A 576716-nucleotide genomic window follows, 5' to 3' on the forward strand; every position below is an offset into this window, starting at 1 on the left:
GGGATATGAGGTTAAGAGGGGACTGCTGTAGGAAAAGAAGCCTTCGGGAACTTTGAAATCTGTTTTCAGTAATATCCCAAATCCGCTGCAGGCCCCGGCCTCCGACTTGAGCTGGGTCCGAACAGTCAGGTAGGCCTGTCAGACACAGAGCTTGTCCCAAGGAGGGGGCTTGGCGTTTGCATTTTTTTTTTTTTTTTTTTGAGAAGGAGTTTCGCTCTTGTTACCCAGGCTGGAGTGCAATGGTGCGATCTCGGCTCACCGCAACCTCCGCCTCCTGGGTTCAGGCAATTCTCCTGCCTCAGCCTCCTGAGTAGCTGGGATTACAGGCACACGCCACCATGCCCAGCTAATTTTTTGTATTTTTAGTAGAGATGGGGTTTCACCATGTTGACCAGGATGGTCTCGATCTCTTGACCTCGTGATCCACCCGCCTCGGCCTCCCAAAGTGCTGGGATTACAGGCTTGAGCCACCGTGCCCGGCCCGGCGTTTGCATTTTTAACAAGTGCCGGGGTGTTGATGGGGCTGGTCTGAAACCCACACCTTGAGAACCGCTTTGTAAAGACTCCGCCCTGATGCCCGTCTGGAGAGCACCGGTGCGACAGGCACCCAGCGCGCCCTGGCCAGCCCAGCAGCCACGGGGGCCGGAGTGGTGGCTGGAGAGGAAGTCCCCCCACGTCTCCGCACCAGGGGGAGACCCTGGACAGGGCTTGGGGTCAGGGCCGACGTCGGGTTCCCGGCGGTGCAGACTGTGCGGTGCCTGCTGTGTACAGACAGACAACACAACAGGACATGCCCGCACACAGCCAGGCCCGAGGGACCCACCCGTCCTCAACCCCTGGGCCTCCCTCTTTCGCTGCTCAGCAAGCTCCTGCAAGCCCAGCGCAAAGACAAAATAAAAATCGGGCCTGAGAAAGGGCGTTAGTGGGCCGTTCACCCTGAGAGGGTAAGTGGGGAAAAGCCGGCAGCACAGCTGTAGGAACAGCAGAGTTCTTTGCCACTTACTCAATGCAGTACACAAGGAACGTGGCCCTTTGCTGCAAAGAAGTCAAGGAAAATGGAAATAGTGCTGGGGCCCTGTGTTCCTGTTTCTGCAGAGCACAGGGAAGGAAGAGGATCGGGGATCTGCAACCCTGGATGAAACTGATGGAGAGCTGGGGGTTGGGGGCTGAATGGGGCTGTGGGGGGTGAATGGAGCTGTGGGGGAGAGAATGGGGCTTTGCGGGAGGGTGAATGGGGCTGTGGGGGGTGAATGGAGCTGTGGGGGGGTGAATGGGGCTGTGGGGGGTCAAATGGGGCTGTGGGGGGTGAATGGGGCTGTGGGGGGTGAATGGGGCTGTGGGGGGCGAATGGGGCTGTGGGGGGTCAAATGGGGCTTTGCGGGGGGACAGTGAATGGGGCTGCGGGGGGGGTGAATGGTGCTTCGGGGGGGGTGAATGGGGCTGCAGAAGGGTGAATGGGGCTGCGGGGGGTGAATGGGGCTGTGGGGGGTGAATGGGGCTGCAGGGGGAGGTGAATGCGGCTGTGGGGAGGTGAATGGAGCCATGGGGGGTGAATGGGGCTATGGGGGGTGAATGGGGCTACCGGGGGGTGAATGGGGCTGGGGGGGTGGATGGGGCTGCACAGGGTGGGGGTGAATGGGGCTGCATGGGGGGGTGAATGGGGCTGCAGGGGGGTGAATGGGGCTGCTGGCGGGTGAATGGGGCTGCGGGGGGTGAATGGGGCTGGGGGGGTGAATGGGGCTGTGGGGGGGTTGAATGGGGCTGGGGGTGAATGGGGTTGTGAGGGGGTGAATGGGGCTGTTGGGGGGTGAATGGGGCTGCGGGGGCTCTCCAGCACTGAGGCCTTGAGGTGGTGCTGACTGACCTTTATTGGAAGCTGTTAATCACTGGGATGCTCAAAGAAATGTATAGGAGATCAGATTTCAATCCACTTAACAGCTGCATGCTCTTGGGAAAATGTAACCCCTCTAAACATTTCTTTCTCCCTAAAATGGCAGGAATGGGGAGCGGTAAAACAGTGCTTAGCCCACAGAATTGTCATGAGGTGAGATGATGGGTTCAGTGCAGCGCTGGACATAGAAGGAGAAGTTTTTTTTACTGTAAATATTAGCAGGTGCTAACAGAGATCTCTATTTTCCCATTGGGGCTTTAGGTGAAAAGAGTCTTCAGGTAGTAAAATCAAGAACCTCCCCACTCTCCCAGGATCCAGTGTAAAAATCATCTGTCACAAGTTTTTATCTTAGAAGAAATCCAGCAGCCATAAAAAAATATGAGTTCAGCCAGGCGCAGTGGCTCACACCTGTAATCCCAGCACTTTGGGAGGCTGAGGTGGGTGGATCATCAGGTCAGAAGTTCAAGACCAGCCTGGCCAAGACGGTGAAACCCCGTCTCTACTAAAAATACAAAAATGAGCCAGGCATGGTGGCAGGTGCCTGTAATCCCAGCTACTCGGGAGGCTGAGACGAGAATTGCTTGAACCCGGGTGGCAGAGGTTGCAGTGAGCTGAGATTGCACCACTACACTCCAGCCTAGGTGATAGAATGAGACTCCATCTCAAAACAAACAAAAAAAAGGATTAGTTCTGTCCTTTGCAGGGACATGGATGAAGCTAGACACCATCATTCTCAGCAAACTAACACAGGAACAGAAAACCAAACACCACATGTTCTCATCATAAGTGGGAGTTGAACAATGAGAACACATGGACACAGGGAGGGGAACATCACACACCGGGACCTGTTGGGGGGTGAGGGACTAGGGGAGGAATAGCATTAGGAGAAATACCTAATGTAGATGACGGGGTGATGGATGCAGCAAACCACCATGGCACGTGTATCCGGATGTAACAGACCTGCACGTTCTGCACGTGTATCCCAGAGCTTAAAGTATAATAATAAAAAAAAGAAACCCTGGAGGGTGCCCGGTAGTGTCTGTGTTAGATACAGTTGCAGGAATGCCAGATGCATGATGAAGTTTTATAAAGTTCAAAACGTATCGTTTTGGAAGGTTTCTTGCATAGTCGTTTCAGTCTGATGATTGGAGCTGCTGAAGCAGCTAAGAAGCAGACATCGGAAGCAATAGAGCAGCTGTGTTCCAATAAACAGCTATTGACCAAGGATTAGACGGGGATTATTTGTAGCTAAAACAATACACTTGTTTTCTTATGCTTCTAAAAGTATGTAACAGCTGGAGTCAGACCCCCATTCAAAACAGAAATAGAAAAGTACAAGCACCTTCGCCAGCACAAAAGAGGAGCCGTCATGCAAATGTAGGTCATGAAACTTTTTTTTTTTTTTTGAGACGGAGTTTCGTTCTTGTTACCCAGGCTGGAGTGCAATGGCGCGACCTCGGCTCACCACAACCTCGGCCTCCTGGGTTCAGGCGATTCTCCTGCGTTCAGGCGATTCTCCTGCCTCAGCCTCCTGAGTAGCTGGGATGGTCATGAAACTTTTTAGCTTTGTCCATTGTCTGGGTCCTTCTTATTCTCATCTTCAAAGCAGTGGTCCCCAACCTTTGTGACACCAAGGACTGATTTTGTGGAAGACAACTTTTCCACGGATGGTGGCAGGGTGGTGTCAGGATGATTCCAGCACATTACATTTATTGTGTGCTTTCTTTCTATTATGATTACATTGTCATATATAATGAAATACTGACTCGCCATAATGTAGAATCAGTGGGAGCCCTGAGCTTGTTTTCCTGCAACTAGAGGGTCCCATCTGGGAGTGATGGGAGACAGTGACAGGTCATCAGGCATTAGATTCTCAAAAGGAGCATGCAACCTAGATCCCTCACATGTGCAGTTCACGACAGGGTTCAGGCTCCTGGGATAATCTAAGGCTGCCGCTGATCAGACAGGAGGTGGAGCTTAGTAGTAATGGGAGCAATGGGAGCAGCTGAAAATACACATGAACCTTCCCTTACCCACCTGCTGCTCACCTCCTGCTATGCAGTCCAGCTCCTAATAGGCCACAGACCAGGACTGTCCACAGCCTAGGGGTCAGGGACCGGCTCTAAGGCACAGGAAGAGGTAGTAAAACAATGTAACAGTTCTGCATGGCTGGTGAATATAAATTAACAGGGTATGTTAGAGTAATATATGTGCAAATGCCTTTAAGATCCCGGCCTGGCCAAGCACAGTGCTACACTCCCAGCACTTTGGGAGGCTGAGGTGAGAGGGTCACTTAGCCCAGGAGTTTGAGACCAGCCTAGGCAGCAAAGTGAGACCCCATTCCTACAAAAACTAAAAAAAAAAAAAAAAAAAAAAAAAAAGCCAGGTGGCCGGGTGTGGTGGCTCATGCCTGTAATCCCAGCACTTTGGGAGGCCAAGGGAAGGGTGGGTGGATTGTCTGAGGTCAGGAGTTTAAGACCAGCCTGGCCAACATAGAGATTCCATCTCTAGTAAAAATGCAAAAAATTAGCTGTTGTGGTCATGTGTGGGTGTAAGCCCAGCTACTCAGGAGGCTGAGGCAGGAGAATCACTTGAACCCAGGAGGCAGAGGTTGCAGTGAGCCAAGACTGTGCCACTCCACTCCAGCCTGGGTGACAGAGCAAAACTCCATCTCAAAAAAAAAAAAAAAATTAGCCAGGCATGGTGGTGTACACCTATAGTCCTAGCTATTTGGGAGGCTGAGGCAGGAGGATCACTTGGGCCCAGGATGCCGAGACTGCAGTGAGCCATGTTCACGACACTGCACTCCAGCCTGGGTGACAGCGAGACCCTGTCTTTAAAAAACAAGTGCCTAAGAATTAGGCTGAATCCATGTTTTCAACTATAACACACTACATCTTTGTTAATCACATAATCTGAAAAAGAACTGTTTGTGTCACAAAGAATAAAAAATTACTTTTGATGGAAAATCTGAAATTTCATATTCTCCAGGAAGAGTATCCTGTAATGCTTTTCCCTGTATGAAACAAACCTGATTGAAATCTTTTTTGACCCTATGGAGTTGTAATCTACTGGGTAAAGTTGACCTACTTTTTATCTAATTCTGTTCCACCATTTTTTTTAGCAAATGATCTGTACCAGACAAGAAATGTGTTTCCGTACTAGTCTTGTTGTGCTCCAAGACACGCTTCAAAATAAGGACAACTGCTTGGTTTACAAAGAGGAGACAAAAATAGTTCACTAAAATAGAACAGAAACATCTTCTGGCTTCACTGCCTACTAATAACTCACATTTTCTTGCCAGGTCATCATTTTATAAACCAGAGAAGAAAATAGTTTCCATTAATGCTGAATAACGATGTCATAGAAGTTATAATACCCTGTGGCTGATACCACTTAACTTTTTTAAAAAGTGCATGTACTGCTTGTATTTTGTTCTATCTAAATAAAATTGTGTGTGTGAGCTCACACCACATATAAAATTCTGTCCTGTGTTTTAAACTATTTATTTTGAAATAATATTGGATTCATAGGAAGTTGTAAAGACAGCTTAGAGAGACATATACCCTTCACCTGGTTTTCTCCAATGGTTACAGTGTATGTAAATATAGTACAATATCAAACCCAGGAAACTGATATTGGTACAGTGTGTGTGTATTCTAACCCATTTTAACACAAATATTTTCGTGTAATCACTGCAGTCAATATACACAACTGTTCGTCTCCACAGAGACCTCTCCTTGCTACCTCTCTCGAGCCACACCTGCTTGTCTGCCCCCACCATTCTTAAACTCTGGAAACTAGTCATCTCTTCTCCATCTGCACTGCTGTCATTTCAAGAACGTTAAGTAAATGGAATCATACACTGTGTGAATTTTCAAGATTACTTTTTGTCAGTAGCACAATACTCTTGCATATAGTTGGATTATTTTTTTAATCCACTCTGTCAGTCTCTGTCTTTTAATTGGTGTGTTTAGACCATTTACATTTAAAGTAATTACAGATATGTTAGGGCTTGGGGCTGCCATTTTGTCTTTTAGTTTTGTGTTTGTTCTATTTCCGTTTCTTTCTCCTGTTTTCCTGAACTCTTTCTAGAATCCATTGTTTGCCTATAATGTTTTGAGTGTATCTTGTTATATAGGTTTTTAAAGAGTTGCTGTAGGTATTATATCATATAAACAAATAAGTATATATATTTATATGATGTATCAGTCTACTGCTGTTGACATTTCACCAGTTTGAGTGGGGTGTAGAGATTTTAACTCTCATTAAGTCTCTCGACTCCCTTTTTGACAATTATTTTAGCATTCCTTTTACATACATTTAGAACCACATCAGAATGCGTTGTAATTTTTGCTTTCTTTGTCAAAGCTAATTTGGAAGACTCAGGGAGAAGGAAAGCCTGTTGTATTTGTCCATCTTTTTGCTCTTCCTGTTCTTTCTTCCTTCCTGGTCTTCCAAGATCCCTTCTTTTATAATTTCCTTTCTGTTTTGAAATTTTCCTTAGCTGTTCTGTAGAGCAGGTCTGCTAACAATAAATTCTCTCAATTTTCCTTCTTCTGAAAATATCTTGGTTTCTCCTTCATCCTGAGGACAATTTCCTAGATATAAAATTTCAGATTTACAGCTCTTTGCTTTCAGAACTTGCAAAATGTAATCCCACTTCATTTTGGCTCTCATGGTTCTCACAAGAAATCTACTGTCATTCAACCTATTCCTCTGTAGGTAAGGTGTTAACTTTTTATCTCTGCATTCAAGGATTTTTTTAAGTTCTTAGTTTTCTAAAGTTTGATTATGATGAGTCTTGTGTAGTTCAGGGGTTTATACTGTTCAGGACTTACTCAGCTTCTTGGATCTGTAGGTTTAAATCTTGTTAAATTTTGGAACTTTTCCTCAATTATTTTTTGAATACTTTTTAGCCCCACCTTCTCCCTCCTCTCCCCTGAGACCCTGACATGAACATTAGGTCTTTTACTACAGTCCTATGTGTCCCTGAAGCTCTGTTCATTTTTTTTTTTTTTGTAGCTTATTTTTTTCTATTGTTCAGATTGGTGATTTCTAATGTTATATTTTCAACATCATTAGTTTCTTTCCTCTGTCATTCTGCTGCTGAGCTGATCATGGAGTAGATGGAATTATTGTAATCTTAATTTCTAAAATGCCCATCTGTTTCTTCTTTAGATTTACTATTTCTTTGCTAAGCCTTCTTATTTTTTATTTGTTTCAAGTTTGTTATTGTTTTTTGAGACATTTTTATGATGACTGTCTTAAAACCCTTGTCAAATAATCCCAATATTTCTGTCATCTTGCTGTTAGTGTCTCAAGTGTAGGTTTTCTCAAGTGTAGGTTTTCTTAGCCTCCAATGACACTGTCAAGGGAGCCTCGTTAACGCCAAGTGAGGAGGAAAGTCCAGCTCCCCACTCAGTCTTCTCTGGTACCATCCCAGGAGGAGGACTTTGGGTGAAAGTCAGATCATTACATCAGGGTAAAAGGGGAAACACAGGCTCGTCAGTCAGCCTTTGCTAATGGGAGTTGAGATGGGCTAGGGCAGGTATTGTCTAAAAGCGTTCTGTCTTGATAGGCAAAGTCGTTCCTGATTCTTTGGGTATAGAGAGTGGGCTTTTTCTGGGACTTTTTTTTCTGTACCTATTGGCATTTCCAGGCTGCTACTGTCTCTGGTATTTGGTCTGGTATATAGGGGCAAAAAGAAAACCCAGGGCACCATGTTATTATTTGGGTCCTAAGGTCCCTGGCCAGTCTGTGTTCTTCTCTCCACATGAGAGTCTTTGTGTGCCTGTTTTACATATAATGTCTGAGATTTTTTGCTGTACTTAGAGGAATAGGATGAACTGCCCTCTGTTGCATTTTGGTCTAAAACTACAATCCATTAGATTATTGTATTCAAATGTTTTAACCTCAGAATATTAGGCCACTTACAAAATAAAATAATTGAATTTTTTAATGAATGTCTACATTGCTGACAAAAATTTACTGCTTTTCCATCACACACTGATAATCAGGTTAGAATAAAATCCATTGCCTTAAAACTAACAAATTTTGAATGTCCCAACTGAAATGCAGTGTGACCATGAGGTAGGTGTTGTCTCCCACACTGGGAATGTCAGGCTGGGGCTTTGTCTCCATCCCACTTCCTGCCTCCATTTGTGCGCCTTCACTGTAATGACAGTTGTAAGTGCTGACTCTGTGCAGGTGCTGATGATGCAGAGCGGGAGGGTGCCAGCCCTTGGATGCTGGTGGTTGCCTAACCATCTCTACAACAGGCAGGGAAGACTGCATTGGAAGACTTAAAGGCTTTTCATTTCTAAGGTCTCTGAATCCAAGATTCTGAAACTCCTCACTTCACCCAGTCCTAGCTTAGGCACAGCCTCTCTGGCACCTTGACTAATTGTTCTTTGGGGTCCTAGGTAGCTGCAGATTCGGATAGTCCAGTAAGGAACTGGCCTGAGAGAAAAGAGCACCCATGTGTGTGTGTGGATGTGTGTGGTGTGGATGTGTGTGTGAGTGCATGGATGTGTGTGTGAGTGCATGGACGTGTATGGGAGTGCATGGGTGTGTGTGCGAGTGCCTGGGTGTGTGTGCGCAAGTGCATGGGTGTGTGTGTGAGTGCCTGGATGTGTGTGTGAGTGCCTGGGTGTGTGTGTGAGTGCATGGGTGTGTGTGTGAGTGCCTGGATGTGTATGGGAGTGCATGGGTGTGTGTGTGAGTGCATGGGTGTGTGTGTGAGTGCCTGGATGTGTGTGTGAGTGCCTGGGTGTGTGTGTGAGTGCCTGGGTGTGTGAGTGCATGGGTGTGTGTGTGTGTGAGTGCATGGATGTGTGTGTGAGTGCATGGGTGTGTGTGTGAGTGCATGGTGGATGTGTGTGTGAGTGCATGGATGTGTGTGTGAGTGCCTGGATGTGTGTGCGAGTGCCTGGATGTGTGTGTGAGTGCATGGATGTGTGTGCGAGTGCCTGGATGTGTGTGTGAGTGCATGGGTGTGTGTGAGTGCATGGATGTGTATGCGTGCACATGTGCACACATGTGGTCTTCTAATGCAGGGATGACCAAGAAACGGAGTTTGGGTGCATATAATAGTCTGTACTCACATGGAAGCAGAGCCGACACCTTGCCCAGCTTCCTCAGGGAGTCGGCAGGCATATTACACACCACGGATAGAAAACTATGCTTTGCACCTTGAGATAAACACAGTTTCACCCTAATATTCATCCCCCCAAAAAGAGAACTTGAGTCATTTCATGTATTAAATATGTTACTGACCCCCTAATAAAAAGTGTATTCTGACATTCACAGTGCTGATGTGTGATAGCCCTATGTACTGTGCATCTCAAATTCAAGTACTGCCTTGACTTCTCAGAGCTGGACAGGCCTGGAGAGCTTCCCTGCTTTTGCTGGATATGCCCCCAGCCAGGAAGAAAGGTTCCTCACCTGGCTGGTTCCCCTATTAGCCAGACCAGCTGCACCCCACCTGGGTCCCAAATCCGACGGATGCGATTGGATTGTTTGAATATTTCCACAGGCTGCCACCTTCTGCCACCTTCTGCAGCCCGTGGAATTGTTCAAACAATCCAATCGCATCCGTCCATGGAAACCAGGGTCACCGCCCTTCTTGTTACGAAGCCTGGCCACAGCGGCCCCTGCTTGTTCACCCTGTCCCTGAGCACAGCCCCTGCTGGCCCCGTGTTGACCCCTCTTCCAGGCTGCAAATGTGCTCTGTTGACAAGCGTCTGTTTGCTCTTCTCTGACTGACGCTGGTTGGGCGTTCAGCTCTCTCGTACTGTTTAGCGTATGGGAATCCCTCCTTCACGAATGAGGTGACCAGAAGACCCTCAAGCTATCATGAAACAGATCTCTTCCCACCATGAGCAGAGTGACTTTAACGTTGTAAATGTGGTGCCCTTCCGGGATGTTTCTGCCCATTAGCTACTTGCTGTATTTTTGAGTTGGTGAGCCACATAGTCTAAAGCCTAGAATTCCTTGGGTTCCTTTGTTTTCTTTATTTTTTTAAATTTATCTGTTTTATTTATATTTTATTTGTTGCTTTTGAATCTGAGTCTTCCTTTCAAAATGTGAAAGACCCATAAAGAGAAAACCAGAAAATGTTGTCAAAATACATCAAAGGCACTGGAATCAATGGATTGACATGCCACGTTGTTTTATCGGAAGACTCAATGCTATGAATATGCTAATTGTATCCAAATTAAGCTACACATTTTTTCCTCAAAAAAGTTTAAAAAATAAAATAATCAATATCAAACTCTGAAAATATCCATTACGAAGGGTGGATCTTCCCCGCACCCACGGCCGCCTTTCTCCCAGTGGGCGCAGCCCTGGTGGACACAGTGGGCTCCCTGCTTGAACACTGCTGATTACTCCAAAGCAGGTACTCAAAGAAAGCTGTGCCAGCCACAGCTCAGCCGTGTGTCTAGCTTGAAAGACAGGCTGAACCAATCCCATCCGATTTCCCTACTGCTTAAAAGACCCAGAGTGAAGCTGCCTGTTGGACGTGGTAACTAGAAAGTCCCGTAGAGGCTGTGTGAGAACCACCGAGGAAGCCAGGTGGCAGAAGAGGGAACTTCCTGGCCACGTCCCAGCTGCGCTTTCCAAGCAGCCCACAGTATTGCACTTCCTGCCCTTGGATCTCTGCCGTGCTCCAGAGATTCCACATCATTGTGATCAACGCTTTTATTTGAACTGGAACATCTATTTCAAGCAAAAGAGCTCTGCCTGCCTCAAAGTAAGCCTTTCACCACCCACGGCAGCCTGTGCAGAGAAAGCACCACTTACAGTGATCAGGTTTTAAAATAATACTCAGTTGTCTCACGTAATAAAATTTTTAATTAGTTTTCATTATTTTTATTTATTTGCTATTTTTTCTGCAGAGAGTGAAGTTTTATTATTACTCAAATCAGTCTCCCTGAGCATTTGGGGAGTATGGCTTTTAAGAATAACTTGGTGGCAGGGAGAAGCCAGTGAGCCGGGAGTGCTGATTGGTCAGAGATGAAATCATAGGGAGTCGAAGCTGTCTTCTCTCGCTGAGTCAGTTCCTGGGTGGGGCCACAAGATCAGATGAGCCAGCTTATTGATCTGGGTGGTGACAGCTAATCCATCAGGTTCAGGGCCTGCAAACTTTCTCACACACTGATATTGGGAGCAGCTTAGTGGGGGTCAGAAGCCCCCAGCTGCGTGACTCCTAAAGCATCATTTCTCATCTTGTGGCTACTGTTAGTCCTACAAAGGCAATCTAGTCCCCAGGCAAAAAGGAGGTCTGCTTTGGGAAAGGACTGTTACCATCTTTGTTTAAACCGTAAACTGTAAACAAGTTTCTCTCCAAGTTAGTTCAGCCTAAGTCCAGGAATGAACAAGCACAGCTTGGAGGTCAGAAGCAAGATGGAGTCAGTTAAGTTACATCTCTTTCACTGTCTCATAATGTTGCACAGGTGGTTTCAGTCCGTCCCTTTGGGTTTTATAACACGTTAATCTTAAGGTGTAGTCGATGAAGATGGGAAAAGGCTGTCGATCGCTCTGGCTTCCTCCTGCTGGCAGGCGTCACAGTGGGAATGGGAGTGAACCCCAAGGTGAGAAGAGCGGAATCCCTTTGCCACAGTCTGAGTGGACTCACGCAGGCCTGACTGGGCTTCCAGGGTTTGCGTGGTAAACACATCATTACTTTCTTCTAGAGTTTTAGTACAGTATTTAAGTGAGCAGCGTACTGTAAGGTAAATAACGAGTCCTAGGATGAGGAGTGCAATTTCCAGGTTTAAAAGAAAAGATTTTAAAGCATTAGTTTGGGGACTTCTAACCCACAAATAATTTAGAACTTAAACTGCAGAAAAAAAACCTCAAGAACAACTAACAACAGTGTACTTTAGTCTTCCATTTGAAGCATAATTTTTCTCTCTCCAGTCCCCATTTTAAAAAACAAATGATAGAACTGATTTACAGTTTACAAAATAAACTTTAGTCTTACTGTACTTGGCCTGATTATTTGCATAAAGTGCAGCAAGAATAATATTATTTTTCACATAGGCTTTAATTGGCTTTGATGGAACTCTACCATGAAACACCCCAGATAAGACTTTTTAAAAGCTGAGCCCAACCATGGGTTTGTACCCTCAAATACCTATGAGCTGAGCAAATTCCTCTCCACTTGAGGTCCTAAGATAACTTGGGATTTCTGGGCCTATTAGAAAGTGACATTCTTTACTTACCACAGGTCAGGAACCTTGTGCAGGGACTCTGTGTGGACAAGGTATGAGGCCAGGTTTCCCAACGGGTTTTAACTGGCTCTAAGTCGACTCTGATTCTTTAAAGGAAGCATGCTGCTCCAGACAAAGCCTTGGTAAAATGACCAATTTCTCCAATTGTGTCTTGTTACAAAAGAAAAGAGATTCTAATTGCACTTATAGAATTAACTATACTACCATAAACTGGGAATACCCAGAAAGAGTTTCCAAATTGTGGAGAAATCAGGTAGAGAGAAACAAATATGCTGCAACTTTTGTTCACAGGAGTATATTTTACCCACTTGTTAAAAGTTGCAAATAACTCTAAAGAAATAATTTCTCTTGACTCTGAAAACAAAAGGTTTAGCAATATTTAACACATTTGTTCTCCATGAGAGTCCTACAAATGTGGTTTTTTTTTTTGTCTATTTAAATAGCACAATTTTTAAAGTTACCTGAGACCTGCGCTCAGAGTCCTATATCTGATGATTAACTGACTTTTGTAAAGGACCAAGAAAGACAAAATGTTTGTGGATGACAAAAGAAGTAGGATAGCCACGATTAAAGCTACGATTAACTAGGAATTCTGGCTACTCTGTGGCATACAACAATTTTACATAACAATTATAATTATTAATAATGCACACTAATAGTCTCAGAATTATAGAAGTTTCCCATAATTTTTGGAACATACACTAATCACATATTTGTACAAATACAGTCCAGATAAAACCAAACACCATTCTCTCTTCTGTTTGAAAGTTTTTCCTCTATTCTAATGTCACAATCTCCAGAGTTATTAATGAGAATCCTTAATTTAAGAGCACCTGTTATATTTTATAGCTGATTATAAAACCATCTTTTAAAGAGAGACAAAAATTGCCCGTGGATGACAAAAACATTTTAGGATAGCCACAGTTAAAGACACAATTGACAAAGACATTTGTTACCTCTGTAGCACACAGTCATTTAACATAATAGTTATAATTATTACTGATAACACATGGTACATCATATTAGAATTATAGGAGTTTTACATAATTTTGGAACACATACAAATAACACATTTACACAAATATAGCCCAAAGAAAGCCAAACACTATTTCATATTTGACAATGCTTCCTGTATGATTTCTATACCAAATAATCCAAATGTCATTTTTTGGACTTTAGAGGACTTAATATCTAAAATTTTAGGTTAGAAAGAGATATAATTTATAATTTGATTTTGGAAAGTTTGTTAAATATCCAAGGTTTAAAACATTGGATATCACAACATAGAATCCCAGGTCATTATGAGTCATTCATTCAGCCAAATCATTATACAAGAAAATATAATAAATTAAATGTAAATATAGTTCAAAATGCTTTATATAAAGTAAAATCTGAATGTCCTGCTGCTCATTTTTCTCAGGTTTGAAATCTTGAAGTTCAAAGCTGAGGCTGCCCCATAGCCAATGCATTTGTCCAGAAGTTCATGGAGCCAGAAGCTCTTAAGTCCTTCAGTAGTTTTCAGGGTTTTCTTGGGAGAAAGTCTAAGAAGTCCTTCCAAAAATAAAAAAAAAAAACAGGCCAGGCAATTTCTTTTTTTCCTTTGAGATGGAGTCTCACTCTGTTGTCCCAGCTGGAGTGCAATGACGCAATCTTGGCTCGCTGCAACCCCTGCCTCCCAGGTTCAAGCGATTCTCCTGCCTCAGCCCCCCAAGTAGCTGGGACTACAGGCACATGCCACCAGGCCTAGCTAATTTTTATATTTTTAGTAGACATGGGGTTTCACCAGGTTGGCCAGGCTGGTCTCGCACTTCTGCCCTCAAACGATGCACCGCCTTGGCCTCCCAAAGTGCTGAGATACAGGTGTGAGCCACCATACCTGGCTGGGTCAGGCACTTTTTAAAAGGAGGAAAAGGGCCAGGCACGGTGGCTCAAGCCTGTAATCCCAGCACTTTGGGAGGCCGAGGCGGGTGGATCACAAGGTCAAGATATCGAGACCATCCCGGTCAACATGGTGAAACCCCGTCTCTACTAAAGATACAAAAAACTAGCTGGGCATGGTGGTGCGTGCCTGTAATCCCAGCTACTCAGGAGGCTGAGGCAGGAGAATTGCCCGAACCCAGGAGGCGGAGGTTGCGGTGAGCCGAGATTGCACCATTGCACTCCAGCCTGGTAACAAGAGCGAAACTCCATCTCAAAAAAAAAAAAAAAAAAAAAGGAGGAAAAGGCTGGGCATGGTGGCTCACACCTGTTATCCCAGCACTTTGGGAGGCCGAGGTGGGCAGATTACAATGTCGGGAGAGCGAGACCATCCTAGTTAACACAGTGAAACCTCATATCTACTAAAAATACAAAAATTAGCCGGGCATGGTGGCACACACCTGTAGTCCCAGTTAATTGGGAGGCTGAGGCAAAAGGATCGCTTGAACCCGGGAGGCAGAGGTTGCAGTGAGCCAAGATCGTGCCACTGTACTCCAGCCTGAACAACAGAGTAAGACTCTGTCTCAAGGAAAAAGAATGCAAGTGCTGAAAATAAAAGCCAAAGATGCCACAGTGAGGATGGGCGAGAAAGAACCACCTGGGATTCTTTTAAAGGAAAGGAAAACGCAACTGGCATTTGAGAAAGAAAGTCAAAGGCAGACATGCAAGCAGCAGATATCAGAAACAAATGAACAGGGTGACTTCAAGGGTGACAACTTTACAACTTTTAGGTAGTTCTATTTTGAGAGGCAGCAAGAACATGGCACAGGAATCCAGTCTGCTTTGCAGCTCGCCCTGCAAGGGTGACAAGCTGCACCCAGGACGGGATGTGCCACAGCTGACAGGCGACGCTCTCCTTCCCATATGCAGCAACAGAAGCTTCCCTGCTCATCAGTTAGTTTTCTAGAACTGTTTTGAGGCAGCAGCAAACAGCAGCACCAGACAGAAAAGCCTTTTATCTGCCTTCATCTTGGAGATGAAATGAAACGTAGTCTGTGGAGGAATACGTGGCATGGCCCCATGGACCAAAAGCACAGTTAACACCGAGACCTTGCAGGCATGTATCTGGGGCACACCACGGAGGGTATGTGGGGTTGTCGGCCAGGACTGACAGTGGCGTCCTCTGTGCGTGGGGTGCAGCCCACCCTCTATGAGGAAGAGGCCACCTCTCGGTGTGGTGGCGGGGAGTCGGCAGAAAGGCAGTGCAGAAGCACTGGGAGTCCTCTGTCCCCTCAACCTCTTGAGGCTCAATTTCCTCACTGCTGATGGGAACCATATTACCTCTCACAGGCCATTGGGAGGATCCAAGAAAAATGTCTTCGTGATTCATGACCTAAGAAAGACCCGAGCTCGGGGCACCGCTGTAGCTAAAGCTGTGCCAAATATGAATTTACTTGCGGAAACCCCAGTACCTGTGAGACTGGGGCTTTGTTAGCATCTTCACTCATTCCGGGGCACCTGGCCCCATTTCATGGCAGGCCTTGCTGAAAACTTCCAGGAGGCAAATGCAGTTCTGGGGGCGATCTGGCAGGTGCGTTCCGAAAGACAGCATTTATTTACACCCAGACCTGAAAACCACCTTTGTGGGATCACCACCTGCTCTCCATGAGAGCTGACTTTTCACTGAGGCCTCCAGGGTGCAATCCACCTTTCAGGTTTCTCATTCCATGGTGAATTTGTGAGTTCCTGCACACAGATGCGAAAAAAAAATACTTCTAAAATGTTAAGATAACAGCTGGAATAAGTTGATCACTCCCCACGAAGTGGAGGATGGGTTTCATTGACTTGTTGATAGAATTAATCACTGCATTTCCCCTGGGAGCCGGACACTTTCTCCCCCAGGGTGCCGGACCTGGGCCTTCGACTAACTTGCTTGTGTCCTTGCCTTACCCGAGCCTCCCTGACTGACACGTCTGCACCCCTGGGTGCCTGGCCTCATTTGGGGTGGATGCTGCCAGTAAGGACTTCAACACTTTTAAGTTTATAGAGTCCATTTACCCTGCAGCTGATGGTAGCATCTGACCAGTTTTCTTTCCACCCCCTAAAATTCTCAGAAAAAAAGAAAAGACAGTGGACCGGGCGTGGTGGCTCATGCCGGTAATCCCAGCATTTAGGGAGGCTGAGGCAAGCGGATCACCTGAGGTCAGAAGTTTGAGACCAGCCTGGCCAACATGGTGAAACCCCATCTCTACTAAAAATACAACAATGAGTCAGGCGTTGAGGCAAACACCTGTAATCCCAGCTACTCAGGAGGCTGGGAATGAGAATCACTTGAACCTGGGAGGCAGAGGCTGCAGTGAGCCGAGATGATGCCATTGCACTCCAGCCTGGGCGACAGAGTGAGACTCCATCTCAAAAAAAAAAAAAAAAAAAAAGGGAAGAAACAAGAAGAAAAGGCCGTGACAAGTCATGCCAAATGTTTATCAAGAAAGCAAGCGCGCTTTTGCGATGTCCCTGAACTCCTGCTGAATGAGCGACCTGCTGGCCGGGTCCGGCCGGGTTCTGAGCGCATCTCTTGTGAGCCTGCGTGTGCGCGGCCACCGTGCGCAGCGAGGTGTGGGCCTGCCCCGGCCAGCCCCGGCCCCCACCACCGCGGACGATGCAGCCGACCTGGGCTGCAGCCCGGGGCCTCCGGGACGAGGGCTGCGAAGGAAGAACCTAGGGCCGCTGGAACCCACGATGCAAACAGGGCGGCTGAAAACCACCGAAACGCGTCTCCCCACATTCCGGAAGCCGGAAATCCCAATCAGGGCGGTACCGCGGCTCTGGGGAAGACCTTCCTGCTCTCGGGACCTGCAGGCTCTGGGCACCTCTCGACACCCCTTGGCTTCTCGCTGCACCCTTCTGCTCTCTGCCTCCGTGTTTGCATGTGAGGGTCCTCTCTGCGTCTGTGTTCCAATGTCCCCCTTCTTTAAGGAAACTGGCCCGTGGATTTAGGGCCCACACCCTAATGTACTAGGACCTCCTCTTAACTGGATCATATCTAAAGAGACTGTGTTTCCAAATAAGGTCACAAAAAAGGTTCCAGGTGGTGTGAATTTGGGGGGACAACATTCAACCCTGGGCACATCACAAGAAGAAAAACAAGGCGAGCCCCAGGCCCTGGGGGGGCCTCCCAGGAGAGCCCCTGCTCAGGCTTCCTCCCCTTGACTGAGGCACAGCACAACTTTGGGGCTCAATATCCTGCGGATTCATTAAGTAAACTTTTTTTTGAGTCAGAGTCTCGCTCTGTCGCCTGGCTGGAGTGCAGTGTCCTGATCTCAGCTCACTCTGCAACCTCTGCCTCCTGGGTTGAAGCGATTCTCCTGCCTCAGCCTCCCCAGTAGCTGGAACTATAGGCGTGTGCCACCATGCCCGGCTATTTTCTGCATTTTTAGTAGAGACGGTTTCACCATGTTGGCCAGGATGGTCTAGAACTCTTGACCTCATGATCCGCTCGCCTAGGGCTCCCAAAGTGCTGGGATTACAGGTGTGAACCACCGCGCCTGGCCCAAGTCAACATTTATCAGGTGCTTACTGTGTGCCTGTCCTCGGCTCCATGATGCTGTCTGGGAGGTGCAGGTTCAGCATTGCAGGAAACACGTGGCCTAGGTGGGCTTTCAACAGTTCCCTAAGTAAGCTGCATTCGACTGTTAGTACCCAAAACAGCCACAGTGAGAAGCGCCCTCTGACCGCTCTTGCAATTACTAACTTTTGTTACTTGGTGACGTGTAGCCACAGAAAAATGCCCTAAATTCATAATTTTTAAAATTTATATCATTGAAAAAATAGAATGTATTCTTTGGAAATACTAGGCCTGTTGACTAGCAGTTCAGTGAATGGGGGGCTGACGCCCGGTGGATGTCTAACTGCTCCTTTCGTCTCTAAATATTTGAAGTGAGGGAGTGCGGGAAGCAATATTCCTATTGCAATATTCCTTAAAATACAATGCAAGGTTTTAAGGTATTGTAACCCCTTCTTTCATTCAAAGAAAGAGGATAGACAGGGTTACAAACCCGGAGTTATATTAGGAAAAAAATAGCTTCTGTAAATCACAATTAGAATCCCAAAGTCATGGCCTATTATTTCCATAAGGTCCCAAATTCTTACAAAGAGGCACTAAGTACGCACCTGTCAAGAGAAACTGTCATCGAGCCCTTGAGCTCCAGGTTAGACTGAATAGCCTGAAGACAGGCTGGGGCTATTGTGTCTTTTGTCTGTACCTAAAGTCTTAAGCCTTTTTCATAGCCTTTGGTGTTCAGTCACATTTATCTACAAGTTTGTCTTCACCTCTCTCCTTCCTTCCTTCCTTCCTTCCTTCCTTCCTTCCTTCCTTCTTTCCTTCCTTCCTTCCTTCCTTCCTTCCTCCTCCCTCCCTCCCTCCCTGCCTTTCTTTCTTACTTCATCCCTCCCTCCCTTCCTTCTTTTCTTCCTCCCGTCCTCTCTTCTTCTCCAATCACGCTTTTCCTCAATCTGCCTTTTTTTCACAGTCACACTGAGGCCTGCTGCAGTCTCCTGCACCCTTAATGCTGCTTTTCACCCCAGACAACTTAAGGCTAGAGAGTGTGGCCAAGCCCAGTGCTTCCCACTTCCACCTGCCCACAAATGACCTGCACAACTTGTGGAAATGAGATCTCATCTCAGCACATCTGGGGCAGCCCAAGAATCTGCATTTTTAACAAGCTCCTGCTGTGTGTTCCACGGGGCGCAAAGAGGGAGGTTGCTTGGGCAGAGCCTGGCACCCCGTGATGCTCAGGCTCCTTTCATTTCCCACCATCGTAGAGCAGGCACAGATGAGGCTGGCGGGTGGAGTCCCAGCATGCGAGAAGGTGTGAACAGGGAGGCACAGCATCATGAGGGTGAGGCTCCAACAGCGCGGTCCTGAGCAGGCTGAGGCGGGAGCTGGCTGACCCGTTTGCTTCTCTCCAGGTGGAGAATCCTCCAGAGACTGACGAGGAGATGAGGCCTTCAGGTCTCCTGACAGGACCCTAGAGGTGTTCTCTGGACACTCACACGCGCGCCAGGGAACGGGGCTCCACGTGCACACTTTTGCTGGCTGGGTGTTTTTTTTTTTCCATTCCCCGAACCCATCTGGACTGAGAACATCTCTCAGAGCAGAGTGGCACAGCCAGCAACTGATAAACATCCTAATTAACCTCATCTTACCTATTTGAAAGGGTCATTTGAGACATTAGACATTTTGTTCATTATAAGCAAAGGCTTCTCTATTCGAAGGCAGACCACCAGCCGTGATTTGTGCTAAGATCACTTAGAAAATAAAGAAGTGGGAGACTGAGGCAGGCAAATCACTTGAGGGAGATCAGGAGTTTGAGACCAGCCTGGCCAACACAGTGAAACCGCATTTTTACTAAAAATACAAAAATTAGCTGGGCGTAGTATCCAGTACCTGTAACCCCAGCTACTCAGGAGGCTGAGGCAGGAGAATCGCTTGAACCCAGATTCAGAGGTTGCAGTGAGCCAAGATTTCACCATTGTACTCCAGCCTGGGCAACAGAGTGAGACTCCGCCTCAAAAAAAAAAAAAAAAAAAAGGCCAGGCATGGTGGCCCACACCTGTAATCCCAGCACTTTGGGAGGCCGAGGCAGGTGGATTACAAGGTCAGGAGTTCAAGACCAGCCTGGCCAAGATGGTGAAACCCCATCTCTATTAAAAATACAAAAATTAACTGGGCCTGGCAGTGTGCACCTGTAATCCCAGCTACTTGGGAGGCTGAGGCAGGAGATCGCTTGAATCCGGGAGGTGGAGATTGCAGTGAGCTGAGATTGCGCCACTGCACTCCAGCCTGGGGGACAGAGTGAGGCTCCATCTCAGAAAAAAAACAAAAAACAAAAAAAGAAAAGAAAGAAGAAAGACTGAAAAAGCTAAGTGACCGTTCCCGAAGCAGGTAGAGGACAGCAGGACTAGAGCGCCTCCTTGCCTCAGTCATCCCTGGCTCACCGCCCACAGCTGCTTCCTGACGCTTCAGTTATGTTCTCAAAAGGCCAGCTCCTCGGAGGCGTCGGATCCAAACTGCTGGCAGCGTTTACAGCCTGTGACGTTTCAGGTTGAAATGATAGAGCAATCCTTAAACATTGCAAATTCAGAATGATCTGTTTGGATGACAGATCCCTTTCCTTCCAATCCAATGGCAGTGTCTTTTATATTTCTTTAATCAGAATATCTTCTTAAAATTAGTATTATAGTTAATACTATTTGCAAATGGTTATAAAATAAATGCAAATAGTTTCTGTTATCATTGCTCTTCTTTCTCTTCCGATAGTGATAAATCTGGGCCATTCTTTTTTTTTTTTTTTTTTTTTTTTGAGACAGAGTCTTGCTCTGTCACCCAGGTTGGAGTGCAGTGGCACAATCTGAGTTCACTGCAACCTCTGCTTCCTGGGTTCATGTGGTTCTCCCACCTCAGCCTTCCTAGTAGCTGGGACTATAGGCACATGCCGCCATGGTTGGCTAATTTTTGTATTTTTTGTAGAGACAGGACTTCACCATATTGGCCGGGCTGGTCTCAAACTCCTGACCTCAAGCCATCCACTCACCTCAGTTACCAAAGTGCTGGGATTACACGTGTGAACCACTGTGCCCAGCCAATCTGGGCCATTTTTGACTGTTACAGAAGAAAAAGGGCAGATGAAAAGGAAGATGTCGCTGAATTGCTGCATTTTGGCTGCTTAGAATGAGAAATTTACAGGGCAGAGAAATTCACAAGGCTAGGACTCCAGGCAGCATTTTCTTATGCTGTGACCATATGTCCCATAATTTTTTAGGCAGTCATTATTTCACATATTCTGTGTTGTTATTTTCATAAATACATTATTATAGTGTGTCAGACTGTGAGTCTCCATTTTTCTTGGACACCTTATCTAAGGATATGTGCAAAGAGATGTGTCAAGTCTGTCATCAAGAAGCCTGGGGAGCAAGTGTGCACAGATGAAAGCAAGTAGATCCTCACCGCCCCCAGGCACACACCTGGGCAGTGCAGCTGCGGCGCTATCTTCCTACGGGAAGAAGTTTGCAAAAACAAGTCTGGCAAATGGGATATTAAAGTCGTTGAGCCTGACCAACTTGGGGAAATCCTGTCTCTACTAGAAATACACAAATTAGCTGTACGTGGTGCTGTGCACCTGTAATCCCAGGCACTTGAGAGGCTGAGACATGAGAATCGCTTGAACCTCGGAGCTGAAGTTTGTGGTGAGCTGAAATCACATGACCGCACTCCAGCCTGGGTGAGGGAGCGAGAACCTGTGTTTAAGAAAAAAAAGGAAAAGTGAAATTTAAAAAGTTACTTTAATTGGGCTGGTAAAACTTGATGTGGAAGAGAAAGTTGTCAATTTCCAACTAATTGGTGGAGTGTTTAATAGGAACTGCTGAAATGTTAATGACAGACTCCCAGCTCTACCAGTAATTCCCATGGATCATAAGGAACTTTAAAGAAGCAGGTGAGTGTCACAAAACTGTGTGGCGTATGCAGATGTCATTGCATGGACACCCTTCACCATGGATCTCCAATCAAGAAACTCTCAAAATGGAAAGTACGCGTTATTTTACAGACACACCAGAAGCTGCATATTTCAGCTCACATTCTTGTTGAAGACATGTTGCATGTAACAAATTACTTTTTGAAGAGACTGTTACATCACAGCTGGGTATAATACTCACAGGGGAATGGGGGCAGTTGAACAGTCTTGCTTTCGGTGGTGGTGGACTTCACTCTGAGGCTGGAGGATGAGGAACAGCCGGCTTTGCCTCTTGCTCCCCAGATGCACTCTGTGCACACATCACATAACACTAAGTCTGTTAACCAGCCTGCACTTTAGCCTCTCAACCAGCGAAGAGAGACAGGCTCTCTAAAAGAAAAGACACGTATTTGGGAGTAAAACATTACAATAGGACCATGCATGCCATAGTACACTGTAAGTGTATTCAGGGAGGTAAAGGAAGACAATGCTTTTTTTGAGTCAGAGTCTCACTCTGTTGCCCAGGCCGGAGTGCAATGGTGCTATCTTGGCTCGTTACAACCTCCTCCTCCTGAGTTCAAGCAATTCACCTGCTTCAGCCTCCCGAGTAGCTGTAGGCACCTGCCAGCATGCCTGGCTAATTTTTGTATTTTTAGTAGAGACGGAGTTTCATCATATTGGCCAGGATGGTCACTTGGCCAGGCTCGAACTCCTGACCTCATGATCTACCCACCTTGGCCCCCAAAAGGGCTGAGATTACAGGCGTGAGCCACTGAGCTCAGCCCAAGAAGAAAAAGCTTTTTAAGGGGAAAAAACGGGGAGGATTATATAATTGTTTTGAAATACTTATATTTGACTGTAAAGATAAAAAATGAGTGACACCAGTCTGAGGTAGAGAGGCAGTTGCTGAGCAGATGCCCTTGCAGCAGTATTTTTTTTGTGTAAGACTGTGTCGGTCTTTGTGCAAGATTGTGGGTTTTGCGGTGTTTTGCGATAGTTTTGTTATCAGGAATACAAGCATGAGAATCCTCTTTTCATGACCTTCCTTGGCTCTATTTGTAAGAGGTGTTTTTTTTTTTTTTTTTTTGGTTGTCATTTTGTTTGGAGACAGAATCTTACTCTGTCACCTAGGCTGGAGTGGAGTGGCATAATCTCAGCTCACTGGGGCTTCCACCTCCTGAGTTCAAGTGAATCTCCTGCCTCAGCCTCCCAAGTATTTGGAAGTATAGGCATCAAATTTCACACCGACCTATTAGCACTGCAATAGCACAAGCATTTTCTTATTTAACCAATGAGTATTAAAGGGTATTTTTAGGTTAGCTTCTGTTAAGTTACCAGCAGAAGTTATTAATTGTGAATATATAATTACATTATGATTCTGCCAAGTGACAAAGGTCACATTAATGGGAGTAAAAGTCTCATTATGATATGGAGTCTGGTTCTGATGTCTTGGAAAAAACTGTCTACAGTGTAAAAACATCAACTGCTCTTTCTGATTTGTAGCTTAAATGGCTCTGGTAACGACATTGGGCAGCTTGGTAAACTTTTTGTGTGGGCCACAAAATTTCAGATAAAAGTTATCTAAAACTAAATAAGTTTTATAATTTCTAGATTATAAAACTTATCTAGTTTCAGTTTATAGGGCTTTAGATATAGAGAGGTTTTTGTTTTCAGTTCAAGAATTACAGGCAAATGCTGGAGGAAATCAGAAGAATTCAGTATCTAGTTCAGTCTGTAAATAAATAACAAGAATTTGAAAACAATGCAAAGGGCTAATAAAAAGTATATTATAATTTTTCTCAGGAAACGAAACTTTTTCTCTCTGCATTGATTACATGGGAGTGTCTGATTTAAATGCCCCTTGAAGCTAGAAAGCCAAACAAAGGCAGATTTTAGATTTTACTTATAGTCTTAAGGTTCTTGAGCTTGCCAGAAAATGACAGTTTTTACTCACTCACTGTAAGTCTGGGAATTCTTGAAGCCAGGCATTTTATGCACATTCTTAAATGTGAGGTTTCAGTCGAAGCCTTGTTAATATAAACAATGGTCCCAGTTGTATCCTTCTTATAAAGAGAAAGCAGATTCGTATTGAACATATGTAAACAAAAATAGGAATACTCACAAATAGTTTTTGAATTTTGGAGGAATCAAGTAGGGAGAAAAAGAAAATGCTTTTACTATTTGTTCACCAAAGTATACTTTACCATACCAAATTGTTATAAACTGTAGATAGCTTATGAGAAAAGTTTCTTTAAATCTGGAAAACAAAATCTTTTAAAAATTTTTAAATATCTCTATTGAGGTATAATTGAAATACAATAAACTGTACATATTTAAAGTACCCAATCTGATAAGTGTGGTCATATGTATACAGCCATGAAACTGTCTCCATAATCAAGGTGATCAACATATCTATCACCCACAAAAGTTCATAGTACCCAGGCCAGGCGCGGTGTCTCAAGCCTGTAATCCCAGCACTTTGGGAGGCAAAGGCGGGTGGATCACAAGGTCAGGAGATCGAGACCATCCTGGTCAACATGGTGAAACCCTGTCTCTACTAAAAAATATACAAAAAATTAGCTGGGCATGGTGGCACATGCCTGTAATCCCAGCTACTCAGGAGGCTGAGGCAGGAGAATTGCCTGAACCCAGGAGGTGGAGGTTGCCATGAGCCAAGATCACGCCATTGCACTCCAGCCTGGGTAACAAGCACGAAACTCTGTCTCAAAAAATAAAAAGTTCATAGTACCTCTTTGTGATCCATGCTTACTCAGTCCTCCTTGCCTCCCAGCCCCACCCCACCATCACCTGACCACTGATCTGCTTTCTTTAAGATCAATTTGCTACAAATTAACTCGTAGAGTATGAGCCTTTTTTGGTCTGGCTTTTGTCACTCAGCATAGTAATTTTGTGATTTGTCTACCTTGCAGCATTTAAAAATAAATCATTCATTTGCTGCTGAGTAATATTGTATTTTATGAATATATCATAATTTGTTTATTCTTTTGATGATGGACATTAAATAAAGAATAAAAAATATTTCAAATAAAAGACATCTTGTTACAAAGACATTATCTTGGTCAATTATTTAATTTCACATAATTAATTTTTTTGTTTGGATTGATCTTGATTAGCAGTTTTATGAATGGTGCTGGCCTCCAAGCTGGCTGAGACCATACCCATGACCATCAAATAACCATGCACCTGCACCAGCCATGCTGTCTCTCCTCTCCAGCTGTGGCTGCGATGGCTCTGATTTCCTGGCCCTGATTCTGCACCAGCTCTCTCCACCCTGTGACCAACAGACCTTGGTCAAAAAGCACTCCCAGACCGTTTTGACCCTCTGTGCTAGAGATTACACTTTTGCTATGTATCTATCATGCATGATTGCAATGGGCACCATTAAGGCCACTGTGCAAAACCTGGGTGACTGCTCCACAACCAGGACGAGCTCACAGAGCTGCTGGCAGGGGTCACAGGCACTGAAGTGGGCTGCCTGCAGGCCTGTCATGAGTAGATCAAGGCTGCACTCAGGGAAGCCACCCAGACCAGTCCCAGCCCAGTCCCAGCCCAGTACCCAAAGCCCAGCTGGGCTCTGGCAGCCAGGGACCCAGCCAGACCAGCACTGCCATAAATGCTGTGGTCTTCCACCTGTAGCCCTGGAGAGGCCCCCTCGAATGGCCATGAAACAGAGGAGAGGCCGCTGGCACCTTTCTCCAGAAACAAACCACACCATACCAGGTTTGTTTGGAAGCCTGGTCAAGTCCCTACTTTCTGCTGTGGGCATCTCAGCTCCTTCCCTGACTCTAGCTGGGGGTGAGCCAGGCTGGTCAGACAACACTGGAATAGGTGAAGCACCCGCACCGGTGTTCTTCACCGGAGGCCACCCCATCCCCCAGGGCTCTCATGCTCTCAACTGCCAAAATGCCTCCTGTGCCTTCTGAAAATGTTGCCTTTCTAGGGTTATCACATTTGAATAGGGGTCCTTTCAAAGATGAAATTTCAAGCACGGTTGATTGATAGATGTGAGTGAGGGGACATAGTCATCCCCTTATTAAAAAGCAAAACACCGACCAGGCAAGGTGGCTCATACTTGTAATCCCAGCACTTTGGGAGGCTGAGGTGGGCAGATCACCTGAGGTCAGGAATTTGAGACCAGCCTGGCCAACATGGTGAAACCCCATCTCTACTAAAAATACAAAAATTAGCCAGGCATGGTGACAGGCACCTGTAATCCCAGCTACTTGGGAGGCTAAGGCAGGAGAATCACTTGTACCCAGGAGGTGGAGGTTGTGGTGAGCCAAGATTGCACCATTGCACTCCAGCCTGGGCAATAAGAGTGAAATTCTATCTCAAAAAATAAAAATAAAAATGCAAAACACATAAGGATTTCTGCACTACCTCCTCACATACCAGTGAGTTTGAGAGAGCATCCTTTTTATTTTTCTTCCAGACTAATCTTTGTGTTAATTTTAACTTGATTCTCTACATAGACAAATGATAATGATTAACGTTTACAGTGTCTATGTACACAAAGATTGTTTTTGTTGACCCTCACCATGATAGATCAAATTGATGTTATTATTTCTACTTTCCAGGTGATGAAACCTGGAGGTTAATTGGCTTTTTGATGAAGTAGAAAAAAGGCGTGAAAAGACCTAGGCCAGCTCTTCTGACCATGTGGTTACCATCCCAGCAGACTATCATTGTAGTCCTGGGGGAGCACAACTGAAGAAGGACTCTGTCATCATCCCCTTCCCATGAAAGGCCTTCAACTCATAACAACCAGCTTTGGAAGCTTCAAAATCGGTAATCGGTCATGTTCAGAGCCAGACCTATGACAATTCTTATAGGAATCCAATTCTTAAAACCATTCTCCTTGCCTCTGTACTTGTTTATTTACTTTAGAGACAGGGTCTTGCTCTGTTGCCCAGGCTGGAGTGCAGTGGCACCATCATAGCTCACTGCAGCCTCAACCTCCTGGGCTCAACTGATCCACTTGCCTCAGCCCCCTGAGTAGCTGGGACTACAAGTGCCCCACCAGTCCTGGCTAATTTTTAAAAATTTTTATTGTAGAGGTGGGGTCTCACTATGTTGCCCAGGCCGATCTTGAGCTCTTGGTCTCAAGTGATCCTACTGCCTTGACCTCCCAAACAGGTAGGATTACAGGCAGCAGCCACCATGCCAGCCCTCCTTGCCAATAAAGAAAGTTTTAAAATAAGAAAAAAAGGCCTTTTATATATGTCACACATTTACATTTCCGATGCCCTTGGGGTACCCTCCGCAGGCACCATGGCCAAGGGCTTGCACCTGGCAGTAGGTTCTGTCACCCTCTGCAGGACCACATCTGTAGGGCTGTGCTCCATGAGCAGTTATTCACAATTTAGATTGTACACATATTACTTCTTCATTTGAGAATATTATGGGCCTAAAAACACTAGAAATGTTTGCCAACCTGGTTGAATTCAAGATAGCCTGTATTTTGTTGTGAATGTCAGATATTCTTTGAAAGGACATGCATCTTTTTATTTGGAGAAAGGTTTTGTGTGAAACTTAAGAAAACGAATCAGTCAGAATACTGATTACTATACAGAATACTAGGGTGTGTAGCCGAATCAGCTCAAGCTCAGAATGGAGCCCAACATTGGCCTCAGCATCACTCCGAAGAACCTGTCTGAAAACTTCTTTTGCAGTCAATTAGTGATTACACACACAATAGCCTTCAGGAACCAGATCTGTTCTCTTCAGGAGGTCTAAAGTTCTGCTTCCCAGGTCAGATCTGCGTGCTTTGCTTCCAGCTCTGTCTAGTCACCTGCTTCCTGTCTGGCGCACACAATTGTCCCTTCATCTTGACTGATAATATCACCATGTTGCAGTATCAAGGACCACGGTAACTTCAAAGAGCTGAACCTCATTTATTAACTTCTCATGAGGAGCCTGTGATGTAACAGACAGGAGGGCTTGGACCAAAATTAAACTTTAGACAGGAGAGGATGTTCCAATAAAATCATTAGCACTTGTGCAATCTTTTGAATAAATAGGTATTTTTCTCCCGGTTGGTCGTCGCATGACCATAAAGGACAGAGTCAGAAATAATAAAATAATTCATTTTCCTTTTCTAATTAAAATGAGGATGGAAAAAAGTTTAGAAGGTAAGATTTGCTTAGCAGCTGATCTACCTCCAAGGGGCCATGTGGTGACATTTGGGTGACCCAAGAGAAGCTAATCACATTGACAGAAAGGTCTCCTCATGAGCCTCAGATCTCGGCCTCCCAAAGTGCTAGGATTACAGGCGTGAGCCACCTTGCCCAGCTGACATCTTTTTAAAAATGCAGTTGTGGCCAGGAGCGGTGGCTCACGCCTGTAATCCCAGCACTTTGGGAGGCCGAGGCAGGTGGATCACAAGGTCAAGAGATCGAGACCATCCTGGTCAACATGGTGAAACCCCGTCTCTACTAAAAATACAAAAATTAGCTGGGCATGGTGGCGCATGCCTGTAGTCCCAGCTACTCGGGAGGCTGAGGCAGGAGAATTGCTTGAACCCAGGAGGTGGAGGTTGCCGTGAGCTGAGATTGCGCCATTGCACTCCAGCCTGGGTAACAAGAGAGAGACTCCGTCTCAAAAAAAAAAATGCAGTTGTGCTCGGAAGGGCAAACGGAAGTAAAATCACCATCAACATGACTGATACTTTGGCATGACTTCGTTAACAAATAGATTTCCAGTCTGTCAGTTTCCTCGGAACGGGGCTGGGAGGTTGGACTCCTGAGTTTGTTGGGTATCAAACACCTGGGATCAATACTAAAAAGAAATAAGCTGTGGAGTCACGAAAAGACAGGGAGGAAGCTTACACATATATTCCGAGTGAAAGAAGTCAGAAAAGGCTGCGTCCTGCGGGTTCCAGCTGCAGGACATTCTGGAAAAGTTGATGCCTTGGGGGCAGCAAGCTCGGTGGCTGCCAGGGCTCAGAGAGAGGGAGGAACAAATAGGAGAAAGACTGAAGATGTTTAGGGCAGAGAAGATCCTCCGTGTGTTACTGCAGCGGTGGGTATCTTTCATTATAAATTTGTCCACGCTTACACCTGTACAACTTACGTCGCACCGCGGGTAGGTCCTTATGTGCACTATGGGCTTTGGGTGACAGTGGTGCGTTAATGTAGGTTCATTAACTGTAACAAATGCACCCTCTGGTGGGGTGGGGGACGCTGACCATGGGGGAGACCTTTGCATGTGTGGGGACGGGTTAAAGGGGAACTCTGTATTTTCTGCTCAATTTTGCTGTGAACCTAAAACTGCTCCTGAAAACATTTATTTAAAAATTGCACTATGTGGTAGCCTCTTATATTAGGAAATTAAAACATCTTATCATCCTTCTGCAGCAAAGTAAATTGATCATATGCTATTCCAGTGCAGGGCTTAAACATGATTTGTTAAATTTATGGTTTATTTCTGCATCTAAGAAATGTATTGAAAAATCCGGTTGCTGCTGCCTCAGCAGAATGAAGCATTTCAAAATTGAAATTAATAATAAAAGCCACCTAAGGGCTATAACGACTCAAAACAGATTATCTAATTTGGCATTTCTGGCAATAGAACATGAATCATGCTATTATAATCCAAACAGCATAATTAGCAATTTCACTGAAATGAAGACCAGAAAAAGTAAATCTACTATAACTTATTTAAATGAATTTTGTAAAATTCCAGGAACTCCAATCCCAAGGGAAGAGGAGATGGATCTGGAGCCCTCTGGGAGCCAGGGAGGACTCTTGAGGGGCCGGAGGCGGGAAGGACCTTTGCTCCTTCAGCAGGGGCAGGTGCCACCTCAGACCCCTGCAGTCGCACCAGTCTGGACCCAGGGACCCAGCTGTTGTCCAGCTCTCCTCCTTGCGTCGCAGGTGAGGAAGGGGCACGAGGGAAGCAGGGTGGTGATGCCGCTGCACACAGCTCACTCGCTGCCTCTGCGACTTGCTCACACGCTTGCTTGCAGTATTGATTTTTTTTCTGATTTAAATTAGATGAGTCTCATTTCAGAACTCTAGGAACTATAGAAAAGCCTAAAGGGTAAGTAAAAACGGCAAGAAAGATGGTTACAGAGATGACAACAGGAAAGTGATATTTTTATTTATTTATTTAACACGGAGTATCACTCTGTCGCCAGGCTGGAGTGCAGTGGTGAACTCTTGGCTCACTGCAACCTCTGCCTCCCAGGATCAAGAGATTCTCCAGCTGTGAGTAGCCTGGACTTAGCCTTCTGAGTAGCTGGGACTACAGGCGCATGCCACCACGCCCAGATAATTTTTATATTTTCAGTAGAGATGGGGTTTCACCACGTTGGCCAGGATGGTCTCGATGTCTTGACCTCTTGATCCACCCACCTCGGCCTCCCAAAGTGTTGGGAATACAGGCATGAGCCACCATGCCCGGCTAAAAGTGACATTTTCAGGGCTGCGAGATGGGGCCTGGAGGGTCCAGCTCCTGTTCTGTCTCCAGGTGACCCTTGTGTCCTCAGAGATGCTGGCTGACCTTGTCTCTGACTGCCTTCCTCCCATCCCCACACTCTTCGACTGGCTGGGCAGGGAACCTCCTTCTGTCGTTTGTACATGTTCCTGGGCTTCTGTCCTGTCCTCCTTCCCGCAAGTGCTATGCAGCGTGTCTCTGTCCTGGGCAGGAGAATACCGCCTACCTGCCTGGGAGGCCTCGGTGCACCGCCGTCATCCGGGCGGCCACTCAGTCGCCCTGGCAAAAGCTTCCTGCATTTCCAAAGGCAACCCGTCCCTTTTCCATTTTAGGATAGATACTTGTGGAAGAGGACAGACACAACAAAAATGGCAACATTATTCTAAATGTTTGCAGGCTATGTAATAAAAACGACTACAGTTCAAGACAGTGCTATAGGATAACGTGCTCCAAATGTCATAACGTTCCGTTTTCACGCGGGCTGGCCGAGACTTTTAGAAAGAGTTTGTCGGGAAAACGCCAAGCCCCTTATAAGTATTTTCCAGCAGCGCCGCCGCCAAGAGCGTGAGGTTTGCATTGCACTATGGCGCGCTCTGGGCCGTTTCCCAGGCTGGGCGACTGCAGCTGGGCCTCTCGCTGCGTTTTCCTGCCTGCTTTCTGACTCCGTATTTCTCTAAACGAAGCTGTGGCTCTCGTAAGATGCCAGTTCCTCGTTGACTCTGAGAAGCTCGTGCTGATGCGGTGTTGCTTTTTCTTCCTTACTGCACTTGAAACTGACTGTAGGTGTCCTATCAAAAGGAATTCTTTCACTCTCCCTGCATCGTACGTAGTAATAAATGTTGCACTCACTTCAGAGAGGGCCTTACTGCCCGAGACCTGTGTCACCCTCACTAAACGACAGGTAACGCAAACCCTCCAGACGCCGCCGGGGGCTCCCGACGGGCTGGCTGACGGGGCACGAGGGCCTTCAGTGTCTTCATGGACGTCCTGGCTTCCCGGCGGCCCTGTCTTCACCTTTTCCTCTCTGAGGCTGTGGCTGCCTGGGCGCTGTCCCTGCTGGACGTCTCCCGTGGAGCGGGGAGGCCTGGGGGTGCCGTGTGGCCTCTGCGTGAGCAGGGTGGGGGTACCACGCCGCGCAGCACTGTCTTCCCAGGTCCTCTTTGGATGTGACTATCAGCATCTTGAGGAGACCAGCCAGGCCCCACTGCTCCTCTGGGTCAGGGAGCCAGATGCCCACCCTGTCCCACCCCTAGGGTCACACTGTCCTCTGAGGCCAGCAGTACCGCCGGTCGCGGCTCTGGCCCACCGTGTCCCTGGCCACTGTGTTTGTCGGGTCTTTTAATGACTGTGGTGGAACATAAAGAACTGGCCACGTTAACCGTGGCTGGGTGCACGGGTCGGGCGCTGAGCGCGTGTGCGCTGTCGAGCAGCCCAGGCCACCCTCCACCTCCAGAACCTTCTCCTCCCCGGCAGGAGCTCTGGGCCAGCTCGGTCTGTGAATTGCCTCTTTGGTGCCACGTTGTCTCCCTAAGCAGGCTGTACGTCTCTTGAGGACAGGACTAAGCGTTTGCAGGTAGGATCACACCGCCGGGACAGGCAGAGCAGGCGGCAGGGGACCCTCCATGCCTGTGGCTCCGGACCCTCCATGCCTGGGGCTCGGGCCTCCGCCCGGCTCCTGCTCAGAAAACTAAGCCCCGTTTAGACAATGAGCCGGGACACGCTGTGAGTCGCTAAGTGGACCATTGCTGAGCCTGGACCCCAGAAGGGCCAGCTGAAGTCACTCTTCAAGACCCTGGACTTGGGACACAAGAAGTCAAGGCAGTCCAGGAAGTGACTGGAAATGTAGCGTCTGAACGGAAAAGCCACGGAGTCCCCAGAAAGCTGAATGGGAGCAGGAATGAGAGCGAGGGCCGGGGTGGGAGAGGGCGCACAGCTCTTCTTCTTCCGGCCCCAAGCCTGACTCGGGTTTTCTCAGCCCATGGGGTACCCCGGTGCCTCATAGTAAATGCCCCTTTTAACTAGTGCCGTTTTATTAAGGCCGACCTGCGGGGGTGGGCCTGGCCCAGCGGGGGCATGCGTGGCAAAATCCACGGCTCCAGCTTCCCCCACAGGAATGAAGCGCAGGAAACCGGCCGGGCTGAAGCTCCCAAGCGCTGCTCCTGCCGAGGAGGAGGCCTGCGGTCGCGCTCTGCTCCCACCGGGCTCCGTGGCCACCATCCTCTCCCCGTCACGGGTAAGGGCGGCCTGCAGAAACGCCCGGGCAGCACAGAGGCCACACCACCCCCGGACCCCACACCACCCCAGGGCCCCACAGCACCCCAGGACCCCAACACCACCCCAGGACCCCACAGCACCCCAGGGCCCCACACCACCCCAGGACCCCACACCACCCCAGGACCCCAACACCACCCCAGGGCCCCACACCACCCCAGGGCCCCACACCACCCCCGGACCCCACACCACCCCAGGACCCCAACACCACCCCAGGACCCCACAGCACCCCAGGGCCCCACACCACCCCAGGACCCCACACCACCCCAGGACCCCAACACCACCCCAGGGCCCCACACCACCCCCGGACCCCACACCACCCCAGGACCCCAACACCACCCCAGGACCCCACAGCACCCCAGGGCCCCACACCACCCCAGGACCCCACACCACCCCAGGACCCCAACACCACCCCAGGGCCCCACACCACCCCCGGACCCCACACCACCCCAGGGCCCCACACCACCCCAGGGCCCCACAGCACCCAGGGCCCCAACACCATCCCAGGGCCCCACACCACCTCAGGGCCCCACAGCACCCCAGGACCCCAACACCACCCCAGGGCCCCACACCACCCCAGGACCCCAATACCACCCCAGGACCCCAACACCACCCCAGGGCCCCACACCACCCCAGGGCCCCAATACCACCCCAGGACCCCAACACCACCCCAGGGCCCCACACCACCCCAGGGCCCCACAGCACCCAGGGCCCCAACACCATCCCAGGGCCCCACACCACCTCAGGGCCCCACAGCACCCCAGGACCCCAACACCACCCCAGGGCCCCACACCACCCCAAGGCCCCACACCACCCCAGGACCCCAATACCACCCCAGGACCCCAACACCACCCCAGGGCCCCACACCACCCCAGGGCCCCAATACCACCCCAGGACCCCAACACCACCCCAGGGCCCCACACCACCCCAAGACCCCACAACACCCCAGGACCCCAACACCACCCCAGGACCCCAACACCACCCCAGGGCCCCACACCACCCCAGGGCCCCACACCACCTCAGGGCCCCACGCCACCCCAGGGCCCCACACCACCTCAGGACCCCACACCACCCCAGGGCCCCACACCACCCCAGGACCCCAACACCACCCCAGGACCCCAACACCACCCCAGGACCCCACACCACCTCAGGGCCCCACACCACCCCAGGGCCCCACACCACCCCAAGGCCCCACACCACGCCGGGGCCCCACACCACCCCAGGGTGCGCAGATGGAGGCCACGTGGCCTGCGGAGAAGCCCCTCCGGCTCGGGTTGACTGAACCAGAACTTCTGCTTCCATCTCCTGCAGGATGCTGGGGGTCTGCTTGCAGCACACATGTCCAAATCTCAGGTTTCTCTCCCCTACGCCACCGTCCAGTGTGTGTCTGCAGCTGCTGCCCAAGCAGGGACTCAGGGCCCCAGGCTCAGTTCTCCACATGTGGCCCTCAGGGTGGCAGAGAAGGAGAGGAGACAAGGGTGGGTGCGTGGGACAGAGTATTTTTTTTTTTTTGTCTTTGTACAAGATTTTGCTAAAGGTCTTTACAGAGCAACATCCAGACTCCAGAACACAGCTGCCAAGAGACTCTGTGGGCCGCGGGGGCTGGCTGGGCCGTGGCAGGCGGCTGTGGCTTCCCTCCCTTCTGTTCTGAGATGGGGGTGGTGGGCAGTATCCCATCTTCGGGCTCCACAATGCTCATGTGGTCAGGCAGGGGCTTCTTTTTTTTTTTTTTTTTTGAGACGGAGTTTCGCTCTTGTTACCCAGGCTGGAGTGCAATGGCGCAATCTCGGCTCACTGCAACCTCCGCCTCCTGGGTTCAGGCAATTCTCTTGCCTCAGCCTCCCGAGTAGCTGGGATTACAGGCACGCGCCACCACGCCCAGCTAATTTTTTGTATTATTGGTAGAGACAGGGTTTCACCATGTTGACCAGGATGGTCTCGATCTCTTGACCCCGTGATCCACCCGCCTCGGCCTCCCAAAGTGCTGGGATTACAGGCTTGAGCCACCGCGCCCGGCGCAGCAGGAGCTTCTTAAGACCAGTCTTCCCAGTTGGATCCCAGGGCAGCATGCTCTTCACCTTGATGGCACCGCCAGACTTTGATGTGCAGAGCTGGGGATGGCAAACGTGGCTCCCCTCACACACATACGGCCGCAGCCTACCTGCCAGGGGTCAGTTAGGCTGTTTACCCAGGAGGAAAACAGATAGCTTGGAGAGCACGTATCTCGGCCCGCCACGCGCGCCGGGGAGGTCCTTCTTAGCATTTTACTCCGTAGAAGTAATAGATAGACGTATGTTTAAATGCTCTTGTTACTTTAGGGTTACACAGAAAAACCGCTGTTTCCATCCTAAGTCCCACTTTCCAGGGGGCAATGAGCCATTTCTTCTGGTATTTATCCCGCGATTTCTAAACACAGGACAGAGATGTAGCTCTCAACCAGCCTCCCTTTCCTCTCCTTTCCCCACAACTTTGAGGGTGTTTATTCCTATGGTCTGAGGGTCTTTATTATGCCTTGAGTGTATGTATTCCTGTAGTTTGAGGGTGTGTATTCCTGCACTTTGAAGGTGTGTGTTCCTGTGCTTTGAGGGTGTTTATTCCTATACTTTGAGGGTGTTTATTCCTATGGTTTGAGGGTTTTATTTCTACATTTGGAGGGTCTTTATTCTGCTTTGAGTGTATGTATTCCTGTAGTTTGAGGGTGTGTATTCCTGTAGTTTGAGGGTGTGTGTTCCTGTGCTTTGAGGGTATTTATTCCTATGGTTTGAGGGTGTTTATTCCTACATTTTGAGGGTCTTTATTATACTTTGAGTGTATGTATTCCTGTAGTTTGAGGGTGTTTATTCCCACACTTTGAAGGTGTGTGTTCCTTTGCTTTGAGGGTGTGTGTTCCCATGCTTTGCCAGAGGGCTTTTCCAGGAGGCTGGCGAGCTTGAATAGAGCCTGAGCCCCTTTCTACTCTTGGATTCAATCAATCCTTCACTTGAAAATAAAGTTCCAGGTTGAAATCATGTCTCTTCAGAATTTCAAAGACCTTGTTTCGTGGTTCTCTAGCATCTGATTTGTTTTGGAAAGGCCAACATCATTCTGACTGCTGGACTTGACAACGTAGCCTGTGTTTTTCCTTTCTCTTTCTGGGAGATCCTAGGACCCGACATTTACTATCACCACTCTTCAGTGACACAGCAGTGTACCCTCTGTGTGCCTATTCACGAGGCAGAAACACTGGGTTCTGGTTTTTGTTGTTGAGACAGGGTCTCGCTCTGTTGCTCAGGCTGGAGTGCAGTGGCGTGATCATGGCTTACTGCAGCCTCGAAATTCCAGACTCAAGGGACCCCCCTGCCTCAGCCTCCCTAGCAGCTGGGGATGTGTGCTACCACACCCAGCTGATTTCTTTTCTATTTTCAGTAAAGGTGGAGTCTCACTATGTTCCCCAGACTGTTCTCAAAATCCTCCCACCTTGACCTCCCAAAATGCTGGGATTACAGCATCAGCCACCATGCTCAGCCCTTGGCAGGTTCTTTTAATGTAGAACTTTGCTTTTCTAGAATTATTTCTTTGATGATTTTTTTCCTCTATGTTTCCTTTTTCTTTCTAGAAATTTTATTTATCATCAGTTGGACACACTGAATTGATCCTCAGATTTTTTTTGAGATGGGGTCTCACTCTGTCCTTTTATTTGGGAGGGCTTTTCTAGAATCATTTCCTGATGATTTTTTTCTTTCTGGAAATTTTATTTATCAACAGTTGGACACTCTGAATTGATCCGCTATTTTGTTGTTTTTTTGAGACAGGGTCTCGCTCTGTCACCCAGGCTGAAGTGCAGTCACACGGTCCTCACAGCAGCACCCTGCTCCAGCTTCCCGAGGAGCTGGGATTACGGGCGCATGCCACTATACCCAGCTAGATTTTGTATTTTTACTAGAGACGAAATTTCACCATGTTGGCCAGGCTGTTCTCGAACTCCTGACCTCCAGTGATCCTCCTGCCTCCACCTTCCAAAGTGCTGGGATGCCAGGCATGAGCCACCGGGCCCATCCTGGTCCTTTAATTTGGTCTTTTACCTTTATATTTGTTTCCATGTTTTGCTTTTTGAGAGATTTCTTCAACCTCCCATTATTTCTATTGAATTATTTTGTTTCTGTTTTCATATTTTAAAGAACTCTTTTTTGTTCTTTACTATTCCTTTTACACAGTGTCTTGTTCATGTTTCATGGATAAAATAGATTCTCCTATCTCTACCAGGACATACACTGTGAAGTTTTTTTTAAGTTTTCTTCTTCACTCTATGCTTTTTCTTCCCAAGAGTTCCTCATCTCTGTCTTGCTGAAATGTTTTCTCAGATATCCAGTAATATTTAATTGTCCGTGTTTACTAAGATTAAGTTGTGACTGGAAGAGGGAGACTTAAAGCCGATGGAGGTTCTGCGGCGGACCAGTGGCTCGGGCTCCAGAGCAGGAGTCAGAAAATGGTTTCTGTAAAGAACCAGTAGTAAATATTTCAAGCTCTGTGGGCCCTCTGGTCCCTGCTGCAACCACTCCACCTCCACCCAGCCCTGTAGTGTGTAATAATGTGAAAGACGCTATAGACAATACAAAGGGGAGAGTGTGGCCGTGTTCCAGCAGAACCTCGCAGAGACGGGCGGCGGGCCTGGCGGAGCCTGTCAGCTGGACTCACCAGCCCCTGGCATCGTGCCCAGCCCCTGCCCTCAGCTGTGCCTAGAGACGTCGAGGCCAGAGCCTCCCACGGGCAGGTCCCCAGAGAATACCTCCCCTTCCGCTCCTGTTTGGGTCCGTTGCTGCCAGTACACACAAACCGTGGGAGGGGAACTGGGAGTTCTGACAACCACGCTGGTTTCCAGGTATCCTTTAACTGACTCCGAGGCTGTGCTGCCTCCAGTCCTGAGGCTCTCACACCTCAGCCACCTCTTGTTGACTTCTCATTAAGCAGTGAGAAGAAAGCTTCAGATCTCTCCAACTACAGAGCCAAGTACTCCTCAGCCACTTCCTCCCTATTTCCCAAAATTGCAGATATTGTGTCGCTCCTCATTTTGTTGTTGTTGCTGTTTGAGATGCAGTCTCGCTCTGTCATCAGGCTGGAGTGCAGTGGCATGATCTCAGCTCACTGTCAATTCTGCCTGCCGGGTTCAAGCGATTCTCCTGACCCAGCCTCACGAGAAGCTGGAACTGCAGGCGTGTGCCACCATGCCCAGCTAATGTTTGTATTTTTAGCAGAGATGGGGTTTCACCATGTTGGCCCTGATGGGCTCCATCTCTTGACCTCATGATCCACCCGCCTCGGCCTCCCAAAGTGCTGGGATTACAGGCGTGATCCACCCGCCTCGGCCTCCCAAACTGCTGGGATTACAGGCATGATCCACCTGCCTTGGCTTCCCAAAGTGCTGGGATTACAGGCGTGAGCCACCCGCCTCGGCCTCCCAAACTGCTGGGATTACAGGCCTGATCCACCCGCCTCGGCCTCCCAAAGTGCTGGGATTACAGGCATGAGCCACCCGCCTCGGCCTCCCAAAGTGCTGGGATTACAGGCATGAGCCACCCGCCTCGGCCTCCCAAAGTGCTGGGATTACAGGCATGAGCCACCCGCCTCGGCCTCCCAAAGTGCTGGGATTACAGGTGTGAGCCACCCGCCTCGGCCTCCCAAAGTGCTGGGATTACAGGCGTGAGCCACCCGCCTCGGCCTCCCAAAGTGCTGGGATTACAGGTGTGAGCCACCCGCCTCGGCCTCCCAAACTGCTGGGATTACAGGCATGAGCCACCGCGCCCGGGCCTCCCAAAGTGCTGGGATTACAGGCCTGATCCACCCGCCTCGGCCTCCCAAAGTGCTGGGATTACAGGCATGAGCCACCCGCCTCGGCCTCCCAAAGTGCTGGGATTACAGGCCTGATCCACCCGCCTCGGCCTCCCAAAGTGCTGGGATTACAGGCCTGATCCACCCGCCTCGGCCTCCCAAAGTGCTGGGATTACAGGCATGAGCCACCGCGCTCCGCCCTTCTTTTTTGAGACAGGGTCTTGCTGTGTTGCCAAGGTTGGAGTGCAGTGGCGCGATCTCCTCCTCCTCCTCCCGGGTTCAGGAAACTATCTTGCCCCAGCCTCTCAGGTAGCTGGGATTTGAGGTGCCTGCCACCACACCTGGCTAATTTGTGTATTTTTAGTAGAGACAGGGTTGTGACATGTTAGCCAGGCTGGTCTTGAACTCCTGACCTCAAGTAATCTGCCCACTTCAGCCTCCCAAAGTGCTGAGATTACAGGCATGAGCCACCATGCCAGGCCTCATTTTCTTTGTTCTTGTAGGCTTATGACATTTTTTCCCCTTGTGATCATTTTGGTAAGGTTTCAGGAGGACACTGAAGTAGCATGTGTGTGCAGTCTCCTGTGTTTAACCAAAACTGTGATTCAGGAACCTGTAATGTTTTAATAAACAGACAAAGGTCACACGGAATGAGATGAGAAGGAAAATTTTTAAGAGAAAAGAAAATGGGAAGGAAAGACAGAATGGAAGCAGGCAGTAAAATATTGTTTAGAGTTTAAGTTTTTCCCCTAAACACGGTGCCATGAAATGTTAAAATCTCTTTTACTTTACCCTTCACTCTTTCAACATTAAAAAAAAAAACAGTAAGAAAGAAAATAATAAATTGCATTGAGAGGAACATTTTGCCTTAGAGACTGGAGCTGAAATATAGAGAAGTTACTCGAATTCACTTCCTCTGTGTTTACCCTAAAAAAAAAAAAACAACAACAAACAAAAAACCTAAATATGAAAGATGACTTTCAGAGGCCATTACTCCCGACAACAGCATTAGTTCTGACAATATTGCAGAATCTTTTTTTCCTTCCCTGGGAGATCTTCAGGCAGGAGCACACTGAGACCAGATGTAGAATGACATAAGTGTGAATCACTGCAGCGCCGTCTGCCAAGGTGCTGCTCTTATTCCAGCCATTCTGGAGGGCACAACGCTTTCATCGGGAAGGTTCCCAGATCAGGATTTAATGTTATCGTGACTAATTTTATACAGTTAAAATGCCACGGGGCTCTTTCAGAATTAAATAATTAATTTTTAAATTGCTGCTTTTTAGGGAAAGAAGAGAAAATAATAATGTTCCAAAAACAAAGCATGGCATCACCCTGGCTGCCTCCTCTTCCACATCACGCTCTCTCTGTCACTCTCTCTCTCTCTCTCTCTCTCTCTCTCTGTCTCTGTCACACACACACACACACACACACACACACACACACACACAAACTTGCTGTCTTTCCATTGCACAGAGTTGTCTTGTTCGATTTACAGTTGAGCTGACCTCAAATGTCTATTCGGAACCTGAGTGTATGGAGGCCTGTTGAAGCCAGAAGGTCAGACGTGACTCCGCAGCGCCCACGGTGGCCTGAGCTACCCTGGAAATACCTCACAGGGGCAGGGGCTGAAGGAGAGAAGGGAGAGCTGCGTGAAGCTGGGGTAAACCTGCCCGCTGTGCAGCAGGTGCATGGCGCCGTCATGGCCTTCAGAGTCCTTGGATGTGGGTGAAGGAGTGAAGAGCTTCAGCTTGACCTTGGGGTTGGCCAGCTGTGGTCACACAGACAAGGAGAGCTGGAGCCTACTCTAAATTCTTGGCCCCACTCCATGGCACAAGCAGTTCCCAGTCCCTGCTGATTGGGTGAGACTCTGAGAAGCAGAGAGGCTATGTGACTTCTTTCAGTCACCCCACATGGTGAGAGAGCGAGAACTTGTGCCCAGATGGTGCGGCTCTAGAGTCCAGAGTCATCTCAACAGGATGAGAATCACAGGGTCTTCTCGAACGGCATGAGAATCACAGGGTCTTCTCGAATGGCATGAGAATCACAGGGTCTTCTCGAACGGGATGAGAATCACAGGGTCTTCTCAACAGGATGAGAATCACAGGGTCTTCTCAAACGGGATGAGAATCACAGGGTCTTCTCGAACGGGATGAGAATCACAGGGTCTTCTCGAACGGGATGAGAATCACAGGGCGTGTACAGTTAGAGGAAGTGAAACCCCAAATCCTTGAAGCTGAAAAGGTAGGAGGCAGGTGGAGACAGGATCTGGAACGGGGTGCTGCTGCTGCCTCTGAAGACTCGGGGAACTAACTACGGAGGATGCAGCCTGGTCCTGGGTTCGGGGTCTGAGCCCCTCAGCAGCCACGTGTCTTTGGGAAGTCACACGGTGTTCTGGATCTGCCACCTCATCCACAGCATGAAGAGGTTGAACCCCCCCCATCTTCACGGTCTGAGAAAACCCTAGAATTCTAGTATCTTATGCTCACCATCTTTGGAATTTGCTGCAAGCTGTTGTTCTTTTAAAATGATTTTCTCTCAAAGAGAACACAAACGTTTTTCAAGAGCGAAAGCACTGTCCGAGGCCAGATTATACCAGTTATGGGCCGCTCACACTTTGGTTTCTCCCATACGCTTAATGGGAAGTGTGCACATTTTAAAGTGTCCTTCAAACTGCTGGCCTCCTTCCTTCGCCCCTATGTTCAACCCATCACCAAGCCCTGTAAACTGTACTGCCCTCAGCCCCTAAATATCTAAATCTGCCTTCATCTACACATTCTCAGCCACCACCCTTGTCTCAGCACCTGCAGGTTTGGGAGCTGCGCTGGCAGCCAGCTGGTCTCCACGTTCATGCCTGACCCCTCAAACCACAGGACCAGAACAGCCAGAGTGGGTGCTTCATGAGCAGCCACGAAGCCACGTGCTTCCCTGGCCCACACAGCCACTCCACAGTGCCTGGCTGTACCACCAATCCCTAACGTGGAAGGCTCTCTAGGAACCCCTCTCTCCTTTCCTTGTTTGGTGCAATATATTCCTGCCCCATGGAGAGTTCTGATTCTCAAACATTCCATCTTCTCCTACTCTTTGAGCTCCCCCAATTTTGTTTTTATTGAAGTAAAATTCGCATAACATAAAATTAACCATCTTAAACCGTGCAATTCAGTGGCATTAAGGAGATATACAATACTGTACGAACTTCACCCCTATCTAGTTTGAGAACCTTTTCATCACTGCAAATAGAAACTCCGTACCCATGAAGCAGTTGGGCCCCCTTCTCCCCTCCTACCAGCCTCTGGTAACCACAAATCTGCCTTCTGTCCCTATGGATTAACCTCTCCTGGATATTCCATATGAATGAAGTCACAGTATGTGACCTTTTGAGTCTGGCTTCTTTCAGTTAACATACTGTTTTCAGGCTTCATCTGCAATATCACAACTTTATTCCTTTTTAGGGGTGAATAATATTCCATGAGAGAGATTTCACATTCTGTTTATTTATTCATCAGTCAGTGACATGTGGCCAGTTTCTACCTTTCAGCTACTGTGAATGGTGCTGCGGTGAGCCTTTGTGTGTAAGTTTCTGCTTAAGTACTTGTTTTCAGTTTATTTAGATATATACCTAGGAGTTCACTTGCTGAGTCATATGGTCATTCTGTGCTTACATTGTGAGGAAACCCCAAACTGTATTAGATGGTAGCTGCGGCATTTTGGGCTTCTGCCAGAATCGTGTGAGGCTGCCAACGTCTGCACAGCCTATGTTCTGTTTCTTACTACCCATCTGAGTATGAAGTGGTACCTCACTGCAGTTTTGATTTACATTTCCTTAGTGAGTAAGACAATATTTGACATCTTTTCATATGCTTATTGGCCATCCTCTGTCTTCTTTGGAGAACTGTCTATTCAAGTCTTTTACCCATTTTTTAGTTGAGTTTTTTGTCTTGTTAAGCTGAAAGTGCTCTTTACATATTCTAGCCATTAGATCCTTATCAGATATATGATCTGCATATATTTCTCCCATTTTATATGTTGTCTTTATTTTCTTAATAATGTCATTTGATGTACACAAATTTTACATTTTGATCAAACCTAGTTTTTCTATTTTTCTTCTGTTGTTCCTGCTTTTGGTGTCATATCTAAGAATCCATGCCAAATCCAAGATCATGAAGATTTACCCCTATATTTTCCTCTGAGTTTTGTACACTCATGGTTAGGCCACTGACCCATTCTGAGTGAATTGTTGTCTATGGTGTGAGGTAGGGTTCCAAGTTCATTAATTTGCATGTGGGTGTCTAATCGTCCCAGCACCGTTTGTTGAAGATACTATTCTTTCTCTATGGAAAGGTCTTGGCACCCTTGTGAAAAGTCAGTTGACCATACAGATGACGGGTTCACAGTTGAATAACATTGATCTACATCTATCCTTATGCCAGTGGCACACTCTTTTGATTCCTCTAGCTTTAGAGCATGTTTTTTTTTTTTTTTTTTTTTTTTTTTGAGACGGAGTTTTGCTCTTGTTACCCAGGCTGGAGTGCAATGGCGAAATCTCGGTTCACCACAACCTCCGCCCCTGGGTTCAGGCAATTCTCCTGCCTCAGCCTGCAGAGTAGCTGGGATTACAGGCACACACCACCGTGCCCAGCTAATTTTTTGTAATTTTTAGTAGAGACAGGGTTTCACCATGTTGACCAGGATGGTCTCGATCTGTTGACCTCGTGATCCACCCACCTCAGCCTCCCAAAGTGCTGGGATTACAGGCTTGAGCCACCGCGCCCGGCCTAGAGCATGTTTTGACATCAAGAAGTATGAGGCTCCAGAGGTTTTTTTTTTTTTTTGGTTGCCTGGGATTTCTTGTAATTGCATATGAATTTTAGGATCAGCTTTTCCATTTCTTCAGAAAAGCCTGCAGAGATATTCATAGGGATTTCATTGAACGTGCATATTACTCTGGTGATCTTAGTATGGTAACGATATTAAGTCTTCCAATTCCCCCCGATTTGTGCAATAGTTGCCTCCTTTTTGCTTTAATCTTAGCTCCACTGTCTCCTGCTCAGAGATCTTCCCTGAACAATCACCTGCCATCATAACTGCATTTTCATACTTTGTGTGGTGCTTCCCTCTGACCTTTTGCGCGTGTTGTCTAGTTGCTTTGCTCTGTCTCCCTGTCCTGGAATAGAAGCTCCTCGATGGCTGGGGCATGTCAGTTCATTCACTACTTTATCCCTGGCATATGGAACCAGGCTGGCACCTAGTAGACAATTGACAATTTGTGTTAATGAAGAAATGAGCCAATGAAAGCTAGCTAGGGGCACGGGGAAGTGAGCCAAGGAGCAGAGCTGGAGCGGTCCACTCTCCTCACCACGGAATGAGAAGCATGCGATGCACGCTACGGACATGCAACTCTGCAGAAAAGCCTTTTTCTCTCCTCCAACTCTGATCTGCACGTCTAAGCATTAGCTATAAGAAAGGTAGACAGAATGGATATTCATAGTTGTTAACAAGTCACCAAAGGCACCAAATTGTTATTATATGTTTGCATTCCTTTCTATTTTGTTCTAACAGTGTCATCTCCACTTACCTTCTGATGCTACTACCGTCTCCATCTGTGAGTGCTGCTGTACCAAGACACCCGAGACAAGGCAATTTCTAAAAAGCAGAGTTTTTACTATTATGCCTTTTCTAGAGACAGAGTCTCACTGTCATCCAAGCTGTAGTGTAGGCGTGCATTCGTAGCTCACTGCAACCCCAATTCCTGGGCTCAAGGGACCTGGCTGAGCCTTCCCAGTACAGGTGAGTGCCAGCCACCACAGCTGACTGATTTATTATTTTATTTTATGTAAAAATGAAGTCTCACTATGTTGCACAGGCTGGCCTTGAACTCTTGGCCTCAAGCAATCCTCCCATCTCAGCCTCCCAATATGTTGGGCTTATCAGCATGAGCCACTATGCCTGGCCCCAAATTTGTTTCTGGGATCTGAAGGTCCAAGAGGAACGTGCCCACAGGATCAGTGTCTCATGAGGGCTTTGTCTCCATTGCCAAGTGCTCTGTGTGCAGTTTCCATAATCTGCCAGATGTGACTCATCTGGAGCTGGGAAGATGCTGGAGCACCCAGGTACTGGCCACATCTGACATTGGTGATGGTTGGAGAGAGCCCAGCACCCCTAACGGTGCTTGTCGTAAATCTGAAAGATCAGCAAAGGCAATTGATCTATGAACGGAGGTTGATGCAGTTTTGAATCTGGGGCCACATTCTTGGCCTGATTCTTTCAGTTGTGTGTCCAGGAGAACAGACACCATCAATGGCCCCCAGCCTGACTGTGACTCTGTGTGCTAAATTTGGGGACGGAGGAGACTTGGCTGGCTGCGGGGAGCTGCTCCCCTCGCTGCCGGCTGCGGCCGCCCTTTGACGCTCAGCACTACAGTTGTGCAGCACAGCGAGCCCAGTCCCGTGTCTCCAGTCACCTTTCCGCACCTCAGTGGTCCCGCCCGCTCCACAGGTGTTTTCTCAAGAAAAATCACTGCCCTCAGGGCTAGATCAGCATGATTGGAGAAGAGTTCTTCTTTTGCCCTGTGCCAAAATACTCTCTCCCCTTTTCTTTATTCTGTTGCCCAGTGAGCTGGTCAATACAGGACAAGAGGGAAAAGGGGAGAGAGTATTTTGGCACAGGGCAGTAGAAGAGCCACCCCCAGTGGCCTAGTCCCTTCACTTGCCGCCTGGCCATGAGTGTTGATGGAGAGCACGCTTGAAGAACGAGGTCCACTTCTTCCTTCCATCCGTCACTTAAATTTCTTCTCTATTAGTAAGCACTAGTCTTACTTGAAAAATAACAAACATTTTAAATACATATCCTTTTTGTAGATGTTATGAAATAATTTGAGTGGGAATGAAAATTATGGCTTTCTCTTTTAAAAGGGGTCATACTGTTGACCTCCACGGAGGGTAGGACACTTTCCCTCCTGCTTGTAAATTTCCCTTTTCTTCCTGTTCTCTGCAGCACTCAATCGCCCATCCATTCTCTCCGCATTCAGCCTCCTCTTAATTATTAACCAGTGGAGACCCTTGTTAAATAATGTGCGGGGAAAGGGACCTTTGAAGGCTCTTTTTGAGGCCCGAAGTCTGGTTTAAGGAGGATTAGTGATTCACTGATTTGATTACCATGCACAAATTGTTCTTTTCTGGATGCATAACTGAAACATTGTCTTCGCACTCCAAGAGGAAATTGCCTGTGATATGAGATGAAAATGAAAAGCAGGCCTCTACCCAGGACGTTATGAGAGCTCATGATGAATTCGAATCTGTGCACAATAGAACCCTTTCACACTGCAGGGCGATTGAAATGTCAAATAATTCTTAAAGTATAATGTGTGGCTTGTTAATCCCTGCAAACGGCTTAGTGCTCTTTGTGCTGGAGGAAGACGGAATCGGAGCAGAGTGATAGTGAGAGGGGACGTTTGTTCAGGAGAGTCCTTTGCTGACGGCTCCTCCTACTTCTACTTCCGCCCTTAGGCCCCCAAGCGTATTTCAGGGGCAGTGGTGAATAGAGGAACAGCGAGTTCAGGGTCTATCAAGTTTATCATCTTGAAAGAGTTAAAGATTCATGGCTTTAGCCATGCTCCTAATGATGACGTGTAAAATGCTGTCACAGATCCATAAGGAAATCCCCTCCACCCCACCTCCAAAGAGAAGTGTAAAGGGTCTGAGCAGGTGTTCACAAATGAGAAAACTCAAAAGACACGTCCAACTGAAAAGGTGCTAAGGAAGCGCAAAGGAAAAAGATGGTTAAAATATGCCTTGTTCGCTGCACAAGATGGCAAGGATTTTTTTCCTCCCAAATGGTAATGCTTAGTGTGAGCAAAAATCTGGGAAACTGACAACCTTCTGTGCTGTTGGTGGGATACAAGCGAGAGGTGTCCCTTTCTGGAGTGTGAGTCCCGCTCATCTTTGTAGACAAAGCCTTAGCCGGAGGGATCTCACATCAAGACGTCTACTCTTTTCCCTCAGGAAAAGTTGTGGATCTGTGTAAATCCATGTGTGTGACATCGTCACCTCACTTTCCATAGCAGAGGACGTAGAAGTCACGAAATGCTAGATGAAAGGGATGTGGCAGGAAGTGCTGGCTGTGCCCTGCTTCTGTTCCCTCTTCCTCTACAGTACGAGAACTAAGTTATGTTCCACTGTGTTTCTCTTACTGGAATCGTCTGCACCAACGTGAGCTCATTGGTACCCTTGTTTCACAATAAATCATCATGCGTAGCCCATGCTCAGCCCTTTTTACAGATATGTTCCTTTGTACAAATGTAAGGATCAGTATGAAGCAAGCACAGCACCTGAAAACCAGAACTTGGGAATAACTGTGCCTAATGACCTCTCTTCCTTTGTATTGTGCTGCCTCTGTGCAACCTCCTGACTGCCCAGACCCTGGATGATGGTTTCCCTTGTGTGTCTTGTGACAGTACTGTTGTGTAGTGTGGTGTAGAGTAGTGTAGTGTAGCATAGTGTAGTGTATGTAGTGTAGTGTAGGGTAGGGTAGTGTAGTGTAGGGTAGTGTAGTGTAGGGTAGTGTAGGGTAGTGTAGTGTAGTGTAGTGTAGGATAGTGTACTGTAGTGTAGGGTAGTGTAGTGTAGTGTAGTGTAGGGTAGTGTAGGGTAGTGTAGTATAGGGTAGTGTAGTGTAGTGTAGTGTAGTGGAGGGTAGTGTAGTGTAGGATAGTGTAGGGTAGTGTAGGGTAGTGTAGGGTAGTGTAGTGTAGTGTAGTGTAGGGTAGTGTAGGGTAGTGTAGTGTAGGGTAGTGTAGTGTAGGGTAGTGTAGTGTAGTGTAGTGTAGGGTAGTGTAGTGTAGTGTAGGGTAGTGTAGGGTACTGTAGTGTAGTGTAGGGTAGTGTAGGGTAGTGTAGTTTAGGGTAGTGTAGGGTAGTGTAGTGTAGTGTAGTGTAGGGTAGTGTAGGGTAGTGTATGTAGTGTAGTGTAGTGTAGTGTAGGGTAGTGTAGGGTAGTGTAGTGTAGTGTAGGGTAGTGTAGGGTACTGTAGTGTAGTGTAGGGTAGTGTAGGGTAGTGTAGTTTAGGGTAGTGTAGGGTAGTGTAGTGTAGTGTAGTGTAGGGTAGTGTAGTGTAGGGTAGTGTAGTGTAGTGTAGGGTAGTGTAGTGTAGGGTAGGGTAGTGTAGTGTAGTGTAGTGTAGGGTAGTGTAGTGTAGGGTAGTGTAGTGTAGGGTAGTGTAGTGTAGTGTAGGGTAGTGTAGTGTAGTGTAGGGTAGTGTAGTGTAGGGTAGTGTAGTGTAGGGTAGGGTAGGGTAGTGTAGTGTAGTGTAGTGTAGGGTAGTGTAGGGTAGTGTGTAGGGTAGTGTAGTGTAGTGTAGTGTAGGGTAGTGTAGGGTAGTGTGTAGGGTAGTGTAGTGTAGTGTAGTGTAGGGTAGGGTAGTGTAGGGTAGTGTAGGGTAGTGTAGTGTAGGGTAGTGTAGGGTAGTGTAGTGTAGTGTAGGGTAGTGTAGTGTAGTGTAGGGTAGTGTAGTGTAGTGTAGTGTAGGGTAGTGTAGGGTAGTGTAGTGTAGTGTAGTGTAGGGTAGTGTAGTGTAGTGTAGTGTAGGGTAGTGTAGTGTAGGGTAGTGTAGTGTAGGGTAGGGTAGGGTAGTGTAGTGTAGTGTAGTGTAGGGTAGTGTAGTGTAGTGTAGTGTAGTGTAGTGTAGGGTAGTGTAGTGTAGGGTAGTGTAGGGTAGTGTAGTGTAGTGTAGTGTAGTGGAGGGTAGTGGAGGGTAGTGGAGGGTAGTGTAGGGTAGTGTAGTGTAGTGTAGTGTAGGGTAGTGTAGTGTAGGGTAGTGTAGTGTAGGGTAGGGTAGGGTAGTGTAGTGTAGTGTAGTGTAGGGTAGGGTAGTGTAGGGTAGTGTAGGGTAGTGTAGTGTAGGGTAGTGTAGGGTAGTGTAGTGTAGTGTAGGGTAGTGTAGGGTAGTGTAGGGTAGTGTAGTGTAGTGTAGTGTAGGGTAGTGTAGGGTAGTGTAGTGTAGTGTAGTGTAGGGTAGTGTAGTGTAGTGTAGTGTAGGGTAGTGTAGTGTAGGGTAGTGTAGTGTAGGGTAGGGTAGGGTAGTGTAGTGTAGTGTAGTGTAGGGTAGTGTAGTGTAGGGTAGTGTAGGGTAGTGTAGGGTAGTGTAGTGTAGTGTAGTGTAGGGTAGTGTAGTGTAGTGTAGTGTAGTGTAGGGTAGTGTAGTGTAGGGTAGTGTAGGGTAGTGTAGTGTAGTGTAGTGTAGTGGAGGGTAGTGGAGGGTAGTGTAGGGTAGTGTAGTGTAGTGTAGTGTAGGGTAGTGTAGTGTAGGGTAGTGTAGTGTAGGGTAGGGTAGGGTAGTGTAGTGTAGTGTAGTGTAGGGTAGTGTAGTGTAGTGTAGTGTAGGGTAGTGTAGGGTAGTGTAGTGTAGTGTAGGGTAGGGTAGGGTAGTGTAGTGTAGTGTAGGGTAGTGTAGTGTAGTGTAGTGTAGTGTAGGGTAGTGTAGTGTAGTGTAGGGTAGTGTAGTGTAGGGTAGTGTAGTGTAGTGTAGTGTAGGGTAGTGTAGGGTAGTGTAGGGTAGTGTAGTGTAGTATAGTGTAGTGTAGTGTAGGGTAGTGTAGTGTAGTGTAGGGTAGGGTAGTGTAGTGTAGGGTACTGTAGTGTAGTGTAGTGTAGGGTACTGTAGTGTAGTGTAGTGTAGTGTAGGGTAGTGTAGTGTAGGTTAGTGTAGGGTAGTGTAGTGTAGTGTAGTGTAGGGTAGGGTAGTGTAGTGTAGTGTAGTGTAGGGTAGTGTAGTGTAGTGTAGGGTAGGGTAGTGTAGTGTAGGGTACTGTAGTGTAGTGTAGTGTAGGGTAGTGTAGTGTAGGTTAGTGTAGGGTAGTGTAGTGTAGGTTAGTGTAGGGTAGTGTAGTGTAGTGTAGGGTAGTGTAGTGTAATGTAGTGTTTACGTAAGCTATGAGGACTTCATTCTTTTCCGCTTGCTTTCCATGTGCTGTGCCAGCTACAGCAAGGCGGAAGTGCCAGGTAGCAACAGATGCCGGGTGAGGCAGGTTTGGTCATGTGGCTGCGTTGGCTTCAGAAGTTCAGGTACAGATGCTCCCAGGGGCTTCCCTGCTTGGCCAGCTCCTGGCATGCAACCCAAATCATCCCTGCCTCTGTAGAGGTCCAATGCAGAAACCTGCACTCTCTCTCCCAGTGTCCAGGAACCCCTGGCTGGGTACTAAGTGCCCATCCAGGAGGAAGCCTAGCCTAGCCAGGGCGTTTGCGATGCGACCAAGGGGGGGTCGAGGACACGTGGGTTCCCAGGGTGGCCCAAGGGACAGGAGGTATGCTGGAAGGATGGCGGCCTGGTCACACAGCGTGAAAACATCCCCATCTGCCTTCCACATTCCAGGCGGTGCCCAGCGCCTCCCACAGCATCACATTATCCTACCGGGAGCCCTGATCCTAAGCAGTCCCTCCAGTGGAAGAAGGTCTGGGAGCGGCCAAGCACCTTGTCTCAGATCACACAGGGCTGCTAAGCGGCCGGGCCCTCAGAGAGTGCCCATGAGGCCTTTCCTGCGGGTTGAGTCTGTGCCTCCTCCTGCAGCGGCATCTGAAGCGTGGCTCTCCCCTGATCCTTCCGGGGACCCAATCCCAAGCCCTCTACCTCAGGGGCAGCATCCTGGCTGCTGTGTCCGCTCTCTGCAGTCAATGCTGCCACCCATTCTGTCTGCCCTCTGTGTCTTCTGTGCTCTTGATAGAACCAAGCTGACACCTCCTCTCACAAACATCACCGCCCAGAAAGCAAGGATGGGAGGAAGCGCCTTGTGCTGCATTGATTGAGGAAAACACTGTCTCCTTATCCTTTCCAGGTGTTATTTGGAATTACGAAGGCTACAATGTATTTTGTGTTTCATCTAATTTTTTGACATTCTCTTTTTGCCTTCAGGGAGGCTTCTCAGTCCCAAAATGCGGCAGGTCCTTGGGAGGGGTGAAGGCGGAGGCTCTGAGGAAGGATGGAGGGACCAGGGAAGGGAGGCTCAAAGGCAGAGCAGCTGCACTCAGAGGCTGAGGGTGAGCAGGTGGCTCTGCAGCTCCGCACAGCTGCCGCGTGGTACCACACAGTTCCCTCGTGGCACCACACAGCTCCCACATGGCTCTGACAGCTCCTGCGTGGCTCCGCACAGCTGCCGCGTGGCACCACACAGTTCCCTCGTGGCACCACACAGCTCCCACATGGCTCTGACAGCTCCTGCGTGGCTCCACACAGCTGCCACGTGGCACCACACAGCTCCCTCATGGCACCACACAGCTCCCATGTGGCTCCGACAGCTGCCGCGTGGCTCTGCACAGCTGCCGCGTGGCACCACACAGCTCCAGGGCTTGGCAGTCATACCCACTGGATGTAACAGCTGCCGACTTGCACTGAAGGTGCCTTGTGCTCAGTGCTTCTGTGAGGATCTCACTCACCACTCACAATCCACAGCAACCTTCTGTTGGCGGGGCTGGGGGCTCCTCCATGCGGTCAGGACACCAGGCCAGGGGGACGGAAGCGCCAGAACTGGCCAGGCGCCTCCTGGGGCAGGGCTCTCGTTCACCGAGGCCCAGGCTCTCAGGTGAACCTAGGACTGTTGATGGTAACTAACGGTCCTAAGATGGTGGCATTGGTCTTGTTTTAGACCTTGAGGCTGTCATTGAAGATTTCTCATTTTGTCCTATTCCTACTCACTCCGTTGCTGAATGCGCTCAGCCCGACCTACCAACACACGGGTGTGAGCGCTCCTCAAACGGGAGGCAATGTCGCCGTCCTTGGAGGTGCACTTCTGCTTTTCTGTCCACAACTTCGCTGTCTGTCCAGCACATCGGTTGAGACCCGGTGGAAGCTTTGGAAGCTTTCATTTCCTTCCCCTCATGGCGAAATGTCAGACATATCCTGTGACTTTGCCGAGGTTTCTATGCAGCAGCTTCCTGTGAAGCCACACAAAGACACAGAGGACACTTCAATTGCAGTGCAAAGTGGAAGAAGCCAACGTGAAAAGGCTGCATGCTGCGTGATTCCAACGAGGTGCCATTTGGGGAAAGGTGCAGAGAAAGAGCAGGTGAGCAGGCAGGGCACAGGGAAGTGAGAGCAGTGAGGTCAGGAGTTCAAGGCCAGCCTGGCCAACGTGGTGAAACTCGGTCTCTACTAAAAATATAAAAATTAGCCGGGCATGGTGGCAGACACCTGTAGGCCCAGCTACTTGGGAGGATGAGGCAGCAGAATTGCTTGAACCCAGGAGGCAGAAGTTGCAGTGACCCGAGATGGCACCACTGCACTCCTGCCTGTGCAGTAGGGCCAGACTCCGTCTTAAAAAAAAAATACGTTATACTCAAAACTTGAATTTATCAAGTGACAAAATAAACTAAGTTAGGCCACAGAATGGAGAAGATATGTATAACACATTTATCCGGTAGGATACTAGTATCTAGAATATGTAATTAAATAGCTGGATTAAAATATATATACTTGATTTTTAAAATAGAGAAAAACAAGAAGATAGATCAGTGAGGAGGAAAGAATCTCTAGAAAGTCCCCAAACTGGCCGGGCGCAGTGGCTCACGCCTGTAATCCCAGCACTTTGGGAGGCCGAGGCAGACAGATCACAAGGTCAAGAGATGGAAACCATCCTGGCCAACATGGTGAAACCCTGTCTCTACTAAAATACAAAAATTAGCTGGGCATGGTGGCATGCACTTATAGTCACAGCTGCTTGGGAGGCTGAGGCAGAAGAATTGCTTGAACCCAGAAGGTGGAGGTTGCAGTGAGCCAAGATTGTACCACTGCACTCTAGCCTGGTGCCTGGTGACAGAGCAAGACTCTGCCTCTGAAAAAGAAGAAATTCCCCAAACTGAAAACCTGAGAGCTTTGTAACTATTCAGAGTTTAATCGCACCCAATAAAGACAAAGGTGTGCAGGAGTGTTCAGGCTCTGCTGGTGGGAAAGTAAATTATTTCAATCATGTCGAAAATTATTTAAAAGCTGAGAAAGTCCACTCTTAACATTTCAGGACATTTATATACACAGATACATGCACAAGAATGTTTAAAGTGATTTTTTTTTGAGACAGGGTCTTGCTCTGTTGTCCAGGCCAAAGTGCGGTGGCACAAACTAAAGTAAAACTGTTTAATTTTTTTAAATTAGAAATTGCCTAAATTTCATTCACCGGAGAATGGATAAGGTAATTATTGTATAGTATACAATGAAATTCTACAAAGCAGTGAAAATGAACAAAATTGAAAGTGAATTAGCCAGCCATGGCGGGGTACGCTTGTGGTCCTAGCTACCCAGAGCACTGATGGGGAGGATGCCTTTAGCCCAGGAGATGGAGGCTGCAGTAAGTGGTGATTGCACTGCTGCACTCCAGCCTGGGCAACACAGTAAGACCCTGTGTCTATTCAAATGAAATTGAGGCTGGGTGTGATGGCTCACGCTGGTAATCCAAACACTTTGGGAGGTCGAGGTAGGTCGATCACCTGAGTTAAGCAGTTCAAGACCAGCCTGGCCAACATGGTGAAACTCAATACAAAAATTAGCCAGGCATGGTGGTTCGTGCCTGTAATCCCAGCTACTCGGGAGGCTGAGGCAGGAGAATCGCTTGAATCCAGGAGGCAAAGGTTGCAGTGAGCCGAGATGGTGCCACTGCACTCTAGCCTGAGTAACAGAGTGAGACTCTGTCTCAAAAACAAAAAAGGAAGAAAAAGAAATTGACAGTGAAAAATTAGGCATACAAATATGCACAACATGACATCTCTTATATAAAGCGCGAGAAACAGAGCTATACGTAGCTTAGAGATAAGAGGCAGCAAAGGCTAAAGAAATGCCTGTTCGTGATAAACTCTCAGCTCTCTCTGTGGGTCACGCCCCGAGGGAGGAAGAAAACAGGGGCGAGTGACAGGCAGGCCTCCTCTCACAGCGCAACTCTTGGGCGCAGCAACCAGGACTGGGCGCCCCCAACCCCTGCGCAGTTAGGCACCCAGCGCAGCAGCTGTGAGGACACAGGGCTCCCGCCTTCTGTCGTGGCTGTGCCGATGGGTATGCAGGTCTTCCTAGCGAGATTTCTACCGGTTCGTACATCTTAAGCAACGCATGTTCTGTGTTTAAATTAAAAACGTTCTGTGTTTAAGTCTTTAGCGTACGGATTGGCAAGCCGTCCGAATTTTTTAGGTTAGGAGAGAAAAGGTCAGGCCTAAATTTGGGAGGCAGAACTCGGATGGCAGGAGAGAAGACGAACGTGAGAGGAGAGCTTGGAAGCAGAGGTTCCGAGGCGACAAGAGCAGGCAGGTGTCACGCCAGGCTGTGGCAGCAGGACGGGACAGGAAGCGGTGTCCCCAGAGCCTGGCGACCGCCGAGAGGTCCTGGTCCTGCCGGCTGACTGATCAGACAGATTCCCAGGGAATCCGGGAGGGAGAGAGGCGGGTTGGATGGAGGGGGAGTTCAGGTGTGACACGCTGACTCTGGTGCGGTGACAGGACGCGGCTGCGCGGACCCCCAGGTATTTGGAAACGTAGGTCCGGGGCGCCCGGGAGAGCTCAGGGCTGGAGGCGCACTTGGGGAGCCACGGATGCGCTCCCAGAGCGCGCCTAAGAGGGGCAGGTGTGTGTTTGCGGGGGGTGCTGGGCAAGCAGGAGGCTCGAGGGGCGCCCACCGCAGGGAAGGGGAAGTCAGCGCAGGAGCCTGAGGAGGAGAAGCTGCGAGAGTGCGTTTCTGAGGAACTCCGAGGGTGCGAGGGCGGAACCCAGGCGTGGCACAGCCGCGCGGAAACGAGGAGCGCGCCCTGGGCGGTCGCCAGGGAGTCCTGAGGGCCCCGCGGTGGGCAGGTGCCTCTGTGCCGGAACCCACGGCAGGCGGAGGCGCGAGCTGAGTCCTGGGTGTGCCAGGGAGAACTGAGGACGCCCCTGAGAAGGCGAAGCTAAAAGTGCCGCGGGAGTCTTGATGGGGCGAGCACTCGTGGGGGTGGGCGAGGAGAGCACACTCAGCCTGCGTGCTGGCCAGTGGGGCTGAGGTCAGGGGCCACGGGAGGAGAAGGCTGGGATGGTGGGGGGAGAAAAACACTCAGCATGAGTGCTGGTAGGAGGGGCTGAGGTGTGGGAGGGAACAGGAGGAGAAGGCTGGGATGGTGGGGGGAGAAAAACACTCAGCATGAATGCTGGTATGAGTGCAGGTTGGGGGACAGGAGGAGAAGGCTGAGATGGGGGAGGAGAGCACACTCAGCCTGCGTGCTGGCAGGTGGGGGGCTGAGGTCAGGGGCCACGGGAGGAGAAGGCTGGGATTGGGGGGAGAACAGCACTCAGCATGCGTGCGGGTAGGAGGGGCTGAGGTGGGGGGAGGACTGGGGGAGAAGGCTGGGATGGTGGGGGGAGAGAAACTCAGCATGCGTGCGGGTAGGAGGGGCTGAGGTGGGGGGAGGACTGGGGGAGAAGGCTGGGATGGGGAGGAGAGCACACTCAGCCTGCGTGCTGGCAGGTGGGGGGCTGAGGTCAGGGGGCACAGGGGGAGAAGGTGGGGGAGGAACAGCGCCTTCTTTCCTGTGCACCTTGGACTCCAGATGAAGACTGGCCGGCAATGGGCTGCCTGTGTCGAGGACAGAAGAGGCTTGGAGAGGGCTGCCTTTTCTCTAGAGGTGGCTGCCCTGTGCACCTACCTCCCTGGGGAAGGGCAGCTCTGTGGCGTCAGTGATCTGCATAAAGAAAGCTGGGTGTAAGTTTACTCATGAATCATGAGTACATTTCTATTTTTATTATAGCCAAGTGAGTTCTCACGAGCAGACAGGAACACTCTGAACCCTAGAGATGGGTGGCTCCAGAGCCATTGGCTTTAACGGTCATCCAACAGATTTTCTGAAAAAACAAACAAATGGCAGGGCGTGGAGGCTGATGCCTGGCGGGCAGATCACGAGGTCAGGAGTTCCAGACCAGCCTGACCAACACGGTGAAACCCCGTCCTTAACAAAAATAAAAAATTAGCTGGGCCTGGTAGCGTGGGCTTGCAATCCCAGCTACTCGAGAGGCTGAGGCAGGAGAATGGCTTGAATCCCGGAGGTGGAGGTTGCGGTGAGCTGAGATCGCCCCATTGCACTCCAGCTTGGGTGACAGAGTCAGACTCTGTCTCAAAACAAACAAAACATGCTTGATGTTGAATCCTGGAAAAGTCATAGAATATCACATTTGTGACGACCCCAGAGAGCAGCTAATTCCACTTCTCATTTTACAGTTTGAGACCTTCAAAGACCGGGCGATTTTTCCTGGGGTCACACGGCTTGACGCCCGTACTTTTCTGTGAAGTGAAAGGCTCGCAGCATCTTTCAGGAATCTCTAGAAGAAAATATGTTGGAATTTCTAAGCTTTACAGAGAAACCGTCACTCCCTAAAACATTGAGTATAGAACGTTCTTGCTTCCTGCAACCTTAAAGTGAGCCTGGGGCTGGTAAGGTGGCTTCTGCAGGTAATCCCAGCGTGTGGGAGGCTCAGGTCGGAGGATCGTCCGAATCCTGAAGTCCAGGGATTTCAGGATCACATCACTGCACTGGGGCAGCCTGGGCAGCACAGCGTCCAAAGAAATTTATGAAAGTGAAGTCAGCGTGAGGAGGAGGCGTGTGGAAGGGAAGGAGTCCGTGCTGCTCCTGCCTGTGCCCCTGGGCAGGTGGAGTTAATCGTCTGGTAGGAAGGCTCAGCTTGCATGAAACGTCTCATTTTCTGGGAGGAATTGAACAGATGAGGTTTTCCTGCCTCCAAATATAGGAATATTCCTGTGTTTTATCTTTTCAGGAGAAAAATTCTCTAACTTTGTATCCACCACAGAATGACAACTTCTTTACTTTTCTGGAAGAATGAACTGAAGCTATTAGTCAAGGCTGAAGGCTAGGAGACGTGGAAAACTGCTACAGGGTAACATTTCCGTGGAATGATAAACACATGATGTGTTCCTATTTAAGCGGAAATACACACATAGATCATACTTCCCAGGGGCAGCTGATGTCACTGAACTTTGTGTTGTGCGCTGCCCCAGAATGTTTTACAGAAATGGAACCTCAACAGGTTTACCGACAACGTGTAAGTTTATTCAAAGCGGCTGAAAGAAAAGAAGATTAAGTGCAATTAAACAACAGAAACGCACGGAGGACGGCTGCAGAATTTGGGGTGGGGTCTGTGTGGCTGTGTCAGAGGGGACATATTTAACTGTCCTCTCCAGAGAAGACGAGTTGCCTCTCCCCAGGAACCTGCAGGGTCACAGCATACCCGTGCTCAGTAGTTCTTTTTATGACCTAACAACCTTCCCACCAGCATGAAGCTCTGAGCAATGAAATAGAGAGAACATTGCAGAATCGCTGATTCCTGTGAGAAGTAACTGTGCTGTATCTTCCAGTATGCCCTGAATATAGATGCTGTGGAAGCAAATTGTTACTTCTCCCTCAGTCCTTGGTGCAGGCGAATAAAAATGCAATGTCAAGGACCAGAGGCTGGAGGAGGGCAGTGGAGGGTCCGGGTGTAAACTCAAAACATTGGAGGTGGAGCTGCTGTGGGTAAAGAGTGTAGGGAAGAAGCCCGGGGCTGCGCATCGGAGCGTCTCTGGAGAACAGCTTTGCTGTTCGCTTTCCACAAATTGAGCGAGTGTGTTAAACTGGATTAACACCCCTCGTCTACCTCAAATGGTGCTGTGAGAATCCAATGATAACACAATGAAATATTTTATTAAAAAGAGATAAACAGCCAGGTGCGGTGGCTCATGCCTGTAATCCCAGCACTTTGGGAGGTTGAGGCGGGTAGATCACCTGAGGTCAGGCGTTTTAAGACCAGCATGGCCAACATGGTGAAACCCCGTCTCTACGAAAAATCCAAAAATTAGCCAGGCTTGGTGGTGGCCACCTGTAATCCCAGCTACTCGGGAGGCTGAGGCAGGAGAATTCCTTGAACTCGGGAGGCGGAGGTTGCAGTGAGCCAAGATCACGCCATTCCAATGAAATGAAATTATAGTTTAGGAGTCATGCAGCTCGAGGCTACACGATTCTGACACCCCCTAAGCTGCTCTTAAGATCAGTGCTTGAGCTATTTTGCAGATGCTGCACTGGGTGGATCAGCTGGCAGCCCCCAGATTGATAAACTGGCTCATCTGATCTTGTGGTCCCTACCCAGGAACTGACTTTGCACCAGAAGACAGCTTCACCTCCCTATGATTTACTCCCAGCTCACTGGCTTCCCACACCCACCAAGTTGTTCTTAAAAATTCTGCTCCCCGAATGTGCAGGGAGACTGATTTGCATAATAGTGGAACTTCCGTCTCCTGCACGGCCAGCTCTATGTGAATTACTCTTCCTCTATTACAGTCTCCCTGTCTGGATAAATCGACTGTCTAGGCAGCGGGCAAGGTGAACCCATTGGGAGGTTACATTTGAATAACACTCTTCCTTATTTCAGAGAAGCTGACTGTGCCTTTTGAAATCACGCTCTTGTTAGCAACCTGACTTTCCCCCAGCCCCTTCCCCCAGCCCCCATCAGCTCCTTGCTGGTCCTCACACAGCCCCTTCAATGATCCCTGTCATGTGGAACTGTGTCCATTTTCTTGGGCTGCCAAGTGCTTCTTGAGAAAGTCATGAGATGAGGTTGCCTGGTATCACTACAAATTTCAGATTGGATTTAGCAGCCATTTTATCTATCTACTTGTTATAAGTCCTTATGAATACTATCTTCACTATCATATTATTTCTGTTTTCTCAGGTGCCAAACTAAGTTTATCCCTGGAACTGCTCCAGACAGTTTCAACTTGATATAAGAAATACTTCAGGCCGGGCGCGGTGGCTCACGCCTGTGATCCCACCCAGCACTTTGGGAGGCCGAGGCGGGTGGATCACAAGGTTTCACCTGGTCAACAGGTGAAACTCTGTCTCTACTAAAAATACAAAAATTATCTGGGCATGGTGGTGCGTGCCTGTAGTCCCAGCTACTCAGGAGGCTGAGGCAGGAGAATTGCTTGAACCCAGAAGGCAGAGGTTGTGGTGAGCCGAGATCGTGCCATTGCACTCCAGCCTGGGTAACAAGAGCGAAACTCCATCTCAAAAAAAAAAAACCTTCAGCCAAAGTACATTTAAAGGAGTTTAATTAAGCAACGAACGATTTGCGAATCGGGCAACCCACAGAATCACGGTAGGTTCACAGAGACTCCAGCGCGGCCGCGCGGTGGAAGATTTATGGGCAGAAAGAGAAAGAGATGTACAGAAAAGGAAGTGAGGTACAGAAACAGCCGGGTTGGTTACCCCTCAGCGTTTGCCTTACTTAAACACAGTTCACACAGTCGGCTACATTTGATTGGCCAGAACAGGTGTCGGCTATGGTCTCTTCACACCTCCACTTCCTATACAGTTCACAAGACCTACAGAGAAGCCCGAACTTCAAATGGGTTAGGAGGCAGCTTTAGGCTAAACTTCATTCAACAAACTTTAGACCAATGTCAGGATTTAGTTCAATTTGGAATCTGTGAAACTGAAGACCTCTGGAGTGAACTCAAATTCAGATTCCCAGATCATAGTTTCTTGAACTATTAGGTATATTCTCCAATCTGCTCACCTCGTGTAAGAAAGTGCAAGGCCTTGGCTGGGCAGGGTGGCTCATGCCTGTAATCCCAGCACTTTGGGAGGCCGAGGCAGGTGGATTGCTTGAGGTCAGGAGTTCAAGAGCAGCCTAGCCAACATAGCAAAACCCCATCTCTAAAAAAATTAGCCAGGCGTGGTGGCAGGTGCCTGTAGGCCCAGCTACTCTGGAGGCTGAGGCAAGAAATAGCTTGAACCTGGGAGGTGGAGGTTGCAGTGAGCTGAGATGGTGCCACTGCACTCCAGCCTGGGCGACAGAGCAGGACTGTCTCCCCAAACAAAAAAAAAAAAGAGAAAAAAAGTACATCCTGGCCTAGCGCGGTGGCTCACGCCTGTAATCCCAGCCCTTTGGGAGGCTGAGGTGGGCGGATCATGGGGTCAGGAGTTGGAGACGAGTCTGGCCAACATAGTGAAACCCTGTCTCTACTAAAAATACAAAAAATTAGCCAGGTATGGTGGCGTGGGCCTGTACTCTCAGCTACTCGGGAGGCTGAGGCAGGGGAATCGCTTGAACCCAGGCAGTGGAGGCTGCAGTGAGCCGAGATGGCGCCACTGCACTCCACCTTGGCGACAGAGCAAGATTCGGTCTAAAAAAAAAAGAAAGGAAAAAAAGGAAAAAGCACAGCCCTCCACTGAGGCCTCTGGGCGATCCAATAGAATGGGGGCGTGGACTGCGTGGGGACCACGCATGACCGTGACAGGCGCAGTGTGAATACTGGCGTTGAAAGCAGCTGAGGGGCTGGGGAAAGGGGCTGCAGGTGTGGGAGTCAGGCCAGCCACGGGAAAGTGCCCACGGTGTGCGGGGGTCATTCAGGGCTACGGGGAAAATTAGCCCCGGGTCTGCTCTGGGGTGCGGGGTGGCGGGTTGGGGTACCCTCCCCAGGGCCAGGGCGAGCAGGGTTCAGGGCTCCTGAACCAGGGCTCCAGCAGGATTAGGGTGGTTTTTAGGATGAGTAAGCCCTGCAGGGTCCCTGCTTTTAACCCAGAGGGAACCCGGGCCCACGTGGGAGTGGGGGTGAGACCGGCAGCCCACAGAAGGGGCGCTGAGACGCGCGGCCACGACGAGCAGGGGCGCTCCAAGAAGCCCGCGGCTCCTGTTGTTAGGAGGCGGTCCAGGGTGTCGTGCCGCGGCCGGTCGCCAGGTGGCGGCAGTGGCCCGTGCGAGGCAGCTTCCTCCCGCGCGGCACTTGGCCAGGTGCACTGGCTCACACGTGTTATCCCAGCACTTTGGGAGGCTGAGGTGGGCGTATCACCTGAGGTCGGGAGTTCGAGACCAGCCTGACCAACATGACGAAACCCCATCTCTACTAGAATTACAAAATTAACCGGGTGTGGTGGCGCGCGCCTATAATCCCAGATACTCCGGAGGCTGAAGCAGGAGAATCGCTTGAACCCGGAAGGCAGAGGTTGCAGTGAGCCGAGATCCACTGCACTCCAGCCTGGGGGACAGAGCGAGACTCCGTCTCAAAAATAAATAAATAAATAGGCACTTAATCCCAGACTGAAACCCTCTTTTCAGACTCTATATTAAGAAATCGAAGAACAGACTGGTGGATCACTTGAGGTCAGGAGTTTGAGACTAGCCCAGGCAACATGGCGAAACCCTGGCTCTACTAAAAATACCAAAATTAGCCTGTCGAGGTGTTTCGAGCCTGTAATCCTTGCTACTCAGGAAGGTGGGGCAAGAGAATCGCTTGAACCTGGGAGGCAGAGGTTGCAGTGAGCCGAGATCACGCCACTGCACTCTAGCCTGAGCCACACAGTGAGACTCCATGTCAACAACAAAAAAAAAGAGCTTAAAGAACTTAAGAAAACATCAAACACTTCTGAGGTCCCAATGCCCATGTGGTAATTAATGAGGGTACTCAAGGAAGGTGACATAATTGGCAATGTAAAATAATTAAACAGTTTCCGAAAGTCTTATTTCAGTGAAGGAAACATTTGTCTTCAAGGGAAACAGCAATGAAAATTATGTTTATGTCAAAAATGAGCCCTTTCTGCAAACTCCATTTAGAAAATTATGGGCATTATTACCATTTTATACAGAATAACTCTCTAGAAAGCGTTTTGTTTCTATTGAAATACAATGCCAATTAATTACCCATTTAACTTATTGAATGAGAACTATACTGTGCTAATTTTTAAATATTTTAAAAATTTTCTTTGAAATTATACCTTGTCTTTGAGACTTGAGAACATATACAGCTAATATGAATTGATGGAACAAAGATTTTAATGACTTCTTTTATTATTTACCTGCTTAAATTATTAATGTCTAATATGCCACTTGAAGCATTCACGTTCTGAAAATGATGTAAGTTACACATGTAAAGTGTTACATACTTGGATATAATGCGGCTTGCGACTGTCTGTTGCCTGTCCAGGAAGCTGCAAGTTATATGAGTTGTAAATGTAGGAGAATTCGGTTCAGTGCAAATAGTTCAGTTTCCTGTTATATTAGTACAGGCAGTTAAGCCAATGTTGGTGCCATAGACAAGTTATCAGTATCCATCAGTCCTACAGCTGAGGTTTCGACATAACTCTAAGTAAACAGGGAGATGACATCCCTAACAGCACTGCAGTCCTCATTCACACGACTGAGTTCAGGTGCAGTAAGGGGCTTTGATGTCGATGCCGTGGGAAATGCATGAACGAAAGGGGATGAATGAACGACACAGGAGAGTCCTAATGTGGAAATGGGGGGAACAGAAAAGCAGACAGACACCAGAGGATGGAGGAGGAAAGTGGCATCGGAGTCCTGGGAGAAGGAAGACAGTGACCAGGGCACTCTGAAAACCCCACTGGAATTTCTGAGCGCAAACAGGCACCACCCACATTACGTTGTCATTGCAAACAGGTTCCTTCCAGGCGTCCCAAAGGGCTTTTCATGCTAGCTTCATCTCTCTGACAGTTTCTTAAGGTATTTAGGTCCATTTACTAAAAATGACTCACCACTTGTTAATTAAATAAGAATGTTTACACATTTTTACATTTTAATTTCAAACATAGGAGATAAAGAAAAAAGGTGCTTTGGCCAGGCGCAGTGCTTCACACCTGTAATCCCAGCACTTTGGGAGGCCGAGGAAGGCGGATCACCTGAGGTCAGGAGTTCGAGACCAGCCTGGCCAACATGGAGAAACCCCGTCTCTACTAAAAATATAAAAATTAGCTGTGTGTGGTGGCATACACCTGTAATCCCAGCTACTCAGGGGGCTGAGGTGGGAGAATGGCTTGAACTCTGGAGGCAGAGGTTGCAGTGAGCTGAGATCGTGCCACTGCACTCCAGCCTGAAACAGCAAGACTCCGTCTCAAAAAAAAAAAAAAAAAAGAATCAAGGTGCTTGCTCACCTGCACTTTGTGCCTGTGTAACAGGTCATGTCGTCTGTTGTCAACTGTGCTGTGGACTTGTGCTGTCCATACGCCCTTTATGCAAATCATCTACCAAAATAGAGCTTTTCGAAGAGTATTTTCCATTTTCTATATCATAAGACTGTGTATCTATATTAAAAAGTTAAGAACAGCTGAAATATCTATTTTAATTTTACATGAATTACTTCAGTTTGTTAGTTTTTATTCACCAAAACCTAGAATGTGCCATGCGTCACAATAAAACAAAGCAGACTGTGCCAGCGTGAGTCCACTTCTGCTGAGGATTAGGGTCATTCATGGACCCAGAGGTTACCACGTCAATGCGATCTCCATGAGGACAAACGGATGTCTTCGAAATGTAATGCAGTCGTGCAGGCTGCTGCCTCTGGAACGTATGTCCCCTGCTGAGGAAGAGGAAATGAGCGAAGATGCTTTGTGACTTCAGAACAGAAAAGTGCTTAGTCACTCAGAGTGAACTTAGTCGGCTGACAACTTAAGGGCCCACTTCATGCTGGGGACGGCATCCCTCCCCAGCCTGGGGCCTTAGTTGAATGAGAGGAGAGGCCAATCAGAGACAGTGGAGGGGCAGGCAGTTCCTGAGTGCTGCAAAGGGGTCATCCGGCCAGGAGAACGTCTATCAGGGAATTCAGACCAAGTCCTGGGAAAGAATCCACAAAGAAGTCTCCGGGAGCAGGGAGAAAGGGGAAGGGAGAGGCAGCCAGGAAAATGCGGGGCACATCCATCTACCCTCCTCAAAACCCTGGCCTACACACTCGGAGAGCGTCCTATGACTCAGGGAACTCAGTGTTCTCTAGGAAACATCACACACTGTGCTTTCATCTATGCACCAATTAGCTACACTCACAGCTCACTGCAAACCTCCACCTCCCAGGTTCAAGTGATTCTCCCACCTCATCCTCCCGAGTAGCTGGGACTACAGATGTGTGCCACCACGCCTGGCTAATTTTTGTATTTTTACTAGAGATGGGGTTTCCCCATGTTGGCCAGGCTGGTCTCCAACTCCTGACCTCAGGTGATCCGCCTGTTTCAGTCTCCCAAAGTGCTGGGGTTATAGGCGTGAGCCACTGTGCCTGGCCTCAGATAATCAATTAAATTTTAAGGTTTGGAATATTCACTGTGCCCGGCCTCAGATAATCAATTAAATTTTAAGGTTTGGAATATTCACTGTGCCCGGCCTCAGATAATCAATTAAATTTTAAGGTTTGGAATATTCACTGTGCCCGGCCTCAGATAATCAATTAAATTTTAAGGTTTGGAATATTCTTAAAAGCCACCTAGAAGAATCCTTCACCAGAACCCTCAAGACTAGCTATTCTCAAATGTGGGGGCCTAGGAGAATCTGATCAGAAGCTCTGTGCACGCTCAGGACAGAGGCAGACATGAGTGCTCACACTTCCTGATGGCTCTGTAGGCTGCGTGTGCTCTGTGCACACTCAGGACAGAGGCAGACATGAGTGCTCACGCTACCTGATGGCTCCGTAGGCTGCGTGTGCTCTGTGTAGGCTCAGGACAGAGGCAGACATGAGTGCTCACGCTTCCTGATGGCTCCATAGGCTGCGTGTGCTCTGTGCACACTCAGGACAGAGGCAGACATGAGTGCTCACGCTTCCTGATGGCTCCGTAGGCTGCGTGTGCTCTGTGCACACTCAGGACAGAGGCAGACATGAGTGCTCACGCTTCCTGATGGCTCCGTAGGCTTAACGTGATACTTAACCCACAGTGCCTGGCATGCAGGAGTGTAACAGGTGTTTCTTAAAAGCAGAGGCTTGCTTGTTTTGAGCTCCGCAAGAAAAAAAAAAAACAACAAAAGAAAATTTTAAAAAAGCAGAGGCAGAGAGAGGGCAGGAGAGAATGCAAACAGGAGGGAGGGACGTCTTCCACTCCCTGGGCTCTCGTCTGAGGAGAGCATGAGGCCCAAGGTGGGCACAGGGCCCCTCTGGGTGAGTAGCAGGCCTGGGACTACCTAGCCAGCCTCCACTGCTTGTTCATGAAAACCACAACATTATGTATAAAAACACACACAATCACAAGTAGGCCAGGCACCGTGTTGCAACAGCTGCCTTGTGACTCCTGGACATGCGTGGGTCCACCTGAGTAAGGCAGGCCTTGTGACTCCTAAGTAAGGTCGGCGCCCTGTTCTGTAGGCCTGCCCAGACCGCCCTGCCATGCTCAGGGCCAGGCTTGCAGCTCCATGAAGCTGCCCCTTGTTGGTTGTGTTCAGGAGCACACCTCTGACTCCGCACCCCTACCTCCTCTGCCCCGCCCGGGGCCCTCATGGGTACACACCGAGGATCTGCCCTGGACCCTCTCTGCTCAGTCCACAAATACTGCTTTGTCCTCCTGGCTGACTGGCTGCACCTCCAGGTACAGCAACCATCTCCGGCCCCAGCCAGGTCACTCTTCATGGGAGGGGTTGTTCTGTGACTGCGGGGAGGTTTTGTGGCACTGCTGGTCCCTACTGACGGCGTGTCCTCCCAGTAGCGCCTCCTCCCAGGTGTGACAACCAAAAATGCCTCCCGACATCGCCAAATGTCCCGAGAGGCAAAGTCGCTCTGAGTTAAGAGCCGCTGAATACAGTCTGAGAAAAGCTGAGGGTGCTGAGGAACACTGGAAAATCGCTGGGCGACCTCGGACCTTGTCACTCCATTGCTCGAGACGTTCATGGTCCCCAAATTTGATGTCTCCTTTGCACAGAAGTTTCATCCTGACTTCTCTTTGTTCAGGCTCCAAGCTGAGTAGCCCCTTAGGTTAACCCTAAAAATATGACCAAGAGTGTCATAGTATATTAAAATTCAGTTTAACTTTCAGACAGATGATGATCTTGTTGAATAGGTTTTGGTGATTTTACAATGACAGACTGTGACATGGGAGCCTGGGTCCTTGGCTACATCAGGGAGCAGCTTCCCTAGACTGCTGGAATCACCTGTGCTGGTCGTCTTCTCAGCCCCATGCTTACTAAGTCCCCACATTCCTTTTACGGCCTTCATTTAATTCCCTTTGGGTTGATTCTCAGTAGTTTCCTTCTCAAAGGGTAACCTGATTTCTGACTATACAACATTCTGTGGTCTGGTGGACCATGTGCCTTTCCCACTCCTCCATCCACAACACACACACACACTCTACCCACATGCATAAAATAATAGGAAGAGGCTGAATTTAATTCCATCCCTGCTTCAACTATTGGAGTTGAGGCTGAGTCTTACCTGATTAAGAATTACAGGAGCAGTGGCTCACACCTGTAATCCTAGCACTTTGGGAGGTCGAAGTGGGCAGATCACCTGAGGTCAAGAGCTCGAGACCAGCCTGTCCAACATGGCAAAATCCTGTCTCTATTAAAAATACAAAAGTCTGCTGGGCGTGGTGGGGGGCACCTGTAATCCTAGCTACTTGGGAGGCTGAGGCAGGAGAATCACTTGAACCTGGGAGGCGGAGGTTGCAGTCAGCTGTGATCATGCCACTGCAGTTCAGCCCGGGCGACAGAGTGAGACTCCGTCTCAAAAAAAAAAAAAAAAATCACCAGGTAAATCCCATGGGGGTGCACTGCAGAGGAGCCTGGGCGTCCGAGTGGCCCCGAAGAAGACCGAGGGAGGTGCCCTGGGAAGGGGCCGCAAGAGGAAGGTGTGAAGGGTCAATGCCAGCAGAGATACAACTTGGACAACCACCTGTGGCTGTGCTGTGGGTTCTGTGTTTTCCTTCCTTCCTTCCTTCCCTCCCTCCCTCCTTCCTTTCCTCTTTCCCTCCCTCCCTCCCTCCTTCCCTCCTTCTCTCCTTCCTTCCTTCCTTCCTTCCCTCTTTCCTTCCGTCACCCAGGCTGAACTGCAGTGGCACGATCTCGGCTCACTGCAACCTCCACCTTCCAGGTTCAAGTGATTCTCTTGCCTCAGCATCTTAAGTAGCTGGGATTACAAGCCCACGCCATGGCCGGCTAATTTTCGTATTTTTAAAGTAATTGTTTGTATTTTTAGTAGAGACCAACATAGTTTCACTGTGTTGGCCAGGCTGGTCTTGAACTCCTGACCTCAGGTGATCCACCTGCCTCAGCCTCCCAAAGTGCTAGGATTACAGGCGAGAGCCATCGCGCCTGTCCAGGTTGTGTTTTCTCTGTTATAGGCCCACTGGCGTGTACAGGACCCTCTTCAGGGCCGTCCACGTCTGCTCCTAAACCCTACGCCGGGTGCATGTTACAAAGAGTCCCATATCTGTTGTACATCTTCTCATTTTTTGCTATTGGAAGTTCTTATGACGTGACCTCACCTGCCAGCAGGCAGAGAAGCAAGTTGATGGGAATGTTCCAGGACCTAGCGCAGAGCTTGAGGCAGGGGAAGCATTTAGTGTTGTTGGCTGCAGTCAGGAATAACAAATCAATATTGAGTGGACAAATTAACTCATAGTTTTGGATGGATTTATGGCAAGAAATAGTGATCTCCTGGGTAGCTGGGCATGGCAGCTGACACCTGGAATCCCAATGCTTTGGGAGGCTGAGGCGGGAGGATCCCTTGAGCTTGGGAGTTCAAGACCAGACTGGACAACATGGTGAAACCACATTGCTACAGAAAGTACACAAAATAACCGGGTGTGGAGGTGAGCATCTGTTCTCAGCTAATCAGGCTACTTGGGAGGATGAAGTGGAAGGATCACTTGAACCTGCATTCTAGCCTGGTTGACAAAACAAGACCTGTCTCAAAAAAAAAAAAAAAAAAAAGACAGAAAGAAAAGAAGTGATCTCCTATCAGCCTAAAAGAATTCCAGATAAGAGCAATGTCAGCCCGATCACACTCATCCAGGCATCTCGGAGTCCGAGGACCGAGGTCACCATGCTTGAAGTAGGGATGAGGAAGCCGGCTGTTTGCACCACCCTGGGAGGCCTGCCGTGGCTTTGATGGCAGTTCTGACAGATCCTTCCTTCCCAGCAGGTGCACATGCAATGCACCCCCGCAGAGAGAGCCAAGGATCCCCCACGGGCATGTTTGCAGAGGAGCGTACACATTTCTAATAGGTGGCCTGCGGACTCCTGCAGCTCAGCTCCCAGAAACTCTTTGAAATCCCAGTCCTTACAACCATGAAAAGGAAGTAGGAGTCACATCCTCTAAACAGTAAGCAGGCCCTTGGTAACCCTGGAGTTGCTAAGTTTTGAAAACCTAAGAACGCATTCCATTAACTTGACATCCTTTTAAAATAAGTTATTAGAGTAAAATTTCATGGAGGTATTTTAATTATGCAGAATAAAAAGCAGAAGCCACTTGACTGCTAATGCTCCCAGAGCAACTGCGTGCATGTAGGTTTTTCCCAGTGTCCAAGGGGTCTTGATTTTCGAAGCCACAATTATGATCCCAGCAAACATCTCTGAAGCTGAAGGCATCTCCTTCCATTCTCGCCTATGCACTGCACTTTACCAGACTTCAAAACCCGGCCTGGTTCCTTGGGGTCCTGGGGCTCTGGGAGGGAGCCCACAGGCTGACTTCTCCAGTTCCACTTTCCTTTCCCCTTGTATCGTTGTATTTGCTGCCACTCCCTTTCCCACAAAACCTGCAAGTTTCTTAAGACTAGGGGTGGTTTTTTTTTTTTGAGACAGAGTCTCACTGTCACCAGGCTGAAGTGCAGTGGCACAATCTCGGCTCACTACAACCTCCGCCTCCCGGGTTCAAGCAATTCTCCTGCCTCAGCCTCCCGAGTAGCTGAGACTACAGGCGCGTGCCACCATCCCCAGCTAATTTTTGTATTATTATTATTAATATTTTTTTGAGACGGAGTTTCGCTCTTGTTACCCAGGCTGGAGTGCAATGGCGGGATCTAGGCTCACCGCAACCTCCGCCTCCTGGGTTCAGGCAATTCTCTTGCCTCAGCCTCCTGAGTAGCTGGGATTACAGGCACGCGCCACCATGCCCAGCTAATTTTTTTGTATTTTTAGTAGAGACGGGGTTTCATCTTGTTGACCAGGATCTCTTGACCTCGTGATCCACCTGCCTCGGCCTCCCAAAGTGCTGGGATTACAGGCTTGAGCCACCGCACCCAGCCGGGGTGGTTTCTTTTTCATCGCTGTATCCCATTCACACTGCTTGACGCTCCATGGTAGGAGTCCCATTAACCTCAAGTGAAAAGCATTCGTGTTCCTTCCCCACGGAGGCCAGCTGAAGGAAGAGGAGCACAGGTACTGCCATGCCCCTGGGGGCTTGTGGGTAAGGGGTGGGTTAAGGAAGAAGGCACTTTTTCCACCTTATCTTTATAGGCTTCCCAGGAGCGCTGAGCACCAACGCCCAGGGCGTTACCTCCTCCTCCTAGTGCCGGAGATTGCCTCCCCCACAAATTCCAGGCAGGCTCCTCGGGTGCTTCTTCCTTTTGCTCTCTTCTTCTCTTCTCTCCATTCTAGCATCCGGGTGCTTTTCCAACTAGGTCCCGACTTCCTGGACTTCTGTGCTGTCTCTGCATCGTCCAGTTTTAGCAAGAGTCCTGATCAGCCAGTTTAGCTACACCCCCCGCCCTGGATGTCCGATCAGGCTCCTTATCCTCCACCCTCCCCCAGATGTCTCATGTCTCTGGCCTGCCCTCTGCGGGTCCTGAGAGGTTGGTTTAGTCAGTCCCCCTCACCTTTCCTGTCTCAGTAAGTTTCCATCCAGTGACTTTTCACCTTCTCCTTAGCTATAAATTCCCACTTTTTCTTGTTGTATTTGGAGTTGAGCCCAATCTCTGTGCCCCATTGCAAAGTGGTCTCTACTTTTTTCCCTAGAAAGTGATCCCTTGAGTAAAGGTCATGTCCCAGCTTGCTTCAATAAAGCCTTCCTTTATTAACAAGCATCATGAATATATATATATATATATATAGTTTTTTTTTTCTTGAGACAAGGTTTCACTCTGTTGCCCAGGCTGGAGTACAGTGGTATGATCACAGCTCAGCACAGCCTCGACCTCCTGGGCTCAAGCGATCCTCCCGTCTCAGTCTCTCACATAGCTGGGACCGCAAGCACTTGTGACCATGTCTGACTTTTTTTTTTTTAAAGATAGGGTTTCACCATGATGGCCAGGCTGGTCTTGAACTCCTGACCTCAGGTGATCCACCCACCTCGGCCTCCCAAAGTGCTAGGATTACAGGCATAAGCCACCACGCCGGCCAATTTTTTTTTTTTTTTTTTAAAGTAGACAAGTTCTCGTTATGTTGTTGAGGCTGGTGTCCAACTCCGGGGCTCAAGAGAGCCTCCTACTTTGGCCACCCAAAGTGCTGGGATTACAGGCATGGGCCACTGCACTGGGTCTTAATTTTTCTTTTGAGACAGTCTTGCTCTGTTGCCCAGGCTGGAGTGCAGTGGCGTGATCTTGATTCCCTGCAACCTCCACCTCCCAGGTTCAAGTGATTCTCATGCCTCAGCCTCTCACATAGCTGGAATTACAGGCACATGCCACCATGCCTGGCTAATTTTTGTATTTTTAGTAAAGACGGGGTTTCACCATGTTGCTCAGGCTGGTCTTGAACCCCTAAACTGGAGCCATCCTGCGGCCTTGGCCTCCCAAAGTGCTGGGATTACAGGCCTGAGCCACCACGCTGGCCTGTATCTATTTTCAAAGAAGCTTTGATGAGTACTGACAACAGACTAGAAATCTGGTATGTGGAAATTTCTTATTATTCTTTGGAGATTTATGATTTTTAACTTCATAGCTTTTTTTTTTTTGGCACCGAAAATAAAAGCCAAAAAGAAGCCATCATTACCTACAAAGTAAGAGAAATACGGAGACCACCACCGGAGTTAACTACGTCCCCCAAAGTTTAAGGGCTGAGGCAGGCTCCTGACTCCCTCCCCGGAAGTGATGCAGCAGTCCTTACGAAGCTCAGCTGGAGGTTATTCAGGCCGTTTCCACGTGTTCTCACCTTGATCTGGCCTCGTCAGTCTTATTGCCCAAGGCCCTGCTTCTGATTCTACACCACCTACCAGGGCCAGGTAAAGGACCGTTGTGAAGATGACAATTCCGCACGCAGTACTATGTGGAAATAAAGACCAACCACATGAGAAAATCAAGGACGATTTGTTTATTTTTGAGATAGAGTTTCACTGGATGCCCAGGGTGGAGTGCACAACCTGGGCTCACTGCAACCTCCACTTCCCAGGTTCAAGCACTTCTCCTGCCTCAGCCTCCCTAGTAGCTGGGAATACAGGCATGTACCACCACACCCAGCTGACTTGTGCATTTTTAGTAGAGACAGGGTTTCCCCAATGTTGGTCAGCTGGTCTTGAACTCCTGACTTCAGGTAATCCACTCACCTCGGCCTCCCAAAGTGCTCGGATTATAGGCGTGAGCCACCACGCCCGGCCAATTTATTCTTTACTTGCTGTAGCAAGGGAATCGGCCAACGTCACTTGGATTCTGGCAGGATTCAAAAGCACGCAGAGGAGGGGAAAGCTCTGTGGTGGAAAACAGTGAAGGCCCCAGGCATGCCCTAATTGGAGGCTGTCAGCCTGGGAAAGCTGAAGGCGGCTCCCTGGAACAGGAGCCTCCCATGTGACTGGTTAGTGGGGCATATTTGGTCCTGAGTTGGAAGCGGGGACAAAAATGAGGAAAACTGTCAATTAACAATCAAGTCCTGGTGGATCGTTACAGAATTTGTTGCTGAGCTTCCCCGATGGTCCCTGGAGCTAGCAACCTGGCTTCCTGGGTTGATTATTGTAGACAAGGGCTTGCTGTCCTGGGCAGGCTGCTAGAAGTTGTGAGTCCCAGTTCTGTTTTTAGATATGGTCGGGCCATGCTCTGATCAATGCCGAAAAGATCTCCTGAGTGACAGTGAGAGTAAATGCAAACTACCATGTCTGCTGTTCAAATCGCTGCACATCTTACTCTCTCATTTAATGAGCCAGTTTCACATTCACTCTATAACGAATCATCTTATTTAGTGAGATTCTTCTCTAGAACTTCTGTACTACTTGCTTCTCTGCCTGAGAAAATTCGTGTTTTTTTTTGAGACACAGTCTTTCTCTGTTGCCCAGGCTGGAGTGCAGTGGTGCGATCTCGGCCCACTACAATATCCACTTCCCCGGTTCAAGCGATTCTTCTGCCTCAGCCTCCCGAGTAGCTGGGACTACAGGCGTGTGCCACCATGCCTGGCTAATTTTTGTATTTTTTCAGTAGAGACAGGGTTTCATCATATTGGCCAGGCTGGTCTCGAACTCCTGACCTTGTAATCCGCCCACCTCGGCCTCCCAAAGTGCTGGGATTACAGGCCTGAGCCACCACGCCCGGCCATCCTACTCTTCGAGATCACATTTAGACTACAGCTACTCCATGCAATCTTCATCATCTCCCAACCATGTTCATTCCTTCATTCAGCTTCTAATATGCACTGGGTCCAGTATTTGGTCTGCATTTCCAGGAAACACAAACATGAACCCTGTCCTCCAAAATCATTCTGTCTGAAGGACAAGGAAGTAAGAGATTTTAGCAGCACCAACAGGCAGAAATATATTTAATAGCTACAAGTGGTCCTAACTGGGAGGAAGGGAAGTTCCTTTGTATCCTTTACCACATATCTTTTTATCAGTAAGAGGAAAATTGATTAATATATTGGATTGAATCAAGACTTTATTTTTTTGAGACACAGTCTTGCTCTGTTGCCCAAGCTGGATGGGGTACAGTGGCAGGACCTCAGCTCACTGCAGCCTTCATCTCTGGTCTCAGGTGATTGATTCTCCTACCTCAGCCTCCCTAGTAGTTGAGATTACCGGTGTGCACCACTATGCCTGCCTAATTTTTGTATTTTTAGTAGAGACGGGGTTTTGTCATGTTGCCCAGGCTGGTCTCGATCTCCTGGACTCAAGTGATCTACCTGCCTCAGCCTCCCAATTACAGGTGTGAGCCACCAGGCTCGGCCAGCTTAGCTGAAAGTGACTTTAGGACATTCATATCTAAAAGTGATCAGTAAAATCATGATTTTTGTGAGTTTTCATACTGGAAAGGAAGGACCACCCACTGACGAGGCTGAGGCAGTGGAAGTTGCTGTGATGTTGTACCATCACCAGCAACACTCATGTACGTCACCAGCAATTCTCATCAGTGAGCAATGTGCTATCTGCCACTCAGTAAATGCTTTACATGTTTTATCTCGTAAAATCCTCAAAAATGCTGATATGTTCCATCTTCTCTTACTGGAGAAAGGGGTCAAGAGGGAAGAAGCAGGGAGACTGGTAGGAGACTAGTGAAAGGAAGCAGGGATGTGGCACCCCAAAATATGCCATGTTGGCATATTATTTCAAGCTGAAGACAGTTAACGTAGCTATAAAAAAGAACTAAGTCATGTCCTTCGCAGCAACATGGATACAGCTGGAGGCCATTACCCTAAGCAAATTTAGAAAACCAAATACCAGCCCAGCGTGGCGGCTCACGCCTGTAATCCCAGCACTCTGAGAGGCTGAGGTGGGTCACCTGAGGTCAGGAGTTTGAGACCAGGCAGGCCAACATGGTGAAACCCTGTCTGTACTAAACAGGAAAAAAAATTAGCTGGGTGTGGTGGCACACACCTGTGATCCCAGCACTCTGAGAGGCCGAGGTGGGTCACCTGAGGTCAGGAGTTTGAGACCAGGCAGGCCAACATGGTGAAACCCTGTCTGTACTAAACAGGAAAAAAAATTAGCTGGGTGTGGTGGCACACACCTGTGATCCCAGCACTCTGAGAGGCCGAGGTGGGTCACCTGAGGTCAGGAGTTTGAGACCAGGCAGGCCAACATGGTGAAACCCTGTCTGTACTAAACAGGAAAAAAAATTAGCTGGGTGTGGTGGCACACACCTGTGATCCCAGCACTCTGAGAGGCCGAGGTGGGTCACCTGAGGTCAGGAGTTTGAGACCAGGCAAGCCAACATGGTGAAACCCTGTCTGTACTAAACAAGAAAAAAAAATTAGCTGGGTGTGGTGGCACACGCCTGTGATCCCAGCTACTTGGGAGGCTGAGGCAGAACTGCTTGAACCCACGAGGTGGAGGTTGCAGTGAGACAAGCTCATCGAACCACTGCACTCCAGCCTGGGCAACAGGACAAGACTCCGTCTCAAAAAAAAACCAAAAAAATTAAAAAACCCAAATACCACATTCTCACTTATAAGACGGAGCTAACATTGGGTATAATGGACATAAAAATGGCGACGAGAGACACTGGGACTACTGGGGGGAGAGAAGAAGGGGGCGAGTGTTGAAAACCACCTATCGGGTACCATGCTTACTAGAACACCTGCCTGATACCTCAGCACCACACAATACACCCATGGAAGGAACTTGCAGCTGTGCCTCCTAGATCTAAAATAGTTGATTTTGTTTTTTAAAGGCACTAAAATATGTGAAATCCCTTATCTAACTAAAAGCAGAGCCTGAACTTAATTGTCATAGATCCATCCCAAAGCAACTCTAATCTCAGTGATAAAGATCCAGTGCCACACCCAGATATTGACACAAGACTGTCAGATTTCCTATCTTTTCTTTTTTTAAGGAGTTTCACTGTCGCCCAGGCTGGAGTGCAGTGGTGCGATACTGGCTCACTGCAACCTCTGCAGTGAGCCCGGCCATCCTGTTTTTCTAAAGGGTCCCTAATCTTTCCAAAAAGTCATTTTATTTTCTACAAGTGTCCTTTCTCCCCACTCCTCTTCCCTACTAAGTTAGGTATCTAGACCTTAAGGCCAGGCGCGGTGGCTCCCACCTGTAATCCCAGCACTTTGAGAGGCTGAGGCAGGTGAATCACTCGAGGCAAGAAGTTCAGGACCCGCCTGGCCAACATGGTGAAACTCCATCTCTACTAAAAATGCAAAATTAGCTGGCATGGTGGCACATGCCTGTAATCCTAGTTACTCAGGAGGCTGAGGTATAAGAATCGCTTGAACCCAGGGGTAGAGGTTTCAGTGAATGGAGATTGCGCCACTGCACTCCAGCCTGGGTGACAGAGACTCCGTCTTAAAAATAAATAGACCTCAAGTTCGAACTGTCCCTCTGAGTATTCCCATGTACATGCCTGAGGCACGTGTGACTAACTTTTGTTTGTTTTGCTCTTTCCTTGCTTCTACGGGCTGCAGCCTGGAGTTCAGCTAGATGGAGCTGCAGGTAGACAGCCATCAGCACAGGGCCTTTACATGAAGGCAGGTAACTGAGATTATCAAAGAGTGGGTACAGAAGCCCAGGAATGATCCCTACAGTGTTAAGGGGCTGGGAAGACCTGGGGACCACCCTAGAAGGTGGAGAAGGACAGCAGTGAAGTCAGAGCCAACATGGCGAGCTACCAGATGCACCTGGCAGGTCGGAGGACGAGCAAGCACCACTGCGTTTGGCAGCATGGAGATCACTGTGACCCTGAAGTCATGTTGGTGAAGGTGGGTGGGAGCCTGACAGACACAAATTAGAGAATGGATATAAGGACATTTCTCTCCTGGTTGTGGCCAACTACCTAGGTGAATCTGACTAAGGTTCCTACTGAGGGCAACGGTGCTCACAAGATAGTTAGAAACTGTCAGCCCAGAATCCGAGAGAAGACAGCTAAATCACAATTTCTAAGCTGTTTTTGCCTAGGTGGTTTTTTTAAATCCAGAATGCCAAGGCTGGGGGCCCTCTGAAACTGCTAACAACTGAGAGCTGAAAACCCCATGGGCTGCACCTAGGAGGAAGGGCAAACTGGAAGCAAATCTGCTCCTGCACTGGGCTACGGCCATCCATGAGTCACTGGGTGGTGCAGGCTGTCCAGCCTGAAATGACACAAAAGGCAGGCACAGAATGCCAGTGCCTCCAGGAGGCTGGCAGAAGCAGACGGAAGTCTTTTATTGAAGAATGTCATCTTATACCTTCAATTATTTTTGTAAGTAATTTTCGAAGTCATTCTTGCAAATATCTAGACAAACTAGTACAAATCAGAGACCAAAAATGAAAGAAAGATGCACGGTCACTCCATACAGAATTATTAGGAATAATAATTAGGCTCATGAGGCTAAAACATTTAATTGATACCGAGTTTCCCTTTGTCACTCAGGCTGGAGTGCAGTGATGTGATCTCAGCTCACTGCAACCTCCACCTCCCAGGTTCAAGTGATTCTTCTGCCTCAGCCTCCCAAGTGGCTGGGATTATAGACATGCGCCACCAAGCCTGGCTAATTTTTGTATTTTTAGTAGAGACAGGGTTTCACCATCCTGGCCAGGCTGGTTTTGAATTCCTGACCTCGTGATCCACCTGCCCAGCCTCCTAAAGTGCTGGGATTACAGGTGTGAGCCACCACGCCTGGCCTCAGACATGATTGATTAGAGCTCTGGTAGGTTAGAAGAGAGATATTTGGGCAGAAGCATTATTTGAATATATAATAGCCAAGAGTTTTCCAAAATTGAAGACATCCAACAATCCAGAGATTCATTAAGTCCAATCAATTCCCCCAAAAAAGAATAAAAATATATATACATCCAGAGAAGCTACAGTAAAACTGCAGAAAATTGAAGACAGAGAAACATTTAAAAGCAGTCAGGAAAATAAAGATTTATTTCAAAAAACAGCAGTAAACATGGATACATACGACAGTGAACTTACACCATTATTGTGCTGAAAGGAACTAGCTGACAATCTAGAATATTTTTTAAGAATAATTAATACAGACGTTCAGACAAACACAGCTGAGATGATCAGCAGACCTCCTCTAAAGGATTAATAGTGGGGGCACTGCAGGTGGAGGGGAAATGATCCTAGAAAGTCACAGAAGGATAAAACGCAATAGTGGCATGTATGTGGGCCATTGAAATGAACATCAACAGTAATGTGCCTTGTGGAGTTTTAAATACAGAAATAACTAAAATACCTAATAATCTGTTCGCATTGTCTGGGAAGAGGAAAAATACTAATTTACATTAGACATCTGTAAGACGCATGCTATCATCTCAAGTGTACCACTGAAGGCTATTTATAGATGTTAGCTACATATAATATATGTAGCTTTATATACGTACATATACATGTAATACAGTATATACATAAACATAATACTTAAAGCATTTATATATATAAATAAAATCCAGGCTGGAGTTCAGTGATGCAATCTCAGCTCACTGTCTCCTCCCAGACTCAAGGGATCCTCCCACCTCAGCCTACTGAGTAGCTGGGACCACAGACACACGTCACCATGCCTGGCTAATGTTTTGTATTTTTGGTAGAGATGGAGTTTTACCATATTGCCCAGGCTGGTCTAGAACTCCTAAGCTCAAGTGACCCTCACACCTCGGCCTCCCAAAGTGCTGTGATTACAGGTGTCAGCCACCTCGCCCAGCCTCAAATTATCAGTAATTTAAAAATTACTAATTTTTAAACATCAGTAATTCAAAAGCAAGAAAAGCATACAAAAGAACATGAAACAGATGGAAAGTATAAAAAGACATCTTTAAATGTAAATATCAGTAATTACTTTGTATAAATGTACTAAATGATCTAGCGCTTAAATTTTGCTGTACACTGGGAAATTACCTGCGGACCTTAAAAACAGTAATAAAACACCAGTGCATGGTTCCCATTCCTGTCAGATTTATTGATGTGAGGTACGAACAGGGCACCGGGATTTTTAAGAGCTTTCCAGATTATTCTAAAGTGCAGGAAATTTGGGAGCCACTGCTCTCATTCAAGACAAAGATTATCAAATTGGATTAAAAAAATACTTGGCCGAGTATGGTGGCTCATGCCTATAATCTCAGCATTTTGGGAAGCCAGGTGGGTGGAATGCTTGAGCACAGGAGATTGAAAACAGCCTGGGCAAAGCGGCGAAACCCCATATCTAAAAAAAAAATTAGCTGGGCCTAGTGGTGAGCCCCTATAGACCTAGCTACTAGGGGTACTGAGGTGGGAGGATCACTTGAGCCCGGGAGGCAGAGAGTGCAGTGAGCAGAGACAGTGTCATGCGTTGCCAAGACACTCCAGCCTGGGCAACAGAGCCCGACCCTGCCTCAAACAAACAAACCAATATTATCCACACGTACTTCTTAAACTCAACTTAAAGGTACACACAGGAAAGCTGGCGGTGTTATTCACGAGGCAAAGCTGACAATATCAAGCATTATGAGAAATAAAAAGGAACATTTCATAATTGGAAATATTCAAAAGAGCTGGGATGCATTTGTCTCATTTAAGGCAGAGAGAGAAGACTCGCATAGCTATACACAAAACTGATGCGAGGATGAGCAGGCACTAGCTGTACCTGTCATCCAGGTGAAAGAGCATGGCTCAGGGGGAAATACATGTGGGAGTGGCTTGGATTTGGTTTCTGTATTGGAGACAGATCTTTGATGAGATTGAGGGCTGGGGGGCGGGGGAAAGCGTAAGCAACAGTGACTCCTAGACACCGCGCAAGAAAAAGGACTGAAGTATTTAAAAACATACGAATTCCAACAGAATCATGCTCAATGAACAGCCTCCACTTCCCCAAAGACTACATGCTTCATGATTCCATTTATATAAAACACCAAGTAAAAGGCTGGGCACTGTGGCTCACACATGTAACCCCAACACTTTGGGAAGCTGAGGCAGAGGATCACTTGAAGCCAGGAGCCCCAGAGCAGCCTGAGCAACACAGAGAGACCTCATCTGTAAAAAAAAAAAATAAAAAATAAATAAGCTAGGCATGGCAGTGCTCATGTAGTCCCAGGTACTCAGGAGGCTGAGGCAGGAGGATTGCTTAAGCCCAGGAGTTTGAGGCTACAGTGAACCCTGATCGTGTCACTGCACTCCAACCTGGATGATGAGAAAGCGCGACCCACTTCGTGTAAAAAGAGAAATATTTAAAACCTCTAGTAAATTCAAACTACAGTGACCGAAGGCAGACGGGTGGGAGGGGAGGGGAGGGGGGAAGGAGGGAATGGGTCACAGAGCGATGGAGGAACATATTCACTGTTGACTGCGGCGATGGTGTCACAGCGGAGACATCTATCAAGATGCATCAAACTGCACACTTTAATGTGTGACACTGCGCTGCAGCTCGGGTGACAGTAAGGTCGCTTTCCCGGGCGCGGCCGGCCTCTCCACCCGGCGCTCCGCCGCTGCGCTGTTACTGTTACCGCTTGGTGCAAGTTAGCGCAGGAAACCACACACAAGCGCGACACACGTGAAACGGTCCGTTTCAACGCGCTGCCCCGGGAAAGGAACATTACCGACTTCTAGCCAGGTCGTCCTCCCAGTCCCAGGTGGCGGTTCCGGGTTTGGGCTCCCAGGCCTCCGCAGCACTAGGGCAGGGCCGCCCTCCCGGCCCTGCTGGGGCCCGAGGTGAGGCGCGCACGCGAGCTCGCGAACACGCACGAGGCACCTAGGCCACGGCGGCGCCCGGCCGAGCTCCGGGGCCCGCGGCCCGGCCCGGTGACCCCCGCGCTCTCCTCCGTCCGTGAAGGCCCCGCGGCGTCGCGCATGCGCCCCGCGCCGCCCCCGCCCCCACCGCGCCCGCGCCTAACGCCCCCACCGCGGCCCGCGGGCCATGGAACCCGCCGAGGCCGGCGCGGTTCGAGCGCTCCGGTGCGCGCGTTCGGGCGCCTTACCCCCGTGAGCCCAGCGGCGCTCGGACCGGGCCGCTCGCCGACGGGCCGCTCCGCCCGCCTCCGCCGCCGGCCGGGCGCGCTCCCGCCTCAGTGCCCGCGCGTGCGCGCCCCCGCCGCCGCGTGTGAGTGTGAGTGTGAGTGTGAGTGGGTGTGGGTGCGAGCCGGGCCGCCGACGATGCCGCGGGGCCGCCCCCCGAAGCCCAGGGAGAGCAAGGCGCGCGGCGACTCCGGTAAGGCCCGCGGCCGCGCCCTCGCGCCCCGCCGGCGGCCGGTGCGGGGCCCGCGCCCTGCCAGTCCCCGGATGCGGCGCGGGGGGCGCCGGGAGCGGCGGGGCGGGGGCGGGGGCCGCGCAGACCCGGGCCGCCGCCGCCGCCGACTGGCCGGGCGGGCCGCAGCGCGGGCGGAATGATACGGGCGAGTCGCCGCCCGGCCCCTCCGCGCGCTGGGCCTACTTTCCTGGGCCGGGCGGCGGCTGAGGCGGGAGGCGGGAGGCGGGAGGCGGGAGAAGGGAGGCGGGCGAGGGCGCGGGCGGCCGCCTCCTCCGCGCGCCCTGCCCCCGCCGGCCCGCCCGCGGTAAACTTGAGGGAAAGTGGCCGCCCCGTGTCCCATCTAGGGGCGGGAGGGCCGCGGGGTCGGCGCTGGGGAAGCGGCCTGGCCGGAGCCCGGGCCCGCGGACGCCGCGCCCTCCGCGCCCCGCGCTCCTCCCGGACGGCGCCCCCGCCCGGCCTCCGCTGATCCGGGGACGTGGGGCTTGGCCCACAGGGAGGCCGTGGAGCGCGGGGTCGTGCACACAGTAGGCGCCATTGTTGTCAGGGAAGCGCAGGGTCATTCACACAGTAGGCTCCAGTGTTATCTGGGGAGCGCTGTAGGTCGTGCACATAGTAGGCGCTATTGTGATCCGGGAACTTGAACCCTGAGCCTCTGCAGAGCGCTGTGGGTAGTGCACACAGTAGGCGCCATTGTGATCCTACGAGCTTGAACCCTGAGCCTCTGCAGAGCGCCGTGGGTCGTGCACACAGTAGGCGCCATTGTGATCCTGCGAGCTTGAACCCTGAGCCTCTGCAGAGCGCCGTGGGTCGTGCACACAGTAGGCGCCATTGTGATCCTGCGAGCTTGAACCCCGAGCCTCTGCAGAGCGCCGTGGGTCGTGCACACAGTAGGCATCAGTGTTAGGTGGGGAGCGCTAGATCGGGTACACAGTAGGCGACAGGAAGTGTTTTCCGCACTAATTTGTGCTCCGTGGTACCTTGCTAAACTCATGAAATAACTCGGATTTTGTTTCCCCGAATTTAAAAGCGGGCAAACTGACACCAGCGGGCACCCCCCGACCGTGGCCGTCCCGCAGTCACAGGGATTGACCTGCTTTCCGCCCCAGCCCGGAGCCTGAGGAGTGGACTCTCCCGCGCGGGGGAATGGGGCGTCCTCGCCGCTGCTGCGGGTCCCAGGTCCAGGGCAGTGCAGTCGGGGGGCGCTGCACCTTTTCCCGTGGGCGCTGTGGTTCCCCCGCAGGCCTGGTCCCTGATCCCGGTCACCCGTGGAGCAGCGCTCAGCGTTTGGAAAGGGTTCCGAAGGGGCTCTAAGTGGGAGTAGCCGCCTCGGACTCTGGGAGTCGGTGGATTACGCCTTGACTTCCACTGATTTTTATTTAACTGCTTAGCTTGGTGACTCAGGTGATCCCCTTTTCATGGGATCAGTAAACTGAGGCACCAAAGAACACAGGTGCCCTGGCAAAAGGTTGGGCCTGGAAACGACAAAGGATTATGTGAATTTTGCGTTTAGGCAGAAAGAGGTAATGGGTAGGAATGGACGTCAGCGCACTCATAGGCCGCACCAAAGCAGGCATTCTTGTTGTGATTGCACTCGGTAGAGTTCACTCCCACGCACGAGAGGGAAGGGTGGACGTGGCCGACAGGTGTTCCAATGAGCGCTCGCACACCTCACGGGCCGCTGTGGCTGCTGGAGAGATGTTGGCTGCACCGTGACCCAGGTGTGCAGATTTCTAGGTGGATGACAGCGGTGCTCAGAATTTTGGTGAATGGTTGAAAAGCTCTGGTAGGAAGCCTTGTTGCCTCTCCCACTGTTTTGGCCTTGATCTTAATTTGTTAGATGTTTAATATTTTTGTTTTGTTTTATTAATACGCCTTCTGCCAAAAATAAGGTGCAGTGTCTCAGTTACTTGTAAGAAGGCTTAGCATACAGAAAGCATGTAAAATTTCCGCTGGCACAGGCGGGGCACCTATTCCCCCAGTATCCCCGTCTCACCCATGGTCTCCGTGTCCACCTGGTATTTCCCCTCAAGCCTCGGGAATTATTACTCCATTTCTCTTATCTCCCGGCACACTTCCTCATTTAGTCTTGCGGCTTCTACCTCGGGAAGGTATTAACTGTGGGCCCCCACCTCTTTCCATCTGCAGCGGTAGCCCCTGGCCCCGTCGTCCTCTCTTGCTGGAGGCTGCAGGAGCCTCTCCCTGCCCTGCTGTCAGCGTGGATGATCTCCTTAAATGTAAAGCAGATGGCCACACCCACACCCTGATTAAAACTCTGCAGTGGCTTCCTGGTCCCTGGAACAGAAGCCCACATCCCACAGGATCCTCTGGCTCAGGCCTTGCCTGGCTCTCATTTCTCTTTCCTTGCACTGGCATGCAGTCTTTTGAGTTCCTTCACGCCACGTTAGTTTTTGTCTGGGGGCACTTGCCATTTCCTAGACTGAGAAACACCTTTTACTAGTCTGTGGCTCCAGGCGCTTCAGTGTCTTCAGAGAGGCCTTCCTCAGACCTGCTTAAAAGCAACCTTTCCCTTCTTAACAGCAGTCCTCTAGCAAAGTGGTTCTCAAGCTGTAGTTCCTGGACCTCTCGGGGTTCCCTGAGGTTTCAGATTCTGTAAGGTAAATACCATAATGAGACTAAGACTATTAGGCTTTTTCACTTGGTTAACTTTTGCACTAATTGTACGAAATCAATTGTGGGCACAACTGCTGACACCTTAGCATGAATCTGGGTGGTGGTGGCAATACCAAGAGTCATGCTGCGTTATCTTCATGGATCACAGTCAAAAAGAACAGGTTGCACCGGAGAGAATGCAGAGTAGATAGGACAATCCAACTGTCTATTTACTGAGACATTAAAAAGATTCATAGGCCGGGCACGGTGGCTCATGCCTGTAATCCTAGCACTTTGGGAGCCTGAGGTTGGTGGATCACAAGGTCCAGCATTTGAGACCAGCCTGGCCAACATAGTGAAACTTCCTGTCTACTAAAAATGCAAAAAATGAGCTTGGCGTGCTGGCAGGTACCTGTAATCCCTGCTACTTGGGAGGCTGAGGCAGGAGAATCTCTTGAACCTGGGAGGTGGAGATTGCAGTGAGCCAAGATCACACCACTGCACTCCAGTCTGGGCAACAGTGCTAGACTCCATCTCAAAAAAAGAAAAAAGATTTGTAAAAATGAGAACCATTCTTACTATTTTGGGGGAAGATATATTTTTTCATAAAACAATGTTAAGATGTAATAGATACTTTACATGAATAAATGTTTTAAAAATTGCTTAGTTTTAATTTCTAATATGATAAACATCAATAGATATAACTTACATAAGCTAAAAAGTCTTTGAGGGCCTCTTTATATATATATTTAGTATATATATATACTGGGGGGAGAGGGAGAGACAGACACACAGGGCCTCACAGTGTTGCCCAGGCTGGTCTTGAAATCCTGGGCTCAAGTGATCCTCCCAACTCAGCCTCCCAAAGTTTTGGGATTACGGGCATGAGCGACTGCTTCCAGCCAAGGACTGCATTTAAGAACGTCTAAAAGGGCTGGGCACGGTGTCTCATGCCTGTAATCCCAGCACTTTGGGAGGCCTAGGCAGGTGGATCACCAAGTCAGGAGATTGAGACCAACCTGGCTCACATGGTGAAACTCCGTCTCTACTAAAAATGCAAAAACAATTAGCTAGGCGTGGTGGTGCACACCTGTAGTCCCAGCTGCTTGGGAGGCTGAGGCAGGAGAATTGCTTGAACCCGAGAGGTGGGGGTTGCAGTGAGCCGAGATTGCGCCATTGCACTCTAGCCTGGGTGATAGAGCAAGACTCCATCTCAAAAAAAAAAAAAAATAATCATAATGTATAAAAGGGTCCTCAAACCAAAATATTTGAGGAACATTGCTGTATCCGTTACTGTGCTAATCATGATTCTCATAATTTAAATGGTTTTCTCTGTTGCCCCGTTATGAATTTTATTCCTGAGAAAATTGCAAGGGATGTAGGAATTGCTTTTTTTTTTCTTTTGAGATAGAGTCTCTCTCTGACACCCAGGCTGGAGTGCAGGGGAACTGTATTGGCTCACTGCAACCTCCATCTCTTGGGTTCAAGCAATTCTCCTGCCTCAGCCTCCCAAGTAGCTGGGATTACAGGCAACCACCACCATGCCCGGCAATTTTTTTTATTTTTAGTAGAGATGGGGTTTCACCATGTTGGCCAGGCTGATCTCGAACTCCTGACATCAGGCGATCCACCCTCCTAAGCTTCCCAAAGTGCTGGGGTTACAGGTGTGAGCCACCACACCCAGCCGGGATGTAGGGATTTTTACAAATAAGGGAATCAAGCTCAGCGCTGATACCTGAATTTTTTTTTTCTTTTTTGAGTTGGAGTCTCACTCTGTTGCTGAGGCTGGAGTGCAGTGGTGCAATCTCAGCTTACTGCAGCCTCCACCTTCCCGGTTCGAGCGAGTCTCCTGCCTCAGCCTCCTGAGTAGCTGGGATTACAGGTGTGAGCTTTTTAGTAGAGATGGGGTTTTACCAATGTTGATCAGGCTGGTCTCCAACTCCTGACCTCAAATGATCTGCCTACCTTCGCCTCCCAAAGTGCTGGGATTACAGGTGAGAGCCACGGCTGTGCCCAGCCTGGATACCTGATCTGGAAGGTCCACCGGTGAGTGCCAGAGTTGGGAACTGATCTCCTTTTTAGTCCAAAGCATGCATTTTAGACCTGTCATGGTGGTTCACGCCCGTAATCCCAGCACTTTGGGAGGCTGAGGCTGGCAGATCACTTGAGGCCATGAGTTCGATACCAGCCTGGCCCACATGGTGAAACCCTATCTCTATTTAAAAAAAAAAAAAAAAAAAACAAAATTAGCCAGGCATGGTGGTGGGCGCCTGTAGTCCCAGTTACTTGGGAGTGCTGAGGCATGAGAATTGCTTGAGCCCAGCAATTCTGGGTTGCAGTGAGCCAAGTGCACTCCAGCCTGGGTGCCAGAGGGAGACTCAGCCTCAAAAACCAAGAAAAATGGTGTGCATTTTAGTGCTCTGCCTTGATAGATATAAAGCCCTTCATGTGGATTAATCATGTATTCAACAACCATTTTTAAAGCACTTCTGTGAAAGGTGAGCCCTGTGCTGGGGTCTGGGAATACAAAGCTGAACAAGAGACATGATCTCTAGTTACCCTTATAATGGTAGAAACAATGTTCATGGTGACAGATCGGGCACTTGTCTAGGCTTCCTGGAGAAAATGATGTTAAAATTGAAACCTAAAGAAATGAATAAGAAGAGACCCAAAGAATATTAGTTGAAGTAGTTACCCGGTAAGGATGTGAGAAGTGAGCCTCATGGGTATGGAGGCGGGCAGCATTCATTCAGCACTTGGTGTGTCCCTTGCGCTCTCCTGGAGATAGGATGAGTGAGATATGCTTTTCTTCTGTATCGTAATTATTTTACCAGTAATGTGATCTTAATAAGGAATAATGTGACCTTGAAGTAAACCACATTTTGGAATCTTGTCTGACTTCCATCTGTTTTTTCCAATGGAATGGTACAAAATTTTTCTTTTTTCTTTTTTGAGGCCGAGTTTCGCTCTTGTCACCCAGGCTGGAGTGCAATGGCACAATCTCGGCTCACCGCAACCTCCGCCTCCTGGGTTCAAGCAATTCTCCTACCTCAGCCTCCCGAGTAGCTGGGACTACAGGCTGCGCCACCATGCCCAGCTAAGTTTTGTATTTTTAGTACAGACAGGGTTTCACCATGTTGACCAGGATGGTCTCCATCTCTTGACCTCGTGATCCACCCGCCTCGGCCTCCCAAAGTGCTGGGATTATAGGCGTGAACCACGGCGCCCGGCCAAAATAGTAACTTTCTAACAATATCAGGTATCTACCCAAGGATGAAACCCTCCACTCTCCATCGTTGAACTTTTTAGGTAGGCAGAAATTTAGAGTATTTATTTATTTATTTTGGAGATGGAGTCTTGCTCTGTTGCCCAGTCTGAAGTGCAGTGGCACAATTGCAACTCACTGCAACCTTCGCCTCTCAGGTTCAGGTGATTCTCCCACCTCAGCCTCTGGAGTAGCTAGGATTATAGGCACATGCCACCATGCCCAGCTAATTTTTTGTATTTTTAGTAGCAATGGAGTTTCGCCATGTTGGCCAGGCTTGTCTTAAACTCTTGACCTCAGGTGATCTACCTCCTTGGGCCCCTCAACGTGCTGGGATTACTTCACGTTTTTGAGAGGCAGGAGGCAGCTGGAACTGTAAGACCGTCAGGCTTCACTTGCTTCGTGGAGACAGCTTCTACTTAAAATAGTAACTTTCTAACAATGTCAGGTATCTACCCAAGGATGAAACCCTCCACTCTCCATAGTTGAACTTTTTAGGTAGGCAGAAATTTGGAGTATGTATTTATTTTGGATTCGGAGTCTCGCTCTGTTGCCCAGGCTAGTGTGCAGCGGCATGATCTTGGCTCACTGCAACCTCCGCCTCCTGGGTTCAAACAAGTCTCCCAAGTAGCTGAGACCACAGGTGCATGCCGCCATGCCACCACACCTGGCTAATTTTTTGTATTTTAGTAGAGATGGGGTTTCACCGTGTTACCCAGGCTGGTCTCAAACTCCTGAGCTCAGGCAATCTGCCCACCTCGGCCTCCCGAAGTGCTAAGATTACAGGCATGAGCCACTGTGCCCAGCCTAGAAGTATAGAGTATTTAGTATTTTGAAGGAAGTATGATCAGATAACCTCTTAAGATTTTATAATCCTGGTGTTAAGTAGTGACATCACATGGGTTCAAAGTCTTGATTTTTCACGAAAAACAAGCTTGGGAGAAGCCATAGTAAACCGTAATTCCTTATTAGATAAAGTCAATTCCACACTTTTGGAATGCTTATTATATTTCATGGCCTTTATGTTGTTTGTATATACAGAGATAGTACGTCTTTATTTTTCAAGCTATTTTTTGTCATAGAACTTTTCTTCACATGAAGTATCATGGCAAGGCCTGGAACAGGGCTCTCACCTTTGGCAGCTCATGCATTATGGAATCTCCTGGGGGAGCTTTTTAAAGATCCCAGTGACCAGGCCTCACCCCAGTCCCGTTCCATCAAGCCTGTGGGGTGTGTGTGTGTCGGAGGGGATCGCCAGTGCTTTTCAGGCCCCCCAGCTGACTCCACTGTTGGGTCAAGGCTGAGAAGCAAGGCCTGCGGCAGAGCTGTCCGGTTGAAGAGGTCAGGGAGTTAGAGAGAGCCTTCCCCTAAAATTTCTGTCAGCAAAGTTGGAAACCATTGCTTTAGTGGACTACAATTAAGAATTTATATGATCTAATAAACTGCCATGAACAAAGACTCTGTGCTCTTAATTCAGAAGTCCAAACCTCACGTCTGTGGGTGAGACAATCATGCAAACTAGTGAAGCCCTTAAAGGTAGCAAGTAGTGGCAATGACTCGTCAGCTCTAGGGACTGAGCGAATGGCAGAGCTCTTACTTTGTTCAAAGGGGCTGGCTCCTACTCCAGTCCATTTGGTTATTGCCGTAGCTTATGATTTCTTCTTTTTAGGTTTTTTTTTTTTGAGATGGAGTCTTGCTGTTTTGCCTAGGCTGGAGTGCAGTGGTGTGATCTTGGCTCACTGCAACCTCCACCTCCCGGGTTCAAGTGATTCTCCTGCCTCAGCCTCCTGAGTAGCTGGGACTACAGGCACGTGACACCATGCCTGGCTAATTTTTTGTATTTTTAGTAGAGACAGGGTTTCACCGTGTTAGCCAGGATGGTCTCGATCTCATAATGTTGTGATTTGCCTGCCTCGGTATGGGTGTGAGCCACCACGCCTAACCCTTTTTCATTTTTAATTGAGACAGGGTCTTGCTCTGTCACTCAGGCTGGAGTGCAGTGGCGTGATCTCAGCTCACTGTACTCTCCTCCTCCCTGGCTCAAACCATTCTCCCACCTCAGTCTCCCGAGTGGCTGGGACTACAGCCTCATGCCACCATGCCTGGCTAAGTTTTGTGTTTTCTGTAGAGATGGGGTTTCGCCATGTTGCTTAAGCTGGTCTCAAACTCCTGGACTCAAGTGATCCCCTGCCTCAGCCTCTGGAAATACTGGGATTCCGGGTATGAGCCACTGGGCCCAGCCAGCTTATGGTTTCTAAGAGAAGCCAGAAATGTGTCCATTTATTTGAAGCCTCTTCGTTGGTACATTTAAGTGACTATTTTAGTGGGTAAAAAACATCTGCCTAGGAAAGTGCACATGTTTTAGGTGAGGAGCTTCATGAGATTTTCTGTGAGCCAGCACCCCGAGCATGTTTGTGCCCATTCCAGTCACTGGCCCTCCTCCTACTGTTCTGGCTGGCTTCTGATACCATGTTAGCTTTACCTGTTTTTGAACTAAATTGAATTTATAGTATGAAACCATCTTTTTTCTGGCTTGATTCATTCAATATTTTTATGAGATCATTCCTGTTGCTATACAGCAGAACTGTGTTTATTTTGAAAGGGATGTAGTATTCCGTTATATGAGCCACCGGAATTACTCACTCTTCTACTCTTGATATTTGGGTTATTTCCAGTTTTTTGGCTATTTTGAATAAGTGTAGCTACAAACTTTTCTGTATTTCTGGGCCACAGTGGGTACAGCCAGCCAGTGACAGTCCTGGCTTCCTCTCCTACCAGGGGGGGATAAGAGTGCTTTTGTTCCCAGCTCAGCAACACTTAGCATCACCTCTCCCAGGGGATCCAATCTTTTGGCTTCCCTGGGCCATATTGGAAGAAGAATTGTCTTGGGCCACACATAAAATACACTAACACTAATGATAGCTGGTGAGCAAAAAAAAAAAAAAAAAAAGTGCTTTTATTGTTTAGCTGTTTTGGTATGTCTACACATACCAAATCTCATTTGATTTTGATTTTGAGTTTTATGCTAATGTCGTTTTTGTGTTTGTCAGCCATTTGTTCTTTTTTGCTAAGCTCCTGTTTAAGACCTTGGCCTGTTTTTCTACTGGGCATATATATTTTAAAATTGATACTTTCTTCCCCCCTTCTCACTACTGCACTTGACTGGTCTAAAAAAACAAAGTCTAAAAAAAAAATTAATACTTTCTTTTCTAGAACAGTGTCAGGCTTACCCAAAATTGAGCAGATAATATGGAGTGATACTATAGAGATACCTTGTCTCTCCTCACAGTTTCTCATATTACTAACATATTGCATTAATGTAGTCAGTTTAGCCAGTGTTGATACATTTTTATTAACTAAAGCCGATAGTTTGCATGAGGATATATTCTCTGTTTTGGGCATTCCATGGGTTGGACAAATGCACAGTGTCCCATATCTACCTTACAGTGTCATACAGAATAGTTTCACTGCCCTTCGTTCCCTCTATTCAGCCTTCCCTTCCCTGACCAAGGGCAACCACTGATATTTTTACTGTCCGTATCGTTTTGCCTGCCCCAGAATGTCACATAGTTGGAAGCATTCGGTATGCAACCTTTTCAGGTTGGCTTTGAGTAAGCAACATTCATTTTTATTCCTCCATGTCTTTTCAAGGCTGAATAGGTGTTTGATTTTGTTGCTGAATAATATTCCACTGTATGGATGTGTCACATTTATCCTTTTACATTTTGAAGGACATATTGGTTGCTTCCAGTTTTTAGCAATATGAGTAAAGTTGCTTTAAATATTTGTGTGCAGGTTTGTGTTGGACGTAAGTTCTCAAGTCATCGGGGTAAATCCCATGGACTATGACTGTTGGATTCTAAGGTAAAACTATGTTTAGTTTTTTCTAACAGGCTGCCAAACTGTTTTCCAAAGTGGTTGTACCATTTTGTATTTTCACCAGCAATGTTTCTATTGTACATCCTAACCAGCATTTGGGATTAATTAGCTTTTTGAATTTTAGCCATTCTTTTAGGAGTGTACTGGATATCTCATTTTAATTTGCAATTTTCTTTTTTTTTTGAGACGGAGTTTTACTCTTGTTACCCAGGCTGGAGTGCAATGGCGCGATCTTGGCTCACCGCAACCTCTGTCTCCTGGGTTCACGCAATTCTCCTGCCTCAGCCTCCTGAGTAGCTGGGATTACAGACATGCCCCATCGTGCCCAGCTAATTTTTTGTATTTTTAGTAGAGACGGGGTTTCACCATGTTGACCAGGATGGTCTCGATCTCTTGACCTCGTGATCCACCCGCCTCGGCGTCCCAAAGTGCTGGGGTTACAGGCGTGAGCCACTGCACCCGGCACTGCAATTTTCATTATATGTTTACTTTTCAACATACGACGTTGAGCATCTTTTCATAGGCTTAATTGCCATCTGTGTATCTTCTTTGGTGAAGAGTTGTATGCTGTTTTATTATGATTTATAGGAGTTCTTTATATACTCTGGATGCGTTTTTTATAGTCTCCTATTCATTCTTTTAAAAATACCTTCTGATTAAACAAGTTCTTAATACTGATTTGTCACTCCTTTCCTTTAATACTTTTGGGATCTATATATTATCTAAATAATATTTGACAACTGTAATATTTTCCTATGTTTTCATCTAGAGGCTTTATTGTTTTACTTCTCACCTTTATTTTATTTATTTGAGGCAGGGTCTTGCTCTGTCACCCAGGCTCTAGTGCAGTTGTGTGATTTTGGCTCACTGCAAAACCTCTGCTTTCTGGGTTAAAGTGATTCTTGTGCCTCAGCCTCCCGAGTAGCTCAGATTACAGGTGTGCACCAGCACACATGGCTAATTTTTTGTATTTTCAGTAGAGATGGGGTTTCACCATGTTGGCAAGGCTGGCTTCCAACTCCTGGCTTCAAGTGGCCCACCAGCCTTGGCCTCCCAAAGAGCTGGAATTACAGGCGTGAGCTGCTGCACCCAGCCGTATGTCTCACCTTTATTTTAACACTTCCATCTGAAAGGGATTTGAAAAGAAAGGTCAGGATTTCTCCTGACCAATGAATATCTGCACTATTTGTTGGGATTCCCATATGTGTCTATTTTTGTATACAGTTGCAAATCAGGTGAAGAATTGTTCTGTACCTGCTTCTTTTCCATTTTTTGTTGTTGTTGTGTTTCCTGGCTAGTCCATTTCATGCTGTCTTAATTAGCTATTCTGAGTCTTGGTATCTGGTATAGGAAATGTAAGTCGTGTACTTAGTTTTTAATTTTTGTGATCATCTTGACAATTGTTGGTATTTTTCAATTTCATGTAGATTTTTGAATCAACATATATGTTTTCATAAAAAAACTTGCTGGAATCTTGATCAAATTACATTGACTATCGATAATATGGGTGGAACTAATCTTTGCAACCTTGAGTCTTTGAATCTGAATATGATCTCTCCTGTCATTTCTTTCTCATTATCACCTCTCAGTAATGTTTTGGGACTTCAAGTTAGAGGACTTATACAAATATTGTTAAATTTACTCCTAGATATTTGATGTTTCCTGAAACTATTGTTGATAGTGTTTTTAAAATTTTATTCTCTATATGTTGTTTGTTTATAGAAATAAAATTGGTGTTTAAAAATTGATATTCTAGCCAAAGTCTTTTACATATTTATTATTTGTGATAGTTTGTCTGTAGATTCTTTTGGAATTTTCTCTATAATCATATTTGTAAATATCAACAGGTTTATTTCTTCATTTCTAATCTTGATCGTTTCTGTTACTTTTTTTTCTGGCTCATTGTACTGGCTAGGATCTCTTCTATAATCGTGAATAAATGTAGTGAATGATGGACATTCTTGACTTGTTCCTAACTGCAGGAGGAAAATTATATTATCAACTAGGGGTTTATTGTTGTTTTTTTGGGGGCGGGGGTGCAGGTAGATATTATTTATCAGATCATATAAGTTTTGTTTCTGTTTTGCTAAGTGTTTTTATCATGAATGGGTCTTGAATTTTATCATGTTTATTTTGTATGTATTGTGGTGATCATGTGATTTTTCATTTATATTTTGTCGATGGGGTGAAACACATTGATTTTTCTAATGGTAAGCCAAACTTACACTCCTGGGATACAAGCAAAGTTGCTGTGCTGTTACCCTTGTCTGTATATGTGGATTTGATCTGCACATACTTGGGGTTTCAGACCCATGTTTATGAGCCACACTGGACTGCGCTTTTATGTGTTTAGACTCCATTCTCAAGCTTTGATATCAGTATCTTGCTAGCCTCATAAGATAGCTTGGGAAGCCTTCCTTTATTTTCTTTTCTCGGTAACAGTTTATAGCAAGGTTGCCATTATGCTGTTTTAAAATCTTTGGTAGAATTTCCTGTTAGAGTCATTTGGGCTTTGAGATTTCTTTGGGGAAATTTTATTTTATGTTATTTTTAATTTTTAAAATAATTTTAAAAATAGACACGAGGTCTCGCCATGTTGCCCAAGCTTGTCTTGAACTCCTAGGCTCAGGCAATCCTCTCACCTAGGCCTCCCAAAGTACTGGAATTACAGGCAGGAGCCACCATGCCTGGGCCTTTTGGGGAAAATTTTAAATTGCAGAATCAATTTCCTTAATATATAAGACAACTCAAGTTTAAAATTTGTGTCACTTTTGGTAAGTTTTGTTTGTAAGAATCATCTAATATTTTAAGATTTATTAACATAACATTATTCATAAGTATCTCTTATTATCTTTTTATGACTATAGGCTTTGTAGTGATGGCTGTCTTCTTTTCTCTGATGGTGGAGATTGAGCTTTTTCCTAGTTTTTTCTTAGTCATGACAGGGTTTATCAATTATAATAATCTCAAAGAGCCAAGTTTAGACTTTCAATTCAATTAATAGATGTTTGTTTTGTATTTCATTAGTCTCTTCTCTTTATCGTTTTCCTCTTCCTACTTTCCTTAGGTTTTTTTTTTCATTTCAAGTTTTAATGAAAGCTTGTATGTAAGATCACTTTATTCGTAAACCTTCTCAATTGTTTCTTCCTTGTATTTGCCCTTTTACTTTTCTACTTGGCGAGATTTGGCTTTCCGTTCAAAGATCTTTTTGTGGTCTTCGTCCAGTTTTGGCCTAGTGATACCCACCTTGCAGGGGTGAATGCCTACACGGACAGTTGTGCCATTTGCCTTCTCCTGCTGCACCTACCAGTGTAGAGGACATATTTCTTCCTGTAAACCTGGACTACTTCGCCAGTTTGCTGACCTTTATAATGTCCTCATACAGCCTGAATTTCATCATCCTTTTGGATGGGCATGGATCAAACATTGTACTTCTCAGCTCTTTGGAAAGAGGGAAAGACATAAGGTGCATTGAAATACCTTTTGTGGTTTTGCTTTGGTTGGAAGTCAAAAAGGGATTGGACTTCATTTTGGTTGCACTCACTTCAGTGATGGCCACCAAAGGGAAGGGAACTACATGCTGCTTCTGGTTCTGTACCTATATTTTATTGTCTATTTTTTTTTCCCCCAGCTTCTTGATGTGGATACTTAACTAATTTTCAGCCTTTCTTATTTTCTGATATACACATTTACAGTTGTAGGTATTAAAGCTGTTGGCATTTCTGTAGTTTTAACTGTGTCCGCCAAATTTTGATATGGTTTATTCTTATCTTCATTAAGTTCAAGATTATTTTCTAATTTCTACTGTGATTTCTCATAAGTTATTGAAAAAGATGTGGCCTAATTTTAAAACTACCTTCATTGTCATTGATTTCTAGTTTACTTGGGTTGTTGTCAGAGAACTTACCCTGAATTATTTCATCATTTGAAACCTTCTTGAGTCTTTTCATGTTCTCTGGTTATATTTGGTAAATGTTCGGCGTGCACTTGAAAATAACATATATCAATTTTTTTCTGTCACTTAGAAAAGTGTATTAAATATTAAATTCTCCTATGAGTGTGAATTTCTCTATTCTTATATTCTGTCAATCTTTTTATTTTGAAGCTACATTTTTAACCATACAGATTTAAAGATCTTATACTTTCCTGGTATATTAACCGTTTTTATCTTTATGAAATAAATCATGCTTTGTATCTAGTATGATGTTTGCTGTGAAGCCTCGTTTGTTTAATATTGGTACACCTGCACCACGACTACTTTTGTTGGTGTTCTAATAGAATTTCTTTCTGCATTCTTTTACAAATGTACCCCTCTGTCCTTATACGTAAGTTGTATCTCTTGTAAGCAGCCTATAGGTATCTTTTCTAAGTATGGCCTGATAATCTTTGTCTTTAATTGATATGCTGATTTTAAGTACATTTAAGCCTGTTTTGAGACATAGTTTTCTGCCTGATTCATCATTTTATGTTCCCTTTTCTTTTTTGCATTCTTTTGGCTCAATAAGTATTTTTAAATGCCTTTATACCTCACCATCCATTAGCCTGCTATTTATACATTCTTTATACTTTTTTTCTTTGAGACATGGTCTCACTCTTTGAGTTGCCCAGGCTGGAGTGCAGTGGTGCGAGCATAGTTCCCTGCAGCCCCAAACCCCTGGGTGCAAATGATTCTCCTGCTTCACTCTCCCAAGTAGCTGGGACTACAGGTGCCCACCACCATGCCTGGCTACATTTTTATCTTTTATTTTTTAAAGACAGGATCTTGCTATATTGCCCTTAAACTCTTGGCCTCAAATTATCCTCCTGCCTTAGTCTCCCAAGTAGCTGGGACTGCAGGTGTAAACCACTATTCCTGGCCCTTTTCACCTCTTGATAGTACCCTTTGATGCACAAAAGTTTTTTATTTGTGTGTTTATTTATTTATTTTGAGACACGGTCTCGCTCTGACGCCCAGGCTAGAGTGGTGCCATCTTGGCTCACTGCAACCTCTGTCTCCTAGGTTCAAGTGATTCTCGTGCCTCAGCCTCTGGAGTAACTGGGATTACAAGCAAATTCTACCACCTCTGGCTAATTTTTTTTTTTTTTTGAGACAGAGTTTTACTCTTGTTGCCCAGGCTGGAGTGCAATGGGGCGATCTCGGTTCACTGCAATCTTTGCCTCCCGGGTTCAAGCGATTCTCCTGCCTCAGCCTCTTAAGTAGCTGATTACAGGCATGCACCACCATGCCCGGCTAGTTTTGTGTTTTTAGTAGAGTTGAGGTTTCTCCATGTTGGTTAGGCTGGTCTCAAACTCCTGACCTCAGGTGATCTGCCCTCTTCGACCTCACAAAGTATTGGGATTACAGGCGTGAGCCACCACGCCCAGCCTTATTAATTTTTGTATTTTTAGTAGAGATCGGTTTTTGCTATGTTGGTCAGGCTGGTCTTGAACTCCTGGCCTCAAGTGATACACCTGCCTCAACCTCCCAAAGTGCTGGGATTATAGGCATGAGCCACAGCGCCCATCCTTCACAAAAGTTTTAAATTTTAACGAAGTGTAATTTAGGTTTTTTCCCTTTGGTTATTTGTAGCTTTTGGTGTCAGATTTAAGATACTGTTGCCAGATTCATAGTTATGAAGCTTATGTTTTTCTTCTAAGAGTTTTATAATTTTAGTCCTTAAATTGAAGTCTTTGATCTGATTTAATTTTTGTAATGGTGTGAGGTGAAGGTCTGAATTCTTTTTTTTTTTTTGAGACAGAGTTTTGCTCTTGTTGCCCAGACTGGAGTGCAATGGTGGGATCTCGGCTCACTGCAACCTCTGCCTCCCAGGTTGAAGCAATTCTCTTGCTTCAGCCTCCCGAGTAGCTGGGATTACAGGCACCTGCCACCATGCCTGGCTAATTTTTTTATTTTAGTAGAGATGGGGTTTCACCATGTTAGCCAGGCTGGTCTCGAATTCCTGATGTCAGGTGATCCATCTGCCTTGGCCTCCCAAAATGCTGGGATTATAGGCCACTATGCCCAGCCTTTATTTTTTGCCTGTGTATATCCGCTTCTGCTAGAACTATTTATTGAAGAGACTATTTGCCTCATTGAATGATACTGCCATTCTTGTCAGAAATCAGTGGATACTATATATATGTGTGTTTACTTCTGGACTCACTAGTGTCTCCGTCCTTTCGCAAATTTCACACGGTTCTTATGTGGCAACGATACTTTATGTCAAGACACATTAAAATAAGTACGTAGCCATTAGAATTAGTTATTTATGTATCACTTAAAGTCACCTTGAAAATTGCCGGTGGTACCTGTCAGAAGAGACTGCATATTTTTAGGAAATACATACTTTTGCATCACTGGACAGCAAACTAGGCTCAAATACTCAACGTCACATTTATCAGCTTAAAAGTGCTTGGCAGAGAATATTCAACGGATGGGTTAAAAATATGTGGAGTGAAGTACATTGATCTTGGGCACAGTAGTGAGAAAGAGACAACTGTCTTTATTGTGTTAATTTTCATAAAATGATTATTTAGGAGAGCAACCAGTCTTTCCATCCCATGACTAAGACAGGGCCTTACCAGCTCTAGGAGATTATGGTTAAGTAAACAGTAGAGATTTTTACTGTAGAAAATAATGTATAGCGATCTAACCCTTTAATGCCTTTATCACTCAGGGACTTCACTGTGGTAGGAGGAGTGCGGTGAGGTGTGGAAAGCCGTGGAAATTTCAGGGATTGCCGTTGTGATGGCTGTGATTCCAGATGGAGTCACAGTTTACGGTTTAGTGCAGGAGTCGGCAAGCGTTCTTTCTGTCAAGGGTCATATGGTAAATGTTTTTGACTTCTTAGGTTGTATGACCTCTGCTGTACATCTAGCAGATCTGAGTAGTTTCAGTGAACCTTCATGTACCAAAAAGGCTAGACCATAGTTACTTGACCCCCAATCTAGAGGAAAAGACGGGAAGAGAAAACAAGTTACGTATTATAGCACTTGACTTTTGAGTAAACTATATGGATATATAATATACAGAGAAGAATAGAAATTGTGGTTGGCTCAATGAAATTTTCACAAAGAGAACTCACTTATGTAGGCAGCGCGCAGATGAAGAAAGAAGACATTGGTGGCACCCTAAGAAATCTTCATTAAGCTCCATCCCAGTAAGGACCCTCCTCTTTGCTACCAGCCACTTTCCTGATTTCTAACGACAAAGGTTAGTTTTGCCTATTTGTTGACCTTTTTAACTAAAACGAAACCGTACAGATTGTTTTCTTACATCTGGCTTCTTTTGGTAAAAATGTGAGATGCGTCCTGTTTTTGTGCAGAGCAGAAGTTTTCTCATTTCCACTGTTTGATAGTATTCCATCATAAAAACTGCTCTAACGTACTTGCGCATTCTGTTGTCGGAGGGCATTTGTGTTTTTCGTTGCTGCCCGTTGTAAATTGTGCTACTATGAATGTTTTAAACGTGGCTTTTCGGTGCACATACATACACGTTTCTGTTGGGTTTGCATTACCCAGTGCAACTGCTGGATTATAAGTGTGCACGTATTTAGCTTTATTTGGTGCTGCAAAATAGTTCTCAAGAGTTGCCATAGCAATTTTCATGCCCCCTGGCAGTATATGAGGTTTCCAGTGACTTTATTTCCTCATCAATCCATGGTGTTGTCTATCTTTTTCATTGTAGCCATCTGATTTTAAAAGTTATTTCACATTTATCATCTAACTGGAATCTTAGCAACCCTGTGAGTCAGTAGGACAGAAATCATTATCCTTCTCTTCGGTACAGACTCAGGCTGAGGGAGTTTATTTATTTGGCTTGCTGGAGACTCCCAACTCATAACTTGGCAGGAAGGAGACTCACCCTCAAGTCGTCTGACTCCAGGTGCTTATTTGTCAGTGTCTTCCCAGTCTCCGCCGTGTATTCATATTTTGATGTACAGATACCCACCTTAGAAGATGCATGTTTTATTGAAAATGGGGACAGAATCTCAGAGTGGGCTCTTCACAGTTCTCTGTGGCGCTCATTGGCTCTACTTGGTCTAAAAGTAAATAAGTGTGTTGTTTTGATGTCCACACAAATTGTATGTTTGTAGACGTGAAAATAGAATAATGGCAGTGAACAGAACAAGAAATTATGCTACATATAGAAAATCAGTTTTTTGGCATTGTCAAGGGAAGCACTCTGCTTTGCAGCATGCTGCTGGATCATTTTCAGAAAGACCCTGTTGCTTTCAGATCCCGAGCCTAGAATTCTTAGAGTTCTGGTTACAGGGGAGGCTATAGACACTTGAGGTGTTATTTTATTATAATTTATTATGCTGTGGTTTTGTTTAATTTGGATAATGTGCATGTAGTGCCTGATCACACATCTTTCCAAGTTTACAGTCTTTCTTTTTTTTTTAATATATATATTTTTTATCGCATTTTAGGTTTTGGGGTACAGGTGAAGGACATGCAAGATTTTTGCATAGGTACACACATGGCAGTGTGATTTGCTGCCTTCCTCCCCATGCTATCTCTCCCCAACTCCCCACCCCGATGTCCCTCCCCTGTTTCCCCCCAACAGACCCCAGTGTGTGATGCTCCCCTCCCTGTGTCCAGGTGTTCTCATTGTTCAACACCCACCTATGAGTGAGAACATGCGGTGTTTGATTTTCTGTTCTTGTGTCAGTTTGCTGAGAATGATGGTTTCCAGGTTTATCCCTGTCCCTACAAGGGACACAAACTCATTGTTTTTCATGGCTGCATAATATTCCATGTGTATACGTGCCACATCTTCCCTGTTCAGTCTATCATCGATGGGCATTTGGGTTGGTTCCAGGTCTTTGCTATTGCAAACAGTGCTGCAATGAACATTCGTGTGCATGTGTCCTTATAGTAGAATGATTTATAGTCCTTTGGATATATACCCAGTAATGGGATTGCTGGGTCAAATGGAATTTCTATTTCTAGGTCCTTAGGAATCGCCACACTGTCTTCCACAATGGTTGAACTAATTTATACTCCTACCAACAGTGTAAAAGTGTGGCTATTTCTCCACATCCTCTCCAGCATCTGTTGTCTCCAGATTTTTTAGTGATCGCCATTCTAACTGGCGTGAGGTGGTATCTCAATGTGGTTTTGATTTGCATTTCTCTAATGACCAGTGATGATGAGCATTTTTTCATATGTTTGTTGGCCTCATGTATGTCTTGTTTTGTAAAGTGTCTGTTCATATCCTTTGCCCACTTTTGAATGGGCTTGTTTGTTTTTTTCTTGTAAATCTGTTTTAGTTCTTTGTAGATTCTGGATATCAGCCCTTTGTCAGATGGGTAGACTGCAAAAATTTTTTCCCATTCTGTTGGTTGCTGATTCACTCTAATGCCTGTTTATTTTGCCGTGCAGAAGCTGTGGAGGCTGATTAGGTCCCATTTGTCTATTTTGGCTTTTGTTGCCAATGCTTTTGGTGTTTTGGTCATGAAGTCCTTGCCTACTCCTATGTCCTGAATGGTTTTGCCTAGATTTCCTTCTAGGGGTTTTATGGTGTTAGGTCTTATGTTTAAGTCTTGAATCCATCTAGCGTTACTTTTAGTGTAAGGTGTCAGCAAGGGGTCCAGTTTCTGCTTTCTGCACAGTGCTAGCCAGTTTTCCCAACACCATTTATTAAATAGGGAATCCTTTCCCCATTGCTTGTTTTTGTCAGGTTTGTCAAAGATCAGATGGTTGTAGATGTGTTATGTTGCCTCTGAGGCCTCTGTTCTGTTCCATTGGTCTATATCTCTGTTTTGGTACCAGTACCATGCTGTTTTGATTACTGTAGCCTTGTAGTATAGTTTGAAGTTCGGTAGTGTGTTGCCTCCCACTTTGTTCTTTTTGCTTAGAATTGACTTGGCTATGCAGGCTCTATTTTGGTTCCATTTGAAGTTTAAGGTGATTTCTTCCAGTTCTGTGAAGAAGGTCATTGGTAGCTTGATGGGGATAGTTGTTGAATCTGTAAATTACTTTGGGCAGTATGGTCATTTTCACAATATTGATTCTTCCTAACCATGAATGTTGAATGTTTCTCCATCTGTTTGTGTCCCCTCTTATTTCCCTGAGCAGTGGTTTGTAGTTCTCCTTGAAGAGGTCCTTTATGTTCCTTGTTAGTTGTATTCCTAGGTATTTTATTCTCTTTGTAGCAATTGTGAATGGCAGTTTGTTCTTGATTTGGCTCTCTTTAACTTTGTTATTGGTGTAGAGGAATGCTTGTGATTTTTGCACATCGATTTTGTATCCTGAGACTTTGCAGAAGTTGCTTATCAGTTTCAGGAGATTTTGGGCTGAGACAATGGGGTCTTCTAAATATACTATCATGTCATCTGCAAATAGAGACAATTGGACTTCCTCCTTTCCTATTTGAATACGCTTTATTTTTTTTCTTGCCTGATTGCTCTGGCTAGAACTTCCAGTACTATATTGAATAGGAGTGGTGAGAGAGGGCATCCTTGTCTAGTGCCGGATTTCAAACGGAATGCTTCCAGTTTTTGCCCATTCAGTATGATATTGGCTGTTGGTTTGTCATAAATAGCTTTTATTATTTTGAGATACGTTCTATCAATACCGAGTTTATTGAGGATTTTTAGCATAAAGGGCTGTTGAATTTTGTCAAAGGCCTTCTCTGCATCAACTGAGATAATCACGTGGTTTTTGTCTTTGGTTCTGTTTATGTGGTGAACTATGTTCATAGACTTGCATATGTTGAACCAGCCTTGCATCTCCTCCCCGGGATGAAACCTACTTTATCATGGTGGATAAGCTTTCCGATGTGCTGTTGCAACCAGTTTGCCAGTATTTTATTGAAGATTTTTGCATCTATGTTCATCACGGATATTGGCCTGAAGTTTTCTCTTCTCGTTGAGTCTCTGCCGGGTTTTGGTATCAGGATGATGTTGGTCTCATAAAATGATTTGGGAAGGATTTCCCCTTTTTGTATTGTTTGGAATAGTTTCAGAAGGAATGGTACCAGCTCCTCTTTGTATGTCTGGTAGAATTTGACTGTGAACCCATCTGGACCTGGGCTTTTTTTGTGTGGTAGGCTCTTAATTGCTGCCTCAACTTCAGACCTTGTTATTGATCTATTCAGGGTTTCGACTTCTTCCTGGTTTAGGCTTGGGAGGATGCAAGTGTCCAGGAATTTATCCATTTCTTCCAGGTTTACTAGTTTATGTGCATAGAGTTGTTTGTAATAATCTCTGATGATGGTTTGTATTTCTGTGGAATCTCTGGTGATATCCCCTATATCGTTTTTTATTCCATCTATTTGATTATTCTTTCTTTTCTTTTTTATTAATCTAGCTAGTGGTCTATCTATTTTGTTGATCTTTTTGAAAAACCAGCAGCTCCTGGACTTACTGATTTTTTTGAAGGGATTTTTGTGTTTCTATCTCCTTCAGTTCTGCTCTGATCTTAGTTATTTCTTGTCTTCTGCTAGGTTTTGAGTTTTTTTGATCTTGCTCCTCCAGCTCTTTCAATTTTGACGATACGGTGTTGATTTTAGATCTCTCCTTCTCATGTGGGCAAATATATATTGCTATATATTTTCCCCTAGAGACTGCTTTAAATGTGTCCTAGAGACTGCTTTAAATGTATAGCAAATATATATTGCTATATATTTTCCCCTAGAGACTGCTTTAAATGTGTCCCAGAGATTCTGGTATATTGTGTCTTTGTTCTTATTAGTTTTGAACAACATCTTTACTTCTGCCTTCATTTCATTGTTTTTCCAGTCAACATTCAAGAGCCAGTTGTTTAGTTTCCATGAAGCTGTGCGGTTCTGAGTTAGTTTCTGAACTCTGAGTTCTAACTTGATTGCACTGTGGTCTGAGAGACTGTTTGTTATGTTTTCGGTTCTTTTGCATTTGCTGATGAGTGATTTACTTCATTCATTTAATTATGTGGTCAATTTTAGAGTCAGTGTAATGTGATGCTGAGAAGAATGTATATTTTGTGGATTTGGGGTGGAGAGTTCTGTAAATGTCTATTAGGTTTACTTGGTCCAGGTCTGAGTTCAAGTCCTGGATATCCTTGTTAATTTTCCATCTCATTGATCTGTCTAATATTGACAATGGGGTGTTAAAGTCTCTCACTGTCATTGTGTGGGAGTCTCAGTCTCTTTGTAAGTCATTAAGAACTTGCCTTATGTATCTGGGTGCTCCTGTATTGAATATGTATATATTTAGGATCGTTAGCTCTTCTTGTATTAATCTTTTTACCATTATGTAATATCCTTCTTTGTCTCTTTTGATCTTTGTTAGTTTAAAGTCCTATTTTATCAGAGATGAGAATTGCAACTCCTACTTTTTTGTGCTCTCCATTTGCTTGGTAAATCTTCCTCCAGCCCTTTATTTTGAGCCTTTGTGTATCCTTGCATATGAGATGGGGTTCCTGGATATAGCACACTGATGGGTTTTGGCTTTTTATCCAATTTGCCGGTCTGTGTCTTTTGATTGGGGCATCTAGCCCATTTACATTTAGGGTTAATATTGTTATGTGTGAATTCGATCCTGCCATTTTGATGCTAGCTGGTTGTTTTACCTGTTAGTTGATGCAGTTTTTTCATTGTGTTGATGCTCTTAACCATTTGGTATGTTTTTGGAGTGGCTGGTATTGGTTGTTCCTTTCTATGTTTAGTGCCTCTTTCCGGATCTCTTGTAAAGCAGACCTGGTGGTGATGAAATCTCTGAGTACTTGCTTGTTCACAAAGGATTTTATTTTTCCTTCACTTATGAAACTTAGTTTGGCTGGATATGAAATTCTGGGTTGAAAGTTCTTTTCTTTAAGGATGTTGAATATTGGCCCCCACTCTCTTCTGGCTTGTAGGGTTTTTGCTGAGAGATCTGCTGTGAGTCTGATGGGCTTCCCTTTGTGGGTAACCCAGCCTTTCTTTCTGGCTGCCCTTAGCATTTTCTCCTTCATTTCAACCCTGGTGAATCTGATGATTGTGTGCCTTCAGGTTGCTCTTCTTGCAGAATATCTTTGTGGTGTTCTCTGTATTTCCTGGACTTGAATATTGGCCTGCCTTGCTAGTTTGGGGAAATTTTCCTGGATAATATCCTGAGGAATATTTTCCAGCTTGGATTCATTCACTCTGTCCTGGTCAGGTACACCTATCAAACGTAGATTAGGTCTTTTCACATAATCCCATATTTCTTGGAGACTTTGTTCATTCTTTTTTACCCTTTTTTTCTCTAATCTTGCCTTCTCATTCTATTTCACTGAGTTGATCTTCAACTTCTGATATCCTTTCTTCTGCTTGGTCAATTCGGCTGTTGAAACTTGTGTATGCTTCGCGAAGTTCTCGTGCTGTGTTTTTCAGTTCCATCAATTCACTTATATTCCTCTCTAAGTTGTTTATTCTCGTTAGCATTTTATCAAATCTTTTTTCAAGGTTCTTAGTTTCTTTGCATTGGGTTAGAACATGTGCTTTTAGCTCACAAAGTTTCTTATTACCCACCTTCTGAAGCCTGATTCTGTCAATTCATCACACTCATTCTCCATCTAGCCTTGTTCCCTTGCTGGTGAGGAGTTGTGATCCCTTGGAGGAGAGGCATTCTGGTTTCACATATTTTCATCCTTTTTGTGCTGGTTTCTTCCCATCTTTGTGGATTTATCCACCTGTCGTCTTTGTAGTTGCTGACTTTCAGATTGGGTCTCTGAGTGGACGTCCAGTTTGTTGATGATTAAGTTATTTCTTTCTATTTTTTATTTTTCCTCTAACAGTCTGGCCCCTCTGCTGTAGGACTGCTGAGGTCCACTCCAGGCCCTGCTTGCCTGGGGATCACCTGCAGCGGCTGCAGAAGAGTAAGGGTTGCTTCCAGTTTCTTCTGCTGCTCTCTTTGTCCCAGAAGGATACCCGCCAGAGGTCAGTCTGAGCTCTCCTTTATGAGGTGACTCTTTGTATATACAGGGGTCAGGGGGCTGCTTGAGGAGACAGTCTGCCTTTTATAGGAGCTCAAGTGCTGAGCTGTGAGCTCAGTTGTTCTTTCAGAGCTGCTGGGCAGGTATGTTTAAATCTGCTGCAGCAGAACTCATAAACCCCTTTTTAAATTTTTTTTCCCCAGGTGCTCTGTCCCGGGGAGTTAGGGCTTTATTTATGAGTTTCTGTTGTGCTGCTGCCTTTTTTCAGGGCTGCCCTGCCCAGCAAAGAGGCAGCCTAGTCACTGTCTGCCTGCAGAGGCTTTGCTGAGCTGCTGTGGGCTCCTCCCAGCTGCCGTGTGAATTTCCCTGCAGTCCTGTTTATACGGGTGTAGTTAGAACTGCCTCGGCAATGGCGGCCCACCTCTATAATGGTGGACTCTCTCTGTAATGACGGGCTGCCTCGGCAATGGCGGGCTGCCTCAGCAATGGCAAACTACCTCTGTCGTGGCGGACTGCCTCGGTATTGGCAGACACCCCTCCCCCACAGAGCTGGACCATCCTGGGTTCAGCTGTGCTTGCTGTGAAACTCTCAATCCAGAGCGTTCCCGATTGCTGTTTTTTTTTGGGGGGTGGGACCAGCTGAGCCTGATCACCTGGCTCCCTGCCTCAGAGCCTTTTTTTTTTTTTCAGTTGCATGGTTGACTCTGTCTACCAGGTGTTCCAGTCATCTGTTGAAAAGGCACCGGAATCTGTGTCATTTCCCATGTGGCAACCCACTGTGCCAGATGAAATAGCCATGCTGAGATTCATGATGCTTTTTTGCCCAGGAATCTCCTGGCCTGGCTCCATTTCAGTTCCCTTTTTAATCAGTTGAATGGGTGACTCTGTCTGCCAGGAGCTCCAATCGCCAGGTAAAATGGCACCCGGACCTGGGTGTTTTGTATGGAGAACTGCTTTGCAGGGGCGCCAGCAAATCAGCCGCATGGGTGAAAACAGCCTTGCCAGCTAAATCAGCTGGGCTGGCCAAACCAACGGTGCTGGTGACCCTTGGGGCTCCTCTGCCTGGGAATCTCCTGGTCTGTGGGCAATAAAAATCCATCTGGAAATGCGGCGTCCACTCACCCTCTGTGCTTTTGCTGGGAGCTGCAATCCTGAGGTGCTCCTAATCAGCCTTCTTGGATCCCTCCCCTACAGTCTTTCTTTAGAAAGAAAAATTTACAGATAGAATTTCAAAGGGAGTTGATGTTCCTTTAAAAAATGAGGGAGACTTAATAACATTAAGCATGAAAAGAAAGAGTTTACATGAATACATACAGATGCTGACAAAATGAGCATTGAAATGCCTGGGTAAAGGTGAACTTTTGTTTTTTTGAGAGAGAGAGTCTCACTCTGTCACTGAGGCTGGAGTGCAGTGCTTAGATCTCAGCTCACTGCAACTTCTGCCTCCAGGGTTCAAGTGATTCTTTTTACTGCATCCTGTTTTATCAGCATGGTCTTTATAACCTGTTTTGTTTTTTTTTTGAGATGGAGTCTTGCTCTGTCGCACAGGCTGGAGTGCAGTAGCGCATCTCAGCTCACTGCAACCTCCATCTCCCAGGTTTAAGCAGTTCTACTGCCTAAGCCTCCTGAGTAGCTGGGATTATAGATTCGCACCACCACGCCCAGCTAATTTTAGTATTTTTAATGGAGTCAGAGTTTTACCATGTTGGTCAGACTGGTCTTGAACTGCTGACCTCAGGTGATCCACCTGTCTTGGCCTCCCAAAGTGCTGGGATTACAGGCATGAGTCACTGCCCCTGGCCAGGTGAACCTGTCTTGGAAAACAGTTTGCTGTAAGAATATGAGCAAACTGACACTATTAGGGACCATTTACTGAGTTTCATAACAGATATTTATCATGTCACACTTGTACTTTATATCATTTTTATGGCAAATACCAAAGTTTTGGAATTTAATTGTTTCACTGAAACAACTCATGCCTTTGATAACTAGGGTCCTGCTTTGGCTTGGCTCTTAATTGAATAAACAGTCTTAGGCTTACATATTAATTTATGTTATTGCTGACAAAATCCAAGTTTGTCTGTTGTTTTTACACTAGGCTTAAAGTAGCAACTGAGGTCCTTGTATTTTGTTTGTTTGTTTGTTTGTTTGAGATGGAGTTTTCCTCTTGTCTCCCAGGCTGGAGTGCAATGGTGCGAATCTCAGCTTACTGCAACCCCTGCCTCCCAGGTTCAAGCAATTCTCCTGCCTCAGCTTCCAGAGTACCTAGGATTACAGGCTTGGGCCACCATGCCTGGCTAATTTTTGTATTTTTAGTAGAGACGGGGTTTTGGTATGTTGGCCAAGATGGTCTTGAACCCCTGACCTCAGGTGATCTGCCCCCCCCTTGGCCTCCCAAAGTGTTGGGATTACAGACATGAGCCACTGCGCATGGCCCAGCAACTGGGGTCTTATCTCAGAAGCCATTATCTTAAGCATAAGTAATTAGGAGAGTGTCCTGGATTATTAATTGAAAATTAGTACTAGTTATGCCACTGGTTAATTATGTAAATTTGACTAAGTGGCTTCATTTCTCTGGGTGTGAGTTTTCTTAGCTGTACAACAAGGGCGTGGACAATATGACTCACCTCCCCCCCACCTCCCATAAAGTTATTTTATTTATGTTTAATTATTTTTGGTAATACATTATCAGGATTCAGCATTCACCTGTGATAATTATGTATGTCTCCCTCACCAGCCCCCATTTCCAGTCAGATAGTTGCCTTTTTCACAGGCAACCAATGCTACTTTTTTCCTGTGGTTTTACAGGTATTTTTTTTGAATATATAAGTAAATGCATGGTATATCTCTGCTCCCTGAGACTTTTTTTTTTTTTTTTAGAAGTGATACCATTCAGAACATACTCCTTTTCCTGTTGAATACAGGTTAGGGATGAATTTTCCATATGAGTTACATTTCATTTCCATTTGAGTACCCCCTTATGAGTAAATCCATTTGAACAGATAATCAGTAAGATTCAGAAAGGACTGGCGTCTTCTCTGGTTCACTGTACGATTCAGAAAGGGCAGGAGTCTTCTCCGGTTCTCTCTACTTCCCAGTGCAGGTGCTTTTGAGTAACAGGCGAGTGCTCCTTTCTGGAAGAAAGCAGGTGCCCGTGGCTGGTGGTGGTAGCCAGTCTGAGCATTTGGCTTTCTGAGAGACTCTACAAAGAAAATTATGCAGACTTATTTCAGCCAGCTCTTGGGAACAACCACGTGGGCCAGGTATGTGTGTATAAAATAAGAATAGTTAAAGGGTACTTAAGCTGGGAAAAGACTGAATCTAGTATAGGCAGTTTTGAGGGGGAGGACATGAGCCAGTGAGGCTGAAGGTGGGAATTAGATAAATTGGTTTTGGGAGCTTCAGACAATGGGGAAGAAGGTTAAAAAAAAAAAAAAAAGCCACTAGCGCCTGTCTATCTCCAAATATTTAACATGTGTTTGTTAGGTACACATTATGTGCCAGGTTTTGAAGCAGAAAGTGTTCCAGGATCCAAACACTTCAGAGTTTTACCTGATAAAGACCAGCTGTGTTAAAACCTGAATGCTGACAAATGTGGGAGGAGCGGTGGAAAACAGGGAAGAAGGTAGAAGGGAGTTTTAAATACAAGAAGAGGCTGGGCACAGTGGCTGAAGCCTGTAATCCCAGCATTTTGGGAGGCTGAGGCAGCATCAGGAGTTCCAGACCAGCCTAACCAATGTGGTGAAACCCGGTCTCTACTAAAAATGCAAAAATTAGCCAGGCCTGGTGGCGCATGCCTGTAATTCCAGCTACTCCAGAGGCTGAGGCAGGAGAATTACCTGAACCTGGGAGGCGGAGGTTGCAGTGAGTGGAGATGGCACACTGACCTCCAGCCTGGGCGACAGAGTAAGACTCCGTCTCAAAAAGAACAAAAAGAAAGGATAGTAAAGATGACCTAAAGTGGTAGCAGTTTGGAGTGGCATGATGCCTGTCAGGCATCCCAAGTGTACTTGTGATGACACAGCGTGTGGTGTCAGGATGAGAGGGTGGGAGCAGCGCAGGTGCCTGGCCAGAGGGCTGTCGTCTTGGAGGAATAGCGGGTGAGGAAGTAGGGACCTGAGGGTGGTGTACACTGAGAGCAGAGTGAGGAAGATCAACCGTATTTTAGAAAGACTTTTATTCAAAATGTAAAAACAAAAACATAAAAAGCTCAAGGGCTAGCTCAGTTATTTTAGAAAGCACGCAGAAACTGAAACTGTTTTATCTCTCATTTTAATATGAAATACATCAAGACTTATGGATAACTGAGATTTTAAATGCACACTGCTTAAGAGTTTTTCATAAGAGGCCAATTTGAATGAAATCCATGGAATGCTGTGAATGCAGTAAGTTTTGTTGGAATTTGGCCTCAAATAGACATTTTGTATAAATCAATGTAGGGTCTCTAGGCGGGGAATAAAAGACCTTTGCTATTAAGATTTAGCTGATTAGCCTGATTGGTGGGCCTGATGGGGGTAGAAGATCCAATTTTTAAGATAGCTTATCTAGTCCCAAGTCGTGACAAACCAGTCCTGAATATAGTCATGTAGTAGTGGGATTGTGGAGTGATGAGTCGGGCATTGAGTAAAGAGATGGCCATAGCCCTAAGTTATTGGCAGTTCCTTGTCCCAGTAGCTGCAGGAAGCATTGTCTCATTTATTCCACGCAACTCTGAGATAAGCTTTATTATTTTGGGGGTGGTAGACAACTATTATGTTCTATTTAGAATCGTTATGTAAAGACTTAAACTGATTTTGAAACTAGTCTCTATGTAAGGCAAACAGAGCTGCTCATTTTCTTATCATTGTCCAATCGGTTTTTGTTTAATTTTCATAGTTTAGAGTTCTTGGTAGCAGAAAGGGTGAATAATTAAAGCAAACAGTGGTCATATTTTTATGTGAGGTGGCTGTCTGGGTAAACTGCCTTGGAATTCTACATATGCATCCCCTGTATACAGTGAACTCTTACAGTGACCTACACTCTGTTTTCTTAAGGGGAAGAAATACATAGCTGAAAAGTACTGTTGTAGGTGAATTGTTAGATTTGGTAACAGTTAAACGCAGGCAGCTTTGTGTGCATTTTGGTGTGTGTGTTTGTGTAGGAATGCAGAGAATACCTATTCTGACTTGGGAGGCATTAGGAATATCTGCTGCTAAAAACCTCAAGTCCTTTTAGCTGCCTTTAACAAAATGCAGCTGTCCCCCAGAAGGCCATTCTATGAAGAGGGTCATTGATTTGATCGCATCTTTCTTTGCTCACTGGTCCCCTAATGGATTTGATGGTCCCTGGGGCTGCGGAGACCCCTGAACAATGGAGGTGTGCGGAGAGGTGTGCATACATACATGTGTGAGTGTGCAGTTCAGGGCCCCTCTCAGTCAACAGCCCTTATCTAAGGATGCGTGGATTAGAGATTCTGTCTCTTTTTAAAAACAGGGACAGCGTCTGGCTATGTTGTCCAGACGGGTCTCAAACTCCTGGCCTCAAGCAGTTATCCTGGCTTCACCTTCCAAAGTGCAGGCATTACAGGCATGAGCCACCATGCCCAGCCAGGTTGCATTAATTTAATAGACCTCTTTCTGAACAACAGATACTCTGGGGACCAGAAATTTGAATAAACTTGAAGGCATGATGGACCAAAGGTGTTATTTGAGGCCTGGGACACTGCCCAGAAAGAGCTGACTCTGAGCAGAAGGAAAGGAAGTGGAGGCAGAATGGGGGCGGTGGAGGCCACCTTGTCCTGGCAGGAAGGCATCAGGGTGGAAGGTGTTTCCACAGAGCGAAGGGAACCACAGGGGACCTGTGCAAAGGTGTGCCCCCAGGCAGAGTGAGAGCCTAGACCGTCTTTGGGTTTCAAAATTATGCCCACTGTGGAAACTAAACCGTTTTGTTGCTTTAAAAAACTTTTCCAGTCACTTTAATTTGAATTATTGTTTTAAGTTTGTGTCTGAACCAAATTAATATTTATTATATCACTGTTTGGAAGAAAAGACTTACTGAAAAAATTATTATTTTTTGAGTTCGTTAAGGAGGAAAGTCTTACTTCTTAAGATAACTGTTTTTCTGGAAAAGTCTTAATTCATAAGTAAATCTACATTTTTTCTTCTTTTTTTCTTTTGAGACACAGTCTCCCAATGTTGCCCAGGCTGAAGTACAGTCATGCGATCTCAGCTCACCGCAACTTCTGCCTTCTGGGTTCAAGTAATTCTCCTGTCTCAGCCTCCCTAGTAACTGGGATTACAGGCACACTCTGTCAAGCCCAGCTAATTTTTGTATTTGTAGTGGAGAGGAGAGGGTATCACCATGTTGGCCAGGCTGGTCTTAAACTCCTGACCTCTGGTGATCCACCTATTTTGGCCTCCCATAGTGTTGGGATTACAGGCATTAGTCACTGTCCCTGGCCTTAACATCATTTTCCAATTTTTTTTTTTTTGAGATGGAATTTCGCTCTTGTTACCCAGGCTGGAGTACAATGGCGTGATCTCGGCTCACCGCAACCTCCGCCTCCTGGGTTCAGGCAATTCTCCTGCCTCAGCTTCCTGAGTAGCTGGGATTACAGGCACGCGCCACCATGCCCAGCTAATTTTTTTTGTATTTTTTTTTTTTAGTAGAGATGGGGTTTCACCATGTTGACCAGGATGGTCTCGATCTCTTCACCTTGTGATCCACTCGCCTCGGCCTCCCAACATTTTTCAATTTTAAATGTATACTTCATGCCTCCTAGGGTTTTATCTATCAATTTCAGTGAATTTCTTCTCATTTTGGGACAACATATTAAGTGGTTTCAACATAGAGACTGTGAAAATGATTTTATCATCCTCAGATAGCTTTTCAATTTTGCATTTCAGAAATTAAGTTGAGGAGCTCTTTTGTTAATGTATTCAGCCTTTAGGTTAAAACACTTATAACTGTGTTTTTAAAACCCAATTTTCAACAGATATTTTATTTGTTCCTTCCTAACTTCGAAACTGTTTCTTACACTACAGTTTCCCAAGGGAACTGTGTATCAATTGCTGTGGTCCCAACAATCATACTCTTTTCTTTGGGCCTGGGAAGTCATAAGACATTTGCTGTTAGTTTGAGTGCAGAAAATTTGAAAGTATGGTCTTTGAACAGAATGTGAATATAGTTAAGAATAAATAGAATAAAAATCATGCAGGCTGGGCGGGGTGGCTCATACCTGTCATCCCAGCATTTTAGGAGGCCAAGATGGGCAGATTATCTGAGGTTGGGAGTTTGAGACCAGCCTGACCAACATGGAGAAACCTCATCTCTACTAAAAATACAAAAAATTAGCAGGGTGTGGTGGCGCATGCCTATAATTCCAGCTACTTGGGAGGTTGAGGCAGGAGAATCGCTTTAACCTGGGAGGTGGAGATTGCAGTGAGCTGAGATCATGTCACTGCATTCCAGCCTGGGCAACAAGAGACTCCGTTTCCAAAAAAAAAAAAAAAAAAAAAGATGCGTATATTTTACTTAGTAGACTCACTTTTTATGTATGAAGTTGCATTCTTTTCAATTACCTTACATTTCTTGAAGCTGGAATTCACCTTTTCTCAAGGTTCTGCTAGAAAAATGTTTGCAGTTGTTGCTGACTTCTTCCACCCTGTCTCTGCCCCCTCCCACGTGGGCTTCACCTGCCTCCTGTCTTTTGGAATCTCCTGGTCCTTGCTAAGGGGCAGATTCAATCTTGGGCCAGGAGACTCTTAGAAATGGAAACTGCAGGGCCGGGCGCGGTGGCTCAAGCCTGTAATCCCAGCACTTTGGGAGGCCGAGGCGGGTGGATCACGAGATCAAGAGATCGAGACCATCCTGGTCAACATGGTGAAACCCCGTCTCTACTAAAGATACAAAAAATTAGCTGGGCATGGTGGAGCGTGCCTGTAGTCCCAGCTACTCGGGAGGCTGAGGCAGGAGAATTGCCTGAACCCAGGAGGCGGAGATTGCGGTGAGCCGAGATCGCGCCATTGCACTCCAGCCTGGGTGACAAGAGCGAAACTCCGTCTCAAAAAAAAAAAAGAAATGGAAACTGCAGACTGTCTTCTCAAAACAAAGATGTCAGGGTCTATAGAACATTTCAGTTGCTGGTGTTTACCACACAGACTCTTGAGACCGAGGGGCTTTCTTGAGTGACTTGGGTCTTCAGCTTATCCTTTACTCCCAAATTTCTGAAGTCTAATATTTTTGGATCAAATTTGATATAAATAGCTGTTTGCTACATATTTCTAGCCTTCACATAGCAAGGTATATTATGTATTTATGTACAAATTATAACACTTGAAGTATATTTACTTTAAAAAATTATAGAGATTTAGGACATCTTTATGGTATTTTTGACAAGTTTTGTGATTATTCCGTGATATATTATTTGTCATTTATAGTCTTATTTGAAGACACTTTTAAGTTAAAAGCACTTTACCTGGGTCAGTTTATGGAAACTCTTTGTGAAAATTGAGGATTGTCTGAGGCATTGCAATCCCTTGTCTTCCTGAACCTCATAAGCCATGTCTATATGAGAGAGCAAAGTTTTTTATTTTTAAGAGATAGGGTCTTGCTCTGTGGTCCAGGTGGGGGTGCAGTGGTATGATCAGAGGTCACTAGAACCTGAAACTCTTGGGTCCAAGAGATCCTTCCACCTCAGCCTCCCCAGTAGCTAGGACTACAGGTACGTGCTGCCATGCCTGGCTAATTTTTTAGTAGAGACGGGTTCTCACTGTGTTGCTCAGGCTGGTCTTGAACTCCACACCTCAAGCAATTCTCCTGCTTTCGCTTCCTAGAGTGCTGGGATAAAAGGCATGAGCCACTGCACCTGGCAGTTTTTCTTTTTGACTTATTCTTGCTTTGCAGCAGTTTTGAGAGACCTTGAGTCTGTGAATTAGCATTTAACGGCTTTAATATTTCTACCTGAGTTGTTTACTGAGTGATTTAAGAAACAATGTGGATTATTGATGAACTCTTAAAGTGATTTGGAGGTGAAATGCATCTGTGGTTTGTAGTGATTTGAAACACTATGAAGTAGGTTCACCTGGTTTAAGAAGCATCATTACGGCTTTTGCGTGTTTTGGTGTGTGTGGCTGTGAAGCCTCAGGAGTTTAAGATTCTGAAAAGCCCATCGATAAGTATTTAAAATTCTATTGTCCCGTATCTTAGTCATGCCGACGTTTCTCATTTCTAACTTTAAAACATGTCAGCTAAAAAAATCAGTATATCTTTAATTTCATCTAGAATCTCTCATAAATCTCTGACATAATTTGATTTTTAAACAGTAGCCAATAATTTGGTTTTATTTATGTAATGAGAATAACAATTGGTATTTATTGTCTATACTTATGCAATTTTATAGATGGAGTTTTAACATTGAATGCGGAGAACACTAATTATGCCTATCAAGTTCCAAACTTCCATAAATGTGAAATCTGTCTGCTATCTTTTCCAAAAGAATCCCAGTTTCAACGCCACATGAAGGATCACGAGCGAAATGACAAGGTATGTATTCTCAAAGGTGATGTCAGGAGTGTGAGCGTTGAAACTGGAGGTATTGTAAAAATCAACATGTATAATCAAAACTTTCTTATAGTTTGGGTTCCTAAGTAGGAGAACATTTTATATTATACAAATAAGTATTTTGGCCTTTTTAAAAGTTGTAGTTGTATTCCTAGCTATCATTTGATAAGGAGAGAGAGTGAGAGCTTGTCCTGGTGAATCTATATATTAAAGTTATTTATTAGTGGACAAATAATTATTTTAAAAATATTACTTTTTAAACGTAGTTTCAATTTCCTTTATGACTGAACACAGAAGTGGTGTGTTTTGAAGTATTTTTCTCCTGCGGAGCTTTTAAGTGATCTTGCATTTAAAAATGGTATTCTAGATGTTTTAGGTTGTATTTCAGGAGAGAGCAAATATTAAATACAATCTTAAATAGAAATTGGAACTCTTTCGTGTGACCTCTTGTGGGATATGTCAAGAAATTTAGCGTCTTAATGGAAAAACTTGCCTGATAGATGGAAAGTGGCAGTTAAAACTATAATTAAAAAAGTGATTGTTGACTTTTGTCTCGGTAGGAGCATGTAAGCTAGTGAGCCATTTGAGACCAGAAAAATATCAGGGACTTCCTTTAGAGAACAGAATGTGACCATCTTAGGCCTGATTTTCAGCACAAAATGCTGTTGTAGCTGCAATAATATAATATAAATGTAATATACTAGTATATACCAGTATTATTGTCTCAGGTTTGACAATCTGAAGATACTGAATTATTCCTCATTAGGGTTCAGTTATTTCAGAGAGAGATATCAGTGATTATCTTTTTGCAAGTGAATAGCAGAATACATTTTGAGAAAAATCTTAGACCTAGATAAGCAACTTTATTAAAATCTAGTGAAATTTTGTATGATTATTTTACTTGAAGTGGTTTTTTTTTTTTGAGTTGGAGTTTTGCTTTGTTGCCCCAGGCTGGAGTACAGTGGCGAGATCTCAGCTCACTGCAACTTCCTCCTCTTGGGTTCAAGCGATTCTCCTGCCTCATCCTCCTGAGTAGCTGGGATTACAGGTGTGTGCCACCACGTCCAGCTCATTTTTGTATTTTTAGTAGAGACGGGGTTTCGCCATGTTGGCCAAGCTGGCCTCAAACTCTTGAGCTTAGGGTGATCCGCCTGCCTTGGCCTCCCAAAACTGCTGAAATTACAGGTGTGAGCCATTGTTCCCAGTCTACTTGAAGTGATTTTGCTTATAATAGTGGAGTTGGCCAAAAATAGAAGGGAAAAATCCAACTTAAGGAGTTGAAGTTTTTCACAGAGACTACAATCCAATAAATTTATATGTAGCCTTTTTTTTTTTTTTTTTTTAAGATTCATCATAAACTGTATTATTTCAGTGAATAGAGGAGTTTGACAGGAAAATGTTTGGAAGCAAATATTGAGAATATATGATTCTTTCTCTGTGTGTTCATTTTATACCAGTATCCATACACATTTACAAACAGCAAATGTAGGCACGTGTACTGAAACATTCAGCACAAACCCATGTAATGCAAACACATGGAGAAAGAAACTTTTTTTTTTTTTTTTTTTGAGACAAAGTCTTGCTCTTTTGCCCAGGCTGGAGTGCAGTGGTGCGATCTCAGCTCATTGCAACCTTGGCCCCCCGAGTTCAAGCAATTCTCTTGCCTCAGCCTCCCAAGTAGCTGGGACTATTGGCACCTGCCACCAACCTGGCTAATTTTTGTATTTTTAGTAGAGATGGGGTTTTACCAGATTGGCCAGGCTGGTCTCAAACTCTTGAGCTCAAGTGATCTGCCCACCTCGGCCTCCCAGAGTGCTGGGATCACACACGTAAGTCATGGTGCCCGGGCACAAAAACATGTTTTTTTGTTTTGTTTTTTAATTTTTTGTTGCACAAGCCCAGAAAAAATGTTTTAATACCATGTTTTAAAGGTTAGCTTTGAAAGGTGTTTCACTGTCAAACACTTACACTCCCTGAAAGAAAACAGCTTATCTTCAGCATTTCTTATTGGACATATTTCCTATGTGTATGTATGTGTTTTCATCTGTCTAATCCTTTGAGCAATTCTATCAGGTGCTTTACTGTGTCTACTTGGGATTCATTGACTTAAGGGCCAGAGGAGACTTCAGAAGTTTCTGTAGATTGTCTGTACATTTGGGTAGTGGTTAATATTTTCATAACATTTATTGATCAAGCATCTGTGAAAAGACTGTGTTTCAGTGGCTTCTTCACTTTTCTCTCCAAATAGCCACATCGATGTGACCAGTGCCCCCAAACATTTAATGTTGAATTCAACCTGACACTTCATAAATGCACTCACAGCGGGGAAGATCCCACCTGCCCTGTGTGTAACAAGAAATTCTCCAGAGTGGCTAGTCTCAAAGCGCATATTATGCTACATGAAAAGGAAGAGGTAATCATCATCATTTTGCATATACTTTGTTAAGTGATTGTTAAAATACATCTGATCATGAGTCAGGAGGATTTTAGCTATAAACTAGTTTTAAAAGCCTTTCGTGTAGATTTCAAGGAGTGAATTGTCATTGGATTTGCCTTGACTCCAGTTGACTGATAAAACATTTTATTTTCTGGCCCTGTCAATGCCTCGGGGTAGAGACATTTTAGTGTGTAGTATATGTGAAGAATCAAAATATATCCACATTGGCTGGCAGAGGCTCCTCCTGTCCCCTTACCCCCTCTCTTAAACAAAAACTAACTTTTATAGGATTCTGCTGTGGCCAAAGGTAACTTTTCTTCTTCTGTGCATGGTAGAATCTCCTTGCTTGCTCCTGGGTTCTCTGACCTGTGAGAATCTGAGGGAAGAGAATAATTTCTTGATGGCCCAAAGCAGCTTACACACCAAAGTGACCACTTCTGGGAGGTCCACAGGTGCAATGTCTAGGGCATCTTTAAGGATGACAGGCCCCAGTGCTGGGGCGGGGGCTCAATCTAAAGCCAATGGCTGTTACTTCAAAAATATGCTCCTCCTAGGCTGAGCATGGAGGCTCATGCCTGTTATCCCAGCATTTTGGAAGCTGAGATAGGAAACTTGCTTGAGGCCAGGAATTTGAAACCAACCTGGGCAACATGGTGAGACTCTATCTCTACCAAAAAAAAAAAAAAAAACCTTTTCCAAACTCCCCCTTCCCATTATTACTGTAGAAAATTAGGAATATACAAAGAGTTAAAGGAGAAAGTCACTTCTAATTCTGACATAATTACTGATAACTATTTGGCATATTTTCTTCCTGGGACAGAAAAACAAACACAGTATTTAAATTACATATGCAAGGCAGTGGCTCAAGCCTGTAATCCCAGCACTTTGGGAGGCCGAGGCGGGTGGATCACGAGGTCAAGAGATCGAGACCATCCTGGTCAACATGGTGAAACCCCGTCTCTACTCAAAATACAAAAAATTAGCTGGGCATGGTGGCGCGTGCCTGTAATCCCAGCTACTCGGGAGGCTGAGGCAGGAGAATTGCCTGAACCCAGGAGGCGGAGGTTGCGGTGAGCCGAGATCGTGTCATTACACTCCAGCCTGGGTAACAAGAGTGAAACTCCATCTCAAAAAAAAAAAAAAATAAATAAATAAAATAAATTACATATGCAGATGATCCCTGATTTAGAGATGGTTTAGACTTTGGTTTTTGACTTTATGGTGGTGTGAAAGCAAGCAAATTTCTCAAAAACCTTACATCTCTTGTCATGCTAGGCAGAGGCAGCGAGCCACAGCTCCCTGTCAGCCACACCCTTTTGGCTTGTGATATTTTCAGTTCACCATGGGTTTATCAGGACATAATCCCATTGTTAAGTCAGGGTGTACCTGTATAAAATTTACATTCTGAAAGCTGACTTCACATTTTCTGTTTTTTTTTTTTGAGATGGAGTTTTGCTTTTGTTGCCCAGGCTAGAGTGCAGTGGCTTGAATCTCAGCTCAATGTAATCTCTGCTTCCTGGGTTCAAGTGATTCTCCTGCCTCAGCCTTCTGAGTAGCTGGAATTACAGGTGCCTGCCACCATGCCTGGCTAATTTTTGTATTTTTAGTAGAGATGGAGTTTTGCCATGTTAGCCAGGCTGGTCTTGAGCTCCTCACCTCAGGTGATCTACCTGCGGTGGCCTCCCAAAGTGCTGGGATCGCAGGCGTGAGCCACCACGCCTGGCCTGGCTTCACACTTTCTACATGAGTTTGGAACCTCTTTGTATCAGTGTCTTTAATTTTTATTTTAAAGTCATTTATTTTTATCTCTGAAAATCTTACAATGCAAGTAATGCATATTTATTTTGGAAAAAATTAGAAAACATTAAAAGCACCCATAGTGGAGTTTAATGAAGTTGAATACATAGAAACAGCAAAGTGGTGATTACCAGAGGCTGGGAGATTGGGGTATTGGGGAGATGTTGGCCAAAGGCCACAATATTTCAGTTAGGTGGGAGGGGAAAATTCAAGAGAGCTGTTGTACATCATGGGGACTGTGTTAATAAGAATATGTTGTATGTTTGAAAATTGCTGGCAGGGCATGGTGGCTCACATCTGTAATCCCAGCACTTTCGGAAGTTGAGGCGGGTGGATCACTTGAGGTTAGGAGTTCAAGACCAGCCTGCCCTACATGGCAAAACCCTATCTCTACTAAAAATATAAAAATTATCTGGGTGTGGTGGCATGCACATATAATCCCAGCTACTCAGGAGGCTGAGGCGGAAGTATCACTTGAACCCAGGAGGTGGAGGTTGCAGTGAGCTGAGATCATACTACTGCACTCCAGCCTGGGCAACACAGGAAGACTCTCTCTTAAAAAAAAAAAAAGAGAATTTCGGTGAGAGTAAATTGTAAATGTTCTCTCCATCAGAAACACATATATGAGATAATGCATGTAACATAGGTTGACTCAGCCATCCCTCAGTGTATCCTTGTAGCAGAACACCATGTTGTGCACCATACATATGTACAGTCTTACTCATCAATTCAAAACCAACTAGTTGAATTATAAGAAAGAAAACATACTATGTGGAGAGAATGCACTGGTGGTATTTCCACCTTTTTTTCTCTACATGCTTTTCTTAATAGTTTATGTTTAAAATAGTTTTTAAAATAGAAAAACAGAATTATGCCACTGTACAGACTACTTTTGTAACCTGCCTTCTTCCATAACATATTGTAAGTAAATCCTCCCTCTTTTCACTCACTGTCAAAGTTATCACTCATTGTCAACTATTACTATTTTAAGCTATTAAAATCTGCAGTATCTTGGGCAGGTGTGGTGGCTCGTGCTCGTAATCCCAGCACTTGGGGAGGCCGCGGTGCTTGAGCCCAGTAGTTTGAGACTAGCCTGGACAACAGGGACTGTCACTACAAAATAAAAGTCCTCAGCATCTGGATTTAGCATAATAAAATTTAATAATTTTCATCATCGCTTAACATATTGTTTATATTTTTAATATTATAAGTACTATATCTTTGTATATGAATATTTTTATGCATCCTTAATTATTTTCTTAGGATAGATTCCTACAGGTAGATTAGTTAAATTAATAAATAAGACTTTTTTTCACCCCAGTTCTTTATAGAATGCCATATGACAGTCTAGAAAGTCCATGCTAATTTAATAGCTTCTTTTGCAGAGTTCTGCAAAGTTCAAGAATGCCTGTCTCACTTATCGATAGGGCTATTAAAAAATGGCTGTAGTCATATTTTTATTTATTTTTCGGGGGAGAGGACTCATGCTCTGTCCCCCAGGTTGTAGTATAATGGCATGATCTCACCTCACTGCAGCCTCCACCTCCCAGGTTCAAGCGATTCTCCTACCGCAGCCTCCCAAGTACCTGGGATTACAGGTGCGTGCCACCATGTCCAGCTAATTTTTGTAGTTTTAGTAGAGATGGGGTTTCACCATGTTGGCTCAGGCCGGTCTTGGACTCCTGACCTCAAGTGATCCTCCCACGCAAGGCCCCCAGAATGCTGGGATTACAGGTGTGAGCCACTGTGCTTGGCCAGTTTTATTTCTTAAAAGCAAAAAAATGTATTAAATAATGGTATATTAATATATTTTGGAATAAGTCCTATGTGCACATCATAAGAAATAAAACAGTAGAGAAGGGTACAGAAGCCCACGTGTCGTTTGGGTTCCTACGTTCCAGTTTTGCTTCCCATAAACAACTTTCATTAGCAGTTTCTTCTGTAACCTTTGAGGGACATTTTGTGCCTGCACAAGTCTCCTCCATACCCCTATCAGTCAATCCACAGTATTCTGTGCCTTTTTATCAGTTAACTGTGTATCTTAACTGTAGTTCCTCATCTGTTCATCAGAGAGCTGTCTCTTTCTTTTTAACAGATGTATATGGTATTACATTGTACATCGTAATTAGCAAGTCACTGTTGTTAGGCATATAGGTTGTTTTGCAGGCTTTTTCAGACAAAGCTACGGTGATCAAATATTTTTGTCCAGGCTTGAGTTCTCAAGATGGGCAGTGTGGTATCCCAGAGGACACTGTGGTTGTCACTCTTGTGGGGCTGGGTGTGGGGTGCCTCCGTTATCTCGTGAGTAGAGGATTCTGCCAAACGCCCTGCAGTGCCCAGCACAGCCTCCACCGCTGTGAGGGACCTGGCCCAGAACATCAGGAGTGTGAGGTTGAGGAAACCCTAGGTTAATAGGAATGTGAGCTATATTCATGGAAATGGAGCAGTTAGGTCAAGGGATATGTGAATTCAAAATTTTGATATTGTCAAAGTATTTTCCAAAGAGATTTTATCAGTTTATCCTCCAGCCAATAAATGGTGTGTAAAAATGCCCATTTCTTCATACCATTTTCTTCCTCTTTTAAACAATTATTACTTAAAAAAAAAAAAAATAGAAATCAGGTCTTACCACGTTGCCCAGGCTGCTCCTGGTCTCAAGTAATAGTTGGATTACATACATGAGCCACTGGGCCCAACCCATACCATTTTCTTTCTTTTCTTTATTGTTTTGGGACAGAGTTTTGCTCTGTTGCCCAAGCTGGAGTGCAGTGGCACGATCTCGGCTCACTGCAACCTCCTCCTCACGGGTTCAAGTGATTGTCCTGCCTCAGCCTCCTGAGTAGCTGGGATGGCAGGTGCGTGCCACCATGCCTGGCTAATTTTTGTATTTTTAGTAGAGACAGGCTTTCGCCATGTTGACCAGGCAGGTGATCCATCTGCCTCAGCCTCCCAAAGTACTGGGATTACAGATGTGAGCCACCATGCCTGGCTGGCCATACCATTTTCAATACTCTGTGTTGTAAAAGTTGTCTCCTCCAATTTGGTAATTTTAAGATGGTATGTCTTTGTTTTAATTGATATTTCTTTAATTATGAGTGAAGTTTAGCATCTTTCCATGTTCATTTGCCATGAATAATATTTTTATTTCAATTAAACAGTTGTTTTTGGAAGGTAGATATGTGAGTATTATTGGTCTTACTCTTGCAGACTTGTGTAAAGTATTTACATTCCTGGAAAGAGGTTTTTTCTACCTTGTGTGACAGAATTCTTTCTTGGTTTCTGGTTTCATTATTTTCTCTTCCTGGCAGGAATTTTTAAATTGTCATGGACTCAGACTTTCAATCTGTTCGTTTATGGATTCTGGTTCTTGTGGCTTGATTAGAAATGCTTCCCAATTCTAAAATTATTTTCTAAAATATCCCACATGTCTGGAACATTCCACACAGATTTTCCTGGTACAGATTTACATGCATGTGGAGCAGAATGCGCATGGAGGAGAGGCATCCACACTGATGCTACAGTATAACCCATTCTCGCAGGACCTCCCTGCCTCCCTCTAGTTCCTATGTGGTCTCCTCTTGCAGGACCTCCCGGCCTCCCCCTAATTCCTATGTGGTCTATTCCTTTCGAAGGGCCTCCCTGCCTCCCTAGTTCCTATGTGGGCTCCTTCTCTGGTAGGGCCTGATGCCTGGGAGCACCAGCATCGTCACTCACTCGCTTACCCTGGATGCGTCTGAAGGAGCACCACCTGCTCAGCCGGGATGCTAATGGTCTTCCCATCCAACAGCCCTCAGGATGTCCACATTTCTTATCCCAGCTCCTCCACCGTGCTTCAGAAGGCAGGCATAAGTGAATGTGGTCTTCCTCCTCTGCTATGGTTTTGTGGGAGTCCTTTGAAGTAAGCAGGGGTACCTACTTCAGTTTGCTGCCACATAGGACCTCTCCCTTCCCATGCTTATGACTCCAGGCCCTCAGTTAACCACCCTCCATCAGGTTCCATTATCTGACCAAAAGATGTAGTCCAAAGCAGAGCAAGGTGGAGGCTCAGGGATTAGGTTTTGAATATTTGGATATTAACCAGCTGTCAAAAGTCAAAGTGACACAGGCAGGTACACTTGGAGGAGAGCCGTCTCCTGCACCCTCACTGCCCGCTCGCCTCGGCCTTTCCCGGCTGCCTTCCTGCTTTTCTAGTGTATCTCTTCTGTGTCTCTCTGTGTAACGAGAAGCAAATGTTTGTATGTTCTTATCTTTTCCTGGCTTGTTACATATGAAATTTAGAATTTTATATAGTTAAATATAGGCTAGTATTTCTATTTTTATTGTACTAAATATTTAAATTCAGGGGAGAACTGAATGTGTTTATAATGTAGAATCTTTATGAACTTGGAATGTCAACACATCAGTGATGCTTGGTTAATATGGATTCAGTACACTTCTTAAATTGATTCTGAAGTATTTGAAGATTTTAATGATACTGTGTAGGGAGGTTTTTTGGCATGTGTGGTGTGTTACTTGTCTGTAGGAAAGCCATACATTTTTTTTTTTTGCAGCCAACCAATATTTCATTTAAACCTGTGAAATGCTATGCAATTACTGAGGAGTGATTTACTTCCAATTATGTAGTCACTTTTAGAGTAGGTGTGATGTGGTACTGATAAGAATGTGTGTTTTGTGTATTTGGGGTGGAGAGTTCTATAAATGTTTATTAAGTTTACTTGTTCTGGATCTGAGTTCAAGTCCTGGATATCCTTGTTAATTTTCTGTCTCGTTGATCTGTCTAATATTGACAATGTGATGTTAAAGTCTCTTTATAAGTCATTAAGAACTTGTCTTATGTATCTGGGTGTTCCTGTATTGGGTGCGTGTATATTTAAGATCATTAGCTCTTGTTGCATTGATCCTTTTACCATTATGTAATGTCCTTTTTTGCCTCTTTTGATCTTTGTTGCTTTAAAGTCTGTTTTATCAGAGGTGAGAATTGCAACTCCTGCTTTTTATTTATTTATTTATTTTTGCTCTCCATTTGGTTGGCGAATCTCCCTCCATCCCTTTGTTTTGAGTCTGTGTGTATCTTTGCATGCGAGATGGGTCTGGATGCAGCTTACTGATGGGTTTTGACTTTTTATCCAATTTGCCTGTCTGTGTCTTTTGATTGGGGGATTTAGTCGATTTAAATTTAGGATTAATAATAATATATGTGAGTTTAATACTGCCATTTGATGCTAGCTGGCTGTTTTGCCCATTAGTTGATGTAAATTCTTCATTATGTTGTTGCTGTTTACCTTTTGGTATATTTTTGGAAAGGCTGATACTGGTTGTTCCTTTCTATGTGTAGTGCTTCTTTCAGAAGCTCTTATAAAGCAGGCCTGGTGGTGATGAAATCTCTGAGTACTTGCTTGTTCACAAAAGATTTTCTTTTTCCTTCGCTTATGAAGCTTAGTTTGGCTGGATATGAAATTCTGGGTTGAAAGTTCTTTTCTTTTTGAGATGAGTTTTGCTCTTGTTACCCAAGCTGGAGTGCAATAGCATGATCTCGGCTCACTGCAACCTCCGCCTCCTGGGTTCAGGCAATTCTACTGCCTCAGCCTCCTGAGTACCTGGGATTACAGGGACGTACCACCATGCCCAGCTAATTTTTTGCATTTTTAGTAGAGATGGGGTTTCACCATGTTGACCAGGATGGTCTCGATGAAAGTTCTTTTCTTTAAGGATGTTGAATATTGGCCCCCACTCTCTTCTGGCTTGTAGGGTTTCTGCTGAGAGATCTGCTGTGAGTCTGATAGGCTTCCCTTTGTAGGTAACCTGACCCTTCTCTCTGGCTGCCCTTAGCATTTTCTCCTTCATTTCAACCCTGGCAAATCTGATGATTATGCACCTTGGGGTTGCTCTTCTTGAGGAATATCTTTGTGGTGTTCTCTGTATTGCCTGGGGTTGAGTATTGTCCTGCCTTGCTAGGTTGGGAAAGTTTTCCTGAATAATATCCTGAAGAATATTTTCCAGCTTGGATTCATTCTCTCTGTCACGTTCAGGTACACCTATCAAACGTAGATGAGGTCTTTTCACATAGTCCCATATTTCTTAGAGACTTTGCTCATTCCTTTTTATCCTTTTTTCTCTAATCTTGTCTTCTCGTTTTATTTCATTGAGTTGGTCTTCGACCTCTGATATCCTTTCTTCTGCTTGATCAATTTGACTGTTAAAACTTGTGTATACTTTGCAAAGTTCTTGTGTTGTGTTTTTCAGCTTCATCAATTCATTTATATTCCTCTCTAAATTGTCTATTCTCATTAGCATTTAGTCAAACCTTTTTTCAAGGTTCTTAGTTTCTTTGCATTGGGTTAGAACATGTTCTTTTAGCTCACAGAAGTTTCTTATTACCCACCTTCTGAAGCCTGATTCTGACAATTCATCACACTCATTCTCCATGAGGCCTTGTTCCCTTGCTGATGAGGAACTGCGATCCCCTAAAGGAGGAGAGGCATTCTGATTTCGGATGTTCTCAGCCTGTTTGCGTTGGTTTCTTCCCATCTTTGTGGATTTATCTATCTGTCGTCTTTGTAATTGCTGACTTTCATATTGCATCTCTGAGTGGACGTCCAGCTTGTTGGTGGTGATGTTATTTGTTTCTGTTTTCCTTCGGCGGACGCCCCTCCCCCACAGAGCTGGACCTTCCCGCGTTCAGCTGTGCTTGCTGTGAAACTCTCAACCATCAGCATTTCCAATTGCTGTTTTTTTGTGGGGTAAGGGACCAGCTGAGCCCGATCACCTGGCTCCCCGCCTCGGAACCCCCTTTTTTTCTTTTCCTAATTGAACGGTCGATTCTCTCCCAGGTGCCCCAATTGCCCACCAAAAAGGCGCCGGGATCTGTGCAATTTCCCGTGTAGCGACTGTGCCAGCTGAAACAGCGGCGCTGAGATTTGTGGTGCTTTTCTGCCCGGGAGTCTCCCGGTCTGGCTCCTGGCTTCAATCCCCCTCTCAATTAGCTGAATGGGTGACTCTGCCTTCTCGGAGCTCCAAATGCCAACTAAAAGGGCACCCAGTCCCGCATACTCTGCACTGAGAACTGCCGCGCCGGGACGCCAGCCAAACAGCTACGCCGGCCAAGAGAGTCGCGCTGGCGACCGTGGGGCTCCTCCGCTGGGAATCTCCTGGTCCATAGGCAGCAAAAATTGGTCTGGAAGTCTGGCATCCACTCGCTCACTGTGCCTTCACTGGGAGCTGCAACCCTGAGCTGCTGCTAGGTGGCCATCTTGGACCTCTCTCTGGGAGGTCTCGGAAAGCCGTGCAATTTTGTGTGTTCGTTTTGCCTGCCATATTCCCTGATTCTCTGTGCAGCCTCATCTGCACATGATCATTGGGTAGTAAGTTTTTGGTTCTGTGTTGTTTTCAACTAGCATATGCACAGTTTGTAAAAGAATCACCCTTAGAATCATTTATTTGTTTTCATAGTATGTAGTGATGTCATATTATCACCTAACTTTTTATTTTGAAAAATTCCAATCCTAAGTGAAGGGTTGAAATAGTAATACAATAGATATTTGTATAACCCTTTCCTGGACCCACCAATTGATAAATTTGCCAGATCTCACCTCCCCACTTCTCCCTTTTTTGAACAGTTTTCAAAGCCACAGATTTCATGTTATTTTACCACTAAATACTTCAGGATGTAGCCCCTAAAAACAAAGATGCTTTTCTTCATTTCACCAAATAGTGATCACACTGAAACAATTTAACATTGCTGTAATACTTCATTTTCAGAGGTCCCTGTTTAGAGGGGAAAAGAGTGACATTTTACAAGAGCGTAGGGGAGAAGTTAGTTTTGAACAGTAGAGATACTTCTCTTTTGACCCTAGAAGAAGAAGGAGAGGGCTCAGGTGGAGGAAGGGGGAGAGATTGCAGGTGGAGGCAGGTTAGGTGGAGGAGAAAGCAGGGAAGGGCTCAGGTGGAGGCGGGTGGAGGAAGGGGGAAGAATTGAGAGGCGTGCAGGTGCAGGTGGAGGAGGAAGGGGGCGAGGGCTCAGGTGGAGGTAGAAGTGGAGCAGCGCCTGGCATGCCTCACAGGTGTTCCCAGACTTCCTCAGGCTGTGCTTTCTTAGTGTCTCATGAAGTTTTTTTATAGACCTTCAGGCAAACCCAAGGGTTCTGTATATTGACCAGTTAGATCTGTATGATCTAGGAATTCTTTCTGTCTTAATAAGCGAATAGCCAGCTGAAAGACCTACCCAGGTGTGCTGGGTACTGCACACCCTCTATATCCTTGCGTTTCCCATTCAAAGTCATTTGCACATTGATTGTTGGGTTTTCTGTTCCACATGATTCTTCTTTGATTTTTAACCACAGCAACCGTGGAAACTTCAAAGACATGATGTTACTGACAATGCAGTACCTCCATCTAGTTTTTGGGCTTTATGGAACAAGCGTGGAGCACCGCCGTGTCCCTTGAATATGTGACCTATTCCTGGGCATCCTCATCAACTTGTCATGGTGCACTGCGGTGCCTCAGTTCATGGGCTGGGCTGAGGCCTTAGAGCCCAGCTTCTGTGGGAAATGAAAACAATACTCTGTCTTCACCAAAAACGTGGAGTGTCCTGAGGCAGAAAACATGGGGTGTCCTTAGGCAACTGAAGATGGGCATGGGAAACCTATTTTGAGAAATGGGAGCAGAGCCTGAGTGGGTGGGGCACATCTGTGGGCGGCCCTGGAGCCCAGAGGGCATCTGGGTGTGGACTCTGGCTGGGCGGGTGTGTGGTCTCCTTTCCTCCACTCAGAAGCTCTGAGGAGTGGAGATGGTTTGCCTGGAGGTGGGGCCTTCTGAAGCGTGTGCTGTGGAATAACAAAGGCGTCAGGGCCACAGGAATGTTGGCAGAAGAGCTGCAATGATAAGCTGTGGGGTCTGGGCAGGGAGGTGAAACTTGGGGGCTATGTGAATCCTCTGTTAGGATGGCACAGGTGGGTGAAGGTGGTTGAAGATGTCTGCACATGCCACATGCTCTGGGTGGTTCAACCCCAGGACAACACGAAGGGTGAAGATGACCTGTAAGGCCACACCCATCTACGGGTGTCGCCAGAGCAGTGAGCTTTACCGTTTTCCATTCCGAAGTTCCTTCAGATGTGCCTTTTAATAATTCACTGTGATTTCTCCATAACTGGAAAGAGAAACAACTGTTTTTTGTCATTTGCACATGCTCTTAAGTATTTATACCTTATTTTGAAAACCTTCCCTTCGTCCTATTTTCTCTTACGCAGACGGGCCAGCTGCTTCTCCAGATCGCTCCCTACAGTGGAGCTCACACTCTTGGCTGTTTGCCTGGGTCCCTGCCTCTGCTGTTGTGTGTTGGTGTTGCCGTGGCCTCGTAAGCAGCAGCACATCATCTGACCATTGTGCGGCCTGCTTCCATCTGAGCCCTGCATTCTGTTTGTAAAACTCCAGCTCCCTTCATCTCTCGCTCTTTTGGTTGTAAGAACTTACACATTCCTGCCGGGCATGGTGGCTCACGCCTGTAACCTCAGCACTTCGGAGGCCGAGGCGGGTGGATCACCTGAGGTCAGGAGTTCACGACCCAGCCAACATGGTGAAACCCTGTCTTTTAAAAAAAAAAGAACTTACATGTTCCTTAGTTTCAGACTCCTTTTTAAATTTTTTTGAGAAGTGCTTTGAGAAATACGTGTTTTCTGAAATTGCTCGACTTTACGTTTCTGATCCTACTAACCCCTGCTTCTGGTTCCCCCTTCAGCATACAGCAGGCTGTCTTTAATCAGTAAGTGATAACAGGAGAAAAAAGTGGGGAAGAGTCATGGAAGAGGCTTTGCTGAACTCTGGTGAGGGAGCTGGGAGGACACTTGACTTCTTCCTTGGCACTGTGTGTGCTGCCAGAGGCAGGGTCCTGGAAGCTGGGATGTCATATTCAGCAACCTCATGCCAAGCTCCAGATTGATATCGGCAGAGGGGAAAAGGGCCTCACTGGCTTGTTCCCTCATACCATGTTGGCAATATGTTGGCTCTCTTTTTTCCAGTGGTTGTGTTAGTGCTTAGGTTGGAGTTTGTGACTGTGCCCCACCTGGCAGCCTGGCATATGTGGAGCAGAGCTGGTAGGGCAGCCCTGCCCTCAGGCTTGTCCAGCATCTTCCTTTGCTGTCTCTGTGAGTTCTTTGCTTCTGTTGCATGGCTTACGGTGAGAACGGGAGGAGGAAGGTGCACTGCCTCTCTTGAGAGGCGTGATCTGGAAGATGCATTTTGGTCCTGCTCACATCCAGTTGTATAGAACGTAGTCATCACACCAGTGATCTAGTGGTTGGGGTAGCTTGGAAATAGTGTTTAGCTGCTGAGCTGTAAGCTCAGCCAAGAAGCCTATTATGTGTAACAAAGGAAGACTCAATATTGGCACACAGTTCTAAATCCTTTCCCTGTATGTCGCAATCATACATTCTTGGCTGCTAGGCATTTTATGTTTTATTTCTCAGTTAATTGATTTAATATGGCATATTAATAGTCACTGGAAGGATAATGTCTGACCTTCAGTTGCACTTAAAAGTAATCTCTAAGGTTCCAGCCATAATGGGAGCACCTTCCTTCTCCTGGGGTCCCCCATATCACTAATTGTCACTGAAGATAACCAATCAACAGGTACAGAAGGACTCTGAAAGGCATCAGAGGGTGGCGGACAGCTGGAGGGACTTGAGGAATAATGTGTCCGTCAGCTCCCTGGGTTTCTTTTTTTTATCTCAGACCTGGTCAGGGTGTTGAAGAAGCCTGCATCCTTCTGCCAACAAGTGTAGAGGAAAAACACTCCAAGAAAAGCTGGTTTCCCTTCGCCAGTACTGGGAAAAGTTTGGTCCAACAGAACAGAACACATTTTTATGATATTTACTGAATTCCAGTGAAATACCAACTGAAAAACTGCTCAGCAGAGCTGAGTGTAGCATTGAACTTCCCTCATTCTGTCTCCATCCCTTGGGAGCTGGCAGCACTTCAATTCCCTGAGTGCTTGGGGCCAAGCAGGGGGCAAACCTTGCATCCAGGAGGGGCATTCTCCCAGCAGCGGGAGGAAATGCCCAGAATTCCCCTCCCAGTGTGTTGGCAGAACCTGTCTGGAAGCCCATCTTTCATCTTCCCTTAGCAGAAGCCAGTAGTGCTCTGATTCTCCTGCCAGAGTGTGTCAGTGGCTCCAACAGGGAGCTGGGCCTCCCTCCCCATCAGTTATGAGCCGGGACCGTGCAAGACGGACAGGTCTGCGCTGTGCTTTCCGCCCCCTGAGGTCAGTGGGGCTCTGCAAAGTGGTCTCCACTGCCTCTGGTCATTACACTACATCTGAACATGGCGACTGCTGGCTAAAGGAGAGCCCAGGAACTGGTCCCACAGCTTAACACCCACCGTGTCCAGGACACACACACAAGCCAGCAGAGGCCCTGCTGGAGGAAGGAAAGAGCAATACCACCATGCAGAGGCCCGGACATTGGAATTAGCTGATGAGTACTTCAAAACAGCTGTCAAGAAAATGCTGTGTGAGTTTTGAAACAAACGAAAAAATAGAAGAAAGAAATAGAAGATAGAAGAAAGAACCAAAGGGAAATTACCGAACTGAAAAATCCAGTGATTGAACTCAAGAACTCAGTGGAAGGGCTCAGTGACGGACCAGAGAGGACAGAGGAGAACCTGAAGACAGATCAGCAGGAGTGACTTAGGCTGAGCAACAGAGAAAAAGTAGACAAAAAAAATTAGTAATGCCTCAAGGAACTTTGGGACAATAACAGAAAATTCTACATTTGCATCCTGTTCATCACAGAAGGATAGGAGAAAGAGTGTGGGGCTGGAAATATATTTGAAGAAATAATGGATGAAAATGACCCAGACTTGGTAAAAGCCATAACTTACAGATTTCAGAATTCCAAAAGAAATACGCACTAAGACATATCATAATCAAACATTTGAAAACTAAACCTGAGCTCAAGCGATCCTCCCACCTCTGCCTCCACAGTCCTGGGATTACATATGTGAGCCACTGTGCCTGGCTACAAAACAAAGCAATGTACTCAAAAATACTACTAATAAAATGAATTCTAAGAAATTTCAAAAAGTAATAAAGGAAGGCAAGAAGAGAAGCAGAGGAAAGGAGGCTGGGTGCTGTGGCTCATGCCTGCAATCCCAGCACTTTGGGAGGCCAAGGTGGGCGGATCACCTCGGGTCGGGGGTTTGAGACCAGCCTGGCCAACATGGTGAAACCCTGTATCTACTAAAAATACAAAAATTAGCCAGGTGTACTGGCAGAGGCTGTCCAGAGGCTGAGGCAGGAGAATTGCTTGCACCTGCAAGGCGGAGGGTGCAGCAAGCTGAGACCACACCATTGTACTTTAGCGTGGGCAACAAGAGTGAAACTCCATCTCAAGAAAAAAAATTCCTCATATGATTTAACAATACATTGTCTCCAAAAAACTTACTGCAAACATAAAATGGCCCTGCATGGTTCCTGGCAGATAGAGAATTCAACTAGTGACAGCTGTTGATCATTGCTTTTTAAACTCTTCACCACTTAGAGGACATTAGAGAGCCTTCTGAGAAATCCAAGATTTTGAGATTCTTAGAAAGATAGCCTTTCTTCTGAGAAAGGCTAATACAACCAGTGTTAGCCTTTCTAAAAATATACCAAAAAGTAAAGAGCATCAACATAAAGAAGAATTTACATCAACGAATGGATAAAATAGCCAGTTAACATCAAATGGCAGTAAGCCTAAATTTAAGTTGACTAAATCCCCCAATCAAAAGATACAGCCAAAACCTAACAGTATGCTACATCCAGACCCATTTCACACCCAAAGATACACAAAGACTTAAAACAAAGGGTTGGAGAAAGATCTACCAACCAAATGGAGAGCAAAAATAAATAAATAAATAAAAAGCAGGAGTTGCGATTCTTGCATCTGATAAAATAGATTTCAAAGCAACAAAGATATAGTGGTAAAAGGATCAATGCAACAATAAGAGCTAACGATCCTGACACCCAGATACATAAGACTCATAAAGAGATTTAGACTCAACGAGACAGAAAATTAATAAGGATATCCAGGACTTGAACTCAGATCCGGAACAAGTAAACTCAATAAATATTTATAGAGCTCTCCATTTTAAATACACAAAATATATATTTTCCACCTTAAATACACAAAATATTGATCGGCCATTATTAATACCCATTTTTAGAATAAACCTACATTCCCGTTCTCTCTCCCTCTTTTTCTTCCTCTCCTTCACTCCTTTTTTTTTCTTTCTTTCAAAAAAAAAAAAAGAAAAAAGAAATCCAGGAGTTCAAGACCAGCCTGAGGAAAAAAAAAAAAAAAAAAGCCTTCTGAAGCAAGCTGCTTAGTTTGGTAGAAAGTGCAAGTACATTGAGGTCTCGGGAGCGGCTGTGGCTCCTTCAGTGAGGCTGAAGACGAGGTGAAATGAACGTCAGTGAAGCACCCAGCAATTTGTTGGATGTAGACAGTATTGGGGGCACCAGTGCAGGGTCCTCTGAAACCTCGGAAATAGGACTAAAATTGCTTTCAAAGGGTTAAACTCTGAAATCATCAACACTGGATTGGAGTGGTAAAAAGTTACGCTTAAAATGGGTGGATTTTTTATATGTAAAGTATGCCTCGGGAAAATTGGTTTAAGACATAGCCTGTAAACATGTCTTCTTACATGTGCTTAGAAACTATAATGAACTTTCTAGTTTAAGGTGTTCCGTTTTTAAGTTTTTACTTTCAGAAAACTGAAATCTAATTTTTAGTTATTGCTCTATTGAGACTGATAGTCTGAAATTCATACTGGTCACTGCTCTGTCCAAATAAATCTCAAACCCAGAAGAGTAAACCAGAAAAACTGTAGTTTTTAAATCACTTAGGAATTTTTCTTCACAGTCACCTAATTATTGAGGTTCACATTAGTTCTTGAGTAAATCACTTCCATTGAAGGGTGTTACAGAATGTTTGGAGAAACAATATGTGCACACCCACAAACAAGCTCACGGAAGACATTGTTCACATTTACTGATCATCTCAGCAGCATGTGCAAATGAGTAGTGATGGACCAGGTTCCATAAGTGTTGAGAGAAGAGCAGCATTTTGTGTGTGGGGTGGGTGCTAGGTTTATTGTGTGTGTCCAGCAGTGCCTGAGGTCAGCCGAGGCACCTGGCATTAGGAAAAGAAGCATGGCTCCTGAGGTCAGACTGGAGAGAGGATGATGATGTGGTGGGGATTATGGAGGGATTCTGAGAAAGGGAAAATTCCAACACATGGAGTCCTGGTGAACACATGCTGCCATCCTAAGGTGGGGAGTGGATAGGAGAGCAGCCTGAAGGCAGTCAGTACCTAAAGCTGGCCTCCTAGAGATGATCATATCTTCAGCAAGGTGGAGACAGGTTAAAGTGCCATGCATTTTTCTTGCTTCTCTCCCACCCTGGCAGCCTCTGCTTCTAGGTGAGAGACGTAAGTGGAAGGTCTGTTGTCCTAGTGCCTGTGACTATGCATGAGATGCTGTTTTCCTTGTGGAAGGTTTCCACAAGTATTAGGGCAGGCAAGGCCAGGGAGGAGCGTCTGGGCTCTTTATGGCTTGCAGGAGAGAAAGCAGAGAGATAGCGATGGAGCCTTCTGTAAGGAGGCAGGTCTTGGCTGTGGCCTGGGAGGTGCTGGGTCCTGCTCGCACCATCTGAGCATGTTGTGCATAAACTGGGTTGTCACTCAGACAGATCCAACAGATGCCTGAGCAATATCCATGTAGATATCCCTGAAATACATGAATCAAATCATTTGGTAAAAGAGTAAGTGAAAAAAGATTAGGTGTGAGCCAGGGCAGAAACAGTATGGAGAGGAGTGGGGGTTTTGCGAGGGGTTTCGTGATGTAATTTTGAGACAGGAGGGTAGTGGGGAATCAGTGTTGGTGAAAGCAGCGCACTTTCTTTTGCTATACGCATTCAGGACTGCAGAGGTTTTTTTTTAAGAGATGCGTCAAATTATGATTTTTTTTGTGGGGGCGGGGGGAGTTTCCGAGAACAAATTTTTTCAGCAAGTCACTAAAATCTAGTAGTATGTTATTTCCTTAAATTATTACACAGTGATACTAGTTTAAAGTTATTTAAATGATTTTTGGATTTCTCAAAATATTTCACTTTTCCTTGTCTTTTTCTGCAGTGTAGCTAGAGGTAGTTTCAATAAACAACCTGATTTAATGAGGTTTACGTACATTTATTTACAAACTAGTATGTGCAGATTAGAAGACAGTCTGATAGAAAAAAGTCAGTGTATCTCATTATTTGGAAATAGTTTATGCTCATTGGCAGGTTATACGTTTTTTCATGTTTGGGCAGTTCATTTAAGTAAATACTGTGATTGTGTTATGGGACTCCAAGGGAGTGAATTAACTGAAGTTTGTGCTAAGTCAGCCATGGCTACCAATGAAGTAATTACTGAGGACTCACTCTAGGCCACACACAGTCAGCGTCTCACACTTGTCATTTTATCTAACCTTCTAACAGCTCTGGGAGGGCAGGTGTTGCTGTTATTCGTGTTTCATAGGCTTAGGGTGGGCAGCACACCCAAACTGGCAGGTTAGCTAGTGAATGGCAGCCTTAAGGTGAACCTAGACCCAGCTGTAGAACATGTAGACCAGAATCGTCTAAGTGAAACATGAGTACTTTTAAATTTTCTAGAAGCCACATTTTTGAAAGAAAACCCCAAACAGGTGAAATAATTTTTAATGTATTTATTAAAATATGTCCAAGATATTATGAACTCAGATATGAAAGAGTACTGAGCTATTTTACATTCCTGTGTTTTGCTCTGAGTCTTTGGACTCCTGTGTGTGTGTGTGTTCTGCAGTGACCCCGTGCCTCGGCTCAGAGAGTCGCTGGTTCATGAGGGCAGTAGGCCAGGCCACAGCCTGCGCTCTGCTCTGCTTGTAAAGCAGATGAGAGAATGATGCCATGTAGCTGTTAAAAACTTAAATCCATCATTTTGTTTCAAGGTTGCCTCTTAAACCATAACCGTACTTTAAATTCTTTCCTGACTCTCTGTAGTGTTGCGGTCATTCTGCTTCTCTAAAGTGCTCACAGCACAGGCGGACCCAGTGCCAGTTACCCAACACCAGTTCCAACAGAACTCACTTTGCTCCAAAATGGTGTTGATCTCTGACCCTTTTCCCAGCATTTCCATCTTTTTCTTCTAATAAAGAAATGGTTTTTGTATATTCAAATATATTTTTGAGAGGTAAAAGCGATGCTTGTTTTAGAGGAGAGTATTAATTAGATCAAAACCAAGATTGGAGAGAACAAGTAGTTCTCACGTAATTTGTGCATTACCAGTTCTTTGAAGAAGGCGTGGTTTTGAAAGGTTTGCTCTGCTCACTGGTGGGTTTTCTGTTCCAGAATCTTATCTGTTCTGAGTGCGGGGATGAGTTCACTCTGCAGAGTCAGCTGGCCGTGCACATGGAGGAGCACCGCCAGGAGCTGGCTGGAACCCGGCAGCATGCCTGCAAGGCCTGCAAGAAAGAGTTTGAGACTTCCTCGGAGCTGAAGGAACACATGAAGACGCATTACAAAATTAGGTATGAGTCATTACTTGGGCTTGGTAAAAAATCCGTCTCATATGTTAGAAGTCGGCTCACTTTGCTATGACCCATTAGAAATTTGTGCTGCAAGAACACAGCAAAGTGGAGCCACACAGATAATGTGGTGTCAGAATGTCTTTCAGAGCATGCACAGTTCATCCCTACACATTAATGACTCGTGTCAGGCTATGTGGGTACAAGGGTTACCTGGTATTATAACGTTAAAAGCTGTAGAACAGGGTCCTGGCAGTACATTTTTATGGGTAGGTAACAAAATACGTAAACTAGGCTCACAAGGGTTTAATTAGTACCCCTTTTAACGTGTTAGTTTGTAGTACCCAACTGTTTATGCGCCTGACACTGCTCTTAGCGTGTCTATCAACAGAGCCTCATTTCATCACGACAGACAACGCTGCTAGACCAGGGTACTTTTATGTTCCCATTTTACAGACGAGAAAAACCAAGATTAGAGGGACCACGTAGTTTCATGAGATTTTGTAGCTTGTAAGTCAAGAGTTTGAAATTTAAACCCTAATAGTTTGATTTTAGAGCTCATACTCTTAACATCTGACTGTATTTGAATACATTTATTCCTAGTCAAACTTAACATGTTTAAAAATTTTTATATTTTACCTAATTCTTGATAATATATTTTTACTGATTTTTTTTTTCTTAATAAAGCAAAATTAAATATTCTTCCTGGCCCTTGTGCTCAAGTTGGCTAATGGTGATAATCACTTTTCACACTAATTTAGAAAATTTCTTTAACAAACTCTAAAAGACAGTATCAGGCTGGGCGCAGTGGCTCACACCTGTAATCCCAGCACCTTGGGCGGCTGAGGCAGGCAGATCACCTGAGGTCAGGAGTTCAGGACCAGCCTAGCAAACATGGTAAAACCCTGCCCCTATTAAAAATGCAAAAATTAGCTGGGTAGGGTGGCTAGGTTTTAGCTGGGTATGGTGGGTAATACACGCCTGTATTAATAATTAGCCCGGTGGGGTGGCTCATACATGCCTATAGCCCCAGCTACTCTGGAGCTTAGGCAGGAGAATTGCTTGAACTCAGGAGGTGGAGGTTGCAGTGAGTTGAGATTCAACCACTGTGCTCCAGCCTGGGCGACAGAGTGAAACTCCGTCTCCAAAAAAAAATAAATAAATAAAAATAAAAGGCAGTACCGATTACCATTTTAGCTACTATATTATTAGTTGAGCTTGCCAGCCTTCTAAGCTGCAATGTTTAGGAAATATCTGTACTTCTTAACAAGAAGAAGTCCCACACCAGTTGATCAATCTGGTTTATAAAATGCCTGAAGACTCTAATGTATGTTTGTCCTCTTAGACATTGCATTTGAGAAATGTGGCTTGGACATCTCTGTATGATCAGCCGCCTCCTGTCTTTTCCTTTCATTTTGCCTCTTGTTCACTAATGTGGTATGCACCTAATGCTTTATGATTTAAATTATTTTTTTTTCTTTTTTCCCCAGCGAATTGGATGTTAATTTCAGTGATTTTTAACCCCCGCAATGTAATGCATGGTCTCTAGACACTCCAGATTTTTATTCTGATGAGACTTTTGCACAGGCATTTCTGATGTTTCCTTGAAGCTTTGAGAGAGATGATTGAAGATGTTTTGGTGCTTACGGCACTCAGACAGTCTTGGTTTCTAGGTCTTTCCAGACTGAGGGGCAAACCAGACAGACAAAGCCTCGCCTTCACGGAACTGCCCTTTAGTGGGGAAGATAGGCAGTGAGTAAGTGAGTGAGTTGGTCAGTACCACAGTTTCAGGTAGTGGCAAGTGCTGAGAAAGAACGCCACTTGGATGGAATTGTGCAATGTGAGGCTGAGGGAGGCTGGGGAGGGGCTGTTCTGTGTGGGCCTTTCTGAGTGGGGCTTTTGGAAGGAGACTTGGGTGAGGAGCAGGGAGCTCTGCAGCCTTAGGTGACGTGCCTTTCAGGCTGAGGAGTGTGTTGGTGGAAGCAGTGAGCCTCCGGGGTTGGAAAAGCAGGAAGGTGGTGGGGTGAGGAGCCCCTACCCCAGTGGGACTGGGGTTGTGCATTTCCCACCAGTGGGATGGGAGCCCTTCGAGGGTTTTTCGCAAGAGAAGAGCATGACCAGACGGGTGGCACTGGGCTGGGTGTGTGAGCAGGAGTGGAAAGCAGGGAGACCTTTTGGAGGCTATGGAAGCAGTGCACTGGAGGCCAGTCCTGTTTGGAGGCCATGATGGCGGCTGGAGGGTGGAGTCCTGACCACATTTGGAGGTGTTTCAGAGTAAGAGCAGCAGCTTTTGGAGATGGACTGGAAAAATCCAGCGGGCCTCCTGAGACTTAAACTTGTGCAACTGGGAGCTTTCATGTCTTGACATGGAAAGGGGCGGGTTGGGAATCAGTGAAGAGTTCTGTTTGGGACGCCACCCATGAGGCAATGCCAAGTGAGCTGGCGGTCCAGGCAGAGTTGCTGGAGGTAGGAGTTTGGCCATCACTGGTGTGTGGATGGTACTAAAGCAGGAGCCTGAGGAGATGGCGTGAGTCAGGTGGCAGTGTGGAAATGATACCCGTAGCATCTTGGTGTCTGACCATCCAGGTAAAGCTTTGTCTAGAAGAGACGTTTTGCTCCCCCACCCCAATTTCACTTTTTGACCTGGAAAAAAACCAAGTATTTTTTTAATCAAAAATAGAGAAAAAGGAAGTTTGTGATTTTTAAAACTAACACATATACACACAGACACACACATGCATATATATGATCGATTTATCATTAAAACAGGTTCTGATGACTAGTCAGCCAAATTTTATGGTAGGATTTTCATTTTGCAATTATGGTACAGGTACAAGAGAGACAACTTGACTGTATTTTGCCCCCCTTTTTGCACTAGGGTATCAAGTACAAGGTCTTATAACCGGAACATCGACAGAAGTGGGTTCACGTATTCATGTCCGCACTGTGGGAAGACATTTCAAAAGCCAAGCCAGTTAACGCGACACATTAGGATACACACAGGTATGGAAACACTGACTTCTGGTGACTGGCTGTGCCGCTTGAAGGGAACAACAGGTGCCTTAGTGCTAGCTCCACTTGGAATCTGATCCTGGCTCTCCCATAATTTGCGGGGTAATCTTGCTGAAGTTATTTACTTTTTGTGTGATTTTATTTCCTCACTTGAAAAATGTGGCTCTTTTATCTGTATATAGTTATCCTAAATTATAAATTTAAAAATATATGTAGTGCTCATTGAAAAGTGATTGATTGATACGTGGTAGGCTGGTAATAATTGGGAGTCGATATGTTACTGCTATTGTTATTGGTATGGTATTGATTCCCTCATTTACTGTTGCTTTGTGTCAGATACTACACTGTGCTGGTTAGATCTAAATTAACAAAGCAAGACTGGATGTGGTGGCTCAGGTCCATAATCCCAGCACTTTTGGAAGCTGAGGTGAGGGGATCTCTTCAGGCCAGGAGTTCAAGACTAACATGGGCAACATAGCAAGATCCTGTCTTTACAAAAAGTAAAAAACATAGCCAGGCATGGTAGCGCCCACCTGTAGCCCTGAGGTGGGAGCGTTGCTGGCACCTGGGAGTTTGAGGCTGCAGTGAGCTATGATTTTGCCCCTGCACTCCAGCCTGGGCAACAGAGCAAGAAGACCCTGTCTCTGAAAAATAATAAAAATAAAAACAAGCAAAAGAAAATCAAGAAAGCACCGAATTTTCATATTCTTTTATGATTTTTCTTTACTAAGCTGTGAAACATTGAAATAATAAAACTTTATTTCTCCGTGCCTTATCTTGTTCATTTGTTAGTTTCGCTTGAATATTTGAAAGTGAGAACAGCATTCATAGCTGAATACGCTTTGTCGTCTTATAAAAAGCAGCCTGCTAATAATATTATATTAGTAACACACATCTCTAGGGAAGGAAAAATGAAAACTGTACAAATATTTTTAGTTTTTGGGATTTGCAATTAAAATGATCCATGTTTTGTCATCTTGTTTTTTTCTGTATTTCTGATTTGGTTTTCTTTTCTGGTGACAAAGTAAGAAATCTCACAGCTATTTGCTTGGCTGCTCTTGTCAGCCAGTTCTATTTTGTTACACTGCTTTTTTTTCTTCAGAGTTTTAGTGAGTATTTCTGTGTAGAGCATTGTAGAGTCATTCAGATGATTTCAATGTTTGTTTATATGTCAGCATAAACTGGGTATTTTTAGAGCATCAGCTTTTATTTTCTAGAGTAAGAGAAAACCAAAACAGTGCTTTTGTAAATATGCTAATACATGATGCTGTATTCAGCTTTAATTTATAGTCTTTGAAGTTTTAATCAATGAAAATATAGTTTAAAAATGTTATAAACTTTACCCAAAGTAGAGAGAAAGTAAAAAGTAAAGCAAATCCTTCGTGTCCATTTCTCAGATGTCATTTGCCTTTAACAGTTTGATATCTACCCCTATTAGATTTTTTCTATGCGTATCTAAATATACATACATCAGAAGCACACTCACTCCTAGAGAGACACATGCGTATAGTATCATATACTTAGGTGTGATTTTGTGATTCTGTGATGCATACTCTTCCCCCATCGATCTTGAAGCATGTGTCACTCTTGCTCCAACTGGCCTGTGAGCTGCCTGGAGAGAGCAGCAGGTCTCATCCCCAGGAGTCACACAGGCCAGTGTGGTTTAAGCAGGAGGCCGGTGGGCCCGCGTGGAGGTGGCAGGGAGTACCTGTGTGCCGTTCAGGCAGTTCTGTGTTCTGGGCTTGGTCTTTGTATGGCTGTGCCTCACAGTGTGTGTGGTGATGTGAGAAGGGTGACCAGAATCCTGCTGGCCCACACCTGGACTCTGTGTGACCCAGCAGGGCTCCTGTCCAAAGGAGGCTGTGTACATTGCAGCATCGTCACCTAGAACAGGAAGGGTGTCTCCAGGTGGGCAGTGCTGTGACCGGGCCACACTCTCGCAGTGCCTCCCATGCTCCTGCCCTCCTTTCCTGTCCCCAAGCAGGCAGTGCCATGACCGGGCCACACTGTCGCCATGACTGCTGCCTGCCTGTCCTCCTCTCCTGTCCCCACGCAGGCAGTGCCGTGACCAGGCCACACTCTCGCCGTGCCTCCTGCCTGCCTGTCCTCCTCTTTCACACCCAGGCTTTTAAAGCAGGGATGTTTCCCATTTGTATACCGTCCCCAAGCTTGTTATATTTCATTCACTTATTTAACCCTAAACTGTTTAGAGAAGCAGGGATCTGATGTTATTGTGAACTCAGCAGCTTTCAATTTCTTAAGGGGTGAAAATTTAGTAAGACTAGAAATATAAGTAGCCTTGCAGTTAGGCTCTAACCTAACCCAGTTTTGTCTGTTTGCTCATTCCTTCATTCATCAGATGGGGACTGCGTGCTAGTGTGTGAGGCCCTGTTCTAGATGCTGAAGAGCCACAGTGTACAAGCGTGCGTTCTAGGGAGAGGAGATGGACAATGAGTAAAATGTAAAGGGTCAGATGCTGAGAAGTCTGCAGAAAAATCAAGCAGAGAAGGGGGCCAGGGCTTCCCAGGGAGGATGCGGGAGATTTCAATGTTAAATAGAATGGACTGGAAAGTCCTCAGTGCAAAGGGGATTTTGAGCAAAGGCCTGAAGAATCTGAGGAGAGCAAGTCTTGGGGATACTCGGGGAAGAACCGCCCAGAGGCCCAGAAGTGGAAGCCTGCCTGGAGTGTCCGAGGGTGGTGGCAGGAGTGGGTAGAGGCGGTGAGAGAGTAGGGGAGCGGAAGACAGAGAGGAGTGTGGGAACCACAGCACCAGCACCCCCTCTACCGGGTATTAGAAGAACTTCGATTTTACCCAGTGGGGGACTGAAAGCCATTGAGGGTTTTCAGCAGACGAGTGACTTGCTCGGACTTAGAGGGTCATTGTGTCTGTTGTCTTTAGAGCAGCCTGGGAAGGGGCCAAGGTGGAAGCCGTGAGTCAAGCTGGGGGCGGTTTCAGGAGCTCTGAGTGATGGGGGAGTGCCTTTACCTGAGGTGGTGGTTGTGGATGAGAAGCTGGGCTGCTCTGGGTCTCTTGCGAAGTTTTTATTGAGTGTGAGATGGGAGAGAAACTAAAGATAAGGATGACTCCAGGGTTTTTGGTCTGACCCCCTGGAAGGATGGCATTGCCTGGGGAAGCCTGCTGGTGGAGCAGTTTGGGAGATGCCCAAGTGCAGTTTAATTTTGAGATTTAAAGTAGACACTTGTGTATATGTGTCTAGAGTTCCAGGGAGACATTTTGGCTGGAGGGATAGGTTTGGGGAATTTCAATATTGTTCTTTTTAATCCATAAGATGTTCATACAATATGGAATTATATTTTGATCGTGTTTCTCCCTCTAGGTGAAAGGCCGTTTAAATGTAGTGAATGTGGAAAAGCTTTTAACCAGAAGGGGGCGCTGCAGACACACATGATCAAGCACACAGGTGAAAAACCCCACGCCTGTGCCTTCTGTCCTGCCGCCTTCTCTCAGAAAGGGAATCTTCAGTCGCACGTGCAGCGAGTCCACTCAGAGGTAAACACGGGCTGGGGCTTAAGCAGTACTTCACAGGGGACAGTAGGTAGCTTTTGGGTTAATAAATGGACCCGAGAAATTCTTTTCCATTTAAAAAAATGCAGATGAATGTTGTGCTGAGCAGGCCCTGTTTTAGAAAATACATACATGGAAATTTTTCTGGTTTATTACCTGTGGAAGAAATATAAACTACTATGTTTTTGTCTTGCTGACAGCATGGCTTTGGTGAAGAAATATTTGAAAATAATTCTAATACCTTCGTTAGTTATAGTCCATCATTCTAAATAGTGTATTCATCCCTTTAGCAAACTTGAAACACAGGCAAGTATCAGGAAATAAAATTGGGAAAAAGGTGTTTTTCTTCCTGCTGATACTCAGAGCTCATGTGGGACATGTCCATTCCCTCTTGGACAGAGACCTGGTCTGTTCATTTCCTTCCATGCTGCTTGTCAACTCTCGGCTAACGTGATGATTTCCCACGGTAATTTTCTGTTGTCTACAGAGTGTGCTGATGTGTAGAGCCTCTGCAAGTAAACCTCTGCTTTAACTAACTGTCATGATTTATTGATTTATATTTTAATCGTAGAATACCAAGAAGTATTTAAACAACACAAATACTTTTATCACGAATCAATATATCCTGTGAAACAGTTTTGCAGAATGAAAGCCATCATATTCTTAAGAGTAAATGTGTATCCCTTAATTTTTTCCTTAGAGTAATACCTTAACTAACACTGAAGTGAACTGAGAGTTAACACCCACTATCCAAGTTTAAGAAAAACTAGTAGAAGCTGTGTTTGATCTTAGATGAGCAGAAGAATGTCTAAAATGAAAAAGAGAGAATCTAAAATGCGGAAAAAACCCTGCACACTTCACGTAGTTTCATGAACAGATTGAGTTCCCTATTCAATGAGTTAATCTTTTTATTATCTAAGACCCGGAGACATTAGGAAGGCATGCCGAAATTAGTGAGGTACTGAGGTTACCTTTAGATTTCAGAAGAGTCAGTTTGGGCTGTTGTAACTCAGCCGTATGGAGTTGCCCCTGGGTGAAGATGATCGCGTAGGAAGGATCGTGTATTTATGTAGCGCCCGGAAGTACATCACTGCAACCTAGAGCAGCCTCGCAAGTTCAGAAAACTCCTCCTCTACTAAGGGGCCCAGAGACTTGCCTGTTGCCACTAAGAGGTACTCTGGGAGATGTACTGGGGTGGGTTGTTCCAAAAAGAGCCTCTAAAGATTGGTTTGTAAATGTTATACAATCCTGTGAGGAATCTAAATTTGGTTCTTAACAAGGCACCAGAAACAGAATGGAAGTCTTACTTAAGTTCAGAGGGGCCAATGAGTTTTCAAGCTAGCCTTCATAGTTCTACAGTAACAAACACTGGCTTTTAGTCATAGAGAAAGAATATTTTATTTTCTCTTTTCATAGCTGTTCTTACTAATTTTACTGGTTTCTATAGTTTCTGGAATTATAATAGTTGTAAAAATTAGTTATTAGGTTGGGTGCGGTGGCTCACGCCTGTAATCCCAGCACTTTGGGAGGCCAACGCAGGTGGATCGCCTGAGGTCAGGAGTTCGAGACCAGCCTGGCGAAACCCCATCTCTACTAAAATACAAAAAGTAGCTGGGCGCAGTGGTGGGTGCCTGTAATCCTAGCTACTAGGGAGGCTGAGGCGGGAGAATTGCTTGAACCTGGGAGGCGGAGGTTGCAGTGAGCTGAGATCGTGCCACTGCGCTCCAGCCTGGGCGACCAAAAAAAAAAAGAAAAAAGGAAATTAGCTGTTGATGTGGAATATGAAAAGTGATGAGAGATTCGTGTATCGTTATGACCGTTTTTCCTAACCTCTGTGGTTTTGGCCATCTGAAAGCATATTTGGTGTAATGTGTTTTATATATAACCGGCATTCGCTATTGAACATCATATTCAACTGTTTAAAAAACTGAGAACATCTTATGCCCGATAGTTTGTTTTTATTAAATTACAATAATTGAAAAATGTGTTTTCTCGCTCTTGAATAATTTCTATTTTATAGAAAAGACTGAAATTTCAGTTCGTCTTATACTGGCAATATTGTTTACAGAGTGGGGTCATTGATTCTAGAACTATCGAATTTAAAAGAAAAAAGGTAATCTCGAAGGGTTAGATTATTTCTGTCGTTTTGAATGGAATGGTCAATTATAATTTGCTATAATTTAAATGTTTTAATTTAACAATTAATTGTGAAACATCATTTTTTCTGTTTTATTCTTTAAGGTTAAGAATGGTCCTACCTACAACTGTACGGAATGTAGCTGTGTATTTAAAAGTCTAGGCAGCTTAAACACGCACATCAGCAAGATGCATATGGGTGGGCCACAGAACTCAGCAAGTTCTACAGAGACTGCTCATGTGTTAACAGTAAGTCTAGTACTTTGGAAGAGCTTCTTTTTAAACTAAAATCTATCATTTAAAATATGACCTTTACAATTGAATATGTAGTACTAAAAAGGGGCTACGAAAGTTTTTTACATGGAGATAAGGTGCGACTTTTTAAAGAATGAAAATTGGTCTTTTGAAATTTGAGAATAATAATTAGATGACTTTATGGACTGTCATCTGAACCTGTAAAAATAAGACAAAATGTAATCGTTAATTTGTGAAAGATCATTTCTGCAGTGTTATTGATGATTATTGAATAGTCTTTATAATTTAGGAATTATCCTTTGTAGATAATGTTTGTCTTTTCTCATGTGACAGTGATAATTTTTCCCAAGTCTTTGGACTTTTGAAACTAAGTTATATTTTCCAGTACACATAGTTAAAAATTGTATGACACTAAATACATATGCCTACACACAGAGAGACAGAGGTGCACACACACACAGACATACACACTCTTATTTTCTCAGTCAGGGTCTTTAGCTCAGCCTCAGTTAGTTACTTGTACTGCACCATTCTCCCAACAGATTAATAAACGGTCAAATCTAAGCATCAACTATGGCATCTTCATAGTAGTAGACATTCAACAGAAAAGTGTGAGCAGTTTAATGTGTGCTTATGAATGCGGTTACTTGGGTGGGTTACGTCAGCAGCTGCCTCTTACCAATATGGAAGAGAAGTCTAATTAATTCCTAGTTTATAAACATTAGGTTTACCTTCAGTGTTTGTTTTTTCTTTTCTTTTTTCCTAACATTTGCGGTATAGGATGGTTCCTCAGTTTATTCTTGACCAGGTAGATTGTTGTAAAATGAATTATCAAGCTGGCGAATAATTAGAGTCCAATAATTATGTCTTCAAAATTCTATTCTGGTCTGAATTTTCCTAAGTAAAATTTTTAATGTGTAACTCCACCAAATATTAGTTTTTATCATTTCCTCCGGCAGGACGCACATCAAAATGTAGATGCAGTGCGCGATCTGGAGTAATAGTCCAGATCGTTGTGAGCGCTTACATTCTCAACAAAACGAAATGCAGTAGAGGGATTTAGAAACCCGGAATCTCTCTTACCTTACACCCTTACTTGGGCAGGGAAGAGCATTACAAGTTAAAGTGTATCTATTCTTTTTCAGGACTGCCTAGAATCCGTGTTCAACTGCCTGAATTGACTCTACATGTCTTTTATTTTACCTTTCATGTTTTCTAACTCTTGGCCTTTTTCAGTCCTAAGGTTTTTTTCTCTGTCACCCAGGTTGGAGTACAGTGGCATAATCATAGCTTACTGTAACCTTCAACTCCTGGGCTCAAGCAGTCCTCCTGTCTCAGCCTCCTGAGTACCTGGCATTATAGGTGCATGCTACCATGCTCGACTCATTTTTAAATTTTTTTGTAAGACAAGGTCTCACTGTGTTGCCCAAGGTGGTCTCGAACTCCTGGCCTCAAGAGATCCTCCCACCTTAAACTCCCAAAGCCCTGGGATTACAGGCATGAGCCACCGAGGGTGGCCTGAAGAAGTCTCCTTAGCTTTATCTTATGACTCTTTTGATTTTTTTTTTTACAGTAAGATTTTTAATTTCTGAGAGCTCTACCTTGTAAAGATATGATTGTTTCTTTTTCATGACTTTTTTTTCTGGTTTGATACACTCTCTCTGAAATCCAGTAAGCATATTGTTTTAAAAAGTTTTTTGTGCTCATTGAGTTATTTCCCTGGGGTCATCTCCCCTTCTCTCTCCTGTGCCTATGTCATCATCTTTCGTTGCCTGCTTGTGTTTCAGGAAGGGGCAGCAGAAGCCTGTGTGTCAACTGTTAACATGTGGACGGTGCTTGCTGATCCAGGGTCACCTTGAGTGTGAGTGGCCAGGCAACCAGCCCTTCAGGGGACCCTGGTGGCAACACAAAAAACTTACATTTAGTCTGGGGAATTCAGTGCCACAAAAGGCGCCCTAGTTCTTCCCAGGTCATTTATTATTTTTTATCTTTTTTAGAGATAAATGATATTTAGAGAGTCCTTTTTTTTTTTTTTGCCTCAGAGTAAGTACCTGTCTGCCACTGAGTGACAAGGGCATTCATTTTCAGTCCTAATATTTTCTGTTCTGTTTTTGTTCTTATTTTCTAAATCAATAGACTTGAATTTTAGAGCAGTTTTGGGTTTACAGACAATTTGGCAGAAAGTACAGAGACTGCCATACACTCTCCTTCTCCCATGCTCAGTTTCCCTATTTCAGACATGGTGCATTGGCCGGGTACATTTGTTACAACTGGTGAACGAATGTGGATATATTACTATTATGAACCAAAGTCCATAGTTTCCATCAGGGTTCACTCTCTGAGTTGTCCATTCTACGGGTTTCGACAGAATGTGGAGTGTCCTGTCCCACCCTCACAGTGTCATGCAGGGTAGGTTCCCTGCCATCCACTGTCTTCTGGATCCATCGCTTCAGATTCCTGAGCCCTGCAGGAATGGGACTGGCTCCGTCTCCCATCACAGCCCTGTCCTCTGACTTAGGTTTTCTTGGCTAGAGCATTACAGCATTTTCCCTCCGATCTCCCTGCAGGAAAAATTTTTCAGAAATGTGTTGAATTATTTTGACTGGAGTGGTTTCTTTCTTACTTTTAAAAATTGTATAACTTAGTATTTTTAAATTCCTCACTTCATTTTATTGGGCCAACAGGAAGGTGAGCGTTTGTGTGCTCAATCTGCCGTCTTGAGTCTCTACTGCCCGCTTGGAAAAACTTTTAAAAATTGCATTACAACAATTTATCATGTGCTTTAAAGAGCCAATATCATGCCAGGGACAAAAATCAGTGAGGCATTTAAAATTTATGTTTAGGATACTGTTAGATTTTAACACCCTTAAAGAGGGTATTGCCTGTTTTTTCTTTTTCTTTTTAAATTGAAGAACAAGATTGCATTTTTAATGAAAACGTCTCTGTGTTTCAGGCCACACTCTTTCAGACGTTACCTCTTCAACAGACGGAAGCCCAAGCCACGTCAGCCTCCGGCCAGCCGAGCTCCCAGGCGGTGAGCGACGTCATCCAGCAGCTCCTGGAGCTCTCGGAGCCGGGGCCGGTGGAGTCGGGTCAGTCCCCGCAGCCCGGGCAGCAGCTGAGCATCACAGTGGGCATCAACCAGGACATTTTACAGGTGAAGCACGCTTACCTGCGGCGTGAGGCTTACGCGCTCATGCTGGGTCAGAAACCAGGAACGATGATTGAGAAATAAATATGCAGGGCTGGTCAGAGTCAAGGTATCCTCATGAAAAATGTGTCTGAACCGCAAAAACCTAATGTGCCTACTTAATTGCTTATGGATGCTGCAGCACTCAAATGACTTATTAATCTGTACATTTTTTTAAAAATCACAAACTTTTTTTTTTGAAAGTGAATTTACTTGAAAAGAACAACACTTTTCCGAAGTTGTATCTATTCGTGTTGACAGAGGTGGAAAAAGTATTCTATTCCTTCTTGAGTTCTGGTGTATGATTTGGAGGCAGTCATGGGTATTGACGGTTCTGAAGCCTTCACACTGCCTGGCTTTCTCTTGTGGGTATGTGGGCAGTGCCTGCATATGCAGGACAGGAGCAGGGGCAGGAGCGCAGGACTCCCAGCCTTCCAGTCCAGCGCCACTTCACACATGCTTCACTTCTAAAGAGAGGGGTCTTCCTTCTCCTCCCCTCTCTGTTACTTGGCTACAGTAACCTTTCTCCTATACTTTCATGGGGAAGGGCTAGCCAGGGCTGTGGGGAGTCTCAAGGTGTCATTCCACAGCCCATACCTTAAAGGTAAACCCAGTGTAACTCAAGAGTCTTAAAATAGGGATTCCCAAATCTATTTAGAGGTAACTAAAGTGGTGTGAGGTAAGATTTCTAAAAGTCAAATAGGTTTTAATTCCCTTCAATTTAGAAATGTAAATGCTTATCATTTTTTGGGCGGGGCAAGTTGTCAGACATCAGATGGGATATTATGGCCTCCAAGGGTTGGAAGCCTCACTTATAAGCGATGACTTGGAATTGTAGATTCTTATTTCTTGGAGTGGAATTAGAATTCTATCGGTAAAGCTTTATGACATCTTTGTGATTGATTTTGGTAGGCAGATTTGGGCCATCGTACCTTCTAACCTTTTAGTTTTGTTCTGTCTTAGCAAGCCTTAGAAAACAGTGGGCTGTCTTCAATTCCAGCTGCAGCACACCCAAATGACTCCAGCCACGCCAAGCCTTCTGCAGCACAGGTTCAAAACCCAGATGTTTCCAGTGTTTCAAATGAGCAGACGGACCCTACGGACGCAGAGCCAGAAAAAGAACAGGAAAGCCCAGAGAAACTAGATAAAAAAGAAAAAAAAATGATAAAGAAGAAATCACCATTTCTACCCGGTAATTGTGCTAGACTTTAAAGTTTAGACACTTGGGACAGCATACTGTTGGTTTTTAAGAAATATGCCCTTCTTTTTTCTTCTGAAGGTGATAGGATGTGTTTGGTAAATGTTTTGTAGCCAGCTGTAGTTGGTTGGTATTTAAAATTAAAAAGAATGACAGCCATAAAATGTCTTAAACTGATCCCTTTCCCTTAACCTGCCTTCTTTTCTGTATTCAGTTTCTCCTGAGTCCTCGCCGGGGCTTGAAAGCCTGTCTGACTGTTCTCTCCCTGCTCTGCTTAGGCTCCTCCTCCCCACTCAGATCCAGCACCTTGCTTCAGTTCTTCTCAGCCTTGGTGCTTCTGGCATCCAGCCATGTGATTCTAGTAACGTCTGACTAGTCCTTTCCTCTTCATCATCAAAGGGCCCCACGGCACAGCTCCCTCCTCCACGCCTCACCCTTTCCTGTTACATGCCCAGATCCATTTCTCGCCTCCTGAGTATCCTGTCACCTGTCCAGCCAGCATTTCCAGTCCTCCCTCCCTCTGTGCTTCTGGGCACAAACTTGGTATACATCGTACTGAAGCTGGATTCCTACTGTTTCTAGATGTCCCTGCATTTCTGCAGCAAGGATGCTTTCCTTCTCCCTCTGCCTCTGTTAGTTTGTCAAATCTTGGCCATCACTGAAGTATAGTCATTGCTCCATCATCAGGCATCTTCAGTGCTCCTCTTTGTGGGCACACTCTGAGCGATGCTTTTCCTTGTCCCGCCTCGCACAGCACTTAGAGTGTTTAGGATTCCTGCGTTCTCTCATGTGAATTGTGCACAGATGCAGTCAGATGTCTCTTCTAGGTAATAAGCTCTTTCTGGCTGGGAATACAGCCTTTTCATTTCTCAGCATCCCACAGTGCTCAAGTTGGCTCTTTGTATAGGAGCAGGAATTTACTACATCTTTCTTGAAAAAGATAGATTCCCGTCTTTTTGGCAAAACTGTTCCTGTAAAAACCTTTTCCAGGTGTCTTGGGAAGCAAGTGCATTCTTGCTACGAAGCATGGAATAACATTGCCATTTCTATGAACACATCTTTCCTAGAATACACTTCTCATTTGTAACATGATTGTCAAGTTCTTCTTTCTCAAACCACACAACACTAGTCCTGCTCTTCTCCTTGATCTGTCTGGCCTTCTTTTCCTTAAGTGAAAGCCTGGTTGCTGGAATCTAAGCAGTTTCTCCCGCAGTTTCCTGGTATTGAGCAGGACAAGAAAGGAGAAACAGGAGCCATTTCCACGTGTTTTGATTAGCTGTGTGGTGGCCTTCCAGGCTACAGGTGTTATGTGTTCCTGATAACCTGATGCAGATTTACCGCCTGTGTGTGAGTGCCCACCTGAGCTTTGTAGGCCACTGTCTCTAGTTACTGTGCTAAATCAGAGATGCTTTCACACGGCAGCCAGCCGCTGTGTGAGGAGCCATGTCAGACCTTCTCCTTCCTGAAAGCACCACATAGTCATGGCCCTTAAACCGGGCAGTTGAGCGTCGCCCTGTGATGCTCCTTCCAGATCTTCGCCTGCATGTGCCGGAAGCAGCGTTCTCCCTTTGCCGAGTGCTAGCCAGGGAATTCCAAGTGGAACTGCTAGAAACCTCTTGTACGGTGTTCTTGTTTGGTGTGCTGTGTCTAGAGTTGGTAACTAACAATGGTGTAATTTCTGGGCTACTTGCATATATTCAATACACGTGTAGACTACTGAGCAAGTGCATGCAGCTCTAATAATTTCCCATTACATTTATGGTGATGAGAAAACCACTGGGGACTTTTGTGTTCTTTTTTGAGACTGGGTCGTGCTCTGCCCAGGCTGGAGTACGGTGGTGGGATCATAGCTCACTGTAGCTTTGAACTCCTGCCCTCAAGCAATCCTCCTGCCTCAACCTCCCAAGTAGCTGGGACTGCAGGCCTGTGCCACCACACATGGCTAGTGAAAAACTTTTTTTTTTTTTTTTGTAAAGCTGAGATCTTGTACTCTTGCCCAGGCTGGTCTTGAACTCCTGGCCTCAGGTGATCCTCTTGCCCCAGCCTTCCAAAATGCTGGGATTATAGGCATGAGTTACCACACTTAGCCTGGGGACATGTTTGTATATAAAGATACTCCTTTTAATTAAAACTTTTCAATGACCAGTGCTGTTTTAACATAGTGATTGTGTCTGAAAATATCTCTCCAAGGACAGAATATCATTTGATATCTTAGAAAGACCATGAGGAAAACTATTCTTATCTCATAAGTCATAATGTTAATTACTTATAACTAACCTTGATGCTGGACTCGGTGGCTAACCCCTGTAATCCCAGCACTTTGGGAGGCTGAGGTGGGTGGATCACGAGGTCAGGAGTTCGAGACCAGCCTGATTAACATGATGAAAGCCCGTCTCTACTAAAAATACAAAAATTAGCTGGGTGTGGTGGTGCGGGCCTGTAATCCCAGCTATTCAGGAGGCTAAGGCAGGAGAACTACTTGAACTCAGGATGCAGAGGTTGTGGTGAGCCAAGATTGTGCCACTGCACTCCAGACTGAGCAACAGGACGAGACTTCATCTCCAAAACAAACCAACACCCAAAACTAACCTTCGTTATGTTCCTAAGTTAAGCATATTCTGCCATGTTAAATTGTTGCTTTTGATTTCTTCACTTTTATCAGAGTGTATGTTTTCGGTGGGATTTGCTTTATTTTAAGACGTTACATTAAAAATTTAACAAATGTTTTTATAGTTATTGACATATGAATCATTGTGAATTTTTAGTAAAGTTTGAAATTTATTGTGGGGAAGTAGGAAGTATTGGCTATGTAGAAATCACAGGGAAAGGTGTTTTGGAAAGCTGATGATTTATTCTTTTAAGCATGAAAATGGTATGGTGTAGTGAAACTGTTGTGTGTGGAGACTTGTAAAAGTTGCAGACGTGACCGTCTTAGATCAGAGTATGGTCTTGTGAACTTAGCCACTGCTTGGTGGCCTGGGGTCATCACTGTGAGCTTCAGTTTACTCTGTACCCAGCTGTAATCGGCTGGCATCCTGCTGGCCTGTTTCAGTCCACTGGCTCCAGGACGGTGTGGCTATTAGACTCTGCATGTGTGCTTTTTAAAATGCCCTGTAACAAACCTTCTCCCGTGTTCTTCTTTTGTTGTTTGTGGCCCACCAAGCGCTTACAGGCTGGAATAAATTTGATTTTTATAATTCCGTAAAAGCTAAGTGCAAGTAGCCCTTCTCCTTCTCCGTGGGATCTGCGTCCATGGGTGCAACTGACCTCATATCAGAAAATCCCCAGTATGTGTACTGCAGTAAGCCCAAAGCAGTGTTAAAAATACTAGTGTGAATGGCACACAAAAATTGCTTTTTCCCCCCATAAATTATTAACTGGTATTCTCATTGTGAAGTAGACCCAAGGAGATGCAGCCCTTAGGGTTTCCCCCTGGAAGAGTACCTTTACATAACTCTTGTAAAGCTTTAGCCTCAGGCTGCTGGAGCACTTGACAGAAGTCCTAAATCATTTCTGGGCAGCCTGCGAGGAGGGCAGGCTTCCTTGCTGAAGATGCTGAGTGCATCGTGGGCTGCATCTGAGATGCACTGTCCTCACTGTGTGCCCACATAAGCCAGTACTGTTTGTGCATCTGCCAGGACTGAGATGTGTTTCAAAGGTTCTGGGAACCACATGGGGGCAATGCTGTTATAAACGGGAGCAAGAAATCCCATGTTCCCTCCCAACCTCCCTGAGGTTCTCAACTTTGGAGGACAAAACCCATTTTGTGCACTTGGATCTGGCTATTCAGCTGCTCCTGTGAGACAGTAACCAGCACTCACTGTTCTCTGTACTTTTTTGTGGCATCACTCATTCCACTGCCTGTGACTGACTGAAGGGAAGGAAAGTAACTCCTCCACAGCATCTGCCTTTCTCAACAGCAGACTGGTTGTTTTCTTCTGCTGCTCAGAGCAGTTCTTCAACAACTGCATGAGCAGAGGCATGAGCATCTGTCATACAATGGGGCTGCTGATGTCTTAGACTTGGCTGTAAGAGTTGCTTGATAAAAAGAATGAGTTCCTGGGGTCTCTTCCTTCATAGTCTTTGAGCCTGTCTGAGCAGATGGGGAACAGAAGAACTTCTTCCTCCAGGCAAGTAATCATGAGATGAAAGACTGTGGGAACGCGCTCCTGAGCACATCCTCTAGAAGGCATGTCTGAGGGCTGATGAGAACATCTGTGAACAATGCAGAGCCTCGGAACAACCACGCTGTGCCCAGGTTGCTTGCTGCTCTGGCAAGTCCAGCAGCGTGGTTGAGGCAGTCTGTTATGGATGTCTGCCTTTCTCCATCTGCTGTCAGCATTGGTATTCCTAACAGAAATGTAAACTTTCCATCAGTGGAGTCCACAGATTCCTCAATTAATGCTTGTGACCTTTTTGATGGGTGTTTGCTATCAATAATCAGTACTCCAGCTGTCTCCTAAACAGTTGGTTATTGTTCTTTGATAAGGACTGCTAACCATTCTCTGGAGAATGCCCCGATAAGTCTTATAATCTATGGAGAATATCCTCAATGAAAGGATTCATTGTTTCTTGAGAGACCTGACAGATCTAAAGAACTGGTAAGCAGCACTGCGCACTTTTGTACGACAGTGTTACAGACCCCTGTGATCTAAGAAAGCCATTAATACCCATGGAATATGCTGAGGTTCAGCTGTGAAGAACTTTCCTATCTGACAAGTTTCAAAGAACTCATGCCACAGATATGTACTGATAGGAGCTAACTCCTGGCATTACCAATGGCTGCACCATATTTGCAAAGCACTAGCCATCAAACCAGCACCTGAGAAGGGGGCACCATGAGATCCTGGAAGAGCTTCTGCCAACTGCTATAGCAAGCTTGCTGCTTCTGCAGCTTCTATAAACTGTGTAGCCTGCCAGTGCTACAGTGTCAAAACAAAAACTGCACAGAAGCCAGCAGTAACTGGTAAAGCTCGAGCTAGCCGGTCCACAGAGGTTGCAATAAGCTGAGATCATGCCACTGAACTCCAGCCTGGGTGACAGAGAGAGACTCCATGTCAAAAAATAAAATAAAAAGATTTTACTAGCTCCATTTCATCAGCAGGGTCCATTCCTCGATTTACAGTTTCAGTCAGATGCTTCAGTTGGCCCAGTGTTAGCAGCATATCTCTAAACCTATCATTGGTATGAGCGCCAGGTTTATGTCGAGGTTGTGTTAGTCTGCTCTCATGCTGGTAATAAAGACATACCTGAGACTGGGTAATTTATAAAGGAAAAGGTTTAATTGACTCATAGTTCCACATGGCTGAGGAGGCCTCACAGTCATGGCAGAAGGTGAATGAGGAGCAAAATCACATCTTACACAGCTGCCGGCAAGAGAGGCATGTGCTGGGGACCTGGCCTTTATGAAACCATCAGATCTTGTGAGACTTACCGTCACTAGAACAGCACGGGAAAAACGCACCCCCATGATTCAGTTACTTCCCTCCGGGTCCCTCCCACGACATGTGGGAATTATTAACATTCAAGGTGAGATTTGGGTGGGGACACAGAGCCAAACCATTATAAGAGGCTTTTGTGTGAAGCCCCAAGACTTCCCAGCATTGACCTGTTACTTTTGATTTGTATAATGATTATTTGGTAAGATTTGCTGCTGTGGTTCCACCAGGTTTGAATGCACTATTCCCACTGTTCTAGTAGGTCTGCTACTGAGAGAATGTTTAAAAAAAGAAAAAAGAAACAAAAAGCAAACAAACGCTTAGGCCATGCAGTGAGATATTCTGTAACAAAAGGCAAGAAGGTGACTTGGGCTTTCATGTTTCACGTAAAGGTCTTCTCTGGCTGAGGGGCCGCATTTGTGCATGACAGCTTTCACCGTTTACCTATTTTTTTCCTGAATTTTCTGACAGAGACTTGTAGATTTCATGCTCTTTTAACTGTAAATACTTTAGTTTGTATTTCCTAAAATCAAGGACATCCTTATATATAATCATAGTAAAATCATCAATATCAGGAAATTAAAATTGACCCAATACTTGTCCAATGTACCGGCCTTATTGAAATTTTGTCATGGTGTCAGTAATGTACTTGATAACAAGTGATAAACATTTTGTGAACAGTTACACTTGCCTTCTGATGAACAGTTACACTTTCATGGAGTTATGTAGATTGACCTTTCAGCAGTAATTATTGGAGCGCCTGTTTCCTCACAGCCTTTTTGAGAAACTGTATTCAAAATTTGGGGATCTTGTCTACTCATCTGATAGGTTAGAGAATAATGTCTTATTGTACATTTAATTTGCGTTTTTCTGTTAAAGAATGCCTGTATCTTCCCATAAGACTAATTCTTAAATTCTTTTGTCCGTAATGTATTAAAGATGATAGTATTTTGTGAACTCTATTTTTTCATACAGTTTATTCCTAGACAACACACAGTTGAACTGCACAGGTCCACTTATATGCAAGTTTTCTTCCACCTCTGCCACCCCGAGAGAGCAAGACCCCCTACTTCCTCAACATGTAGATGGAGATGAAAATCATTTCCACTTAATGAATAGGAGATATATTTTCTCCTTGTGCTTTTCTTAATAATGTTTTTTTCCTCTATAATGTAAGATTACAGTAATATAATACACATAACATATAAAATATGTGTTAACTGTTGATGTTACTGGTAAGTCTTCTGGTCAACAGGATGCTATTGGTAGTTAAGTTTTTTGGGTATCTTATGAGCAGAATTTTACCTGCATCGGGGGTCAGGGTCCCTAACCTCTGAGTTGTTCAAGGATCAGCTGTACATTTTTTTCTAATTTGTTTGCCTTTTTGAGTTAAAAAAACTTTTTTAACTGGGGATAAATTTATATATATGTATAGCTAAGTTTGTCAATGTTTAATGACTTTGGGCTTCAGTGATATTTAGACTTCATCACTGACATTATGGAAAAATAATCCCTTCTCTTATATCTGACTTTTATAATTTAAGAGTTTTTCTTTTTGAAATAGGGCCTCATTCTGTTGCCCAGGCTTCAGTGCAGTGTCATGATCATGGCTCACTGCAGCCTTGACCTCCCAGGCTCAAGTGATCCTCCTGCCTCAGCCTCCTAAGTAGTTAGGACTATAGGTGTGCACCACCACACCTGGCTAATTTTGTTAATTTTTTTTTGTAGAGACAGAGTCTTGCTGTGTTGCCCAGGCTGGCCTTGAACTCCTGGCCTAGAGCAGTCCTCCTGCCTTGGCCTCCCAAAGTGCTGGTATTACACTCATCAGCCGCTGTGCTTGGCCATAATTTAATGTTTTAAACTAAATCTTTGATTCAATTTTTTTTTTTTTCAGGTGGCCACCCAGATGTGCAAACATCATTTGTTAAATAAATTGTATTTTCCCCATTGAAATGGGATGCCACCTTTATCACACTCCCACATCTGTATATGTCTTTCCTGGACTCTCTTCTACTCCACTAATCTGTCTTTTTATTCAAGTGTTCTGGTACCAAGTGGTTTTAACTTTTTAGTGTACTTTGATAACTAGAAAGCCAGTCTTCTCTTGATACTCCTTTTTAAAAGTGTAATTTTAACTTTTTTCACATATTTATTTTTCAGATGCATTTAGAATCTTCTGCTAAAGTTCCAAAAACTTTAGTTCCAAAAACAGTCTTGTTGGTATTTGTATACAGATGATAAATTATACCAGTGAGAATTGATGTATTTGTAACTTTTAGTCTTTGTCCCAAAGAATAGAGTATGCATTTCCATTAATTCATCTTTTCTTTTTGAAAAGTATAACAGTAATGTTTTGAATTTTTCTTCGGGGTTTTTCTTTTTTTTTATAAATAGGAAAGTATTCAGTTTCTTGTATTAAAACTTGGGTATCTTTCTGAGTGTCTAGGTTTTTTATATTATGTGGAAAAATTATTTGAAAATAATGCCTGACATTTCTAGTTTATAGTGTATATTGCTTTATCTTGTCTAATGTCATTGACTAGTATCTCTAGGTCACTATAAATTAATGGCAGTCATAGTGGACTTTTTCCCTGACTTTAATATATTTTTCTGTTGTTGATTGTTATATTGAGATATGTTTTATTCACCTTTTTCTTTTTTAGACCTTTTTTAAGACTACACGTTGGGTTGCAGCAAATACCTTTTCATGTTGAAGATGTGTATATATCCTTTTTCCCTACATTTGTTAATATATTTGAAGAGAAAAGCTATTGGCCAACTCCAGGGAAGCTTGCCATGTGGGATTGCAGATCTAGCTTTCCAGATCTTTCCATTTGTCAGAGTTGGAAATCTGGATTCCACTTCCTTTTTTAACATTGTGTGGGTGAAACAAAACATATGGAGGCCGGATTTGGAGACAGCTTCAGGACTTCCAGTTCGTAGTCTCTGTTCTAGTCTATTCCCAGATATTAGAACCTGGTGGCAGATTTAGATTATGTCACCCTGCATAAGTAGAGATGTAGTTTTATTTTGGTTTGGAAAAAATCGGACTGCTTGGGAATGGTGTCCTAATTTTCACTGCTAGATACTATAGTCTCTTATACCCTTTTATACCTTGCATTTTTTATTTGTCATGATAAGGCCTGTAGGTAACTATGCATATTTCTGAATTAATTTTTACGTATTAGTTTTAAGCAGTCTTAAATTTTAGATGTCTTTAAAATATGCACTGTCACCACAAAATAAATGTCTCTCATTTTAAAACCAGTTCCCTTATTTCCTTCTCCATTTTTACCCCTGTGATTTGTGTCTGTGCCTTTCTTTGTTTTTATTTCTATTCTGTCACTGTTTAAATTATTTTTCATTCTTTTTTGTTTTGTTTTGTTTTGTTTTGAGATAGGGTCTGGCCCTGTTGCCAAGGCCAGAGTGCAGTGGTACAATCATAGCCCACCACAACTCCTGCATCCTGGGCTGAAGCCATCCTTCCACCTCAGCCTCCCAAGTAGCTGGAACCACAGGCATGCATCACCACACCTGGCTCATTGTTTTAAAACTTTTTCTGTAGAGACGGAGTTTTGCCATGTTGCCCAGGCTGGTCTCAAACTCCTGAGCTCAAGTGATCTGTCCGCCTTGGCCTCCCAGAGTGCTGGGATTACAGGCATGAGCCACTGCGCCCTGACCACTTTTCTTTTTTTCTTTTTCTTTTCCTTTCTTTTTTTTGAGATGGAGTTTTGCTCTTGTTGCCTAGGCTGCAGTGGAGTAATCTTGGATCGCCACAACCTCCGCCTCTCCAGTTCATGCAACACTTTTGCCTCGGCCTCCTGAGTAGCTGTGTTATCAGGCATGTGACACCACGGCCCGACTAATTTTGTATTTTTAGTAGAGACGGGGTTTCTCCATGTTGGCCAGGCTGGTCTCGATCTCCCAACCTCAGGTGATCCACTCACCTCAGCCTCCAAAAGTGCTGGGATTACAGGGGTGAGCCACCACACCTGGCCCCTTTGCACCCGGCCCCTTTCTTTTTTACATGAATTACTCTTGTGAAGAATATTGTATTTGAGGAAATACATTTTCTACCTTTATAGATTTACTTGCATATGTGGAGAATTTCTTATATTTAGTGATAACAAAGAAGGAAACAGAGGTTTTCTTTTTCTTTAAAAAGAAAAAAACTTTTTCTGACACAGTTAAGTAAATTTTAGTTAAAATGTTCTGGTGAATTTTGTTAACATGACCAAAATCTTTCTGATTTCATGTGGATTCTTTATCTGAGTTATCTGTATAGTTACTTTACATGTCACCTTAATTTCAAATGAATAAATCAAATCAAAAATTTATTTATTTATCTTTTAAAGAAAGGAAAAAAGGAGTGAAGGTGAGGAAGAAAGAGGAAGAAAGAGAGAGAGAGAACGGGAATGTTGTTTTAGTCTAAAAATGGGTATTGAAAACCTCTTTTATGCCAATAATTGTGCTTAATAATGGCCGATCAGTATTTCATTTAAACCTATGAGTAGGTGTTATGTGGTACTGACAAGAATGTACAATTTGTGTATTTAAAGTGGAGAGCTCTATAAATGTTTATTAAGTTTCTTGTTCCAGATCTGAGTTCAAGTCCTGGATGTCCTTATTAATTTTCTGTCTCGTTGATCTATCTAATATTGATGTTGAAGTCTCCCACAATTATTGTGTAGGAGTCTAGGGAGTCTAAGCCTCTTTATAGGTTTTATGTATCTGGGTGTTAGGATCGTTAGCTCTATTGTTGCATTGATCCTTTTACCACTGTATCTTTGTTGCTTTAAAATCTATTTTATCAGATGCGAGAATTGCAACTCCTGCTTTTTATTTATTTATTTATTTTTGCTCTCCATTTGGTTGGTAAATCTTTCTCCATCTCTTTGTTTTGAGTCTTTGTGTATCCTTGCATGTGAAATGGGTCTGGAAGCATACCGTTGGATTTTGGCTGTATCTTTTGATTGGGGGATTTAGTTGATTTAAATTTAGGATTATAGCCGTTTGATGTTAACTTGCTGTTTTTGTCCATTCGTTGATGTAAATTCTTCTTTATGTTGATGCTCTTTACTTTTTGGTATATTTTTAGAAAGGCTAATACTGGTTGTTCCTTTCTATGTAATGCTTCTTTCAGAAGCTCTTTTAAAGCAGGCCTGGTGGTAATAAAATCTCTGAGTACTTGCTTGTTCATAAAAGATTTTATTTTTCCTTCAGTTGTGAAGCTTAGTTTGGCAGGATATGAAATTCTGGGCTGAAAGTTCTGTTCTTTAAGGATGTTGAATATTGGCCCCCACTCTCTTCTGGCTTGTAGGGTTTCTGCTGAGAGATCTGCTGTAAGTCTAATAGGCTTCCCTTTGTGGGTAACCTGACCTTTCTCTCTGGCTGCCCTTAGTATTTTCTCCTTCGTTTCAACCCTGGTGAATCTAATGACTATGTGCCTTGGGGTTGCTCTTCTTGAGGAATATCTTTGTGGTGTTCTCTATATTACCTGGGGTTGAATATTGTCCTGCTTTGCTAGATTGGGAAAGTTTTCCTGAATAATATCCTGAAAAGGATTTTCCAGGTTGAATTAATTCTCTTCATCGTATTCAGGTACACCTATCAGACGTAAATTAGTTCTTTTCACATAGTCCCGTATTTCCTGAAGATTTTGCTCATTCCTTTTATCCTTTTTTCTCTAATCTTCTCGTTTTATTTCATTGAGTTGGTCTTCGACCTCTGATATCCTTTCTTCTGTTTGATCAATTTGGCTGTTAAAACTTGTGCATATTTCGCGAAGTTCTCGTGTTGTGTTTTTCAACTCCATTAGTTCATTTATATTCCTCTCTATATTGTCTATTCTTGTTAGCATTTCATCAAACCTTTTTTCAAAGTTCTTAGTTTCTTTACATTGGGTTAGAACAAGTTCCTTTAACTCCCAGAAGTTTCTTATCATCCACCTTCTGAAGCCTACTTCTGTTAATGGCACACAGTCCTTTTCCATCAGGACTTGTTCTGTTGCTGATGAGGAACTGTAATCCCCTGTAGAGGGAGAGGTGTTCTGATTTTGGGTATTCTCAGCCTTTTTAGGCTGGTTTCTTCCCTTCGTTATAAATTTATCCATCTGTCATCTTTACAATTACCACCTTTCTAATTAGGTTTCTGAGTGGATGTCCAATTTATTGATTCCCAGTGCCAGAATCTGAGCAACCACTGCGCCGGCCAAAACAGTGGCATTAAGACTGATGGTGCTCTTCTGCCCCGGAATCTCCGGTCTGGCTTCCTTCTTGAGTCCGTAATAGGTGACTCTGCCTTCCTGGAGCTCCAAACATTGGTCAGAAGGGGAACCAGTCCCCGTTTACTCTGCACCAAGAGCTGCCACGCTGAGGTGCCGGCAAAACCGCCGCGCCGGCCACAGGAGTCGTGCTGGTGACCTGTGGGGCTTCTCAACTGGGAATCTTCTGGTCCGTGAGCGACAAAAATTCATCGGAAAGTGTGGCGTCCTCTCGTTCTCTGCGCTTTCACTGGGAGCTACAATCCTGAACTGTTAGCAATCAGCCGTCTTGGATCTGTCTCCCCTAATCAAAAATTTAAAAAATAAAGTGATTCTAAGTTTTAGTTACCTGCAGTCAACCAAATTCTCAAAAATATTAAATGGAAAATTTTAGAAATAAACAATTCTTAAGTTGTAAATTGCTTACCATTTCACCTTGTGCCATCCTGCTCCATACCAAGAGGGATGAGAGGGACACAGGTCATCCCTTTGTGTCCCATGCACTCACACTGCTGCATTAGCCACTCAGTAGCTGGCTTGGTTATTGGTAGAAAAACGTAGTATACGTAGGTTTCCCTACTGTCTGGGGTTTCAGGCATCCACTTGGGTCTTGGCACTGTTTTCTACTGAAAACGGACGGACAGGTATACTTACTGCATTTCCATCAATTTGTGATTTTTCTTCTATTAGAAATAGTTTTAAACGATTCAAAATTGAATAATAATACAGGAGACAGATCCATTTATATTTTATCACGAATTGATATATGCTATTTGTCTTAACTATTTACAAATTGCCTTTTATTGCATATGAATTTACCATTTTTTAATTATTTGCATTTATTTTTTTAATTGGCGATATCCAGTAGGCTCAATACTTATTCCAGCGTCACTCCTTTTCTTCCCGTCCCTTGCATTAAGCATGGGGTTATTTAATCCCATCTGCTTTCCTTCTCATTGAGAGGGAGCCGAGGTGCCGCTGGACCTACAGGATCAATCACTTTTTCAGTGGGTGTACTTTCTCAGAGACTGAATTATGTTTTCCCCAACTGTTAGGGGTTTCAGCAAGATTAACTCATAGTCCTTGATAATGTCAGCCATCCTGAGAACTGCAAGCTTTCGCATAACTGATCATACTCACAGCTTTCTATAGGGACCGCAGGGGGCCCTGGCCAGGACACTGGGTGTGGCGTCAAGGCCGAGTGGTACGTGTCCTCTCCCTCCACAGGCTCAATCCGTGAGGAGAACGGTGTGCGATGGCACGTGTGTCCCTACTGCGCCAAGGAGTTCCGCAAGCCCAGCGACCTGGTGCGCCACATCCGCATCCACACCCACGAGAAGCCCTTCAAGTGCCCGCAGTGCTTCCGTGCCTTCGCCGTGAAAAGCACACTGACGGCCCACATCAAGACGCACACTGGCATCAAGGCATTCAAGTGCCAGTACTGCATGAAGAGCTTCTCCACCTCGGGCAGCCTCAAGGTGCACATCCGCCTGCACACAGGTACGACCTCAGGGCTGCGCCCATACAGCTATTGGCCACGGGGGTGCACACAGTACAGCGCACAGGTACCAAACACAGGTGTGGCACACAATACGGGCGCAGGTACTGCACACAAGTACTGCCTACACCATAGGTGTGGCTTGCAGTGCTGCACCCACACAGCCACTGCCCACAGGGACTGCACAGCGTACTGCACAAAGGTACTCAACACTGATACTGCACACAGTACCCAGCACAGCACTGTGCACAGGTACTGCACACAAGCCTACACAAGTATTGCCACAGTGACTGCATAAAGTACCGCCCACTGCACAAAATACCACCCACACCATAGGTGTGGCCTGCAGAGCTGCACCCACACAGGCACTGCCCATAGGGACTGCACACAGTTACCAAACACAGAAATCACACACAGTACCCAACACAGCACTATACGCAGGTACTGCACAAGTACTGCCTACAGGTGCTGCACACAGTACCCAACACAGCATCATGCATAAGTACTGTGCGCAAGTACTGCCCACAGGGGCGGCACACAGCACCATACATAGTACTAAACACAGTATTGCACACAGGTGTGGCCTGCAGTCCTGTACCCACCCTGGCACTGCCCACAGAGACTACACACAGGTACCACACACAAGTATGGTCTGCAGTGCTGCAACCACATGGGCACTGGTCACAGGAACTGCACAGGGTACCAAACACAGGTACTGCACACAGGTACCAAACTCAGTACCAAGCACAGTACTAAATTCAGGTACCACACACAGGTACCAAACACAGTACCACGTACAAGTACAGCCTGCAGTGCTGCACCCACACAGGTACTGCCCACAGGGACCACACAAGGTACCAAACACAGGTACTGTGCACAGGCACCAAGCACAGTACCAAATGCAGTACTGAACACAAGTACTGCACACAGTATAGTACCAAACACAGTACTGTACACAGTACCAAACACATTACTCCACACAGGTATAGCTTGTAGAGCTGCACTCAGGCACTGCCCACAGGGACCACACACAGTACCAAACATAGTATGGTATACAGGTACTGCACACAAGTATGGCCTGCAGTGCTGCACCCACACAGGTACTGACCACCAGGACTGTACACGGTACCATGCACAGGTACTGCACACAGGTACTGCACATAGTACCAAATACATATGGTATTCAACACAGTACTAAACATAATACCACACACCCAGTACCCTATGAGTACTGCCCACAGGGACTGTATACAGTACCACACACAGTACTGCACACAGTACCCCACAGAGTACTACACTTAGGTACCAAGCACAGTACTGCACACAGGTACCAAACAGTACTGCCCGCAGGTACTGTGCACAATCCCCAACATGGTACTGCATGCATGTACTGTCCACAGGGACTGCACACTGTACCACACAGTGTTGCACAGGGACTGCACACTGTACCACACAGTGTTGCACTTAGGTACCAAACACAGGTACCACATGCAGTGCTGAACAGTACTGCACACAGGCATTATGCACCGTACCAAACAGTACTGCATACAGGCATCTCACACAGTACTGCACACAAGTAGTGCATAGAAGACAAAACATAGTACAGCATACAGTACTAAACACAGTACTACACACAACTGCCCACAGGGGCTGCATACAGTACCACATACAGTACTGGACATAGTACCACATACCCAGTACTGCACTTAGGTGCTAAACACAGTATTGCACACAGGTACTGTACACAGGTACTACACACATTATTAAACAGTACTGGACACAGGCATCACCCACAGTATCAAAGACAGTACTACATACAGGCACTGTACAGAGTACCAGAGTGCTGCACATAAGTAGTGCATACAGTACCAAACACAGTACTACACACAGTACTAAACACAGTACCACACACAGGTACCACACATGGTACCAAACACAGTGGCACACGCAGCCACTGCCAGTAGGTACTGCATACAGTACTGCACACAGGTGCTGAGAAGGGATTGGGTCATGGCACCTGGGAGAGCAGTAATTAAATACTTGGAGGATGGTTTCCGTCTTTTCATCAGTACTTGTTGAGACTTTTCTGTAGGGTGGGCACGAGGCATCTACAGGTAAAGAAAACAGGTGCAACCTGATCTCCACGGAGCTAAGGATATGCTGGGGGAGGCATTAAAAACAAGCAACACTTAAAAATGAACACAGAATTGCAGAGGGTGAAAAGAGACTTCTGTTCGGATCAGATTTAGATTTAGGCTGAGTGAGCCTTTCTGAGGACACAACGCTTAGTCTCCATATGATCTGGGAAGCTCTGAAGGCTTTAGCTGGGCCAGGGGGAGGATCAGGGGCCTGTTTGTACTGAGGCTTTCTAATCAGTATTAAGGCATGAAATCTTTCATTATGGAGCTCCAAATTTTTTTAAATGATATATTTATTGAGATGTAGTTTACATATTCTAATATTTACCCTTTTAATGTATACAATTTGGAATTGTGAAGCCCACACCACTGTCTGATTTGGGAATATTTTTATAACCGCTCCCTCCTCAAAGAAACCCTGCACTCACTGGCAGTATCTCCCAAATTCCTTCAGGGATCCTCTGCTGGGCTGACCCTGTGGATGTGTTTGACAAAGCTGAAATTACTCAATTTTGTTGTATGTCTTTCTTTGAAATTTACATTTTCATTTGCTAATGAAATTATGAAACAAGGAATTATCTTCAGAAGTGGGGCACAGTAGTAAGAGGATCATTACAGGATGCTAGTACTGTTATTATCATAGTTCACAATCAGTAGCAACTACTATTTATTGTTTGTTTGCAAAATGTGAGACATTACTAAGTGCTGTTTAAACATTAGCTTACATAATCCCAGCAGCAGCCCTGGAGGCCGGTGTCCTTAAGCCACTTTCCAGATGGGGACTTGAGAGAGAGTATCCTTACATACTGTAGAATTTTTAAGAAGTACTAGTTGTTTGAATATCCATATTTTACAATTTAAGACCTTGTCCTAAAAATACTAAATGTTCTTTTTTTTATATACTTAAAATGCTCCTTTTACATGCCTTCATATCTATAATATGCACTCTATGCAAATAAGGGAAAATAATTTACCGTATCCATGAAATTATAAGCATGGCCTAATCAATTGAAGGTTCAAATCAGTATTGGAAATACTAACATTTTATGTTGGCATTTGCTGTTGAGATGTAATTTCTTGAAGTAATACTAAAATGTGATTTTATTTTTATTAGGAGTTAGACCTTTTGCTTGTCCTCACTGTGACAAAAAGTTTCGAACCTCAGGCCATAGGAAGACTCACATTGCTTCCCACTTTAAACATACGGAATTAAGGAAATTGAGGCACCAGCGAAAACCTGCAAAGGTTCGTGTTGGCAAGACGAATGCTCCAGTCCCTGACATTCCTTTGCAGGAACCAATCCTCATAACTGACTTAGGTAAGAGAGGTTGCAGGGAGTCGTTAAAATTTATCGAGTACTCTTTTCTTTGCTGTTTCATGAATTGTGTATGCAAATTATGGTCTATGTAGTTAAATAGTTTTTTAGGCCTAGTATGATTGAGATCTGTGTTAAGCCTTGTTTTGCTTTATGGGCTAGCATGTTTTACAATCAAGATCGAAATCCTGACTGTATCCAAACTGCTACTCACATTGTTTTTTAAGAGACAAATAATGTGTAAGTGAAAACAGTAGTGTAAAAGTCCTCACTGAAGAAACATTGCTGCCTTAATGGAACCATCAAAGGTGCCAAGTGGTATTTATGTGAAACATACAGTGCACTGTTGTTGTTTTCATCTTTAGGTTCTTTGTGTTATTTGGGCTACTTTAATCTTTGCATTAAAAAGGAAAAGAAAATTCTGCCTGCTTATAAGTTCTTTTTAGATTCAGTGTCATTATAACCAACCCAAACTATGATTTTGTTAATCTAGAAGGAAAACACTGCTTGTTAGTATCTTCAGAAAAGTTATTTCTGTCAGTACTAGAACAAAATTTAAGAAACCTCTACTTTTGCACCAAATCCAGGAAAAAAAAAGTTTAAGAAACCTCATTCTTAGTTTGTTTGAGCTTCTGAATGCAAAATACCACTGACTGAGCAGTTTATAAATACTAGAAGTTTACTTCTCACAGTTCTAGAGGCTGGGAAGTCTGAGATCATGTGCTAGCAGATTCAGTGTCTCCTGAGGTCTCTCCTCCTCATAGATGGTGCCTTCTGGCTATGTCCTCCCAAAGGTCCTACCTTTTACTTCCTGAATTTTGGGGAGTCACAAACATTGAGACCATAGCATTTATTAAACTCTGTATGTGAATTTATATTTTTATGCAGTTTCTGTATTTCACTACTTTCCTAGGAAAGATAATTCAATCTGTAAGCATAGTAAACAAAATGTAATTCCTTTATTCCAAAACAGTGTACAGAGAGATTTTAGATATAAATAAAAGGCCACCAATAAGATGATCAACAGCCATAAACTTGTGTGAATCTAAGAGTTTAACATCAAAATATAGAAACCAAAAAGAATTTGAAGAAGGAGGAAGTACTCAACATCTCAAGTGTAGTGAAATATCCTTAATTAGGTCAACTTAAACACACTAAAACTGAAGATTCGAGCTCATGTATGAAAAGTGTTACTTAATAGCTTTATATAATCTGTTGCCTTAAATGACACATTTTAAATATGCATGAAACAAAAGTTGATCACATTCTATGGTACAGAAAAATTTCAATAAATTCTCAGAATTTGATTTTATACAGGATATAATCTTTGATTTTAGTTCACTGAAAAACTTATATAAAATAGCCATCCAAAATTGTATTACATGAAAAGAAGGACTCAAAACAGACACTGCGTACTACAGATGGTGCGTATTATGTAAACAGATTGGATGGACCAAAGCTGTCCTAGGAAAAATTAAGACTTTTGAGTATTATTAGAAAATAAGACTGATTGAAAATAAGTAAAATATTTAACTCAAAAACTAGGAAAATTAAAAGAAGGTAGCAGAAAGGAATTAATACAGCAGTTCCCAACTTTTTTGTTATCTGGGACTAGTTTTGCAGAAGACAATTTTTCCACAGATGGGGGGTTGCGTGGGGGAATGGTTTCAGGGTAAAGCTGTTCCACTTAGATCATCAGACATTAGATTCTCAGAAGGAGCATGCAGCCTAGATCTCTCACATGCACAGTTCACAATAGGGTTCACACTCCTATGAGAATCACAGTTCACAGTAGAGCTCCCTCTCCTATGAGAATCTAATGCGCTGCTGATCTGACAGGAGGCAGAGCTCAGGTGGTAAAGCTCACTTACCTGCTGCTCACCTCCTGCTGCCTGGCCCAGTTACTAACAGGTGACCTGGAGCTTGGGGACCCATGAATTCATACATATAATGGACTTGAAGATAGAAGACAAAAAAATGAACAGAATAATAGATGCCTGGTCACCAAGAAAACATAATATTAGGAATGAGAAAGAAGTTGTAAGCACAGATACAAATGAGGTAACAATTGTTTGCAAATAGTCTACAACTTTTTGCTAATATATTTGAAAATTTTGATGAAATGAATCTTTTCTAGAATAATATACTTGGTAGAACTGACTGTAGAAGAAATAGAATACTCCAAAATACACAACAAATTGGCAAGATAGTGAAAGATCTCCAAAATATCAGCATGGCTGGGTATGGTGGCTCACGCCTGTGATCCTAGCACTTTGGAAGGCCAAGGTGGGTGGATCACTTGAGGTCAGGAGTTTGAGACAAGCCTGGCCAACATGGCAAAACCCCATCTCTACTACAGATACAAAAATTAGCCAGGCATGGTTGCAGGCACCTCTAATCCCAGCTACTCGAGAGGCTGAGGCAGGAGAATGGCTTGAACTCAGGAGGCAGAGGTTGCAACCAAGATCGCACCACTGCCCTCCAGCCTGGGCAAGAGCGAAACTGTCTCAAAAAAAAAAAAAATCTGATAATTTTATATATGAATTATACTAAGCTTCCTAGGAACTATAATTATTATCATATTTAACTGTTTTTGAGCATAGAATGGGATCAAAACCCCACAGTAGCTTAGAATACTTTCATATCCTTGTCTAGTTTTGGTTGCTCAAGAATGAAACAACAGACCAGTTTCTTCTTCCAGGTTGCTGAAAATCAAGTTATACACCCCTGGGTTTCTTGACTTCAAGTTTATGAATCTTCAGTTGAGTTAGAGTCTTGACTTTTCAGAAATTTGTCAGGGTTGAAATGGGATATATTTTACTTATTGGCTTCACAGATGCTTGTATCTTAAACCAGATAGTGGCAGTTGACTTCTTTGGTTTAGGCTGACTGGGACACATGAGGGAAATGATTCCTAGAGGGCGCTTCATACTGTAAGTTATAAAATACTGTAGCTTTGTCTTATGCTTAGTTCTTTTGTTATTTATTTTTGTGTTCATCTCTTCTCTCAGACTCTGGGCCCCATAGAGGCTACAGAAAAGACTTGGCTGTCATAACCTTTGGGGGACAAGAGTTTGATAAAAAACATGATAAGAAGAGGTTTTAGCATAGAATACTTAGTTATTTGACTTAGTTGGGAGATGAGATCTTCGGGTTCAGTGTACTTACTCAAAATGCAGTATGTTTTACACTGAGACTGTCCTTTTAAACAGCATTAGAATACGTTAAAAATACTATGCCAAGTAATTAATTCTCTGATTATTAAGGAAGCACTTTTGCGTGGTATCGTACATTTGGTCATAAATTTTTAGAAACTTATAGAGTTACATGGGAACTAAAACATTTTCCTTCCAAACTTTCCTGCATTCCCTGTTCTTCATTTTTGTGGATGTAACAACTAGGGTCTAGAGAGAATTGCTGACTTTGCTTGTGGGTCGTACAGCTGGCTTGTTTCACGGTGGACCTAGAATCTGGGTCTTCTGACTTGTAGACTAGGGTTCAGTTTCATCTACAATTCACTTCCTTCCACAGCCACTTCCATAGTCCTGCTGAGCACGGAATTATGGAAGAGCACACTGTGATTTTCAGATAGTATAATAATTATATCTTGGTGTAAGTACTATTAGTCCTTATGTAACTTGGATATTATATATTTTATGACATTGTAGCAATTGCATTTCATTGGATACTCTCTTTGTTATGCTTGTTCCTTCAAGCTAAGGAACTGAATTTTCAATGTGCTGTCTGAGGAAGTATTGGAGACATGTAATTATAATATTTTGATCTGGAGCTCCTTCTGGATTTTAAAATCATATATATGACATGTCTGTTTTAACTATTTTTCTATATTATGTGGCTTTATGTGAATAATGTCACCATTTTTTCATTTTGCTTAGCATAAATGTTTGAAATATCTTTCCTTTGATGTGAGCCAGGCTTTGGTTGTCTGTTATTCTAAATGTCAAGGATGTAATGATGGATCTTTCAAGTTTATTTTTGATGTATTAATCCTATTAATATACTTGCTTGTCATCTTAATACAAGTACTTGTAAACCCATTGTCCAACCTTGTATACACATTTATGAGATATACTCATGTTTGATGTATGATACGTGTCGTGTTCACATTTTTCTTGAGGGTTTACATGCTGTTACTATGTGCAATACTGTATATAAAAGCTGTGGTAAGAATAGTTGTATTTCCCCCAGGCAGCCTACAGGATGAAGCTTTTGCTTCTGTTATTATAGAAGGAATTTTAGGATGCTTTAAGAACATTTCTTGTTTCTTTTTCAGGTGTTAATTAACTAAAATTTATTCATGCCTTTCTCTAAGATAAGTAGTTTCTTTGTATAAGAAAGAAACATGTCAAAGGACTGATAATATAGTAGAAATGATTAATATAGGACTTTTTATGTATGTTTAATTTCTCATTAATTTTTTTTCTTCAAAGTTTGAGACCTCATAATTAGCCTAACTTTGATCAGAACTTTGTATTTAAGATTAGTAAAGGTGAAAAATACAGCACTCGAAAAATGAGCCTATTATTTTACTTCTTTTCTGGCTCAAAGAAGAAACATCCTTTTCCCTCACCACAAGGGCTCAGAGTCTTCTAGGGTTCTGTTCCAAAGTACACATACCGAGCTACAACCCCCACGGGGTACAGTTCCATGTCTGGGGAGAAATAACTAAGATAACAGTTGTATATAGTAGGATTATTCATCACAATATTGTTTATGATAGTGAAAAGTTAGAAGCAATCAAAATATTCCTCAAAAGTATGATGAACAAACCTTGGTGCCATGGAGTTCTGTGCAGACATCCAAAGAATGATGGAGATGAGGTCATATGTCATGACGTGGGAAGATGTTAACGTGTCTGTACTAAGCATAGCAGGTAATTACAGAACTGCATGTGTGGCTGATCTCACTTACGTTCATGTGTAATTTGTTTTTTTCTTAGAGTATACACTACACTGAATTTTGATTTTTTTGAGAGACGTTACTGTGCAATTTCCTTTTGTGTGTGTGTGTGTCTTTTTATGGTATTCTGAATTATTTGAGAAGGGGCCACATGAGTTGGAGGTTGCATAAGAGTGGTTTGGATAAGGAATTGGAGAAAGTAATTCAGTTCATGGAGTCCCAGCAGGACTGGGAAGGACTGAAGACAGATGATCTAATAGACTGGGAGATGGAAGACAGGCTAAGACACTAGCCTAGGGTTCATCTGACTCAAAAAGTGGATAGGAGGAAGCATGAGAGAGCTCTGAGGGCTATAGCTCGGTGCAGCTGTGGAAAGGAAACGATGAACTGTGCGTTCTGGGAAGTTGCTTATGCTGGAGCACTTGCTCACTGTGCAGTGTGGGTTCCAGAAGCCACGGGAGAAAGTGTAGGAAGGAGATTGGGAGACTTGTGGGCTGTCTGCTGCATAGATGGATGCTGGGGGCACCCTGCAGCAGGATGGGGAATAGTACAGAGAGGAGAGTGGTCCCTGGGCCTCCTTAGGGCTCAGAGCGGTGAGGCCTGGTGTGATCTCAGGGTGGAGGTCTCCAGATCAGAATCTGGTATCAGTTCGCTTCAGTTCTTCAGTAAAGGCTAGAGCACCAGCATCAGGGGCTGGGTCTGCTGGTGGGGTTTGTCTGTGTAAAGGGGCTAAATCAGGTGTAGCCTGAAGCCTGGACTACTCTTGGGAAAGCACATGGAATGAGCTTAGTGTCTGCTTGCAGAGCTCCAGGGAGAGACTCACCTGCAACCCTAACGCCTTACGGAAGTCAGCTCGGACTAGTTGGTAGCCCTTCTTTCCCTCTCATAAGACATAATGTCTTTTGGCGTGGGAAATGGCAAGAGCAATGTTGGGCTTTTCTATTTGTGAAGTGTCTTGTTTTCTTCCCCCTGGATACAGATGTAAGACAACCATTGGAGGGTTCTTACTTTTTAAAAATGACTTTGTGAATTTGCAATTCCTAGTTTACCTACTTCCATGAATTTATGTACTTAGCTGCTTGAAGTAATTTCACTTTGCTGCATCTTTTTTCTTGCTTTTGTTTTGTGTATTACATATCTAATAAACGATATAAATTTTTCCAATATTTCTGTATTATATAATTCATTTTAGTGGTGGGAAGAGTTTTTAAATTTTTTTTCTTTTTTTGAGGCAGAGTCTGTCTCACTCTGTCATCCAGGCTGAAGCGCAGTGGTGCAATCATGGCTCACTGCAACCTCTGCCTCCCGGATTCAAGCATTTCTCCTGTCTTAGCCTCCAGAATAGCTGGGATTACAGGTGTCCACCACCACGCCCGGCTAATTGTTTGTATTTTAGTAGAGACGGAGTTTCATCATATTGGTCAGGCTGGTCTCAAACTCCTGACCACAGGTGATCCACCTTCCTTGGCCTCCCAAAGTGCTGGGATTATATGTGTGAGCCACCACGCCCAGCTGAGTTTTTAAAATTTTTATTTTTATTTTAAAATTCATTCCATTTAGTTTAACAAGGAGCAAGAAAATGGCTTATTAAATATTAGTTGGAGTTTATAATTTTAATTAACTTTATGCTAATAGTTGTTGAAGCTGTCTGTATAAAATTCTAAGTGATTGTTTCTGCTACCACAGTAGTTGCTGTCATGCATCACCACAGAGGCCCTCTGAGATGGGCACTTGAAATATGAAGTTTTATAAGCTTAGTTAGTGCTCTTTTTAGTTGCCATTTTGAAGAATAGTCCTATTAGTTTTCTGTTCACCTTTGAGGGTAATTCTTCTAAGAACCTCACATAGTTCCCTAAACACATGGGAGTCCAATAAATGTTGACCATAAGATGATAAATAAATGACCTTGGTTTGAACTGTGCATTCCTCTTTCCTTCTCTGTGTAGGGATACACACTGAGAACGGGTCAATTTCTTCAGTCATGCTTATGTATCCTCTTAACCGCAGGTGGTAGGTGGGCTCAGAGCTATGTCAGTGATTACCATGGAAGTCCCAGGCTCAAGAAGCTGAAAGCCTGGTAGAATGGGGAAAAGACATGAGGACAAGCAGTGACTGGCACAGAAGCGGAACTAAGATGCAGAGATGGGAAATCCAGGACACAGCAAGAGTGTGAAGATACAGAGGGACATGGCGGATGGGGTGTTGAGTGCCATGCCAGACAGTCATAGCAGTTAAATACTTGGTGGTGTGCTGCAGAAGGCATTTGAGTAAACTACCATTGGGATCATAGCTTACTTTAGTCAACTAGATGTTTTTCTGCCAGTGTTATGAGAATAACTGAATGTTCATTGAGCAAGCTAGCTAGCTAGTGAAGTCTTAAATGTTTGTGGCAATAGGGACACATATAAGTCTAGGGGACTCCTTGACAGAGAGAACCTGGGTCCAGGGTTAGCCATCAGTGTTTTTGAGAACCAGGCATGGCATTCAGTCTGCATGTCACAGCATGTGTATCCTGGGGAAGGTGGTAGTTGTGTACTGGATGCCTGCATTTTCTCTTTCTTTTTTTCATTTCTTGAGATGGAGTCTTAGTCTGTCACCTAGGCTAGAGTACGCTGGCACGATCTTGGCTTACTGCAACCTCTCTCTCCCAGGTTCAAGTGATTCTCCTGCCTCAGCTTCACGAGTAGCTGGGACTACAGGTGTGTGCCACCACAACTGGCTAATTTATATATATATATATTTTTTAAGTAGAGACGGGGTTTCTCTGTGTTGGCTAGGCCGATCTCAAACTCCTGACCTCAGGCGATCATCCACCTTGGCCTCCTGAAGTGCTGGAATTATAGGCGTGAGCCACCGTGCCCAGCCTTCAGTTTTCTCTTTTGAGCAGGACGAGTTGTGAGGAAACAGTGAGGCTGTGCTGTCAAGCACAGGGTGGTGTCAGAGTGGCCTGGAGAGAGGTCTTTGACATAGCTCTTTTGGTCCAGAAGGCTTGTGAGATGAGAAAAGCCTTGGCAGTCTTAAGGGTTGTGCTGTGTGGATTATATATACAAATCACAAGGGAGGGTTCTGAATACTTTCTGAAAAATAGGTAAGGTTCTGATGCAAGCATCAGGAATCATAGGTGAATTTCCTTAAGTCTGATAATGAACGAGGTGAAACTGGTTGGGCTGTCAAATTCCCTCCAGCTTTGTAACTGTTTTGCTGTTATTCGAGATTGGCGGCAGTGGGAAACAAGGGAAGATTCAAGATAAGAGACATTGGAGCAGTGTTGATCACCAGGACTGTCAGATGCGGAGTACAAGACGGGGAAGGGAGCTCTCTGAGGCCCAGGGCTCCCCAGCCTTGGAGACCAGGAGAAGACTGTTCCAGGCTTGCCACTAGGAAAGCTGGGAGAAATAGGTCTTAGGGGAAAAAATTGAAATGGAATCTATTTCTGTGGAAAGTCAGGAGAGAAGATATTTCTCATGTATGTTAAGAGGTACATCATGCTACTCATTGCATAGAAGTTAAGGTGCGACTGAGGGAGGAGAGAGGACTGGGAGTGGAGAGCTGTGGGCAGAGGACAGAGTCTTGGCCAGCGCCTCCTTGTCTGTGCAGGAGGAGGAGCAGCCCAAGGCTGATGGAGGACTGATTGTGTACCTCTTCCTCTTGTGTACCTTAAAAATCCCAAGGGACTTTTAAGGATTTCAAAAGTTTACCCCTACGTTTGTCCTGAATTGCTGATACAATGCAGTAGCTTGATCAAGTCGTGTTTATTAGCTGGTCGACTGGAAGGAATTTGTTACTTAGTAAATGTATTTAAAACCTGAAAGGTTTAAGTTAGTAATTCTGTTATTTGTAGATCTACAAATAACAAAAGACATCTTTATGGTTAATAACAAAGGATATCTTCTGTTCTAAAATGGTTAGTGTTTCACAGATGCCGTTAGTGATATCCGTGAAAACGCTAACCATTGTATAGCAGAAGATCATGTTAGAATCACTTTGGTTTTGAGTGTATTATAGTACCTACTGTGCAGTATTCATGCTGAAGAAACAAGGTATTTAAATCCTGCTTAACCTGAATTGTGGACGTAGTTGTGTAAATTCCATGTCAATAAATGCCCATATAGAAAGTAAATGTAGGAATTCATTATAAATTGGCTGTGGCATCAAGGGAAGTAATTGTGACGAGATATTTCTCATGTTGAAAAAATGAGGAACATTAATATATATTAATTTTATAATGTTTATATTAATTATAATGTTATACATATATTAATTTATGTTTTCCCATAGGTATTCTTTGAATAGCCAGTTTCCAGCAATTAAAATAACATAGTTGCAACATTAGAATCTAACTTACCAGAATTTTCATCTTCTGGGTAAAACATATGCCTTGTGACATTTAATTTTATTACTAGCCTTGACAGTGAATTATGTCTGCTTTTCTTTTGGTTTGTAGGTCTTATCCAGCCCATTCCAAAAAACCAGTTTTTCCAAAGCTATTTTAATAATAATTTTGTAAATGAAGCAGATAGACCATACAAGTGTTTTTACTGTCATCGTGCATATAAAAAATCTTGCCACCTTAAACAACACATCAGGTAAGGTCACAGATTCACAGATGGAAATTTAGTATCAGTAAACTGACTTGGTGACCTGATGACTTAGGATGGTAGCATTAGCTTTTGGTATTTAAGATGTCACATTTGCCTCCAAAATATTTATTGGTAATTAATGTTTTTATTCTTTAATGTCTTCACTAAACTGTTTTACCCAGAAATTGCCACTGGATTTTATATATATGCCCGTTTAAATTTCACTGTGCAATTTCCAAGAAATATCGAAGTATTTGGTTGACTTTATTAGACTTCTGTTTATGTTTTTCAGATATATTTATCAGAGTTTAGATTAATTCTGAGTGCTAGCCACAGTGAAAGGGAAGTTGAACCTTAATCATGAGGGACAGTGTGATATCACGAAAAAAGTAGAGAACTTAGAAAAAGCCCTGGCTTCTAGCTTCGTCTATCGTGTGACTTCAGCACTGAGTCTCAGGCCTCCTCATCCGTAAGATGTGGAGAGCCATGGCATTGCTGCTTAGCTGTAAAGGACGTGATGACCAAGTGAAGTGAAGTGCCTTCTAGTCACCAAGCACTATACAAGGGTAAGAAACTCACTCATTAAAATGTTTATTTCTTTTAAGATCCCATACAGGTGAAAAACCTTTTAAATGCTCTCAGTGTGGAAGAGGCTTTGTTTCTGCGGGCGTGCTCAAAGCGCATGTCCGAACACACACGGGACTGAAATCTTTCAAGTGTCTGCTATGTAATGGGGCTTTCACTACTGGTGGCAGCTTACGGCGACACATGGGAATTCACAACGACCTTCGTCCGTATATGTGTCCCTATTGCCAAAAAACATTTAAGACTTCACTAAATTGCAAAAAGCACATGAAAACCCACAGGTGGGTATAATTCTGTTGGTCACTTGTTATCATCTTTATAATTCCCAGAAGATGGTAGGGAGTGTTTTTAGGAAATAACTGTCTTTGATTCTTACATTATTATTTCTAGCTCGTAGTATATGGGTTCAGAAAACTTAAGTATTAGTATCTGAGGATCTAATGGGAGCCATAGACTGAAGCATTAACATTTTGATTTTTAATTTAAAAATGAAGTAGTTTCTGTTGGGCTCAGTGCTTTGTAAGCTCTCTTTTAAAGCTGTTCGTTGATAATCAGATGAAATGCTAGACTGTGTCTGGTATAGTCAGCTAGTGAGTATTTCAGAAAAGAGAATCTTAGAGGATCCTATGATTTCGAGGCATGTCATCAGCAAATCTGAGTGGTAATTATTCTGTGTTGTTGACTTTAAAGAACAACGTGTTTTAGATATTCCATAAACTCTTCATTCAGCCTAGCTTATATTTTCACGATTGGAAGGCTAGCTCATCTCTACATGGATGTAATCCAGAAGAGATACATTTCTGACTCATGCTGGGGCCTATTGGATGAGTATTTCTGTGAAGCCACAGAATTCTGCGTGGTACTGTAAAAGGTGGGTAGGGTGACCACAGCCCAGGAGATGTGAAAGTGAGTCGCAAGGCCTAAAGCAGCTGCCCGGGGACATTTGCTTTCAGACAGCACTTTAACCCAGATATGTCTGCCTGGATGTTCCCTACAAAGCAAAACCCTAAATGTTAGAATAAGTTAACTGCAGTAGTGTGTTTTGATACCATTGACCCGAATGCCTAAGCACCCTCAACAGAATTGACATTTTTGATTTCGGCATCATTGATTGTTTAGCCGAGATATTTATCTGCTGCTTGAGACCACCTAGGGAGTGTGGTGGTGTTGTATAGTGGACTCCTGTCAATTCCATATCCAGTTATACTTCACTGCATTGTGTGGAGGGTATCCTGTGCAGGGCACTGCACGTGTTTGGGAACTGGGGAACTCGGGGGCACACTGATGTTGAGGATGTTTGTGTTTCTGCTCACTGCAGGAGGATGACGGGTCCCCAGTTGGCCCAAGAGCTTACTGTGCTAACAGGAATGGAGCTTGGGCACTCGCTTGCTCAGTGGAATGTTAAATCTTTTTCAGTCAGGAAACCAGCTTTTCCCAATGTACTTTTTGTGGTAGTATTGGGAATATGAGTTTCAGACCCTTGTTTCCAGTGACCTTGTTTCCGGACCTAGTGACCAGTGATGTAATTGTGGGGTCACCTTTATTAAGTGGTGTATTGCGTGGCCCTTGTTTGTCATTAGTTTCGAGGGACATGTGCAGGAGATGGGTGTGTAGCTTTGAGAAGACATTGAGCAGATCAGCCTGTCATTGCAGAGCTGCACTGCTTTGCTTTTACAGATTGTGTGCACCTGGAATCTGCCTACAAGGAGAGCAGCCAGCTGCTGTTTCATTCCTTTGTTTGAATTGTTGGGAATTCCCAAAATACCACATATACTCATATTAAAGATAGGTAAAGAAGGTTAGTTACTATAGTAGCATTTATGGGAAAAAACAGAGAACCAGGGAAACAAACAGAAAACAAGCCTCCATCAGTTAGCATGTGACACACATGTGCTTAGGGTAGAGTGGCTTCTGCAGCTCCTGCCGCCACTGCACTGCTGTGTGGAAGCATCACGGTGGAGGTGTGGGTGAAGAAAAAGTGTCATATTCTGACACTTTTCTATTATGTGAGACATTTTTCTTCTCCTTTCCACAGTAAAAGTAGTTACAAATTTTCTATTTTGGACATTAGAAAAGAGGGAAAATTTTGTTTGGAACTGAGAATGAAATTTTGATCAGGCAGATTCCTAAGACACTGGAGCAGAGCCCGTGACGCAGCTTGTATGCAGAGGCAGAAGAGAGGACCAGGCGGCCCTTTGTTTTTTTGTGTTTTTTGTTTGTTTGAGACAGAGTCTTGCTCTGTTGCCCAGGCTGGAGTGCCGTGGCACAGTCTTGGCTCACTGCAGCCTCCACCTCCTGGATTCAGGCGATTCTCCTGCCTCAGCCTCTTGAGTAGCTGGGACTACAGGCATGTGCCACCATATCCTGCTAATTGTTGTATTTTTAGTAGAGATGGTGTTTCACCTTGTTGGCCGTGCTGGTCTTGAACTCCTGACCTCAGGTGATCTGCCCGCCTCAGCCTCCTAAAGTGCTGGGATTGCAAATGTGGCCACCACGCCCAGCCTGTTAGCCAGTTGATTGTGTGAGGTTTTTTTTCTTTTTTTTCAAGTTCTCAATTCATTGCTGAATTCATTGTTCATCTCTTCCTTTGAAAGAGAAATTGTTGACTTCGATGACTATGTACTGGATACATTTTGTGGATGTAAATGTTGCTGCAAGCAGCATTTGGATCATTGGTCCCATAAAATGCCTGTGGCCCAGGCCGTGAGATAGCAGGTGATGAGGCTGGACCCTCTCTGTTTGTGCACCACATGTGTTGTCGTATTTAGATTAGTCTAGAAGGGTGTCATCTTGGTACAGTTATTTTTCTGAATACCTTAGACTCATTGCAGAACTTGAGTTGGGAGAGTTTAACTTTTAAACACGTGACATCTTTTTAATGTTTTTAAGCTGTTAGGCATTTGGGTGGGTGTTGTCCTTCATCCTCCCTTTGTGCCTCGTGTCTTGTAGCTGGTGGAAGCGCTTACAGATAAGGCAAACGAGCTCTCTTCAGAGTTACTAATGGTGTTCGGTTTCTGCCTGTATTGCCATCAAGACTTCAAGATGAAATCATTAATAGAAAATGTTCTTTAATCAATGACAACTTTCTCACTGTAGTAGCCCACACAAGTAACCTTTGACAGCATCTAATCTGATGAACTGTTTATTTTTCTGAAGATATGAACTTGCCCAGCAGCTCCAACAGCATCAGCAGGCAGCCTCGATAGATGCCAGCACTGTGGACCAGCAGAGCATGCAGGCCTCCACCCAGATGCAGGTGGAGATCGAGAGCGACGAGCTGCCGCAGACAGCGGAGGTGGTCGCAGCGAACGCTGAGGCCATGCTAGACCTGGAGCCTCAGCACGTGGTGGGCACAGAGGAAGCAGGGCTGGGCCAGCAGTTGGCAGATCAGCCCCTGGAAGCAGATGAAGGTAAATGTTTAACTCTGAGTGATCCTGACGGAGTTTTGCAGCCTTTCCCACTCATTCCAGTCCATCGGTGTCTCCCATTGCTGACTTTTAAAACGATATGTGCTGTGTGTGAGACAGAGACTGAATTCAGTATTTTATCATTTAAAATGTATTTATTCAGTATTTATATCATTCCACATGCTCTTAAATTGGATCGTTACTTTTCAATTAGATCTTTACTCTTCAATTGTATTAACTTTCTTAGGTCAAGGTCTTTTTTTAAAAACAAAAACATAAAGTGATTGGACTTTTTGTTAGGAAATATTTGAAATCTTATTAGGAAGTATTTGAAAGCTTAAGACTACAGCAAAATCTATTGTCCTTATTTTGATATAGATGCTTCCGATTTTTTTCCATACAAATATGCAGGGGTGTGTATGTGTATGTTTGTGTGTGTTTATGTGCATATAGAACTATACAAATAAGGCTGGGTGTGGTGGTTCACACCTGTAACCCCAGCACTTTGGGAGGCCAAAGCAGGCAGATCACTTGAGGTCAGGAGTTCAAGACTAACCTGGCCATGGTGAAACCCTATCTCCACTAAAAATACAAAAATCAGCTGGGTGTGGTGGTTCACACCTGTAATCCTAGCTACTTAGGAGGCTGAGGCAGGAGAATTGCTTGAACCTGGGAGGCTGAGGTTACAGGGAGCTGAGCTGACACCTCCGTACTTCAACCTGGACAACAGAGTGAGTGAGACTCTGTCTCCAAAAGAAAAAAGTTATACAAATAAGATCTTGCAGTGCGTACTATTTTGTAATCCACTCATATACCCAGTATACTGTGAACATCTTTCAAGTAAACTGGATGATCTTTAGTGTTCTGTTAAGTACACTCAGTGTAGATTCAGACTAATGTGGGTCAGTGAACTGTTGGAGACTGGTTGGCAATGAGATCAAGCTCCTGAAGCAGAATATAAAGCAGCACATTGCTTCTTTCATCAGTAGTTTGGCTACAAAAAGCCCATGTCAGGCCAGCTGCAGACTGTGATTAGTGACATAGCTGGCTTCCGCCTGGCACAGGCTGCTGCTTTCACACAGGGCTGTCAACAGTGTGCTGACCAGTTGACCGTTTTATTTTACGGTTGTCTCAAATGTATTTACTCTCTAGGTAGGATTATACACTTTTCCTGTGTGGTACCTGCAAGCACGCACACCCAAAAAGGTTAAACAATTATGTAATGTAACACCATTTTAGAATATTGCTTAATGGAACAATGTCTAAGTTTTTGGACAGACTGTAAGGCTTTCAGGGATGATATTCTAGAAATGCAAAGAGAATGCTTTAAGCATATACCTACATAAATTATCTCCCTATTGTCTTTTAAAATAAGGAGTCTGATATTTGAAAACTCGCTGAAGTGTACTTTTGGATAGATTTGCAGATGTGAAACAAATGTCTGAGTCCCCCTTTTTGGTATCTCGTCCCTAGATGGGTTTGTGGCTCCGCAGGACCCTCTGCGAGGGCCCATAGAGCAGTTTGACGAACAGACCCCTGCGCAGCAGCCCTTCGAGCCAGCAGGGCTGCCCCAAGGTCAGTGGCGGGTTTTCAGTGAAATTTGTAAGTGATCTGTACCTCAATTGAATTTAATTTTACAACAACCTTAGATGTTTTCTCTGAAGGCTCTTGTAAAATGTATGGTTTCAAACCAAATAACTTTTTGCATGCATTGTAGATTTTTTTTTAATCGATGCATACTATTTTGTGGTCTGCTCAGGTCTTCTGGAAGGTGACCTTTGCAGCCATACCACACGTAGTTTCCAGCCAAGAAAAGGTGGCTGAGTAGAAATGGGAACTTCATGGTGACTGGATGACTGTGGCTGGTGCTGTGTGATGTCTGCTAAGCACAGCTCCTGCCTGTTAGCAAACAATGTTAGAGCCTGCTAGTAACAGCTAGTCCTGATTCTAATTCACAAAATAGAAAGGCCCCTTTAGACATGGTAGATTTATAAACCTACCTGTTTTAGCATTTTAATGTAACTTTAATATTTTTCTGTAGAACTCCTCTTTTCTAATTTATTTCAGGTTTTACAGTGACTGATACATACCATCAGCAGCCTCAGTTTCCACCTGTCCAGCAGCTACAGGATTCCAGCACACTTGAGTCTCAGGCCCTCTCCACAAGCTTCCACCAGCAGAGCTTGCTGCAGGCTCCCAGCTCTGATGGGATGAGTGTAGTGAGTATGGACAGAGGGGTGCGTATGTGGCCGTATTTAGCAGGTGCTATTTCATTCCTCACTGTGATGATTCAAGGTTTCCTTAAGGGAAATTTTAAGAGACATGCTCACTTCTTGTAACAGTAAGGTTACTGCATTACCTATGAAATCCTCAGTGTTTAGTACATAGGGTTTTCTTTTTCCTTAAAACATTTTAATTTTACTAAAGGTTTCAGTGCCATGGTATGGCTTTGCATTTGTGATTAAAAGCCAAATATTTACTAGAGTGTTATGTATAACACATTGAAAGATACTATGATGCTTTAGGTACAAAGCCTAAACATTTTTATTTGTGGGCTTTTAAACATGTTAGAAGGAAAATGTAATGAATGCTGACATTTAAAAATATTTAAAGTTTTGTCTCTTACTCCTAGTTGGAGACGCTTTAATATTGCCTTTGACTTTCGTTTTTCTGCTTTTGGAAATTTTTTAATAGTGATGAGAAATGATTGACCAATTGTTATCCCTTCTTAAAATCCACCATTGGTAGCTTTGCCCAAGTGGTAGGGCTGGAAATTTTCAGAACATTTTTCTCATAGCTAGAAACTACCTAATCGGCAGCAGTTGCTGAGTCTGGGAAGCGGAGAATCTACTTCTTAGCAGCTGACTTCACTCCAGAGCTCTCTAAATAAAACTGTGCAAACCCAGTTCTGTGATTGTAGTTTTATCGAAGTTGGTTTTGGAAGTCAGCTAAACAAATGAGACACAGGCCCTTGCTTATAGCAACATTCAGTTACTGCACAGGAATGGATGACTCCACTGTTCGAAGTCTGTCCTGTGACTGTCCCGGCCTTCTGAAGGTCAGTGGAGCTTACCCTCTGCCCAGGGAAAGCATGGGTCTAATATAGAGTGGTTAGAAAACATTGACCAGATTTTTGTTTCGTCCTTGCTGTGGTAGCATGAATTGTAGTGCCGCTGTCAGGAAGGTATGGGGCTAGTGTGACTGCTCTATGTATGTGTGTACCATTCTTGGGGATCTGGAGAACATGTCTTTCTCACCCTCTGGTTAATGTGACAAGAGGAGACATAATATTATACTTTCTGAAGGTGGGATTTTATTCACCATCAGTAAGAATAGAGCAAATGAAAGAGGAATCTCTTACTAAGATTCACAGATATTCAAGTAGTTTGCTTTATACTTCTCTTAAATTTTAGACAACTCGCTTGATTCAGGAGTCATCCCAAGAGGAGTTGGACCTACAGACGCAAGGTTCCCAATTTCTAGAGGACAGCGAGGACCAGAGCAGGCGCTCTTACAGGTAGTTGTCTGCACAGACCAGCTTGCGGTACTGCTGGCTCCCGGCGATGGATGCTGCTGTGCGCCTGCCCTGCTCCAAGGGCTTTGCAATTGCATTATCTCAAAACTGTTTGAACAGTTCCATTGTCATCCATATTCTGTAAATAAAGGATCTGAGACAAAGGAGATTACCTTGCTAAAATTTTTACAGCAAGTAAGTGAGTGGGCCAGGATTTGAATGAAGCAGTCTTCAGTTTGTCTGTTTGAAGTACTCTGCTGTAGCTTCCCGTCTGAAGTTGACTGCTTTAGTCATTATTATTACATTGGCAGAAGTTACTTAAATCTGTATTATGCCTTTTACCCCAAGACTCTTCATGTGCTTTATGTATAACAACTTGTGTGCCAGGATACAGCACAATTAGAAAGACAGCTTCTTCGGGCGGGGTGGCTCACGCCTGTAATCCAAGCACTTTGGAGGCCAAGGCGGGAGGATCACCTGAGGTCGGGAGTTCAAGACCAACCTGACAAACATGGTGAAACCCCGTCTTTTAAAAAAAAAAAAGATTTTTAGAAAGACAGCTTCTTAGCTGTGTCCATCCGCTGGCTCAGAAGTACGTATCAAGCACCCTCTGTACACAGTGTACCACACTGGTCACTTGGGAGACGCTGGTGAACAGACAGACTCCCACCCAGCTCACACTGTGGCATCTACACTCACAGTGAATAAAATGAATATTCTTACAAAATGAAGGATGAGCATGTATGTCATAAAAATTAGAATATGAGTGTGGTTTTTTTACAGAGATAGTCTTGGCTTTATAATATGTTGATATATTTATATATATATCAATTCTATATATTTATAATATGCTTAAAAGTACTTTTCAAACTCTAGCACATTTTTATTCCGGAGCCACTGAAGCAAACACCACACCCCATCTTCTTTACAGTCACTCTTGAAGACTGATAAGCTACATTGCCTCCAATGAATGCTCTTAAGATTTTTTTAGATGCATAGGTTTTGCTAATATTAAACACATAATGTAAGTACCTTGAACCAGTATGCTTATGCATTAGATTTCTTCGTAAGGATGCTACGCTGAGGTCTTCATGAGTTTGCAAACTGCAAAAATATATTAGAGAGCCAGATGCAGTGGTGGGCCCCTATAATCCCAGCTACTCGGGAGGCCAAGGTGGTTGGAACACTTGAGCTTAGGAATTCAAGACCAACCTAGCAAGACCCCATCACTGATATATATATATATATTTTTAATCATTTTAATTTTAGCCAGATGTGGTGGTGCATACCTGTGATTCCAGCTACTTGGGAGGCTGGGACTTGAGAATTGCTTGAACCTGGGGGGTGGAGGTTTTAGTAAGCCACGATTGCACCATTGCACTCCAGCCTGGGTGATGGAGTGGAGACTCTGTGCCCTCCCAAAGGGAAAAAAAACAACTTTTATTTTAAATTCAGGTGTTACATGTTCAGGTTTGTTTCTGATTTTAAAAAAAAAGTATGTGTGTGTGTGTGTGTATGTGTGTGTATACATATACAGATACACACCTACACACATATGTATATGAGCAGTGGTCCCGTCTTTGGGATGGGGTTCCAGGAATCCTGAGGATGCACATAGATGGGCTTCAGATTTCTGTGACTTTCCTGATATTTTATTCACACTTTCTTTTATTCAGCATATATTTATTTGCCAATGTCTAATTTGGGATTTTGTATTATTTTTAAGTGCGATTAATGTTTCCTCATGTTTCCTTCATGACATCTGCTCAGGCATTACTGGACTTTTACACATTGTATCATTCATCCATTCATTCATTGAGGATGCCTTATGTGCCAAGCACTAAGACCGAATTAGCAAAACAAAAGAATCCAACTCAGTTGTCATGAAGTTGACAGTCTAGTAGAAAGAGTTAATAAGCAAAATGAACAAGTAAACTGCATGGTAGATGAGATGTGACAGTGGGCCATAGAGAACGGAAAGGCGGAAGAGGCTGTGTCGGGGGCCATGTGATAGCTTTTTGCAGAGTCATTCCGATGTACAGAATGTCTGTAAATGGCCTGGCGCAATGGCTTCACGCCTGTAACTTTGGGAGGGCGTGGTGGGTGGATCATTTGAGGTCCTGAGTTTGAGACCAGTCTGGCCAACATGTGGTGAAACCCCATCTCTACTAAAAATACAAAAATTAGCCAGGCATGGTGGAACACATCTTTATGTCCCGACTACTCGGGAGGCCAAGGTGGAAGAATTGCTTGAACCCAGGAGGTAGAGGTTGCAGTAAGCCAAGATCATGCCATTGCACTCTAACCTAGGTGAAAGAATGAGACCCTGTCTCAAAAAAAAAGAAAAAGAAAAAGAAATGCCTGTGTGTTCCGGATCCGTTTAAAAGGCCTAACCTACAGGATTCATTGCAAGTCAAGATCAGAAGCATTAGGATGACTGCTAGGATTTTGACCTGAGCAGCTAGGAGGATGAAATTACCATCACCTGAAGAGGGAGCCCTCGGGGAAGCTGGTTTGTGTATGAAGACCAAGGTTTGGGTCTGTGACACTAGGATTGATGTTTGAGGAGAAATGGCATGTAGGCAGTTCATTTCACCAGACTGGAATGGTTGCAAATTCCAGCCATTTCTTATATCACAGGATGGATTCAGATTCCTGTGAGTCTCCTGATATTTATTCACACTTCGATTTATTCAACATGTATTTATTTGCTAATGACTAGTTTGGGATTTTGTACTATATTTGCATGTGATAAATGTTTTCCCATGTTGCCTTCATGACTTTGTCTTGGGTATTACTGGACTTTACTCCTCCTTAATTCTTCTGTTTCTCTTGTATCTTGACTTGGTAGTGAATTCTGTAGGTTGTACCTTCTAAACAGATCCAGAAGTTACATACACTTATTTGGGAGTTGCCAGAGTAGATGGTATTTGAAGCTGAGGAGACAGGCCCATGAGGGAGAAATGGCTCATAGATTGCACCGGGCCACACCACATAGAGATGAGCAAGGAGAAGGAGAACCAGCCTCGGAGATTGAGATGAACCAGCCACGAGACAAGAGAACTTGGAGTGGAATGTTTGCGTGCATGTGTATTTTTCTGAGGAGAGAATATGTAGCTTATTTTGATTCCTAAAGAGATCAAAGATTCTTTTTCAAGACATTGAGAAACATCAGATCTGTAGCCTATCATTTTCCCAATAAAGTACAACAAATTAGAGAACAGCAACGCTCCCCGTACATGTGTTTCCTGGGCAGACTCACTTCAGATAAGCTGTTGCAGCAGATGTGGTCCCTGGGAGCTCAGCATGTTTCCTGTCCCTCTGCAGCTAATCTCTTCGGAGGAGTACACCTCCCTGAAGGGCGATGAGTCCCTGACATGAGCACACATCTCCCCAGCATGATGTTTGTCCTGTGGTGAGGGTGCCACACTGTTAGCATCTATAATGCAGGCCATTCTCGGACGCTTTGGGAGTTTAGCTGTGGTCAACAGAGCAGGCAGTTGTGGTCCGGGCAGAATGTGAACAGCCTTTGCACTAGCAGGAAAGAGTTTACCTCACATGAACAGAGCTTGGTTCTTGGGAGAGGAGGGAGGTGGGACAAGGCTAGGGTTGGCAGAGGGAGGCCATGTCCATTAGATACCTCTGAAGGGTATCTGTTTCTCTGTGTTATAGCCAATATCGTATTGTTGTTGATCTTTAATTAATAGACGTGAGTGTTTTGAAAAGCTTACTTTCCTTATTAGTGGACCTTTTCTCAGTAAATTTCAAGTGATTTCATGATCCTCGGTTCCACAGACTGATAATCTGCTATTCACATGTAGGTCAGAATCAATCCTGATTTCACTTGTAAAATTATTTTTCTAAAATCAACGAGTGACTGTTGTTCACCTGCTTTCTTTCTTTTCTTTCTTTTTTTTTTGAGACAGAGTTTTTGCTCTTGTCACCTGGGATGGAGTGCAATGGCACAATCTTGGCTCACTGCAACCTCTGCCTCCTGGGTTCAAGCAATTCTAATGCCTCAGCCTCCTGAGTAGCTAGGATTACAAGCATGCACTACCATGCCTCACTAATTTTTGTATTTTTACTAGAGATGGGGTTTCGTTACGTTGGCCAGGCTGTTCTCAAACTTCTGACCTCAAGTGATCCACCTGCCTCAGCCTCCCAAAGTGCTGGGATTACAGGTGTGAGCCACCGCCAGACCAAATTTAGAAGAGTGAAATTTCAGGATGTATTCGGACACTTGTAGCTTTTAGTTGAATTTGGACTTGAGAGAAACTTTAGTTGCCTCTATGTGGGCACCCAGTCTAGACATAGGTTAGAGTTTAGTGATGTCGCTAACCTCTTACTGGAGATTAAAACTTAGGAATGGACAAAAGAGACATCCTAATGGAATAAGCTTTTAATAATACGTGAATAGGAGTTTTGAAATTTATGATTATTTTAATCCTTAAGATAACATTAGTCTATTCAGTAACAACTGAGGGGGAAATGATGCATGTTTATATATTATTCAGCATAACTTCAGTACACTGTGTTTTGTATTTTATAAGCAAAAGTAGTGCATAGCTTGGCATTTCCAAGTGACTAGATGCAGGAATGATTCTGCCTCTGAGGCAATGGAAGGATTCAGTGTCTAATGACTTAATAAAGAAGAGAGTGCATGCATTTTCTATTTAGAGAAAGTTTCTAATTAATCAAATATTATGTCTGCTGGGGGGTTATAGGATTTACTAATTTTTGAGTAATACATTTAAGACTATAAATACTCTAAGAGGAATTTGATGTAACAAAGAATTGTTGGCAATGTTTTATAGCTTATAATTTTTTCAGTGTTGGAGAGCACACCTGCTTTGTACCAGTTGTGCCTGAAGGTTTCGTGGTTGTTGTGAAGCCCGTTTGCTTCTCTCCCATTCTCAGGTGCGGTGTTTGTAACTGCTCCGAATGAACGTGTTGCCTGAGTTCTGCATGTTTGCTTTGCAGGTGTGACTATTGCAACAAAGGCTTTAAGAAGTCCAGCCACTTGAAGCAGCATGTGCGGTCGCACACAGGGGAGAAGCCCTACAAGTGCAAGCTCTGTGGACGTGGCTTTGTTTCCTCTGGGGTCCTCAAGTCCCATGAGAAGACACACACAGGTCATTGACTGCCTTACACTTGGGGATTAGGCCTTTAAAAGAAAAGCTCTCTTGAGATATAGTCTATATACCTTTCAGTTCACCCACCTAGAGTGTACAATTTGGTGATTTTTGTGTGTTCACAGAGTTCTGCAACCATAAAAACTGTAATTTTAGGACTTTTTTATTACACCCAAAATAAATTCTGTACCCATGAACAGTCACTCCCCATTCCCCCTCAATGCCCCAACCCTAGGCACCTGTTATCCTCCTCTGTCTTTCTAGGTGAGCCTCTGTAGTGTTTTATAGAAATTAACTCATCTAATACGTGGCATTTTGTCTGCCACTTTCACAGCACAGTGTGTTCAAGGTTCGCCCGTATTGTAGTATCAGCACCTCATTCCTTTTATGGGCAAACTGTATTCCACAGCAGGATACGCGGCATCTTATTGACCTGTTCATCGGTTGATGGCCATGGGGTTATTTCCATATTTTGTTTATCATGAGTAATCCTACTATGAACATTTGTGTATAAGTGTTTGTGTGGACATGGGCTCGTTTCTCTACTGAGGAGTGGAACTGTCTGGTCATATGTTAACTCTGTTAAAAACATTTGAGTTTGTGGAACTGTTTTCCATTGTGGCTGCCGCATTTGACAGCCCATCATAGCGTGGGAGGGCTCTGGTTCCCCACATCCTCGCCAATGCCTATTACTGCTTCTCTTACGACCCGCCTCGTGGATGGTCATGGGCCTTCCTGCGTGTCATTGTGGTTTTGCTTTGATTTGCATTTCTCCAATGGCTTATCATGTTAAACATCTTTCATAGACACTGAGGCGTGTTTGTTCGAATCCTATGCCCATTTTACAATTGGATTATTTGCCTTATTGAGTCATAAGAGGTTTTTATATTCTGGCTACTGGCCCTTTATGAGATATGTGGTGTACAGTTAAAAATATTTTTAACATATTACTGTTATCTGTTTATTCAGTATTTTCTTAATAAGTTTAATATCAATGTATATTTTGTGTAAGGCTTTATTCGAAAATGAAAGTCAATGCTGCTTAGAAACATACAGCCAGGCAAAATAAGGAAAAGTGTTATTGACTAATCCATAGGTTGATGACTGGGGAGTGGCTGTAGTGGACATAGGACAGATTGCTGGGAGAAGTTAATATGGTACTTTGAAGGACCTGCTGCGGAGACAGAGAGCAGCAATATGTGACTGTTTCAAGGAACAGTGGAAGAAACACAGAAACAGGAAGAAAATAGCTAGTTACTTGCTTCTGTGGCATTGGTCTGGAGGAGAGAGGGCCTTCTATATCGGACTTCATTTGAAAATGAAGCTGTATAGAAGTTTTATAGACTAGTTCTCAATGCCTGATCTACTTCACTTGCTGTGGGAGTGATGAAGGATGGATTGGAGAAAACATTTCTAAGGTGGAATCCACATGGTGCCAGTGTAAGTGTTAAAGACCGAGGGCAGTGATTTGTTTTGAAGACTATGACTTTGCAGAGGCTGCTGACTTCAGTAGAGAAGGCAGTGAGACGTCCTATGTCCACTTCCATGTTCTTAGAACAATCCATTTCTAAAGATTGGAAACCCCACCAAATAAACTGTCTATAATTTTGTGATTTACTTTTTTTTTTAACCAAACTCTGCTAAGCCTCAGGGTAGTTTTGTGACGTATTAAACCCATCTTTGTTTGCTTTTGACTGCTTATGCTTTTAAGGTAATGAAATATGACTCGTTCCAAGTGTTTTCTCTGTTTCTGTGCTCGTAGGAGTGAAGGCGTTCAGCTGCAGCGTGTGCAGTGCCTCCTTCACCACCAATGGCAGCCTCACCCGGCACATGGCCACACACATGAGCATGAAGCCTTATAAATGTCCATTTTGTGAGGAGGGTTTCCGAACTACAGTGCATTGTAAAAAGCACATGAAGAGACACCAAACCGTCTCCTCTGCTGTGTCAACCACTGCAGAGACAGAAGGAGGAGGTATTTTTCATTTGTTGATTCAAGGTGTATTAACCTGTTGCTAATTTAGGAATAAATCTATTCACAAATCAATGTGAGTATTCTAACCTGGCCGTGTACACCCTGAGTTTTTAAAAGGTAAGTCTATTTTCTGATTATGAGAGCAGTACATGCTCCTGGAAAAGTCCAGAGGTACAGTGAAGAAAACGTCTGCTCTTGCCAGTCACCACACACTCAATTAGCATTTGCTCCAACATGGTGTTCTTTCTTTTATGCTTCTGCATACATGTCGCTAGAGACTTTTTTTTTTTAACAAATGTGGTTTCTTGCTATATACAGTGTTGTAGTATGCTTAATTTTCCCTCTACCGAAGTTTATTCTAGGCATATTTAATTTATTGAACACGGATCTACATCAGTTCAGATGACTCCATGGAATTCCATCATATTTTGTCACATAATTTCCTGTTGATGGATTCATGGATGTGTAGCTGGTATCTCGTCTTTCACTGAAATGGTAATTTATGTAGTACTGTAGCATTTATGGTGTACTGTAACCCCTGGCAAAACTGTGCTTGCCATTACATGGCCTCATGTAATAGACACAAAACACTGCACAGTTAGAGGGATTAATCTCATTTTGTACACGAGCCAGCTAAACATTAGACAAGTTAATTCGCTCAAGTCCCACACCAAGAGGAAAAATCCTGAGTATTTTTGTGCTTATACTTTGTGTACTTGTAAGACAACTTCTTTTTAGTAAGTTCCACAATGAAATTACAGAGTTAAAAATAGAGGACATTTTGTATTCTAGCACATCATGCCAGCATACAGACTGCAGTTTTAAAGTCATGTCAGTTCTGACACTCTTGGAGGTCAGGTCTGAGTGCACGTGCGGACCTGGGTTCCTGACCATGCCGCAGCCATCCTGTCCTGGCACAGTTGGTGCGCAGTGTTGTCAGTGAATCTTGTGTCAGTGGCTGTGTGGAGATGGGGGTGCTGTGTGGGGCCTGTCCTCAGAGGTCAGACCTACTGCTGACCTACCCATCGTCCCCTTTCAAGGTACTGCTGCCTCTCTGTCTGCTTTGCCTCTACCTGACTCCATGATCACAGCGAGACCATCCGGTGTCCCTGATGGGTTAGGCTGAAATAATGGCAGTCTACTTTTCTGTTTTGAGGAATAAGTCTGTAAAACTTGCCCAACCTCCCTCGAAGTAACAAAAACTGTGACTTTGACTTAACCATTGCCAGAGCCACTTTGCACCTCATTTCTTTAATAGCTAATTCCAGAATAAAAGTTTCTGACCTGTTATACTGAGAAGTTCAAACTCTTTAATCTGATGGTGCTTACTTCCATGTTTAAACTTTTTTATCTTTACTTCCACTTTTAAAATTCTTTCATGAGATTTCATAAAGTATAAAAAGAAAATGACTCTTTCTTTCAAATGAGTTAAAGGCTATAGAACATCCAGGCATTATTTCTAGAACCCTGCCATTTGGAGGGTGTTGATTTATCAGCCAATTCAAATAATCTCTAAGCCTCTTTACATAGTCCTTTCCGTCATGAATAAAGCTTCTAATGCTACTGAATTCTAGCATCAATTTGGGGGTTCTGTTTGGGCTTCATCTCACTGCTACATGTTTATTTAGGTTCACCTTTAGATGTCCTGTTTTCCTTGGATCATTGCGGGGAAACTGTGGATGAACTCTCTTGTCCATAGGAGAAAAGTCACATGTTAAATTGCGTTGTTTTGCCCAAACTAGGGTCTTGGCTAGGGGTTCAGTTCCCTCACATTATTGCCATGTTAGCTTGCGTGGCCTCTTGGCCATCTGCTTCATGCTGTCTTTCGGTCGTGCTTAATTTTGTTGCGCTCTCTCTCTCCGGCCTGTGCTGTATTGATTGTGTTCTCAATTCCTTAAAGAACCTTAGCAGAGGTACCTCCTTATTTCTTCATGAGTGTTGGTGGGGCCACTGTCTATAAGCGGCCCTCAACTCGTTCCAGACTTTATATAATGTGGAATTTTAGTTTGATGTATCATTTTCTGGAATGTCTATGAGAGGGACATTGAGTCCACTGGCTTTATCCTCCATGACTTTCTCCCTCAGCCCACACCCTTGCTGTCCTTTGCTCCCCTCTCCCGTCCCATCTCTCATCTTTCCTTTTATGTGCTAAGAAAAATTATCCACTTTGTTTTTAAATTTACTAATTTGGTGAGTTAATCAGCCACTTTGCAGTTTAGTGTTTCTGTTGAGTTGTAAGTTTTCAGTCACTCATGCAATAATGATCTCCCTGTTCCTAGCCAAACTTCTTTTCCTTTTCTATTCTTCTTCTTCTTTTTTTCATCAATTGGAATGCACCCTTATTTTTCATTGAGGAATGAATATTTGTACATGTAGTTCTCTCTCAGCTGAAGCAGTCAGCTGAGGACTGGTTCCTGGACTCCTGAGGACCCCAAACTCTGCAGATGCTGAAGTTCTGATCTAAAACAGCACGGTATCCGCATGTAACCTATACGCATCCTCTTGTATACTTTAAACCATCTCCAGATCACTTTTAATACCTCATACAATATAAATGCTACGTAAATAATTTGGGGTTTTTTTGAGAGTCACGGTCTCACTCTGTCACCCAGGCAGGAGTACAATGTCATATTCATAATTCACTGCAGACTTGAACTCCTGGATTCAGGCAATTTTCCTGCCTCAGGCTCCTGAGTAATTGGAACTTCAGGCTCACCACCCTGCCTGGCTAATTATTTTTAAATTTTCTGTAGAGACAGGGTCTTGCTCTGTTGCCTAGGCTGTCTTGAACTTCTGGGCTAAGCCCTGCCTTGACACCATGTATGGCCAATTTAAAAATTTTTGGTAAAGATGGGGTCTTGCTGTGTTGCCCAGGCTGGTCTCACACTCCTGGCCTGAAACAGTCTTTCCATCTCAGCTTCCCAAAGCAGTGGGATTGCAGGTGTGAGCCACTGCACCTGGTCGTAAATAGCCATTATACCATATTGTTTATTGAATAATAACGAGAAAAAAAATCTAAGTATTTTCTAACTGCAGTTGGTTGAATCTCTGAATGTGGAAGGCATGGATACAGAGGACCAACCAGATGTATTTTAAAGTTTTATTTTCTCCTTTAGAGTAATTGCTTTTGCTTGAGGATCGTTGGCTAATTTATTAATTTGGTCTCCCAATTTTGGGCTTCTGGTTTTTAAAAATCTGGTGGTAATTCATTTTTTGCCCTTATTAGTAAATGAATATCTGTGTTTATGACCCTGGTAGCTTGTGTGGATCCTGTCAGCTTCAAAGCTTGCTCCTGAATTTGCACGGAGGGGTGGACGGAGGTCTTTAACCCGTGCAATTACTAATGTTAGTAATTGCTCTCCTAAGGGGCACCCTTCACTTGCCTTTTTTTTGGGGGGGATACGTAATATTTGTACATATTCATGATGCACATGTGATATTTTGTTTCATGTATAGAATGTGGAATGATCAAATCAGAGTATTTGAGGTGTTCATCACCTTAAGTATTTATCAGTTTCTCCGTATGGGAACATTTCAAGTTCTCTCCTCTGACTACTTTGAAATATACATTGTTGTTAACTGTATCGTCCACTCTGCTGTCAAACATTAGAGCTTATGCCTTCTATCTAAGCGGACATTTGCACCCTTCACCACCCTGTTCATCCCCTGCCCCCGCTTTCCAGTTCACTTGGCTGTTTTCTTTCTGTGACCTAAGTTTTGCAATAGTGGTGGGAAAATATAGTGACTCTCTACCATCGTAAAAATAGCTTGGTTGAGTTATTAATTTTCATTACATACATACCTATTTAGTTTTAATTGTTTTGCTAAAAATCTAAGTCTTTTTCATTAGGATTTTGATCCTTTTTCCTCTATGTTGTTTAGACATTTGTATGGAGGAAGAGGAAGAACTTCCCGACAGAAATGCGTCACGAAAGTCTCGTCCTGAGGTCATCACTTTCACAGAGGAGGAGACAGCCCAGTTAGCCAAGATCCGTCCGCAGGAGAGTGCCACGGTGTCAGAGAAGGTCCTGGTGCAGTCTGCAGCAGAGAAGGACCGCATCAGCGAGCTGAGGGACAAGCAGGCGGAGCTGCAGGACGAGCCGAAGCATGCCAACTGCTGCACCTACTGCCCCAAGAGCTTCAAGAAGCCCAGCGACCTGGTGAGGTGAGGGCACGGCCGCCATGTGGGTTCTGCTCTGGAGACTGGGGGAGCAGGCAGCTGCCCCTTCGGTGACTTTCACTGCAGCAAGGCCGTTAGTTCCTGAACCTGAGTGTCACCGAGTGATGGCTGCTTGCTTACTTGACTGTATGGTTTTAAGCTTGAGTTAGCTATCTAGAGTAAGTCCTTCCGAACAGTAATTAGAAAGTCTGTTTTCTCCGTAGATTGCTTGTGCTTATTTCTGTGGGGTTGTTGTAGTAGTAAACAGTGAAAACAAATCTATCCATTGAAGAAGGCGGGGCTCTCAGCTCTGTGGAGAGGCAGAAGAGCAGAAGGCGCCCTCCTGCCTGAGGCCTGCCAGTCAGTGTGAGGAGCGGGACGCATACGGGTGACAGGAGGGAGACTAATTGGCAATTGGCCAAACAGCAGTGGTTGATACATGAGATTGAGTTTAGAAGAACTGTGAAGAATCTGGAAACCAAGACCCATGATAAAGAACAGAAGGGGCTCTCAGAATGTCCTTCCTTTCTGGAGAAAGGAAGACCAAAGTATCAATATTCTTCTAAAGAATCAGAAGAGTGGCCGGTGCGGTGGCTCACGCCTGTAATCCCAGCACTTTGGGAGGCCGAGGCGGGTGGATCACGAGGTCAAGAGATCGAGACCATCCTGGTCAACATGGTGAAACCCCGTCTCTACTAAAAATACAAAAATGAGCTGGGCATGGTGGCGAGTGCCTGTAATCCCAGCTACTCGGGAGGCTGAGGCAGGAGAATTGCCTGAACCCAGGAGGCAGAGGTTGAGGTGAGCCGAGATCACGCCATTGCACTCCAGCCTGGGTAACGAGCGAAACTCCGTCTCAAAGAAAAAAAAAAAGAATCAGAAGAGTTTCTATATCTGATAAGGGGGATGCTTATGTTTTGCTCTAGGAGATAGAACAAGTGAGTGAAAGTTATTCTGCAACTTAGTAAAACGAACTGTGAAGATTTCAATATTGCAGGACGTTTCAGAAAACCAAAGAGGGTGTGTTCCTTGTACTCTTGATTCTACAGAGGGCAGGGGCAGGTAGTACAGGGAAAAAGGGTAGCTGGTTTCAAGGAGCTGCTGAGTTGGCAATGCCACCCTAGTGAGCATGCACCTTGACTTCTGGCCCTCATGTGCTGACCACAGCAGGAAGGGGAGGTATGTTCAGCCAGAGAGTGACAATGAGGGAGCTGACTGGAGAAGAGAGAGCCCAGGTCCCCCTGGATAGTGTGGCCACAGGACCCTCGAGCTGCCAGCTCTGTTTGAGCCATGCAGTGCAGTTCAGGGGTAGGATCTAAGTTGATGGTGTCATCTGAGGTTGGGAAATAAGATGTGGAAAGTCACACTAAGGAGAGGAGGATCTAAGGGGTTGTGAGAGAAGACTGCGTGTTTTTAAGAAGGAGTCCAGTCTGGCCAGCAGTTGTGTGTGGCCTGGAGAAACTCATGAATAGCTGATCCAGGGAGATAGTTTTGCCAGTAGGGGCTAGTGATGGAATCACAGATGAGAAAGTCAGGCCTGGCAACGGTGTCGTGTGGAGGCGTTGAGACAGCACTTTGTGACCTGCCTGTGGGTGGGGCACGCCAGCCAATTAGCAGAGACAGGATGCCACCAAGGCAACATGAGGTGCTAAGTGTGTCTCCATCAGCTGTACCTAAAGAGCAGAAGAGCAGGGCATCCTTATAGCTGCGTTTTCTTCTTGTTGTTCTATCCTTTATTTTTAAAAAGTGCAAGGTTCAGCCTCCCAGTGAGTAAATAAAACAAACAAACAAACAACAAAAACAAAAACTGAAGGGTGTCCTGCTCCCCAGAGATAACCGCTGTTAATAGTCCTTAAGTCTTTTCTTCAGAAATGTCTGGACTTAATCAGCATTAAGTTCTGCAATTCTGGTTTTTAAATTTTAACATATCAATGGTCATAGATGTTTTTCTTTGTCAGTATCCATAAAGCTGTTTCATTCTTTTCAATGGCAACAGTGTTCCATCGCATGGACATCCAGATTAATTTTGACAGACCCTCCCACCGAACACGGAATTTCCATGTTTGATGACTGGCAGGGTGCTGCGGTGACTGTCTTCTGTGAGCTTGTGTGCCTCTGACAGCGCAGTGAGGGTAGAGGCTGGCAGATGCCACCAGAGGGCCCTGTGCCTCTGTCTTTCAGAGACTCCAAGTGCCTCTTTTACAGCTCTGGCTAACAGGATGCGGGAAATGATATCTCATTTTCATTTGCTCTTTTTTGATTCTAAGTGTGATTGAACAGCTTTGCGTATGCTTTTTGGCTGTTGGTATTTCTTCTGTAAACTCTCTGTGCACTGCCTACTTTTCTACTCTGATATTGTTTGGGTTTTCCTGCTGATTTGCCAGAATTCTTGGGTTTTTTAAGGAAATTTTTTTTTTTTTTTTTTTTTTGAGACAGTCTTGCTTTGCCCAGGCTGGAATGCAGTGGCGTGATCACAGCTCACTGCAACCTCTGCCTCCCGGGTTCAAGTGATTCCCGTCTTAGCCTCCTGAGTAGCTAGGGTTACAGGCCCTCGCCACTATGCCCAGCTAATTTTTGTATTTTGAGTAGAAACGGGATTTTACCATGTTGGCCAGGCTGGTCTCGAACTCCTGGCCTCAGGTGATCTGCCCACCTCGGTCTTCCAACATGCTGAGATTACAGGTGTGAGCCACCGCACCTGGCCATAAGGAAATTATCTCTATTATTTGTCTTGCAAATATTTTTATTGTTACTTGGATTTGTTTATGTTTTTTTGTGTGTGTGGAGTGAAGCTTAAGGTTTTTCTTGGCCAAACTTAATCAGAAGTAGTAACACCTGATTTTAATTTATATAGTTATAAATTTCAAATCATGAAGTCGTTTGTCAGTGCGCCTGTAATGAATGCTTTTTGGATAGGCATGTTCGAATCCATACTGGAGAAAAGCCGTACAAATGTGATGAATGTGGAAAGAGTTTTACTGTGAAATCCACTCTCGACTGCCATGTGAAGACTCACACAGGTAAGGAACGCATTCCTGCATCTTTAGTAGATGTCTTAGGGTAGCATTTCGTATGTTTTAGTCCTATATATTTTGCATACATAAGTACTTTTTAAATTATAGAAAGCTTAAAAATGAGGAACCATTAAGAAACTGATATAAAATATTTTTTTATTCCTGACACAGGGAAAACTGCCAAAATGACACTAAGAAGAAAAAAAGGATTGGTCTCAGAAGTTGAATTTTTCTTAAAAATTGTCACGTATTCTTACTCATGCTTAAATATCTTTGTTAAAAAAAATTACCTTTTATCCTTGAGACCAGCCTGACCAATATGGAGAAACCTTGTCTCTAGTAAAAATACAAAATTAGCTAGGCGTGGTGATGCATGCCTGTAATCCCGGCTACTGGGGAGGCTGAGGCAGGACAAGCACTTGAACTCAGGAGGCGGAGGTTGCTGTGAGCTGAGATCTCGCCATTGCATTCCAGCCTGGACAACAAGAAGGAAACTCTCAAAATAAATAAATAAATAAAGATTACCTCTTAGTCTCATTTAGGCCAATGAGATTCAGTTTGTTGAGGTTTTGTAAAAGCTGGTGCTCAGCAAATCTGATGACAGTTATCATTTCATGATTATTTCTATGTGGGGAGAAAATCTTATGAAGGGAGAAAGGCATGGCCGACTTTCCTGGCCTCTTTCTCCCTTTCATCTCATGTGAGGCACTGAGGTGAATACTCCTGCGCCTTTGCTTCTGGAATTCTGCACAGTGCATCCTAGTGGCTGTGAGGCCAGCTCCACCTCTCCCTGTCTGGGAATCCTGCAGTCCTTCTCTGAGCTCTGTGGCCCTAGAAAAGGTTCTCCTCATAGCCACAGGTTTCTCCTGCAGAAGATGGGCTGATAGTTGCACCTCCTCTTTGGGAGTTCAGACATTTAGATGACTTAAGAAAAGTGTTTGGCCTATGGTAAACTCTCAGTGAGTGGAAAGCTGTTGTTATAATGATTCATAGAACTCTGATGATCAAACTAATTTATATTCTGAATTGTTGGTTATAAGCAGAATTCACCAGACAAGAACAAATGGCCTTTCACACGTTCACCTGAAGCCCTGTGATTCTGTTCTGATGGGTTCCTATTTGGAATTAGACAAACAGATGAGCTTGTTTATCTGGCTGTTCTGTGTGCAGTTTTTCTGCTGTTAGGCTCCCTGTGTTTGGCTCTTGTGTAATGCAGTGAACTTTTTGCACATATGGAGGGTCTGGCCTCACTTACCTTCATGCCCCCAGGCCTAGGATATGGCCTGGCATGCAGCAGGTGCCCAGCGATAGCCGCGATGACTTGGTGCACGCTGCTTCATCATTTTCCTGGTTTTGGAGTTCAGCGTAGGCTACATGGATACGGAATAGAAATGGAAGTCTCTGGATAAATACCTTTTGGTGCCTCTTTCTCCATCCTGAAGTAGAGGTGTGATTTCTGAGGAAGCCAGGGCAGCGATGGGATAGCAGGTTGCCCTCGTCCCTTTGTGGTTTCCGGTGTGCACCATCTTGGTAAAAATTAGCATTCGTTCCTGGACCAGTAGAGGGAAAAGCCAGCCAGGAGTTTTTCTACTCCCTGAGGCTCTTCCAGGGTACAGCCTATGCTCGCGGTGCTCAGCACCTTCACGGCCTTTGATATACCCAGTAATCCTGAAAGGGGCCAGCGCCTAAGGAGCTAGGTACATGATACAGGCACACAGCTCTTTGACCCTAGAATAGAATTTTCTTTTGCACATTCTCCCAGTGTGATGCTGACCTGGGCTGACATTTTGGTTGCCCCTGTTTGGCAGAAGAGAAGATAGAGACATGCTGAGATGTTAAAGTACCATTTGTAAAATTTAAGAAAAGTGATGGTAATTCAGAGGCGGGCTGTTAAGTCATACCACCCATTTGTTTCTGATAAACATAAATCAAATACTTCAATCAAGGTTCAGAAAAATGCAGTGGTTTAGAAACACATAAACCTCAAAGGATTGTGAAAATACCAAATTCTAATTATAAACAATATATTGTTAAATTTCTACAATTGCCTCTGACATCTTGGTGAAAGGGATTTTCTTTAAAGCGCTTCCTTCCACCGATTCAACACATTAACATTCGTGTTGACAACTGAGTGGCATGGGTGTGCGTGTCATGGCTGCCATCGCCTCTGCTGATTCTCAGCTGGGCTTTTCACAGGTCAGAAGCTCTTCAGCTGTCACGTCTGCAGCAACGCCTTCTCCACAAAGGGAAGTCTGAAGGTCCACATGCGTCTGCACACGGGAGCCAAGCCCTTCAAATGCCCGCACTGCGAGCTGCGTTTCCGTACCTCGGGTAGAAGGAAGACGCACATGCAGTTTCATTATAAACCGGACCCGAAGAAGGCCAGAAAGCCTGTGACTCGAAGTTCGTCAGAAGCACTGCAGCCCGTCAGCCTCCTCAACTCCTCCTCCACCGACCCCAGCGTGTTCATCATGAACAACTCCGTTCTAACAGGACAGTTCGATCAGAATCTGCTGCAACCAGGGCTGGTGGGCCAAGCTATTCTTCCCGCCTCCGTGTCAGGTAAACGCTGAGCCAGGGGAATGGGAGCAGCACAGGGATTGAATGGTTCTGCGTGGCTTCTGTCTGTTCCCGGAGCAGAAGAAGCGTTGTTTTCACAGCACCATGTTTTCCTTCTTTGAACCTTTCCCTCATCAGGCATTAGGAAAGATTGGAACCTCGTCCTGAGGCATCGTTCCTTTCCATTTCCTGTTCTGCCTTCCATGATGGCTGCTTTTTCATACTAAGCACTTCCTTCCACTTTTGTTTTTAATGGGTTTGAACTGGGTTTTACTCAGTTGGCATTCTCATAAATGTAGTAGTGAGAAGTGTTATTTATCAACACTCACTAGCATTGTTTTTGATCTAGTTACCCAGTTATTTTTGGGTCACATAGTGCTTAAAAAGTGTTACATTTTAGCTGGCTGTGTTGATTTGTGTATCTGCTACAGGTAAATGCGGCAGTTGTACATGCCAGTCAGGGTCCTCTGTGCCCTTCTTTCTGTTTCTGTGACTTTGGCACGATTGCAGCCTGACTGCCACTCAGTAGTAGTGGTTGTTTTGAACCTTGGGCTAATCAGGGGAATCTTTTTGAGCTGCTTTTCTGACATGTTTAAAGTGAGTAGTATGAGTATCTATTTTACAGAGTTATTTTGGGGTGATTAGACAGTGTGTGTGTATGGTATAACGTAGGCATGGGTGTTCCACAACAAGATTGTATTTCACAGAGTTATTTTGGGATGATTAGACAGTGTATGTGTATGGTATAACGTAGGCATGGGTGTTCCACAACAAGATTGTATCGTAATGTGTACCACTCATGTATTTAAACATCCCTATGTAAAACATGAATTGCTTTAGTTTTAAGAAGCATTCATAATTTTCAGTCTTTCCCTTTCTCTTTCTCTGGCCAGCTGGGGGTGACCTGACAGTGTCTCTGACAGATGGGAGCCTGGCTACCCTAGAAGGCATCCAGTTACAGTTGGCTGCTAACTTGGTAGGACCAAATGTACAGATTTCTGGAATTGATGCCACCAGCATTAATAACATTACATTGCAGGTATGGCACCTTCCATGGTCTTCTGTGCTGTACTTGGCATCACACAGAAGCTTGAAGTTTTCATTACAAGTACCTCTGCTGCTTTTTAGATTGATCCGAGCATTCTGCAGCAGACATTACAGCAGGGCAACCTGCTGGCTCAGCAGCTCACGGGGGAGCCTGGCCTGGCCCCACAGAACAGCTCTCTGCAGACATCGGACAGCACAGTTCCCGCCAGTGTTGTCATCCAGCCCATCTCAGGCCTGTCCTTACAGCCCACGGTGACCTCTGCGAATCTGACCATAGGCCCCCTGTCTGAGCAGGATTCCGTGCTGACCACTAACAGCAGTGGTAAGAACCCCTCAATTTTGCTTATTTTGACAGCTGGAGTTTCAGTTTCTTGCTTGTGATCACTCATTTGATTTTAGGATATTATGATGTCATTTTCTTCTCTTAGAAGAGAATAAGTCAAATGTCCTAAGAATAAGATAAGCTTTTCTTATAATTTCTTTTTTTTTTTTGAGACGGAGTTTCGCTCTTGTTGCCCAGATTGGAGTGCAATGGCGCGATCTCGGCTCACCGCAGCCTCCGCTTCTGGGGTTCAGGCAGTTCTCCTGCCTCAGCCTCCCGAGTAGCTGGGATTACAGGCACGCGCCACCGTGCCCAGCTAATTTTTTGTATTTTGAGTAGAGATGGGGTTTTACCATGTTGACCAGGATGGTCTCGATGTCTTGACCTCGTGATCCACCCGCCTCGGCCTCCCAAAGTGCTGGAATGACAGGCGTGAGCCACCGCGCCCGGCAGCTTTTCTTATCATTAATGATATGTATTTAACATCTACTGTCAGATTATTACTCCCTCCATCTGTTACTCTTGTCATCCTGCCTTCATTTCATCGCAAGACTTTCTTTTTAGATGAAGGAATTGGAGATGACTGAGGCTTCGTTTTAAATTTTTCTCTTACTGAAATATTTAATAAGAGTTTAATTAAAATATTTTAAATATAAAAATAGGGGAAGATGGCTTTTTTAAAGCTCAACTTTGTTTTGCTTTGTAATGACAATCAGGGACTCAAGACCTCACTCAAGTGATGACTTCGCAAGGTCTGGTATCCCCCTCCAGCGGTCCCCACGAGATCACCCTGACCATTAACAACTCCAGCCTGAGCCAGGTCCTGGCACAGGCCACTGGGCCCACGGCCACGTCTTCCTCGGGGTCTCCACAGGAAATTACCCTGACCATCTCCGGTTAGTAAGTTATTATTTTAAACATCCTTTCACCCTGCAACTTAAGTACTGTATAGCTTACTATCTCTTTTCCTACAATATCTTGCTGTGCAGAAAGCCATGCTCAATACATATTTGTAATTTATGGGAGAAGTTGAAGTTTAATGAAAATAATGTGTTCCAATTGAGATCTGGTACCAGAAATGAAAACTTACACTTTCTCAAGCCACTTCCAGTTTGGGTACAGTCAGTTATTTAATTCACTCATTCACTCATTTTTAGAGAATAAGTTATTGTTGTTTAGCAGAGAGCAGAAAACGTAGCTTTGTGGTTCTTACTCATGCTCCACGAAACTGGTATAAACTGTTTACATTAGGGCATTATCAATTCCCATGGCACTGTCTTTACCGGATGTCTCAGAATTCTACTGGGATTATGTAAAAAAATTAAAACATGGGGGAACATTGAAAAGTCAACAAATGGGTAGGAAATACCCTTGGCAGCAAAGCTCACTTAAAATGTAATCCCAGCTACTCAGGAGGCTGAGGCAGGAGAATTGCCTGAACCCAGGAGGCGGAGGTTGCAGTGAGCGGAGATTGTGCCATTGCACTCCAGCCTGGGTAACAAGAGCTAAACTCCATCTCAAAAAAAAAAAAAAAAAAATTGCAATCTGATTCTCTCCACACCTGACTCATTCCCTGCCTGAGGGCTATGCTGCTCCTATTCTGACGTTTCTCCTTTTGTGCGTTCCGTGATCCTTACGAATCATTAATTCCCATAGCGTGCTCAGATCTCAGTGAGCACTGAACATACTTTCCTGGTGTGCTTTGCTCATGTGACTCTTACCTATGAACTCCTCAGATTAACTAAGAATCATTTTTTAATTCAACAATAACTTGTATAGCCCTTACTAAGTGCCAGATATTATTCTAGTAACTCCCATGGGTGTTAACTCATTCAATATTAATTCATTTAAGCTCATAACCACCTGATGATGATGTTAACAAAAGCATTTTGCTACGAATCAAACCGCCCTCAGTGGAGATGTCGTGTGACTGAGGGAAGCAGCCTCACTTCACACCCCGGGAACACACCTCAGGAGAAGGACCGAGTTCCAGATGGACTCAACCACGAGGCCCACCTGGGGCAGCATTTCTGCTGCTTCAGAGATGCTTCTGCAAAAACTTCAGACCTGAAAGAAAAGGTGTTCATCAGAAAACCAAAACCGAGTACACTTAATCTAAGAAGCATTGTGCTCGGTCCATCAAAACCACATAGTATGTGCTTCTTGCTCAGTTAAGAAAATGTATTCTTTGGTTTGTGGGTTGTGCTTCTGTTGTTCCTCTGTTTTATTATTGGCCATTCGGTTACTTTATTGCTTATTAGTATATTTGAAAGCGTAGATGAATATAACTAATTTTTCAAGAATTTGGCTTCAGCTGTTCTAGGAGAAAACTTTAAATCAGTTAATGAAATAAGTTTCGTTTCAACTTTGGGGCTTAAGATTTTTTTTTTCTTACTTCTCATTATGATGTATAATGAGAACTGGCTATACAATTTCTTATCTCATTCTGAAAGGGCCATAAAAAGCATTTAATTTATGGTAACCTGTTAAAAGCATCTAGATATTCTATAGAAATTTTCAAAGATTTTTTTAGTATGTTCTTTCTCCCATTAACACATAGAATTATAAATGCATGCAGGTACTAGAGAATACAAATATTACTTCAGCTAAGTTTTGCAGACTTTAAGCAGTTCATGAATCCTAGCATTTGGGAAAAGGTTAAACATTGAGTAAAAGGCAAGGACAGTCCTTTGCCTCTGGAATTAACCCTGTCCAGATACAAGGAAAGTCCCTTTACCTGATATTTTCAGCCCAGGTATTAATAAAAGGGTATACAAATTAGGGAGCGAAACAAGTGACAACTTCATACCTCGGACGTTCATCCACAGATCTTTTGAACGTGGGTCTGCTCAGGTGATAATACATTTTCTGCTTTTTGAAATTTTTGCCTGTCCTCATGTTCATCATGCAGTTTCATTTTCTGTTTCTGTTTCTTAGCAAAGCACGAGAATGTAGGTCACTCTCAAGCAGTCATAGTGCAGCATCCTTTTGTCTTTGAATCGTTTTCTCTCTGGTTTTGTGTAGTTGTCTTGCCCACACCTAATTCAACAGCAGAATGTTTCAAGTATCTTGTCTTTACCAAGTCTTTCCAAGGAATTCAGTTTGGTTTCCCTTGGAATTCCAAGAGGTTTTTTATTCTCGTATTCATCGTACTATTTGCTTACATTGTATCGTTGCGCTAGCTAATGAAGCTTCCATAAGCAGGTTTTGAACCAAGCAAATGTGTTTTAGTAGGAATGTGTTGCAGGCATGTTAGTGTGTACTTGAGAGCATTCAGAACACACAGGATAGGAACACAACACATGGGAAACCACAGCATAGTCGGCTCAGCAAGCCTGCTCAGTGGAGGCAGCGAGGGGAGCTTCTGTTGTCACTTGGTGGTGTCCCTCAGATCCTTTGTAACATGCCTTTGCTATACCTGGCAGTGCACTATATTTGGAAATATTTTAAATTCATTGACAGTTTTATTCAACAAAGTGTGTGATTTTTAGGGCCTAAACACTGAGTTAAAGTAGAAGTCATAAGAAGTATTTTTAAAATACTTAACAGCTTAAAGAGTGTGAACAAATATTGTCATTTAGAGAAATGTGTTTTGTGGTCTCATTTTCATTTTTCCATAAATTTTACTGAAATGAAAAAGCTTTGACTTGCCAATACATGTCTTAGAATGTTGTTTTCAGGTATCACAATATTAATTTCCATTTAGGTCAAGATTTCATTCAACACAATTCTAGTGGAAATAGTGAACTATTAATAAAAGGGAGCATAAAAGTCAGCATTAATAAAAGTCATTAATAAAAGTCAGCACCTAAAATCAATAATCAATCTACAGGTGCCACCTTAACAATATAAGCAATGACCAGCTTCTCTCACAGAGTACAACATTGAACTCTTCAGGTACACAGCACATGAGTTCACCAAGAAAGACGTTATAAGAGGTCGTAGCTAAAGAGCTCTGCACACAGCAAATGAGGAGTTAAACTGTCCTTAGCATGACAGATGTGTCAGCATCATGCTTTGTCACATGCAGTATCATTCTGTGAGGATTAGTGGCTTATGCCTAATTCTAGGATACAAAATTCTCTCTAATGTTACCAACCAGTCGGTAATGTTACTTTTTAAGTCATGAAAGTAAATAATTCTATTCAGCTGTACACAAAGCATCCTATATTTATGCAAGTTAGTATTTTAATAACTCCTCATACAAAGCTGCCCCTTTCTGACCTAGCGCTGGAAGTCTCTTACTTAGCTCATTACTTCTGTCCTACAGTGAGAATTTTCTGGCACCAGCTGAAAATAGAATAGAAAAATTGAAAGGAGGCAGCTTTCTAAGATTTTAAAGCATAGAATTTTATGAAAAATAAACATATCAGTATTGGCAAAAACTGCAGTTACTTTTGCAGCAACCTAATAAATGAGCTCACATAAGATAAATGACAGTTTCATAAATAACCATTAACAATTTAGATAACATGCCTGTCTTGCTGTCTTCACCTTGTAGAGATTGCATACACTTCTTAGCCTTATTTCCAACTACGTGTATCAGTTTGTGAAATAAAAAACTAATCTTCAGATATGTTTGTACCCTAAAGCTAGACCTTTTTTCATGTTTATTTCTTAATTGAAATGACCTCTTGTCCAGTAGTTCATATGTTCCATAAGAGATTGTAGTGTCTGCTGTGTGGTAAGAATTATGCAAAATCTGGGAATATGACTGGGCAGGTCAAAGCTGGTCCCATGTTCTGGATCTTAGAAACAAATGGGGTGTGGACATGTTTTGAAGAATCCACAAGTGATTGTAAAATTACAGCTGTAACCATGTATAAAGGAGTGATGATGGCACTGAAGGCACATGTCGCAGAGTGGCCCTGTGGCTTCTTTGAAGAAGTCCTGGCTGAGCTGAGAGGGGCTCAGGAGTCAGGTGGCTTTTCTCCCCATGCCAGCCGCTTGGCCCTGTGTGGCCCGTGCTGGCCTTTAGCTGAAGCAAGGAGGTGTGGCTATTTTAATGGGTGGAAGATCCAAAATATATGATGTATTGAAGTTATACAGGGAATGTTTTTCTCCAAATATTTTCTAAAAGTCCTAGTTTGTGGTTTTTAAAGGATCAGGCAGCGTGTTCTTCTCATCTCTAGAATTCTAATCTTAGGCTGTGAGTTCATCGTCTTTCCCCCACTGCATGGTTCGTGTTGCGATATGAAGACGTGTTACTTGTGTGTGGGCCGAAGTGGGCTGTGGTCGCTTGTGGCGCAGGACTCTTGTGAGGTGTCTGGGATTCTCGCCCTGCTAGCCTGCCTCACTGCGCAGAAAACTGGCCATCAGCTGTGCAGTCTCATGACTTCCTGGAAGCTCTGCTTAACATCCTCAGTGAGCCCCTGGCAAACTGAGGGAGAGACAAGTCGAGCTGTAGAGGTTTCAGTTTGAGTGGAGTGGTCTTTTGTGCCTCTTGATGATCCTGGATGTTTGCAGGTGCAGCAGACTGCTTAATTAAGAATTGGGGATGTTCAGAGCGAAGGGAGAAGTTGGATGGAATGAGGACGCATGCAGGCAGGCACTCCAGGGCTCTGCTGGGGCTCATTCCTTTCAACTGCTGTGGTCTGGCTAGTTCAGTAGTAAGTGCTGAACTTATAAATTCACCTCCATATTGATAGTGTCTCACCAGCGTCTCACACTCGGGTAAGGGTCCTCACAGGGTAGGCAAGCTGTCCTCAGTCAGTGGGTGCAAGGCTCCCACATGTTATGCGGCCAACATTTCTGTACAAACAGCATCATACTCAAATGGCTGATTTACGGTTTTTTTGTATTCTTTTAGACCTTTTTTAAAGAGCCAGCTGAGGCCAGGCATGGTGGTTCACGCTTGTAATCCCAGAACTTTGGGAGGCTGAGGTGGGCAGATCACCTGAGGTCAGGAGTTTGAGACCAGCCTGGCCAACATGGTGAAACCCCATGTCTACTTTAAATACAAAAAATTAGCTGGGTGTGGTGGCAGGTGCCTGTAATCCCAGCTACTTGGGAGGCTGAGGCAGGAGAATTGCCTGAACCCGGGAGGTGGAGGTTGCAGTGAGCCGAGATCAGGCCACTGCACTCCAGCCTGGGTGACAAGAGTAAAACTCCACCTCTAAAAAAAGAGCCAGCTGAGAAAATCAGTCTCTCTGTCTGTCTTTCTCTCTCTCTGTCTGTCTCTCAGGCTACTTTAGCTTATATCCCAGTTGTTAAAAAAAAGAAAAAAAAAGTATTTCAAGGGATTGGGTTGTATTATAAAATAAAAGATGAACTCGTAATTAAAGAATATTTGTGTATTACTGTAATACTGGGTATTCTTAAATACAGGGTTAGTTTTATGTGATCAAGGAAGTTGTATTATGTTCTTGAGTATCTTTGGCATCTTTGACTAATCCTGGGTATCAGAAACAGTTCTCCATATATTGACCCACTCAGTCCCTGCTATTAAGCAGATGTTTCTAGAGTGGCTTGCACATCCCATTTGTCCTAGTTAGAATTATGTAACAGATCTCAACTCTAGAGTAGCAGTGAGGAGATTGCCTCTTAGTGACCAATATTTATCTAGAGCCAAAGTCAGTTCCAGATCTAGCTTGAGGCCACCCACCACTAATAATTGAAATTAAAATGACATAATTTTGAAATTAAACATAGCTCTTCTAAAGTAAACACTCAAATAAAAACCTCTAGTGTCTATACAAAACTTATATTGAGCATAATGAATATGTATGGCTATGATTGTTTTTTGATTCTGTATGCAAGCAAGGTTGGTTAAGACTCATCACCTTCTAAGTTAACTCTGGCTGTTTCATCTTAATTGAAGGCATTTAAAGAAGTGTATTACTAGGCTGGGCGCAGTGGCTCACGCCTGTAATCCCAGCACTTTGGGAGGCCGAGGCGGGTGGATCACGAGGTCAAGAGATCGAGACCATCCTGGTCAACAAGGTGAAACCCCGTCTCTACTAAAATTACAAAAAATTAGCTGGGCAAGGTGGTGCGTGCCTGTAGTCCCAGCTACTCAGGAGGCTGAGGCAGAAGAATTGCCTGAACCCCGGAGGCGGAGGTTGCAGTGAGCCGAGATCGTGCCATTGCACTCCAGCCTGGTGAAACTCCGTCTCAAAAAAAAAAAAAAGAAAAGAAGTGTATTATTACTTCTTTGAGATTTGTGGATAAATCGAAAGTGAGACAGTTAATTAGAATTTCACATGCAGGATCAAAGCACATGCTTTATGTTCGGATTTGTGATGCAGGAGTTGAAGACTTATTTCAAAGTCGGATCCTGAAATATCCATTCCCAAATCTGACACAAAGAGGTTTCCTTAAAAAATGATCCCACAGAATGTAAGTCCCATCTCAGAAGCAGATCGTAGTCTTGGTAAGAGGCTTGAGAAATTTAGCACAACTTTTTAAGGAATTCATCTCAAATGAGTATTATCTTTTTGCTCTTACCTTCATCCACTTTTAAATTTAAGATAATTTTGATGACTAAATTGAGTTCTGCTTTCAATGAAAGACCAGTATTTGTTTTTCTACTTATTTATAAGGTTATTTTAGCCTTAATTTCTTCTAGATTTGAGCATAATCACTTGTTTTATTTTTAAATAGTTCAACAATTTTAACATTTACCATTTGCTGGGGTATATTAAAATTGAATAGGACATTGTCCGTGCTCACAAGTTGTTCCTTTGGGTGACCTGGGTGCTTGGGAATGAGTGACTACACAGATGCTTCTCTCCTGTTCTGCACCCTCAGCTCCTCTCTTCCCACATGTCAGTTAATCTCAAGGAAAAAACTGATACCATACCTTTCAACTATTTTTGGAACCTTACAAAATTATGTTTTCTTACAAGCTGTGAAGCGTTGTCACGAGATTTAAGACAATGTTGGGCTTGATGATTGTAGGTTTATTAATCTTTTTAACTTTATTTTTGAGTCAGAATCACAAATTAAAGTCAGACTTATATTGCTGTATGCATTCTGGAGGAACAGTGGTTTCAGAAAAATAGGTGAGGAATAAAAGGTCTACAGTCTTCACTTCAACATGGGATCTTTATTTTCATGCTAAGAGTATTTAATTTGAATTTAAAATTGTGGCTTTTAACAAATAGATAGTTCAGAGTTATTTGTAGCTTGTAATTTCACTGCATGCTTAAGAAAATTTCCGTTGTTTTTCTGCTCTAGCCACATGTTCTTTTCAATCACATCGAGGACAGTTCCACTGGAGCTGGCATCATCACTTGGTGGAAAATCTGTTGAGTTGGGACATGATGAAGGGTTCACTGCCTGAGTTGAAATATGAACTTTGCCACTGTCTGAAGTTATCATTTTCATTGAACTCTGTGTCAGGTTTCACTTTAATCAGGCACAAGACTTCTTCTGTATCTTTACATTTTTCATGCTGCACAGTCCTGGAATCTCCTGATACCTTAATAATCACTAGAAAGTCTGAATTAGTTCACTGGTGGCATAAGGAGAAGATCTTTGGTTCCTTTATTTCAGCAGTTGGAGCAAGGTTTGAACTTTTGCTTTGCATTGGCTTCGCCTTGGCTCTCAGTGTGATCCCGGGCGAGGTTCACAGGCGCGTGCATCTCTTCCCTGTACTCCCTCTGTGCAAGCTCATCGGCAGCTGCCATCTGCCCCCGGCCCCAGTCTCTCCCCGGTTTTGACCACTCACATTAGAATCGTACCCACAGGCTAGGTGTGTGGTAAGGGCATGTGGAGGGAATGTTAGGAGGACAGCCACTGCTAGACCGGCTGCTGTCCCAGTCACCGGAATGCTTAGCACGTGCAGACATCCTCCACAAGGCCACACTCCTCGGGCTCCCACCAGCACGCTCTGCGGACGCTGGAGCAGGTGGGAGGGTCTGACCTAGCTATCTGTGGAGCCCCGGCAGCTGCTTCAGCGCTCGAGCCTCCCAGCCTGCTAATGGTTCTACTGCTTTTGAAGGTTCCAGGTCTGTGCAGCACAGTGTGGGAATCCAGGAGTGTGGATCAGTGGAGGCATTGTATTTGGAGAACCCCAGTTACAAGTAAGTAACCTAGTTTTCCTGCTGGCCCCGACTCCTAGGAGAGCTCCGGACTGATGTGACCCAGGTCACAGCGAAGTACTGACAGGAGCTTGCTTGCTTTGTTTTGGCACCTGACTAGGAAATAGCTTTTGAATGTATCCTTTGGTCGTGATCTTGGTATCCTGAGCACCCGGCACGGTGGCTGGCACAGGTGGATGAGGAATACGTGTTTGAGACGAATGGATGGCTCAATTGTGAGATAAAGTGAGCGTGCGTGTGTGACTGTGTGTTTATACTTTGAACGTTGTGTTCACTGGTGCCCACTACACGACTTGGATAATCCCATATGGAGCCCGTCTCATCTGCCAGCAAGGTACATGAGTGTCTGTCCTGTAAAAGAAAAGACCTTCACCAGATACCTTCCTTTCTCTTAGTATTGGCTGCAAGGGGGACATGTTTCAGTTTTCTTGTCTTTTCCAAAGAAAATTAAGACGTCATGCAGGATAAATGCATATTTAAAGGATTTCATGAGGTTTATTTTGACAGCCTGTATTTCAGAATAAGAGTCAGTAAGGGTGACGAAAGTGAGAAAATGAGCGGAGATGGTCAAATGTATCCCCTAAGCTTTGGAACTAGTCATCCCTCAGTGATCATACTTCCTTCCTTTCTTCAGCTGGTCTCTGTAGTTGTGGATGGATGGAGACAATGCCCTGGAAATTCTTGCCTGAGTTTTCATTCTATAGCAGTAGCTGTGACTGGGACTCTGGGGTCACATTTTCTCTCTTCTTCTACTGGTTTTTCTCTGTGTATGTTATACTTAAGCAGTACAGTATATTCATTTATAAAGATGTTTAGAAACTAAGAAAAGCCTTATCATAAAATTAGAATTGAAGATCCTGTGATTTCTTTGGTGAACCTTGGAGACCTTGGGCAGCCTGAATGCTGCTTTCTGCAGGTCAGCCCCTGTGGGAGTGTCGGCCTCCCTGTCCCCTTACATGTGGATTTGTCTGGCTTTCCCATTGATCTGCTTACTTTGCCTCTTTCGTAGAACTTAACACTACAAGCGGAAGCCTTCCTTCAACAACACCGATGTCTCCATCGACCATCTCAACTCAGAACCTGGTCATGTCCTCGTCGGGCATGGGAGGTGATGCTAGCGTTACGCTGACACTGGCCGATACTCAGGGCATGCTGTCTGGAGGCCTGGACACTGTCACACTCAACATTACCTCTCAGGCAAGTGCTCCACAGCGAGGGATGCAGAGGTCCTTTCAAAAGGGGATCTTCGGAAACATTAGTCATTTATTTACTCTTTCCTAAATAGAGATTCTGAGCATTTTTTTTGGAACTTGAAGTGGCTTTTTTTTTCTGATTAAAAAAGTAATATGTTAAATGTAAAAAGGGAATAAAAGAAAATTCAGATAATATAGAAGAATATAAAAAATAAGGTAAAACATAAAACCCAAAGCTTTAATCCCACTACCCAAATGGAACCACAGTTAACATTTTAGTGTATATATTCTTCCAAACTTTTATATGAGTGTATAAGGTACATATTTATAAATTTCTGCAGAAATAAGTTCATCATCTACACACCATGTAGATGAACTTCATGAGGAACGTTATGTTGTATTCATGTTTTCAATAAGTAGTATTTTCATGCCCTTAGTCACTGAGATTCTTAGATGAATTCCTACCAGCAGAAGTTTTGTGTCAAAAGGGTGTGCATTTGTACATGATTCCTTGAGCCAAGATGCCAAAAAACTTTGCAGAGTTTAATTAGGAAAATCATGATGATACATTATGATTAATAATAATGAACATTTTATTGGACACTGATTTTTTAAAGCAGGGAATTTGCATTAAGAATACTTAAGGTTGGCTGAGTGCAGTGGCTCACACCTGAAATCCCAGCACTTTGGGAGGCTGAGGCAGTAGATCAGTTGAGGTCAGGAGTTCAAGACCAGCCTGACCAACATAGGGAAACCTCATCTCTATTAAAAACACAATAAATTAGCTGGGCGTGGTGGCATGCACCTGTAATCCCAGCTACTCAGGAGGCTGAGGCAGGAGAATCGCTTGAACCCAGGAGGTGGAGGTTGAGGTGAGCCAAGATTGCACCATTGCACTCCAGCCTGGGTGACAGAGCAAGACTCCTGTCTTACCTGGTGGGAGGTAATTGAAACATGGGGGTGGGTCTTTTCTGTGCTGTCTCATGATAGTGAATAAGTCTCTCGAGGTCTGATGGTTATAAAAAGGGGAGTTTCCCTGCACAAGCGCACCTCTCTTTGCTGCCATCCATGTAAGACATGACTTGCTCCTCCTTGCCTTCCTCCATGATTGTGAGATTTTCCCAGCCATGGGGAACTGCAATTCCAATTAAACCTCTTTCTTTTGTAAATTGCCAAGTCACTGGCATGTCTTTATCAGCAATGTGAAGACAGACTAATACAGCATCCCCTCCTCAATTCTTAACTTGCCTGTTAGGGGCTCAGCTTGTGTAGTTCCCCAAGACATAGAGAAACAGCCCTCACCTTAAAGCACAGGAGCCAACAACATCAGCTGTGCTTCCTGTCATCAGCCACGGTTTTAACTATGTGTAAAATATGTTTAGTATCAGTGCTGATTGCAGCAGATCAAGCTGCATGCTGAATTACTTCCATAAATTCAGCATTTGCAGTAGGTATTCAGCTCCTTTAAGCTGCTGCTCCATCCACTCTCATAGCTCGAGATGTTCTGGGCTGGTAAAAAGACTTACAGTAGTTTTCTATAGCATAGCAAAATTGTATATGTGTTTCTAAGCAAATAAGTGTCTTGTACACATACACACATGTAGAGACTCTGAGATGTAATTTATATAGGTTTACCCATTTATTTAAAGTATACAACTGAATGGTTTTCAGTGTATTTACAGAGTTGGTACAACCATCACCATGATCTAATTTTAGAACATTTCATCATCTGTTAAAGAAACGTGGAGCCATGAGCCATCACTCCATGTTCCCCTCACCCCCAGCCTACCCTTACCTCTGCCCCTGGCAACCACCAATTTCTGTCTCCGTAGATGTGTCCATTCTGGCTCTTTCATAGAAATGTGATCATCCGTGTGGTCTTGTGTGACTGTCTTTTTTCATTCCATGGGGTATTTCCAAGGTTCCTCAATTGCTGTAGCATGTACTAGAACTCTGTACCTTCTTATTACTGAAGAATATTCCCTTATGCCACATGGTGTCTGTGCATTTATCAGTTGATTGGCATTTGGGATTTTTCTGTTTCTTGGCTGTGGGTAATTCTCTGTGGACGTTTCTGCACAAGGCTTTGAGCAGACTCTGTTTTCACTTCTCCTGGGTGGCTGGGTTACGTGGTGACTGTGGTTCATCTTTTTAGGAGCTACCAGCTTCTTTTCCAAGTTAGCTGCACCATAAAAGACCTTTGAAATTATTACCTGTTTTGCTGATATTTCGACTTCTGAAATAGTACTCATCTTTTTCCAGGGTCAGCAGTTCCCAGCACTCCTCACGGATCCCTCTGTCTCCGGCCAGGGTGGAGCAGGCTCACCACAAGTCATACTAGTGAGCCACACACCACAGTCTGCGTCTGCCGCTTGTGAAGAAATAGCCTACCAGGTACAGGATATTCCTTCATCCACAGAGCTCTTGTCGCTTTTTAAAACAAACAGATTCAGAAGGGATGGTAGTAGAGGGTCATGGGGGTGTTGTATGGCCCAGGTGGCTGGGGCTGGGGCTGACTTCTGAGGTGCCCCCAGCTGAATCCTGAGTGGACTTAGGCTCTGCGGGACATGTGTTAAATGATGAGTATGATATCTCATTCATTTTGTTATTCGTTTCTTAGGGAGTGAGGTTTTAGTACCACAAAATAGATGTAGCCACCAGTGATCTAATTTTAAATTTATTAATATCTTAACGTATTTGCCTACCACTCAGACCTCACATAGCCAGCCACTTACACTCAGCTCTTTCTGCAGATTTTCTAGTTGCTGATTCTGTTAAGTGTCACCTACATTTTCATATATGTGTATGTGCACGCACGTGTGCAAGACCTATTTGTCGTTTGTCTAGTCTTTTCAAATGCATGTTTTTGGGGGCCAAAATATTTAATAAGCAATAGTCTAAATATAGAAGAATCTAAAAACTTTTCTTAAAAGTTTCAGGGTCAGAATTAAAGCACAGATGATGAATAATCTCTGAATATAGGAAGCATTAAACATTTTTGGTAAATGAGTTTTTAAAATAGTGACTTACCGGTTTTTCAGTAGGACAAGGGCTTTTTCACGACAGGGTGAGATATAACCAGCACTGGGGCTGTCCTGCAGTTTGACCTGAGGAACCAGAGCACGTCTCACTGAATTTCAGTTTGTGTAACTTTAACACATTTGTGTCTGGGGTCCCCAAGACCGCCCTCAGATTTGATGATACACTCCAAGGTCTCACTGGATTCAGAGAAATCTGATATACCCTTGGTAGTGCTTTATACTTGTGGTTACAGTGGAAGGGTGCAGATTAGAACCAGCAGAAGGAAAAGGCACATTGCTGGGGAGTCCAGAGAACCCAGGTACAAGCTTCTTGGTGTCTTCTCCCAGTGGGGTCACGTGGACACTGCTGATTCTCTCAGGAATGTTGTGTGAGAGCACCTGCCAAGTGTCACCAACTTGGGAAGCTCAGCTAAGCTCTGGTATCCAGAATTGTATTGGGCCAGTCATGTGGGCATGGAGTGCCCATGTGGCTGGGCTTAGCTGTGCAGTCTCCAGGTCCCTGCCCCTCCAGGTCAAACTGATGCAGTGGCCCAGGTCCCCAAACAAACAAAAATAGGCTTTCACCATAAGTCACATCATCAGCATAAACTGTGTGGCATTGCCCAGGGTCCTGGGGTTGAAAATACTCTCTTGTCTGTAAATAGCAGATGCTTATTGGGGATGTCTCAGGAGCACTGAGGAGCACTGTGGAGTGTGCAGGGTTTGAGCCCCTCAGGCCTGCCGAGCTAACTGTTGACTGCACACATTCATTAGACAGAAAAAGTACTGGCATCTTGGTCATCTTTTTAAGCTCCCTTTCTCATGATGCTTTTGTAGTGAAACCTTATTAGTCTGGTATGTTTCAGACAGTTTCTAATTCAGTTCCAAGGCACACCTTACCTAATTCCTATATTTTATGTGACTAGTAAATGAAACTGCTTTGCTATTTTTTAACATTATGATTTTAGCATTTGATTTCACTTAGCTAGAATAATAATGTTTGTAGAGTAATCCTATGTTAAGATTAGTTTGAAATGTCCCCATTCAAGTGATATATTCCATTTTAATTTCCATTTGAGTAGTAGATGGTAATGAGATAAATCAAATATTAAAACTTGGTCTAGCTTGTATTTTTTTCCCGTATTTGACAGCTTAATTAAATATGAAAATGAAGTAGATAACTCATCTGTGTGAGTCAATACAGGCCTACCTCAGCGATCTCCTGGGGTCAGTTCCAGACCACTTGCCTTGTTGTGATCATTGCAATAAAGCAATTGTTACGTGTTTGGGGGGCAAAATATTCAGTGAGCAATAGTTTGAATATAGAAGAGTCTAAAAACTCTTCCCTTAAAAGTTTCCAGGGTGAAAATTAAAGCACAGATGATGAATAATCTCTGAATTTAAGAAGCATTAAACATTTTTGGCAAATGAGTTTTCAAAATAATAACTTACTGGTTTTTCAGTAGGACAAGGGCTTTTTCACAAAGAAATGAGATTTAACCAGCACTGGGGATGGCCTGCAATTTGACCTGAGTAACTAGAGCTTGCAATGCAGCAACTGTCACAACAAAGCAAGTCATACTAATTTGCTGGTTTCAGGGCGTATAAACATTATGTTTATACTACACTATAATAACAGTGTTCGGCAGCATTCTTTTTTTTTTTTTGAGACAGAGTCTCACTCTGTCGCCCAGGGTAGAGTGCAGTGGTGCAATCTCAGCTCACCCCAACTCCTGTTTCAACCTTCCAGGTAGCTGGGATTACAGGTGTATACCACCACACCTGGCTAATTTTTGTATTCTTAGTAGAGACAGGGTTTTGCCATGTTGGCCAGACTGTCTGGAACTCCCGATCTCAAGTGATCCGCCCACCTTAGCTTCCCAAAGTGCTGGGATTACAGGCGTGAGCTGCCGTGCCCAGCCAGCATTTTTATTTTTTTTTAATGTACATACTTTGATTTAAAAATACCTTATTGCTCAACTCCAGATGGATTCAAGACTTAAGCATAAGATCTAACACCATAAAAACCCTAGAAGAAAATCTAGGCAAAACCATTCAGGACATAGGCATAGGCAAGGACTTCATGACTAAAACACCAAAAGCATTGGCAACAAAAGCCAAAATAGACAAATGAGACCTGATCAAACTCCACAGCTTCTGCACAGCAAAAGAAACAGTCATTAGAGTGAATCAGCAATCAACAGAATGGGAAAATTTTTTTGCAATCTACCCATCTGACAAAGGGCTAATATCCAGAATCTACAGAGAACTAAAACAGATTTACAAGAAAAAGACAAACAAGCCCATTCAAAAGTGGATGAAGGATATGAACAGACACTTTACAAAAGAAGACATATATGAAGCCAACAAACATATGAAAAAATGCTCATCATCACTGGTCATTAGAGAAATGCAAATTAAAACTACATTGAGATACTATCTCACACCAGTTAGAATGGTGATCATTAAAAAATCTGGAGACAACAGATGCTGGAGAGGATGTGGAGAAATAGAAATAATTTACACTGTTGGTGGGAGTGTAAATTAGTTCAGCCATTGTGGAATACAGTGTGGTGATTCCTCAAGGACCTAGAAATAGAAATTCCATTTGACTCAGCAATCCCATTACTGGGTATATATTCAAAGGATTATAAATTGTTCTACTATATGGACACATGCACACAAATGTTCACTGCAGCACTGTTTACAATAGCAAAGACCTGGAACCAACCCAAATGCCCAATGATAGACTGGACAGGGAAAATGTGGCACATATACACCATGGAATACTATGCAGACATAAAAAAATGATGAGTCCCTGTCCTTTGTGGGGACATGGATGAAGCTGGCAATCATCATTCTCAGCAAACTGACACAAGAACAGAAAATCAAACACTGCATGTTCTCACTCATAGGTGGGTGCTGAACAATGAGAACACATGGACATGGGGAGGGGAGCATCACACACTGGGGTCTGTTGGGGGGAAATAGGGGAAGGACAGCAGGGGGTGGGGAGTTGGGGAGGGATAACATGGGGAAAAATGCCAGATATAGGTGATGGGGAAGAAGGCAGCAAACCACACTGCCTTGTGTGTACATATGCAACAATCTTACATGTTCTTTACATGTACCCCAAAACCTAAAATGCAATAAAAAAATGAATTAAAAAAATACCTTATTGTTAAAAATGCTGACCATCACCTGGGCCTTCAGGGAGTGTAATCATTTTGCTGGTGGAGGCTCTCGCCTTGATTTTGATGATGGCTGCTGACTGATGAAGGTGGTGGTTGCTGAAGGTTGGGGTGACTATAGCAATTTCTTAAAATGAGACAACAATGAAATTCACTGCATCAATTCCTCCTTTCATAATAGATTTCCCTTTCGTGAAAGGAAAACTTTGGAAGTGAGGCATGAAAGCAACATTCATCTCTGTATACCTCCATCACAGCTCTTGGGTGAGCAGGTGCATTGTCAATGAGCAGGAATATTTTGAAAGGAATCATTTTTTCTGACCAGTAGGTCTCAGCAGTGGGCTTAAAATATTCAGTAATCATGGTGTAAACAGATATGCTGTCATTCAGGCTTTATTGTTTCATTTGTAGAGCACAGAAAGAATGGATTTAGCATCATTCTTAAGGGCTCTTGGATTTTTGGAATGATAAATGAGCACTGGCTTCAGCTTAAAGTCACCAGCTGCATTAGCCCCTCACAGGAAAGTCATCCTGTACTTTCAAGCCGGACACTGACTTCTCTGTAGCTATGCAAGGCCTAGGTGGCATCTTCTTCCACTGTAAGGCTGTTCTGTCTGCACTGAAAATCTGTTCTTCAGTGGAGTGACCTTCATTGAAGATGCCGGCTAGACGTTCTGGGGAACTTGCCGTAGCTTATCCATCCGCACTTGCTGCTTCAGCTTGCACTGTTAGGTTATAGAGGCGGCTTCTGTCCTTAGTTCTCCTGGACCAACCTCTGCTGGTTTCCAGCTTTTCTTCTGCAGCTTCCTCAGCTCTCAGACTTCATAACGTGGAAGAGAAAGTCTTGCTCTGGATTAGGCTTTGGCTTAAGTGAAGGTTGTGGCTGTTTTGATCTGTCCAGGCCATTAAAACTTTCTGCTTATCAGCAATAAGGCAGTTTCACTTTTTTATCATTTGTGGGCTCACTGGATAATACTGTTGATTTCCTTCAGGAACATTTCCTTCATTTCACAGCTTGGCTAATAGTTTGACACAAGAGGCTGGGCTTTCAGCCTGTCTCAGCTCTCTCCATGCCTTCCTCATTAAGCGTGATCATTTCCAGCTTTTGAAGTGAGGGTGTGTGACTCTTCCTTCACTTGAACACTTAGAGGCCATCGGAGGGTTATTAATTGGCCTAATTCCAGTATTGTTGTGTCTCAGAGAACAGGGAGGCCCGAGGAGAGGTGGGATGGCCAGGTGATAAAGTAGCCAGACACAAACAACGTTTGTAGATTCAGGTTGCCATTTTTGTGTAGGCGGGGTTTGTGGTGCCCCAATTACAATAGAATAGTAACATCAAGGATTGCTGATCACAGGTTACGTAACAGATAGTGCTATAATGAAAAGATGTGAAATATTACAAAAGTTACCAAAATGTGACACAGAGACAGGAAGTGAGCATGTGCCACTGAAAAAATAGCACCGAGAGACTTGCTCGAAGCAGCACAGTTTGTAAAAATGAAACGGTATCTATGAAGGGCAAAAAGAAGCAAAGTTCAGTGAAAATAAGACATGTCTGTAATTATTGAGAGAAATTCTGTTAGATGTTTTCTGTAAATTTCCCTTGTTAGGTGTTAATCACTGTCTAATTTCATCCTAATGCTCTCTTGACACAGACGGAATGCACATTGACGCTTCCAGGCTCTGACCTGGGCACTGACCAGAGACTTCAGACCCATGCCTGGGTCTGCCTGTGGCCTGTGGCCTGTGCGTCTGGGAGGAAGCTGGGACCCCTTTGAGCGCCCTGGGCTTATCTGAACCCACTGTAGAGTGGCTAGGAGTGCTGGCTGTAGCCTCTGGTGATCTGTGTACATCCCTGCTCCCATGCTTTCTGGCCAAGAGATCTCAGGCAATCCTAGGTCTGTGTGATGGCCTGTTTTGAAGACAGACATGTCCAGGCATGGTAGTTCACACCTGTAATCCCAGCACTTTAGGAGGCTGAGGCAGGAGGACTGCTTGAGCCCAGGAGTTCGAGACTACAGTGAGCTGTGCTCACCACTGCACTCTAGCCTGGGTGACAGAACGAGTTCATGCTTCAAAAAAAAAATCCCAAACAGAGGTGTAGTTAGGACTGCCTCATGGTGGTCAGAGTTTGGGTAAATAACGTTCCCTGGCACTGAGCACAGGTCCTGGCCCAAAGCAAGTGCTCAGGTGAGGACACTACCAGTGGTGGTGGAGCGGCTACAGCCCGGGGCTCACTTCACTCTCTAGTGAAGTCCCTAGAGCAACTGTCTTTGCTTTTCTTTTTAAAAATCATTTTCTTCATGGTTCATCTGAAGAGAAATCCATACTGATCTGACGAGACGTGTGCTCACAACGTAAAATCATCTTTATCCTAAGAGCCTTTGACAGTCTGCCCCCTTACTCAGCCTGTCTTTACAGAAAGGAGTGAGCTGATTTCTACCTGACCCTTCTGTAGGGATTGAGAGACCTGGCCTAACTTGGTTAGCAACTGCAAGCCCTTACATCAGCGGGCAGCTGCTGCACCAAATTGCCTTTCTTCCTCCACTCACCGCTTAAGGGGCATGCCTTCTTTCGAAACTGGTTTTGCTGGAGAAAAGAGAGGACACTGGCTGGCCAGCTTTCTGAGGCCAGGCTCCCACTGGGCATATGGTCTTATGTAGCCGAGCCCTCCTCACAGCCTTGAGGTGTCTAAGTGTCAGGGCCATTTTACTCATAAGGAATCTAGAATGTAAGGGTAGCTTTGAGTAACTTAAGGTCCCCCTGCCAATAGAGAGAGCTGGCGTTTGAACCCAGGTCTGTCTTACCCCACTCTTCATGTCTTAATAGGAGAATGTCGTTTTGAACATTTACACCTGGATTTCCAGTTACTTGAGCTCAGCTGGTCTCAGCTGGGCTTTTTAGTAAGGGGCAGGCTTTTAGAGGGAGGTTTGGGGTCAGAAGGCTGATCATGTGCCCAGGTGTGTGTTGTGGATAGTCTTTCTCTGAAAGCTGCCTTGTTTCAATTCAGCAAACATTAAAGTTCCTGCCAGTGCTGGCCGCCGGACACAAAGGGTATTGGATCAGCACCAGGTCTCTCTGGGCTCATTAGGAGGTGGATGTAAGGCTGCTTTCCTCCCTCTTCTGCTTGCCAAAAGCCACACTCCTCATGCTTGGAAGGTGGTCATACACGCTTCTATCCTCCTGCCCCCATGTGGAATAACTGCTATGGGAAGCAGATGAGATGATTTCTAACTGAGGCCAAGTTTATGTTTCAGGCTGAAAAGTCATCTCACACTCATTCTCTAACTGATTTCCCCTTCTCTTTTTGACAGGTATGATTTTAGCAATATTCTATTAATATTCAGTCTCTTTCCATATGTTCATATATATGTAATTATGAAATTCAGCAGAACATGGGCTATTTCACAGTAGTAGCAATGATTCAGAAGCTTTGCTGTGGTGATGCTGAAAAATATTTTACAGAAATTGTTTTTAAAGTTTTGTGTGTTTGTCTTTTCTTGAATGATGTGGACCAGTTATTGAATTCTCACATCTCATGAGTAAAATTTTTGGGCCAGAAACAATTTTCTGTGTGTGTTCATCACCATGACTACTGGGGGATACTTGGCAATACTGATTGAGGACATGAGGCAGCTCCATAACTACAGGTTTTTGCTTGAGTTGATGTTCTTCAGCATGCATTTATCTGCGGTTACAGAACCAGCCTTCAGTATCATTTATTCCTGTGCTTATCAGACTTTTTTGACACACACAGAATATATTTATATGCAGTGACCTGAAACACACGTGTTTCTGTCATTCTTCTTTACACTCACAGATGTTAGATGTACACCTGACACAGGTGTCATATTATAGAATAACACCTACAGATATTCACGTGTAGGCACACACCTGACACAGGTGTCATATTATAGAATAACACCTACAGATACTCACATGTAGGCACACACCTGACACAGGTGTCATATTATAGAATAACACCTACAGACACGTGTAAACACACACACCTGACACAGGTGTCATATTATAGAATAACACCCACACGTGTAGACACACACCTGACACAGGTGTCATATTATAGAATAACACCTACAGACACGTGTAAACACACACACCTGACACAGGTGTCATATTATAGAATAACACTCACACATGTAGACACACACCTGACACAGGTGTTATATTATAGAATAACACCTACAGATATTCACGTGTAGACACACACCTGACACAGGTGTTATATTATAGAATAACACCTACAGATATTCACGTGTAGACACACACCTGACACAGGTGTCATATTATAGAATAACACCTACAGACACGTGTAAACACACACACCTGACACAGGTGTCATATTATAGAATAACACCCACAGACACTCACGTGTAGATGCACACACCTGACACAGGTCATATTATAGAATAACACCTACAGACACGTGTAGACACACGTGACACAGGTGTCATATTATAGAATAACACCTACAGATACTCCTGTGTAGACACACACCTGACACAGGTGTCATATAGAATAACACCTACAGACACTCACGTGTAGATGCACACACCTGACACAGGTGTCATATTATAGCATAACACCTACAGACACTCACGTGTAGACACACACCTGACACAGGTGTCATATTATAGAATAACACAGCTACTCATGTGTAGACACACACCCCTGACACAGGTGTCGTATTATAGGATAACACCTACAGATACCTACAGATACTCATGTGTAGACACACACCTGACACAGCTGTCATATTATAGAATAACACCTACAGCTACTCATGTGTAGACACACACACCTGACACAGGTGTCGTATTATAGGATAACACCTACAGATACCTTCAGATATCATGTGTAGACACACACCTGACACAGGTGTCGTACTGTGGAATAACTCCTGTCCCAGGCATCTCACATGGCAGCCATGTCTTTTCTGATCCTTCTCTTTTGTTTCCTTTTTTCCAATTTTATTCTTTTTTTTTATTACAGCACCAATTAATAATACAGCACCCTGTAGAACTATTTTGTTGTTAAGTCTTTTTCTTGAAGTTGTGCTTATTTCTTATATTACATTCTCAAATTAATGAAAAAGTATTGATAAACTGGGAATAATAAAAATGTTAACCAATCTTGTTAATTTTCATTATGATTGTTTTGTTAGGCCATCTCATAGAAATTTGCATATGCAAAATTGAAATCTGTTGTTTACAAAAGCTAAGTCAGCCAGGTGCAGTGGTTCATACCTATAATCCCAGCACTTGGGAGACTGAGGCAGGAGGATCCCTTGAGTCCAGGAGTTTTAAGACCAACCTGAGCAACATAGGGAGACCGTGTCTGTACAAAAAAATTAGAAAATTAGCTGGGCATGATGGTGAGGTGGTGAGTACCTGTGGTCCCAGGTATTTGGGAGGGCTGAGGTGGGAGGATTGCTTGAGCCTACGAGTTCAGGCTGTTGTGAACTGTGATTGCGCCATTGTACTTCAGCCTGGGAAAAAGAACAAGACGCCATCTGAAAAAAAAAAAATCGAAAAGAAAAAAAGCTGCGTAATAAATTCCTCCTACTGTTTTCATTATTTTTTCAGTGGGTGGTGGCATCCCATTAAAATGATTTGAAAACCTAATTGGTTATGATCCACAGTTTGGAAAAAAATGATTTAATTCTATTAAAGGTTAAAAACACCTTTTGTTATTAAGAATTGCTTATCTAAAGCTACTACCAGCAGCAAGCATTTAGTGAATGCCTGCGCTGTGCAGCCCTTGGCAGGTAGGTGTTTCTCCCAGGAGGACCAAGCATGGACTGGTTCAGTACTTAGCCTGGAGTAGCCCGGACCGTCCTGATGGAGCTGGGATTTGCACCTGGTCAGTGCGGCACCAGAGCTCATTCATTACCTGCTGTTGTGTGGTTTCAGTCTTGCAGGACAGTGTGCATTCTGGTCTCATTGTGTGGAAGGTGCCTCTGGCCAAATTACCCTGATACTAGGACATGCAATGTGGGCTCAATGTGTCCGTGCTAGAAATGTCCCTGTTATTACCACGGCGTGTATCAGTTCACGGACTGCACAAGTCCAGTCGAGTGCGTGGAAAGTCACAGAATTTCTGGCTCTTTCCAGGTTGCTGGCGTCTCTGGGAACCTGGCCCCGGGCAGCCAGCCCGAGAAGGAGGGCCGGGCACACCAGTGCCTGGAATGTGACCGCGCCTTCTCATCGGCGGCGGTGCTGATGCACCACAGCAAAGAGGTGCACGGCCGGGAGCGCATCCATGGCTGCCCCGTGTGCAGGAAGGCCTTCAAGCGCGCCACGCACCTGAAGGTAGGCCCACCGTGCCACAGCGCAGCTGTGTACCCCCCAGGCTGCTAGAGTTGCAGAGTCTAAGATTTAACACTGGCCAGGAGTCCAGCTATGGCAAGAAAAGATCTGAAAAGCTTCTTCACATGTGTGTTTTTGAGGAAAAGGTCAAGAGATGTAGGTGTGTTGTTGTTGGGTTGTAAGGGGTCCGCTGGCTATACAGACGAATAGATCACGTGTTTGCCTGCAAGTGATGGTCAGTTTCCAATACAAATTGAAAGAGCATTGGAATACCTTGTCTCCCTTGTCAGAGTGACAAAAATGTAAAAATCTGTCAGCACCTGCTGTTGAGGCTGTGGGGAAACAGAGGCTGGCTCACGTAATTGCTGGGGAGACTGTCACTTGGTAGGACTTTATGTACGGGCATTGGGCAGCCCTAATAAACGCACCTGTGCTCACCCTGGGGACCAACCATGAAGATGCCCCTTCAGCCTCCCCAAGTTTAGCTGCCCACGCTGTCCACTGCAGCAGAGCTATCACACAGTGGGGACTGGAGCATCCGCCAGTGGAAGGCAGAGGATACATTCATTTGGGGACATCCCCCTGGAGGGTGCTGTGCTACCGTAGGTGGGAGGCAGAATCCCAGCAGGTGATTTGGAGGTTCCCCAGGGCCGTGTGACCGGGTGCTCTGACATCCAGCCCAAGGTGCTGTCTTCATGTGAAGGGAATGGGGTGCAGAAGGGTGGAGCATGGAGGAGTGTGCAGCACGGCTGCCTGGCCAGCACCACTCCAGCCCAGTGGCCAGAGCCCCCATCAGCGCCCAAACGTCAAGCTGGTGTCTGTCCTTGGCAGTGTGGGATGATAATGGCACTTTTCCCAAAGACCACATTACATCCATAACATTAGAAAAACAGACAAATTCTAAGTGAGGGATGGCCTGCAAAATTCCTGACCAACTGTGCCCGGGCTGCACAGAGGGCGGAGCTATGCCACACTGGCTGAGAAGGAAAGCTGCGCTGGGAAGACGGCTGCCTGGACCCTTGGAGTCCTGTTTATGTTGGGGGCGGGATTGCCTTTGGCCTTAGTGGGTTTGTTGTCTTTTAATGAGTGTAGGACTGGAAGAAGGAAGAATTTTGCTCAAAGGAGAACTTCCTGTCTCAGGAAGTGGAATCTTGTATCCCTGTGACTAGAGTGGCTTTTTTGGAGTGTGGACTAGAGCACACGGCATTGGACGTATTGCAGACCAGTGGTGTCAGTGGTGACGGCCCTGTCTGTGCTAGGAAGCCCAGGGCCCCGGCTGTGGCGCTTGCTGTGGCTCCTCTCCCAGGGTCCCTCCAGGGGCTGGTGAGCCCTGAGACCCTCACTCCTCCCTCTCTGTGCCTGAAGGAAGCCTGTCGCTTGGCTGTTTGGGTTCTTTTTTCTCTTTTTTACTTTTACTTTAGGTTCGGGGTACAGGTGCAGGTCTGTTACATAGGTAAACTCAGGTCACAGGGTTCTGTTGTACAGATTGTGTCATCGCCCTGGTACGAAGCTTAGTAGCCAACACTTATTTCCCTGCTCCTCTCCCTCCTTCCTCAAGGAGCCCCCTGCATGTGTGAGTTGCTCCCCTCTATGGGCCCATGTGTTCTCATCATTTAGCACCCACTTATCAGTGAGAACATGCGGTATTTGGTTTTCTGTTCCAAGATGGATTGAAGACTTAAATGTGAAACCTGCAACTATAAAAACCCTGGAAGACAACCTAGACAGTACCATTCTGGACATAGGAACAGGCAAAGACTTCATGACGAAGATGTATCACAAGCAAAAGTTGACATATTAGATCCAATTAAACTGAAGAGCTTCTGCACAGCAAAATCAACTAGCAACAGGGTTCTCCCTTTTCACACCTTCTGGTGAGCTGATGGCCACTGGGCTCTGCTGAGTCCCCACCAGCTTCCTCCTCAGAAATTCACACCTCGCTATAGCAGAGCCAGGCCGACAGGTGACAGGTGCTAGAGTAAGAATGTGTTAACTCCAGCGGATCACAGACTTACTTTATGGTGAAATTCGTTCTTGGAGAACATTCAGCATAGTCTTGAAGAACACGTTCCGGGGAGAACTAGGTTACGGTCAGATGCTCAGCGTTACTCTCTTTCAGATGACGGAGCATGCCTGTGTTCCGTTCCGTTTCTCACAGTTCAGTTGAAAACCATTCCCAGTCTCATTTCTAAGATCCTTCTCTAGGTTCCTGTCTCCTCTCTTTCTTAAGACCCACCAGACTACCTTAACATCTGAAGGCATTTCTGAGGTTGTGCTGTTGGTCAATTTGAATGCAGTTTGGACACTAACTTCTTCCCCACTCACAGAGAGGTTGTTAGTTCCCACTGATTACTTATAAAGAGAGCTGATCCTACCCACTTGAAGTGAACTTTTCTCCTCCTGGGCTCCAGCACCCTGGTCTGTCTCCAGCACCCTGGTCTGTCTCCAGCACCCTGCTCTGTCTCCAGCACCCTGGTCTGTCTCCAGCACCCTGCTCTGTCTTCAGCACCCTGCTCTGTCTCCAGCACCCTGGTGTGTCTCCAGCACCCTGCTCTGTCTCCAGCACCCTGGTCTGTCTCCAGCACCCTGCTCTGTCTCCAGCACCCTGGTCTGTCTGTCTCCAGCACCCTGCTCTGTCTGTCTCCAGCACCCTGGTCTGTCTCCAGCACCCTGCTCTGTCTCCAGCACCCTGGTCTGTCTCCAGCACCCTGCTCTGTCTTCAGCACCCTGCTCTGTCTCCAGCACCCTGGTGTGTCTCCAGCACCCTGCTCTGTCTCCAGCACCCTGGTCTGTCTCCAGCACCCTGCTCTGTCTCCAGCACCCTGGTCTGTCTGTCTCCAGCACCCTGCTCTGTCTATCTCCAGCACCCTGGTCTGTCTGTCTCCAGCACCCTGCTCTGTCTCCAGCACCCTGGTCTGTCTGTCTCCAGCACCCTGCTCTGTCTCCAGCACCCTGCTCTGTCTCCAGCACCCTGCTCTGTCTTCACGTCGCAGGCAGGCACCGTTCTGTCTTCTGGCTAGACTGTTGCGTCTGAGTTTTGTCTACACAGAGTCACGGCTTATGCATAGTTTTGCATAAATGGGCAAAAAGATGAATGAAACAGGAGCCGCAAGCCCCGTAGACTTTCAGAGAAGGCTATGAGTAGGAGCACCCTGATTGGGAAAGGAAAGTGAATCGGATTGGAAGAAAACAGGTAGTCATAAGTTTAAAAGTTAGAGTCCATTTCTTCAGGGGTCCATGGTCGGGGCCCGCACAGCAGGTCACTGTGAAAAGGTCATTAAAATGAGGACATTATGACTGCCCAGTTAAGAAATGAATGGTGGCCATTCCTCTGGTCTCTACACAGCTCTGCCCAGCCAGTCCAGTGTCACTGGCCCCACGGGAAACTCTTCAGTGTCACCTGAAAAGTTTCAGGTGGAAGCAGCGGGTCCACACGCCTCTGTCTAGTAAGGCCCTTGAGACAGGGCTACTGCCTCCTCTGCAGCCCACATGCTGCTCTCAGGCCCTCAGATCTAGCCCTTAGTCCCTGTCTCCCACCCTCCTGGAAATGCCTCTTTCTTCTTTCTTACTCTAATCACCCAAATAGAGAATGGTGCCTCCTGCTCATGCCTCTCAGAGCCTTCTGGGTTCCTCCACGGCACCTACAGAAAGGCTCAGTGATGAGCATGTGAGGAGATGGTGAAGGAGGTGGCCTCATCTGTCCAAGAAGAGCGCAAATCAGGAGTGGCCCTGGTCACAGAGCTGGGACAAGCTGGGCAATGTTCAAATTCCCTTCTGTGGTCACAGGAGGGGATGGGCATGCTTCATGTAATGATCTGGTGCTAAAAATTCAAAATCGAGGCAGTGTACAGGGCTGCAGAGTAAGAAAGAAAAGCGGCCACCATGCATAGGCTCCCTCTACCCTGCCCTTGTTCTCTGCTCCCTTTGGACTGCACCCCGAGGGTCTCATCCACCAGAGTTTCTGGCTCTGCCACCAGGATGGAGAAGAGCAGTCTAAGCCCTCTCCCCTTTTTGCTCAGTTTATTCATTCATTCAACAAATATTTCAGAGCTGCCTGAACCTCATGCTGAGGACACTGCCTGAGCAGACAGGATGTCCCTGGCCCTGAGCCACCTTCAGGGGCATTCCCCAGCAACTCCAGATGCTTCCTTCCTCCAATTGGAGCACCCCTACTTCATCCAGCCACCCTATGCTGCAGGGTAAGGCCTAACCGCTCTCTTCGAGGAGTGTAGCTCGTCGGTATTTTTTTTAAAGCCACCAGCATAGAGCGACAGCCGCATGTGCTCTTTTACCACCGCATGTGCTCTCTCTGGTGGTCAGAGACACAGAAGCCACGGTTATAAAAGCTTTCCATCTCAGCCCACCAGACAGTCTGTCCCCCCGTGGACTCTCTCTGTCCTCTTTTCAGTTTAGCAGACTGAGTACCTGCCATATGCAAAGACAGTGTTCCCAGAAACAGGCGGCTCCATCCTCAGGAAGCTTAGCACTCAGTGTGGCTGCAGTTACATCTGACACAGATCAGGTAGAAACCCCAGGCAGAGTAGGGGAGCATGCACTCTAGCTGTTGATGGTGATTGGTGTAGTCAATGATCAGGCCTCACCTGCAGTCCTGGCTCTGCTGGGTCTGCAGTGCTGCGGAGGCTCCCCCACCCACCTCCCGAGTTTGCTTTTCCTATCCTGCAGCTTGCATTACACCCACCTCCCAGGCTGTGCTGGGCCTTGAGCAGTGCGACGTATGCAGCTGGAACACAGGTGGTCATCACAAACACACAGGAATCGTGTACTTTTTCTAATTTCTGCCTTAAAGGGTAGAGGTTAGTTCTAAAGACTGGGATTCTATCAGGATAATTATTACGCTTGTGAAATTTTGGGAAATAACCACATTGCACATCCTCAGGTGCCTGCAAGGACAGCAGCTGTCAGATCTTTGAGAAACTTGTGATCACATGAATGCAGTATCTCTGGCAAGTTGCCAATCACATAACATGAGAAGGGAACAGCTTCCTTTTGGTTTAAAAGCCTCTGGAGCCACCATGAGGCAGTCGTCATATCACGAAAGAACACACTTTGGAATCATGGGCATTCCGTGAGGACTCGTGGCTAAGAGTCACAACACATCCTGGCTGTGAGCCACTGTGAGGCAGTCGTCATATCACGAAAGAACACACTTTGGAATCATGGGCATTCCGTGAGGACTCGTGGCTAAGAGTCACAACACGTCCTGGCTGTGAGCCACTGTGAGGCAGTCGTCATATCACGAAAGAACACACTTTGGAATCATGGGCATTCCGTGAGGACTCGTGGCTAAGAGTCACAACACGTCCTGGCTGTGAGCCACTGTGAGGCAGTCGTCATGTCACGAAAGAACGCACTTTGGAATCATGGGCATTCCTTGAGGACTTGTGGGTTAGAGTCACTGAATGCATCCCAGCTGGGCACCGCCAGGCCTCACAGAGCTGGCCTTGGGCAGCAACCTATGGGTGGCCTCAGGCAACGACAGATGGGTAGAGTCGTGTGTGAAATGGGGACAGGATCCTCCACAGCCAATGGAGAGAGCTCACCTGGACTCCTGCACTAGGCTCATGGCTTGATGTCCTTGGTCTTGGTTAATCTTGGTGACAGCTGATGAAAGAGATGCTTCTACCCCTATTTGGGACACAGACGGGACCGGGCCACATAGCTAGTAGGTGGTAAAGCTCAGATGGGGACCAGGGTCTCCCTGAGAAGCCCTTAGTCCATCACCCTTTTGTCAGTACCGATGGATTAAAGTCCTTAAGAACACAAATCACAGATTAGCCTTTGACGTCCCTGCCACTGACTGGAACTTTGCGTGATTTGCTCTGTCTTGTTTCCAGTCTTGAAAGCTCCATTTTGATCTCGTTTCTTGGTTTCTGTGTGTTGTCTCCCAGGAGCACATGCAGACGCACCAGGCCGGCCCCTCTTTGAGCTCCCAGAAGCCAAGAGTGTTTAAATGCGACACTTGTGAGAAGGCGTTTGCCAAACCAAGCCAGCTGGAGCGCCACAGCCGCATCCACACAGGTAATGGGGAGGGATGTGCTGGTTTCCTGACTCCTTGAAGTAGACATCATGGGCGAGGAAACAGAATTCCACCTGTCCAATATTCACAAGTGATGTAATGCTTTGTTTATAAAGCAGGGGGCCACATGTTCACTGCCCCCTATTTTTGACCTATTTGTCATCTTAACTAACTTTTCACCCAGAAGATTTTGCTGCTTACATTATGACCATAGGAAACAAGCATCAGGCAAGGCTCCCGTGCCGTGTCTGCGATGTTGACACGTCGCCTTCCTTCTGCCCTCCTGCTAGAGCAGACAGGCGACCCCCAGTTCCTGGGTCCCACGTCCTCAAGTCACTGGGGAACTTCATTTTTAGTCTTCCCCTTCTGTCTTAAAACTTTTTTTCTCTACTGGCTTTTCCTACACCACCTAAATCTGCTCAAACTTTTTGTCTTAGAGAAAAAAAACACAGAACAAAGAAACACGCTCTCCCATCTCTCTGCCTCTCGGCTGGGATATGATAGCTCCACGTCAGCCCTTCTGTCTCTGCCCTGCCCTGACAGCACATCATCCTGGGCTCATTTCTGTTGTGGTCATCTGATGACTACCCACTCACCGTGGGCCGGGGCTTCCGCAGGCTCTCTGGTCCCTCCGCCCCATCTGCTGTGGGCCAGGCTCCCTCTGGTCTCCCCATGGCTCTGCCAGCCTTTTGTTCAGACAACAGCCAGGCTGAAAGCCTAAGAGAAAAGAGAAGCCTTCAGTCCCTCTTGTTCACACCTCAGGGCTGAGCCCAGGCGTCCCCTGCACTCTTCTTAGAGACATTGACGTGTGCCGTTTCTGCACAGGGGAGCGGCCATTCCATTGCACGCTTTGTGAGAAAGCCTTCAACCAGAAGAGCGCGCTGCAGGTGCACATGAAGAAGCACACGGGAGAGCGGCCCTACAAGTGCGCCTACTGCGTCATGGGCTTCACGCAGAAGAGCAACATGAAGCTACACATGAAGCGGGCGCACAGCTATGCTGGTGAGGAGGCTGCGCCTGGGAGTGCGTGCTGTTTGGCAGCCTGCAACGCACCATGTGTTGCGGATACATTGTTTGATTGTGCAGTGCACATGGCACAGCCTCAGTTGCGTGGACTGGAAGCCTGCGCTTTATTTTATTTTTTTATTTCCATAGGTTGTTGGGGAACAGGTAGTGTTTGGTTACATGAGTAAGTTCTTTAGTGGTGATTGTAAGATTTTGGTGCACCCATCATCTAAGCAGTACTCACTGCATCCGGTTTGTTGTCTTACCCCTCCCCCCCCACCCTTTCCCCCTGAGTCCCCAGAGTCCATTGTGTCATTCTGATGCCTCTGTATCCTGGTAGCTTAGCTTCCACTTCTGAGAACATAAGATATTTGGTTTTCCATTCCTGTTACTTTTTTTAGAATAATGGCCTCCAGTCTCATCCAGGTCGCTGCGAATGCTGTTAATTCATTCCATTTTATGACTGAGTAGTATTTCATCATATATGTACACCACAGTTTCTTTATCCATCATTGATTGATGAGCATTTGTGTTGGTTCCCTGTTTTTGCAATCACAAATTGTGCTGCTATAAACATGCATGTGCAAATGTCTTTTCATACAATGATTTATTTTCCTCTGGGTAGAGATACTTAATGGTGGGATTGTCGGATCAAATGGTAGTTCCATTTCTAGTTCTGCACTGTTCTCCATGGTGGCTGTGCTGGTTTACATTACCACCAGCAGTATAGAAGTGTTCCCTATTCACTGCATCCATACTAGCATGTACTGTTTTTTGATTTTTTGGTTATGGCCATTCTTGTGGGAGTAAAATGGCATTGTTTTGTAGTTTTGATTTGCATTTTCCTGATCATTGGTGATGCTGAGCATTTTTTCATGTGTTTGCTGGCCATTTGTATATCTTCCTGTGAAAATTGTCTATTCGTGTCTTTAGCCCACTTTTTCATGGGATTGGTTTTTTCCTTGCTGATTAGTTTGAATTCGTTGTAGATTCTGGATATTGGTCCTTTGTCGGATGTACAGATTGTGAAGATTTTCTCCCACTCTGTGTGTTGTCTGGTCACTCTGCTAACTGTTTCTTTTGCCATGCAAAAGTTCTTTAGTGTAATGAAGTTTCAGCTATTTATTTTTGTTTTTATTGCATTTGCTTTTGCATTCTTGGTCATGAAATTTTTGCCTAAGCCAATGTCTAGAAGGGTTTTTTCAATGTTACCTTCTAGAATTTTTATAGTTTCAGGTCTTAGACTTAAGTCTTTAATCGATCTTGAGTTGATTTTTGAATAAGGTGAGAGAGAGAATCCAGTTTCATTTTCCTACATGTGGCTACCCAATTATCTCAGCACCTTTTATTGAAAAGGGTGTCCTTTCCCCATTTTGTGTTTTTGCTTGGCTTGTCAAAGATCAGCTGGCTGTACGTATTTGGGTTTATTTCTGGGTTCTCTATTCGGTTCCATTGATCTGTGCACCTATTTTTATACCAGTATCTGCTGGTTTGGTCACTGTGACCTTATAGTGTAGTTTGAAATTGGGTAATGTGATGCTTCCAGATTTGTTGTTTTTGTTTAGTCTTCCTTTGGCTAGGTGGGGTCTTTTTTGGTTCCATATGAATTTTAGAATTGTTTTTTCTAATTCTGTGAAGAATGATGGTGGTATTTTGATGGGATTGCATTTAATTTGTAGATTGCTTTTGGCAGTATGGTCATTTTCACAGTCTTGATTCTACCCAACCATGAGCATGGGATGTGTTTCCATTTGTTTGTGTTGTCTGTGATTTCTTTCAGCAGTGTTTTGTAGTTTTCCTTGTGGAGGTCTGTCACCTCCTTGGTTAGGTATTTTCCTAAGTTTTTTGGTTTTTTTTGCAGCTATTGTAAAAGGGGTTGAGTTCTTGATTTGATTCTTAGCTCGGTTGCTGTTGGTGTATAGAAGAGCTACTGATTTGTGGACATTAATTTTGTATTTGGAAACTGCTGAATTCTTTTTATCAGTTCTAGGAGTCTTCTGGAGGACACTTTTGGGTTTTTTTTTCGTTCTTTCTTTCTTTTTTTTTCTTTTTGAGACAGAGTCTTGCTCTGTCACCAGGCTGGAGTATACTGGCACAATCTCAACACACTGAAACCTCGACCTCCTGGGTTCAAGCTATTCTTGTGCCTCAGCCTCCCGAGTAGCTGGCATTGCAGGCATGCGCCATCAAACCCAGCTAATTTTTGTATTTTTAATAGAGATGAGGTTTCACCATGTTGACCAGGATGGTCCTGATCTCCTTACCTCATGATTCACCCACCTCAGCCTCCCAAAGTGCTGGAATTATAGGTGTGAGCCAACGCACCTGGCCATCTTTTGGGTTTTCTAGGTAAACAATCATCATCAGCAAACAGTGACAGTTTGATTTCCTCTTTACCGATTTGGGTGCCCTTGATTTCATTCTCTTGTCTGATTGTTCTGGCTAGGACTTCCAGTACTGTGTTGAAGAGGTGTGGTGAGAGTGTGCATTCTTGTCTTGTTCGGGTTCTCAGAGGGAATGCTTTCAACTTTTCCTCATTCAGTATTATGTTGGCGGTGTGTTTGTCATAGATGGCTTTTATTATTGAGGTATGTCCCTTGTATGCCGAGTTTTAATCGTAAAGTGATGCTGGATTTTGTGAAATGCTTTTTCTCCATCTTTAGAAATGTCGTGTGATTTTTGTTTTTAATTCTGTTTATGTGGTGTATCACATTTATTGACTTCCATATGTTAAACCATTCCTGAATCCCTGGTATGAAACCCACTTACTTGATCACGGTGGTTTATCTTTTTGATATATTATTGGATTCAGTCAGCTAATATTTTGTTAAAGATTTTAGCATCTGTGTTCCTCAGGAATATTGGTCTATGGTTTTCTTTTTTGGTTATGTTCTTTCCTGGTTTTGGTATTCGGGTATTCCATAGAATGATTTAGGAAGGGCTCTCTTTTTCTCTGTCTTGTAGAATAGTGTCAAAAGGATTGGTCCCATTTCTTTGAACGTCTGGTAGAATTCTGCTGTGAATCCATCTGGTTGTAGACTTTTTTTTGGTTGGTAATTTTTTAAAATTGCCATTTCAATTTTCCTGCTCGTTGGTCTGTTCAGGGTATCTCATTCTTCTTGATTTAAGCTAGGAGGGTTGTATCTCTTCAGGAACTTATCCATCTCTTCTAGGTTTTCTAGTTTATGCGTGTAAGGGTGTTCATGGCAGCCTCGAGTGATCTTTTATTTATCTGTGGTGTCAGTCATAATATCTCCTGTTTCATTTCTTAGTGACCTTATTTGGATTTTCTTTCTTCTTTTCTTGGTTAATCTTGCTAATGGTCTATCAATTTTATTTATCTTTTCAGAGAACCAGCTTTTTGTTTATTTATCTTTTGTTTTTTCTTTGTTTAATTTCATTTAGTTCTGCTCTGAACTATGTTATTTCCTTTCTTCTGCTGGGTTTGGTTTTGGTTTGTTCTTGTTTCTTTAGTTCCCTGAGGTGTGTGCTCTTTTATGCTTTTTGATGTAGAAATTTAGGGCTATAAACTTTCCTCCTAGCACTGCCTTTGCTGTATCCCAGAGATTTTGATAGGTTGTGTCACTACTGTGGTTCAGTTCAAAGAATTTTTGAATTTCTGTCTTGATTTCATTTTTCATCCAATGATCATTCAGGAGCAGGTTATAGAATTTTCATGTATTTGCATGGTTTTGAAGATTCCTTTTGGAGTTGATTTCCAGTTTTTTCCATTGTTGTCTGAGAGAGTCCTTGATATAATTTCAATTTTCTTAAATTTATTGAGGCTCATTTTGTGGCCCATGATATGTCTATCATGGAGAAAGTTCCATACACCATTGAACAGAATGTATATTCTGCAGTTGTTGGATAGAATGTTCTGTATATATCTGTTAAGTTCGTTTGTTCCAAGGTATAGTTTAAGTCTATTGTTTCTTTGTTGGCTTTCTGTCTTGATGACCTGTCTAGTGCTATCAGTGGAGTATTGAAGTCCCCCACCATTATTGTGTTCCGCTCTCTCTCATTTCTTAAATGTGTTAGTAACTGTTTTATAAATTTGGGAGATCCAATGTTAGGTGCATGTATATTTAGGATTGTGGTATTTTCCTATTGGACAAGGCCTTTTGTCATTATATAATGTCCCTCTTTGTCTTTTTTAACTGCTATTGCTGAGTGTGGCTAAGCAATGATATTTTTGCAGTGAATTTCCCGGTGTTCTTTGTGCTTCTTGTATTTGGATATCTAGGTCTTTAGCAAGGCTGGGAAGTTTTCCTCGATTATTCCCCCAAATGTGTTTTCCAAATGTTTAGGTTTCTCTTCTTTCTCAGGAATGCTGATTATTCTTAGGTTTGGTCATTTAGCATAATCCCAGACTTCTTGGAAGCTTTGTATTTTCTTACTGTTTTTTCCTTGCTGTTGAATTGGATTAACTTGAAGACCTTGTCTTCAGGCTCTGAATTTCTTTATTCTACTTGCTCTATTCTATTGCTAGGACTTTCTAGAGCATTTCGCATTTCTATAAGTATGTAGTTTCCTGAAGTTTTCCTGGTTTCTTATTTATGCTGTCAATTTCATTGAATATTTCTCTCTTCACGTCTTGTATCATTTTTTTTTTTTTTATTTCCTTAATTTGGGCTACACCTTTCTCTGGTGCCTTCCTGATTAGCATAATAACTCACTTCCTAAATTCTTTTTCAGGTAAATCAGGGATTTCTTCTTGGTTTGGATCCATTGTTGGCGAACTAGTATGACTTTTGGGGGTGTTAAAGAGCCTTGTTTTGTCATATTACCAGAATTATTTTCTGGTTCCTTTTCATTTCGGTAGGCTCTGTCAGAGAGAAGGTCTAGGGCTGAAGGCTGTGGTTCAGATTCTTTTGTCCCACAGGGTGTTCTCTTGATGTGGAACGGTCCCCCTTTTCCTATGGTTGTGGCTCCCTGAGAACCCAGCTGTAGTGATTGTTATCTCTCTTCTGGGTCTAGACACCCAGCAAGTCTACCCAACTCCAGGCTGGTACTGGGGGTTGTCTACACAGAGTCCTGTGAGGTGAACCATCCGTGGGTCTCTCAGCCGTGGATACCAGCGCCTGTTTTGGTGGAGGTGGCAGGAGAGTGAAGTGGACTCTGTGAGGGTTCTTAGGTTTGGTGGTTTAATGCACTGGCCTCCTGTCGGAGGTGGTGCTTTCCAGAGAGCATCAGCTGTGGTAGTGTAGTGAGGAACAGGCAGTGAGCAGGGTCCTAGACCTCCCAAGAGTATACACCCTTTGTCTTCCACTACCAGGGCGGGTAGGGAAGGACCTTTTGGTGGGGGCTGGGCTAGGCCTATCTGAGCTCAGACTCTCCTTGGGCTGCTCTTGCTGTGACTCAGTACTTGGGGTGTCTCCTGGGTCCTGCAGGAGGAATCCACTTCCTTCAGAGGATCTGTGGGTCCTCTCAGGTTTCTGATTTATTCCTGTGGTTGTTCTGGAGCAAAAATTCACAATGCAAGCCTCCAAATGTTGTTCCCAGAAGGAAGCCTGTGCTTTTGCCACTTTCATACTTAGTGTATGCAGTGGTTGAAGTTGGCTATGGACTGTACCCTTCACATACACACACACACACACACACGCGCACGCGCGATTTGATTAGATTATATTTCTGATTTATTATGGCAAGTTCACAGAAATTGACTGGAGTAAAATGGCAACTCAGAACCTGAGCAAGTGCAGCATTTCTGAGCAGCTTGTTTCCCACTGGACAGAGCTCTCTGTAGAGCCTGTCAGCACCTGGGCAGTCAAAGGCCCAGAATAACATCTCTGCGTATGTCTTCACTACATGTCTGGAAGCCCCTTTTCCTACAGCATGCAGTTCAGGTGCTGTCTCGGTGCTCAGGGGCATAGAGCAAACAGAATCTGCACCAACTGCTCCTGTCTGCATCCTGTTGACCTGGCACAGATGACACGCGGGCCCTGGTTTCTCTCTTGATTCGCTCACATTCATGCCGTTCAGGGTATGGATGTTGGGGTGTGATCCTACTGCCTGTCTGTCTCTTTTCCACCTATGTTTCCTACACAGAATCTAGCAGTGCCATCTATCTCTAAGGCAGGAATGACAGTAAATGCCCTAGCTTAGGTTTCAGAGGGTGGCGGTGGCTATGCAGGGAGCTGGAAATGTTAAGTCTGAGTAGAGCCCTTGGTGCGCTCCATGCATTTTCCAGGTGTGATTGGGTTGTTGGAGGTGGTGTGATCTGAGATATATGATTGGGTTGTTGGAGTTGGTGAGATCTGGGATTTATTGTTTGAGGTGGTGTGATCTGTGAGATTTGTAACTTGGTTGTTAGAGGTGGTGTGTTCTGAGATATGTGATATGGTTGTTGGAGGTGGTGTGATGTGTGAGATCTGTGATGAGGTGGTGTGATGTGTGAGATCTGTGATTGGTTGTTGGAGGTGGTGTGATGTGTGAGATCTGTGATTGGATGTTGGAGGTGGTGTGATGTGTGAGATCTGTGATTGGTTGTTGGAGGTGGTGTGATGTGTGAGATCTGTGATTGGTTGTTGGAGGCGTTGTGATGTGTGAGATCTGTGATTGGTTGTTGGAGGCGTTGTGATGTGTGAGATCTGTGATTGGTTGTTGGAGGCGGTGTGATGTGTGAGATCTGTGATTGGGTTGTTGGAGGTGGTGTGATGTGTGAGATCTGTGATTGGGTTTTTGGAGGTGGTGTGATGTGTGAGATCTGTGATTGGGTTGTTGGAGGTGGTGTGATGTGTGAGATCTGTGATTGGGTTGTTGGAGGTGGTGTGATGTGTGAGATCTGTGATTGGGTTTTTGGAGGCATTGTGATGTGTGAGATCTGTGATTGGGTTGTTGGAGGTGGTGTGATGTGTGAGATCTGTGATTGGGTTTTTGGAGGTGGTGTGATGTGTGAGATCTGTGATTGGTTGTTGGAGGTGGTGGTGTGATCCGTGAGACTTTCAGGTGTTCTTTGGTTGTTTTGAGGTGCTGTACTTTGTGAAGGGAGCTCAACATCTTTCAGTGTTCAGTGGCTGAGATTTAGATGTGTAGGGAACCCAAGGGCAGAACATTATATTGTAGGGAGTTTTTGAGGAAGGAAAAAGGAGTAATTTTTCTCTTTAACATCTACACTGTAGTGCTTCCTACTTTCCTTCCTATTATAAAAATCATGTGGGTTGGTTATTAATTGCTCATTGCTGATACTGTGTTAATGTAGCCGTCATGGGACTGCACTCATATCACTAGTGCTCTGTATGTGATCATATTCACATAACACTAACTACTGACGGCAGAGTTATTTCACCTGCAGCTCAAATTATTCTTTTTCCATTGGAATGCAAAGCAAATCACTTTAGAAATGTCTTGTGTCTGTTTGCTGAGAAGTCTTTATTTAAATGGGAGTCATTTCATACTCTGGAAGGTCTGAGCCTGCTTGTGTTTTCTTTGTCCACCTGACAGGAGCACTGCAGGAGCCTGCAGGTCACCCGGAACAGGACGGGGAGGAGCTGAGCCGGACCCTCCACCTGGAGGAGGTGGTACAGGAGGCCACGGGCGAGTGGCAGACCCTCACCCACGTCTTCTGATGCGAGTCGCAAGTACACCTTTCAGAACGTTTCTGAAGTTACATTTTTTGAAGAACAAAGCACTTGGAATCTCTGTTTTAAAGCTTCAAGTGTTAAAAACGTTACCACAATAGTTTTTCAGCTATAAAATTATCTAAAGAATCATTGTCTTTCAGAGACTCACAGGAAAAAAACTGGGAAAAGTGTCACCGCGTTGTTCTCTCGTCTACAAATCACTGAACTCAGGTACTACAGTGGGCAGTTTCCTCCTCAGTCTCCTCCGTGGCCAGTGCGTCTAGTCCACATAGCAGTTAACTGAGTCTTACTATCATTGTAGTGTGATTTCTTTGTATTAGCAAAGACAAAAAAGCTAACATGGCAAAAGTCTGTAAGATTGTTCTTCAGGCTTCCGGTTATGAGAAGCATAGCTTACAAAGGAAGCGTAAGATTGGTGCATGAAGTTCACAGGAAAATGTTCCTATACACAGGGGAGTTTTCCACTCTTTTCTCTGTGCATTTTGAAAATTAGTGAACATTGACTCTTTTTAGTCTACCATAAGTTAATATAACTGATACCTTGAGAGATGGCTGGACCAATTCTCTCCATGACAAATATTTAATCATTAGTTACAAGAATGCAGTATCTGGGGCGTCAACACAGGGACTTGAGTAAACCTGACCCACAAATAAGGATTCAACTGTCCACATGGGCTGGTGACACGCTTATTGCATCAATCTATGATCAGGTACAGGGGTTAGATCATTGCAGAAGCACAAGCCATACATCGCAAGTAGGAAATCACAGAATTGTCTGCTAGGAACAGGTAACCGTGGCCCTGTCCACCTCAGCAAATAAGAAGCATATTTGTAGCTTATGGTTTAGAATCCATAAAAACCCCATGACTTTCTCTTTGTGCATAAACAGATGTGTTTTTGATTTCAGGGAATTCTTCAGTATCGTCAATGGTGCCACATTAAACATGTCCCAAACCAAATCCCACCCGTGCTGGGCAGAGTGTGTGCACACCATTCCTACAGCATTCCAAAGATGGAAGGTTCTTTACTTCATGTTGATTTTTCCTTTGAAATTATTTATATGTTCTATATATAAATACATATGTACATAGATATATGGGCCTCTGTGTGGCTGAACAGTATATTTTGTAAATATAAGCACTGGTCCTAATTGCAGAAAGAGCGTCTGAGTGTCACCTCCCCACGAGCACTTCAGATCAGTATTGCATTCATTTTATTAATAAATGGATATCTTTTTCATTGTAATATAAAGCTGGGTTTTATTTTTTTTCCTGAAAAATAATTGCCTTTATTTTCTCTCATTGCCTCCTTGATTTCAGAAGAGAATAGTTTTATTATAAATATTGTATGGACTTTGTATATTAAGAGAGGAGCTCATTTCAGTTTCCTAAAGAAATAGACATTTTACTTTTACTTTGAAAGGGCCTCTTTTGATTTTTGTTGTTGTTCACTTTTGGCATATGTATATAAGTAATACTGATGATGATATGAAAACTTTGTTATGTGAAAATATTTAAGTCAGAAAATTGTTAAATAATATTACTTCTTTTCCAAACTGTTTTGTCTATTGTATATTTTTTTAAGAAAAAGAAAAGCCTTATTTGACTTATTCTTGTGATACTGGACTTCTTACCAGTCCCGAGGTTTCCTTCCTTGAATGTCTGTGGGAACCTGGCTGTAATTGGCATATGCAGAATAATTGTAATTGTGCTAGAGTTTTAAAGGTTCTGCTTTTAATGCACTTTTTATTTTATAATTTTGTATTGAAATATTTGAGAAATGTTGATTAATTTTGGTGAACAAATATCCCCAAACTTTAAATTACTGGAATTTAAAATTTTTGTTCTTGCTGGGTTATTTATTTGGATTTTAGAATTAAATATCATCTCAGGACAGCTCTAAAAGGGGTTGTTTAATTCCTAATTGTATAGAAAGCATAGTTTGGTGAATTGTATTGGTTAATTAACTATTTAAGGCCTTAACAGGTGAATCGAGAGCCAACTTTTATTTTGGTTAAAGAAAAAGAAAATATCAATCATTCAATTTTGTGTCTTTTCTGAATTTATTAGCAGGCAAACATAAGACATTTTATGTATTATTTTGATTTACTTCCTAATTATAAAAGATGCTTTTTTGCAGAACATTCCTTGAAAATATAAGGTTTTGAAAAGACATAATTTTACTTGAATCTATGTGGGGTACAGGTTGATCTTTTTATTTTACTGGTTGTTTTAAAAATTCTAGAAAAGAGATTTCTAGCCTCATGTATAACCAGGGTTTTGAGGATAATGAACTGTATTTTTAGAACTATCTCATCGTAGCATATCTGCTTTGGAATAGCTATAAATAAAAAATGAAGTTAGGATATGTGATTAATTTTTTTTGTTTGAAAATACTTAAAATAGTTTGGCGTGTAAGTTAATTTCAAGTTCAGATATTTTTAAGAGAGAACTTCAATGGTATTTTTCTTCATTTCTGTGAAGTTTGGAGGAGCTTACCCCCAGAATGTCCCCTGGAAAGGTGTCAGACTTTAAAAATCAGGGTGTGGCTCTGCGGCAGTGAGTACCCCGGGCCTGTGCCACAGCTGCTCCTGTGCCCTTTCGTTTGCTCCTGTGCCCTTTCGTTTGCTCCCGTGCCCTTTCGTTTGCTGCTGTGTTCAACGGCACGCAGTCATTTAGGAGCCTTTCAAAAGTTCCTAAGTGTCTTGATCCTGCTTTTGTGCTCAGGTAGCTGTGCAGCAGGTAAGCTGAAAGAATGAATGGCCTTTGCAAAGATACTGAACATGAAGCTGAGTTGCAGGCATTGAGGAAGCAGGAGGCACGCAGCGTGTGGAGTCCCGGTGGCTGTGTCTCCAAGGAACGGCAGTAGGTGAAAAGAAAGACCTTCTTTCAAAAATGCAGATTCAGATGCCACCCCACCCCGACCAAGCTGTGCTTTTGCCCCCTTTAAAAACTTGAGGTGCTTAGAAATTATCTAAATAGAAGAAATTCTGTGACACGGCCTCTGCCAGCCAGGCCAGTGGGGGCTGATCAAACGCCACCCTCATCTTGCTGTGTTCTTCGGGTGGGACATGGAACATCTGTGCTTGTCCAGCACTTAATCACGGGGTGTTCCCTCGCGCATACTTTCTACACCCCATTGGAACTTTTTAAGGAAACTTGAATTTTGAAATTATAGCCAGTGTTCTGTGTCTTCCTTTGAACTCTTATATCACATTTATTGCAAGAGACGCACGTGTTCACACAGGTACAAGATTTTTTACAGCAGAAGTGGATTTCTGTTCTTGCTGTGAGTTTTCCTCTTTTTTAGAAGAATATTTGTAACTCGTTAGGATACACATTTTAACATGAAATGACCATCACACAGATTTATTTTGGTAATATTCAGGATAAAATAGTTTGACATGTACATTAATTTCAAGATTTATGTATGTAACATTTTTAAAGGAAATTTGTAAGACACATAGAACTGCTTTCTAGTTAATATTTCTAAGTCTGTCTGATGTCTGCTTCTTACATTTTTTTCTGAAGCTTATTTCAAAATTAATATCGCCCTCCCCCGCAAAAGAAGTTAAACCAAGGGTTGATCATTGTGAATTTGTCCCTTTTGCAAGACCTACCGCGTAGGAAGTAAGTGAGGCAGAGGTGACATCCTGCAAGTGTTAGTTCTGAAGGAAGAGCTCTCTCTGTGTCACTTACTCTGTGTTCGTGCAACGTGGGTACTTTGGATCTTTTAGAATAAAATTTCAAAAGTGCGTACATACATAACGCAACTTAATGTCGTATCTCTACTTGGGGCCTCTACATCTTTACCGCATTCTAATGAAAGGATCATACGCCAGAGGCCACAGAGCTGGCATCTTCTGCACTGTGGAGAAAGTGGGAGCCACAGAGCTTTGTGTGGGTGAGATGCCCACACATGCCTAGAGAGACATGTTCTTTGTCCTGGGGGCTGGGGGCTCACCCTCTGTGAACCGATTCCCTCCTCAGACTGCCGCGCGGATGAGCACACACTCGCCCTAACAGAGACCTTGGCAGTTCCTTATGCGGATGACTGACATTGAAGGCACTAAAACAGGAAGTTTAGTATAAATGGCAGGAGCAATAGGCAGTCAGGAGAGATTTTTCTATTGAATCTTTTTGTGTGTAACATTTTTACAGCATGAAGACTTTTGTATTCAATCAAGATTTGTATCATAATTGACGGATTCTAAAGTGGCATAGGAATTCGTTCTTGATTCACCACTAAAGAAAATTTTTAAGTTAATTTTTTTTTATTTATGGAAGAATTATCTTTTTATCTTCACTATTGTTTCATGGTCTATTTATACATTGGATGGTATTTATTTAATCCAGTTTTGTATTAGAAATGGATAGTGATGCCGAAAGCCATGGTGCTGGCTTTAAAACAATAAAAATAGTTTCTGTATTATTTTAAAACTCCTGTATACTTATTTGGGTGCTGGGTGACTCACAACTATTTAAAGATGGATGCTTCCTCTAGGTCACGCTTGGCACGGCTCAGCACATAGGGCAGTGCTGATTTGACCATCGGTTCAAGCCAGGGCATTAAATCCTGGAGGATGTCCCCTGCTCCTCCTCTCTGCTTTCTCTCTGGTTTGAAAGGTGTTGAAGAGTGAGCGGAAGTGAAATGCACATCCATCATAATATCCGTGTGTCTGTTTATGAGATATGCCAGGTCCTGGACTTCCCAGAGCACCCATGGAGTTACTTTATATCATCAGGTTCTTTTAAAATACACATTAATCTGTTTTACTGTGCCTTACCTTTCCAAACTGTTGAAGAAGTCCGTAGTTGAGAGAGTCATCATTCTATTGAAATAAATTTATGATGTATTTCTTCTTGGATCACCTTATTTCTGGCACTGAGTAGGGACTCCAGACATTTTTGGACTGAAAAAGTTAAAGTGATAGTGACCTCCTGAATGCAGCCAAGAGGGAATGTTAGGAAATTGCTTTACTGTTCTTTCTGCTTGTTTCTTTGCTTGTAGGAGCCATATTGCTCTGATAGATTTTGAAATGGAGTGGGTGAAGGAAGGGCTTTTTTTAACTATCAAATTATACAAAGTGTATTCCCACTACGGTGGATTGTCTCAACTACTGGCAGTGCTTTACCAGGTGAGTTTTACCCGGAGGCTGGGCTCCCTGTGCGAGTGAATGGAGTGGTCCCCCTTAAGCAAGAGCAAAGGCTTGCACCTGCCAGTATGCTGTGCGCTCGAATGCTGGGAGGCAGGCAGCCTGCGCCCCCACTCAGATGAGCTCTGGTGCACCTCTGGTGCTCCCTGTCCCTGGGCCAGCCAGTCACATTCTCTAGGCCTGGCTCCTTGTCCCTGGGGTAAGTTAATTGACTTTCTTTCTTTTCAGCTCTGCCTTCTACTTGGATTCTCAGTTAACCGGCCATGAGGCAGTGGGAGTCCCTCTGCATGGGCCCTGGCATTTCTGTTGGTCTTCTGCAGATGTTCTTGTTGCGCTGTTTGTACAGAGTGCAGCGGGGGAGATGGAGACGGCCTCTTTCTCCAGCGTGAAGGGATGCTTGCTTACCGATGGGTGTAATGAAGACACTGTCGCCCTTCGTACCAAAGGCTGGGTAGGCGAATTTCCAGTGATCCCGCTGCCTTGGCCTGAGCAGCTGAAATTCCGCTCCCCAAGCTCAGCCCCTCCCCTACCACGCCACCCACTCTGCAGGCATCCCCTGGCCCAGTTTGCGTGGAGCTTTGGGGATGGGGGCTTAATTGTCCAAACAAATGCTGTCTGGCTACCCCTGGTACTGTGAGTAAAATCCCTTTTGTCACCCAGGAGCCTGTGTCTTCTGCCAGCAGCCAGGAGGCTGGGAGGCTGTCCTGGAAGGAAATGGGAGAACCTGGGATGCTTCATGGCTGCTGACACTGGTCAGCTCACTCTGGAGGCCTGGGGACAGCCCTGGCTCAGCTTATGATATGCATGGAAGTTGTTAAATACATGTTACTGATATTCCACACCACCCCCAGTACTGCCCCCATCATTGAGGACATTCTCTTGTGACTTGGCACCTTTGAAACATTCAGTCCCTTAAGGCCCTACAGAAAGAATGACAGATGTCACTGGGCACACCCACGGAGATGCCTCACACACCCCTTCTACCGATTAGCAGATGCTTCCCAGTGTTATTATTCTGGGCCAATGAAGAGAGTTGTATGTTACTATTTTAGTAATTAGAACAAAGAGATCATTGGTTACCTTGGTAACAAAGCTCTGTAAGAAAGAAATTCTTACATTTAACATGAAGCAGCTCACTTTGCTGTTAGCCAATTTTTTAGTAGTTCTGGGTAGCGATGGACAACAGCTGGCCAGTCTGCCTCCAGATGCTCCTTTTATTTTTGAGGTAGGGTCTCACTTTGTCTCCAGGCTGGAGTGCAGGTGCAATCATGGCTCACTGCAGCCTCAACCTCCTGGACTCAGTGATCGTCCCGCCTCAGCCTGCCGAATAGCTGGGACTACGATGCACACCCCGCACCCGGCTAATTTTCATTATTTTGTTAGAGACAGGGTCTTGCTATGTTGCCCAGGCTGGTCTCAATGTCCTGGCTGCAGGTGATCCCCACACCCTGGCCTTCACCTCCTGAGCAGCTGAAAGTATGGGTGTGAGCCACTGCCCCGGCTCTTCACCATGCACATTTTCTCCAGTTACCTTTCAGTCACCTTTGCCAACTTCAGTAATGCAAAGTCTTTGTCTTTTTTCTTTTTTTGAGACAGGGTCTTGTTCTGTTGCCCCGGCTGAAGGGCAATGGCAATGGTATACTGGCTCACTGAAACTTCCACATCCTGGGTTCAAGTGATTCTCCTGCCTCAGCCTATGGAGTAGCTGGGATTACAGGCACACCCCACCACACCCGGCTAATTTTGTATTTTTAGTACAGACGGTGTTCCACCATGTTGGCCAGGCTGGTCTTGAACTGCTGAGCTCAGGCCATCCACCCCCGTCAGCCTCCCAAAGCGCTGGGATTACATTACATATGTGAGCCACCACACCTGGCCTGTTCTTTTTTTCTTTTCTTTCTTTCTTTCTTTCTTTCTTTTTTTTTTTTTTTTAAAGCAGTTTCAAGCTTACAGAAAAGCTGTAAGGAAAGAACTGAGACCTCTCCATGTGCGGGTCTCCATAGACCCCTCTCGCACTGCCCTCGTCTGAGTGATGGTGTCTTCCATGCACCACGCTGGCCATAGCCTGGTATTGTAGATGAAACTGTCTCCCAGGAGACCTGAGAGCTGCCCAACATGTGTGGCAGGGGCATGATCCTAAGGGCTTTTGCAACAACCTGCTCAAGGCAGGCAGGCAGGCAGGCAGGCTGCTGACCCTGGGGAGCAGCCTGGCCACCATATTGGAAGGGAGATTTAACTCAGGATCATCTCTGCTTTTCACATGAACTTTAAATCAGAAGCGGGAACTTAGCTGAGAGGTGGAGGGGCCCTGGCTGCTGTGGGAGGTAGCGGAAGGAGTCACTGTTTTATGGATGCCCTCGAGTCTCAGCCTATTAGCCAGCTCTAGGAGTCTGTAAGATTCCAAAGCCAGATAAGCCATTTCCTGGTGGTGGGAAGTTGAGGTAAGAGGCTGGAGAATGGGGAGCCCTGGCCTGCCTCTGAGAGAGGCCGGAGTTGCCTGGAAGGTGGATGAGAGCGCAGGTTGAAATCAGCCTGCTTGTACAAAACCAGACCATTCATTTTACTTCTGCGGCCGGTGCGGTCCGCGTCTCGCGCTGGAGAGCTGCAGTGGTTAACACACCGCACAGTCCGGTCTGTGCTGTTGGGTCAGCCTTTGCCTCCCTATCACCTCGTTTAGGATTTCAGTGACTAGCTGCTATTTACAGTAGAGGAGTCACCATAGAGACGCGTGCCGACGTGCTTCGCCTCGGAGGGGTCACCACAGAGACGCGCGACGACATGCTTCGCCTCAGTGTCTTTTTCGGCAAAGAGGTAAGAGCACTGCAGAGTCTTGGGTTTAATTCTAACATCTTGCCAAATGGTGGCTTAGAAAATATTTGTTGTTACATGAGGAATAATAGATTTCTGTTATGGACAGAATCGTGTCCTTCCAAAATGTATAGTTTCAGAAGCTCTAATTCCCAATGTGACTGCATTCGGAGACAGGGCCTTTACGGAGGGAATTCAGGTTAAATGAGGCAGATGGGCAGGGCTCTAACCCAGTAAGAATGGTGTCCCTATGTGAACAAGAGACACCCAGGGTCTCCCTGTGCCATGTGAGGACACAGCGATCCAAGGACAGGCCTCGCCAGAGACCAGCACCTTGATCTTGGACTTGCCACCTCTAGAACTGAGGAAGTAACTGTCTGGCTTAAGGCACCCACTTTGTTGTATTCTCTTGTGAGGTCCTGAGCAGACTAACCACGCCCCAAATTAACTGATGGCTTTGCTCTTCTGTAAAAGTTGCTCGGAGAGAAAGTCTCACTCGCTGTTTTACAGTTTCTCCCTCAGTCCCTAGTCTGTCTTCTCACATAATCCCGATTCCAATCGATAGTTCCCGTTCCAGGCACGGTCATTCACCAGTGTCTCCTGGGCAAACCAGCCGCTGCCCGTTCGCTGCGCCACTGCCTCCTCCTCGCCAGCGCTCCGTAGACATTTCGTCTTTCTGTGCGGGAACTTTACGCTCCACGCTCGGAGGCTGCTCTGTCAACTCCATGCACGCTCCCTGCCCCTCCAGATGGGCGGCCAGCATGGAGTGGCAGGGCACCGCTGTGCAGACGGAAGCGTGATCACCGTGGTTTCTATGTCCAGCTCCACGGCCCCTCACGGCCCCTCTAGCTTCTACTAACAGTGGTCCTTACAGCCTGTGCAGGGGGGTGGGGGGATGGGGGAGGGCCTGACAGCCTGCGCGGGGCGGGGGGGAGGGGGGGATGCGGGGAATCGGGGAAAGGTCCTTACGGCCTGCAGGGGTGGGGGAGGGCCTTACAGCCTGTGCAGGCAGTGTGGATGGGCCTCTGCGTCCACGAGGCTGGGGCTCCGGCAGCCTCCCCCTTGGCTCTCAGCCAGGTAAGTTAATTTCCAGTCACCTTCAGGAGAAAGTGGGCAGGGCAGGCCACTGCAGGCAGGTGTTCAGTGAGCACACAAGCTCCCTGGCTCCGTTCCCAAATATTCACCTGAGTATTGTGCTGTCATGGTACGTGCTAGCCTATGATGTACCCTTGGTTTGCCTTTTCAGGCATTGTCCACGTATGTTCCATTAAGATAATTTCCCAAGTAAAAGAATACAAGTTTCAAAATGTAACTATCTTTGCATGATTTTCCAAGTTCCTCGGTTGGAGGGGGTCCGGGAGGGAACTCCAGCCAAGACAGGTGGGTGTGGGCTTTCTGCCGGCCATGCCTGCCAGGGGCTCAGGCGGCCATGCCTCCAGCCTCAGCAGTTTTTCCTGCTATCGCAATAAATGTAGTCATATTCCCAAGCTCCCCACCCTTCGGTCCTCAGGCTGGAGTCTGAGGCTCTCTGATCCCTGGGAAACAGGAGCGTGTAATCTTGTCCTCATTCAGCGTGGAGGGTCCCTTCCTAACGGTCACAAATACAGAGCATTTCTCACAGCTGCTGCTAGACTGAAGGAAACCGGTGGTTCCGTTAAAAGCAAAATGAAGGCCAGGAGCGGTGACGGGCGCCTGTGATCCCAGCATCGTGGGAGGCTGAGGTGGGCAGATCGCCTGAGGTCAGGATGAGGCCAGCCTGGGCCACATTGAGAGATCCTGTCTCTACAAAAAATATAAAAATTAGCTGGGCGTGGTGGTGTGCACACCTGTAGTCCCAGCTAAACGGGAGGCTCTGGCAGGAGGATAGCTTGAGTCTGGGAGGTTGAGGCTGCAGTGAGCCAGGATTGCGCCCAACCTGGGCGACAAAGCAGAATCCTGTTTCAAAAGAAAAAGAAACAATGAAAGAGACTTTAGTCTTGTCTTTTTGAAGAAAAATTCTTGTAACTGAAGGCAACTGTAAGTAAAACAGCACGCTCTTTCATGTTGCCAGAGAAAAAGGTGGCAGGGGCCGTCGTCCAAGACTCCTGGGTTCGAATCTGCAGGGGGCATAGATCGGAAGCTTGTCTTCAGAGACACTGAATGTTATTTTCCTGGTGAGAGACTCAGTGTCCTAACAACTAACTCTGTTCCACCTTCTCCAGTAGCCAGAGACCCTCTGATGAGGACGCCCTCCCACAGGCAGAAGGCAGCCCTGCCTGGAGCCCCAGAGGCACCCTGTCACATTAGCTCCAAAGACCCGGCTCTTGCTTGACGACACGGGCCTGTGAGCTGCAGCCCGGGACACAAAAGAAGACACCGTTCAAATTCCATTAAAAGTTTATTGTTTTATTTCAATATTCAGGAAGAGTGTACACTTTCTGATGAGCCGTCGCCACAGCACGTGCTGCGTGGGTGCGGCCACGGACGGATCGCAGAGCGCTTCTGCTGGAAAATGTGGAGGTTTGTCTGCAGTTTTGTTCTTGGTAACCCTCTCATCATTGAGGCTATATATTAATAGACATTATATTAACCCCGAACGAAACATTCAGAATTAGAATGGGATTAAGGAGACGCGTTTTGGCATCACGCTGGCTTCCTCATCTTCGTCCCCAGGGAGGTTGATGCCAGCGTGAGGCTCTTTGGAAGGCCTGTCACAGGTGCGCTAAAATCAAAAGGTGGGTCAGTAGGTTAGGGAGGGAAGAGCGAAGGGAGGTGTCAGCAGGTGTTAGGAAGGCCGCAGTCAGAAGAGCTCTTCTCGGCGCAGCCCCCATGTCTCAGTGAGTAGTTCGGGAGCAGGTGCACGCCTGTGCCTACTCGCTACAACGCGTCTTCTGGGAGGAGGCGGATGAGCCGGTTATCTTCTCAGGGAGGGTTAGTGCGGCTGCTGTGCACCGCCGCTGCCAGCACGCCTGGCCACGGTGTCTAAGGGCGACCTTTGCGGCTGTGAGGCTGCCCAGAGGACTCCTACCTTCTGCTCCGAGTGCTCAAGTCTTCCTGGACTCTCCGGCTGTGGGCTCTGCTTCAGAAACGGGGTTGTTCATAGGGGCTGCTCTGGGGCCACCATGCAGGGCAACAGTGGCATCCAGAGGCCTCCTGTTCGACATCTCCATCACCAAATCTCCAGGAAGACCCTGTTTCTGTGTGAGGCCATTGCCCAGCCCACGTTTGCCTCCTTTTCCTCCCTCTGCCACACGCGAATTCAGCTAATTGGGGTGTGTGGGCAGCCGTGGCCTGGGGGCGTGCCCCCCTCTCTGTGCTGCCCCACGTTGGACTCTAACAGCTGCCCAGCCCACATGTCACATACCAGAAGCTCCCACATATAGTAAGCCACTCCTCGACTGTCTAATCCTGTTAGGAAAAATGAAATCTACTTTAGGAGGTGAGAGGAGACTGGAAAAAAAAAAAGGGAAGCGTGGATGTCAACAGTCCTCTCTGCCGCCCTCGTCCTCTGTCTCTGCAGCTGTGCACCTCCATGGCAGTGCCCAGCAAAAGTGCGAGGATGCCGCAGCCATGGCGAAAAGAAAGTCCAAGGATAGAGGGTGAGCGTGGAGGGACGCCTGTGCACCTGGCGCGCGGAGACCCGTGTGCGTCTGCGGGCACACTGCCGGGAAAGGGGTATGATCCGCACACGGAAAGGGACTGTTTCCATTTTCTCCATGTAACTGTTGGCCAGAGATCGCCGCAGGCTGCCGTGTGCCCGGCCCTGCTATGTGCACAGCTCCACAGGCATTAGGGGAGAGGGCATCTGCTCTAACTCGGTAAGGGGTTCGAGTGGGATTAAGGTTTTAAGGCAGTTATATTAAGAAGCTGAGGGCAGGAGTCTGGAACCAGGTGGGTTTTCAGCGTCTAGCCATGGGTGATCCAGAGCGACTATCTCTTCCTCCCTGAAAAGGAAGAGAGAGGAGTTAGGATGAGAGCCCACAGCGTCCTCCCAACCAGCATTCCCCTTTTCTTCGGCCCAGGTGGATGGTGAGCCATGGGGTGTCTCTCTCAGCTGCATCTGCTGGTAGAAATGGCACCACAGAAAGTTGGTATTTTCATTCCATTCCTCCCGACCCCCCTCAATTAGTTCTCACGGAATGAATTGAATTTTCAGTTCCATGAGAAAGATTCCCTGGAATCTACTCTCAGGTCCCAGGTAGTGGTGCCTGGCATAACACCCTCTGCGTAACAATGCTGCGCTTCTGTGGGCGAAGGTGCAGCCGCTGTGTTGCTTTGAATGAACACTTTCTCTCTCTCAGCTAGAGTCCAGGGCCACCGAGGGGAGCTGCCAGTTATGACAGGAGCAACTTCTTTTTCCAGGAGACCACAGCACACCCCTCACTACAGGCACAGAAAAGAGCAAAGCCACATGTCCACCCCTGGAGATGACCCTCCTCTGTGCCATCCCATCACCACGCCAGACAAATGAAATGCACAGGGAGGTTTGTCTGCAAACTTTGACTTGAAGGATCTTAAAACCATGCACTTACATGCTTTGGGGACAAATAGTTGGCAGCCAACTGAGATGGCACACAGGTGCCCCATGGCCCACGTGTAGAGGCAGCCAGGCACGGCATCCCTCTAGAGAGAGGCGCGTCGGTCACTCAGAACGCCGTTTAGATCGACGAAGCAGAACAGTTTGCACTTTTTTTGCATTCAAGTTTTTATTCAAATTTTAGTCTCTCTCCTTCGGTTCCTCTTTTTTATGAAACAATCAATTTTGACTAAGAGCCCCCAGAAAGCAAGAGAGAAGAAATCCACTCTTTACTGTGGCTGATCAGTAAGGAGCCGACACTGTCCTCACCTAATTCTACATCGTCCACTGGAGCGGACGCCAAAAGTCCTTACAAACAGCACAGCTAACAGGCCAGGGTGACAGTTCTGATTTCTCAGGAGGGTTTCCAAGCACATACTTAGCTTGATAAACAAGCCTCTATGTTGTAATTAAACAACTCACTTAAGGGGTTTTGTTTTCACAACGAAAAGGTTTCTGAAATTCTAGCCTGGGGGAGCCGCCTTAGGAACCATCTAGTGAGACTTCCCTCCCAAGACAGGAGGCCCCTTGGGGGCCAGCCTCTCCCTCAGGAGTGTGGGTGTTTCCTGTGCCACCCTGGTTTAACTTGAACATCGCTGGCGATGGCGCTGCCCTCTGGAGTAGCCCGGCCTTAGAACTTCCTGGAAAGTGGTAGAACCACTGTCCTCTGAAGCCAAGTGATTCCCTGGCAACTCACTGAGATACATCTTAACTTTCTTCATGGCCCTTTTGACATGGAAAACGGTGGGCTGGGCGCATTGGTTTTACTTTTTACCAGGGAACCTACAATTAGTAGCGCACTGACCATGCAGGAAACCCATTTTCCCCATTTTCTCTTGTGCTCACCACCCCCACAATCGGCATTCCTATCATCCTCTCCTAAAGCTTAGCCTGCCCGAGGGAGCCAGGACTAGGACCTGGCATGGATGCAGCAGCAACGCTTCACTCTATTATGTCTTGCCACTTGGAGTCGCCTGATCTAGGCATCTGATCCACCCTGGGCTCAGGTCAGGATAAGGCTGAACTCACAAGGTGAAGGCTGGACTGAACTCCTCTCTCAGGACAAGAAAGAACAGAGCCTACTGCAAAAGACAGATACTCCTGTCTCTGCTTTGACGCCTCACACCACAGAAACACTATAGGTGGGGAAACGTTCACATGTATGTACGTGGAAATTAACGCACATGGAACTAGGAGGCTTCCTTGATGTTCTGATGTGGTTCCCGAGTGATGGGGACAGGCATAGTGTTTCTACCCAGTTCCCCCTACAGTGCTAGGCTTCCAGATTTGAGTCTTTTCCTCTCAGTACTGATTTCCAGCAGCACCAGAAAGAACAGGAAGGAAAGATGGAAAATGGCGTTAAGTGCCATGGAGTTCCTGTCCTCTCTACCTGCCTGCCTCCAAACCCCTCATCTCCGCGGGAGCTGATTGACTCACGATGGAACCGCTTCACGTCAACTCATTCAGTCCTGCGGCTATAGTAGGCCAGTTTTGAACTTTTACGCCGTAAAATTTAATTCCAGCCATATGACTTGAAATTTGCTACGTGGAAGCTTCCCTTGAACTCTACAGAAATTAAATAGTTTTTAAAAGCTGCTTACCAAAAACTTCAGGGAAAATATTGAACTTCTTTAAGTGAACGCACGGGTGCAGCGCACTGGTCACACCTGCACGATGCGCGCAGATCTCCAAGCCGCGTTCTATTCCTCAGGGGTCCTTGGTAAGCTCTGGCTTGCAAGCATCTTCCAGTGGCTGCTTTAAGCCTTGCGCAGAGTGCCACGAGCAGAACCTTTGCTAAATGGGGCCCCTCACTCACCTGGGCCTCCCAGCAACGCTGAGCCAGCACTTAACGTCCTGGGTGTTCAAACAGTCCTTAAGCTGGTAGTGGAGTAATTACTTATCCAGATGGGATGAATCCCTATTTTCCAGGTGAGCACGGTGCCTGCAAAGTCATCACAGCTGCCAACACCTAGTTTACCCTCGGGCATTCTAACTCAGTCCCAGACAGCGGTCAACGCGGGCATCCCAGGCGATTCAGAGGCAGCTGACCTGCTGGCCAGGTGGGGTCAGACGCTGCTCAGCCGGGAGCCTCGTCTCCGCCCTCTTGTGGCCACATCCCAGAACTGCAGCAGTGAGCAGCATGATGGCCGGGAGGCTGGAGTATCTGGAGAACTGATTTTCTTTTTTTATTTTTATTTTTTTTTTTTTTTGAGACGGAGTTTCGCTCTTGTTACCCAGGCTGGAGTGCAATGGCGCAATCTCTGCTCACTGCAACCTCCGCCTCCTGGGTTCAGGCAATTCTCCTGCTTCAGCCTCCTGAGTTGCTGGGATTACAGGCACGCACCACCATGCCCAGCTAATTTTCTGTAATTTTAGTAGAGATGGGGTTTCACCATGTTGACCAGGATGGTCTCGATCTCTTGACCTCGTTACTCAGAATTTCCGTTGAGGAAGGGACCCTGCCGACCACTTTATCTGACGTAAAGCATGTAAGCAGCTCAGTGACACCCCGCTCCACAGAGTGAAAGCTTTTCCTAAGACCGGCTGTCCTGAGAGCAGGGGCTGTGCCCTCCTGGCCTGCCTGTTGCACACAGAACCTCCCAGAATCGAGGCTCACAGCAGCCATCCTGCCCTCACTGAGGATGGGGGCTGGGGAACGTTTCTGTGCCCACGTGGATCCCAGCTGCAGGACAGAGCCAGCCACACACCCAGACTCAGTAAATACATGGAGTCAAAGGTCAGGTGCCAGAAGCATGAGTGTGTCCCACACAAGAAAGACCCCTCCTCTCAGCACCCTGTCGGGACCCCCAGAGGCCTGGTTCTCTTCTGAGATGAACATGCAAATGAAGGGGCCTGAAGCTTCCTATGAGCTTCCTCTCCTTTCACTTCATGAGAACAGCTTTCTAAGACTGAAGGGTTTTCTGGGTGATGCTTAACAATAATAATGGTGACTGCTTATCTAAGGAACCCGTGTTTGTCACCACCTTTTACTTTCCCAGTGATTCTGTGAGCTGAGTGGGCGTGTTACCTCCATTTTACAGATGAGAGGACCGAGTCTCAGAGGTGGCTAACAGCAGACCTGGCCTTCGTCCTGGGTATGGTGGCTCCAGGTCCTCATAAGCCGATGGGACACTCTCCACTCCCTGCTGTCTCTTTGGCGTCCCCTCCCGTGGCTCTAGGGATCTCCCCTGACACCCACGTCTGCTTGGCTCCTGCTTGCTCCTGAGGGCCCAAGCCCTGGGCAACGCAAACTGCAGTCCACCTGGGCCCCAGCCCTGTCCCAGAGTCAACGTCAGCCGCCTGCTCCGGCTCCTGAACCGGCCCAGGTGCAGCCCTTCCTCAAGCACCTGCAGCTCCACATGCATCTCGGGGAAAACCTGCGTGCAAATGCAGATGGGCACTGCCACCTGCGCCCTGGCATGCCTGCTGGGACAGAGTATGCCCAGGGCATGGTGCAGCGCGGCTGAGTCAGAAGCAGCCACCACCCTTGTGCTCAGCTCAGCTGGCGTTCGTTGCTGGGACCCCCTCAGTCCCTGCTCAGTGACGCTGAGCAGAGGGTATCTTACCAGCTTAAAAATTTTGGAAAGCGTGCCCTGGGCATCGACTCCCTTGAATCCCTTGTGAGCCGATTTATAGTCGGACGCTCTGCCTCCGTAGCCAAATCCTGGTCTCTGCCCTTCGGCCCCCTGCAAAGAAAGACCACAGAGCTCAGCCTCTACCCCAGGTGCAAGGCAGTCTGCTTGAGCCACTGAGAGCTGCCACCAGGGGCCCGGGGAAGGGCCCAGGCCCCGGACTGGGCTGGTGAGTGGTTCAGGAGCCACAGGCCAGCCCTGAGCTGGGGGGCGGGGCGGGAGAGGCGGCTCCCCGGACCTACCAGGGTGTTAGCCGCAGAGAGAGGAGGGCTGTGGCTTGGGTAGAGGCTCTCGTGGCTCTCTCACGTGGCTCTCTCACGTGGCTCCCACACACATAGTTAAGGATCTACATCGTTCAGGGAACAGTGGCTTACCTTTGCGCTGTGGGGTGGTCAAGAGAAGATTAGCAAACATGAAGCAAATCAAGGTAAGGAGGCTCCTGCCTACCCGTGTTTGGAGGACTCCCACCTGGGGGCTGTGCCGGGTGTGGGGCCCGTCCCGGAGGCCCCTGGAGGGCCCAGGGCCTTTCCTCAGGGCTCCTCGCTGATAAGATTTGCACAGACTGGATTCTGGTCACATGGACCCTGCAGTTCTAGGATCGATTATCTGGGGGATCAGGAATCCCTGGCCTTAGTAAAATGTGGAGGCTCGTATCTTTTCTAGAGTTTAGAGACAAAATCCTGAGCTTTCTCCCAGGCGTGAGCAGGAATCAGCCTCCCTGGGCCGTGGCTTGCACTGGGAGCAAGGCCCCTGACGGGAGCCTGGAGCTGCTGAGCGGGACAGAGGGAGGAGGCAAGACAGAGGGAGGAGGCAGGCCTGGCCGGCGCGGGGCATGGGGATGAGGGTGCAGCGTCTCAGCTCCCCAGCCTCCCAGTCTCCTAGCACCTTTCTAGCTCCTCCAGCTGTGTGACCTTGGGCAGGGGCAGGAACCTCTCTGAGCTTCAGTTTCCTCATCTGTACAATGAAGTTGTGTGAGAACACGATGAAGAATGCATGGCGATGTCACTCCCCAGGTGGGGGCTGCCAGCTCTGGACTGTGGTGCCCTCTGTGGTTTACGGATGATCAGGCTGCCCTGCCCTGGCCTCGTCAGCCCCAGCAGCCCCTCTGGCTTCCTCATGGGCCGTGTGACTGAGGGGCTTCCTGACACACACGGGCGTGAGTGCTCTGGGACTAGCCCCTTCCTACTGTGCTGTCTTCTCAAGTGGGAAGTCCACCGCTTGCTGTGGGGTCTGGGAGCGCGGGATGTTAGCCACTGGGGTGACGTGTCCTCCCTCGGTGGCTGCACTGTCTGTGGGAAGGCTGACCGTGCTGTTGGCTTTTCAGGGTGGGATCTCAGGGGGCCTTGTGAATCTACTCAATGGTCAGGGTCCCAGACTCACTCTGCGTTTTGCCAACAAGATGTGGGAGCCTGTCCTAGAGCCCTGAAGACTTTGTGGAAGCCGAACCAAACCATCTCCCCTGCACCTGCCTGCAGCCTGTTTCCACGTCATTAAAATGTGTTAGGACAGGGAGGACCCTGACCAACCTAGCCCCCCTCTAATTCAGAGGGCTCGAGGCTTCCAGAGCAGTAGGCTGGCGCCCAGAACCTCTACTGGGTGCCTCCCGCTGTACAAGTACTTCCAGTTTTCATTTAACCTGTGCTTAGGAGCAAGCACGGTCACTCAGAACCCAGGCAGCTGCTTCTGTGTGAACGGCTGATTTAGGGGCTACCCCGTGACGTGAGGGACAGAGGGTGTGTGGCAAGAAGGTCTAAGCACACGCATGCGGGGACAGCCAGCCTTGCCTTTGCGTCCTGGAGGTTTCCAGGGTCGCGGGCACCCTGATGGCAGGGGGCGTGGGAGGCCAGGCTGGTGGTCCCAGCCACATGGCAGAACGCCACTTCCCCAGCACATGCTCCGTCATTCTGTCTCACTCTATGGCTTTTCTCCAGAAATGGTTTTTGAGAACTAAATCTGGGGACTGACTTTCAGATTAAGAATCTGCCTGGCCTTTCCTCCTTTCAAATCCTTAGTCACGTTTATCTTTGGGCAACCTAGAACGTTCCAGGACACACACACACAGTTTAGAAAGAGAAAGTGGGGCTTTCTGCAACTCCAGACAGGATAGGGTCCTGCAGCGCTGGGGACAGCCAAGCAGATGAAAGGCAGAGAAGGGTTTTGCTTGGAAAAAAGAAAAATTCAAGAAACATTAGTAGGACCCAAAAAGGAGAGATGCAGAGAGGATTGCAGGGGGTTTCTCATTAGCTGCGGGGCGGAACGGCCTGTGTGCGGTCCCCAGCGCTCCACATTCAGGGAGGATTCTGCGTGCGCCCCAAAGTCCACGCCTAGAAAATTAAGAGCAGATAAAGCGGTAGCTAAAGTGAGATTTCTGGGCCAGAAATGAATTTCATTCTTCAGTGTCATCTGTCTCCTGCTGGCACAGAGAATAAACAATTAATTGGCTGTGAGTCCTGGCCCGTGTACATTTCTACATGACTGCCGTCGTCTGGCAAATTCCTTATGTCAGAAAACGCAAGTCAAGTATGCATGAATATGAGACGTTTCAGGAAACATCTTAGCTCATGATTCAGCGTAATAAAGTGTGGGACTAACACGGGGTCCGCGTGGAATCCTTTCTCCGCCATTCTCTCAAGTGCTGCTTCCCCTCCTCCCTCTTTCCCACTTTCTTTCTCTTTTCTGTTCCTGTTCTTCCTTCCTGTTCTTTCTCTTGTTGTCTTTTAAAGTGTATTCGTTCATTTATATGACGCTTATTAACTGAGCAGTAAGTGTAGGTGGGTTCTGTTCTAGAGAAAAGGGCATTACAGTTTCGGAGACAATCTATCTGCAGTGTGTTGGTTATTTCTCCATTTTATTCTAAAATTACTGTTATACAGAAAGAATCAGATCTGGTATTTGCTAGTAACTAAAGTCTGTAAGTTTGCTTTGAATATAATGATCAGCATTCTAATTTGGCTCAGACACCAAGTTTGTTCACTAGAAAGTTCAAATTGGGCCAGGCGCGGTGGCTCACACCTATAATCCCAGCATTTTGGGAGGCCGAGGCGTGTGGATCATGAGGTCAGGAGTTCAGGACCAGCCTGGCCAAGATGGTGAAACCCTGTCTCTACTAAAAATACAAAAAAATTAGCCAGGCATGGTGGCGGGCGCCTGTAATCCTAGCTACTCATGAGGCTGAGGCAGAGAATTGATTGAACCCAGGAGGCGGAGGTTGCAGTGAGCCGAGATCGTGCCATTGCACTCCAGCCTGGGTGACATCTCAAAAAACGAAAGTTCAAATTGGCCATTTTAAAGCTTCTTGAAAGTTTGCTTTGAGTATTAGCCTAATATTCCTAAGGAAGATTTCCTGGATGGTGGAGGGCTGTGTTTTAATTATTAGTGAGACACATACAAAACCACAATCTCTGGATTAATGAGGTTACTGTACATTGAGAGCTCTGTTCATTAGTGGAATGATTTTCCCGAAGCGGATGTCAGTCCCTGGGTTACTGAGCTGGCTCAGCCAGTCCCACGTCCACCCTCAGGTTCCTGGGGCTTGTTTTCGCATTGGTTGTGTCGGAAGCAAGTTAAACATTTTCTGGGATGGACGTGGTGTTGCTGCCTTTCTGTGAGGGAGGCCAGTCACTGGGAACCCTTTGGGAGAAGAGGGTCTGGCCTCGCAGGGCCGGGTCCCAGGCACAGAAGCAGGAGACCAGACCTGCCGGGAGGGAAGAGCCCGTGTCCTGTCGCCAGTGAAAGAGCAGGCTGGCCGGTCACAGCTGTGGGCAGAGAAGTCTTGAGGGGAAAGAAAGCAGGGCAGGGAAGCAACCGAAACAGAGCAGGACACAAAAGTATGTGAGGCCCGGGATGGAGGAGGGAGCCGACGGAAGCGCGCTGGTCACCTACCCAGCTAAATCTGCTCAGAGACAGTCCTCTCCCCTGCATGAGGAAGACAAAGAAATAATGACATGGTGGTCAGTGACGGGAAGGTCCTTTCGATAACAGGAAACACAGTCAAAGCACTGCAGAGCCGAGGCGGCAAAAACAGCTTCCATGGGAGCTTCCAGGGGGCCGCGTGGCTGTGGGAGGGCGGGGGAGGGTGCCACGGGTCTGCTAGCCTGTTCTCCCTCGGAGCTGCCTGGTAACAGGCTTTGGGATGAACTCAGGTAGCTCTGAGCCTAACTCTGTCTTTGGTACATTATGGGGCTTTAGGGAAGCTCTATCAGTAGAGTGATAAATCGAAACATTCCAGGGTCTTACCTTGCCCTGCGATGGGGGTGGCGTGCGAGGCGTCACCTGGAAAGACACAGAGAACCGTGGGCTTCATCAGGAGCCCTGTGCCGCCGCCATGTGTGTCCTAACCGGCTCCCGCCTGCTGAGGGTGGCTAGAGCATCCATCAGCTGTCAGAAGCAGCCAGGTGCTCAGCCCCCGCTTTTCTGTCCTAGTTGGTCAAGGAGTAGAAAACCTGACACTGGAAATATTTGAGATGACACAGATCCTCCAGAGCACTCGCAGTTTCAGAGGAAACAGCTCCCAGACCTTCGAAGCTGGGGAATGGGCCCATCTCGGGGCACGCTAATGGCGCTCACCCACTGCACATGGATGGAAGCGCTGAACTTGGCTTCACCGTCAGCCCTCTCGGGGGCTGGAGGTAGCGGGTCCTCTGACACTCAGAGCTTCCAAGGGGATTCCCCCAGCTCTGTAGCCCCTAAACTCACTCATCAAAACACCAACATGAAATGTCTGCTGCACCGAGATCCTAGAATTAGGGGTCTGAGGTTTTGTTCTTGTTTTTAATAGACTTGGTTTTGAGTGGCACTTTCAGGTTTACAGGAAAATGGCAGAAATTACAGCCTCTGCAGGCCCCGCAGTTCCCCGCAGTAGCAGCACTGCCGCGGGCTCCCTCGGTGCCGTGCGTTCTGTGGGTTTGGACAAGCGTGTGCACGCCACGCCCCACTGCAGCCTCCGCAGAGCAGTTCCACTGCCCCCAAATGCCCTGCGCTCTCTGCTGCCCCTCCCCTCCCAGCCCATGGCGAGCGCTCTGTAGGGGCTGAAAGCCTGTGTTTTGAGGCCAAGCGTTCCATGGTCGGCTGATCTCAAGAGCAGTGAGTTCTCTGGAGAAGGCTCAGTGAGCTCCGTGGCAGACACAGTCTAGAAGCGCTTGCTTGGAACTCGGGATCGGGTGCAAGGGGTGAGTTCCCTGGCTGGCCTCACCCTGATGAGGGTCCCAGTGCCACCCACGAATGTACAGACGTCCTGTGTGGATGACAGCAGCGGCCAGCACCCCTCCTCCCCTCCAGTTTCCGCCTCCTCCCACAGACGGTCACTTACAATGTTCTTGAAGAAGTGGACTACGGGGTTTTCACCTTGGGTCCGGCCGTGTGACTTCTGAGGCAGGGAGCCGTAGTGGGCAGTTCTCACCGCGTGGTGTGAGTCCTGAAAGACAGAGGCACGGCGAACTCAGGGCAAGTCCGGTTCGTCCTCCTCGGGGAAGCTGGGTCTCTACTCCTTTGTGATCTGGGGTTTTTGAGGCTTTCTACTAGGAAGCGGCAGATGAGCCACGAGGCACATCTGGGACAGGTACGGGCGGCGGTGGGGGTTTGGCTGGGCAGCTTGCTGGGAAGAGATTTCTGTCACCGATTCAGTGTCTGGCTCTCCTGAAAGTGTACAAGCAAATAGAGCGGAAGTGAAGGTAATTCAAGAGGGATTCCAGCTGAGATAGGGTCAGGTTGGGCAAAGCCTTGAGAAAAATAGCACGTACCCCCAGGTTTCTGGGTTGAATACAGGAAAATGCTTGGGAAGTACACACAGGAAAATGCACACCAGCACGAGGCAGGCCACTCACTGGCTCTGACGTGGCTGCATGGCATGACCTGGCCTCCACTTCTCAGAGTCAGTGTCTCACGCGACACAGTCACCAGCCTGATTCGGGACAATCATTTCCACATATTGAGTAAAAGGAAGCACAGAGGGAAGAACGGCTGGGCGTGAGTGCCCGGGGCTGACGGGTCAACAGAACCAGAACATTCTAGGCATTCTAGATCAGGACACATTGCACAGAAGACACTGAGTGGCAAGCGCTGTGAGCTAACCTCTCACAGGGGGCAGGGGACACAGGGACAGAGGGGACGCTGCGGCGTTTGTAGACTTCATGCACTGTCTGCTCTGCTCTCAGCTCAACTGAAAAGGCCCATCAGCGGTGAACGCGCATCGGCAAGAGGGCTGAACACGAGTTCTTAGGAAAGCAAAGGAGAGGAGCCAGGAGGAGCTTGCAAGGCTGGTTTTGTCCATGTCCCCCTCACTCTCTCACTGCTGCTCCCAGGTCCGACTTGTTCAGAAACACCCTGCACGTGAGGGGCCCACAGCTCAGCAGGGAGTGGATGTCTGGAGGTCAGAGGAGCTCTGGCCCCGGCATTCCCGCCGCCCCATCAGCACAGAGCGCGGTTCGAGCAAATCAATTAAATGCATAGAAGTCCCCTGAAGTATTTCCCTGCGGTCGCTGGGCTCTGCCCACCTTGACTGGGAGGACCCCTTGTTCAGAAGATGGCTTTGCCACCCAAGGCCTAAAGTGCACCTCTCTGGGACTGCACAGAATGGTGGGATTCACTGGGTGACAATGTCTGCAGAGGACAATGTTTGCAGAGTGTGTGGCACTTTGCGCGGCCCCGACCTGGCTCACCTCTGAGGCTTAGCCGGGACGGGGCTCCCGTGGCACACGTAGGGCTGAAGCTCTGCTGTCCCTGGGCTCTTTCCTGTCCCTCCTTCCCTACTCCATCCTCTTCAAGGCAGCAGTGCCCAACCTCTCTGGCACCAGGGGTGGGTTTTTCCACAGATGGAGGTGGGGGACGGTTTTGGGATGAAACTGTTCCACCTCAGATCATCAGGCATGAGACTCTCATCAGGACCCCTAGAACACACTGTTCCCCTAGGGTTCGCCCTCCTAGGGGAATCTGGTGCCACCTCTGACCTGGCAGGACGCGGAGCTCAGGAGTTGATGCTCTCTTGCCCTCAGCTCACTGCCCGCTGTGCAGCCTGCTTCCTAACAGGCCATTGCTCAATGGCTTGGGGGTTGGGGACCCCTGCTTTAAACGCGTCTTGCCCTCACCCCCAGACTACTAACCTAAGTAAAAACAGCTCCCCTGCTGCCCGAGAGGCTCCCTCCCCTGCCCACCCTTTGTCCCCTGGGTCCTAACACGGCGAGGCTTCCTACTGACCTTCCCAGCCTTCATCACCCAGAGCAGAGCAAGCTTCCTGAACAGAGGCAATGCAGACATCCCGCCCTTTCAAGGGTCCTGTGGGCCGCCCTTGCCTGCAGCAGGAGCCCTGTTGTAACACGCTGGGCACTTCTGAGGGCCTGTTGCTCTGGCTGCAGCCCTGCCAGGAGCCAGAGGTCGGCCTTAGCTGTCCTCCAGCCTGCCCAGGGCGGCACCCCCACGCCCTGGCCCCGCCAATCTCCCATGTGGATGGGCTGCGCCCCCACGCCCTGGGCCTTGCACAGGGTCCTTTCTGTCTGCAAAGCCCGTCCTTCTGCCGTCTGTCTGGAACCTTGCCGGGCCCAGGGCAAAGGCATCTCCCGTGCACGGGGCCTGCTCAGCACTGCAAGCTCCATTTTCTGCATCCCGTGGCTTGTGGCCTCCCCTGTGACAGAGTTGCAGGCACAGCAGGGTGGAACCATGAGCTGCTTGTCCCTCCCCTGTACAGGGTCTGGTTACTTCCCAACTGAATGCCAGCAGCCAGGCATGGTCCATGTTCTGAAAATATCGCGAAAGTGAAGCAGGCAAAATTCCTGCCTGAGAGGTTCTGAACGCAAGAGGAACGAAAGAACGATTCCATTTTGGCCGAGTGCAGTGGCTCATGCCTGTAACCCTAGCACTTGGGAAGGCCAAGGCAGGAGGATTACCTGAGGTCAGGAGTTTGAGACCAGCCTGGGCAACATGGTGAAACCCCATTTCTACTAAAATACAAAAAATTATCTGGGTGTGGTGGTAGGCACCTGTAGTCCCAGCTTCTGGAGGCTGAGGCAGGAGAACTGTTTGAACCTGTGGGGTGGAGGTTGCAGTGAGCCAAGACTCTGCCACTGCACTCTAGCCTGGGCGACAGAGCAAGACTTCATCTCCAAAAAAAAAAAAAATGAGAAGGATCCTGTTTAATCCCTTGAATCTCTTGGTAATCAGCACTCCATATTTTACCAGTCACGCTTTTCCTGTTTTGTGCCCTCATTGTTAACGATTCTTGTCCCTATGAGACTGTCAACCTCTCTCAGGCACAGAGCACAGCTGGCACTCATCCCAGACTCTCCGCAGAAGCCATGGCACTCTGCATGTGGCCGGCGCTCTGTGGTGGTGCCCGTGTGTTTACTGACACCTCCACCTTCTCATGCAGAGGAGTGAAGTTTGCATGCTCAGTTTCCTCCCAGTTGAAAGCCGGTGCTGTGGGCCTTTCAACCTGAGGGTGTCAGAAAGGCTGGGGGCGCTGCAGTCCTGGTAGAAGTCCCTGATCTTTCGTTTTCCAGCTCAGTCCGTCTGTGAAAGGTGCAAGAACCCAAGCAATTCTCTGATTCTCGTGTGTTGTGTAGTCTTGTATTGAATACTGCTCTGTGCCGAGTCAGGAGTTGTAACTGGTCACCGCTCACCAGCCTTGTCCACAGGAGAGGAAGCGTAAAATTATGAATCAAAAACAAAAGGGGAGAGACAGGAACCTGTTTAAACTTTAAGATGCACATCTTTAAGCGCTACGTCTACCAGATGAAGTTCCTTATCAGCTCTGACGCGAATGGCCTGAAATCACTGAAACAGCTCACGGTCTAGTCAGGCCGCTTTGCCCTTGGTGTCTGGGCAGTGTTTCTCTAGATGCTGAACGTTGGATTTTGAGTCACAGAAACATCAGTGGCCTTTAAGGCACTTATCCTGTGATTAAACTAGAAAAATGCCTTAAACTTTACATCGAGGTTTTTAAAGAAATGAACGTTCAGTGACTGTGCAGATCTCACAGCATCACAACTTGCTATGTTGCCAGAGATTCAATGGAGCATGACATAGATACTGGCTCACGTGCAAATGATGAATACCTGCTTTGAGTGCCAAAAGACAATGATACATTTTTGTAAGTGATGGTTATAATGAATTCATTGGTCACTACATTGGTGAGGAAAAGGTAGTTTAAATCTTTTAAGGTACACATGATGCTGGCCAGTTTCACTGGAGCTCCTGGAGCTCTGATCAGGGCTCAGAAAGGCTTGTGAGGAAGGCAGCTGGTTTATTGGTGGTCCTCACACAGAACTAAGAATGCAGTGAGCATCAGCTGTTGAATTAACACATAGGCTGTTGAGTTCACTTTTAATTCAGAACCGACACTGGTCTTCAGGGAGCGGAATCATTATCATGGGATCATACACACCTTTGATTATAGACGTATTGAAATGACTGATCCAGGATTTTGACTTCGGCTTTTTGTCATGAATCATCAGTTGCACAAATAATTTGAGGAATCTTAGTTACAGCTGCAATTACATATCCACATACAGGTGATGAACAATTAATAAAACAGCATGAAAATTAGTATATAACAGCATCAGGGAAACAAGATGTTAGGAGTACCTCTAACAAAAATGTACAGAATTTTAATGCTAACACTAGAAAATGCTGGTGGACGAAATCAGAGGACTTACATAAACAGACATATTGTGTTCATGGATTAGAAGACTCAACATGGTAAAACTGTTGATTCTTTCCCCAAACTCATCTACAGGGTTAATGCAGTTCCAATCCGAGTTCCAGCAAGATTGTGTTCAGATATAGGCAGGTGGATTCTAAAGCCATATGGAAGTCCCAGGGAGCAAAAATAACCACACAGTTGCGAAAAGGAAACAAAGTGAGAGACGTCGCATTAACTGGTTCTAAGATTTGTAGCTACGGCCACCATGGATGCCTGGAGTTAGGGGAGGGACAGGCACAGAGATAATGGGACAGAGTGGGTCTAAAGATAGACTCACCAAATCTGACCCGCTGATTTTGGCAGATGATCCAATGGAAAAAACTGTATTCTCAGCAAACGGCATTGAAACAATTGAACATTCATATGTTAAAAAAAACAACAAACAACAACGAACACCAGTTTAACCCCAGTCCACACCTTACACAAGACGTAACCCTAAAGAGGAAGTAGGTCTTTATCTATGATGTGAAACTATGAAGTTTTAGAAGAAGCCGTGGGAGGAAAACCTTCATGACCTGTGAGTAGACACGTCCTCAGCCCTGCCACCAAAGCATCGTCTATACAAGGAAAAATGGATACACTGGACCTCATCAAAGTTTAAAAACGCTTGTTCCACAAAAGATACCATCAAGAGAATGAAAAGACAAGCTACAGACAGGGAGAAAATAATTGTGGATTACATATCTGACAAAAGACTCTCAAGACTCAACCAGAAGAAAACAACGTGGTTTAGAAATGGACGAAACACTTGAATAAACACTTCGGCAAAGAGGATGCAGGGAAGGCGGAGACACAGATGAAAAGATGTTTGGCATCACCATTAGCATCAGGAAAACGCAAATCAAAACCATGAGGTGGCACCACACCCTTAGAATGCTGACGTAAAAACACCACAATCCAGGTGCTGCTCAGGAGGCGGAGCCACTGGAACCCTCCTGGATTTCGGGAATACAAAGGGTCACTCCCCAAAACAGTCTGGTAGTTTCTTAGAAAGTTAACCCTACACTTACCATGTGACCCCATAATTCCATTTCCTACTTTAAATACTAAAGGATGAATTACATGTTTTTGGAAATGGCTTTTATAATGAATATGTTGGCCACCAATATTTTGAGGGAAAAGTAATTTAAATTGTAATGAAAACTTACGTTTACACAATAACCTGTACATGAATGTTCATAGCGGTTTAACCCACCAGATTTCACTAAAAACTGCAAACAATTGAAATGTCCTCCAGGGCTGAAGAGGTAAACACACTGTGGTGTATGCAGGCACGACATGCTGTTTGGCAATAAAAATACAGAATCGTGATACAGGTAACAGCTCAGAGGCGTCTCCAAGGCATCCTGCTGAGCAAAAGAAGCCGTTCTCAAAGGTTTTATACTGTGTGGTTTTATTTATATGACATGCTGGAAAAGGCCGACCTACACTGGGGAAGGTCAGAGCTGGGGGGAGGGAGCAGGGGGAGGGTGCAGAGTGGACTACGAGGGAAGGGGAGGTGGGAGGCTTGGGGTTGTGTGTCTTCATGACAGTGGTGGCTAGAAATCCACACATGCATCACGATTCACAGAGCTGTAACCCGAAACAAGCCCATTGTGTTCATTATTTTAGGAAATAGAATAAGGCCATTTACCAAGATCTGTCATTATAGAGCCAGAAATGGAATTCCTGTGCGCATTGTATCGCTGTGCGAATTTTCCGACTGGTAGTCTCGGGTCTCCCCTGAAAGTGCAGGTGTGTCCTTCTGCTTTGGGGCTCCTTCTGGCTCCCTGACCTTTGCTTAGCGTGTCCTCCCCGTCCGAATGTCTCTGTTTTTGGAAAATATGGCATCTTTTGGCTGCAACCCGCATCTGGCTTTGCACTGTCCTTTGTAGCTTTCTGCAAGCATCTTCCCTCTCCAGCTAGATTTTAATCTTTCAGCAGAAAAAAAGAGAAGCGTTTTGCAGGATCTCCAGAGCTTCTGGCATTGGACTCGCACAGTCTGGTTTTTGGTTTATGTGTAAAGAGCTTTTGTGCCGAGCACAGGAAGAAAGGTCCAGAAGCACCCTCGGTGTCACGGTGGTGATGACCTCAGGCAGGGGACTGCATCTGAGCCACTTTTTAAAAAGTAATTTCACTGTGGTGAAATACACATACCGTACAACTTACCATTCTAACAGGTTTAGGTGTGCAATCCAGTGGCCTTAAGCACGTTCACACTGGGGTACAGCCGCTGCCACCGTCCACCTCCGCCTCTCCAGCTTCACAAACGGAAACTCTGCTCCCATGAAACCCTCACTCTCCAGCCCCTCTCTCTGGTCCCTGGCCCTAGAATTCAGGGCGCTTTCTGTCTCTCTGAGCTGGGCCACCCTGGGGCCTCACGTGCATGGGGCCGTGCAGCGTTCGTCCTCGAGACTCACCTGCTGCCACCCAGGTCGGAACTCCCTCCCACGGTTAGGCTGAACAACATCCTCTCCACCGCCTGCACACATTGCTTTCTGCTCATCATTCATCCTTCCCGGGACTGCTGGGCTGTCTCCACCTTTCGGCTATAGTTTGAGTCATCTTTTAAGCCACCCTTTTAAGCTAACCTGGTTTGGCCAGGACATCCCTATGGCCCTTGGGTGACTTGGCGGAAGAGATGCCCAAACACCCCACCCTCCTTTCCCCGACAGCCTCAAGTGAAGCTACGTGCCGAGGCTCCCTTATTCTTTGAGTGACTAGCAGCACAGGGCACTGGGACCCTGAAGCCCTTCTGAAGGCAGGGCTATATTTACAAGCTGAGACAGCCACAAGGTGTGAGGATGGCTTGGCTGGCCGAGGAGTGGAGCCCTGTGTCTGCCCTGCTAGTGAGTGGCTGCTCGCAGGCACATGCAGGATGGCCTCGGTCACACGGGCCAGCAGACAAGGGCAGAAGCAGCCCGTTCCTTCTGGATTCTTGATCTGGGTCTGGGGTCCTTTCACACAGCCTCTTGTCCCCCACCCTGGCTGGCCCCACAGCCCCTTGCTCACCACCAACCCTGCTAAGCCCAATCCTAGGACTGCACCATCACTTCCACGGCGTCCAGAGGGTCAGGAAACCAGACCAATGCAAGGTGTCTGCACATTTTCAAAGCAGTGTTTGGGGGGTTATTCTGCAATTTGTGGGAATGGAATTTTTCATTCTGTCACACCTTACAGTAAACAGGTGAGCTGTTCCGAGGCAGGAGGAACTGGAAGAGGAGGCTAGGCCTTGAAGAAACAGAGCGAGGGGTGAGGGGAAGATGCAAGCTGGGTGGGGCACTTGGGGGTGAAGGTGAACTTGCTCACTTCACAGACCAGCCTTGGGGACGCTGAGGGGTGTGGACCACACTGGAGCCTTCCCGGAGGAGACCTGGGGGTCAGCCCTGCACCCTCAGCTTCCCCCATAAGCCCCGTCCGGAAGCTCTGATCTGCGGCCCCAGGAACACGGGCTGTGTACGGCCATCTTGAAAGCGATCAGAGAGCTGAACTTCAGCTCTCCAGGAGAGAAAGGTTTCCTGCTATTTAGGATTTTTGGTTTTTGTTTGTTTTTTGAGACAGTCTCACTCTGTCGCCCAGGCTGCAGTAGCATGATGTTGGCTTACTGCAACCTCCACCTCCTGGGTTCAAGTGATTCTTATAACGTAGCCTCCCAAGAAGCTGGGATTACAGGGATGCACCATCATGCCTGGCTAAGTTTTGTATTTTCAGTAGAGATGGAGTCTTGCCATGTTGTTCAGGCTGGCCTCGAACTCCTGGCCTCAATCAATCTGCACACCTCAGCCTCCCAAAGTGCTGGGATTACAGGTGTGAGCCACTGCACCTGGCCGCTTAGTTTTTAGGACACACACTCAGGAATTCCCTGACGCACTTTTAGTTGTATTCACTACGGTTTAAAAAAAACCACAACTGTTAACATTTTTGGTTATTCATTGAGATTTGTGTCTCCTTGGCCATCCCCAGCCTGTTTCAAGCACTGAACCTTCTTTTTAGGTGATGAAAAGCGAAGGAAGAGCTAGGAGGTCAGTCGCAGCAAAGAATAAGGAACGGAAGCAGGGCCGCGCCTGGTGACGTGGGCTCAGACGCTGGAGGGCGGCCTGCAGTCGCGTTTTGCAAGCTAGAGATGATGCCAGAACATTTTTGCAAAATGTTTGCTTGCTTGTGTGGAGCTGAACACTTGGGACAAGTGAAGAATTTAAAAATGGTCCGATTTTCAAAAAATGAGTATTCTCTATTGTTTAGAACAATAATACGTGCGCATATAACGATATCACAGGAAATAAGAAAGTTTGTGGGAAAACTCTGCCACTTCAGGGTGACTCTGGTGTGCACTTTGAGAGCACTCTGTCAGATCTGGCTCTGTGCAAAAGCGCAGGCCGCACGTGCAAATGCCGATGAAGGTGAGCACGGTGGACACGCTGTTCTCTTCAGCTGAGTTTTCTTGTTTCTCTGGATAGCGTCAGCAGAGGTTTTCATCACGAGTAACTTGCTAAAAGATGTTTAAAATCATGGGAGGAAGACCATGCGTGGCCATTTATTTGTAAAATCAATTGCTTTTTCCATTAGCCTGTTGGGTTGTATGGTTTTTGAAGAGTTTTCTCGACCTGCGATGAAACCTGTTACCAGCTTCTCTCTAGAAATCAGGAAGGTGGGTTTTTTGTGTGCTCCAATTTGTTTTAAGGTCTGGGGAGCTGGGCGCTGTTAAACTTGGAAGGAATAACAGAGCTGAGTTACCATCCGATACCTCTGAAGATCAGGGCGGGCAGGCCCAAGGCGTTTCTCGGCACCATCATTTCCATTCGGATTTCACGAAAGGAAGCCGTTGATGGAGCCATTCCCCTGAGAATAAATCCTTGCAATTAATTTGATAAAAGATTAATCCTCACTGGTGCCCGGAGTTTGATGGTTAGGAAAAAAGAGTTTGGGCTCTTACTTCTCTGTCTGAGAGAGGAGTTTCACCGCTTCCCTGAATCAACAATCACAAAGTCACACAGTCCTAGCGAATCCACGGCTCCGAGCCTTCCCCGGTCCCCGCGTGCTGGTCCAGACCCTGAAGCTCATCTGAGCCTCCAGGTGGGAGCACGCAGGGCTCCGTGGGGCTTGGGTCCCTCCCCTGCCATCCCAGGCTGGCGTGTGCCCGCATTTCTCTTCCGTATCTAGTGATGAGAGTAAGTCACTAGATACATGGGTGTAGATACACCTGCCCAGAGGATCAGCCCAGCGGGGCCTGACAGCCTCCAGTTGCTACACAGCTGGCCATGGCAGATGACGAGCCCGCTGCGGACCCACTCCGCAGTTTTAGCAGATGGGCAAGGTATTGGAGGTCTCCACCCCTATTTCCCATGGAATCCTTTCGGAGACACAGGGAGAAGTGTGCATTCCCAGAACTTGCATGACTTCCTTCAGAAAACGCCCATAAGAGGCCGGGCATGGTGGCTCATGCCTACAACCTCAGCACTCTGGGAGGCTGAGGTCAGGAGTTTGAGACCTGCCTGGCCAACCTGGCAAAACCCCATCTCTACTAAAAATACAAAAATTAGCCAGGCATGCTGGCAGGTGCCTGTAATCCTGGCTACTTGGTAGGCTGAGGCAGGAGAATGACCTGAACCCGGGAGGCAGAGGTTGCAGTGAGCTGAGATCACGCCACTGTGCTCCAGCCTGGAGCACATCTTGAGACTTCATCTCAAAAAACAGAAACAAAATGCCCATAAGAAAGAGTTCCTGCTCATCTGCACCCCTTCCCCTCACAACAGTGTTCTCACTGACACAGCCACATGTTAGAACATCTCCTAAATCTCACTGCGGATGATCTGCCTCCCTTCAGATCGTGCGTATTATTTTGCTTCCCCACTCTTATTTATCGTGTGCCAGTTTTTGGGAGGTTGGTCACATAACTGAGTGTTCATACCACCTGCCCCATTTTTCCCACCTGGTGGGATGCAGCACAGGAGGTTGGTTCCATGTGGAGCCCGCCTGGAGACCTCCGCCCTCTGGTCAACCTGGAATGCTGCCTTCTCATGGAGACACCCACGGCGGGGTCCCATGCACCTGGCTTCTCCACCTGGACCTCCCGTGCTGGCCTTTACTACGGAGATGCACCCATCAGCAGGTGGTTGTGGAGCAAATGCCTGGTCTTCACGTTGTCATGTGGCCCCTGATGCCATCTCGGAATGACACATTAGAAAATTGTCTCTGTTGATGCATCTCACCGTGCCCAGGAGGCATCCAGTGTGCAGTGGTGGAACGCAGCAGGGACTTCCTTACGGGCATTTTCTTAATCCAGGAAGTGGTCCAAGTTGTAGGAATGTGCATTTTCTCCCTGTGTCCCCAAAAGGATTCAGTGCAAAACCAGAATAGAGAAAGCAATGAGTCTTTGTTTGAAAACAGGAGGTGTGAGCATCGTAAGCCAAAGACACCACCCAGCACTGCTCTCTCGTCACTGCTTGTTTTATAGATTTGGATACTGAGAGGCAAAGAGGTTCAGGGACCTGCCTGCGGGCTTGATCTGCAGACTCCAATGGGAGTGAGATTCTTGTGGCGTGAACGCAGGGTGAGAGGCTCATGTGACCCAGCTGAGACTCAGCGGCCGACGGGGAAACTCGCTGGCTAGTCATAGGAGAAAAGGAAAAGGGAAGGGAGAGGAATGGACTTTTAAGTTGTATCGTGTTTATTACAAATCTGTAGACTTACCTTATAGTAAGTGATGAAGCTATTGGCTAGAAGTAATAATGTGCTCAGAGATGAGAAAAATAAACTAGTGTCAGTGGACCAAGTCAGTGACATGTGCCAGTTATTGTCTAGGGAGTTAGGGAAGCTTCAGTTGCTTCTGTTTACTAGAAAATCAGTTCCTAGTTATTTTGGTAAACACTGATGTATACAATAAATGCAGCCGTAGTTAATGCATTAACTACAGATTAGACTTTTTGATTTTCTCTGTCATTTTAAAGATGCATTTCCATGTAATTAAAACCAAGGGCCCGTCCGCTCCTCCTTTGGTGGAAAAGTGATGCCTCGGCACTGACTGACTGCAGCATCTACTTTGTATCTCCTGGGACTTATCCTTTAATTTCCAGGTTGAACGTGGTGGATTTTTGCACACATCCACAAAGCGGCGTTCGGGAGCTACGCTGTTGATTTCGATGGTTTCACTTGTGGTTCTAAGGGTGAAGAGTGAATGATTTTCCTTTTCACTGTTTTTTCCTCCCAGGGTGATATTTGATCCTCATGGCACTCTCAGGAAATGCGGGTACCAGAGAGCTCAGAAATTAATCTAAAGAAACTCAGAGCCAGAGAGCTCTGGGGTTCATTTGTGTGACCTGTGCAACACCACAGAAGATCGCGGTGTCACCGTTTTGCTGGGCAGCCATGATAAGAAAGAACACAGAATAATATTTGAAATAATTATTTTCTTATGAAAGTGATGCTTCAGTATATTTTTTGAATTAAGAATCATAAAATGTAGTTCTAGATGAAATAGAGACACTTTTTCTGTCATTTCCCCTGCATCACACTTCGTCCATGGCTCACAAAGATCCTCACATCCTCAGAAACCTTGTTTAAGTGATTAAATGGCCCTCCTTAAAAAGGTCTCAAAGGAGATAGTCACCTACGTAGCGTCCTCCTTTCTCTCCAGGGTTCTCTGTTTCAATGCATGCCTATTTTCCACATAACCCAGTGGGAGTGGTAAACAGCAGACCCCTGCGAATGATCTGAAGGTTAGGCTCATGGCATCTATTCCCCATGGCAACTCGCCCAGCAGCTAAAACAGGCACCACACGTGAGTCAAAGCCTGTAAGGCTGGAGAGGACACATCCGACTGTGAATGGTGGGCTGTGGTCTCTCCCCTTTCCCACTCCCATGCCCCTCATGTCACAATGCTCTGCAATTCCAAGAAATCACAGAACACTGTGGTACTTTTTAATACTAGTTTAGTAGTTAAATAATAGCTTCCTCTGAAAAAAATCATACATATATATATGTATTTTTTCTTTTTCTTTATTTTTCCGTGGAAGCTATTATTCCACATCTGGTGAAACAGCTCCTACTATGCCTCAGGAGAGTATGTGGATATCTGCTTCTAGCAAGATCAGGGCATGGAGATTTTGCAGTCTGGAGGGAAGTGTTCCTTTCTGTCTGAATGCCACATGCAGCTTTTCCTGTGTTTGCCCTGTGCCGGGTTTAAGATGATGTTTGTTCCTGAGTCATCGGCTCACACTAGTTAATGAAAGTCAGGGACATTTACTTCCTTTATAGAAAGCTGTGTGTACATCTGAAAAAATTCAGAGAGAAGCCTTTTGTTCAGATGCAGATTTTGGGTAACCTGAGACTGTTCGGAGGATACAGCTCCCTGCAGATTCTGGAGGATGAGGGCGCTGCAGGGTGGCGGCAGCTGGTGGCCCCGCCCGGTGTCCTTGGTTTCCCTCCTGGTGCTGCGGCTTTGCCCCGTGACAGGGGGATCAGCGTTTCTCCTCTTAGCAACTGTGATGCTGGATGCAGAGATTCAGATACTGCTTTTGTAGACGCAGTCGGGCATATCTGGTGGTGTTTTCTTTCCCATGTTTTGGGGGGCGGGGAAGTGAAGCACCTGTGGCCTTCTCTGGGGGCCTTTGCCTTTGTTCACTGGTGATACAGAGGTCATCATTAGAGACCTCTTGGCACGAAACCATGTGGGACACACACTGGGCTCTGGCCCTGGGCACAGAAGGACACCAAAAGCCAAGCGTCGGCAGCCTCTGCTTGCGTCATGAAGTAAACCCTGTCAGTGGCTGTATTTTTCTGACGTGGGTTTAGCCCCAAAAGGGAATAGCTTTGACGGCAGGTTCCAGCCTCCTCATCCTGGTGAGTGTGCTGAAGAGGGAGAGACATTGGAGGGGGACAGATGGCACCTGTCAGAGCCGAAAGCTGCTGTCACATGGGGGAGGAAGTCCTAAAAATGGTCCCGTGATTTCCACTGAGTGGCTCTGCTGTGGCCTCTCTAGGTGGCTGTGCCGTGGCCTCTCTGGGTGGCACGTTGACACCAGCTCGCTCCTGGGTACCATTTTGCCGTGGCGTCTCTGTGCAGAAGCATGCCCTTGATGACCGTGGTGCCGGGAAGCAGAGTCTGTTCCTCATCCCCAGAGACCCACGGGAAAAATTCCTCTTCCTCATGGCAAGAGGGACTCTTCTCCCACAGGGAGGCTCAGAGGTGTCTGCTTTCCAACCGCAGATGATGTGGAGCTGATGGCTAGAGAGTTGGGCTCTAGTCCAGCTGCCCCAGACCACAGTGCTTTTGAGGCTTGATTGCCATTTCCTTCTAATAATGGTAGAAGCAGGGATTGATGTGAGGTTAGCTGGTCTGATTTTCATTTTACAGTTGAGGAAACTAAGGCTCGAGTACGGAAACACAGAGGACCCAAAGCTACAGCCTTGATGGGCAGAAGGCCGGGGGCCCCAGGGTGTTTTAGAGTCAGTGCTGCCCTCCCCGGTGGCTCCGAGGCCACTAGGCCTCTTCCAGAACGGCACGAGTGTGGGGCGGCACTGGGCAGGGTTCCGATGACACCAGTGTTTCCAGAGGACAAGGCTCCTGTGGGCATTGGCATGGCTTTTCCCACTCCATCAGCATGAACTTCCACGGCCTCTCAGGATGGGCGATGCTTTTTTACAGGAGAGAAGGAAGTTCAGGGGAGATGGACACCCGCCCAGGTCCATGGGGGTGATGTGGTGCCGTGAGACCTGAGCCAAGCGTTTTTGGTTCTTACTTTTGTGCTTTCCCATGGCACAAAATGTTTTGCCTCCTGAACACCAATATGCTGGGTGACGGTGGATTCAGAGGCAGGGCTGGTCTTTCCAGAAGCCCCCGTGGGCGCGAGGCTGAGGGGTGGACACTGTCCTCCTAGGCAGGCCAGGAACATGAGGGCCTGCGAGCAACGAGGCAGAAAGGATGTTCCAGGACACGGAGACGGTGGGCGTCTTGTCCCTCCCTGCTCAGCTCTGTGTCCTGGGCCCCTCCGGACTGAGCCTGGAGCGTGGAGGAGCTGGCACCGTGGGTAGGGCTGAGAGGAGGCGCCCTGCCCTGGGCCACCTTTCCAGCTGCCCTCACCCCAGCCTCCGGCACAGGCCCAGCACCAGGTTCCAGGGACCTGCAGCGCTGGATGGACAGGCAGGCGGGCAGGCGGGGACTGTGCAGACAGGCAAGCTGCAGAGAACAGCGTGTCCACGTCCCATGCGGCCATTCCCTGTTGTGTGTGTTGCTTCTCTGTCTTCGGAATCCTTGCCTCCCCTGCTTGCTTTTGGGTTCCCCTCCTGTGCTGCCCGCTTCCAGTCCTCAAAGAAAAGAGCGCAGTCAGCCCCGAGAGCACCCGTGTCTCCAGAGTCAGGGAGCTGGGAGCAGGGGCCCGTTCTGGAGGGGCGCCGCAGCTCTGGAGCTGGGTTGTTCTTTGCCTTGGTGCTTGTTTCATAGCTGGGGGTGGGGTGGGTCTCCTTTACTCTCCTGGGGTGTTTGCACAGGGAGGGAGAGGGAAGAGGAAGAGAGACATGAAGAGGGAGGGAGAGAGGGAGGTGTAGACAGATGCAGGGTGAAGCATGTTGAGGTGGGCCTGAGCAGAGACCCCCGTTGACTTAGGGCATGAGTGCCATGGTGTTTCTGAGCCACAGGGCAGGGAGTTCTCGGTTCCAACTCTGCTGGTTCCTGGCACTGCTCAGCCTAAGCCTTCCACCCAGCTGCTTCTGTCTCTGTTGGGAGCTGACTTCAAGGGCCTTTTGTCATGGAATCCCTGTATTTTAAATCCCTCTATTTTAAAACCATTTCATGCCTGTGGCTGGTGCCTCATAGCCACTGTCTGGCAATAAGAAAGCATCCCAAATCCCGGAGGAAGACATTCAAACTCAAAAGCTCTTTCTCAGAAACGAGAGAGAAGCTTCTGGCTTATTCTTCCACTCCATATGCAAATGGCACGGGACTGCCACTGTCTTCCGTCAAGGGCGCCCCGGGGGCTCGCAGACCAGCCTGCCTGCCCCTCTGTGTGCAGCTCCTGCAGAGAGGCCTCTGGAAGCCAGGTATTGCCAGCCCTAGCTCAGGGGGTTGGAGGGAGAAGTTGAGGCCTTTACCACGCAGCCCTGGGAGGGTTCTCAGTCCATCAGGAGCAATGCTGGGAGCCCACACAGCCTGCTCAGCCTTTAGTTCCGACTTATGCTTGTCTTCATTTTCCTTTCACTCCACAGACATGTAAATCACACACACACACACACACACACACACACACACACACACACACACACACACACATACCCTACTGCGTTTCCTATCTGGACCAGAATGGGGTATCCACAATGTGCAGCACTGAGTGAAGGGAGCCGCACCCTGGAGCCTGCAGAACTTTGTGACATTGTCATGTGTGCACTGGAGGGTGAACCTTGGGCAGCCACCTGGGTGAAGAGCTGTGCAGAGTGTTGACTTATCTTTGGCCAGGTTTTTAAAGGTACATGCAAAGACCTGTCTCGGATGACGCTGTGGAGAACAGGGCTGCTTTTCTCTGCTAAATAATTTTTTAGAAGAGGAATCGAGCAGTCTGCTGAATTTCTTTCTATGATCTGGACACTGAAGCCCGGGAGGCTCATCCTCTTCTCTCTGCTTGTCAACACGGGGGGGTTTCTGGCGGAGGCTCCACCTCTCTGTGGCCAGGGTCCACTGAGGACAACGTGCCTCTAGTGGAGTAGGGAACGGGGCAGGGGGCAAGCTGGGCCTGCCAGTGCGCCACACACTGGGTGCTGTGGCATCAGCTCAGCCCTCCCACGTCAGATATTCCTCCACGCAGAGTTAAAATCCTCCTTCTCAAGGGCACTGCTCTCCAGCGCAGGGTCCACTGGGTCAGCGCCTTCCAGGCTGTGAAGCCCAGGTGGCCACAGCCCCAGTGCATCCCAGGGAAGAGACCTTCCAGAAGGACAGCGGAACCTCAGAAGCTACCTGGGGGCAGTGGGGGTGTTTTCATCACCAAGAGTGCACTTGAAAATCAAGTGCAGCTTCTCAACAAGGACACAATCCAAGCTAAACACAGACTCTCTGCACGGGCTCCGCAGGGTGCCTGGCTGCCTCCTCCCCGGGGCTTGAGGAAGAAATCCTTTCCTCCAGCCATGGCTGCCGGTCACTCCAAGTCCCACGACCACCCTGCGGCTCTTACCTGGTCCTTGTCTGGCCCCGGCTCCCCCAGGGCCCTTCTGCCCCCAAGCTTTGGTTCCTCTGCTGCAGTCTCAGCCACTGCCCTGGACTGGCCATCCCGGGGCCAGCAGCATATTCTTAATAACTTGTAAACCCACTCCTGGCCCACAGCGGGGCAGCCCTGGACGCCCAGCCATTAGCTGATGTCTGACATCCTGCCACACCTGGTGAACGCTTCCCCTTCAGGGGCGCCAAGTTTTGACATCCACAGGCATCCTGTCCTCCCACCCCCGTGCTCCTGTGCTCCTTGCTGGGTGTAAACGCTCCCACCTTGCACGCCTCTGGAGAGAGCGACCCCCTCTCTCCCTCACACTTGGTGCTCCATCAAGCACAGCTGTGAAATGCTCGTGCTACTTAAGTACTTGAGCACGTGTTTCCAATCTGTGGCATATTCCCAGGCTTAAAAAGCCAGGGGCCAAGGTGCAGGTGGTGGTGGCTTGGACCTGGAAGGGGGCCTGGTGGACGCAGGTTTGTGGTGGCTGCTCCTAGCGTGCAAGTGGCAGCCTTGCTCACAGTGACTTCGGTGCCAGCTTTGGGCTTGCCCGCTTCCCCTCCTGTCTTCTTCCTGATTACTCCTGGCACCGTCGTGTTTTGAGAAGCCATGGCAGCCGCATCAGGAGATAAGGACAGACCACAGCGATAGCCCACTTCCTACGCAGAGCACAGCTGCACTCAGGTGAGGACAGAGCCCAGAGGGGCCAGACATCCCAAGGGCACTCATCGTTTAGAGCTTAATTCAACCCATGTTTAGCAAGTGCTAAATGTCTGCTAGGCACTAGGTTTCAAAGCAAACTCAGGCACAGGTATGTGAGTGGCCCAGGTTCAGGCCAGCCCTCCACGCCCTTTAGGCCTGGGCACAGCGAGGCAGATCCTGTCACCAAGGCTTGCCCACCATCCTGAGCTGACAGCCATGCCCTTTGCTCCCCTCCAAGGATTCAAAGCCCTCCATGCTTCTTGGGCATTTGTCTCTTCCTGCATGGGCTTTCCCCCGGGGGAGGCCTCACTACTTTGACAGCCTCACAGATGCCCCGGAGACTGGGGTGGACCCCTGGCAGTGACACTGCCTGCCCTGCGGGATAGTGGCTGAGAGCCCAGGCCCCGATGGGTGGGGACCCGCCGGCATCTTACCTTGTACATGTTGCACAGCCCAGGCTGGCTGCGGGCATGAGAGGGCAGAGGGCTCCGGCCCGGCTTTAGCCAGGGTACCTGCCGGGGGACACAGAGTGGGCTGTGTGAGTCTGGGTGGGCGCCGCTGGCAGTGCCCCAAAGTCCTCCAGCAAATCTCCTCTAGAGCTGGCTTGGCAGAACCCAGAGGGAAGAGGAGTGAGCAGGAGATGGAGGATGGGGGGCGACGGTGAGTGGAGAAGGTGTGTGCAGAGATGATGGCAAGAGAGGGCAGGCAGCGCCCCGAAGGACTCGGGAAACCAAGAGCAAAAGGAAAGTTTTAGGGAAGAATTCTCTCCTCCAAAGTCTATTCTGAGGGCCCGTAGCAAACAATGGGACCAAACATGGCCGCAGGCACCAGCTGTGCACGATTTCTACGGTCAAGTGCAGAAGGCACTTTCCAGTCTAGAGCTAAGGGCACTAAAAGGGGCTTTTTGATGTCTATCATGGAATGGATACATTTTACATTCAACTTTACTTGTGCAGCTGTATTTTTTCTTTTACAACAAGTGCGTTCGCTTCTGTATTACATTCCCCCATGGGGGAGGTAGCTGGCTGGGTAGGCACGAGGCGTCTCATTGACAGTTTTGGGGAATGCAACCTGTAACCCCAGCTGCCTGCCACTCCCAGAGCCAGAAAGAGGGAGGAAAATGCAAGTGGAAACCATTCCTGCTCTGCAAAGGTTCAGGGAACCGAGGATGGGCTGTTTCAGATTTTCTGCAGAGCATAAGGAAGTAATTTTAGGAGCAGCAGTGCTCAAAGTCACTTTAGCCAATGACTTAGAGCTGGTTTTCTTGCTGACATTCTTCCTTGCTGCTGAAGGTTAGGAATTTAACAGAAGTAGGAAGTTAATCTTCCTCAGCAGGAGCAGGAGCTGTGCTCACCTGAGCTCTGTTATACATCTTCCTAAATACCATCTGCCCCTAACTTACTGTCTTCTCTGTCAGTTACACGAGAGTATCTGCTGCATCCAGGAACTGTGAGGGCTGCAGTTTAGACTATGATTATAGAACCAAGGTAAATGCTCTGCAAGAAGTGTCTATTTCTTACTATCATCTACAGCAAAATGAAGAGAGAGAGAGGAAAAGAGAGAGACTCATAGTGGTCAAGAGATGAAATCAGGGTGGCAGGCATGAGGAGATGTACTGGCTGAAGATGAAATGGATTCTTTTAAACAAGTTAGCAGCTGAGTATGTGTGAGAATAGAGTAGTTCCAACACGGAAGAATGTGAGCACATTCTAGAAGTATTATGGAAAGTGAACATTCTGGGGTTTTCAGAGGCAAGTCTGTGGTGTGTGCTTAGCTCTATGTCTCCCACGGATTCTCCCTGCATGAGAGAGGCCATTTCTATACTGGCAGGAATTTCTGGTGACTTTAATTTATGATATTAAAGAGTAAGTAAACTGAGTATTCACTTCAGAGGATGTCTCCATGGCCGAGACTATGGGAGCTGCTGTGCTGATGAGACGTGGCTGTCCCCCTAAGCAGTGGCTGTCCCCCTACGCAGTGGCCCCCATCAACGGGTGTCCATGAGCAAGTGCACGCTATGCACGTGGCCAGCAAGCAGAGAACTTTCCGTTTATTTTCTCTCATCTCCTGCAATGGCTCTTCTCAAGAAGAGGCTCACCATTGTGAAACATGGTCTCATGGCTCTGGTGGGCGGCCGTGAAGCCCCTCTGCCGACTCCCCGTCTTCCCATGGGGAAGGCAGGTGGCTGGGGTAGATATAAGGCATCCCACTGATGGTTTTCAGGAAATGCAACCGCTAACCCCAGCTCCTGCCAGGGAGCTCCTCCCAGAACCAGGGAAGCCGAAAGGCAAGAATCGTCTCAAGAGAAACTGTGTGTGCTGAGCCTACTTTTATGGGCCTCCCTCAAAAGAGTTCTGTTTTCTTTAGCTGTTTTTCCTTTTTTACTCTGTTTTTTAAGAAGTAGGATGATTTCAGAGCATTAAGAATATGCTTATAGACATAAAGGAAAAAAATTTTACAAAAACCTATTGAATCAGGCTTTGATAGGAAATATCCATAGTTGTTAAATTTGAATCAAGATCTAAGCGACTTCCACAGGAGTGCTATTGCATGTTTATTTCCTGAGGACGATCTGTTCCCTCAGGTCAAGCCAAGCTCCTAATCCACCAGTCAGAATTGCCTGTTTCCAAATGCCAGTCTTTTTATCAAAGGAAAATCAATGATGAGAGAAATGAATGCTTTAAAATGAAAATGAGTTTGAAGGGAGGAGCTAAGGCAGGGTCTGATGGACATGAATGGCAGGGCCACCTCCAAGCCAATCACTTATCTTTGCTCTCGTTTCTAATTTCTCAAGACCCCAAGTTTCACCTTAATCTCATACACTCGTTATCACCCTTCAGAGAGCCAGCGCCTTCCCTTTATTTCAGTGTCACGAGGTTCCCATGACCCCCCTTGTGTGTGAGCTCTGCGGGCACTGGCACCCACGTGTGCGTTCATTCGGGTGGTGCTGGTGGTGTGGGCTGAGTTGGTGACAACACCGGCCGGTGGGGTCTGCTCAGCATCCACCTGCCCTAACATTCGCGGATGATGCTTTGAGAGAAACATGAGAAACTCGAGGCAGAATAAGAACAGTCACAATAGAAAGGCCAGAATACCGGACTGTGGGTGGAGAGAAGAGAGTAAAATGTCTGTGTCATAAAAGCAGAGGAGCAAGCAACTTCCTGCACAGGAGCTCGGGTGCTCAGACTTACCTGCCAGCTGTGTCACCAGGCCACAGAAATGCCGGCCACACAGCACGCTGACGTATGCAGGGCAACCGAAAACGACAACTTAAGAAAGTTCACATGCAATTGGGACACTGTCCGTCATCTGTTAAACCGTTTAATGAATGCATGAAATGGCAGAAAAATATATAAAGCAAAAAGCTCAGAATTAAATGGTGATACAACCACCACAGGCAATTACCATCAAATCCATTACCATGATTTACAAATGTATCACTTATACAGAGGAAGTCGCAGAATCACTGCCAGTACAGACATGTCCAGGCGAATTAGCTGCCACCTGTTCCCACAACAGCAGTATCTGCGGACCACAGAAGGACACAGGGAGCAGCTGGCGACCGAGCCAGGGAAGCCTCCCATCAATAACTGATCAGGGCCACAGGACTTCAAGAGGAGCTCCTCTAGGAAATCTCACAAGGTGTTTGCGTGCAGAAACAAATGCACCCTCTGTATTTGGATTTTCTCTAGAAGAATCTCTGGCCAAATCTTTCATCCAATGGAGGCACTGGGTGGCTGGATCAGTGACCACACAGGCTCGTGACGAAAGAGATGGAATTTGGTTCTGGGTGCATGCTGCACTCGGGGGAGGGGGATAGCCCTGGACGTGGCTGGCCCTCCGTGTGTCTCCAAATGCTACACCCCCGTGGGATTACAGAACACAGTTACAGAATTAGGATCTCATGTTAACAGTGAGGAATTAGGTTACTGTAGAATGCTTAATAAACTAAAATATGCTTAATGAAATTAAAATGCAATGGAAAATAAATCAGGCAACAGAGCATTGTGATTGATTAATCTACAGCACTGATGATACCCCCCAGCACTGAATGACCGAGTTCTTCCCCCGGAGTCAGAGGCATAAAAGTCATACTGAATGCTGAATTACAGAAAACTGAGAATAGGTTATAAACGGAGGTTTTAATGTCAAACAGAAAAATAGACAAAATAATCGGTAAGAAGTTAGCTTTGAAAAAAAACTCCCTAAAAGTATATGGCATGGAGAAGCAGGGGCTAGGGTGTCTTGGCTGCATTCTGTTTTGGGAACTGCCCGCATGTTATATCACCGTGTCCTGTAAAACCCTCCTTTCTCTAAAAACGAAGGAATGGTGTCCAAGGCTAATGCCTCCAGGCTCTGCCTCGTGCCATTCAAGTGGCCTCAGATATCAGCACTGGCAGAAGACTGATGCCGGGGAGGTCACTTGGAGAGGGAGCCGCCGGGCTAAGCACATGCCAGTCTTGGCCCTAAGTGCCCACCCATTCCTCACGTGACCCTGACATTCCTCCGGGAACTGGGAAACCTGTTCCTTAAAAACAATAGTCCTTTCTTTGCTTTCACAACAAAGGAGCATGTTTTCTGTGAATGTACTTTGCATTTATGGCTCTCAAAAGAATATGCCTCCTCAAGGAATTTTTAATGCACTTTTCTTGAATGTCAGCTTCCAGCGACACAAGCATGGGTGTCGTAAGGGCATTCCCGGGGCTGGGGGCGGCCCCTCCAACATGTGGTACCAGTGGCCATGTGCCCTCAGGGGAGGGTGGGAGGGGACAAACAGCCCCTTTTATAGGGTTATGGGGGGGCTCCATTCAGAGTCTGGTAGGAATCTGCCAGGATAACCCTTGTTCTAGACGCAGAAACAGAAGAACTGTGTTCCCAAAGAACTGCCGGGCAGGCAGGGCAGCTACCGTGGTCCCGAGAGACAGGGCTCAGCCTTCCACCCCTCCTCCCTGCACACCTCTTCAGTCTGTCTGAAGGACCTTCCTAGCAGATAAAAACTGGGGCTCTTCTGATTTGTAAACAGAGCAAAACATAAAAAATAAAAACAAAACCAAAAGTTCATCCATGGCAGCCCACACCAATCAATAGCCCAGATTTTTAGGGCCCTTATGGGTTCGTAGCTGGGCGTAGAAAGAGTTAAGCTTTCATCTCCCACGTTTAAAACACTTTGTGATAAATAGTTGAGTGGAACGAATACACATCCCTGCTGTGTACTTTCCAGAGGGAAGCCTCACAGGCTGCTGTACAGTCACGCGTGAAAATGTTACTACTTTCTGCCTTTGGTATCGAAGGGCAAGCCTGTTCATTAAAAAATCTTCTATATTCAATACTCAACAGTGAAAAGAATTGATGTTTCAAAATTCTTAAAGCAATTATGTGAAAATTTTTATTTTTAAAATTCCTGAAAATGTTTTAATTCTTCTGGGTCCTATTTTGCAAAGATGTTGACTATGTCTGAGACTAGAATATTTTCTTTCAAAGTATTGACGCATATAAGGGATTTAAGACAATGAATGCTGTAATCTTAATGTAAAGGAAGAAACACATCTCTGTGTTTCTATATCCATTTTGAGATCAAGTCGCAATGATTGATATCAATGCCTTCACCATTTTATTTCAGCTGAAACCATTATCTCTGGCATGAAGCTTGTTCTAGGATACAGGCTATCCAGCCATTTCATCTTTTCTGCAGTTCAAACACATTGTTTTCTGTACCTTGAATTGAGCAGAATGATTCAAGCTTTCAAAGCGGTGATGCTGAATGCATGAGGGGTGCTTAGCAACGCTTGGCTGCAGCCCGAATCCGTACGTATCGGGTGTGGTTTGAAATTAGCATTAGAAATAGGTTGGCACGCCAACATTTCAGGGTGGGGGAGCACTGCCACAAAGCGAAGGAAAATGTCTACAAATACACTGAGAGAACTAGCCAGGATATCCACTCCGGAAGTACTGTGGGTACACCAAATGTTATTTACAAGTCAGTCATGGCAAGTGTCACAGCAGGAATTCTCAACGCAGGCAGATGGTAGACATGGTCACAGCTGCCTGAAACTTCAGTGTGCTCTCATGCCCACAGGAGAGGCAGAGCTGACATCTGCATTTATCTTCAACAGTTTCATGATCAAAAAAGAATTGAGCTGGAGACTAAAGCAAATTCTAGAGACTCCTTAACCCCACAGATTACCCTGTGGTTTTTATGACGGCATGTTAACAGAATGAGGTGCTCTGTCCCACACTTTATTCAAAAGCCTTTTACGTTCCCACAAGGCTTTCCAGAATTCCAGAATCGGCACTGCACACAGGCAGAAAAGTAGCTGCCTCTTACAGGGTTTGTGAGAACACCCAATAAACCAGGACATTTTGGGGAAAAACTTCTTTCTCTCCAAACTGACACACCACCAAGCACTCAGCATCAAGTGAAAGGCTAAGCCTCTGCCATCTGAATGCCACTCGGGAGCCAGTGCTCTGATGAACCTGCAACTGCAGAAGCCACTCCTACACACTGGACCCCAGAGCAGGGTTTTCTTTTTTTCTTGTGATACGTTTTTATCCACAGAACATTCACTGTTTCAAAGACTCTATGTGCAAATTAATGGAATCACAAAATAATAAAGCTTTGATTCATAGATACTCATTTATCCCTCCCCCGCTTCCACTCTCAGACCACAGAGAAAGCTTGCTCCAGGCAGATTTAAATTCACGAGTTTGTTCAAAAGTCTTCCTCAACCTCAGTTGTGTGATTGTTGCAGAGCAACATGAAGCTAACAGCGCTGACTCCAGGAAAAACGAGCGTAACCCAGTGCTGAACTCCAACGTGGGCCGCGGAGGCAACTCCGTCAGAAAGTCAGCAAGCACACGCCACCAGAGACCCCAAGAACGTGGCTCTCTTTCTGCAGTGCCTGTGCCCGGGCACCCTTAGAGATCCACAATTCAGCATGTCCTTACATCCCGAGCCACACCCCGGGCACCATCTGAGGAAGAGAGGGGTGAGTTACATGAAAACAACGTCCTAAGCAGCAATTCACGCCCACACTTTTGGGCTCAAATGCATTGTCCAGCACAGACCCAGATCTTAGCAAGAGGCTACATGCCAGTTCTTCCTCTAATGGCTTACTCCACCTACTGATTTCTCCTTTGCTTTTTCCACTTAAACTAAAGCTCCTCTACGCCTCAGAGCTCACCTTGCCAGAGCCCCGCTTGGGCACACCCCTGTCACCGCCAAAGAAGCGCCCAATGGAGTCAAGGATGCCCGTGTCTCTGTGCCTTGGGAGGAAGCCATGCCTGGCATGGTCCGTGGTACTTGCTGTGGCCAGGTACTTGGATCCGTGCCTCTGGGAGGGTCTCTTCTGTGACGCCATCACATCCAGGCTCTCGGAGGTGGCCGCACCGTCTTCTTGGATGCTCTGGAGCTCGTCGGACTCAGAGGGCCTGTCTTTGAAGGTGTTGTCCTCCCTCCCCGGGGCATCTCGGGAAAAGAGGCGGATCAAGTGGGGGCGGCTCCCTGGGTCAGCTGAGCGGGCATCCTGCCAGGCATTCTTTGGGTCTGCTGTGCGCTTGGAGTCAGTCACCGCTGTGTCCTGAGAGGGGGTCCCATTGTTCTGGTTCGCATCTGCCTCTCCTGCAAACAACAATGAGATATGAATACGGGCCTGTGCAAAGCCGAGCGCCAGACAAAGCAGCTTTCTTTGAAGGGCCTTGACCTAGCTGTCTCCTATAAAACCCACAGAATACGTGCAGTGCTCAGAGTCCTCGGCCTAGGAAGGAGCTAACCTGGAGGGAGCAGCCTTACTGCAGCTCTGCTTTTCAGAAGGCCCCGGGAATTCCTCCGTTACCTGAGATTCGGCACCTGGGTAGAACACACCAAGGCTTCCCGAGGAAGGCGCCTGAGCACGCAGAGCAGCCCCGTCAGCGTTTCTTCCTGGGTGCTGCCACGGCTGCCCCCCCAGAGAGCCCAGATGTGCAGGCACTTTGATGGGACACTGATCACTTATGAGGCCCCTGGTGCATACGTTAAATATGCGAGGAGCATTTATTTGACAAAAGGTGTTTTTAGTTTTCTTGGTAGGAACGAAACTTGCCACATCTTTTTGCAATTCATGCATAAAAGAAATGGGGCATTTAGAACATTTTCAGTCCCAGATTCCGCAAGGGGCCTCTCGCAATAGAGAATCGCTTATTCAGGACATTTCAACTTGGCTTCTCCTCTGTAAGCAGAAACAATTAGAAATCTGAAGTGGGACTGACATATTTCATGTTGCATACCACCATCTCATAGTGTTTTCCAAAAAATACAGCATTTCTATCACAAATGGCAATAAATCCATTTTGCTTTCAAGTTACAGGGTTAGGTTTAAATGAATATCATTTAGTTTCCTCTTCAAACTCTTATTATCTGCAGAAAACAGGTTTCACTCACATATTCCTATATATTACTCATCCATTCATTGATCCATCCATTCATCCACTCATCCATCCACGTATCAGTCCATTTCCCCATCCATCCATCCATCCATCCATCCACTCATCCATCCATCCATCCATCCATCCATCCATCCATCCATCCACTCATCCATCTACCCACCTATCCATCTATCCACTCATGCATCCATCCATCCACATATCAGTCCATTTAACCATCCATCCATCCACTCATGCATCCATCCATCCACATAGCAGTCCATTTATCCATCCATCCATCCACCCACCCCCCACCCACCCACCCATCCATCCATCCATCCACATATCAGTCCATTTACCCATCCATCCATCTACCCATTTATCCATCCATTTGCCTACCTGTCCATACCTCCACCTATCCATCCATCCACATCCACTTATCCATCCATCCACATCCACTTATCCATCCATCCATCCATCCATCCATCCATCCATCCATCCCCTCCCTGTCCACTCGTCCATCCACCCATCCATTATTCATGAGTACTGAATAAGTGTGATGTACTGTTCCAGATTTCTGAGTTAGTGATGAATAAATTCTTCCATAGAGCCGTAGCGGGAAGCATACTCCTGCAGACCCCTCCACTTGAGATTTTTGGCCTTCACAATGATCAGAGAATTCCTGTTGTTTCAATCCCCCAGTGTGTGGCAATTTGTCTTGGTAGCCCTGGGAGACTCACTCGATGTGCAGCTTCACATCAGGCAAGGGGAGAGGAAAGCAGAGAGGGCTTGGGTCAGCAGGAAGGTCCTTGTGGAAGTTGCATCTGGACAGGATGAGAGTCTGGGCCCTGTGAGGAACTGGGGAAGTAGGGGAGGGTGCTTCTGGCAGTGGGGGAAGGCAGGTCCCCCTGGAAGTCTGTGCAGAAATGGCTCCCAGTGGCAGGAGTGGCAGCAGAATGGCTGTGCTGGTCCTGGGTCCAGGAGGACGGCAGGGCTGAGAATGTCCCAGGCCAGGCAGGAATCTGGGAGTCAGGAGGACCTGAGGAGGGAGCTGGGGGACCCCTTGATGGCTGTGGACAGACAGTGCAAAGGGCATAGCAAGCAGCTATGTGGCAGGAAGACAGGCCTTGGTTTGGGGAGCAGCGGGGCTTGAGGAGGGGAGGTTTTGGTGAGTGGCCTTTGCGGAGGGATGCCACTGAGATGGTAGGACCCAGATGCCAGGGGCACCCTGCTTTCTATCCTGAGCAACTGGGAGAGGGATGGGGCTGGGAGTCTGACTGGGACACTAAGGAGAGAAGGTGTCTGGCCTGGGGAGAGTGGGGAGTGGCTGCAGCCAGCCTGGTTGGGGAAGGTGTAGACAGGGAACCAGCAAACAGCCGAGAATGCCTGCCAAGCGATGAGGAGTGGGGCAGCTGGCAGATATTCTCCCAGGTCCGCTTCCAAAAGGGCCTCTTTCAGTCTCTGCCCGGTGTCCCTGCCACCTCTCCAGTTTCCATGACTTGCTGGGGGAGCTCCTGGGATGTAGGATACGGTCCTGTCACTGCTAAGACTCATTACAATGAGAGGTACGGTGAGGTTCCCCTCCTCACAGTGACATGGGACGCTGAACTTCCCAGCATGTGCTGTGACCTGTGTGAAGTACTCATGTGCTGTGACCCACGCGTGAAATGCTGTTTGTTAGCGAGGCTCGTTAGAGACCCCTCCCTGGGGTTTTACTGGGGGTTGGTCTTCTAGGCTGTCCCTGCTTGGTGCCACCGAGATTCCAGGCTCCTGAGGAAAGAGGCCGCTCAGCACAGACCGTGTGGTGCTCACAGCCGTGCAGGCACAGCAAACTGCCCTCCCGTAGGGAATGGTGGGTGGGAGCCCTCCTGAAACTTACCATCCCAGACGACTCCCCGGGACCTAGCTCTCCACAGGCCTGCCTAAGAGTAAACAGTCCCAGGCCCGTGGCGTCAACTCTTTTCTGCACGATTACTAAGAGGCGGGAACGCCATAAACATGTTGGCGAGGAAAAGATGTTTCTCATGTGCTTTGGTTCACACCAAAAAACACTTTGAGGGCATTTCTTTAAATGGATTGAGAAGACACTTAATTGGGGGGATTAGGCTGTGAAACTCAATGTCTGGAAGAGTGTTATCTCCCGAGAAAGTGTCCCCCGTCGTCCACTCAGTACAGCCTCAGTACTGGCAGCTCTGAAGATGAAGCCGTAGGAGCAGCCTCTCGGGTGGAAGAGTCCAGCTCTCAGCAGCAGCGGCTTTCGGAGACTGGGGTAGATGCATTTCCTGCCTGAGTCACATTCGTCCTTGGGGAGGTTAGGTGACCCCCCTCCTGTGCACACACACCCACGTGTACACACACGCACATAGCACCATCAGAACTGGAACCCAGGTTCAGCAATTCTTGTAGAAACTTTAATAAGAATGTGATTGCCTCTTGCATTGCTAGTGCTGTTGACAAAGCCAGATGAACGCCTGCTGGCCCCCCAGGTGGCTGAGCTCAGGTGACACGTAGATAAAACAGCGCCTGTGAAGATGCACCCTCTGCTTTTACACCATCGCAAGCAGCTGGACTCCAGTGCGGCTCCTTTATTTCTCAGGGTATTTCCCAGGGTCTTTGGCTAATTGCAGCGATTGGCCTGTTTTGAATCTGAGAACACACAGGCCCCTTCAGCACTGAGGTCTCCTCTGGGGGATTCGAGGAGGGCAGGGCCCCAGTTCTGGGGGTGGGAGGGAGGGCATGAGAGGAGGGGGTGGGGTTGCTTTCCTTCTGCTACACATATCCATGGAAGTTTGCATAATTACAACACTTGCTCATTGGAAAAAGGATTCCAATGATTACTCTTTTTAAATCAAAATCATCTGGGTGAAGAAAGTGCCCTGTAAGTGAGACTTACCATGTGGCCCACGTAAGACCTGGTTCCAGGCAGGCTAACCTGCTCTCACACACACTAGAGATGCCTGCCAACCCCAGAGTGTAAGGCCAGCAGTTGGAACCCAGGGCCGCGGTGTTCTCGTCATACACCCGAGGGAGTGCATACAGCTGCTGGTGTGTCTGCGCTGGCTGAGTCCTATGCCTGAAAAACAGGTCACACGCTCCAGGACAAGCCCGGAAAAGGCAGGGCCAGGTGGGGCAGCGGACTTTGGTGGCACTGTTCTTCTGTGACCACTGGTGAAATTCAACTGCCTAAGAACACCAAGCTTTAGAACACACGACGAAATACATTGTGCGTTGTAGAGTTTGGAAAAGCAACATGAAGAACGCTGTGGTCAGTACAAAGCGCTGGTTTTGCAGGCGTGCAATGCTTATTTATGGGTTGCAGGAACAACAGAAATAATCGGTCTGATTTTATAGCTGTGCTTTATATTATCTGGCTAATATAAATTAATGCAAATGTGGAAGGAGAACAATCGCTATATTGTACCTAATTAAATGCATTAACAAAACACAAGGACATCTGAATACTAACATTTTTACAACAGTTGGGCTTTGTGTCCCTGAATGCAGTTATTTGTGAGGCACAGAGAAGGGCATTTGTGTCCCCAAAGTAGCTTCTCCCAACACATAAGAAGCATGCGAAGAAGTCTCATCTGTGGCTGTGCAGCGTTTTGGTAGGGGCGAGCAGGGTTTAGATGGTTGACGTGGCCTTCAGTTGAACGAGATCTCAATGCAGACTTTTAAATTTGGATATTTATAGAGCAGAGCATTTATTACACAATTAGTGAAACATGTGGATCCGAATTTCTCAAAATACATACTCACAATACTTTCTGTAGTTTCAATCAATTTCTGCAATTGCAGGAAAACTTCCTTAAAGGACACACCACACCTTAATCTTACTGCTGGAACGAGGCTGGCTTTCAGGGCGTGGTGGCACTGAAACCACTGACCATCTGTGCACCACAGCATAGGCAGCATGTATTTCTGAGTGGCTTCTGCAGCACAGAAATGCCCAGCGGGACACAGCTGTGATATTTGAGGGATAGCGTGATCCACCTGCCTCGGCCTCCCAAAGTGCTGGGATTACAGGCATGAGCCACCGTGCCTGGTAGCATTTACTATTTGAAGAAACTCAGGTGTCACGACCTGCGGACGCTCATCTTCTGGGGAGGTGGCATCATGAAAGGCCGACTGGCCTCATTTTTACAGCGGGTCTGCTGCTGCCATCGGCTCATCCACAGCAGACAGGCGTCACCAAGTCCTGCCACTCCTTCCTTTGGAGTATGTCTTAGGTGACCACAGCCCCCACTTCCCTTACTTGTTGCGGCTTTCTGCTGGGGCCGTCGCCACGTCATCACGGCTAATCCCCTCTTCCCCAGGCTGTCTTCATGGGTTCCGCTGCCTGTACACCCACCGAACACAAGGCCCCTAACTCAAGACTCCTCATTCTGTGCATGCCAAGGACACACTCCTCTCTGTGCCCGTGGTTCCCTCGCTCTCCTGCACGCCCTTGACCTCTGTATTCTCAGCAAAGCCCAGGTGCCTCCTCTGCCTCCAGGTCCCCACCCGGGAAGGCTGGCCCTGGGAGGCCGGACACCCTTCTCCACGGGCACCTTGCCCTCCAGCACACACAGCCACCCCTTGGTTTCCTTCAGATCACCTCACGTTTGCTTTGTTCTCTCCAATCGAGCGACCTCCTCTCCGAGGGCTGGGTACCAGCTGTTTATTCTCTAATGCATCTGGGCTGGTGCTGGGGCCTTCAGAGATGGCCAGCAAGCACTTAATGTTTGCTAACGGAAGATGCTGATATTTAATGGACTATACTCCAAAAGACATCAAACCCCCACTCTTTTTTGGAAAAACTTAGCATCAAAGCTGTTAAGCTGTTTTTTTACATACTGATTTTTAAGTGAGAATTTCTCTCAAACCCTGTCGGCTTCGATATCCCTGGTCAAAGCTTGCCCAACCTGCGGGCCACAGGCCACGTGCGGTGGGAGGCCTCTGAGTGCAGCCCAACACAAATGCATAAACTTCCTCGAAACGTGGAGTTACTTTGTGATTTGTTGGTTTTTTTTTTTTTTTTTAGCTCATCAGCTATTATTAGTGTATTTTATGTGTGGCCCAAGACGATTCTTCCAATGCAGCCCAGGGAAGCCAAAAGATTGGACACCTCTGGTCTAAAGAATTCTGTGTAGAAATGAATTTCAGTAGTAAATTTCACTTTTTCTGGTTCTGCAGAGTTTTCATATAATCTGGTAAAGATCCCCATTTGGCGTGGCTCTGAAGTGCTGGAATAACGAATTAAACTTTCCAGCTCTGTCCTTTCCTAAACTCCAAACGCTGGTCTCTGCTTTGGATGGTTGCTCAGATTAAACACATGGCTGAGTGGGACTGACGTCCACAAGGCCAGGCCCACCTGCTCTGCAGTTTCCTTGGGGCAAACCAATGCACGTGGGTGACGGAGAATTGGCCATCCTGGCAGCCTGTGGCCTGAAGTTGCCAGGGTGGGTTGAGCCCAGAAGGACCTCAGAGGCCAACCCTAGTCCGTCCACTGACCTGCCAACGTGCTGCAGAAAGGCACTGAGCCCACTGGGCCTGTTTCTGTTTATGAGATGGGAGCACTCGGGGCTATTCTTACCTTAACCATCCCTAGGGTCCTGTCTGCACGGCACGCTGCGATCTGGGTGTCACCCTCCTGAAAACACTGCCTTCCACCGAGGACAGTGGCAGAGAGGGCGTTCCTGAGCAGACTGCGGGCATTTGGGGACGGGGTGTGCATTCCCGTCACTCTCCGAGGTGGGCGGCTTTAGTGGCCCTTTTATTAATACAAGAAACTGAGACTTAGCAAAGCTAAGCTGGGATTGATGGAGGCATGGCCTTTCACTCCTGCCTAAATGCCCTTTGAATGTTCCAGAAACCCCGGCGATCCCACCTTCGGCTGTCCATCACCAGCCCTGCTCCAGCCCAGACTGGCTTCCACTGGAGCGAGGCTTTTCCTCCCAGAGTAAAATCGAACTGCAGATAACTGGCAGCTGACGCGCCTGTGGCTGGCAGCTGCTCCACGGAGGGCTGCCTGGGAGAGCCCCAGAGGTTTCCTGACCCGTCCTGAGCCTGCGGCCACAGGACCTCGAGTGCACTCAGTGGTCCGGGTGCGCCCACGGCTACCTGGACATCAATACGTTAATGACTGCTAAACATGAGCAAAAGCTGAGTCCTGGACTCCAGGACGTACAGTCCACACCTGATGGTCTGTGCACGTGCTACCCTGCAAACAGTATGGAAGCTCCCTGTCAACAGCTCCAGGCTTGTTTAGGAAATTGTCTCACTGTCATCTTGCTCGAAGCAGAACACGGCAGGAATCAAATGTCCATACGTGATGGTCTCCAGTAGAATTGTGATGATAGAGTAGACACTGTCCTCTACTGAAATGCTATTTTTTTTAACCGAGAGCATATTTCTCAACTCTACTCCCCTGCATCCAAGGAAATCACATCCCACAAGTAACTTCCATCAAAACCAGCCCCTGTGAGAGACAGGCATCCAGGTTCCCAGGCACATCCCACAGCCTGAATCAACCAGAACGTGCGGCTGCTGCCTTCCGGGCACAGGCAGAGGAGCAGTGGGCATTGAGTTCCTCATTCTCCAAAAAACCGCCCTCATCCCAATCCAGCTGCCTCCGTGAGTGCAGCTACATGTCCCGCTCAGCGGAGCTCCAGCATGTGCCACGGAATCTGCTTAACTGCAAGCCTGGGATGAGGCTGAGCCTGCTGCTGCTTCCTGTGCCGAGGTGGGCCTTGACCACCCTACATGAATCCTTGTGCTTCCAATGCTTCTGGTCGGGGGCTCTGCCGCCTCGTTTCGGGGACGGTGCCTGCAGGCCGCTGTCTGTGCCTGAACTGGGCGCTTTTCTCCCTGGTGTGACCCCGCAGGGTGGCTCTCAGCTGTAATGGGAGGCTGAGCGCGGGCGTTCGAGGCTACTGGATGAGGCTTGCTGGTGATACCTGCTGGGTTTGCAACTCTGTTTTAAAGCCAGAGGTTTTCAGGCCAGCAGGAATGATTTAGTTAGTATTCCAGAGCATGCCCTAGTGCTCACCAAACCAGAATAAAACACAACGCAGACATCACCTTCTCCATGGAGGCAATCCCACTCCCCAAATGAACTATAATACAGTGGACTTCTGTGATGAGACGATACTGTCCCTTTCACTACAGTCAATGTAATGCTGTCCCTGTCATTAGAGATCTCGAAACATTAGACCCAAGGGATCATCCAAATACAACCTCACTAGGGAAGTTTAAGGAAAGGTCATATTCATGGCCACCATCCTCAGGTACCTTGAGGTTTTCCCAACAGTAACTCTAAGACAGGCAGTAGAGGCTTTCCCTGCTGAGTTGCCACTGTGGGCTGACTTTATGCATTTGTGTCGTTCCCATCTAAATGGAGACTCCCAGACTTCATGAGCCAGTAAAACAGGAAAAGTTAGAGATGAAAATGGTGGGACTCTGTATCACCACCTCAAAACTTCAAGTTTTTATTTTGCCAGCTAAGACATTTAAAAAAAAAAAAAAAAAAAAAAAGCAAATGACGACCATGTACTGGGAATGTAATTTCACAAAAGAAAGAATTTTGGAATCAACAGAATGGGAAGAGCCTCTCCTCAGGATGAAAGGTTATGGAATACACTTAGCTTCATAAAAGTGACATTGTAGGGCTGCTTTTCTATCTGCTGCACAAACCCTGTATCTGCCCACACACACCTGCCAGCACACACCTGCTGAGGCCCACCGAACAGAGGCTGTGACATCCAGCCCAGCTGGTGTCCCCTTGGGCAGGGGCCGGGCCAGGGAAAGTGTCAGGGAGCCCGAGGTCTCCAACAGATATGACATCAGATCCAGCTCCCCACCCTCTGCACACATTCCAGAACCTACAGGCCCCTTGCACACCCAAAGAGCTCACAACTCGCATTTTGCCACAGACCCCTAAACACTTCCCCACGTTGGTACCCACTTTCCTGTGTATTTTCAACAGGCCATCCAGCAGATATTTTGACAAAAAGCCTTTATGTATTTATTAGAGACAGGGTCTTGCTCTGTTGCCCAGGCTGGAGTGCAGTGGCTTGATAACAGCTCACTGCAGCCTCAACCTCCTGGGCTGGATGTCACAGCCTCTGCTCTGCTGTGACCTCCTGGCCCTGGGCTGAAGTGACCCTCCCACCTTGGCATCCTGAGCAGGGTACATACAACCATCCCTGCTAACTGTTAATATTTTTTTGTAGAGATGAGGTTTTGCTCTGTTGCTCAGGCTTGTCTCAAACTTCCGGCCTGAAGCTATCCTCCTGCCTTATCCTCCCGAATAGCTGGGCCTATAGGCATGAATCATTGCCCCAGCTAATCTTTAATACTTTTTGCAGAGATGGGGTCTTGCTATGTTTCCCAGACTTGTCTCAAACTCCAGGTTTCAAGAAATCCTTCTGCTTTGGCCTCCCAAAGTGCTGAGATTACAGGCATGAGCCACTGTGCCCAGCCTGATTGATTTATTTTGAGAGATTGGTATAATAATAGACTCACTGGTCGTCCACATTTTTACCTTGGCTTTGAAAGTAGTAGTATTTTTGGTATCATATCTAGTTAGGGTTAAAGCCCAGAGTACAATTTTCGTTAGTTTTGAGTGTTTAAATTTCCGATAAAATGACCACACACACACACATGCAGCTATACACACGCAAGCACACATACGCACACACACGCACACGCGCGCGCTCACACGCACACACACACATATGCGCGCCTACACACACACACAGTCACCTGATCTAACAGGTTATCCTCTACCATCAGGAAGTGCCCAGGAACTAGGAATTTTCCTGGCTCAAAATCCCGGCTCCCTGCTTACCATCCATAGATGTCCTCCTTGTTGGTCTGACTCACACAGGGATCCCAGACACAATCTTAGGGGTCTCATAGGAGCCACCCCCACCCCCACAAGCCACCAAAATGCACTTCCAGATGATCTTTTTAGGGACTAGAGTCCACACGGTTGCCTAAGGAAATTCTGGGGTCTGTAACGTTAAAATACAAGGAACTGGAAATGAGGGTCCGCATAGGCTCGGGGAATGGTTTGGAGCCAGGAATGGCCCCTGCAAACATGACTGCTTCTTTCTTTATTTTTCCATTCTTGGCAATCCAGCTATAAGGTCACAGTCTCTGAGGGAGAAAGTACTGGAGGGACTCAAGAGCCCATGGTACCGTTCACACAGGGACTCTGTGTGGAAAGAGCTCTGAACAGGGCAGCCTCGTTGGAGGGCTGGTGAGGCCACCACACAGGGACAGGAAGGGACAGGGTGCTTTGGTTACTTCTGCCGTGAATGATTCACTGGAGCAGGCTGGCCCTGTGGTTCCGGTACATGGAACTATTTTCTCTTACAGTGATTTGCAAACTGGTTTTCTAGCCCACAGTCGCTTCAGGGAGTATTTTCCAAAAATAAATCTGTATATTCAAATGTGCCAAAATGTGTTATCTTCCACAATTGTTTAAATTAATCCTTACTGCTAACTGGAAACAGCAGCATGGAATAGGTTAAGGAAACTATTATTGTAGAATTCACAAAATGGAAACATTTTAATTATTTGGTGTTTTTAAAGTCATGCTTTTTAACACATACATTTCTCCCAGGCCCTTTTATCAGATGGTAACTTCAAGATGACTGAGGCTACCGGGGCCACTGTCTTGTAACTGACCCTATTTCAGACCTTCTCTTATGGGGACCAGTCATCCAGCAAAGTAAGAGTCTGCACACCCAAGTTCAAGTTCAAGCCCTTCAGAGGGGCCACCTGGTATCAGCGGAAGAGGCGATTCTGAAGTCACAACACCATTCTTTATAGTCAAGAAACTCTAAAGCTATACAAACACTGTTTTAGAGAAATAAAGAAAAGTTACCCAATTCTTCAGCCATTGCAAAAAAGATCCTATTTTCAGAAAATCAAAAGAAGATGGTGCTGTTTCCTATACTCCAGGAAAGACCATATAAAAGCTCAACACAAAACTGAAATAAGATGATACAAATTTCTTCAAGTGGCCTTTCTAAATTTTAATTCTCAATTTGCTTCTAATGGTGGGAAGATGTTTGGAGCTGTTACAATTGGCTTTTTACCTAAAGCAGTTTGGCAGATGCCCGGCAGACCTCTGCGGCTGTGAGCACACTCGCCCTCCCGCCCACTCTGGAGCGCTCCCTGTGTATCAGCACCTGCCCTGCCAGCCGCCGCTCAGAGCCTCTCCGGTGCCTGCAGACCCCTCCAATTCCCCCACAAACGCAGACTTCAGGAACATGTAAAGAAAGCTAAGAAAAAGGAGGCAGGGAGTAATCCATTTGTTTAGACCTGAAGCTGGTCAGATTCTCATTTTTGTAGATGTTTTGAAGCAGGTAATTCACTATCTGAACACACTTTCCAGAGTACTGTTCTGTAGATGAGCTCCTTGATGTCCTTAACGCTGGGTGTGCTGACATCTCTTGTCTGACAGAAGAACATCTTGTTGCATTTTACATGCTAAGCTACAGAAGAAAAAATGTACCAGGGTCTGTTTGTAGACCATCAGCCTCTTGCCACATGGGTGGCACTGACCGCGCAGCTCTGCCGGCTCTGATGGGTGCCTGGTCAGTGCCTCTCCATTCGGCCACCTTGGACAGGCTGTGTACTGGCTGCAGAGTGGGCTGCAGGTGGCCTTTCTCATGGATGGGGACACAGGAGTGTGGGCTCTGCCCGGTGGGAACCAGGGCTTTTGCTGAGCTCTGAGCACCAGCTCCTGTCCAGAGATAGGCGGTCTTCTCCCTGCCCATGAAGAATCAGAAACTGCAAGCTATGGCAACAGCAACATGTGTGTTTCCTGGGGGTGGAAGTGAGGAGAGCTTGGGGCTGAAGGTGCAGGACTGAGCTTGGAGCTTTGGCCCCTTGTCCCACTGGAGAAGGCGCCAGGGGTACCCAGGGCCTCCACTCGCCTGGCCCCGCTCAAGGAGGCTGAGCCCTGCAGAGAACTGTGGAATTTGGGAGTGTGGGCCAGGGCCGAAGAGGACCCTCCTTGTTTGTGGAATACTTGTGTCATGGCATACTGTGCTCAGGGTCACCAGGGAGGGCAAAGGAAACAAAAAGGCCCATGGTGTGCCCGTGGATTTGCTATGGCAGAAATTCTGCATCTATGAGAGGCATGTGGCTGCCCGCCAGGCTACCCGCAGAGATTTCTTGAAAACTTCCCACGAACAGGCTCATCATCCCACCCATCTCACACCAATGCCTCCTTTGTGTGCCCAGAACATATAGTGTCTATTTGCTCCACATAGCTCACCCCTGGAGCCTCCCACGGCAGGGAAGGAGCCACAGGAGAGGCAGCATGTGCTCGGGAAGCCTCGGGAGGATGCAGATGGGGTTGTCTAGGCAGGACCGTGAGCTGGCCGGTCACCCCTGTGAGGCTGCAAGCACTCAGCTCAAGGTTCTTCCTTCTTCAACGCGGCAACAGTCCATAGGCCCAGCTTCCCTAACACAGCTGGTGTAGAGATACCAGATTCTTAAAAAAAAAAAACAACTCAATATTCATGTAAGTTTGGTTCCACGTGGAGCCTCTGGCGAATCTCATGGTGACTTGTGCCAACGCTGAGCACAAAAGATTTCCTTTCAGAAAGTGGCATCACACGGAGCACTAGGAATTGCTTCTCACTGGGGAGTAAACAACTTAAAAAATTATTCCCAGCTCTTGGCCAATTTGACGTAGTGGGAGCTCAAAACATACTAGTTGAACTGAGTTGGATTTGGACTTTTAGGAAAGGTCTGGAGACAAACATGGCTGACTTTGTTTTTTACTTTTATTTTTTGAGACTGAGTCTCGCTCTGTAACTCAGGCTGGAGGGCAGAGGTGTGACCTCGGCTCACTGTAGCCTCTGCCTCCCACCCAGGTTCAAGTGATTCTCCTGCCTCAGCCTCCTGAATAGCTAGGATTACAGGTGCCCTCCACCATGTCCAGATAATTTTTGCACTTTTAGTAGAGATGGGGTTTTGCCACGTTGACCAGGTTGGTTTTGAACTCCTGGACTCAAGTGATCTGCCTGCTTTAGCCTCCCAAAGTGCTGGGATACAGGTGTCAGCCACTGCACCCGGCCAAACATGGCTTACTTTGATTCTTGGTTCCATCACCTACTATGTGACCTTGTGCACATAGTTGAATCTCTTTAAGGCCTGTTGCCTCATTTGCAAAACGAATGTAACAGTTGTAGGTCCATCGTGCACTGCTCCAGTGAGTGCTTCCACTGCATGTCATAAAATGTGCTGGGTCCTGGTGCACAATTAGGGCTTTTACTGTTGCTATCACAATGTTTCTATAACTAGTCTGGAAATGCCTTGGGCAAAGGAGTAAGGCCCTAAATGATATTCATCCTTCTACCCACTTCCCATCCATCATTTACCCACCCACATATCTATCCATCATCCATCCATCCATCCATCATCCATCTATCATCTATCCATCATCCATCCATCCATCATCCATCTATCCACCCATCTATCATCCATTCATCCATCCACCCATCCATCACTCATCCATCCATCCATCCATTCACCTACCCATCCATCCATCCATCCATCCACTCATCTATCCATCCACTCATCTATCCATCCACCTATCCATCTATCCACTCATCTATCCATCATCCATCCATCCACCCATCCATCATCCATCCATCTACCCATCCATCCATCATCCATTCATCCATCCACCCATCCATCACTCATCCATCCATCATCCATCCATCTACCCATCATCCATCATTCATCCATCATCCATCCATCCATCATCCATCCATTCACCCATCCATCATCCATCCATCTACTCATCCATCATCCATTCATCCATCATCCATTCATCCATCCACTCATCACCCATCCATCCATCCATCCACCCATCCATCATCCATCCATCTACCCATCATCCATCATTCATCCATCATCCATCCATCATCCATCCATTCACCCATCCATCATCCATCCATCTACTCATCCATCATCCATTCATCCATCCACTCATCACCCATCCATCCATCCCTCATCCATCCATCCATCCACCTATCCATCCACTCATCCATCTATCCATCCACCCATCCATCCACCTATCTATCCATCCATCTATCTACTCATCCATCCATCCATCCATTCATCCACCCATCCATTCATCTGCCTATCCAGCAGTCCACTCATCTGTTCACCCATCTACCCATGTATCTACTCATCCATCCATATATCAATGTATCCACCTATCCACCCATCCATTCACCCAGCATCTGTCCATCCATCTATCCGCCCATCCATCAATCCACCAAATCCATCCACCTACTCATCCATCATTCATCTATCCATCCACCCACCCACTAGTCCACTCATCTATTCATCTACCCATCTACCCATGTATCAATTTATCTGTCTGTCTGCCCATCCATTTATCAGCACCTGTCCATCCATCAATCCCCCCATCCACCCACCCACATATCCATTTATCCTTCCATCCACGCACCCATCTGATACTCACATAGTGCCTTGAGTTAGGCATGGTTCTAAGGATAGTTCCCACTAATCCTCACTCTAACAGAGTCCTGCTCCCCACTGCACCCCTCATCCAGAGCATAGTGGAGCCTATGATGAAATATTTCTCATGATTGTTACCTAATGGGGCAAAAAAAGGAGACTATCTGGGGTCCTCAGACCTAATCACAGGAGTCTTTTACAGGCAGAGTTTTCTCCACTGGTGGCAGAAGTGGAGGTCAGAGAGACTCCAGGCTGAGAAGGATCTGAAGTGCCAGGGCTGGCTTGAAGACAGAGGGGACAATGTGCGTGACTGGTGAGCAGGCCCTGGGAGCTGACGGTGAGTCTTGTCACCACTAGCAAGGATGGGGATGATGGTTCCCGCAGATCTGAATTCTGCTGGCAAACTGAATGAGCTGGGGAGTGGGTTCCCTCCCAGAGCCTCTCAGAAGAGCCTGGCCGCTGACTCCTTAATACTAGGCCTGGAAACCCAGAGTGCAGACCCCAGCTGAGCCTGCCCTGACTTTTGATCTACAAAATTTCGAGCTCATAAACCTGTTTCAAGCTGTAAAATACGTGGTGATTTGTTACACGGCAATAGAAAAACAGATGCACGCCTCCCACAGCCTCCCCCTGCCTATGGGGACCAGGGCTATAGGCACACAGGTGGGCCCAACAGCCCCTGCCCTCACTTTGCTGCTGGATTAGAAGGCGAAAGTCAATCAAAGCCGGTGGCGCATTTTATGACCTCCTTGCTCACTCCTTGTGAGACTCTCTAGCTTTGTGACCACTGGCTCGTCCACCTGGCCCAGCCCCTGCCTCCCCTTAGTGGACTCCTGGTACCTCAGCCTGGGTGGACGAGGTCCTCTTTGCACCATTATCTCAGGTGTCTCTATTAGCTTTCCTCACACTGTTTCCTGAAGCCCGGGTGTGCTGCACATGTCAAAATCTGGTCTTTGAGAAAGTACGGCGCCGTGGTGAAATCGCTAGGGAAGCGCTTCTGCATCTCAAGCCTCATCGGGGGCTTCACTGTGTGGAGCCGGAGGACGCAGCATCCACCAAGCTTGCCTTCCATGGAAGCACAGCTCCCCAGGCGCCTGGCCGCCCTCTGAGAACAGACTCTGTGGGCACAGGCTGCGAGATGCTGCTAAAACCTCCCAGGTCTCCTTTGCTTCTCCAGACAGCAGCTGCTTCCACATTCTCCACTCACACTCATTCTACGCTGGCTATCAACCTACGGTTTTCACAGAGAATGGGACCCGCAGGTGTCCTGGGACGTATACACTGCATTCTAAGTGTCTGTTTGCCACAGATACCACTGTCCGCTCTTTGGAATAGTTTTTCTCGACTACTGGAATGTTATACATGTAGTCGATGTCCACTAAATATTTCTGAGTAAAGACGACTGTTAAATTTCACGAATCCATCTGTTTTTCTGTTTCTCAGTTCAAAATGTGCTGCGGTCAGTGATATGAACCATCCGTTCACACCCCCATTAAAAGTCGGCCTTTGGCCGATGAAGGCCAGTGCTCTCCCAGCACTTAGATGAGAAGTGCACGGTCCACGCAGAGCTGTCTGTTCACTGTCTTGACAGCAACAAGGCAGCCCCGCAGACGACGCTGACGTCACACTCACACTGCAGGTGGAGAGGGAGGACCATGAGGCTGACTTACTTTCACACAAATTAAATACGCGGGACCTACGTCTATAATAACATGTCTCCGAGAAAAAACACTCTACAGAAAGCAAATGGCCATGATATTGAGGGAGAACCTTTCAGAATAAGCGCATTGCCATGAAAGACCCTCCTGCAAGCATTACTGCTTAAGAATTCTTTCAAACTTGATGGACTTGAAAGTTTCTTTGGGTGAGGAAACACCCCCTACAATCATTCTGCTGACTGAGAACTTGCTAGGCCAGGCTCCTTTTTCTCATACAGCAAATACAACGGGCAGTTCTTGTGTCAAATTGGAGGAAAAGAGAAAGGAAGAGGAGATGAGACATCACTGGTCACATTTTGGAGGACTGGGCCGAGCAAGTGGCCAGATTTGATCCCCCAGTGAGATTGGGAGTATGGCCAGGTTTGGGGACAGAGATTGGCCAGAGCCACAGAGAGGTGACTGGAGGGGCTGTTTTTGGGCATCCTCAGCATGGCCAGCAGCTCTCCTCTTGAGCGTCACTGAACAGGATCTGGGGGCTGATTCTGGAGAACCGTGCAGGGAAGGCGGGGGAAATGAATCAACAGTGGAGAGTTCCAGCTTCCAAGCCGGTCGATTTTGTGACTGAGCAGGTAATTAAAACCTCAGTATTTTACTGGACTTCTCCTCTTCTCCTCTGTCCTCTGGCCTGCAGGATGGGAGGAGGAGGAAGCACGCGCAGTCTCTCCGATGAAGATGCTCTGTGCAGCTGAGGCGCCTGGAGTACGTTGCTGCTGGGTGACAGCAGGGCGGCACCAAATGCTGGCGATGGAGATGTGGGCACACGTGGAAAGCAGGCGACAAGCCTCTCGAGGTCTGCGGCGTGTTCCCCAATTGCACAGAAATACATTGTTGTGAAATAAATAGCGCCTCTGCCTCTGCCTCTGCAGGTTATTTCCAGGCAAATGCAGAGTCACAATATGGAATAAGGTGATCGGTATTAAAAATCCAACCGAGACAGCAAATCAAATCCTCCAAAGGGTTCTCGTAAATAATGGCTTCAGTCAGTTCCAGGGCCCATTATTTTAGTAGCTAGCGACTACTAAGTTAGAAGACTTCTCAATGCATCTGCAAACGATCAATACACTGAAAGACTAATCACATCCATGTGCGATCTGCATAGACACTAAGAGTTTGTGCCAGAAGTCTTAGATTAAAGGGGTGAGGAACAACAGCTCAGTTTAAAAGAAAAGAAACATGTGGGCAAATAACAGAAGATGGGCGCAAGTTCTGCAATAGTTCAGACACGTCAGGCAGGCTGGCCACTGTGAACTGGCAGTCCCGGGTTCCAGGTCGCAAAGACCTCTCTGCTGCACCTTCGTATCTGGTCCTCCGCTACACAGAGAGTGCACGTTACTAACCAGAGTTTACACCTGAGGGACCTAGCAGTAGTGGGCCTGACTCAACAGATGCTGGGAGTAGAAAGGCACACCTGTTCACTGCCATATTTGGTGTTTCTTTGCTGTCATGCCTCAACTGGCTCCTGGGAATGACACGAGCCTAAGCCTGCAGACCTGTGACTGTGTCTGTTCCCCTCTCTCCTACATTCCCAGCACCTAACCCCGGGCTTGGCATCAAGTATATGGGTGCGTACATGCATGTGTGTGTGTGTGTGTGTGGATGTACGTTTATGTATGTATGGACATAGATTACACATGTATGCATCTCACTTGCTTGATGCAAGAATGACTCATCAATTATGCAGACCATGCCTCAGGGCCCCATCTGGCCCATCTGTTTTTGAACAGCTGGGAAGGTGAGGATATTTTTTTAATCTATCGAACAGTTAAAAAAGAAAAACAGTATTTTGTGACACATGAAAGGCACAGTTCATTCGATTTTCGGGGTCCATAAAGGTTCGCTGAATCACAGTCACAGTCATTTGCTGATGAAAGTGTCTCTGGCTGCTTTTGTGCACCGATGGCAGGTGCGCAGGCAGAGGCTCCACGGAGACTGTGTGCGTGGCCTGAAAACCTAAAAGGCTACTGTCTGGCCCTTCTGTGATCGATAAGGTCATTTAAAGCTCTGAGAACAGGCAGGCATGATTCCCTGGTGCTGCCCTGATAGGACAAAGCACTGAGAGTGAACAGAAGTCAGCTCAGAAGTCAGGTTTCTGTGAGCCTCTAGGTGCAGGAAGCCAGGGTGAGGTACCACCGTGCACTGCTGAAGCTCTGTGGCTAGACGGGTAAGGCCAAGTTAAAAATGCATTCCGTTTTCATTTCATGAAGGAGATGGACAGGAATCATTTTAAACCAGAGGATGAATGTAAGTGGTGGAAGAAGTCAGCCCTGTGGGGAAATTCACGTTTAATTCACACCCAAAAGCCACCCTAGAACACAGCAGGTATGCAGGGGAGGGGGAACAGGACCCCATATGCCAGAGGACAGGGTTCAGGTGAGTGAGTGGCATGAGCAGCCTTTCCTCACGTGTCAGCGTCCTGCTGGAGGACAGCTGTTTCTGACAAAGACATTCTGAAATCAGGTAGGAGCTGTGAACTAAGTGGTAGGAGGGAAGAACAGGGTTTGTGATCACGTATCACGGAGAAGCTGGAGAAAAAGGGGGCAGAAGGGAAACAGCACCTCTCCCGTCACCCGAATAGAGCTCTGACAGTGACACCCTGGACAGCCAGGACCTCTGAGCCAGGGAACGCTGGTGCGGCCGGCATCACTGCTCTGCATTGCGTGAGTGCTTGTGGGCCTGGTTTTCATTGTTCTTAGGGTAGGGAAATTTCTGAGGGCCGAGAACTTTATTTGTACAAAATCACATATCAATCATAAAGCCGCAGTTACATAAATGCGGATGCACCTGCCTTGGCACTCACAAGTGTCTCGAACTGAATTTTAGACTCTTCTGCCGTTATTCTTACTTCTTTCTTCCCTTCCAATTCTAAAATTTGCTTGCTAGATGATCAAACACATGTTTGTTTAGAAAGAATGATCCATAAGAGACCCACAGAACGCCCATGAGATTAGTGCCACAGACCCTGCATCAGGGATTTGTAACCAGTAAAAAGAGGCTACCTTTCTGGCAATCACAGCGCTGTACACAACAATTCACCTGAGCTCTCCGACACAGAAACAAAGGAAAACACGAATTCATGATGAGGTGGAAACAGCTCTCATTTTCTAGGATCTTTCTGGAAGTTTTGCTTGCTGAATACACACATTCCCTGCATTTTCCCACAACTGTTCCAAATTTAAGAAGCAAGGACAAGGGAGGTGTGCAGAAAGTGGCATGTTCTCTCATCCTTCCAGACAAAGGCATGTGTTTCAGAACCTAGGAAAGCTCCCACTCAGTCTCCACAGCGCACCTGACTCTCGGCCCTGCACACCTCACTGTGGGTCCACGCTGTGGAAACCCCCCACTCAGTCTCCACAGCGCACCTGACTCTTGGCCCTGGGCACCTCACTGTGGGTCCATGCTGTGGAAACCTCCCACTCAGTCTCCACAGCGCACCTGACTCTCGGCCCTGGGCACCTCACTGTGGGTCCATGCTGTGGAAACCTCCCGCTCAGTACCCGCAGTGGACCTGACTCTCGGCCCTGCACACCTTGCTGTGGGTCCATGCTGTGGAAACCTCCCGCTCAGTCCCCCCAGCGGACCTGACTCTCGGCCCTGGGCACCTCACTGTGGGTCCATGCTGTGCCTCACTCTGATTGGAACCCCTTCTCTTAGCTGAAACATAATGTCAGGTTCAACTTTCATACTTCCAAAAACATTTGTGTGGTTTTGTAAATATTCAGAGGATACTTTGATTATTTCTTATCTGAACACTCGAGTGAGAAAGCATCACCGTTCATGTGTATTCTGTTTTGCAAGATAGACACGACCACAGCTTACAATGGGAAAAATAACGGATACATTTACCACTGGGCATTTTGTAAGGGAGAGAGTTATTTTGGGTCTTTTCTTGGGGACAGTGGCCAAGCTGTACGCAGCACTTACTGTCCCTGGAAGCTGCAGGAACAATGGTGTCAAATGTCTCGCACAGTGGCGGGGCCGGAGCCTCACACAATGTCTGCTTTTCAGAAACGGCATGCTACACCCAGCAGGCGCCTGCGCAGGGCCCGCCCGGTACCAGCTCGTGTTAGCTACTATTTTTTAAGGATAAAAATAACTTAAAGGCTCTTCAAGGGAGAAACTATTCAGTAAAATACTTTCAAAAAGCCTCAGGCAATAACGCGATTTACCAGATTGGGAGAAGGTGATGTAGTAATTGGACAAATGGGAAGAAGGCTGTTCCAAGGTATCATTTATAAAACGGGCCTCGGAGAACTCCCTGCAACCTCGCTGGATATACACCCAAGCTACTCCCAGATATACACTGTTTTAGAAAAGAATGCCTACTACCATTTAAATGCCTTGTTTTTCTTTCAGGAAACATTTTGAGAAAATTTATCAATCAAAGAATCAGATATTATTTATGTTTTATAAGGCCTATCAGAAGGAAGCAACTGAAATATTTCCCATCTATGCATCCAGAGGAGGAAGAGACTTTCAAAGGTATATTTATGAAAATTCTAACTAATCACAATGGGTACTTACAATAACCTTTCACCTTTTGTTGCATGAATCTTGAATGTTGGTAATTTAAAAAATTATCATAAGTAGAAAGTCAACATCTCCACGCCATGAAAATAAACTCATAAATGGTTCTTCGAAATTGAAATACAATTGTCTCCTTAAATCTCACTGTACCTTTTTTCTGTTTTTATCACAGGGGCAGCTTGGCATAGACTCTTGTGAGTCAGTCTTGGGTTATTTCTGAGGGGTGCTGGCTGTCGTGGCGTCTAAAAGATGTAAATAAGTGCTGCAGGCCTGCTGGTGACCCTGCCCTGCTCCTGCTGCAATCGCCGGAGACCAGCGTGACACAGCAGCGTGGACGTGGGTTGCAAGGTCCTTTTCGGTCTGAACCTCTACAAACACCCAAGTGCAGTGTATAAAATGTTTTCATTTATAAAATGGTTTCATCTGGGATAAAGCTTTGAAGCTGCATGCATGCCCTACACACTGCAATGGACTAAGTTACTGCTTTGGTGTTGCAGGGTGATGGGTTTCCCAGGGGACCCAGAGTTGGTGAGAAAGGGAAGCAGGGCACGTGGGAGTGGACACATCTCTGTTGATTTAAGTCGCTGTTTTCACAAATGCTACGCACATGCCCATACATGCAGGGCAGGACTGTTGCATGTCAAGTCTGCTCGGCTTTCCAGGCCGGATCTGGTCCAGCAACTCCACCTGACCTGCACTCCCGCCCCGTGCCATTGCCCCGGCTGCCATCCTGTGCCTCCCGATTTCTGTATCTTTGATCCTGAGGCTCTCTGCCTCTTTGCCTCCTCTTTGGAGACTGTGCAAATCCTGCTCTCCTTTGGGCGGTGAGTTCCTCCTGCTGGCCCCCCCACCGATGCCCTGTGCACTGCACCCGGGGCTGGTTTGCAGAGGTCAAATGCACTCTCCGGTGACTTCAATGTCTCATAAGTGCCCCCCTTCACCTGCGTGTGAACTCCCGAGGGCAGCAGCCTCTTCCATGCCCCTGTGGATGCTGCAGTGCCCAGCACCGTGCTGTGGCTCACAGACTGCACACCTGAGATGGGGTTCAAACCCGTCCTCAACTGCTCTCAAGCTTCAGGTCTGCCATGACCTCCCCAGACTGCTGCAGCTACTGCGATGCCAGCCCCCTGGCCCTCTCCTCGGCCTCCAGAGATCAGGCTCCAGTGTCCGGGGCCTGGGAACTCTGTCCTCCTGCTCAGCAGGAAGTTCTGCTCACAGGCTGCTCTACCTGTCCAGGCCTTCCTGACCTCTCGTGCCTGGACAGCCTCTCCGGGGGCTGCCTCCCCACCCTGCCTCCCTATGGCCTGCTCACCTCACTACCCCAGCTCCCTATGCGCACCTGGGATGTGGGTGCTCTCTGCTCACACCCTTCCGTCCTGTGTGGTGCTGAGTCCCCCACACACGAGGGACCCCAGAATCGCCTGCCACGTGAATAAACAAAGTCAGATTTGAAATGCTTAAAAGCAAACTGAATTTAACTTGTAAGAGGAGAAGAGAAAAATGTTCATTTAAAAACATTGTATTTTGTTTTCTTTCCAAATAAATTTACTTGTAGGCAATGGAAATGTCGGTTCTCTTAACAACAATCCTTAGGATGGCTGTAAAGTTGTCTGTTGCATCCTGTGTGTGTGTCTGTGTGACTGTGTGTGTCTGTGTGACTGTGACTGTGAGAATGTCTGAGAGAGGACATGTGTGTGTGTGTGAGTGTATGACTGTGTGAGAGTGTGACTGTGTGTGACTGAGTGTGTGTGACTGAGAGAATGTGAGTCTGAGAGGATGTGTGTGTGTGTGACTGTGTGAGAGAATGTGAGTCTGAGAGGACGTGTGTGTGTGAGCGTGGTGTGTGTGTAAGTGTGGTGAGGAGTGTGTGAGTGTTCAAGATTCCCTACATAACGGGATACACACAGATGCAGTGGTAAGCGGATGAATACCATCTTCATGTATTTTGAGGAGGACGGTTTCTCTTCTGAATCAGCCTATGTGTCTACGGGTTAATCTGCTTGTTCTTTGCCATCAGAAAAGGGACATTATGTTGGTTGGAGGAAACTGGTGACAAGTGGTAAACAGAGTAGCTGCGGACAAGAGCAAATGGACACAGGTCTCTAATCGCCATGTAAATGTTACCGCCCACCCATTAATGCACGACTGAGTGTTAAACCAACCGACCCGCTGCAGAGCACCTGCCTGCGCCAGGTCAGGGTCTCTGGAGCCCGCTGCTAGCAGAGACAATTGCACGTGTCTCTGACAATGTCCTAATGGAGGCCCCTGCACTGCCAGCACCGACTTCCACTGCAAAGCCTGAAAACCCCTGACGTTAGCTTGTGAGCCAGGGGCTCTCAGAGCACTGAAATCAATGGACAGTGACAAAATTCCACATCGTTCTGTAATTTCCATCTTCTGTAGCAAAGCCATGTCCAAAGTTGAAAAATTGCTATTGTGAATTTAATCTTTCGTTAGAAAGTGCACCGATTAACAGTGAAATTGCTGAAATCCTAGCATGTAGGCAGTACGGGAAAATGGAGACCAAAACCTCACGCAACTGACATCCTGGAAAGCAAATGGTGCCTTTGTGCTGTGGGAGTGTTTCCTAGCACAGCTGTGAGGTGTGTACTGGGCAGTAACGAACAGTTTTAGAAATCTAGCTACGAGACTGAGGCCCGGCTTCATGGCAAGCGTGCTGACAGATCTCACATTTGTATTCTGGAAGGCACCAGGACAGACAGCTTCACTCATGCACTATTATACAAACTAGACACTGAATAGTCAACATATTTAATAATCTGGATATTCAGATTGCTGGATCAAACTTTGTTGACTATAGACATGAATGTTGGTATTATGTAGCTGTTTCAGTATTGTAGTTTTACTCCTTGGTAACATGAAAACCTACAGAAACTTTGCATTCTGAGAGTGTCAGAGATGCTGGCTAGACGAGGCCTCTATTCTGCCTGTTCTGGAACATTCTTAGGCATGGAAGCGTACTCCCGCATCAGCAGAATACCCAGTTTTCTGGGATATTTGTGCTGTAGAACCCCGGCCCACTTTTCTTCCCCACCTTAAGTAGCTATTAGCTGCTATACAAACAGCTCGCTCCATGAATTTATAGGAGAATCCAGGATGGGCGAATGCACAGATGCAGAAAGTGGATTCACGGTGGCTGGGGCTGGGGTGGACTCACAGTGGCTGGGGCTGGGGCAAGATGTGTGGGGGAAGGGAATGGAGAAGGCCTTTTAGTGACTCCAGGTGTCCTTGCTGGGATGGTGAGCATGTTCTAAGGTTAGATTATGATGGTTGCACAATTCTGTGAATTCACTGAAAACCGTTAATATGTACCGTGAAGATGGCTGAACTTTGCAGTTTGTAAATTATCTCACTGAGCTTGTTGAAACATAAAAGCAATTAAAAATTTTCATTTTACTGTTCTACCTTCAACATAACTTTTCAACAAAACAGAAAATACATCAGAAGATAAAGATGGTGTACTCAATCCTATTTTTAAGGCAACTGAGAGAACCAGAGATATATTTAATAATTCCAAACGGCTAGCAAATGAGCCGATTATGTGCCAGCACATGCCAGTGAATAACGTACAAATGGCTCAGTCAAGGAATGAGATCTATTCATCTTCAGAAGAAGATTCTGTGCAGCAATACGATGGTGTCACAGCACTACTAGAAGCAATTCACCCCAAAGCTAGAAATCAAATAATTTTCAAAAATGTGATGATTAAGCACGGCCAGTAAAAACGGGCCCGTTACGATTTTAGAAGTGAACGTTTGAAGGAGCTCAGTGTCAGCTTTAGTGTCTCCCTTTGGCCCCCTTGGAATCTCCGCTGGGAAGGGCCCTCCTCCCACACGCGGCACCCAGCAGGAGCACAGCTGCGGGCAGTCATAGTACGGCTCCTATTTCCTCACCTTTAGCTGAAAGACAACCTTGGGCTTCCAGCCCTGGCAGCGTTCTGAGGACTGTGTAGAGGTAGAGGGAAAGCTGGGCCATCCTCACAGGAAACTGTTTCTTTTGTGATGAAGGAGGTGGGGTAGAAGGAAGAGGCCCAGCTGGAGAAGACAAAAATGAATGGTCATCACTCGAAGACCACCGCGTGAGGCCTTTTACTGGCATCTGACTTGATGCCTCCCCACCAATCTCTGCAAGGCAGGTTCCTTTTCTTCTCTTCTCTTTCCTTTTCTCCCTCTCTCTCTGTCACCCAGGCTGGAGTGCAGTGGTGCAATCTCGGCTCATTGCAACCTCTGCCTCCTGGGTTCAAGCGATTCTCCTGTCTCAGCCTCTTGAGGATTACAGGTGCCTGACACCACGCCTGGCTAATTTTTTTATTTTTAGTTGAGATGGGGTTTCACCATGTTGGTCAGGCTGGTCTGGAACTCCTTGGCCCCTCAAAGTGCTGGGATTACAGGCATGAGCCACTGTGCCTAGCCCATCTCTGGAAGTTCTATAATCTCCATTTTACAGATGGAAAAGCTGAGGCTCAAAGAGGGCAAATAAAAAACATTTAATACACATGGATTAAGCAATAGGGTTGGGATTTGGACCCAGGTTACGAATAATCTCTATGAGGGCAGGTTTTAATCTGTTTTGTTCACGGCCATACTCCTGCCTGACACTGATTTTTGGGGCATAAAAATTGTTCGATAAGTGTTTGCAGAATAAGTTTTATTTCGAAATAATAAAAAGCTTTGACGTGATGAGGATGGAATCTGCGTTGTGAGAACACGCTCATAGCTGGGTGTCTTTCACACCCTAACAAAGCAAAGGCTCACTTTACACTCTGTTTCTTTTGAAATTCCTATCAGTGGAGAGCCCAAAGCTATCTGGGGTAGCTGAAATGGGACCTGACGACCTGCCTCAGGTTTGGGAGGAGCATTTTGCCTGTTTGCATATGTCATGCTCAGATTTATTTATTATTAGGAAAAGAGTAAGTGCCATTATACAGTCCTGTCATTATAGATCATCATTTTTGGTTACATGGGGATTTTATTTACTCATCACTAGATATGGATAACTAATGATCATTTCACTTTTAAATAAATTATTTTGTATTTGAGATGGAGTCTCGCTCTGTGGCCCAGGCTGCAGTGCAGCGGTGCAATCTCAGCTATCTGCAACCTCCACATCCAGATTCAAGTGATTCTTCTGCCTCAGCTTCCTGAGTAGCTGGGATCACAAGTCCCCACCACCAAGCCTGGCTAATTTTTTTACTTTTAGTAGAGATGGGGTCTTGCCATGTTGGCCAGGCTGGTCTCGAACTCTGGACCTCAAGTGATCTGCCTGCCTCAGCCTCCCGAAGTGCTGGGATCATAGGCGTGAGCCACTGCATTCAGGTGTAATGATCATTTTAACTCAAAACAAAGGGCACTTTTGTAACCGTGGAAACAAGTTCTATTTTAATTTTTTGCAAAGTGTAGTTTGTCATTGCTGATGTTCTTGGTGGAATGTCAACGGCAAGGACAAAAATGACAAGTTTTCATTGAGTAATGCTATTCCGAACTCTTGTTCGTCTCTTGACGTCACATGTCTAAAACTCAGTACTGTTCTACAGAAACATTCCCAGATTTGCTCGGTTTTGACTCACGGAGACACGTTTGGGAAAGCACCATCTTCTGCGGACCGAGACACTCACTGGAGAAACGCAGCTGCAAAAGCAGATGCCAAAACTGAGTATTTTAAGATAATTTTTGGAGAGAAACTAAAGCTCTGAAACACAAAATAGCTTGCTATTTACATGTTAAATGTCAGGTTACATGCTTCCCCCGCATACGAATTTCGCCGAAGTCTGTGGCTTGCCACAGTATCAGCCCTGTTTACCAGGGTCGTTCCTTCTTCATTGCCATAACTGAGCTCCGCACCTCGGGGTACTACTGACTAAAATGTTCTATTTATTTACTTATTATTTTTGAGATGGATTATTGCTCTGTCACCCAGGCTGGAGTGCAATGGCGTGATCTCGGCTCACTGCAACCTCCGCCTCCCGGATTCAAGTGGTTCTCCTGCCTCAGCTTCCTGAATAGCTGGAATTACAAGTGCATGCCACCACACCCAGCTAATTTTTGTATTTTGAGTAGAGATGGGGTTTCACCATGTTGGTCGGGCTGATCTCGAACTTTTGATCTCAAGTGATCTGACAGCTTCAGACTCGCAAAGTGCTGGGATTATAGGCGTGAGTCACTGCGCCTGGCCTCAATCTTAAGTGAAGTGAACAAGAATGATTCTGAGGATTTGAGAGCATCCCTGGAAAGAATTAGACAGACCCCTCTGCACCAAAAGAGCCACCACTGGATCCGCCAACCGAGAAACAGTGGCAGTAACATCCAAGCTGTGTAAATGCTCCTTCTCATCATTTTTACAAAAAAAAAAAAAAAAAAAAAAAAAAGGCAATATTTTGCTCTACGATACCAGGGAAATTCTTAGGAGATTCCATCCTGTTAATCTTACTGAAATTATTAAAGCCCATTTTTCCTTAGGAACAGGCAAGCAGTGGCCTGCAGGACAACTACCATGAAGACGTCCACCAGCGCAACCCCGCTGGGCCCGCGGGAGATGAGCCTCTGCATGGTTCAGCACCTTGCGTCAGTGTGATTCCCCCCACCCTGCACCTGTACCACCTCTGCACAACAGTCCCTGAATCTTGAGTGCAAGTGTCTGGGTGACTGCCACCAATGCGGTTGCAGGTGGTACTGTGTGTGTGTGTGTGTGTGTGTGTGTGAATACGCAAGTGTGTGCAAATGCTGAGTGTATGACGGTGAGCGTATGCGTGTGTGTGTGAAATCTCATTTCATTGTAGTTGAAAGTTTCTTGCTTTGAGAAAGATGGACAGCATTTTCACTAAAAAAGTTTCCCTAGAGTACAGAAAAGCATTTTAGAAGTAATTGTTATGTTAGTTAGTTAGTTAGTTTCTTTTGAGATGGAGTCTCACTCAGACTGAAGTGCCCAGGCAGGAGTGCAGTAGCACCATCTCAGCTCACTGCAGCCTCCGCCTCCTGGGTTCAAGCAATTCTCCTGCCTCTGCCTCCTGAGTAGCTGGGACTACAGGCGAGCACACCATGCCTGGCTAATGTTGTATTTTTAGTAGAGATGGGGTTTTACCATATCGTCAGGCTGGTCTTGAACTTCTGACCTCAGGTGATCCTCCTGCCTTGGCCTCCCAAAGTGCTGGGATTACAAGTGTGAGCCACTGTACCCAGCCCCATTACCTTTGTATTAAGGAGCGTGTCTTAATTATCTCAAGGGAAGCTCCCTGCCACTCTCTCCCCGACCTAGGACAAATTATTACAGTATCAAGTCCTAGTCATGGGGACCATTAATTATAATATTTGCATTGGTATTTTTGGTTATTAATGAAGATTCCAGGAAAAAATAAATGTAACATGAAGATGTAATTTTAATAAAAAGATTTAGGTGATGGCAACCTTTAGGTAAAATAACATGTAAGATTCCACTATCCAGGTGGGGGTCTTCCTGTCAGAGGAAGAGGAGGAGAAGGAGAGCTTCTAGGTAAGTTTTAATTAGAGCCTCTGGTGTCAATTTTATTAGGGTGGAAAATGACTTTATTGCAGCCTTGACATAAAAACGGCCCAGATACAAAATCAACCTCATGAAGCATTCCCATTTCACTGCCTAAACTGCCACGAGTCCCTCACATTCCACTTGTTGGCGGATGATGTGAACGTGTCTCAGCTGCTTTGTGCCCCTCTAATAAGAACATTACGTCAGCTTAAATGGTGACACCCATTGTTTATTTTAAAATCTACCCACCCCTGTCGGCCTGGCTCAGACAGTGAATTAACAGTTGAACAGTTAAGGAGGATTTGCCCAACAGAGCCTACCTGGGGCTGCTTCTGGGTCTCTGGACTGGGCTCCCCCAAAGGGGGTCGAGGTCAGGGTCTAAAGGCCTCTGCAGCAGCCACACCAAAACTGAGACCCAGCGCAGAATCGGGGCTGAAGCTAGGACCCGACCTCCACTGAACTCTCTACTCACTAAGAAGAGTTGAGGGTTTGTCCACGTGTGGAAGGAAAGCATCACTAACAGCCTTCCTTTCCTGACACATCAATTTAACACCTTCTGGGGAGAAGAAGAAAAGCTGGGATTACTGTGGAAAGCAGTGGTGTGAGAGCGACGGCGTTCGGTCTGATGCCTGAAGACCAGACGCAGGACGTGAGTCAGGGTGTGCTCTGCTCATCCTGCATGTCACAGGGTGCTGAATTCTCCTTTTTTTTTTTTTTTTTTTAATACCCTGTTTCTTCAACTTACACAATGTTGATGCTAAAATGTTCTTGGTGGAAGTGAGGCTCAGCTCCTGAAGGATTCATCTGAGAAACTCAGAGACATGCCCTTCTGTCACTGGAACGAGTGGGGAAAAAAGGCATCTTAAAAAAAAGGTTAAGGTGAACCCTCGTGGCACCACTGGAAGAGGAGGAGGAGGCTGGAGAAGGCCCACGAGTGCAAGCTGCCCTGCCTGAGACTGTGCCCTCCGAGCCGGCGTCTTCCTCCGACATGCCCAAGTCCCCCGACCAGGAACGGGGGAAGGAGCAGGGGCGATCTGACAGCCACACGCCAGAGCCCCGAGTCCTAATCACGAATCCCGGCTGTGAGGTGGAAATCACAGGTGGCAACTTTTACTCATGGAAACCAAATAAAGGTGCTTTCACGTTGGAATCCAAGCCCCAACCGTGATCAGCAGCGTCCTGACTGGGGGGCAAGACAACGGGGTGTCTGCACGGAGCACCCATGAGCAGGAACCCCTTTGTCTGAGCTCCCCGGGCCCTGAGCTGGACCCACGGCCACCCCACTGGCCAGAGCCCATCACAGCTGCTATTTGTGCGATTGTCAGGTTTCTATTCCCTCTTTGTTCTGGGAGTCTGTCAGTCGTCCCATTGTGCCTCTGATGACCCTAAGTGACTCTCAGCAGTGCCTGTTTATTTTTGAAGGCCAGAATCGCTTAGGGGTAAGTGCACAGGAAACAAACTTGAAGCGAATGCGGCTGTGACTGATGAGTGTTTGCGCTCACCGTACAGCCCAGCAAGCTCTGAGGGCCTACTGAGCAGCGTCCCCAACCCACCCACTGGCCCACCAGGACGATCCCCTGCAGGAACAGGGCCCCCATCCTTGCCTTGGGATTGTGACTCCCGATGGGAAGTACCCTACCCACCCAGCAACACCGGGCCTGAGTCCCCGAGCCCCTACTCCTCTCCACTCAGCAGGAGCCCCCATCCGGGTGGCCCTCAGGAGCACTGTCCCAGTGGGCACTATGCCCTTCCCATCCTAACCTGCTCCCTCCTGCGGAGCCAGTGCAAAGGCTTTGGGGAACATGGGTGTGAGCCATGCTAGGTCTCAGCTGCTGGCCAGGGATCATTTGAAAGGGGGGAACTTTTGGTTTCCTGCTAAAAGGCCCCCAAAACAGCCAACCAATGCTGTGTCCCCTTGATAGGCCAGCGTGGCTACCCAGGAGCAGAGAGGGGGATAGCCCAGGCTCAAGTGTCTCCGGGGAGCGCAACACCAGATGGCTTATTGTTGGGAGTCTTGGCTGAGGGTGGCCGCACCTGCAGTGACTCGACTGCTTCCCACTTCCCTGCACCTGTCCTCACGGTGCCTGCTTCAGGGGAGGGGTGGGCAGGGGCCCCACTGCAGGTACAGCCGAGGGGCACTCAGAAGCTGGACATCTGCACGCTCGGCTTGGCCAGGACTGAGCTCTGTCCTCAGCCCCTGCAGCCAAGGCGCCAGCGTAAGCCAGCACGCTCCACAACAGGGGCTGGCTGTGGCTTCAGAGTCTCACCCTGATTTCAAAGAACAAAGGCAACTCTGGAGTTCCAGGGACATTGTGTCAATTGGAGCAGCATTTCTATAGCGTGCACCCCACATGCTGCGCGCGTGCCTCACAAAGCGCTCACAGCCACTCTTACACACACACTCCAACGCACGAGCTGTGGGCACCTCCACGCATCACCTGCTATGCTGTAGCACTGGGCCAGCATTCCTTACAGGGAAGAGTTCAGGCCTCAGGCACACTGTCTGCTGGCACTTTATGTGGAACTCTGCCATGTGCAAACCAAGTCTTTGAGACAGGAGAGGAGAGGGCAGCAAGGACGAGGGGTGTCCCACCTGTCACTCAGTCACCCAGCAAATACTGGTGAAGCCCCTCCCCTGAGCCGAGCCTGCGTCTAGGTGCTGGGATATCTGAGTGAACAAACAGCCAGATGTCCCTGCCTTCACGGGGCTCACTTTCCATCCAGGATGGGGGCTCAGACAATAAGCAACGTAATTAGGGAGTGTGACATAAGTGACCGTACCGCCCCGCTCTGCGTCCTTCATCCTCTCGGGCCTCTCCTCCAGGTGGTGCCATGTGACGCTCTGGCCAACAGAACTCAGTGGACATGATGACTGCCCCTCAGCCTGGCTTGCAGGGCGCTTAGCCCTTGGGCTCTCCTCCCAGTCCCTCCCTGTCCTGCCCTCCAATGGTGGAGGCTCTATGTGGATGCCACGGGGCTCTCCCAGGTGCACTGGAGGGAGAGCCGCCTGGCCCTCGCTGAGCTGAGACGTGAGTGGACATCACCTTGAGCTTCTGATTTAGGAGTTCCTCTGGCAGGCCCACACTTTACCTGCTGCGTAAAGTGAGCAACGTCAGAGCCCACCTGTGCTGACACAGCTGCACTTCTAAGTGGGAGATGTCACTGAGAAGGGACGCGGAGCGAAGAGCTCACCTCTGGATATCTGGGCAAGAGACTGAGGGAGGAGGGCAGAGCCTGTGCTCCAGTCACACCCAGGAAGCTGCAGGAGGGAGGGGCCGTAGGAGATGCCTTTGGAGCGGTCCCCGGGGAACAGGTGGGCTTTGGGCAGGGATAAGAGATGGGGACAGATCAGGATGGAGGGAGCGACCCACTTAGTAACCCAGGTGGGCAAAGAAGGGTCTGGCTCTTGGTGCTGGGAGAGGTCCTTGCTATGCACGGGAGCTTCCCTAGGTACTTGGCACAATCAGCGATCAGTGCTCTCAACAAAGACATAGAAACAGCACCTCATTTTGTACCTGGATAAGGGGAAAGCTCAAGCTCAGTTCCTGTTAGCGGCAGGGAGGCATCACCAGGCACAGAGCCTTCACTTCTCCCGCTCTGGTACTGTGTTCTCCAGATGATCATTTTATATTATTGGGAAAATCAGCTTTGGAGCAGAAAGCCCAGAGGAGAAGGTGAGGGACTTGCACATACACACACATTTAAATGAAACATTCTATGGAATTCAGTATCATATAGGCATGCAAACCATGAGAAGTAATAATGAGTTTGCTTTGGGAGGCCGGGAGTTGGGAGAAGAGAGCCTTCGGGGCAGCGCATCGTGGATGGAGACCTGGGATCGGCAGCGCCCGGCCCTGCGTGTGTGCATCGCATTCTGTGGCAGAGAAAAGAGCAGGCGGCCTCCGTGTGGGAGCAGCAGGGTCAGCAAAACTGAGAGGCAGGGAGGAGCTGAGCTGAGCCGAGCTGGTGCAGAGTGTCCTGCCCTGGGAGGCAGGGGCTCTATACTAATTGATGAAATACCCAGAGTAGGGGTGCATTACCGTAAACCTCTACAACCCTCATCCTTAAAGCCCAGCCCCTGACCCGGGAGATGCATGGGTGGCTGCTCCCGCCTGGCCCACTGTCACTCCTGCCATCCTCCCTGGCTGCCGGGAAAGATCAACTGTGCGGAAAATGGGCTCCCATCCTCTTGTTTCCTTCCTTCTCTGGCTCTCACTCTTGTTCTCGCAGTCTCTTCTCTACTAGTAATGTCTTTTCACATCTGCTGGTGGGCTGCTATCTTTCAGAGTATAACTTCCATTTTTCCTGCAGACAAGGTGGTTTTGCCGCTGTTCTGTTTTCAGGTAAACTACATCAGGAAGCCCTCACTGCAGACAGTGAGGTCAGGAAAAGAAAATTTCATTCACATGGAGGATTGCAGCCCCACTGGAAATGTCTTTCCCAGCACACCTGGTGACCTGTGACCTTGCCAACCCAGATATTCCCAGAAACTCAGCGGTTCTAGAAGGCTGGCTGGAATAATTAGGGTTTTAGAGCAGCTGCTGGAATTTTAGAAAGGCTAAGCGTGCTGTGCTCCACTCACGGCGTGAACGAGGGCGGGCAGCACCTGCGTGCATCTGTGCCAGCGCATGGCAGCGAGGCCGCTGGGAGTGGATTCCCTGTTATCAGGGACCCTGTGTGCCCAGGGCGGGGTCTGCAGAGGCTTTGGGGAAGACACCATGGCTGCTTCGTGTACCTGGCCTGGTGTCCACGTGGCTCACAGGCCCTGCGCTATAAAAATACCGTGAGGTCACTGACTACCATGTGACTCTTCACCTGTGATAAGAACTTAAGCAGGAAAAATTCTTAGCATTTGTTAAACAAAGCTCTGTATCCTTCAAAAAATGTCTGCAGTCTTCTCTCTGAAAATACTAGCCAAAGAGCACGGACAGGAGGGGGGAGAGCCCCATGTGTGCACATGCAGTAACCTGTTTATTACTCACATGCCCTTCTATGATTACCTACTTACGTAAGGGAAACCAAGTCACTGCCAAAAGCACACGGCGGAAAGGCGGCGGGGCTCTGCCACCTGCTGTGTAAAGTGAGCAACGTCAGGCTGGCTGGGGTCCCCTTCCTCCGGGGCCGCTGGGCAGCTCAGAGCTAGACGTGTGGCTCCCTGCAGTCACCGCTCCACGGCTGATGTGTCTGTGGTCTCACTTCACCTCATCTAGATGTCTCTACTTTATTTATATTTTACTGTTTCCTGTTGTGTTGTCAACTAACTCAAGCTTTATAAAGCAAAGAAGAGCAAAACCACACACACACACACACACACACACACACACGAATATATGTGCTTAAATGTTTCTGGGATAGACATTTTAAAAATAAACATTAAACACAGATAATTCTATCTCCATTGAGCAATGTAGTGAACACTTTCCTCATGACTCCTCACCAGGTTTTGCCCTTACGTGCTGTACACACAGGCCTTGGCCCCATGAAGTGGACAGAGTGAACACAGACGCAGGATGGTGGTATTTTCACAGGAGGACATCCTTCCTCTGTGGCACGTGTGGAGGGAGCCAGCTCACGTGTGACACGGAGTGCACGTGCTTCCAGCCCCGCCTGAGATGCCTGTCGCAGCTCAGAAGAACCACACTCAGTTCTGGGGTAGCAGCGCCCTCTTTTGGTCACTCCTCTCCTTCCTTAGTATAATTTAGGGAGACCTAAAACTTCCCTCACTTCAGCTGAATTGCCTGCCTTTAGTTCAGCCCCAGGATCAGTCAGCTCCAGCAGGAGGAGAGGTGGAGACTGACTTCTGCCCTCCTTCCTGCCTGGTTTCTAAGGAGGAGGACGGCGTGTACACTGCCTGTGTGTGTGGGCCAGAAAACGCTCAGCAGCAATTGGTCTACCGCAAAATGACCTGCTGCTTCCCCAGAGCGCTGGCAACACCCAGTTCTCTAGGCTGTCGTGCCTGAAACTGTTTTCTTCCTGCTTTTGTAACTAGGCAAAACTAGGCATAACCACAAAGCTGTCAAAAAGAAAAAGAAAAAAATCACCGACGGTATCTGAACCTGCGCTCTAACGAGTTATTTGCTTAGATTGAAAACAACCCTTTGGTGGGCTTTTTACCAGGCGAGGAAGGGTAGCTAAAACCTCAAAGTGCATTGCTCTGAAAATGATCGGCTCGGGCGTCACGAAGACAGGCAGGAAGGCTGCCTGGTTCTAGGCACTCAGTGTGTGAACCACAGCGATGGCATCTGTGCCAGAGTCAGTGCCTGGAACAAACTTCTCAACACGCCACTCCAGTCTTCACTCCGGGGGACCCTCTTATCAGACACTGCTGCCTTCTGACATTCACAGAGATCTCAGGCATGGGTGTCCTGCAGAGGTAGTCAGCTAAGGATTATGGCTTTCTGCACATGAATCACATTCCTCGCTCATTCTTTTTATGCATGGATGAAACAGTTTCCAAGAACCGAGCATGGATGACTAGTACTCACGGGATATCAAGAGTGATTTCCTAACATACTTATGGGACTTACTATCCTGTCAAGGAAATACCTTTTTGCAAAGTGGGAGGGAGCCGCTGCTCTCATTTAGAGTAACTTTGTACATTACGTTATAATTTAAAAAGAAATTGCATATATGTCTTCAAGGCTTACAGTCAGGATTAACAGCCTAGGTTATTTGGTTTCCTTGCCTTCAGCACTCTGCACATTTAGAGTAGAGTTCTCTGTGCTCCAGGAAAGGATTGAGGCTGGGAAATTATTAAGGTCAAAAGCAAACTCCCCACAGCTCAACAGGCCCTTCCAGGTCGGCATCACTAGAGATTGTTGCTCACAAGCTGAGGAGTGCAGAGGCCTCCTGGGCCAGCCTCCCCCACGGTTAGAGGAAATGAGGACACCTCAGACCGCGAGCTCCTCCCACTTCCCCCTTGGTTCTGACTCAGCCTGAATCAGGCATCAGCTGCAAAGGCCTGAAGGTGACTAGGGATCTGCTTCCTCGTCACACTCAGGGGTGGAGAGGCTTGGAATGTGAGCGCTGAGCTCATTCAGCAGATAGGTGTGCCTTGCTCTGGCATCCAAGGACCTGGGACCATCTCAGTCAACACGACAGGCAGAAGGATTGCTCTTCCTATCAAAAGACAAGCCAAGTTTGTGAAACGATGGACATCGTCTGCATTTCCATCACTTCCAGTAGTGTTCACATCCAACCCTAAATAGTAACTCTCTAAACCAAATACCTCTCTGAAAAGGTTAAGGGGGGCTGCGTGTGGATGGGCTTCAGGAATTATGTCATCTTCACAGTGTATGGAAAGGGCTGAGTATAGAAGAACTTTTTATATTCTATTGTATCCGTGCTGCATATACACCTACACATACGTGTGTGTGTGTGTGTGTGTGTGTGCACTGGATGGTAACGGAACTGCTGCCACTGTGACTAATACTTTTCAAGGCAATTAGCAAGGGGGATAATGACAAAGATGATGCTTGGTTTAAAAAATCAGTAGGCTTAGCCAAAATAATTTTAGAACTCAATTTTCTTTATGTGTAAAACCTAAAATTGGACATTTGTCTTCATGCTTTTCTATTATGTCTTTATATATGTAGCTGAAATATATGAGTAAAGAGATCATCTAAAGGAATTTTTATTCTAGACTTTTAGAGGCAGATTTATTCTTAAAATCATCAAGGCTGGGACGTCGCCTTCAAACTCACAGCTTATCTATTCTAGGAAACCCTCAGTGTTCTGCAGAGTGCACGCTGCTGCTCCTAGTCACAGACGCGGCTGCCTTCAACTCCTGCTGCTTCTTCCTCTGCCACTAAGGACAGCAACCCTACTTCCTGAAGGCAGTGAACATCCCCACAGAGATCATCACACAGTACGCAGAAATAGGCGGAGCACCGAGTCCCTTCGCACTTGCCTGTCTCATTTCTAGGCAAGGAGTCCTCGTTGCTTTCAGTCTCTGGGCCTCTGGGTTATGCTGATTTTCATGGACACTTAAGATACTGAAGCAGTGGGCATCACCACATCTATTTTATGTATGCTCTGTCAAGAAGGATGGAATTATAGAAAAGAAAGGACTTTTGAAAAAGAGCAAGTTAATCAGGAACAACAAAAGTTGGCATAATTACCTTGCCTAACAAGTGAAGTATAAAGAAAGGCCTTTCCATAAATAAGCCAAGACCAGGCTAGGGAAAGTGGCCAGGAATCCTGTTTGCCTTGAGTGTCGTCTGTAACCTGCAGGCTGGGCTGATCTTGGGGAAAGGGATGCCTATTTTACTAGGCAGAAAATCACTCCTTTTTCCTTTGACCTACAGTGAGTTCTCAGGAGCTGAGCAGATTTCACACCACCCTTTTTCTCTTGGCTTTAGGAGAAAATCCAAGAGCTGTGCACAGCAGAACAGACTGCAGGGCCCTGTGCTGTTCGGAAGTCACTGAGCCTCAGGGTCAGGATGGGAATGGCATAAATGTCAACACCAAATGCAGACACATCGCTCACTCACAGGGGAAGCAGAAATGAAGACGAATACTGAGATTGCGTCTTAGCTCATTTTCTGTTGTGATAATGGAATATCTGAGGCTGGCTAATTTATAAAGAAAATAGATGTATTCCCCACAGTTCTTGAGGTTGAGAAGTCCCAGGGCATGGCACTGGCATCTGCTCAGCTTCTGGCGAGTGTGTCCTGACATGGGGGTGGCACTGTATGGTGCCACAGAGTGAGAGCTCAGGCCTCTCCTCTCTCCTTAAAGCCATGGTCTCAGCAGGGGCCCCACCCCAAGGCCCTGATGACTCGATCTCTGCTCCTTGTTACATCCCAAAGGCCCACATCCAATTAACAAAGAAAGTTAAGGATTAAGTTTCCAACTCACGAAACTGGGGACACATTCAAACCATAAAAAGGCAATTTATATTCAATACGGCAATACGAAAAAAGTAAAATTTTGTAGACAAGAGTTATTTCCCAATGCCTTCCGTGCCACTCTTTGTGGCTGAGAGAAACACCACAGCATCCAGGCTTCACTGTAATCTCACTTCCTCGTTAGTTGTTTTTTATGAGCTCTGCTAGGCTTCCCGGTGCTCACATGGGGCTGGACGAATAGATGATCAGAGAAACACAATATAGTGAGGCAGAGCTGGGAGGTGCAGAGGGTCTGTGTGTGCAACAAGGCACGTAAGCAAAAACAAAACCGAGATGGGAAGGGACCGCAGGAGGGGAGGCGGGGCTGTATCTGTCATATATCTACACAGCCAACATTTTCTTTATTTAGACAGGCTCTTACTCTGTCACCCAGGCTGGAATTCAGTGGTGCAGTCACAGCTCACTGCAGCCTTGACCTCCTGAGCCCAAGTATCTGGGACCACAGATGCATGCCACCACACCTGGCTAATTTATTTATTTTTTGCAGAGACAAGATCTCATGTGTTGCTTAGGCTGGCCTTGAGCTCCTGGGCTCGAGCAATCCTCTTACATAGACCCCAAGAAGTGTGGGATTATATGTGTGAGCCAATGAACAGAGCCTCTATGTTTTTAGTTACAAGAACAGATCTGTGATTACCCACGCAATTAAAAAAACAAAGGCTTCCCCAAGCGGGAGTGCAGGTGTACGCTGTCACCATGTGGCGCCAGGTTTCCCATGTCTGTGTCACCTACCAAACACTTCGTTGTCCTCTGAGTTCGTCTGCGAAAGTTCACCCAGCTTTCTCTTTTTTTCAGATTCTCCTCTGTTAGTCTCACCATTCTGGAAAAAGAAAACACAACACCCCCCTTTCTTAAGATTAATTGTTTTCTCAACAACATAACTGTAATGAATTTGTCTCTATAAATTTTTTATCAGATAATCAATTTCACATCTGTTTTCAAGATAGAACACAGAGCTTTGGTTCAGAGGTGGGTTTTCTGCACAGGATTCTGAATTCTAGCTTGTTTTCTCTGCCTAAACACCTAAGTACTTTCTTGACCCAGTTGATACAGTTTTATACAAAAAAATTGGAGCGTCAGCCTAGATATAAAATAAAAAATAGCTACACTCCCATCCTACTGATTCCAGGGCTGAGCCCACAGTCACTGCTTTAGATTCTAAGTGACACTGTGACACCTTTGCTAACTGGAACCAGTCAGGACCACTTTGATGGGAGAATGAGCCCTTTGGTGTCGGGAGGCCCCTTTGTATTCCGGGGAAGGGAAGCAGCTGCTGTGGAACGGCCCCCACTCTCTTGGGAATCTGCGGCCTCGGAGTTTCTTCCCTGTCTTCTGGGCCTCCTTTGCCTGTTGCTGGAGCCCGAATGGCAGTGTGAGCTTGTTTTTTGAGTTTAAAATGTTCAGGACACAGTTCGATCACCAGTGCAGAGACAAGACATGGTTCAGATTCTTTATATTTTTGTGATCAATTTTACTTGACTATTTTAAAATGTCACGCTTGCACATCACACGATTCAAATGCTCTGGCAAGTGCACAGTGGCCATATGCTGAGACCCCAGGGTCTCCTGGATGCCGCTTTCTCTTTGGGAGGCAGCCGGCGTTTCCAGCTTCTTCCAGACTGGGCACAATCGTCTGTGCACCTTCAGACAATTACACGTGCGCCTTCTTTTCCCTGGCTTCATCGTCACACTGTGGATGATGCCCTCCTTCTTGCTTCTGCCTGGGAACGAGGGGTCCTGGAGGCGGCTTCAGTCGGCAGCGCAGAGCTGCCCGCGCAGCCCGTGAGCGCTTGTTACTGCTCACACCTCTCCAGGCTCCACCACCATCCAGCGTGTTCACATTTGTATCTTTCGATCGTAACCACGTCGCCCTAATTCCTGCTCACAGCTCAGAATGCACATGGGCAAGGAGCATTTTCACACTGGGCTTTCACTGGGTGGGTGTCAGTCACACTGGGCTTTCACTGGGCGGGTGTCAGTCACACTGGGCTTTCACTGGGCGGGTGTCAGTCACACTGGGCTTTCACTGGGCGGGTGTCAGTCACACTGGCTTTCACTGGGCGGGTGTCAGTCACACTGGGCTTTCACTGGGCGGGTGTCAGTCACACTGGGCTTTCACTGGGCGGGTGTCAGTCACACTGGGCTTTCACTGGGCGGGTGTCAGTCACACTGGGCTTTCACTGGGCGGGTGTCAGTCACACTGGGCTTCCACTGGGCGGGTGTCAGTCACACTGGGCTTTCACTGGGCGGCTGCGGGCAGCCGCGCTGGTCCTGGTGCCACCCACCAGCGGCACAGGGGCTGCTTCTCTTGGGGTCTGCTCCCCTGTGGGGGCAGCGCCCCACCCTGGTCTCTGCACTTGACTTTGTACCAGTTTTCCATACCAATCTCTCATTTCTGAGGAGCCTTTAACCCAGGATCATAAGATGTGCATAGTTTCAATTTTACACAGTCTCCAGCCCTTCTGGGCAGAGGGGCAGGCACAGCCATTAAGTGACACTAGGTCTGAAGTCTGATTCAGATGGAGTGTGACACAGTAATGTACTACAGCGTGTTTGTTCCCGGAGAGAAGCCCAGTCCTCTGAGCTCACATCAGTCAGGGTCCCGCGGTCCTGCTCCTAGTCACTGAGAGCCCTGTCGTGTGTGTGTGTGTGTGTGTGTGTGTGTGTGTGCGCGCGCGCGCATGCGTGCGTGTGTGCATCAGGGTCTTCATTCCCACCCCTGGGCAGATGGGAGGGGATGGGTGGGTGAGGTCCCACCAACCAACGTGTATGGCATTATCTCCACAAGTCAATGCCGTCTAGTGTGATGAACATACTATAAACACAGGGGTTACTGAAGTCACAACACTGAGGCGGGAGGAAGCTGCCTTCATGGAGTGAAATAAAATTGCACTGGTCTGGGCTGAGTCCCTGCACTGGGCCCAGCGGACACCCCCAATATGAAGGACAGCACCAAGCCCAAACGAAGATCTTTATCTGAGCTTCTGAGAAACCAGGAGAGACAGCAGCCCGATTTCCAAGCAGCCCAGGTTTAGCCCGGATGAGGAGGAAGTCCCGTCTGCTCTAACCTTTGCCGGGGAGTCACTTTGGAACCACCCACCCATCCACCGCATTTTGTGGTGTGTCTGCTTTCCTCAGTCTCTGTTTAGAAACCAGCCTCCTCTGCTCCGCTCATCGGAACACTCATGCTGGTTTGTAGAAAGAGGTGTTGCCGGATCTCGAATGACGAGTAACAGCCAATGGAGGCTTTTATATTTGTTGTAACTCTGTGTCCACCTGCCAGGCTTCCGCTGCGGGATGGCTGGTGTAGAAACCGGGGTGCTGCTTTCCAGACCTCGAGTCACAGAGTTCCAGGACACTGTTATTACTAAGCAATGAAACGCAGAGAATGTTTCAACTCGCTGAGAATGGAGGAAATACAGAGCAAAACAGACATGAGATTTCAACACAGCAAAGTGGGAAAAACTGATTCCCAGCATTGCTAGAGATGGAGAGGGACCGGAAGTTTTCTGGGACTGGAATAAATGCTCTCGGCCTCTTGGAGCCTCACCTTGGGGCCTGTGACCTCACCGCCATGGCTTCCAGGCTCCCAGCCGCCTGTGACCTTCTGTGGATGTTCACGTGTCTCTATTACAGAAACTCACGGAACAGCCCATTTGTTTGTCCACCTCCCTGCGATGCTGGGAACTGCTTGAGAACAAGAACCACGCCTTGCACACCTTCCTGCCCCTCACACCTAGCACAGTCCTGGCACCCAGCGAGTGCTTCTGGAACACAGGTAAAATGGATCGTTTCTGTTTCAGCGGAAGAGAGCTGACTATGGACACTTTTCATATCCATCCAGTTAATTTTAGAAGACAGTAAAACTTGGAGAAGAAATAATTTCCTGGTGGTCTTTCCTCAGCTATGGATTCATGTCATAGGTTTTTTACATCTAGCTTCTATGCTAATATAAAATTATATTCTTCACTAATTACAAAACACTAAGTGTTGTTTAAGAACTAATTAAATACGATTCAGCTCCCGTTGTTATTGATCGTAGCTGCATTTTCTTCAAGCTAATTATTCTCCAAGAGGGACAGGGCTAGGACCCGTGGCATCTTCCAGTCGGCGTGGGCAGCCCTTCCCGCGGGAGGGTAGAACGATGCTGCGTCTTAGAAATGAGGCATTTCGGATGCAGAGGGAAAGCCGATATTTAAAGCACTTCACTTTGCTTTAAGTGCGTGGAGGGGATAACATAGTGGCAGCGACCTCCCTGGGTCCACTTCCCAGGCTGGTTTTGAGGGCGGGGGCAGCATAAGTGTGAGGAGGAATTTTGTGTCCTGTGTGCCAGCTTGTGCCCGCGTCGGTCCCATGGTGATGGTGCATCCACTCTGTTTATCCGTCACATCAAAGTGGCCACAGGTGTACCCTGAATAGTGTCAGCACACGGGACTCCAAATCCTCCCTTTTCTCTCCTTCTCAACTCAACTCTCTGACGGTTAAACATCTCTAGGTCATACAGCAGCGCAGGATGTGTGCAGAAAGTACACACTGGCCTGGGAAATTTTGTGACTAATTTCTACTCCAATATAAGGCTTGTTTTTGAGAACTGATATTGCTGTTTGAAAAATATAAAATATTCCCTTATGATGAACACATTTCCTGTAAGCCAAATGTCTACTAGGAAAACAAATACTGGAGATGATGTGATTTTCGTGATGAGAAAACAAGAGCTTCCTGCAGATGGGGTGTGGATTTTCGAGAGGTGGGTCCTGGCGGTTCAGGCCCTCCATGCCTCATTGCCCAAGTGAGTCCAAATCTCGGTCCAAATGGATTCTGAGACTGCAGGTGCCAACAGGCACTTCAAGCCATGATAGCTCCTTCATACGTCTGTAGCAATCTTCTTTTCCATCAGCCTACCTCTGTGGGAGCTGACCTGAGTAAGAACCTGTTTCCCATCTGTGACCATTTTGGAAGCTGTGTGGGAATTTGCTGCGGAAGCCCCGGGAAGCAGGCACATTCCCCTACACTGCGAGGAGCACCAACAGACAGCTCGGGATGTCACCACGCATGGTGAAGATGACACAGAAAAAAGTCTATCTTTTGGAACAAAGGAAATGATAGTCTCCTAATCAATTACAAACCAGTAATCAGTCTCATTTTCTCTGGGAGTAAAAACACAGAAACAAAAAATGTCTACCCGGCCTTGACCTCTAACCCCTTAAGTGGCAAGCTTTCCCCGGGGGTCAGCATGGCCCTGCACAGGGACCTGGGGCAGGCCAGGGAAGGGGCCCCGGGAACTCACAGGTTAATGCTATACTATAATAATACCTTGAATATGTCCCTCTTAAAGCACGACCCCATGTCTCATATGCTAAATCAATTGTATCTTAATTTTAAATAACCCTCTCAACCAAACCTCTGCCAGCTCAACTTTTAAGGCCCCGAATCCCCAGAATTCCACACTCTCCAGCCACCGAGAAGCACAATTCAGTTGTCTTCATCAGAACCGAGCGGAGAAGGAAAGGACAGCCAGGTGTCAAACCCCCCAAATCCAGTCACAGCCAGGACGCCGGCGGGTGGAATCCGGGTTGGTTTTGAGGGCCCCTCTCGGCTGCTCGTTCCTGCATAGCCAGAACGTCCGGTCACGTCTGCGACGGCTCCTACCTGGAACGGCCATTCACATACGTACACACGCACGGCACACACGCACGCACATGCTGTAGTGAAAATACTCTTTAATCAGCCTTACATTTTTAAAAGACTGATGGTCTGCAGGTGGCAATTTCAGGAGGAATGGTCCAGAGGCTAAGTTTCTACTCAGTCACCACAGAAAAGGCTGTGGGAGAGGAAAACCCCTGCTTCATATTGCTACAAACATCACACAGTGCATCCCCACGTCCCGGTTCACACCAGAAACTACTTATCAGGAGAGGAAAGGGTGGAACCACGTTACAAAGTGACTTTCACCTGAAAAACCGGTTCTATGTTATACTCAGAGTCAGGGTCTGCCACAGGCTGCTTTCATTCAAAACACGTAAGAATTGATTTTGAGAATTTTGCAATCCCTTAAAAAATCCTGCCTTTCGCGAGATGTCCTAAGCGTGTCCAAACCATCTTATTTCTTGTGCTGTTCTGTTCTGTTTCACGCTTTCAACAGCCCAAAGCCACAGTTTTTAGTTTCTGTTTCTAGTGATAACCAGAAAAGAGGATGAGGAAGGAGCTTTACTGGCCCAACCAGAGAGAGAAACTCAGAAGCCATGACTGTATTTTCCCCTTGGACACTCTGAGTCTTGAGTGGAGAATCACGGGCACGGAAGGAGATAAAAATCTTGTCTAGCTCTGCGTCCTCAGTACCTTGCCATTCCCATGCGTGCTTGCGACAAACACTGCCCAGGAGCTGAGTATACACAGGAAAATAAGGTAGGAGTTTAATAAGCCAAATCAGGCGCTTCCAAAATAAAGCTAGAAAAAGCCCAGAACGTCAGATGGCGACTGCCCCGTTAAATACGGGGGCCCAGCCCTGGAGAGGGTCAGTGATGCAGGAAGTCAACCACGTTTACTTTTTCTGAGATGTCCTACAAGAAAAATTACCAGTGATTCATATGTTAAAAATTCCTAGGATGTTTAACAGAAGTTGCCGCTGTCTTCCCCCTTCCTTAAAGCAATATGTTCTTTCTGAATCTTACACTCGACTGATCTTATTTAAAAAGGAAAAAGAAAGAAACTCAGCCGAAACTTCCTATGATGTCACAGGCAACCCAGTCACATGCGGCATCCGCGTGCCAGCTGCTTGGCCTTTAGAGGCTGAGGTCCTGCCCGCAGGCATACCCCCGACCCCCCGCCCCGTCTCCCCTGGCCTCCTGCCTCAGAATTCTCATCTCATTCTATGCACAAATCTCAGCATGGCCTGTGTTTCTCACAGCACCACACGTATTTTGAGCCTTAGGTCCTTTTGGAGGGGATGCTTCTAAAAGGCAGATATTTCTTTAAGACCTTCTGCCAGATTCCCTGCTCCAGTCAGATCTGGTCCACCCAGATGTTTGCAGAACAGAGTTTGGGGGCATCGGGATGTGCAACACGGGTGTGTCGTAGCAAAATCGTGATCTGCATGACAGCCAGGACTTCAGGCTCTCAGAAGCTGGTCGCCGGGGTCACTGGGAAAATAATTAAATTTTCTGTACCTCTGTTTGCTCAGCGCTAAAATGAACGTTATAATCACACTTTGTGGTTGCTGGGAAGAGCATTCAATACGTGGAAACTGCTTTTTGCAGCAGCACACAAGGCCATTGAACACGCGGATCCGTAGCAGCTTAGCTTTGTGCTGTCACCAGAATGAGCCCTTAGTTTTTTCTCAGAACCATCACAGCCCCCTCTCAGGGGCTCTGGCCCAGCACCCCTGGTGTGGCAGCAGAAACAGGTGACTGTGCACCAGCGGGATACAGAGCCGTCCCCAGCACAGTCACTCAGAGATCTTAAGCGACTCAGGCTCCCTCCCACTAATTGCCCCAGGAGGACAATGGTCCCCATCTGGCGGCATCATCGTGAGGACTGCAAACGTGCACGTTCCTCTGGAGGAAACCTCACTGCTTTGAGGATGCCTGGCCTGCTCAGCCACCGTCAGCAGCGGTCAGCCCTCCCTGCCTGCAGCAAATGCTCTTCCTGCATCTTCACCCACTGCCATTGCCCCACCTAGATTTCCCTCCAGTTAATCCACATCAGAGATTTCTAGGATTTCTAACAAAACTTTAGTTGACAATGAATACTCCCAAATGCTTTTTCAGAAGCCAGAATCTGTTCGCCAAATTTCATTTCCAGTCCCAGAAAGTCAAAGATATCAGGTAGAGGTAAACTGGCTTATTTTTCAACTTACATATTTTTGCTCTCTTTAAATTTATTTTTTTTTTTTGAGACGAAGTTTCGCTTTTGTTACCCCGGCTGGAGCGCAATGGCGCCATCTCGGCTCACTGCAACCTCCCCCTCCTGGGTTCAGGCAATTCTCCTGCCTCAGCCTCCTGAGTAGCTGGGATTACAGGCACGCACCACCATGCCCAGCTAATTTTTGTATTTTTAGTAGAGACGGGGTTTCACCATGTTGACCAGGATGGTCTCGATCTCTTGACCTCGTGATCCACCCGCCTCGTCCTCCCAAAGTGCTGGGCACCACCATGCCCAGCTAATTTTTGTATTTTTAGTAGAGACGGGGTTTCACCATGTTGACCAGGATGGTCTCGATCTCTTGACCTCGTGATCCACCCGCCTCGTCCTCCCAAAGTGCTGGGATTACAGGCGTGAGCCACGGCACCCAGCCCTTCTCTTTAAATTTTTATAAGTATTTCATATGTATATGTAATATATATACAAGACTAGATTATAAAAGAAATTTCAGCATTATCTAGCTTTATAAAGAGGGTCAATGCTAGGTTTATACTAAGAACAGTGGCACATCTGAGATTTTATCTACTTGAAAGCTAAATTATGTGGATGCTCCCGAAGGAATGAGATTGCTGGGTTAGAGACAAAGGGCAGGTTGTTATTCACAGCAGTACGGACGTTCACCATTTTGGCATGGGTTCCCTAACACCCAATTCACATAGGAGCCACGGGAAGGGGCCCAGGTGGCTGCTTGCATGCAGTGCGTTGAGTGGCAGGAGAGGAAGCTCTACATAGGAAACCTGAATCCTTTCTAACTATGCCTGCTCTAGAGGAAGACACTGTATCTCCCAAGACCTGTATTTTGCTCCAAATACACACACTCTCTGTCTTCCCAACCTGTTCATTATATAAACATCCTGGAAAACACAGTCCATAATAAGGGTGGATCCCGTCTGGCTTGCAGGACATGCAGACCCCTGGCAGATGATCTCCCAACAACTAGTTATAGAAGAGGTGACCTACTGAAAACTGTCAACTCTTCGGCTGGCTTGATGGGTGGACCTCCTGCCTTCCACGCAGTTCACAGTTAAACCCAACTTCACACATTTGATTCTCAAGCTAAAAGATCACCATGATATCTGTTACTTTAGATGTCCTTATATGAAACAAAATGTTACAGACTTTCACAATTACAAAGACTTCCGAGACCAGCCCAACCACTCATCTTACCACTAAGTGATGCTGACCTGTACACACGCGCAGGGTCTTTAGCTCACAGATGAGACTAAACCCCTGGACAGATCACAGAAAGCGTTGCTTCTGATGTGGAGAGAGGTCTGAGGACTTTGCAGCCCCCCAGTCTGGGGGGTCCTTGGAGATATATGGTGCCTGCGTGGGGCCACTGATTTTTCTCTTTCTTCCACTTTTGGGCTTGGCAGCTTCTGGAGAAGGCCATGAGGCTTGTGCTGACAGTGGACTCAGAAGCCGTGGTCTCAAGGGAAATGGACAGGTTTCTAAGCTGGCTTCTCCACGGGAGTCAGAGACTACAGGGCCGAAGTCCTACATATCACAGTTTTGTAGAATTCTTTCTCTTCGGTCAACAAGACTATAGGCCTGTGATATGGAGAGGCCATAAGGCTCTGGCCACAAGCTACAGGGAGAGCTGGGCCTCAGTGTCTGGCCCCCCTCCAGGCCTGGGAGGAGGAGATGCCCAGGGAACATGGTGAGAAGGGTGGGGTCAAAGGAAAGAAGCGGAGGCCACTACAGGAAGGAAGGGGACCCAGGCACAGCCGCGGGTGGGGGTGGGGGCCACTACAGGAAGGAAAGGGACCCAGGCACAGCCGCGGGTGGGGGTGGGGGCCACTACAGGAAGGGGAACCCAGGCACAGCCGCGGGTGGGGGTGGGGGCCACTACAGGAAGGGGAACCCAGGCACAGCCGCGGGTGGGGGTGGGGGCCACTACGGGAAGGAAGGGAACCCAGGCACAGCCGCGGGTGGGGGTGGGGGCCACTACGGGAAGGAAAGGGACCCAGGCACAGCCGCGGGTGGGGGTGGGGGCCACTACAGGAAGGAAAGGAACCCAGGCACAGCCGCGGGTGGGGGTGGGGGCCTCTCTGGGAAGGAAAGGGACCCACGCACAGCCGCGGGTGGGGGTGGGGGCCACTACAGGAAGGGGAACCCAGGCACAGCTGCGGGTGGGGGTGGGGGCCACTACGGGAAGGAAGGGGAACCCAGGCACAGCCGCGGGTGGGGGTGGGGGCCACTACAGGAAGGAAAGGAACCCAGGCACAGCCGCGGGTGGGGGTGGGGGCCTCTCTGGGAAGGAAAGGGACCCACGCACAGCCGCGGGTGGGGGTGGGGGCCACTACAGGAAGGGGAACCCAGGCACAGCCGCGGGTGGGGGTGGGGGCCACTACAGGAAGGGGAACCCAGGCACAGCTGCGGGTGGGGGTGGGGGCCACTACGGGAAGGAAGGGGAACCCAGGCACAGCCGCGGGTGGGGGTGGGGGCCACTACAGGAAGGAAAGGAACCCAGGCACAGCCGCGGGTGGGGGTGGGGGCCTCTCTGGGAAGGAAAGGGACCCACGCACAGCCGCGGGTGGGGGTGGGGGCCACTACAGGAAGGAAAGGGAACCCAGGCACAGCTGCGGGTGGGGGTGGGGGCCACTACGGGAAGGAAGGGGAACCCAGGCACAGCCGCGGGTGGGGGTGGGGGCCACTACAGGAAGGAAGGGGAACCCAGGCACAGCCGCGGGTGGGGGTGGGGGCCACTACGGGAAGGAAGGGGAACCCAGGCACAGCCGCGGGTGGGGGTGGGGGCCACTACGGGAAGGAAGGGGAACCCAGGCATAGCCGCGGGTGGGGGTGGGGGCCACTACGGGAAGGAAGGGGACCCAGGCACAGCCGCGGGTGGGGGTGGGGGCCACTACGGGAAGGAAGGGGACCCAGGCACAGCCGCGGGTGGGGGTGGGGGTCACTACAGGAAGGAAAGGGACCCAGGCATAGCCGCGGGTGGGGGTGGGGGCCACTACAGGAAGGAAAGGGAACCCAGGCATAGCCGCGGGTGGGGGTGGGGGCCACTACGGGAAGGAAGGGGAACCCAGGCACAGCCGCGGGTGGGGGTGGGGGCCACTACAGGAAGGAAAGGGACCCAGGCACAGCCGCGGGTGGGGGTGGGGGCCACTACAGGAAGGAAAGGGACCCAGGCACAGCCGCGGGTGGGGGTGGGGGCCACTACAGGAAGGAAAGGGAACCCAGGCACAGCCGCGGGTGGGGGTGGGGGCCACTACAGGAAGGAAAGGGACCCAGGCACAGCCGCGGGTGGGGGTGGGGGCCACTACAGGAAGGAAAGGGAACCCAGGCACAGCCGCGGGTGGGGGTGGGGGCCACTACAGGAAGGAAAGGGAACCCAGGCACAGCCGCGGGTGGGGGTGGGGGCCACTACAGGAAGGAAAGGGAACCCAGGCACAGCCGCGGGTGGGGGTGGGGGCCACTACAGGAAGGAAAGGGACCCAGGCACAGCCGCGGGTGGGGGTGGGGGCCACTACAGGAAGGAAAGGGAACCCAGGCACAGCCGCGGGTGGGGGTGGGGGCCACTACAGGAAGGAAAGGGACCCAGGCACAGCCGCGGGTGGGGGTGGGGGCCACTACAGGAAGGAAAGGGAACCCAGGCACAGCCGCGGGTGGGGGTGGGGGCCACTACAGGAAGGAAAGGGAACCCAGGCACAGCCGCGGGTGGGGGTGTGGGCCACTACAGGAAGGAAGGGAACCCAGGCACAGCCGCGGGTGGGGGTGGGGGCCACTACAGGAAGGAAAGGGACCCAGGCACAGCCGCGGGTGGGGGTGGGGGCCACTACAGGAAGGAAAGGGAACCCAGGCACAGCCGCGGGTGGGGGTGGGGGCCACTACAGGAAGGAAAGGGACCCAGGCACAGCCGCGGGTGGGGGTGGGGGCCTCTCTGAGAAGGAAAGGGACCCAGGCATAGCCGCGGGTGGGGGTGGGGGCCACTACGGGAAGGAAGGGGAACCCAGGCACAGCCGCGGGTGGGGGTGGGGGCCACTACGGGAAGGAAGGGGAACCCAGGCACAGCCGCGGGTGGGGGTGGGGGTCACTACAGGAAGGAAAGGGACCCAGGCATAGCCGCGGGTGGGGGTGGGGGCCACTACAGGAAGGAAAGGGAACCCAGGCATAGCCGCGGGTGGGGGTGGGGGCCACTACGGGAAGGAAGGGGAACCCAGGCACAGCCGCGGGTGGGGGTGGGGGCCACTACAGGAAGGAAAGGGACCCAGGCACAGCCGCGGGTGGGGGTGGGGGCCACTACAGGAAGGAAAGGGACCCAGGCACAGCCGCGGGTGGGGGTGGGGGCCACTACAGGAAGGAAAGGGACCCAGGCACAGCCGCGGGTGGGGGTGGGGGCCACTACGGGAAGGAAAGGGACCCAGGCATAGCCGCGGGTGGGGGTGGGGGCCACTACGGGAAGGAAAGGGACCCAGGCACAGCCGCGGGTGGGGGTGGGGGCCACTACGGGAAGGAAGGGGACCCAGGCACAGCCGCGGGTGGGGGTGGGGGCCACTACAGGAAGGAAAGGGACCCAGGCACAGCTGCGGGTGGGGGTGGGGGCCTCTCTGGGAAGGAAAGGGACCCAGGCACAGCCGCGGGTGGGGGTGGGGGCCACTACGGGAAGGAAGGGGAACCCAGGCATAGCCGCGGGTGGGGGTGGGGGCCACTACAGGAAGGAAAGGGACCCAGGCACAGCCGCGGGTGGGGGTGGGGGCCACTACGGGAAGGAAGGGGAACCCAGGCACAGCTGCGGGTGGGGGTGGGGGCCACTACAGGAAGGAAAGGGACCCAGGCACAGCCGCGGGTGGGGGTGGGGGCCACTACGGGAAGGAAAGGGAACCCAGGCATAGCTGCGGGTGGGGGTGGGGGCCACTACAGGAAGGAAAGGACCCACGCACAGCCGCGGGTGGGGGTGGGGGCCTCTCTGGGAAGGAAAGGGACCCAGGCACAGCCGCGGGTGGGGGTGGGGACCTCTCTGAGAAGGAAAGGGACCCAGGCACAGCCGCGGGTGGGGGTGGGGGCCACTACGGGAAGGAAGGGGAACCCAGGCATAGCCGCGGGTGGGGGTGGGGGCCACTACGGGAAGGAAAGGAACCCAGGCATAGCCGCGGGTGGGGGTGGGGGCCACTACAGGAAGGAAAGGGACCCAGGCATAGCCGCGGGTGGGGGTGGGGGCCACTACAGGAAGGAAAGGAACCCAGGCATAGCCGCGGGTGGGGGTGGGGGCCACTACAGGAAGGAAAGGGACCCAGGCACAGCCGCGGGTGGGGGTGGGGGCCACTACGGGAAGGAAGGGGAACCCAGGCACAGCCGCGGGTGGGGGTGGGGGCCACTACAGGAAGGAAAGGGAACCCAGGCACAGCCGCGGGTGGGGGTGGGGGCCACTACAGGAAGGAAGGGGAACCCAGGCACAGCCGCGGGTGGGGGTGGGGGCCACTACAGGAAGGAAGGGGAACCCAGGCACAGCCGCGGGTGGGGGTGGGGGCCACTACGGGAAGGAAGGGGAACCCAGGCACAGCTGCGGGTGGGGGTGGGGGCCACTACAGGAAGGAAAGGGACCCAGGCACAGCCGCGGGTGGGGGTGGGGGCCTCTACGGGAAGGAAAGGGACCCAGGCACAGCCGCGGGTGGGGGTGGGGGCCACTACAGGAAGGAAAGGGACCCAGGCACAGCCGCGGGTGGGGGTGGGGGCCACTACAGGAAGGAAAGGGACCCAGGCACAGCCGCGGGTGGGGGTGGGGGCCACTACAGGAAGGAAAGGGAACCCAGGCACAGCCGCGGGTGGGGGTGGGGGCCACTACAGGAAGGAAAGGAACCCAGGCACAGCCGCGGGTGGGGGTGGGGGCCACTACAGGAAGGAAAGGGACCCAGGCACAGCCGCGGGTGGGGGTGGGGGCCACTACAGGAAGGAAAGGGACCCAGGCACAGCCGCGGGTGGGGGTGGGGGCCACTACAGGAAGGAAAGGGACCCAGGCACAGCCGCGGGTGGGGGTGGGGGCCACTACAGGAAGGAAAGGAACCCAGGCACAGCCGCGGGTGGGGGTGGGGGCCACTACAGGAAGGAAAGGAACCCAGGCACAGCCGCGGGTGGGGGTGGGGGCCACTACAGGAAGGGGAACCCAGGCACAGCCGCGGGTGGGGGTGGGGGCCACTACAGGAAGGAAAGGGAACCCAGGCATAGCCGCGGGTGGGGGTGGGGACCTCTCTGAGAAGGAAAGGAACCCAGGCACAGCCGCGGGTGGGGGTGGGGGCCACTACAGGAAGGAAAGGAACCCAGGCACAGCTGCGGGTGGGGGTGGGGGCCACTACAGGAAGGAAGGGGAACCCAGGCACAGCCGCGGGTGGGGGTGGGGGCCACTACAGGAAGGAAAGGAACCCAGGCACAGCTGCGGGTGGGGGTGGGGGCCACTACAGGAAGGAAAGGGACCCAGGCACAGCCGCGGGTGGGGGTGGGGACCTCTCTGAGAAGGAAAGGAACCCAGGCATAGCCGCGGATGGGGGTGGGGGCCTCTCTGAGAAGGAAAGGAACCCAGGCACAGCCGCGGGTGGGGGTGGGGGCCACTACAGGAAGGAAAGGGACCCAGGCACAGCCGCGGGTGGGGGTGGGGACCTCTCTGAGAAGGAAAGGAACCCAGGCATAGCCGCGGATGGGGGTGGGGGCCTCTCTGAGAAGGAAAGGAACCCAGGCACAGCCGCGGGTGGGGGTGGGTGGAACCGAAGCCCATGATTTCATGGGAAATCAATGCCCAGACGAAACCTGCATTCCTCAGCCTCAGTTCGGTGCGGTGCGGCTCGTAACTGCATGGCTGCCGGAGCACCGCTGGCAGTGCCTGCATGGGTTGCCCAGGGCCAGTCAGAAACATTCATGTAAACATCACAGCGCTAAAGAGAAACCTGCAGACGGAACTTTTAATTCACCTGTGATAAGTTTACTAGATCGTGTTTAGATGATCCACAAGTTCTAGGTAATACTATCTTTATTAAAAAATAAACTGTGGGTGTTTAAAGAGGACACTGCAGGTAAAAGGAACCTGTAAATATAGAAACAGACTATCTGATAGAGCTTGTAATATCTCAATCCCCCTCTCCGCAATACAGAACGGAGGAGAAAGGGTCTTCTCTCACGGCAGGTGGAATTGCTGAAGTATCTACTCTCCTGCCCTTTTTGTCTGGAAGGGTCTCCAAGGGATGGAATAACTTTCTGGAGGTGTGGTTTCTGCCTCAAACAGGGCCCATTTATTAATTACTTTGGAGCAAAATGAGTAAATTTTTGCACAAACCATTAAACTATGTTTTTGTTATAGCTAACGTTAAAATGGAATTGATAAGAGAAAACACTAGTACTCCTCTTAAAAGGATAATGAAATATCTAATAAAATTAGGTTTCCATCAAAACGTCCATCACTGGCCTAGAGGATGTCTGGCACATCCAGACGGCAGCCAGAAGGTGGGTCCCTCCTCCAAGAGAAGCGGGCTGATTGGGGGGACACCGCAGCCCCCAGGACCAGGGAGAGAGTTGGGTTGAGGGTGCAGCCACATGATTTTGATATGCAAGCCCCTCTTCGAGTATAGCAGAGAGAAGAAACCTGCCGAAACGCAAGCGGCAAATGGCTGATGTTGTTTTGAAGTGTGTGTGAACCTTGAATACCCACATGGAGGAGCTCCGTTTACCGTCCTCAGAACAGGAGGTTTTCAGTGCACAGGAGCCAGTCACCCATAAAAACGTGCACACTGCACGAATGGCACTTCCTATACAAAACAGTATTACAATCCGACGGCGGAGATGAGGCGAAGAGCTGAAATGAGATTAGGCACCATATATTAGGCTGCAAATTGTGCGGTGAACATTATCATGAAGCCCCTGCTGGTCTCAGGGGACCGCTGGCCTCTGGAGGCAACGGGCACAGAACACTGATCTGAATATGAAACCTGAATGCCTACGGAGGGTTCAATCCAATGTATCACTAACCTTGGCAATCCTTCCAACTTTGATTTGGACACATCAAAATGGAAGAGCACTGTGAGTGTGCGTTATGGAATGGCAGTGATGGTTTATGCTACTCAGCTGACAGCCTCCGGTTCAGAATCGAACGCGTGCCTCTCAGTGTGAGGGGTGAAGGAGGGCTGCCTGGGTTGGACACTTGTCCCATGGAGAGGACACCCCGTTTCCCTTGCCTGGAACTGGACTGGCCCTGGTGGTTCTGCCAACATGGTGGGATGGGTTTGGCACTGTGCTGGCACGTGGCCTGACCCTGATGAGGACCGGCCACTTCCACTGTGGCCTCGAGTCATCATGTGGGACGTTTGATTGCTCTGCAGGGGAGTCTGCCTGGGGAGGCCCCAAGGCCGCTGGAGACGGGAGCCCTGTGGGGCAGTTTTCCAGCCGCTCCCCCGGCCCAGCCGCACCTGGGCCACCCAGAGGCCTCCGCTGCCTGTGAGAGCAGCACCTAGCTGGCACCACCACTGCTGAGCGCTGCCTGTGAGAGCAGCACCTAGCTGGCACCACCACTGCTGAGCGCTGCCTGAATCCCAACCCTCCAAACCCCGAGACCTAATAATGCTGCTGCTGCCCCAGTGCTAAGCTCTGCAATCATTTGTGTTGTAGCAATACGAAGCAGGAACAACCGTGCCAGCTACTGTGTATGTCCTTTCGCCCTTCCTAACCTTCCACACAGCAGTTATTATTCAATATATTGGTGACCACTCAAGTTAAAAACGTGTTTAGTAATTCTTGAGAAAAGGGCCAATCACACAAACTTTTAATTTAAACACGAGGTTAAACACAGTGAAGAAGAACACCTGATTCCAGTGAGTAGGCAAAGAAACCCTCAGAAGAAGCTCCAGCCCCCAGTCCACAGGGCCCAGAGGTGACAGCATTCTGGAGCCAGGTGCCGAGGCACCAATCCCACCCCACCCCAACCAGCTGTGTGAACAAGGGTAAGCGGCTTAATTCGTCTGTGCCTCTGTTTCCTCATTTGTACAAGAGTGAGAATAATAGTACCCCTTGTTGTTATCAAGAAGATGAAGTGAGTTAATACTTACAAAGTGCCTGGCACAGAATTAGTGCTGTGTGTTTGGTATAAGATTAAAACACACCAGGCTGGGTGCAGTAGCTCACACCTGTAATCCCAGCACTTTGGGAGGCTGAGGCGGGAGGATCACCTGAGGTTAAAAGTTCAAGACCAGCCTGGTCAACATAGTGAAGGCACAGCTCTACCAAAAATATAAAAAACATTAGCTGGGTGTGGTGGTGGGCACCTGTAATACCAGCTACTAGGGAAGCTGAGGCAGGAGAACTGCTTGAACCCAGGAGGTAGAGGTTGCAGTGAGCACTGCAGGCTGCACTCCAGCCTGGGAAACAAGGGTGAGACTCCGTCGCAAAAAAATAAAATTAAAATAAAGCAATTCTTTTCTTGATCCTTCCTCTGAAAATACTGTCCCCTACAAACTAGAGCCCAAGGCTGGCACCTGCACTAGGTGACTCGCGGGCCCTCATTACATTCTACACCATTTCCCAAAAGTGCCTGGGAAGATACCAGGAGAATGACTCTGCACACCTGTGAAAGTGAAGACACAGCACAGCCCTGCGTGGGGCAGGACCTTGCTCACAGCCCTGCAGTGTGGCAGGACCTGGCTTGGACTGGGTTTTGCTGAGGGGATTGAGTCCATGATTCTGCAGTGCTGGGCTGGCCCAGGGCGGCGGCCTCAGAAGGGCCTGCAGAGCTTGTCCTGCACCCTCGAGATTCTTGCTCCCTGGTTTTCACCCTCGCAGGTGACTCTCAGCACAGGCAGGATTCAAAACTACTCATTAGGATAATTCCAGAAAAACATGTCACAGAACTAACAATTTTCTTTGGAAAATAAGGCACATTATAGAATCTAAACTTACCAGGATCACCGTGGGAGGACTGCTATTTTAATTCAGGAAGAGGGCAGGTCTTACATTTGCCAACTTATAGACTGAGATCAAGAGACAGGTAACGGAAGCATCCACATGGAGGGACTCTCCCCCGCCATTCTCCTGAGAGCTACCCGGCCTGCCCCCGGCCTCTCCAGGGAAGGCTCCCTGCAGACCCACATGCCCACCATGGGCCTCCTTATCTCCAGCCCCAGCAGCTGAAGGACAGTTATCTGCTCTAATAATGGAAGATGCATTTTCATGGCTAATCCCTAATCGGGCCCTCCAATCTGTCCTTGCAATGTGTCACGACATCTCACACGTTCAGGAGACGCACCCATGCTGTGTGAGTCGCTTTCCAGGTCAAAGCTGCCTTTGTCTCCCTTCCTACCTCCATTTTCAACTGCCCTTGTTCCCTCCCTGTCATTCCACCACCTGCCCTTTCAGGTTTCTTGTGGTCTGACTAGTCGATTCCCAGGAATCAAGGAAGTTTTTAATATTCTGAAGTTGCTATTTACCCCTCCCCTTCAGTCCTCGTGTGACAACTTCTGGAGAAAGGAGTAGAAAGAAGGTTCATGATACAAAGTGCTCATCAGATCCAACTCCACAGAAGGTGCCATAGGTTGCTGCTCTCACTACCTCTGCCTTCAGCCAGAATCAGGAAATTTGAAGCCATCTTCCCATGAGGCTATGGCTGGAGCCCGGAGAACTCGTTTCTCTGGAAGCTGTCACATGAGGACCAGAGCTGAGGGCTGAAGAGCATCTCCAGAGCTGCAGAGCAGCTCCGCAGAGTGGGGGAGGTCCTGACAGGTGGGCTCCGTCCCAAGCACTGCACTGGCGCTCTGCTCCCCTCTCCTGTCTTTGGTGGCAGGGGCTGCCCCTGGGGTCGGGTGGGCTCCAGCCATCAAGGATGCTCTAATCCTGTGCTCTGGCCCCTGCCTGTGACCCTATAAAGCTGGGAACCCTGGGCAGGCTCAGCACTGGGATTCCGGGAGCCTGGCTGTGCCCTGGGCACCCCTGCCCAGCACCCTCCCAAGACTGCAGCTCCATGAGCCCAGGGATGAGTCAGCAGCTTGCTATCACCGAGGCCAGCAGGAGAGGAGGCTGGAAAGCAGAAGTGTCCCATGGGCGGGCACATCATCCGCACCCCTGACGAAGGACCAAGACTGCTAGTCCCCAGCCTCAAGGCTGCAGAGTCAGCAAAAAAAAAAAAGGATACAGTTCCAAAGTTTTCAGAGTGGCTGGTAAAGGGTCTTCTGGACCAGGGGTAGCAGGCCTAGGACTATTTCTCTGAGAAAAGGACAGCACCCAAGAGCAGCCACCCGGTATACTGAGCTTGGAGGGAAGCTGAGCTCTTAGCCTGACAGGCAGTGCCGGCCACGGCCATGGCCACTGTGGGGAAACAGGGCTCAGGGAAAAGCTCAGACATGTAGCTTTGGAGATAAAGGGAAGAAGTCAGTTTCTCACCGGGACACACAATGTTTAGGGGGAATCGTGGAATCTCTCAAAGGCAGATTCTTTCTCTCACTTTGCATTTCCTCACTGGGTAATGAGGTTGAACATATCTTCATGTGCTTCAAAGGTAGGCAGGAATCAGAAATCATAAATATTACAATAGCACATACGCAGTTTATTCCCATGCTGATATTTCAGCTCTCAAATATTATTCCTGTTCCTATTTATGATGCATGTGATTCCTATCCCTACATTCAGGAATATGAGAAACTGCCATGATTTCTCTACCTCTCAAAGGTAAATCCTCTCTCTTGCTTCCTCCAGCTCTTTCCAAGCAGCAAATATTCATTCCACACTCAGAATAAATTCAGGTTCTGTGTGGGTTGGTTGTATATACAATTTAAATCCCTGTGGCACTGTTCTTTAATTAAATCTCAAAACAGGAGGAGAATCACCTCACAGCGTCCGGGACTGCAGCTCCCTCCAGGACGAACGGCCCTTCACCAATCAGAGTGCACTAGTGAATCAGAGAATCAAGCCGACTAGTACTTCATGCGGATGGAAAAAGATGCGTTTTTTTAAACCTCAATCTGGTGGTAAACTATGTTTGAAACCCTTTCGGAACTGAAGTATCAGCCCAGGAATAAACTGTGTGTGTCCTTCATAGAAATAGTTCTTACAACTTTGCAAACTTATTGCTCAGCATTTTTTGTTTCCTTTAATAAAGATCATAGTTTTATTCTTACCCTAGACTGGGAAAAGGAAAGTAAGAATCGTACAAACAGGCTCATCTCAAAGGCATCCCCCTTCTCTGCAGAATCAGAACAGGATGGGGACAATCAAGCTTGAGGACAGGCCCCAGGCTGTCCCATACACACGGGGCTCCTCGCAGGGGTCCTGCTGGGTCTGGGGTGGGGGTGTTTGCTGTCCACCCACTAGATGCTGATAGTAGCCCCTGCTTTGACAACCAGACCGTCTGCAGGCATTGGCAGATGTCCCTTAGGGGCAAATCACACCTAATTAGGGGTCGTTGGTCTAGACAGAGGAGTACTAGAGAGGAAGTGAAATGGCCAGTCCATTTCCTAGTATACCTGGTGGCAACATGGTTTTCATAAAGACACTATTTATTTATTTATTTATTTATTTTTTGAGATGAAGCCTTGCTCTGTCGCCACGCTGGAGTGCAGTGGCGTGATCTCAGTTCATTGCAACATCTGCCTCCTGGGTTCAAGCAATTCTCCTGCCTTGGCCTCCTGAGTGGGATTAGGGGTGTGTGCCACCAGGTCTGGCTAATTTTTGTATTTTTAGTAGAAATGGGTTTTTGCCACGCTGGCGAGGCTGGTTGCACTCCTGACCTGCAGTGATTCACCTGTCTCAGCCTCCCAAAGTGCTGGGATTACAGGTGTGAGCCACGGTGCCCAACCCAGACACATTTCATCAAACCTCTACTCTTAACAAACTACAAATGATGACGGTATACTCTCAAAACTCGACTTTTAAAAGAATAATTTGAAAGTAGGGACAACACACAGGATAGGAGGCTGACTGAAGGTGGGAAGTGACTTCAGTCCTTAAGACAAGTGCCCCCCAGGTGGTGGCTCTTGTAGATGACACAGAAGCAGGGAACAAGCTAATAAACCACAGATCAATGAGACTCCATCAACATGGAGAACCTCTGACACCATCAAGCAGGGGACACATCACCCAGAGAAGCGGAGAAAATATTTGCCAATCGTAGATCTGACAAAGATCCTGTATCCACAACATGTAAAGGATTCCTACAACTCAACAACAAAAAGACAAAAACTCAGGTTTGAAAGACGGGCAAAGAATGTGAATAGACATTTCTTTACAGAAGATACACAAATGGCCAACTAGCACATGAAAAGATGCTCAACATTATTACCCAGTAAGGAAATGAAATGAAACCACCATGAGATGCCACCTGTGGGATGGCCAGAGTCACAAAGACTAATGGCAGTTGCCGGTGAGGATGTGGATGTCAGGAGGCTCGTGGAAGAAAGTCTGGCAGTTCCTCAAAAAGCGAAACATAAAGATACCACATGGCCCACAGCTTCACTGCTAAGGACACACCCAAGAGAAATAAAATATGTCCACACAAAGCTTGTACAGGATTCTTCACAGTACCATATTTTATATCAGCCAAGAGGTAGAAACTACCCCAATATCCATCAACCAGTTAATGAATAAATGAAATATGGGACAGTCCTACAGAGGGATACTACCCAGCAATAAAAAGGAATGAAGTATTGGTACGTGCTACACCGTGGGTGAACCTCAAAAACATTATGCTACATGAAAGAATCCTCTCACAAAAGCCTGTGTTTTCATGTAAGATTCCACCAGTATAAAACATCAGAACACGCACATGATAGACACTGGGAGTGCATCAGGTGTTGTGGGGACTGGGGAATAGAACAAGGTTGGGTGCGGGTGAGCAGTGACTGCTAATAGGTATGGAGTTTCTTTCAGGGTTGACAAAAACGCATTAAAATTAGATTGTGGTGATGGTTGCACAATCGTGTGAATGTACTAAAAGCATGGATGTCAACACCAGTGTGCACCCAACAGTCAGGACCCAGTGAGATGCTGAGAGATGGTGACTGGACATGTGGCTCAGGGAAGAACCACAGGATCCTTCCTCCCTGCAGCCCCTGGCTGGCCCAGGTGGTCTAGGGAACGCCGTGTGGTTCAGAAGGACAAAGAATCCTTCCTCCCTGCAGCTGCTGGCTGGCATAGGTGGTCTAGGGAATGTCGTGTGGTTCAGAAGGACGAGGAATCCTCCCTCCCTGCAGCAGCTGGCTGGCCCAGGTGGTCTAGGGAACGCCGTGTGGTTCAGAAGGACGAGGAATCCTCCCTCCCTGCAGCAGCTGGCTGGCAGGTGGTCTGGGAAACAACATGTGATTCAGAAGGACAAGGAATCTTCCCTGCAGCAGCTGGCCCAGGTGGTCTAGGGAACACCACATGTTTCAGTGCCAGGATCCCAGACTGGTTTTAAAACGGGAGGAATTAATGTTTAAGGAGACTATTCTCTTTAACTAATTGCTAGTCTAACTATTCTGCTTCTGGATAGAGTATCTTTTGTTTTTGTTTGTGAGACACAGTCTCGTTGTGTTGCCCAGCCTAGAGTGAAGTGGTGCAATCTCAGCTCACTGCAACCTCCGCCTCCTGGGATTGAACGATTCTCATGCCTCAGCCCCCAGAGTAGCTAAGACCGCCACATCCGGCTAAGAGTTTAGTTTTTTTTTTTTTTGTATTTTTAGTAAAGATGAGGTTTTGCCATGTTGGCCAGGCTGGTCTTGAACTCTTGACCTCAAGTGATCTGCCCACCTTGGCCTCCCAATGGGCTGGGATTACAGGCATGAGCCACCAGGCCCCACCTAGAGTGATTATTTGAATGGGTTTATGAATAAAGACTCGGTAAACACTTCCTGCCCAACACTGCTCAAAGCTGAGGACCCAGAGGAAAAGTTCCACAACGTCACTAATCTCCATTTCAAATCCAGGAGCCTTTTCTTTCAGAAGTGTTGGCAGTAGCAGAGGAAAACACATGAAGCACTTTCCATAACACGAGACTACGAGACCCCAGGATTTGTTTGTAAAGAAACTACACCAGAGAAATGGAAACAGAGTCCACATAAAAAGGTGCACTTGCACTTTGTTTATGGAAGAGTTATTCACGATAGCAAAAAAACTATAAACCCACACATCTACCGACAGATGAGTGGGTCAGCAAAATGTGTATATTATTATAAAGACAATTATATAACAAAATGTGTACATTCTATACAATGGGATATTACTTAGCTGTATTTTAATATAATATATAAAAAAGAATAAAGCACTGATATATGCTACAACACGGATGAACCCTGAAAGCGTGAAAGAATCTGGACACGAAAGATCACGTCAATGATTCCATTCAGAGGAAGTATCTTCAGGGGCGAACCCTGGAGACAGGACGTGAGCCAGCGATTGCAGAGGGCTGTGGGGGGATGGGAGGGGTTGGTAAAGGATACAGGTTTCTTTCTGAGGTGAGGTCAGTGTTGTAGACTGACTGTTGGGACAGCTGCACGTACCCAGGAATCTAATAAAAAAGATGGCACTGTAAACTTTAAGTGGGTGAATTGTATGTCATTTGAATTACATCTCGATAACGCTGTTTTTTTAAAAAACCCATCAATGCTCAGTGTATGGGTAGTTAAAAATGAAACATCATCACAGCATTATTGAAAGGGAGTTTGGAGCCACACACTGGGGGAGCTCAGGGAGCCATGTTCCCGGGAAAACATGACTTACGTTAGTGAACGGCCCTTGTAGTTTAAAGTCACACTCTGTGAGACCATTTCGTACTGTAATTAAGATGGCGGTGTTTAAATAATAGGTACTGTGAAGCTTGTCAGAATCAAAACAGAGTCACTTGGGTTAAAATGCTGAAAAACAGAGCCAGGAAAGGCCACGAAGGAAGAATTTTCATGCACAAAAGCCTGACAACAAGAGCTACTACAGAAGACTGCAAAAATCACAACCTCACCAAGAGGCCATCACAACCCCACATACAAACACACACACACACACACACACACACACACACACAGATACATCACAGCCCCCCCCACATACACAGATACATCACAGCCACACACACACATACATACACACACATACATACACACAGATACCTCACAGCCACACACAGATGCATACACACACAGATACATCACAGCCACACACACACACACATATACATACACACAGATACATCACAGCCACACACACACATACACACACATACATACACAGATACCTCACAGCCACACACAGATGCATACACACACAGATACATCACAGCCACACACACACACATACAGATACATCACAGCCACACACACACACACACACATACATACACACAGATACATCACAGCCACACACACACAGATATATCACAGCCACACACACACACACACACACATACACACAGATACATCACAGCCCCACATACACACAGATATATCACAGCCACACACACACACATACACACAGATACATCACAGCCACACACACACATAGATATATCACAGCCACACACATACACACATACACACAGATACATCACAGCCCCACACACACACATACACACACAGATACATCACACACACATACACACACACATACATCACAGACACACACACACGGATACATCACAGCCACATACACACACACACACACACACACATATACACACAGACACACACGCTTCTGTGAGGAACACCTGCTCAGCAACTGCCTCTCCAGCCTCCACCTGGCACCACCCTTGGTATTGATCATTGTACTAAGGATAATTATCTCAAAACACTGTATCATCCTCCTCATTTTTCCTTTCAAAATGTTTGTTGCTCACGCCTGTAATCCCAGCACTTTGGGAGGCCAAGACCCAAAGGTGGATCATGAGGTCAAGAGATTGAGACTATCCTGGTCCACATGGTGAAACCCCATCTCTACTAAAAATACAAAAAATTAGCTGGGCATGGTGGTGCGTGCCTGTAATCCCAGCTACTCAGGAGGCTGAGGCAGGAGAATTGCCTGAACCCAGGAGGCGGAGGTTGCAGTGAGCCGAGATCGAGCCATTGCACCCCAGCCTGGGTAACAAGAGTGAAACTCCGTCTCAAAAAAAAAAATTTGTCTTCCTTCACCTCCCTGAATCACGCAGAGTTCGCCATGGCACATGTATTCCCAGTGCAATGAAATTCCTAGATAAACGTGTTTTTTTAGAGTATTTGTTACTTAGGTTCATAATGCAAAGAAATGTGCTCAGGATATTACTTAAACACTGTCTTCTAGAAGTGACACCCAAGCAAACACTACCCAGTGTCAGCACAAGACTGTTTATCGAGGTCAGTTACGTAACTGGACATCCTAACTTCTATTTTAGGAACACATGGTGCCATTTATTCCTGGAAGCCACTGCTCCGTCAGCTGGTTAAGTAAAATAAGATCACATTAAGAAAGGGGAACGGGGGGGACATTCAGTGTAGCTCTTTTACAATAAGAGTTTGATAGTTGAGTGAATTTCAAGTTGGAATAAAATGCACTTAAAGCTAATTCATGTGGGCCTTTATTCAGTTTGAAAGAATATTGCACATTATTACAAACCGAAGAATGCAATGGAAACCGTCTTCTTAATTTCATGGTGAATACACTTCCTTCAGTTTCTATAACTAAACAAAAACAGTCCTACGTCATTCCCCTGCACATATTCCCCTGTGCCTGCACGTGTTTCTGTATTGAATTGTGTCCTATAACACAGATGGGGCAGAAGCTCAAGAGGTCAAATACACAAAGAAAGATCTTTGCTCAAAAGACAGTGACGGAGGAAAAGCAGGTACCTTCTTCTCAATGTGTAGCTTGGCTCTGCCAATCTTATCTCTGTAGTTTCTCTCCCACTGTGGAACCGGCAGAATGATATTTTCTATCTCACAGGGTCACTGTGAACCTTACATGATCTCATCCATGTAAGACTCCTGACAGCATCTGGTGCTCAGCTGGCATGGAGCCAGTTCAGCCACCACCATCACGTTTCCGCTGTCATTCACCTCTGATTTCTTTCCAGAGTTAGGCCTTTGGAAAGGCGGACATAAAATCTTCTTAAGTGAAAACCAGGTTTTAAGGTGAGCATCAGTGCAATACGTTTAAGGAGGGAGAGGGAGAGAGAGAAAGGGAGAGAGAGAAAGGGAGAGAGAGAGAGAGAGAGAAAGGGAGAGAGAGAGAGAGAGAAAGGGAGAGAGAGAGAGAGGAGAGAGAGGAGAGAGGAGAGAGGGGAGGGGGGAGAGAGAGAGAGAGAGAGAGAGAGAGAGAGAGAGAGAGAGAGAGAGAGAGAGAGACTGCTTCTAACTGCACCTGCATTCTGGTTCTCTTACAAAAAGGAGCAAACTCAGAATGCAAAACGGAACTGCCATGATCTCCGCAGATGCCTTTCTTCAAAGCTGAGTTCTGCCATCCCTGTGATCAGAAAGATGAATCATCAGAAGAGCAAATCTGTTCCAACTTGTCCTAAGAGCTGGAGAAAGCCAGACCAGGCTAATGCTTGTTTCTACCCATTCAACAGCAAAATTAGTCACCTGGACTTTATTAATAAACCGAATATGTTCCAAGAATTCCATGCATATAAGTGCTTATAGATGCCAATCACCAAGATCTATTAAGAACAATTCCTCATTTCAGGAGTCTGAATAGGATACTCTCCAAAACTCCACATTCCAGAGAAATGTTTTTCAGGCCACAGATTTTCTCTAGTCTTGTAGCTGGTAATAAAATCAAGTTGGAATATGGTTTCATGAAGACGTAAGTCATAAAAATCCTTTGAAAAACCTCTCTTTGGAGCATTCAACTCATTCTCGTAGGTCACAGGACAACTAAGCTATGCAGGAATGATGGTTTTCTCTAAGTCATTCATCAAACAATACTTGTTTTAAGCGCTAAGGGAATTACGACTTCAAAGAAAAATCAATTTCCTAGTGTTTAGAGTTTAATGCACATTATTACATGCTCAAGAACAAATCATAAAAAATTGATTTTCTTTTCAATGTTGAGAAGTTGCCAAAAAAGGCATGAGCTACAACGTTCCTAAACAGAACTGAGTATTTTGTACTCCAGCAGCGACAGGAAAAGTCTGTCTTAAGAAGGGCTCATGAAAAGCAAGCAGTATCTGCCCCTGGAATGTTCTCCAGACACCGTGTCATATTTCACTTTGAAATGCATGGGGAGAAATGCCAGATATAGGTGAAGGGGAGGAAGGCAGCACATCACACTGCCACGTGTGTACCTATGCAACTATCTTGCATGTTCTTCACATGTACCCCAAAACCTAAAATGCAATTAAAAAAAAAAGAATGCATTGCCATAAACCACTTTTTAAAAGACTAAAACTGCCACCAGGAAGAATAGGCGGGCCACCAAATGTTATATTCAATCTGTTTTATATGAAAAGTATAAAAATAAACGCTTTATCAGTCACCACAGGTCCTTTATTAATTCAATAGAAAAAATAATCGAAGGCACATGCTTTTGGATGCAAAGCACACGCAGAGTCCTCGCCACTGCAAAGGGAGAGAGGGAGGGACTCCTGACCATCCAGGAGGCGGGAACTCACCCCGTGGGCGCGCTCTGCCCTGGGGAAAATCAGCGCGGAGCCGGGTGGGAGAACAAGCGCCCTTCGCACTCACCGGCGGGGCCAGGACCTCCCTGGCCCCTGAAAAAGGCCAACATTTATGGGGCCTTAGTTACTTTTCAAAGAAAATGAGACATGTGTACTCCCCCCCCACCCCCGCCCTGCTTTTTCTTTTTTCTGCTCTGGCCACCCTCAGCGCAGGGTCCCAAGGAGGCGGCCAGATGGGGCCAGAGCGCAGAGGCTCCCTCCCTCCCTCCCTCCTGCTCCCGGTCCATTCACTCTAGAGCAGGCAGAGTCACATGGCTTCTGCGCTGCAGGGTGAGGCCTGCGTGGGAATCTAGCGAAGGTTGGAGGCAAACATTGCAGGAGGAGGTGGGGGAGGCGAGCAGGGAGGCCAGGGGAGGGGAGGGGAGGGGAGGGGAGGGGAGGGGAGAAGCGAGCAGGGAGGCCAGGGAAGGGGAGGGGAGGGGAGGGGAGGGGAGGGGAGGGGAGGAGAGGAGAGGGGACGGGGAGGGGAGAAGGGAGCAGGGAGGCCAGGGGAGGGGCGTGGCGGGGGGGGGGGCGACGGAGAGGGGAGAGGAGGGGAGGAGAGGGGAGGGAAGGGGAGGGGAGGCGACCAGAGGGGAGAAGGGAGCAGGGAGGCCAGGGGAGGGGAGACAGGAGTGGGCGAGGGTGCGGGGTGGGGAGCGCCAGGCGTCTGTGGGGACCTGGGCAGCTCCTCCCAGGCCGGTTTCTTCCTTCCGGGCAGGCGCTGGGTCGGGCCTTCTCCTCACCCGGGTCACTGTGGGGACCGTCCCGGGACTGACGCCCTGGGGTGGGATCCCTGCTTCCCGCTCTTGCTTCCTGGGGGGCCACCGCCAGCGCCCCGGGACGGGGACAAGGGACGGGCGAGTCTTCGGGGACTTCCACCGACTGTGTCCACGCCGCGCCTGGGGAGCGGAGGAACAGGCGGGTTCCCGCCCTCTGAGCCCAGGCGAGGCAGCCGTGTCCTCCAGGCCACACCCGCGGGCTCCGAGGCCAGTTGTCACCTGCAGAGACCCTGGGGCCTCCAGGGCGCGTCTTCCAGTGCCGAGGCCGCTGTGACCAAACACTGCAGCCTGGGTGCTTCGTCAGCCGCACAACCCGCTTCCTCCGGGTTCTGCAGGCCGGGAAGAGGTGGCGCCGGTGAGGGCCCGGGCATCCCTCAGCTGCGTCGAGTCCAGCAGAAGGGGCGAGGGAGTCCCCGGCCCTTTGACTGAGGCCAGGACCCATCCATGAAGGAGGTGCCTGTGGACTTAGCCACGACCCCAAGACCTCGCCTGCTAACACTGCCACGTTGGGTGTAAGGTGCCGAGCGGGGAATGTTGGGGCCGAGCTTGTTAGGGGCACCCGGATGCCATGCGCTCAGTTTCCAATGTTCTCACAGACCCACCACCTTCTTACATTAAAACAGAAAAGGAGGCCGGGCGCGGTGGCTCACGCCTGTAATCCCAGCACCTTGGGAGGCCGAGGCGGGTGGATCACGAGGTCAACAGATCGAGACCATCCTGGTCAACATGGTGAAAACCAGTCTCTACTAAAAATACAAAAAATTAGCTGGGCACGGTGGTGCGTGCCTGTAATCCCAGCTACTCGGGAGGCTGAGGCAGGAGAATTGCCTGAACCCAGGAGGCGGAGGTTGCGGTGAGCCGAGATCGCGCCATTGCACTCCAGCCTGGGTAACAAGAGCGAAACTCCGTCTCAAAAAACAAAAAAACAAAAAACATAAAAGGAAACAGGATTCTGGCAAGATGCTTCATATAAAAATCATCACATGCAGATTAAAAAGCTTTGGAGATATTCTAAATCATTAGTATTGGTTGAACTTGCCATTATTAGAGACTAAACAGGTTTTCTGGGTGCTTCTTTGTTTTATTTCTCTACAACAAACTATGGTTTTTATAATAATACAAAAGACCAATCAGTAGGATAAAAAACTTTTTTTTGAATAAAACTTTAGAAATCCACATTTATATTCAAATCAGCAATGATCCCTGCAGTGCGTTGGGTCCTTTTTTGCCCCAAAATAATATGTGCAAGTCCTAACCCCTCACAGCTTGAAGGTGGCCTTATTTGGAAAGAGTCTTTGCAGAAGTAATGAGGTAAGGATCTCCAGATGAGAGCAGCCTGGGGTACAAGGCGGAAAATCAAGGCCTGAGTCTGCGTGTGGACACACACCCCAACCCCTCCGGGGACGAGGCCCCGGCCACTCATCCGCCTTGTCACAGGGCCAGGCACAGTGGGGCTCACCCTGCGTCACAGGCCTTGGTTCGCTGCCAGCTGACAGAATTATTCACATAGCCCATCACATCCTCCCACGGGACACAGGGCATCTGCCTTCATACTACACAGCCTGCGCTCCACAGCCGCTGGGCTTTCATTCCAATCCTAGGTGTGACCCCTGTGTGGCCCTGCCTGGCAGGCCCTGTCTTCCTCCCTGGGGCAGTGAGTAGAGTGACTCACATCTCACCTGGCCAGTGTCAGGTGTCAAGTCTGCAGCCATCGCATGGCCCTAGGGCAGAAATTCCTCCCTCACCAGACCAGGTTATCCAGGTAGGCCCTAGATCCAATGACTGGTGTCCTGCTAAGCAGGAGAGAAGGCAGAGCTACAGAAAGAAGAGGAGAGGCAGGGAGAAGAAGGCAGGGGCGGAGCCTGGAAGGACAAAGGGACACAGCCTCAAGGCGGGGAAACTGTGGCAGGAGCCTCCAGAAGCCCAGGGGGCTTCTCCAGCAGAGCCTCTGCCTCCCTTAGGGACCCTGCCCACACCAGGCTGCAGAGCCTCACCTCCGCAGGGGGACATGCCCTGCCCACACCAGGCTGCAGAGCCTCACCTCCACAGGGGACATGCCCTGCCCACACCAGGCTGCAGAGCCTCACATCCACATGGGACATGCCCTGCCCACACCAGACTGCAGAGCCTCACGTCCGCAGGTGGACATGCCCTGCCCACACCAGGCTGCAGAGCCTCACCTCCACAGGGGACATGCCCTGCCCACACCAGACTGCAGAGCCTCACGTCCGCAGGTGGACATGCCCTGCCCATACCAGACTGCAGAGCCTCACGTCCGCAGGTGGACATGCCCTGCCCATACCAGACTGCAGAGCCTCACGTCCGCAGGTGGACATGCCCTGCCCACACCTTGCTGTCAGACTTCTGGCCTCCAGGTCCCTAAGAAAATGAATTCCTGCTGTTTTAGGCATTCAGGGTGTGGCAGCTTGTGAGAGCAGCTGCTCTCAGAGGCTACAGTACTTTTCAGGCAGGCAGGTGAGAAGTCAGTTCAGACCCTCGTCTCTTCCTGCCCTGACTCCAAGGTGCGCATTCCTAAACCAGGGCTCAGGGTGGTCCTCACATTGCCTCAAATGGCATCTTCAGCTGTGTCCCTGGCAAGTGCATGACAGTTAGATACTCACAGAGCAGACGGTGCTGCCAGCACACCTCCCAGCCTGGGCGGGACTGACTACACTGTGACCGCAGTGTCTCAGGTGCGGCCGAAGGCAGCGGCCCTCTGTGCCAAGTGGCCTGCGCTCCCCTGCTCAGCAGATGCAGTGGAGGTCCACCTGTCAGAGGGCCTTTGCCTTAAAGGAAGATGTAAACCAGCCTTGGCGAGAGCCCTGGGGTCACCTGGTAACTTCTAGTCCCCATTGCTTGACGTTGAGACAAACATTTTCCTCCTTTTCAAAACAGTCACAACTCCAGCTAGCATGAAATTAACGTTACTAAATTAAACTCAGAGCCTTCCCTGTGGACTCTCATCCTAGCGTTTGCCTCGGCCGACAACCTGCTATCCACGCTCCGTTTCAAACCACCCCGTTTCCATCCCGTCCTTCAGCAGACACCGCTCTGAGGCTCAACTCCTCTTTATAGCAGAACTCCTCAAAACAGCCTTCCATACACCAATCCAGTCTCCTCGCCAGCTGACACTGACCGGGTTTTCACCGCCGAAGCGGCTCTGTCCCCACAGCCGTGACCTCCAGGTGCCCCCGCAATGCCAGTCCTCAGTCTCCATCTCTCTTAGACTCCGGGTGTCTGATGGCCCCATGCTCTCTCCTTGGTGAGACATTTCCTAACACCTCACTCTGGACACGATTCCCTTCCCATCCTCCCGGCTCACAGGCCGCCCCTTCTCAGCCTCGTCTTACTGATCCCAGGATGGTGCAGTGCAGGCTCATGGTGGACTCTCCTCTCTGAAGCCACGCCCTCTGGCACTGTGTCTGCTGTGCCCCTCCTGCCTATCTGCAGGACCACTGGGTTGTCTCGACCTAAATGGCTCTGCCCTCGTTCCCCTGGGAGGAGATGAGAAGGGACAACCTCACACAGGGCCAGGACCAGGGCCTGGCAGGGTGGAAGGGAGGAAGAGCCCCTGTGCTGGCAGAGAGGTGGCAGGAGGAGGTGGCAGTGCAGCTCAGGCCTGCTGAGAGAGGGCAGAGAGTGAGCCTGGGGCTGAGCTCACAGGACATCCCTCAAACTGAGGTCAATTCCTCTCTACACATTTGAGAACAACATACAAGCCAGCCCTGTACATTGACATTTCTAGACACTGGTATTTTGTTAAGTGCCTTAATGCAACTCTGAGATAGTAGAGTGAGGCCGCACACACATCTAACAATAATCTACATTGCACTTAACCTAAATCACTGTGGGTAATTAGTATGACTACCAAGTCGCCTGACCTACAGATTCTGCTTGGTTCTACATGAATTGTGCTCAAGCATAATCTAGGACACATTCAAGCAACTAGTTAGTTAAATATTTAATAAATTGTTAAGTAACAAGGACTCTGTTTTCCAAGTATCAAAGGTTGCAGAAATGTAATACTGAATTTTATTTATAACTATGTGATAATCACACTGAAAAATATGATAATTAGATTAATGCAGGAATCAAACTGGAGTGAGGAGAATGATGGGCAGGAACCACCCAGGTGCAGAGCTGGGGTTGAGCGAGGGGAGGGGCCGCACAGCGTTCACAGTACTCACCAGGGATGGTGTCTGCAGGGCAAGGAAAACACACACACACACACACACACACACGAACACATGTGCACACACACCCTATGTATACATGTATACACACCACACACACACATGCATACATCTCCCAACATATGCACATCTCCATACATGAAAAAACATCACATACATACCACACATGTACATCACCATACATGTATACACACCACAGAACACACCCCTGCATGTATACATACCACACACACCCATACATCACACATCCCAGTACATTAAAACACACTACATATACACACCACACCCCCAACATGTACACATACCACATACATACATTATACACACCACACACATCTCCATACATGTATACACACCATATACACAGGCACACACACACACACACACCCCCATATGTGTATAGACACCACACAGTCCTACACACCCACACATGTACACACACACCCCCACATATGCACATTTACAAACACGGAGATACACTTTTTACAAACATATTCCATCATATAAGAAGTCTCATTGCCGAATTTGAACTTTGAAAACCAGATTGTGGAAGGATAGCAAACATGATTCTGAAAACTGCATTTTTCAGGTTGTATTTCATTTCAAACATTTTAAGTGCACTTTATTAAATATAAAGAAGTTCTTTCCTAATAACAGCGAACACAGATTTTAGACGAAAGTGCATGCTTTCCACTTCCAGAGTCTAAAATAAACCCGTCTGCACAGCTGGAATGACACGCGGCGTTTCTGAACCGACCCGGCACAGTGTGGTGCCTCACGTACGCCTGGGGCGGTGGTCAGCGCTGAGCTGAGCGCAGACCAGTGACTAGAGGCGATTCCCCGTCATGCTGCACCCTCTGCCCCTTGAGGGAGCATCTGCAGGAGGGCACGTAATGCCTCCCACCCCAGGAAACCCAGCCCCTCTTCCAGGAAGGAGCGGCGTCACGGCAACACTGACAGGGAAGTCACCCATGACTGATGGACAGAATTCGGTGGGGCCGCACTCAGCACCGCGCTCTCCAGGTTCAGATGAACACCCGCCACAACTCACACACTTTCCACCCTCAAACCCTGTTCCATGACATCAGCCCTGCTCTGCCGGGTTCGTGGTGTCTTTGACACAGGCTGAGATCCTCCCTTCCCTGGCCTCCCTGCTGCCAGATCTTGTCGAGTCACTTAGAGTTACAGAGGCAGGGATGCAATCGGGGAACCCCATCAGTGAAGGAAGAAAGAAGAGAGGGGAGCTTTAGAGTCCAGCTGAAAACAAGAGGACACACCAGCCAGACTCCTCGGAGGAGTGGGCTACTCATCTCACGAAACTGGCCATTTCCTTCAGCAGCCCCTCACCCCCAGTACAGTCTGTGGCGAGGACGAGACCAGTCTGCTGGCCGGCTCAGTGGGCTCAGTGTGGAACACACCCGCCCTGCGTGTGTATGCCGCTGCTTCTGACCTCACACAAAGAACTGATGTTATGTTTCTATCACTTACATGTAGCAACCTGCATTCACTTTTGTGCTCCCAAAGTCTGTTTAAAGTCCGCTGCTTGCAAACTGGGTCATAGTTTCTGATGAAGCCTCTGTTGCTAAGCTAACTCCCAGGCTGAGGATGCCCCTGCTGTGGGCCAAAGAACAGAGCACGTGACCCTGGTGCCTGAGTGTCCCCCTCCACCCCCGGAACCTGCGCTGGAGCCGTCAGCCTCAGCCAGACCTGGGGTTGAGGCTGGGCTGGCTCTCTGGGAGCATCAGGGAACCGGTTGGAGAGAGGCTAACACGTGGGACCCAGGGGCCACCTGGAGGGGGATGACCACAGCTGGGTCTGGGAGCTGCAGCAGAGAGAAGCCGGCACGAGGAGAGAGAAGCCGGCACGAGGAGAGAGAAGCCGGCACGAGGAGAGAGAAGCCGGCACGAGGAGAGAGCCTCAGGTCAGGCATGTTCACAGGTGCGGGCGTGTGGAGCCCTGTGGGTTTATATGGCCCCAGGCCTACTTCATGCTCACCCCCACATTATTTTTAATAAAGGATGTGGAGCAGCTGCCCCACTTGCTAATTATGCCTTATGTCTTTAATCATCATATTTCGACATAACAAAGGTACTGGTGTCACCAGTTTATCAGAGGAAGCAAAATGCCCACTTCCATATCTCAGAAACCAGCAGACCTTCAGCTGTGCTCCCACGAAAGCACGATGCCAGACTTCCTTTGTGAATCCCCTCCAGAAGCAAAACCATGAGTGACCCAAGCCATTTAAGAGGCTGCCATCAGGTGTAAACCTCTGATGTTCTCCAACATCAGAAAGAAATTCTGCATCTCGAACGCAACATTCACGAGACATTCTCATGAGCGGGCACTGCCATTGCTTCATGGTGGAGGTGGGGGCAGGACACCCTGCCCAGCGGCCTGGAGGCTGCTGGCTCCTGCCGCAAACCCAGTTTCATAAAACCACGCCAGAACCATGCCTTATGCTAGCTCTCAGACACATGGACCCACTTGCGGTTTCCAGAACTATAACCAGGTTATTGAATATTCATGGTTTTAATGGGCCTCTCTCTCTTTTTTTTGAGATGAAGCCTTGCTCTGTCGCCAGGCTGGAGTGCAGTGGAACAATCTTGGCTCACTGCAACCTCCACCTCCCAGGTTCAAGTGATTCTCCTGCCTCAGCCTCCCGAGTAGCTGGGACTACAGGCACGTGCCACCACACCAGGCTAATTTTTTTTTTTTTTTCAGACGGAGTTTCGCTCTTGTTACCCAGGCTGGAGTGCAATGGCGCAATCTCGGCTCACCGCAACCTCCGCCTCCTGGGTTCAGGCAATTCTCCTGCCTCAGCCTCCTGAGTAGCTGGGATTACAGGCACGCGCCACCACGCCCAGCTCATTATTTTGTATTTTTAGTAGAGATGGGGTTTCGTCATGTTGGGCGGGCTGGTCTCCAACTCCTGACCTCATGATCCGTCCGCCTTGGCCTCCCAAAGTGCTGGGATTACAGGCATGAGCCACCGCATCTGGCCTAAAGGGTATCTTTAAAAGGATACCTTTTCCATATTGTTTTATTCTTTTTAGGAGTGCAATGAGTTTTATAGAAGCACTAAGCAAATCAGCAAGGTGGGCTTCGGAGGGCGAAGTAACCCCGTCAAGTTCTGTTGCTGATAAGGGCAGGATTCTGCGGGAGGCATGTCTTAGCGGGGGCGCTTCACTGGCGCGCTGTGTTGGATGAGGTCTGCCCGGCTGCCCCACATCGAGGTGAGCACAGGACAGCTCACGTTTATACTTGTGCCGTGCTCCACCGCACACCAGCGCTGTCCTTTTCAATTTGGGGCATTAACAACTGTGTGTTTTTCAGAGAGCTTTACCTCTGAATTCAAAATTAACTTTGATGTGATTTTGGGAAACACCCCAGTTTTTCTCATTGACAGACGGAGCTAACACCTATCTGGTAGGGCTGTAGGAGAATAAGGGGTCGCCACAGCCAGCACACGGGAGAGCTCTGCTGTCGCACGGGGAGCCGCTCGCAACTGTGGCCGCTTCCATGTAAATTACTTAAAAATAAAGGACATTACAAACAGTCTTTGAGCTGGACGGGTCTCATCTCATGTGCTGTGCGCCACAGGTGTCTACAGGCTAACGTGTTTCCAGGAGGCCCAGATACAGAACATTCCCATCACTGCAGAAAGTCCCACTGGCCGGTGCTACAGCCGAGTGTCCGGATGGAGCTGCCAGCAGGTGGGAGCTGTCACTACGTCGTGTGTGCCTACCTACTAAGAGACCGCCTGCTGTCTACCTACTAAGAGACCGCCTGCTGTCTACCTACTAAGAGACCACCTGCTGTCTACCTACTAAGAGATCGTCTGCTGTCTACCTACTAAGAGACCGCCTGCTGTCTACCTACTAAGAGACCGCCTGCTGTCTATCTACTAAGAGATCGCCTGCTGTCTACCTACTAAGAGACCGCCTGCTGTCTACCAAGAGACCGCCTGCTGTCTACCTACTAAGAGACCGCCTGCTGTCTACCTACTAAGAGATCGCCTGCTGTCTACCTACTAAGAGATCGCCTGTTGTCTACCTACTAAGAGACCGCCTGCTGTCTACCTACTAAGAGACCGCCTGCTGTCTACCTACTAAGAGATCGTCTGCTGTCTACCTGCTAAGAGATCGTCTAACGTTCTGCTGTTGAGTTCAAGGGGAGCCTTCTAGAGGTTTGTTGTGTATGTAAAAGTGCTCTAAACTCTGCTGAAGATAAGGTACAATAGAAAGCCTGCCTGCACCCATAGACTCTAAGAATTTTCTAGGCATTGCTCACTACTTCCACGTATCCAAGGGTCAGACTAGATTGGTGAGTGTCTTTACCCCTACTTTTCAGTTCCCTAAGCTTTTAAAACATATTAAACAACTAATTTAAGAATTACACGAGTTCTCAATCTGCTGATGTGACTTACTATAAAATAGAAATTTTACACGTATAGATCTGACAATTGCCAGCACACTGCAGTCAGATGAGAAAGGCAGGTTTCCCGGGGAGCGTGGAGCCCAATGGCTTGACAGCTGTGTCACAGCAAGCCAGGCGTGGGTTTGGATGACTGGAAGGAATTGACTTTTTGAGTGATCTGTCTTCCCTTTATGGTGACGGGTCGGTTTCAGCACGTAATTGTAGAGGAAGTGTGAGGGAGGGAAAAACGGAACATTGGACTTGGAGGTTTGAAGGGTCTGGGCTTCAGTCCCGCCTCTGCTCCTCTCCAAGGGAGGATGGACGGCTACCTGCCCCCTTTGCAATGTGTCCTCAGATGTCACCCAGTCTTGTCGCTACCAGACCTGTGGCAGGACAATGTCTGGAGATGTTCCGTAGACACCCTGGGTGGTTAGGATTCTTTCCTTTAACGAGTCCTCACCGTCAGCAGCCCCTATGTGCACGCACTACTTGGGCCTGAGGATACCTCCGTCAGCAAAAACAAAGTTCACGCTCACTGGACTTAATTTTACCGTGGAGAGAGATGACTGCATAAAGCAGCTGTGAGCTAGTGATGGCTCGAAGTATAACCATCTTTCATTCCTGAGGATGGCATGACCAGAACGGAACTCACTAAAGATGTTAAATACCCTAACCGTCTCCTGCACGTAGGATAAAATGCTGCAGGATTTATGACTCCATAAAGGAATGGCCGTGAGAAAATAACTCCTAGTTGTAAAAAGTCAGTGACACTCCACAGCTGGGCTGTCAGTAGTTTTAAAGGAAAAGTGTTTTTCCCATCAAAGTGAAAGATGCTATTTACATGTTGATGGAAGGGGCTGAATTGCTTCAATGCCTTTGTGTGTATTTGCAAACTAAATGTCTCATTTCTCAGAATGTCATTTTAATAGTATCTGGAGAATGTCATCAAGAAAGAGTTGGGTTTTGATGATAGTTAAATACAGAGCGGATTCTGCAGCGGGCGTGACAATCCCTGAGAGGCGCAGAGCGGGTGCCTCACTGCTCCTGCCTGTACTTGGATTCGACGTGCAGCTTAAATAAAAAGATCAGTGGAATCTGGAACACCAAACAGACCAATCAGTCACTCCCCACTGTAAAATTTAGGTACGATTTTGGCAGCTCTCAGACCTTATTTTTAAGTATGGCATCTTTTTTCTTAAGCTGATTAAATAAGAGAAATCCCGAAACATGGCTAGGCATCTTTGTAGAACCTTTCTGAGCCAGATATTACCAGGGAAAGCCCAGAGGCTCCCTTTTCTTAGTCCACCCACAGATGAAAGCAGGTTTTTAGATATTATTGCTTGTTAGGTTTTGGAATGTTTTAGGAGCTTACCAATTGATTTCACCCATTTTGGGCAGTGTAAAAGTGTGTGAAGATAAACTACAGGTGGTCTTCATTTCTTAAGGTTCTGGGCTTATTGCTTCTAATTAGCAAGCCTTGTGAGTTTCACATGAGAAAAATAAATAATAAGGTTTTTTAGACCTCTCCAAGTTCATTCCCCTGTGAATTGAGACAGTGTTCACGAAACCAAAGTGAAAGAATTCAAATGCTGACAGATAACTTGGGGTACTACAAACCCCACTCCTTTGGGTTGGTGGGAAGTGGGGGAGCAGAGAGCACTGGGGAAGAGTACAGGGTCCCCAGAGACCAGGCCTGTTTCGGAACCTTCATTGACAACCCCCAACTGTGTAACATGAGTGAGCCCCACTGTGGGCCAGCTCGGGGCAGGGGATCCCCCAGATCCTTTGGGTAATCATTCAGGTGAATTCCTAAAGGTCATGGCTCACAGATGCTGGGACCCCAGCTCTCCGCCCTGTGAAGATGGGGTCTGGAGGGGCCGGGCAGAGGGGACCCCTCTGCTAGGTCTTCCTGTTGTGGACAACTTTCTCCTCCTGGGACCTTCTCCCTGCTTAGCTCTCCTGATGGTCTCCCTACCTCTCAGCTACCAGTCACCATCTCCTCAACTTAACAAAAGATGCCACTGGCACTCTTTTACGCAGGACAGTGCTGCTCCGGGCGATGCCCTAGGGAAGCAGGGAGCTTAGTGCTTCCAGGATTCACCGGGAGTGCAGCTACCCTCGGGAGACAGAGTCTCAGCCAGGGCCATCTGCAGAGCCAGACGTCCTCCACACAGCCTGAGACGGTTCCAACCTGTGTTAAATTGCAGCCTCGCCCAGCGGGCATCCTCTCAGAAATTGAGATGCATAAAGAGCCGCCAGCCACCCAGATGGTGGCGTGGATTCATCACAAAGGGTGGCTGTCTCGCAGCAATCGCTCTGTGAGTTGCATTTGGATGTGTCTGCAGAGCCAGGCGTTTTGGAAGGCAGAGCTCTTCTGGGGTAAAGCTGGACTGGGTGGAGCCGGTGTTGGGGGATACCCAGACCCTACCACCGTGATGATCCTGAGTGGGAGAGGTTTGCAGCAGGTGCCCCAGATCAAATATTTTTTAAAAGTACAGTATTTAAAGATTTGTTTATGCTTGTCTCAACACTGGGAAATGGGGAAGGATACCCCCGTCTCTCCCTCTGATGCAAGCCCTCCCTGCAGCTTCTCCTGACAGCCTGAGGGCTCCACAGCCCCAGGGAGCCCGGCTTCCATCCTGCATATCCATCCTGCTCTGAATGTGGTTTCATAATTTTGTTGGTCTCCTGATTAGACTGCGAGCTATTCTGAGGACAGATACAGGGACTTGCTTTTCTTTCGCAATAGCAAGAAGAAGAAAATGACTAACAGCAAACAACACATACCACTTGCTCTGTACAAGGGGCTGTTCTAAGGGCACCACACACGCGGACTCACTTTACATGGTGTTAGCATCCTACCATGTATCGTCTTAAGTGAGCAGAGAGAAAACAACTTGCCCAAGATCCCCTAAGTAGCTGGTGTGAAGCCAAAGTTTTCATTTACAACGTTTATCACAGTGTCCTGTGCGGAGCAGGCATTTAATAAAAAGTATTTATGGTGTGTATGTGTAGGGATGCATGCATGCAGGAATGAACAAACTAACCTTTGAAACATTCCTTTCGGTCCTAAACAGCTAATTTTCACCTGCACTGGTAAAGAGCACAACCGATCCACTCACGAACTAGAAACAGGCTGTCTGCCATTAGAGAAAATTCGGGACAAGGCAAGTTGATAAATATCATGACACCTGCAGGGCTCCGCCACGGCTCTTGGTTCAGAACCTGGGCTGAGGTCCCTCTGTGTTGCCATATGGGCTTGGAGGGCTCTGAGGCACCGCCAAGGAAGGGCAGAGTGGGACCTGGGACTGGGCACACTTTGGCAAACATCACTCGCACTGGCACAAAACTGCCCCTGAGTCTGGGCAGATATAAATGGGCCGTTCCTGGCTCCTTCTCCGCAATGGCAGCCCTCAGAACTGCGTTTACTGGCCGGGCCCATTCCCCTGCTCCTCCCTCTCCTCTTCCTCCCCTTCTTCCTTCCCCCTCTTCCTTTTCCCTCCTCCTCTTCCTTCTCCCTCCCTCTTCTCCACTTCTCTCCCCTCCACTCCATCCTCCCCCACAACCTCTTCCCCTCCTCATCTTTATCAATCCCAACTCATTTCATACAAGGGGAGGTGGAGTGTGTGAAAAACTGGACCTGTAAGCATCTCTCAGGGAAAAATATTGGTAATTTACATTTTTTTCTGTCTTCTTTAGAAATTGCTTATTTATCAACCAATGGGTACCGTGCACAAAGGGGATGGTGAACCGGGTGACGTACACTATTCTGGGCGGGGGGGTGGGTCTCAGCATGTTCTGCCCGGCTAGATGGCAGGGTGTGTGGGCACAGCCAGGGGTGGAGCTGTGCTGCCCAGACCTGGGGTCCCAGCCACGTGTGTCCACCAAACACCTGAGACGTTGCCAGGCCACACTGCACCATGAGTTAAAATATATCTCGGAGTGTGAGGACTTCATGAGAAAAGAATTATAAACCATTTCATGAACAATTTTTATGTGGATTCTGTGCTTACATGACATTTGGGGTTTCTTAGGTTAAAGAAATGACATGACATTAAAATGATTTCACCTGTGTCTTCCTACATGTTCTGTGTCCACTAGAAGATGTACACTTCCATGCGGGCATTGTTTCTGTGTGGCTGTGTGACCTGGGGCTCCAGGCCTGGCTTTGCTCTCTGGCTTCCCCTCCATTTGCTACCGGGCCTTGGGCAGGCCCAACCCAGCTCTGAGTCTCAGTCCCTGGGAGAATGAACACGATCCTTGGAGGGTCCTAAGCATGGGGAGGACTGCTAAAAGCCATGAGTCAGCACGGGGAGATGAGCGCTCTGCAGGTGCCCGCCTGCCCTGGGAGGGGCCCACGGCAGGAGGCAGGAAGAAGGAAGCTTGCACAGGAAGCGCCCGACCCAAGTCCACAGAAGAGAAACCAGCTCTGCTGTCTCTGAGGACAGGGCAGAGACAGCCGGTATGGAGTCCCTTCCCCAGGAGGCATCAGACGTGGAGCAAATGCCAATCCCAGCGCTCTCCTTCTCTAGTCTCTCGAACTGTGCAGCCGCTGCTCAGGTGAATAACACATGTGATAAGCTTAACCGTGCTCCTCCCGAAGCCACACGCTGATGTCCTCACCCTCACTGCCTCGCCACATGACTGTTTGGAGATGGTGCCTTTGAAGAGGTCATGACATGAAGATGAGGTCCCGCTGGAGTAGGGTGGCCCTGATCCAACGTGAGGGTGTCCTTCTAAGTAGAGATGAGGACACAGACACACACACAGGGACGGTCACTGGAGGACGTAAGAGGGGATGCCACCTGCAAGCAGAGGAGAGGCCTCGGAGGGAACCAGCCCTTGGCACCTCGATGTGGGATTTTCGGTCTTCGGGACTGTGGCTGAAGCCACCCAGTCTGTGCTGTTTGTTGTGGCAGCCCCAGAACTGGTGCAACACACAATGCAGACAATGTCTGCGAAGTCCCTGGCTCACAGAGGCACTCATACAGTGCAAGTGCTGGCCTTGATAGGTGGTGTGTGTGTGTGTGTGTGTGTGTGTGTGTGTTTGTGTGTGTGCATGCGGGTTTTGCTTTTTTTTTTTGACACAGGGTTGTACTTTGTTGCCCAAGTTGCAATGCAGTGGTGTGACCATGAGTCACTGTATCCTTGACTCCTCCAGGTTCAGGTGATCCTCCCACCTCAGCCTCCTGAGTAGCTGAGGCTATAGACACACACCACCATGCCTGGCTCATTTTTTGATTTGTTTTGTAGAGACAGGGTCTCACTTTGTTGTCCAGGCTGGTCTCAAACTCCTGGGCTTAAGCGATCCACCTGCTTCAGCCTCCCACAGTGCTGGGATTCCAGGCACGGGCCACCGCACTTGGCCTTGTTTGGTGCTTTTAACACGTAGCGAATCATCCCCAGGAAGCTTAGCTATCACCAGAAAACCCCAAAGACCAAGCCCACAGGTCATCAGATCCACAGCATTCAGAGAACGCTGAGAGGGAGAAGCTGCAAGCAGCCTGGCTAAGGACGCAGGTAGTGTTCTGAGCACTGGCTGATCCTCCAAAGGCAGTCACCCAACCCCCTTGATTCACACTGCCAAAAGGTAACGAGTTCCTCTGGTGGCTAGGGAAGCCAAATGTCTTCTGTCCTAAGGACAGGCAAAGACTGCGGGTGTCCCTCTGTGGGCGGGTCTTGCCTGTCCCCTCCTGGTGCTGAGGCATGTCCCTGGGTTCTCCAGGGCAGCTGGCACCCTTTCCTTCTTGGGTTCTGCTAAGTTCTGTAGCAAGACAGAGAACCAAATACAAGATGGGCACATTGATAAAAAGCTGGTAAAATAGTGAGGCAGGGCCATTTGGAAACCAAATTTCCCTGAAACTTTAAAAGACATAGGGAGTGAAAGGCAGAACAGGGATGTCTTCATTTCTGAGAAGGAGAGCCCTGCGCCGAACCTGTGCCTGCCTGGAGGAAGTCATGCTCATCCACACGAGTGAGTCAGGTGTCAGGAGTGCAGCCTCCTCGCCCCTCTGATACGTGTTACTCCCTGTTCTGACTGTTCTGACCGTCAACTGGCCTGGGAAGGTGCCTCAACCACTGGTCACCTGGGAACTGTGCCCACATGACTGGACGAACACTGCAACTCAGAGAAATTCCACAGTTAACCCTTTAGTTAGTCCCGCTTCCTCTTATATCCTGATGTGGCTTATTCAGGATGAGAGAGCAGCAGATTTCAAGGCCCTGAGTCACTGAGGGCAAAACTTGCAAAGGAGATTGGAAGCTGCTGCAGGCAAGAGACCAGGCCTCGCCACCACGTCCCCAGCAGGCAGCAGCACCCAGAGCCTGCTCAGGAAACCGCTTTTATGTGAAAAAGAAGTTAGGAAGTCGGTATGATTCATTTACTCTTTGAAACATCTGTGAGCCAGTTAAGTGCTGGGGCTGCTCCAGGCTTAGGGATGGAGACAAAAGAGAGAGGAAAGTTCCCTCCTGGATGTTGGAGGGGAATTAGCCGGATGATAAGCAAATCACTATGACCTGCATCAGAGCACTCGGCAGGCTGCAGGCTCTAGGCAGAGGAAAGAGGCGTTGAGTGTGGGTGGGGACGGGTGGAGAAGATGGCAGCAGGGCAGGAGGGAGGGGGCCCTGAGAAGCCTGGGTCAGGCAGAGGGGCGGCTCCACAGAGGGCGTGTGTAGGGTGGACGGGGCAGCCCCCACTGCACCTGCCTTCCCTGCTGGCAGATCAGTCACCAGCCCCTGAAACTGACAGAAGCTTTCCTTGACTTTCTCCTAAGGGGAAAAATAAATGCACCCCAGGATCACACACAGAAATGAACAGGGTGGTAGGTGGCACTTTTTCTTTTGTGGTTCAAGTTTAAACGCTCCACGAAGTCATGCAGCGTCGCAGAGCACATACTTGGAAAGGCACGAAAATGTTTCCCATCAGGTGTAAAGAAAATAAAAGCTCTTCTTAAACTACCTACAGGAACCACAGTTTTAAAATTTCCCATTTTTGAGGTTTTTAAATAATCGGAACTTTAAACATGAGACTTCAGAAAACAAAATCCTGAGTGTGGGCTTTGCTGGGGTTTTAATATTGTCAGAATCTGACTCTGACAACATTGAACGAACGGAAAATACACACGGGTATTTTACAGCGTCAACACCAGGAACGAAACTGAAAGCCACACAGAGTTTTACAGAAACTCGAGGTGCAAATCAGTTATTCTAAGACTTAAAATGCCATCAGTGTTAGCAGCCTGGAGACCTCTGAGCAGAGCTGTTTTTCTACTTCCGTTTTTAGCTGAAACAGTCTTCCTGGTGTGGATACTGTATCCAAGCCATGTTCTTAATAAATTAGTAACTTATTACATTTATGGTTAAATGATAGTGTTAATTATAAAATGACATTACCAGCAATGTAGTTTAAGTATGGGCTGAATAACATGAGTGACCCCCCCTTCAACATTGACTAGAGCCATTTACATATTCATAAAATTGGACTTTCTAAATCATTAGGTAAGAAACCACTGCTTATCACTTTGAGATAATCTGTAAACAGGAACAGTATGTAGTCACCTGTTCGCCTTCCACAGATGAACTGAAAGCAAATCATGGAAAATTACCCACGTGGCTGATACAGAAACTGAGGCCAAGTACAGATCAGAGAAGGTCCCATTTCTTCTAAGTTTATTATTATTATTAAATAAAAATGCACTACGGACCACGGTAAAGAGGTCTGAAGACTGACATTCAATTAGTGCAATTCTGTGCACATTTCTAGAGCATGCTGGGTGTAAGTCGGGGGTCACCCCGACCCTAACGCTAGCCCATCTTCAGCAGCCAGACATTCTAGTGCACCACCATCGCCCGCGAGTTGGAGCGTGCATAATTTTATGTTGAATTAAAGTACCAAAGAAATGGAATAATTTCCCTCGAGGGAAAATTATATATGTTTCAAACATGAAAAATGTTGAAAAATGAAAAGTATTTTTGCATCAGAGCAAAGGAATTTTATCATCTCTTTCCTCTCCGAGAACCTCCTGATACCTTTAGGACAATCACACGGCATGGACCAAGAGCAAGGGCCCCCCATACAAATTCGGGTGGGTTTACAGTTTTGTGCACAATGGCAGGCTTATTCCTCAAAATCGGAAATGATTCTCTGGTCTAGAGAGAAGGGTGGGCAGAAAGACAGATGTCGAGGACCCCTGGGCATCTGTGTCCTTGTCAACATCCTTGGATCATCTGTCCTGAGCATCAGTGGGAAAACGGCCCAGAACCCTGACTGAGGACACTACAGGGGAATCGACGGCAAGGCAGAGAATCCAAATCAGACAAAAGAAGCCAGTGCCTTCAAACAAGACAGACAATGGTGAATGCCGTGCTAGAAATATAAAGAGATGAATTCCTAGTAGCCGGAAGGATTTGAATGATTTTTAATTTGCAGTTTCCTGTTTGATGAACTGTATTTTCCAAATGTTTTGTGGTAAGGGTTAGGAACGGGCTGTGCAGGAGCCGCCGCTGAAAGGGCCAGTCACAGTGAGGATAAAGAAGGGCTGGAGCCAGAGGCTGAGAACCTTGGGCTGTAGTCTGCGCTAAGGACTTCCTGGAAGTTCTGGGGGCAGGAGGGTGATGATCCAACCCTGGCAGCCAAAATACAAGACACATAGGAGCAGGAGGAACCTGGAACCTTGGCTCTCAAGCCTGGAGAGCTTTGAAAAATGCCCACGTCCACATCGGGATCTAAGGTGGGAAAAGACTCTGGCAGATCTGAAAACTCTCTGGGAGATTCCAATGTGCAGTCAGGGCAGAGCATGACCCCAGAGGAAGGACAGCCGGTGAGGAGCCAAGCAGCTGCATGCAGGAGAAAGCAGGTTATGGATTTAGGAGAGGTCCAAGAGAACAGCCTGAGTATTTCCCATCCTTTGTCCAGACCTCTGGGATTCAGAGTGAGTTCTCCCCGAACCAGACCACAGGGAAAAGTCAGAGGCACACTCCATGGTGGGTGAGAAGAAAGGAGTGGGACCTTAGGAGATGAAATTAGGTTTTTGAGCTAAAAGAAAATCTGACGTGTTTCACCGTTCATGAACCGGTATAAATGTTTATGCTCTTTCAAACCAGCCGCTAATTAGACAGAATGCGGTTTGGAAATATCTTTATCTAAAAAAGAAAAATGTTAAAAAATCAAAAGTATTTTTGCGAAAGAGCAAAGGGATTTTTACGATCTCTTTCCTCTCTTAGAACCTCCTGAGCCTTCTAGGACCAATCATACAGCATGGACCGAGAGCACAGCCTGCTTCGTCTGCCTTTCCTCCTTGTTTCCCTCTTTCTCCTTCTCTGTGTCTCTTTTTTCCTCCCTTTCTTTCTCCTTCCTAACTCCTTCCCTTTCTTCATTCCTTCATTTGTTGGCAAGGTCAGGACCTACCTATTGCCACGCAATCTTCCTCAATAAATTAGTAACAATGAATCCTAATAACAAGGACCAGGCTTCTACCCAGCTGTCAGGGAAGAGTGCAGCGGCAAGAGCCATGCCCTTGGCCTCTGACTCACCAAGGGGATGTGTGTTTAATAACAAAACAACACGCACATCTTTAGGATCAGCTCATGTCTTACCGTATTGGTCTTCTCGGAGTTTAACTCTCGCTTGCCTGCGTGGTTTCCCATCCTGAATAGATCAGCCCTTCAGAGGCTAAAAGGGAAAGAGAAAGTGTTAGCCTTAAGTCTAGCATTCTTAGTTTTTTATGTTGTTTTTCAATCAGGAAGACAATCCTGTGAGATATATGATGCCCACTTTTGAGAAGAGGACACCAAAGCTCTGAGAACTGGAGGGACACGCCCAGGTCATCTTATTAACAAATTCTATCTTTTCATCTCATGCCAAGAGCTCGAACACAGAACTGCGCCAACGTCCAGATCCTGTTCAGTAACACACTTCAAGAAATCCTGCAGATGTGTGTACATGTACAGAAATAATCTACCTATCTGTCCATACATACATATGTACACACACAGAGAATTACATCCCACACACGGGTGTACTGTAATGAGCTGAGATGTCAGAAAAGTGCAGACACTCTTCTACAACTAAAAGGTAATAAGAAGATATTTGTGCTTGTTGCTTTTAAAAAAACCATGTGAGCACAGAAAGAGCCAACATCAGACCAAGGATTGCTTAACAGACAAGTGTCCAAAGAATCTGCAGAATTTGTAGGGAAAGTTGGATGAAAAAAGCATGCCACTCCTTATTTTTAGTTTCTAACCCCAAGCTTAGCAGCACATTTATGATTTTTCCCCAAGATATGCAAAGAAGGGAAGCACTGAGCCGCACTGATTCCAAGGAAATTGCTCCTCCCAGCCTGCCTGCGGGACCTGCCCTGGCCTTGGGGCCGATCAGCTGACGGCCACTGGAACCATCAGCCCCAAGCTGGGTGCAGCTGACCAGAGTGTTTAAGGACAATGACATGTTTTCCTTGATGGATGGATCCTCGTGAGAACCCAGGAACAGCTTTCCTTGTGAGGGAACCAGATGAACCATCTCCTGAACTCCCCAAAATACTAGAGATGCCCAAACACAAGGCGAATTGTGCTCCTCAAAGGTTGCTCTTTCGAAAAGAGAATCGCCTGACAGCCAAGCTTTTCCATCTCCCACATTACCGGGTCCCTTTTTGGTGGCTCAGGAAGGACTAGCTGAGGACACTTTTCCGCAGGCAGGCACCCCCAGCAGCCCACAGCCCCTGGAAGGGTTGCTGAGAAGAGAAGCCAACGCGGACAGCACAGTGGCCACTCCGGGCCCCACCCCGTTCACGTGTGTGGGGGTGACTCACGGCCGGCCACCGCAGAGTGAAGACCCACCCACCTTCATCACGTGTAGATGAAAACGGGGGCCTGCCGTAAAGACTTCCCGTGAGGGCCTCATGCAGGGAGGTCGACAACATGCCGGACTTGAAGCAACTCAGGTCAAAGTGCCCACAGATGATGCTCTGGTGAGTCACATGCGGTTCTAGTGATGATATGAACACAGCCGGCTGCATGAACCCCAAGCTTCGTGGCGTGAGACTGAAAAGAGCCATCAGAGTTTGATGCGTGTGATTTGAAAAACGCAAGGCTACCTTTGCGGATGACTTCAGCATCCAGTGCGCTTCTATCTTCTCAATTTATTTAAATTGGACAACCAAAAAAACCTTGCAGAGGCCATCTTCTCATTGGGAAAGGAAGGTTTGTTGCACAAGTGGGGCCCTCCTGGGTAAGAATGGGTTAAGACCAAATTCACTGTGTCCTTCTGGGGTCTAAGCATGGATGAGTGTGTTCCTTGTGAGGGGCTGCTTTGAACCCTGAGTACACGGGGGCTGTCAGTCTGCAGTCTGACGGCTAATTCCACGTGGTGGTGTTGGAACTAAAGAGCTTGCCGGACAGACATATTTGATAGAATAAAATCAAATATCTGTCAACCCATCTTTCTGTTTAAGAAATGAGAAGTGGTCTATTCAAAGCTAAACACAGGTAAAAACAGGTAAGAAACCTCCTTTAGTGAAGGTGGACAATGTCGACCTGCTCAGGCATTTTGCCCATCCAGACACAAAGAACCTCCTCTCACTGGCTGTGATCTCCAAGTGCCTATTCCGGGCCCAGGCATCACCTCACCTCTGCCTCCGGGGAGCCCTCCCCTGCCCAGGCCCCTTCCTGCTCCCTGGCTTCCTCCATTTCTCACCCTCCTCCTCCTACCTCCTCATGCGGGGACTAGGCAAACCCAAACGCAACACTCACTCCCTCCAGAAAACAAAGCTCTAAGGATTTGTCCCAAATCAGAATAGTGTGGGACATGTAAGTATTTGGGGACATGCTGATAGACACAGAGAGCTATTTTTGGACAAAGGGCTCTTGAATGCAGCTGAAATGTACCCACAAGGTGCTGAACTGGTCCTTGGAGAGGGGTCATGTTTCTTCCGAGTCAGTCTGTTGCGATCAAATTTGTCAGACTTCACAGCACACCTCTAGGTTACTCCTGGGATGACTGATCTTAACTCTGATTCACAAAACTCAGGAATACTGGAAACAGAATTGGTGAAGATAACTCAAGTCCAGACTTTTGAATACATCTAGCTGGATTTGACTAGTTAGTTAGACAAGCCTACTTACTTTCATTTGATTGGTCTCTTGGATTAATATAAAAGAAAATGTATTTATATGCATTTTTGAGGATTGGTTAATTCTAGCCTTAAATGCAAAATTCATATACTAGCAGGAAAAGAAAGACAAGAGGAACAAAACAACTTGATATGTGGAAGCCTCAGTGGAAACAGCTTCTGAGCATTGGTAAGCGAGACGTGTCTCACCACACTACAGAGGGAACCACAGAGCGTGTGGCTGAGATCATGAGTGACTGGCAGTCTGCCTTATGAGCTTCCGACACTCTGTCCCAGTCTGCCTTTTAGAGAAGAGCTAGAGAAGAATGAAGATCTCACTATCACAGGGCGAAGAGCTCAGCCCGGCAGCTGGTTTCTGTAATGTGCTGAAAAGATCCATCTGCACACAAAAGCAGCTGCATGCTTGGAGGAAATCTTTTTTATTTCATTTCTGCAACTGATCAAAATTGAAAGAGCCAGAGAAAAATCAGGTAAACAAGTGAAAGGCTGCAAGGAAAGGCAGCTGACTCTGAAGTATCTCTTGGGCAATTAAGGAAGCCTTTTGTAAAATAATAGAAAAGGGCAAGAGAGGGAGGAAGAACTGCCAAAGAGCTAGATGGGAGGGACAGAATTTCAGATTCCACCGTGACCTCCCGGACTTCCAGCCTGGACTTCACTTCCAGATCCAATTCAGCCACTGGGATTACTGGACATTTTGCTAATGTTTATGTGATTATCAGCACTTAGTGTTACCTCGAGGGCTAACACTGGGGATATGCACAGTCAGGCATCCAGATTTACTAGGAAGCAGTCCACTGTTGTTCACTGTTAGCAACAATTTTTTAAATAAAATGCACCTAAAGCAGCTTAAGACTACGTGTCACCTTGACGGCGCCACAGGAGAACTCAGCATAGATAAAACTAGCTAGCTTATCAGTGCAGGGAAAGAGCTCCCAGCTGAAACGCTGGGGATCAAACGCCTTGCTCCTGGGTATTTTGCTGATTTCATTCGCTAGGGAGTTCTGACTTTTTACAGTGCAAGTCAGGCAGGTGAGGCTCACCTGTGTCTCAATACAGTTTCTGTCTGGGTGACTCTGAACAAGATTCTACTCTTCTGAGCCTCAGTTTCCCATAAAGTGGAGGTAATAAAACCTGCGTTTCTGCGCTGGTGTGAGAATGAAGCCCACGTGAGCTGCAGGGCTGGGCAGGGCTGAGGGGAGGGTTGGGGTGTGCTGGAGGGTTGCTTGCTTTCTGCCTTCCTCTTCCCTCCACCAGGTCCCGGGTTCCCTGGGTGAGTGGCGAGCCGCTGCAGAAACATCGCTTCCTATTTACTCCACACACGTTCAGAGATCGCTATATGTCTTCCCACATCTAGATGCATCCACTCCTAACCTGACATGGTCAAAGGAAGATAAAGGGCTAAAAACACCAGGTGCCTTTAGAAGCCTGGGAGTTACATCCTGTAATTGCCCGTCAACAAAGCTCTTCATCCGACACACACAACTAAAGCTGGGCAAATGCAGTGGCTGCTGCTTTAAGACCCCACGAAGTGCCCTGGGGTGCGGGAGGTGAGGAAAGAGGGAAAAGACTGAAGAGCACATTCAGGAAACAGCTACTCCCCAGAGGTCAGAGAAGGGTTCAAATATTAAGATGAGAAACTGGTGATTTTTGAAATAATTTTGAGTGCCATTTTACAAGCAATGAGATTACTGTGAAATCCCTTATTTAAATAAATGTACTTGAGACAGACAAGACCCCAGTGCAAGTCTTCCTAGATACTTGGCACGTGGTTACCCAGATCATCTGACTCCCCCTCCCAAAGCTGAAAATATAAGGAGCAAACACAGTCACTGCTGAGGGTGTAGCTGACAGGCATGCAAGGTCAAATTCATGACGGTGTGGAATTCGTAACATGTTCTCTGCATGTCATTGTGTGTTGAGGCTTATTAGCAAAACATCTGTACAGAGCTGCAGGGAACACCCATGCTGTAGGACACAGATCACACATGTGTTACTTTTAGACTCAGGATTCTTTTGGCGTTGTTTTTATAACATGCTTTTGATTGCATTTTTTTTTGAGTCCATGTTCAAGAAAGGAATCCTAAAGTAAATGTTTCTATGGAGATAATGGGGTTCATTTTGCAAAGATTTGCTTTATCCCTCACGTTTCTATAAAGCTAAGTTGGATCATTACAGGAATAACCCTGTTACAGGTTACATTTGCGAAAGTTTAGAAGCCTGGATCTAGCTGTGAGAACGCCTCTCTCTCGGAATGTATTTTGTTATGAACAGAGTTAGCTGGATGTTGTTCACATTCTGAATATCCCACGTGGAAAGTATGAGAGCAGGTTGAAGACGAGACGTTCCTCAATTATTAATCAACACAATGAAAGAAGCATGTGGCTGCTGAGGGTCTCAGAAGCGGACCCGAGGCAGCGTGATGTGGCGTGGGGACTGCTCAGAAGCACTGCAGAGCTTTTTAGAAACACACATTCTTGGGCTTGGACTCTGCTTTCAGAAGCCCTGCAGGTGATTTGTGTTTTAGAACCTTCTTCATATAGATCAGGGGCAAAATCTATGACAAGTGATTTTTTTTTTTTTTTTTCAGAATAGAGGTTTCCCACACTTGGGTCACAAGGACCTTCTCCCACTCCTCCCCCTTCCCTTCTTCATGTAGGGAGAGAATTGTCCTCCTCCCCACACCACCCACCTTGCACTTACACTGGCCACCTGGCTGCTGGGCAGGAGCCACATTTCCCAGCAGCCCTTGCAGCCTTTCTGTATCCCGTAAGAGTGTGTGGAAGTTTTGTTCGAAGACACTTCCCTAGGCAGCAAATACATTAGAGAATATATTTCTTTTTCTGTATTTGGAAACTGTAACATGTCATACCTAAACAGACACATAAGGATGTATTATAAAACAGAAATTATGGTTAATTTAATAAAATCTACCCAGCAGAATCCACTTATTGTCTTTCCCAGAGTCTTAACTTGTACTTATGCTGGCAGAGTTTAAAGAGCCCGTCATGATGGCACCTTTTCTGCTTTCTCTGCTTTTTAAAATCCCAGGAGTGATGTTTTCAACATCCCACATGCTTTGGAGTCTTCGCTGTGTACTGGACCTGAAAGGTGAGCTGGCTGTATTGCCTTGTGGCTGCTCCAATCCTGTGCGAGATCGCTCGCTGGGTCTGGGGGTCCTCAGAGCCTCTTGAGAAAGCCTGGCAACGCTTGGCTGGGAGGAGAAGCTCCAGAGGCACACACTGAAGACACCACTCTGTGGGTCTGCTGGATGAAACACAGCCTCACCCAGCATCCACCGAGGAGCCCAGCGCTCATGGGCATGGCTCTGTATCTTAGAGGTGCCATAACCACCCCTTCTTGAATAACGCAACTATGGGAAACGCTGTTGTGGACCTGCACACGTTGGAAAAGCCTTCTCTGACCCCGAACTGTGTGTTAACTATGGATGGAGTCGAATTCAGATCGACGGAGAGAGGCGCAGACCTGGCATGCTGGGAATAAGAAAACCTGAATAAACAGTGGAACTGGAGAAATTCCAAAGGGCTGTCACGCCCCTTTGTAGAGACGCTAAAGGCCAGGCGGGGGGATCAGCAGAAGGCTGTGGGTGGCAGGAAGGAGACCCCCACGGGAGAGCCCTGGGGTCCTCTGAGCCCTGGGTAGGGGACTACTCCGTCTTGTGAGGCCTCTGCCTCCTCTCCAGCACCCAGGGTGGGACTCACCAGGACCGCAACCAACATGCTGAGACCAGGTGATCTCCCCAGCTGCAGGAAACTGCCTGGGAGACCATGCCCTGGCTTGGCAGCCTTGGCAAGAGTGTAGACACCCCGCCCCCTGTCCCTGCAGGGAGGAAATAATCCCCTCCCTCTAGGCCAGGACAGTGGCAGCCTCAAGTCAGAGGGACAGCGAAACTGCAACTCTGCTTCTCTGACTTCTGAAAAAGAACCCTGGAGAACAAATGTCAAAGAACAAGAAACTCACAAACGAAACAAAAACTATCTTAAAGAAATCAATGAAACCAAGTCACGGGGCTTCTCTTCTCTCTCTCCCCTTGTCCCCTTTCTCTCTCCACCCACATCCCTCCCTCCATTCCTCTTCCTCTGATATTCTATTGTTACCCAAGCATTGAAGCCTGTGTTCTGTAGACAATCATTTTGATTTCTCAGACCAAAAGTAGTATCGTAACACAGTGTGTTCAGAGCGTAGCACACAGCAGCCAACATCAGCAAAACCCAATAAAATGAGCACTCTGCCAACGCCCTGACTGTACTTCTGGCCTCCAGGGCCGTGGGGGCTGCTTCTGCTGTTTCAGGATGCCCACCTGTGGTGCCGCCTCGCCTCGCAGCAGCCCTGGAGAGTAACGTGCAGGGAGGTGGGAGGTAAGTGGAGGCTCCCAGGGTGCAGAAGATGCAGGTGAAGGTCTGGGGAGGGACACAGTGCTCCGGGCAGAGGGCATGGCTGTGCAAACGCCCTGCTGACAGAGGCTGTGAGCGGAGTTTGAGTGTGGCACAAATCGACCTAATAGAACAGAATCCACAAATGCATGGGGTCCCCTCATGCACCCACAGAGGGGCAGGGGAGTGACTTACACCACAGGACACAGGCAATGTTCTCTGCCCATTCTGAACAGTGAGTCAATTCTGCCAATGAGCAAGTCTTCTGCAGTGTTGGGGCCCCAGAAGAAGAACCACCTGCAAGCCAGGAATTCTCCACAAAGGACAAGGTCAGAACTCATCTGAGGCACCCGGGTCTGTCCTAGAGCAAGCTTCCCACAGACACTGAGGAGGGACCCAGGCTCCCAGTGTTTTTCAGAAGCCAGCCCTGGAATAGGGCCTCCACAGTACTTGCAAACAAAAAGAGTTCCAAAAACCCAATCTGCACCCACCCATGTAAGAAGTGCCTGATAAGGAAGTAGCTTCTCTATCTCCTGGCACGGGGATTTCTTCTCTGAGGTATCGGATACTATCATTCATAAGGTAATCATCACTAGTCTTTGTTTTCTTCTGCCTTAGCAGATTCAAGTGGATTTATGGCACTGTAGAGCACGGCCTTAAAGTTATCAAAATCATTTTAAAAGAAAACGATGGAATTGTAGAAAAGTGGAGTTTATCAGAAATCTGATTGCGGTCCCTTGAAATCACTGCTTCGGGATCAGCTGACTTGGAGATAAAGCCATTATCAGAATCAGGCGGCAACTTACTGGCTCCAGCGTTCCCAGCTTGCTCCGGGTCGCCTGTCTAAGCCAAAACAAAGCACTTTGTTGAAGAAGAAAGGAAGGCAGGTCAGAGAGCAGCTCATCCATGTGCCAGTGAGATTAGCATTTGAAACTTCTTGTGAATGTATCCACATGTCTGAGACAGGTATGGGGTTCAGGTTTAGCAGCATCATGGAGAGTTACGAAATTCTCTGTGCAAAAATAGCGAGGTCACGAGGAAGCCACTCTTGCCGCATTAAGTCCTGACAAGCCACGCCAACACCGTCACGCTGGGATTGGACTTTGGATGGCACGGGGCGGGCAGAGTCACGCAGGCACACGTGGCACACCCTTGCTGTGTGGCCGGGGCATCCCTGGTGGCTTAGCAGTCACGTGGGGCTTAGTCATAGGAACGTAGGTCGGGTCTGGCCAAGCCCCCTTTCCAAGTGTGCCGTGAGCAAGCCACCCAACTCAGGGGCGGGCAGCTGGGACAGGGCGCGCCATGGGCTGCAGGGAGGAAGCGGGAAGGCCTGCAGCAGACGTGCCTGGCCGGGGCCTTCCTGTTCCTGCTCTCCCTGCCTGCTCTGAGGATGTGGGCCCTGTCCTCCTTATCTGTAATGCCCTGATGGTGGATGCTGCTTCCCCGAGCTGCTGTGGAAACTTCTGGTTACTATTTTACAGGTCCCTGGGTTGCACACCATCAAGTCAGAGGAACACTATACCCCGGCACCAGCTGCTCCTCTGTGGCCGCCCATGTGTCCCTCCTGAGCATGGCAGGGAGTCATGCCTTTGCCAACACCACCGTCCACAGGGTCAACATAACCCTGGGCCCTGGTCTTAGTAACTAGAGGAAGCACACGGACTTCAGGCATTGCTCACAGCCAGGCTGATGGTAACAGAACAATGTTTTAATTCACCTGCAGAGGAGCTCACACATTCCTTGCCACCAGGCATGACAGCTCTTGAGAGTCTGTGTGCAGGGAACTAATGTGTTGGTCCCATGCTCAGGCCATGCATATACATAAGAGCTGCCATCTGGGTCTTGGCTAAAATAAACGGAATCTTCCTGAAAACACAGATTCCTGTCATGGAGTCCATGATAGGAAAGGTATTCAGCTTTGCTGCTGTCACAGGGAGGTAGAATGGTCGATCTGAACTCTCCAGATCCTAATCGAGGAGAAGAATGCTGTGGTGTGGCCACAGACCCCACCATGGTCTCACAGAAAACCTGGCTCAGAGCCCACCTTCTAACCAGTGCCATGCCTTCTCATGAGTGTGCAGCATTTTACTGGGTGACTGCCTTTCAGAACCTTCTGGCACTTTCCAGAGCCTTCCAGATTCTAATCAAGGAAAAGAATGTAATATGTGGTCATTAACCTCACAATGGTCCTGCAGAAGAACTGGCTCTGAGCTGATCTCCTAAGGGGTTCCCATGTCTTCATATGGGCATGTAGAATTTTACTGGGCAACTGCCTTTCAGAACCTTTTGGAATTTTCCAGAGCCTTCCAGATTCTAATCAAGAGAAAGAATGCAATGTGTGATCATTAGCCTTACTGTGGTCCCACAGGAGACTTGCCTCTGAGCTGTCTCCTGAGGGACCCCACGTCTTCACATGTGCATGCAGCATTTTACTGGGCGACTGCCTTTCAGAACCTTCTGGAACTTTCCAGAGCCTTCCAGATTCTAACCAAAGAAAAGGATGCAATGTGTGGTCATTAACCTCACTGTCGTCTCACAGAAGACCTGACTCTGAGCTGATCTCCTCAGGGGCCCCGCGTCTTCACATGGACATGCAGCATTTTATTGGTTGAGTCCTTAACTTCACAAAACACATTATAAAGACAAAAGATGCTAGCAAGTGACAATTATATTTAAAGAAAAGAGTGGGAGACACAGCACGAGACAGAATGACGCACTGAACAGAGCTGGATTTGGGCTCAGGAAACCTTGGATAGCAGCCACACTGACGGGGTGCTTACTGGGGCCAGGTGCTCATGGAACAGCTTGGAAATATAGCTTCTTAGTCCTCTCTACCGCATGAGGCAAGTGCTATTATTACGCTCCCCACGTTGAAACTCATGAGGCTCAGAAAGCCCGAGTAATGCATGACCACACCGTCTCTACTGAAAATACAAAAAAATTAGCTGGGCACGGTGGCGCGTACCTGTAATCCCAGCTACCCGGGAGGCTGAGGCAGGAGAATTGCCTGAACCCAGGAGGTGGAGGTTGCGGTGAGCTGAGCTAAAGCCACTGCACTCCAGCCAAGTAACACGTGTCCACACAGCAGGGCCTGACACCCACACCGATAGGCGGGAGCTGAGCTGTGCTCCTGGCTGCTACGTAGTTTGTGACTTCACTGACCTGACGACCTGCCTTTGGTTTCTTGACACATACAGTCCTGGATTTACCACGGAAAAGGCCTCCGTGGTAAATCAAAAGGCTAGAGAGGTGGTTTCTCCTTCATGTCCCATGTATGCTCTGAAGACTCAAAATACATTAACAACTCCATAACTCATTTCCTTCTACATGAAAACTATCACAGGGTAACAATTATGAAGCACTACAGGGATCTGCCATGAAGTGAAGTATCTTTTAAAACTCTGTTACTAGAAATGCACTTAAATCAATAATTCAGGAATAAACACCTAGAGTGCACAGAGCATGCTAGGAACGTAAGACCGCCCTGAGCTTACATTTTGAACTTGAACTTTTTGAGTGTTTTCTGCATGCCATTAAATTTCTACATCATATTTTTGGGACTAAAAAGATCAGTATCCTTTCACCTTTCAAAAGTTGTAGTGTGTGTGCACATGGGAGTGCGGTGTGTGTAGTGACTGTCTGTGGTATGTGTCTGTCAGGATGTGTGTGGTGTGTGGTGTCTGTGGAGGATGTGTGTGGTTTGTGTGTGTGGTGTGTGTGTGTGGCATCTATGTGTGGTGTGTCTGTGTGTAGTGTCTGTGGAGGATGTGTGTGGTTTGTGTATGTGGTGTGTGTGTGGCATCTATGTGTGGTGTGTCTGTGTGTCTGTGTGTAGTGTCTGTGGAGGATGTGTATGTGGTGTGTGTGTGTGTGTGTGTGTGTGTGTGTGTGGCGCTCCTCCCTGCTGTCCCGGGGTGCTGAAAGGACACACTCACGCTGCCCTTGGCTGTGAGATGCTGCCCGGTGGACACACTTTCCCTTAGACCCTCTGCAGGGGCGACTGACAGAGGACAGCGAAGCCCACAGTCGGTCCCGTAGGTATCTGAGCTGCAGCTGCGGCAGCTGTGGCTTGGAGCTGGGCAGTGGAGGTATCACCTGCCCCAGCCGAGGACAGGCAGGAGTTAGAGGACCTGGAAGCCTGAGGAGAGGGCCCGAGGTGTCCTGGAAGCCACCAGGACCCTGTGGGGTGTTGAGAAGAGCTGGCTGAGTCACTGCCTGGGCGTTCTGCTACCCCGTCCCTGCCTGTGCTCAATCACCACCCCCACCACAGGAGATGACGCCAGCCGGGCCTCTGTCTCGTCACCACGGTGTCCCCAGGACCTGGCACAGTCCACAGCACACAGCATGTACACAGGAGGCACACAGCAGGCACACAGGAGGCACACAGCAGGTATACAGGAGGCACACAGCAGGTATACAGGAGGCACACAGGATGCACACAGCAGGCACACAGGAGGCACACAGCAGGTACATGGTACACAGCAGGTACATGGTACACAGCAGGCACACAGGAGGCACACAGGAGGTACATGGTACACAGCAGGCACACAGCAGGTACATGACACACAGCAGGCACAAAGCAGGTATACAGGAGGCACACAGCAGGCACACAGCAGGCACACAGGAGGACACAGGAGGTACATGGTACACAGCAGGCACAAAGCAGGTACACAGGAGGCACACAGCAGGTACACAGCAGGCACACAGGAGGTACACAGCAGGCACACAGGAGGCACACAGCAGGCACACAGCAGGCACACAGGAGGCACACAGCAGGCACACAGCAGGCACACAGCAGGCACACAGGAGGCACACAGCAGGTACACAGCAGGCACACAGGAGGCACACAGCAGGCACACAGCAGGCACACAGGAGGACACAGGAGGTACATGGTACACAGGAGGCACACAGCAGGCACACAGGAGGACACAGGAGGTACATGGTACACAGGAGGCACACAGCAGGTACACAGCAGGCACACAGCAGGTACACAGCAGGCACACAGCAGGTACACAGAAGGTACATGGTACACAGCAGGCACACAGCAGGTACACAGGAGACACACAGCAGGCACACAGCAGGCACACAGGAGGACAAAGGAGGTACATGGTACACAGCAGGCACACGAGGCACACAGCAGGCACACAGCAGGCACATGGTACACAGCAGGTACACAGTAGGTACATGGTACACAGCAGGTACACAGGAGGCACACAGCAGGTACATGGTACATAGCAGGCACATGTTACACAGCAGGCACAGGGTACACAGCAGGCATAAAGCAGGCACACAGTACTCAGCAGGCACGTGGTACATGGTAGGTACATGACACACAGCAGGCACACAATACCCAGCAGGCACACAGCACACAGTAGGCACACGGCAAGTGCTTGACAAATGCCTGTCAGGAGGATGAGAAGATGGGAGGGGAAGCCCCGGCTCTTCCCTCTTACCCAAGCCGCGCACACACAGCTCAGTACCCTCCAGTGGAGATCAGAGACCGTCTGGTGAGCCCCAGGAAGCTGAGCGAGCACAGGAGCCAGGACTGAAGGCTCCTCCTGGAAAACCAAAGCCTTGATTCTTGAGGAACGAGGGACACCCCAAGGGCAGTGTGGGCAAGCCTCCTGAGGAAATGGGGCATGGCACTGAAATTGGGGTGCTCGGGACGAAGGGACGCAGAGAAAGTCACGGTGGTTGTGGCTGTGGACCCAGCTGCCTTCCCTGAGCTCGAGGCTGAAGACTCAGATGCGAAGCACCCGGGAGACAGACAGGGCGCTGGGGTGGCATGGGAAAGGCCAGGGTGCAGTGGGAGCAGGCCACCCCCAGGTGATCCTCCTCCAGGGCAGATGGGGACCCTAACAGGGTGGGATGGACCCCCAGTGTCTCCAGAGACAGAGCAGGACCTGCAATTCAGGAAGAGCACAGCTGTGCTCAGCCCCCGAAGCACGCATTCTACCTTGTCTTGGGTGAGCTATGCTAAAGCGTTTACTATCGCTTTGTGTGTTCTTCTGTGAGTCCACTGCAGGTTTCAAAGTCCTCATGCAGGGAACACACGCTCCTCTAAGCTTCCTCCCAATGCTAGTGAAACAGAAACTGCTAAAATTGGGTCAGGTCCCCCAGCATCCGGTGCAGCTGTGACTCACACAGCAGGTGACCTCAGACGCGCTGCCCACACCTGGGAGGCGGCAGAGGGGCGACTGCAACATGGGTTGTGACACCCAGAAGCACTTGGGCACTCAGACCTGCACTGACCCAGGACAAGGCCTTGGTGTGGGGCGTTTTCTTCCTTTCTGGAAGCCCCCCAGGCGCTGATTTGGGCCTGAGCTAGGCCTGCTTGGAGGAATGGAGGAATGAATGAATGAATGAATGCTGCTCTGCCTGGCTTCTCCCTCCTGGTTTTCATATTTGGCTTTCTCTGGGCCTCCAGAGTATCTTATAAAATGCTTTGTTAGTCACAAGGTCCATCACATCAACAGCAGAAAATTCCAGAGAGAGAATGGCAAGAAAGTTTGCCTAAGAAAAGGATGGGGAAATACTGGGATTTGGAAAACCACGTTACCCGTTGCTGACCTTCGGAGCTGCCCTCTGAGCACAGGTGTCGTGGTGATTCAGCGGCGTTCCACTGAAAGAGGCCAGGAATAAACCCCTGTGTGGAATCAGGGTAAAGTGTTCAAATTCCTCTACACATGCTGTAAAATGACATAGCATCTATGAGGTTTAGGCTCCCGTGAGATGACTGTATCAGATCAACCCGTACAAAAATACCTCTGGGACCTTTTTCTATCTTCTGGAGCAAATGCAGTAGTTTTGTTTTAGTTTTTGAAATTGTGTGAAACGTCCATGTTTTAATTTACCTCCCATTAAAGTGAAAGGTTGGGCACGGCGGCTCACGACTGCATTCCCAGCACTTTAGTAGACCAAGTGGGAGGGTCCCTTGAACCCAGGGGTTTGAGACAAGCTGGGGTAACATGGAGAGAGCTTATTTCCACAAAAAACTAAAAATATAAAAATTAGCCTGGTGTGGCAGTGTGTGTCTGTCTGTGCTCCCAGCTACTCGGGGAGATTAAGGTGGGAGGGTCGTTTGAGTCCTGGAGATTGAGGGGTCAGTGAGCCATGATCACGGCACTGCACTCCAGCCTGGGTGACAGAGGGAGACCGTCTCAAACAAAAAAAAAAAAAAAAGAAAAGAAGAGAAAAAAAGAAGATTTTACTCTAAGTTCCTACAGTACAGTTTATTTTGGTGTTGCTTCTCAAGCTGTCTGTTCATTTAGTACTAGTATTAGGACTAATGAATATAAACCCTAATGAGGCTTTAACCCTTACATGCATTTAAACGCGTGTGTTCAGGAAGGCTGCTGCCAGCCTCTGGCCTTCTGAGTTCTCCTGCCCTGTGTGCACAAATTCTCAGCCACTAGTCTGAAATGAATAAGGCGAGCTTGTAATAGCTTGCTTAAATCCTCCTTTCTTCAAATATGTCCTGAGATAGGAAAATAATGACAGAATAAAAGTATCATCATCTCTCTTTTAAAATCACATCTTTCACACAGCAATCTAAAATGATATATTGAAGCTGTCCATAGACATGCTGTGCCTGTTTCTGAAATACCATTTATCCTCTTTATATTTCTAGGAAGACAACTGCAGCTGGGGCTTACATTTCATAAACCTTGCTCTCAAGCTATCCCAAGTTTATTACATTTTCAGATAGCCAAAAAAAAAAAAAAAAGAATAAAACAACCAAAACACCCTGCCTGCCACAACCCCATGTAAGTGAGAGAAGCCTAGCTCCTAAAATATGTGAGAGTCTTTTTCTTTCTTTTCTTTTTTGGTCAAATTACTGAGTTAATTTATCTGGTATTTTCAGGCAACAATTTAAGCTGAATAAATCATGCCCAGGTCATTAGCTTCTGATTGGTGGAGAACAGATTTAGACACATGCCATCTGCAAAACTCAGGCTCTTGCTGTGTATCAGTTGGATGATGACGAGTGGAACTGGCAGAATCCGCCTCTCAGTTTATGGAACAAGTAAGTATTAGGACCGTGCACGATGGTAGACATCGGTGGGGGCTAAAACGTACTTTAACAGTTTTCCAGAACGTAAGTTTGCAACGTAGCATTTCAGCCCCTTGTAAACAAAATGCTGCCAAAACTGGAGAAGAGAGCCATCCTTTCTGGAAGCTGTGCGAAGAAGGAGACGGGCGAGAAACAAGGTGAGGGGCGAGTTCAGAAAGGAGCCGGCTACACCGACGATGAGCTGGGAATCCCAGCTGAAGTCTCAGCCAGAGTCCCGAGAAGTCTCCCAGAAGGGGGAGCGGGGAGAAGCTCAGGGAGCTCCCGGGACCCTGGAGGCCAACTGAGAGTGAAGTGTGTCATGGAAGAGACCAAAACGTTGCGTTCTCTCTCTCTCTTTCTATATATATATATACACACACACATACACACACACACACACACACACACACATCCACACACAGTCCTTCTGTCACCCAGGCTGGAGTGCAGTGGCATGATCTCGGCTCATTGCCACCTTTGCCTTCTGGGTTCAAGTGATTCTCCTGCCTCAGCCTCCCGAGTAGCTAGGATTACAGGTGCCCACCACCATGCCTAGCTAAGTTTTGTATTTTTAGTACATACAGACAGGGGTTCGCCATGTTGGCCAGGCTGGTCTCGAACTCCTGACCTCAGGTGATCTACCTGTCTTGGCCTCCCAAACTGTTAGGATTACAGGCGTGAGCCACTGTGTCTGGCCAGTGTATTTTCCATTCAATATAATTCTGCCAATTCTACTCATCATCTAGTCCACTTCACTACGCTACTGAGCACAGCCCCCTTCTGAAGAAACCCTACAGCATTTTGCACACATGGCAGGGCATTGAGCAAATATTTTGCCTTGGGAAACGTACTTGAGAACTTCTAAGTTTCCTAACAAAACTATAAGCACTTCAAGGGGAAGAGCGACATCTATTTTCTCTTAATGTGCCTGAAATGCATAGCACAGTATTTTTGTACACAGACACCCAGGAATTTTTAAAAAGTGATGGTACATTTGCGGTATGGAGGAGCGGGCAGCATAGCTCTATCACTTTTTGCTTTGAAAGCGAGTTTAGCAAACATGTTAGCTTTCAACTACATAAGAAAGACGAGGAAAACGAGTATCCGTAAACCTTCCTCATCAGATGAAGTGATGCTCACATGCAGGACATAAAACCTGATTCTCTGAATGTGGAGAAAGTATCAAAAATACATGATGCAAATAAAAACAAACTGTCACCAACACACTCCAGCATCAACGAGTTATTCTTTCTAATGCAAATTCAATTTATCAGTTAAACATAAAGAACTTCCTGATACAGGAAAGCACACACTGGAGAGCCCAGGTGTCCACTCAGATGAGCCATGTAGACCTGGGAGCACCGACCCGCTCACTGTCTAAAGCACACACTGGAGAGCCCGGGTGTCCACTCAGATGAGCTGTGTAGACCTGAGAGCACCCACCCGCTCACTGTCTAAAGCACACACTGGAGAGCCCGGGTGTCCACTCAGATGAGCCATGTAGACCTGGGAGCACCGACCCGTTCACTGTCTAAAGCACACACTGGAGAGCCCGGGTGTCCACTCAGATGAGCTGTGTAGACCTGAGAGCACCCACCCGCTCACTGTCTAAAGCACACACTGGAGAGCCCGGGTGTCCACTCAGATGAGCTGTGTAGACCTGAGAGCACCCACCCGCTCACTGTCTAAAGCACACACTGGAGAGCCCGGGTGTCCACCCAGATGAGCTGTGTAGACCTGAGAGCACCCACCCGCTCACTGTCTAAAGCACACACTGGAGAGCCCGGGTGTCCACTCAGATGAGCCGTGTAGACCTGGGAGCACCGACCCGCTCACTGTCTAAAGCACACACTGGAGAGCCCGGGTGTCCACTCAGATGAGCTGTGTAGACCTGAGAGCACCCACCCGCTCACTGTCTAAAGCACACACTGGAGAGCCCGGGTGTCCACTCGGATGAGCCATGTAGACCTGGGAGCACCGACCCGCTCACTGTCTAAAGCACACACTGGAGAGCCCAGGTGTCCACTCAGATGAGCTGTGTAGACCTGGGAGCACTGACCCGCTCACTGTCTAAAGCACACACTGGAGAGCCCGGGTGTCCACTCAGATGAGCTGTGTAGACCTGAGAGCACCCACCCGCTCACTGTCTAAAGCACACACTGGAGAGCCCAGGTGTCCACTCAGATGAGCTGTGTAGACCTGGGAGCACTGACCCGCTCACTGTCTAAAGCACACACTGGAGAGCCCGGGTGTCCACTCGGATGAGCTGTGTAGACCTGGGAGCACCCACCCGCTCACTGTCTAAAGCACACACTGGAGAGCCTGTGTGTCCACTCGGATGAGCTGTGTAGACCTGGGAGCACCCACCCGCTCACTGTCTAAAGCACACAATAGAGAGCCTGTGTGTCCACTCGGATGAGCCGTGTAGACCTGGGAGCACTGACCCGCTCACTGTCTAAAGCACACAATAGAGAGCCTGTGTGTCCACTCGGATGAGCCATGTAGACCTGGGAGCACTGACCCGCTCACTGTCTAAAGCACACACTGGAGAGTCCGGGTGTCCACTTAGATGAGCTGTGTAGACCTGGGAGCACTGACCCGCTCACTGTCTAAAGCACACACTGGAGAGCCCGCGTGTCCACTTGGATGAGCTGTGTAGACCTGGGAGCACCCACCCGCTCACTGTCTAAAGCACACACTGGAGAGCCTGTGTGTCCACTCGGATGAGCTGTGTAGACCTGGGAGGACTGACCCGCTCACTGTCTAAAGCACACACTGGAGAACCGCGTGTCCACTCAGATGAGCTGTGTAGACCTATAACTGCCGAGGCATTCACTGTTTGTCTCCTTCCTTCACTTATAGCAGCGATCCTGAGTTAACCGAGAACTCATTAAAATACATATTCCTGGGCCCATTCCCAAGACGGCGGGGTGCTATGCCAGGGTGGGCCTAGGACTGCAGTTAATTTGAATTCTCAGTGCAATGTGAGTAGGTTGTTGCAGACCACAGGCACCAGCGTGTCCCCTCCCCAGGTGGGCAGGCAAAGGGGCCACAGCAGATGCTTGGCTTGGGAGCTGCGTGTTCAGCCACCAAACCAATCTTTCCCAGCTAGGACTCTAAGCTGGTACTTTTGTTCTGTTTTCTGCGTGTGTTGACCTCTGAAACGTTAGATTTCTTGATCAGACTCCAGGTGGAAAGCAGGTCTGAGTGGAGCATTTCTCCATCCCTGGGTCGGTGGTCAGCGGAAGCACCCTAGGGCCCTTGCACGGTGTCTGCCGGTGTAGCTGCCCTGAGCTACACCCCTTCCTGGGACAGGGCATTTTGCTCCTGCCTGCAGGGTGGCACGGGCACACCTTCCTACCTAGAAGGAGCAGGGCTCTCTGGGAACATGCCATGTCACCAGATGCCCCCAAAGGCAGGGCCACACCAACAGTCCCCTGAGCCCCTGAGAAACCTCCCTTTCTCCAGCCTCCTGCCTGCCCGTCATCTCTGCCTCCTGGTCCTTTCTTGCCATGTTCTCTCTCCTCATTACTTGCCTTTTCATATATTTTATATGTGGTTTTTTAATGTAAAATTAAACAGGTAATTTGGTTAATCACATACTGTGAATAAAACTTCATTTTCCTTCTTGACCTTTGGAAAATTGGTGAGCTGAGTGCCAATCCCTTTACTCTTAAGGAAAGTGAATTGATGTAAGCATAAACTGCTAGAATAGCTCTTCTGGCCGCATCCTCCCACTCCCCGCCATGCTGGTCTCCTTTCTTGGGGCTCAGTAACTGCTGTGGTTGCTGCCTGCACCACCCTCCCCAGCTGCACCCCTGGAATTGGGGGTCGAACACTGGACACCTGGGGCCGCACTGGCCTGGGTGCCTGTCTCAGATGAGCTCGGAGGGAATGGCAGAGAAAAGGAGCAAAGGCTCCCTCGGGGCCAATGGGGGAGAGCCCACCCACAGGAGATAGGAGATAGGGCTTTGGGGACTTCCTGAGACTGCTGAGTGAGCAGCCGAGCTGCACCTGCAGAGTCTCTGAGCCAGGTAGCCTGTAGAGTGACAGGAAGTGGGGCCCTGGCTTGCTGGCCTCTGTCTGAATCATGCTAGACTGCACGTAAGAGACCCAGCTCATTATAAATCCTGGCAGCCAGGAAGGAAAAGGAGTCCGTAACAACTTTGTTCCTTAAATCTTTTCAGATTTAGCTAGATTCTCTTTTTTTTTTTTTTTTTTTTTTTAAGTCATTGGCTCAAGAGTGAGGTTGCAAACACCCAGTTAATCCCCAGGCTTGTGCTGAATCCAGCCCACTCCTGCGAGGTCCTAGCTCCTGCCCATTTCTGCAGGCTTCTCTTTTCAGATCAATCTCTTCATCCCCCCTTTCTGCATTTATACTACTTGAACAAGTGACAATGAGGAGGACGGAGACTGTCTCTTCCGCTTTCTTCTTCCTCTCCTCCTTCCTTGCCACTGTCGTGCTCTTACCAAATTTCAGTAATTTTGCCTCCACACCTACTTTTGGATTCCTTTGTGAGGCCTTCTCACCTTCCTCCCTAACACTTCATTATCATTGGTGTCATTTTCCCCCAAACTTTACATATATTTATTTATTGATTGATTGCTAATAAAAATTACTGATTAGCTCAAACACATTAAAAAGCACAGATAATAGTCTGTAAGACAACTGGTTTACCCTTTTCATCAGAAAAGTAACTCATTCTCTTATTTGTATAAAATTTCAGAATAAACAGAGAGCCAAATCATGAGTGAACTCCCATTCACAATGCTACAAAGCGAATAAAATACCTAGGAATACAACTAACAAGGGATGTGAAGGACCTCTTCAAGGAGAGCTACAAACCACTGCTCAAGGAAATAAGGACACAAACAGTTGGAAAAACATTCCATGTTCATGGTTAGGAAGAATCAATATTGTGAAAATGGCCATACTGCCCAAAGTAATTTACAGATTCAACGCTATCCCCATCAAGCTACCAATGACCTTCTTCACAGAACTGGAAAAAACCACCTTAAACTTCATATGGAACCAAAAAAGAGCCCCAATAGCCAAGCAAAAACAAAAACAAAAACAAAGCTGGAGGCATCACGCTACCTGACTTCAAACTATATTGCAAGGCTACTGTAATCAAAATAGTATGGTACTGGTACCAAAACAGAGATATAGACCAATGGAACAGAACAGAGGCCTCAGAAAGAACACCACACACCTACAGCCATCTGATCTTTTACAAACCTGACAAAAACAAGCAATGGGGAAAAGATTCCCTATTTAATAAGTGGTGTTGGGAAAACTGGCTAGCTGTGTGCAGAAAGCAGAAACTGGACCCCTTCCTGACACCTTACACTAAAATTAACTCCAGATGGATTAAAGACTTAAACATAAAACCTAACACCATAAAAACCCTAGAAGAAAATCTAGGCAAAACCATTCAGGACATAGGAGTAGGCAAGGACTTCATGCCCAAAACACCAAAAGCATTGGTAACAAAAGCCAAAATAGACAAATGGGACCTAATCAAACTCCAGAGCTTCTGCACAGCAAAAGAAACAATCATTAGAGTGAATTGGCAACCAACAGAATGGGAAAAAATTTTCACAATCTACCCATCTGACAAAGGGCTAATATCCAGAATCTACAAAAAACTAAAACAGATTTATGAGAAAAAAACAACTCCATCAAAAAGTGGGTCATTAGAGAAATGCAAATCAAAACCACATTGAGATACCATCTCACGCCAGTTAGAATGGCAATCATTAAAAAATCTGGAGACAACAGATGCTGGAGAGGATGTGGGGAAATAAGAACACTTTTACACTGTTGGTGGGAGGGTAAATTAGTTCAACCATTGTGGAAGACAGTGTGGCGATTCCTCAAGGCCTTAGAAATAGAAATTCCATTTGACCCAGCAATCCCATTACTGGCTATATACCCAAAGGATTATAAATAATTCTATCATAAAGACACATGCACACGTATGTTTATTGCAGCACTGTCCACAATAACAAAGACTTGGAACCAACCCAAATGCCCATCAATGATAGACTGGATAAAGGAAACGTGTCACATATACACCATGGAATACTATGCAGCCATAAAAAAGGATGAGTTCATGTCCTTTGCAGGGACATGGATGAAACTGGAAACCATCATTTTGAGCAAACGGACACAAGAACAGAAAACCAAATACCACATGTTCTCACTTATAAGTGGGTGTTGAACAATGAGAACATGCAGACATAGGGAGGAAAACATCACACTGGGGCCTGGGGGCTGGGGAGAAATGGCAGGAGGTGAGGAAACTGGGGAGGGACAGCATTAGGAGAAATACCTAATGTAGATGATGGGGCGATGGATGCAGCAAACCACCACCATTGCACGTGTCTACCCATGTAACAGACCTGCACAATCTGCACATGTACCCCAGAACTTAAAGGACAGTAAATAAATAAAGGAAATGAAACCATATAGAGACAGCCAGTACCTTCCCCTCCCCAAGGTCAGAAGACAACGTTACCTGCCATGGCTTATGTATGCTATATAATCCCACATAATCATGACCACATGTAGTGTTCTTTCACACACTTGAAAATTTTAAATAAATAGAATAATATTATGATATGCATTCATTTGCAATTTGCTGCCTTCCATTCAGCACTGTTATTTAGAATTTTGTCCATGTAGAGATACAAAGCTGGGGTAGTTTATTTTAACTGTCGTAAATAAATCATAGTATAAATCTACAGCCCTACTCATGGGGGATTAGTGTGTTTCCCTCTTTTTTTTGGTATCAAAACCTTTACTCAACAAAATATGTACACCTAGTTTAGTAGTGCTAAGAGGGAATTCATGGCCTGAAATACTTATATTAGAAAACAGAAAAAGTCTCAAATTAATAATCTAAGTTCTAATTCAAGAAACAAACAAAAAGCTAACTTTATACAAAGAAAGTAGAAAAAAGGAAATACTCAAGAAAAAAATCCCCAGGTCCATATGGTTTCACTGGAAATTTCTACTAAAATAGTTAAGGAGAAATTTATGGCAATTTCATACAATCTCTTCCAAAAGTTAGAACAAGTAAGAACACTTTCTAACTCATTTTATGAGGCCAGTTATCCTGATACTGAAACTAGCAAAGATGATACAAAGAATGAGAACCACAGATTAATCAACATCTCACGAACACTTAGAGGCAAAGGTCCTCAACAAAACATTAGTAAATGAATCTAGCAACATAAAAAAATTGTATACATGGCCGAGTGGAATATATACCAGATACCCAAGGTGGGTCAGCATTAGAAAGTCAGTCAGTACCATCCACCATACCACGAAGTCAAAGAAGAAAAATCTCATGAATATATAAATTGTCCCAGAAAAAAGTATTTGACAAAATACAACACACAGTCATGGACAGACATGGACGACCTCAACTTGACAAAGGACATCTTTAAAACCCTATAGCTACATCGTATTTAGGGGTAAAAACTCAACGCTTTACCCTTTAGATCAGAAGTAAGGCAAGTCTTTGCAACTCTTATTAAATATAGCAATGGAAATTCTAACTAGTACAATAAGAAAAAGAAATAAAAAGAATATAAATTGGAAAGAAGAAATAAAACTATCCAATCTGCAGATAACATGATCTACATAGACAATCCCAAGAAATCTACCAAAAAAAAAGTCCTCATAGATCTAATAAGGCAGTTCAGTAAGTTTCAGAATACACATTGACACATAAAAATTACTCACAGCTCTATATACTCCACAATCAACGTGGGAACTAAAGTTAAAAAACAATGCCATTTAGAAATGCCCCAAAGAAAATAAAACACTAATGTAGACCGTAAAAAAAAAATTACAGATTCAGAATATGTGCACTGAAAATTATAAAACGCTGATGAAAGAAATTAAAGACGACCTAAATAACCAGAGAGAGAGAACCTGTCATCACAGACTGGAAGACTCAACACAGTCATACTGTTAATTCTCCCCAAACTCATCTCTAGGTTTAAAGAAATTCCTATCAAAAGCCCAGCAAGGTTTTTGTAACCATAAACAAGCTATTCTGAAACTCACATGGAAAGGCCCAGAACCTACAACAGATAACATAGTTTTTATAAAGAAGAATAAAGTGAGAGGAAGTCACTCCGCCTGATTAAAGACAGCGTGCTGCTGGCAGAGGGGCAGGCATAACCCAGAAATAGACCCACAGCAACAAGTGGAAGCCATTTTTAATGAAGGTATAAAAGCAATTTAATGGAAGAAGGATCATCTTTTCAACAGTCACAGAGCAATTGGTCATTCGTTGGCAAACCCCAAACCGAACCAAATAACCTTCAACCTAAACCTCACAGCTCATACAAAAATTAACTCAAAATGGAAAATAGACTTAACTGTAAAATGTGAAATGAAAATTTGTAGGGAAAAAAGGAGAAAATCTTCAGGACCTCAGGCTAGGTGAAGACTTAAGACTTCATGCCAAAAATCAAAATGCAAAAAAGGTAAAATTAATAAACTTGAATTCATCAAAATGTAAAACTTTCTGCAAAAGACTCTGTGAAGAAGATGAAAGAACAAGATAAACTGGTAGGAAATTATCGCAGCGTGGTAGGGCCAGTATCTAGAAAATATAAAGAATCATGAAAAAAACTCAATTGTTAAAACCAAACAATCCAATTAAAAAATGGGCAGAAGACATGAACAGACTTTTCACTGAGGAGGATGCACAGATGGCCGTAAGTACATAAAAGGGTCTCGATGTCATTTCCCATCAGGGCAATGAAAATTAAACCATCAGGAAATATCACTATATATGTATTAGAACAGCTAAAATAATAAAAACAAAAATAGTGGCAATAATAAATGCCGCCCAGGCTGGGAAGGTCCTGGATCACTCACACACCACTGGTGAGGACGCAAAATGGTGCAGCCATTCTGGAAAAGAGTTAGCAGTTTCTTATAAAATTAGACATGTGCTAACCGTATGACTCAGCAGTTGCAGTCCTGGGCACGTATCCCAGAGAAATGGAAACTGTGTTCACAGAAAAACCTGTACATCAATGTTCACAGCAACCCTATTTGCAATAACCGAAAACTGGAAATGGTCCAAGTGCCCTTCCTGGGTGAACGGTTGAACACACGGTGGTGCATCCGGACGAGAGAACACCACTGAGCAATTAAAAAGAAACCTATGGACACGCTCACCATCTTGGATGCGTCTCAGGGGAATTGCGTTTAGTGGAAAAAGTCTGTCTCGAAAGGCTGCATAGTGTAGGATTCCACTTACAGAGCACTGTTAAAATGACAAAATTATAGAAAAGGGGAAATGTCCTGTGGTTGGTACACTCAGGGAGGGGGAAGGAGGAAGTCGGCCTGGCTGTAAGGGTAGCATCAAGGATCCTGTGATGAAACTGTCCTGTCCCCTGAAGTGTTGGTGGTCACAGGGTCATACACGGCTGATAAAATTACACACAACTAAGTGCACAGGCATGTACACACACGCACACAATAAAGTGAGTACATGTCAACTGGTGGAATCTGAAATGTGAATGAAGTTAACGGGTTGCATCAATGTTAATTTCCTGGCTGTGGTATTGTACTATGTTATTGCTGGGGAAACCGGTGAAGGGAATTGCATGTGAATCTGTAACTATCTCAAAACAAAGTTTTAAAAAATTGCTTCAGTGAATATCCATTGTGTGTGTCTTACGTACACAGACCCTGTTTTCCTTAGAAGTGAAAATGTTAGATGTTATGATATACCCATCTTCAGTTTTTCTAGATTATTCTGTAACATCTTTGTTCCTTATATCCCACACAAACTCAAGCGAAGTCTAATTTTTCTACTCCTTCTCTAATATTTGGTATAGTCACAATTGAAATTTTTTTCCAGTACAACAAATGTAAAAAGAAACCAACTTTTGCCATTTTAATTTTGAATTCCCTGACGCCCAGAGGGTTAAAGTTCTTTTCGTATTTTATCAGTCCATCTGGCTTTTCTCTTCAGGCTCATATTCTACCCTTGAATGGCTTGTTTCAAATCACTGAATTTCAGAGCTTTTCATGTCTTCCAGATCCCAGCCGCACACAGGTCTGCTTCTCCTCATCTTTTGACATCCACCTGTTTTTCACAATGGTGACTCGGACCCATGCGGAGTCCGAGAACAGAGCCCAGAACAAAAGAACATTCAGGATGCCATTTCTGTGCTCCAAGGCCGCTGAGTCTGAGACATTGCCAACAGCGTTGGAACACACGCTCACAGTTGTCGCTGGCGCTGTGGAAGGCAGTTCCAGCACCCACTGGAGAGATCAGCTGCCCTTCAGGTCGGCCTGTCCTACAAGCATCCCACAAACGTGGCCAGCCCACCTCTGCATGCTCAATTCCTTCACGAGTCTAATGTGTTTCTCTGGAGGAAGCCTGCCCACTACAGGTTGTGACAGATGTAAAATCTCTGGAGACTATTCTAGAGGCTCACCTGGCAGCAGGGCCTGTGGTGTGACCACTCCTCCCTCACACAGCTCCAGAGCTTCCTTCAGGGGCTCCAATGGGACAACCAAGTGTCTTCCTGCTTAATGGCCATTTATTTAAAATTATCCCAAGAGTAATTAGAGGCTGGTGCGGTGGCTCACGCCTGTAATCCCAGCACTCTGGGAGGTCAAGGTGGGCAGATCTCTTGAGGTCAGGAGTTTGAGACAAGCCTGGCCAACATGGTGAGACCCTGTCTCTACTAAACAAACGGACAAACAAAAAATACAACAGTTAGCCAGGTGTGGTGGTGCACACCTGTAGTCCTAGCTCCTCAGGAAGCGGAGGCAGGAAAGTCACCTGGGCCTGGGAGGTGGAGGTTGCAGTGAGCTGAGACTACACTACCGCACTCCAGCCTAGGCAACAGAGCAAGACACCGTCCAAAAAAAAAAAAAAGAGTAATTAGTAATTAGAATACTTTCTTTTTCATTGGCAACTAAGAAAGCTAAGGAGAGGATCATGAACAAAGTTGGATGACAGGAACCTTTTGGTCAAATGATTCTTGAAAGGAAACATCCCTGGGTGCACGCCACTCATCATTAGGGGTGGAAGTTTAAAAGGAGGAATGATAAGCACCTTTGCAAGGCATTCTGTTCACCACAGCGGGGCAGAGCAGCAGTGAGGCGCTGGTGCAGACTCCCTGGGCAGAATCCTGCCTCTTCCTGGGTGCCCTTAGACTAACTTAACCTCTCTGGGCCTTGCTTCCTCATCAGTCAAAATGAAGATATGAAAAGCACGGTGACCTCCAATGAGGGTATCTAGGGCCATCACAACTGTTAACTGAGGTGACAAACAGCTCTCAGAAGAGAGCCTGGCAATGTGCAAGTGCTCGATAAACACTCCCTGGGGTCAGAAAAGGCACAGAGGCAGCTGCTAATCTTAAGCATGTCTTTTTTTTATTTTTTATTTTGAGACAGAATTTTGCTCTTGTTGTACAGGCTGGAGTGTAATGGCATGGTCTCAGCTCACTATAACCTCCACCTCCCAAGTTCGAGAGATCTCAGCCTCCCAAGTAGCTGGGATTAAGGCACCTGCCACCACGCCCAGATAATTTCTGTATTTTTAAAGAACTTGGGGATAAAAGTCAAACAAAATAACTTACAATTAACATTTACAAATTCAGGCAGAAATAGAAACGTCAGGAGAAAGGCTGGTCTCTTTTCCCCCCAGCGTTCGGTGGCCACCTTTCATCAGTGCCCACAGCCGGGACCCACCACACTCAAAGCGGACGTTTCAAATCAAGCTGGAGCCACGAGCTGCCAGATCTATATCAAGTGACGCATGTTTCACTTCCTTATCGCTGGGCAGAATTGCGATACTTCTGGAGAGTTTTCAAAGAAGATGACAACAGAATAGCTTTGTTTAACCCGGAGTTAACAGAGGTGGTTGTTCGAGAACAGTTAACTCCCTGAGAGTTATTCCAGCATTTACAACCATTTTTAACTGGATTCTTTTCACTCAGGTTTCTGTTTAACCCACTTGATAAAAAAAAAAAAAAAAAAAAAAAAGCCTCTGGCGTGGTGCCTTATCCCTTGGCTCGTGGGAGCATCCCCTCCCTGGCTGCCGGCCTGGTTTCAGATCATGGCCTTCCCTCCTCTACTGAAGGGCTGCTGGGTTCCAGGCTCTGAGCCGTATCCATAGCCCGGGGTCCCAACCGCTAAGGAGGCTAAGGAGGCACCCATCGCTGGAGGTGGCCGCCAGGGAGCTCAGTTCAGGACCCTACTCCATCCATGTGGTCCCTAACATGAGCGTGACCCTCCTTAACCCATCCCCCGGAGCTTCACCAAATAAAATGTCCAAAACACACACTGGCTGTTCCCTGACCTTTCCTTCCTCTGAAAAGCTCTCTCTCCAGGCGGGGCGTTCTGCGGTCAAGATGAGGCAGAGACCTCCCAGGAACGAAGTCCACGCCCTCCCAAAGCCGGGCGAGCCACGCGCCCCTCACCCACCCGCAGAGAAGCCGAGCACTTGTTGATTCTCACGTTGTTGCAATCGGAAAACGGAACAAGGAACCAGAACGCGCCTGTTTCCAGGCAGAGTCGCACAGGGATCCCTAAAGACACTTGAACCCCTTCCCGAGCCCCACTCCACCTCCCGAAACAGGGGGTTCAGGTGGACGCGAAAGGGCACAGGCGCTGCCCCCGGCGCCCGGGAAGACCTAGGGTGGCGGCAAATGACTGCGCGGTCACATACGCCGGCCTCGGGGGCACCCCGCACCCCACGCCCCCGGCCCAGGACAGGCCGTCGGGCCCGGGAGGGGCAGCCGGGGAGACCCCGGCCCCGCGAGCCCAGCGCTCAGCACCGCGAGGGAGGACCGGCAGCTGCGGGCGCGCACGTGGGTCCAGGTGGGCGCAGCGACTGGCCAGCCGAGGAGCCCGAGACAGGCCGCGAGAAGGCGGAAGCCCAAACCCAGGCTCTCGCCGCCGCTCTCGGAGTTCGGAGGGAAACTGCGCTTCACCTCGGGGGGGAGCAGCCGGGACGTGATTGGCAGGCGCCCGGAGGACCCCCCAGCGCGCCCTCGCCGCCCGCACCCTCTCCGCACCTGAGTGGCCGCTTCTGACCGCCGTCCCTCCCACCCGAGACTCCTCCCCTCAGCCCCGGGGCCCGAGGCCCAGCGGTTTCTACGACCCCGGGACGCCGGGCCTGGCTGAAGACCACCCTGGACACCTGTCAGGATCCCACCCCGGCGCAGTAAACCCGAGTCTACACCCGCGCCCGCCCCCTCGCAGTAGAGATCGGGGACAGGGCCGTGGGTTCGGGTCAGGGGCCCCCGGCTGCCACCTGCCCGGTCACCTGCGCTACTGCCCAGGTTCCCCCTGCGCGTTCTCGGCCGAGAAAGGGACTCGGAGTCCGGGCGCCGGGACAGCTCCTGTTCCCAACTCTCAGTCCACGGCTCCCGCGGGGATCGGCCCCGGGTACCCGCCCAGGTCTCCGCGGTCCCCGCTCGGAGGGGCGCGGAGACAAAGGCGCCAGAGCCGCCCCCCACCCGCCCCCGAGGGTCACTCACCGGCGCTGCGCTCGCTGCTCAGAGGCCGAGGGGTGCCGCGGGGTCCCAGGCCCGGGCGCGCAGGTCCCGGCTTCAAGCGCCGGCTCGCGGGGTCCCCAGACAGCCTGCACCGCCTTCCGGGGTCGGGAGCCCTAGGCCGCCGGGGCGGGAGGCGGCTTCTCGCGGGTGCGCGGCGGCGGAGACTGAAGGCGGCTCCGAGGGACGGGCGCGCACTCCGCTCCCGGCCCCGCCTCCCCGGGCTTCCTGCGCGCCAGGTAAACACAGGCCCAGCCCGCCGGGCCCGTCCCCCCACCCCCGACGCGGCCTCCCGGGAAGCTCCGAGGCCCCCGGGCCCGCTTTGCCCACGCGGAGTTCGGAGCCGGGGGGGGGGGTCGCACGGGATTCACGCTCAGGGTCGGGCCTCGGAGAAGGGGCGGCCTGGAGCCTCGCCCGAGACCCTTCCCCCGTGGCTCGGCCTCCGAACTCACCCGGACCCCGACCTTGCCGGAGGGGAGCGAGGCCGCATCTCCCCTTGTCCTCAGGGGCTGGAAACCCCAGAAACTGCTGAAGGACTTGGCGCGGCCCCGACCCTGCAGGAGGAGGGTCAGCCCGCCCTGGAGGCGGGAGGAGCGGGCAGGTCCTCCCAGGCGCGCCCTCCCTCCCCTGCAGCCCCGCCCAGGCCCACCTGCGGCCGGCAGGTGCTCCGCTGGGCGCCGGGAGCGCACCTTCGCCTGCAGGAGGGGCGCAGGAAGTCCGCGCGGACAAGACAGCCAAACGCGCCAGGTGCGGGGAAGCCGCCTGGTCCCGCGGCACGGAGGCGTCGTGGTCTTCGTCACTCTACTGTTAAACAGAAAAACTGACCTGCACACACAGTTGGTGGTCAGGGAGATCTTTCCCTGGATTCTCGGTCACCTGATGGAGGAGGAGGAGGAGGTGGGGAGTCCCCGAATGAGCCCCCGCATTCCTCCTGACCTGCACCCCCACTCAGGGATCTGGACCCGGGGCTTCCGGAGGCAGCCTGGGACCCACAGTTCGTCAGGAGGTGAGGGAGAGGACTGAGCGCTGTCCGGGCCGCGCTGCGAGGCGGCTCCAGCGGGGGTCGGGGTTGCGGCCTAAAACCAGCCTCCCCGGAAGACCCGGAAGATTTAGCAACTGTGTTCAAATGCTGCTTAACTGAAGAGAAATATTTAGACGATGGTACAAAGCATTTAGTCTGGGCCTTTCCTCAGGAGAGATTTTCAAGTGGAGAGGGCAGGAGGGTTCTAGGAATTTGAGGCTGAAGGTGAGAAGGGGCAGGGAAAAGGGTGTCAGAGGTAAAGTGTGCTTCTCGGATTTTTCCGTCCCCACAACCTCACTTTAAGTCAAGGATGAGCGAGTGGGTGTGGGAGGCTGGACAGCTGCCCTAGGAGCACGGGTGGTGACAGTGAATGCAGGTGCACCCGGGTCCCAGCTCAAGTCACTCAAGCCCAGGCCGGGAAGCTGGAACACTGGGTCCTATTTTGGATACCTGCTTTAACATCAGAAACAGCTTTTCTTCTCCAAAATATCTCTTGGCTTTATCTCCGTGACTCCACAGGCGGAGCCACCTTCCTGCCTGCTGATGTCCCTGCAGCTGGGCTCTGGGCACTGGAGCGTCCCTCAGACCACAGTGACAGCAGCAGCAGGCGGCCTTCTGTTCTGTGCTCTTTCTGCTGGGGTTTCAGTGGTTTCCTGAAACATTACATACGCCAACAGTCAGCTCTGCAAACGGCAGGCTCCACACGTTCCAGTTAAAAGTCTTTTTTTAAAGTAGTTATAAAATTGCACCGTGCATATTTTGTTGGGATAGAGTGTCCACGCAGATGGGCAGCCCGGCAGTTTTAAAAATTCATGGAGTCTTCAAAGAAAATATACATGGATAATAGCATTTAATGAAACAATGGATCCACGTTTGGATCAATAGGTCCTGTCTTGGGGCTTTCCTGCCCTCCTGGTTAGCAAAAGGACCCCAAGTGGAAGACAGTGGATGGAAGAAAAAGACGTTGGCATTTCACCATGGAGAGACACACTTTCACATGAAGATGTCGGTGCATCCCTCAGCAAAGTAGAGATTCATTGTGCTGGATAAAATGGGAAGGCATCTTTTATCCATCACTTTTGACAAGTGATCCATCAAAGCCTCCTTGTGTCTTTGACGTTTCTAAGAAAATCGCATTGCAGTTATGCCCCATCTTTCACAAGGTACCAGAGAGAAGAAAGTTTGACCTATCCAGCATCTCATACGGCAGCAAATAGCAAAATGTTTTGTGCATGAAATACACTCAATAAATGTTGAGTTAAACTCCAAATTACCCAAGCTACAGGAAGTAAATGAATCAAAGTAGTTTCCAAAGACGTCAGACTGTAGGAACTTTGCCTTTTCTGTAGTTTCCTCATCAACAGATTTGTCTTTGTTACGACATTTTCCTTAGGAAAGAAGTGAACTTTTTTTTTTTTTTTTTTGACACAATGTCTCATTCTGTTGCCCAGGCTGGAGTGCAATGGCAATCTCAGCTCACTGCAACCTCCACCTTCTGGGTTCAAGCAATTCTCCTGCCTCAGCCTCCTGAGTAGCAGGGATTACAGGCACCCACCACTATGCCCGACTAACTTTTGTATTTTTAATACGGATGGGGTTTCGCCATGTTGACCAGGCTATTCTCGAATTCCTGACCTCAGGTGATCCGCTGGCCCCGGCCTCCCAAAATGCTGGGATTACAGGTATGAGCCATCACGCCCCACCAGGACTGAACGTTATTTTCAGACCTGGTCTAAACCTCTCTGAGCCTCAGTTGCTTCATCTGTAGTGGGGAGGTAATAGTCATCCTTACATCAGGGCTGAACGCTCTCTTCCTGCAGCCCAGGATCGGTGGATACCCAGGTGCCGAGGTCTCCCTTATTCACCCAGAGATTGATCAAATCTGTTGCCAGACAAGCTGTATTTCAGAGGAGTTCCAGCCTGGTTGTTCAGACATTCCACATATTCCCGCCGTTGCGGAAATACATGACCTAGCCAGTGGGGCTTCATTCCCACTGGAGGGTGTATTCGTCAGCTGAGCTGCATAACAAAATACCACAGACTGGGTGGCTTAAACGGCAGATGTTATTCCAGCTCTGGAGTCTGGAAGTCCAAGACAAAGGTGCTGGCAGGCTTGGCGTTGGGTGAGGGCTTGCTTCTTGGCTCATAAAGGGCACCTTCTCTCTGTGTGTCGCTGGTGGAGGGAGAAAAAGAGGAAGAGGAGGAGTCTGGGCTCTGGCCTCTTTTCCTTAAAAAGACACTAATCCCATTATGAGGCCACCCTCTCGGCTTCAATCCAAGCTGAACTACCTTCCAAAGACCCCATTCCAAATACCACTCCATGGGGGTTGGGGCTTTAACATAAATTTTGGGGGGACAGACATGCAGTCCTAGTAGAGGAATACGTAGGAAAAAAAGGGAATAAATACTCAGCTTCCAGTCCAGTCAACAGAGTTCCCTGTGGGGATGGTGGAACAGGTGCCAGCCTCCCAGGAGCTGGGAAGGAGCTGGACTAGGCAGTAACAGAGGGAGGGATAGGAGAGCCTTAGCAGGTCTGTGGGGTGGGTGTGGTTGTGTGTGTGCTGGACTGTGTGACACATTTGACATTCCTGCAACAAGGTGATTAAATGTGACCTCTTAACAACCAGCCCCAGGAAGCAGCCTGAGAGGAAGGGAAGGTTGGTGGGGAGTCCAGAGCATGCCCAGTGTGAATGTGCATGGGAGCCACGGGAGACCTCAGAGGGAGCCAGGAAAGGCTCTGAGGGCGGAGCAGCCCTGTTGCAGGGGCAGGGTCAGAAGCCAGCTCTGGGGAAGGGAGATGGCCCTGGAGGGCCTCAGAGGCGGGTGAGTGGGAACCAGGCGCCTGGGCTGGCTTCAAGGGCCTGCATTTCTACCTTGGCCTCCTGCCTCTGACCCAGAGCTGCCTCCACCTTGTCCATAATGCCTCGTTCTTCCCTCACCAGGCTTACTTTCTCTGGAGTTTGTCCTCAAAGGTGGAAAAACTTGAGTTTCTACAGAGAAAGTTCACTGTTAGAGGCTGAACTGTGTCCCTGAAGAGAGTCCTGCCCGCCCAGTACCTGGGGACGTGATCGTGCTTGGAAATAGCCTTTGCTGGTGTCGTCAGGCCGAGATGAGGTCCTGGGGGACTGCGGTGCACTGGCTGTGTCCTTGTAAGGAGAGGGGACACTCAGGGAACAAGGCCATGTGAGAGGGAGGCAGAGGTGACAGCCATGCAGCCCCGGGCTGAGGGACGTGGGGGTGGCAGAAGCTGGGAGAGGCAAGGAGGGACCCTCCCCTGGAGCCCTGGCGGGAGCGCGGCCAGGGCCACACCTGGATCCCACACTCCTGGCCTCCAGACTCAGAAGCTGCATTTCTGTTGTGAAGCCTCCCAGAAGGTGATTTTCTGTTATAGCAGGGCCAGGCGACAGGAGCAGTCCCTCCAGGGAGAAAAGCGAGTGTCTGCGTGTTCACTCTACAAAGACTTTAGGTAAAGTGGAAATCAAGCAACCCAGCCATGAAAGACATAAGGTGTGGGAGGAAGGTGAGCAGAGCGGACTCGGGAGGACCAGAGGGCAAGGCTGTAGGAGCCGTTGTGGGGAGTGAGGTCAAGGGTCAGAAGTCAGGTCCATGGCCCCAATCACGCAAACCTCCTCTCTGCAGCTGTGCCCAGGCAGCCCAGGGCAATACCCAGAGTCCTCTGCCCCCCTGCAGGCTCCTAGCACCCTCCAGGTTCACAAACCCTGGGGGACAGTCTCAGGCCACCCGGCAGGAGAGACTGGACCCACCCCCTGCTGCCTGTGCCTGGTTCTTCCTCCCAGAGCCTGAGCGGGTGTCATCTGCTGTTTCCTTTCTGGGAGACCTTGGCCCCAGTCTTGTCATTCAGTGTCTTGTGAGTGTGTGCTACACTCCTGGCATATGCCTGGTACTGGGCCTTGGGGACCCAGGGTCTGGTCCCAGAGACGTTCAGGCCAGTGGTCATCTTAAGGCCAGTTACAAAGACTGACAATAGCAGTTTGCAGGGCCTGGAAAACCCAGAGGGTAGCCTGTGAGCTCTGCCTGGAAGTCAGGGAGACCCTGAGGGGTCTTTCGAGGTGTCCTGGGGGAGATGCCCACTGTAGAGGGGAAGGAGGGATATTGAATGTGTGCCAGGTGGAGGCGCCAGCCAGCAAAGGCTCAGAAGCATGACGGGCTGAGGAGCCACGGGGATTTCTGGAGGATAAAATGTGTGACAAAGAGAGATTGAGTACCAGAGAATGTCAGAGATGGAACAGGAGCTGGAGACAGCAGCTGGGGCCAGGCCATTCTGGAGCAGGATCTGCCAAGGAGCTGCATGGCTGCCCTGGAGGAAGGAGAGGTTTGAGGCGAAGGAGGGCACTAATCAGAGGACGTGGGCAGGTAAGCATGTGGCCAGCTCTGGGGAGAGCAGAGAAAAGGGGTTGGAGAGATTCCAGCAGAGAAAGCACTAGGGAAACACAGTCACTAGTGAGACCCAGGAGTGCTTCCCTCATTCCCTGCACTGTTTCAGGAGCCTGGTGCATGAGCCGTGAAGTCCTCACAGGGAGCGGCTCGGAGGAGCTCACGGATTCTCCCTTCTGAGGCAGGGTTGTCAGCTACACTGTGGGCTCCTCCAGGACAGTATTGGGGCCATCGCTCAGGTATGTCAAGTATTCAGAAGAGTGCCTGGCACACAGGAGGCCCGATAAATATTTGCTGAATTTGTTGCAGGAAAGGGCTGGAGTTGGGCATGGGCAGCAGGCAGTTTGGCTGCACACCAGACTCGGTCTCAAAAGAAGGGTTAGGAGACCGAGCTCCGCCTGTTGGTCAATCCTGGTCGTATTTTTATGTCTCTTCCTGGATAAAGCATTTCGTATTTCTGTGACTTTGTTACTCCACAGCTCAAGTGAAACGGGGTTAGGTGCTGATTTGAGGACACAATAACATTTTCAAGTGTGTTTTGTAATCACAAATTAAGAGAAAATGACTTAGTATTTAAGGCTCTTGGCTTTTTACTGTATTACCTATGAAAGTATCCGATGCTAACTGGTGCACGTGAAAGATGCCGGGATGCTTTTCAGTTATTCTTTATATTAATGTTTCTGGGAGTGAACATTTATATGTAACTGTTCTTATGGCAACCAAAAACAAAAATTTCAGAGATTCATCAGGGTTAGGAAAATAAATTTGCTTCTCTATTTGCAAAAGGATGTGTGCCACAGGTTATTAAAATAAATGCAAATTAACATACAGCCGCATTGAGCATGGATTATATGATATAATTAGTGATTTTAGCTTTTTTTTTTTTGAGATAAAGTCTCACTGTCTTCCAGGCTGGAGTACAGTGGTGTGATCTCGGCTCACTGCAACCTCCACCTCCTGGGCTTAAGCAATTCTTGTGCCTCAGCTCTGGAGTAGCTGGGACTGCAGGCCTGTGCTATCATGCCTGGCTAATTTTTGTATTTTCTTTTTAGTAGAGATAGGGTTTCACCATGTTGTCCTGGCTGGTCTCAAACTCCTGACCTCAAGTGATCACTCGCCTTGGCCTCCCAAAGTGCTGGGATTACAGGCGTGAGCCACTGCACTTGGCCAATTTTAACTTTATGGTAATATAATGTGTGGTCAGGTCTACATAGAGAAAAGCAGTCCACACTACTCTAGTCTTTTGTATAAGTGTGTTTTAATGTTAAGTTTCTCTATGACACAGTATCCTAGGTCTGACATTGCAGTTCACCGAGAAGCCATGTCTCTCAGGCAGAGTGGAGATCGTCTTTCCTGGCCCTGCCTCTCTGCCTTCTCCGAGCCAGCATTCTTGCTGTCTCCAGGAATGATCTCCCTGACCATCCAGGGCTCAAGCCGTGAACCTAGAAATTGTTCCAGATGCTTTGCACCCCCACATACCTAACCTGTTGACACATCCCGTCACTCTGTCCCTCAAACTTTCCTGTTCACTGAATGTCCATTCTTCACGTCCCCCAAGGTGCCCTGAGGCTCCGTAGGCTGCGGTGGCTGCTTCAGCCACACCATGGAGAGATGGGCCGTGTGACATTGGTCACACCACATCCCTCATGTGAAGTCCTGCAGTGTTTCCCATGTGAGGCGGTTTGGCTGTGTCCCCACCCAAATCTCACCTTGAATGTTAAAATCCCCGTGTGTCAATGGCAGGACCAGCTGGAGAGAACTGAATCACAGGGGTGGTTCCCCATATTGTTCTCATGGTAGTGAGTAAGTCTCATGAGATCTGACGGTTTATAAAGGCCAGCTCCCCTGCACACGCGCTCTTGCCTGCCGCCATGTCAGACGTACCTTTGCTTCTCCTTTGCCTTCTGCCATGATTGGGAGGCCGCCCCAGCCATGTGAATTGTGAGTCCATAAGCCTATTAAACCTCTTTCCTCTACAAATTATGTCGTCTTGGGTGAGAACAGACTAATGCACCATGGCCTTTAGGATAAACCCACACCCTTCCCCTGCCTGGCTGTGCCCCTCAGAGCCCCCTCCAGTACACCCTCCATGTCTCATGCTTGCCCCCCGTGTTTCTGCCTCCTCAGTTTCTGCTGAGCTGTTTTCTCTTCTCCACAAGCCCCTGCAGCAAGCCCATTTTTCTGGTCATTTAGGCCTCCACTTAGAAGTCCCCTTGTCCTTGAAGGGGCCCAGAGTTGCTCTTTTGTAAGACAGAGAGGGCTCTGGGGTGGAAGGTGGTGACGGCTGGAGGAAGAAGTGAAATTGCTCACATCACTCAGCTGTGCACCTAAACATGCTTCAGATGATTGCTTTAATAGTATGTGTACTTTACCACGATCAAAAAAAATCCTCTCCTAGCGAGAGCTTTCCCGGCCTCCCACTTGGAAGCAGCCGTCTCATCAGTGCTTCCCTGTCGCTGTGTCATCTCTGCGCTGCACTGACAACATGACCTGGCACCTTCCTGCTTGTTTCCTGGCTGTGCTCCACACTCCCTCCGCCTGCATCAGCACGTGAGCTCCACACAGGCAGGGGCCTCCCACTTCGTGCTGACGTCTGCCTTGTCAACCCCTGTGGCAGGCGGGCCTGTAGTAGAGCTTCAGTCTAGCACCCGAGTGATAGTAAGGCCCCATGTGACCCAGTCTGGCTCAGAGAAGCAGTTTATCAGCTAAAAGGAATTGCAAGCGACTGTAAGCGACCCTGACTTCTCCCTGAAAGTATGGGAGAGAGGGGAGCATGTCTCTAATGCCCACAGACTGGATGAACCACCCTCTCCTCCAGCTCTGCCACTCCCATTAACACAGAGGATGGGCTCCCATTAACACAGAGGATGGGCTCCCATTAACACAGAGGATGGTGTCTCCCCCAAACGCTCTAATCTTATGTTTAGTTGAATCCCTTTCATCATTTTCTTTGCAGGAAATGGAAGCTGAAGTCAAAATAGTTGAATGACACACGACACTTACTATGTTGTAAGTGTTTTAGAGACTTCCACGATTTCATCCTCACAACATGATGCTTGGGACAGAGAGGCAGGTCCACAGCCCAAGTGGGTGAGAGTCCACTCAGGGACACAGAGGCAGGTCCACAGCCCAAGAGGGTGAGAGTCCACTCAGGGACACAGAGGCAGGTCCACAGCCCAAGAGGGTGAGAGTCCACTCAGGGATTGAAGATGGCTGATCGCTAAAATCTCGGGATTGCAGCTCCCAGTGAAAGTGCAGAGAACAAGAGGACGCCACACTTTCAGACAAATTTTTGTCACTCACAGAGCAGAAGATTCCCAGCAGAGGAGCCCCACAGGTCAGCAGTGCGACTCTTGTGGCCGGCGCAGCGGTTTTGCTGGCACCTCGGCGCGGCAGCTCTTGGTGCAGAGTAAAGGGGACTAGTTCCCCTTCTGACCGACGTTTGGAGCTCTGGGAAGGCAGAGTCGCCTACCACGGACTCAAGAAGGAAGCCAGACTGGAGATTCCTGGGCAGAAAAGCACCATCAGTCTTAACGCCGCTGTTTTGGCCGGCACAGTGGGTTGCTCATATTTCGGCCCTGGGAACTGACAACTTGGACGTCCACTCAGAGACCTAATGTGAAAGTTGGTAATTACAAAGACGACAGGTGGATAAATTTACAATGATGGGAAGAAACCAGCGTAAAAAGGCTGAGAATACTCACAGTCAGAACGCCTCTCCCTCCAAAGAGGATCACAGTTCCTCATCAACAAGGGAACAAGGCTTGATGGAGAACGAGCACATCCCAATAACAGAATTAGGCCTCAGAAGATGGATAATAAGAAACTTCTGTGAGTTAAAAGAACATGTTGTAGCCCAATGTAAAGAAACTAAGCACTTTGAAAAAAGGTTTGAGGAAATCCTAATGAGAACAGACAACTTAGAGAGGAATATAAGTGAATTAATGGAACTGAAGAATACAATACGGGAACTCCGAGAAGCATGCACAGGTTTAAACACTCGAATTGATCAAGCAGAAGAAAGGATATCAGAGGTCGAAGTCCAACTTAATGAAATAAAATGAAAAGATTAGAGAAAAAAGGATAAAAAGGAAGGAGCAAAGTCTCCAAGAAATGTGCGACTATGTGAAAAGACCAAATTTACATTTGATAGCTGTACCTGAATGCGACGGAGAGAATGAATCTAAGCTGGAAAATATTCTTCAGGAAATTATTCAGGAAAATTTTCCTAACCTAGCAAAGCAGGACAATCTTCAACCCCAGGTAATACAGAGAACACCACAAAGATATTCCTCAAGAAGAGCAACCCCAATGCACATAATCGTTAGATTCACCTGGGTTGAAACAAAGGAGAAAATACTAAGGGCAGCGAGAGAGAAAGGTCAGGTTAATTACAAAGGGAGGCCTATCAGACTTACAGCAGATCTCTCAGCAGAAACCCTACAAGCCAGAAGAGAGTGGGGGCCAATATTCAACATCCTTAAAGAACAGAACTTTCAGCCCAGAATTTCATATCCTGCCAAACTAAGCTTCACAACTGAAGGAAAAATAAAATCTTTTATGAACAAGCAAGTACTCAGAGATTTTATTACCACCAGGCCTGCTTTACAAGAGCTTCTGAAAGAAGCATTACATAGAAAGGAACAACCAGTATTAGCCTTTCTAAAAATATACCAAAAAGTAAAGAGCATAAACATAAAGAAGAATTTACATCAACGAATGGATAAAACAGCCAGTTAACATCAAATGGCAGTAATCCTAAATTTAAATCGACTAAATCCCCCAATCAAAAGATACAGCCAAAACCCAATGGTATGCTACATCCAGACCCATTTCACATGCAAGGATACACAAAGACTCAAAACAAAGGGATGGAGAAAGATTTACCAACCAAATGGAGAGCAAAAATAAATAAATAAATAAAAAGCAGGAGTTGCAATTCTTGCATCCGATAAAATAGATTTCAAAGCAACAAAGATATAGTGGTAAAAGGATCAATACAACAATAAGAGCTAACGACCCTAACACCCAGATACATAAGACCTATAAAGAGATTTAGACTCAATGAGAGAAAATTAATAAGGATATCCAGGACTTGAACTCAGATCCGGAACAAGTAAACTTAAAAAATATTTATAGAGTTCTCCATTTTAAATATACAAAATATACATTCTTGTCATTACCACATCACACCTACTCATAGGTTTAAATGAAATATTGATTGGCCATTATTAATACCCATTTTTAGAATAAAGCAACATTTCCGTTCTCTCTCCCTCTTTCTTCCTCTCCTTCACTCCTTTTTTTTTCTTTCCTTCTCTGAAAATAAATAAATAAATAAATAAAAGAGAGTCCACTCAGGGACACGGGGCCAGGTCCACAGCCGTGAGAGGTTGAGCGTCCACTCAGGGACACAGGGCCAGGTCCACAGCCCTGAGAGGTTGAGAGTCCACTCAAGGACACAGAGCCAGGTCCACAGCCTGAGAGGGTGAGCGTCCACTCAGGGACACAGGGCCAGGTCCACAGCCCTGAGAGGGTGAGCATCCACTCAGAGACACGGGGCCAGGTCCACAGCCTGAGAGGGTGAGAGTCCACTCAGGGACACAGGGCCAGGTCCACAGCCCTGAGAGGGTGAGAGTCCACTCAGGGACACAGGGCCAGGTCCACAGCCCTGAGAGGGTGAGAGTCCACCCAGGGACACAGAGCCAGGTCCACAGCCCGAGAGGGTGAGTGTCCACTCAGGGACACGGGGCCAGGTCCACAGCCCTGAGAGGGTGAGCATCCACTCAGGGACACGGGGCCAGGTCCACAGCCTGAGAGGGTGAGCGTCCACTCAGGGACACAGGGCCAGGTCCACAGCTGTGAGAGGTTGAGAGTCCACTCAGGGACATGGGGCCAGGTCCACAGCCTGAGAGGGTGAGAGTCCACTCAGGGACATGGGGCCAGGTCCACAGCCCTGAGAGGGTGAGCATCCACTCAGGGACACGGGGCCAGGTCCACAGCCGTGAGAGGTTGAGCGTCCACTCAAGGACACAGAGCCAGGTCCACAGCCTGAGAGGGTGAGCGTCCACTCAGGGACACAGGGCCAGGTCCACAGCCCTGAGAGGGTGAGCGTCCACTCAGAGACACGGGGCCAGGTCCACAGCCTGAGAGGGTGAGCGTCCACTCAGGGACACAGGGCCAGGTCCACAGCCTGAGAGGTTGAGCGTCCACTAAGGGATATGGCGAGGAGATCTTCCTCACATACATTAACTTCTCAAAATCAACAGAAATCTTGGCTGGGCATGGTGGCTCATACCTGTAAACCCAACACTTTGGGAGGAGGGCTGGGCAAATTACTTGAGGTTAGGAGTTTGAAATCAGCCTGGGCATCATGGTGAAACCCCTCTACTAAAAAAAAAAAAAATTAGCTGGGCATGGTGGCAGGCACCTCTAGTCCCAGTTTACTGGGGAGGCTGAAGCAGGAGAATCCCTTGAACACAGGAGGCAGAGGCTGCAGTGAGCGGAGATCGCACCAGTGCACTCCAGCCAGCAGAGGGCAGTAGAGGAAGATGCCTGTCTCAAAAAAAAAAAAAAAAAAAAAATCAGGGACCAGAAATCCCTCCTGCCCCTCCCCTCACAGTGGCATTAAACCAAGTGCCATCCCCTAAGGCCATCAGCTCGGAGCCTAGGATATCTGGTCAGGTGAAGCTCTCTGCATTCGCCTGGGTGTGGCTCTTGGTTTGGTGGTGGGATGGTGGAGAGAGCTACAGAGTAAATGTAAGTGGACTGCCACGGAGAGAAGGAGGAAGGAAAGCCACGGGTGACTGTGGTCCACGCAAGGACCTGGTGGCCATGTCCCTGACTTTGTGTCTCTCTGTGATATGGTTTGGCTGTGTCCTCATGCAAATCTCATCTTGAATTGTTGTTCCCCACAATTCCTACGTATCCTTGGAACCAAGTGGGAGGTGATTGAATGACGGGGGTGGATCATTCCTCCACTGCTCTTGTGATAGTGAATGAGTCTTACAAAATCCGATGGTTTTAAAAATAGCAGTTTCCCTGCACAAGTTCTCTTCTTTTGTCTGCTGCCATGTGAGATGCTCCTTTCACCTTCCACCATAATCGTGAGTCCAAGCCAGCCATGTAACATTGCAAGTCCTATAAACCTCTTTCTTTTGTAAATCACCCAGTCTCGGGTATGTCTTTATTAGCAGTGTGAAAATGGACTAACACAGTAAACTGGTACCAGTAGAGTGGGGTGCTGCTGAAAAGATACCCCAAAATGTGGAAGTGACTTTGGAACTGGGTAACAGGCAGAGGCTGGAGCAGTTTGGAGGGCTCAGAAAAAGACAGGAAAATGTGGGAAAGTTTGGAACTTCCTAGCTGCATGGCTTTGACCAAAATGTTGATAATGATAAGGACAGTGACATCCAGGCTGAGGTGGTCTCAGATGGAGATAAGGAACTTGTTGGGAACCTCAGCAAAGGTGACTTTTGTTATGGCTTAGTAAAGAGACTGGTGGCATTTTGCCCCTGCCCTAGAGATTTGTAGAACTTTGAACTTGAGAAAGATGATTTAGGGTATCTGGCAGAAGAAATTTCTAAGCAGCAAAGCATTCAAGAGGTGACTTGGGTGCTGTTAAAAGCATTCCATTTTATAAAGGAAGCAGAGTGTAAATGTTTTGAAAATTTACAGCCTGACAATGTGACAGAAAAGAAACTCCCATTTTCTGAGGAGAAATTTAGGCTGGCTGCAGAAATTTGCATAAGTAATGAGGAGCCAAATGTTAAGCCCCAATGCAATGGGAAAAATGTCTCCAGGGCATGTCAGACATCTTCATGGCAGCCCTTCCCATCACAGGCCCAGAGGTTTAGGAGGAAAAAATGAATGTATGGGTAGGCCCAGAGTCCCCTCTGCTGTGTGCAGTCTAGGGACTTGGTGTCCTGTGTCCCAGCTGCTCCAGCTATGACTAAAGGGGGCCAAGGTACAGCTCTGGCTGTAACTTCAGAGGGTGGAAACCCAAGCCTTGGCAGCTTCCATGTGGTGTTGAGCCTATAGGTGCACAGAAGTCAAGAATTGAGGTTTGGGAACTTCTGCTAGATTTCAGAAAATGTATGGAAATGCCTGGATGCCCAGGCAGAAGTTTGCTGCAGGGGCGGGGCCCTCATGGATAATCTGTTCTAAGGCAGTGCAGAAGGGAAATGTGATTTTGGAGCCCCCACACAGAGTTCCTACTGGGGCACTGCCTAGTGGAGCTGTGGGAAGATGGCCACCGTCCTCAGCCTCTAGAGAATGGTAGATTCAATGACAGCTGGCACCATACACCTGGAAAAGACACAGACACTCAATGCCAACCCTAGAAAGCAGCCGGGAGGGGGGCTGTACCCTGCAAAGCCACAGGGGCAGAGCTCCCCAAGACTATAGAAGCCCACCTCTAGCATCAGCATGATGTGCATATGAGACATGGAGTCAAGGGAGATCATTTTGGAGCTTTTAAGATTTGACTGCCTGGCTGAATTTCAGACTTGTGTGGGGCCTGTAACTCCTTTGTTTTGGTTGATCACTCCCATTTGGTATGGCTGTATTTACCAAATGCCTGTACTCCCAGTGTATCTAAAATAACTAACTTGCTTTTGATTTTACAGGCTCGTGGGTGGAAGGGACTTGTCTCATATGAGACTTAGGACTGTGGACTTTTGAAATGAGGACTTTGGGGACTGTTGGGAAGGCATGATTGGTTTTGAAATGTGAGGACATGAGATTTGGGAAGAGCCAGGGATGGAATTATATGGTTTGGCTGTGTCCCCACCCAAATCTCATCTTGAAATGTAACTGCCACAATTCCCGGGTGTTGTGGGAGGAACCCTGTGGGAGATGAATGAATAATGGGGGCAGGTCTTTCCTGCACTGTTCTTATGATAGTGAATGAGTCTCACAAGATCTGACAGATTTAAAAATGGGAGTTTCCCTGCACAAGCTCTCTTCTCTTGTCTGCCACCATGTGAGATGTGCCTTTGACCTTCCACCATGATTGTGCGGCCTTCCCTGCCATGCAGAACTGTAGATCCAATAAATCTCTTTCTTTTGTCATTGCTCAGTCTTTGGTGTGTCTTTATCATCAGTGTGAAAATGGACTCATACACTCTGGAAAGGCCCTGGGGGGATGCCCCAGGTGGCTACACATTTTCTAGGGCATTCTTATGGGAGAGATGTGGGGTCCTGCCTGTTTGCCTTGGTGGCCCTTGGCTCAGTTTTAGCATTCCTTTGGCAATGCAGGTCCTTGATATTTACACTTCTGTTCTGTTTGTTTGGTTTCAATTGTTCAGTAACCCAAACCAGCGATCTCACCTAGCCATCGAGTTTGAGCCCAGAATTGGGAGGGAACCTCTGCATCCTGGCAAAAAGCTTTCTCCCATTTCACTTTGCATTTAATGGATTCTGCCTCAGGAACATTCCAAACCATGTCTGTTGGTGGGAGGCAAAGCTCTGGCTGCCCACCAGCTGAGCCTCTCCAGAAAGAACGACTTTCAAGAAAAGAAAGCCTGATGGGAGATGCGTGGAGGCAGCATGAGTCTGACTTCTCCTGACCTCTCTCATGGTCCTGTTAAATCCCACTTCCTGGTGCTGCTGGTAATACCTTGGCCTGGGGGTGGAGAATCCTGCAAGCCTCTTGGCCTCAAAAGGTCAGATAGCCAGGAACACATTTGCTCACCAAGCCACACCCATTTCTTCTCTGCGTCACAGGGGGCTGCCTCCAAAGCAAGCCTCTCTCTCTTGATTGGGCCTCACTCTTCACATTTTGAATTCTGTGGTCCCCTAGTTCTGTAGCATCACGTCACACAAGTGCCAGCTCCACACACAGGTAATTTAACTGGATGTTTAATTTTAAAATATCAAGGATGGGCAACGGCTGCCCCTTCTACGGCTCCAGGCAGCCAATGCCATGTTTGAACGGCTGTCGGTAAGAACATTCCTCTCCTGAGCACGTTATTTACTGGTTGCAAGTCCCGAGAAGAAAGCCAACATTAATGAGGACGCAGCAGTAAGAGGAATCCACCGTGTTGCATCACTGGCAGGTTCTGAGGGATGCACTGAATTGGGCAGCTCCTGTGTGGGATGAGACATTGTCCTTCTCTCCGCCTGTCCTGCCTCAGAGTGTACTCCAGGTTTGGCAGGGTTCTCTCATGGCCCACTGCTGCCAGCAGGCCTGGGTGCCTTGTTCATACTCAGTCTTCAAATAAAACCCTGGGGCTTCCCTCAGAGGGGTCAGCTCAGGCTGCGGCCATCACCTAACCAAGAATGGCATTGTGAGAATGGACAGAGCTAGCCTGGTCACAGCAGGAGTTCTGTGAGCCCTCCTGGTGTGGGGGCAGCTTTCTCAGAAGCTCAGACTCACGGTCACACATGGACACTCGGGTGACAGTAATTTTTGTCACTGCCTGTGCAGAGGTGCCATAGATCATGACACTCAGGGGCCCATGTGACGACCAGGCAACCTGGGCTCAGCCTCTGCAACTTGCTGGGTGTGCGACCCTGTGGAGGGGCCCAGACTGTGTTTTCCTCAGTGTCTCCCCGGTAAATGGGGACGGTGACCATCCTGTCCATGTCCCAGGCATTGTCCTGAGGATGAAATGCGCAAGTCTGTGTGAGATTCTCCAGAAGGGCCTGGCGCAGACTGAAGACTAATAAGCATTTGCTCTGCATCCACGTATCTCCCATTGTTAAAAAAGTAAACATTATTAGTTTCAAGAGCCCAGAGGAATCACAGCTAGGCTAATAAATTACAGCTGAACAGAGGCCACAGGGGAAGGGCTCCATTATTTATAAACATGAAGAGCAAAACAATGACTTCTCATGACCTAGTGGGTAATTGCATGAGCACCGGCGGGTGCTGAAAAAACTGATTCTCTTCAGTAGGCTGTGCGTCCTCTTTGAAACATGCGCATTATTAGCACAGGATTCAGAACTGGTGGCATCTGAAGAGACGTGGGCTTAAAGGGACAGAGGAGAGTGGATGCTGTTAGCTCCTGGCAGCCGGGGTTTGTCCTCTCTGTCAGAGCCAACTGGCAACATAGAGCGGGCGCTCACTTCACCTGAGCCATGCCGCGGAGGGGCCTATGGACGTCAGCTGCCGATGGTGTGGGAGGGAGGGTGCGGGGACAGGAGACAGCACACAGGTTTGCCTCCCTTTTCCTCCAGGGCCAGACAACATGAGTGCCAATCAGACAAGGCCCACCCCCTGGATAAAGAAAGAGATACAGCTGGAAAACCTAGCAGATGATGTAACTGACTCAGCCCTGCCTTCCCAGGTGTGTTCTGGGCACGTTGTACCTGCAGATACCCCGGCTGTCCTGGGGCTGGGCCTGAGTGCTGGGCATTCCCGTGGGATGGGGAGACCCGGCTGGGGCTTGCACAGTGGTCATGCCACTGCAGGCAACGGAGAGTGACACACGGTTAGCTCCTCGGCTCATTGATCCCAGGTCCTGAAACAGTCACAAGGTGGCTGTTCTGCAAATTGGAGTGTGTTTAGAAGCAGGGGAGAGAATCAGCTTGATGACAACCCCGGGATGGGGGCCCAGAGGCCGCCTCACCCCTGCTGAGCCTGGGCATTGGTGCTGGCTCTGCTCGCTGCCTGCCCAGACCCCCAGGCTGTTCTGGAGAGAACCAGGCAGAAGATGGGAGAGGTCTTTGGCATAAGAGTGCCTGGTAAGTGAGTAGCCTACTCATAAACCGTTAGCCGTTAGCTTTGTACTGTCTTTTTTTTTTTTTTTTTGAGACGGAGTTTCGCTCTTGTTACCCAGGCCGGAGTGCAATGGCGCGATCTCGGCTCACCGCAACCTCCGCCTCCTGGGTTCAGGCAATTCTCCTGCCTCAGCCTCCTGAGTAGCTGGGATTACAGGCACGCGCCACCAAGCCCAGCTAATTTTTTGTATTTTTAGTAGAGACGGGGTTTCACCATGTTGACCAGGATGGTCTCGATCTCTTGACCTCGTGATCCACCTGCCTCGGCCTCCCAAAGTGCTGGGATTACAGGCGTGAGCCACCGCGCCCGGCCACTGTACTGTCTTTTAAACCTTCTGTTACTTGAGCCCTGCCCGCTTATGGTTAAAAGTAAGAAAATGAAGAAAAACATTTTTAAACACAAAAAGCTGCAAATTATACTACTGAGAAACAATTATCTGAGCATGGGATGAGCTTTCACGTTTCACTCTTTTATGTGTAAAACTATAATCATGCTGTAATTTTTTCATAACATGCTTTCCACTGAGCAGAACCTCAGAAGCATCTTCCCAAGTCACAGAATAGGTATTGGCATCCTTGATAAAAGCAATCGTGTTCTTTTGGACTGGCTGATTGGTTTCCATTCGTCTTGCTGTGGAGCCCACTACTAATGTGTGAGTTTAGAACTGGAGAGTCCTGGGTCACTCACATTGCTGGCCTCTCCTTCCTCCGTCTGGTCTCACGGTGTTCCGAACACATGCTAAACAGCACTGGTTCCCAGAGCCGCACCTGGAAAACAAAACAGAAGACCACCTGTGTGTGCAGGCCCTGTCCGCGGTCCCCACGTCCCCACGTCCCCACGTCCCCACTGTCAGCACTGTCTGCACTGTCCCCACTGTCCCCACTGTCAGCACTGTCCGCACTGTCCTCACTGTCCCCATGGTCCCCACTGTCTGCATGGTCCCCACCATCAGCACTGTCCCCACTGTCCCCACAGTCCCCACTGTCCCCACTGTCCGCACTGTCCCCACTGTCAGCACTGTCTGCACTGTCCCCACTGTCCCCACTGTCAGCACTGTCCGCACTGTCCCCACTGTCCCCATGGTCCCCACTGTCTGCATGGTCCCCACCGTCAGCACTGTCCCCACTGTCCCCACCGTCCCCACCATCAGCACTGTCCCCACTGTCCCCACAGTCCCCACTGTCCCCACTGTCCGCACTGTCCCCACTGTCAGCACTGTCTGCACTGTCCCCACTGTCCCCATGGTCCCCACTGTCTGCATGGTCCCCACCGTCAGCACTGTCCCCACTGTCCCCACCGTCCCCACCGTCAGCACTGTCCCCACTGTCTCCACTGTCCCCACAGTCCCCACTGTCCCCACTGTCCGCACTGTCCCCACTGTCAGCACTGTCTGCACGGTCCCCACTGTCCCCACCGTCCCCACTGTCAGCACTGTCCGCACTGCCCCACTGTCCCCACTGTCCCCATGGTCCCCACTCTCCACACTGTCCCCACGGTCCCCACTGTCTGTATTGTCCCCACCGTCCTCACTGTCAGCACTGTCCACACTGCCCCACTGTCCCCATGGTCCCCACTGTCCGCACTGTCCCCACTGTCCCCACGGTCCCCACTGTCCACACTGTCCGCACTGTCCCCACCGTCCCCACTGTCAGCACTGTCCGCAATGTCCCAACTGTCCCCACTGTCTGCACTGTCCCCACAGTCCCCACCATCCACACTGTCCGCACTGTCCCCACCGTCCACACCATCCCCACTGTTCCCACCATCCCTACGGTCCCCACCGTCCCCCCTGTCCCCACTGTCCACACTGTCCCCACTGTTCCCACTGTCCCCACTGTCCCCACTGTCTCCACTGTCCCCACTGTCTGCACTGTCCCCACTGTCCACACTGTCTCCACTGTCCACACTGTCCCCACTGTCCGCACTGTCCCCACTGTCTCCACTGTCCCCACTGTCTTCATTGTCCACGGGGAGAAAGAGTTCTCAGAACAGGAGGCATTCACACACAGAGGTCCTCAGTGGGAAGGGAACCTGCAGGTGCGTGTCTGGGAAGAGCGTGGAAAGATGTCAGGGCTGGGAAGCGCACGGGCTGGGCGTGGGGCCCTGCTGCGAACTCTCCTTTGGTTTGTCACTTCCTCTCGGGTGACTCCCTTGCTCCCTTTAATGCCAAATTTCCTCACCTGTAAAGTGAAATGGAATGCCGGGAGTATTAAATAAGATATGCATAATAAAAATTTGAAGAACGAAATAGAATTGCGGCATTTATGTTAAATTGTCATCATCATCATCAAGTCTAGATCTGTCTGTAATGCCAGCACTCTGGGAGGCCAAGGCGGGCAAATCTCCCGAGGTCAGGAGTTTGAGACCAGCTTGGTCACATGGTGAAACCCTGTCTCTACTAAAAATACAAACCTTAGCCATGTGTAGTGGTGCATAAGTAGCCTGTACTCCCAGCTACTTGGGAGGCTGAGGCAGGAGAATCGCTTGAACCTGGGAGGCGGAGTTTGCAGTGAGCCAAGATCAAGCCACTGCTCTCCAGCCTGGGTGACAAGAGTGAGACTCTGTCTCAAAAAAATAAATAAATAAAATAAATAAAAAATAAAGTCTAGAGCTGTGCTATTCATCTACTGAAGGCCTAGGTGAAACATAACCTCTACACAGATAAATGGCAATTTTGGCAACAACTGTGAAATGCATATTGTGAGGTTTATCCACTAACTTGAATGAAATACCAGTGGGCTGATAGAGTCAACTCAGCCCACATTCTAGCAGAACAGACCTGTTTCTCATCTTCAGCAAAGCCAGTGTGCAAAAGTTCCCGACGAGCCAGGCGTGGCGGCTGATACCTGGGGTCTCAGCTACTCTAGAGGCTGAGTTGAGAGGACTGCTTGAGCCCAGGAGGTTGAGGCTTCAGTGAGCTGCACCACTGCATTGCAGCCTGGGGGGCAGAGTGAGATCCCATCTCTAAAAAAGAGTCCATATTTACAAAGAGGATTTAAAAATCCTGAGATTCCTTTGAAGTGCAAGGTCCCCTGATTCATTTTAAGTGAGTGTCTATAATTCCTACCTGCTGTTATAAAATCAGATACCAGCTATTTGTGCTCAGAAGGTCTAGTGACTTGTCACATGTCACTGTATGTGGGACAGGAGTGAGAGCAGGGGGAGAAGCCGTGTGTCACCTGTTTCAGTGTATATCCATGTCAGAATGTGGGGTGCGCATGTCTTCCAGGAAGGGCAGGGTTAATTCCCTTGGAGATGGTCCACAGCTTCTACTTTTTATTTCCAGCATTTATAGACTTTGACTGGAAAGAACTTGTGGGGACTTTAAGAGGATCTCTACTGAAGAATGAGTGAGGTCCTTTCATTGGCGTGTCTGACTTTAAATCTGATGCGCTAAATCAGGAAATGAGACAGAAATGGAATCATTAAGTCAGCAGAAAAATAGCAGTTAAACCTGGTTAAGTGAGAGGTGTACGCCCCATGATTCCTTGGGAATAACCGCCCACCTTGTGTTAGGTTTGTAGTACATCAACTCCATTTGCATTGCATTCCATTGCATGCTTCCACTACTTTCCCAGCTAGAACACACAGCATCGATAACGACAGTCAGCCCCTTAAGGTTACATCCTGGAAATCCTAAGAGGTAATTTGGAAGTGGTCTTGATTTTTCTGGTCCCTTGAGTAACTCAGGCCACTTGTTTAGGTAACTTGGATTACAACTTGAAAAAGCTGATTTAATGCCATCAAAAAATGTATTCACATAGACAACACATTCACAGGATTTCGTATCGTTAATGTATCCACAGAGCATTTCCCCTTGAAAAAACTATCAGGTGTGAAATGTATATTAATAAGTATTATCGTATGGGTCAAGGTATCAGTCAGTTCTCTAGAGAAACGGAACCAACAGAAGATAGCTATCTGTCTGTCTCTATCTATCTATCTATCCATCGATCTATCAATCATCCATCTATCTATCTATCATCTATCTATCTATCTATCTATCTATCTATCTATCTATCTATCTATCTATCTCCCCTCTCTCTCTCTCTCTCTGTGTGTATCTATCTATCAAGAGATTTATCTCAAGAAATTTGTTCACATGATTGTAGGGCTGGTAATTCTGAAATCCGAGGGGTAGGTGAGCATCCTGGAAATGTGGTCAGGAGCTGATGCTCAATCTTGTAGCAGACCTTCCTCTTCTCCAGGAAGACGGATTTTGCTCTTAAGACCTCCGGTTGATTAGATGAGGTCCACTCATATAATCAAGAGTATGTGAATGGACCTCATCTAACCATTTTTTACTCAAAGTCACCTGATGGTAGATACGAACCACATCTACAAAATATCTTTGCAGCAACCCCAGATTAGCATTTAATTGAATAACTGGGTACTGTAACCTAGCCAAGTTCACACATGAAATCTGTCCATCACAGAAAGCACTGACAAAGTTTCGTAAGAACATTTGGGAATGTGTGCAGCCTTTGTTTGTATGGACATAAAATGGTTTTAGAACAACTCATGGATTTCTTAATACAACGGACTAGAATTACACCAGCCCCCTTTCTTCACAGCTCTTAGAGTTGCAGTTCAATGTACTATTTAGATGTTATTGCTGAAGGACATACATACATATGCTAAAATGCATCTTTCATTTGTCTCCTACCCTTTATGAACTTTAAGAAAATAGTTGCCTCTAGGATAGAAATCTGGATGCTTTTAAAAAATAGCATGTGGTAGAGTTGAAAGATAAAGTGCTTGAAAAGGCCTCCGAGATGTGTGTGCCTGACACACTGGCTCGTAATGGTTCTTCTGTGCTAATGTGTGCCTCTGAACCTTTTTAAAATGCCAAATTATTCATTTCTTGGAGGGATGCAATCAGTTCTCTGCTGACTATTATGAAAAATAGAGACAGAAGCAAATTTTCAAATGCTGTTCTACAAAAATTATTTAATCATTTCTGGCCTGTTGTGGAAATTCAGACAAGCTATTGTGTTGATGTGCAGCTCTGCAGACCAGCGTTGGCAGATGCAGTCACAGCCGGTTTTATGAAAAATTCCATTTATTCATCCCTGCAATATGTACTTTCATGACAAGGAAAGTGCAGCCGAGCTCTGCCTTATGCAATGACAGAAAACAGTTTGAACTCACAGGCATCGGAAAGACTCCACCTGCCTTTCAAGTGGAAACTAATGTCAGTTTTCTCCTGGCTGAAGGTGGACAGCATAACATTCTAACATTATGACTTCATTTTAAAATTTTGATTCATGACACAATGCAAATAGCACTGGGAGTGGTAAATGAAATGGAAACTATGAGCAGGTTTCATTTTGGATGAGTGAATTTTGGATCTTCCCTGATCTAATTTCACTAGGGTGGAGGGAAGATCACAAGTGAACCGAGCTCTCGGTGGGCATGTTGGCAAGGAGGTGGGTTTCACGAGAAGATGAAACATATTGCCTGCCATTTTTATTCCTGCCTCCCACTTTTATCCAGAACAGACCTGATTGCAAATGTTTTTCAAAATCCAAAAACAAAATTAAAGGTTTCAGTATCATTTATATAGCATGAAGTGCTAATAATTCCAAGAAGAATTACAGGACATGCAAAAGTGTGGAAGTAAGGGAGAATGTTTAGTGAGGAGAGGAGGACTACGAAATCAGACAGATTAGGAGAGGTTAGGAGGGGAGAGGTGAGGAGAGCAGAGGTGAGGAGAGGGAAGATGCTTAAGTTTGAGAACTCTGAGCTTTGCACTGAGGATAGTGGTGAGTCGTTAAAAAGGTGTAAAGTTGTAAGTGGGTGAATAGGACAAGATCATATTTGCAAGAAAGTGTGCAATACGTTTTAAATACTTGCGTAAAACTGTTGAAGCAAAAACCAACTCTGGGACAATCTCCTGGGTACCTTCGATCTTGCAGCAGATGTTGGCTGATTTGCATGCGATGCCTGAGCTCCCTCATGACCTGCCTCACCAGCCATCGCACCTGGAATATAGGGGCGTCTGAGCTTGCTGACCCTAGCTAGAAGGTGGGAGAGGCAGGGCTCCCACCCAGGTGTAGGGCGCCCATGGTCTAGGCGAAGCTGCATTCCCTCGGCTTCTCTCCTTTGACAGCAGACGCATGATGAAGGGCTCTGGTGGTGAAAGGTGCTGTGAGGAGGTAGCACCCCAGCAGAGCCACCCTCACTGAAAACAGAAATTAAGAACAGGCAGAGAAAGCGGGTCTGCAGAGAGAAGAGAAGCGGAGATGAGAGAGATCCAGGTGTCTGGGTGAGGGAAGGAACTGATGCCTGACTCAGTGAGGGAAAACAGACACAAGCTGTCTAGAAATATCCACTGCCCGCAGGGTCCAGCTATGCCACAGAATGTGTTTGTGTGCACTACCTCTCCATGTGTTCAGAAACCCAGCTTCACTGGAACTAATTTGTGTGGCCTTCTGAGTCTTCCCTCCCCACCGTCCTTAACAAGTGAAATGGCCCGGAGAGCGGCTCCACGTGGGATGGGGGTAGGCAGGGTTTTAACAAAGGAAGGACGATGGGGAAGTGCTTTTCTAATCAGGCCCACTATGAGGTTAATTGTTTAGAATTTGTTATTAATCTTTTTAATTTTAATTCCTTCCTTCCTTCCTTCCTTCCTTCCTTCCTTCCTTCCTTCCTTCCTTCCTTCCTTCCTTCCTTCCTTCCTTCCTTCCTTCTTTTTTTGACAGAATCTCACACTGTCGCCCAGGCTGGAGTGCAATGGCACGATCTCAGCTCACTGCAACCTCCGCCCCCTGAGTTCAAGCTATTCTCCTGCCTCAGCCTCCCGAGTAGCTGGGATTACAGGTGCCTGCCACCATGCCAGGCTAATTTTTTTGTACTTTTAGTAGAAATGGGGTTTCATTATGTTGGCCAGGCTCGTCTCAAACTCCTGACCTCGTGATCTACCCACCTCCGCCTCCCAAAATGCTGGGGATTACAGGTGTGAGTGAGCCACTGCACCAGGCCTATACTTCTCTTTCTTCATTATTATTATTTTAATAGAGTAAATAAATCAATTTATTTTAGTGGAAATAAAAATTAAAATTTTAAACATTTGAATTTATTTTAATATTTATTTATTTTAATAGAGTAGGTCTAAGAGAAGCCTTAATTTTGTGTAGCAGGCATTAATAAGTATTTGTTGGCTGAATGAATATATTTTATTTTACCTTAATTTACTAATTTTATATTTTGAAAAGGATTTGAAAGAATGTTTGCCTACAGTAACGGAATTTGTAATATAGACAGAAAAATCATAAAAAGCTGGAATCACACAAAAGTTAGTATATCATAAAATATTCCAAACCTCTGAGCGTGATGTGAAAGCATGGGGAATGTTTTGTGGTTAGTTACATTTTTAAACCCTTTTGAGTTTCATCCTGTCATTATGAAAAATAACCCGAAAGACAGTATCGTGCTCATTTGTTCCATTGACAGTTGGCAGCCAGATTAACCGTGGAGGAACTAAGTAAGACTTTCCCCTGTCAGTGATTTTCAGGTTTATGCCGGGGGAGAGTAAAGTAACCGAATATGTTTTAAAAATGCAAAACTTGTAGATATTCCCTTTAGCCACCTATGGAGACCATGTAAATATTCAAAAAGTTGTGGAACGTTTTATCGAGAGCGTTTTTTATTACCCATCATTTGGAAAGCCTGCCTCGGCTGTCGCCCGGGTCACAGAAGAGAACACCCAGAACACAGCGCTGGGCTCTCAGATCTGAAGTCGATCTCTCACCTTCCCAGCGCAGACATAACAGACGTATCATCAGTTCCTGGTGTATCCTTCCAGAAATGCATATGCATAGAGAAACAAGCCTGTAGCTAAAATACAGACGCATACATGGGCACTTTTCCATTTCTCAACCCTTAAGGCACTGTAGGATACAAAGTTTATATACATAAAGTTTGTAAGCTGCTACACTTTTTTTTACACTTACTAACATATTAGTACCAGAGGAATGTTATGGTCTGAGTGTTTGCATCCCCTCCAAATACATGTTACCATTCGAATCCCTGGGGATCTCCTTTGGGGAGGTGATTACGTCATGAGGGTGGAGCCCCTGCCAATGGGATTCTTGCCCTTATGGAGGAAGCCCCAGAGGGCTCACTCACCCCTCCCACCATTGAAAACACAGCCAGAAGGTGCCAGTTAGGGACCAGAAAGTAGGTCTTCATCAGACACGAATCTTGGACTTCCCAGACTCCAAAATTGTGTGAAATAAATTTCTGTGGTGAAAAGCCACCCAGTTTATGGCATTTTACTGTAGCAGCCTAATGGGACTAAGATGAGAAACATACTCACTTCTAAGCATTTGTATAGAATTTTATTTTATGAACGTGATATAATTTATTTACCCAGAGTAAAGAAATACTCAGAGACTAAATGTCTGATTTAGTGGGAGAGATTTAGGTTATTTCTGATGTTTATAACAACTAATGACGTGAAGAAATACTTTACACTACATCACTCAACACACCCGTGAATGTATCTGCAGAGGTGCTTGCTGGGTCAGAGGTTATACACATCATACCGATAATTAATGCCAATCACCCTCCTAGGAACCTGCCCTGCTGTGTGCTATCAACTTTCCAGATTGCTGATCTGAGAGGTGGTAAGTTGTCTTGGTACAGTTTTTATAATGAGTGAGGTTAAGCTTCCTTTCGCACTATGTGAACTTTCTGTTCATGGCCTTTAACCATTTCTGCTCATGGATCTCTTGGTCTTCTTAATGCTTTGTAGACACTTTTTTACGGATTAGGGAAGTTGGTCATTTCTGACATAAGGTCAACAGGTTGGTTCTCAGTTTGTCTTTTTACGTTGCTTATGGGAGATCTTACTCTTTTCTTGAATATTCAAAATTTTCAGTTGTGATGTCCAATCTCATGACTGTCCTGGACAGTGGTGAATATTCGTCTTCTGAGAAACAAGCAGAACAGATAAGATATTGATACTATTTTGAACTAAAAAGAGTGTGGTTTTGTCTTTAGCTGTTTTCAAAGACAATTCCCAAAGAGGAGCGTCTGCATGTGTTGAGCTACATTGTAAGCGTGTAACTTCTCGAGTTGGTGGTGACAACTTCCTGGGATGAGCGTTGGGAGCGCTCATGCCCTTTTGTGCATATCAGCAATTGTATCTGTTAAAGTATTCTGCTGAATTAGCAGTCATGCAAAAGATCAGCAGGCGCTTTCCACGGCACAGATGGTTGGGCATGGCAGGGAGAAGAGTGTCTTGGGCGGAGGAAGTGGGCGTTGTGGGGTGGGCTGGTGCAGGGTGAGCAGGAACAGGGAAGAGGCTCACTCCCAGGGCCATGGGGAGCTTTGGAGAATTCAGGAGTGCTTTTAAATACAAAAGCAACAGGTTATTTTATAGAATGTCCATGTACTGGGCTGAAAAGTGGCCTCCAAAAATCCATGTTCACCTGGAACCTCTGAATGTTACCTTACCTGGAAATAGGTGTCATTAACCAGGACAAGGTTGTGCTGGATTAGGATGGGCCCCAAGGCAATGGCTGGTGTCTTCACAGACTGGGGAAATGTGTCACAGACGCACACAGCTCAGGATACCACGCACAGATGGAGGCAGAGGTGGGAGCAATGCCATCACTAACAGGAACACAGGCACTGCCTGGAGCTGTGGCAGCAGGACGGGTCCTCCCGCAGAGCCCTCAGGGGGAGGGTGGCCCTTACACCTGACCTCAGACCTCGGGCCCCCGCAACTGTGAGGGAATACATTCCTGCTGTTTTATGACAGAATTCATGCTTTTTTTTTTGTTTGTTCATGATTAGAGTGTACATATATTTTTGTATGAATAACACTAATTTTTTGATCATTTGATCTGCTATATTAGATGACAGACATGGTTAAAAGTCTATTATTGTGGTAAATATCTGCTATGGTCTGAATATCTGTATTTTCCCCTAACTCATGTTAAAATCCTAACCCTGAAAGGAATGGTAGCAGGAGGCGGGTTGGAAGGGGATTAGATCAGGAGGGTAGAGCCCTCATGAATGGGACAAGTGCTCTTATGAAAGAGGCCCCAGCAAGCTCCCCTGCCCATTCCACCAGGTGGGGATGCAGCGGGAAGATGCTGTTCATGGACCAGAACACAGAATCGCTTTTGTGTTGGACTTCCCAGCCTCTCGCAGCATGAGAAACTTACATATGCTACTCACACGCAGTCCAGTTTACCATACTTCGTCCTGGCAGCCAGAGTGCGCTAAGACAAAGAGTTTGAAAACAGAGGTTGATAGAGGAGGGCTTTGCTTATTTGTCCTGTATTTAAACATGTTCTGGCAGCCGGGTTTACTAACATCTTCCAGTGGGTTCCAATTATATTTTTAAAGGGTACTTGTGGCATTGAACCATTTGCTGATACTCTTTATTCCATATGCCTTGCATATTCCTAAAATCGTGATGAACGAAGACACACAAAGTGTCTGTTCTTAAATCTTCACATCCCGAGGTGACTAGAAAAGTATACTTAGGACTGAGTTGTAGAAAATGCGATGGTGAATCTGGGTGAGAACTGATCAGCGTGAGTCAGTACTGCAGCGGGGTCAGCCACAGCGTTGGCGAAGAGGCAGGAATTCCCAGCTAGGATTCTGCGGCTGTGCACCTGGGGTACGTGAATATTTACCCGTTTCTCACACATTTCTCCCGTCGCCCAGAATCTTCACACAAGGACTTATGGAAAGTCATTTATTTCAGGCATTCCCAGTCATCACTGGGTAAAGTTAACCTGTGAAAGTCGCTTAATTTCCTCATGTGTGTGCCTGAGGTTCCCGGCATTTACACGACAGGTTAGAACTGGGTTTTCTATCTGCAGAGTCCTTTTCAGTCTGGATGCTCGAGCGTTTACGGTTCTGAGACGGCCATGTTTACATGCAGGACACTGTGATCACCGCTTTCTTATTCTGTCATGTAATTATGGTTTCCTGAGAAAAGTGCTTCCTCCATTCAGGCAGTCCCTTTCAACGTGCAAATTTCAGTGTTTCAAAATGATCTTCCTTGAATCCTGTGACTACAAAGAAAGACACCAGGAGGAAGATGAATTATATTATGGATTTCAGAGGTATTTTTAACATGTCCTTCACTTAGAAATAATTGGCTAATAATAGAAAGTAAATCCCATCCAAACACAGCAGAAAATCATGCATTCAAACAATGTGTCCAGCATCTGAATGGTTGGCTGGTTCTGTGGTCAGAGCAAGTGAATACAAATTGAGAAACTGAAATAGTTTAAAGATGAAAAATTGTGAAATCCATGACACAAATACATTTTTTTTCTACATTGGATTAGACAGAGACTTGAATTCTATTTATCGTGGTTATTTGTTGTGGTGGTTACTTGTTAAAAACATGTATAACAAATAGTGCTAAATGTCTTTGCCTTGTAAGTATTGGCAGCATAACGATAGTGGTTACTTGTTAAAAACACGCTAAATTTCTTTGTGTTCTAAGTATTGGCAATATAGAAGAATGGCATAGCATCCCAAACTCCAGACTTGAAAAGGCTGAGGGAAAGCTAAGTTATCGGTTATTATGTACAATGGACAATTAGAGATATTAGCCCACCTGTGCATCAGAACCAGTTTTCCCGAGGTCAGTGAAGACTTCCGCATTTCCACGTGCAACGTTCAGCACTGTCTTCATCTCAGCTGACGAGTTTGGTCGTCGGAGCCGTAGTGCATTGCTTCCTTCGCTCAGATAATGCTGAGTTATTCCTGAGACCTGTTCTCCCACATAATAACAGGGCTTGTGAAATCCCCACGACGTTTTGCATACTGGGAAATGACAAAGCATGTTCTGAGTTGACTGAAAGCTCTGCTCTCCCTCAGAACTAATAGGATACATGTGTATATGAGAGGGGGTGGATTAAAGGAGAACTGACTCACGTGATCACGAGGCCAAGTCCCACGAAAGGTTGTCTCCAAGGTGAGGAGCAGGGAAGCCAGCAGGGGCTCAGTCCGAGTTCCAAAACCTCAAGAGTAGGGAGGCAGACAGGGCAGCCTTCAGTCTGTGGCCAAACCACAGAGGCCCCTGGCAACCACTCTCGGTGTGAGTCAGTTCTCTCCAATAAACTCCTTTTTCATAGATACGTATATCCTATGGGTTCTGTCCCTCTAGAGAACCCTGACTAATACACTAGGTAGGTTGGCAAAATGCTCAGCTCATGCACGCCCTTAAATGAGAGGCCAAGTACCACGAAAACAGCATGGACGTAACTGCCCCCACGATTCAATTACCCCCACTGGGCCCCTCCCATGACACGTGGGGATTATGGGAACAACAGTTCAAGATGAGACTTGGGTGGGGACACAGCAGAATGAATCACTCCCCACAGGTGCCCTGAACCAGCGTCTCTTCCGTGACATTTCTTTTTGGATCACAAGGGTTCTCTTTCCTGATTCCACCCAGTTATAGGTGTTAGAAATCGTAAGGAACCAAATTGCTACCCTGTCCCCCCTCTTGGATCTCTCTCACCTCTGAAAGGGGACATTTTCTGGTATTTACAAGATGTTATCCGAGAAACACAAAAAGGTCTCTTCTGGGTTTATAAGGCCTGGATGGTTGAGGGAGGCGTTGCGACTGGCTCCTTCCTTTCTCACTGGTGACCAGACACCCCTCATCTCTCCACTGGATGGTGAAGCATTCAGTCTTAACCCAGCTTTCCCTGGTTCGTTCCAAGCCATCCTGCAGCCTCTACCGCATAAAATTCTACATCTGTTTTCCTGATCTGTGACTGGGTCTCCCCCAAAGTGCGCTGGTACTTTTCAGTGACATCATTACAGCTTGGCTTTCTCCTGTGGGTCTTAAAGTTACTTTGATCAAAACCTCTCTGAATAAGGAGTCACATTCATTGTTGCTGAGTGATTAGAATGAAAAGTGACTGGAAAATTTTACTGAGTTTCAAACTGAAATTATTGAGTCACAGGTGATAGAACAGACAGTCTTGCAATTTTCTTGTCTGATTCACGAATCAACTATTTGGTAATCTAAGATCTGAGTCACGGGACTCTTCAGCTATTACTCTCCCTAATTCTTGGGCCCTTTATTCTGTGGCTCAGATGCTCCATTTTGCTGTTTTTTTTTTTTTTTTTAACTTTTTTTTCAACTTCCATTTAATAGTTTGCTTGTGTTAAATTGGGATAACCTATCTTAATTTCTGTTTTATGTTTCCTTAAGAGCTGTGTTTCGCCTTCTCATCTACTGATTTATGCCAGCACCACCTGCCCCCTTATCCCTCCCCAGCCCTGCCACCATCCGAAGGTGGTAAATAAATGCTGATGGCACGGCTGTGTTTGAACCTGCTGGTGACAGTGTTGGTAGATGTGTCTTGCCCATAAGATATTAATACCCATCACTGTGCGTCCTTTCCTTTGTGTCGGGCTGTACTTATGCCTCATTTAGTGCTCTGGGAAGGAGACAGCACTGCCTCCATTTGGGGTGGTCACAACAGCCGAGGCTCTGGAGGCCCGGAGTTAAGCAGCCAGCTGCTCACAGACAGTGGGGCCTCCTGCGCTGCCAAAGCAGGTGGTTTTCTTGTCACAGCACTGAAGGGGAGAAGAGATATGAGTAGGGTTGTGCGCTGTCTGCACACACTGAGTGCTTTATACGCTGTCTGTCTGTCTGCCTGTCACATGATCCTGAGACTGAATTTTCTGCTGCTGACTTTACAGATGAGGCCTTGGAGGCTGAGAGGGGCTGGGCACTGGGCCCATGCTCCATGCTGGTGGAAGGGGAGCCGGGATTTGCAGTGGGGGTGGCTGTCCCGACGCTCCCTGGTGTTATTCCACGCCCCACAGTAGTAGTGGTGTGAAGGCCATTGTGGGGGCAGGTGACTGTCACCTGAGCTTTTTGCTGCCCTTGGGAACATAAACGTTGAGAAGCCCCGAACAGTGCTCCAGCTGTGCATGAGGAGGGAGGCTGCTGGCCGACACCTGCCAGGCCTGACGGGCAGTCATGGCCAGGGGGCTTTGCCAAGGCCTGGCATTTGGCCCCACACTGCAGGAAGAGCCTGGTTTCAGGGAGAGTGAAGCCCTTCTCTCAAGGGTTCTGTACTCCAAGGAGCCACACCCACAAAAACTGTGGCTTCAAAGTAGACTCAGCTCTGAGCGTTTCTCATCATCCTGGCTTCTGCCACCATGATGGGAAACCACCTGGCATCGAGGCACCGTGGTTTCCCACAGCCTCCCAGGTCTCCTGCCTTGCTGCCCCTGCCTTAGAAGGAGACGAGATTGCTGAGCTCACATGGCAGTCGGGCACATGTTCTCTGGAGTCTACAGCACCTTTCCCACTGGGCACGATATCTCTTCACATCCAATCTGACTGTGAGCTCTGGGAGGGCTGTGCTGTCTTTTGCGTTTCAAGTCCCCAGTTTCTAGCACAGCAGGCAATTATACTAGGCATTCAACAGCCCTGTGTGTCAGCATTCACGGAAAATGGTCAGATGTGCAGAGAGCTGGGTGAGTGACAGTGACCAGCGGCAGGCTCTTGAGAGGGATCGTCACCGTGTGGGTCTCCTACTCAAGGGAAGAAATCCTTGGCAATGTTTCAAAGACTCAGGTTTATCATTTTAATGATTATTATTTGGGTTAATTTGAGACTTTTTTAATTTAAAAAGATGCCTTATGTAAGAGTTAAAACTCCTATTTTGAGGGATAGGGATATTCACATTTTTATCCTGGTACTATTTCTGGAGTGGACATGCCAACTTATCATTGGATCCAGTGGCTCTAACTTATCACTGGGACGATTTCTTCATAAGATTATTGACTGTAGAGGTGTAGATAATATAATAATACTTATTAAGCCACTATATTTATCAAATACTCATTCTCGACAAGGTATAGTGCTGCATGTTGGATTAGCAGGGACTAGCAATTATATAGGACTCCATACACTTGGAAGATACAGACCCCGAAGACATTCTCTGGGACCTGATGAATGGACTCCTGAGGTGGACTCTGCAGCAGGAGTGGCTGCAGAGAGGGAGTGTCTGAAGAGCAGGGCAGTCCTGGACTGGGGTGCCTCACCCTTGTTCTTCTGACACAGGGCTGTAACCTTCTCTGTGTGTGTGGTGTGGGCCGGGTCCTGTGCCTTGCAGGACATGCAGCCGCGTCCCTGACCTCCACGCGTCCACACCTATCACGAAAATTGCCAGTGCGTCCAGGCTGGCAAAATGGCCCATGGGGACGAGGTTGCCCCAAGTTGAGAATCACTGTTTGAAACGACCCTGGACATGTGGTGCTGTGCTGCTGCTTCCTACAGCAGCTAGAGCTCTGTTCTCAGCCTTGTCGCTTTGAGAGAGGGATTTTCTTTTTCTTTCTTTCTTTCTTTTTTTTTTTTTTGAGACAGGGTCTCACTGTGTTGCCTGGGCTGGAGTGCAGTTGCTCAGTCTCAGTTCACCATAGCCTCAACTTCCCAGGCTCAAGCCTCCTGAGTAGCTAGGACAACAGGTGCAATCCACCAGGTCCAACTAATGTTTTAATTTTTTATTTGTAGAGATGGAGTTTTGCCACAGAGAGAGGGATTTTCTTTTCTTTTCTTTCTTTTTTTTTTTTTTTTGAGACGGAGTTTCGCTCTTGTTACCCAGGCTGGAGTGCAATGGCGCGATCTCGGCTCACCGCAACCTCTGCCTCCTGGGTTCAGGCAATTCTCCTGCCTCAGCCTCCTGAGTAGCTGGGATTCCAGGCATGCGCCACCATGCCCAGCTAATTTTTTGTATTTTTAGTAGAGACAGGGTTTCACCATGTTGACCAGGATGGTCTCGATCTCTTGACCTCGTGATCCACCCGCCTCGGCCTCCCAAAGTGCTGGGATTACAGGCGTGAGCCACCGCGCCTGGCCGAGAGAGGGATTTTCTTGTTTCATAAAGAAGGGTGGATCATTCACCTGATTCTGAGGAATGAGCGTAATTCACCAGGGATCCTTCTGTTACCCAGCAGTCCAATTTATCGCTTTGCTGAGTGCAAGGCTCAGAAGTTGAAGGATACAAAGCTCTCATCTGCGGGATTAGGGTCAGATGCCAAGTCCGAATCCTCCAAGCCTCGTGTGTTGTTGCCGTGGTGGTTCTACTCAAGAGAACTTTTTGGACTGAAAAGAAGGGCGCTTACTCTGAATCCTTGTGCCAGTTGCCCAAGGTCAGCTGCTTGTGTCGGGGCTGCTTCTGAGTAGAGGAGGAAGTTGCCCGTTGAACACTCCACTGGCACCAAGGCAGGCAGGTGGTTTTAAGAGGAAATCTTATCAGGGCAGGTCAACCCTTGTCTTTACAATCAACATATTTAATTTTAGTGGCAAATTTATCCTAATTATATTAATAATGGGCCCCTTTACTCTTGTACGATATAAATTGGATATAATAGTGTTTGGTTTATAGGGTTGTGATGGGAATTTAATGAGGTTATGTGAGTGATATCTCTCTACGCTGAGTTAGAAATTGTTTTCTCGGAAATTAAAACAGGAAAATTGATTAATATATTTAAAAATAATAATTATAAGCCTGTTACATGTAAACATTAATAATATCTATTTCTATGGAAAATAATTATGTCTTTGGAAACAAAAGCAATTAGCGAGGAGTGACTGTTACATTTTTGTGGTATCCAGCTTAACAGAGACAGCTGGATTCTTCCGTCTGCCTCCGCCTTCAGTCTGCTATGATGTGCTGTTCTGGCTGAAATATATGGAGAAAATTCACCCCCATATAGATGAGTAGCTGGAAAAGGAAGAGTTAAAAACCTTTTCCTATGATTGAGGATGTTTTCCTGATCTGTACCCAAACCAGACAAGTGACAGCTTCTTACTGATTAATTGCACCATGAAATCTGAAACCATGTTAATAAACTTTTCAAACTCTTTTATATTAAAATTCATTTGTCATTTTTACTCTTTGAATTCATCTTGTCCCCTGCACAATTTGTAACGTCAAGCATCTGCCTTTAGAAAATTCATTCCAGTGAGTTGTGCAGATCTTCCAAATATTGAGAGATATCATGGATTTTTATCATTAAAAAATCACACTCCCTAACATCCCCATTGATTATTATCAGAAAACACTTTAAGGTCTGAAATCTGTCAGGTGCTCAGCGGAAGATACACATTTTCCAAAATTCAAGTTTTCACTCTAGACCTCGAATTGTGTCAGTTGTGTTCCTTGAGGTGACAGGCGCCCCTCATTCATTTCTGAGAAAATAGCCACAAACTCACGTCTGAATTCCCTTAGTTTTCCTGCTATCTTTCTTCCAAGTAAAAACCATCCCATGAGTAAAGCTTTTCTTTGAGACGACCAAAAACTTCCATCTGCAGCAGATACGCTCTCTGTGCCCTTCCCGTTTGTGGTAAAGAGTTTTGGAAAAACATGCACTGGGGAGCTGAGGCTTAATACAATTCACAATTTAAGCTGCTTCTTCAGGGACAGTCTTTAACAAAAGTGGCACTTCTTTCACAGGTAAGTCTGCAGGGGTCAAGAGGACAGTGGTCACTGCTGCAGGCCAGTGCCACGCTTTGTATCACGCTCAAGAATGAGCAATTCTACCTGTGCTTTCTTTGGAACCATTAGTACAAATATCAACACAATGAGAAGGATAAATAGCAGTTAATAGTCTGATGAAAATAGTTTTGATCTTGTGGACTCACAAGTCCCCTCCAGGGACTCTCAGGAGTCTGCAGCCCCACACTCTGAGAACTGATGAATTAGGGTAACAAAGACGGACGGAGGCAAAGAAACGATTCTGGGTGTGTTTGGGAGCCCATAGGACTTGCTGATGAACGTGAAAGTGAGGGCGAAAGACGCATGTATTTATGAAGACTTTTCATCTCATTAAAATGGCATGTGACTCTAATTTTCCTCCAGGTTTGGACATCTTCAGAGTAGAAACCTCTGAGATGCCAGCTTTCAGTAGAGCCCGCCAGCCGAGAAGGGTGTGGAAGCTGACTTCAGGCTCCCTGCGAAGAAGCCCATTGTTAAGGATTTTAGATGAAATCTTCTCATTGTCTTTCACTGAAGCTGTGTTTCACTAGGGCCATCATCACTGTGTCTGGGCAAAACGTTCGATCCTCGCAGCACCGTCTGGTCTCATGATAGCTGATTGCTACAAAATCACGACCGCGGTGCAGGCCTGGGGGACTTTGCACAGGGGCTGTAGCCGAGGGCTCCTGATTCCCGGAGAACTTCAGCACAGTTAAACTCTCTGTTGGTTGCACTGACAGTAAAGATCAGCAAGGAAAACAAATTACACCAAACCTATGCAGCGTCTCATTTATTGTTCTGCTTATTTTGTTTATAATGTTCTCTTTAAAAACAAAACAAAACAGAAAAAGCACCTTGTTTTCAGCTGGAAAACAATAGGGTTTGGCAGAAACGAGGAGTCTTCCAGCCTGTGACGAGGCTCTCCGCGTGGCCTCCTGCTCTGGCAGGCATCACTCAGCCATCACTGAGTGTCTACATCAGACCCGGCCTTGGCTCAGAGTTTCACAGGAGGGCCCTGTCAAATGAAACTCAGACTTCGCAAAAGTCATCCGCAGAGGGCTCCGTGTGGAAGCCGATGAACCGGATGGGAAGTTTTTTATGACAAAACAGATCATGGACATTGGCAGCGTGGCCCAGGGTAAGCCATTGTGAAATCTGGTCCATGAGGGACATAGAGACATTGAAATTATCCCAAGATGACTTGCTAAGATTGTAAATCCAAGCTAAATGCACGAAATCCGAGTTAAATGAAATAAAGAATATATAAAATGATAGTAAGCCCTCTGAGTCTAGTTACCGACTAACATTAACCACTTCCACAAAAGGCGATGATTGCTGAGGTGCCTGATGGTCCATGTGGAGCTAAACGTGTGAAAGAAGAGATGCTTAAGAGGTGGCCATGTTGAGAAATTCCTGGTTCTAAATCTGTGCAGACGTGTTAGGTTTGAACAAACACCACATTTTTCTGACCCTTCCAAGCTCTGTGCGTCATAAAATGCCAGCTGGTACTCAGGTAGTACTTACAGAAGCAATGCCATGTAAAAAGAACAGTGTGTGCAAAAAGCAATGCTTTTAATTTCTCAGGAATCTGGATATTCTTCCACTGCATCGATCACCGTAAGTATACAGCATGTGAAATACGGATAATACGTTTTTAAGGGACTTTTTATCCTAGAAAAATCCTGCACCTTTAATGGTGCCATTGTGTATAAGGTTAGATTCTTTAGGTCAGTATTCATGTCTGCACATCCAGCAGCGTTAGTGGAAACTTCTAGTAGTCTGCACTGTCACTGCTGATACCCGATTCTGACGAGCTGCCTCTGCAGAATGTTTCTAGTCGGCCTATCGTAATGGGTGGGAGTAAAGGTAGCCAGTAGAAAAAAATGAGAGAGGAATTCAAGTCTTACACAGAAGTTAACCAGCCCTTATACCTATAACTAGAGAACGGTAACTGTGTGCATGTAAAAGTGCAGGAGATGATCGGCATATATCCCGCTGGGTACAGACAGCACTTCTGGAAATCATTATCTTGAAGGCACGAGCTAGTAATAAATTACCTCTAGTAGTGTGAAACCATTGCAGTGTGAAAAAGACTACAAGACTTGCTCTCACACACTAAGCTGATTGGCATAAACGTGATGGCCCTCTTCTTTTTTTTTTTTGAGACGGAGTTTCGCTCTAGTTGCCCAGGCTGGAGTGCAATGGCGCAATCTCGGCTCACTGCAACCTCCGCCTCCTGGGTTCAGGCAATTCTCCTGCCCTCAGCCTCCTGAGTAGCTGGGATTACAGGCACGCGCCACCGTGCCCAGCTGATTTTTTGTATTTTTAGCAGAGATGGGGTTTCACCATGTTGACCAGGATGGTCTCGATCTCTTGACCTCGTGATCCACCCGCCTCGGCCTCCCAAAGTGCTGGGATTACAGGCTTGAGCCATCGCGCCCGGCTGATGGCCCTCTTCTTATGCTAAGAGGCAGAAATGTATTTCAGAATTCTTGATGGCAGAGTATAAGTTAACATTGTTCTTAGTTCCTCTGATGCCATTACAAACTCGGCCATCACAGGTTCTTTCTCAGCTACCTACAAAACATGAATTTTTATGTAGCATTTTGTCTGACATGGAATTAAATTACTTTCAGCTGAATTTGAGAATTTTTAAGCAAAACCATTATGCAATCTTGATCAAACTTCCTTAGCCACAAGCAACCCAGCTGAATGAGAACTTGGAGAATAACCTGGAACAGATAGTTCTAGAAGACAATAATACTAACACTAATACAATGATACCAATAGCCTTACCAACATCGTTGTGATAAAAATTAAGACAGGTTTTTCATTGCTTAAGATGTCACTTCATGCTCAATAGTAACATCCAGTTTGTCGGTCTAGTAGTGAGATAATGTTCCATTAACGAGATCATATTCTGCTGTGGTTTGAGTTTGTCTCCACCAAAACTCATGTTGATGTGTATCCCCGTGTGGATGGCATTGGAGGTGGGGCCTAGGGGCAGGTGTTTGGGTCATGGGGGTGGAGCCCTCATGAATGGCTTGGTGCTGTTCTCTTGGTGGTGAGTTCTCACTCTCGTGAGGTGGATTAGTTGTGGTAAGAATGGATTAGCCCCCATGACAGCAGGTTGTTACAAGGCCAGGATACCCTTGGGATCTGTCTCTAGATGTATCTGGCTCCTCTCTGATCTTCTCTGCCTTGTAGGATTGTGTTAGTATGTTCTCACACTGTTAATAAAGACAGACCTGAGACTGGGTAATTTATAAAGGAAAGAGGTTTGATGAACTCAGTTCCACGTGGCTGGAGAGGCCTCACAATCATGGTGGAAGGCAAAGGAGGAGCAAAGCACATCTTACATCGCGGCAGGCAAGAGCACATGCGCAGGGGAACTCCCTCTCATGAACCCCACAGCTCTCCTGAGACTTACTCATTACCATGAGAGCACCGTGGGGGACCCCACCCCCACGGTTCAGTTATCTTCACTTCATCCTGCCCTCAACATCTTGGGATTATTACTATTCAAGGTGAGATTTGAGTGGAGACGCAGCCAAACCATATCAAGGGTGCCTCACAAAAGCCTTCACCAGAAGCCAGGGCCAGGTCCTTGAACTTCCCAGCTTGCAGCACTGAGCTAAATAAACCTCTTTTCTTCATAAATTACCCGGTCTCAGGTATTTTGTTATAGCAATGCAAAATGGACAAAGAAAACCACACAAAGACTTATGAGGCAAACTAAAGTAAATTTTAGGAGTTTGTCTTTCTCCATCTTATCTTGACTCATTTACACCACAAGCACTCACTTGTGCAAAGAGCTATGATGTTTCCTCCTAGGCCAGATCTTCCTTCCGTGGAAAACAACCACTCCCTTCTGTGCACCTGCTGCAGTGGAGTCACTGGGCTTCTCTGTGTTACAGCATAATGGAGAAAATATTTTAATCCTGAAAGTACAGAGAGAATTACGGTCCTGTGTGAGCTCAGGGTTAGGTGTGATAGCTTAATAGTAATCTTCTTTCCATTCTTTTGAGTTGGTGCAGGTACTTCCTGTAGAATTGTTCCTTTTTATGCTAGATAGATTAGGAAATTTGTCATTAATAAAAGATTGTTGAAACAGTTTGTGTAGAGTGCATCCTTGACGTAAGTAACTGCATCCTAGAAAAAGACCCCGTCTTACATTTCAAAAGGCACCATGAGAACCTTCTGCTGATCAGTGAAGTCTGCCTCCGACCAAGGCAGGACACAACCGAACACACTGTTACACTCTCCGTCCTCAGCAGAGGACTCTGTGGCCACAAAAAGAATAGGACTTCGCCAGCTCAAAATGGCCGTGTCAACAGACATCATCTTGCTGTCCTTCGTGAAAAGCAGGTGGCATCTGTCATCAAAGGTTCTGCACACACACAGAACTCTTCCTTACAAACACCGACACTGGTGGGCTTGTAAGGGAGGGTCCTGCATGTGGCCAGGACGTTGCTTTCGTTCACATGGCTTTCTCTGGACGGATTCATTAACTCTTTTCTGTGCCTTTCCTTTTGATGTTATATGTGACTTTGTGTAAAATGCTTTATCTGTGGCATTTATATATTAAGTATGCGATTATATATAGTTGACGGTATTGACTGGCTTGTGGAGGGATTTGAGCCTGTGTGCTGTGGCTCTGACTACTGAGTGAACAAAAAGTACAAAAGAAAATTTCCTGTTTGGAAACTCCGCAAAGCTCATGGCGTTTGTGATAAAAGCAACATCATGGAAGTCTGACTTTGTAAACACGCACAAACGTGTGTAGACCTGATTTTCTCTGACCCTGCACGGCTCACAACAGTTTGAATATGTGGCTGCTCCAAATCTCATGTTGAAATTTGACCCCCCATGTTGGAGGTGGGGCCTCGTGGGAGGCGTTTCGGTCGTGGGAGTGTATCTCTCCTGAATGGCTTCATGCTCTCTGTCCCCTCAGGAATGAGCCAGTCTTGCTCTTGGTCATGTGAGAGTGAGTTGTTTAAAAGAGTATGGCCCCCTCCCTTCTCCCTCTCTTTCTCTTTGAGCATCTCCGTCTGACATGAGCATAAGCTTCCCGAAAGCCTTGCACCGTGCTGCTTGTACAGGCTGCAGAACTGTGAGCCAAAAAATCCTCTTTTCTTTCTTTATGTTGGTTTTGTCATTTCATTTTTTTAAATTCCAGAGGATTTTGGGGAACAGGTGTTATTTGGTTACATGAGTCAGTTCTCTGAGTAGTGATGTGTGAGATTTTGGCGCACCCATCCCCCAAGTAGTACACACTGAACCCAATTTGTAGTGTTTTATCCCTCACCCCCTTCCCACGCTTTCCCCTTGAGACCCCAAAGTCCATTGTGTCATTCTAACGCCTTTGTATCCTCTTAACTTAGCTCCTACTTATGAGAACGTAAGATATTTGGTTTTCCATTCCTGAGTTACCTACAATAATGGTCTCCAGTCCCATCCAGGTTGCTGCAATTGTCATGCCATTAATTTTTTCCTTTTTATGGCTGAGTAGTATTCCATCTCACACACACACACACACACACACACACACACACACACACACACACACATATACCACAGTTTCTTTGTATACCATATATATATGTACACACATATACATATGCCACAGTTTCTTTGTCCATTCATTAATTGATGAGCACTAGAGCTGGATCCACATTTTTTGCAGTTGCAAATTGTGCTGCTATAAACATGTGTGCAAGTATCTTTTTCATATAATGACTTATTTTCCTCTGGGTAGATACTCTGGGTAGTGGGATTGCTGGATCAAATAGTAGTTATCCTTTTTGGCTGGGTGCCATGGCTCACATCTGTAATCCCAGCACCTTGGGAGGCTGAGGTGGGTGGATTACTGGAGGTCAGGAGTTGAAGACCAGCCTGGCCAACAAGGTGAAACCTGGTCTCTACCAAAAATACAAAAATTAGCCAGGCAAGGTGGTGCAAGCCTGTAGTCCCAGCTACGCAGAAGGCTGAGACAGGAGAATCACTTGAACCTGGGAGTCCTGGGAGGTGGAGGCTGCAGTGAGCTGAGATTGTGCCACTGCACTCCAGCCTGGGCAACAGAGCAAGACTCTGTTTCAAACAAAACAACAAACAGTTCTGCTTTTAGTTCTCTGAGGAATCTCCACACTGTCTTGCACAGTGGTTCTACTAGTTTACATTCCCACCAGCTGCGCAGAAGCGCAAAAACTCCTCTCTCCTTTGTAAATTACCCAGCCTCAGGTATTCCTTTATAGCAACACGAAATGGACTAGAAAATCGTCTTGTAGACAACTCAGAATACAGTCACGAGTGACAACAACAGGCACAGTCCTGAGAAGTGCACCGCTGGGCGATCTCCTCTTTCTGCAAACACATGTAGTGCGCTTACGTGAGCCTACACGATACAGCCTGCTACAAACAGCATGATTCTGCACATGCTGTGTGGTGTAGCCTCTATGGTACAGCCTATTGCTCCTAGGCTACAAACAGCATTTACCACACTGAAAACTGTAGGTACTTGTAACACAATGGTAAGTATTCGTGTATCTAAGCACAGAAAAGGTGCAGTACGAATATGGTGTAGGAGAGAAACAAATGATAGAGCTGTCGAGGGCTCTTTTATTTTTGAGATGGAGTTTTGCTTTTTTTTTTTTTTCTTTTTTATTGCATTTTAGGTTTTGGGGTACATGTGCAGAACGTGCAAAATAGTTGCATAGGTACACACATGGTAGTGTGTTTTGCTGCCTTCCTGCCCCTCACCCACATTTGGCATTTCTCCCCAGGCTATCCCTCCCCAGCTTCCCCCTCCTATGTCCCTCCCCATTCCCCCCAATAGACCCCGATGTGTAGTACTCCCTTCCCTGTGTCCATGTGTTCTCATTTTTCCTCACCCGCCTATGATTGAGAATATGTGGTATTTCATTTTCTGTTCTTGTGTCAGTTTGCTGAGAATGATGTTCTCCAGTTTCACCCATGTCCTTACAAGCGACACGAACTCATCGTTTTTGATGGCTGCATAGTATTCCATGGTGGATATAGAGCTGTCGATGACTCTTACCGTGAATGAAGCTTGCAGGGCTGGAAGTTGCTCTGGGTGGGTCAGTGAGAAGTGAGTGCCTGTGATGGCCTAGGACGTTGTAACACATGACTGTAGCCTTTAAAATCACTGGACACTTAGGCTACACTAAATTTTTTTAAAACAGCTTTTTTTCTTCAACAATAAATGTAACTCATTTTTCTCTAACTACTTCATGGATATTTTAATTTTTAGAAAACTTTTGGCTCTTTTGTAACAACATAGTTTAAAATGCAAACATCACATAGCTGTGCAATATACATTTTCCTGATATTTTTAACCTCTAAGCTTTTTACTATTTTTCAATTTTTTTACTTTTAAGCTTTTTGTTGTTGTTGAAAGCTAGGACAAATACACACATCAGCAAAGACAAATGTGCACACAGGTCAGCAGCATCAGTATCACCGTCTTCCACCTCCACATCTTGTCCCACAGGAAGGTCTTCAGGGGGAAGAACACGTGTGGAGCTGTCAGGCAATGTCTGCTTCCAGACACCTCCCGAAGGACCTGCAGGAGGCTCCTAAGGAGGTATCACTCTTTTCAGAAATATGTCCACGGCAAACCAACATAAGTTTGCTTGGTTTGTGTCTTTTCTTTACTTTTTCTTTTTCTTTTTTTTTTTTTTGAGATGGAGTCTTGCTCTGTCACCCAAGCTGGAGTGCAGTGGCGTGGTCTTAGCTCACTGCAACCTCCACCACCGGGTTCGACCAATTCTCCTGCCTCAGCCTCCTGAGTAGCTAGGATTATAGGCATGTGCCACCACGCCTGGCTAATTTTTGTATTTTTAGTAGAGATGGGGTTTTGCCATGTTGGCCAGGCTGGTCTTGAACTCCTGACTTCAGGCGATTTACCTGCCTCGGCCTCCCAAAGTGCTGGGATTACAGGTATGAGCTGCAGTGCCTGGCCTACTGCTTTTCTTATATTTGCATGTGCAATACATTGCACTATGACATTATAACGGGTATGAAGTCACCAGGCCGTAGGTTTCCAGCTCTATTGTAATCTTATGGTGCCACCGTTGTATGCGTGGTCCCTCATTGACCACAGAGTCTTTATGGGGAGCATGACCATTTTCTTTTTAAGTCACTATGCATTGGATAGTGGGTCTTTTTGACTCCCGTATAAATTCTTTGGAGGAAAGACTCCTAAATATGTATTATTGCATTGTTGTCCTGCAGTCCTCAGCAAAAGGCTCATGATGGTGGGAAAACGGCAACCCTTCTGCCACTCCATTTCCCCATTTGAAGGAGGAAGAGGTCAAATCAGTGCTCTCCCCGAACCCCCAGCCCAGGTCTAAAGCCAGAGAGAGTGTGATTTTGCCACGTACTTGTACTTGTTAGTTGCTTATCTGATTAATCAAGTTGAAGAAAAACGCTTGGTAATTACAGGCTCAATTAGCAACATTAATGCTACTTCTATGTCATTGCTGCCTAATGTTCTCTCTCTCTAATCTCCTTGCAATTCTTGACATTTAAAAAAATTTGGAAGATAAGGTATCATTGTTTCAGAATGATAATTCTCTACCTGACACTTCAACTCACAAAAATTGACTGAAAGGTCTTAGGAACTGTGCTAGTTCTTCGAATACCTCTGCAAACGTGCAGGTTCTCTGCTGTTTTAGTTCATTCATGTAATTATAGTTCAGTCAAGCACAGCGGCCGGGTGATACTGACGCGCCTCTACTGTTCTGACTTCTGCTGCAATGCTGCTCTGGACCCGAGTCAATCTGCCCACTTTTATCACAGGCTTGTTTCTTCCAAGCAATGACAGAGTAGTCAGTACAACCAATTGTACACAACGGATTACAGAACTGCATACGACGAAATACATAATGCTTTAATAAGTTACTACAACAGATGATTTGGTATAGAAATAACACGCAGTAGAATAGGAGTATTCAATAGCATGTGCAATCACACAGCACATTCTGAATGATCTCAGATGCTCAGATTAAAAGGAGACTCTGGCAAGTTAAAAAATCTAGTAGCATCAAAATTGGAGTCATCAGTGAGAGGCCACTCAAATGCCTGACTTGGGCAGGTGGTCGTTGAAACTCCCATCAAAATACAAACGCTGTTGGTTATCACTGCATCAAGAGTCTACTATTTGGACTCCTTAGGAGTTTTAAATAAAACTCAAATTCCCTGGAGAAGTCATACCTTCTGTGTCCACTGACTAATCCTAAATTGTCAGGGGTTAGGTTCTTGGGTAGTCGACAGCTGAGAGCGAGAACCTAAGAATGGCAAGCAAGGGCCCGCTCTTCCGGGCACCCCAGATCCCACACTCACGGAGACCTATGCCGTGCGGTAAGGAGGGAAGGAGGCAGGAGAGGCCGGCTGGGAGAGGGGGTGGTGGGAGTGCCTGCCCCTGACACCTGGCTGGAAGGGGCTTTACACTGACACCTGACATAAACAGTGGTTAATTCTGCAGTGCGGTTAGCATGAGAGGCCCGCTTTCATATTGCTTAGGTAGTACTGTCAGGCCGGCTTTTAAAGAAATAATATTAACCATCAACAATGGTCTGGCCTGAAGAGAGAACAGGCAGAAAACTCCCCAGTCCCTCTTTCTCCATTATTTTATACTACCTTAAGTACAGTGACACCTGCACCCCATCTGAAAAATGTTTCCTCCACCCTCTTCATCGCAGCTCCTGTGGGTTTCTGGTGGCATCTCTGCTTTGAGCCAATTCCAGTCAAATGTATAAATCCAGCAAGTTATAAAAGGTAGGGTTCCCAGATCTGCCCCAGACTTTGAGTCTGTTCTTCTGGGTTATTAGAGGAAGAGATGAGGCCCCTGGACTAAGCAGTGCCCTCCTCTTCCCTGAAACTACATGGCTTTCCATGGTGTTGGCTCCCATGAGCTTGCAGAAGTCTCTGGAAAGCTACTGTGTCTTGGGAGCTTATATGACCAGGACTGTGTCTTGTTTGGTACCTGCGAGGGGCATGATGCAGAGTCCACAGTCCCCCTGGCATTGAGAATTCATTGTCTGGATTTCTTATTTAATGATTTCTGAAAATTTTGCCATTGAAATGGTCTCCGCTCACCCCTGGGTTCTCCTAGGCCAGCCTGGAAATGCTGAACTCACAGTGAGTGGGTGAATGGGTCCCGGCAGGTGTAGCACGATGGGAATCTTGACGACTCTGCTTTCCAAAAAACACAGAAAATCCAAGCAATCCACTTGCCAGCTTAGAAACAAGAACAACAAACACTTGTTTCCATTTTTGGAGGCTGCCTATGTATCTGGCTCTGAATTTACAATAACTGTTAGATGCTTCCATTCTTTTTTACTGCCAAGATGCTCATAGGAAGTCAATGAGAAAAAAGTTAGACCTTTAGGCTGAAGGTTGACGCATTGCCTCAGAGGCTTCCGCATGAACCCCACGGATCTGTGAATGCAGGTCTGTACCCTCATTGACAGGACGACACAGTCCTCACGCTCCTGAGCTATCAGCCTGTTTACTTGTTTCTTACAGAAAAGAAGAATATTTTGATGACGTAGTGTGACCAGATGATTCTTCTACTCAGTGTCAAGTTTCAATAAAGCCCTTGGCATTTGCATGTTTATTATTTCCTGTGTTAGTCACTTAAGAGCACTCGAAAGGTTGAAGACACATAGTAACTTGAGTTTTCCTGAGTGAGAGCTGAGATGCTCTCTGCTGCGAAGGTGCGCAGAGCAGGTCTCTGAGTTCATGATGGAGCCTGGCCAAGCCCTCGACACCTGTACCCCAGTGCCTGTCTGCTCTTCTTCGATCAGTTGTGCATGCTTATGATCGGGGAATTCAAGAGTCTTAAAGGGAACCCCTGGACACTGGAAGTCAAGAATCGAATACAGATCCTTCTTAATAGAAAAAACTTGAGGGTTTTAGCTTCATCACTTAATACATTGAAGGGAAGAATCCTGACATTTCCGAGTTTTGCCAGTGTTACATCTGCAACCAACCACACGTTTTGAAAGCTCTGTGGCATTAAAAAGATCATGATCCCTTGACATGCTCCTTAATCTGCACGCTCCCCAGACCCATGGCCTATTTCCCATTCAGATAAGAAATTATTATGTTAATTGAGCTGCTTTATGCTGTGAATGGTACAGGGTTATGATTCAGTCACTTTTTCCTTTTAACTACTTGAGGCTTAAATCTTAACCATGGAAATGACTTTCTTGCCTCTTCCCAGCGGCAATCTGGGCAGCTTCACGTCTCCCACATGATGAGAATCAGGGACATTGGTCAACACCAAACTCTCATCTGGCAAGAACAGAGCTTGTCTGTCTGTTCAGTGGTGCCTGGGACCCAGGTGCCAAGACTCCCTACCCCTCCATGGGAGAGGTTCAGGCCAGTACAGCTTCCTGCCAAGGACATCTGAAACAGAGGCCGTCCCACTTTCCAACCTGCATTTTCGTAAGTTGATTAAGTTAATCGCATTGACGGCTTCTCCCTTCATTCTGTGGCATTGCTCGAAATCCTCAGGATAACTGGCTGTTGGTCTGCAGCTATGTCCAGTCTCGTGTCTTCATTCAAACAGGCACCTGCTGCTCAAAGTCTGGCCAGGTTTATTATTGGCTACATCATAGTTTGGGGCAATAGTAAGAAATCATAAGTTCTTGCTAGAAAAGCTAAAAAATGTACTAGAAATAATTGTTATTATTGAAAATCAAATGATTACTTTCTATGTAAAGCATGGGTGCATTTTTCAATACATACTCCATTGCCTCTTCTCTCTTTAAAGTTTTTCCCTAAGATAATAGTGAGTAATACATTATGAGCACCAGTGCAGAAGTTTCTTTTATGATGTCAGGTCTTTTGCGAAGTTGAGTCTTTCTAAAAAGGATTTAAATTACCACTTTGTAGCGGGAGAGAATTCATGTGACTTCAAAACCCCTGGACATGTACCGGCTCTGCCCAGCTGCCCCTGTGCAGGGGCACCTGTGTCCAGCCTGCTATTGTTTTCTCTGCTTTCTCAACCACTTACTTTTTTACATTTTAATTCTTTAATTCTTGTGGGTACACAGTAGGTCTATGCATTTATGGGGTACTTGAGATTTTTTGATATGAGCATGCAACTTGAAATAATCACGTCACAGAGAGTGGGGTATCCATTCTCTCAAGCAGTTACCCTTTGTGTTACAAACAATTCAGTTACACTCTTTTGGTTATTTTTAAATGTACAATTGAATTATTATTGATTGGAGCTGACCATTCATTAATTCTGTTACCAAGACGAGTAACTTGGCTATTAGATAAGAAATGGAGGCGATAGAATTCCACACTTCAGCTTTGCTTAGCGTTCAGCTAACCTTACCCAGAGAACCCTTATTCATGCTTCCAGGTGACTTGAGAGCTACCTGGACTGACAGAGCCTGTCCTGGAGCAGCCGGAGAGCAGCAGTGAGTCCTGTCTTCCTAGGGGTCTTCTTTATTTTTGCTCCACCTCCCTGCAAACCCCAAGGTCAATGAAAGAGAGTCGAATATAGATTAAAATGTTCTGCAAGCGTAGGCACACAAATGCTTTCCTTCTCCAAATGCTTAGTCACCAAAGAAAGACAATGAGAATGTTTTTTATTTTTTTATATTTTTAGTATTTAAATTCTGGGTTACATATGCAGGACGGGCAGGTTTGTTACATAGGTAAGAATGTGCCATGGTGGTTTGCTGCACCTGTGAAACCATCACCTAGGAATTAAGCCCAGCATGCATCAGCTCTTTTTCCTAATGCTCTCCCTCTCACTCTCCCTGGACAAGCTCCAATGTGTGTTGTTCCCCTCCCTGGGTCCATGTGTTCTAATTGTTCAGCTCCCACTTGTAAGTGAGAACATGTAGTATTTGGGTTTCTGTTCCTTCATTAGTTTGCTGAAGATAATGGCTTCCAGCTTCATCCATGTCCCTGCAAAGGACATGATCTTGTTCCTTTTTATGGCTGCATAGTATTCCATGGTATACATGTACCACATTTTCTTTATCCCGTCTATCACTGATGGCCATTTGGGTTGATTCTATGTCTTTGCCATTGTGAACAGTGCTGCAATGAACATATGCGTGCATGTACCTTTATAATAGAATCATTTATATTCCTTGGGTACATACCCAGTAATGAGGTTACTGGGTCAAATGATATTTCCAGTTCAAATCTTTGGGGAATCATCACACTGTCTTCCACAATGGTTGAACTAATTTACATTCCCAAGTTCTTCAATTTTTAAATGTCCTTTCATCAACTGAGTCTTGCATGGGAAGGTGCCGTGGGACTCACACACTTTCCTGCTGGTTAGTGACGTTTGCCCCTGTGTATCCTCTGGTGAAAGGTCTGTTTGTGTCCTTGCCTACTTTCTAGTTGAATTGTTTTTCTTATCTAGTCTTATATCCTGAAGGTTCCTCGTTTTGTTTTCTGGTTCTCCATTTTACATTAAGTTGATCACCCGTTTTGTGTTGATTTTGTGTGTTGCGAGGTTAGGCCGAGTCTTTTGCAGCCTGTGGAGTTCAACTGCTCCAGCATTGTATGTTGAAAAGCGCAATGGTCTTTTGGATGTTTCTACTTGGATGCCCTGCAGTCCTCAGTTATATACTCAAACCTTAATTTAGTGCTAGAAGGTATTGATTTTTTACTTGTGATTAAAGTCCATAGTTACTTGGCTTTAACTAAGGGATATTATCCCGGGTAATCTGGGTGGACCTGGTTTAAGCTGCTGAAGGCTTTGAAAGCAGAGATGAGGGCTCCCTGGAGAGGAAGAAACCCCACTTCCGGGCCAGCACCAGCTCATGCCTACCTACGGATTTTAGACTCGACCAGCTGGCTCCCTAATCCTATAAGCCAGCTCCTAGCAACAAATGCTTACTAAGTATCTCCTACTCCTTCTGCTCTTTGACTGGACCCTGCCTGATACAAAAAGAATATTCTCCCTCCTTTGATTGCTTTGCTACCTTCATAAAAAATCAAGCATATTTTGTGGGTCTTTCTCTAAGTTTTGTTTCCTGTTCCATGGATCTATTGGTCAGCCATCTGTCAACATCACAGTGTCTGGATTACTGTAGCTATGTAGTCCGTCTGAGTATCGATAAAGTGATTCCTCCCTGTTCTTCTTTTTCAACACTGGTGTAGTTATCCTGGGTGTCTCTGGATGGGGGTGGGGCTTCAGGCCCACGGAGAAGGAGAGTGCTTTCCATGGTCACTGTTTTCAGTGGCAATCGATCCCATTTGCAGGTGGCACTGGGCTCCGTTGGTGTTGTCTAGAGGAGCCCCTGATTGATCAGGGGAGGAATGTGCCTACCAGGGCTACCTTCCCTTGGGGGCTAGTGGTTTGTAGGTGGGTGACATAGAATCTGGCTCCCATTTCTCTGTTGAGTGGGGTCACAAGACGCCTTGCCGCCATGCTGTTCTTCCACTCCCAGAAGAGCAAACCACATCACTTTCTCTTACCGTGCATCACAGCTGTCTCGGTGGCCTATGGCTTTGTTTCCAGGGTTTATAGTCGTGCTAAGTGAAAAGATCAGGGAAACAGGTGTGTACCACCTTTTCCAGGCTAGAAGTTGAAGTGTGCATTTTTAATCTAATTTTTTTTCTCTTTTCATTTGTCTCTTTTCCCAAACTCCTTCACCCACATCAGAACCTGCTCGAGATTGCCCATGTTATGACTGAGAGTTCATTCTGTGTTTTGGTCTACACATATATAATACTGTGTAAAAGGTACAAACATACAAACACACATGCACACACCTGCGTACACAAGCAGGTGCATTTGTACACATACAAAGAGGATTTCGTCCGTTTTTGTTTTATGAGACTAGATTGATTAATCACGTGTTTCAACAACTTTCTTGCTTCATTTAACAATATTTTATGAAACTCTCTCTAGGAAATATGGTGTCGCTGTAATTAGTGTTGTGGGGGTTGCACAGTTTTCCATGGAGAGGTGTAGCCTACTTTATTCAGCCAGGCTCCTACTGATGGATGGTCCCTTTATTAGCAGCTCTTATCCATATAAACAATGCATCTACATCTTGTACATTTGACATTCTTAGTGATACAATTTCTCTGGGATGGATTCCAAAAGTGGGATTATGGGGTTGAAGAATTTATATATTTTGAATTAAACATCTGTTTCCACCTTGCTTCTGAAAAAAGCCACAAAACTTCACATTCCTTCTCAATGTATGAGAGTAAACCTTTTCCAAGAAAGAGGTTTCCTGAAGTCAGAACCTCCCCATTACCCAGCCTGCCTTTTCTGGCCTCAGCAAAATGCGTTTGTTGCTGCACTGATAACCCCCCATGACCATTCAGGTATAGGGTGGCCAATGGCAGCACAGAATTCCTCCAATGGTGGAAGCATGCTTATTTCCTCTTGCTTTTGCTCATGCTGTTAATCCTCCTTTCCCTGTGAGCCCTGGGAATCGAACAGCTGTGGGTTACTGATCAGCTTTGCTCCTTGCTGGCAGAAACACAGAGTGAGCTTATGATCTCGTCTTTCATCCTCCACCACAAAGCACTAATTCCAACTCATTTATAAAAGTTCAGTGCTGGCTTGGAAAACGTGTCTCCTGCAGATCACAGAATTCTCCTGCAGATCACAGAATTCGCCTGTAGACCTTTGGTCTCACTTTGCTGCCTCACAGTCTGGATGTAAAAATGTTTGTGTCCCTTCCACTGCCCTGTGTTGTCACCTTGGGTTACATTTCTCGCAGTTATTTTATGTTGTCATTTCTAAAATGATGTTCAAGCTTTGAAAGCAAAGAAAAAAGAAAGAAAAAGAAAAGAACAGAAGATCTACTTGAGTTCTCTACAAACAGGCACAATATTAGGAATCACATTTAAAGTTCTCTGGGTGGTTTGCTGTATGAATCTCTCTTTGAAATAACAGATGAAGCCTGTAGGTTCAATTTATTCTGTCTTAGAAAAACAAAGCATGATATTGAAAAGAAGAAAAACAAGATGCCTTCAAAAGGAGCAGTGGCTGCAAAGAGTCAACAATGTGGGAAAAATCACCCAAATCGCAGCTAGTTTATATTCCTGAATGGATAAAGAAAGGCTTAGTAGAAAATGCTGTGTTTTCAGTGTGGGCCTGTTTAGAGGAGGGGTGGGCCCATTGTGGAGCACTTACACAGAAGACAGCTTGGACAAAGCCTCCAACAAGTGGAAGAGCAGATCCAAGGGACCGTAAGTGGTTTGGCCACTTGGGACCCAGGGAAGAGGAGAGATGCAAAGACTGGCAAGCAATAAGCCGTGGAGCAGTAGTTCGTCACTCATCTATCCATTCCTTCATTTATTCAGCAGTTACCAGCCGGTAGGCTACTGTGTGCAAAAAGCTCTGCCCAGTGCTGGGAATACAGTGGTGAGAACAAAAGCATGTGCAGGCTCTGACCTCACGGTCTACATGGGGTGTGTGCGAAAGACACTGGTCAGAGAATTATTTTTACTGGTGGTGACTGTGAATGGGACTGTGTTCTCGATTGCTTGGATATTGTTGGTGTATAGGAATGCTGCTGATTTCTGTACATTGATTTTGTATCCTGAAACTTTGCTGAAGTGGTTTAACAGATCAAGGAGCTTTTGGGCAGATACTATTAGGATTTTTAGCGATAGAATCGTATTTTCTGCATAGAGGGATAGTTTGACTTCCTCTCGTTCTATGTGGATGCCTTTTCTCTCTTTCTCTTGCCTGACTGCTCTGGCCAGGACTTCCAGTACTATGGTGAAGAGGAGTGGTGAGAGAGGGCATCCTGGTCTTGAGCCAGTTTTCAAGGGGAATGCTTCCAGCTTTTGCCATCCAGTATAATGTGGGCTGTGAGTCTGTCATAGACAGTTCTTACTGTTTTGAGGACTGTCCCTTCAATGCCTAGTTTGTTAACAGTTTTTAACGTGAAGGGATGTTGAATTAATCCAAAGCCTTTTCTGCATCCATTGAGATAATCATGTAGGTTTTGCTCTTAGTTCTGTTTATGTGATGAATGACATTTTTTGATTTGCATATGTTAAGCCAACCTTACATCCCAAGGATAAAGCCTACTTGGTCATGATGGATTAGCTTTTTGATGTGCTGCTGGATTTGGTTTGCAAGTTTTAGGATTTTTGCATTGTTGTTCATCAAGGATACTGGCCTGAATTTTTTTTCTTTCCTTTTTTTGGTTGTGTCTCTGCCAGATTTTGGTGTTAGGATGATGCCAGCCCCCTAGAGTGAGTTAGGGAGGGTCCCTCCTCAACTTCTGGAATAGTTTCCGTAAGAAATGGTACCCGTTGTTCTGTACATTCCTGGTAGGAGGTGGCTGTGAATCCACCTGGCCTTGGGCTTTCTCTGCTTGGTAGGATTTTTATCACTAATTCAGTTTTGGAACTCATTATTCCAGGAGGCAATTTATTCCTGGTTTAATCTTGGGAGGCTGTGTGTTTCCAGGAATTTATTCATTTCTTCTAGGTTCTAACTTTTGTGCATGGAGGTGTTAATAGCAGTCTCTGAGGGTTATTTGTATTTCTGTGGGGTTCATGGTAACGTCACTTTGCCATTGTTGCTTGTGATTATTTAGATCTCTCTCTTCTTTTATTAGTCTAGCTAGTGTTCTTATTTATTCTTTCAAATGACAAACTTCTAGATTCATTGATTTCCTTTGTATGATTTTTCCAATCTCAATCTGCTAGTTTTTTTCTCTTGAAGGCCCTTGTGTTCAGCTTGAAAATTCAAAGATTTGTGTTTATGGAATAGTTTATGTTCATGGATTCTTTCATTTCCTCCAGTGCGATTTCCCCTTCTCTGCTATTTTAATGGTCTAAGCAGACTTTGTAAAGGAGAAGCTTCCCCAGGCTCTTCCTAGGACTTTGAAGCATAGAAAATGTCATACCAGTTAAGCAGGCCTTGTCACTTTCATAGACTGTGATGCAATTATTTGCATATTTCCAATTGCTTTTAATAGGCACATCTTCAAGACGATGGCAACTATGACTTATACACCAAATTCAGCATAACAATGGTGCCTTCCCCTGGGGACCATGTTTAGATTAAATTATTTAATCACTCTAGCCAAGTGCTTGGGATCTAGAAATGAGGGAGGACATGGGTTGGTCTCTAGAAGCTCTGAGGTTTTAAAGAAGGTGGGGAAGGGAGGGGTGGGGCCAGGGATAAAGAATAGGTCAGAAGAGTCTCTGTCATGCTCTCTGCTGGCCGACACGGGTGGTTTTGTTGAGGGTTTCTCTTTGGTGTTTCAGGAGGAGATCCTAGGTCATTAGGAGGGGATCTAATGATCTCTTCTTTATATAATCACCTCTATTTCTTTTCTCAAGCAGCTTGAATCTTTCACTTACCATGAAAGGCTAAATATAAAAATAATACTAATACTTTTTAAACTTTCATACCCTGCCAAGCTGTGGAGCTGGGCAAGCCAGGTGGAGGGGGAGGAGCTGCCAGGTGGGGCCTGGGAAGTCTGCTCCAGAGCTGGCTTGCAGATGCCACCTGGAAGCCAGGAGTTCGCTCTTGGTCAATGTATGGCACATTTCCTTTCCTTTTGCATCAGTTTTTTTCCCCCAAATTATGACTGTTTTAGTGAAACTCTAGATGGCTTTATGGCAGAGGAGTTTGAGCCTTAAAAATCTGGAATAACTGAAATCATAATTATACAGGAAATACTTTGTACAGACTTCTGAGATCCTGCTACATAGAAAACAACTTCTCTTAGATGTGAACTAATCTCTTTTTGTTTGTGGTCAGCTCATGCTAGAAACACTTATGACAATGGTGATCATTGTGAGAAACACGTACACAGCCCTTTACAAAGGACTCTCATTCTCACTGCCTTAGTGTGTGCTCTCGAGTTCACACCTGAATGAGTTAAGGAGCACAATTATGCCACCGTCCTGCAGGTACACAGAGAGGAAAGGGTGAAGCTTGGACTAAACCAGTCTATTAATTTCTAAAAGGAAATTACAAAAATTAAAATTTGGGCTGGGGATATATACACACGAACAACTAATAGTTAGAAAAATATTCTTCAATAATCAGATGTTACCAAGTCTTAGCAACTTACTTAGTTCACAAGAATATATTTCTCATTTTTATACTGTTTTTGCAACAAATTTCTAGCCACAATTTTCTTTCTTTTTTTTTTTTTTTTTTTGTGGTAGAGTCTCGCTCTGTAGCCCAGGCTGGAGTGTACTGGTGCGATCTTAGCTCAATGAATCTCCACCTCCGGGATTCAAACAATTCTCCTGCCTCAGCCTCCTGAGTAGCTGGGATTACAGGCATGTGCCACTATGCCTGGCTAATTTTTGTATTTGTAGTAGAGACAGGGTTTCATCATGTTGGCTAGGCTGGTCTTGATCTCCTGACCTTGTTATCCACCCACCTTGGCTTCCCAAAGTGCAGGGATTATAGGCGTGAGCCACTGCACCTGGCCTCTAGCCACTATTTTTATTTTAAATTATACATTCTAGAATTTTTCTACTTCTCAGAATTAAAGTTTATCTTTCTAGAATTCCTCCTAGGATAAAGTTTATTCTGTTCTAAAGACAGTGTTAGAGCTATTAGAATTTAATTTTTAAAGAAATTAGCAATAGAATTCAAAAGTTAATAACAGAAACAAAATAAAACAAAATAAAAACATGATTTACCTCTGGTTGATCTTACCAGTAAGATATTTCCTCTTTTAATTTTATTTTGCTTTGGATATTTTTCATTGATAATTATGTTGTAGTTTTTATTCTTAAATATCCTTGTCCAAGCTGAAAATGCCGTATATCTGGAATATCTGGCTCAGTTATTAGTATTTTTCTCTACTGGGACTCTTGTTTAAAAAGGAAATGTATGGCAAGTAATAAAAATGGCAGTTGGATGGAGCTGCCATGAGAACAGCATGTTTCTGTGCTTGATGTCACCAGGACACTGTGGCCAAGGGGCTGCTCAGGAGCCTTGACAGCCCAGAGAAGCCGGCACTGCCATGGAGGCTCAGTGCACAGCCCAGGACAGAACGTCCACACCACTGGGGAGCTTGCCGGCAATGCAGAATCCCAGGTCTCCCCCTAGACACTTGGTGTCATGGGATCCCCGGTGGTCCGTGTGGACGCTGAGGTGTGAGGAGACTGCCCCTCACTCTCTGCTCCCTGGAAGATCGCTCTGCCTCCTCACATAACAAATGCATCTCTCTGCACCTACCACTCTTCTTCCATCTCTGAAAACAAGGTTATTTCTCATTCTTCCTCAGGCTCCCTTCTTTTACTTAGAGTACCATATTTGATAATCCCAACAATTTCTGCAGCACGAAGGTGATGAAACAAAAAGACCTCTGTCTCCCTTTCTTCGCACTCTGTGTGTCACATAACCAGCACCAACAGTTTGATCAGTGTCCTTCCATTTCCCCCTTGAGTTTTCGTGTGTTTTCTTCTCACCCTACCATCAATTGTTCTCTGTACCCTAATGGCTTTGAAACGAACACCTGTTGCTGGAACCTGTCTCTGCAGCTCCAAAGCTGAGACTTCAGGTCACTAGCAGATATTTCTTTTGGATGTTCCTTAGGGCAACTTAACTTCCCAAAATGAACGACAGCACTTCATGACCACCCAGGAAGACAGCTAAACACTTCCTCAAAATTATGAATGACTTGGGCCCACCTTAAAATGCCGCCTGTACCATGTTGCAGTAAGATCCCACAAACGATGCTTTACCGCCCGATTCAACCTAATGAGATTCTGCCAGCCCCATGCGATGGGAGAAATCCTCCCTTCCTATTTTACTGACAAGCTGCACATTTTTTGTTCCTAGGCTGGGAATATGGGGTCCCCAAAGCTTTGAGTGGCACGGCCAGGGAATATCAGCGTCTCCAAACCGTCGGCTTGGGTTGACACTTCCCAGTTCCCGCAACATCTCCACATCATACATTTCCCAATACATTTGGAAAATTGTACACTCTAGTCTATGTTGGCACATTAAACCCCGTGTTGAACTTACGAGGCTGTCAAGGGCTTTAGATGTTACTCAGCTTAAAAGAAAGGAGTTCACGGTGAATTGGCTATTCCCTTTTAGCTTTTAGCCTTTAATGCGACTCAGAAACCGACAAAACACATAATATCCATGGGAACAAGGCAGAGCTTTCCCCTTTGAGTTCATTTTCTATTTCTTGCTTCTTAGCTCATATATCATAGAATTAGTTCTAGCATCTGTAGGTGTTAATCCAGGCGTCTCAATAGCAGCGCTTGGCACTCTGGCTCCATCGCTCCTTGCTGTGCGTTGTGAAGCTGGGCGGCACCCTGGCCTCTACCCACTGGATGCTGGCAGTGGCTCCCCACACCTCTGGGTGCTGCACAATTTCCAAATGTCCCCTCAGAGGAAACTGTTGCTTCCAGCTGAGAACCACCCTCACCTAATGATCTTCTCAACTGTTGGGAAAAAATCTTCCCGACTAGGCATGTCCTGAGATCCTGAAACATGGCAAATATCACCTCTGACATGTAAACCTGTCATGTCTGTTAGCCGCTGCTGGTGCCATGTCCATGTGACTGCTCTCGCGAAATCTTTTCCGTGCATACAATTCCCATCTTTGAGTGTGTGGGAGGGGCACGCTGGGAGTGGGTGAGGATCTGCGGCAGCCCTGCTGCCTACGCCACATCCCAGTGCACTCCAGATCCTGCCCCTTTGCATCTGCGGACGCTGAGGTCTTCCCTTTCCCTATCATCCAAGTAATTGACCATTTCTGCAACCATTCTTTTTGTCTTTGTATTTTGTGATTTGTAAGAACAGGTGTCTTCTAGTTTTGTGAAAGGTGAAGTTTGGGTTTATTTTCTATTTTTTTTTTGACGTCACCACATTGATTGGAAAAGAGTTGATTTTCTTGCTCTTATTATATTGAGATACTTTTTGAAAAGACAAGGAAAAAATGTTGTTACTCTGCCAAATTAAATGGAAGGGCCTGGTACAGTTTTGCTGATGAATTCAGGGGGAACAGCAAGACTCAGGAGACAGGATCCCCCACACTCCGAGTGCCTTTCAGCCCAACAGGGACGTGCATGTGTGTTTCTAGAAGAATTTCTTATTTAAAGTGAGAACCTTTGTTTTCCACCAGTTTAAGAGGTTTTACTGCCGTGTCATATAGGAGTCAATTTAAGGGGTGCCGAGATAACTCATAATCTTAGAGAAATAGCTTTTAATTAAATTTCAATTAAACTTGAATTGTGTCTGCTTGTTTAGAAGGTGTCTTCCCAGAATGAAAGTCATGTATTAAAACTCAAACCTGTAAATATTGTTCATTAATACCATTTGTTCAGATCACAAAGTCTCTAAGTTAGAGTTCATGACATTGGGAAGTAATGGCTGAGTGGTTTGTTTCTGTGTTTATTTACTTGTAATTTTGAAGTGAGACAAATTAAATGCCCCTGGCTGGAAGCAGTGCAGTTTGGAATAAGCACTGCGCTGTTCGTCGTGGGTGCAGATTACTCACAGCTATGAAACTTTTGCTCAGAGACAAAGGCCTTTTCCTGGTTTCTTTAAGAGCAGGTCCTGTGACACCGTTTCCTCTCTCACGTCTCCCGCCCCTTCCTGAGCGAGGGTCTTCACAAACACCCGGCCTTGTAGGAGGTGATGACCTGTCTTTATTGGAGGAAGTGGGGGCCCAGGTCTGGAGTGGGATTGGGGAAGAGAGTGTGAGACCCTGCAGGCTCACCTCCAGATCAGGGTAGGATTTCACACACGCGCCTCATTGCAATGCAGAGCGGGGTCCCCTCTGCTGGGCCTCAGATGAGTCAAGACGAACTCGTCATTGTAACGGAGGTTCGTTCCTGACAGTCACCTTGGAAACACGGGAGGAGGCAGGTCTCCCGGGTGGGGGAGAGCAGTGGCCAGGTGTGACCACAGCACCACCCTCTCTCCATCCTCATTATGATGGGCCCAGGGGCCGAGCCCCAAGACAGGCCCTGGGGTACGGAAACCTCACAAGAGGAACCGAGAAACCTGTGACTTTAAGACTGATCAAGACATGATTTTATCCTTGGGAAAACAGCAATGGAAGCCAGTTTGTTCTAAGACCCTTCTAAGTTCTCTTGGTACTGGATAAGCTTACTGGGGTTTCTCCACCTCAGCACTTGGGACCGATTGTCTCTGAGGGTCAGTCCCAGGCACTGGAGGGTCCCCAGCAGCTTCTGTGGCCTCCACCCACGTGATGCCAGTAGTACCCAGGCATCAAGGACAACCCAAATGGTGCCAGCATCCCCAGGACAGCATCACCCCGGGCTGACAATCACAAGGTCACTCACTGGCTCAGAAAAATGACTATTATTTAAATTGGGGTGGCAAAAGGAGTGTGTCTCCTGATATTTTACCAAGAATAGCTGTAGAACAATACTAGATACACGTATTTTTAAATCAAAAGTTGGAAGCTGTGAGTCCTGGAGCCCTGTGCAGATGGAGCTCTGTTGTGCCTTCATTTTTTGTTGTTGTTGTTGTGTGTGTGTGTGTCTGTCACTGCTCCTGTCTTGCTCATGGTCTGCATGCTCATAAGCACAGCTCATGCCCTGGCTGGAGAGAAGTGGTTGCCTCATTACCAGGTGGGAGTCTTCCTCTGGGCGATCCCGTCCTCCCCACCATGGCCGTGTGGCACTGCACCTGCAGGTCAGGACCACCTCCTTGTCTGACTGGCCCTCGTTCCTCCCGCTGGCTTCTGCGTCTCATTTTGCTAATAGGAGACCCTGCTGCACTCATCTGCTGCAATAGCCTCCTGCACCGGTTTCTCCAGCTTCCTCACACCTCTCAGGCCAGAGAGAGCACCCCGCCCCTGCGGCCTCCCATGACAGGGCCCTGGAACTGGTGGAGCTGCGGTCCCTGTGGCTGGTTGCTTTCTGGTGGCCGAAGGCTTTTTAAATCTTCAGCTCCATGAGAAACTGGACGTGGTTGTCAGTACCAGTCCTGCAAGAGTCATCATCTTCTTGGATCTTCCTCGATGTTTCTGGTCTTCTTTTTCCGGAGCCTCCTCCCTTTCCCGGCAGGTCTTCAACCTTCCTGTGAAAGTCTCTCACCTCTAGGAGGACCTTCCTGTCTGGCCCCTTGTCCCCTGCCGCTGGTACCTTCCACGGGGAATGACATCTTCTCCACCCAGCCAAGGCTTTGAACGTGGGACTTACCTGCCTCCGTGTCATCCTCAGAAGGTGGTGAAGCACTTTGCCAGCAGCTGCTGTCCTCCGAGAGAGCCTCCACGTGGCTCTGTCCACAGCCCCAGGTGCTGACACCTTTCTGGAGCCTTGAGCCTGTTTGCTCCAGCCTGCAGCAGACACCCCTGGATGCCACTGCAGCTTGATGTGGTCATTGCTGGGCTTGCAGAGGGGTCTGCATGACCCCTGGCCTCAGTCCTCATTGTCTGTCACTAAGGTCACTGCTGCTGCTCTCATTTTTCAGACGATTTGCTGCCGGGAGGATGGGCCCTGCTTGCGAAATGGGGGTAGTGGTGGAACCTCTCGATGTGAGCTTGCCTTTGAGAGCAAATGTGATCAATCCCTCCCGCACGACTGGCAGGAATTCTGCAGGGAGTTATGACCCATACTGACTTCACTCTCTGTATCTTGTCAGAGCACCACACACAATAAAGCCTTTCCCCATCTCGGAACCTGTGAGCTTGCTGTTTGCGGACCTGCCTGTCCACGCTGTAGTGCCACCTGCTATTGACCTTCTGAGGCCAAGAGTGGCAATGGCAGGAGGGAACACTAGGCCCTGCCCTGCACTCTGTTGTGTCTGCTTCATTAAGTTCAGGTGTTACAGGTTTGTTTCATTAAATGTGTTTACTTAGTGAATGAATTGTAACCAAATGCCTTTATAACTTTCTCAGTATTTCCTGACCAGCCTCATTTGGAAGGGAAATATGGATGTAAACTCAGGCTGTTCATGCTGCTTTGTTTGACAGGAAGGGCCGCTCGCGGTGGGGCCGCCAAGGCTGTGCGGTGTCCCCGCTGTCTGGGGAACTCGGGCTGAGGACGAGGAGGGCCCAGCTCCCACTGCAGCCAGCCCCACCGCAGCTGCTTAGCAGTGACTCACGTCAAGGGCATTGTGCAACACAAGGGCTTTTCCATCCTTTAGGAAAAATATGAATGCTACTTCCTACTGAGACTCCAATTGACACTTCTGAAGCCAAAGTGATATCTGTGACCCCTTTTAAAGTTGGAAAAGTAAATCAATAGATGGGAAGATGCTGTGGCCATCAAGCGGGTCATTTCCTGCGGCTTCCCTAAGCCCGTCAGCTCTGCTTTGGAGAACTCACACGCACACTGCAGGCAGGGAGGCTGAGGGTCTACGCGACTCAGCTCCACCGGACGCGGCCGTGCCTGGCCTCTGGAGGACAATGACTCCCTCCACGTGAGTGAATGAACAAATGACACAGTGTGTGCTCGGCCTGTGATGAGCTTTGATTGTGTGAGTGGAAACTGGGATGAACAGAGGTGATCTTAGCACAATGTCCAGCAGGGCTTCTGAGGGTGGTCTAGAAACAATCCAGCCCCAGACACGCCCTCACCTTTGTTCAGGTGTGAAGGCAGCGTCCCTCCCTTCTGAGGGTGGTCTAGAAACAATCCAGCCCCAGACACGTCCTCACCTTTGTTCAGGTGTGAAGGCAGCATCCTTCCCTTCTGAGGGTGGTCTAGAAACAATCCAGCCCCAGACAGGCCCTCACCTTTGTTCAGGTGTGAAGGCAGCGTCCTTCCCTTCTGAGGGTGGTCTAGAAACAATCCAGCCCCAGACAGGCCCTCACCTTTGTTCAGGTGTGAAGGCAGTGTCCTTCCCTTCTGAGGGTGGTCTAGAAACAATCCAGCCCCAGACACGCCCTCACCTTTGTTCAGGTGTGACGGCAGCGTCCCTCCATCTTTCCCCTCCTGGAAGTGCCTGTTATCACCTGTAGCCTGGACACCTGCTGTAGCCACTTATCTCTCCCCTTGGTCCACGCTTCTGCTTGTTTTTCTATATTGTAGACAGGTGATTCTTCAAAATCACAAAGCTTGTGGGTCCCTCCTCTACTCACCACCCTCTAGTGGGCTCTCATTGCTCTGAGGGTAAAGAGGGAAACCCCAACAGGACCTGGACGGCCGCCGGAGCTGGCCACCCCTCCTCCCCCTCCAACCTCATGGTGTGAGATTTGCACAGATACCTGCTGTTCTCGGAAACTCCGTGCTCCCTCCCGCCGGCTGGTGCTTCCTCCTGCTGCCTCATGCTCCCTTCTGCTGCCTCATGCTCCCTCCTGCTGCGCGCAGAATTCTCTGCTGCTTCCCATCTTCCTCTCCCTTTTCACTCCTCCTCCTCCTCCTCCCCCTCCTCCCTCCCTCCCTTCCTCCTCCTCCTCCTCCCCCTCCTCCCTCCCTCCCTCCCCTCCTCCTCCTCCTCCTCCCCCTCCTCCCTCCCTCCCTCCCTCTCCTCCTCCTCCTCCTCCTCCTCCTCCTCCTTCTCTCTCTCTCTCTGTTTTTCTCTCCTCTCTGCCTGCTGGTTTCTGTTGCTCTGTTTTTCTGTCTCCATTTCTTTCTTTTTCCCTCTCTGCCTCTCTCCCTCTGTCTCTCCCTGTTCTCTCTCTGTCTCTTTCTGACTCCTTTCTTCTCTCTCTTCTCCGTTTCTGTCTCTTTCTCTGTCTACTTCTCTTGTCCTCTTCCCCTCCTTTCTCTCTCTTCCCCTTTCCTTCTCTCTGGTTCTGTGTTCAGCTCACGGCTGTTCTGGTTTCAGCCCCAACACTGTTTCCCCAGAGACAGTCTTCGTGAGGCCCACGGTGCTTATGGTCCTTCATGGAACCAGGCACTCTGTCTTCTCTTCCTTAGGTGTGGTCTTGCTCTGCCACCCAGGCTGGAATGCAGTGGTATGATCGCAGCTCACTGTAGCCCTGAATTCCCGGGCTCAAGTGATTCTCCCGTCTCAGCCTCCTGAGTGGCTGGGCCCACAGGTGAGCACCATCAGGCCTGGCTAATTTTTAATTTTAATTTGTAGATATGGGATCTCCCTGTGTTGCTCAGACTGGTCTCAAACTCCTGGGCTGAAGTGATCCTCCTGCCTCAGCCTCCCAAAGTGTTGGGATTACAGACGTGAGCCACCGCGGCCAGCCATCATGCACTTTTCAACAGCCAAGTTATAATTTGTAATTACAGATTTAGTTTGTCACTATTTGCTCAATATCTATCTCTTCCCACATCATAAGCTCCGTAGGGCAGAGGCAGCTCACAGCAACACACAGTTATGGAGTTTCTGCTTATATCGGGCATGTCTGCGTTGTCCACTGGCCACGGCTGCTACTGAAATTCAGTGCAAGTGAAACATAGTTAAAAAACTCAGTTCCTCACTCACATTAGCTACATTTCAAGTACTCAACGCCCCGTGGGACTAGTGAATACCGTGTCGGGTAATGCGAAGTCGTGTAACATTTCTATGACTGCAGAAATTTCTGCCAGGTGATGTCGTCTAGATTCTGGAGTCTGCGGTGAATAAAATGTGTATCAGCCCAGGGAACCTTCTATGACGTTTGCCTACCATCACTGGGTGTGGCAGAACCTTATATTCTGTGAGCTCTGATGAGCCGGAGTGACGCAATGACCACCAGAAATCATATTCTTTCTTAGTCACAGCAAGATCACACTTGCCATCTTTGTCAAGGGCATAAATGTGTCCTTCATACCCCCATTACATTTGGTTAAAAAAATTACCACATTAAACATATGAGTTAAGTTGAAAAAAAAAAAAAAAGACGAAGTCCTGTGTCTGGGGATTGGCCTCTCTGGGTGACGGTCTATGTGGGTCAAGGCTCAAAAGTCTGTGCAGAGCCATGTGCGCCAAATATTTGTGGAAGAAATTAATTAGTGAGAGGTTTCCTGAAGGGGCAATACTCGGGTTATCAAGGACACTCACACAGAGGATTCATCCTAGTACATCACGTACATGTCAGTGATGTGTGCAGGTTTTTATCAAGCCTGGCTGGCAATATTTACACGTCCATCTCCCTTCCGTGTTAAGTAGAAAACAAACAGGCAGAAGCGGAGGCGGCCCTGCAGCCTCCCCAAGCTTCCTGATGTTCAGAGGCGGTCTCTCCTTTTTTCTATAAGTCAGGGCTCATCTCAGGCTTCAATAAATACTACCAAGAATTCTTTGATGAAAGGCAAAGGTGAGAACGGACCATGTGTGTGGAAAAAGCGAGTGGGAGCCTTTGCTAACTGCTTGGCGATACTTTTCGTCATTGCAAATTTGTTTCAAGTTCTTAGTGATTTAAAGGAGAATTGCAGCCACCACTCGTATTTTTCTCTATTTCTTTTTGCTTCACTGATATGAAGTAGATAAAGTACATGATAGCATCATTCAATCTATTAACATATATAACCTAAAAACATGGAGGGAGATGAGATAGAAAACTTCTTATGAACTTCATAGCTCAGTTGGGTTCTGTGTGCTTAAGCAGTCAACTCGGCTGTTCCTTTGAGCCCCGTAGCTTTGGGCAGGAAACAGCTCTGTTGCTGATTCGTCCCGTTCAACCTGCACGGGCTGTCCCAGAACCAACAGGGAACTTGGACGCCTCTGCCTCCCTGACAGCCAGGGGCCCTGCTGGGAAAAGTGGAGTCCAGTCAGTGGCGAGTGTTTCCCGTGGGTGCTCAGCATCTATTGAACAGGTTGTGGGCTAGAGGGAGGAAAAGTTCACTCTGGTAAGCTCAGGCCGGAGGCGTGCAGAGATTTTCCTGTCCACCTCTGGGTGCAGAGGGAGAGGAAAGAGCCGCAGGGGCTTTGCCCGGGACACTTTTGGATGATCCTGGCTGGAAGGACCAGGGAGGCAGGGGAAGGGGTGGGAGCAGGTGGATGGAAGTGGCCATAGTGTGGCCTTCGTTGTGATTTATCCCTCTCTCTCTAATGTTTTTATAAAAAGGAAAAATGAGTTTGGCAAAATTAGATGAGCTGGGCTGGGCGAGATGGCTCACGCTTGTAATCCCAGCACTTTTGGAGGCCGAGGCGGGTGAGTCATGAGGTCAGGAATTCAAGACCATCCTGGCCCAAATGGTGAAACCCTGTGTCTACTAAAAATACAAAAAAATTAGCCAGACGTGGTGGCAGGTGCCTATAGTCCCAGCTACTAGGGAGGCTGAGGCAGGGGAATTGCTTGAACCCAGGAGGCAGAGGTTGTAGTGAGCTGAGATTGCGCCACTGCACTCCAGCAGCCCGGGTGACAGAGTGAGGCTCCCTCTAAAACAAAAACAAACAAACAAACGCCCAGATAAGCTGAATGCTCATAGCTATTGCTGTTTGATAAAATGAACTTCGGTGAACACTGGTCCACGTAGGATGAAACCTGTGTAGACAGACAGGCTTAGTGATGTAAAATGAACACCCTTTGTGCTGCAGGAAAATGTCCCTCAGTTCTTTGGGAAGTATTAAAACTGAAAAGTGAGAAATAAAGCAATTCCGTTTGTGAAATAGTAACAATGAGCAGCCATGGGTTCATGTTCAGTCCCGCCCTGGAAACCCTGTAATAGTTAAGATTTTTCTAGAAAAGGCTCGAGACGTAAAAAGCCCTGGGTTGAAGGACACGCCCGCTGCATGCTAGGTGACCTTGGGAGATTCTCGGGATTCTCTTTATCCTTCTCTGTAAAACGGGGCACCACACAGTGCTCAGGATGCAGCCGCACGCGGTGGGAGTTTCTGAAATCTCAGTGGGCAGCACATTTTGAAGTCCTGAATTATTGATTGCATATTTTTCTCTCCCACCTGAACCCAAAGGCTTCGTGAGGTCAGGACTGCGCTAGCCAAGTGCCCTAAGAGCTCTGGGATCGGAGCGGGCACTCACACATGCAGAGAATGACTGAACGTTGAGAAGGGCTCAGTTATCGCCAAGTTCACGTGTTCGGCAGATTGTGTCCCAGGAGAAACACGTCAGGGAGATGCTGACCAGAGACAGCCCCTGCTTCTGCTGTCACTAGCATTTATTATTATTATTATTTTCAGAAAGAGATGGGATTCACTGTGTTGCCCAGGCTGGTCTCGAACTCCTGGGCTCAAGTGGTCCTCCCAGCTTGGTCTCCCAAAGTGCTGGGATTACAGGCTTGAGTCACTGCCCCCGCCACTGGTTGTTTTAATGTGCTTATTGAAGTATAAAAACACTCTTAGCCAGGCACAGTGGCTCACGCCTGTAATCCAAGCACTTTGGAGGCCAAGGCGGGTGGATCACCTGAGGTCGGGAGTTCAAGACCAGCCTGACCAACATGGTGAAACCCCGTCTTAAAAAACAAACAAACAAACGAAAAAAAAAAACCACAACAACAAAAAACATGCTTTAGAGTTTCTCTGTTTTGTTTTTCCTATATTTGAATTTTTTTTTTTTTTTAGAATTCCATTTTGATTTATCTAGTGTTTCGGGGTTTACCCCTTTTTATAGCTTTTAAAAATGGTAGCTGAAGGCATTTCATCATTTATTCACAAGCCACCTGGTCTAGTGGTGCTGACATTTGACATTTGTTAGCTCTAGTACAACGTGGTCACCTCAGCTCTCGTTTCATCCTTTCCCTCCCCATATAGATTACAGTTTACAGTATCATGTTAGAGCTTAGAACGTCACTGTCGTGGTTACTATTTTCTTCACAGACGCTGAGAGCATAAGACAGCGTTGTCGTTTCTGCTTCTAACCATGGAACATACTTGGAAAACTCAAGAGGAGAAGGGAAGTCTGTTTATTTACCTGTATTCTTTGATTTCGCTGTTTTTCTTTTTCTTTCTAATATTCCGATATTGTTCCCTCGATAATTTCTCTTCCGTTTAGGAAACTTTCTCAGCCATGCTTGAGAAACCCTGCTGGTGCAAATCCTCTTAGCGCTTCTTCACCCAGGAACGTCTCTGCTTATCCCTGGTCCGTGGAGGACACTTTCCCTGCCACAGAGGTTTGGTGGATCGTCCTTTTCTCTTGGAATTTGAGACACGTGCTATTTTCTTTTGGCTTCCATGGTTTCGAATGGAGAATCTGCACGTCCTACAAGCGATGCGCTTCTCTCTGGCTGCTTTGCAGACAGTGTCCTTTGCCTTTAGTTGTTGGACCTTAGATTATAAAGTATCTTGGTGGGCCGGGCACGGTGGCTCAAGCCTGTAATCCCAGCACTTTGGGAGGCCAAGGCGGGTGGATCACGAGGTCAAGAGATCGAGTCCATCCTGGTCAACATGGTGAAACCCCTAAAAGAAACTCTACTAAAAATACAAAAAATTATCTGGGCATGGTGGTGTGTGCCTGTAATCCCAGCTACTCAGGAGACTGAGGCAGGAGAATTGCCTGAACCCAGGAGGCGGAGGTTGCGGTGAGCCAAGATCGCGCCATTACACTCCAGCCTGGGTAACAAGAGCGAAACTCCATCCCCCAAAAAAATAAAAATAAAAATATAAAATAAAGTATCTTGGTATAAATTTCTTTGGGTTTGTCACATTTAGAATTTTCCCAGATCCTTGAATCTTTAGCACATTTCACTAAACCTGGGAAGTTTTCAGCCATTTGAAAAATAGACCTTTCCAGTTCCACTGTCTCTGTCTCCTCTGAGGATGACGCAGGCCCTGAGAATCCGCTCTTTCTTCTTGGCCCACGTCCTCAGTGCTGTTCTAAGTTGGTGACTTCTGGGCCTCATCCAGCCTTCAGTCCTCTCGCTGTTCTGATTAAGTCAGCATTGAGGTTTTATGGTTGTTTGTCTTTTGGTTATTGTGTTTTCTTGCTTTATAATTTCTTTTTTTTTGGAGACAGAATCTCACTCTGTGCACAGGCTGGAGTGGAGTGGCAAGATTTCTGCTCACGGTAACCTCTGCCTCCTGGGTACAAGCGATTCTCTTCTCAGCCTCCCAAGTAGCTGGGACTACAAGCACCAGCTACCACACCCGGCTAATTTTGTATTTTTAGTTGAGATGGGGTTTCGCCCTGTTGGTCAGGCTGGTCTTGAACTCCTGACTTCAGGTGACCACCTGCCTTGGCCTCCCAGTGCTAGGATGACAGGTGTGAGCCACCTCACCTGGCCTCATTTGTTTTTTCTTTTCTTGTTTTTTTTTTTTTTTCTTTGCTAAAATTGTCTAATTTTCCATTTACTGCATGGGAATTTGTACTTGCTGAAGCATATTTATGATGGATATGTGAAGGTCCTGCTCAGCTAATGGCAGCCCCTGACTCACCTCCGCGTTGTCATCCACCTGTTTATCCCTCCTTCCGATTGTGATTATCCTATTTCTCGTGCACTGAGTGACTTTGGATCAGAGCCTGGACACTTTGGATATCTTATGAGACTCCAAACCTGATGGCGTCTTCGTCTGCAGCAGGTGCTCTCCACTGGGCTGCTGTGTCTGGGCAGGGTGTGTGTGGCACCATGGCCACAGTGGAGCCCTGGCCATGGTGACTGGCTGCTCTGTTTGTGGTCCTCTGGCTGTGGGTAGGGATGCATGCAGGGTTTTTCTGGAGCTCCTTTTGTGTGTGTCTGTGGGTGGTCCCAGGGCGGGGGCTTCTGCAGGGCCACTTGGAATCTATGAGGGGTGACAGGAAGCCCAGGAGCTCAGTTCCGCCCTTCCTGGAGCCCGGCTCCCTGGGCACCCCGCCTTCTTCACACCCTTCAGGCTCTTCTTGCACCCGTTGACTATGCTGTGTCTGGGATTCTTGGTCATGAGAGACAGGACGGGGGAGGAAGGGGGCAGCTACCTGTGATGGAACTGGAAGTCTCTTCCTAAATTTGTGTTGAACATGGAAATCATTTAAATCCCAGCCACTGGTGTCTGGAGGGACCGCTGGTCCTGTGATGAGCTCTCCCTCCCAGGCAGTGAGGAGGCTTCCTCCCGGGGAGCAGGGCTGCTGCGTGCTCCTCTTCACCAAACTGAAATGGAAGACGCTGTGCTCACCTACTCACCAGAGGCCTTCTTGGCTGACAGCACCATCTCTACCCCATCCTCACGTAACTCAAGGCCTGCAGCCCTTGGCATCTGGCTGTAGCCTCCTGACATTAGTTCAAGAGCACGGGCAGATGTTCTGAGCATCACGTTTGTCCTGGCCACGTCCATGGATCGGAAGTTGGTCTCCATTGCTGTGCCATTCGGGTGACTGCAGTATACATTTAATATTCACATTCACAAGCTCCTTCATTTCCAATCCTCAACACACAAAGGCATTCATTTGGGTAACTTTGAGCAATGCATATTTTCCTTACTTGTACTTAGTATCACAGGATAAGAAGGGGGAAATGGCAAAAAACAAAAACTCACAAACCAAGTGAAACATTTATCCCTGGGATCAAGGACCCTTCATGGAAGTGGGACCCAGTGGTCTCCAGTTTACAGCTGGAAGTCACCACCTGCTTGGCCGTGGCGGTACCTTCTAGGGTTTGGTCTTTGTTGAAGCCTCTATATTAAAACAAAGGAGAAGAGGTGAATGTCCTGGACTGCATGCCCAAATGGAGAATCTCAGGAGAGGAGAGGAATGAAGATGTGGAGTGGAAAATTGCTTTGAGATATATTGCCCCAAATCCACTTAACCTTCGGCCAGGAGAATATTGCATACCCCAAACTAATTTTGCAAATGACATTTCAAAGATCTCTTTTTAACCTAATTTAAGTGCATTCTCTATGAGCTGCTTGTGAATAAAAATCTAATTACTGTAGCTAGACAAATTAAAATTCTTCTGGATGGAGCAACCCTCCCTCCCTCCCTCCCTCCCTCCCTCCCTCCCTCCCTCCCTCCCTCCCTCCCTCCCTCCCTCCCTTCCTTCCTTCCTGGGAATGCTAAGGAATGTTGCTTGATCTTTTAGCAAGCAAAGGCCAAGGTACACAATTATTCTGGAGGGCCTGAAAAAGGCTGTCTGTTCTCGTACATTTCTGCTGAGCCGTATCTGGATTCATGGAGCCGATGCCTCTATAACAGCTCTGGAATAGTTTTAATGCTACAGGGGCCAGTGACTGCGCCTGCATTTTAACTATGGTGCCATCAAGTGGTCATTAAAAGACATTCTTAATAGATTTGGGCTGATAGTAGAAATAGAAATTTCTAAGCCCTTCATTATGAAATTTATATGTTTATTAAGAAATTTAACTGTAACTGGGCATGCTGCCTCTTTAATGTATCAGAATTCAAGTTAAATAAACCTCTTTCCAAGCGTTAAAAATCTGTATAAAAATCCAGCCAAAGTTAATTTTCTCTTCCTCACTGTGTGGCTTATTTGCTGTTTGTTGATTTCCCTCAGGGACCATATTTTCTTGTGCCTGGCTGCTGGCTTGGCCTGGTCATGAGTTTTTTGCCTCAGTGGCTTGCTCTGCTTTTCTTGGTCTTCATTATTTGGTTTACTCAAATTCTTGGTACCTTGTTTATAGGAAAACCATGAGGAAAGGTTACAAGACTTCAAGTTTAATTGAGCTCAAAGCAAAGAGGTTGTTGTACGTTTCCTTTCCTTTTAAAAGAACAGTCATGTTGGCGTCCTCTCTCCAGTTGAAAGGCTGGGCACAGTGGCTAAGGCTTGTAATCCCCGCACTTTGAGAGGCTGAGGCGGGCAGATTGTTTGAGGTCAGGGGTTCGAGGCCAGCCTGGCCAACATGGCAAAACCCTGTCTCTACTAAAAATACAAAAATTAGCTGGGCATGCATGTGTACTCTCAGCTACTCAGAGGAGGCTGAGACACAAGAATTGCTTGAACCCAGGAGGCGGAGGTTGCAGTGAGATGAGATCTCGCCACTGCACCCCAGCCTGGGAGACAGAGCGAGACTCCATCTCAAAAAAAAAAAAAAAAAAAAAATCAATCTCCTGTCTTTCTTTTCAAGTTTGTCCTCCAAACTAATTGGAAGATTAGTATTAGAAAGCAATAGAAAATCAGACTGAATTTTAAATACATAAAGAGGAACTGTTGCCATTGTCTCTTTACGTGTGCAAATGCCATAAAGGCAAATGTCATGGTAGAAAAAAGTCCAGAAGGAACAGTCTCCTGCTGCATGAGTCCCACCCCCACAAGTCAAACTTTCCAGGTTAGTTGCTTTGATGAATTCTTGTATTTCCAGGCATTTCCCAGGCACACACAAAGATAGTTCTGTAATAATTTCTTCTTCCTCCTTTTAAAAAAAACCCAGGCATCAAATTGTATGGTCTCTTCTGCAACTTGATTTCTTAACATATTTCTTGGAAATCTTTGTAAGCTGTTATTATAGTTCTACTTCATTCTATTGTAATTATTTAAAATCATTAAAATTAAAATATTTGGCAAAAATAAACATGCACTTGGGAACGGAAAGTCACAGTCACACGTTGGCTCCTCAACAACCTACAGGCACACAGACGCGATTGTTGCAAGCTCTTTCTATTTTCAATTCTATTGGCAGGAACCTGCAAAACTCTACATAATACATTTATATCTATTTTTTTAAAATTTGTAGCTTCAAATAATATTCATTAATTTCTTGATATGAAAGATGAACATTTAGCTTGCATACACTTCTCATATTCTAACATTCAATTCCATTTCTTTATTAGGATTTTAACTTAAAATATTCTTCACTGTTTTATGTTCCATCAGTTTTTGTTGTTGTTGAGATGGAGTCTCACTCCATCAGCCAGGCTGGAGTGCAGTGACACAATCTTGGCTCACTGCAGCCTCTGCCTCCCATGTTCAAGCGATTCTTCTGCCTCAGCCTCCCGAGTAGCTGGGACCACAGGTGTGCACCACCACACCTAGCTAATTTTTGTAGAGATGGGGTTTCACCACGCTGGCTGGTCTCAAATTCCTTGACCTCAGGTGATGCATGCACCTGGGCCTCCCAAAGGGCTGAGATTCCAGGGATGAGCCACCATGCTCAGCCCCGTCAGTTCTTTGTAATAGCTGTGACATCCCATAAAATCCACCCTTTTGAAGATGACAAATCAGTAGTGTTTACTTTATTCACAGAGTTGTGTGGCCATCACCACCACCCATTTCCAGGGCATTTTCACCACCCAAGAAAGAAACTATGGACCTGAGGCTTCTCTCTTCATTCCCCCTTGCCCAGCCTCTGACAACCGATGATCATCTTTCTATCTCTATGGCTTTGCTTATTCTAGACGTTTTTGTATAAAAGGAGCCATTCTGTGCGTGGTGTTCTGTGCCTGGCTCTTCTGAAGCATAATGCTTTCAGGGTCTGTTATGCTGTGTGTCTCAGTGCTCCATATCTCTTTATTGACAAACAATATTCCATTTTATAAATAAACAATGTTTTGTTGATGCCTTCATCAGTTGATAGATACTTGGTGTTTTCCATTTTTGGGTATTTTGAATAATGCTGTTATAAACATTAATGTATAGGTTTTGTGTGGACATGTCTTTTCAATTCTCAATATACAGAGGAGTAAAGTTGCTGGGTCCTGTGGAAACTCTGTATTTAACCTTTTGAATTAAACTTGAATCACCAAAACGCTTTGGAAACCTCCTCTTCCATAATGGCTTCAGCCTTCTCACTTCCCACCACGGCGTGTGAAGCGTTTGGCTCCGCCACGTGTTTGTCCACACTTGCTCTCTGCCTTTTTGGCCTTAGCCGTCCAGGAGTGTGAAGTGACGTGTCACCAAGGTTTTGATTTGTGGTTTCCTGACGGCTGATGACATTGAACTTCTTTTTATGCCATGATTGGCTTTTTGTGTATTTTCTTTAAAGAAATGTCTATTTGGAACTTTTCCTTATTTTAAAAATTGCGGTGTCACATTACTGTTGATTTGTAGAAGTTCTTTACACATTCTCCATACTTGCTATTTATCAGATGTACAATTTGCGAATATTTTCTCCCATTGAATGGGTTCTTTTTTCACTTTCTTGGTGTTATCCTTTAAAGCAAAAAAGTTTTTAATCTCGATAACGTTAAGTTTATCTATTTTTTCCCTTTGATGTCCTTTCTAAGAAATCATCGACTAATACAAGATCATTAAGATTTATTTAACCCTGTGTTTTCTTCTAAGATTTGTATGGCTTTATGTTTTACATTTGGGTCTCGGACCTTTTTAAGTTTTGGTATGGTGTGAAGTAAGGTCCAATTTCGTTTTTTTTGCATGTGACTATACAGTTGTCCAGCTCCATTTGTCCAAAATACTATTTTCTTCCCATCCCATTATCTTGGCATTCTTGTTAAAAATCAAATGTATGAGTTTATTTCTGGACTCTCAGTGCCGTCCCTTTGATCTATCTGCCTCTTCTTATGCGATTTCACTTCATATACTTTGGAGCCATGAATACAGCAGGACAGGGAGTGTCTTCATTTTCTTTGTAGCCGCATAGAACGTATAGACCTTTACTGAACTATGTAATTTTACCTCAGCCCATTTTTGATTGGAAAATTGTTTACAGTCTTTTTGCTGCAATGACTATATATGTGCCTTTAAAATTGTGTATGTGTGCCCATTTATCTGTCGGATAAAATTCTCATAAATAGAATTGCTTATTCAATTATGTTTACAAAACAGGCTTTTGAGTTTTCTAGGAAGCTGGTATGGGTGCAAGGGCCGCTGTGGAGATTAGTTTCCAAAGGATGAAAAGAAGACTTTTTTCTTTAATCATCCTCAAACAAAATGAGATCTGCTCAGAAAGGGAATAAGATTGGTTTCTGTCCTCCTGCCCCTTTCCCACGTGCCGCTGCTAATGGGGAGCCTGTGCATACAGCAGCCTCTCCAATTCACATTCGGTGTTTTCACTGGACTTCCCATATGGGTTGGCTCTTTGAGCCCACCCAGATCTCATCTTGTACCTCTCATAATTCCCATTGTGAGACCAGCTCCCAATATATTTATGTGGATTCAAGATCTCTCAAATAGATCCAGTGGTTGGTGAAAAGGGAAAAAAAAATACAAAGAAAGAGTTTTCTTCAAAGCTGGGCCCAACACCATGTAAAGCTGCTCTGTGGATATCTAAAATTCCCCTGAAAACCTCAGTTCTTTGTTAGGCTCGTTCAACAGGGGAGGGTGGGTGAGGCCACACACACGGGGGTGATGGTCTTACAAAAGGAGTACATGCGTACTGTAAAACAGAACCATATTAAATATCAGAACAGGTCTCTTGCTAATGCTCTTTGTGATAGTAGCTTCTCCTCTTCTGACTGCATTTGCTGATTTATCCTGCTCCTCGTCTGATCTGTGAAGTAAGTTGGATGATGTTGTTCACTTGGATAAGTAAGAACTTCTGAACAATCACTACAAAAAGCCTTAATTTGCATATCTAATATGCGAATATTTTATGTATATTAAATACCCTGAAATATTAAGACAGCCTTCATGAAGGAGTGGGAAGAAGACAGACTACAAAATTAGAAAGATGAAAAAGAGAGAAATCTTCCCAAGCAGGTACCATGTGTAGTGAGACGTGGCAAATTTGTGGCAAGACAAGTAATTTCAAAGTGAATAAATGAAAACCAATATGATTTATTAATTCAAACCATATGAAATTGCCAATATTCAAACATTTTTAAACTACAAAAATTGTACGTGTATGCACTTTCATATAACACTTCTTTAGATTCTGGTACAAATTTAACCACATAAAAAAAATAATTTTGTGAGCACTTACCAACTCAGAGTATGAGAAAGTCGAAGTGGTTTTCCTCTTGAAGCTTCATTTTACTCCTAATCTTGAAAGGTAAGAGCTTCACTGTCCAAAGGAGTCAGTTATGCTTCCAAAGGCTTGCGGAGGCGAAGCAGCCTGAGCTCCTCAACGGTGGTCCTGGTCTAGACAGCCATGCTGAGGTCCTGTCTACGGGGCCCAGTGCAATGCCTGACACCTTGGTCCAGGTCTAGACAGCCATGCTGAGGTCCTGTCTACGGGGCCCAGTGCAATGCCTGACACCTTGGTCCAGGTCTAGACAGCCATGCTGAGGTCCTGTCTATGGGGCCGAGTGCAATGCCTGACACCTTGGTCCAGGTCTAGACAGCCATGCTCAGGTCCTGTCTATGGGGTCCAGTGCAATGCCTGACACCTTGGTCCAGGTCTAGACAGCCATGCTCAGGTCCTGTCTATGGGGCCCAGTGCAATGCCTGACACCTTGGTCCCGGTCTAGACAGCCATGCTCAGGTCCTGTCTACGGGGCCCAGGGCAATGCCTGACACCTTGGTCCAGGTCTAGACAGCCATGCTGAGGTCCTGTCTACGGGGCCCAGGGCAATGCCTGACACCTTGGTCCAGGTCTAGACAGCCATGCTGAGGTCCTGTCTACGGGGCCCAGGGCAATGCCTGACACCTTGGTCCAGGTCTAGACAGCCATGCTCAGGTCCTGTCTACGGGGCCCAGTGCAATGCCTGACACCTTGGTCCAGGTCTAGACAGCCATGCTCAGGTCCTGTCTACGGGGCCCAGGGCAATGCCTGACACCTTGGTCCAGGTCTAGACAGCCATGCTGAGGTCCTGTCTACGGGGCCCAGGGCAATGCCTGACACCTTGGTCCAGGTCTAGACAGCCATGCTCAGGTCCTGTCTACGGGGCCCAGGGCAATGCCTGACACCTTGGTCCAGGTCTAGACAGCCATGCTCAGGTCCTGTCTACGGGGCCCAGGGCAATGCCTGACACCTTGGTCCAGGTCTAGACAGCCATGCTGAGGTCCTGTCTACGGGGCCCAGGGCAATGCCTGACACCTTGGTCCAGGTCTAGACAGCCATGCTCAGGTCCTGTCTACGGGGCCCAGGGCAATGCCTGACACCTTGGTCCAGGTCTAGACAGCCATGCTCAGGTCCAGTCTACGGGGCCCAGTGCAATGCCTGACACCTTGGTCCAGGTCTAGACAGCCATGCTCAGGTCCTGTCTACGGGGCCCAGGGCAATGCCTGACACCTTGGTCCAGGTCTAGACAGCCATGCTGAGGTCCTGTCTACGGGGCCCAGGGCAATGCCTGACACCTTGGTCCAGGTCTAGACAGCCATGCTCAGGTCCTGTCTATGGGGCCCAGGGCAATGCCTGACACCTTGGTCCAGGTCTAGACAGCCATGCTCAGGTCCTGTCTATGGGGCCCAGGGCAATGCCTGACACCTTGGTCCAGGTCTAGACAGCCATGCTCAGGTCCTGTCTACGGGGCCCAGGGCAATGCCTGACACCTTGGTCCAGGTCTAGACAGCCATGCTCAGGTCCTGTCTACGGGGCCCAGGGCAATGCCTGACACCTTGGTCCAGGTCTAGACAGCCATGCTGAGGTCCTGTCTATGGGGCCCAGGGCAATGCCTGACACCTTGGTCCAGGTCTAGACAGCCATGCTCAGGTCCTGTCTACGGGGCCCAGTGCAATGCCTGACACCTTGCTACTCTGCTCCCCTCACAGGCTACGGGGTGATGCTTCCTGTTGGCTTCCTATGGTGAAACCTCCTCTGTTCATCCTGACAGACATCCCCTTCCTCCCAAAGCGTGGAAGTCCCACTGTGCTGGTTGCAGCCTTCAGCGCTGGCCATGTGCTCTGCATGCCAGCCTCCACGGGCTCATTCACACTGAGCTGCATCTGGGTGGCTGTGTGGGGTCCTCCCGGCAGCCCTGGTGGACTTTCCTACTGACAGATCTCAGTAAAATCTGTGGATGCTGAAATGCTAAAGGGAGGTACTGATCCCAGGACAGGCATGAAGACATTGTGATACTGGTGAGGGATAATCATAATGGTGCATGGAACAGATCAAGTTCAGGGAAAGACTATATACGTATTGATTTTTTGACAATGGTAACAAGGAAACTCAAAAAAGAAACGATAGAGTTTTTAACAAGTGGGGCTGGAACAGTTGGGATTCCATATATAAAAAAAGAACCTCAGCTTATGTCATGTATGATGCACAAATATTTACTTGATAAATCATAATTCTTGTTATAAAGTCCCAAACTAGCCAGGCGCAGTGGCTCATGCCTGTAATCCCAGCACTTTGGGAGGCCGGGGCAGCCTGACCAACATGGAGCAACCCTGTCTCTACTAAAAACACACAATTAGCTGGGCGTTGCACTGTGTGCCTGTAATCCCAGCTACTCCGGAGGCTGAGGCAGGAGAACTGCTTGAACTCAGGAGGAGAAGGTTGCGGTGAGCTGAGATTGAGATATTGCTCTCCAGCCTGGGTAACAAGAGCGGAACTCCATCTCAAAAAAAAAGAAAAAGAAAAAGAAAATCCTGTTATCTTTGGCCAAGCAAATATTTCTTAGACAAGATACAATAAACATAAACTATAACAGAAAAGCACTGATAAGTTGAATGACCTTCAGAATTTAAAAACTTCTGCTCTTTGTAAGACACTGTTAAGGACACAAAAGGGTGAACAATAGACTGGGAGAAAACGTTTGCAAAACACTCACGTGATGAAAAAACCCCAGTAATCAGAAGATACACGGGACTTTCACAAAATAATACAACAAACAACCCCAGTAATCAGAAGATACACGGGACTTTCACAAAATGATACAGAAACAAACAAACACTGGGACAGTGGCAGAGATTTGGACAATTCACCAAATAAAAGGTATCAATGGTGAATGAACACATCAAAAGATGCTCAAAGCCATTAGTCATTAGAGAAATTCAAGTTCGGATCAAAAGGAATGACACACGTAAATTAGAACGGCTTAAAAAAATGCCTATACAAAGTACTGGGGAGGACAGGGAGCCACTGAAAGCCTCGTCTGTTACTGGTGAGAACGCAGCATGGCACAGTCCCGCTGGATGCGTTTGGCAGTTTCTTATTAAGTTGGACATATGAATATCACTCAACCCCATAATACGACTCCTAGTCTTTACCTGAGATAAATAAAAGCATACATCCACACCAAGACCCATATATAAATGTCTATAATCCCTGTTTTTATGATCAGTTCACACTGGAATATCCCAGACATCCGTCAGCCTGTGAACAGGTGAACAAACCGTGGCTCATCTACACAGTGGAATACTGCATAGCAAGAAAAATGAAGGAACTGCTGACACAGGCAACTGCATGGGTGAAAAGTCACTGCGTTTAGGGAGCGAGCTGCAAAGGCTGCGTACTCTGTGATTTTATTTATATGATATTCTAGAAAGAGAAAACTACAATCCAAATCAGTCTAGCACTTGCCATGAGCTGGAACTGGTGGGAGTGGCTATTTTGGATTAAGGGTACCTTTTTTTGTGTGTTGGAAATTGTCCATGTTGGTTATCGTGGTGATCTTACAACTGCATCCTTTTGTCAAAGCTTATAAAACTCTACACATAAAAGGGTGAATTTTTCTATGTATAAATTATACCTCAATGGTTGGGTGTGGTGGCTCAAGCCTGTAATCCCAGCACTTTGGGAGGCTGAGGCAAGTGGATCACCTGAGGTCAGGACCAGGTGATCCAGCCTGGACAACATGGTGAAACCCCGTTTCTACTAAAAAATACAAAAATTATTATAGGTGTGGTGGCAGGCGCCTGCAATCCCAGCTTCTCAGGAGGCTGAGACAGGGAGAATTGCTTGAACCCAGAAGGTAGAAGTTGCAGTGAGCCGAGATTGCACCAATGCACTCCTGCCTGGGTGACAGAGTGAAACTCTGTCTCTCTCTCTTTCTCTCTCTTTCTGTCTCTCTCTCTCTCTCTCTCTCTACACACACACACACACACACACACACACACACACATATGTATACATATACACCTCAGTAAGCCTAATATTAAAAAGTAAGAGAGAAGAGATTTATTTATTGGCTCCTTTCTTCTATAGAAACTTATCCACCTTTCCCTTAGCAGCCAGGTTTTCACAGTGACTAATGTGGGAGGGTCACAGAGAGACGTGTTACTTCCTACCATCAAGCCAATGGTTGTTGACCAAACTCAATTTATATTTGCACAAGTAAGAGACACCACTAGAGGCTTCCCCAGGACAGAGCTTTCCAGGCACAGTGCCTGTGAGCAAGTAACACCTAAAGCACTTGGGGCAGTCTGGCCAGTTCCTCTGGTAAGAACAGCTGAGGTGTCTTACAAAAGGGATCATAGTTTCACATGTGCCAGAATATGAGCGGTTAGGAGGTCCATTAACATCTTTGTAAGATGCTGCAACATTTTAGAAATTCTTCATATATTTGAATTCCATCCGTACATCCATCCATCCATCCATCTGCACATCCATCTATTCAACTGCAAATCCATCCACGTAACCATTTATCCATTCATCCATCATCCATCCACGCACCCATTCATCCACTCATGCATGCATCCCATCCATCCATCCATCCATCCATCCATCTGCATATTTATCTATTCAATTGCAAATCCATCCACATAACCATTTATCCATTCATCCATCATCCACCCACCCATCTGCATATCCATTTATTCAACTGCAAATCCACCCACATATCCGTTTATCCATTCATCCATCATCCACCCACCCACCCATTCATCCACCCATGCATGCATTCCATCCATCCACCCATCCATCCATCCATCCATCCATCCATCCATCCATCCATCTGCATATCCATTTATTCAACTGCAAATCCATCCACATAACCATTTATCCATTCATCCATCATCCACCCACCCACCCATTCATCCACCCATGCATGCATCCCATCCATCCATACATCCATCCAGCCGGCATAGAGTCAATGAACACTTAGAGTTCCAGATATTCTGGTAGACACTGAACATAGTGGTAAATAGTTTAGAAATGACTTCTTCTCAATCTGGAGGAATATTTCAACAAATATGCAGGAAATCCAGTGTCCTAGGTTCTTTGATGGAAGAAGTAGGGATGGATGGAAGAATATGATTCGAGCACTAAACCCAGGCCCAGGCTAAGAGAATGCTTCCTGAAGTCACATCTTATAGACCGAGATTTGAAGGGTCACTGGAAATGAGTAAGACCAGGACACGGTCTATGCGAAATCCAGAAGGTTAAAAAGTGTACGATAAGTTGAAAAAACAGAAGAAAAAATAAGGTGCATCAGTGTCGTGTGTGTGGGGCGTGTCCGGGGTTAAGGTTGATGGAGGCAAGCTGGGAGATGAGGCCCAGGGACTAAGGTGAACTTCATCTGGAGGACAGGAAGGCTCAATGCAAGAGAATGTTTTATGTTTTTAGGAAAATCACTCTTATCTTGGGGGGAGGAACTGGATTCAAAAGGGGATAAAACTGGAAACAAGAAATAAATTTAGAGCCGTATTTGAAAGTAACGAAGTACAGTTTCTTTGAAAATGATTTTCACATCATTTTAAAAAATCAATTCAAAGTGTATTAATCAATTATGTGTATTTACTATGGACTATCTGTAACAAAATCTTGGGTCTGTAATGAAATCTCCAGTTTCCGTAATGGTGGAGTTGGCTTTTAGTGTCCCTGAGATAGCATTATTTACAGCTACTTCTGGGCAGGCATTACCTTGCAAGGATTTATAGATAAGTCCAGTGCCACAGGTTATTAGGGTTACACCATGGGAAAAAGCCGAAGAAACAAATTTCAATGTGTCAGAGGTAGAAATAGCTTCAGATTATTTACATGCTTACCTTAGAAGGGGACAAATAGAAAATTCCCCTTCAGTGGTAGCACGTCTCGAAGTTATTGCAGAAGCGTTAGTTGGTTGCTTTGCTTAGTTAGAAGGCATGTTGCCAGCACAGCAGATGGGTGGCGTGTCTGGATTTAGCTTTCCACCCCTAACCTGGCATGAGCAAACAGCACTGTGACGTCAAAGGACTTACAGTATTGTTAGAGAGTCAGATGTATTTAACATTGCAAATGCCGTTTAGAAGGTAAGTAACAAAATTTCCAATTAATTATACTATACACTTTGACCTATTCCAATATAACAATTAAAATTTTGTCTTAATGTGATATAGCTGGCCTAGAATGAGAACCAGTACAGTGCCATTTTAAAATGGGAAAACTGTTTCCATTCTCTGCTAGCCACGGCTTCTGTAAACTACTAAGATTACCTTGCAAAATGCAAAGAGAGGACAAGCTGCACACTTTCTCTTATCTGTAACTGCCAGAATGCTGGCCTTTGTTTACCAAAGTAAGCACCCCCAGATAATTCCATCCTGGCGCCAAGTAACCTAAAAATATGTGGACCCCACACCTGTCCAAATAATGTATAAACTAATGTTTATCTTGACCTCTGTAAACCACTTAAGTGGCGATTAGAATGACCAAAGTCCCCTGGCCCTTGCAATGTCCGGAGCCCCCTCACCCTCGTCTCAGCCTAGGAGGTGATTGACAGCTTTCATTCCCATCTCCGCTCCTCACCCCCACTCCCAAGGTGGTTTTGTGGGTATAAAAAGGTCTTCTTTCTCGGCCACAGGTTGGAGAGACGTGAGTCCTCTGTGGTCGCCGGCAATAAACCCTGCAATTTGGCATACTTTTGTTCTGGTGTTGACTTTCTGTGCTCAGTTCAATGCAACATTAACATTATACTTGGGATAATTGTGGAGTCAGACAGTCATACTTAGAATATGTTAGGACATGTTAGATATTGGCTAATACCCTAGAGGTTAGATAACATGAAAGTAACTTCATAATTTCTAGGTCATTGTTTCTTCTTAAGAATTTCGTTGTGGTAGTTAGATTTAACAAACCATTCAATTGCGTAAGCTGTGGTCAGATGGATTACAATGGAAAGGGATATTCAAGAAATGAACTCTCTTAAAAAAGAAATGAGGTAAAATAGCTGCCTTGATCATTGGCCCTGTAAGTTCAGCCCCTGGACCACCAGCAGCAGCAGCACAATCCCCCAGAAACGCAATAGAAATGCGCATTCTGAATCTGCTGAGGTGCTCCCGCTACCCTGCAACCCCAGCCTGCGGAACCAGAGCCTCTCAGGGTGGCCCAGCAGTCTGCAGGTTAGCAAGCCCTCCAGGAAGTCCTTAGAGACTCAGTGTCTGGGTTTTTACAGGCGCTGATCATGGAGGCAGCCTCTGTCTGGCACGGACTGAAATTCCAGACTCAAAAGCAGGTGTGTAGCACAAATCATGTTGTTGGTAGAATCGGTTTAGGTACAGTGAACCACCTTTGTCAGTTAATAGCGGTGAGGACCCTCCCCAAATCCAAGTTCCCAGATGGCAGCCAAGAACCAAACAGTAAATGGATCTTCCCAGCCACAACAATCATCCAGATGGCAGCCAAGAACCAAACAGTAAATGGATCTTCCCAGACACAACAATCATACCTGAAATGTTAACTCTTTCCCACACAGAGCCATACAGGTGTCATAAAATGAGCTGGCAGGATTTCCTCCTTTTCTATTTTTGAAATAATTTGTGAAGAATTGTTATTATTTCTTTTCATATTTTGGGAGAATTAAAAAATTCAGGCCTGAGATTTTCTTCCTGGATAGTTTTAATTATTAAATCTAATTACTTATAGGCCTGATCAGTTTTTCTTCTTCTCCCTGAGTCAGATTTGGTGGTTTTTTCCTTTGAAGGAAATGTGTTCATTTCATATGAGACATCTAATTTCTTGCCACACAGTAGTTTATAGCATTCTCTTAGGTTGCTTTTTTTGTTGGAATGTTGTCTTCCAGATGAAGTTTGGAGCCATAATTGCAATGAAATTTGATTGAATGTATGTTGAGGTCATAGATTACATTTGGGAGAATTACTGCGGAGTATTTCCAACCTCGGTCTTCATTGTTGCCTCTTGTCTGTTTACACAGCCTGACTATATATTTTGTATAAACAAGGAAGCATCTACTTCATCTTTGATTAGTGCATAGGAAAGTTATTTTCTTATGTTAATCCTATACTGAACTAACATTATGAACTCTTTAATTTTTTTTTTCTTTTTTTTTTGAGACAGAGTTTCGCTCTTCTTACCCAGGCTGGAGTGCAATGGCGCGATCTCGGCTCACCGCAACCTCCGCCTTCTGGGTTCAGGCAATTCTCCTGCCTCAGCCTCCTGAGTACCTGGGATTACAGGCATGCACCACCATGCCCAGCTAATTTTTTGTATTTTTAGTAGAGACGGGGTTTCACCATGTTGACCAGAATGGACTTGATCTCTTGACCTTGTGATCCACCCACCTCGGCCTCCCAAAGTGCTGGGATTTTTACCTCTAAACAATTAGCCAATCACTCCATATGCATAAAAATGACAGGTTTCTTCTCTTTTCTGGTAACTTTTCACTTTTCTTCTTGCTACATTCTGCTAATGGCGATGGGATTGTTATTGATTGTTTTCTTTTTTTGTCCAGAGGTCATTTTTGCCTACCTTTATCTGGTAGAAGTATTTGAGGAAGTTTTTGTATTTCTTATTGCTCCAAAAGAGTTTAAATTACAAAAGAAAAAAAAAGGTGAGTTCCCTATGAGCGTGACACCTGGTCTACCGTCTCAGGGTCATGAAGGGTGTGCACAGAGCGTTTCATTGTCTCCTTCTTGCGGTGGGCTTGCTCACATGCTCCCTCTCTTCCCAAGTAAGTAAAGGTTGGAAAAGTGCATTTTCCTATTACCTTTATTTTTTTTCAGCACGATAGGTATAAAGTTGTAAATTCCACCTTAAAATTCCTATTCCACCTTAAAATTCCCTTCTTCTTTGTTAATTTTATTATTCATTTGCTTTTGCATCTCATTTTTTAAAACATAATATTAAGGATATTGTTTTCAGACCTTAAAATAACTAAACCATATTCCATTTTGTTAAACTGGTGTTTAAAAAATTCACAGCAAATAAATGGATTAGCTTGTAATTTTTACCATACTAATTAGACTTTTGATAAACATTTTTTTTTTAAAGAGCAAGAGTTTTTATTGTTGTTGTTTTCTTTTTTTAACTTTTAAGTTCAGGGGTACATGCATGGATTTGTTACATAGGTAAGCCTGTGTCACGGGGGTTTGTTGCACAGATTATTTTATTATCCAGATGTTAAGCCTAGTACCCATTTTTTTCCTGATCTTCTCCCTCCCCCCACCCTCCACCCTCCAATATGCCTCAGTGTGTGTTGCTCCCCTCTATGTGTCCATGTGTTCTCATCATTTAGCTCCCAGTTATAAGTGAGAACTTGTGGTATTTGCTGGTGAGATTGTAGAGAAAAAAATGCTTACACACTGTTGGCGGGAGTGTAAATTACTTCAAACATTGTGGAAGACAGTGGCAGTTTCTCAAAGACCTAAAGACAGAAATACCATTTAACCCAGCAATCTCATTACTGGCTATATACCCAGAGGAATATATACTGTTCCATTATAAAGACATACGTACGTATATGTTTACTGCAGCACTATTCACAATAGCAAAGACATGGAATTAACCCAAATGCTCATCAGTGATAGACTGGATAAAGAAAATGTGGCACATAAACACCATGAAATACTATGCAGCCATTAAAAAAGCACAATTATGTCCTTTGCAGGGACATTGATGGAACTGGAGGCCATTATCCTTAGCAAACTAAGGCGGGATCCAGTAAACATGCTTAATAGTAAATCCCTGTGTGTATCATTGACTTTTATCTTTAGAATTAATTGCTGTAATTGTAATTGCTATGCCATAAGGAGTAATCATCCAACTTTTGGTATATTTCAACAATCCCACTTCCAGAACACTTGCCTCATTTGCTCTCCTAGTAATTTAAGGGCTTCGATTTCTCTATATTATTGACAACTTTGGTTCTATTCTTTCCTGGTTAACTTGATGAGTGAAAATTTGTGTTATGTTATTTTTCTATGTAATAACACACAAAATAATGTTTGGTAATAATGCTTGTGTTGCATTTCTGATTTCAGTGAGAATATCTTGTGTTTGGCCATGTAGTATAATGTCTCTTGGTTTTACACATGTTCTTTATCATATTAAGGAATGTCATTATGTCTTTTATTTTTAGTGTAACCTTTTAAAAATCTTAGTCATTATATAATTTTTATTGATGTAATGAATTAAACTGTTTTCAATTATTAAACAAACCATTCTTGGATTATGGTAATAAGCCTAATTTACTGTGGTTGATCAATAAGCATTTATTTGACAAATAGTTTTGAATGAATCACCCTTTGCTGTAAGGCAGGATTGCATTTGCTTCTAAGTTACTAAGGTTTGCTGTATTAACGTTATGCAGAGAGGCTGAGCAAACGTTTTGATGTTGTCTTTGTACATTTTGGTGGTGGAGCAACACCATGACTTAGATACTGCTATTTTCATCCCCATTTTGCCCACGAAGAAACGGATGGATGTGGAGTTTAAATGACTTCTCAAGGTCTCTCAGACGCGAAGGGCAGAGCTGGGATGGAGTCTAAATAGTCAGAGTCCAGGTTCCATGCCTTTATCCTCTGCATTATAAGAGTAGAGACAAATGGTCTGTAGGGAAGACGAGCCTTCTCTGTGTGCTAAGGTAGGCAAGCTGCATTACTAAGAAGACAGCGCTCTGTGAATTCACCACGCAAATTCTTTCCCTTAAACATATTTTCCATGGTTGTCTAAAGTTATGCCATGTCTATAGGTATGCCATTTTCTCCCATAAACTTCTGGTTGTGTTTTTTTTTTTCCCTCTTTCATTGACAAGAGAAATAAGTATCTCACACATTCTCAGATGGGTCCAGAATCGAACTTACAGTAGCTTGGCATTGTATCTCTGTTTCATGAATAATACACTGTAGCCTTTTATAACATCTTCAGTTAGTTTTACAAGAAAGAGTACAGTTTCTGTATTATTCATCGTTGAAGGTGTCCTTATTTAAGCTTTACCTGTGATTGATAGCTTGTTTAGGTGTAGAGTAGGTTCCAATCAGGCCAGTGTGTTGTTGGAACCGCAGTCAAAGGTTGTCTTTCTCTCAGTTACACACGAGAGGCGGCAGCTGCTTCTTCTTCTCCTTCTTCTTCTCCTTCTTCTTCTTCTTTCTTCTTCTTCTTCTTCTTCTTCTTTTCTTCTTCTTCTTCTTCTTCTCCTTCTTCTTCTTCTTCTTTCTTCTTCTCCTTCTCCTCCTTCTCCTTCTCCTCCTTCTCCTTCTTCTCCTCCTTCTTCTCCTTCTTCTCCTTCTCCTTCTTCTTCTTCTTCTTCTTCTCCTTCTTCTTCTCCTTCTTCTTCTTCTTCTCCTTCTTCTTCTCCTTCTTTTCTCCTTCCTTTCCTTTCCTTTCCTTTCCCCTTTTTCCTTTCCTTTCCTTTCCTTTTTCCTTTCCTTTTTCCTTTCCTTTTTCCTTTCCTTTTTCCTTTCCTTTTTCCTTTCCTTTTTCCTTTCCTTTTTCCTTTCCTTTTTCCTTTCCTTTTTCCTTTCCTTTTTCCTTTCCTTTTTCCTTTCCTTTTTCCTTTCCTTTTTCCTTTCCTTTTTCCTTTCCTTTTTCCTTTCCTTTTTCCTTTCCTTTTTCCTTTCCTTTTTCCTTTCCTTTTTCCTTTCCTTTTTCCTTTCCTTTTTCCTTTCCTTTCCTTTCCTTTCCTTTCCTTTCCTTTCCTTTCCTTTCCTTTCCTTTCCTTTCCTTTCCTTTCCTTTCCTTTCCTCTTCCTCTTTTTCATCCCAGAAGCTGCCATTTTCTTTCACTGTTCTCAAATTTCTCCAGAATGTTTCTGGGTGTGAATCTTCTAAAATTCTTCTTGTTTCTGAGTGAATGTTTTCAATCTGAAAATTTCCTTTTGTCTTTGGATCTGTGGAGGAAGTCTCTTCTATTATTATTTCTGAGACAGGGTCTCACTCTGTCACCCAGGCTGGAGTGCAGTGGCACCATCTCTGCTCCTGCAGCCTCCGCCTCCCAGGCTCAAGCGATTCTCCTCCTTCTATCATTTCTTTGGCAATTTCTTTATCTCTTTTCTTCTCTTCCGAGGTCTGCTGTTAGTCAGATAGGGGTGACACAGATGGTGCCTTCACGCTCTTATGTCTCCTTTATTTCTTCTTCTTCTTTTCTCCTCCATTCTGGAATACCTCCTTCACTCTATATTTTTAAAAAGTTATGAGCATATTTTAGTCTCTAAAACCCTTTTTGTTCTCTGATTAGTCCATTTTAGAGCATATTGATTTTATTTTGTGAAAGTAATATCTTCCTGAGTATCTTAGAATGGTAACTGAAATTATTTTCTTTCTGTTCCCTGAGTTATCTGTGTTTTCTGTCGGCTTTTATTCATTGTTCTCTTTCACATTACCCCCTTGTCTTTACATAACTGATGATCTTTGATGACACATTTACACTGGATTGATACTACAAGATTGTTTAATAAGGTGGGGAGTGCCAATTTCTCAGTGTCATTATACTTGGTTTTCCTTTACTCAAACTCAAATTGAGAGGAGCTTAGCCAGTGTATGTGAGGCTCTAGACCCCTTATCTCTGTCCCCATTCTGATTACATATTTTTTTTCTCGCATATCCACATAGTTCCTCCTAGCTTTTAAGCTGGTTCTGAATTTATCTTAAGTTTTCCCTATGGGATTTATGTTTCGTTCATACTTAGAGTTTATGAAGATTTTTGACAATTAAAAGTCCCAGCTTGCTTGTCTATCAAATTATTTCAGACCTTTTCACCAACCCACGAACCTTACCTGTGGAGGGTACACTGTGCCCGCGCAGCCCACCACATCCTTCTCTTTCTGCCTCAATCTGCTCCTATTCATTTTCTAGATTTTAAAAGTTTGGAATCTGCTGTGAGTGAATAAGAAAGATGGTGTATAATGATTAGAAGTAGTGAGAAGAGGGGGTACCTTTTGTAAAGTACTATGGGGAATATCTGCCTGTGTTTCTGGTTTGATTTACCTTTGTTTCTTTACATGAGGAGGGGCTGGAATTTATGAGGGCTCTGCCAGCTCCATTTCCTTTTCTTTTTAAGGTAGTTTCTGGTTTTTGAGGCTGTTTCATAAAATCTTTAGGTTTCTGCTTATTTTTATTTCCTTCAAATTTCCGAGATTAACTTGACTTCATATCCAGTGCTGCTAAAAGTCTTATGTTTTATCGCAGTTTGGGAGAGACTTATTAAAGGCTGCGAATGAGATGCATGTTCTTCAGTCCTTTAAAACATACTCGCTATTGGCTAGAAACACACGATCCTGAAGGTCGAAATTAATCATGCTATTTATTCATCTAAGTTATTACACATAACTCAGATGTTCTGAAGAGAAATGCCCCTGTTGCTGCTGTAACTGTGGCTTTTGTAAGATCCATGAAGAAGAAATCAAGGGGCAGATTTAGAGAGCAGATTCCGATAACCTGAGCAGAAAGAAACTAAAACAGTATAGCAATTGTCTTCAGGGCTCAAAGCCCTTATAACTATTGGGCTTTGGCTTTGACTGCATAATTTAGTTTGGGAATTATTAATCAGTGATTTCTGTTTAACTTGAGTTTAACTCTTTAATATTGGTAGAATAAAGAGGCAATATTGACATGAAAATTTAAAATTGGTTGAAAACTTTATTTTTCCTAGTGACATATTATCTTTTACCTATTGGACTAAAACCAACATCACAAAATGAAAATTGAGAGTGTTGAATAATATTAACATCTTTGAAATATTTCTCAATCAAGTATTTGGAAAAGCAGAGTTTGTTACGGGGTGCGGCTGGCAAAACCGCAGGGGATGTACATGAAGCCTTCGAAAGACATCACATCTGCATGTACTTGTTCTGTTCCTTTCACTAGTGACTAGAGTATTGTGAGAGGAAGGAATCACTTCCAGCAACGTTACCACTTTAAACAAAAAAACCATCCCTATCATTATTGGTTAAATTCAACACCGACTTTTTGTTAGTCACTACTGTTGTTACTGTCATTTAAAAACCGCTTTGCTTAGATATTATCTAGATCGTATCTTCACAGTCATGAACAATGTCAATTCCACGTCAGCATTATTACGGTGGGATGGTTACCTTCATCTTAGCCTCATTATTATTTAAACATTTTCACAAATGCCCCTTGAAAATGTCTATCATTTGTCTTATATCATATGGACATATGGATGAGGAATCAATCTAAATATCCAGGAGACTAGAGTACATTAGTTAAGTAAATTACAATAATTCATATAAAGAGCAATTATATATATGATAAAAATAATAAGGTATGGCTCCATTTGTTGATGGTCAAAGACTTTCAAGAAATATTACTAAATGAAAAAGAAGCAAAATCCACATCTTTGTATAAGCTATCCTCTAATTCATGTAAATAAAAAAATATGCTGTATATTTATATGTAAGGGACTATATGCATATAATTTTTTCTCAAAGGATACTTGTCAAACAGTTTTAGTGATGATTTGTTGGGGAAAAGTAGAGACTAGAGGAGAGAAAGTTTTATCCCGAATTTTAAAATATAATCTGCTTTTTTTGAGCACTTCTACTCTGCTGGTGGGAATGTAAATGGGTGTAATCACTGTGGAAAACAGTGTGGAGATTCCTTAAGGAACCAAAAGCTCAACTACCATTTGATCCAGCAATCCCACTACTAGGTATTTTCCCAGAGGAAAGTAAGTCATGATCTGAAAAATGAATTACTTTTTTGTGCTGCTATAAAAATGAATAACATGTTTATAGCAGCACAAATCACAATTGCAAAAATATGGAACCAGCCAAAATGCCTGTCAGTCAAGGAGTGGATAAAGAAATTGTGATATCTGTCTCTCTCTCTCTCTCTCTCTCACACATATATGTGTATATATAAATTACATATACACACATATATTTTATATATATAATATATATGTAAAAAATATAATTTTATATATGCAATTATATATATAATATATAATGTATATAATATAAATATATACTTTATGTAAATTATATAAAATGTATAATTTTATTATATAATTATATATATATATATACACATATATGTAATGGAATACTACTCAGCCATAATGGAAACAAATGAATGGCATTGGCAGCAACCTGGATAGAACCAGAGGCCGTTATTCTAAGTGAAGTAACTCAGGAATGGAGAGCAGACATCACATGTTCTCACTCACAAGTCAGACTAAGCTATGAAGATACAAAGGCATAAGGGTGACACAGTGGACTTCAGGGACTGGGGGGAAAGCGTGGGGGGTGAGGGATAAAAGACCACAAATTGGGTTCAGTGTATATTGCCTGGATAATGTGTGCACCAAATTCTCAGGAATCACCACTAAAGAAATTACTCATGGAACCAAATGCCACCTGCTCCCCAAAAACCTGTGGAAATAAAAAAAATTAAAAAGTGAAAACATAGTTGCCTTTTGTTTTAGTGCTAAAACGTATATTCATGGTGTTGCCTAATCACCCCACTCTCTGTCTCTGGACATATTTCATCCTCCCAAACTGAACCTCTTTATCCCTCAAACAAGGACTCTTCACCCCTCACTCTTCCCAGACCTGGGTAACCTACGTTCTGCTTCCCGTCTCGATGAATTTGCCTATTCTAGACACATTCAGTTTTATACCTTCCATTAGTATCTGAATTTTCTAATCATGTCCATGTTTTACTTTCATTTGTTACAAAACGTCAGCATGGGTTATCAGGACAAAAGGATTATGGGCCGTTTTTAGCTCCTACTTTGCATTTTCTGTTTTCAAACAACCCTAATACATGTTCTTGCATATGATCTCATGGAGAAAAGGGTCACTGAATGCACGTGGGGAGAAAGAGGTGATGGACGGTTTCTTTCAAGACACAGGAAGGCCTTCGTTTGTGTATAATTCCCAATGACACTCTTTTGCCTTTTTATACAGCTATTGGCAACAGCATGGAGAGTGGTTATTACATGGAGAGTGGGTATTCATATGCAAGAATTAATTAAGTTGAACTTCATTTTAACAAGCTGGTTAGAACATTAGGTCATGATACATGAGGGATTTATTTAATAGCTTTTGATAAAAGTGTTAAACTATTTTAATAAATAAGATTTGATATATTAAATTACCAGAAAATAATAGAAATGATTGTTTAATTTTTGATAGCATAATTACCACTGGCTAGAAAAACCATTTATAAAATTACTATACTTCTAAAGATATTTATCCTAAGGAAATAAACTATCACAGGAAAACATTTCTATAAGCATAAATGTTCATTACGACCTTGCTTCCAATATTTTATTATTATAAGTGATCTAAATATTTAACGGTAGGAAAATGATTAAGTAAATTAACATATATCACTCAATAAATTAAACATGATAGCTAACAAGAATATATAGTGATGCCAGAAATTCTTCTAGGATTAAGCAAACAAAAGTAGGACAGTAATTTTATGGATACTATGTAATTATTCAAAAAATGCATTGCAGCTGACATTGATTTAATCAGCAGTTACCTAATTGCCTGCTTCAGGAGTGTAATTTCATGTTCCTCCTTTCCGGCCCCTTGGGAGCACTCAAGGTCATTGCTGACTGCCTGTGGGTGGAAGTCCTCTCATCTGTCCCTGCCCACTGCTGGGCGGAAGTCCTCTCATCTGTCCCTGCCCACTGCTTCTCTCCCTTGCTGTCTTCCTGGGTCTATGGCTGTCCCTTCTCAAGTTACCTTTTTGGTTTCCCGTGCTCTTGTGCCTGAAATCTTTCCTCCTCAAGGTTTTACCAGGAATCCTCATCCCTGTCACTCTACGCGATGAGTGTCACTCTACTCATCCTCTCCCAAGAGGTGTTTTAAAACTAGGATGTGCTTGACTGCGGTAACAAATAGACCCAATATTTCCACGGCTCATTCAGGCAGAAATTTATGTATTGCTCATGGGATAATCTGAGTCTTTACTCCAGGCTATGGGGGTGGCCCTTCTCTTTGGGGTCATCAGGGGCCCAGGCAGTCATGTTAGGGGAGAGCTGAGACACGATTCCATGAAAGGTTGATGAAAAGCAAGGCTCTGAAGCTCACATTACCCCTCTGAGACACCTTTCACGGGAGACACAGGGGAGCACTTGGAAGTGGAAAGGAGGGGAGAGGATGGAACACGTGTTCCCAAGCTGGGGTCAGATTCAGGACCTGTTTCTGTTTCACGTGGGGCCCCTTCAACTGGGGCCATGGAGGGGTGTGCAGGTGAGGGAGCCCAGTGGCTGACAGCAACTCCCAATACCTGTTGCTGATGACCAGAGCACCACTGTTTACCGCTGGACCTGAAGCCTTGGTTTGATAAATTTTAAATGACTTTTTGTTTGAATGATTTTGACATAGCTGCTCATCAAAGGGGAATTTCTACCTGTGTTTTCACTTCATGAGTCCTATAACATACAACAAGAATAATTTTCTGAAAGAGACTTGAAGGATTTCTTCTTTCAGAATAGAATACACATGTTCAGTTCACTCCTGAATACTTGAGAATCTGGGTTTGAAATGATGGCTGTAGGAGAAATGAAACAACCCAGCGCATCACGTCCACACAAACGCACAGACCTCTTTCTTGGCTGAATTCCTCTGGGATATCTCTGTATTCCCGGAGTAGATTTGTTACATTGTAAGCAATGAATTTTAGGTTCAATTTCTTTTATGGGACTGTGTGTGCCTGCATGCCATGCAGCATTCCCCATGTGTCTGCTGCACATTCAGCTCAGGACGAGGTGCCCGCTAGCGGCTCAGAGCTTGCACATTGAGTAGAATGGGGCCAAATTTGTCTCCTGTGCCATACTTCTTCCCCACATTTCAAAAATAAGCATCTTATTTCAGAACAGTTTTTGTTCTGCAGAAAGTTGTGCAGATGCAGCAGAGTCCCAGGGTCCCTGCACTGTCTTCCCTGTTACCGTCTTATGTTGTCACAGCACGTTTAGTATAGCTAATGAGCTCATATCGATAGGTTATTATTAACTAGAAACTAAAGCCCACTAGTAATTTGGGCTTCACTAGCTTTTCCCTGTCTTAGCTGTATTCCAGGATCTTATCGAAGACACCACCTTACATCTAATTGTCTGTCTCTTTAGGCTTCTCCAGGCATTGGCAGCTTCTCACACTCTCCTGGTTTTGGTAATCTGAGAGTTTGGAGCAGCACTGATCACGTATTCTGGAAGATGACTCTCAGTCTGGGTTTGTCTAATGTTCTCCCATGCTTATGCTGGGGTTATGGGTTTTGTGAGGAAGACCACGGAGGTGAAGTGCCATTTTAGTCATAATTCAATAAATAATTCTTAAATCAATATACTAATCGCTATGGATGTTGACCTTGATTACCCTGCTGGGGCAGTGTCTGTTAGGGTTCCTCTCTGTACAGTTACTCTCCCTCCCTCTTTCCAAATTGAAGTCAGTGTTTACTCTCACTAAAGCATCTCCTCCCGTCTTCTTCCTCCTCCCCCCTTCTTCCTCCTCCTCCCCCCCACTCCTCCTCCCCTTCATCCTCCCCCTCCTCCTCCCCCTCCTCCCCCTTCATCCTCCCCCTCCTTCTCCCCCTTCCTCCTCCTCTTCCTTCTCCTTCTTCTCCTTTTTATTCTCTTTCACGACCTCTCTCTCTTTATCCATTTCCCTTCCCTGCTTGGCCAAAAAGCTGTGTTTTAAAATGAATCAAGACCTCAAAGCCATTAGAATGAAGTTAACTGTTAACATTTCAAGCAGCGTTGAGTAGTGGGTACATTTTAGGGGCAAAAAGCCTGTCAGGTGTGACAGAAAGTTTGTACCTTAGCAGTTACTCTGTATTCATGCGTTAAGCTTTGCTTTGGTTGCTGAAGTTGAGTTTTCAGCAGGTTTATTGCTTAGAGCTTTAGTAAGAATAAACAGACTCCCTTTCTGGCTACTGCTTTATTTGAGTGGCCAGCTCTGGGGACAGCAAAACAGGAACCACCCGATGAAGTTGTTCTTAAGGATCCCCTTGGGGAAGCTCAGGATTTCTGCAGATCCTGTGTACAAAGGTCAAGAGATGTGCCCAGATCTCCATATATACTTATTTTCTGGGTAATTAATTTCATCAAGTGACATCTGTCAGGTAAGCCAGGTCTGTCTTCTCTTAATAAGTGGAATACATCTATTAATTCTGGTATTCTGGACTCTTATATAAAAGACTATTTTAATTTACATGCAATTTCTAGTTTTTAGTTCTTCTCTTTGGAAACCATCGTCTTATATTTACAGGTTGTGAAACTGAAATTTAGGTTTCCATATGCATTTCTTCTTTTAGGGAACTTGTGTGAAGTGAGTTCTCCCTCTACCAGCCATGCTGTTTCTCATATGCTTCCACAAAGGATGCACCTGCTGAGCTCTGGGCCCTGCTGTGGTTCGTGTCTCACTCCCTCTACCAGCCATGGCGTTCCCTCCACAAGGGACACACCTGTGAGCTCTGGGCCCTCAAAGGCACTTTCCCTGCTGCTCCCCCTGCGCTAAATGCTGCTGCAGACCCGCTCTGTGCGTGACTATGTGCCATGTCCAGCATGTTTCATAGGTGGCATCTCTCATATAATTAAAGCAAAAACCTATTTTACAGATGAATTAAGTAAGGCCTAGAAACCGAGGAAGTTGCCCGAGGCCACACGGTAGGAAGCTGGGGCATGAGTCCAGGTGTGCCTGACACAAATCCATGCTCTTTACGACTGCATGGCGTTAGCACCTTCAGTTTGTGACGAGCATCTCACAGCTGCTTTGTAAGCTGCCACTGGCGGCCGTGCTTACAGGTGCACTGTGTACGCAGGATGGCTGTAGTCACTGTTCTGCAGAAGCGCATGGTGGCTGCAGGTTCATGGCTGGACTCCATGGTGCTCCATCAGGGCAGCGTGCCCGTGGCCTCGTCTGTCATTTTATTCCTCCTCTCCCACTCCTAAATGCCTAGGAGGAAGCTATGCATACCATGGTAACTTGATACCTACAAACAGAGGAGGGAATGAATCAATGCTTAGGTGATGAGTTATGATGTCCACTCACAGATTGAGAGGTCTGCCTCTTGGGGCCTCTCACACTCACTGACAATGCATTCAAGAAAACAATCGTTCTCATCCAGATGCCTTTATTTTGCCATCTGGTATTTCCAGTCTCCATCGCTTTTTCATAGCTAGAGGGGCTGCGGTGCATTGTATCGGCCAGTGGATATTTGCTCTCAGCTTCCCACACACGCAGGAGGAGCAGCCTTCCTGAAGAGTTTCCTGGGGCTTGTTTGTGCGACTTGCTTTGGCTAATGTGGCGTGAGCAGAATGGACACACACTGCATCCAAACAAATTAAATGTGCTTTTGGGCTCAGCCTCTTCTTCTGCTCCCCACCCATCCAATAGCGTTCTCAAGTGGACTCTAGAATGAGGATGTGGAACCGACTTGCAGCCACGCCCACGTGGCAAGCAGATGTGGAAGAGAGAAGTCAGTGCTTCTCACTGACAGCCTTTGACTTTCCATGTTTCGTCTTCTCTGGTATTGCTACAGCAAAAAGCTGGCTGGGGACAATGAGCCTAGTGGTGAAAAGTGCCACACACAAATACAATGGCATTACACCTCAGTGCTGTCTGATAGGTCGTGACTGGGGAGTAGTGGGGTCACTGACCTACGCCATTGTGATTAAAGCGGGCTGGTGACAATGAGCCTAGTGGTGAAAAGTGCCACACACAAATACAATGGCATTACACCTCAGTGCTGTCTGACAGATCGTGACTGGGGAGTGGGGGGCCACGGACCTACGCCATTGTGCTTAAAGCGGGCTGGGCAACGGAGGCAGTAACTTCGGGAGCTTGCAGGCCTCCTTCTGCTCTTTCTGCGCCTGGCTGCTCTTCGTTCTTGGCATTCAGTGGCTGGGAGGAGAAACAACAGCTTGTAGTAAGTGGGGTGGGCTTCAATTACAACCAGACAACTGTGGGGCTGGGCTAAGCAGCTTTTGGTGGAGGCCTAGGGAAGGAACAACTGATTAATTTTTGGAAGCCTTGAATGGGCAGAAAGGTCTGAGAGCAGGAAGTGCTGAAGGTCAGCATCTTGACTGTTCCACAGAAGAGGTGCTGGTGCTGATAGTTCCAGGCATTACAGAACAGGTGCGGTTCCTCTAAAGACAGATGGGTGCCAGAGACCTTGATGCGTTGACCCTCTTCAGTGGAAATGCCTATGGAATGAGCATTCTATGATGGATCACCTACTTAAGACTAGAATCATTTGAAATGAAATAGACAGCTTGGTGGAGCCTGCATCGCATCACTTCCCAGCTGTCACCGCCGCCCGCATCACGTCACTTCCAAGCTGTCACCGCCGCCTGCATCGCATCACTTCCCAGCTGTCACCGCCGCCCGCATCACCTCACTTCCCAGCTGTCATTGGGGCCTGCATCGCATCACTTCCCAGCTGTCACCGCCGCCTGCATCACGTCACTTCCAAGCTGTCACCGCCGCCCGCATCGCGTCACTTCCCAGCTGTCACCGCCGCCCGCATCGCATCACTTCCCAGCTGTCACCGCCGCCCGCATCACGTCACCTCCCAGCTGTCACCGCCGCCCGCATCACGTCACCTCCCAGCTGTCACCGCCGCCCGCATCGCGTCACTTCCCAGCTGTCACCGCCGCCCGCATCACGTCACTTCCCAGCTGTCACCGCCGCCCACATCGCATCACTTCTTAGTTGTCACCGCCGCCCGCATCGCGTCACTTCCCAGCTGTCACCGCCGCCCGCATCGCGTCACTTCTCAGCTGTCACCGCCGCCCGCATCCATCACTTCCCAGCTGTCACCGCCGCCCGCATCACGTCACTTCCCAGCTGTCACCGCCGCCCGCATCACATCACTTCCCAGCTGTCACCGCCGCCTGCATCGCGTCACTTCCCAGCTGTCACCGCCGCCCGCATCGCGTCACTTCCCAGCTGTCACCGCCGCCCGCATCCATCACTTCCCAGCTGTCACCGCCGCCCGCATCCATCACTTCCCAGCTGTCACCGCCGCCCGCATCACGTCACTTCCCAGCTGTCACCGCCGCCCGCATCACGTCACTTCCCAGCTGTCACCGCCGCCCGCATCGCGTCACTTCCCAGCTGTCACCGCCGCCCGCATCGCGTCACTTCCCAGCTGTCACCGCTGCTCCCACGTTTCTTCTTTGTACCTAAATCCTTCCCGTGAGAGATACACATAGGATTAGTACTTTCTCAAGGTGAACAAAGACCATCCTAAGAGGCTGCAGTTACAACCTAGCGCAGCGGCCAAGAGTGTCAACCCAGAATCCCCGCTGGCTCACGCAGTTTCTGTCTCAGCTGTGCTAGCATAAGTGCCCATTGTTAAGTAAGTTTTGACCATTTTGGGTCTGAATTATGTTGCTCTCCTAGAATATATCATTCTGACCTGGATGATTGACTGGGTGGGAAGACATAAAAGGGTGAAGTTTTAAAAAATTACAAGGAAGTTAAAGGCTGTGGGTCTAAAGTTGCTTTCCTCAGCGTTTGAGGATAATGAATTAGTAACCGTTGCTAAGGTTTAGGTTTTAACCGTCTGTAAAGTACACATTGACCCGATTTTACACGCAGTGTACATTCTTATGTTGGCCACACCACAGCCTTCATAACTGATCTGTCCATGTGATATGGTGTGGCTGCATATGCGCCTGAAATCTCATCTTGAATTGTAATAATCCCCGCCTGTCAAGGGCAGGACCAGGTGGAGATGACTGACCCACGGGGGTGGTTTCCCTCATACTGTTCCCGTGATACTGAGTTCTCACAAGATCTAATGGTTTTATAAGAGGCTTCCCCCTTCGCTTTGTCTCTCATTCTTTCCCCTGCCGCCATACGAAGGTGGATGTGTTTGCTTTCCCTTCCACCATGCTTGTAAGTTTCCTGAGGCCTCCTAAGCCTTCATAAGCCTTATGGAAATTTGAGTCAATCAAACCTCTTTTCTTTAAAAATTACTCAGTCTCAGGTATGTCTTTTTTAGCAGCCTGAGAACAGACTAATGCACCATATTCCATCAGAAACACTTTTGTTAACATTTACCAAATATACCTACCATTTAATAAATAATATTATAATGTGACCAGCTCTATGGTAAGCCTCTTAGGTATAAATTCGTGGTTTCTAGGGTTAATGATCTTCATTTTGCATTTGAAGAAAAAAGGTTTAGGGCAATTTCCACTCTCTAAAGTGGAGATTAAAATGATCTCATAGAATTCTTTTGAAGATTAAGATGATATTAGATACACTGTCTACATTAGTCTATCATTTATTTGAATTCTCAGTTAATATTTCCATGAATAAACTTGCCCAAAGTTACAGAGTTACAATGTGACCAGACACATTCTAACCAGATTTTTCCAATTTCATAATCATAATGTTTCTACTAAGCTAGAGTGTTTTATAAATTCTCCTAAATATATAATCTGAAATTTTCATGCATTCTTAAGTAAGGTTTAATTGGACCCGAGGAAGTATGTTTCAGTGAAATAAATATCCAACATTGTAATAGGTTCAAAGCACGTATATTCCACCCAACAGAATATCATCCAATAAATTTCATTCCAATAACATTCTTATTAAGATGTGAGCATTTAGATCTCACTGGTATTTAATATTTTATTGCTATTTGAACTTTAACCACAAAACCTTAAAATAATGTGTTTCAAAGAGCAAAAATGCAAAAATTAATTATAAAAGATATATGATAGTTTGGAAATGTTCTAAAAGCTATTCCAAGCTGCATAAATTGACCACAGCAAACCTCATTAGATGTATGCATTAGGCTCTGGTGCATAAACACAGGCTGAACATGATGGATTTTTATTTTTTTAACATTTAAAAGAAGCCCAGCCATGGGGAATCCTGGGCTGGTGTGGTCACTGCAAGTTGCTCCAGGCAGGATTTAAGGGTCACGAGCTCTGCACCCAGATGGAAGTGATGAACAGAGGTCTTCTCATATATAAACAGCTCTAGGCACCAGCAGAGGTCCGTGCACACACACACACACACACACACACAGCTCCAGGTATCAGCAGAGGTCTGTGCACACACACACAGCTCCAGGCATCAGCAGAGGTTCGTGCACACACACACAGCTCCAGGCACCAGCAGAGGTCCGTGCACACACACACACAGCTCCAGGCATCAGCAGAGGTCTGTGCACACACACATACCCCTCCGGGCATCAGCAGAGGTTTGTGCAGACACACACACACACACACACAGCTCCAGGCATCAGCAGAGGTTTGTGCACACACACACACCACTACAGGCATAGCAGAAGTCCATGCACACACACACACACACACACACACAGCTCCAGGCACCAGCAGAGGTCTGTGCACACACACATACAGCTCCGGGCATCAGCAGAGGTTTGTGCACACACACACACCACTACAGGCATAGCAGAAGTCCATGCACACACACACACACACACACACAGCTCCAGGCACCAGCAGATGTCTGTGCACACACACACAGCTCCAGGGGCCAGCAGAGGTTCGTGCACACACACACAGCTCTGTGCACACACACACACAGCTCCAGGCACCAGCAGAGGTCTGTGCACACATATAGCTTGAGGCATTGGAGGGTCCTGAACTCAGAAGGGAGGGTACCAGGGGCTGGGATGGGTAGGGGAAGGGGGATAAGGAGAGATTTGTTAAAGGATATAAAATTACAGCTCGAGAGGAGGAATAGAACTTACTCCACCACAGGAATAAGCTATTATACACAACTATAGGATGACCTTAGTTACCAACAATGATACATGGCTTCAAATAGCCAGAAGGAGGACACTGAGCATTCTCAACACAAAGAAATGGTAAATGTCTGTGTTGGTGGACACGTTAGGAACCCTGATCTGGTCACTACACATCACATGTAACAAAACAGCACTATGTACCCATCGATATGTACAATTACTGTGTCAATTAAAAAAAACAGGGTTGTGACTTTACGTACTCCAGTGGAGATGGTTTCGGCAGGAGGGACTAGAAACGTTCAAAACACCCTGATTTAAAGCTGTGTAGATGTCCCACGTGGCCTGTGAGGTGTAGACTGCCCCGCTCCTGGGGGCGCAGCTTGGCCAGCGACAGCCATAGCCCATCCTCCTCACTTCCTCTCTGCCCAGCTGGGCATTTTGCTCTTGTCAATATGAAGAATGAAGCCAGTCAATATGGAGTGTAAAGCCGGTCAATAGAGAAACATTCGCTTCAGATGTCACCACCGAGTAGCTTTGTCATGAAACTGCCCCTGTGCCTTCCTCCCATTCAGAAAAACAGATGAGACACATTTGAAGAAAAAGGTGCGTCATGAGGGGTAACGTTCTCTCTTGCAGAGAACAAACTGATATTCACAAATTCCAGCTATAATCTACAAAGTCAGGCCCTTTTCTTCTCAGTGACAGGAAACTAAGCTGTACTCTATTAAAACAGGCTTAGGTTAAAGATAAAGGGATGATTCTATCTATCATCTATCTATCTATCTATCATCTATCTATCTATCTATCTATCTATCATCTATCTATCTATCTATCATCTATCTATCTATCTATCTATCTATCATCTATCTATCTATCTATCATCTATCATCATCATCTATCATCCCTATGCATCTATCATCTATTTCTACATCCATTATCATCTCTGTGCATCTATTTATCTATCTTTATATCATCTATCTATCTATCTATCATCTATCTATCTATCTATCATCTATCTATCTATCTATCATCTATCTATCTATCATCTATCTATCTATCATCTATCTATCTATCATCTATCTATCTATCATCTATCTATCTATCATCTATCTATCAATCATCTATCATCATCATCATCTATCATCCCTATGCATCTATCATCTATTTCTACATCCATTATCATCTCTGTGCATCTATTTATCTATCTTTATATCATCTATCTATTGTCTATCTACCTATCTTTATCATCTGTCATCTATCATCTACATCTATGCATCTATCTATCTCTATTGTCTTTCTATTGTCTATAGTGTAAATGTGTTGCTTTAAAAAAACAGAGCTAAAACTCACATGATGAAATCCACAATTTTCAAGTGTACCATTCGGCGGCGTTTACTACATGCATAGTGTTGTGTTAGCATTACCCGTTTCAAGCTTGAGAACGTTTCCATTTCTGTAGTGTGTCTTCTTCCAAACAGGGTAATGTGACAGTGAGCTTCTGCTCAGTAAAACTCAGGGTGCTCGTGTGCTAAATTTATTCTACCCCATCATCTTTATAAATGGCAGCCAATTCCCAAGTATTCCTGAGTGCATTCTAGGCCTGACACCAGTTTTATGAAGGAACCAGGGCTGATTTTTAAAAATGTAACACAGGAGCCTTGTCCCGGCAGCCTCTTTCATTCCCAGGCTATTTTTTTCAATTAAGATGGTCCACGTCTGAGGAATAGAAACCCACTCTAATACAAATTTAGGTAAATAAGTTTGGACTGACCTTAAAGTAAAACTTAAAGTAAAATATTTTATTTTTACTTAAAAATTTTTTAATAGAGATACAGTCTTGCTATGTTGCCCAGGCTGGTCTCAAATTCCTGGGCTCAGGTGATCCTCTCACCATGGCTTCCCAAAGTGCTGGGATTACAGGCATGAGCCACCACACCCAGCCTAAAGTGAAATCTTAATGTATAAGAGTTTTTGAATGATCAGCCATCGGTGTCATTTTTACTATTGGTCCATCACATTAACAGAGAGTTGATTATGTCATAAATATGGAGAGGTGATAAAATTTCACCATGAGAAATGCAAGTATCTTAAATAACAGAATCAGCTGAACTACAGAGAGAAGGAATCAAATACTAAAATAGCATGTTAGAGGCAGGTATCTTCAAGTGCAAACATTCACCAGCTGAATGAATGGATAACTTAAAAGTAGCATTTTTCCCTGTTTATTTTATGCTGTCACTGTTCTTGGAACTTTACGTCTATTCATTTAATTTTCAGAACAACTTTATGGGGGAGACAGTATTATTATTTCTGTTTTACTAAGAAAGGCTCTGGGCCAAAAGAAAGAAGGCAATGAGTGTTAAGACCCCCACACCGGGACAAGAGCTCAGGTGGGGTTAGCCTGGAGCAGAAAGAGGACAGAATGTAAGACCCCCACACCGGGACAGGAGCTTAGGTGGGATTAACCTGGAGCAGAAAGAGGACAGAATGTAAGACCCCCACACCGGGACAAGAGCTCAGGTGGGGTTAGCCTGGAGCAGAAAGAGGACAGAATGTAAGACCCCCACACCGGGACAAGAGCTCAGGTGGGGTTAGCCTTGAGCAGAAAGAGGACAGAATCTAAGACCCCCACACTGGGACAAGAGCTCAGGTGGGATTAACCTGGAGCAGAAAGAGGACAGAATGTAAGACCCCCACACCGGGACAAGAGCTCAGGTGGGGTTAGCCTGGAGCAGAAAGAGGACAGAATGTAAGACCCCCACACCGGGACAGGAGCTCAGGTGGGGTTAATCTGGAGCAGAAAGAGGACAGAATGTAAGACCCCCACACCGGGACAGGAGCTCAGGTGGGGTTAGCCTGGAGCAGAAAGAGGACAGAAGAAGAAATTGGTTGTTTTCCTCCAGCTCCACTAATCTATAATGTCTAAAAATCATTTAGCTATTTATCTTAGCATCCCATATTACACATCAATTCCTATAAGTAGCATATTTGTTTCTCCTTATGAAAATCAAATGTAATCATATGGACTGTGGAACAGCATGGACCCTCAGCCCCTTCCCATCGTCTGGGTTGTGGGGCAAGGAAGCCGAGGGCTCAGGAGTCTTGGCAAGGGCAAGCATGCGGGAAGGAAGAAGGGAAGTTCCCGTGGCAGATGTGTGTTTCTGCAGCGGTGGGATGCAAGGGGAACCTGCTCACTGGCAGCCCGGGCCCCTCCACCAGGGGCTGCCGCAGCCTCCCTGACCCTGTGGCTGGCCATTCCTTCCTCACTCTGCTCCTCATTTCCCTCCACTTCTGAAGGGCCTCTGAGTCCCAAGTACTGCACATCACCTTTATGTGAGGCCAAACTTGGATGTGTTAGTCATCTGAAACTGCCGGGGGTAAAATTTATACGGCAAAACAATACATGAAAACCATTTAAAAAAACGAAGCAGATGGCTGGTCATGAGGTTTTCAACTTAAACTTGTCAGAAAACCATCTCACCATAGTCCTCATAACTCATGGATCTATTTTATTTCATTGTTCTTCTCTGCTGTTCAGGCTGCAGTACAGTAACATGATCATAGCTCACTGCAGCCTCCAACTCCTGGGGTCAAATGATCCTCCCACCTCAGCCTCCCACAGGCATGCACCATCACGCTTGGCTGATTTCTGTATGTTTTTGTAGAGATGGGGATCTCGTCGTGTTGCCTAGGCTACCTCAGTCTTAAGCTATTCTGTAGCTTAAGGAAACGGAATGAGGTATAGATCCAGCCTAGGCTGTTTAGAACCTTGTTTTCATTCATCAACAAACAGATAATCAGAACACAAAACAGGTAAGGGCTTGCCTGCGTGAAATGCGACACATTTCTGTCTGAAGTGCGAAGGGCAGACTTCTTTGCGAACTCTCTGCCCTTCCCACTTCAGAGCTGTCAGTGGCAACGCCGCCTGGCAGAAGGGCCAAAGCTTAGGAGCATCCAGAAAGCAGTGACCCTGTGTTGTCTTCAGAGGAGGTGGGATCTGTCCCCATCACAGGCCAGCTTGTTCTAACAGAGCCACTTCCTGGGGCATGAGAGTGTCCTGGGCTCCTACCCCCTGACCCTATTCTGCATATAGTGGCATTCTTGCCTCATCCATTTGTGACCAAACAGAAAAACGCCAGCATTTATGACTTTACAGAGGCCAAGTCAGCCTTGATGGTATGCACAACTTTCAGCATTTTTTAGGTGGCAGAGCTGGGTAGGTTTGCCTTGGGACGTAAACTTTCCTAAAAGAGATTTTGAGTCTTGCAGGCTGGAGGTGTTTTTGTCAGCTGCTGAATATGATATGGAAAAAGCATGATGACTTGCCAAAGGCCACTTAGAAGCAAGCCTGACAAGTTTGACAGCTATTCTTTCAAACTGAGGTAAACTAGGATGTAAAATGTGAGGGGAATGCTGGGAGCTTCTTTCCTACTTGGACACTGATGCTCTACGGTCAGCTTTTCCCTTGCACGTTTAGACAGTAGGTCACTGTCTATCCTGGACCACCGAGCCACTCACTGCCAAGTGCGTGCATGAGTGTGTGCGTGCCAGCGGAAGGGAGGGGTCGGTTAGAGAGAGAACGGAAAAAGAAATTGGCTGAGATCCCCTCAGCTCTGTTAATCTGTAATGTTTTTGAAATTGAAGCATAGTTTTGCTGTTCATTTTAACATCTAGATGACACATTACTTTCAATAAGTAACGTATCAGTCCTTAAGAAAAACAAGTGTGATAATATGGAACACTGTCGTGGAGTCTGTATATTTTGCAATTTACATAATTGTAAACACGCATTAACTACTCAGATGAGTTAGGTAATATCATGGTAGAAAGACAATTTCAAGGAAATTCAACTCCCGGGTCATGATTCTTGTTTCTCAGGCAAGGAAGTTAAGGCTCATAACGATTAAATAATCTACCCAGGACTGCACAGTTAGGGATGAAGGGTGCCCTGGAGCCTCCTGTCCTCCCCACACTTCCCGCCTCAGCATACAGTGATATACTGTGATTTCAACGCCCCAGCAGACGAACACACGTCCATGGTGATGTGTCCCTGGCAGTGGTTGGATGTGGAGGATGTGGTGAATTCAGTGGGCCTGGCTGGTGGCCAGCACCCTGGGCATGGCAAATGTGAAGCTGTCAGACAGAAATGGAGGAAAATGGAAGCCAAGGGAGAAAGTTTCTTTTTGTTTCTTTCCTGAGATAAAAAATAGTGCTTCCCTCCTAGTTATTTTATATATTTTTTGAAATGGAGTCTTGCTCTGTCACCCAAGCTTCAGGGCAGTAGCACAATCTCAGCTCACTGCAACCTCTGCCTTCTGGGTTCAAGAGATTCTCCTGCCTCAGCCTCCCAAGTAGTTGGGATTACAGGTGTGCACCATGGTGGCTGGCTAATTAAAAAAAAAATATTTTTAGTGGAGACAAGGGTTTCACCATGTTGGCCAGGCTGGTTTTGAATCCTGACCTCAGGTGATCCACCCACCTTGGCCTCCCAAAGTGCTGGGATTACAGGTGTGAGCCACCACGTCCAGCCCCCTCCTAGTTATTTTAAATGCAAAACTTAGAAGTGGAATACAGGGATAGGTAGGAAGCAAACTTATAAATATACTTGGATAGATGAAGTCAATAACTCTTTTAAATATCAGAAGCCAAATGGACTTTAAGGAAGGGAAATAAAGAAGTCAAATGTGTTGTTTAGAAAGGACAAGTCCCAATATTATATTGAAAGATAAAACATCAGCCATGTGAGTGGAAGACATGCCATTTCTTCAGCTTCATTAGCCGGAAAACATGAGCTGCAGTAGGTGACAGGTCACATGGGCATTTCCATAATGTGCTGGAATAATTGAAGCCAGATCCCCATCCCTGGGATTTATCAGAAGTTAGGAATCAGTTCACGAAAGACATCCACAGCTGCTCCAGTTATTACAAGCATATTTCACTGGGTTTTGAGAAGATTAATGAGAAGCTTCTGGAGGCCAGCCCTCATTATTCAGAGATGCCCCGTTTCTGTTTCACACAGCTTTTGTGTTAGGAGACACCGTCTCTTTCTGGAGGACTGCAGAGGACTCTAACTGCAAGGCCCCTGCTTTCTGCATCTTCGGTTTTCTTGCAGCACTCACTGCCTGCCCCCCACACTGACCTGCATTTGATGGGAGGTGTGTAAACGTAGCTTTCTTGACGTACTGAAGAACTCTCGAAGATCTGTCACTCTGTACACTTCTGACTCGTGCAGCTTTTTGTGCCTTTATCACGCAGGCCCGTAAGATATGCTTGTTTAGAAAAAGCTGCACAGGGTAATCCTTTGTTGGTATAAATTTCCTACATTTGATGCCTAGAGGAAGAAATTGTGTTATGATTTAAATTTAAATCATATTCCTTTGATTAATAAATCAATGAATGGAATGAATACAGAAAAAATCTTTAAAGTGATAATCTCTTTCAAATGTGTGGCCCCTCACTATTCTTTGAACCTTCTTTTCTTCTTTTTTCTTTGAGATGGAGTTTTGCTCTTGTTCAGGCTGGACTGTAATGGCATAATCTTGGCTCACTGCAACCTCTGTCTCCCGGGTTCAAGTGATTTTCCTGTCTCAGACTCCCTAGTAGCTGGGATTACAGACATCCGCCACCATGCCCAGCACATTTTTTGTATTTTTAGTAGAGACGTGGTTTCACTATGTTGGGCAGGCTGATCTCAAACTCCTGACCTCAGGTGATCCACCCACCTCAGCCTCCCAAATTGCTGGGATTACAGATGTGAGCCACTGTGCCTGGCTGAACCTTATTTTCTTAGCGATGTTAAGAGAAACAGTGATTACCTTAAACTTAAATGAGAAGAAACTGGGTGTGATACCTCACACCTGTAATCCCAGCACTTTGGGAGGACCAGGGAGGTGAATTGCTTGAGCCCAGAATTCAAGATCAGCCTGGGCAACATGGTGAAACCTGTCTCTACAAAAAATACAAAAATTAGCCTGGCATCATGGTGAGCACCTGTGGTCCCAGCTACTCAGGAGGCTGAGGTGGGAAAATGGTTGAGCCCAGGAAGTGGAGGTTGCATGTTGCAGTGAGCTGAGATCGAACCACTGCACTCCAGCCTGCCTGGGTGACAGAGCAAGATTCTGCTCAAAATAAATAAGAAGAAATAAGCAAAGGGATAAAAAATTAAAATATTTAAACTATTAAATCTGAAAAACAGACCCAAAGTATCTGGTTTCAAGTACCTATTTAATTTGTGTCATTTTTGCATTTTTTCTTTCCTATTTCTGAAATTGGGCATAAACAGCTGAGATGCATTATGTGTATTTCTCATGAGGCAGTGCTACATCAGGACTTTTTAGGTGGCAGAAACTTAACTAAAATTCACTCATGAAGAGCAGGAGCTTATTGTCTCATGGACTGGCAAGTCTAGGCTGGGCACTGGCTTCAGGTACAGCTGGATCCAGCAGCTGTAGTGTCTCAGTCTCCATCTTTTACTTGGCTTCTCCCTCCACATGATTGGTGGCCTCAAGGGGCCCACTTCACAGGGTGACAAAAGCAAGAGCTGCCAGCAAGTCTAACTTTTTGTAGATGTGGCAGTTTGGAATATCAGGGCAAGATTAACCTGTGGGGTATTTGGATTGGCTAGGTCTGGGTAGCTGCTGATTTCTAAAGCTGGGGGTGGGGGAAGTCCAGGGGTTAATCTGCCTACCATAGAATGGCGGGGATGCTGGGCAGGTAAATATGTACTTCCTTCAGGTATTTTCAACACCGGGAATGAATCTCAATGAATTTGGTTTGGAGGATTCCACCTCCCACCGTACTTTGACTGACATAGGTATATCCCTAAATATTCTACAACAGTATGAAGATTAAGAGTATCATATGTGGTTTGAAATTGATCCAGCTTTAAATCCCATCGCCACAAACAATGTGCATGAGTCCTAAGGTTGGTTGAACTTTTCCAAGACTTAGCTGTTTGCTTGTAAAATGGTGAAAGTAGGCCGGGCGCGGTGGCTCACACCTGTAGTCCCAGCACTTTGGGAGGCCAAGGCGGGTGGATCACGAGGTCAAGAGATCGAGACCATCCTGGTCAACATGGTGAAACCCCGTCTCTACTAAAAATTACAAAAAATTAGCTGGGCACGGTGGCGCGTGCCTGTAATCCCAGCTACTCAGGAGGCTGAGGCAGGAGAATTGCCTGAACCCAGGAGGCGGAGGTTGCGGTGAGCCGAGATCGCGCCATTGCACTCCAGCCTGGGTAACAAGAGCGAAACTCCGTCTCAAAAAAAAAAAAAAAATGGTGAAAGTAACACCAACCTGATAGTTGTCAGAATCCAGTGAGAGAGTGAACGTACTTCCTACAGCAGAGCGTGTAAGACGCTCTTCCACAGTTATTGCTAATTATGAACGATTCGGGTTACTGCTGGTGCTTACAGTTCATTCAGCCGGCATGATCGCAGGCTGGTTTGGGATACACAGATGAGGAATGTGTCTGCTCCGTTTCAGCCTGTGGAGATGGGTCAATAAATGTGGCCAGATAATACTTTATGCTCCCTTTTCTATTTTTTTCTAGATATTTTACTTTTATTCCATACCCTGTGTATCACTAAAACTTAACTACCAGGCAGAATCACGTCTCTCAGGGGAGAAATGACAACAGGCCCCAGTGCCAGCAGTGGGGGTCAGGGAATGGAGTCCAAGGGTTGCTGTGAGTTTCAAAACCTGCTGTTTAAAGCCACAGGGAGTGACCTTGCTGGAACAGTGGTCCCTGCATGGAGCCTGGAGTATCCTAGAGACACGAGGGGAGGGGTGCAGCCGACACCCAAGGCTGGTGCTTGTGCTGCACCCTTGGGGCTGGATGCAAGGGCAGGAGGGCCTGGCAGGGACTGGCTGGGGAGACAGGGGCTGGGTCAGTGGCAGAGCAGACGGTGGTGCCGCTGCTCTCTCAAAATCCTCAGGAGTTTCTGACTCCAGCAGTACCTGTGCAGCTGCCCTCAGACCCCAGGAGTGTGCTTCATCCACTCGGCGGGCTGCCCGCATCTCCAAGGTGACCAGAGCAGTCACGTCCCCAGGCTGGTCCTGCACCTGTCCTTACAGACACACAGTGCCATGGGCAAGCAGGGAGGATGCCAACAGCATCCCAAAAACTCCCAAAAACCCTTCCCTGGCTGGTGCTTGGTTATGTGGGAGACCTACAGAGACCCAGAGCAGCTGCCTGGAGCCGACTCCAATGTGCCCCGAAGAGACTCCAGGTTTCGGGAGTGCATGATGCTTGCCTGTGACTCGCAAAGTTACACAGCCTTGTGAGGGTGCTTTGGGAAGCCAGGGCAGAGTTCTCTCTGAGTATAGAGGGAGGAGTGACTTGCCCTCACAGGGACAGCCAAAAGACTCTGGAGATGAGATAACATTGCAGCTCGGGCTTGAATGAGTCAAAATGTCTTAGGTGTAATGAAAGGAAACTGACATTCAGATAGCTAGACTGGCTGTCATGTAGGAAGGCAAAAACTTAGGGAAAAGCAGGACATGTTAGTAGTCTTTTCAAGAGTCCACTTAACTGGAATAGCTACCGGGAGGGCGAGAGTGGGGAGACAGGAGTTCCAGGCACATTGCACGGTATCGGGAAGGGAGGGCCCTGGTGCAGGCTGCAAGGCTGCTCGGGGAGCCACGCGGTCCACACACGGGCACTCAGGACAAGCTCTGTGTGAGGAACACGGTGCCACAGCATCTGTGGGATGGAGAAACTGCAGCCCACCTTCACGTCTGCTTTAAGATCCAGGGAATCACTCTGCCAGTTACTCATCCTTCCAAGTTCCCTGTATTTCTCCAGTGGCGTCTGATTGCACAGGACAAACAAAATGAAACTCATGAAAAAAAACAAAACAAAACAAAACTCCAGGTCAGGTGTGGTGACTCATGCCTGTAATCCTAGCACTTTGGATGGCCAAATCACTTGAGGTCAGGAGTTCGAAACCAGCCAGGTCAACATGGTGAAACCTGGTTTCTACTAAAAATACCAAAAAAATTAGCCTGACATGGTGGCACACACATGTAATTCCTGCTACTTGGGAGGCCGAGGCAGGAGAATTGCTTGAACCTGGGAGGTGGAGGTTGCAGTGAGCTGAGATTACACCACTGCACTCCAACCTGGGCAACAGAGCAAGACTTCAACTCAGAAAAAACCAAAAACAAAACCAAAAAAACTCTAGATTCTAGGATGCCCCACAATAGCGGGGTATAGCAATCTTGAGGACCTGGACATGAGGCCTGGGTGTTTTTTGTTTGTTTTTGAGATTTGTTTCTTCATGTTCTCATGAAATTTTTATATTTTCCTTTTGGAGATATTTTTCTAACTCAACCCCAATATATTTGCTATAAAGCATTAAATTCCATGAAAAAATACTTTCCAGACATAATTTTCTATCAATATTATGTACTCTATACTGAAAAGCCTACTAGGCTTTTTAAAACAGAAGCTTGAGTCCATAAACAAGCTTCTGATGGACTGAGGAAATTCTTAGGCTCCAAAAATAAAGAAGCAGAAAAGTATAATGCTAAACATATATGAAAGCCACTGTAGCCAGCAGGACTCTGGACAAATTTATTAGCCAAAACTCTGGGGAATTGCTAAGGATAGGCTGTGTTTTGCTGCAATAAAAAAAAAACAGTTCCAAAAATTGCAGAGCTTAACACAGGAAAGGTTAGTGTTTATTTGCATAAAGGGTGCTGCTGCTCTGGGACTCTCCTCCATGCTGTGACTCAGGGCTCGTGCCAGCCTCCATCTCATGGCTGTACATCATGGCCTTTTCCATGGTCACCCAGTCAATGAAAAGAAACTGGATGCTTGTGTGTGTCCCTCCTTGTGGCTTGGAAGTTTATCTTTCTTTCCTATTTGATTGGACATAAGTAATCCTGCAGACCTGCAAAACAGCAATGGGGCTGAGAAGCAGTCTTACAGGAGCCTGGAAGGGAAGAACTGAACATTTGGTGAACACGCATAACATCTGCCACAGATAATGATGCTTATTTTTAGAGATAAGGTCTTACTTTCTCACCCAGGCTGGAATGCAGTGGTGTGAGCATAGCTTACTGTAGCCTCCAACTCCTGGGCTTCAAGCAATCCTCCCACTTTGGCCTCCCAAAGTGCTAGGTTTATAGACATGAGCCACTCTACCTTGCTTATTTTTAAAATTTCCATTAGGAGAGACTAGGCCATCTTGGATTCAGCTAAGACAGAGAACTGGAATAAGACAGAATAAGACAGAATTGAGACCCTTGTAAAAAGGCAGGAGTCATAAAAGTCTATACTATTAGTGAAGGATTCACCTATAAAAAGTTTCCTGGCAAAGAAATGCTGTAGTTGGCTTTTGCTGCATTAATCTGCAGTAACAAGTAGTTCACAGCCACAAAGTTTATTTCTTGCTATGGGGACATTTTAACCAGGGTTAACTGAAATCCAGAGCTACATATTTATCAAGAACACAGCTCAAAGAAGCAGCCTGCATCAGGATGGGCAGTTTCTGTACCCGAGGAATGAATCCCATGGCACCCCTTAGACCTTGAGCTCAGGATGACCTCACAGCTGTTGCACTCATGTTTTCTCAGCAAAAGCCTGAAAGAAATGGGTAAGACTCATTTATTTCTGCCCTGAGAGGAGCACAGAACGTCACCTGGGAGAGGCAGGATTACAGAATCTTCCAACAGGGAGCACAGGAAATGAGAGGAAGCAGCAAAGCAATCTGCCCACAAACACCTAGAAAACTCTGGGGCAGCCTCAGGGCCAGGTGGGAGGGAAAGCTCTAGGAATTCACTCCCCCATTCCCTCTCTTATGCAGGTTTTGGGGTTTGAATTTACCCTTGTGTGTCCTGAGGCATGTCATGCTTAGAAATTAACTTAAAAATGTCCTGAGTTGATGGTGCCATTGGGTCAATGGCAGAGCGAATGAAAACTTCCATGGGAGCTCTCAACTCGGGTCTATAAAATCATCATACATGTGTTCTGGCCAAATGGAAATCTAAAGGACAAAAACAAAACCAAACTGGAAACAAGTTATGAGAATAGGAACTCAGTAGAAATAATAAAAGCATAATCAGACTCCAACGACTTCAGATATTAGAATTTTCAGAATATAAAATCAGCACATTTAAATATTCAAATAAATAGGAGAGGCAATTAGAAACATCAGCAATAAGGAAGAAAATATTAAAAAATAGGCCTGGCACATTTGAAAAGTATCTGTGAGAACTTAAGGAGAATATTAAATAAAGGGTGTGCAGCTGAAGAAATACCAATACATTGGCACAGATGAAAAGCATGAAAAAGGAAGTCAGAAATAGGAAGGAGACAGTGAAACGGCCTGAGCTCCATCTCTCAGAACTCCAGCAGGAGAGAGTCCCAAGAATTGCAAAAGTAAAAGAGATAATGGCTGAAAATTTTCCAGAGCTGACAAAAATATATTAATCTTTAGCTTCCAAAGCTCAACAAAAATGGCTAAAAAATGAAAATCATCAGAAGCATATCAAAGTGAAATTATAAAACCCCAGTGATAAAGAGAAGATGTTAAACATACAGAAAAATGTCAGATTGTCTCTGAAGGAGTGAAAGATAGCATATCAGCTGATTTCTCAAGAGCGACAGAAAACCTAGAAGGTGGAACAATATCTTCAGCGTACGTGTAGAAAAGAACTGTCCATCTGGCCAATTCCCATTCAATAATAAGGGCCATTTGGAAGAAAAATGATCAATTTTTATCATTGACTACAGCTAAAGGAAAACTAGAAATACATTGTCTAAAAATAAGGAAAAGGCTTCAGATGAACAGAGGAAGGTGAAGGAAGCCATGGGTAGAATATGGGTTAGCCAGATGGATAGTGTCTGTGTCACACAAGAACAAATATGCCTAATTGGGGGGAAATTAAACCACTGGCAACAAAACCAGGTAGAATGAGAAAAGGTGACCGGGGTTAGAAAGCTTCCTGAAACTTGTATGGCCTGGGACGAGGGGCATGATAACAATTTTCAATTCTATTTAATATTAATAGAATTTTAGTAACTTCTGAATCCATGTCTGTAGCTCTGGTCTCTCTCATTAACTCAAGACTACCCCGCCCAATGGCAATCTTGTCAATCCCACCTCTAACAAGCACCTAAAATTTAACTTGATGCTCCCCACCTCCAAACCCATTCCTTCCACTCTGTGTCAACTCAGTAAATGGTGATTTCCCCTCCACGATGTCCAACTCCAAGGTTGACTAAAACAGTGGGAGTCAGCCTGACTCTCCCTTTTCTTGTACCTTAAATCCACCCACCAACGAATCTCATTTTCTCCAACATTGAGATACCCAGAATGCAAGCCCTTCCCTCCATACCTAGAATGATCTGTTCTGGGTTCATGAAAGCTTACTGGCTGGTCTTCTGCTCTTTCCTTTGCTCTTCTAATCTGCACACCAGAATCGTCATTCTGAATCGCAGGTCTGACCATAACATCTCTCTGCTTGAAGCTCCCTACAAGACTTCCTTGGACTCAGAATGAAGTCCTGGGCCCCTTTCTTGCTTTCTGAGGTCCAAGGTCATCCAACCCCACTTTTCCCAACCAATGTTTTCTGATCTCATGGTGGATAAACCTTCTTCCCAGCTGTTTCCATGACAGCAAAATTGGCCTCCGTGTTCTTCACACAGCTTCCTCTGCTGCACTGTTTCCCAGGAATGTGTCACACCGCATGTTGAAAAAGCTTCCTGCTGTACTTCCTTCAGGTTCCTGCTCAATTGCCAGCTTTTCCGACATTCCTCCTGATCATCCTGTATATCGTGACACTCTGATTGCTCTCTATCTCTTATTCTTCTCTTTTAGGGTTGTATTAGGCCATTCTTGTGTTGGCATAAGAAATACCTGAGGCTGGGTAATTTATAAATGAAAGAGGTTTAATTGGCTCACGCTTCTGCAGAATGTACAGGTGCTGGCATCTGCTCAGCTTCTAGGGATACCTCAGGAAGTGTCCAATCATGGCAGAAGGTGAAGGGGGAGCAGGCACATCTTACATGGCAGAAGCAGGAGCAAGAGAGAGAAGGGAGGAAGTGCCTCACACTTTCAAACAACCAGATCTTGAGGCTCTCTGTCCCAAGGACAGTACAAGCCATGAGGGATCCCCTCATTGACCCTAAAACCTCCTGCTGGGCTCCGCCTCCAATATTAGGGACAATTAAATATGAGATGACAAGAACAGATATCTAAACTGTATCAATAGCATTTACCACATTTTACTTCTATATTATTATTTTGCTTCTTTTTAAATGTCGTGCCCATAATAAAGTGTAAAATCAGTAAAAGAAAGAACTTTATTGTGTTAATTGCTCTATCTCCAAAACCTACAGTAGTTACTGGCATGTAGTAGGCACTCAAGGGTAACGAGTGAAATAATAAAAGTAGACCACATTTCTTCCTTGTTTAAGGACATGGAGGAAGGGAGGGAGTGAGGAAGGGAGAAAATGCTTTAAAATGCAATTGGAAAGACATCATGAAAACAGAGAAAAAGCACAGAAGTAGAAAACAAATAAAAAGTACAAAATAAAATGTTAAAAATAAATCCATGTAGATTAGTAATAGCAATAAATATAAATGACCTAAACTCGCCAGTTAAAAACTAGAGATTGTCAAATTGCGTTTTAAAATAATTCAGTTATGGGCTGTAGTAAAGAGATACCTTTAAGTCACAGGACATAACATAAGAAGGTGGCAAAAGATGTAAGAGGCAAATACAAAGCAAAGAATATTGGTGAACCTGTAGTAATAACAGACGAATTATACTTCAAGGATAAACCAAAACAAAACATGTACCATAATACCAACCACATAATGTTAAAGCAAAAAAAAAAAAAAAAAACCCACCACAATATATTATTTAAGATCATATGCATATATGCCAAAAATGTATAAAGCAGTGACTGACAACAAATGTAGGTTACTTGGAGACAGTGGGAGAGGTGGAGGTTGTGATTGAAAGTATGTACAAGTGACTTCAACTCTATTAAGAATGTTTAAAAATTATTTCAACCTGTATGGTGGGTACATTGGTAGTCAATGTAATTTTATTATCTGTTTCATGTCAAAATAGTTCATAATTTAAAAACTCTCCCAAATCTCATATTACAATTATTTTTCTGTTTTTGAGATGGAGTTTTGTTCTTGTTGCCCAAGCTGGAGTGCAATGGAGAGGTCTCGTCTCACTGCAACCTCCGCCTCCCAGGTTCAAGTGATTCTCCTGCCTCAGCCTCCCGAGTAGCTGGGATTACAGGCACGAGCCACCACGCCGGGCTAATTTTTTGTATTTTTAGTAGAAACAAGGTTTCAGCATGTTAGCCAGGCTGGTCTCCAACTCCTGACCTCAGGTGATCCGCCCACCTGGGCCTCCCAAAGTGTTGGGAGTACAGGCCTGAGCCACCGCGCTCTGTGGCAACTGACTTTCAACACAACAGAACTGTCCAATACAACAGGATACCTGGAAAGCCTGGGTCAGAGAGCATCTTAGGGAATAAAAGCAATACTGACTGGCAAGATCAGCTAAGGAAGTTTCAAGGCATTGTCTCAGGTCAGGGTAGGTAAGAGCACTCTTGGCTTTAGCAAGATACCTAAATAGGCAAGTTGCTTACAGTCAGTTTGTCTTCCAGAAAATTAGTGTAAATAGAACAATCCCCTTGCAAGGAAGTCCCTAGCAATGAGTGATAAAATACATAGGTGTTCAATGAACTGCATCAAAATTCATCTGGAAATGAGGCAGAACAGAGCTGGCAAGATAGAAAAATATCATCCTACTCCCCCAACTCCTCAAGGCAAATAGCCCCTGTCCTTTTTGGCCTTTGGATTACCCATTCCCTCAGGCACTGTGTCCGGACAACAAGGACAATCGCCAGATGGAGAATGCTGGAAGTGCATCGGTGCTTTTGAAAGTGAAAAACAGACAAATCACTGCAAACAAAGGATTTAGTGTCAGCTCTCTAGTTGGGAACCACCAAGGTTACAAAGATAATGCCCCTAACCCTTCTGTCCGGAAACGGCTTAGTTCCTTTCTGGCAAATTCACATTTTACGGCAGTAAGATACTAAACATGTTCTTTCACCTAAAAAATATTGTGTTTGTCATTGCTGCAGTTATGTCCCTCAGATGAGTAATGCGAGGCACATGATGTGAGGTTGAGTGGCCTGAGCAGCCTTCCCCTTCAATGCCATCCAAGTCTACAGAGAAGCTTAACGCACCTCCTTCCCTCCCACTTGCCCCTCCCTAGCAAGCCGCGGGCTCAGGATGGGATTAGGGGGCGAATTTTACAAAACTCCAGGTAGCCGCGTCAGCCTCGGTTTCCTGGGGTTACTCCTCCGACAGACGCGTTCTCGCGGACTGACACCCCAGGAGGAGGAGCAGGAGAGGCACTGACGGGTGAGGAGCGCAGCGCACCCCTCCGCCACACCCCCGCCCCCCGCCCGCCAGTGGAGCAGGTCGGCACCTCTCGGAGGCGAGCGCGAGCCGGGTCCAGCCAGGAGGTGGGCTGCGACCTATCCTGCTCGAATCCGTCCGGTCTCCGCTCCAGCACTGTGATTTCCAGGGGCGCGGATTTCAGCCGGGCTGTCTTCGCCCCTCGGTGGCAGCAGGGAGGCCTCTGGCACCCGACTCCGTCCACCGCCAGGAAGCCCCCAAAAGCGCTCTCGCCCTGTGGACGACTCGGAGTCCCTGCAGAGGCCGGGAGGAAGTTGGCGGCGCCAGCCCACCGGCGAGGGGGCGCGGAGCGTGGGGAGCGCGGGGGGCCCTGTCTGCTGGAGCGTCGGCTCCGCTGCTGAGCTCCCGGCAGGTGCCGGGAAACGCCGCGGGAAGGAGCGGCTCTGAGCAACAGGTGCAGCCCGCAGCGCCGCCGGATCGAGGGAAAACGGCCGGCGGAGATCTGCAGCGGTAAGGCGCGGGAAGCCTTTCTACCTCCTCCCAGGTTACGTGGTCGCGCGGCGGGCGGAGGCGCCCAGGCAGGGGACCCCAGAGCTCTCGAGACTACTGCCCTTCCCGAGAAGGTCCGGCTCCGCGCTCCCGACCCGCCCTCTCTCAGAAGGACCCGGCGCGAAGACGGTGCCACCAGGCGCGGCCGCCTGATCCCTGCCCCTGCCGGCGCGCGCCTCCGAGGAAGCCCAGGCTCGGAAACTCCCGCATTCCCTGCATCGCGCCGGGACCCCGGCCACCCCCGGCGCCCACCTTCGCCGCCACGCACCCGCCGTCCCTCGGTCCCGGCGCGCCCCGCCGCTCGCCTGGGCAACCCCGCTAGCCATGGAGCTGGCGGCCGGGAACCTCAGCGAGGGCAACGCTAGCTGGCCGGAGCCCTCCGCCCGCGAGCGCCGGCCGCTGTTCCGCATCGGCGCGGAGAACTTCGCCACGCTGGTGGTGTTCGGCCTGATCTTCGCGCTGGGCGTGCTGGGCAACAGCCTGGTGATCACCGTGCTGGCGCGCAGCAAGCCGGGCAAGCCGCGGAGCATCACCAACCTGTTCATCCTCAACCTGAGCATCGCCGACCTGGCCTACCTGCTCTTCTGCATCCCCTTCCAGGCCACCGTGTACGCGCTGCCCACCTGGGTGCTGGGCGCCTTCATCTGCAAGTTCACCCACTACTTCTTCACCGTGTCCATGCTGGTCAGCATCTTCACGCTGGCCGCGATGTCCGTGGACCGCTACGTGGCCATCGTGCACTCGCGGCGTTCCTCCTCGCTCAGGGTGTCCCGCAACGCGCTGCTGGGCGTGGGCTGCATCTGGGCTCTGTCCATCGCCATGGCCTCGCCGGTGGCCTACCACCAGGGCCTCTTCCACCCGCGCGCCAGCAACCAGACCTTCTGCTGGGAGCAGTGGCCCGACCCTCGCCACAAGAAGGCCTACGTGGTGTGCACCTTCGTCTTCGGCTACCTGCTGCCGCTCCTGCTCATCAGCTTCTGCTACGCCAAGGTGCGGGGCGGGCGCGGCGGGCGCGGGGCCGTGACGCGCGAGGGAGGGCCGAGGGGCGGGGGTGGGGGATGCCGGGGGTCTCAGGGTCCGGTGGCCCCGCCGAAGCCGTGGCCTCGCCCCGGGCGGTGCTGGGCGGATCTGGGTAGAGAGGTTCCCCGGCCTCTGCTGGAGCGTGCCATTGGCTTGCGCCCGAAAGTTACTTGGAGTGTGAGACGTGCTGGGGAAAGTTTGCCCTTGGGGTCTGGTAGAACAAGTTTCTCCTCCCCTCCCACCCCTTCCTCGCCACGGCGGACCTTCAACGCCCCCAGGTTGCCGCGGCGATGTGCGGGGGAGGCGGCATCCCTCCCAGCACCGGAAACCCGGCTCCCTTCCAGCTACTCTCAAACCACTTCAGCTCTCGGGGAAGTGACCGCCGCAGGGCTGTGGGACCTGAGAGGGAGCGTGGTCACCAGAGCGCGGGCCTTTCGCGGGGGTGGCGGGTCCCCACCGCCCCTCCCGGGCTCTCAGCGGCTGTGGGGGTGACTCGCGGGCGGCCCCCCACCCTCGCGGTGCGCAGTTCGCCCTCGCTCCGAAGGCTTTGCGCACTCCGGGCGGTGTGAAGCCGCTGATCCCAGGGACAGAGCTTCGAATTTTATTTATTCTGAAACTTAGCTTCATAAACCCAAGAGGCAAAAAGGTGTTTCTTGACAGGGTCCTGACGGCAGGCTCCAGGGAACTTTGAATGGAATGGACTCGAGCTGTGGGCTTCTCCATTTCAATCTTTTTTAGAATGGTCTCCTGGACTGGGGGGAGAGGTTGAGGCGGCGGATCTTCGCCTAAATGTAGCAGAGGCCCCGTCCACGCGTGTGGCTTCAGCGGGCCGGGACCCCCTTCCTGGGAGATGGCTTTTCCCGTTGTATAGTCGGGCAGAGCTCAGCACCCACATTCTTTTTCATGAAGTCCACAAGGGTTTGAAGATTCTATACCGATGAAAAGGGCTTCAGCGTTTGACACACGTGTTTCTACTTGCGTAAACAGGCGCTTATTTTAATAATCAGGTGATGGTGATTCAGGGGTAAACCCAGTGTCCCCACCCTGCTAGCTCCAGGGCGTCACTATTGGAAATGCAGCTCTGTTACCAGGTTCCACCTGACTTCACATCTCTGTCTCTCATTCTGTTTCCATAAGGCTGTGATTATACAACCACAAATAACCTAACTAGGTAGAACAAGAACTTTCAACACTCAGTTCACAAGGTATTCTTCTCAACACAAATGTTACCATAAGCCACCTGTTTCTCTCCATCTAGTTTATCTCTGTAGATTGTGTCTATTTTGAATAGTAATGTTTTTGGATATTATCTGGACAGCCTGCACCAAAAGGCAATTATAAAGAAATATAGTAGCACTTTGGGAGGCCGAGGCAGGTGATCACCTGAGGTCAGGAGTTCAAGACCTGCCTGACCAACAGGGTGAAACCCCGTCTCTACTAAAAATACAAACATTAGCAGGGCGTGGTGGCAGGCACTTGTGGTCCAAGTTACTCAGTAGGCTGACACAGAAGAATTACTTGAACCCGGGAGGCAGAGGTTGCAGTGAGCCAAGATGGCGCCACTGCGCTCCAACCTGGGTGATGGAACGAGACTCTGTTTAAAAAAAAAAAAAAAAGAAATATAGTAGCAGTAAGGGAATTTGGAAAATAACTCTACCTTAGCTATTTGGAAAATGGCTGGTTTATTAATGTGGTCTTCTGCAAATGCTAAACAAAGGCTATTTTACATAGCACAATTATCTGATATGTGCACCATCTCATTTAATTGGCACACCTCTGTGGCTTGGGGCTATTTTATTATTTACCCAGATTTTATTATTTAAGAAAAAAGAGCTTTAGAAAAGAACACCTGACCCAGATTATGAAGCTGGTGAATGATTCAGGAAGGATTTAACACAGGGATTCCCAGTCTCCTGAGGAAAGGACAGTTGGTGAGGCCTTGAGGACACTGAAGTGTGAGAATGGGATTCTGAAAACATGGCTGTCAAGTTCCCAATTACTGCATTAGAACTGAAGTACATTCTTCCTTATGCCCCTGAAGCCTCTGGGGAGAAGAACTAAAGTCTTCTTACTGGAAATGACAAAATAAGCTTTTAGGAATAAATTAGGTTACATTTCTGTCATTTGCAAGTCTATAAAAGTCACACAGAAGGGCAAAATTTACAAAACAGTTTTTTTAAAAAAAGTAATGAATTTGGATTTTTAAAATATGGAAATAGTTTCCTTCCAAGCATAACTGGAAAAATATTTTGCATTCAGCATCATATTTGCAAGTTCATTTCAGGGCTGTCATGGGTAGGCGGAGATAATTCGTTGTTTCAAGCTGTTTTTCTTTAGCTCAGGCATCAGGTGTGCACCATCCAGTTAAGGATTTTGCTACTTGCGTGTGAGTTTCAGGATTCGCTGTTCTCCGAACTCCAGGTCTGTTGGATGACCTGAAAAAACACAGATGGCTAAAAGGGAACCTGAGGTTATGATGCTTTAAACAAACAAAAACACTCAAGACAGTTGCATTCCAGAGTTGCCTTTTGCCTCCAAATTCTTACAAGTTTGTAACGGAACAGTTTTTTGCACCAGTTTCTGGGAAACTCATCGAATACATGGGCTGGAGGATGAGTTGAAGTGGTCCGCCCAGTGTCCCCTGAGGAGCCCCTCCCCTCTGCTGCTGTGGAGCTGTTTTTGTACAGGGCTGTGACCCTAGGTTACCTTCCTTAGAGTGAATTACTGTTCAGAACCTCCTTGTTCTACCATGAGGATAAACGCGATGGGCCCAGCCCACTAAATCACTCCAAATCCCCAGGGTATGCCCAGCAGGACCTGGGTTTGCTTTGAGCTGGCACCTTCCTGTGCACACTCAGAAACTGGCAGACTCAGCAAGGGACCCCAGTATGCTACTATCACTGTCTTCTTAAACATGTCATAACCTGTCATGATATCTACATTCTTCCTACTTTGCTGACCAGACCTTCACTGGGGTGCACCATGATATATCATCCTGTGCTCATAGTGTGAGCCATTGAAGAGAAACAGAGCAAATAAAAATATCCTTGAGTATTTTCTTTATTTAACAGCATTCAACGTACTGAAGTGTTCTGAAGTGGCTGAGCTGGGATCCAAGTTCCTTCTTGGAAGGAATGGATGGAGCTTGGCAGCGTTATGAAGCTGGTCACATCTGGATGTTTTGTTGTGATTTGTCCAGGTGTCCCTCTCTGATTTTGCTTGTGTGGCCTGTCCTCTGGTCTCTCCTGGGTCCCCTATCATCAGTGGCCAGTGTTGTCCTGCTGTTTCCCATTGGGAAGGCTGCCACTGAGCCACCTAGGCAGTCCTGTCCTCTTGGGCAGGGTCCTGCCTCCTGCAGCCCTTCCCTTCCCCTTTGAAACGCTCTCATTTGCTCCTGCAGGAAAGCTCCCGTTCTGTGGTTGCCTTGCATTCGGGGTTTGGTACTCTGATGTCTGCAGGCAGAACAGTGAAGGAATACCTTGTCGATGCGTTGAGTGTTTTCCCAAACGCTCCTGTGGCAAGCAAACACTTGTTTTGTAGTGGATGTTGCTGAGTCATTTCAGGAAGTGGGAAGCATCTCAGAAGGGGAGAGAATTTGAAGTCAGAAATTCATACCTCCTGATGGCCTCTTCTTCACCTGTATAGGGCCTGGGCAGCTGGTAAATATGTCCGGTGGCTTCCAGGTAGGGTCTGACTAATTGCTCTGAAAGTGTCTCCTCTGGCTGAATGGAAGGGCTTTTGCAATAAGCTCAGTTCAGTTAAATGATTTCCATGCTGCCGTGCTGCAGGGAGCAGAGAACTGGTCGGAACATGGCTTCTGGTTCCTTGAGAGACTTCTCAGCAATCTACAGATGATCTAAAGCACTTAGCCACCCTGGGGCTCGATTTTTCTGGATCTTCCCTAAGCTGGGATATGGAAATGAACTTAAGTAACAGTTCTGTGGGCTTGACAATTTGTCTAAGACCAAATATACGTTGGAAATTCCTACATCAAAACCTCCAAATTTTCATGACATTTCTTGTGAGTATTACATTGGCAAAAAAAAAAAAAAAAAAAAAGACAAAAATGGTTTCTTTAACTATGGGAGCCACTGTGTCTCAAGGAGATTCCCTGACAGGGACACTCGTTTTAAAACCTTGCAAAAATGGTTTATAAATCATCAGTGATACCGAATCCCCAATGAGCTGTCTAAAAGCACAGCACAGTGGGTAGGATTTGAGTAATGGATGAAAGGAGGCCTAGTGGGTGGTGACTGGCCGACAAAATTGCAGTGGAGGCGGCCGATATGAGGAAGAAAGAAAGACGATTTTGGCACAAACGCAGGCCATCTTTGGCCTGGCTGCACTGAAGACACATCTGATGATACCGTCGTCCTCTGTTTACTTGACTTCTTTCCCCATCAGATGATGAATTTCGGAAGGGCAAACCTCCAGTTTTTTGACATATCCAGGATCTGACATTGTGCCTGACATGTAGCATGGACCTGGTGTTTGTTACTATGTGGGCTCCTGGGGGAAACTGAGGCAGACAATAGACTAAGAAGCATGCATGAGTGGGTCATGGCATGGTTCTTTCTAGACAAAACCCCAGAGCTCCATGTACTGGGCACTCCCTGCAAACAGGTGCTCTGGCTGTGAACTTGTTCCTGGGGCACCCCTACATGTTAGAAAAGAATGGATTTGGCAACTCGTATTCATTGTCGCCTAATCACCTAATCTGAATGGTCTCACAAATAATGATGTTACCATTTCAGCATGTCGATAATGGTTAATCCAAAATAGGCAGTGGGTTGTGAGAGGCGAGGTGAACTGATTTCATTTGTGTCTTTCAGGTCCTTAATCATTTGCACAAAAAGTTGAAGAGCATGTCAAAGAAGTCTGAAACATCCAAGAAAAAGGTAATGACCACAGACGTATCTACGGTACTTTTCAGAGCTTAGTGACCACAGACGTGTCTACGGTACTTTTCAGGGCTTAGTGATCACAGACGTGTCTACGGTACTTTTCAGGGCTTAGTGACCACAGACGTGTCTACGGTACTTTTCAGGGCTTAGTGACCACAGACGTGTCTACGGTACTTTTCAGGGCTTAGTGACCACAGACGTGTCTACGGTACTTTTCAGGGCTTAGTGACCACAGACGTGTCTACGGTACTTTTCAGGGCTTAGTGACCACAGACGTGTCTACGGTACTTTTCAGGGCTTAGTGACCACAGACGTGTCTACGGTACTTTTCAGGGCTTAGTGATCACAGACGTGTCTACGGTACTTTTCAGGGCTTAGTGACCACAGACGTGTCTACGGTACTTTTCAGGGCTTAGTGACCACAGACGTGTCTACGGTACTTTTCAGGGCTTAGTGACCACAGACGTGTCTACGGTACTTTTCAGGGCTTAGTGACCACAGACGTGTCTACGGTACTTTTCAGGGCTTAGTGACCACAGACGTGTCTACGGTACTTTTCAGGGCTTAGTGACCACAGACGTGTCTACGGTACTTTTCAGGGCTTAGTGACCACAGACGTGTCTACGGTACTTTTCAGGGCTTAGTGACCACAGACGTGTCTACGGTACTTTTCAGGGCTTAGTGACCACAGACGTGTCTACGGTACTTTTCAGGGCTTAGTGACCACAGACGTGTCTACGGTACTTTTCAGGGCTTAGTGACCACAGACGTGTCTACGGTACTTTTCAGGGCTTAGTGACCACAGACGTGTCTACGGTACTTTTCAGGGCTTAGTGACCACAGACGTGTCTACGGTACTTTTCAGGGCTTAGTGACCACAGACGTGTCTACGGGACTTTTCAGGGCTTAGTGATCACAGACGTATCTACAGTGCTTTTCAGAGCTTAGTTTATCTTTACTTTTACTTGTCCTCACCTCCTCCCAAAGCCTGTAACATTGAGGGTCCTTGGCATGGGCGTGGCTATGGGTGCTTGAGATGAGCCTCCCACCTTTAGGGTGGAAATGAGGGTCATCCTCAGTGAAGTCAGAGGGCATTGCAGGTCACTCCGTGTTGCATTCAAACTTAGCTGGGAGGTGAGATCAAAAGATCTGGAAAGGTGAGGAAAGGCGGGCTATGCTGATTGTGCGCCTCACCAGGAGGTGTGCCTGGGTCAACTGAGAGCGTGCAGAGCCGCTGACATGCATACTTGGAGGAAAAGTGTAGTCATCATGTTTTGTCTTTGCCATCTCTGTTGTGATTCTGGAAGGCTCTTTTGGTTCTCCTTTAAGACAACATTGTTGGGCTGTGCGCGGTGGCTCACGCCCATAATCCCAGCACTTTGGGAGGCCGAGGCGGGTGGATCATGAGGTCAAGAGATCGAGACCATACTGGTCAACATGGTGAAACCCTGTCTCTACTCAAAATACAAAAAATTAGCTGGGCATGGTGGCGCGTGCCTATAATCCCAGCTACTCGGGAGGCTGAGGCAGGAGAATTGCCTGAACTCAGGAGGTGGAGGTTGCGGTGAGCGGAGATCGCGCCATTGCACTCCAGCCTGGGTAACAAGAGTGAAACTCCGTCTCAAAAAAAAAAAAAAAAAAGACAAGCAACAACATTGTTATAATCCCTCCCTTAACCTGCCAGAGTGCTGCGCCAGCCTTGTCTCTTTCTGCCACACGTGTGCTGGCTCTGACCCAGCAGGTAAAGACTGAAGAGTGCGTGAGGCTGAAAGCAGATTCCTCCTGCTGCAAACTGACCTTCTCATCCCCGAGACCTGATTTAAACAGGCTTCTCCTGAGCAGTGGTACTGATGGTCATGGCATTCTACATTCTGAGGAAAAACTATTTCACAGATCAAGATTAAATTAACTCTTACTCAGAAAATATCTGTATAACTTCTGATTTGAGAAAGTAGAGTGGGATTATTGGGCAATGTGATTAAGGAGTAGGAGGCTGTGACCAGACATTTTAACCCAAAAGTGTTACTAATAACATCTTAAAATACCTTGTTTTCACTCTTGTTACTAAGTTTCGTTATGATCAATGACATGCATAATTTATAGAAATTCTAGTTGAGATCACATTTAATCATGTTTACTTAAAAAATTCTGCTTGAATAAAGGAGAGCTCCTCCTGACTTTCCCCGTTTATGAGCAGCAGTGTGGCTAAAAGGCCGCCTGGTACCCTGCAGTCAAAACCAATGGTAGAGAATTGGTCATAAAGCCCAAACATGAAGCCTTTTCTTTTTCCTGGCAACAAAAAAATTAGCGTGTGCTAGAAATGCAATCATGCAGTTTTTAGGATACCCACCTAAGAATACAAGGTGCAATATAAATAACGACCATGTTACGGCTTTATTCTGTTGATTCTTTCTTATGTCTGAACGATTATTATGTGTATTTCATTTCATTTTAAGCCTCGAAGCCCCTCATTAGAGCAGCTGACCAAGTACTAAGTTATATGAATTTGATAAACTCTAGAAGTTGGTGTTTTCCTCCTCTGTTTTTTTTTTTTTGAGACGGAGTTTCGTTCTTGTTACCCAGGCTGGAGTGCAATGGCGCGATCTCGGCTCACCGCAACCTCCGCCTCCTGGGTTCAGGCAATTCTCCTGCCTCAACCTCCTGAGTAGCTGGGACTACAGGCACGCACCACCATGCCCAGCTAATTTTTTGTATTTTTAGTAGAGACGGGGTTTCATCATGTTGACCAGGATGGTCTCGATCTGTTGACCTCGTGATCCACCCGCCTCAGCCTCCCAAAGTGCTGGGATTACAGGCTTGAGCAACCGCGCCCAGCCTTCCTCCTCTGTTTTTGGTGATGTGCTGCCATGGTAGAGATTTTCCATTTTCCTCATATGTCTATTTATGTTTCCTCTGAGACACACTTCTTACTTCTAAGAAAATGATTCTTTATAGACAATTAAGGATTGTTTCTAATTTCTCCTTGGTCAGCGATTTTTAGAGCACCTGCTCTGTGTAGGACCAAGCTGATCCAGGGGATTCTAAGAGGAACTGCCTCTTGCTCATTCTTACCAGGAGGAGGTTCTAGCATTTGAAGAAGTGATGAATATTTTCTCTTCTATCTTCATCGCCTCTAACCCTTAACAGCCACTGAACAGATGTCAGATCTTTGTTGATGTATTTAATTGGCTCCTTGCTTGATAGAACAAATAAATGTGATGGTGTTGGTGATGACGATGGTGGTGGTAGTGATGGTGGTGATGAAGGTGGTGGTGGTGGCGGTGGTCATGGTGGTGATGGTGGTGTCGGTGACTGATGGTGATGGTTGTGGTGATGGTGACATTGGTGGTGGTGGTGGTGGTGGTGATGGTGATGGTGGTGGTGATGGTGACATTGGTGGTGGTGGTGGTGATGGTGACATTGGTGGTGGTGGTGGTGGTGGTGATGGTGACATTGGTGGTGGTGGCCATTGTGGTGGTGGCGGTGGTCATGGTGGTGATGGTGGTGTCGGTGACTGATGGTGATGGTCGTGGTGATGGTGACATTGGTGGTGGTGGTGGTGGTGGTGATGGTGGTGGTGGCCATTGTGGTGGTGGTGGTGGTGGTGGTGGTCATGGTGGTGATGGTGGTGTCGGTGACTGATGGTGATGGTCGAGGTGATGGTGACATTGGTGGTGGTGGTGGTGGTGATGGTGATGGTGGTGGTGGTGGTGATGGTGACATTGGTGGTGGTGGTGGTGATGGTGATGGTGGTGGTGGCCATTGTGGTGGTGGTGGTGGTGATGGTGACATTGGTGGTGGTGGTGGCCATTGTGGTGGTGGTGTGGTATGTGTGCATCTAACAAAGATTATGGGAGAGAGGAGCAGAGGAAGGGTAAGAAGACGGAGTGGAAGGAAGGGAGTGAAGGGAGGTGGCGGAGAGAAGGGGACAGAGGCAGAAGAGGCAAGAAAGGGGAAATTTGGGAGGAAACAGAAAGCAAGAATATATGGCAACTTCCCTGAAGACAGGAACTGGACTGGTTCTTTGCGGGAGTTTCCCAGGTCGCAGCGCGGAAAGTTACTGCTGCTGCACATGTGTCATCATGTGATGGGTAACGGAAGATGTGACGGGGATGTGCATGGTTTGCTCACTTCAGCGCCACTTGTTTGCAGCCCTTTCTCTCAGTGGCTAAGTGAAGTTCCCTTGCTCTGTGCTGTGCCCACTGGTCTTAGTTTGTCCAGGCTGTTTTAAGGAAATGCCATAGCCCGGGTGACTCATAAACAGTGGAAGTGTATTTCTTGCAGTCCTGGCGTTTGGAAGTCTAAAATCAAGCTCCTGCAGATTCGGTGTCTGCTGAGGGCTATTTTCTGGTTCATAGATGGCCCTTCTCTCTGTGTCCTCATAGGGTAGAAGGGATAGGCAGCTCTCTGGGCCCTCTTTCATAAGGGCTCTAGTCCCATTAGCAGGTCTCCCCACCCCTCATGGCCTAATCACCACCCAAAAGCCCCACCTCTTAATACGATCCCTTTGGTGATTAGGTTCCAATATATGAATTTTTTGGAGGGGGTGGGGACACAAACTTTGAGACTGTGCCACCGTCCATGCAGGGCTTTCCCGTTGAGAGTTGTAAGTATTATGGGGTGGGGAGATTGGCCTTTCATGATAAACATACTAACGGTTATTCACGTTTGGAGAAAGTGCAAAGAAGAATGGGATTTTTACTGCAGATGAAGCGCTGTGATCAATCACATGCTTTGCTTAAGCTCTGTTAGACCTAAAGAAATGTTTCTGGCTCAAAGCTGACTGTTAGAACCTTGGAAGACCTCAAAATGGGAAAGACCACCCAAATGGGATGGTTGCTTCTTGGAGAAAATGGGATTAAAGGATCTCTTGATATCCTATCAAACCACTGGGCTCTTTTAACGTTTGCTTTTTTTGTCATTGTTTCTTTGGCTTAAAGTAATTCAGTGAGCTCTTGGCTGTCATGTATACAATTTATGAATTTTTTGAAAAATAATCTTCATCTTTTAGTCACTTTTTTTCTCCCAAGCCAAGTTCCATTAGACACATTGTGAGTAAAATTCTTTGAAGAAAGAACAGACATCTCAGATGACTTGGAAAAGAGCATCTCACAGTAAGAAGAGAGATTAATATTTTTTCAGATACTTTAAGCAGAAGGAGTACAAAGAAACCATGCGAATAAAAGACCTAAACTCAAGTGTAAGAAGATGTATTGAGATTTAGCACGTAATTTTAGGTGATGACTTTTTCTCCATCATAAGGTAATGTTGGGATTCTATACACTAAATAGACAAAGGAGAGAAGCCGTGCACACACAGGGGACAGGTCTGTCTAATGAAGACGGAGGACCCTGTAAGGGAGAAGAAAGAATTATGTTGGAAATACCTTTTAAAAACCACCCTCCTTCTCCAGAGAGGGGAGTTCTCTATGTTACTTTCTCTGCGCCAATCCACTGGTCTTAATCCATTCCGGCTGCTGTAAGAAAATGGCACATCCTGGGTGGCCCATAAACAATACAAATGTATTTCTTGCAGTCCTGGCGTTTGGAAGTCTAAAATCAAGCTCCTGCAGATTTGGAGTTTGGTTACTTTCTGATGTTTCTGTGGGAAAGATAGGAAGTGGCTTTTCCAGCTCTTTTATTTTTTAAGATGGAGTTTCACTCTTGTTACCCAGGCTGGAGTGCAATGGCGCCATCTCGGCTCACCGCAACCTCTGCCTCCTGGGTTCAGGCAATTCTCCTGCCTCAGCCTCCTGAGTAGCTGGGATTTTTCCAGCTCTTTCTGAGGAAGAGGAGCTGCTTCAGCCTTAGGGGTTGATAGTGAACAAGGCATTTGTTATTACCTTTAACTTGAGGTTGGTAAGACAACGTCCCTTTTGGTGTGGCTTTTATGTAATTCATCAGTGGTTCTCCAAACACCTTCCTGAGCTCCTTTTACATTTATTTTTAGACATGGAGCCTTGCTCTGTTGCCCAGGCTGTGACACAGTGCTGGATGATAGCTCACTGCTGCCTCAACCTGTTGGGTTCAGGAGATCCTCCCACCTCAGTAGTCTTCCTGCGTAGCTGGGACTACAGGTGCACATTGCTGCACCCAGCTAAGTTATCTGAAAATGGTGTTTAAAGATGGGGTCTCAGTATGTTGCCCAGGCTGGCCTAGGACTTCTGGCCTCAATGATCTTCCTGCCTCAACCTCCCAAAGTGGTGGTGGGATTACAGGCATAAGCCACTGTACCTGGCTGAGCTTTTGGAAAAGGAGGATTCTTGGGTAACTAACAACCTCTACTAATTGCTTTAGAGCCATAATGGATGAGGTGTAACTATCTGAAGTTTAAAAAAAGCTTTGCACTGGGTAAGGATGGACATACTAACCTACTTAAATCCCAGGGTTGAAATTAGTGCTCGTGCATTATTTTGCCAGATCTTTAGCTTTGAGCTAGTGTATTCTAGGCATCTTGTTTCCTGAGTTTGACAGTGTGAAGCAAGAGTAAATCAAGAAAGATGGTTTTCTAGCGGCTTGAAACTTCTTGCCCTATGTCTCATCTTCTGCCAGCCTCCTTTGCAAGGGAAGAATGAGGATAAAAATCATCTCCTGGTTTCAACCATGCACAATGGGGTATTTGCCACATGGATGTTGCTACGACTGAACTGGACTCTGCTCAAAGGCAGCAGGACTAGGGGCCCAGGGCGTGTTTGCAGGGAGCTGGTTTCTTACAAGTAGGAGGCCTTCAGCTTCACTGGCCGGAGATGCTTGATAAACACGAGGAAAACAGTCATCTCCTGGAGATACTTAGCTGAGAGGTTGGTCAGTGTTGACAAGCCTTCTGTGAAATGGTTTTGGGAACAATCTGAGGCACATGGTACAGTTTATGCGAATGCCCGTTAAGCCTTCTTTCCTGACTTTTATGCTGCAAACAGTAATCCCATCTCATTTCCAAGCGGCTGGTAAACCAAGAAAAAGAACCTGATTCTTGCCCGTGGCTCTAGGAAGACCAATGAGACGAGTGAAACTTTAAAGGTAAACTTTGAGTTACAGACCCGCAAAGTTAGCAAACACCGCCACAGAAAGCACTCCGGCCTCAGGACACACTGCCGTGTGCGTGTGGGTGTGGATAACGCATGGATCTTATCAGGAAGTTGCTGGGATCGATTTCTGCTTTGTACTTAGTAAAAATGTCTAAAGAAGCAATGAAATGCAATACCCAGAGGGGGACTCTTTTGTGAAGTGGAGAGAAGGTCTGATAGTCTTAGAAAGAAACGATGATGTTTTATATTCTATTTGTAGGTATAATTATATCTAGATTGTTTGGATTGAGTCATCTGAGAATGGCGTTTCTCATCCACTAATGGATAAATGGATTGATAGCAGGCATTCCCTTAATATACGTGAGCACATCATCTGGTTGGGGTGTCATGCAGTAAATGGCTTTAATATGTAAGCTTGTAGCCCATAAAACCCGCACTCAGATTTTTATACCTGAGTTGTTTGTCGTGTTTAAGTGGATGGGGCGTGGTCTAGGAATCATTGCATTGGTTTATCCTACTCTCAGATTAGGAAGTTGAGGCTCAGGGAGTTTATGGCATTTTGCAAAGGTCATACAACCAGCTTATGGCATGGCCAGGCAGGAACACAGACATGCTGTAAGTCCTGGGGTCTTGTGCAATCCCTGGTGCCTCTCGATACGGAGCCTCATGCTCGTCTCCTGTCCACCTTGCTGGTGAGACTTGTCCTGGTCTTAATCAGAGATCTAGCCCTCCCTCTAATGTCTCTGCCTAGATCCTGGGCACAGCTTCCTGACTTCCAGTCCCTCTGTCTGATAAACTTCATCTCACGTCGTACTTTGCTACCTCGTGTCAATCTTTGAAGAGCTGCTATCTTATGAGTTAGAGTCTGGTTGTCATTTTCTCTTGCAGTGGGACTCCAGTTCATGGGAAGTGATAAGAAGAGTCCTTTTGCCATGTAGGATTTCCCCTCCTAGCAGTGTGGTTCCCACCACTCTATGATAGTCCTGCAGGGTGTGAGGTCCATGCAGGACTGTTGTAGGAAGTCCTGTGTCCCCAGGAAAAGTCTGTGGTGGGACAGTGCTGTCTCAGCCATGGAGTCCCTTTCCTATGTCTTAGTCTTCCCTCCATGTGAAGTTACAAGAAATACAAAGCTCTGTTTTCATTCTTTCTCTCTCTATCTTTCTCTTCTTTTCCTCAAACTGTTCTTCTCCCACTCATCCATTTTAGTCAGAGTGTTTCTGTTTAGGAAACAGACTGGTGGCCACAGGTGAACCTTTCACCACACCTGTGCACTGTGAGAGAAGGCCAGGGATGGAGGTTTGCTTTTCTGCTCTATGAAACCAAGTGAGGCCTGGGAGGAGAGTGGGTACATTGGTCTGTTCTCACGCTGCTAATAAAGACATACCCAAGACTGGGTAATTTTTAAAGGAAAGAGGTTTAATTGACTCACAGTTCCACAGGGCTGGGGAGGCCTCAGGAAACTTACCATCCTGGTGGCAGGGTAAGCAAACACGTCCTTCTTCACATGGTGGCAGGAAGGAGAAGAATGAGAGTAAAGGGAGGAAAATCCCCTTATAAAACCACCAGATCTCATGAGAACTCATTCACTGTCATGAGAATAGCATGAAGGTAACTGCCCTCATGGTTCAGTTGCCTCCTGGGGGGTTCTTGCTACCACACATGGAGACTATAGGAACTACAGTTCAAGATTAGATTTGGGTGGGAACACACAGTCAAACCATGTCTTACTGCTCCTGGCCCCTCCCAAATTGCATGTCCTCACATTTCAAAACACAATTATACCCATTCCAGCATTCCCCTAAAGTCTTAACTCATTCCAGCATTAACTCAACAGTCTGGGTCTAAAGTCTTATCTGAGAGAAGGCAAGTACCTTTCACCTATGAGCATTTGCATCAAAAGCAAGTACCATTTACACTTCCTAGATGCAGTGGGGTTACAGGCATTGGGGAAAATACACCCATTCCAAATAGGAGAAATTGGCCAGAATGAAGGGGCTGCTGGCCCCATGCAAGTCTGAATTCAGTGGGGCATCCTTTGACTCCACGTTTCACATCCAGGTCATGCTGATGCAAGGGGTGGGCTCCCATGGCCTTGGGCAGCTCTAACCCTGTGGTTTTGTAGGATATAACCCCCTTCCAGGCTAGTTTCATGGCTGGTGTTGAGTGTCTATGGCTTTTCCAAGTGCAGGGTGCAAGCTGTTGGTGGATCTGGGATCTGGAGGATGGTAGCCCTCTTCTCATAGTTTCACTGGGCAGTGCCCAGTGGGGGCTCTGTGTGTGGGCTTCAACCCTACCTCTCCATTCCACGCTGCCCTCGCAGAAGTTCTCCATAAGGGCTTTGCCCCTGCAGCAGACTTCTGCCTGGGCATACAGGCATTTCCATTCATCCTCTGAAATCTAAGTGGAGGTTCCCTCAATTCTTGACTTCTGTGCGCCTGCAGGCCCAACATCATGGGTAACCTGCCAAGGCTTGGGGCTTACAGCCACCGAAGCAGTGACCTGAACTATATGTTGGCTCCTTTTTGCTGCAGATGGGACACAGGACACTAAGTCCCAAGACCGCACAAAGCAGCAAGCCCTGGGCTTGGACATGAAACCATCTTTCTTCCTAGACGTCTGGGCATGTGCTGGAAGGGGCTGCCATGAAGACCTCTGAGGCGCCCTGGAGACATTTTCCCCACTGTCTTGCTGACAAACATTTGCTTTCTTATTCCTTATGCAAATTTCTGCAGCCTGCTTGAATTTCTCTTCCAAAAACGGGGTTTTCTTTTCTATTGCATGGTCAGGCTGCAAATTTTTCAAACTTTTATGCTCTGCTTCCCTTATAAACATAAATTCCAATTCCAAACCATCTCTCTCAAGTTCAAAGTTCCACAGATCTCGAGGGCGGGGGCAAAATGCCACCAGTCTCTTTGCTGAAGCACAGCAGGAGTGACCTTGACTCCAGTTCTGAAGAAGTTCCTCATCTCCCTCTGAGACCACCTCAGCCTGAACTTCATCGTTCCTATCACTATCTGCATTTTGGTCAAAGCCATTCAACAAGTTTCCTGGAAGTTTCAAACTTTCCCACATTTTCCTGTCTTCTTCTGAGCTCTCCAGACTGTTTCAACCTCTGCCTATTACGCAGTCCCAAAGCTGCTTCCACATTTCTGGGTATCTTTATAGCAGTGCCCCACTCTCTGCAGTACCAATTTACTGTATTAGTCTGTTCTCACGCTGCTAATAGAGACATACCCAAGACTGGGTAATTTGTAAAGGAAAGAAGTTTCATTGACTCACAGTTACACGGGGCTGGGGAGGCCTCAGGATACTTACAATCATAGCACAAAGGGAAGCAAACACATCCTTCGTCACATGGCAGCAGGAAGAAGAATGAGAGCGAAGGGTCAGAGGAAACCCCCTATAAAATCATCATATCTTGTGAGAACTCACTTGCTATCATGAGAACAGCATGAGGGAAACTGCCCCGTGATTCAATTACCTTTCACCAGGTCCCTCCCATGATGTGTGGGGATTATGGAAATGAGAATTCAGGTTGAGATCTGGAAGTGGGGGAGCACAGCCAAACCGTGTCAGGGGGATTGCTGCTGGCTTACACTGATGCTTCCTTTCCCCATGTCCAAGCATGCTCTAAAATACTGTAGCCTGGAGTATGTCTGAGAGAAAGCGGTTCCTTGAGTCCTAAGCTTTGGACGAGGGGCTGAAAGTGTGCGCCTCTTACATGCTTAATGTTTCTCTTTTCCTATGAGAAGTAAACGCGCCGGTAAAGAGAACAGATAGCTGAAGCCGTCAAACAGAGGAGGATATAGAAGTGCTCTCTCCCTTCAAGCCAGGGAACTGAGATGGAGGTTGTCTCATGGGGGACTTTATTGCCGACACATTTAGCATAATGCTTCTTGAGAAGCAGCCCTGTTGTGTGTTGTGTGCAGAGAGGGAGGTGTGGCTCCTGATTTACTGCAGGTTCCCTTGCCCCCCCCATCTGGGCAGCACATGGACTGGGGATCATGTCTGCCTGGCTGCCAGCCCCAACTTTGCATTTCAGCTATGGGACACTGGGCATTTGCTTCTCCCCTCCTGAGCCTCAGTTTCCTCATCTACAACCTGTGGGTCATGATAGGGTCTGTCTCATAGGGTTGTAAAGGGGACTTGGTGAAATAATGTGTGTGGCCCCATCATCGCTCTGCTGGTTTCAATGGCTCTGCTGTGACCATTGAGGCACTAGAGGCTGTGTGGGTTTTAAGGTGTACTTGTTGGAGAACAATCTGTTTGAGGAGGGAACCAACTGTTATGTTTTATAGTTTAGAAAACATTAGACTCCCATAATTAAAGCATTTGAAAAAAATAGATTATTGTCTTTTCTTTGAATCCAGAGAGATAGAGTTTTCAATTAATCACAAACTAAGCTACTGAGCTCTTGTCTTTCAACATGTGTGGAACAGGCAAAGTTGCCATAGGCTTAATTCCAGTCCCATAGGTTTGTGGCCAGCGAGGAGGCCGTGGCCAGGCACACAGGCGAATGGTTATTGATCTCAGGAGGTTGATGCCCTCTCCTGTTGAGGTCTCTAATCAGCCACGGCTTCCTCCTATCATTTTCTCAGCAGAAACCACAAAAGAAACATGAAGACTCTGCCTCTGACTTCAGAGTATTTCTTACTTAGGAGCAGCAAAGAAAGAGCTGAAATGAAAGGAAGCAAAAAGGGTAATTCGGTCCATAGACTGAAACTGAAATGAAACGCGTCAGTGCATCAGTTAATTAGGTCTTGAATTTGCCAGAGTTTAACAAGGAAAAGTAAACACCTGCACACGTGTTCATGGAGGTGACTGACTATGCGGCGCTCCCCCGAGATGCACTGCTGGTGATGCAGCTGCAGTGGGGCCACACTTGAACAGTTCTGCTGGTTTAGAAGTCACAGCCTCTACTCTTCGTACTTTTCTAGTTCTGTGACTTGAAGCGTACTTCCCATCATGCATTTCACATAGATCATAAAATTATTACTTTGGAAGGTAATGACAGGTCTTGGAGAATTTATGAACAAAAGTATTATGGGAAGTGAAGGTTAACACTTAAAGCAGATGTATCCATTTTTTATCTCATGAAAATATACATAAAATTAGCTTAGGGTATATTTTAAAATGCTGGATTCTTTTTGTGTTGTAATCAATGAATTTCCCTCCTCCTCCTTCTCCCTTGCTTCCTCCTTCTCTCCCCGTCCTTCGCCGCCTCCACCTCCTCTCCTTTCCTAGACTGCACAGACGATTCTGGTGGTGGTCGTGGTGTTTGGAATCTCCTGGCTGCCTCACCACATCATCCATCTCTGGGTTGAGTTTGGAGTTTTCCCACTGACACCGGCTTCCTTCTTCTTCAGAATCACCGCCCACTGCCTGGCATACAGCAATTCCTCGGTGAATCCTATCATATATGCATTTCTCTCTGAAAATTTCAGGAAGGCTTATAAGCAAGTGTTCAAGTGTCACCTTCGCAAAGATTCAGATCTGAATGATAATAAAGAAAACAAAAGTCGAATAGACACCCCACCATCAACCAATTGTACCCACGTGTGATCAAACAAATATTAGAGTATCCTTATTGTTGAGTTTCCTTATAAGTGGACCAGACACAGAAACGAACAGAAGGAACTAGTAGCAACTTGTTCTCTTAACAACAACTCATGTCATTTTAATTAAATCCCACCTGTGTTCAAAAGCACTTTGATCCATTTAGGAAATTCCTAGGTCTAGTGAGAATTACTTTTCTATTTTATTTTATTTCGAAATTATGTTTCAGAAACAAAAGACAATGCTGTATAGTTTTATTCCTCTTCAGAAATGAAAGCTTAGTAGAATTTTATAGATATGTTCAACTCTTCATAGATTAAGGACTGACCCATCAAAATGGTCAGGAATATTTGGAGTCTACATTTTAAAGCAAATATATTTAGGAAAAAAATTTGAGCTTCAATTCTTTAATTTTAAGAGAAGTAATATTATGAACTATGTATTTTAAAATATGATCATGGACATACAATGATGATTTTTCTGGGGGCCATTTACATAGGCACATCTATTAAGTGGGAAGAAGGCGTCCTGAAGTCTGATTGCAGAGGTGCATTGCTTGCATTTGTCGCTAGAGTACAGAGCTTCTGCAGTCGGTGGTTTGAGATGCAGCCGGTTTCTCTCAGGAGTCAGCTCAGAGTTGTGGTGACCCTGGGGTGCAGTAGTAGGCACTGTTGATTAAAATCTATCCTGTGAAATTAGGCTTTATAGAATTAAGGAAACAGAGTCAGAGACCACTGTCCTAGTAATGGAAGGTGCAAATGAGTTTTTAAGAATAAAATTGGGTATTGAAATTTTATATAAGTACTTGACAAAGGTTTTCATTATGCCTTGAATGGAACCTACTCGAAAGAGAGATGAAAAAAAAATCAGTAAGGTCGATATAGATAATAATTTCTATGGGCTGAAGACTAGACAGAATTCAGTAAGTCATATGATGTAATGGCCATGCCTATAAAGTATATTTCATGTTTGATTTAGATAACATTAAAAAATCATGAGACTGAATCCACCTAGGGATATCCTATCTTGTACGAATGCATGTTTTTTCATTAAATTTGTAATGATGTGTAATGCACATTTCCACCAAATGTTATTTCCTCTAAAAATGTTAATGTGGGGTCAAAACCATCACCACTTGAATTTCAAATGTAGTTTTCATGACAATTTCATATGGATATGTGTTTACAATGAGAAAATGGCATGAAGATATTAAATTATCCTGGATCAGAAAAGTGCTCTTCAGACTGCAAGACCTTGATATGTTTTAGGAGGAAACAAAAGCAAGATTTGTTTTTGTTTGTTTAAAAGGATTTGCCTAGGAATGGTGGCTTATGCCTGTAATTCCAACATTTTGGGAGGTCAAGGTGGGTAGGTTGCTTGAGCTCAGGAGTTCAAGACCAGCGTGGGCAGCATGGCAAAACCTGGGCTTTACTAAAAATACAAAAATTATCTGGGTGTGGTGGCACATGCCTCTAGTTTCAGCTACACTGGATGCTGACACAGTGGATCACCTGAGCCTGGGAGGTCCAGAATGCAGTCAGCCAAGACTATACAACTGCACTCCAGCCTGGGCAGCACAGCAAGACTCTGTCTCAAAAAAACAAAAAACACCAATGATGTGTAATGTACATCTGTGCCAAATCAGGACTCCACATGGAACATCAAATTTTGGATAAAAATACAGACTTGACATAAGCCTTTGGCATGCTGACTTTTCTAGCTCATTCACTTACTTTCATTAATCATATTCCAGTGACCAGTGTTTACAATTGCAATGTTATTAATAACTCTTTGGGTAAAAGGAAAGAAAAATGTTAGACAGGTTGGGAAGTGATATATTTTCATGTTTGTTGACCAGACAAAGAAGTTGTACGTATGTGTAAGTGAGGGTCTTAAAGAATAAGCCCTTTGATTCGAATGTTTTTTGCACTTTATTCAAATATAGGAGCAGAAAAATTTTATCCTGACAGTAATACCTCATATGATTTGTGGAACCTGTGTTGCTGTTGTAAACTCCAGAACAACTTTGGGGTGTGAATTCACAGAACTGTGCAAAGAAGTGCCTTCTGGTTGCGTCTGAACTTGCATGAATGGCTGTTTCTTTGTTTTCTCCGTGTGATCTGTAAGCACGTAAATGGAAGTATTAAAAAAAATACTGTAACTAATGTCACTGTTTTCTAGAGGCATGCTGAAAATGTGCTGTTCCTTTTGTCCTTCCCAGATGCTACTGGTGTGTAGAAAGCTTGAGGCATGGCACGAAAGTTGTAACTCGCACTTGAAAACCCTCCGCTTTGCTAAATGTAACTGCTAACTGTTGCATTTTATAGTTAGATAGAATATACTTCCTGCGTATTGTCATTCTAATCAGTTCCTCTTACTCAGAGTTTCAGCTGAGTCTACTTCTAAAACAAATTTTGATAGGGATAATAACGTACTCTGCAAAGATCTCAACCTGTTCAAACTTATCTGAATGAAGAGTTCCAGAAGAACTCGTAAACAGAGTTAAATTACCCAGAGAAGTATAAGAGTGTGTTGCATTTGCCACGCATCTGCTTCCTAGCTAGACTTTTCCCTAATATATCATGACCAGTTCTGAAGCACCTTCTTCTCCATCACTAAATGAAGACAGCCTCCCAAGGACACACTTTTTATCCCAGCATCAGGTTGAGGGAGAAATATTGAGTGCGCCTTTGAAGTCAGGCTGCCTGAGACCCACATTTTCGGTTTACTTCAAAGAAAACTGATGTCTCTTATGTAGATTTGGGTGTCTCAGTGCCCCGAGGCAGCTGTTGTTTCCCTAGGCTTTTTGCTTTCATCTAAGGTGACAGGACCTGGGATATTTAGTGGCTGAAATGCCTGCTGTTTCACATGCATAAGCAACAGTTTTGCTTTCCTGCTGCTGAATACAGTGATGTGGTTGGAAACATTTTCTTGTCCTGTATCCTGGAGATAGGAAATAGATTCTCTCTCTGCTCTCCTGAGCAGGTATGTGCTTGGCAATGTGGGAGACCGACCATCTTCTCAATACTTTAGGTAAATTACTTTTGCTTTTAATAAATTGTATCATTTTACCCATTGGGAGTAAAATCATTTCCTCCCCCATCCCGATCTCTTGTGCTTTTATCTTTTTTATCCTAACTCACTTCTATCCAGATTTCCTCCGGATAATATTTACCACAGACAGATTACTCCTTTGGCCCAGACAGAACAAGTCAGAGTCGGGAGGAGAGATGATTGCGGAACTGCATGGGTCATGCAAGGCTCAGAACTTCTTGAGGCTCAACTCAAAATCATGTTGCATTTCCGCATTCTCCCAGATGCTGTGAGGCAGTGCAGCGATCACGCGTGTTCACTAAGACCCAAAGTCTAAGCAGGAGAGCACGGCGTGTCCCTGTATCCCTTTCCCTTTCACAGTCGTGAGTATCTGTAAATACCAACGTGCTCATGCTGGAGCAGCACTGCACTGAGGAAAACCACCAGTTGTGCAGCTTCATCACGTTCTTGCTTTAAAGGAGCTATTAAACTCACATGCGTAAACCACAGTCGCCAACTTGGAAAATACATCCACGTGGCTACTTCCTCTGAAGAGTAACTGTCTAAAATTTGTGAATTTTAATCTATGCTTTTGCACATAGTTTCCATGTCTTAAATTTGAAAGTGGCTTTCTATTAAAGGTAATCATGTTCTTCTTGGCCATTAAAAATGTTGCCTGGAAGGGTATTTCTCAAGGAGGTGTTAATGATTGTTTATTGACTTACTTATTTTAAAAGCTGTATATAGAAGAAAGAGTAGGTGGCTTAAAATTCAGTTACCTGTTGGCCTGGAAACAAACAAAAAAATCATGAAATGGTAATTATATTTGATGTTATTTAACCATATTTTAATATTTTCTCTTTTAGAAGTGGAAAAGTTGAGCCTGTGGAACAATTTGAAATGCTTAAGACGTCTTTGATGGGGCTGAATCTGCATAAGGCAAAGGCGTCTATGGAGAGCGGATCGTGTATTCTAATGCATGGGTCAGGAGGCTTGGTTCATTGACTTGTGAAAGTGCTGCGCATAATAGTGGTTTCTTTTCTTCACGCGGCAGGTTCACTCACATTCACGTTTTTGGCTTTAGCTGCCATCCTGGGGTTCTGCGGACAGCATGTCTATTTGACTGGGTAAGACCCTCATACACTCTGGCGGGCCCTGGCTGTCACTTCTCTGTGGTGCCTGGTGCTGGTGCTCTTCCCAGTGCTGACTCTTGAGCAGATGCCCCCATCCCTCCCCATCAGCCCCTGTTCCCATGTCAGATGATTCTTGGGTTTTGTTCTAGGCGCAGAAATAGTGGGAGAAGCCATAATCCTGAGTGGTGAATAAGAAGGGAAGGTGGCCAGTGAGGGTTTTTACCTTTGTATTCATTGGAAATAACCTCAGCTGAATTTTCTCTCCACATCTTTTCAATGTTGGCTCCATTTGCCATTTTCAGACAATCGTCTGAAGAGCTGAACTGAGGGCCCAAGATTTGCTTGGCACTGTTGGATAGAAAGCCTCTCCCTTACTGCTGAAGAATTCATTCCTTAGGCCACATTGTGTAGCTCCAGACTCTCAGCAATTAGAAAAGGCGCAGTAGCTGGGCGCGGTGGCTCACGCCTGTAATCCCAGCACTTTGGGAGGCCGAGGCGGGTGGATCACAAGGTCAAGAGATGGAGACCATCCTGGCCAACATAGTGAAACCCTGTCTCTACTAAATACAAAAAAATTAGCTGGGCATGGTGGCACATGCCTGTAATCCCAGCTACTTGGGAGGATGAGACAGGAGAATCGTTTGAACCCAGAAGGTGGAGGTTGCGGTGAGCCAAGAATGCACCATTGCACTCCAGCCTGGGTAACAAGAGCGAAACTCCATCTCAAAAAAAAAAAAAAGAAAAGGCACAGTAAAGAGAAGAACCCTTGCTAATGGATGGAATGTACTGGAGCTGAGCTCCACTGTTTGAATTCTTGACTCTTACGTAGTAGTGGTGTGTGGTAACCCATGAAGTAGGATGACTTTTGGGGCCTGCTGTAGGTTTTCTATGGGACACCATATATCACAGTACTGTATTTCAAAATATCAGATATTGATTATGAAAACTGGACCTATTTATGTGTCATTATTCTAAAGACATTGTGATCTATGAAGGTCTTTTTTTTTTTTTTTTTTTGCTAGATTGGCCAAAACAAGTGCTCCTGTTTTGAGGCAGTCTAGCTAACATGTCTCACATGGGTAAAAACGCGGATGGTCCTTTGTCTGGTGCTAATGAAGAATGACCTGGGCCCAACATAGAACTTTCCCAGTATGGTAAGCATCGGAGTAGACAGACATCCAAAGGCCAAGTGAGGGGCAGATCCCCAGTCACCACCCAGGCCCTGCAGGCAAAGCGCTCAGGGTCCCATTTGCATCTGTGTGGCCTGCACTGTGGTTCCCCTAGGACTCCGGCAGTGGGACACCAAAGATGGTGTGTAAGGCCCTCAGTCTATAATGGGCTTATGTCAAGTATCTAAAGGTTCATTGCCTTGTTCAAGGAATCACAGAGCATCGTTTCTGATTGATTCTTAGAGCCTGCATCTTGTAGCACTGGGATTTCAGGCCTCTGGGGACCATTGACTGTGCCAGGAGGGTGGAGAAATGAAGCCCGTGGCAGAAGCATGCTCCCAGCTCCTCCTCTCGTGCTCAGCCAGGCGATTCTTCCTTCCAGTGGCCTTGAGATGTCTGTGTAATCATTTGTTGAGAAATCATTAAAGAGTGACTAATCTAAAAAATCTATCATCTTTTATTCGTGTTGACTTTCTGATCACGCCTTCCATTCACTCTTGTTTTTACTCATATATATGTCTGTTTTTATTCTTCCCTGCATCTTTCTGAATGTTGATCATTTTTCTACACTTGTGATCTTTCCATTTCCGTCAATAAGTCTGAAACTGGCTGCACATTTGAATAAGCTGGGAAGTTGAACATACCCATGATGCTCTGGCCTTACCTTAGATCAGAGATTCTCATATTTATCAAGCATCAGAATCACCTGCAGAGCTTGTTAAATAGAGATTGTTGGCCACATCTCCAGAATTGTTCAGTAGATTTTGGATGAGACCCAAGGATTTGCAGCTGGTCCAGAGACAGCTCGTGAGATCTATTACCTGGTTTAATTGGTTTGAAGGTGAAGGTAGAGTCCAGACTCTTTTTTTAAAAAAATTATTTTTATTGAGACATAATACTTATATACATATTAAAGGGTTCATGTGATATTTTGATACATGCATACAATGTGTAATGATCAATTCAGGGTAATTAGGATATTCATCACCTCAAACTTTAAAAAAAATATTTGTATCTTTATATATATGTATATATTTTATTGCACTCTAGGTCCTGGGGTCCATGTGCAGAACATGCAGGATGTGGCATAGGCACCTCTATGGCAATGTGGTTTGCTGCTTCCATCCCCCTGTCACCTCTATCTGCCATTTCTTCCCATGTCCAGACTTGTAAAAATAAATAGCATGTGCATATCCAGAGCAGATAAACCAACCAAATTGAGTTGATGATCGTTTAAAGTATAAGCTTCTATGCTTCTGTGAAAAAAATGGTTTATAGGAAATTTAAATCATTCAGGATTTTTATTGCTTACATTGGTCAGACCCGTAAAATATCTGGTTATTACATTACCCTGGCTGCAGAGATCAGCTTCCAAAAGCATGAAGGAGTTTGATGACTTGTAAGGCTTTCAGAGATTGTTATAATTTTTCCCTCAATAAAATAAAATAAAATAATAGCTTGGTGGAAAGGAGTATGCATTCACTTTGTTTCTCTCAAATACTAAGGGTTAAAATAGTATTCAAAGTTGTTAGATGTGAAGTTTTAACCCAGTGCTTTACCTTAGTGTTTAAATGTGTGCATGCCTTTCTATGTGACTGCTAATTTTAACTACATTATTATCTCTAAGAGATAAACTTCCCCTGTACTTAACGTTTTAAAATTAATTATCTCCTGCTAACATAAGTGGTATGAGCAAGGAAACAAATCTATGTATACTGTATTTTGAAATTTCAATAAGGTGTGATATGGGTTGGCTCTGCATCCTCACCCAAATCTCACCGTGAGTTGTAATAATTCCAATGTGTCAAGGACGGGGACAGCTGGAGATAATTGAATTATGGGGGCAGTTTCCCCTGTACTGTTCTTGTGATAGTGAGTTCTCATGAGATCTGATGGTTTTACAAGCATCTGGCATTTCCCCTGCTGGTGTATTCTCTCTTTGCCTGCTGCCATCCATGTGAGATGTGACTTGCTCCTCCTTGCTTTCTGCCATGATTGTGAGGCTTCCCCACCCATGTGGAGCTGTAAGTCAATTAAACCACTTTCTTTTGTAAATTGCCCAGTCTTGGATATGTCTTTATAAGCAGTGTGAAAATGGACTAATACAATGTAATTATTTAATGCTGATATGAAAGCAGTTATACCAATACTGTTACAATTATTCTCAAGCTGGCCATACAATTTATCTCATCATCTATAGCTCTACCATGAATTCCAGTAAGCTGACAAAGCCAAAAGCCAAAAATTAAGAGATTTTATTAATCTAGTTAATGCCAAATCTAGTCATTCTCCATCATCCTACCTCTGTGTTCTGCATGAAACAAAATTGGCCTTTGTGATTGGAACCAGTCTTCTTGAATTGAAAATAAAATTTGTTCCTTAAAATGCTCTAGTTTGAGTGTGCTTTTTTTTTTCAAACAAATGGAAATAATTTTCTGCTCCCATAAAGTTCTTGAAGACACTGTATTCCTTAGTTACTGCATATTTGAGAACATTGGTTTGTTGCCTTTATACCTGAAAAACAATTCAGATAAACTTGTTTTATTGCAGTTTATTTTTATTAAGTTACCTCTAGATTCAGCTCAGAATTTTGAATGTTACTGGAAAAAACTCAGAAGGCAAACTGATGCCCCCATTTTGGGTAACTAGTTTTTTTTCCCCCCTTGGATGAGCACTTGCTTTTTAAAATTACTGATGCCTGATACCTTCACCAGAATGTCTCTTTTCATCACTCTCTAATACTTGAGTATTCTTCATAAATTGAATTATAGTTTCATAAAAGTGAAAGGGACATTTAGCCTGGTAAAGTGACCATTTAACCTGGCAATTCCCAATCTTTTGTCATGTAAGGATTCTTTTGTAAATATAAAATTATTCACAGACTTTCATATGACAATAATGTACTTTTAGTATATGTCAGTAGAGAAAACACAAAATGAAAAATAAAACTACAGACCTGTGTCTCTCATGGACATAAACACAAAATCTTCAACGAAATGTTGGTAACTCATATACAAAGAGGTTTAAAAATAATTATATACCATGACCAAGAAAGGTTCATTCCAGAAATGCGAGGCTGGATCAACAGTGAAAAATCAGTCTGTGTAATTTACCATGTTGTCAGGCTACAAGAGGAAAATCAGACACCATAATTGACACAGAAGATGCATTTGACAAAATCCAGCACCCATTCATGATTTAAAAAGTTCTCAGCAACCTAGCAGTAGAGGAAAATGTCCTCACTTTAATAAATAGCATTTACAATAAAACTCTAGAGCTAACATCATGTTCAATGTGAAAGACTGAATGCTTTTCCCTCAGGTAAGGAAATTGACAAGGGCACCTACTCTTATTTAATGTGGGATGGAAGTTCTAGTCACTGCAATAAGGCAAGAAAAAAAAAAAAAAAGGAAAAGGATATAGAGCAGAAAAGAGGGGGATTAAACTGTGTCTGTTTACAATTGACATGATCATCTGTATAGAAAATCCCCCAACATAAAAACTCCTTGAACGAGTAACTCATTTCAACAAGGTCACAGGACACAAGACACACAAAATGCAAAGTGAGAAAATGCTACACTGAATCAGTTACACATTTAAATCGTTCATAAGTGATTAATCACAACACAATTGACAGGCATTAGAAATAGTGAGACAGTACTTTATTGAATCTATAGACAATGCCACTTCAAACTTAATCATCAAAGAAAGTTCAGCACTGTCTTCCTCAATCATAACGCAGGTTTGAATCCCTAAAACAAAAGGCTTGGCCTCATACGAGAGTCCTGAGATTGTTCCACTCTAGTATCCTCTTTCTGTAGTGATCTAAATTTTAAAAGACACTGAGGTAAAATAAATAGATTTCAAGTGCAATGCCTTTTAATGCTGTCTGCTTTATACCGAGTTTCTCTAGCCACATCTGTAAGGCAGCAGAGGGTTGCCTAATTTTTCATTCCGTTTCTGTCTTGTTGATTATTTTATTTAGTAAGAAGCTTCATATTTTCCTTTTGCATACCTAGGAACATTTGATATGATTTTCTCTACATACAAAAGATTCTGCTTCATTGGTATTGTCATCTGCGGTTAAGATAATTTTAAAAACAAACACAAAAATGACTGCAATTATGATGTAAATAACATCAGTGGGTCATTATGTTTTCTTTAAGTGAAAAATATTTTTTTAAAGAATCAGACTCAGCAGTTAAAAGAATATGTCTTCAGTGAAAGCCATTTTAAAAACACATATTCCAATATCATCATCTTGAGTTGTAGACACTATTTAATGATAGAGTAAAATATCACTTAATATTGCAGGAAAAAACCCAGGGTGGATGGTTATCTAGTCAATGCAGACACACGGGCACATACGACAGGGTAGGTGTTGCTGGCGCGTCCAGCCGTGAGGGTGTGTCATAGCTTGAGGTGTCTGCCTCGTTCCTTTTCTGTAGCCTCGCACCTTTCACCTCACTGGCCTCTCACCAGGTAGGCTTCTCTTGGCCTTGCACAAAGTCCCTCCACCATCTGTGCCTTTGAGGACTTCCCTGGGCTCCTCTGATCCATTACCCTCCTTCAACATCAGGGCCTGACTCCCATGGCTTTGCCCCCAACCCCTTGCAACCACCTGCTCGTCCATCCTGTGTTTGGGTAAACTCAGAACCCTCACTGTACTCATCCGAGAAGCCCATCCACACGTTCATGGGAGGAAGAGAAGGAAATCTGTGTCTCTGTCTCCTCAACTTTGACACCTGCAATTTCTTTTTACATAATTGGTAGATATTTGGTGGGTGCAGGCAGAACGTTCCTTTCATTGTTCTTAAACCATTCCTAACTGTAACAATAGAAATTCTAGGGTCAGCAAAGCGGGTACAGACTGTTTCTGAAGGTGGTGAGTCCTCTGCTCTGGGACCCCCCGTTAGTCCTTTGCACCCTTCCCTGGCTGGGATATGCAGCATGTGTCCATTAAGATACCTTCTGAGATTCTAGGATTCTACAGTGCTGGGGGCCAGGACTGAGAAATGGTTTTCATGAAATAATTTTGTCCAGGTGTTATTGTTGTTTGTACATAGAGCTCTCCTTAGGAGTATATTATTAAGTTTTAAAAATGTTATTTTAAAAACTTAAATTGATACACTGAAGGCTGCTAATTGCCTTTTATTCTATTATGTAAAATGTGATTTAAACACATTTGACCTTTTGGGGATAACTGTGAGAGAAGAAAGTGCTTGCAGAGACTCCAACTAACTATGTACAAATGGCACTCTGTCCTCTGCCGTCTCACGTAAGTGTATGATGAGTGTCCCTTAAGAAACAATCAGTGGAGAAGGAATAAATGAAATTGCAGAAATTTGTTTCTACCTGGGCTGATTACACTGTAGGTACAGAACACTGGTGAAGTAAATATCCATAAATCTTAAGTGCATTATAAATGCATTATCTGAATAATAAAAAAAAAAGACTATGCTGATAGAGATCACGTCAAATGTACAAGTTGCTATAAATTGTCTCTTTTACAAGAAAGCTTTTCATAAATATGAATTCAGGAAGACGATGTTACCTTAGTGAATAATAGTTGTGGTCCCAAAATAAAATTTTTTAGATGGAATCCTTTTGTTTCATTTAGTCAATCAGTACACTTCTTTTGAACGTCTGTGTGCAATTCACCGTGTTAGGCGTTATCAGGAATAAAAACGAATATAATATATATTTCCTGTCACCCAAGGAACATAACCACAAATTTTTAAGAAAGGAGATAGATTATTGATAAGACAAATTGACAAAAATAACAGTGGCAAATGAGGGATTGGGCAGAAGTCTTATGAAGAGGAATCCCCTCCCTGAGTAGCAGAGTTACCTGAAAGACTCTATGTGGTACTGTTTGTTTTAATAGATGCTGTTTTCAGACTGAGTTTCTACATGCTTTATGCCCTTGGTCACTGAAACGCTATAAATTTGATAAAAGACATGTATCTAACATCCAAGAAGCACAGCAAACTCCAGGCAGAAGAATCTCAAAGAGATGTATGCCTGACGCATCATAACTGATGTAGTCTGGATATTTGTCAACACCCAAACCTCATGTTGAATAATAATCTCCAATGCTGGAGGTGGGGCCTGGTGGAATTGTTTACATCATGGGATGGCTCCCTCATGGCTCGAGGCTGTCTTTGTGATAGTGAGTTCTTGTGAGATACTGTCATTTAAACCTGGGTGGCACTTGTACCTTGCCCACTCACTTCTGCTTGCTCGTGCTTTGGCCATGTGTCTAGTCCCCCTTCACCCTCCATCATAACTGAAAGCTTCCTGAGGGTTCGCTAGCGGGCATCCAGATGCCAGCACCATATTTCCTGTAAAGCCCACAGAACCGTGAGCCAGTTAAACCTCTTTTCCTTATAAATTACCCAGTCTTGGGTATTTCCTTATAGTAATGCAAGAACAGCCTAATATAATAATTAAACTCTTGAAAGACAAAGAGAAAACTGTTGAAAGCATCAGGAGGGAAGTGAATTGTCACACCACAATTGTGTGATTAATAGCTAACTTTTCAGCCAGGCGCGGTGGCTCAAGCCTGTAATCCCAGCACTTTGGGAGGCCGAGGTGGGTGGATCACAAGGTCAAGAGATTGAGACCATCCTGGTCAACATGGTGAAATGCCGTCTCTACTAAAAATACAAAAAAAAAATTAGCTGGGCACGGTGGCACGTGCCTGGAATCCCAGCTACTCAGGAGGCTGAGGCAGGAGAATTGCCTGAACCCAGGAGGCGGAGGTTGTGGTGAGCCGAGATCACATCATTGTACTCCAGCCTGGGTAACAAGAGCAAAACTCCGTCTCAAAAAAAAAAAAAAACAACTAACTTTTCATCAAAACAATGACCGAAGGCAGTGGGATGACATATTCAAAGTACTGAAAGAAAGGAAAAAACCACAACTGTAAACCAAGAATTCTATATCCTGCAAAAACTAACCTTTAGATATAAAGAAAAGAATTAACATATTTCCCAACAAACAAAAGCTGAGACGTTTAATGATGCTTGTATTTTAAGGTCTTTTCTGACTTTATCTCTAATTCTTAGAATTTTCAGAGAAGAATAAAGGGTCTGTGTGGACACGGACTTGGGACCTAACTCAGTTTCCCAGTTCACTTTGGACCTGTCTAGCATCACACGGATCCCCAAATCTATCCTGCCTGGTGCAGAGGGGGAGTGTCCAGGTTTGAAAAGCTGTAGCATTATGTTAGAGCCAGCCTTTAAAATCGAGTTTTCACTCCACTGATTCAACAGAGCAGCTTCTATTGCAGAGTTTATGTTCTAGGTTGAATGTCATAGGATTTCTTCCTGCAGTAGTCTGTGCGTCTGTGGGATGGATGGACAGTTTTCTTTAAGTGGTTTCCGTGTTAGAATCCTAGACCACAGCAGCTGCCAGAGGATGACCTTCCTGGGAAGATCCAGATGAGGCTGGACTCTGTTCCCATCGGAGAGGATTTAGGGAAAGCACTCTCTTTCCAGTACTTTCAGGGTCCTTGGTGGGAACCTAGATGAAATACTGAGAAGAATGTGGAAGGAAAGCCTGTCTGAGCCTCCGGCTCCCCGTGTGGAGCTTCAGTTTACAGGAAAAATACGGTTATTTCTAAGATTTGTTCCAGCTTTAACACTGAAGGGCTTTATGGCTCATTTACTGGAATAAAACTACGATTTTTAGAAGAAAGGTGCCCTAAATGTTGCTTTGTTAGGGTTTTCATTCTTTGACAAATGCACGTTAACATTTAATTTACTCTAATAACATGTAATCATTATCTGATGGTCCAAGACGGAAGGAAAGGCCTGGTTTCCGCCACGCGGTGAGATGCAGCTGGCTGGAACGCGATTGCCTTCCCTGTAGTGTGCTGCGCTCTTAGTTTCCTTTTTTTAAATTTGCCAGCAGCCTCTGTTGAGTATCTACGTTTTTATTATTACGCTGTTCTTCATTTAGGAACTTATTCCTCATGCCCGTAAGGCTTATACCTACCTGATCACATTATGAATGAAAGGGAAATTAAACTGCAAACCACTGTGGCCTAACCCTCTTGGGTAGGGTAGTTTGCATAATTTTGAAATTCTGATATATTTTATCAGTTTTCTTTTGCCATTTTCAGTTTTCACCGTTGCGTTGCGTGAATATTACTTTATGGTGTGGGAGGGACATTCCTCAGAGTTATGCACATGTAGCATCTTAGGTCTTTTTTGTGGACTGTAAGACAATAACCTAGAGAATACTCAGTTCCAAACCCGTTTATGAATAAAATAGCAACTTGTCCCTAATAGACGTTTATAGTGTTTTAATTTTCTGTGCCTTTTTTCTTCTATTTGTGTCATGATTGGAAGTTTTTCGTCCATGGCTCAGGGGGTTTTGGGGAAATACTGGTTTCTCCTCATCTTGAGGGACCTGGCAGCCTCAGCAGTAAGGCAGGACCACGTTTTCTATTCATGTAGATTTAGAAAAGATAAAGAAGTAAAACGAAGGATTGGGATTTACGTTAATTCACCTCTCCCATTTCCCTTCCTCCACCTCCTCTTCCCCCTTCTCTGTTTCAGCAGTGAAATTTTACCAAAAATGTGTTTACTTAAATGTATGTCTGTCGCTTCATAACCTAAGGAATTTCATTTCTCAGTATGAGAGAAGAGAAAAGTAGGAATCTATGTGCTTATGAATGACCTGGAGCAGGCCCTCCTTAAGGGACCCTTAAGGGTCCTTCTGAGCATGGAAATACAGGAAAATCTTGAGTTTTCTCAGGGGAAATTCCAAGTACTTAGCCCTTGAGAGGTAAATAAGCAATTTTATAAGCAAGAAGGCAATAGTAGCTTAAAACAATTGCCAAGGAAGCTAGAGTCATGGGAGGTTTGGTTCCCCGTAGAAGCTAAAGATAACATCTTCATACATGTCCCTGAGTTGTTTTGGGGGAACCTGGCCCCCACCAAACAGATCTGCTGGCACACACACATCAGATAAAGAGAAGCTGAGACTGAGCTCGGACCACCGTGCTTTTTTCTAAATTTCTTCCCAAGGGATCTAGAGGAGGTCATGCCCATGAGCCGGAGCTAAGGTTCCTTTCTGCTGACCCCAACTTTTTAAACAAATCTTCTCTTCTTTAACCAGCTGCAAATCAGAAATTTTTTGAATCCACCTATGACCTGTAAGCCTGCCTCAAGATAATTCAGCCTTTTAGACCGAAACCCGTGTGTAACCTCCAGGTATTGGTTTACTATTTTTCCTGTAATTTCTGCTTTTCTGAAAGTTACCCCTGCCTTTAAAAGCCTTCTCCTGCAAGGTATTGGAGGGTCAGAACTTATGCACTAGCTTCATGACGCCCGGTGCTCTGAGCCCTGCAGATGAACACCTGCCTCTCTCTGCTGTCAGCCTTCCTGCGGACAGCTGGTCTTACTGCATGGGAGAGCCGGCCCAGGTTTGGTTTGGTAACATGAGCAGAGCATTCAATTAAAAAATCAACAACAGGCCGGGCGCGGTGGCTCAAGCCTGTAATCCCAGCACTTTGGGAGGCCGAGGCGGGTGGATCATGAGGTCAAGAGATCGAGACCATCCTGGTCAACATGGTGAAACCCCGTCTCTACTAAAAATACAAAAAATGAGCTGGGCGTGGTTGCGCATGCCTGTAATCCCAGCTACTCAGGAGGCTGAGGCAGGAGAATTGCCTGAACCCAGGAGGCGGAGGTTGCGGTGAGCCGAGATCGCGCCATTGCACTCCAGCCTGGGTGACAAGAGCGAAACTCCGTCTCAAAAAAAAAAAAAATCAACAACAATTTAAACTTCCAAAGGATATCAGGATTGGGGATTTCTGGGATGTGGCAATATGGTATTCTTTTTGCAAGATGCTTCTTTCTGGCTGGTCCAACCCATCACCCCAAATCTAGCTAATATAAAGTCAAATACTCAACTCAGTATTTGGAGCATTTTGCCACCCATGCACCATGGAACAGTGCTGCATAAAGATTCTGGTCAGTGTAAGATTGGTGTCTGTGTCACCGTGACTTGAGATACTACAGACATTAGCAACAAACATGGGCACTGGTGAATTTGTGCAGCCTGGAGGCCGATAATTGCCACATGACTGCTTTGAAATCCTGATGTGGCTGAGGGCACCTGTTCTTCAGCTGGGATCTCTGGTGCTTGTGACCCTGGGTGTGGGACCCCCTTTCAGTTTGGCTGCCTAGCCTACGATTCCCCTAGAGATACACGCTTGTGTCTCCTGCTGTTACCTAAGCTCTAGGCAGCCCTTGAAGGAGATACTAATAATCTGTGAAGAAGGTTGAACTAAAGCCCACTTAAAAAGCCTGGCACGGCAGGACGTGACGTTCAGCATAAACACTTCACACTTCTGCAGACTCAAAGACCACCTCACAACAGTGAGACTGTCAGCATTTTAGACAGTAAATATATATGTTTATTAGGTTTATAAATATATTTACTATATTAAACATTTTTAAATATTAATAACAAATATAGTTAATATACTAAATATATCAATTTACTAATAATAAATATATTTAATATATCAAATAGATCAATTAACCAATAATTAATTTATTTAATATATTAATGTTTAACACAATAATGTTTGTTATATTAATAATTTATGAATTAATAATTTAATACAATAAACATTGTAAACAGAATTATTTGATATTTAGTAACATTTAGTGTACTAAATACATTTGATGTGTGTATACATATCTTTATGTATCTGTATATACACACAAGTATACATGATACATATGTAGGTATGCGTATACACAGAGATGCCTATGTATGGCGTATACACACTCGCAGATGCGTAAGTGTGGTGTATTCATACACACAGAGCTTTCTGCCTCCTGTTCCGTGTTCTGTGGCTTCCTCTTCTGAGCTATCCACGCCCTCACCTTCTGGCAGTCCTGCCAGCCCTCGCTCTGTCCTCTGCTCTCTGGAGTCTGAAAGTCAGTCGGCTCCTGAGCCCCACCCAGCTGCCCTGCCCGCTCACAGGCACACGCTTGCTGGGGAGCTGGAGCTCCTTTTTTCAGGGAGTGACTCATCTCCCTTGTCTGCCTGCCTTGTATCTCTCTCCAGTGTCTTCCAGAGTTATTTTCTGTATTTCATTCTGAGTTTATCGTTGTTACCTGCAAAAGGGTTAGTCCCATACAAATGACACAGCCGTTATCAGAAGTGAACAGCTGTGTTTACTCCATACAAAAGAGTGAGGAAAGAATAGAACATTTAACTGCACAATGTAAGTCCTTTCAAATGATCAGGCCCAGAGAGGCATTAAAATGAGATAGTGATCGGTCCTGCTCCCCCCACGTTGAGCTGTACGTTCTCCTGAGACTGCTTGCTGTTGCCATGAACAGTTATAAATTAAGTGAATAATGCTGCACTGGACACTCTAACCCATGCCCTGAAGCTTAACAGTGTCTAGCCAATCAATAGTTTATGTTATTTTAATGTAAAGTCTTGGTAAACAACTCAGAAACTGCCCCTTCTTTCCCTTTAAAAATGTACGTGTTACTGGTGCTAATGGGAGGGTACATTCAGGGCACCTGGAATCTGTGCTCTCAGCCTGCAGTACTAAGGCTTGGCTTGAATCAACTCTCTTCTTACGGAATTTGGGCCAAGCCTAGTGCTGCAGCCTGGGAGCGTAGAGTCAGCTCTTTCAATTAGGTCAACAAGAGATCAAACGTTTAGGGATGTAGAGGTACAGGTTTGCTGGATCAGACGGACTCGAAGCAACCAGGTAGCACTTCCTTCATTGCCAAGGGGCGGGAGAGGTAAGCCCCACGGCCAGGCCTGGCCCTGCTGTGGCAGAAGGCCCATGGGATCTGAACCCAGGGAGTTAGGGCTCGTTCCACAGGCCTGTCGTGGGGAGTCTGAATTTCACTCCAAGTGCACACTCAGATTCTTCTCTAGTTTCTCTAGTTTTCTGTAGATTGCTGTAGTCGCTGTGTAGAGAGTAGACCGTATGAAGAGCAGAACCTTGTTAGAAAACTTTTATTTTAGGCAAATGATAAATGATAGTAACCTGGATTTGGTGGTGGTGATTTGGGCAGTGAAACGTGTTTTCTTGGATGTAATTTGAAGTAAGAGTCAACAGGACTGACTGTGAGAGGTAGAAGAAAAAGAGGAACACAAGACAACTCTCAATATTTTTATCTGAGTTACTGAAATGGGGCCAATTTATGTAGGTTGGAAGCTGGGGAATGAGGAATCAAAGCTACTCTTTGGACATTTTAAAACTGGAAGCCCTTTTTGGATATCCAAATGGAGACTATCGAGTAGAGAGTTAAAATATAAGAACATGGAGTTTGGCAGAAAAGTTGGGACTGGAGATACAAATGTGATTATCATCAACTCAGGAGTAAATTGCATTTAGAATCATGGGTCATCCTAACTGAGTGCTGACGGATCTGAGGGATGAAGACCGAGCGCAGAGTGCTCCAATGTTGAATGGGTCACAAGGGGAGAAGGAATGAATGAACAGCTATGTTGTAGGACACGTGCCAGGAGCGTGTGACATCCCATGGCCCAGTGAGGAAGGTGTTTCAGGAAGAAAAGTGTGTGCAGTGCTGAGGGGAAGACAAGGACTCAGAGGGACCATTGGTGCCTCACAGACTGGGTCGAATCTAATCTTAAGTAAGTGAGTATTCTAGGCCACAGCATTATGTACCACAGACATCTGCACTGAGGTCACTGAATTTTTCTTTCTTTCTTTCTTTCTTTTTTTTTTTTTTTTGAGATGGAGTCTTGCTCTGTTGCTCAGGTTGGAGTGCAGTGGTGCAATCTCAGCTCATTGCAACCTCCGTGTCCCGGGTTCAAGTGATTCTCCTACTTCAGCCTCCCGAGTAGCTGGGATTACAGGCATGTGCCACCACATCCAGCTAATTTTTGTATTTTTAGTAGAGACTGGGTTTCACCATGTTGATCAGGCTGGTTTTGAACTCCTGACCTTGTGATCCACTCGCCTTGGCCTCCTCCCAAAGTGCTGGAATTACAGGTGTGAGCCTGGTGTCTGGCCTGAAATTTTTAAATGTATTAATAATGGCTTAATAAGTCCTTCTCCCAGGAACAGAAGCTTGATGAGAGCTGGAGCCATGCCTCTCTTGTCCACAGTGAGAGCCCCTCATGTAGTGGATTCTCAGTAAACGCGGGAGCACGTGTCAGGACATTGGGGAGACATGTCGTGCTAGGCTGCCGTGCACTGCTGAGGAACTGTGCGAACAGCAGGGTGACAGGAAGCTGGCTTGCTACAGTGACATCTGGTGCATCCTTGGTGGGTTGGGTGAAGGTGGGAGGAATGGGCTCTTCAAATGGAAATTCCAAACCTGGAGTTGAGATAGTCTTTGGCAGCAGAGAAGGAGCATCTCTGCTCTAAAGTCGTGGGCACTGGAAATGTATTTTCTCAACACATCTTTCAGAAGTGTTTCTATGGATTCTCTGCAACACTGCCAGCTGCTGAGAGGACTTCCACAGCATCACAGACAGTGTCAGTGAATACAAACAAAAAAGCATCTACTGAAGAGAGGTGCAGCTAGATTAGAAAACGCAGATTAAAAATTTTTACTGTCATACACGTTAACACAGTACAAGTAAATTAAAAGGATAAAATCCACGGTTGTGGGGACTGTTTTGAAACACTTTATAGATGGTGATATCCAATGAAAATAGCACTGCTAGTGCTTCTTCACTTGAAATTCAGCTTCAGGGAATGAATCTCAAGGAAATAACTCCCTGTGAAGTTGGAGAAATACAACTTTGGTGACATTGTGTAAGAGAAAGAGCTTGGAAACCTCCCCAAATAACCAAGCAAATGGCATATTTCAACAACCTGTGCCCTGATAACAGAGTGGACTGCCATAGCACCCACAATCAAACACGTGGCTGTATCCACAACTGAACACGTGCGTACGAAGTGACGGGGAAAAGCAAAACATAGCATGAAACACCACATCTACTCTGAATGCGCCTGGGAAGTCTTAGGTACCTAGGAATGGCAGACATGCTTTCAAAATGGCTTATCTTAATAAATATTATTTTTATAAAAGTAAGTCATCAGGAAGAATTCCATGTGTTTGGGATTCCATTAATAATGCAAGCAGGTAATGATCTCGTGTCTCATTCACAGTTAAGATCAATGATGGACAATAGTGATGATCCCAGAAAGAATTTTGCTATGACCATAGCATCTTTCTTTCTTTTTTTAAATCTCCTACTCAAAACACTTGGCCCTAAATTTGATGAAATGAAAGAGCATCACGGCCGAAGCACCTTGTTTTAAACAGGCAAGAAATGTGGAGCAATTCGCGTGAAAACAGTCTTCGTGGTGCAGAACTACCAATTAAAGAAACAAAGCAGGTGCAATGAATAGCGTATTAGAAATGAGGATTACAGTGTCAAGAGGAATCTCTTCACATCTTCAGTTTGCTTTGAGTGCTTTTCTTACCATAGTTAGGCCATTGGTGCCATAGTTGTAGTCTACGGAACAGAAGCTCATAAAGCCCAATGAGACTTAAAAAAGTATATATACTCTTTTCATATACAGATACATCATGAAATGATTACTACTGCCCAGAAAATTAACATACCCATCACCTTCCACAGCCATGGATGTGGTAGTTTTGTGTGTGTGGTAACAGCACCAAAATCTTCTCTTAGCAATTTTTCAGTACACACTACACTATTATCAAATATAGTAATTACAGTTATTATGACTATTCTAATTATATAATGAGATATATTAATATTAGAATCCTGACGCTGCACATGAGATCTCTGGGTCTATTCATCCTACACAATTGTAGCTTTGTACCTTTTGACACGTGTCCTCATTTCTTCCCCATTTGTGCCTCTGGACACCACTGTTCTCTCTCTTTCTCTGTATTTGCCTTTCTAAAAGATTTCCCATCTTTCTAAAAGATCATGCATGTTTTTCTGTCTGTGTCCGGCTTATTTCACCTAACATAGTATCTTCTAGGGTTCACGCATGTTGTCACAGATGGCAGGGTCTCTTTTCTCAAGGCTGAATAATATTCAATTGCATGTATGTATCATAATTCTTTATCTCCTCATCTGGGCAGGGATACATGGATTGCATTCAAATCTTGGCTATTGTGAAAAATGCTGCAATGAACATGGGGACGGGCAGCGATCTCTATGAGGTGCTGATTTCATGTCCTTTGGGAATATATCAGAAGTGGGATTGTTGGGTCATACAGTGGCTCTATCATTACTTTTTTGAGGACGCTAATGCTGTTTTCCATAATAGCTCCACCAATTTTCATTTCCACCAATGTGCACAAGAATTCCCATTTCTCCATGTCCTCACCAATGTGTTATCCCTTGTCTTTGTGGCAGTACCCATCCTGGCAGGTGAGAGGTGCTATTTCATTGTGCTTTTGATTGACATTTCCCTGACGGTTAGTGATGTTGACACCTTTTCACGTACCTGTTGACCATTGTTACGTCTTGGTTGGAAGAATTAATATTGTTAAAATGCCCACACTACCCAAAGTGATGGATAGAGTCAATACAATTTCTATCAAAATTCCAAATTTCATTCCAGCATTTTTCACAGAAAGAGAAACAACCACAAAGACCCCAAAGAGCCAAAAAAAAAAAAAAAAAAAAAAATCTTGAGAAAGAGAAACAAAGATGGTGGCAGCACACTTTCTAATTTGAAATTAGGTTATAGAGCTATGGTAATTAGAACAATGTGGTACTGGTGTTAAAACAGACAGACGGATAGATAGAACAGAATGAAGAGCCCAGTAAGAAACCCATGGAATATATATGGTCAACTAACTTTTTACAAGGCCACCAAGAAGACACAAAGAGGAGAAGACAGTCTCTTTAATAAATGGTATTGGGAAAACTAGATATCCAAATGCAAAGGAATAAACCTAGACCCTCATCTCACACCTGACACAGAAGTCAGCTCAAAATGAATGAAAGACTCAAATGTAAGAGCTGCAACCATGAAACTTCTTAGGAGGAAACAGAAGGGGAAGTCCCTTTGCTATTGGTCTTGGCAATGATTTTTACATGTCATATCAAAAGTTAGGCAACAAAAGCAAAAACCAGCAAGTGGGACTACATCAGACAGGGAAGGCATCAACAATTTTCAACCTGCCAAAAAATATTTTTGCTTTTCAGAAGCCCAAATAGCTTGTTTGCTGCCTTGTTTGCCAGAGCATGTCTGGCAGAGTACTAATGGTATCAGTAATGGTGCCAGCTGCGTCATAAAAACATTCTAGGAATAAAAACAAATGCAAAACCAAAAATCAAGCAAAACCTAAAAGCGTCCAGTATGCCTGAAACCTACAGCCTCTCTTGGAGACATAGAGGATGTATGATTAGCTTGTTAAGATTCAGGGACATACTAAAGAGGCCCAAATTACCTCAGCCTCTCAGCTTTTGGACCACAGAACTCTCCCCACCTCTGCACCACAAACAGGTCTGTACATCTGGGAAGCCAAACTCCAGAGAAGACCTCATCAGCGACTGACACTTATTCCTGAGAGTAGGTGATTCTTCAGCCTCCAGGGAAGCGTGTATTTCATTAGATGAAATACGCCTTCTTTGCTGCTGAGACCTTTTTGCGCATTGACTATACTTGCAAATGCAAGGAATAGCACATCAACATAGCATTAAATTTAAATGACTTTTGGAGATTTCAATAGGGATAAGAATAAGAAAATATGCTATTTGAATAGAATTCATCGTATTCTGTGTGCTGAGGGTTGTACCGTATTACTATGATATTACGAATTGCATCGTATTTTCTCCTGTGCTCATCTCTGGAGAAGTAGGGCAAGCTTTTTAATAAAATATATGGATAGCTTTCATGTAATCATAGAAGTAAGGCAATTAGAGATAGGGGCACTTACGTAGGAAAATTTCAAACTACCCAGAATCACGTTATCATTGTTTGGGAGCCTGTTTTTCTGGTTAATAGAAGTTTTTTTTTTTCATCACATTCCTAAGTTGTTAATGGATACATGATGCAGTGTTCCTTTGTATGCCTTTACCGTGTGTGTGTGTGCGTGCGCATGTGTGTAAATATATACACGCACACACACACATATATATACACACACATACATATATATATGATCAAGTTTTCTAAACTTATTTTTCATATTTGAATGGGTAACTATTTGCTTAAAAAAGGTGTGCAGAGCGGCTTGGTTAATGAGCTTGTGCAGCAGGCAGCCTTCTTGGGCATGTGGTTTTAGGAAGTTGCTTAACCAAGTTCCCCATGCATTTGTGTTGTGTGTGTGTGCATGGGCATGTGTGCTTGTGTGTGTGCACACTTGGGGGCAGAGCACACCTTTTCCAGTCTCATATCTCTCCGTATAGATGGGCAGTTTTGTCAGCACGGCTCAGGTGGAGGCCTCATGCAGTGGCTTCTGTGGCGAGGCACTCACATCCCTCCTTAAGGTTGGGTCTGCATTCCTCCCACCCTCCGAACTGGGCTGCTGCTGTCGCATGGGGAAGTCTTCTCCAGGGGTAGCCTTTGGTGTAAGGAAGGAAGCAGCCTCACCAGGGTTCGAAGGGGACGCTCTTTGCCTTGATTTGGAGCGAGTCTGAGGCCACACCAGCTCCAGAGCTGCCCTCAGTCTGCGGAAGCCTCTGTTGCATGGTCCCCTGAGGGACCCGCATCCCTGCAGGTGGGCTCTGGGTGCACTGCCCAGCAGAACACCATGTGCAAGGCTGCATCTCAAACGCTCACAAGACAAACAGAAATGCAAACACACAGCTCTATGTTCTGTGATCTGGCACTTTTATTTCAGCTTTGCTGTTTCTCTCCGGTCTACAGAAGGCACCTGATGGTGTCTCCCCACCCTCCCACCTTCTCTCTTCCTCATCCTCTCCTCTCTGGGATGTTAATTCTGCCTCTCGTCTAAATGTTTGTTCCCAAGTGTGTTCTGTGAGACCCTAAATACGAAGACATTTAACAGAAAAGTATTCTATGTTCAATCAACTTTGCCCATGATATTTTCTACTTAAAGATGTATAATGTCAATCAGTGTGTCAATAACCCTGAACAATCTGCTCATCAGTAGCCTTGTCGCATGTTGATTAAATCAGCATTTTTCAGTCATATTTGTTTATAGGATATTCTTTTCTTACATAGCCTTTATTAATTTGGGAGGAGTAGAATCATGTTCCATGGGAAATTTTCTTGTGAAATGTAAATCTAGAAGGAAGACTTTTAAAAAATAGATTCTCAATTGAGCATTGAAAGTTCTCAGAGTGTCTGGGCATGGAGGCTCATGCCTGTAATCCCAGCACTTTGGGAGATCGAGCTGGGAGGCTCACCTGAGGTTGGGAGTTCGAGACCAGCCTGACCAACATGGAGAAACCCTGTCTCTACTGAAAATACAAAATTATCCAGGCATGGTGATGAATGCTTGCAATCCCAGCTACCCAGGAAGGTGAGCCAGGAGAATCACTTGAAGCCGGGAGGCAGAGGTTGCAGTGAGCCAAGATTGTGTCATTACACTCCAGCCTGGGCAACAAGAGCGAAACTCCGTCTCAAAAAAATTAAATAAATAAATAAAGAAAGAAAGAAAGAAAGAAAGAAAGAAAGAAAATAAAGAAAGTTCTCGGAGATTTGAGTGAAAAACGGAGTTGATGATTTTGATAGATATGCTAAGGAGATGACTTATCACTTCTAAGTAAAGATGTAACAATGTCTAAAACATGAGACTTGCGAATTCTCAGCTATAATTATTTTGTCTCTGAGCTCAAATCCTCCAGTGCCTTTGTATTTTGCCGGGGCCATTCATTAATATAGGTCTCCAGAAACTTGCTTAATTTTTTACAATCCTATATGTCAGTTTCCATTTTATTTGTTTGTTACTGACGTGTTGTAGTTGTACATGTTTTAGGGATACTTGCGATATTTTGACACCCGTGTACAATGTTATGATGATCAAGCCAGGGTAGCTGGGATATCCATCACCTCAAACATTTTTGTTTTCTTTGGGTCGGGAACATTATAATTCTACTCTTCCAGTTATTTTGAAATATACAGTAAGTTATTATTAACCGTAATTTCCCGCTGCACTAGCCAATGCTAGAACTTACTCTCCTGTCTAACTGTATTCTTGTTCATTTGATTGTCATTGGCCATTCAACTGTCCATGGGCAAACCATTTGCCATCATAGATTTGGCTCCTCTGTTCCGTTCAGTGCCTATTTCAATCGCGCCCCCCCCCCACCCTCTGCTTGCTCTCACCTTCTTGGATACGCCCTGTACTTGTACCTGTCCGCAGCTGGGGAACTTCAGCAGCCGGGCCCCAGGACATACCCCTAGCTTGAGACCTCACTAGGATCCACTCATACCCTGGCATTCAGATAGGATGCAACCTGAGTCTGAGGAGGTCCTTGTTCAGGACACATAAACACTCACAAACAGCCCAGAGAATGGCAGCGGGCAGCTGCACAACACATATGCAGGATTCTGCGTCCTCAGTTACGTTCCCAGGGGCACAGGTTGTGCTGAGGCCACTTACCCTGACAATGTCAAGAAACCACTGTCTACCTTCCCACCACTCACAACATGAACTCAAGTCCAACATCGTTGAGTGGGTTCTGGAGGTGACATATTTTTCATTTATTAAATTCACTTAAACCCATTTAGAAGCTACTTGCAAATTGGCTTGCCTTGGGTGCCTCCCCACTAAAAAGAAAGCAGGCTTTATAATTTGTCCAAATCACATAATATCAGGCACTCTCAGTTATGCCTTTGTTGTAGAGGATTTAGCAACCTGCTCTCACACTGCCCAGGGTCTCTGGACCACCCGTGATGATCTCAAATTGCTTCTAATGCAAGAAACAACTTTGGACCATGCTGCATTTACACCTCAGCAGCTCTGCGGGCTGCACCGGTCCTGCTGGAGACAGAGGCTCAGGGCCAGGACTGGGCACAGGCTGCCCACCACATCTCGCGCAGGGCTCAGCACCCTGGGACCTCTCAGGAGGAAGTGCCCTCCCTCTCTCTTTGGTCCTTGCCAGCTTCAGTGGACCAGAGGAGGCCATGCCTGTCCTGGGCCCATTAGTCACTCAGGAAGACCCCAAACAAGTGAAGGTGCTCATGAGAGAGCTGCTTCTGCTTCTCTCCCCTTAGCCAGACATTCCTGAGAGATGATGGGCCAGGGCCAGCATGATCAGTGGAGCCCAGGCAGGGTCACAGCACTGGAAGGTGCCCTGGACAGCCATTGGTCTCCCATGCAGAGTTTAACAACCCCTGCACCATTCCTTCTGATGTGGCTAATGGCAACAACAATTTCTTGCCAAAGTTGCTCCTCTTGGGTACTCTGGGTATTTCATGCTCCACAGTTACCAAAGGTCTCGCTGGTCTCTGCACCTCTAAAGTCATTTTAGTATGAAGACAGGTAAACTGAGTCACATTTCTGAAAAACATTGACACCTCGGACAACATCAACTTCCTCCTAGATGACCCACAAAACTTCAGGACATCCAGAGACCTCCACCCTGAAGGCATAGGCAGAGTGTGAGCGAACTCCTCCTTCGCTGCTGTGCCAACAGAGTGACCCGTCCATGTGCCTTCAATGGGGAAACATGTCCCCGGTCAAATACACTCAATGGGCACAATTCCAGTGGTGAACAGATGTCACAGACCATGGCATCGCTCTGGCCACACATTATGCTCTGACCATGGTAGACACCTATGTGGCCACACTACTGTCCCCACCCACTGGTGAACCCCCTCTGAAGCCCAGTGCAGAACTCACCAGAAATTCCTTATCACTTTCAAGGTCTAGGCATTCTTGATAGTGACCAAGGCCCTCATTTTGCGTGAGAACACACAACACTGGGCTCTTGAACAAGGCATTTGATGGAGTTTTCACCTCTCTCTGCAGCCTCAGGGGAGGGGCGTGGTAAGGCACTTACTTCTACAAATCCTGCTATTTATAAAACAGTGTATGAGCTTCTAAAACACTCTCCCTCTTGCACAAGGCCGTGCTTATGCTGAACTCTCGGCCGTTAGGGTCCACAACTCCCTTTCAAAATGCATTTACTGCATCCCAAATGCCTTTCTTTGCTCTTAAGATGGCATGACACTATGGGGTCCAGGAAGACTACATCACACCTGCTCCAGCTCCTCCTCCTCTGTCTCAGCTCCCAGGTCTGCCCCCACTGGGACTAGGCTGCACAGAGGGTGAACCTTTAGCTGTGACCCCCTCGCTATCTATCCAGATGAGAGGCGACTGCGTAAGCCACATGTTTTACCAAAATTTCCAGCTTGCAAACGTGATTCCATTAGTGATGGAGACTGATCTGACTCAGAAAGCAGAAACCATGATAAAGGATCTACAAGCACATCAGTGTACGAGCAGAGAGAGTCCAAGGAAGGTCAAACGTGGTTTCAACCAAAAGCATCCTCCCAAATAGAATGCAGCTGTTCCTGATCATAAAGACCTGGGATGGGAGCATCACCTATCCACACCGTGACCACGTGAGTCATAAAGACCTGTCCACACCGTGACCATGTGGGTCATAAAAATCTGTCCACATCGTGACCACGTGAGTCATAAAGATCTGTCTACACCGTGACCATGTGGGTCATAAAAATCTGTCCACACCGTGACCACGTGAGTCATAAAGATCTGTCCACACCGTGACCATGTGGGTCATAAAGACCTGGAGTGGGAGTGTCACCTGTCCACACTGTGACCATGTGGGTCATAAAGACCTGGAATGGGAGCATCACTGTCCACACCATGACCACATGAGTCATAAAGACCTGGAATGGGAGCATCACCTATCCACACCATGACCACGTGAGTCATAAAGACCTATCCACACCGTGACCACGTGAGTCATAAAGACCTGTCCACACCGTGACCACGTGAGTCATAAAGATCTGTCCACACCGTGACCATGTGGGTCATAAAAACCTGGAGTGGGAGTGTCACCTGTCCACACAGTGACCAGGCGGTTCATAAAGACCTGGAATGGGAGCATCACTGTCCACACAGTGACCATGGGGTCATAAAGACCTGTCCACACCATGACCATGTGAGTCATAAAGATCTGTCCACACCGTGACCACGTGAGTCATAAAGACCTATCCACACCGTGACCACGTGAGTCATAAAGACCTGTCCACACCATGACCATGTGAGTCATAAAGATCTGTCCACACCATGACCACGTGGGTCATAAAGACCTGGAATGGGAGTGTCACCTGTCCACACTGTGATCATGTGGGTCATAAAGACCTGGAATGGGAGTGTCTCTGTCCACACTGTGATCATGTGGGTCATAAAGACCTGGAATGGGAGAGTCCCTGTCCACACTGTGACCACGTGGGTCATAAAGACCTGGAATGGGAGTGTCACCTGTCCACACAGTGACCGTGTGGGTCATAAAGACCTGGAATGGGAGCATCCTTGTCCACACAGTGACCATGTGGTCATAAAGACCTGGATGGCAGCATCACCTGTCCACAAAGTGACCATGTGGGTCATAAAGACCTGAAATGAGAGCATCCCTGTCCACACCATGACCACACAGTTCATAAAGACCTGGAATGGGAGTGTCACCTGTCCACACAGTGACCATGGGTCATAAAGAACTGGAATGGGAGTGTCACCTGTCCACACAGTGACCATGTGGTCATAAAGACCTGTCCATACCATGACCACTTGAGTCATAAAGATCTGTCCACACCGTGACCACGTGGGTCATAAAGACCTGGAGTGGGAGTGTCACCTGTCCATGTGGGTCATAAGGACCTGGAATGGGAGTGTCCCTGTCCACACTGTGATCACGTGAGTCATAAAGACCTGGAATGGGAGAGTCCCTGTCCACACTGTGACCACGTGGGTCATAAAGACCTGGAATGGGAGTGTCACCTGTCCACACTGTGACCATGTGGGTCATAAAGACCTGGAATGGGAGCATCACTGTCCACACAGTGACCATGGGGTCATAAAGACCTGTCCACACCATGACCACGTGAGTCATAAAGATCTGTCCACACCGTGACCATGTGGGTCATAAAGACCTGGAGTGGGAGTGTCACCTGTCCACACTGTGACCATGTGGGTCATAAAGACCTGGAATGGGAGCATCCCTGTCCACACCATGACCACATGAGTCATAAAGACCTGGAATGGGAGTGTCACCTGTCCACACAGTGACCATGGGTCATAAAGACCTGGAATGGGAGTGTCACCTGTCCACACAGTGACCACATAAGTCATAAAGTCCTGGAATGGGAGTATCCCTGTCCACACAGTGACCACGCGGGTCATAAAGTCCTGGAATGTGAGTGTCATCTGTCCACAGGAGTCTAGGTCCCCAGGCTCCTGCGCTGTGGCACCCACCCCATGCAGGTCACCACTTGGCCTTGAGGCTCTTTTATAGCCTGGTTCTGTGTATTCTGGGGAGTGGCTTGGCCAGGACACTGCAGTCAGCCACACAGACCCCACCTTGCAATGTGATACCCCTGGGCTATATGTTTTTGCCAACAGCACTACCCATATTTACTTGTCTCCTCAACAATTCGACCCTCATCTCCCCTGGGGATGCCAAACCACAGCTGGCACCAGGTGGAAAATATCTTGCAATGCTCGGGGCAGCCCCACTCGGGAGCCACACAGTCCAGGAGGCAGCCCAGACACTCACCAGAAGCCTGGCAGCAATTGCTTCTTCTCAAACCCCGCCATGACAAGACATCCCAGATATTTAGGGTGCTGGGATAGGCCATCCTTGATTATCTGGGGGACCCTGGTATCTTCATAGGGGCCCTTCTAAGAGGGAGGCAGGAGGGTCAAAGGCAGGGAAGGGGATGTGGTATGGGAGCAGAGAGAGAGGGTGGAAGGAACACAGAGATGTCACTCTGCTGGCCTTGAAGACAGAAGAAGGGACCGTGAACCAAAGAGCACACATGAAACCTGGAACCTGGAAAGGCCAAAGTGACAGATTCTACCCTGGAGCCTGCACAGGGAACTGGCAACACAAATCCTGTGGTTTCAGCTCGGTGAAACTAATTCTGGACTTTTGGGCTTTAGAATTGTAAGCAGAAAAAAAGTGTATTGTTTTAAGCCGTCATGTTTGGGGTAATTTGTTACAACTCATACACGTTCCCTCAGGGAGCAGTTTGGGCCACTGGAGTCCTAGGAGCTGAAATGCTGTCTGTCCAGGAACTCCAGGTCACGGATGTCTGATGTGGGATTGCCTGTTGCAAAGCATGTCTTCGTGAAATGTGAACAGTATGTCCACTAACCAGGGAGTTAATGCCACATGTCATTTATTCCAGTGCCTGTGTATCAGTTAATCTCAAGTGGTTTCTTTCTGAGGATTCCCTGGAGGCTGCAGAAATCAAATTTTGGGGAGGTAAACTTGTCTCCATAATCACAACACTCTTGAAATTGAGAGAAAAGACAAACACAGTTTTTTGTAAAAGAAACTGGAAAACATCAATAGGCCAGGAGACATTTCTAATCAGGCTGGGCTCCAGCGATGAATCTTTCTAAGAGACGGATACATCCTGGAAAATCTTCAATTTGAAACATGACTACAAAGAGGAAGAATGAGATTCCAATCTTCCCCGGTCTCCCTTTCTCCAACGTGACAGCTCAGATGAGAAAGGGGCTGCCTCTCCCTTCCTACTGCGTGCACCTGCCTGGGTGAGGCCTTTTTTCTCCTTCTTTCACTGGTTTGGAGGTGATTCTTCAATAAAGAACAAAGTGACCTTGTCAGAGAGTTACAGGCAGACTAAATGTTCAACTTAGCAGAAAGTCTGTCTTTGGCTTCCACTGTAATAGCCAAATGGAGAAGCCTTTTGTGCGGTCAGAAGCCTGAACCCTGCACATCAAGTCTTTCTGCCCCTCAGAGATGAAGCCCAGAAGAAGCCACGACCTTTATTTGTGATGTGCCGTACTGGAGGGTGCCGTACTGCTCAAACCCCGCCATGACAAGACATCCCAGATATTTAGGGTGCTGGGATAGGCCATCCTTGATTATCTGGGGGACCCTGGTATCCTCATAGGGGCCCTTCTAAGAGGGAGGCAGGAGGGTCAAAGGCAGGGAAGGGGATGTGGTATGGGAGCAGAGAGAGAGGGTGAAAGGAACACAAAGATGTCACTCTGCTGGCCTTGAAGACAGAAGAAGGGACCGTGAACCAAAGAGCACACATGAAACCTGGAACCTGGAAAGGCCAAAGTGACAGATTCTACCCTGGAGCCTGCACAGGGAACTGGCAACACAAATCCTGTGGTTTCAGCTCGGCGAAACTAATTCTGGACTTTTGGGCTTTAGAATTGTAAGCAGGGATATTCAGCACCAATCGGGTGCTTTAAACAAAAAATCCTGCTTTCTTTTCCTGTACCTTCAATCTATGAACAAGTCCCTGTCAATGAAAGTCTATACACACATCGCAGTGTTAGCTGCCACATGGATTCTCTGCTTTCTCATTTCTAATGAGGGAACCTCCAGGTATTCCAATGACTTTAAACAGTATGCAATCCATTTGCACCGTGTTGACACAAAGGATTCTTCATGGCGAGACGTGTTGGCTCGAAGGCATAGCTCTTTATTAAGTGACAGTCTGAGGGTTGACAAGAAGGGATGAAAACAATGTTAGCTGCTCACGGGGATTGTCTATCTGCTGCTGACTAACGTAATTAAACTAATCGGTAAACATGGTGTAACCATAGAAATGCACTGGGACACAGGAAAATGGATCTAAGTATACAAAACAACCCCTGGTGAAACGCAGAGACAGGAGTTTTAGTTTTAGAAAAGGAGCAGGAGAAGAACAGGGGGACTGATGTGTAGCTCTGCAGACAGTATCCTTAGGAAGCTGCAGACCAGGTATCGTTTATTCTCAAAACAATGCCAGGAGCATCACACATGCCGGCGTAGGGAACATTATTCTATATTTTCAGTTTCCAGGCTTGAGAAAAGGGAGAGACTGGCATTTTACTTAAATTAGCAATGCATCCCATGAAGAAATGAAGCAACTCAGACACTCGAGTTTTTGCCTGACAAGTGTTCAGAAGTGAAACTGACAGGCAGAATGCACTCAACAGGAATGACCTGCGTCTGCATTCTCACGGGGAGGGCTGGCAAAGGGTGGGTTTTCAAATGGGGGTCCCTGGGGCTGAAGGGTGAGTGGGGCAGCTCACAGCAGGTGAGGGGAAGGATGAAGACAGGTAGAGGGGGGCTGGATCCGGGGTGGGTGAGAGAAGAGGAGGGAGGAGTGGGTGCAGGAGCCGCCCCAGCCAACCTCTGAGCCCAACACTCAGTGGCACAGGACCCTGGAGGAAGCTGGGCTTTCAAGATGGCATCGTCCAGTGAGGGAGAGGAGAAAGGTGGTCCCAGACACTGCCTCCATGTGCACTAAGTCAATCCTCACACAACATCCTCAATGGATCAGGTGAAACTTCTCTCCCTTTTCTCAGTGAAACCGAGTCACAGACATCAGCCATGATGACCAAGGTGAGCATGGTCAAGGCTGAGGGCTCTGCTGGGGCATCTGACTGTGCTCTGTCCTCGGGGTGTGCGGGGCCCTGGGCAGAGGGGATGGGGGATACCCCACAGAGCACAGCTGGTACGCGTGGTTTCCAGAAGCAGACGGAGCCACACGCCACAGGTGCCTGAGACCGTGGGACAGGAGACACAGCAGGGGCAGTCACAGGGGATAACTGGCTCACTGGTGCTTTGCGTCTTGATCGGACCTGCAGTGTGGTGTGCCTCAGTTTCTCACCCATCACTCCACCACTGTACCACATGCACACATCAGTTTCCTTCACGACTAGAGGGCAACAGCCAGGAGCCAAGGTTTTCTGGATTGCAGCTTGAACTTTAGAAAATGCTCAGGGTAGAGTGCTCCCCTCTCCCACCCTCTTGCTGCTGCCCCCACGGCGGGTGGTGAAGCTCCCAGGGGTTTCTCTGCCTGGAGTTGTCCCAGCTCCTTCCCCAGTGGGGGCAGGGATGTGAGGGAGATTGGGACAGGTGTCAGCCCACAGGGTGTGCTCAGCTAAGGGCATGCAGGGGCTGAGGAGAGCCAGGGGCTGGAGAACTCTGCACAAAGGACTCCACCCAGGAGTGGGTGGCAGGGAGCTCCAGGCAGGGTGAAGGCTGCCAGCTCCCCTTCCTGGATGTAGTGCTGTGACCTGGCTGGAATAGCACATCTCCTTGAAGCACCAACCTGAGAAGCAGTGGGCTGGGCCTGCCTGGCCATCTCAGCAGGGGAGATCTGTGAGCTCTGGCCATGTGCCCTAGGACACCAGGACTCTGGGTCTCAGAAGTTCCCTATGAAAATGCTAACAGTGCTCAGCGGGCCCCCAGCTCATCACCGAGCCCTGCAGAAGGATGTAGTTCTGAGTCTGTCTCTCCCGCAGGAGCCTGGATTGCAGCTCCCTGGACCCCCAGTCACCCACAGCAGCGAAAATAACAGCTTACATCACTGACTGCCTCTCAGATGCTTCATGCTGATGGGGCAGAATTAATTGAATCCCAGAGCTGGAAAGGACTTAAGAAATCACTGATTCCCAACATCTCCTCTTGCATATTGAGAAACAAGGGATCCCCAGGGCAATGGGCTATCTGTGTGTTTCCCCCAAATCCATGCCTGGAAATCCTTGTCTGCAGTGTGGGGATGAGCAGGTGGGGGTGAGCAGATGGGGCTCTGGGGGGGAGTTAGCTCATGGGGACAGAGCCCTCCCGAATGAGGTGAATGCTTTTTTGAAAGAGCCCCCAAGAGCTGCCTTGCCCGTTCCACCATGTGAGGACGTGGTGAGAAGGTGGCCGTGAGCTGAGCTGGGAGCAGTTCTCACGGGACACCAAACCCGCCGGCAGTCATCTTGGACTTCCAGCCTCCAGCCTCCTAGAAGTAGGTTTCTGCTGTCTGTAAGCCACTGGGTCTATGTATTTTGTCACAGTGGTCTCAGCTAACTGAGATATCCCATGGGCTTCAGTCAGTTCCAGCAGAGCCATCAAAGTTGGGCCAGTGACTGTCCTGAGCAGGGTCCTGGGCAGCCACAGACCACGCTGAGCCTCTCCCTTGCACCTTGCTCAGGAATCCACGGCACTGCCATCTGCCTGCGTGACCTGATCTGGGGACTTGTTTTTGCAATGCACTGTGTGGGAGAAAGATAGGATGTTGTTTTTGTCTTTTAGATTATGAGGTGGAGACTCAGACTAAGTGAGACAACCCTGAAAATAAAAGCAGAAACAAGATGCACTGGGCACTGTGTCTTCTGGCTCCTGGCCCGGGGCTCCTTCTGTGCCAACTAACTCAGTGTCCTGGGTAAATGTCGCCCCAAGCTATTCTCTGTGGGGCTGCAACTCCGCGACCCCTCTGGAAATCACAAGGGGCATGTTCTCTCAAGTCAAGATAGTTAGGGGCTTAGACAGGTAGCTCTTTCAGCAGAAAGGCATGGAGAGCAATGAGAAATTAGGGAGGAAGGCGACTTCCCTTCCCCGTCCTGCTCTGTGCCCAACGGGCTCGACGCCTGCCCAGGTGAGGTCTTGGCAACTCCTGGCAGGTGAGGGGCCTCCAGCCAGGGCACTTGGTATTGGCCCCACAATGTCTCGGTAGCAGTTACATCAGGTAGGGCCCACGGTCACCTGCCTGGTATGAGCAAGAGAGTCACCTTCTGCACTCACAGCATTTGGGGTGAATTCTTCAAAACCACGTGGTGTGGGTAAGGAATAGGGTTTATGAGGAAAATGTAATTAGGCCATTGTTCCAGCAGAAGAAGGCTCAGCTCGCCCAGCTTCCATCTTCCTTCATGGGGACACACTGAAGGTCTGCATTCCAGGGAAGGACCACTCCTCTGTGGGAAAATGGCCTTGTGGGGGATCCCCTGCTGCTGGTTGTGGGTGCCAGCTGCTGACAGCTGTGTGGGAAGATCAGGGGCTCTGTCCTTGCAGATGTCAGTCCCTCCTGTTGGGGAACGGAGCCCCTGGTTTTAGGAATCTTGGGGGTGGGGGTGCTGGCTCCTGCAGGATGGGGAGGCCAGGCCCATCTCAGCTGTTGTGCACCAGCCAGTCACCAGCGTCAGCTTCCTCCTTAGTTATTTACACTAAGTAACTGAACTGCAATGAGAAGTATTTTTCGAAATGGTGCCGGAAGCTTGCTCTGGGCATTGAGAAGACTGGCAATCACCAGAGATGCCCCAGGGCCCCAGAGGAGAGCCTGGCTTACTAGTGGCGTCTGACTGATTGGGTTGACCCTACAGTTAGAAAAGAGAGGAGCTTCTCCAGAAGATCCCCCCACCCACTGTCTCCTGGCCTCCTTTGTTAAGGAGACGAGGCTCCTAGGATCCCACTGAGAAGTGAGTCATTTCCTAGCTCCATTGAGTGCTCACATTGTTAAGATCAGTAAAACCTCTGAGGGCCAGAGAGGCCTCTGCTCTGAATTATCCCAAAGCCCTGAAAGGCCACAGCTTGAGGGCTCTGGGAAGGGCCATCGCCACCTTTCTCAGGAAAGCTACCTGGTGAAAGCAGGGTGAGGGCACCCCTCCCGTGTGGCTCGTGTTGGAGGAGATGTCATAGCCAGCAGCAGTGACTGGGTGCCGGCTGAGTGCCGGCTTCCCTCTAGCTGCATAGTAAACCTTGTGCCGTATACAATTCTGCAGGCAGGTTTTCAGTCCCTGTCACACGAATTCACCCAAAGCTTCTCCTCACTGGCAAATTCTAGGGCTGAGATTTAAGGAGAGGTCTGCCTGCCCCAGCCCAATGCCTCTGTGTTCTCCCTCTCCAGGGACAGGCAGCTGGTGGGACACACTGTCTTGATCGCCGATACCTTTACTGCAGAAGAGAAGAAAAACTCATGTGAAATGGGAAGCAGGCATTGGTCTGAGAGACCGTGTCATAAAACAGACAAGGAAAGGATTTCATGTTAGTAAAATGTAGGTTTAAAGATCCAGCTTCGATCAGACGTACTGTTTCTAGGGGCAAGGTTTTAAGTGTGACCGGGGTTGGGTGGCAACCCTCAGGGGCGTCCTTGGTGGCAGGAAGCCTGTGCAGGCAGCAGCGGGAGCTGGGATCCAGGGCTGCTTAAACAGGGGCTGTAGGAGGACAAGGGGTCTGCTGGACTCTAGAGCCAGCAGCTATGCAGGGATGGGGAGCACAGCCCACGGCCTTTGTCAGGCCCATGCAAGTGAATGTGTGGCAAATGTGCGCAGCCTGGTGCCCAAGGTCCCAGAGCACAGAACTGGCACCAGAGCTGCCAGGGTTCCAGGGCAGGGCCAGCAGAACCCGCAGCAGCACTGCGAGGGTCCCAGGGCTGGACCAGCAGAACCAGCACCTTCCCCGCGAGGGCCCTAGGGTCCCAGGGCCAGCCCAGCAGAACCCGCAGCAGTGCTTTGAGGGTCCCAGGGCGGGCCAGCACAGAAGCCAGCCAGCGGCCTCCCGCACTAGGCAGCCATGTTGGGGGGGGCTGTCCCCAGATTCTGTTGATGTGGAGCTGCCCGGCACCCCTCAAGTTGCCTCCGTCTGAGGACGAGGTGGTAGAGTTAGAGTAGATGAGAACAGTTATATGGTCCCAGGGATGGGGGTGGAGCGCCGGGTTCGGGGTCAGGCTCAGAATGGAACCTTGGCCCTTCCACTTAGTGGTACATGTGGTCTGAAGAGGAGGAGGAGGCTCAGGAAGGGAACAGTACCCAAGAGCTGCGGAGGGGGTGCTGGTATTTGGCTAAAAATTCAGTAATACCCAAATCTCATCCTTGGCCTGTCTTTCCCATTCTCCCAGAAAATGTTTAAAAGGGGCAGAGTCTAACAAGGACATTCCCTCCCCGCAACCTTTTTTTGGTGAGATGGAGTCTAGCTTTGTCGCCAAGCTGTAGGGCAGTGGTGCCATCTTGGCTCACTGCAACCTCCACCTCCCGGGTTCAAGCAATCCCCTTGCCTCAGCCTCCTGAGTAGCTGGGACTACATGCGTGCACCACCACACCTGGCTAATTTTTTTTTTTTTTTTTTGTATTTTAGTAGAGGTGGGGTTTCACCATGTTGGCCAGGATGCTCTCAATCTCCTGACCTCATGGTGCATCCCATTCAGCCTCCCAAAGTGCTGGGATTACAGGCCTGAGCCATGGTGCCCGACCCCATTCCCCCTTCTCACTTTTCTGCTGATAGCACAATCCCCTCTCACCTCCCAGTGCAGCTGGGTCACCTGGGGTTCTGTCTTGCAGACCTGGGTCTGGCAGCCGTGAGGCCGAGTCTGAGGGTGCATTTGTAATGGGGTTGGGGTGATGAGGTTGGGGGATGCTGGTGGCATGGCTGCCAGGAGCCCGAACACCGGTCCTTCCTCGGTTGGTGTGGGGCTCATGCCTGCGTATGAGGGGTCTTCTGTGGGAGGCAAGCCCCGTCTTCCACACCCAGTAGTTCTCACAGTGTGGTGACTGCCCCAGCTGTGTCTGCTTCACTGTGGAACTTGTTAGGAATGCGAATTTCTGGGCCCTGCCCCAGATCTGCTGGAGCTGAAACAAGGGGGACAGGACCGCAGCCCAGGTCTAGGGAGCCCTCCAGAGGAGCCTGACGCTCTGGCGGGTTTGAGAACCATCGCTCCACCAGCGGCTGGAAGTTCATCAACGTGCTTCGGGCCCTGTGGGGCCCACGAACCTTCTAGCTTTGGGCTCTGGAGGAGCTCCCAGCACAGCTCCCGCTTCCTGCGGAGCACACGGCCTGGGCTCCTGAAGGCCTTCCTCACTCCATTGTTCTGCATCCGTGTACACTCCGCACTTCTCTCCCTCCCATCTCCAGCTGTCCTCGGTGGCTTCCTCCACTCCGTTTCAGGCCCCTCGCCTGGACTGAGAATAAATAAATACAGAGGAAGTGCTGGCCTCCTGCAGTGCCATCGCTTTTCTGAAGGAAGAGGCTCTGAGGAGTGGTGGAAACTTGCCCACAACATTGGAACACGACCTGTGGGCAGGGCCCTTCAAGGGGCCATTGTGGCAAATCCCTACCACTCTCTGCCCTAAAGAGTGGGTTTGCAGGAGGAAGAAAAGAATCAGTCAAGGTTCTGTGTCTGCCTCTACTCTCAGAGGACTCCTGAGCCCTGCGCCCCTCTGTCACTTCCTCTTCCTCGGCCTGGGGTCCTTGGCTGGACTGTGTTGGAAACTTTTTTGCTCAAGCTTAGCCCCTTGGAATGGATTCTAAGTGCATAATCTGATCTTATTTATGTCTGTTTTTCCCCTTGGATATTAGTGCTCAGATAATTTTGACTCAAGCTCTGTGAAGCCAGCCTCCCTCCTATCACACCACCTGCCCCCCATCTGAGGTCCCAGAGACTAGCGCTGGCTATTTGCCCTGGACAGTTATAAAAGTCCTAATGCTTTAATGTGGTTTCAGTGGCTCCCTCATGGTCTGGCTGGAGTAATAAACTCTGCTCTACAAACTTAAGCACCAAGATATGTATAAGAATAGTTTTTTGTTGTTTTTTTTACCTATGAATCTTTATTTGTTTTTTTTAAATTGCATTTTAGGTTTTGGGGTACATGTGCAGATCATGCAAGATAGTTGCATAGGTACACACATGGCAGTGTGTTTTGCTGCCGTCTTCCCCTTCACCCACATTTGGCATTTCTCCCCAGGCTATCCCTCCCCCCTTCCCCCCCTGCAGTCCCTCCCCTATTCCCCCCAGTAGACCCCAGTGTGTAGTACTCCCTTCCCTGTGTCCATGTGTTCTTTTTTTCATCACCCGCCTATGAGCGAGAATATGCAGTATTTCACTTTCCCATTACTGAGTATATATCCAAAAAACTATAAATCATTCTACTCTAAGGACACATGCACACGAATGTTCATTGCAGCACTGTTTACAATAGCAAAGAATGGTTTTTAAAGCCAGGGGAAATGATGCTGACTCCCTGTCTCCTCCCATCCCACCCTCTGGGTGGGAACAGCGGCTGGGTTCACTGGGGGCTCCCACTGGCAGGCGTTGTGCTGCTTGTCCTGTGGTCAGTGTGTTGCTGGTCATCTAGTCACACTGATGCCCACAGAGGGGTGCCAGGGTCCTCAGCTCACTCCTTAGAGGTGTGGGCTGGTTAACTTCAGACCTTGGGAACTAGAGCCTGGATCTGGCCTTCCTGAGATGTTGAATTTGACTCCAGGAGGCTGCGCACGGCTCGCAGTGTTCATGGACCAGTAGACTATTCACATGTCATCCAGCCAGTTCCTCTTAACCTTATTTCCAGATCCAATTTTTAATGTCTTTTGAATGTTCTAAGGTTCTAGAAAATAACCTTCCCCAGGCAGGAAGCACAGAACATACACATTATTTCGGTTGAGAAAGGGCTAAAATGGGAACAATAAGGTAAATCACTATTCCAGGAAGTTATATTCTTACCTAGCCTCTGCTCGCTTCTCTGGTCATTTGTGAGACTCTTAAAAACCATATTGCCTCCCCTCAGTAGACACGAAGGTTAATTTAACGCCAGCGTGACTGGGTTGAGGTGCGTACAGGGAGCTGCCCGGACATTTTCCCTGGGTATGTCTGTGAGGTTGTTTCTGGCAGAGATGACCAATCCAACCAGTGGCCAGGTAAAAAGATCGCCCTTCCCAGTGCGAGTGGGCACCATCCAGTCCACTGAGGGCCTGAAGGGAACAGAGGCAGAGGAGGCGGAACTGACTCTCTGAGCTGGGACCTTTTCCTCCTGCCCTTAGACATTGCTGCTTCTGGTTCTCGGACCTTTGGGTTTGGACTGGGATGTGCACCAGCACCACCAGCTTTCCTGGAACAGCAGCTTGAAGATGGCAGATTACATAGGCCAGGGGGAAGCATAACTTCTTTTCCTCTGTTTTTTCTTGAGACAGGGTCTTACCCTGCCACCCTGGCTAGAGTATGGTGGTACAATCTTGGCTCACTGCTGTGTTGACCTCCAGGCTTCATCCATCCTCCCACCTCATCTTCCCAAGTAGCTGGGGCTGCAGGTGCATGCCACCATGCCTGGCTAATTTTTGTATCTTTGTAGAGACAAGGTTTCACTATGTTGTCCAGGCTGGTCTCGAACTCCTGAGCTCAAGTGATCTGCCCGCCTCGGCCTCCCAAAGTGCTGGGATTACAGATGTGATCTAGCCAATAACTTCTTGAGACGTTATTTAATCTTCTTTATCAGTGTGTATGATTGCATGAACCACTCCCTCGTGATAAACCTCTTTCTATATGTTCATATAGATGCTAAGCTTCGGCTTCTCTGGAGAACCCTGACCAATACAGCAGATTATGAGCAAACTGGAACCACGGACCACACCTAACAACATATGGGCATTTTCATTTGTGATTTTTCCATTGCTTAGATTGCTTACTTGACAACTTACAAATACAATTTGGAAAAAAAAAAAAGTTTTACAAACAAAATAAAAAGCAAAACAACAAACCAGAGAAAATTGCCAGAAATGTCACAGACATTGTGTTCATGGCCTTAAACTACCAGTCTACTCACCCGGCAGGCAGGAAAGGCTCTACATCAATGATTCATAGGAAATGGGAATGTGTCATAAATAAGCAACAATGTTTTATTTCAACAATTCTAAAATAGATACTGGTCAAATATAAATCAGAAAATAATGAGAAGCTCAAATAATATTCAGCACTGATCTTGGCCCAGATACAACTGTTCCTCTCACTGTTGGTGGGAGAATAAATGGGTGCAACCGTTTTTAAAGCTGTTTTACAGTATTTTTCAAGACACACAGTGATATTAAATTCTTTAATCTTAACAATTGTAACTTCAAAAACATGTCCCAAGGGTTGATTCCAGATGCAGACAGTAATGTATGCATAAAAAGTGATATTAATTGGCCAGGTACTGTGGCTCATGCCTGTCATCCTAGCACTTTGGGAGGCTGACGTGGGTGGATCACCTGAGGTCAGGAGTTCGAGGCTAGCCTGGCCAAGATGGTGAAACTTTGTCTCTACTAAAAATTCAAAAATTAGCTGGGCACAGTGGCAGGTGCTTGTAATCCCAGCTACTGGGGAGGCTGAGGCAGGAGAATTGCTTCAACTCAGGAGGCAGAGGTTGCAGTGAGCCAAGGTTGTGCCACTGCACTCTAGCCTGGGCGACAGAGCAAGACTCCATCTCAAGAAAGCCCCCCAAAAACAAACAAACAACAAAACCAAAAATCTAACTTACATTCCCACTAACAGTGTAAAATCATTCCTATTTTTCCACATCCTCTCCAACATCTGTTGTTTCCTGACTTATTAGTGATTTCCATTCTAACTGGCATGAGATGGTATCTCACTGTGGTGTGATTTGCATTTCTCTAATGACCAGTGATGACGAGCATTTTTTCATATGTGTCTTGGCTGCATAAATGTCTTCTTTTGAGACATGTCTGTTCCTATCCTTCACCCACTTTCTGATGGGGTTGTTTGTTTTATTCTTGTAAATTTGTTTAAGTTCTTTGTAGATTCTGGGTATTAGCCCTTTGTCAGATGGATAGATTACAAAAATTTATCCCACTCTGTAGATCGACTGTTCACTCTGAGGATCATGACTTCTTTTCCTCTGGGTAGATGCCCAGTAGTGGGACTGCTGGATCAAACGTAGTTCTGCTTTTAGTTCTTTGAGGACTCTCCACACTGTTTTCCACAGTGGTGGCACTAGTTTACATTCCCACCAGCCGTGTACAAGTGTTCCCTGATCACAGCCTCCATGCCGACACCTGCTCTTTTGTGATTATGGCCATTCTGGCGGGAGTAAAGCAGCATTGCACAGTGGGTTTGCATCTCCCTGATTATTAGTGATGTTCAGCATTTTTTCATATGTTTGTCAGCTCTTTGCATATCTACTTTTGAGAATTGTCTCTTCATGTCCTTACCCCACTTTTTGATGGAATTGTTTTTCTTGCTGATTTGTTTGAATTTGTTGTAGATTCTGGATATTAGTTCTTTGTCAGATGCATAGATTGTGAAGGTTTTTATTCTACTCTGTGGGTTGTATGTTTACTCTGCTGGCTGTTCCCTTTGCTGTGCAAAAGCTCTTTAGGGTAATTAAGACCCAGCTATTTATCTTTGTTTTTATTCCATTTGGTTTTGGGTTCTTGGTCATGAAATTTTTGCCTATGCCAACGTCTAGAAGGGCTTTTCCAACATCATCTTTTAGAATTTTTATAGTTTCAGGTCTTTGATTTAAGTCCCTAATCCATCTTGAGTTGATTTTTGTGTAGGGTGACAGATGAGGATCCAGTTTCATTCTCCTACATGTAACTACCCAATTATCACAGCACCATTTGTTGAAAAGGGTGTCCTTTCCCAACTTTATGTTTTTGTTTGCTTTGATGAAGATCAGTTGGCTGTAAATATTTGGGTTTGTTTCTGGGTTCTCTATTCTGTTTCATTGATCCATGTGCCTATTTTTCTATCAGTGCTATGCTGTTTTGATGATGATGACCTTACAGTATAATTTGAAATCAGGTAGTGTGATGCCTCCAGATTGCTTCTTTTTGCTTAGTCTTACTTTGGCTATGTGGGGTCTTTTTGGTTTCTATGAGTTTTAGAATTGTTTTGTTTAATTCTGTGAAGAGTGATGGTGGTATTTTGATGGAGATTGCATTGAATTTGTAGATTACTCCTGGCAGCATGGTCACATTCATGATATTGATTCTACCCATCCATGAGCATGGGATGTGTTTCCATTTGCTTGTGTCATCTATAATTTATTTCAGCAGTGTTTTGTCATTTTCCTTGCAGGGGTCTTTCACCTCCTTGGTTAGGTATATTCCAAAGCATTTTATTTTTTATTTTTTTGCAGCTGTTGTAAAACGGGTTTAATTCTTGATTTGATTCTCCACTTGGTCACTGTTGGTGTATGGAAGAGCTGCTGATTTGTGTATATTAACCTTGTGTCCAGAAACTTTGCTGAATTCAGTTCTAGGAGCTTGGAGGAGTCTTTAGGAGTTTCAAGGTAAACAATCATATCATCAGCAAACAGTGACAGTTTGATTTCCTCTTTACCGATTTCGATGCCCTTTATTTCTTCCTCTTGTCTGATTGCTTGGCTAGGACTTCTAGTACTCTGTTGAAGAGGAGTGGTGAGAGTGGCATCCTTGTCTTGTTCCAGTTCTCAGAGGTCATGCTTTCAACTTTTCCCATTCAGTATTGTGTTGGCTGTGGGTTTGTCGTAGATGGCTTTCATTACATTGAGGTGTGTCCCTTCTATGCCTGTTTTACTGAGAGTTTTAATCATAAAGGGATGCTGGATTTTGTTGAATGCTTTTTCTGCATCTATTGAGATGATCTTGTGATTCTTGTTTTTAATTCTGCTTAAGTGGTATATCACATTTATTGACTTGTGCATGTGAAACCAATCCTGCATCCTTGGTGTGAAACTCATTTGATCATGGTGGATAATCTTTTTGATATGTTGTTGGATTCAGTTAGCTAGTATTTTATTAAGAATTTTAACATCTATGTTCATCAGGGGTATCAGTCTGTAGTTTTCTTTTTTGGCTATGTTCTTTCCTTGTTTTGGTGTTAGGGTGATGCTGGCTTCATAGAATGAATTAGGTAGGATTCCCTTTTTTTCTGTCTTGTGGAATTATGTCAAAAGGATTGGTGTTAATTTTTGAATGTCTGGTAGAATTCTGCTGTGAATCCGTCTGGACATTTTTTTGTTGGTAATATTTAAATTATCATTTCAACCTTGCTTTTTGTTATTGGTCTGTTCTGGGTATCTAATTCTTCCTAATTTAAGGTAGGAGGGTTGTATTTTTCCAGGAATTTATTTGTGTTTTCTAGGTTTTCTAGTTTATGTGCATAAAGGTGTCATGGTAGCCTTGAGTAATCTTATTTCAGTGGTGTCAGTTGTCATATCTCCTGTTTCATTTCTTAATGAGGTTATTGGCTTTTCTCTCTTCTTTCTTTGGTTAATCTTGCTAATGTTCTATTAATTTTATATGTCTTTTCAAAGAACCGTTTTTCGTTTCATCTATCTTTTGGATTTTCTTTTGTTTCAATTTCATTTAGTTCTGCTCTGATCTTGGTTATTTCCTTTCTTCTGTTGGGTTTGGGTTTGGTTTGTTCTTGTTTCTCTAGTACGTTGAGGTGCGACCTTAAAATGTCAGTTTCTGCTCTTTTAGTCTTTTCAATGTAGGTGTTCAGGACTATGAACTTTCCTCTTAGCACTGCTTTGGCTGCATGCCAGAGGTTTTGATAGGTTGTGTCATTATTTGTTGCTCAGTTTGAAGAATTTCTTAATGTCCATCTTGATTTCATTTTTTACCCCAATGCTCATTCAGGAGCGGGTTTTAAAATTTCCATGTGTTTGCATGGTTTTAAAGGTTCGTTTTGAAGTTGATTTCCAGTTTTTTCCACTGTGGTCTGAGAATGCTTGATATAATTTCAATTTTCTTAAATTTATTGAGGCCCATTTTGTAGTCTATCATATGATCTGTCTTGGAGAAAGTTTCATGTGCTGTTGAATAGAATGTAAATTCTGCGGTTGTTGGATGAAATGTTCTTTATATATATGTTCAGTCCATATATTCCAATGCATAGTTTAAGTCCATTGTTTCTTTGTTGGCTTTCTGTCTTGATGACGTGTCTTGATGAATTGAACAACAGAATTGTTCAATTCTATTGCTGAGACTTTCCAGAGCATTTTGCATTTGTATATGTGTGTCCAACATTTCCTGAAGTTTTGTTTTTCTTTACGCTATCTATTTCTTTGAATATTTCCCCCTTCACTTCTTGTATTGGTTTATGGATTTCCTGGCACTGGGCTTTGCCTTTCTCTGGCATCTCCCTGATTAGCTTAATAACTAATCTCCTGGAATTTTTTTTTTTTTTTTAAGGTGAATCAGGGTTTGGATTCTCTTCTTGGTTTGGATCCATTGCTGGTGAGCTAGTGTGACTTTTTGAGGTGTTAAGGAGCCTTGTTTTGTCATATTAACAGTGATTTTCTGGTTCCTTTTCATTTCGGTAGGCTCTGTCAGAGGGAAGGTCTAGGGCTGAAGGCTGTGGTTCAGATTCTTTTGTCCCACAGGGTGTTCTCTTGATGTGGAACTGTCCCCCTTTTCCTATGGTTGTGGCTCCCTGAGAACCCAGCTGTAGTGATTGTTATCTCTCTTCTGGGTCTAGATACCCAGCGTTTTCCCAGCTCCAGGCTGGTACTGGGGTTGTCTGCACAGAGTCCTGTGAGGTGAACCATTCGTGGGTCTCTCAGCCATGGATACCAGCGCCTGTCCCAGTGGAGGTGGCAGGGAGGTGAGATGGCCTCTGGGAAGGTTCTTAGCTTTGGTGGTTTAATGCACTGTTTTTGTGCTGGTTGGCCTCCTGTGGCGCTTTCAGAGAGCATCAGCTGTGGTTGTGTAGGGAGGATCAGGCACTGGGTGGGGCCTTAGAACTCCCAAGATTATATGCTCTTTGTTTTCCTCTATCAGAGTGAGAAGGGAAGGACCATCAGGTGGAGATGGGACTAGGTGGGTCTCAGCTCAGTCTCTCCTTGGGCTGGTCGTTCTGAGGCTGATGTGAGGGAGGGGAATGAAGTTCCCAGGTGAAGGGAGCTGTGTACCTAGGAGGATTATGGCTGCCTTTGCTGAGTCATGCAGGTTGTCAGGGAAGTGGACAGCCGGCAGCTACAGGTCTCACCCCACTCCGATGCAATCCGAGGAGCCAGTCTCACTCCCACCATGCCCCACATAACAGCCCCACAAAACAGTCTGTTTCCATGCAGAGAGCATGCAGGGCTGAGACCTTGCCCTAGGCTATCCGCCTCCCAGTTGAGAAAGAAAAGGGCTGAGTTCTTTCCCCACCTGTGAGTTTGCACGCAAGATTCTTACCCTCCCCCACGTTCTGCCCAGGAAGCTTCTCACCTGGTTGAAATTGTTACAAAGTTCAGCTGGAGACTCCCTACTCCCGGTTGCGTTTTCCCTGCTCCTCTGGTCGCCCTCCTGATGGATCCCTGTGGTGCCAGGTAGGAATAGCTGGCTTGGAGACCCAGCAAGCTCCCAGGACCTTTCCAGCTGCTTCCTCTACCCCTGTGTTCCGCTTGGCTTTCTAAACTGACTCAGCTCCAGGTAAGGTCAGAGACTTCTCCCACAAGCTAGACCGTCAGGTTCCCCAGTGGGGGTGTGTGTTCAAGGGCAGAGGAACTCCCTTTCCCACTTCCACAGCTTGGGCATTCACAGTAGTATTTGGGGTGTCTTCCAGGTCCTGCAGGAGCAATCTGCTTCCTTCAGAGGGTCTGTGAGCCCTCTCAGGGTTCCCGGCTTGTTCCTGCAGTCGTTCTGGAGCAAAAGTCACCATTGGAGCCTCCGCACACTGGTCTGTCCGTCCAAGTCATACCTGCAATCTAGTCCTGCCTCCCTTCTGCCATGATGATCCTCAACCCCTGCCAAAATGTTAACAACGGTTATCTCTAGCTTGTGAGGTTACGCAGGACTTCAATCTACTATTTACACCGACTTTCACATTTCATCAATGAGTATAGGTAAGGCTTATTTTCAAAAATCACATATGTTCTTAAATCATGAGGTTATGCAGGACTTTAATCTACTGTTTACACTGACTTTCACAATCCATCAATGAGTATACATAAGCCTTTTTTCAAAAATTACATGTGTTCTTAAATCATGTAACCCTCACATCCATCCTCTTCCCAGAAGTCATTGTTTTTACAGCAAGGTCTGTAAGCCCATTCCCAGTTTTCTTCTATGCAATAGACATTAAAAAACTACAGAAGCAAACATATATAACTTACGTTGTTTAATGTGACTGATATATTACCATACACATCTTGTTATTTCAAATATCTTGGAGATATTTTCAAGCCATGACACGTTGTTCAACCTACTTTATCTTTTGTCATGTGAGAAGCTTGATCTTCCTGAAGACTCTAGCCCTATTTGTTCACACAGATAATAAATGAATGAGGTAAGTGTTGCTTATTTCAGAGCACTTTCATGCATAGAATGAATGCTATTTACGTGAAAGCATGTTTCTATGACTGCAAAATGTTACTGTAGCTCAGTTATAATTTACAGACCACCTCCCATGTAATGGGCTCTGTGAGACAGCTGGCGGGCTCGCAGACATGCAGATATGGTATCAGACACAACACAGAACAGGTTCTCCCCTCCAGACCCAAATCTTACATAAAACCAAAGGTAGCGGGTGGCACAGCTGACCACTTCTTTTCTTCCTAAACATTTCTTGCTTTGGCTTCCATAACATTCTCTTCTCCTGGGTTTTTGCTAATTTTCTGCCTCCTTCCATTGGCCCTTTACTGATTTTCTTTCTTCTTCACTATTTTAAAGTATTGGGGCTCTTCAGGTCTTGATCACATTCTTTCTTTTTCTCTGCTGCACTCGTTCACCTGGTGAACTCACCAATCCTATCGCTGTAAATATCAACTATATTCTTAGGACCCCACATTATATGTTCTTAAACTTGTGACCTGTATCTCCAACTGCCTGTTTGTAGCCTCCATATGAAGGATTTGCACCTCAAATCTGATGCTCTTCGGTCTTTCTCACTGTTGTTACATTTTTAATCACAAAATTTGGTAGCTTCTGACCGTTAGAAGTGGATGATGACTGACATCTTTCTTTCTACAATCTACCTACCATGTGGCGTGTTACCAGGGAAGCAAGAATCACGCCGAATTCTGCCGCGTCTAGAAACTCCACCAACTGCAAGGCAGAAATGGTGATCCAGGGCTGGGCGCGGTGGCTCAAGCCTGTAATCCCAGCACTTTGGGAGGCCGAGGCGGGTGGATCACGAGGTCAAGAGATCGAGACCATTCTGGTCAACATGGTGAAACCCCGTCTCTACTCAAAATACAAAAAAAATTAGCTGGGCACGGTGGCACGTGCCTGTAATCCCAGCTACTCAGGAGGCTGAGGCAGGAGAATTGCCTGAACCCAGGAGGCGGAGGTTGCAGTGAGCCAAGATTGTGCCATTGCACTCCAGCCTGGGTAACAAGAGCGAAACTCCATCTCAAAAAAAAAAAAAAGAAAGAAAGGGTGATCCAGCCTGCTCTGGACAACACCCAGACTCTCTTCGTTCTTTTAGGCTCTTTGTCGACAGCCTTGCATGAAAGGGTCACTGGGAGAGAAGCGGCAGTATCAGCGGCAGCCTTAGCGAACCTGCTTATCAGGGCCACACGCCTGAGTTTTCTGTGAGTGGCAGACATAGGCCTGCAAGGGGCTCTAAGCCTCCTGTAGTTGTCAGATTGTTATTCCCTGTTCATGCATAGAGTGTCCGTGCTGCCCCTCTGTCCAGTTCATGTGTTTTGAACGGCTTTCCTTTCACTGGTGAAAGATGACGTCTAGTGTCTGTTATGCTCATATACAAACTCTGGTGCTGGCCCTTCGTGAGACAAGTTAAAGAGTCTGCAGGTTGCGGCCGGGCGCGGTGGCTCAAGCCTGTAATCCCAGCACTTTGGGAGGCCGAGGCGGGTGGATCACAAGGTAAAGAGATCGAGACCATCTTGGTCAGCATGGTGAAACCCCGTCTCTACTAAAATTACAAAAAATTAGCTGGGCACGGTGGTGCGTGCCTGTAATCCCAGCTACTCAGGAGGCTGAGGCAGGAGAATTTCCTGAACCCAGGAGGCGGAGGTTGCGGTGAGCCGAGATCGCGCCATTGCACTCCAGCCTGGGTAACAAGAGCGAAACTGCGTCTCAAAAAAAAAAAAAAGAGTCTGCAGGTTGCAGTGCGGTTTGTGAAGTGTATATTCTAGGTTGGAATCGTTCAAATATTAACTAATATGCAGACCCCCGGAATATACAGACTAAAACTAACCCTTACACATGTATTGATCCTGCTGTATCTGCTTAAGTATTTAAAAATAAATGACAGTGACACCCAGAGCCCCTACTCCTTCCTGCCCCATGATGTCCTTCTTGGTAAAGCCTGCCTTTACCTTCCCCAGAGCTGACCTGGGCACTGTCCTTGATAACGCCTTCTTTGACCTCCGCCCATCCTACCCGGTTGGTTATCCTCTAAGACATTTCCTCAGCGTGTCCACATGACTTTATCTTTCCTCCTGCCAAGCCATCTTGCCCGGACCACAGCAGAGGCTGCTTTGCCTTCTCAAATCCCCTCCTCCCTGCTCTGGTTCTCTCGCACATCCCACCCCTCACCCGTGAAGTCATCAAGGCTCAGTTTTAAAGGAATGATTGCGACCCGTGCTCTGAAAATGGCCTTGACTATTTCCAGTATACACATGATTATGGATTTGAGGCTATGTTGTGTGATTGTACGTTGATCTGTGACCGGATGTATGCAGAGTGACTCTTCTCTTCCATTCTGTCGCTCACACTGTAATGTGTTAGGACCACCTTTTGTAGCACGGAAGTTTTACCTTTGTTAGCGTTGAGTTTGGTAGAGCCTTGTTTTTGCTTTTGCTTCCCCCAGTGCTTTTGTAGTGTGTTTTGCTTCCTTTACACTGAATGTCTTAATCCATCTGTAGTTGATTTTGGGGCATGATACGAGAGGCGATTTTATTTATTTCCTTCCTGGTTAAATTGTCTCACAGCATGGAGTGACTCAGCCAAGCAAGGGAACCAAAGGGCTCTTGCCTCTTGGATGCCGCCATTAATGGAACTCAACCCCAGTGTTCTCGGCAATTTTAAATTACTGGGAGAGAAACTCTAATCAAATCTGTTTTGATTATGCAGCTGTCTTTGGATCAATTGTGAGAGCCCGGGTGGCTGGCTAGGTCTATTCTGCATCTCAGCCACTCTTGCCGAGGGAAACTGTGGACCAGGCAGCCATGCCTCTTACTATTGGCTACAAGATGAACTTAAATTTATGACCACAATTCCAATGCATCAGGCATCACCTCAGGCTGGCCTTGAAAAAAGTGAGAAAATGTGAAAGTGAGAAATTCCCCAAAAGCACTGCACTGCCAGGCGTGCACCAGAAAAGCTCAACCAAGGGGCCCAGGTTTCTTCATTGCTTTTCTGTTGTAATTATGCAAGACTTCATGACATAACGTAGCATAGGAGAGATATTTGAAGAAAGAGTTTTCTGCCAAATCTACAAACTATCACCATGAATATTTCTGTTAAATTTAAGCTATGAGACTAAAGGTAATTTGAATGCAAAAGTCCTGAAACTCGGGGTGACTATTTTTGTGTTATGCAAGGAATGTAGTCATGGAAAATAAAAACTCGAGGGTCTTGGGCCCTTGGCTCATGCCCCAGTTTAGTTTTTAACTTGCTGAATGCATCCGAGTAGCCACTTCACCACTGTAGGGTTCTTTAGAATTGCTGAAAAAAATTAGGCAGTTGGTCTGGGTGTCAATTTTTTGTAAGGCTCTGACCGTCTATGGGTATGTGGCTCTCACAACTTTCCCATGACTGAAAATGAAGAACATTTGTGTGTTTGGATGTTCCCATTCATGGCCCAAGGGCAGGTGAGGGAAGGTGGGA

General features: G+C 46.5%; 3 protein-coding genes and 7 long non-coding RNA genes across 23 annotated transcripts in view; 8 read left to right on the forward strand and 2 right to left on the reverse strand.

The window, feature by feature from the left end:
• The first annotated feature begins 54418 nt into the window (after window positions 1-54418).
• LOC108587912 (uncharacterized) lies at window positions 54419-56477 on the forward strand. Its single transcript, XR_004733114.3, has 2 exons — window positions 54419-54780; window positions 55294-56477. It is a non-coding gene; the product is annotated as an uncharacterized LOC108587912 (long non-coding RNA).
• A 1524-nt stretch (window positions 56478-58001) lies between these two features.
• LOC144579083 (uncharacterized) lies at window positions 58002-78675 on the reverse strand. Of its 3 annotated transcripts, none has more exons than XR_013525954.1 (4): window positions 78172-78421; window positions 64340-64807; window positions 62012-62436; window positions 58002-58128 (listed from the first exon to the last, which is right to left on the reverse strand). It is a non-coding gene; the product is annotated as an uncharacterized LOC144579083 (long non-coding RNA). The 3 variants fall into 3 exon arrangements; XR_013525955.1 differs by lacking the exons at window positions 58002-58128; window positions 78172-78421 and adding exons at window positions 65257-65382; window positions 78550-78675 and having other exon boundaries at window positions 60900-62436; XR_013525953.1 differs by lacking the exon at window positions 58002-58128 and having other exon boundaries at window positions 60900-62436.
• ZNF236 (zinc finger protein 236) lies at window positions 78107-239793 on the forward strand. 7 transcript variants are annotated; one of them, XM_078348280.1, is made up of 34 exons: window positions 78674-78779; window positions 88489-88557; window positions 95645-95764; window positions 102292-102433; window positions 111809-111951; window positions 114218-114382; window positions 132597-132775; window positions 135651-135775; window positions 139124-139296; window positions 141553-141696; window positions 144656-144859; window positions 145856-146084; window positions 159018-159290; window positions 162541-162744; window positions 172106-172247; window positions 172847-173107; window positions 175983-176236; window positions 177707-177808; window positions 178301-178452; window positions 179647-179750; window positions 184728-184879; window positions 186642-186854; window positions 190737-191019; window positions 193930-194033; window positions 196224-196589; window positions 197480-197625; window positions 197715-197955; window positions 198672-198851; window positions 208009-208196; window positions 210455-210586; window positions 220535-220732; window positions 226639-226768; window positions 227592-227768; window positions 235215-239793. In XM_078348280.1, exons 5-34 carry the CDS (start codon window positions 111925-111927, stop codon window positions 235337-235339), a joined length of 5373 nt encoding a protein of 1790 aa, XP_078204406.1. In that variant the 5' UTR covers window positions 78674-78779; window positions 88489-88557; window positions 95645-95764; window positions 102292-102433; window positions 111809-111924; the 3' UTR covers window positions 235340-239793. The 7 variants fall into 7 exon arrangements, with proteins under 7 accessions (XP_078204408.1, XP_078204406.1, XP_078204405.1 ...); XM_078348279.1 differs by lacking the exon at window positions 88489-88557 and adding an exon at window positions 96341-96436; XM_078348283.1 differs by lacking the exon at window positions 102292-102433.
• A 3478-nt stretch (window positions 239794-243271) lies between these two features.
• LOC144579086 (uncharacterized) lies at window positions 243272-244020 on the forward strand. Its single transcript, XR_013525958.1, has 2 exons — window positions 243272-243320; window positions 243895-244020. It is a non-coding gene; the product is annotated as an uncharacterized LOC144579086 (long non-coding RNA).
• An 884-nt stretch (window positions 244021-244904) lies between these two features.
• LOC144579085 (uncharacterized) lies at window positions 244905-245711 on the forward strand. Its single transcript, XR_013525957.1, has 2 exons — window positions 244905-245038; window positions 245519-245711. It is a non-coding gene; the product is annotated as an uncharacterized LOC144579085 (long non-coding RNA).
• On the reverse strand, window positions 245682-394152 carry MBP (myelin basic protein). Of its 6 annotated transcripts, XM_078348284.1 has the most exons (10): window positions 393608-393791; window positions 365097-365172; window positions 319357-319444; window positions 281243-281679; window positions 274496-274573; window positions 256813-256917; window positions 255741-255776; window positions 255387-255419; window positions 251439-251558; window positions 245682-247240 (listed from the first exon to the last, which is right to left on the reverse strand). In XM_078348284.1, the coding sequence occupies exons 2-10, from the start codon at window positions 365145-365147 to the stop codon at window positions 247196-247198; spliced, it is 993 nt and encodes a 330-aa protein (XP_078204410.1). In that variant the 5' UTR covers window positions 365148-365172; window positions 393608-393791; the 3' UTR covers window positions 245682-247195. The 6 variants fall into 6 exon arrangements, with proteins under 6 accessions (XP_078204410.1, XP_035127278.1, XP_078204412.1 ...); XM_035271387.3 differs by lacking the exon at window positions 274496-274573; XM_078348286.1 differs by lacking the exon at window positions 255387-255419.
• LOC144579084 (uncharacterized) lies at window positions 301797-303762 on the forward strand. Its single transcript, XR_013525956.1, has 3 exons — window positions 301797-301895; window positions 302027-302152; window positions 302370-303762. It is a non-coding gene; the product is annotated as an uncharacterized LOC144579084 (long non-coding RNA).
• On the forward strand, window positions 367909-373891 carry LOC144579087 (uncharacterized). Its single transcript, XR_013525959.1, has 2 exons — window positions 367909-368097; window positions 370676-373891. It is a non-coding gene; the product is annotated as an uncharacterized LOC144579087 (long non-coding RNA).
• A 113840-nt stretch (window positions 394153-507992) lies between the features above and the next one.
• GALR1 (galanin receptor 1) lies at window positions 507993-528439 on the forward strand. The gene is made up of 3 exons (XM_002757342.6): window positions 507993-509479; window positions 514342-514407; window positions 526682-528439. Exons 1-3 carry the CDS (start codon window positions 508814-508816, stop codon window positions 526997-526999), a joined length of 1050 nt encoding a protein of 349 aa, XP_002757388.1. The 5' UTR covers window positions 507993-508813; the 3' UTR covers window positions 527000-528439.
• A 43705-nt stretch (window positions 528440-572144) lies between these two features.
• LOC144579106 (uncharacterized) overlaps window positions 572145-576716 on the forward strand; it is a 14330-nt gene continuing 9758 nt past the window's right edge. The window contains exons 1-2 of the long non-coding RNA XR_013525991.1: window positions 572145-572251; window positions 572488-572767. This is a non-coding gene — a long non-coding RNA (uncharacterized LOC144579106). The remainder of the gene's footprint in view (window positions 572252-572487; window positions 572768-576716) is intronic.

The sequence above is a fragment of the Callithrix jacchus genome, chromosome 13 (assembly GCF_049354715.1).
Source record: "Callithrix jacchus isolate 240 chromosome 13, calJac240_pri, whole genome shotgun sequence".
Classification (NCBI taxonomy): domain Eukaryota; kingdom Metazoa; phylum Chordata; class Mammalia; order Primates; family Cebidae; genus Callithrix; species Callithrix jacchus.

Bases quoted from the DNA above. Each gene is read 5' to 3' on its own strand.
- ZNF236 (XM_054244331.2), top strand. From the start codon at position 78,725: ATGCCGCGGGGCCGCCCCCCGAAGCCCAGGGAGAGCAAGGCGCGCGGC. The intron at 186,855-190,736 runs GTATTTTTCATT...TATGTTGTTTAG, and splicing joins TGCAGAGACAGAAGGAGGAG to ACATTTGTATGGAGGAAGAG. The intron at 196,590-197,479 runs GTAAACGCTGAG...TTCTCTGGCCAG, and splicing joins TCTTCCCGCCTCCGTGTCAG to CTGGGGGTGACCTGACAGTG.
- MBP (XM_078348284.1), bottom strand. From the start codon at position 365,147: ATGGGAAACCACGCAGGCAAGCGAGAGTTAAACTCCGAGAAGACCAAT. The intron at 274,574-281,242 runs GTGAGCTCTGAG...GTCCCCCGGCAG, and splicing joins CCAAGCGGGGCTCTGGCAAG to GTACCCTGGCTAAAGCCGGG. The intron at 256,918-274,495 runs GTAAGATGCCGG...TCTGTCTTTCAG, and splicing joins GGCTGTGCAACATGTACAAG to GACTCACACCACGCGGTGAG.
- GALR1 (XM_002757342.6), top strand. From the start codon at position 508,814: ATGGAGCTGGCGGCCGGGAACCTCAGCGAGGGCAACGCTAGCTGGCCG. The intron at 509,480-514,341 runs GTGCGGGGCGGG...TGTGTCTTTCAG, and splicing joins TCAGCTTCTGCTACGCCAAG to GTCCTTAATCATTTGCACAA. The intron at 514,408-526,681 runs GTAATGACCACA...CTCCTTTCCTAG, and splicing joins CTGAAACATCCAAGAAAAAG to ACTGCACAGACGATTCTGGT.